This window comes from Pteronotus mesoamericanus, unplaced genomic scaffold (assembly GCF_021234165.1).
Source record: "Pteronotus mesoamericanus isolate MK-2021 breed Mesoamerican mustached bat unplaced genomic scaffold, CSHL_Meso_final scaffold_54, whole genome shotgun sequence".
In the NCBI taxonomy this organism is placed as follows: Eukaryota; Metazoa; Chordata; class Mammalia; order Chiroptera; family Mormoopidae; genus Pteronotus; species Pteronotus mesoamericanus.
The window spans coordinates 73,554,051-74,041,002 of record NW_026555321.1 but is presented as its reverse complement, the minus strand read 5'-3'; the positions used below and the strand labels follow the sequence as shown (position 1 = coordinate 74,041,002).

Sequence of the window (486,952 nt, the reverse complement as noted above, 5' to 3'; positions counted from 1 at the left end):
AAAAGACCCAGGCATCCCACTTTGCCATCTGGCTGATTTCCAAGACCTTGCCATGTTCCACTTTCTTATTGCTTTTATTATCTTTTTAAAATATTTTTTTAAATTTATTTTTAGAGAGAGGGAAAGGGAGGGAGAGAGAGAGGAAGAGAGACATCAATGTGTGGTTGCCTCTCACACACCCCCTATGAGGGACCTGGCCTACAACTCACGGATGTGTCCTGACTGAGAATTGAACTGGTGACCCACTGGATCTCAGGCCAGCACTCAATCCACTGAACCACACCAGCTAGGGTGCTTTTAGTAAATTGAGTCATTCTTTTCTTCTTCTGGTCAGCCTAGTTAAATGTTTGTCATTTTCTTTTTTAAAAAAAAAAAACAAGTTTTGGCTTTGTTGATTTACTGTTTTTCTGTTCAGTATTTTATTTTGCCTGCAATTTTATTATTTCTTTATTCTCCTAGCTTTGAGTTTAGCTTGTTCTTCTTTTCCTTATTCCTGAAGGTGTAAAATTATCGATTTCAGATCTTCCTCTTTTCATTTTTTAAAAAAAATAAAAGATAGAGAAGGAAAGGGAGGGAGATATAGAGGCAGAGAAAAATTGATGTGAGAGAGAAATAATCTTCTGCTTCTCACATGCATCCTGAATGAAGACCAAATCCTCAACCTAGGCATGTGCCCCGGCTGGGAATAGAACTGGTAATCTTTTGCTTTGTGGGATGACCCCAAACTAACTGAGCCACATTGATCAGGGCTTCCTCCTGATATATATAAAAGCCTCCAGGGCTTTTTTGATATATGCATTTATAGCTATAAATTTCTCTCTGAACACTGCTTTCATTGTTGTAAATTTTTGATATATGCATTTATAGCTATAAATTTCTCTCTGAACACTGCTTTCATTGTTGTAAATTTTTGTGGATATATCTCAATATTTTTAAATTTCAACTATAATATCTTCTTTTATCCATTGGTTTCTTAACAGAATGTTAATTTCTACATTCTTGTGTATACCCCAGTTTTCCTTGTGTTATGATTTCTAGCTTCAATCCACTGTACTCAGAGAAGACACTTTGTATGATTTCAATATTTTAAAGCTCTTTGAGGTTTTATGGCCTAATATATTATTATGCTGAAAAACATTTCATTTACATTTGAGAAGAATGTATATTGTGCTGCTGTTGAGTAAAGATTTCTGTGTATTTCCATGAAACTAATATGATGTATAGTGTTCTTAAAGTGTTGTTATCAATCTTTATCCTACATCTCTATTTTACTTTGAGTACATTTAATTGAGAATTGTATAAGTCCTTACATAAATGTTGACATAAAGATCTCAAAATATTACTTGGGGAAATTACTTAGGTATGTCTTCTGCCTTCCAGAAGTAAAATAAAGCTATTGCTCCACAATTATTTTCTAGTAAGGGTTAAAAATTAAAAGAACAACAAAACAAAACAAAAACACGACCACTGACCGGGCAGGTGGCTCAGTTGGTTAAAACATCATCCAATACTCCATGGCTGCGGGCTTGATCCCTGGTCAGGGCGCATACAAAAATCAACCAATGAATGCGTAAGTGGAACGACAAATCAATTCTCTCTCTCTCTCTCCCCTACCTTCCTCTTTCGCTAAAAATCAATTTAAAAAACCCTCAACTACTGTCACCACAATCATCACCACCACCACCAACATTACCAAAAAGATACATCTACAGACTCATGCCTGAGGTAGAATTATTCCTTACTTTATTTTTAGTAAAATAAAACAACTGTATGTTTTTCAATTACAGTTTATATTTAATATTATTTTATACAAATTTCAGGGTACAGCACAATGGTTAAACATTTATACAATTTACAAAGTAATTCCCATGAAAATTCTACATCTGCCTGGAACCAGAGTTATTACAATGTTATTGACTATATTCCTTATGCTATACTTTACATCCTCATGACTATTTTGTAACTACTTATGTGTACTTCTTAATCCCTACACCCTCTCACCCAGCCCCGCAAATGACAGACCATTTGGCAACAATGAGTTTGTTCTCTATATCTATGAGTCCATTTCTCTTTTATTAATTTATAAGTAAAATCATGTGGTGTTTTTCTGTCTGACTTATCTCATGTAGCATAATATCCTCTAGGTCTATCTATATTGTCAAAAATGGTAATATTTCTTTCCTTTTTATGGCCAAGCAATACTCCATTGTACAATATATACATACCACATCTACTTTATTCAATTGTGAATTGATGGGCACTTAGGTTGATTCCATATCTTACCTACTGTAAAACATGTTGCAATGAATATAAGCGGGCATATATATCTTTTTTAATGTGTTTGGATTTTTTTCAACTACATACCCAGAAGTGGAACTGCTGTGTCATAAGGCAGTTCTATTTTTAAGTTTTTGAGAAATCTCCAACTGTTTTCCATAGTGGCTGCACCAGTCTGAAATCCAGCCAATAGCGAATGAGGGTCCCCTTTTCTCCACATCTTTGCCAACACTTGTTGTTTGTTAATTATAGATGATAGGCATTCTGACAGGTGTGAGTGATAACTCATTGTAATTTTAGTTTGCATTTTTCTGATGATTAGTAATGCTGAACATCTTTTCAAAAGCTATTGACCATCTGTCTACATGTCCTCTTTGAAGAAATGACTATTCAGATCCTCTGCCAATTTTTAAATTGTAGTTAGGGTGAGGAGGTTGATGTGAAGTTGTGTGAGTTTGTTATATATTTTGAGTATTAACCCCTTATTAAATATATTATTGGTAAAGATCTTCTCCTATTTTGTTGATGGTTTCCTTTGCTGTGCAAAAGCTCTTTTTTTGTCACTCAATAACTATCTTTATTTTTTTAATTTATTTTTTAAATACATTTGTCTCTGCCTCCCCCCCAACACTTTCCCTTGCCCCCTTCCTCCTTCCCTCCCTCTGCTCTTCCCCTTTAGTTTGATGTAGCCCCACTTGTTTATTTTTTCTTTTGTTTTTCTTGCCCAAGGAGATATATCAGAAAAAAAATTTACTAAGAGCAATGTCAAAGAGTTTACTACTTATGTTTTCTTCTATGAGTTTTATGGTTTTGAGTCTTACATTTAAATCTTTAATCTACTTTAAGTGTATTCTTGTATATAGTGTAAAAAGGTTACCTTATTTCCTTTTTTCATATATATATATCCAATTTTGCCAGCACCATTTATTGAGTAAACTGTCTTTTTAAAATTTTTTTTTATTTTATTTTTCAAATGAAGTTTACATTTAATATTATTTTGTATTAGTTTTGGGTATACAGCATAGGGGCTAGACAATGATATACTTTACAAAGTGATCTTTCTCATAGTTCAAATACCCACATGACACCATTCCTAGTTATTACAATATCATTGACTACATTCCCTATGCTGTACTTTACATGCCCATGACTACTTGGTAGCTACCAATCTGTATTTTTTAATCCCTTCACCTTTTCCACACGTTCCCACAACCTCCCTCCCTCTGGCAACCATCAATCTGTTCTCTCTATCTATGAGTCTATTTCTATTTTGTTTTTTCTTTATTTTGTTCTTTAGGTTCCACATGTGCTATTACATGGTATTTTTCTTACTCTGACTAATTTATTTCACTTAGCATAATACCCTCTAGGTCCATCCATGCTGATGAAAATTGTAAAATTTCATTATTTTTTATGATCAAGTAATATTCCATTGTATATTTGCACCACACCTTTTTTACCCCCTCATCTGTTGATGGGCACTTGGGTTGCTTCCATATCCTGGTTGTTGTAAATAATGCTGCAATAAACATAGAGATGCATCTATTCTTTCAAGCTGGCATTTGGGTTTTTCAAATACATACTCAAAAATGGAATCACTGAGTCATAAGGCAATTCCATTTTTAATTTTTGGAGAAACCTCCAACTGTTTTCTATAATGGCTTTACCAATCTGCAATCCAACCAACAGTGAACAAGGGTTCCCTCTCTTTGTTTCCTTGACAAAACTTATTGTTTGTTAATTTATTGATGATAAGCTATTACAACAGGTGTGAGTTGATATCTCGTGGTTTCAATGTGCATTTCTCTGATGATTAGTGGCTTTGGGCATCTTTTCATATGTCTCTTGGTCATCTGTATGCCCTCTTTGGTGAAGTGTTAAATAGACCGTCTTTTCCTCATTGTATGTTTTTGGCTCCTTTGTCAAATGTTAATTGACCATAAAAAAATGGGATTATTTTTGGGTTCTCTAGTATGCTCCATTAATCTATGTGTCTGTTTTTATGTCAGTACCATGCTGCTTTGACTACTGTAGTCTTGTAATACCTTAATATCAGGTGGCATGATACCTCCAACTTTGTTGTTTTTTCTCAAGATTGCTATGGCTATGTAGGGTGGTCCATATGTATTTTGGCATTATTTGTTCTAATACTGTGAAAAATGTCACTGGTGTTTTAATAAGAAATCCATTGAATATAGACATTGCTTTGAGTAGTATGAATATTTTAATTACATTAATTCTTCCTACTCATGAACACAGTATAAGCTTCCACTTGCTTGTATCTTAATTACTTTCTTCATTAACTTATAATTTTCTGAGTAATGGTCTTTTAACTCATTGGTTAAATTTATTTAATACATTTTTTGGATGCAATTGTAAATGGAGTAGAGTTCTTAGTTGCTCTTCCCAAGTGTTTATTATTGGTGTATAAAAATGTAACTGATTATTGAATATTTTACATCTCTATCCTTTCCTGAATTCATTTATCAGTTATAGTAGTTTTTTCAGGGTTCTTTATATAAAGTATCATGTCATTTGCAGATAATGACAGTTTTACTTTTTCCTTCCAATTTGGATGCCTTTTTCTTATCTGATTGCTGTGGCTAGGACTTCTAATACTTTAGAAGTGGTAAATGTGAGCAGAGGACTCTGCTGGCTGTGACTGGCCTGGGCCCATGATGCAGACTTTCTCAGAGAGAACTGGGGGTGGATTGGGTAGACTCAGTGGGTATCAGAGACAGAGTTGGAGAAAGGCTGAGCTGTGTGACTCTGGGCAGGGCTGTTCCTGTCCCTACCATCCAAATCTGGACTGGAGCCCCACCCCTATGGGAGATCCATTATCCTATCCTCCCAACTCCCTATAACCCCACCCTGCTGAGCTTGCTCCTATGGGAAAGTTTGTTTGCTGCAGTTAGCCAGGGCCTGTGCTATGGAATTTCTTGGAAAGCTCTTGAGGAAGCCTGTGTGAACTCAGTGGGTATTGGAGACAGGAAAAAGGAAAGACTGAGTTGTGTGACTGCACTGGAGCCACTCTTCTCCTCTCCTCCATACCGTGTACCTGACCAGCCTTGACCTTCATGGGAGATCCACTAGACCCAACCTCCCAACTCTAGTGGCTCTGCCGTGCCAAGTGGGAGCCCAGTGGAGGAGACTTCTAGTTGTGGCCAACCTGCACCCACTGTGCAGCCTTTCTTGGAAGGCACTTGAGGAGTCCAGGAAGACTCAGTTGGAAGTGGAGCAGCTAGCAGATGGAGGCAAATATCAGGGTGTCTTGGCCTTTTGCTGACCTGCCCAAAAGCTCAGTGTTGGTTGAAGATGGCCTTGATACATAGCTTCACCTCTCTTGCATGCACAAGGCCCCAGAGAAGCAACGACAAACTGTGTATTGCTTTGTAGCTCCAAATGGGTAGCTCAGAGTCAATCACATGCAGCACCTGACATTGACCTGCCAGAAAAGATGCCCAAGAAACGACATGCCTGCTGGACAGGATTCCCTGCTCACCCACCTGGTACATTTTATTTGTGTGTGTGTGTGTGTGTAAAGCCTTTTTTTAAAAATTGTTGTTCAATTGCAGTTGTCTTCATTCCCCGCCCCCCCCATTACTCTCTCCCACCGTACCCACCCCCACCTCCCACATTTAATCCTCTCCCCTTCCCATTGTCTTTGTCCATGAGTCATTTATATATGTTCCTTGACTTGACCCTTCCACTTCTTTGCCCTTCCCCTCCTCCATCTAGTTACTGTCAGTTTGTTCTTTATTTCAATGTCTCTGGTTATATTTTGTTCACTTGCTTGTTATGTTGTTTAGGTTCCACTTATAGGTGAGATCATATGGTATTTGTCTTTCACCACCTGGCTTATTTCACTTAGCATAATGCTCTCCAGTTCCATCCATGCTATCATGAAGGGTAGGAGTTCTTTCTTTCTTTCTGTTGTGTACTATATCATTATGTAAATGTATCAGTTTTCTGATCCACTGATTTACTGATAGGCACTTAGGTTGCTTCCAGCACTTGGCCATTGTAAATTGTGCTGCTATGAACATTGGGGTGCGTAGATTATTTTGAATTGGTGTTTCAGGATTCCAGGGTATAATCCCAGCAGTGGAATTGCAGGGTCAAAAGGAAGTTCCATTTTTAGTTTTTTGAGGAAATTCCATACTGCCTTCCACAGTGGCTGCACCAGTCTGCATTCCCACCAACAGTGTTCTAGGGCTCCCTTTTCTCCACCACCTCACCAGCACTTGTTGTTCATTGATTTATGATAACCATTCTGACTGGTGTGAGGTGGTATCTCACTGTAGCTTTAATTTGCATCTCTCTGATGGCTAGTGATGCTGAGCATCCTTTCATATGTGTCTGGGCCCTGTGTATGTCCTCCTTGGAGAAGTGTCTGTTCAGGTCCTTTGCTCATTTGTTAATTGAATTGTTTGTCTTCCTGGAGTGGATTCATGTGGGTTCCTCGTGTATTTTGCAGATCAAACCGTTGTCTTAGGTATCATTGGCAAATATATTTTCCCATACAGTTGGCTCCCTTTTTATCTAGCTGATGTTTTCTTTAGCCATGCAGTACGTTTTTTAATTTGATGAGGTCCCATTTGTTTATTCTTTCCTTTTCCTTGCTCTTGAGGACATATTGGTGGAAATATTCTTGCATGGAATATCTGAGAGTTCCCTGCCTGTGTTCTCCTCTAGGACTTTTATGGTGTCATGACTTATATTTAAGTCTTTTATCCATCTTGAGTTTATTTTTGTGTATGGTGTAAGTTGGTGGTCGAATTTCATTTTTTTGCATGTAGCTGTCCAGATCTCCCAACGCCATTTGTTGAAGAGGCTATTTTTACTCCATTTTTACCCCTTCGTTGCATATTAATTGATGATAGAGACATGGGTTTACTTCTGGGCTCCCTATTCTGCTCCATTGATCTATGTGTCTGTTATTATGCCAGTACCAGATAGTTTTGATTAAACTGGCTTTGTAATATAGTTTGGCAGGTTTTAACCACATCAGAACACCACCTATTTAGCTGTACATGTGGCATGACCAACTGTTGATCTGGGCAGGCACCAGACCCTGCTGGGTTGAATTCCAATTCATGGTATCAGCTCCCACAGAGGAGCTCATACATTGTGGTTGGTGTCAGTCCTCATAGTCAGCCAGCCTGAGGCTCAATCCCACACCCACAATGGGCCAATAACAATGAAAACTCAACTATAACAGGAGAGTTCACATCAAAAGAACAAGACATTCCTGGAGGACCTAGCTAAAGAGAGCACAGAAACTACTGCTGGGCCCCATAAGATACCTAAATATGAAGCCACCATACTAAGATTGGGAGACAGAGCAGATCTACATGATACACAAAAATAAATACAGAGAGACAGCTAAAATGGGGAGAGAAATAAACATGCCCCAAATTAAAAAACAAGGTATTTTCCCATAAAAATAAAATAAAATGGAGGCAAGCAGTCTACCAGATTTCCTTATTATTTCCTCCTGAGAAAATAATAATCTACTGAGTTCAAACTAATGGTTATAAGGATGCTTAAGGAACTCAGAAAAGAATGAATAAATTCAGTGAAACCTTTAAAAAAAAAACAGTACGCATAAAAAAGACAGAAACCATAAAAAAGAACCAGCCACAAATGGAGAATACAATATCTGAAATGAAGTATGTGCTAGAAGGAATCAAGAAGCTAGATGAAGCAGAGGACTGAAATAGCAATTTGGAAGACAAGGTAGCAAAAATACCCACTCAGACAGCAAAACAGGAAAAAAGAATTTTAAAAAATAAGGAAAGTATAAGGGACTCTGGGACAATATCAAGCAAAACAACATCTGCACCACAGGGGTCCAAGAAGGAGAATAGAGATAATAAGGAATTGAGAACCTATTTGAAGAAATAATGACGGAACACTTCCTTTACCTGGTGAATAAAATAGAAGTCTAAGTAGCAAAAAAAAAAATCCCCAAAAAGATGAACCCAAAGAGATATAAACCAAGATACATCATAATTAAAATGGTAAAAGTTGAAGAGAAAATCTTAAAGGCATGAAGAGAAAAACATTTACCTACAAGGAAGCACAAATTAGACTTTCAGTTGATTTTTCAACAGAAACATTTCAGGCCAGAAGGGATTGTCATAAAATATTCAAAGTGATGAAAAGCAAGAACTTACAACAAAAACTACCTTATCCAGCAAGAAAATCATTTAAAATTAAAGGAGAAATAAAGAGCTTAAAAAGGCAATAAAAAGCTGAAGGGGATCACTATCACCAAACCATTATTTCAAAAAATGTTTTAAAACAAAAACATTTAAAAATAAAGAAAAACATAATTATTAAAAATAATAATCAGTATGTACTTATCAACAATCACTTTGCATGTAAATGATTATATGCTGCCATCATAAAGTAAAAGAAAGCTGAAAGGATAAGAAAACAAGACCCATACTATTTATACTGACAAGAGACCCATCTCAGAATGAAAGACACACACAGACTGAAATTCAAGAGATGGAAACAGATATATTATGCAAATGGAAGCAATGATAAAAGCTACTGTAGCAATAATTACATCAGAAAAAACACACTTTAAAAAAGGCTATATAAAGACAAAGAAGGACATTACATAATGGTAAAATGATCAGTTGAAAAAGAGGATATAACTTACTGTAAACATTTATGCATCCAGCATAGATAAGAGCACCTAAATATTTAAAGCAAATTTTGATAGATGTAAAGAGATTGACAATAGTACAGTCAAAATTAGAGATTTTAACACCCCATTGATGTCAACGTAGAGATCTTCCAGACAGAAAATTAACAAAGAAACAATGGCCTTAAATGACCTGCTGAACTAGATTAATTTAATTGATTTTTTTAGAGCATTTCACACCAAAGCAGCAGAATATCCATTCTTTTCAAGTGCCCATGGAACATTTTCCAGGATAGACCATATGTTAGGACACAAAACGAGTCTCAATAAATTAAAGAAAGTTAAAACCATATCAAGCATCTTCTATGACCACAATGGTATGAAACTATAAATCAATTACAGGAAACAAATTGAAAAACACACAAAAACATCAAGGCTAAATAACATGTCACTCAAGAGTGAATGGGTTAACAATGAGATCAAGGAAAAAATAAAAAAATGGTCTGAGACAAATTAAAATAAAAACACAACAGTTCAAAATCTATGGGACACAGTGAAAGAAATCCTAAGAAAAAAAATCCATGGCAATACAAGCCTACCTCAAGAAGCAAGGAAAATTTCAAATAAGCAATTTAGCCCTACACCTAAAGAAACTAGAAAAAGAGTAACAAACAAAGACCAAGGTGAATAGAAGGAAGGAAATAATAAGGCTCAGAGTGTAAATAAATAATATATTTAAAAAATACAAAAGATGAATGAAACCAAGAGCTGGCTCTTTGAAAAAACAAACAAAATTAATAATCCTTTAATCAGACATATTAAGATCCAAATAAATAAAATTAGAAATGAAAGAGAAATAACAACTGACACCGCAGATATACAAAGGATTATAAGAAAATACTATGGCCCTGGCTGGGTAGCTCAGTTGGTTAGAGTGTTGTCCTGATATACGAAGGCTGTGGGTTTGATCCCCAGTCAGGGTACACACAGGAATCAATAACGAATGCATGAATAAGTGGAACAACAAATTGATGTTTCTCTCTCTGTGAAATCAATCAATTAAAAAAAGATAATATATCATGATCAAGTGAAATTTATTTCAGGGATGCAAGTTTGGTTAAATATCCATGAATCAATTAATGTGATAGACCACATAAAATGAAAGACAAAAACCATATGATCATAGCGATAGATGTGGAAATGCATTTGAAAAAATCTACCATCTACTTATGATAAAAACAAAAACTGTCAGCACAGTGCAAATAGAGAGAACATGCCTCAAAATTAATAGAGGCCATATATGACAAGCCCACAGCTAACATTATAGTTAATGTGAAAAAGCTAAAAGCATTTGCCTTAACATCAGAAACAAGACAAAAATGTGCACTTTCACCACTGCTCCTTGAATATACAATTTACACTCAATATTATTTTGTATTAGTTTCAGGTGTTACAACATAGTGGTTAGACAATCGTACTTTACAAATTTTTCCCCATGATATTTCAAGTACCCACCTGGCAAGGTATATAGTTATTACAATATTATTACTGTACTCCCTATGCTGTACATCCATGTGACTATTTTCTAACTATTAATTTTTACTTTGTGATTCCTTCATCTTTTATACCCAGTCCCCCAAGCCTGCTCCCTTCTGGGTACCATCAGTCTATTCTCTGTATCTATGAGTCTGTTTCAGTTTTGTTTGTTTGTTTATCCTGCTCTTTAGAGTCCACATATAAGTGAAATCATATGGTATTTGTCTTTCTCTAACTTATTTCACTTAGTGTAATACCCTCTGGGTCCATCCATGTTGTTGAAAAATGTAAGATTTTATTCTTTTTTATGTATATGTGTACCACCCCTTTTAAATCTATTTTTGTATTGATAGGCACCTGGGTTCCTTCCACATCTTGGCTATTGTAAATAAGGCTGCAATGAACAAAAAGGTACATATATACTTTTAAGTTAGTGTTTTCGGTTTGTTTCAATATATACACAGAAGTGGAATTGATGAGTCATGAGGCAGTTTTATTTTTAATTTTTTGAGGAATCTCCATACTGTTTCCCATAGTGTCTGCACAAATCAGCATTTCCCCCAACAGTGCATAAGGATTCCCGTTTCTCCACACCCTCACCGACTCTTTTTATTTGTTGATTTATTTGTGGTAGCCATTCTGACAGGTATGTATTAGGTGATATCTCATTGTGGTTTTAATTTGCATTTCCCTGATGATTGACATCAAGCATCTTTTCATATGCCTACTGGTCATCTGTATATTCTCTTTGGAGAAGTGTATATTCAGGTCCTCTGCCCATTTTTAAATTGAGTTGTTGTGTTTTTATTTTTTTGGTGTTGAATTGTATAATTTCTTTACCAATTTTGGATATTAACACCTTTTCAGATGTATCATTGGCAAATATCTTCTCTCATTTAGTAAGCTGTCTTTTCATTTTGTTCATTTTTTTTTTTGCTGTGAAAATCTTTTAAATTTGATGTGATCCTATTTGTTTATTTTTTTCTTTTGCTTCCCTTGCCCAGGGAGATATATCAGAAAAAATATCACTACAAGAAATGTCAGAGACTTTTTTCTGTTTTTTTTTTTCCTTAGGAGTCTTATAGTTTTGAGCCTTACATTTAAGTCTTCAATTTATTTTGAGTTTATTCTTGTATATTGTGTAATAAGATGATCTAGTTTCCTTTTTTGTGCATGTAAATGTCCAATTTTCTTAATGCTATTTATTGAATATGCTGTCTTTACCCCATTGTGTGTTTTTACCACTTTCTCAAATATTAATTGGTTATATAGGTGTAGGTTTATTTCTGGGCTCTCTATTCTGTTCCATTGATCATGTTTGTATGTGTATATATAATTTGTATATATATATCTGTATGTGTGTGTATATATAGATCTGTATGTATATATGTACAGAAAAACAGATATGTATATGTTTTGTGCCAGTTTCATGCTGTTTTGATTACTATAGATTTGTATAGTTTGATACCAGGTGTTGCTATACCTCCAACTTTGTTCTTCCTTCTTAAGATTGCTGTGGACATGGATGGAACTGGAGAGCATTATGCTAAGCGAAATAAGCCAGGGGGCAAAAGACAAATACCATATGATCTCACCTATAAGCGGAACCTAACCAATACAAAGATGCAAGGAAAATAAGACCAACAACACTGAAAGGAAAAGAAATCAACAGAGACAAGAGGGAAGGAGGGAGGGGCGGGCAGGGAAAGGGAAGGGAAGGGGAAAGTCAAGGAACATATAGCAAGAACTCATGGACAAAACCAAAGGGGAAGAGCTGAGGGAGGGAAGAAGGGAGGGGGCAAGGGAAAGTGGTGGGGGGTAGGCAGAGACAAATGTATTTGAAAAAATAAATTTAAATAAAATTTAAAAAAAGAAAAGAAAAGATTGCTGTTGATATTTGAGGTCTTTTGTGGTTCCAATTAAATTTTTGGATTATTTGTGCTACTTCTCTGAAAAATTCCTTTGATATTTTGACAGAAATTGCATTGAATCTAAAGATTGCTTTGTGTAGTATGAACATTTTAACAATGTTAATTTTTTCTCTCCATGAGCACAAATACATGCTTCCATTTATTTGTATCTTCTTTAGTTTCTTTCTTCAGTGTCTTATAATTCTCTGAATACAGGTCTTTTACCTCCTTGGTTAAACTTGTCTCTAGGTATTTTTTTTTAATGCAATGTTATTGGGTTGGCCAAAAAGTTCACTTGGTTTTTTCTGTAAGATGGCTCTAGTAATGTGTAGTTGTCTTTAATTTCATTTGAAACAATTTTGTTAGATTGTATTGTGACAGATTTCATATCAGCATGCATTTAAAAAATAATTTAATCAAAATTGGTAAATTTTTCTGTAGAAATTTTAATATTGAAGATGGAAGAAAATATACAGCTACTTTGGCATAGTACACTTTATTATTTCAGGAAAGGTAAAAATGCAACTGAAACACACACACACACAAAAGATTTTGCAGTGTATGGAGAAGATGCTATGACTGATTGAACATGTCAAAAGTGACTTGCAAAGTTTCATGCTGGAGATTTCTCCCTGGACGATGCTCTATGGTCAGGTGAACCAATTAGAGTGGACAGCAATCAAATCGAGATATTAATTGAGAACAATCATTGCTCTACCATGTGGGAAAATAGCTGACATACAGAAGATATCCAAATCAATAAAGCTCTTAGTGAAAATGAAAAATGTGTCTTTTATTTTACTGAAAAAACTAAATGGACTTTTTGGCCTACCCTATAAATGTGATTTTTTTTCTTAGTTTCCTTTTCTCAAAGTACATTATTGGTGTATAAAAATTCACCCTACTTCTGAATATTAATTTTGTATCCTCCTACTTTATTGAATTCATTTATTAGTTCTAGTAGTTTTTTTTGTAGAATCTTTAGGAATCTCTACATATAGTATCATGTCATATGCAAATAATGACAGAATTATTTCTTCCTTTCCATTCTGGATGCCTTTTATTTCTCTTGCCTGATTGCTGTGGCTAGGACTTCCAGTACTACGTTGAATAAGAGTGGAGAAAATGGACATTGCTGTCTTGTTCCTGATGTCAAGGAAATTGCTTTCAGTTTTTCCCTGTTGAGTTTGATGTTGGCTGTGGGTTTGTCTTATAAGGCCTCTATTGTGTTGAGGCATAGTCCCTCTATTTCCATTTTGCTGAGAGTTTTTATCATAAATGCATTTGTCAAATGCATTTCTGTATCTATTGATATGATCACATAATTTTTTATCCTTCATTTTTCTTATGTGGTGTATCATGTTAATTGATTTGCAGATATTGTACTAATGTTGCATTCTAGGTATAAATCCCACTTGATCATGGTGCATGATATTTTTAATGACTGCTAAATTTAGTTTGCTAATTTTTTTTGAGAAATCTGCATCTATGTTCATCAGGAAATTTGGTATATAATTTTATTTCTTTTTAGTGCCTTTATCTGGTTTCAGCCAGGACCAATCGTGGTGTATGATCTTTTTAAATGTATCTCTGAATTCAGTTTGCTAGTGTTTTTAAACAATATTTTATTTATTTATTTTATAGAGAAAGAGGAGGAGAGGGAGAAATAAAGGAAGGGAACTTCAATGTGTGAGAGAAACAATTGATCAGTCACCTCTCACGGCCTTTTGATTTGCAGTACAATATCAAGTCCACTGAGCTACTCCAGTCAGGGCCAGTTTGCTAGTATTTTGTTGAAGATTTTTTTGTGTCTACGTCCATTGGAGATACTAGCCTATAGTTTTTTTTGCAATTGTTTGTCTGGTTTTAGAATCTGGATAAAGTTGGACTCATAAAATATTTAGAGCCCCACTCCTCTGGAATATTTTGGAACAGTTTGAGAAGGATAGGTGTTATTTCTTCTTTGAATTCTTCTTTGAATGATTGGTAAAATTTATCTGTGAAGCTACCCAGTCCAGGATGTTTGTTTGTGGGAATATTTTGTTTTCTGATTCAAATTCAATAGTAATAATTGGTCTGTTTAGATATTCTGTTTCTTCTTGATTCAGTCTTGGAAGATTGTATGTTTCTAGTAATTTATTTATTTCTTCCAACATGACTACTTAGTTGGCATATAATAGTTGGTAGTATTTTCTTATAATCCCTTGTATTTCTGTGGTATAAATTTTCACTTCTCCTCTTTTATTTCTGATTTTATTTATTTGGGTTTTCATTCTTTTTATTTCTATATGAATCTAGTTAAAGCTTTATCAATTTGGTTTATCTATAAAAACAGTTCTTGATTTCTTTGATATTTTATATTATTCTTTTAGACTATTATTTATTATTCATTTATTTTCACCTTGACCTTTATTATTTCCTTCCTTCTATTCAGTTGGGGCTTTGTTTTTTGTACTTTTAGAAGTTTTTTTTTTTAAGTGTAACATTAGATTGTTTCTTTGCAATTCTTGAGATAGGCTTGTATTGCTATAAATTGTTCTCTTAGGACTGCTTTCCCTGTGTCCCGTGGATTTTTAGTTGTGTTTTCATTTTCATTTTCTTCAAGATATCTTTTGATTTCTTCCATGATCTCATTTTAAACTCATTCCTTGTTTAATGGCATGTTATTTAGTCTTCATGTACTTGTGTATTTTTCAGTTTTTTTCCTTGTAATTAATTTCTAGCTTTATAACACTATGGTTGTAGAAGACTGTATTGAGGCCTGAATCTTGCTGTCTGCTGCCAAAAAAAGCCTCAGGCAGTGCACGGAGCTGTTTGGGTGGTGTCTCAGGGAGAAATTGGGGGTTGGGGGAGTGGTGTTCACCAGGCTAATGCAGGTTCAGATCTGGCTGTGTGGGGGTGAGGGCTCAGCAAAGGAAAAATGATGCCAACTACTGGCTTTGTATTAGAAGGGCTTAATGCAGGAACAATGCTGTTCATTCCTTCAGCCCTTACCCTGAAGCCATACAACTTGGTTTCTCTCTATATGTCACTGGTGCCCCGTGAGCTGCTGTCTTCTACCAGGGCCCACGGTGAGTGCCTATGAGTGGGAGTCTATGTCTGGGCCCTTTAAGAGGACATCATGGTTTCTAGAAGCGCTCCATCTCACCTGGACAGACGGAATCCCTGCTGATATTCACAGACAGATGTTTTATGGGCTCTTTTTGGCACTGGTGCTCTGAGCTGGGAAGCCCATGGACCCCCTCATTCCTCAGGGGGGATTTCTGCAGTTGATATCTCAATCATCACATGTGTGTGTGTGAGGCCAGCTCACCCCTCATTCCATTCTTGACATGACCTTCTGTATATACTTAGTTATAGGTCTTCGGTTCTGCTAGTCTTCTCATAATTCCCTAGGTTGGTTGTTCTGTAATTTAGTTGTAATTCTAATGTGGTCACGGGAGAAGGCAAACAGAGCATCCACCTACTCCATCATCTTAACTGGCTATCTTTTTGATATTGAATTTTTCCAGCTCTACCTTTTTTTGACTGATTGATCTTTTTCTAGTGTACCATTTCCCCCCATTTATCATCTTTATTTGTTACATAAAAAGTTTAAGGTACAAACTTACTTATTTGCCAAAAGTTACACAAAATTCTTTTTATTAACTCATGGACATGGACAAGATTGGGGAGGGAGGGGATGGGCGAAGGTGCAAGAGGGTACAAGGGGGATAAATGGTAATGGGAAAAATACATTAAAAAATAAACTATTTAAAAAGGTTGCAGAAAAGGTGGCAGTAGCTTATCAGAAATCCTAGAGATAACACTGGAGCAGATATATCAGTGAAGACACTAATCAGAGAGTGTTTAACAAAATTCTTAACATGGTACTTAAAAGTAAGCAAGATTTTCATAATTTCAAAGTCATCTAAGAGCCCATTACTAAAGAGTTTTAATTCTTTTGTGTAAGTTTTTAAGAAATGTTGTATCATCAACATTTTGGAGGCTGATACTAATGACTGAATTTTAAAAATTTGTCAAAAAAAAAAGAGAGAAAATCTTATCAAGATCAAAATATGTATCCAAAAGAGTTGAGATACAGGAGGGAAAATAAAGTGCCCCAGCCCTGAACTTTACAACATTTGCATTTCATTATTAGAGATCAGGTTTTCTTTTGTATTTAAATCTCAATGTTTACTTGCTACCTTTCTTTTTTTTATTTATTTTAAAAAAATTAACAGAGTTTATTTTTTAGAGCACCTTTTATTTCACAGAAAAAATTGGGTGAAAGTACAGAATTTTCACCTAGCCCTTCACTCTCCCTACCCAGCACACCCACAGCCGTCCCCACCAACAATCTTCATTAGTGTGGTACATTTTTTTTTTTTTTTTCAATCTATAGACCAAGACTGACATCTGATTATCAACTAGAGTCTATAGTTTACATTAGGATTTGCTCTTTGTGTCCTACCTTCTGTGGTTTTAGACACATGTATAATATATACCATTATAATTTGTTACAGAATAGTTTTTTTAATCTTCACCTGAGGATATGTTTATTAATTTTAGGCAGGGAGGAAGAGTGGGGAGAGAGAAAGCCAGAAAGAAAGAAACATCAATGTGAGAAAGAAACATCGATCAGTAGGTGCCATACATACCCTGATCAGGGATCTAACCTGCAACTTAGGTATGTTCCCTGACTGGGGAATGACATCTTTTGGTGCACGGGACAATGTCCAACCAATGATTTATTGCTACCCAAATTGCCTGTGCTCCACCTATTCATTCTTCTCTCTTTCCCACTGTTCCCTGGCAACTGCTTACCTATTTATTGTCTCCATAGTTTTACCTTTTTCAGAACGTCATAGAGTTGGAATCATGCAATATGCAGCTGTCTTTAGACTGGCTTATTTCACTTAGTAATATGCTTTTAAGTTATATCCAATTTTTTCATGGCTTGATAGTTCATTTCTTTTTAGTGCTGAATATTCTATTGTATGTATGTACCATTCATCTACTGAATAACATCTTCTGGTATACCATTTTGATTCCCTTCTTATTTCTACTTCTGTATATTTCTAGGTTTTTCATAATGGTTACCCTGGGGATTACTATTAATATATTAATTTTATAACAATCAAGTTTGAAGTAATACCAGTTGAGTTTTAGTACTAAACAAAAACTGTGTTTTGATTCTGTTGCCCCTCTTTATGTTGTATCACAAATTATATCTTTATATACTTTGTGTTCAGAATTATAATTATTGTTTTATGCATTTGTCTTTTATTTATTTATATGTTTTTGAAATATATAAGGTTTTAAGGTATAACTGACATATAGCATTGTATAAATTTAAGGTACACACATATCAATTTGATACATTTATATTGCAATATGATATCCATTGTAGTGTTGGCTAACATCTCTATCACATCACAGAATTATCATTTCTTCTAGTACAGGGGAAAATTAAGATCTAGTCATTTAGCAAGTGTAAAATACAGTTTTGTTATTTGCAATTCCTGTATTTGACCTCTAGGATTTATCTACTAGCTGCAATATGTACCGTTAAACTATTCTCCTTTTCTCTCACCCAGCCCCAAGTAGCCACCATTCCACTCTCTTAAAGAGTGTTCATTTGTTTTTACATTCCACATATAAGAGATATCATACACTTTTTGTCTTTTTCTCTCTGACTTATCACACTTACCATAATGTTCTCCACATCCATTTTTGTTGTAAATAGCAAGATCTCCTTTTTCTCATGGTTGAATACCATTCCATTGTATGTATTGACAACACTTTCTTTAGCCACTCATCCACTGATGGGCACGGGTTGTTTTCTTATCTTGGCTATCATGAATAATGCTACAATAAACATGGGAGTGCTTATATGTCTGGGATTGCCTCATCGTATGTAGTTCAACTTTTAATTTTTTGAAGAACCTCCATATTTTTTTCTTTATTTTTATTGTTGACACTAGTACAAATGTCCCCCCATTTCCCCCCTTCCTCTGCCCACATACATCCAGCCCTGACTCCCCCTTCTGCTTGGCCATCACCACACTGTTGTCTGTGTCTGTGGGTTATGCATATATGTTTTTGGCTAATCCCTTCACCTTCTTTATTCAGTATCCCCTCCCCCCACCCCTCTGATAGCTGTCAGTCTGTTTCATGTGCTCGTGCCTCTGTTTCTATTTTGTTCGTCTGTTTAGTTTGTTCATTAGGTTCCACATATAAGTGAGATCATATGGTACTGTTTTTCTCTGACTGGCTTATTTCACTTAGCATAATAATCTCCAGGTCTGACTATGCTGCCACAAAAGATAAGAGTTCCACCTTCTTTACAGCTGCATAGTATTCCATTGTGTAAATGTACTACAGCTTTTTTATCCACTCATCTACCAATGGTACTTGGGCTATTTCCAGATTTTGGCTATTGTAAATAGTGTTGCTGTGAACACAGGGGTGCATGTATGAATTGGTGTTTTGGGATTCTTAGGATACATTACCAGATGTCAGACCACTGGGTCTAAAGGCAAATCCATTTTTAACTTTTTTGAGGGAACTCCATACTCTGTTCCACAGTGGCTGCACCAGCCTGCATAAGGGACCTCCATATTGTTCTTTATCAGCTTACAATCCCACTAACAGGGCACAAGTGCTCTCTTTTCTCCACATCCTCACCAACACCTAACATCTCTTGTCTTCTTGATGATAGTGGTGCCTTGATAGTGAAGACATTTGGATGTCTTTTTTGGAATATTTTATATTTAGTCTCTGCCAATTTTTAAATCAGATCTTTTTGTTTTGTTATTGAATTGTATGAATTATTTATAAATTTTGGATATTAACCCCTTATGTAATACATGGTTTACAACATTTTTCATTTCTAGACGCTCCCTTTTCATTATGTTGACTGTTCCTTTTGCAGTGCAGAAGCTTTTACGTTTGATATAGTAACAATCTGTTGAATTTTTGTGCTTTTGGTGTAATGTCCAAAAAGAGCTTTGCGAAGACCAATGTCTAGGAGCATCTTCTTTATGTTTGTTTTCTTCTAGGAGTTTTAAGATTATGGGTCTAATGTTTGAGTCTTTGACTCACTTTGGTTTAATTTTTGTGAGTGGCATAAGATAAAGATCCAATTTTTAAATTTCTGCATGTGTTTATTCAGTTTTTTCAACACTATTTGTTGAAGAGCCTATCTTTTCCCCAGTGAATGTCCTTGGCTCCCTTATCAAATCTTAGTTGACCATATATGAGAGGTTTAATTTCTGGGCTATCTATTCTGTTTCATTGATCAATGTGTTTATCTTTATGCCAGTACTGTACTGGTTTAATTACTATAGATTTGTAGTATAGTTTGAATTATTAGGAAGCATGATACCTCCAGTTTTGCTTTTTTCCCCCTCATGACTGTTTTGGCTATTTGGGGTCTTTTGTGGTTATATACACATTTTAGGATTGTTTCTATTTCTGTTAAGAATGCTATTGGGATTTTGATAGGGAATGTATTGAATGTGTAGATGGTTTTGGGTAGCACACACATTTTAACAACATTAACATGAAATACCCCTCCATTTGTTCATGTTTCCTTTGATTTCTTTCAGCAAAGTCTTATAGTTTTTGTCTACAGATCTTCCACATCCTTGGTTAAATTTAGTCATAGGTATTTTATTGTTTTTAATGCTATTGTAAATGGGATATTTTTATTGATTTTTTCCAGATGTTTCATTGTTACTGTGTAGAAATGCAACTGATTTCTGTGCATAAATTTTATATCCTGCAGCATTATTGTATTTATACCCAAGAGTAGAGTCTTTGATATTTTCAATATATAATGTGTTGTCATCTACAAATAGTGACAATTTTACTTTGTTCTTTCTGATTTGCTGGGCTTTTCGCTCTCTTGCCTGATTTCTGTAAATTTTTTTTTATTTATTGATTTTAGGGAGAAGGGGAAAGGGGGGGGGAGAGAGAGAGAGAGAGAGAGAGAGAGAGAGAGATATCAGTCTGTTGCTCCACCTATCCACATAGTCATTGGTTGATCCCTCATGTGTACTGACCTGGGATTGAACCCGCAATCCTGGCATATTGGGTATTGGGACAATGCTCCAACCAATTGCACTATCCAACCAGTGCTTGCTTAATTTCTGTATCTAGGACTTGCCATACTATGTTAAATAAGAATGATGGTACACTTGTCTTGTTCCTGATCTTAGAGGAAAAGCTTTAAATTATCCTCCTTTGAGTATATGGTTAGCTATGGGTTTGTCATACATGGCCTTTACTATGTTGAGGTTTTATCTTCTATATCCAATCTGTTGAGATTTTTAATCATTAAAGGATGTGGTATTTTGTCAAATGCTCTATTGAGATGATCATATAATTGTTACTTTTCATTCTATTAATGTGGCATATTACACTTATTTATTTACATATTTTGAACCACCCCTGCATTCCAGGGATAAATCGCACTTGGGCATGGTATAAAATCTTTTTAATAGGTTCTTGAACTTTGTTTGCTAGTATTTTGTTGAGAATTTGGCATCTGTGTTTCATCAGGGCTATTGGTGTATGATTTTATTTTCTTTTAGTGTCCATATCTGGCTTTGGTATCAGGGTGATTCTGGACTCACAGAATGAGTTTGGAAGTGTTTCCACCTCTTCAATTTTGGGGAAAAGTCTGAGGATGATTTGCATTAATTCTTCTTTAGATGTTAGGTAGAATTTGCCAGTGAAGCTGAATGGTCTGGGGTTTTCTGTGTTGGAAGACTTTTGATTATTCATTCAATATCTTTATTCATTAATGGTCTATTTAGACTTTCTATTTCTTTTTGGTTCAGAATTGAAAGGTTGTATAATTCTAGAAACTTATCCATTTCTTCTAGGTTATCCAATTAGTTGGCATAGACTTGTTCTTTATAGTCTCTTATGATCCTATTACTATAGTGTCCATTGGAATTTCTCTTTTTTCATTTCTGATTTATAGGTCTTCTCTCTTTTCCTTAGTAGTCTTGCTAAAGGTTGTCAGTTTTGTTTATCTTTTGAAAAACCAGCTTTTATTTTTATTGATCTTTTCTATTTTTTCTTTGGTCTTTATTATTTCCACTGTGATCTTTATTATGTTCTTCCTTCTAATAACTTTGGACTTAATTTGTTCTTTTTTTTCCCCTAGATCTTTGAAGGGTAAAAGTAGATTTTTTTTTTTTTTGCTAGAAATTTCCCTCTCAGAACTGCTTTTGTAGCATCCCATAGGTTTTGGTACTTTATGTGTCCATTTTAATTTGTTTCAAATTATTCTTTAATTTCTTTTTTAATCTTATTCTTTGGCACACTGGTTGTCCAGGAGTGTAGTTTCCACATATTTGTATATTTTCCATCTTTCCTCATGTTGTTAGTTTCCACTTTCATGCCATTGTGGATAGAGAAGGTACTTGGTATGATTTAGATTTTTTTTTTAAATTTATTTACTTTTTAAATACCTTTGTCTCTGCCTCCCCCCAACCTCTTTCCCTTGCCCCCTTCCACCTTCCCTCCCTCAGCTCTTCCCCTTTGGTTTTGTCCATGAGTCCTTGCTATATGTTCCTTGACTTTCCCCTTCCCTTCCCTTTCCCTGCCCCGCCCCCTTCCCTCTTGTCTCTGTTGATTTCTTTTCCTTTCAGTGTTGCTGGTCATATTTTCCTTGCATCTTTGCATTGTTGGTTAGGTTCTGCTAAGCGAAATAAGCCAGGGGGCGAAAGACAAATACCATATGATCTCACCTATAAGCGGAACCTAACCAATAATGCAAAGATTTAGATGTTTTTTTAAAAACACTGTATATTTTCTTTTTTAATTAGAGTTTACATTCAATATCATTTTGAATACCTTACAAAGTGTTCCCTCCAATGTTTCCAGTACTCACCTGGCACCATACATGGTTATTGCAATATTATTGACTATATTCTCTATGCTGTACTTTACATCTTAAATTTACTAAGACGCATTTTATGTCCTTTATATGATCTGTCCTTGAGTGTTTCATGTGCACTTAAAGAAGAATGTGTATTCGCTGTTGGATGAAATGTTCTACAGATGTCTGTTATGTCCATCTTGTCGGATGTTTGGTTCAAGTCCATCATTTTCTTGTTGATTTACCTCTGGATGATCTATCCATTGTTGAAAAAGGAGTATTAAAGTCCTCTATAATTATTGTGTTATCCATTTCCCCCCTTCATATTAGTTACTATGTGCTTAATATATTCAGGTGTTTTGATGTTGGGTGCATATATATTTATGATTGATATATGTTCTTGATTGATGGAGCCCTTTTATCATTATACAATGATAGACATATCTAGTATCTTTTTTGTCATAAAGTCTATTTTGACAGATATAAACATAGCTAATGCTACTGTCTTTTGGCTTCCAATGTCATGAAATACCTTTTTCCAGCTCTTCATTTGAATTTAAGTGCATCCTTAAGGCTCAAGGGAATCTCCCTTAGGCAGCATATAGTTGAGTCGTGTTTTTATGCATCTAGCCACTCTATGTCTTTTGATTGGTGAATTCAACCCATTTACATTGAGAATAATTCTTGATATGTAAGGACTTATATGTTTCTGGGTGTTTGTATTTCATTGTTTATTTTTCCCTCTGTTTCTGCCTACCTTGGCAAAGTTGTTATTTTCTATAGTGGTATGATCTATTTCCCCTTCTTTGTCTTTTGTGCATCTACTCAGGGTTTTGCCCCATGGTTACCATGGGGCTTACTTAAATAATCCTATAGATAAAACAGTCTATTTTAGGCTGATGACGACTTATCTTCAATAGCCTCTAAACGCCCTACCCTTTTACTCCTCCCTTTTATATTATTGGTGTTACAATTTGCCTTTTTATGTTGTGTATTTATTAACAACTTATAGTTGATATAGTCATTCCTACTACTCTTAACCTTTATACTAGAGTTGAGAGGTAAATACTCTATAACATAGTTACAGTTTTCTAAGTCTGTATGTTTTTGACATTTACCAGTGTGTTGTGTACTTTTCTATGTTTCTGCATCATTAATTAGTGTCTTTTCATTTCAGCTTGAAGAACTCCTTTCATCCTGTTTTGCAAGATAGGGCTAGTGGTGGTAAACTTTGACAGCCTTTGTGTGTGTGTGTGTGTGTGTGTGTGTGTGTGTGTGTGTGTGAAAGCCTTTGTTTCTTTTTTCTATTTGAAGAATAACTGCTGGATAAAGCATTCTCGGCTGGCAAAACTATTCTTTCAACACTTTGAATATGTCACTCCATTCTCTCCTTGCTTGTAAGGTTCTGCTGAAAAATCTGATGGACTAATGAGGATTCCTTTGTAGGTTACATTCTCTACCACCCCGACCCCTGGCTGCCTTTAAGATTCTTGATTATGGATTTGTGACAGTTTTATTATAATGTGTCTTGGAGGTTTTTTTGCATTGAGATAATAGGGTGATCTATTAGCTTTGTGGACTTGTATGTCCAAGTCTTTCCCCAGTTTTGGGAAGTTCTCAGTTACCATTTACTTCCCTCACTTCTCCTTCTGGAACCCTGGTTATTTTGATATTTGTCTCTTTAATGGAATCCCATGGCTCACATAGACTTTCTTCACTCTTTTTAAATGTTTTCCAATTCTTTGGTGCTACTTCAAAATTCCTATTCTTCACATCACTTATTCTTTCTTCTATTTGGCCTGCACTGCTACAAATGTTCTGTGTTGCATTCTTCATCTCATTGACTTCTTTGGCTCCACAATTTCTGTGTGGTTCTTTTTGGTAATTTCAATCTTTTTAGAAAATAACTTATTTTATTCATATATTTTATTCATGATTTCACTGAGTTTGCTTTTCTTTACTTTCTTGTAACTTGACATTTTCCAAAACCACTGTTTTTGAATTATCAGTTAATTACAATATTTCTTACTTTTGAGATCAGTTGCTGGACAACTGTTCTTTTTAAGGTGATATTTCCTTAATTTTTCATATTGCTTGTACATTACATATACATTATACATTAGTACTTTCACATTTGAAGTAGTAGACATATCTTAAACTCTGTGTTCATTGACTTCACTAGATAGGCTGTTATGTTCAAGGTACTGTTATTTTGTAAGTGTTTCCTGTGTTTGTGAAGGTTAACCTGTTCCACACGTCTTGCTCTCTGTCATGCATGGCTATTTATGTCTTCCCTGTTTCTTACCATTCACAAAGTTGGTACTGGTAACATCTTTTCTTTGTTTTCTAGAAGGTGGCACTTTAGCTCAAATTTAGATTCTTCTTAGCAAGCTGACTGTGGCGTTTTCTGAGCATGCTCCTTGTCCATCAGAGCTCACTCTTGTAGTCACACTCAGAAGTGTGCTTAAAAAGCCAGCAACAGAGTGTGGAAAGGTATGGGTTTAGCACTCAACACATTAGGGGTGCCTATTTATATGGTAGGGACATCATCAAGGGATGACACTCTCAGAGACTTGTGGGTGGGCTTTTTGATTAGTACAATCCCATTAATGCCTTTTAAAATTCTTCCTTTTTAAAAAAGGATTTTATTTATTTATTTTGAGAAAGAGGAGAAGGGAAGGAGACAGAGATGAAGAGAAATGTTGATCCATTGCCTCTCACATGTGCCCTGATCTGCAATTGACCTGGTGACCTTTAACTTAGTAAGAAGATGCTCAACCAACTGAGCCACACCTTCAAGGAGACTTGAAATTCTTACCTGCCTCTTTCCCAAAAGCCTCTCTCCCTCCAGAGATAGAGCTTCCACTTCAGTACCCTGAGTGCTAGTAGAGAGAAATGGGTTTCTCCACCTGTGCCCCATTTGGTTGGGGTAGCCAGGCATTCACTTGCTGCTTTACATTTTCATGCAGGACAGATTGCCTCTGCCAGACAAAGCCCCCAGGTCACTGTTTCTTTGGGGAGATGAGCAATACTGGGAAAGTTTCTCTTAGTGCCTCCATTGCAACCAAAGTTGTATTTTTACTTCTTCTTTCCCCCCCTCCAGTGGTGTGCTGGATTCTCCCTGCAGGAAGACTGGTTTTCTGCAAGTTCTCTATCCTGCATGAGCACCTACATCATCACTCATCCATTTTTTGTCTGGCAGTGGAGAGGGGCCTAGCTTGCTTCACTGGCTTCACTGGTTCTGTAGCCTGTTTGAGAAGTCTACCTGTCTCTTAACCAGCTGCCCTGATGAGTGAGATACTTCCCAGGTCCTTTAGAATAAGGTGCCAAGTCCGAAAGGACCCACCAAAGTGCTTCTGTTTGTATATGGATGTCTAACTCATTGATTAAAAAGGGAGATAAAAAGGAGGAATGTCTTATGCCATTACATTGTTGACATTATGCCTATACATTTTATCTTTTAAAATCAAATAGGAAAACTAAAGAAAGGTTTCCAGACCAAAAATACAATAATACTTACTTTTATAGTTATTTATGTAGTTACTTTCACCAGTCTTCATATGCCTTTGATTTAGTGTTTAGCATCTCCATATCAGCCTGAAGAACTCCCTTTAATATTTGTTGTAAGATAGGCCTACTAGCGAGATACTCCCTCAGTTTTTGTTTATCTGGGAATCTCTTCATTTCTCCTTCATCTTTGCAGGATATACAAGTATTTTTGACATATTTCTCTTCTATCACCCTAGTTCTGAGATCCATGGTTTCTGAGGTGAAACTGGCTGTTAATCTTATTGAGGATCTCGTGCTGAGATGAGTTGCTTCATTCTTAGTGTTTGGCTTTCCATGACCTTTCTTCCTGTAGATCTCTTTGATTTATTGTACTTGGTAGTTGTTGAGCTTCTTGGTTGTGTAGACTCATGCCTTTCATAAAATTTGGGAAATTTTTGGTCATTATTTCGTCTGATATTCTTTCCACCTCCTTCTTTCCCTCTTCTTCTGGGACTCTCATGCTTATGCTGGTCTGTTAGGTGGTATGTCACAGGTTCCTCAGGCTTTGTTCACTTTCCTTCATTTTTTTAAAAAAGTATATTTTATTGATTATGCTATTACAGTTGTCCCACTGTCTTTCTCCCCTTTCTCCCCCTCCTCCCTGCATGCCCCTCACCTCCAGAATTCCCCTTCCCCCTTAATTCATGTCCATGGGTTGTATATAAGTCCTTGGCTTCTCCATTTCTTATACTATTCTTAACCTCCCCCTGCCTATTTTGTGCCTACCAATTATGCTTCTTGTTCCCTGTACCTTTTCCCTCCATTCTCTCCCTCTCCCTCCCCACTTATAACCCTCCATGTGATTTCCATTTCTGTGATTTTGTTTCTGTTCTAGTTGTTTGCTTAGTTTTTGTTTGTTTTTTAGGTTCAGTTGTTGATAGTTGTGAGAGTGTTGTCACTTTACTGTTCATAGTTTTTGATCTTATTCTATTTCTCAGTTAAATCCCTTTAACATTTCATATAATAAGGGCTTGGTGATGATGAACTCCTTTAACTTTACCTTATCTGGGAAGCACTTTATCTGCCCTTCCATTCTAAATGATAGCTTTGCAGAATAGAGCAAACTTGTATGTAGGTCCTTGCCTTTCATGACTTTGAATACTTCTTTCCAGCCCTTTCTTGCCTGCAAGGTTTCTTTTGAGAAATCTGTTGGTAGCCTTATGGGAACTTCTTTGCAGGTAACTCTCTCCTTTCCTCTTGCTGTTTTTAAGATTCTCTCCTTATCTTTTTTTTAAATAAAGATTTTACTTATTTTTATAGAGGAGAAAGGAAGGAGAAAGAGAAGGAGAGAAACATCAATGTGTGGTTGCCTCTTGTGCATCCCCTACTGGGGACCTGAATGCAACCCAGGCAGGTGCCTTGACTGTTTCATAGGCCTGTGTTCAAGACACTGATCTACACCAACCAGGGCTCTCTCCTTATCTTTAATTTTGGGTAACTTAACTAAGATGTGCTTTGGTGTGTTTCTCCTTGGGTTCAATTTCTTTGGGACTCTGTGGGCTTCCTAAACTTCCTGGAAGTCTATTTTCTTTGCCAGATTGGGGACGTTTTCCATCATTATTTTTTCAAATAAGTTTTCAAATTATGGCTCTTCTTCTTCTCCTCCTTCTAGCACTCCTCTATTTCAGATGTTGGAGCACTTAAAGTTGTCCCAGAAGTTCCCAAGCCTCTCCTCATTTTTTTTGAATTATTGTTTCTTCATTCTGTTCCAGTTGGGTGTTTATTTCTTCCTTTTGTTCCAGATTGATTTGAGTCCCAGCTTCCTTCCCTATAATGTTGGTTCCCTGTATATTTTCCTTTATTTAATTTTGTGTAGCCTTCATTTCTTCTTTCATTTTGTGATTGAGCTCAAACAATTCTGTGAGCACCCTGAGTACCAGTGTTTTGAACTCTGTATCAGACAGGTTGTCTATCTCCTCATCGCTTAGTTTTTTTCTGGAGTTTTGATCTCTTCTTTCATTTGGGCCACGTTTCTTTGTCTCAGTGCATCTGTTATGTTGTAAGGGGCGGAGCCTTAGGTATTCGCCAGAGCGGAGCAACCCACTTCCCTGCTTTGTAGCACTGTCTGTGGGGGAGGGGTCAGAGAGGGAACAACGCCTCTTGCTCAGTTCTCACCCCACTTTCCATCACTTCCCTCACTTCCCACAAGTGGATTGTGCCCTTTCAGGTGGTGATTCGCAGGTGGGTGGGTTTGTGTAGCTCTAGGACCCCTTGGGCATCTCCAACAGACTCTCCTATGAGACTGGAAGTTTATCCTGCCACTCCAACTCTCATGGATTTTTATAGCCAGGGGTTTTAGTGTTTAGTTTCCCAAAATGAGACTCTGGATTCCATGGTCTGTCTTGCTCCCCCATTGTTCCTCCAGGCTTATCTGCACGGGAATGTGGGATTGCCCACTCTGGTCTGCCAGCACCACCTTGCAGTGCATCCTCTCTGCCCCTATCTCCGCCCCTCCTACCAGTCTGGACGAATGTTTCTTCTTTAACTCCTTGGTTTTTGGACTTCTGTGCAGTTTGATTTTCTGGCCATTCTGGTTGTCTTTTGTTTTTAAATTGGTTGTTATCCTTCTTTTGGTTGTGTGAGGAAGCAAAGCGTCTACCTACACCCTCATCTTGGCTGGATCTGTCTTCATGGTTTCCTTTATATGCTTCCCTGATTGGATAATTTTTGTTTTCCTGTAGACAATTGTTGAGTCTTTCTTTTGCTTGCTCAGTTCTGCTGTTGTAAATCTCCAGTAAATTTTTAATTTCAGCTTTAGAATTTAGAATTTAGACATTGACAATATCTAAATCTCTTTTCTTTTTTCTATTTGATGATATGCTATTCTCTTGGTTTCCTTTAATTCTTTGTCCATAGTTTCCTTTAGCTCTCTCAGCATATCAAAGACAGGTAAATTAGTCTTTGCCCATTAAGTCCAATGTCTGAACTTCCTCAGAGACAGTTTCTATTAATTTCTTTTCTTTCTTGTGAATGGATCATATTTTCTTATTTTTTTTTGCTAGCCTCATAAATTTTTGTTGTTATATTTTGAACACTACCATTTGGCAGTTCTGGAAATCAGATTTTCTCCTGGCCTCATGGTTTTATGATGATGTTTGATTTGACTGTTATTGTTTGTTCAGTGACTTTTCAAAACTATTTTCATAATGTCTATTTTTTGTTGGGTGTGGTCACTGAAATCTGTCTTATTGTCTTGGTATTCAGCTGGTATTTTAATAGAATTACCTTAAATGCATGAAACCAAAGTATTTATATATATATATATATATATATATATATATATATATATATCATTTTTAATTTTTTACTTGAAACTTCATTTTGTTCTGGATAGCATTGCTCAAAAACCATTCTCATTGTTTTAGACTTTAATTTGGAGTACTGTTTTTGCCCTGTATCTTACTCCATATGGAGCATCCAAAAATGAGCCAACATTAGAACTGAGTTATGGTCAGTTCATGTTATGATAAGCAGGAAAAAAACAGAGTTGCTTTTCCTAATACTGATAGCACTTGACAATAGACTTTTAAGCATTTGAGCCTCTTTAATTTCTAAACACTGGTGTGTTTAGAAAGTCCAAGCTTAGCCAGGCTGTTCATAATTCTGCCTTAGCTTTCATTTGATGAGCGAGTGGAGCCTTAATGTCAGCCAGAAGTGAGAGACTGTAGTCTCTTGGGCCTTTTCTGAGGATGCATGTGGTCTTGATTTCCCAGTATATGCAGGGGATTTTAAAAGCCCTTATTCTCCACCTATCCTTTTCCAAGCTCTTCCTTCTCAGGATTTTTAGTCTTTCTATTGCTTGCCTTAGGCTACTATAGTCAACAGGCTTGCCCTTAAGTGCTTTCAGCAAATTCCCAAATGCCACCCTTGCTTTGATCCCTCACGGGTCCACTGGGCATGTCCAAACACCCAACCTCAGTGTGCTGAAATTAGAGTCTCTGCATTGCTCCCCCTGGCAAAAGCAATCTACCCCAGGAGTTCACACTGTCAGCAATCTGGAGAAGGGGGGATAACAAATAGGCAATTTAAAATGCCACAGTGCTCTCATTGCAACACAGCAGATTCTTTCTTCATTATACTTCCTTCTGATTAAGTTTTTGGCCACATTCCAGAGTTCTATCAAAGCTGACTCTGACAGTTTTTGTCAGTTGTTATTGTGGAGATACAGAGCCCTTCTCCACCATTGTTCCTCTTTGCTCCTCTCATTTTCTTAAAATTACTATTTTGTACTCATGTTAAGAACTTGCCCTGGCCGGTGTGGCTCATTGGGTTGAATGCTGACCTCCAAACCAAAGGGTGGCTGGTTTGATTCCCAGTCAGGACACATGCCTGTGTTGTGGGCCAGGTCCCCAGTTGGGGGCGTGAGAGGCAACCACACATTGATGCTTCTCTCCCTCTCTCCCTCACTTCCCATCTCTCTAAAAATGAATATATTTCTTTAGAAAAGAACTTAATCTTCTTCAGATATTGATCTTAATATCATTCTCATGCACATGTAAACAGGAAAGTATAAGCCAGACATATTGCTTATGATATTCCTGGACTTCATGTTCACTATTTGCCTCCTGTAATCACTTTTAAAATCGCTGTTGTTGTTTGGGTTCTTATACACAATACTGCTCTCTATCCATCAAGAGAGTTGGTGATGTACAATCTCTTAAAAGAGTGCTCTCCACTATTATCACTAGAATTTCACTCCTATCCACTGACACCCATATGCAGGCAATAATACCAAACATTGTAACTGACACTTTGGCCAATAGTGATTTGGTCACATGCACCTCAATTTCAACAAAATATGAAAAACTGTGCCTTTAATAATTGGCAATATGGCCCTGGCCAGGTAGCTCAGTTGGTTAGAGCGTTGTCTTGATATGCCAAGGTTGTGGATTCCATCTCCAGTCAGGCAATATACAAAAGGCAAGCAGTGAATGAATAAGTGGAACAAGTTGATGTTTCTCTCTGTCTCTTCCTCTCTCTCTCTGTATATCAATAATTTTTTTTTAAATTGGCATGATGTGAGATGAATTTTTCCTCAGAAACCAGATGAAGAAATGATTAACAGGGTTGAAGTAAGTCCCAGAAAGCAAGAGGGTGCTGTTTTGTAGGGCTCTAACAGACAGAAGAAGCTTGCCAGCCAAGCAGGAGAGGGAAGACGGTTCTCACCAGAACCATCACCATCACAAATGGGGGACAGGTAGGTCTGTGGGGGTACTCAGAGTTGAGTCAGACATCTGTTGCTTGTGGTAGGAAATGGATTTAAAGAAGTGGGCAGTGGAGGGGTCACATTTAAAAACTTTAAATTCCATTCCCTTGGTAAATAACTTTTCAAATATTTTACGGAATAATGTGACAATACCTTCCTCTTCAAAGATCTCTTGATTGCCATCTGAAGAATGGATTGGATAGGAAGAACAGGTTGTCAAGAGTGCAAACCTGCTGTGCTCTTCCTGGATGAGCAAATGTGATGGAAGTGCCACCCTGGATGTACATGGACTGGGGCAGGGAGGTGGGAGGCAGGGCTGACAGGTGTGAGCTAAGGGAGGGATGAATCCACTTGACAAGAATACAGGTTGGAAAGACAGATTGTTCTCTTCTTTGTGTTTTTATTAATGGGAAGGTAAACAAGTATATGGCAGGTTGGACTCCTGACCCACAGAATCAAATACCTGTTATCAGCTCTGCTTGCTTTGTAATCTGGGGGCCCAGCTTCTTAAACTCAGACTGGAGTGAATGCAGAAATGTTACCTAGACCAAAGGTTTTTAAAAAAACACATAGGCTTTAACAGTGTGAAGGAGGTATGATCTGCCAACACCCACTAGATTTATTATTTTTGGTCCCTGTCTTTCCTTTTTCAAATTCACAGATTGGGAATAAGGCCTATCAAAAAAAGACTGTGTTTGTAACCTCACCATTGTCTGACACAGGCACATGAAAATATACCATAAAGTTAAAATCAGCCCTAAGGCAAAAGTTTAATGAAAGTATCTAATCTAATAGTTGAGAATAATAATCTGAAGAGGGTGCTAAAGTCAACAAAGTTTTCCTATTGAAACTCCATTTTGTTTTAGATAGCACTGCTCAAAAACCATTCTCATTGTTTTAGACTTTAATTTGGAGTACTGTTCTTGCCCTGTATCTTGACCCATGTGGAGCATACAAAAATGACCCAACATTAGAACAGAGTTATGGTCACTCCATGTTAAGATAAGCAGGAAAAAACAAGAGTTGCTTTTTCTAGTACTGATAGCATTTAACAATAGTAGAACACATTTTAAGCATTTTGAGGCCCTTGAATTTCTAAAGACTGAGGTGTTTGGAAAGTCCATGTGTATAATTCAACTGTGCTCAACATAGGAATGTCCTTGTAAACATGGGGGAGTCAAAAGTTTCCAACTGGAATGCTTTTTTACGTCATTTCTTCCTTCTCACAATTCTACTCAGAATACCAAAACTCTAGAAGGCTCAAATAATTATTTGAAACAGGTCTTTAACAATGAAGAATGTTTAAGAACTTTGTATTTATCTTGAATGAATTATTAGTGGAGACATTCCAGATATGACTATGAACAAGTACTGTCACAGAAAATAAATTTTATTTTCCTTGCATCTTTGTATTGTTGGTTAGGTTCCACTTATAGGTGAGATCATATGGTATTTGTCTTTCGCTCCCTGGCTTATTTAGCTTAGCATAATGCTCTCCAGTTCCATCCATGCTGTTGCAAAGTTTAGTAGTTCTTTTTTTCTTTCTGCTGCGTAGTATTCCATTGTGTATATGTACCATGATTTTTTGATCCAATCATCTACTGATGGGCATTTAGGTTGCTTCCAACACTTGGCTATTGTAAATTTTGCTGCTATGAACATTGGGGTGCATAGGTTCTTTTCTATTGGCGTTTTGGTGTTCTCAGGGTATAGTCCCAGCAGGGGAATCACTGGATCAAAAGGCAGTTCCATTTTCAGCTTTTTGAGGAAATTCCACACTGCTTTCCACTGTGGCTGCACCAGTCTGCATTCCCACCAACAGTGGACTAGGGTTCCCTTTTCTCCACAGCCTCGCCAGCACCTGTTGTTTGTGGATCTGTTTATGATGACCATTCTGACCGGTGTGAGGTGGTACCTCATGGTGGTTTTGATCTGCATTTCTCTGATGCCTAGTGATGCTGAGCATCCTTTCAAATGCCTCTGGGCCCTCTGTATCTCCTCCTTGGAAAAGCGTCTGCCCAGGTCCTTTGCCCATTTTTTGATTGGATTGTTTGTCTTCTTGGAGTGGAGTCGAGTGAGTTTTTATATATCTTGGAGATCAAACCTCTATCTGACGTATCATTAGCAAATATATTTTCCCATAGGGTTGGCTCCCTTTTCATTTTGTTGATGTTTTCTTTAGCCGTGCAGAAGCTTCTTATTTTGATGAGGTCCCACTTGTTTATTCTTTCCTTTATGTCCCTTGCTTTAGGAGACATATCAGTGAAAAAATTGCTGCGTGGGATATCTGAGTTTCCTGCCAATGTTCTCCTCTAGGACTTTGATGGTGTTGCAACTTATATTTAAGTCTTTTATCCAACTTGAGTTTATTTTTGTGTATGGTGTCAGCTGATGATCCAATTTTGATTTTTTGCATGTTGCCGTCCAGCTCTCCCAACACCATTTGTTGAAGAGGCTATTATTGTTCCATTTTATGCTTCTGCCCCCTTTGTCAAACATGAGATGCCCATAGAGACCTGGGCTTATTTCTGGGCTTTCTATTCTGTTCCACTGGTCTGTGGATCTGTTCTTGTGCCAGTACCAGATTGTTTTGAGTATAGTGGCTTTGTAGTATAGTTCGATGTCCGGTATTGTGATCCCTCCTACTTTGTTTTTCTTTCTCAAAATTGCTGGGGCTATTTGGGGTCGTTTATGGCTCCATATGCATTTTTGAAATGTCTGTTCTATTTCTGTGAAATATGTCATTGGTATCTTAATAGGGATTGCATTGAATCTATACATTGCTTTGGGTAGTATCGACATTTTGATGATATGAATTCTTCCAATCCATGAGCACGGTATACGCTTCCATTTATTTGTGTCTTCCTTAATTTCTTTCTTCAATGTTGTATAGTTTTCTGTGTACAGATCTTTTACCTCTTTGGTTAAATTTATTCCTAGGTACTTTATTTTTCTTCTTGCTATATCAAATGGTATTTTTTTTTCCTGATTTCTTCTTCTTCTATTTCATTGCTGGTGTACAAAAATGCCTTTGATTTCTGAATGTTGACTTTGTATCCTGCTGTTTTGCCAAATTCACTTATTAGGTTGAGGAGTTTTTTGGTAGAGTCTACAGGGTTCTCTATGTACACTATCATGTTATCTGCAAACAATGATAGTTTTACTTCCTCCTTTCCTATTTGGATGCCTTTTATTTCTTTTTCTTGTCTGACTGCTATGGCTAGGACTTCCAATATGATGTTGAAAAGAAGCAGTGAAAGCAACACTGAAAGGAAAAGAAACCAACAGAGACAAGAGGGAAGGAGGGAGGCGGGGCGGGGAAAAGGAAAGGAAGGGAAGGGGAAAGTCAAGGAACATATAGCAAGGACTCATGGATAAAACCAAAGGGGAAGGAGGGAGGGAAGAAGGGAGGGGGCAAGGGAAAGTTGTGGGGGGTAGGCAGAGACAAATGTATTTGAAAAAATAAAAAAAAAGAAACTAAATTTTAAATTGTTTAACTATTTTTAAAAAGTCTTTAATTTGCCTTCAAATGTCATAACAAATCCATTATTGCAGATCTATAATGACTCCCTTCTTTCTGGAAAAAGGAAGAAACTTCTTTAAAAAATAGACTTATTTATTTTTAAATTTTACTTTTCAATTATAGCTTACATTCAATATCAATTCATATTAGTTTCAGGTATACTGCATAGTAGTTAGAAAATCATATACTTTACAAAGTATTCCCCCTGTATTTTCTGGCACCATACACAGTTATTACAATGTTGGCTATATTCCTTATGCTGTACTTTGCATTCTCGTAACTATTTTGTAACTACCAATTTGTACTTCTCAATCCCTTCACCTTTTTCAACCATCTCCCCAATGTCCCTCCCCTCTGGAAGCCATCAGTCTGTTCTCCGTATCTATGAGTCAGTTTCAGTTTTGTTTGTTCTTTTGATTTGTCTCTCTCTCTGACTGACTTATTTCTCTTAGCATAATACCCTCTAGGTTCATCCTTGCTGTTACAAGTTGTAAAATTTCATTCTTTTTTAGGACCCAGTAACATTCCATTGTATATGTGTACCACAACTTTTTTATTCACTTGTCTATTGATGGACTGTTGGGTTGCTTTCAGATCTTGGCTATTGTAAATAATGCTGCAATAAACACAGGGGTGCATATATTCTTTTGAATTCATGTTTTGGGTGGGAAGAAAATTCTTACATCTGATTATTAATTACTGATTAATACATTATAAAAATATAAGACTAGCATCTTTTTCAAGCTCAATCTCAAAATGTCAAATGGCATTCTAACAGAGGTTTTCTTCAGTAGCATTACCTTGTAGACTGAACTTCACCTTGGTAACTATAATTATATTTACTCTACTAATCATCTCACTGAATTATTTTTGAGAATATGGTTTTTCCATATAAATACATACTTTTCATTTCTTAAATAATAGGAGAAGACTTTAATAGTGTTTTTATGGTTTCTTAAATAAACAGCAACTAAAAAATTTGTCCTAGCTCTAGCTGGTGTGGGTCAGTTGATTGAGTGCCGACCTGTGAACTAAAGGGTCACTGATTCAATTCCCAGTGTAGGGCATATGCTTGGGTTGCAGGTGCCTGAGATGCAACCACACATTGATGTTTGTCTCCTTCTCTTTCTCCCTCCCTTCCCTTCTCTAAAAATAAATAAAACAGACTTCTGGCCAAGATGGAGGCATAGGTAGATACATTTTGCCTCCTCACACAACCAAAAGGACAACAAATTAAAAAACAAAAAATAATCAGAACTGCCAGAAAATTGAATTGTACGGAAATCAGACAACCAAGGAGCTAAAGAAGAAACATTCATCCAGACCAGTAGGAGGGGCAGAGATAGGCAGCCAGGGCAGGGAGGATGCATGGCAAGGCAGCAGCTGGAGGACAGGGGGAAGAGTGCAAGGCAGCAGCTGGCAGACCGGATGGTCCCACATTTGCGTGGGGACAAATTGGGAGGAACAGCTGGGGAGCAACACACACTGTGCAACCCAGGGTTCCAGTGCGAGAAAAGAAAGCCTCAAAACCTCTGGAGGTAAAAACCTGTGGGGATTGCAGCGGCAGGAGAAACTCCAAGCCTCACAGGAGAGTCTGCCGGCGAGACCCACATACACAAATTCACCCACCTGGAATCAGCACCAGAAGGGCCCAGTTTGCTTGTGGGTAGTTGCAGAAGTGACTGAAAGCTAGCCAAGAGCAAAGCAAGCGGCATTATTCCTTCTCGGGCCCCTCCCCCACACACAGTGTCACAACTCAGCAACCCGAGTTTCCCCATTCTGGCGAATACCTAAGGCTCTGTCCCTTTCAATGATTTCCAAGGCACACTGAGACAAAGAAATATGGCCCAAATGAAAGAACAGATCAAAGCTCCAAAAACAGAACTAAGCGATGAACAGACAGCCAACCTATCCGACGCACAGTCCAAAACACTGGTAATCTGGGTGCTCACTGAATTGGTTGAATATGATTGCAAAATAGAGGAAAAAAATGAAGGCTATGCAAAGTGAGATAAAGAAAAATATACAGGGAACCAACAACACAGGGAAGGAAACCAGGACTCAGATCAACAATTGGGAGCAGAAGGAAGAGATAAACATTCAACCAGAACAGAATGAAGAAACAAGAATTAAAAAAAAATGAGGAGAGGCTTAGGAACCTCTGGGAAAACTTGAAACGATCCAACATCTGAACCATAGCAGTGCCGGAGGAGAAGAGGAAGAGCAAGAAATTGAAAACTTACGTGAAAAAATAATGGAGAACTTCCCCAATCTGGCAAAGGAAATAGACTTTCAGGAAGTCCAAGAAGCTCAAAGAGTGCCAAAGAAGTTGGACCCAAGGAAGCACACACCAAGGCACATCATAATTACATTATCCAAGATTAAAGGAGAGAATCTTAAAAGCAACAAGAGAAAAGGAGACAGTTACCTACAAAGGAGTTCCCATAAGACCATCAGCTGATTTTTCAAAAGAAGCCTTACAGGCAAGAAGGGGCTGGAAAGGAGTATTCAAAGTCATGGAAGGTGAGGACCTACATCCCAGATTACTCTATTCAACAAAGCTATTATTTAGAATGGAAGGGCAGATAAAGTGCTTCCCAGAAAGGTCAAGTTAAAGGTGTTCATCATCACCAAGCCCTTATTTTATGAAATATTAAAGGGACTTCTCTAAGAAAGAGAAAATAAAAAAACTATGAACAGTAAAACAGAGTGGAGGGGGAGGAGGAAGAAACGGGGAACAGGTACAGGGAATAAACAGCATAAATAGTAGGTACAAAATAGGCAGGGGTAGGTTAAAAATAATATAGGAAATGGAGAAGCCAAAGACCTTTTATGTACAATACATGGACATGAACTAAGCAGGGGTCGGGGGGTAGGCTGTGGGGTGTGAAGGGGAATAAAGGGGAGGAAAAAAATGGGACAACTGTAATAGCATAATCAATGAAATATTTTTAAAATCCTTAAAAAAATAAATAAAATAAAATTTTTTTAAAGAAGTTAAAAAATTTGTCCTAGGCCTTTTCCCCCATTTGCATGAAGCCACACTATACATGATCTTAGTTTTTATCCTTAAAGGGCAATTAATAGTATAACATCAACACTGTACTCTCTCTGAGGAATTCAAAAGCAGTATGTTTGTTCTCCTAGAAAGCCTATTCAATATGCCAGAGTGCAGTATCATTAGAAGTTACCTCTGGAATTGAATGCAGAAACTCTGGCAGCAGTTTGTGGAGCATTTGGTGTTTGGATCCAACGTCTGGTGAATTTCGAGAAGCCAAGGCCAAGAAGAGGTATGAGATGGAGCCCAGGTTTGAATAGGGGCAGTGATTTAATAAGTGGAATTGAGCAGAAATGCCTGCCCCAAATTGCAGGAAACTTAACGAGCAATGACAGTACATACTGTCTTCTCATGCATTTGACAACGTGAAGAGCTAGCAACTTAATACCCCGACAGATGTGCTAGCATAAATCTTATCTTTCTCCTAAGGGACCCAAGTGCTTTAGATTCAAAAGAACTTCTTTTTGGAATGTTGAGAGAAAAAAGGAGACTGGAACTAAAAATAGGACTGAAGAAACATTACCGCCACAAGATGGCACTGCCTTAGTAGATCTGAAAGAAACGGCCGCGCACGGACAGTGAGCGGGAGCGCGGGCAACGCGGGTTCCTCCAGTTCTTGGGCTTCGCGCGGTTCGGGAACGGGCCGGACCTGGCTGGCCTCGCGCGCTGCAGCCGACAGCATTTAGGGTGGCCGGCAGCTTGGGCGCTGCGACGCGACTCCTTCTCTTTTAGCCCTGTCCTGCCATCCCTTCGGTCAGGAAGCACCAACCGCGAGGCCGAGCGGTATCTCTGTCTGGAGGACGTCCCCTTGCTCTATCCTCCTACCCGGGGTTGCGCTCCCCAGGCCTCCCTCCCTCTGACTATGGGAACCGGTCCGGGACACGCGCATCACGGCCAAGTCCGGGTTTCGATTTCATTCCCGGCTCGGAAGAACGAAGAGGCTCCCAACACCACAAACAGGAAGGAGAGGAGGACCCCGAAGGCGGGCAGAGGGAGGGTCATTCCCAGCAGGATGGCTCGGGCCGGCAAGACCGGGGGCGGGGGAGGAAGCACACGCCTCTCCCCTCACGCGCGGGGTTGGGAGAGCTCCGGGGTGTAGCAAGGAGGAGGGTCACAGAGGAAGGTTCGAGGGGAGGCTCCGGGACCGGGCGGGAGCTCCTAGGACACCGCCACCGCCCATCGCTCCCCTTCCCTGCGGCCCTAGGGCGCCCCCGCGGCTCTGGAGCCGGGGCGGGGCCTCCGCGTCAACCCTGCTAGAAAAGGCGGCGGGGCCGGCCCACTGAGGTGACAGCTGCGCCAGAACACAGCCAAGCCGGACGCTGCCATGAGCTCCGCCCTCTTCAGCCTAGACGGTCCGGCGCGCGGCGCGCCCTGGCCCGCGGATCCTGCGCCCTTCTACGAGCTTGGCAGGGCCGGCAAGCCGGCTCGCCTGACCGAGCCGAGCGCCTCTGCCCCCGCCATGTACGACGACGAGAGCGCCATAGACTTCAGCGCCTACATCGACTCCATGGCCGCCGTGCCCACCTTGGAGCTGTGCCACGACGAGCTCTTCGCCGACCTCTTCAACAGCAACCACAAGGCGGGCGCGGCGGGCGCAGCGAGCGCCCTGGAGCTGCTGCCTGGCAGCCTCGCACGAACTCCGGGCACCGCAGCCCCGCGACCACTGAAGCGAGAGCCCGACTGGGGCGACAGTGAGGCGCCGGGATCGCTGCTGCCTGCGCAGGTGGCCGCGTGCGCGCAGACAGTGGTGAGCCTGGCGGCCGCGGGGCAACCAACACCACCCACGTCGCCGGAGCCGCCGCGGGGCAGCCCGGGGCCGAGCCCCGCGTCCGGCCCGAGCCCCGCGCCGGGCCAGGCCCGGGAGAAGAGCGCCGGCAAGAGGGGCCCCGACCGCGGCAGTCCAGAGTACCGGCAGCGGCGCGAGCGCAACAATATCGCGGTGCGCAAGAGCCGGGATAAGGCTAAGCGGCGCAACCAGGAGATGCAGCAGAAGCTAGTGGAACTGTCGGCCGAGAACGAGAAGCTGCACCAGCGCGTGGAACAACTCACACGGGACCTGACCGGACTCCGGCAGTTCTTCAAACAGCTGCCCAGCTCGTCCTTCCTGTCGGCCGCCGGGGCCGCTGACTGCCGGTAACGCGTGGCCCGGGGAGACTCACCAACGACCGATACCTCAGACCCGACGGGCCCGGAGCGAAGCGCGCCCTGCCCGGAGAGCCGTAAGGCGCCGGCTGCAGTTTCTTTGGGACGTGTGAGTGAAAGGAAGCTCCAGCCTGGACTTGGCTACCACTGAACTTCGAGAGGAGCTATACATGTTTATTTTCCCTTAAATTATTTTTATAATGGTAGCTTTTTCTACATCTTACTCTTATTGATGCAGCTAAGGTACATTTGTTAAAAAAAAGACTTTTAAGACAGCCCTTTGTATTGTAGATAAAAGGAAAAGACTGAGTATGCTCACTTTTTTATATTAATTTTTACAGTATTTGTAAGAATAAAGAAGCATTTAAAACCACCCTGATTCCTGTATTTACGGGGATTCCTGCACGTTGGGGGCCTTAGGACCCCGCTGGGGAAGGGCGCATTCCAGTACCGGGTGTGCGGCTCGGCATCTGGAAGTCCGCACGGGACCCAGGTGTGTAACCCCCGACGGGGAACCAAGCTTCTTAGAAGAAAGAGTCTGCTTTGCTTTTGAAACATGCCAAAGTCTACCTCCATATGTTTTGTTTAATTTGCCTAAGATCAGCGAAGCACGACCAAACTCACGTAAAGCTAGCAAATTTCTGGTGGATGGTCCTCCGAAAAAAGTACCCAGATTTGGGGGAGGGGACTGGCTGGCCGACTGGCCCTGCAGCCGATCTGGGACCCTATGGAGAACAGCTGAACAGCTGCCTAACTTTAGTGGGCTGCTTGAGGGCTGAGGCGGTATAGGATGGCTCAGGCTATTCTAAAAGTCATGTTTGAATTATCGTTGGTTTTCGTGGGACTTTGCTTTCACTTTCCTGTCTCATGGACAGCTACAAGTAGATTTGCAAAGTGCGTGTGAGTACAAAATAGTCATGTAGATGAAAAGGAGAGCCACACATCTACATAAAACCGGCTGTTTTTGCCAGTAATGGTAATGTTTCAAAGCTAAACGTGGACAAGGAGATAAAGCCATCGCCTTTCCCCCAGTGAAAGTAGGTACTAGGCACCCTTTCTTGATCTTGGCTAGTACATCTATATTATGTAATTAATTAACTATGAACTGTTACGATTATATCATAAGGGAGAAAACAAAATCTTTAGTGTGCAAAGCTAATTAATTCATGGTTTTACATTTAATTTAAATCTCTGCCAACAAAACAAATGTTAAAATCCACTCTTTAGTCTGTGATCTTGCTGCTCTCTGCACAGTATCTGATATGATTAAACAGGCCTATCTAGAGTGAGCTAATTATGTCTCTGTTCGGTATACCTATAGTGACACTGGTTAACTTATTTGCACTTTATGGGTAACATTTTAAACTCCGACAAAGTTCCCCAGAATACCTGACCAAAAAAATACTTAAAAACAAAAGTGCAAAATGCTTAGGTTGGACATTTATTGCAGCAGAACAGTAATATAACAATATAGGACAAAGGTTTAAGCTTTGCAGTATATTCTTTGGGGGAATGTTAAATACTGTAAGAAAAACATGCTGAATTGTGGTAAAATTTAAACACTTTAAAATTGCAACTGAACAAAAATTTTTTCTTGCTACATTAATATTATTGCCTAAGAGAAATAACAAAATGAAGACCTCTAGCTTATGTAAGCTTTATTAACAGTTACATTCCTGAGTTTGCAGAAAGGTAGTAATATATAACTGTAGAAAAAAATATTTTGATTTATAGTTTACAAAAACATTTTATTAACATGTGCCCCAGAAAAATCTTAAGTTCCATTTCAAGATCATAAAATATACTCACTTTTCCCATAGTTAATAACTACCAAAAACCACCACCAGCACCCCTGCAGCCACACTGCAAATCTTCAGATTCCTATGACAACCCATGGTGATCTTAGGAGGCTCTTTCTGCACTCAGAAGCTCAATTTCCTCCAATCCAACGCAGCTGGTTGGGTGGGTGGTTACGGACCGGACAAAACAATTTAACAGCCCCACCTCCTTTCCAATGACACTCTTCACTTCATAACTCTGCAGTGAGAAAAGGCATGCTGGTTAAAGCAAACAGAGTTAGTCCTGCACGTTCTGTTCCCAACACCACAGAACACCAAAGAGCAGAGGAGACAGCCCTTTCCCAGTCCATGACTTTCCACTCTTCAAATGGTTGGGACAACATTTCGTAAGGAGGGGAAAAAAAAATGAAGGGTTGTGATAAAAAGCCCATTTATATGGCAAGTGAAGGAACTAATTTTTTCTGATAACTGAATCCTGGTTTTACACAAGAACATTTAAAGTACTGATGATTGTTCGGGAATGTAACAATAATCATCTCTCAGCTGGCTGTCCCAGGAGGGGAGCTGAAGGTTAGGGGAAGACCTACAAAAGGACCGGCCCTGTTTATTAGCTGCGAATGTGGGGGCTGGGCACGCATCGTGCTTGCAACTATCCCCCACTTCCTTTGGGATACTTCCTCAATCGAGCAACACTTCTGGGCAAAGGATTTTTTAGTTCTTTGCCCCAAACTTCCCTCCTTAATAGGATTCTGTTTCTTCTAGAGTTATACTAAGCTAAACACCTCTAAGTTGTATGCAGGAAGCTTTTTATTCACATTCTGTTTGATGACTATCTTAGGCAAGTTTTATCTCTAAATGGACAGAGGGCACTGAGCAGCAGCGGTACCAGATGGCTAGGCAAGGAGGGTGCAGCGTGCCCTCATTAGTCTCCCTAGATCAAACTTTAGAACATTTTCTTTCTGGGATGGAGGTCAGGATGAAAATAAAGAGAGGCTAAAATGCATTGGAAAAAATGACATCTCTGGCTTTACTGGAGACTGAAGCCCTAAAAGATGATGTGTTCTTTCAGAAACTCCTCTGTTACCATCTGCAGAGTGATACCAGGAGTATATCTCACTTCTCAAAGCAAGATCCTTGATGAATCTCTACAATAGCTCTGTTCAATATGTATTGAACATATATGTGCATATTGGGTCTAGGCTGGGCTCAGTGACTGGCTTCTCATGAACCGAGTGCAGTGGACAGGACAATGAGTTACATACATCCCAAGCTCAGTCAGGGGAGGTGCCCAGCTTCTGCCTGCCTCTCTTGGGACCCAGACACGTGCTGTGAGGGGGTCCAGGCTGCATGGGTGTCTAGTCAGAGCCTGGGAAGGTCTGAGCACAACAGCTAGTTGGGGACTGAAGGCCTTCTGTAACTCCAGGGCAGCCTCTGGGGCACCCCCTGTTGCCACTGGAACAGAGATGAGCTGTCCTGGTAGAACGCTGTCTAAACTGAAGGTATGTGTACAGAGTAAGTGTGGAAGCGACCAACCTTTGAGATAGTTTGTTTGGAAGCAATAAATATCAGCATCAGTCGGGGACGTGAACACTGCTCTAATGTCAACTCACTGGGATACTTTCATTTTCCTGTCTATAAGACAGGCATGCATGGTGTGAAATACCTAACCTATTTAATGTGATTTGTAAAGAGTTTTGGTTGCTTAGTCAGAGCATTGTCCTGATATGCCAAGGTTGCGGGTTCAATCCCTGGTCAGGGCACATACAAGAATCAACCAATAAATGCATAAGTAAGTGGAACAACCAATTGATGTTTCTCTCTAAAAAAAAAAAAATCAGTAAAAAATGTTTTGGTTGCTTAGTATAAAAAGCTAGTGTAAGGTCAACAGAGTGGTTTAATAGAGTGATGGGGGAGTTAGAGTTGCTGGTCAAGACAGGTGAAATGATGGAACTAAAAGTATCTGACTTGACAGTGGTGGGTAAGGCCTTCCTATGGCTTGAGATCACATGGGACATAGATGTCAATATTATGGCCCACTCCCTTCATCATTCACTGAGGTTTACTATGAGCCCACGATGGGGCTATCACTGAAAAAATGCCAGTGAACAAGAGTTGCAAGGCTGCCAGTCTGAGGAGAGAGTACAAGGTGACGCATAGTGAAAGGTCACCCTGCAGGGGTGGGAAGATCGAGAAAGGACAGCTAGCTACTTCTTTCTTGTCTCTTACCATTTTAGTTAGCCTTGCATGTTTACTTGGGGTAAAAGAATGGAATTCTGACTTGAAAAAAGTCAGCAAAAGTCATTTAAAAAAATGTCAGGTTTGGAGGCTACAGTCTTCAATAATGACAACTATCATTTATAAATGGGGATTAAATTATAATTTTTATATTTGGTGGAAATTAAAACAATCACACCCATCAACAAACTCATGTGTATTCTCATAGAAATGTGTATGTGCCTCTGTGTAAAATGTGCTTCTCTTTTTAAAAGGCACAATATATTTTCCTTTAGCTTTTCCTAAAGCTAAGGGAACAAACTCCAAATTTCATATCACTGTCATGTTACCATTGAGAACTGACATGTACAATAGCCAATGCCATTGTTTTCATTTCTGTAGTGGGGCCACACTAAAATGAAGGCATAAAACTTAACACTCATGTATCCTAACCAGAAGCAGTGCCTTACTCAAGGCAATGGAGTTATGGTTCTCATGGAAAGTCCTAATGTAATTCTTCAGATTTTGGCAAATGTGCATTCTCACTCAAAAAATGGATAGAATCCAGACTGGAAAACTTATGGCTGATGTCTATACATATGTCCTTTTTTAAAATCCTCACCCAAGGACATGTTTATTGATTTTAGAGAGAGGGAGAGAGAAAGGGAGAGAAATATTGATGTGAGAGAGAAACATCCATCAGTTGTCTCTCTTATGCACCCTGACTGGGAATTAAACCCGTCACTGTTTGGTTTATGGAATGACACTCCAATCAACTGGGCCACACTGGCCAGGGCACACATGAGTCCATTTTATACTCATCTTCCAGCAGCTCCTTTCCAGATCAGATGTAAAGCTCTGATTATCCACTGTGAGTAAAGCTGGGGGTAGAGGTAGGGAGATGACTTAAATGTACCTCATGCTTGGAATTTACCTTTATTTTTCTGGTGTCAGTTCTGATAACAGAGTACCTGCAAAGTTGGCACCTGAGACCATCATAACTCAGTGCCCCTCAGTGCCCCACGCACATGCACACACATGTTGACACATGTGCTCTTTTGAGCTTTTATAGTATTTTACAAAAGAGCATTTCAGTTGAGAAGTTTAATGTGTGGGAGGTACAAGCCAGCCTTAATCGGAATGAAATCAAGTAATAAAGAGAGGGTTTCTACAGGGCTTCCTCCTGGTCTTTGGGTCCCTAAGGTAGAGTGGTCAAAGGCTGTCCATCACTGGAGGCTTCCTAGAAGAGGCACCAGGCCACTCACGGTGGTGGTGGGGTGGCTGCAGGCACTGAGCGGGAAGTAGGGCTCTGCCAAGGCCCCCCGACAGAACTGCAGGGCAAACGCTGTGCCTTTCTGCTGTGTGGAATTGCAGGTGAGTGTGCATCATCAAGTGTTGTTGGTTTTAGTTTGTTTAGGTTGTGGGTTTTGGTTCATTTTGCTATGAGTTCTCCTAAAGCAGTTTTACCAGCACTTCCCCTAACATTATCCACAGATATATTTCCCTGATAACCCAGTTCTGTTATCTTTAGCACCTGTTGAAAGCCCCATCTTGGAAACCTCCAATCCATCAGACTTACCCAGCACTGCGCCCTTCTTTTTTCCTCTCCCCGCCCCCCCCCCCCACCCGCACCCTGGGACTGAGAGATGGGACAACAAGGAATCGGGCAACAGACACTGCTAACTTTTCACCTGTTAAACACACTAATTTCAATAAGAGCAGAAACACACACACAAGGGTTCCTGTTACCACCACCCCACCCCTCAATCTGGACTGAATACTAACTCCGCTGGGTGGTCACTTGTGGGGATGAAAATGACTTTCTCTCTGTGGGATGTCTCCGCATCCAACAAAAACAGGCTATAAGCCCTGCATTCTTTGTTTTCTTCACAGTAAAATGTGGATTCTTCCCCACTGGGATGTTGGGGAGATTAAACAAGGCAACATGTAAGAAAAGTAATGAGCACACTTCCTGGTCCATTGTAATCTTACATTTTCCTTTTAAACAATCAGGGAATACTTGCTTATAAACCCTCCTGCAGCCTGGACTAAACACCAATTTCTGTTGGCACTGGCATGAGGGCTTAGGGGAAAGGGGGTGTCACCAAGTTGGTTTAAAGACACATGCCCAAGGAGGGAGCCAGAAATGCTGTAGTTCCACAGGTGATTCTACCCTGAAGTCAGAGCTGGGAACTACAGTCAAACCAGTGATTCTTAAAGATTCTGTTCATGGATTTAGCCACATTCTAATTTAATCCAAACTCTGACAGTCAATGGTTTAGATGAAAAAACGTGAAAGGCTGGTCCACACCCTGGAGCTGCCAGCCCCTCCTGCACTTCAGGAGGGGCTGGGACAATGGATGGCAAGGTGTTGGGGAGGGCAGCCTCCACAGAATGGATCAAACCAGGCTCAATTTCTGGCTGGCAGAGCTGGAATTTGGCTATGGAAACTCATTAGAAATTCTGTAGATGATTAGTCTCCCCTTTCACCATAACCTCATGAGCCAGCCCACATGTGCTACCTAGATGTGGACCCCAACAGGATCACAGATACCTTTTGTGGCCTGGGGGCTGTGCCCTGGCACCACCCCAGTGTGTTTCTCTGGGGTTCAGGAATTCCACGGGCCACCTGTGGTGCTTTCAAATGGCTTTGACAAGACAGAGGTGGCTACTCAAGGATGGACTGCTCTCTTTCATGAGGGCTGACTTTCATGAAGAAAACTATCTTTGGCCTGTGGTTATATTCACGAGGTAGTTTTCTTGGCGGAGCACACCACTTTACTGAGTTGCACCGTCCGGGGGCCCTGCACACTTGCCTGAGTTGCACCGTCTGGGGGCCCTGCACACTTATACTGAGTTGCACCGTCCGAGGGCCCTGCACACTTATACTGAGTTGCACCGTCCGGGGGCCCTGCACACTTATACTGAGTTGCACAGTACTGAGTGCCCTGTACACTTCAGTAAGTTATACTGTAGTAACTCTCAAGGTAAGCAAACTGGGTCTGAGGAATAATGAGTAAGTTTTCAGTTACTCAGACTTTAGAATACCCAAATTAAAAAAAAAAAGTGTGTGTCTCTAAGATAATTCTGTTACGTTAATATGAAACCATGGCAGTAGAACTTGAAATCTCAATAATATCTTACCATAATCCAAAGACAGGGAGAGAGATTCATGTATCTACTATAAGACTGGTCAGGAAATAACCTCATATCCAAAAAGGAACTATCCCATTAGCAGACATGGGTGTTTGTCAGCGAATAACAGCAGTAAGACCCATGTCTCAGTACCGTCTAAACAATTAACATGTACATAATTATATTGTGGGACAGTTGTAACTGGAAGTACATGGGACAGGGGTCTTCATCTGGGGGATGATCTTGTAACTTAGGGCTTAAGAGCACAAGGACATACATCTGGGCTGGGCGTCCCTGGACTTACCCCATCCTCACAGGTGGCAAACCTCAGGAGTGAAGAGATACTGCTCTGCATCAGCTGCAATAACAGAAACGGGGCTGGGTTAAAAAATCCCACTGCTGTAGTAAGTGCTCATGCTAAAAACACTCATGTCCTGAAAATTAATATATTACATATGAACCACCTGCCTTCTCTTTAATAGCTTTGATCTCAAAGCCTTAATTTAAATGTGACTTTTAAAGTCACAGACATAAAAAGATTGTGTTCCTGAGGATGAGTCCTTCACCCTTTTCCCAGCAAAAGAGCAACAGATACAACTGTATCCCAGCCAGTGAGTCAAAGTGGCTCCACGAGGTGGACATGGGACGCACATGGGCTCCTGGACCAGCTCTTACCTTGACCCTCACTGTGCACTGGGGTCGTGAGGGACAGTCCAGGAAGACCTGGAGGTGCCTTCTCAGAAGAGGACAGGAGACCACCCGGCAGCAGTCTGCACAGGAAAAGGCGCCTCTGTCGTTTGGAAACACACAGGGAAGACAACACTCAAAAATGCACAAATTAGAAAAGTCTAGCAGTAGACAGGCATTTTTCTAAACATGAATGATTGCTGAGATGGAAAAGGGGATTTATTTTCAAAAGCCAAGTTCCTGAAATAGGCCAGAAGCAGCCCGGGGCTCGGCCTGTTCTCAGGGATAAGCATCAACTTACCCAGCTTCTGATTAATAACTTGGTGAGCATGTAACTGGGGAAGGGACACTTAGGCAAGGACGCCTCATTAAAGCTGAGCACAGAGGATGACATCAAACCTCCCAGGAAGCAAAGGGGAGCCCTCTGCCAGGCCAAGGGAAGTCAGGGCTTCCTATCCGCCTGAATGGGAAAACCTGATTTTAGTCATTAGTATCTATGCTCCTTATTGCTACCAAGTAAACCTATGATTCACACTCTTCTTGTCTCTTAACTACAATCCAAGGATGAGCTGTTTATACACAATGCTATCAACCCAGGAAGTGTCAAGGAGACATCTGCCCTTTGTTTCTTAAGAGGCAGAAAAGTAATGAGCCCCTTTCTATCCATCATGTGACACAGTCAACTTGAGAGGCCAGAGAATTGATTCAGAAAACTGTGTCTATACCCAGCCTCAGACCCCAGGCCTGTCGGGAGTGGGTACAGTAGCACTTGCAGGGAAGGAATGTCTGTTTATGTAGCCGTTCATTGGTCTCTGGAAAAATCTGTGCCCTTGCAAAGGACAAGCTTGTACAATTACCAACTTAGTTTTATTTATTGATGTTTACCCTGATTTTTTTCTCTTTTCTCCTAATAATAAATAAGCTGAGGACAAAACCTGGCTCTTTTCTCTTTCAAGATAGGAGCTGCAAGGAACAGCCAAAATGCCTGTTATGAAGAAAAGATACTGCTAGGTGGTGATGCGCACCACAGCCTCTTCCTTGCAGCTCAGCACACTTGGTTTTACTCTCGGAGCTCACACGGGGCCCTTGGTGCAGTGGCAGCCGGCCTGAAGCGGGAAGGCAGTAGGGGTCCTGGGACTGGGCTGCTGCTGCCCCAGTGACTTGGTCTTTCAGGTCAGTCACAGCCCCCTTACCTGTCTTCTGGACTCTGCTCCAACCTCTCGTTGCCACACAGGTCACATGTAGGCCACGAGAAAGCAGTGCTCTCGTCCACACCGACCACAGTGCCTAGGCCCGGGTGAAAGCAAAGCCAGTCTCAGGGGAGGGGTCTGCCTCCCCGCCCCTACTTCTCTTGGCTCCTCAGGACACAGATGATACCCAAGTGCCTCAGATTTTTTTTTTTATCTCTTGTGAGTTGATATAAATGTTCCTAAGATTTTTATAACTTCCGGTTATTGGACAATCACAATTATAACAATAAAAAGTAAGTTTTAAAACCTGCCAACATTACTACCTAACCAAGTTGTTTTCACTTTTGCCTGACTTTTCTAGTCTTTTTCCAGATGTACACATACTGAAATCATTACATGCAAACCATTCTACCTTTCAGGCTGCTACATAGCTGCTGTAAAAATTGTCTCATCTATCTTACTGATATTCTATTTAGGTGATGTGTCATAGTTCCTTCAACCACACTCCACATAGGACATTTATGGCTCTTCCTAATTCCTTTTGCAATTAGGCAATGGGTATCTTTCTACTGGAGGCCTTTTCTGGATTGTGACCCTTTCCTGAGGATAGATTCCTAGAAGTAGAATTACTGTGTCAAAGAGTATGAGTACTAGAGATACAGAAACACCCTTCTAGAAGGTCTTTCAGAAACACCCTTTTTTTTATCCTTACCTGAGGACTTACCCACTGACTTCAGAGAGGGTAAGGGAGGGAGAGAGAGGGAGAGGAACACCAATATGAGAGAGAAACACTGATGGGCTGCCTCTTGTATGTGGCCTAACCAGGGACCAAACCTGCAAACCGATGGATGACCTTCCAGTCTATGAGACAATAACCCAACCGAGCCACATTGGCCAGGGCTACAATAAACTTTTAAAAGTCAGGACTAAGAATACAGCCCTGACCGGTGTGGCTCAGTTGGTTGTGTGACTTCCTACAAACCGAGAGGCGGCTCGTTTGATTCCTGGTCAGGGCACATACCTAGGTTGCAGGTTTGGTCCTCGGTTGGGGTGGGTGAGAGAGGCAACCAATCAATATCTGTCTCTCACATCAATGTTTCTCTTCCTCTCTTTATCCTTCCCTTACCCTAAAATAAACCAAACAAAAAAACCTGATTAATGGGCCAAAGACCTTAACAGACACCTCACCAAAAAAAAAATACCAATGGCAAATAAGCATATGAAAAAATGTCTAACATCATGCATGAGGGAAATGCAAATTGAAACAACTAAATATCACTACCCATCTATTAGAATGGCCCAAATCCAGAACACTGACACACCAAATGTTGGTGAGGATGTGGAACAACAGGAACTCTCACTCATCACTGGTGGGAATGCAAAAAGGTACTGAGACAGCCCAGTAAGCCAGGACAAGTGGAATAGGGAAACTGAGACAGATAGCTGAACAAAATGGCTGAGCAAATTATAGTCAGATACAGAAAGTCACCTCCCTGGAGATAACCTCTAGGCCTCAGCTGTACTTCAGCTCCAGACCCAGAAAAACAGCAAAAGCCGGTGGGCACCACCAGAACCAACTGCAATGACTAATGACCCCCTGACCTGGCGCTGACCAGTCAGAGGAGACCATGGCCCTGAAAGAGCGCACCTGGAAAACTGATGAATATTCTGCTAAGAGCATCCCTTGAGACCTCCCCTAAAATTCCAGCCTGCAAGAAAGAGATGATAGCCTCAAGACAAAGGACCAGTGAGCTCTCCTTCTGCGGAGTAGCCCATGCCATTCCCTTCCCCGTCTTCTTCCCTCACTTCTTCCCCTCCAGGCACGCATCTCCTAACCTCTAAGGGACCCCAAGACTTGCAATCAGACGGCAGCAGCTTGTCCTAGGCTAATCCCCTGAACCTGTCTCCAATGACTTCTTAGTGAACTAAGGCAGCCCAGCCTGGGTTCTCCTGTTGCTTCTTCTATACTGAGCCCTTCCTTGTTTCACTTTCCCCAGCTTTAATAAACATACTCTCAAAATTACCTAAACTTGTGCTGTGAAATCCTTCTTTTATGAAGTCAGGAACCCACACACTACCAGCTGGCCCTAGGCAGACATACTCAGGGCCAAGGTCCCCTACCCCCTACCCCATCTGGTAACAACAGAGGTAGCTACTCTGGAAGGTATTGTGGTGGTTTCTTATAAAACTAAATGTAGTCTTACCATATGATCTAGCAATCATGCTCTTTGGTATTTACCCAAATGAGTTGAAAACTTAGGTCCACACAAACACCTGTATACAGGAAGTTATGGCAGTTTTCTTCATAACTGACAAAACTTGGAGGCAACCGTGATGTCCTTCAGTAGGTGAATGAATAAACAAACTGTGGTCCATCCAGGCAACAGAATATTTTTCCGCACTAGAAATGAGCTATCTAGCCATCCAAAGACATGAAGGAAAATTAAATGCATATTGCTAAGTTAAAGAAGCCAGTTTTAAAAAGCTGTAATTCCAATGATATGACATCCTGGAAAAAGCAAAACTATACAAACAGTAAAAAGATCGATGTCTGCCAGGTGTTAAAGGAGTGGGAGGAATGAATAGGTGGAATACAGAGGATTTTTGGGTCAGTGAAACTATTCTGTATGATAGTATAATGATGGATACATATCATACATTTGTCTAAACTCCAAGAAAGGATGACACTTTTTACAGGAAACCTTAATGTAAACTATGGCCTTTGGGCAACTGGGATGTGTCAAAGTAGGTTTATCTGTTGTAAAAAACGTACAGTTCTGGTGGGGGAAGTTGATAACCCAAGAGGCTATGCATGTGTGGGAGCAAGGAGAATATTGGAAACCTCTGCACCTCCTCATTAATTTTGCTGTAAACCTAAAACTACTCTGAAAAATAGTCTACTGAAAAATACCATAAAATATATGCTAAATTGAGAAAGGTAAAAGACCTTCTCAATTCAGAGGTGCAGAAGAGCAGCCTACTAGGCTGGCCTGAGGGTCAGGAAAGGCTTCATAAAAGAAGGGAACTGAGATAGGGCTGCAGGAGGGGAGGGGGCACAGGCCTGCGCTGCATCCCGTGGTGAGGCTAGAGGCTCACAGGCATGAAGGGAAGGCAGGTGAAATGGCTGTAAAGTTTACAGACTATGATTATCCAGGGTCTTGCTGGGGATTTTAGACTTGATCTTGGAAGGGATGTGAAGCCAGTGAGGAATTTTAAACAGGAGATTGAGATGGTCTAATTTTCTTGGAATGTGAAGCATTGTAGATATGCCATCAAATCACAGATCATCCTTGCTGAAAAGTGGTGAAATTAGACATTTGAAAAAAAAAAATAAGATGTGACCTACATTTCCTGTTATCCTCCCCACTCTCTGCAGTAGGGAAGAATTTCACTCCCCACTAGAACAAGCATTAGAAGAAAATTTATCTGTAGAAGATAAAAAAAAATTATGAGAACTAAGTAGGTTTGATTTATTAAAAATACTTTCATGCAATGCATACTTGACTGACTTTCTACAAATGAAAAAAACAGATCTTGATTTTGACAATTCTTCACTGTCCTTGCGAATATAATCAAGTTAAAGAGATGGACATTAAAGTCAATAAGGGCATATAACAGGCAGAAAGGAGTGCTGACTAATTCGCAACAGGCAAAGGCATATAAGTAAGGAGGCCAAGGGGGAGTGGCTCCCATCCCCATGGGCATGTGTGCCCAGCAGAGTGGCTGGCTCACGGCAGTACTTGGTAAGTGTTTGCTAAATGAATTAATGAAAAAGAAGACTGCTACCAAGCAAAGTTCATTTTTACCCTAGGATATCACTGGGTGTTAAGGAATTAAGCAATTTCCTTCCAATTAGGGCATGAGTAGAGGAAATGTATTTTGTCTGGGATCTACACGCCACTGGAAATCCTGTCTGGCTACCCTAAGTGAATTCCAGGGATGACCCGTAAGCGTACTATTAAGCTGTTAGTATCTCGAACATTTACTTAAATAAACATCAGGAAAAAACCATTTTTTTGTTAGAGTTTGATGAGTATACTGCCACACTCATCGCTTGACTACGATTTGCTATTAGAAGCCTTTACTGTCCTTGTCTTATTTATAGAAATCACTTATAATTAGGTTTGGGAAAGGTCTATCACATATTTACTAAAATATCTTTTTAAGGAGGTTCTTTCAGAAGGACCTGTTGGAAGCACTTCAGTGTTTTCTTCCTGTCCAGGAGGGACACACAGATGCTGCATGCTCTGCACGGTCTGGTGTTCCCAGTGCTGTAGGCCGGGGTTAAAATTTCCTTCAGTGACTTTTAATCTCTGCAACACATTAATCCCAAGCTTTTTTGCTGACTGAAAGAAGCTGGGGCTCAGAAACTTTTTCTTCTCCTTAGAGGCCAAAACCTGGTTTGAAGACAGGACTTTGCTACCACTTCCGAGGGAGAAGTGTTTGTGCTTGCTGCATCCATTCCCACAGCGGCATGTAAGATCATCACCCACTAACAAGCAATGTATGAAGAAGTGGTGAGCAAGGCAAGCAAGATGAGGTCAGGGCTACAAAACATTTTCACCCCAGAAAATAAACTGGAAAGAAGTGCCTGCACACTATGGGAGCTGCTGTTTGGGAATGAGGAGAAGGCCTGGTGACCCAAGTGGAGTGGGGTGGAGTGGAGTATGTGCCACCCCTTCACGGAGGCTCTTTCCCAGGAGCACTTAAAGCCTTCTGCCAGGGCAAGTGGCCGATGTTGTTAGTTTTCAGTGAGCAACTGAATCACAAGGTCATACTCTGAATTTGTTCAAGTCCTGCTCCAGGAAAATGCTCAATGTTCTGCAAGGTCCAGGCCCTACTAGAGACCCTGATGTCCAGCTGATTTAGCGGCTACTGAGAGCTTCCCATTCCCAGCACTGATTTCGGGGGGGATGGTGAAAGCACCTGCTTGGGGCCATACTTTGGAAGAGCCATCACTGGGCTTTCTGAGTCTGAAGTGGGCAAAGCAGGGCAAGGCTGGGGGGCGGAGAAAGGCTATTGTTACTTCAGAGTAGACAGAACTTGCAGATTTGATGAAGTCAGATGGGGGCAAGCCCACAAGTGGCTGGAGAGTAGGACAGGGACCCTCTGTCCATCAGTGGAACTGGTTACCACCCCAGCCTCTGTCATGGCTGGCCGAGTCCTGCATGAGAGGCTGGGCCAAACTTTAATATTCCCTAGCTGGGGTTTTCTCTTAATTCCTTGGTAAATGGTGCACATCAAAGGATCTGGCAGCACTGTGATTAACAGTCTGTGTACATACCCACCTGACCTACACACTGGCCTTTGGGACAGCTTCAGAGAGGGACCCATAGGGAACTCTCTACATTAAAATGGTGATATATGAAGGGAGATATTTTGGTCAGAAGCTGTATCTACACAAAGTAAACAAGAGCATTAGAGAAGGAATAAATAAAGGTAAAACAAAATGTTTTCCATTTGTTATTTTAAATTGATCTAAAAGATAATACCTTGTTTACATAACAACAATATATTCAGTGATTGCACCTTATGGATAAGTGAAGTGAATGACAGCAGAGCTAGAAGGGATGGGAGGAAGAAACTGAGAGTACTATTAGTGGGGACTTGGACTACCCTTGAAGTCGGGTGGTCTTATTTGAATATGGACTTAATTGGTTTTAAGTGTATTTGCTGCAGATCTTCCTAAAATCTCTCAAAGGTCCACAAACCCCAAATAAGCAATGGCTGGCCCCAGCATTTGCTTGGCCATAATTTGCTTGGCTCAGCATAAGCAATGGCTGTACCTACCTCTTGCTTAGTGGCCCCAATCCCAATACTAGGTGCAGCCAGTCTCTGTTCACAGCATAACTACCTCAAAAAGCCCAGCAAAGGCACCTACCTAGTGCAGAACACTTTGTAGATCCTAGGAGATGACCCTGACTGGACACAGGGAGTGGCTGACCTTGGCACTACTGAAGCCTCTCCCAAAAGACCCCAGACCCAACACACTGGTGGCCAGCTTCAGACCCTACTCAAGCACCACCCATTTAGCTCCACAAGTGACATCCCCTAAGGGCAGATTTGGCAGGCATCAGAGCCCTGCTAAAGCAAATCCTGCTCTGACAATCCCACCCACTGACACACCAAGGGCCATCATAGCTCAACTGTGAGAGCTCACAACCCACACAAGGGACACCCCTGGAGCACCTGGCTCAGGTGATCAGGGAAACTGTGCCACTGGACCACAAAAGGCACCTCCTACATAAGGCTACTCTGCCAAAACTTAGAGACACAGAAGCTCTACCTAATACATAGAAACAGACACAGAGAGGCACCCAAAATGAGGAGACCAAAAAACATGTTACAAATGAAGGAACAGGACAAAACTCCAGAAAAGACGCTAAACAAAACATAGGCAAGCAATCTACCAGATGCAGAATTCAAAACAATGGTTATAAAGATGCTCAAGGAACTTAGAGGAAGAACAGATGACCTCAATGAGTACTTCAACAAAGAGATACAAACCATAAAAAAGGAGATAGAAAACATAAGAAAGAACCAGTCAGAAATAAAGAATACCAATACTGAAATGAAGAATACATTAAATGGAATCAAAAGCAGGTTAGATGAAGCAGAAGATCAAATCAGTGAAATGGAAGACAAAGTAGCAAAAACACCCAATCAAAATAGTAAAAAGAAAAAAACAATTTAAAAAATGAGGATAGTTTAAGGGACCTTTGGGATAACGTTAAAGGTACCAACATTCACATCATAGGGGTACCAAAGGAGAAAGGCAACTGAAAACCTGTTTGAAGAACTGACTTGGCAAATAAAATAGACATACGAGGCCATAAAGTGCAAAGAGTCCAAAACAAGGTGAACCCAAATGAGCCCATACCAAGATACATCATAATCAAAATGCCAAAGGTTAAAGACAAAGAGAGAATCTTAAAAGCAACAAGAGAAAAGCAGTTAGTTACTTACAAAGGAGCTCCTATAAGACTGTCAGCTGATTTCTCAACAAAAACTTTGCAGGCCAGCGGGGACTGGCACAAATTTATTCAAAATTATGAAAAGCAAGGACCTACAACCAAGACTACTCCACTCAGAAAGGCTCTCTTTTAAACTTGAAGGAGAGATGAAGAGTTTCCCAGAAAAGAAAAAACTAAAGGAGTTCATCATCACCAAACCAGTATTACAAGAAATGTTAAAGGGACTTCTTTAAGAAGAAGAAAGAAACTATGAATAAGAAAATATTGTAGAGAAAAAAGTACTCACCAACAAAGACAAACACATAATGAAAGCAGTGGGACAACCAACACTAAAGCTAGTTCAAAAGTTAAAAGATCATGTGTAATTATAACAGTAAATTAAGGAATACAAACTCACACAAAAGAAGTAAAAAATGATGACAAAAACATAAAAATTGAAGGGGTGAGTAAAAATGTTATGTGTCGACCATCAACTTAAAGTAGACTACTATAAACACAGCTTGCTATATATGAACACATGGTAACAACAAACCAAAAATCCTCAAGGGATATATAAAAAAATAAAAAGAAAACCAAAGACAACACTATAGAAAGTCATAAACAAACAGGAGAAAAGAACAAGAGAATATGAAAGGAACAGAAAATAAGTACAAAAATAATCAGAAAACAATAAAATGGCTATAACTACAGACCTATCAATAAGTACTTTAAATGGAAATGGATTAAATGCTCCAGTCAAAAGACAAATGTATAAAGAAGATGTGGTACACACATACCATGAAATATTACTCGGCCACGACAAAGAATGAAATCTTACCATTTGTGACAAATGGATGGATCTAGAGGATGTTATGCTAAGTGAAGTAAAGAAAGACAAGCACCATATAATTTTGCTTTATATGTGGAATCTAAAAATACAAAATAAACAAAACAGAAACAAACTCAGATACAAAGGACAAACTGATGGCTGCCAGATGAGAGGGGCATTGGGGGCCAGGTGAAAAACATAAAAAGATTAAGAAGTAAAAATTGGTGGCTAGGCTGAATTGGTCATAGTGCCTTGCATGCTACCAGCCTTTACTCTGCCACATGCCACCAGGTCATTCAGGGAAGCACAGGTAGCCCTCAGGCCCTTGGTGGGGGCCTGCCTTGGTTCACTGGACCCAAGGTCTATGAGCAGCCATGATGCTGATCTTCACCTCCACCAACCAGATCTGCCCAATCAATGTGACTGTGGCATGCAGATAGCGCACCAGAAGCACTTTGAAATAGCCTGCTACAAAAACAAAGTCAAGGGCTAGCTGAGTAGAGTAGAAAAAGACCTTGATGAAGTTCTACAGGCCCATTCAGTGTTTGTGTTTCTAAAAGTCAGGTTGCAAAGAAGGAAGATCTCACCAGTGTATTTGGAACAGATAACCAGACTGAAATCTGTAAGCAGATTTTGACTAAAGGGTTGGGGTGGGGGATGAAGTTTCTAGCACCCTATAGAGACTGGCACACACACCTGGAGCAGATGTTTAGGGACATTGCAACTATTGTACCTGACAAATGAACGAACTCTGAAACAAACAGACCATAAACTGTTATCCTTATCAGAGAGCAATGAAGGACATCCACTATTCAGTCAAAACCAAAAAGAGTGCATTAACAGCAGGCCTTGGAAGTAATAGAGCAGTTAAAAGAGAAAATGAAGACAGAACATGCTCACATGAGACTCTGGTTTATGCATATTCTTCCAGTGAATGAAGGAAAAAAGCTTCAAGGGAAGCTCAAGATCAAGGCTATACAAAGTCAGGATTATAGCCAACAATTGACCCAGGGTGCTTCAGAGAAATTGAGCTAATAATTAAAGGAGACAAAATGCAAAGGTTCTTTGGAAGTACTTAACTTAAAAGATGTGAAAGAAGGAGATAAAAAATGTGAATGATATTAATTAATCTTTTCAATTTTAAGACACTGCAACTTTTTCATTTCCCACAGTCTTGTTTTCTTTCTGTGGTCTGCCAAATACTTGCTCAAACTATTTGACATTTTCCATATTTGTGTTAAATGTGTACACAAAAAAAGACTTTCTCAAATAAGTATTACAATGTGGGGGTTAATTTAGTTTTATTTATAAATTGGAGTTTTAGGTAAATATAAAAAGTTCAAAATATAAAGTCCAGAGAAGCATTTTGCAGCTGTCTCATGCTTTTGTAGCTTTCCAAGGTGAAATGAGGAAGCTCTTGTAAATAAAAAGTGAAATTTTGTAAATTATAATACAACTAATTTGTGGAGAATATGCCTGTATGACAAAAAGGGAGTATTTGTTGAAAAAGAAAACATAATGTCTTATTTCTGCTTAATGAAATATATGTATGGGAGGAACTATATCATGGGTCTAATATAATGTTTGGATACTTCCTGATTATATGAAAAATAGATTATGATGAATATGCAGAAGTTATATAACTTTCATTGAACATGCTGCCATAACCTAGATTATTCTTGGAAAACAAGCCATTTATTTCTAATTCTTAAAGTTTACAATGAAATCAATAAAACCACTCTTTATTTTTATTGAAAAAAAAGAAGTAGAGATTGGCAGTTACAAAAGAGTCACAGAGATGTGAAGTACAGCTTAGAGAATATAGTCAATAATATTGTAATAACTACATATGGTGTCAGGTGGGTGTAAGACTTTCATTAGGGAATCACTGCATTAATGTCTAAGCACTATGCCATACACTTGAAACTAATATAATATTGAATGTCAATTATAATTGGAGAATAAGAAACCCACTATTATATTTTATATATTGTTTTGGAGAGTTCAGTATCCCTCTATCAGTGACTCACAGATCCACAGACAGAAAATCATGAGGACATAGTTGAACTGAACACCACCATCATCAATCAATTGGCTCTAATTGACATTTATAGAATAATTCATCCAACAATGGCAGAATAACATTCTTCTTGAAAGCTCAAATGGAATATTCATTGAGGTATAGCACATACTGGGCCACAGAACACACTGTAATAAATTTAAAAGTTTAGAAATCATACTAAGTATGCTCTTAGGCTACAACAGGATACAGAAATCAGTAAGAAAAAGATAGCTGGAAAACCCCCAAATATTTGGAGATTAAACAACACACTCCTAAATAACACAAGAGTCAAAAAAGAAATCTCAAGAGAAATTTAAAAATATTTTGAACTAGATGAAAGTTAAAACACACCAAAACTTCTGGGATGCAGCAAAAGCAGTGCTTAGAGAGAAATTTATATCACTGAATGTATAAATCAGAAATATTATCTTAGGAAACAAGAACAAGAAAATTAAAATCAAAGGAGAATATAATCAAAAACAAAAAGGAGAGCAGAAATGAGTGAAACTGAAAACAGGAAATCAATACAGAAAATCAAGAAACCTAAAAGCTGATTTTTTGAAAAGATCAATAAAAACAGATCTCCTTCTAGCTAGGCTAACCAAGAATAAAAATGAGAACAAACAAGTTATTTATATCAGAAATGAAAGAGAAGCATCATTACTGATCCCATGGACATTAAAAGAATAATAAAAGAATGTTATATGCTCCCAGATTTGATAATTTAGGTGAAATGGACCAATTCCTGGATATTTACAACCTACCAAAACTCATGCAAGAAGAAAAGGATGATCTGAGTTGGCCTACATATATTACAGAAATTGAATCAATAATTTACATTCTTCCAAAAGAGAAAGTGCCACACCAGATGAGTTCACTAGTGAATTTTAATGCATTTTAGGAAGAAATTACAGCAATCCTCTACAACCTCTTCCAGGAAACAGAAGCAGAGGGAGTACTTTCTAACCTGTTTTATAAGGAGAGCATTAATCTAATACCAAAACCGGATAAAGGCATTACACAAAAGGAAAACTACAAATCAGTATTTCTCATGAACATAGATGCAAAGGTCCTTAATATAATATTAGGAAATCTAATCCAATTGTATAAAAAGGGATTATATAATGATTAAATAGGATAGTTCAATATTAAAAGAATAATGTAATCATATCAACAGCTTAAAGAAGAAAAGTCATATGACCATATCAATAGATGTAGAAAAGCGTTTGACAAAATTCAACACCCATTCACAATAAATACTCTCAGTGATCTAAGAATAGAGGGGAACTTCTTCAACTTGGTGAAGAACATCTACAAAAAAACTACAGTTAGAACAAACCAATAGGAAGTCATGGGATTTAGGAAACAGTGAATCAAACTTAAATGACTAAAACAGGGGAGGCCAGGACAACAGTTGAAAGCAGAGCTGGTCAGCATTGGCTCAGAGGGACAGAAGGCTCCAGGAGGGAAATTACAGAGGAAAATGTCAAATCCAATGATTTGTCACCATTTTTAAGGATTCAGAAAAAAAATTACAATACAGTATAGGCAATAAAGGTCAATATAAAAGTCCTAGGGAAAAAAAAATCATACAATGAGGAAATAAAAGTGTGGTATATTACTGTCCCATTGTCCATGTAAGAATGTCCAAACCTACAGAAAATTTAAAGAGTTTATTTGAGCCAAACTGAGGACACACCCCGAAGTAATCTCTCAACGGATTGAGAAAATACTCTGGAGAAAGGCTCTTTTGCAGTTCTTTTTATGTATTTAGAATGAAATGAGGAAACAAGAAAGATTACATAAAATCTATTGGTGGTAGTTTAAGAAAGTGGGAGAAAGCAAAGTGGGGAAATCACTCTGATTGGATAAAAAGTAAATAGAGAGATACATACTTCTTTTACATTGGTGGCTACAGGATAGTTAACCTTCAACATTTGCCAATAAGGATGGTATACAGACAACAAGATCATGTGCTCCCTTGAGAGTGGTTATGCCTCTGAGGGGTCTGGAAAAGAGGATTACTATGGCATTTCAAAGGTTTGTTAACCTAGATGCACAAGAACAATGGACAGGGCTGGCTTAAGGCAAAGATAAACCTTATACTTCAGAAATTATATGCTTAGTGGAATGACTACCCACCATGATTTGCCCGGTTAAGAATTTACAACCAGATCACCTTCTGTGGTTACTTTCGGTCACTGAACTTGTCAGATTAATTACATAACCTCTTTTTTGTTCACGCCATTCAGTGAAAAATATTTATATAATCATAATAAAAATATCATTTATTGATTTCCATTTTTGAGAATCAACCTGCAGATACAGAATAGATTATTACTCAACAATATGCAGAAACAGTTGTATAATTATGGGAAAAAGTGCTGCAGAAAAAGAAGGGTAAGAGAGCTAATATCCATTTCTTACAAAGTGTGGAATAAAGAGATACCATCTTTAGCAGATAAAACAACAAACAAATTAACAAAATTCTAACAGCTAACATGATGTTTAATGATGAGAAAGTATATGTTTTCCCCTTAAGATTAGGAATAGAGCAAGAAAATCCTCTTTTACTACTTCTATTAAAAATAGTCCTGGAATCCTAGCTAATGCAATAAGATAAGAAAATAAAAGGTACACAGATTGGGAAGGACAAAAAAAAAACTGTCCTTGTTTACAGGTCACATTGTTTTCTATGTAGACTATCCCAGAGAATCAACAAAAAAATTAAAACTACAAAATAACTGTAGTAATGTTTTAGGATACAAGGTTAAAATACAAAAGTCAACTGCTTTTCTATATACTAGCAATGAACAAATAAAATTTGAAATTAAAAACACTACACCATTTACATTAATGCTGAAGTAAATAAAATACTCAGGTATAAATGTTACAACATATTTTCAAAATCTGTATGATTTCTGATAAAAGAAATCAAAGATCTAAATTAATAGAGAGATATTCCACGCTCAGGGATGGGGAGACTCAACAATATTAAGATTTTTCCTAAGTTGATTTACAGATTCAAGACCATCCCAATAAAAAACCCAGCAAGTTATTGTGTGTATATCAACAAACTGATTTTAAAGTTTATATGGAAGGCAAAAAAACCTAGAATAGTCAAGACAATATTGAAGAGCCAAGATGGAAGACTGACAATACCCAACTTCAAGATACATTGTACAATAGAGCTACTGTAATCAAGACAGTGTGATATTGGCTTAAGAACAGAAATATAAATCAGTGGACCAGAAGAGAGCCTAGAAAAAGACTCACATAAATATGGTCAACTGACCTTTGACAAAAGTACAGAGACATTTCAATGGAGAAAGGATAAACTTTTCAGCAGTGTTGAAGGAACTGGACATACATGCAAAAAAAAAAAATCTTAAAAGAAACCTTATGCCTTTCGCAAAATTTAATTCAAAATGAGCTACAGTCTTAAATGTAAAATGCAAAACTATAAAACTCCTAGAAGAAAACAGGACTGTGTGGGTGACCTTGGGCCTAACAATGAATTTTTAGATATAAAACCAAAAGCATAGTTCATGAAAGAAAAAAATTATATGGGACTTCATTAAAATAAAAACTTCTGATCTGCAAAAGACACTGAAAAGACAAGTCACAGATTAAGAGAAAATATTTGCAAAAGACTTATCAGATAAAGATGAAATACACAAAGAACTCTTAAAACTCAACCATAAGAATATGAACAACCTGATCAAAAATGGGCTAAAGACCTTAACAGATCCTCATCAATGAAGATATATGGATGAAAAATAAGCATGTGAAAGAAGCTCAATGTTATATGTAATTAGATAATTCAAATTAAAACAATGAAATACTGCTATATACTAACTAGAATGAGAAAAATCTAAAACACAAAACACCAAATGCTGCTGAGGATGTGAAACAACAAGGAACTATCATGCATCACTATTAGGGATGCAAAATGGAATAGCTACTTTGGAATATAGTCTGGAAGTTTTTTACAAAGTTATACATTCATTATCTTACCACATGATGCAGCAACTGCACTTATTGGCATTGACCCAAATGAGCTGAAAACATGTCCACAAAATACCAACACACAAATGTTTATAGCAGCTTTATTCATAACTGCCAAAACATGGAAACAACCAAGATATCCTTCAGTAGGTGAATGGATAAACTGTGGTACATCTGGACAACAGAATATTATTCAGTGATAAAAAGAAATGTACTATCAAGCCAAGAAAAGACATGAAAGAACCAATCTTAAATGCATACTGCTAATGAAAGAAGGCAATTTGAAAAGACTATATACTTTGTGATTCCAACTATCTGACATTCTGGAAAAGGCAAAACTATGGAGACAGTCAAAAGATCAGTAGTTGCCAGGGTCTGAGGTGGAGGGAGGGGACAGGACAGAGGTATGACAGGTGGAACACAGGGGATTTTTAGGGCACTGGAACTATTCTGTGATACTATAATTGTGGTTACATGAGAGTATAGATCTGTCAAAACCAACAGAACTGTATGACATAAAGAGTGAACCCTGGTCGCCCTGGGTGTGGGGGCCCTCACCCTGGCCGCTCCAGCTTGCTCCCAGAGCAACTTCCCCTGGTCAGCCCAGTGCCCTGGCTGGCTGTGGCTTCTTGGTGAAGGTGAATCCCCTGCCATTGGCCTTGATGGCCATGGTGAGACTGGCTGGACATGACTGGAATTTACAGCCCTTCCACAACACACTTAAGATGGTGGGGCTACCTTCCTGAGCAGAACATTTATTAACTGAGTTGTTCCAAGAGGCCTAGAACTCTGACTGGGAAACCAACAATGCCTGTGTTTAGTGCTATCTCTGTGCTCTACAGACCAACTCCCTCCTAGCACTACCTCCTCTGGGCCCAATTCCCCCAACCTTCATGCAGAGCTTTCAGAGGAGGGAGCTGTGAGGTTCTCCAATTACTCCCTATTTAAAGCAAGCTAGAGATAAGTAAAATGGTTTAAACATATTTATTAAGTGATTGACAAAGGAAATAGTACCTAATAGAACTGGCTTAATTAGAAATAGGGATCTCAACAATTTTTTAGTTGAGGGCACACACAAAAAGTAATTTTTCATTTTAATATAAGGGAAATATATAAGCCAACTGGAGCTTGTTTGCTCTTTCTCTGCTATTATTGACTTGGGAAATTCTAGCCACAGGGGGGGGGGGGGTGGGATTCTGTTTACTGAATTCTTTGCTTTATGTTGGGGACAGAGTAGAATTAGCAATGGACAGATGAGGAAGGGCCAGTTATAACTGATATGTCCTTTTAACCGCATAATGGAAGCAAGAACTATGGCCTGAGTAAGTGCACACACACTGATGAAGCCCTGGAATAAAAGCTCAGACCCAGAGAATGATGCTCGGTGTGGGTGATTGTGGCTGAGGTGGACTGGGGCATGCGGGACTCCAGTGACTCTGGTCCTTTGGTGCATCAGGCCTGCAAAACACCGCACCAGTGCCCATGCAGGTATTTTCTATTAAGGCTGATGACAGGCTGTCTCCAGGGTATCCCTAACTTTAGGCAAGTGATACATTTAGTAAAGCCCAAAAAGATATGGAGGTAAGTTTCTAGCAAACAGTCTTATGTACACATTCCTATGTGGTTCTCCTTCCACTGCTTAGGTGCTGAAGGGTCTGAAATCTTATCCCTGGGCCATTTAAGTTTGTTTTATGCTACCAGGAATAGAGCTTTGTGATAGATCGGATTGCTTACTGTTTACTTAAAAAAATATTTCGTCTTCATACCTTACGTGAAGATTTCATTTGGAGTCAAGTGGGCCTTAAGGATCCCCGAGCCCCACGAGTTTTCCCGGCAGCTGCCAGCGCACCACAGTGCCTAAGGTGGCATGCAAGGCTGTATCTGTCCACCTAGAGCAAAGTTCTTTCCATATTCTGAAAGCTAAGCCCTGCTGTGAGAGGGAAACCCTTGTGAGAGAGACGATAAAGGGAATGGTGTGTCCGTGGCAAACAATGGGTCTCAGCAGCACCACCTAAGTGCAAACTGTCAGCCTCTCCAGACAGCTCTTTCTACATGGTGACCAAGATGCTGGAGGCCAGGTGCCTGGAGTCGACTGTGCAATCCAGAGAGCGAGAGGATAGGGGCAATGAGGAGATTCTGTATGTGCCATGCTTTGAAGGCTGGAAGCCCTGAGTTGAGGGCTTCTTTGTCCGCATAACTCAGAGTACCTGGCAGCTGGAGAAGCCCAGGTGTCCTTCCATGGGCAGTGCCAGTAAGATGGCCAAATTCTCCTTCCTGAGTTCCCCTCTTCTAGAGCCCAGGAAAATCCCCTATTAACACTGTCTCTCTCCAGAGAGGTTATAATGGACAATGGATCTCTTTCGCTGTGCATTATATTTTCATGACATGGCCTTTTAGTCGTTTTACCTGGACTCAGAGTTCCTAAATCTCTTCAGTCTTACAGTTCTGTCATTTGGGATGTGGTTCCTTTCTATAGATGTCTTTCCCTAGGCACAGAGGTATTGTGCACGCTTCCTATTTTTACTTTTGCACTTCTGTTTATGATGATGGCCAATAGGAAAACTATATAAAAACAAAAGAATATATAAAATAGAAACTGTATGTCCACTCAGAGGACTTATATGAATATTCCTAGCAGCATAATTTATAATATAAAAAAAATGGACATCAACTGATGAATGGAAAACCAAAATGTGGTATGTCTATCTGATGTAGAATTCAGCCATACAAAGGGATGGAACACCAATAAATGCTGCAATGTGGATGAATTTTGAAAATATTCTGCTAAGGAAAAGCAGCCAGAGGTGAAAGAACACATATTATATGATTATGTTTTTATGAAATGTCCAGAATAGGCAAATCTACAGAGATAGAAAGTAGGTTCGTGATTGCCAGGGATTAGGCAGAGTTAGTTGCACATCTGTGTGAATTTACATCTTTGTGGCACTACTGGATATAGTTAGGACTGAGTTAAAAAAAATGGGTTAGCTACCTCCTTGGGAAGCCATTTCTTCAGCTACATATTTTCTCATAAAATGATGCTAGAGATGGTGGTGATTTTTATAATAGGTCTTCTAATATGCTCCCAGACAGCCTAACTGGTGTGAGGCATGGCACTGACTTTCAGATGCGGGGCAGAGAACAACCCTGGGGGGCTGCTCCATCATCCTTCTTTCTCTTCTCAGTTCATGACCAATTCTGGGCCTTGAGAGAGGTGAGTGGATGCGAGGAGAATAGGTAGCAACCAACAAGGAGAATGAAGGTGGAAGGGAAGTCTCTAGGGTGGCAGGCTGCAGACAAGCTCTTGAGGAGCACGCATAGTGTATCAGCCACGAGATGCCTGCCCACACTGTGCGCTCTGTCCTCACAGCGTGGCTGGCTGCCCAGGGCCCTGTGCAGGTGGGCCAGGAGGAGTCACTGCACGCAACCTGCAGAGTCCATTCAGCCTCCATAATTCTGGGTCCGTGCAATTCATTTTCCTGCCAACAACCAATTCCTGCACAGGGCCATAGTCTGCATGAGGCTTACAGCATCGCCTCACTTAAGAAAGAAATCTGATCATATAGCCTCCTTAGCATGGCTGGGGAAAACAGAACAATACAGACCCAGCACTGTGCCATGATCACCCTGTCTCTCCTCTAGCACATGGAACTTTTACAAGTGCTCCAGGCACCTCTGTGTTTCCCATATGCCCACCCACCTGTCTGGAAGGCCTTTACCATTTCTGCCTGAAAAATCCTGATGGTCCCAAGGCCACCCACCCACTGTTTGCGCTAGCCCTCCAGCCCCCAGCCGGCCATCCCTGTCTGTGGCAGTGGAAGCATCAGATGTCTAGCTTCTCTTCTAGTCTGTGAGTGTTTTAAACCCCAAAAGGTTCATGTGCATTATCTTATTTAATCCTCAGTAGTGCTTTAAGGTTGATTCTCTTACCCCTATTTTACAGATGAGAAAATGGAGGATGCAGGGGACAGGTGACTTGTTAGTCTGCTTTCTTCAGGACCACTAGGCATACGCTATACTGCTCTCACTTCTCCTCATCAAATCACAACCTAAGTTATGTTTTGGTACTAACTCTACAAGGAGATGCACACAAGAGAAAACCATTAAAATGGCCTCAATACCATGAATAAGTGCTCAGTGTCACAAGCAGACAGGAATGGGAATTAAAGCAACAGTGGGGTCATAATTTTTGCTACTCATAAAAATCATAAAAAGATTCAGAAATTTGGTGGTGGGCAAGGGTGGAGAAAACAGGACTTCTGAGACATTACTTTTGGAGGTGTGAATTTTTGTATACTTTTTGAAATTATTTTTTCATCTTTTTTTTTAATCCTTACCTGAGGACATGCTTATTTATTTCAGAGAGAGAGGAAGGCGGAGAGAGAAAGAGAGAGTGGGAGAGAGAGACAGAGAGAGAAACATCCATCAGTTGCCTCCTGTGTGTGCCCCAAACGGGGATTGAACCCGCTGCAACCTTTTGGTGCACAGACAATGCTCCCACCAGCTGAGCACCCGACCAGGGTTACCTTTTAATCTTAAGGACACAAAGACCAACAATGTGGCCACTTTGGAAAACACTTCAGCATTTCCTCAAAAAGTTTAAACACAGGATTACCATATGACCTAGCAATTCCACCCTGGATACATACCCAAAATTTTAGGTGTTCAAACAAAAATTTGCCCACAAATATTCACAGCAGCATTGCTTAGACAAAAAGTAGAAACAACAACCTGATATACATCAACTGATGACTGAATAAACAAAAACTGGCACATCCATATATTAAGCCATAAAAATAAATGAAGTACTGATATATGCTACATCATGAAAGCATTACGCTAACTAAAAGCAGCCAATCATGAAAGACCACATAATGTATGATTTCATGTATTTTAAATATCCAAAAAGGAAAATCTACAGAGACAAAAAGTAGATCAGTGCTCTCCTAAGACTAGGGTGTAGGGGAGGGGTGGGAAAGGCGAGATGTAATGGGGAGTACCAGACAATTGCCATGACATTTATTTTTGGAATGATGACAATGTTGCAAAGTTGGATTGTAGTGATAGTTGCACAACCCTGTGACTCTACTAAAACATTTTAAGTGAGTGAATTGTGTCAATTATATTTCAATAAAGATGCTTAAAAAATACATGAACCCTAAGATCTTGAAATCCTTCTGTGTAGATATCAGTAGGGACGGATGTAGGGCAAGACATTTATTTCAGCCTTGTTTATAATTAATTGCAAAAAAGAAGAACACATTGGATTGTGCATCAGTGAAGGGACAATTTATTCATCTGAGGGAATATTATGTGACCGTTAATATCTTGAGTTAGATCTCTGTCTACTACCTGATGGTCATCCCTGCTAGAGTATCAAGTGAGGAAAGCAAGAGACAGAATAATGTGTAGCAAACTATCCCATTTTACCAAGTCATACATGCTCCCACTGAAGAGGGTGCAGCATGGTGAGTGTGTGATGGGAGATCATCACCTTTCTCTTCATTCATCATTCACTAGGTCCAATGGACACGTATTACTTTTATCACTAAAAATTTTTATAAAGTGAAAAAACGAAGTATTAATGCTATTTTCAGCTCCAGACTCAAATAGCCAACCAGATACTGAAATATCTCCTTCCCAGCTCACCAAGACATAACTAAGATCGTCCCGTCAAGGCTGGCCTCTTCCACCGTGTCCTATTTCACTGAACAGCACTACCATCTCTTGGTCATCTAAGCCAGAGTTTTAGAGGTCATCACATATGTTCTTGCCCTCTACGTATGCTTTGTACACTCCATACTAAATTCATTATCCAACATGTCAATTTCTCTCTTAACTAAGTCTACTCCTGGATTTACTTCACTCTTTGGACTGGTGCTCGCCCTCCTACTGGCTACTACACAAGGCCCCAGCCCCTCCACTCTGCTCTGTAGAGATGGACACTGGACCATGCTGTCTCTCTGTCAAGATGACAGAGCAGCCCACTTGCCTGTGTGAGCTGCCCTCTCCAGCTCTGTCTCAGGTCACTGACTCTACCCAGATGTCTCTTTTGCCTCCTTCCAGACTAGTGCCTACCCACTCTATCCTGTAAGCAGCCTTTATAAGTCCTGTTTTTTCCCACCAGATATTCTTCCTGAACCCACCCCTTCACCTAATTAGGTCCCTCCTCCTCTTGAGATCTCAGCCCAAGGCTCCTGTCATTAGAGAGACTTCAGTGACCTCCCTTATAAGGTGAGGTGACACAGAGTGGCACTTGGAATGCTGTAGGTCCATATTTGGCTGTGTGCACATCTGATTTATGTCTTTCTATACAGATTATAAATTTGAGAGGCAAGAACCTCTTCTGATTTTGTTCCTTATGTATCCAGTGTCTGGAACATGTCAGGCACTCAACAAATACTCATTGACAAGTATGATTTTTCAGAAAATATAAATACCATTTCCAATAAGATTGACTACCTACCTTGAATGCTGCAAATGGAGTTGACCTGAGTGACACAATCCAGTTCATCAAGCTTTACAGGGCCAGCCAGCTCGCAGGAGCGAGCCCTGGAAGCCACACCTAAAACGGGCTTTGGAAGCAAGATGGCAGTGCGTTCGACACAAACAATCCGACCTGTCAACAGACACACTTCAGATTACTGAATGACTGAAAAGAAAAGGGAGTTCCCCTGCCAGGAGAGACAGTGTCCTTTGCTAGCTTCTCATGAGTTGTGTGGGCCAAGGGGCACAACTGGTGGGTCCATTCGTTGTGTCCAGTGACACATGCACTTTGCAGAAAGGAAGCCCCAAAGCTGCCAGTGTGCTAAGCTGAAAATAACATATAAGTACTAGATTCAAATTCAATTCAGAAAGGTGAATTTTATGGTATGCAAATTATACCTCAATAAAATTAAAAAATACATATGCAGTTGAGGCAGGATCCTAGTCTGATTCCTCAAAAAAAGGGACTGACTTAAGTGTACATGTTTACAATTTGTAAATTTTTGTTTTAAAAAGTAATGTTTCAGGCAGTGGCTTTACATGGCTTCTACAACTGTCAGGTGTACCACCAACAGACAATCGTAGAGTGACCAATGGAACCTCACAGAGTTTGTCTGTGCTGCAAGGGATTCTGGTTCTGTCCAGGTGGCCATGACAGGGGTCAGTTCCACGGGCCTATTTCACTCCTCGTCTGCAGTGGACTTAGTGAAAGGACCAGCAGTTCCAAACCAAGACAGAGGCATCTAGAAGCCACAGAGCCATTCTATGGAATCTGTAAGTCAACACTGGATCAAAGCTGTCAAGAAGAAAGCATACCCTGGTCTCGGAGGGCATCTCTGAAGAAGAAGCTGTGAGGGGCAGCCTCGGTCAGCACCTGCAGGACTTCCTGGCCCAGCGCACAAGAGGGGGTCACACAGACTGGCAGGGTTTTGGGGAATCCAGAGTTATTTTCATCCTGCACTTGCAGGGTAACATCAGTCACCATCAACCAAATCTCCCTTTGCTCCAGAAGCAACAGACTGTTTAGCTACAAGACACAGTTAAGACTATTAACTTGATAGCTATTCTTATATCCAAAATTATTTTTAAAAGCAATAATATAAGATGACTATTATTTATATTAACATCTTTTCAACAAACATTTAAAAGCATACCACAGAATTTTCATGTCTTGGTCACTAGCCCCCACTGACATGGCTGTGCTCTGTGAGCCCCAACCCAACACCTGTGTAAAGGTTTCCTTTGCTGTGATACAATCTGCCCTTCCCTGGCACTAACTATTCTACTTGTCCTCTGACTTAGGAAGAATTCCTTGTTCTTTGCCTCCTGATCCCATGTTCATACACCTATAAGGCTAATTACCACATTGTTAATAATTAGTACATATACATTCTTCCCCCCTGCTAGATGTAAGTTTCCTAAGGGTTAGAAAATGTTAGAACTGAATGTTTATAACCCCCACCCCCAAATTAATATGTTGAAGTCCTAACCTCCAATGTAATGGTAATGGGAGATAGGGCCTTCGCAGGGTAATTAGTCATAAGAGTAAAGCCCTCATAATGGGATTAGTGCTCTTGTAAGACATGAGAAAGCTTGCTTATTCTCTCTGCTCTCCACATTGAGAAGATACAAGGAGATGTCCTTTTGTGAACCAAGAGGCTGGCGCTCACTAAGAACCAGACCATGCTGACACTTTGATCTCAGGCTTTTGTACTCCAGAACTGTGAGAAATGAATGTTTGCTGTTTAAGCAACCCATTCTGTAGTATTTTGTTACAGGAGCCCAAACTGACAATGTCAAAACTACATCTTACTTGCCCTCAGATTTTGGTATAAAGCAGGTATCAAATATTTGTTGTATTTGCAACAGTTCTTAATTTTTTTCTTTCATTATAATTTTTTCTTATCTGCAAATATTGTAATGCTTTTTCAAGTTCATTAAAATGGCACTGATTTTTACTGTTGATCAGAGTTGAGGATTCAGTAGATGTAAATGGGGTCAAGGATTTGGCTGGGAAGACTCTTGTGGTCAGTAGGGTTAGACCATGAGAAACTGGTTGGTGTGACATTTATCTGGTTTTGCTGGCATGGATGGTGTGATCAGGATGAGGATTCCACATGGCTAATTGACAGGACTGGGCAGAGAATGTGACTTGCATGTTCAGGAGCTGTGGGTTGGGTAGGGGAGGCAGCTCACATGGTTGGTAGGTTGATTGAATATAAGAAATTAGAGTAAGTTAAATTAGGCAAAATGAGAACCAGGTTTCTCACTGGTGAATAAATATGGAAATAGGAAATCCTACAGTCAATTCTGAGGTAAGAGTCTCGAGTTGGAGATATTGGTGTAAAAGTATGACAGAGATAGATAGATAGAAATAGAAATGGATTTCTATGTATGTGTACATGAGTTTGCCCATAAATTCCTTGCTCTCTCCATTGAGAGGGCCAATGACATCCCAGTAACAATGAGCCCAAATAGTACCCAGATCTTGGCTTCTAAATGTCATTCTAAAAAAAAAAAAAAAAGCCATTCTCCTTTAAAACCAACCAGGGCTCCTGAAGAGATGGCTGATTTCAGAGCAGAAAAAGCACAAGATTAGTCTGAAACATCTTATTCTGTCAGAAAATAAGGAAGTACTCAAAGAAGGATATGAGCACATCCGAAAGGCACAGGAGCTAGTTTGAATCTGGGAATGTTTGGGCATTGAAATAAACTATAGTAACAGTTACAACCCACTGAATAAAAACTGAATCCTCTAGTCCACATTGATATAAATAAGTGAATACATAAATAAATCAGGGAAATGAAAAGACCCTAATTATAACCAAATGCCAATTCTTTAATGTAGAAGGAATGCTGGAATTAGAAAATTACCATTTGGCCACTATTATGAGTAATAATTCAGGCACAAATTATATGGATGTTAAAACAAGTAGGTAAAATTTTGATAAGAAATAGGATATTTATATAGTCTCAATGTATCTTCCTGCAAAATATTTGTTAGTTATTAATGAGATCTTTATTAGTTAACTTCAGAGTGGGGAAACCTGGAAAATAACATCTTTATCAATCAATAGGATATCATAGCACTGGATAAATTGATTCTATGCCTCCTGATATGAACACGGTACTTTCATGTGTTCCTGTCAAAAACGCATAGTATAAATGTATTCATAAGATAAGGCAAATATAAATGGAGGGACATTCAATTAGGTAATTGGCCTCTATTCTTCTAAAATAACAAGGTCATAAAAGATAAGCAAAGATGATGAAATGTTCCATTTGAAGGAGATGAATGAGTCATGACAGCTAAGTGCAATGCATGATTCTGTACTAGACCATGGAATTATAAAGAATTTTTTAGGAACAACTAGCAAAATCGCATTTAAAAAATGGTAGATGTGTCAAAAAGGGTGAAGATTTATTTTTACAAGATTATTTGAAGTTGAGAGTTTTCCTGATAGTCTTCAAAGATTTTAGATACTCTTTGTAAATAGCCGGGATTTGGCTTCTTGTCTCTTTTAAATGTCTTGGGAACCAAAATGGTCTAATTTCCTTGGAAATTAACTATCAAATCATCTTTATCATTGTGTTATGAGTGAAGTCAGGAACAATAATATCCTCTGTAAAAATGTTGCCATACAGCTGTAATAGAATAACAATAAAAAATGATTTTAAAAAATGTTGCCACAGACCATCAGCTGGAGGCCCAGGAAGTCTCCCGCATCGGTCTAGATGGCAAAAGGGGAAGTCTGTACACCAAGCACACCAAAAACTGCATGTCCTGACTGTGCTGAAGCTAGCAAGAAAGATAAGGCTCTCCCTCCCCTATGCTATAAGAATCGTGGGCTTGGGCAATGCAACAGGAGATAATTTTTGAAACAGGAGTCCACCATTCTCCCAGGTCAGGCGACACTTGATAAACCCTCCGTCCTTTTGCACCAGCACCTGCCTCACAAATTTGGCTTTTGTTGAGGCCGGTAGCCAAACCTGCATTTTCAGTTACAAAAAAACACAAAAATCCAATTAATTCATACCAGTATTATTAATCTTATTGCTAATATTGTATTAAAAACAATCTCTTTTACACAAAAATACTCTGTTAATTTTTAACAAAGTTGAAAAAGCAATTTAATGGAGGAAGAATAGCCTATCAACAAACAACACTGGAACAAGTGGACATCCATTGGCCCCAAAATGAAGCTTGATCTAAATGACATACTTTATATAAAAACCAACTCAAAATGTATCATAGACTTAACGTAAAGTTATAAATCTTCTAGAAAAGATAAACTTTGGGACCTAGGGCTAGGCAAAGAGACTTGACTTATCTTAGACTTGAAAACGAACATAGGATTCCTAAGAGGAAAAGTTAATATATTTGATCACATAAAAATTAGAAACTTTTGCTGAACAAAAATCCCTGCTGAAAAGTATGAAAAAAAATTAGATGCTGAGATATATTTACAAATCATTTACCTGACAAAGGCTTTGTATACAGAATATATAAAGAACTTTAAAAGCTCAACAGTAAACAAACAAGCCAATCAGAAAATGGGTAAAAGACATTTATGAACATTTCACCAAACAGGATATACAGATGCAAATAAACACCTGAAAAGATGTTCAACATTATCTGTTTTCTGGATGAATCTGTAGAGAATGTTAAATGAGAAAAGCCAATCTCAGAAGGAGCTGTTACAGGCTGAATTGTGACACTCCAAAAAAATTCTCTTGAAGGTCTAACTCCAGTTCTTCAGAATGTGACCTTATTTGGAAGAAGGGTCTCTGCAAATTTAACCAAGTTAAGCCATCATTACAGGGCGCTAATTGGATATAACTCGTGTCCTTATAAAAAGGGGAAATTTGGAAACAGAGGGAACACCCAGTGATGACACATAGAATGAAGATGGCCATGGGACTGGAGTGATGCCTCTAAGACCAAGGAAAGTCAAGGATTGCCAGCAAACAAGAGAAGCTGGAAGAGGAAAGAAAGAATGTCCCCTAGAGCTGTCATAGGAAACACAGTCCTACCGACACCTTGATTTCAGACCTTTAGCCTCCAGAAGTATGACATAATACATTTCTGTTGTTTTAAGTGATCTAGTTCTTGGCACTTTGCACAGTATGGTTAGGAAACAAATACTGATATACAGGAGTGGGCAAAAGTAGTTTACAGTTTTTAATGTGTGAAACACAGACTTTATTCCTGTAATATTATTTATTATTATATTATTTATTTGTATTACAACTGCTGCAAACCTACTTTTGTCCACCCCCGTATACTGCATGTTTCTATTTATCCAACCATCAGAGAATAACATAATCACAACGATGCGAACTGATTTGTGGTTGCCAGGGGTCAGGGGATGGGTGTGGCTACAATGAGGACACTGTGGGGTCTGTGGTATAGCTGAGCATATTGATTGCGGTGGAGATTATGCAAGGCTACATATGTGACAAAACTGATAAAGGTACACATACATGTGCTCACACATGCACATATGTATGACTGGTGAGATCTCAGCCAGCTCCATGAATTCTGCCAATGTCAGTCTTGGTTTTGAAACTGTACTGTGCTTACTGTGGGTACGGGACGTTGGCATGGGGGAGGGCACATAGGAACTCCCTATATATTTCTGGGCAATCTACTGTGAATTTAAATTTTTGAATAATCAAAACAAAAGTTAAATACAAAAAATACCTTTAGTGACACAGTCATTAGCATAATGTTAACACAACTGAATCTTTTTTGATAACTCAGGTTCTTTCAATGACTCATGGTGCTATTCTAAAAGTCAACTGTCACTATAGAATGTGTTGGCTTAACCACAGAGTGGGCCCAGGACTTAGCTTACTTCAATTCTTCCCTGAGAAAGTGGATTTTTGGTGTTTCTCTTTCCCACAAAAGCAGAATACAGGTGGTATAAAGAGTTTTAGTGAGCCCTGGTTGGTGTGTCTCAGTGGATTGAGCGTCGGCCTGTGAACCAAAGGGTCACTGGTTTGATTACCAGTCAGGGCACATGCCTGGGTTGTGGGCCAGGTCCCCAGTGGGTGGTGTGTGAGAAGCAACCACACATTGATGTTTCTTCCTTCTCTTTCTCTCTCCCTTCCCTTCTCTTGAAAAATAAAAATAACTAACTAAATAAAATATTTAAAACAAAAAGAATTTTAGTTAACTGTAGAATCTATTCAGTTCGTTTCTGAGTCCTTGACTGTTTCCTAAGTACCATCAATCCCATGGTACACAACTCACTGAAAGGTATGGCTGCAGGCAGGCCGTACTTGAACTGATGGGAGCCTATTTCTCGTCAGGAAACTTGGACCAGGAGGAGATCAGATGGCCTGCAGTTTGTCTTTCTCTGCCCTAGTGCTCCCAGTGGGGTGGATGGTTGAGATGGGGCTATGGTGTGGAGCACTTGACACCCACTTTCTTTACCCTCCACCTCTGGTCTCAGTAGCAAAACTGTGGGCGGGTTAAGCCCTGTGGGCAGGAACAAGTGGTGTAACAGCCATGAGATTGCTGTTCCTGTCCCTGAGGTCAGCATTCTACCTGCAGCACAAACAGCAGCTGCACAGTGAACCACTGCCTGATGTCACAGCTCCACAATTTGGAATGCACTTTAGAGTAATAGGAACATGCCATGTGCCAGGTGCGTAGAGTCAGCCTTTTTTGCCTCAGACTCAGAAAGTAGGAGATATATCAGGGGACCAGACCTTGACCTCACTGGGGTTGGTCCCCTTGCCTATTGAGACAGATGCAGGGACAGCTCACAAGGAGCACTGTTGAATGACTAATGCCAATCACCCTCTTATTCCTCTGCAGAGGCACCAATTAGCTGTCAAATGACTAAAAGATGAACAGAGAAAGGAAAACAAGGACTGAACAATGGGATGTTCTATATACCTCTCAGGTGACTGAAACATGGATGTTCCTCTATTGGGGTTCAACAGCAGTTTCCTGTGGAACTTATATCATGTGTTGAACTTGCCCAAAACATCTCTTTCCCTTGTCTATTCTTAGCTGATCCGCTGAACAGCAAGGAAGCAAACAAGTTCCACTAGGCTGCCACTTGCAAGAAACTGCCCAGGCCTTCCCAGGGATCGCAGGGTTTCCTCCAACAGTTCAAGGCTTTCAGAACTACTGAAGAGTTAGTTCTGAGAAGTGGCTGAGCTCAATCCTGACATTCCTACTTTACCTCATTACTGAGGTATCAGCTTTTCTTTCTTTTGTACAACCTGCCTATGTGTCCAAAAGGAACTAGGATTACTGGGCTGAGAATCCTCCAGGGTAAGATTACACCCAGGTCATTTTATACCTCAGTACTTAACACAGTGGCTGGCAATCCACACCTGCTCAAAAAATGGATTTATTACCTCTTCAGCACAAAGCATGCATGACTGGATTTTTAAAATATTTTTCTATTTTGTTACTCCATTAGTTTCCATCAGGGATGAATGATCCTTTGACAAACTTTATAGCACCTTATGTATTAAACATGAGGAGAAACAGAGGGAAGAGGAGGAGAGGGAGGAGGGGGAAGAGGAAGAGGAACAGGAGAAGGAGGAGGATGGAGGGGGAGGGGGAGGAGAAAAAAGAGAGAGATGAACAGATTACCAGTGGTCTTTGATAGATCACTCTGGCATAGAAGCTGCAACGGGTACCGAGATCGTCAGTCTGGAAAGGCATTGAAAAGGATTAGTAACATCACACAAAACACACAAATACAAAAAGAAGTAACTGAAGACCTTGTTAGAAACAAAGACATTACCTGAAGAATTTCTCTTAATAAGCGAGGAATTGGAGGCTGGTACAGTTTAGAAATGGGATCTTCAATTATATCAATTTGTCCCAGATTTGGATGAGCAGTGAGGATATAACAGAAGCTAGGAGGTGGCAGATATGTTTTTACCTGTTTGAAATGAAGGCAAATGTAGAATGTGAATGTATTGTTAAAGGACTCAAAAATAAAACCTAGTCCTTACTATATACATATTTATTCACAGATGCATATTATCTCTGAAAGGTTCATACATTTCTATATAAGAAATAGATTATGTTGTTTTTCTTGGGGACCAAGTATAAAAATTTGTACTTTTGAATTTATTCCAATTCAAAATTTCATTTTAGAAAATTATTCTTCAGAGTATACTGAAACACCATTTAGAAACTTCTTCCTCTCAAGTAATCTAGAAATAGGCTTTTTAAAAAAAATTAAATTTATTGCGGTGACATTGGGTAATAAAATTATATAGGTTTCAGGTACTGTTCTCTCATATGAATATTGTATTATGTGTTCACCACCTCAGGTCAAGTCTCCTTCCATCACCATGTGTAACCCTTTTGCCCTCTTCTACTTCCTCTCAACCCCCTTTCCCTGTGGTAATAGCCATACTGTTGTCGTTTTGTTTTTTTTTTTAAATTTAATCTCTTTACCTTTTTCACCCAGCACTACAGTTCTCCCTTCCTCTGACAGCTGTCAGTCTGCTGAGTGCTGCTATTTTGTTTCTTATTTTGTTCATTACATTTCACATATAAGTGAAATCATATTGTATGTGTCTTCCTCTGACTGGCTTATTTCACTTAGTACAATACTCTCCAGGTCCATCCATGCTGTCACAAAGAGTAAGAGCTCCTTCTTTTTTATGGCTGAATAGTATTCCACTTGTGTAAATGTGCCACAGCTTTTTTTAAATTGGAAATGGGCATTTTGGACAATGATTTTGCTGGTCTGTCTAGCCCAGTATAGAGTCATAGTCTTAGCATTTGCTTAGAAGTCAGCTACTACACAATTAAGACAACCCCCAAGGCAGTACTGGCCAGCTTGGTGGATAAGGCTCAGGATGGAGAAGAGGGGACACAATTTAATCAGTCAATTTTGCTACTTGTGAACAACTACCATAAACAATTTGATGAGTCAGGAAAATGGAAGTTCCTCGCTAGCCTGGTGGCTGTGCAAATAACGATGAATTCTATTTATTAGGTTATATGAGTTTCTGCTCTAATTGGTAACTGGAAGCTGTTGTGGGGGGTCAGGGGTCGGTGCCCTATGTCTTGTTTAGTATTAGGTTAACACCTTAACTGTTGACCCTAATGACTGTGGTTTAAAAACACCACCATAAATTAACTGCAAGAAGGATACACTGCAGCACAACAAGGAAAGCAACTAGAGCTTGGACTTCAGAATGTGAGTGGGTCTGAATCTCAGTCCTGGCTCATGCTCCCTGGACCTGGGCTTCCCAGGGATGTGGACTGCAGAGGTAGCACTTGGTGCAGCGTCTGGCACACCTGGTGGTGACTGGGGAGAGTTCTTCAAATGCCAAGCTTACCTCTTCACAGGCCTGGTCGTGGCCAGGTGCTTTCACAGGCATCGCTGGAGGCCACAGAGTATCAATCAAACTGAAAAGCCCCATTGCCCTGGAAAAAGAGAAGATGCTGTCAAAGGTATTCATCACTAAACATCAATTAAGTACCTGGCCAATGAGTTGGTCACAGGCAGATCTACTTAACAGACACCAGCCCTAATACCAAGGAGCCACCATTCAGAGTAAGTGGCAATTCGGATGGAAAAGACAGTGGCACACACCCAGACAAACAGATCTTCAAACCTGACTCACAAGAGCAGGAAGGAGATTGTTCATTAAATTATAACACATCAGCACAATGAAATATAGGGCCATTGCAATGGTTATATAGGATATATATAAGTATGAAAAAATATTTATGTGTTCAAAATCACCCTAGAAATCCTAGAAAAGCAAGAAATCCTCTTTTCTAGAAAAGTATTAACTTTTGAAAATCCAGATATAAGAGTAACAATAGCTACTAATGATTACTTAGTACTTTATTATGGGCCAAAGACTTTTGGGCTTTTTACACGTATTACGTTTAAGTTTCATGATAACCTTATTTATGTGGATAAAAATCATAGCAAGTTAATTGACTTGCTCAAGGTCATACTTTCTAGCAACATAGAGTAGTTTAGACTCAGAGGGATAAAAAGTATTTCTTCAGAGGCTTTGCAGCCACCACACGCCCTCCACTGCCCATGGCAAGGCTGGCAAGGCTGGCAAGGCAGTGTCCCCACCTGCCCTACAAAGTGTCCATGCTACGCACACACCATGTCATGGGAGAGCACAGAGGTTCTCGGGGCTACTACGAGGAGCGAGAGGCTGAAAAAACCCTGCAAGAACTATTGACATTTTAAAACTTCCTCAAGACAGGTATCATCTGGGTGAAAGTTACATACTGTTCGCTACAGGGACATCAGAGCACCCTTGGAGATCCTGAAAGTGAGAAAGGTAATAGGAGAGCCCTGGGAGAGCTGCGCTGAAGAACAGCTGAGCATGTCCTCATGGCCAGAGTGCCTTGGTCTGTCCTGGTGAGTTGGTGCTGGGACTGCTGGGGTTGGGGGTAGGGGGTGGGGGGGTGTCTGCACATACATCTGGGGACGCTGGGCTTATCCCCAAGGTGTTTCTTGATTAGGCTGAGGGAAGGCTACAGTGGAATGGGGGTCTGGAGAGAAAAAAAGTGAGACTAGAGAATCAAAGAAATCATAGAAAAATTTTAAGAATTTTTCTTAAAGAAGAAGAGAGAACAGTCAGCAGTAATACAATGAATTATTACGTTACAGATGATAGGGGACAGGGAACTGGAAAAATGTAACCCTTCTCTTTAAAGAAAGGCAAGAGTGTAAGTCACATTGCACAGCTCACCTTTCTAACCATAACTACTTTTATTTGGTACAGGTGAAAATGCTCCAAGAGGAGAAGGAATTGTTAAACCAGCAGTACACATCTCCTAGACCCAAAGTGAATGCAGCATAAAGAAAGATTCACTACCTCCCTTTCCCAGCCTTTTCTCTTCTGAGAGATTACCAATTATCTTCAGGGTTACATAGTGCTTTTTCATGATTTTTGAAGTTTTAAATTTATTGATTTTAGAGAGAGAGAAAGGAGAGGACAGAAGAGAAAAACTGATTTGTTGTTCCACTTATTGATGCACTCACTAGTTGATTCTTGCATGAGCCCTGACCAGGGATTGAACCCTGCATGCATGGCGTATCGGGGCAATGGTATAACCAACTGAACTATGCAACCAGGGCAGTGCTCTCATCATTTGGTGGGCTATTTATTCATGAGGATAATCTGCTGCTGGGGTAGGACTGGGGGTAGTAGTGGCTCACGGCATTGCGTGCCAAGCTGGGCCCAACAGCTCACATTGTGTTGGAATCCACTCTGATGACATCCCTCCAGGACCACAGGGTCTTTACTGTCAGTCTGAAGTTGCTCCTGCCTACGGCAAAACTCCACCTCATCCTCTCTTCCTAGGGCCTGCCATGTGAAGTCGGATTGCTTGGTTACCGTCACTTGTATCCTCGGAAGAATGGCAACCTCTTGAGACCAGGCTCTGTGGCTGTTCTCCAGGGATTCCTTCACACCCAGATGAGGGTGTGGCACTAAAGAGGTGCTTAACTCTTGGATGAAAGAGTGAAGGTGTGCAGGTCTGTGCTACCAGGGCCACCCAATACCTCTCCCAGTCTCACTTTCCAGTACTGCATAGTGAAGCCATACACTACCTTAGCACCTCCTACATAGCAAGTTGTCTCTCAAGACTTTCATTTGGGAATTTTTCATAAGCTTTCATTTTTCTTTTAGAAATCCATGGCTTCTAACAGATTTTCTTTTGCCTAATCTCACTTGTTCATTTAATTAATCCCACACTCTATTCTAGTTAGAAATAGAGTTTAGACATAATTTAAGAAGAAAAAAAGAATGTCTTCCAGAAGGTAGTTTATGTCACATAATATTTATTCTTGTCACCCTCATACACACAGAAGACAGTGGTGAATGAATTACACTTTTACCTTAATACTGAAATGCATTTCCCTCAGAGGTTTGGTTTACATGAGCAGACATTACCAAATGCCCCAGGAGATCACTGACAAATTGATAGGAGGCAAGGAAACCATGAGACCATAACAAGATTAGATAATCAATGATTAAAATGTATCATTGCTGATAAGATGATAAATGGGGCAGTCACTTTGGAAAAGTTTGGCAGTGATCCCACAGTCCTACTCAAGAAACTGGAAAATTATGGTTCATGCAAAAATTATATATGAATGTTCACAGCAGTGTTTCTCATGATAACCAGAAAGTAGAAACCACCCAAGTCTATCAACTGATGAGTGGATAAATAAACCTGGTATAATGGAGTATCAGGCAGCTTGTAAACAGGAATGAAGTACTGACACAGGCCGCAACACAGATGAACCCTGAAAACATGATGCTGAGTGAAAGAAGCCAAGCACAAAAGGCCACAGGTTGTATGTTTCTATTTCCATGAAATGTTTAGTATATGCATGAGGCAGAAAGCAAGTTAAGTGTTTTCAGGGCCTAATGGAAATGGGGTTTCTTTATGGGCTCATAAAAATGCTCTGGAATTAGATGGTGATGGTTGCACAATTTTGTGAATATGAAAAACCAATGAACTGTATACTTTAAAAAGGGTAAATTCTATGGGATATAAATTATATCTCAATAAAGTTGTTATTAAATAAATATAATTAACACAGTGGTCTCTACAAGGAGACATCTAACCCTGATCAGAAATACAACCTCAGCTCTGCTTAATGATTTTGCTACAAACATTATCTTTCTTCTTTTTCCTAGCAGTTCTCACCCAAACACATCTCAAAGTTTCCAGGAAACGAAAAGCTGGGGACTTCTGCAATCAAATAGTAATGGTGTCATCTTTACTGGGAAGCTTACACAGGACCCAGGGAGCAGTGTGAGGGCTGGGAGAAAGGTACAAAGAGAGGCCAGGGAAAAGCTAGACAATCCTCAAAACCTTTATTTTGGAATGCCTGCTCTTCCTTTTCCTCATTCAAGACAGGCAGGATGTGGGGCATTAGGTCCATGTTTCCACTATGTGTGTGCCACCAATGCCCCAGGTGAGCCTCGCATGCTGCTGCTTGAATCACCTCTGCAGTCCCAGGGGAGTGAGTCTATGGTTCTGGACAGGCCGCCCTTGCATAAGAGCTCTTCAGAAAGACCATGTGCTGACGCTCAACATTATGGAAGCTAAGGAGAACATGGTATGGAATACTAAGAAAAATACAACACTTTCATCTGAGTTCACATAAACATCTGTATAAAGTCATGGACAGTTTTCAGAACAGGCTGTCCTGATTGATGGCTAAATTTCGAGAAATGATTTCAGATTTAAATCTTCTGTTGTGATGATGCAAAATATTGCAAAACAGAACATATACTGTAAAACAGATTTTCATTAATACTGCTGGGATGATTACATTCACTAAAATGTACCACTTGTTGGGTCCACACCTCAGCACCTGTATGCAAATCCCAAGCAGCCGTCTAGCCACCTGTGCACAGATGTGCTTTTCCCAAGGTCATATAGACAGAGAGGGCATCAGATCAGTCATTCTGATCCCAGAGACTAGCCTCTGCTAAGAATATTCCACAAATAACTTATAGATGTGGGACATTATACTAAACATTTCTCAAGGCTAGTTCATGGAATTTCATGAAAAATCATTTCAAATTGTAGATAGTTGGAGAAACTGAAAAAAGGAAATTAAACACATATTTGAAATAAAGCCTCTTGTACAATTCTTTTAAATCACTGATTAAATTTATATAAATATGTAACTCTGGAATTCTTCACATTTTACAGGATATATGCTAGTTGCTAGTTATATTTAGAAACATCCTTCCTAATCTCAACTCTTTCCTCAAGATTTGGGATGTAAAAGTATTAACTAGCCCAACTTTGTATAAAACAAATTCTTTGCACACTGTTCTGCTTGAGCAGGAAATTACGCATACACTCAGTTGCATGGGAAATAAGGAACTCCTGCAACATGTTCTGGAACTTTGCAAACAGTTCTTGGTCTTTTCTCATGTCCCACATGGTAGTTAATATTTCAAAAGTGGAGAAGCAGGAACACCCACAATTCCATACAAAATCTATCAGCCCATATTTATTCATAGATAAAAACTCTTTTTTAAAAAATTTAGCATATATCTCTATTCATTTATATGGTAAATGCTGTTCCCTACTAAAAAATATTTGTCTTTCAATCTGTCAAACTTAGCTAGAAAATTCATGTGTCTCTTTGTTATAATATGTGGACATGATATAGAATGCAGGATGCAAAAATCAATTTAATAAGCATTATTAAATAATTTCACACATATGCAGAATCTTGGGTAGTTAAAATTACAGATGAACATTAAATGTGGGCAGATGGATATTCCATATACACCAATGAACTTCACGGAAGATTTGGTTGTCCTGGTTTCTAGTAATCAACTTGCTTTCTATGAATCTTTAAATACTCAATTCCAAATATTCCAGTACCTGGAGAAGGGCTTTCTCTTTTTGAATTTTCTCCAACTGTCTTTTTTTCCTACTGTTTTCCAGTTTCTATGTGTTCTTCCAGTTGGTTGGTTGCTTTCAGTTTTTTCTTTTTTGAACTTATTGGGGTGACACTGGTTTGCAAAACCATATAGATTTCAAGTGCACAACTCAATAAAACATCACTTGCACACTGCATTATGCACCCATTGCCCCCAAGTCTCTTTCCGTCCTAACTTCCCCCCTCTTTGCCCAATTCCACCTTTAGTTTCTTGATTTTTTTGGTCTATCTCAGGTTCTCCAGAAGTTGACAGAGATAGTATTTGTGCTGAGCACTGCAGGGCAGGAGTAGGTGCTAAATGTGAACTCTTGTCACTTCGTGCTTCCTGCTTTGTAGTTCTTAGCCTCATATTTCCTTTGATTTTTAAGGGCTGTTTTTGATAACGGCTTATCATTTCCTGGTTGTGGTTTCATATTCCGAAGTGGTTTCTCCTTGTGAAGTTAGGAATTGGTGATTGGCTTATTTCTTAAGGTTGGGAATAGATAAGCTGTTATAGCTTTAGGTTCTTAACTGGGTATATCACTTGGAACTGTTTGTGTTTTTTTTTTCCCTGGAAATATTCCATATAAAAATGGCTGCCAAGAAACCTGACAATTTTGCATTTGATGACACATGATACTTGTGCAACACAGAGCTAGTATAATGCTAAATCTTGTACCCATTATTAACATATATCCTGGGAACACACGTGGCTGTTAAAATATGCTCACTATTTGGGCACCAAGCAAAATATGTAGGATCAGAGGTTGCTGGTTTAGAAATAAGCTTGTCATTTTTAATATCCCATACTTCCACTTGTCCCATCAGACTTCCTAATCCAGCTAGTACTAATATACATCCATGAGGTCTACAGCAGGCTGCATAATGAGGATGAGATCCAAACTCAAACACAGAATTACATTTCAAGTTGAAAATTGTCACTTTGGCAGGCATAAAACCATAAACAGCACAAAACTCAGTAGAACTAGAATTCCAAACAACATCATAAATGAGACTTCTTTTGGGTAACTGCACTATCTCCATCTGTTGCAATGTAGTACAGTGTTTGTTCCCCATAGAGCAGGAAGCTCCGGCCTTGTCAACTTCTGTACTAGCTATTACCAACACAGCAGAAACCTTTTTATTCCATAGCATTGTAACTGTATCTGCCTTAGAGAAACTTCCATTGGCTAAAGCTGCATGAGGTCCATCAATGTTGGGGTACTGATATAATCTAATAAATGAAGGTGTACATAGACAGTCCACCTTGCGTGATTAGGGTCCAGGTGTTAACGCAAAATCAACCTTTTTGCAAATGCAATGTATTTGTAATTGTTTGAAATTGTTTTTAAAAAAGTGAACTTCACTGTTAACATTTCAGGCACAGATAGTTTCATCTTTATCTCGGGATGGGCATTAATTTTGCAATTTTTTCCTGGGTGAAAGATTTCAAACCCATCTCAGTTTTTACATCACCAAGTTGTAGGTTGGCAATCCCAGCTATGCCACCTTTAGAAGTGGTGTAAGACTGCCACATTACCGGGACAGTTTTTTTTTTGGCAAGAACTCAAGGCAAATTGCCTTTGAGAGGTCAAAGGAAGGTAGCAGTCCCTTGTTAGTAATATTGATAATATTTATTTTTTCTCTGTTACCCTAGGGAAAAAAGTTCCCATCCTTACTAAAAATACAGACTTTGCAATTTTCCCCAGATTCTCTTGGAAACACTGTTTTCTGTAAAATGTGGTGGTCCATTCACCATGTAAAGTTCTTCTGATCCTCAAACTCTCAGGAGCAGCATGGGTGGTGGGTGCTATGTTCTCCCAGAAAGAGCAATACAATTTTTTCCCCCCAAACAGTATTACAAGTGTACAGTGATACTTAAAAAAATTCCTCCTTACAATATATTCTATTATCAAAATGCACATACCCAGTAACCTCCCTTTATATATTTTCTTGAAGACTGAACCTGTTAGTCCTGTCTAAATAATTTACATTGGCATATCAACTAATGAAGAATAAACACAAAATACCCTTTACCAAGTGACTGGCTCCAACCTAATTAATAACTTGACTTGCACCAGTGCATGGATGGCTTCAGGGAGAAAGATACAGTGATGGGAAGACAGTAGTGCATGCAGGGCCTTTTCCACACACTACCTGGGCAGGAGGCAAAGTTGGCATCCAGTTCTGAAACTGGCATTGCTGAGCCTGTCTTATTGCAAGCAGCTGGCCATAGGGAGGTTCTCATGCCTTGTCTCCACCCCCACTCTATCCCAGCCACAGAGTAACAGAAGGGAAGGGATTGTTTCCTAATCAAGCATTGGGCACGAACCACCCACCCCGAGTCTCCCTACCCCACTTTAGATGGCATAATAGAAGCAAAATTTGCTGTAGCCACTTAAAAGTGGGTTTAGAGCAAAGTAGTCAATATTGATGAATATTTGCTTTAGTTCTTCATCTGTTGAACGAATAAAACAATATTTGCTCTGACAGGTTATGTTGTGTGTAACACATAACATGTATGCCCAGCATGGTGTTGCAGTTAATCTCATGTACCAGTAAGCAGATTTGAAGCTAATCAACCAAATACATAAAGAAATGAATGAACAGTTGAAGTCTTCAATCATCATTGTAATCATGATCTGCCTGACTTGGGACTAACACCTCAAATTTCAAAAAATACTCTTTCTCTAAAAGAAAAATAGAAGTTATGATCTCTATTAATCTTTGATTAGCATCACTAATAAAAATAACTTTCAGTTCATAGTAACAACAAAAACTCAGAAATATAAAGTGATGAAGCAAACAGTAACTAGGAAAATAACAGGAAAACTTCATCTTCCTAAAATGTGATTTTTCCAAAGAAATTTCTGTAGAGCTTGTTTTTACCTTCCAAAATGCTCTATGTTACAAAAAAAAGCCACAATCTAGATTATTAGAACCCATTATTTTATTATAAGAACTTACAAGGAGATACGTCAATTATGTTGTGGACAGAAAAATAAGGGTTCTATGGAAAAGAAAGTAACCTCACAGAGTTCTCTGATCATAAATTGCTAACTGGGCTGGTCATGATGGGTGGTCCCGCCCCAGGCTTATTACTTTCTAGTACAAGGCTTATCCTCGTCTTAAGCAAGCCCTTTCCATGTTCCTGTGCATCTAGGTTAATATACCTTTTAAATAAGCCATAATCACACTCAAGAGAGTGTGATTCTTCCACTTCCATGTAATCTTTTTGTTCCCTCCTTAATCTGAAATGCATAAAAGAAGCTGTAAAACTGTTACTCTCCAAAGCATATGGAATCTTGCTCCCTGGCATATGTGATTGGTTTGGCTCAAATAAACTCTTATTAAAGATCTCCACAGGTTTGGATGTTCCTTACATCGACGATGTTTATTATGCTTATTCAAAGGTATATGTTACACACCTAGCAGACAGATGGCATGTTTGCAAGTTTGTCTGTAAGAAAATTTTTTAAAAATAAGTTCCTTTAAGAAAAATATGTTCAAACGGAAAAAATATCTGTGTACAAAACTAAAAATAAAAGCCCACCATCCTAACTGTGAAAGGGAAAGGAATAACCTCAAACTTAAGAGACTCTTTAAGAGGTTATTTAATGTAGTGCTTTCATTTTCAGATAAATCAGGGGCCATATCTACTGGTACTAGTAGCACAGAGAGAAATACAATCTAGGTCTCCTGATTTGAAATTAAGACTCTTTCCACTATTAGCAGTTTCCATTTGGTTAACCTCAAACTAGAGAACACCATAACAGCAAAATAGGGGGGTGTGGGCAGTACAGATACACAAAAAAATCCTGTAAAAAGTGATGTTAAGAGGAAAACACATCAAAACAGAAAGCCAACATATATAGCATTGGTTTTGCAAAAAAGTTTCTTAGGTTTTTCCATAAGATGGCTCTAGTACCACTTAGTTGGCTTTCACTTCATTTGAAACAATTTTATTAGAGTGTGTTGTGACAGCTGTCATATCAATGTGCATGTAAAAAAACTTATTAAAATTGGTGAACTTTTGTACAGCCATTTTACTATTGAAGATGGAAGAAAATAAACAACACTTCTGCCATATTATGCTTTATTATTTCAGGAAAGGTAAAAATGCAACTGAAATGCAAAAAAAAAAAAAAGATTTGTACAGTGCATGGAGAAGGTGCTGTGACTGATTGAACGTGTCAAAAGTGGTTTGCGAAGTTTTGTGTTGGAGATTTCTCGCTGGGTGATGCTCCAGGTCAGGTAGACCAGTTGAAGCTGATAGAGATCAAATCAACACATTAATCGGGAACAATCAACATTATACCATGCAGGGGATAACCAGCATATTCAAAATATCCAAATCAAGTGCTGAAAATCATTTGCACCAGCTTCGTTATGTTAGTCACTTTGATGTCTGGATTCCACGTTAAGTGAGAAAAACCTTGACCATATTTCTACATGTGATTCTCTACTTAACTGTAATGACAACATTCTGTTGTGAGGGGCAATGAAAAGTGGCTACTTTACAATAATGTGGAATGGGAGAAATCGTGGGGCAAGTGAAATGAAACAACCACACCAAAGGCCAGTCTTCATCCAAAGGTGATGCTGTGTATATGGTGGGATTTGAAGAGAGTCCTCTATCATGAGCTTCTTCTGGAAAACCAAATATTCCTCCCAATCAGATCAACTGAAAGCAGTACTTGATGAAAAGCATCCAAAATTAGTCAACAGAAAATGAATAATCTTCCGTCAGGACCACATGTTTCTTTGATAATCAGGCAAAAACTGTTACAGCTTGGCTGGGAAGTTCTGATTCATCTACTGTATTCACCAGACATCACACCTTCGGATTTCCATTTATTTCAGTCTTTACAAAATTCTCTTAATGGAAAAAATTTTAATTCCCTGGAAGACTGCAAAAGGTACCAGGACTGATTCTTTGCTCAAAAAGATAAAACGTTTTTGAAAGATGGAATTATGAAGTTGCCTGAAAGAAGGCAGAAGGTAGTGGAACAAAATGGTGTATGCACTGTTCAATAAAGTTATTGGTCAAAATGAAAAATGTGTCTTTTATTTTTACCTAAAAACCTAATGAACTCTTTGGCCAATGCAGTATTAACAACCAAGAAAAGTTGATGTTCAAGTATTAATTATTAGAAGAGGGGATAATACAATCTTGTAAAGAGCTGCTTATTTATATTTCATGTACTGTTTTACTTTTATAAGTTCCCTTATACAGTTGTTAAAGAGACCAAAAAAACCCTATATCCTCCTGTTAAAAGACAGGAAAAAGATTTAATTTTGAGTCAAAACAGTAATATTAAGAAACACTGGCAGAAAGAAAACAATAAAACTCATAGGGAAAACACAAAATGTACATACTAAACTGATTAAGGGCTTGAATTAATAGCATGGTGCTCTCTTAGGGGGAACTTCCTTTTGTTTCTTTGCACATTCTTGGTTTTATGATTTAGTACATTCTCTTTCAGTGACATTGTATTCTTGCAGAAAAGTGGCTGAACCTATCAGGATCAATTTCTTTATTCAAAATCATAAAGGAATTCTTAAGAATGTCAATTTCAAAAGGGGGTTTCCAACCACAGCAATTAGCAAAACGATTCTGTACCTTCAACCCCAAGGGAAGTATGTGGCTCTTTGAAAAGGTGGCCCTTTTGTAAAGAGAAAAAAAATCAAAGGAAGGAAATTACTACTGAAGTTTCTTACCCAAGGAGAGCTCTCACCACTCTATATTTCCTGTTAAAGGAGCATCTGAAATGATAACCCTAACCCAGTCCACTTGACTTATGATGAACACTTCCTAACAATTTGCTTCTACTGGACTTCTGTGCACTCTACTCTAAGCCACACCGAACTGGAGGGAAAGTGGAAATCTCCACAGGAGACTGAACACCCTGGTACCCACTACCCAGAGTCACGCCAGAGCTTGACCCGTGGCCTGCTGTGTGACCCTGGGCCAATCACCCTCACCTCTGTTTCAGTCCCTCTTCTGTAAGATGGGGGTGAGAGCAGAGTCTATATTCAAGAAATATCAAGGTAAACAAGAAAAAGCTCCTGCCTTTAAGAGCCTAATGATCAGCAGGCAGGGCTGAAATACTGGCCACTAGGCATCCTCACTGATGTCAACATTTACTGATTGTCTGCACCATGCAAAGGGTTGCCACAATGATCGAAACAAAGTCTGTATGTCAGTAAATCAGTATGACTCAGAGCTGAGCAGCTGGGTACATGGCACATGTGCGGGGAGCCATCCCAAAGCTCCTTGTACAAGTGTTAATGTTTGAATAATTACAGAAAGAAAAAATGTACACATTCAAACTTAAGCCTGTGGTGTCACCCTTATTTGCATTACAATGTTCCTCTCTGCTGGGAATCCCTCACAGCCCTGGGCATGGGCATCAACGTTAGCAGCACTACGACACTGGGTGCCCTGGTGGAGAAGGGAAGGGGGCCATCCAGCAGGGACTGCCGCAGGAGACAGAGGAGGCAGTGCCAGGAGAAGGTGCCAGGAGCCTGAATGCAGGAGCACTAAAGATGGCCTGTGAGGGAAAGGTGGGACTTAAATAAGGTCCAGGAAACGGAGGCTGCTAGAGTGGTGGGACAAAGGGCCACAAGTATAGTGGCTAGGGATTGGGATGAGGACATCTAAGGGACTTTGTTTTCCTGACCTTTAGGTCAGTTTTTGAGCATGCTAAGTTTGGCTTCTAGTAAAAAATTTATCCGTATTTTGTTTGTTACCCTGAAAACAAAAGCTTATATTTAAACAATAACCATTTATTGCATCAGTCTCTAAAATGCACCCGCTCCCAAATGCCCAACCCCTTTATCAAAACTACTCAGGCAGCAGTGCTCTCCTTATGGTCATACTTTCTCAAGAGAGGTGAGTGAATGTTTAGACAATGGAGGCTGTCCTCCTTTTCCTCATTCTAGGTCACTATCCCAGGCCTTTCCTGTTCCAGGACTCCTAAATCTTACCCCACCCTCTGAGCCTCCCTCAAAGGTGGCTGTTACCAGTCCACAGTTCTCTGTATTAGACACTTGCTCGCTGGTACCTTTCTGGGTGTCCTCCTGGGCTCTTCTGCTAGTCTGTGACCTCTTGGAGGAAGTGGTCTATTTTATATTCTTGGCATTTGCCACACCTCTCACTAGAGCTGCCTATGGGTATCAGAAATTCAAAATCAACTGGTAACTGGTCCTTGGTTCTTCTTCCCTCAATTGCTGCAGAAGTTTCTATACTTCTAACCCTGCCCCATCTCTCCCTTATGTCAAATCTATTATAGCTATAACAGTAGGATAATTTTGACTTCATTTTCTTTAAGGTTTTTGAAAAATCCTTTCCCAAGAATATGCTTTTATTGATTTTAGAGAGAGAGAGGAAGAGAGGCAGAGAGAGAGAGAGGGAGACAGATACAGACACTGATCAGCTGCCTTCCGTACATGCCCCAACCAAGGATCGAACCTGCAACCTAAGTTTGTGCCCTGACTGGGAATCAGACCCATGAACTTTTGGTGTATGGGGGCAATGCTCTAACCAACTGAGTCACCTGGTCAGGGCTCATTTTCATATTTATTAACCCTTTTCTTCTCTCAAAAACTCTTAATGACCCTACCTTTTTCTTGGATCAATGTACAATCTCTAGTTATAGGACTTTAGGCTTTATCAGTTGTATCTAGCTGACTTTATACCTCAGTATATTCTGGTCTAGAATAAGTCCCCCAAACCAACACAAAGCTGAATCTTGCAGCAACTAACCATGGGCATAGCTCTCAGAGACACTAAATACTTACAGAATAAATAAGGGAATTGCCTTTTTCTTCCCCTTTTGCATACATCTTTCTTAATCCTACTTTTATGTCTTCACAGGTAACATTTTACCAGTTTGAAGAGAACTTTTCCTTCTGCCAGATCAAGATGTTTATAGCCTTTGTATTCACTCCTTTCATGAAACCTTATGAGATAAGCCAGTTAAGATCTAGTCACTTAAAGCATCAACTGCTCTACTACTTGTGACTGCCTGGTTCTCTTTTCTAAGGGATGCAATTCAGAGCCAAAGATGGTATCTACTATTTCCTTGTCATTCTCAACACTCAGATTGAGCCATCTGTGTATAGTCACTACTGACTACGTGCTGCAATAAAGTTCTCTCTAATACATTACTCTAAAACGGCCATTCATTCAAGAGATCTAAGTAAAATAATACCTATAAATTAATAATATTTTAGACACAGAGATTAGTAGTTTTGTTTTAATAACTTGGGACATAAATACATGCAGGATTTTGAATGCCCTCACAAAAGAATTTTGCTAGCTGTATTTTGTGTGTAGAGGGTTAACATATTTCTCTCCGCCTCCCCCCTAGTATTGCCTTATCATATAAAAATAAAATAATATAATAATCAGTAATAAAAAGATAAAGTTCATACATAGAATGACACCAACAGACTCTTACTTTTCAGCTGGTCTGACCTACTAAACTGCTGCACAGGCCTCTTGGGAGGACAAAGGTTGGGAAACGCCTTACAAGCAGTCCCTGAGTCAATAGCAGGGAGTGCTTTGGAGCGGGGAAAGCACAGGCACAGCTCCACATCCTGCTGAGCAAGCATGCTGAAGGGTTGTGTTGAAAATAACAGTTTTTTCCTTTAAATACAGGGCTATTTTTTTTGACTATTCTTACTTTAACCAGTCAGTATAAATATTTAACTTTGAAAATATATCAGAGAAACACAAAAGACATGATGGTTGTTTTTCTGTGAGCTTTCCCAAACAAGGCAGGTAGACAGAGTGGTGCTCTGTGTAGAGTGGTCTCATAGCATGTTGGTCTGACTGAACAGCTCTGAGGTCATCAGTCCATTTCAAAGCCACTGTAGGGAGCAGTGATCTTCTGTCACTATAACCAGATGAAAGTTGGTAGCCAAGATCTAAAAGACTCCATAACTCAGTCTAAACATACAAGTATTTTCCAACTGGCAAAAAAATTATTTTCTGTATTAGATATTGGGATTATATAATTAAAATTAATCATTTTAGCTTGCTTTTTGGAAGTGTATTTTATTAAGGTTTTTGAAAAGTATATTTTGTTTAAAGTTTATGAGAGTTGCTAAGAAACACAGTAATTTGGAAAAAAAAGAAAGACGATTTGTGTTTACTGGGCCATGGATGGATGACTGACTGACAATGGATGACATCACTAATAGGCAATGATAACACCCAGCATACCAAAACTATTTAATAATTTGCTTTGAAAAAATAAAATCTCCAAAAGAACAAAAAGACAATCTGAATATTTATTTGGATGACTGCATGCCAAAATAATATTAAATGTGTAAGATAAAGGAATTAATCCCAAGCTAACAAAAATGATCAGATACTTGGTCACCAACTTGAAAAAGGAGTGGCTTCCAAAAGTTTGTTCATAAATGAATTTGAACTACTTAGTGCATTTTCCATGGTCATGTTGTAGACAGGAGTAAAACGTCCAGTGTTCCGGACGAAAACTAGATTAAATGTTATTAGCTACACATACTGATAAAAGTACATGAAATTTATAGAGTCCAAGATCCCTGAATTCCAGTCTGGCTGTAGTATTTCCAAAAGAAGTTATGCCCTGCAGTCTCCAGCAAGAAGTGTGTCTCCTGGGGCAGAACAGCCTCCCTTTGGCCTGTAGCACACCAGGAAACCTGGCAGCTGGAGCAATGCTGCGGCCCCATGGCAAGGCTAGCCTGCCTTGAGGAGCCTACTGGTGTCCTGGTGTGCTCAGGTGGGAGGCTCATGTGTATAGTTCATCAAGGAAGACAAATTCCTAAATGGCCCTGATAGGATTAATGTTGTCAGGCCAATGCCAAGGCAGTGCCAACTACACTTACGGTAAAAAATACCGCTTTTCAGATACTTAAGATTCTGAGGACTAAAATGAGGTTCAGCCTTAATAAAGATACAGTTCATAGAACCCAATGAAGCTTTTCACATGCCTAGTATATTTTCCAAATATCTGGGTACAGCCCCCCTGCCCTAATCTATAAGGTCATTACATTATAATATAGTTACCCTTTTATAAACAAAAGAAAACATTTATTACAAATAATTCTACATGGATCAATAAAATATTCTTGTATCTACACAGTGCTTATAGGGGATCTGTCTATGAAATACATGTCTTTCAAAAAACAAGCTCATGGGCAGAGCCATCACTTGTCTGCAGAGATGCAGGAAAGACAGGTGAAACTGAGCTGAGGGCTGTGGGAAAGCTGACTGTAGAGGTCAGTCAGGAGAAACGCTCAGGACATGCTCACAATTTAGAATGATGGCCAGAGTGGTCATTATATAAACCACTGACAGATGCTATCTATAACTGCTTCAAAATCAGAATATCTCCCTCAGATACTCTTATGAGCTCAGATGTTACTATAATTAAACAAAACATTAACATCAAGAGAGTTACAGTAATACACTATTTGAGGAAAGAGAGGTTAGAAGATCGAGAAAATCCCCAATTCATGGTTTACACTAATTCTCTGTATGATAGGATTAAGATGATTATTGGAGATATACCAGCCACAGTGTGGGCCATCTTTATGTGGTATTTCACCTCTGCCTATCCAAAACAGCATTTTAGGCTGAGGACCATGAAACTTGACAGAGAATAAAGCTTTATAGAAATAAAAATATGCAACAATGTAAGAGTTTAGCTTATAAGATGCCTCTTCACAAAATTTCATTTACATAAACTCATATAAAGCTGCCTTATTGTTAGAACTAGGAAAACATACAGAAAACAAATCTTTAGCATTAAAATACACATATAACATTATAAAATCTTCTTAATTGTAATAAAATTTGAACTAAATCTGCATAATTATTTTTGTTGTCAATTATCATTCCCCTCCCTCTCCAGAGGTACTTTATGGGCCCCACTCAACCCTGGCTTTGTTTTATAGGCAAACTCTAAGATCTTAGTTTATTGTCTTTCAAAATAAAATTAGAGATAAAAGATTAATTAAAGAACCAGCAACCCGACTGGTGGGGCTCAGTTGGTTGGGCACTGTCCCGCAAAGTGAAGGGCTGCCGGTTCGATTCCTGGTCAGGGCCCATGCTTGGGTTGTGGAGTTGTGGGGTTGTGGGGCTGGTCCCCAGCTGGTGTGTGTGTGAGAGGCAACTGCTCAATGTTTCTGTCACACATTGATGTTTCTCTCCTCTTTCTCCCTTCCCCTCTCTCTAAAAATAAATAAATAAAATTAAAAAAAAAAAAAAGGAAAAGAAAAGAAAGAACCAGCCATTGTAGCAAATAGGATACTATTAGAATGTGTCCTCACCTTCCTCTGATGGCTTTCTGTAGAACTTTCATTCCCGCTAGGCTGCAGGATTTCCCTTCCAACTGTCTGTCCTTAAAGATGGTGCCCTCTAAGTGCACTTCACTGAACATTCCATAGGCATCTTGTACGAGGAGGCAGGCTCTACAAAAAAGCATTCAAATTTGTTCTTTTAGGAGATAGTTTTTGATTCAATACAAAAATCAGGATTTCTCTAGAAATCCATTGTAGTTATCTTCCTAAATGGATGAACCAAGATAAATGAAGTTGAATTCAACATGTACTTTTTTAGATTTGTACATGTGGGTGTTTGATCACTATCTGCAAAATATAGGAGATAGAATACTCTTTTGCTATAAACCTAAAGCCAAATGAGGTTGAAAAGGATGACAAGGAAGGTCATCCTTTCAAATCAAATATATTACTGTTTCCCAGAAAGAGCATCTGCTTCCATTGTCTTCCATAACAGCTAATATTTTGCTTGGGCATTCAACACTGAGAAAAGCTTCAATGTAACATTATGCTGAGAAAAATAATAAGTGGTTTTCTCTGAGAAGGTGGGATTTACAAACATGCATATCCCAACAGAATAAAAACCAGTGTCCTGGCTGGCAATGACAAAGTCCTGATAGGTATACAGTGACATGATGAGATGCCCCCTAATTTTTAAGTTCAAAGGGCAGTAGTTACAAAAACCTATATATGACCGAATTTCCAATCCTCTCACTTCATAATTCAGGTATATGAAGTCTTATTTACCACAAAATAACACATTCTCAGAAAACATTTCCTGAAGCCTAAAAAAAAATTCAGTATATAATATCACCGAATAGACTGTGAGGAAGAAAACTATTTTAAATAAAAGGCTATATTAAAAAGTGCATGTTGGAAAAGAACAGGTGACAAAGAATGAATAAAGAAAAGCTAAATCTGAAGCTATGAACATTAAACATTGTCTTGACAAAAGGGTAGTAGTCTAGGCTTTCTTATTAAACTTCCCATATCCACAGGGCCCTTGTAGTTTGCAAGAGAATCTATGTGAAATACGTAAGACAGAAAAGGACAAGAACCATATAATTTCACACATATATGGGATATAAAACAAGTAACAAACAAAAAAACTCATAGATACAGACAACAATATTGTGCTTAGCAGAGGGTGGGGCAAGATGAAGAGAATAAAAGAAGTCAAATATAAGGTAATGGAAAGAGACTATACTTTGGGTGTTGAGCACAATGCAATATACAGATGATGTATTATAGAACTGTACACTTGAAATATTTACGGAACCAGTTAGAAATTATAAGGCAACATCTAAAATGAAAAATATTTTATAAGGAATTAATAACAGCAACACTGAAAGGAAAAGAAACCAACAGACACAAGAGGGAAGGAAGGAGGAGGGGCGGGGGAAAAGGAAGGGAAAGGGAAAGTCAAGGAACATATAGCAAGGACTCATAGACAAAACCAAAGGGGAAGAGTTGAGGGAGGGAGGGGGCAAGGGAAAGTGGTGGGCGGTAGGCAGAGACAAATGTATTTGAAAAAATAAATTAATTAATTAAAAAAAAACAAGTGTTCAAATAAAAACCTAAAAAAAAAAAAAGGAATTAATAACAGATTAGATGAAGCAGAGGATCAAGTCAGCGAACTGATAGAGAAGCTAGAAGAGATCCAATCAGAAAATTTAAAAGAAAAGGGAACCTATGAGACAATAAAAATTTTAACAACATCTGCATTAGAGTGGTACTAGAAGAATACAGCAAAAAATTGAGAACCTATTTGAAAAAATAATGACTGAAAACTTACCTGATATGGAGAAAAAACATAGACACACAATTCTAGGAAGCACACAGAGTACCAAGCAAGATGAACCCAAAGATGGCCACATAAAGACACATCATAATTAAAATGGCAAAGTTTAAAGACAAAGAGAGAATCTTAAAAGCAGCAAGAGAGAGACAGTTAGTTACAAGGGAGAGCCCATAAAACTGTCAGCTGATTTCTCAGTGGAAACATTTCAGGCCAGAAGGGATTGGCATAAAATATTCAAAGTAATGAAAAGGACAGATGTACAATCAAGACACCTCTACCCAGCGAGGCTATCATTCAAAATTGAAAAAAAAAAAATTGAAGGGCTTCCTAGACAAGAAAAAGCTAAAGAAGTTCACTACCACTAAACCAGTATTATAAAAAATGTTAAAGGGAGTTTTTTAAGAAGACAGAATAAAAAAGAGGAACATAATTATAAAGAACAAAATGGCAATAAATTCATACCTATTAATAATCACTTTAAATGTAGATGGGTTAAATTATCCAGTCAAAAACCATAGAGTAACTGAATTGCTAAGAAAACAAAACACATATATATACGATGGGGAAAAAGTAGTTTAAATTACTAGCCATCATTACCTAAAAGATAAATCATAAAAAGGATACAAAATAATAAATATAATAATAAATACTACAAATATATAATACAATAATTAATAAATAATACAAGAATAAACTCTGTGTTTCCCACACTCAAAATGGTAAACCTACTTTTTCCCTCACCATTATATGCTGTCTACAATAGACCCACCTCAGATCGAAAGACACACAAAGACTTATTTAAAGGGATGAAAAGAAACTTAATACAAATGTAAACAAACAAAACAAAACCCTTGGAGCAGCAATACTTTCATCAGACAAAACAGACTTTAAAACAAAGGCTATATAGTAAGAGTAAAATAAGGACACTACATAATAAGAAAAGGGTCAATCCAACAGGGGGATATAACTCTTATAAAAATGTAAACACCCATCATAGGAGTAACTAAATATGTAAACCAAATATGGGTGGACATATAGAAAAGACTGACAATGATACAATCATAATAGGGGACCATAAGAAGTCTGAAATCATATCAAGCATCTTCTGTGACCACAATGGTATGAAATTAGAAATTAATTACAAAAAAAAATCTGACAAACACATAAACATGTGGAGGATACATAACATGTTATTAAACAATGTATGAATTAACATTAAAATAAGGAAGAAATCAAAAGATACCTTGGGAAAATGAAAATGAAAACACAACAACCTAAAATCTATGGGACACAGTGAAAGCACCCCTAAGAGTGCTAAGGGGGAAATTCATAGCAACATAGGACTACCTCAAGAAACAAGAAAAAAATTTCAAATAAACAATCTCACCTTATTCCTAAAGGGACTAAAAATAATAAATAAGCAAGGCCCAAAATGAGTAGGAGGAAGAAAATAATAAGAATCAAAGCATAAACAAACAAAACAGCGTCTAAATAACAATACAAAAGATTAATAAAACCAAGAGCTGATTCTTTGAAAAGATAAACAAGATTGACAAATCTTAAAGCAGACTCATCAAGAAAAAAAGAGGACCAAAATAAATAAAAAGAGAAATGAAAGGAGAAGTGACAACTGATACCACAGAAATAAAGCAAAAGTATAAGAAAATACTATGAACAACAAATTGGACAATCTGGAAGAAATGGATAAGTTCCTAGAAACATACAATCTTTCAAGATTGAATCAAGAAGAAACAGAAAATCTAAAAAGACTGATTACAACCAATGAAATCAAAGCAGTAATAAAACAAACAAAAAAAACCTCCCCCAAAACAAGTATCTTGGACCAGATGGCTACACAGGTGTATTCTACCAAACATTCAAAGATGAATTCATACCAATCCTTCTCAAACTCTTCTAAAAAATTCAAGAGGATGGAACACTCCCAAGATCATTTTATGAGGCCAGCATAATTCTGATTCCCAAACCAGATAAAGACATTACAAAGAAAGAAAATTACCGGCCAATATCCTCGATGAACATAAATGCAAAAATCAATAAAATATTAGCAAACCAAATTCAGGAATACACTGAAAATATCATACACCATGATCTAGGGGAATTTACTACTGGGATGAAAGTTTGTTCAATATCTGCAAATCAATTAATATAATACACAACATGAACAAAATGAAGAATAAAAAATGATCATGTACTCAGATGCAGAAAAACATTTGATGAAATCTATCACCCATTTATGATAAAAACTCTCAGCAAAATGGGAATAGAGGGAACACACCTCAACATAATAAATGCCAGATGATAAACCCACAGCTTATGTTATACTCAGTAAGGAAAAATTAAAAGCATTCCCTAAAGATCGGGAACAAGACAGGGCTGTCCACTTTCACCACTCTTATTCAGCACAGCACTGGAAATCTTAGCCACAGCAATTAGACAAGAAGAAAATTTAAAAGATATCCAAATTAAAAAGGAAGAGGTAAAACTGTGATTATTTGCAGATAAAATGATACTGTATATAGAGAACTCTAAAGATTCCACCAGTAAACTACAAGAGCTGGTAAATGAATTCAGTAAAGTAGCAGTATACAAAATAAATATTCAGAAATTTGTTGCATTTTTATACACCAATAATGATCTATCAGGAAGGGTAACTAAGAAAACAATCCCATTTATAACTGCCTATAAAAATAAAATGCCTAAGAATAAATTTAACCAAGGAGGTGAAAGACTTGTACTTGGAAAATATTAAAGATACAGAACAAGACATAACACATTGAAGAAGATACAAATAAGTAGAAGTATATACCTGCTCATGAATAGGAAGCGTTAACATTATAGAAATATCCATACTATACAAAGCAATCTATAGATTCAATGCAATTCATTTCAAAATACCAATGGTGTATTACACAGAACTAAGACAAATAATCCAAAAATTTACATGGAACCACAAATGACCTGAGTAGCCACAGAAATCTTGAAGAAGAAGGACAAAACTGGAGGTTATCAAACTATCCTACAAGCTTATAGTAATCAAAACAACATGGTACTGGCAGAAAAACATACACACAGATCAATGGAACAGAACAGAGTTCAGAAATAAACCCACATATATATGATAAATTAATAAATGATAAAGGAGCCAAAAACACACAATGGGGTAAAGACAGTCTATTCTATAAATGGTGTTGGGAAAATTGGACAGACACCCACAAAAATATGAAACTAGACCATCTTCTTACACCATACACAAGAAAAAACTAAAAAATGGATTAAAGATTAAATGTAAGACTCAAAACCATAGAACGTGTAGAAGAATACATAGGCAGTAAAATCTCTTATATCTCTCTTAAGCAATATTTTTCTGATACATTTCTTCAGGCAAGGGAAACAACAGAAAGAAAAAACAAATGGGACTATATCAAGCAAATAAGTTTTGGTATAGCAAAGGGAACCATCAACAAAATGAAAAGACAGCCTACTGAGTGGAAGAAGGTATTTGTCAATAATACATTTGATAAAGAGTTATCCAAAATTTATTAAGAACTCACACAACTTCAAACCACAAATAAAAACAATCCAATTTAAAAAATGGGCAAAGGTCCTAGCCCAGTGGCTCAGAGCATCATCCCATAAACCCAAAAGGTTGTGGGTTTGATTTCCAGTCAGGGCACATGCCTAGGTTGCCAGTTCTATCTATTGGTTTATATACAGGGGGAAACTGTTTGACGTTTTTCACATCGATGTTTCCCTCTCTCTCTCTCATCAATAAAAGTTTGAAAATGACTGCTATAGACTATTTCCACATCATGACCTCTTGGAGGGAAGTGTTTCAATGTCTGTTTTTCTTCAAAGGTCTTCTCACCTCCTCACTATTCCATGTCTAATTATGCAGACTGAGGCAGATTCATGGGGATCAGGTTCCATTTCCTAAGGACGAAGCCCCAGGCCCTAAGAGGGAAGAACCAGGGTAGTCTTATACCCACTCCCATGCATTTAAAGTTAATATAGGCCTGACTATACTGATGCATCTCACCCACACTATTTTGTAAGCATTATTGTTTGTCAACATGAACTTAAAAATCTGCTTTATGAAGCTAGAAAGAATTTCTGATTGCTTGTATTGAGAAGGGAGAGGTGAGTAATTGGCTAATACCTTTGCTTTAAATTTGCTCTGACATTTGCCTGTATCTCAAATAACCAAAGAAGAGTGCTGTTTTTTATTCTTTTGCCCTAGAGATTAGTTATTACTGATCTCCTTCTACTCCTTTTGTTAACGCCCAGTCACAAGCTCTCCCATCTTGTTCTGCTCACGTAGCAAAGGTGCAGGAACACAACAGCGCTGGCCTGAGGTGTAGTCACTGTCCTCACTAGTTCAGCTGGATTGGAACTGTGGCATTCAACAGTCCAAACCAGAGTTAGCTTATCAGCAGCACTTACAGAATTCCACCCACCTGTCACTGCTTCCTGCTTAGTGAAGTACTATCTCCTAAAATCAGTGCCAGTGTGACAGGTCTAAGCAGAAAAGAGCTCCATGATCAACTTGTTTCTCCTGAATCACCAGATGTGTTTTCCATAAATTACATCATATTCAAGGGAACATAAATGACTTCCCAGGGAGGCAGAACCATATTAGTAACTCTGGGATCTTAAAAAAGTTGCTAACTACAGTGAGCTTGAATTCACTCATCGAAATAGGAATATAGGAACCTAATTTAGAGGGCTACTGTGAGAATTAAAGTGATAAAGGGTTCTGCACAGTATCTGGCACAAATACATCAGTCTTTTCTTTGCAGGTTACTTAGGCCAATTTTTATGACATAGTTTCTGCCACATAGTTCTTCAACATTTGTTAGATGTGTGCCCAGATTGCCTATGGTTCTGTTTGTTATTTTTTTAAAAGATTTTATTTGTTTATTTTTAAAGAGAGGGGGAGGAAGGGAGAAAGAGAGGGAAGGAGACATTGATAGGTTGCCTCTTGCATGCTCCCAAACGGGGACCAGGCCCGCAACCCAGGCATGTGCCCTGACTGGGAATGGAACCTGCGACTTTCTGGTTCGCAGGCTGGTGCTCAATCCTCTCGGCCATACTAAGGCAGGGTTTTTATTTTGTTTTGTTTTGTTTTGGTTTGGTTAGACATACTTCATCAGGCTAAGGATTCTTAGTTTGCTGGGAAGTTTTTAGAATCACAAATGGGTATTAGATTTTATCAAATGCATTTTCTGTATTAATTGAAGTGATTGTATGTTTTTATTTCCTTAGCTACTGTGGTAAATCAGATATATAGCCTTTCAATTATTAAAGGAATATTTTACTGCTGAGATAAGTCAGGATTTATTTGCTATATTTTGTTTAGGATTTTGTATCTATGTCCAGGAGTGATACTGACCTTTAATTTTACTTCTCATATTAGATGTGGTATCAATATCATTTATATCAGCTTCATGTAATGAGTTGACAGGTGTTCCCTTTTTTTCTTTGAAAAATCTGTATAAGATTTGTATGACTCATTTTTTGATAGTTTGAAAGAATTTAGTAATAAAATTATTTGGCTCTAGTGCTTCTCTACCTCCCTTCCTGGTCAGGGAAGATTTTAACTATCAATTCGATGTCTCTAACATTGAACTATTTGTGCTTTCTACTTTTCTTCTTGAGACATTTTGGTAACATATTTTCTAGGTTTCTCCATATCATATATGTTTTCAAACTTATTAGTGAAAAGATGGAATAGTATCCTCTTACTGTTGAAATTGATGTCCCTGTTTTTCCTTTTTACTATTATTTATTCACATCTTTATTAATTATACCATAAAATTACTGTTAATCATTTCAAAGTACCAATTCTTGGCTTTTTTTATCTACTGTTTCTCCATTTATGTCATTATTTTTTTTCTGTTTTTAAGTTTTATTTTGATTTTTTTCTTTTTCAATTACAGTTGACATTCCATACTATTTTATATTAGTTTCAGGTTAACAGCAGAGTGATTACACATTCATAAAATTTATGAAGTCATCACCCTGATAAGGCTAGTATCCACCTAGCGCCATACTTACATTATTATTATGATATTATTGACAATATTCCCTATGCTGTACTTTACATGTCCCGTGACTAATTTGAAACCACCAATATGCATGTCTTTTTAAAATCTTCACCCAAGGGCATTTTTTTTCATTGCTGTTAAAGAGACAGGAAGGGAGGGAGGGAGGAATAGAGAGGAATAGAGAGAGGAGGAGTGGGAGGGGTGGGGAGAGAGAGAAAAATATCAATGTGTGACACAGAAACATCAGTGTAAGAGAAACATCAATAGTTTGCCTTCTTGTACATACCCTGACTGGAGATCGAGCCTGCAACGTGGGTATGTGCCCTCCTTGGGAACTAAACCTGCAACCTTTCAGTCTATATGATGGCACTCCAACCAACTGAGCCACACCGGCCAGAGTCAATTTGTACTTCTTAATCCCTTAACCTTTTTCACTGAGTTACACAACCCCCTCCTATCTGGCAAACATAAAAATCTTCTCTGTATCTATGAGTTTGTTTCTATTTTGTTTATGGCATTAATTTCTATTTGTATGATTACAATCTTCTCTCTTCTATTTTTTAAGTATTCTATTTTTTAACTATGTTAGAGGTTCGGGTGGCAAAAGAAATTGCTAGTCTCTCAGTAGAGTCTGTATAAAGGGCTTGCATGGTCCTAGAATGTATGCAAACCCATCCATTCTGGGAACCAACACCAGGACAACAGCTAGAGAGGTGCCAGTTGTATACAAGAAGTGGGTGAAGTGACTAGGGGCAGGGTGAGTATTGAGCAAGCCTCTAACAGCCCGGAAGGGCATTGTCCCCTCTCCCATTCTTCTTCCACATACAGAGTCACGTGTGAAGTGGGTAGCCCCACCCTGTCATATACGTAAGGCTCTGCCCCATACAACTTAACAGGTGCTCCAAGACAGGGAGTCAAAGCAGCTCTACCTAATACACAGAAACAAACACTGGGAGGCTGCCAAATTGAGGAGACAAAGAAATATAGCTCAAATGAAAAACAGAACAAAACCCCAGAAAAAGAACTAAATGAAATGAAGATAGCCAACCTATAAGATGCAGAGTTCAAAACACTGGTTATTAGGGTGCTCAAAGAACTCACTGAGTACAGCAAAAGCATAAGGGAAGAAATGAAGGCTACATTAAGTGAAATAAAGAAAAATCCACAGGAAACCAATAGTGAAGGGAAGGAGGCTGGGGTTCGAATCAACAATTAGAAACATAAGAAATAAACAGTGAAACAGAACAGAATGAAAAAACAGAATTAAAAAAAAAAAAAGAGGAGAGAATATGAAGACTCTGGGATATGTCCAAAAGTGCCAAGATATGAATCATAGGGGTGCCAGAAGACGAAGAAGAGCAAGAAAATGAAAACTTATTTATTGGGAACTGTCCCACCTGGTTTCAGGGACTACAGTCTCACCAACAGGCGAAAGGGCCCCCAGGCTGGAGCTGAGCAAGGAGGCCTTGGGAAAATAGGCCACTGAGGAGACAAACCTGTCCCCTTGGCAGGAGCACAGCCCCTGCCTCCCTCACATCACCCTGCTTGGCCCTGGAGGATGGGTGGTTAGTCAATGATGGGTATGATCCCTTGATGGCAGGGGCAACCTAAGACAGCCACAGTTGCATAGGGGCCATGAGAGAAGGACTTGGAGGACACAGAGAAGGGGCAAAAGACCCTTACTCCTTGGCTTTGTCATGGCTGGAGTCTTCATTCTCTCTGAAAGAAGTCTCCTCATCTCTTGGCTGCTCTGCCTGGCTGCCTGACTGGGTCAGTGAAACAGTACTAAAGGCAGGTACAGCCCTAAACTGGATCAGGTGGTTCCCAGGACAATCAGGTCTAGAAAACGAATGCATTAAATCCTTTGAAACTTACTTTGTTAAGAATGCCCTCGAATTAATGAGTACTGGCATTTGGGGTCCAGCATAGGGTGAGATAAATTTCCCAGGTTTCAGGGCCAAATGGGTGCCATCAAGTCTACCAGGCCCTGACCTGAGGCAAATCTCTGTGTTCCTTCAATTGTTACCTATGATCTCTATCTGTTTTCTGTAAACATAGCCTTTAGGCACCGATTGATAAACTTTGTGTGCATGCTGTATACCCCTGTGCATATCGTTCTCAATAAAGCCACTTCAAAAGAAGGGCTTGGGACATTCTCCACTAGAAGAAATCAAACCCCCCATACTGAGAAGTGTCTGGAATGACCTAGTTCCTTCATCTGTGGTGACCCAAGGGGACTTTGCGGGACGGGGTACCACCCTCATCTGGTGCCCCAACAGGGACCCCATACTTATTTGGAAAAATAATGAAAGAAAACTTCCCTAATTTGGCGAAGGAAATAGACATACAAGTCTAGGAAGCACACAGAAACCCAAAAAAGTTGAATCTAAAGAGGACCACATCAAGACACATCATAATTAACATGCCAAAGGTTAAAGATAAAGAGAGAATCTGAAAAGCAGCAAGAGAAAAGCAGAGAGTTACCTGCAAAGGAGTCCCTATAAGACTAAGGGTTGATTTTTCAAAAGAAACTTTGCAGGGAAGAAGGGACTGGCAAGAAGTATTCAAAGTGATGAAAAGCAAGGGCCTACATCCAAGATTACTCTATCCAGCAAAGATATCATTTATAATGGAAGGGCAGATAAAGTGCTTCCCAGACAAGGTAAAGCTAAAGGAGTTCATCATCACCAAGGCATTATTATATGAAATGTTAAACAAATTTATTTAAGAAAAAGATCAGAGCTATGAACATTAAAATGACAACAAACTCACAGCTATCAACAATTGAATCTACGAGACAAAAACAAACACAAACTAAGCAAACAACTAGAACAGGAACAGAATCATAGATATGGAGATCATTTGGAGGTTTATCAGCTGGGAGGGGGAATGAGGAAACTGGGAGAAAGGGTAAGGGATTAAGAAGCATAATTGGTAGGTAGAAAACATGGGGATGTTAAGAATAGTGTGGGAAATGGAGAAGCCGAAGAACTCATACGCACGATCCATGGACATGAACTAAGTGGGGGATTGCTCAGGGAAAGGGGATTATTGAGTGGAGGGAGGAAGGGAGGAAAAACTGGGACAACTGTAATAACATAATCAGTAAAATATCCTTAAAAAGTTAAGAACAGCCCTTGAGTGGTGTGGCTCAGTGGATTGAATGCTGGCCTGAGAACTGAAAGGTGGCCAGTTTGATTCCCAGTCAGGGCACATGCATGGGTTGCAGGCCAGGTCCCCAGGTGGGGGCAAGTGAGAGGCAACCAATTGCTGTATCTGTTGTACATTGATGTTTCTCCTCTCTTTCTCCCTCCCTTCCCTTCTCTCTCAAAAAAAAAAAAAACCTTTAAAAAAAATCAAGAACAGAATTTCATATGATCTAGCAACCCCTCTTATGGGTATCTACTGGAAAAATTTGAAAACATTTATTTGCAAAGACATTTGCACCCCTATGTTCATTGCAGCATTTTTTATGGTGGTCAAGACATGGCAACAACCAAAGTTTCCTTCAATAGATGACTGGATGAAGAAAATGTGGTACATATATACAACAGACTACTACTCAGCCATAAGAAAAGATAAAATACTGCCACTGGCAACAACATGGTGAACTTTGAGAATATCATGCTAAGTGAAGTAAGTCAGAAAAAGTTAAGAACCATAAGATTTCACTCATAGGTGGGTTATAAAACTGAAAGCAACATATAAACAAATAAGAAAAACAAACAAAACTCTTAGAGACAATAATGTGGTGGTTACCAGAGGTAAGGAGGGAGGGGGAGTAGTAAAGGGTAAAGGGCGTCAAATACTCATATAATGTGATGGATGATGATTTGACTTTGGTTTGTGGACACACAATGCAACGTGAAGATCATGTATCATAGAAATTCATATTCAAAACCTATATATAACCAATGTCACCCCAATAATTTTTATAAAAAAATGCAAAAAGGGAATAAAAAAAGGGAAAACAATGTACAATAGTGAACTCAATAAACTTGTTTCCTGGTATTCAAAATAAAATGGTCTCTTAATTTATGATATCACATACATTTTTATATTTAGTATTATTATTTATCAGTTTTAGGTATTTTAAAATTTCCATTATTATTTCTTCCTTGATGCATGAGTTATTTGGACTTAAGTTTTTTTTCTATAAGCATTTACAAGATATATTCTTGTTAACTCAATTTGTTTGCACTAAAGAGAATGTGTTCTGTAATAATGATTCTTTTAAATGTTTAGAGACTTGTTTTAAAGCCTTAGCACATAGTCAATTTTTTTTATGAACATTTCAAATGAGAAAAATGCGTATATTCTGGTTGTTAAGTAGAGGGTTCTGTACATGATCTATTGGTTACTTAAGTGTGTTTTTCTCTTGATGTTAGCCAAAAGGCTGAGAAGCGATAAAACATGTTTTTCAAATCTTCTATGTCTTTACTTTTTGTCTGCTTTATTGATCAGTTATGACATTAGTTATCTATTGCAATATTCATTCCACAAATTAGAAACTTAAAATACAAATGTTAGTTCTTTTCATACCATATGTAGATAAAAATTTATCTTCATAGCCGTTGGTTAGTGTGAAGCCCTGCTTTATTTGCACTGTTTTATCCTAAAAAGGCCTAAGAGCTAGACTTTTATTAGTTTTACTTAGCACACATAAGAGAGAAGTTCAGAAAGGTTTAGTATCTTGCTCAAGACCATACATTAAATAAGAAAACTCTAAAAATACAATTAAATGAATATATAAACATAGTTGACACAAATATGACTTTAAATGTACAAAAATGAAGAATTATCAGCCTAATTTCTGGAGCTAAATTTCCATCATTTCAAGTGAAGGTATAACTGATCTACACACTGTTGTAGTAAGCAATAAGAAACAGACCTTCTGTCTAAAGCACTGTGTGGTCTAAGAGAACTCTCTGTGCTGATGGAATGTTCTATATCTCTGTAGTCTAATGTGATAGCCACCAGCTGCATGGGCTGCTGAGTCTTCCAATGTGGCTAATGTAAGAAACTGAATTTTAAATTTTATTTAATTTTAATCATTTTAAATTTAAATAATCACTTGTGGTTAGTGGCCATGCTATTGGACAACAGCCTAAAGGCATAAGAATCGGAGGAACCAAAGAACTACAAATACTTAATAATCAGTTAATCACCTTTTCAAGGAACAGTAAATAAAAAGTGATTGCATAAGTGAAAAAGTGGTAACTTTTGAAAAAATCTCCAAATTATGTTTTATCCAACATTAATACTCTAAGATGTTAACAGATATTCCTTGAAAATCATCACTGTAACAAAAATGTTGCTAGCAATGTTTTTTCTAAAATGTAGTTTACCAGATACATGGAGAAAAATATAACAAAATCACATATAATTATTATTGTGTTCGATCATCCTTGCAAATATGATATTTTATACCCAAGAACACCAGATAAATCCCTAACTGGTCACCTTATGGACAGATGATTTTAGGTCTGCATTTTGTGAATATGCAACATTTAGCAGGTGATACCCATAAAGATATCTCTCTTAATATAAGTAGTCTTAACATTTTACACATGCATAACATTATTTAATAAATTGTGGCTATAAGACATTTATATAGCACAAACTCATTTCTCATGGTTCTGTGACTGGACGAATGAAATTTTATACAAAAATTTGTATATACACAAAAATAAGCTTTGTGGATTATAATTAGGTCTGGATCAAGGAAAAGGCTAGAATATTTCAAAGTGAAGATGAACAACTGTGGTCTTTGGTTTTTACAAAAACTGAGATGAGTTGCCTAAGGTAAAACAATTAATGTTCAATCCTGCTGACTTAACATCAGGATTTAAAAGCATTCCCCCTGCCCCCAAAAAAGGTTACCTGTTTCAGTATTTTGGATATTGTCCCACTGCCTTCTGGCATCCCAAGTTTCTAATGAGAAGTCAGCTATTATCTTCTTGCAGTTCTCTTGTTATATGATGAGTCCTTTCTCACTTGATGCTTTGAACATTTTTCTCTGTCTTTAGTTTTCAACACTTTGACTATGGTGTATCTGGGATTGGATCTCCTTAGGTTTATCCTTCTTGAAGTTCATTAAGCTTCTTGAATGTGTAAAGTGTTGCAGTCAAACTTGAGATATTTTCAGCCATTATTTCTTCAAGTGTTTTTCCTATACCTCCCTAGTCCTCTGCCTTCCCAGCACTCCCATTACACGTATGTTGATATACTCAATGGTGTCCCATATTTCTATGGGGCTGCTTCATTGTTTTCACTTTTAGCCCCTTAGAATATTTGACATTTGGGAGATATCCATAATTGTATGAAGACAATTTATTATAGTGTGTTCTAATTCTCTATAAAGATTGAGTCATTACAAGTTTTTCATAAGTACTTTTTAAATCTCTAAAATACCCTAGAGTCAAAATTTGAGATTAAGTTTTAACATCCTATGAAAATTACAGTACTCTTCTTTGTCAAACTTTATATTTGACAAAGATCTTAAAAATATGTAATGTTTCACAAATTTGCATGTCATTCTTGAGCTGAAACTATACTAATCTCCATATTTTTCCAATTTTAGTATAAGTGCTGCCAAACTAAGCACTCTTCTTTCTTTTTTCTCTCTCCTTCGGATTGCATTAGCTCAAGTACTCTAGATTTAAGCTCACTAATTCTTTCTTCTGCCAGCTCAAATCTACAGTTGAGCCTATCTAGTGAATTTTTCATTTAGGTTATTATACTTTCCAAGTGCAGAATTTCCATTTGGTTCTTTTTTATAGTTTGTACCTTTTTATTGATATTCTCCATTTGATTAGACACTGTCATTATAACACTCTTTAATCCTTTAGACATGGTTTCCTTTAGTTCTTTGAAGTATTTGTCACTATGGCTTTGAAATCTCTGGTAAGTCCCACATCTGGGCCTTTTCAAAAACAGTTTCTATTGTTGCTTTTCCCCCTGTGCATGGGTAATACTTTCCTGTTTATTTGCACATCTTGTAATTTTTGTTAACGACTGGATATTTTGGATAATATATTGCGGCAACTCTGGATATTGCTAATTCTTCCCTTCACCCCAGGTGTTGGTATTTTTCTTATTTGCATTGTAGCTTATTCACTTGTTTAGTGACTTGTGTGAATTACTTTTTCCCTGTTGGCTGCAGTTTCTGATGTTCCTGCTCAGATTTTCTTTTTTTGTTGTGTTTTTATCTTTTCACATGGCTACCTGCGGTTTGCCCCATGTCAGCATAAGCCACTTTCGGGTGATAGGATGTGTCTCAGCCACTTTAGCAGGTTAGAGTTTTATTCTTTACCACTCTCTTGAAGGTTGCCATCATAGTCAAGGAGTACAGGTTTTCTCCTCATTCCTCTCCTTCAGTCATGGCTTATATTTCTTCTCTTGTGGACAAGACAGACTCTCAGCGATGTGTTTTAATGATTTAATGATGATTTAATTTAAAGCCTGGTTTCCTAGGAGTTGCACATGGGTCAGAGCAGCTTAGTGTTCATCAAGGGTGGCCAAAAGTGGTGCTGCAATCCAAATCTTCCCTGTGGGCTGCTGTTTTCTCTTGAGCGGGTGCAGCCATGCACACTCTTCCCACCTCTGAAGTTTGACTGTGATTCCACAGGGCTCTTCTTGACTTGTTGATACAGCATTATGGAGCTACAAGCACTCTCTGAATTGCTCTCTACCAAAATCTTCATTATTTTCAACAATGCCCTTGGGAATGGAATTCTCCTGCTCTGTCTCAAAGTCAGCCCTTTCAAGCAGCACTACAGAGCTCTTCTTCCTTAAAACATGACTACCTCTGGGTTGAACCTCTGTGCCACTATGTAGAACTAGCGGTGGGGACAGTGCCCCTCCTCCTGAAGTGATACTTCAATGGGTGCTGCTACTGCTGGTGGTGGTGCTGGTTTTCTGGGCTGGCCTCTCTGGCATTGTGCCTCTACCCTATGGGTGGGCTGGATGGGATAACTGGGCCACATTCTTGGCCTGCCAGACTTAGGGGAGAGTTTCTACACATGGGCTAGGACATATGAGAAGCTGGTGGACAGACTTCCCAGAGGGCACCCTAAACTGGGAGCTAAGGTGAGAGGGGCAATCTTCTTGACTGCACTCTGTGGAGGAGCACCGCATAGTAGTCTCTATAAGACAAATCAGGGAGTAGTAGGTCATGGTTCAAGAGGCAGATACTCGTTCTTATTGAGATTTAGATTTTCTCGATTCCACTGATGGAATGTTTCTACATTTGCTGCATGCCCTTAGGACAGAGGCATTCAATGATTTTTTAAAATATTTTTCTCCAGGTAAAATGTTTGTTTTCTTAGGGAGAGAATCTACTGTGTCCTCGTTCTGCTGTTCCAGAAGTCAATCTTCTATCTGTTTCTTCAATTTCCTTCCATAAGAAATAAAGGTCTTCTGGATATTTAGTATGTGATGTGTAAGATACATGTTGTTTAGCCATTATTTATAAGTTTTGAGAGTATTTGGAAACGTTCCATTCTGAATTTGTAGACTTTAGTGTCAGTTGTCCTTTTTGCCTAAAAGATACCTTAATTTTCCTGAATACAATAAATGAAACAAGTGCAAAATTACTAAGTCGGACAACAGAAGTGCAATAGCTGTAGGGAGGCATAGAAAGCTGCAGAGCCATGAAATAATGTCGACAAGATTCTTAACAGTGGCAGTTATGAGTTTGTCATTGTGCATTAACACAGTGCCCTGGTGAAACTGTGATCCATCTATTTACGTGTTAATTACAGTAGAACTGCCACTTGCCTAGGTTCTCTGTGAGGTGATAGGTATGTGGTAATGAGCAATCCTGTCCTCTGTATCTCCTTAGGAAAAGATCAAACAGAGATAAATTAAAAATCACAAGCTGTAGTGATGCTAGGAAGGAAATCAGCAGAGTGCCTTGAGAAACAATACTGGGATGGGATGGTCTAGTCAGGGTGGTCAGGGAAGTTTTCTTAAAAAAGGTGATCTTCAAGTTGAGTCCTGAAGAAGGAGAAGCCAATCATGCAAAAAGTTGAGAGAATAGCATTTAAAACAGAGAAACCCAGTGACAGGAAAAAGCTTTTCAATGTTTGAGAAATTAAAAGAAGGCTAGTAAATAATAAGAAAAAAAAAAGAAGGATGGAAGGAGAAAAGAAGGGGAAGTGGTAGTAAGAGGAAAGACTAATTTGGGGGGATTTCAATGCATTATTCTTAATTTAAAATCAAAATTTTATTTCTGAAAAAATTAAAATTTTAACAAGCATTAGTAAAGAAGGGAGAAAAAGGTGATGGGGAGGGAAAGGACTGGGTGGGGAGAACAATAGAGAGGTATCATTTTGGTGGAGCAAGTTTCATGATTGCGTGTGGCTGGCACCTCTTGACATTCAGCTATGTTGGGGGTGAGGGCGGTGAGGGTAGGAAGGGCCATGAGGTGAGGGCCTCTATGTGAAGGCTGACCTGACCAGGGTCCCAGGGGTGGTAAATAACTAGCATGCACAGCAGCTAGCACAGTTACCTCCTGCCGTCAATAAATCAAGAGTGAGGTGACACTAAAAGGTTAGATGTGATTTTCCTTCAGAAACTTAACTCTTAGGACAAGGTAGAGGATGACTTGAACGGAGAACTTTCAGAGTATCTCCTTAGACCTAGTATGAGTTTATTGCCTTAATCAATGAGAAATGTTTGTTACAAAATGGTGAAGCTAAAAAATGGTGTTTTAGGCCAAATTAAGCTGGCAGTTTATTTTGGTTTACACAGTGTTAAAATATTTAAAAGTTAGTAACAAATATTAAAAATTGGGTGATTTTACATAAAATTCAAATTTCTCATTGTTTTATGAAACCTGTTTCTGGTAGCACTTGGTCAACACCTCATGGATGAAGTACCAGCTTGTTCATTCATTCCACAGGCTCGCGCCCCCACCCTCTGATCCCAGCCCTCCCACAATTGCCATCCTCTTGAATCTGTCAGTATATAAGCAGGCGCTAGAGAAACATTTCAAGGCAGAGTCAGAAGAATATGGTTGGTGAAGAATTTATGCTGGCCTAAGATTTCTAAGGAGGTAAATGGTAATGAAGAATAAAGAAGAACTTAAGGTTCAGGCAGCCCAGATGTGGACCTCATTTCAGAGAATACAGAAACTGTGGAATTCAAAGGCTGTCAAGTGATTTGAGCCAGGAAGCACGCAGAGACACAGATGATTAACATACAACATGGCAATCCAAACTGGTTAGTGGAGGAGAGAACTCAAAGCAGGTGGCAGAAACAACATAGGTGTGGAGTTGGGGAGGTCTATCCAGGAAAAGTCCAGCCATTGTTAATACAACAAGAATGACTTGGGTAATATCGATGTATCCTGGCAGCTGAGGAGAATGGACTGAAATGTGCATTGTTTGAACAATGATGACTTCACTGTACTAGTCAGTGGGGGTGGTAGGCGCTACTGAGTGAGCACGCGTACTGTGTGGCCATCACATTTAAAGTGACTGAGCGAGTGGAGCAACAAATCTGCATCCAATTCTGCATTAAGCTTGAACATTCCTCCATGGAAACTATTTGGATGATTCAGAAGGCTGCAACTATGGTCAGCAGGTTATTGGTAGCTTCATCAAGACAATGCACCCACTCATGCATCACGTCTCCTACAGAGTTTTTGTGAAACATAAATTCAGTCACCCCTACAGCCCAGAATTGGTGCCCTGTGACTTCTGGCTTTCCCCAAAACTAAAAACACCTTTGGAATGGGAGAGATTTCAGACCGTTGATGAGATTCAGGAAAATAGGATGGGGCAGCTGATGATGACTGGGAGAACTGTGTGATGTCCCAAGGCGCTTACTTTGAAGGGGAGTGAGGCATCATTGTCCTATGTACCATGTTTCTTGTATCTCGTATTTTCTTCAATAAATGTCTCTATTTTTCATATTAAGAGTCTGGATATCCTCTTGACAGACCTCGTATATCTATATAGGAGGTTGTGGTTCAGGACCTGAGGTCTGTGACCAGACAATGTAATGGCATGTGGCCATGTTCAGCAGGATAAACAGTTGAAACAAGCATTATCCTTAAAAAGCTCTGAAATACTGTAAACTTAGCTGCTAGCCAAACCATGTAGAGGTTAGAATTGGCATTTTGAGGTTATTTGATGAGTGGTGTTCATAAAATTGAGATCACACTTTGGGGAGCAGGTTTAGTACATCCCTTTGCCCCCCTGCCACAGAATACCCATTGGACAAGGTGAAGTGTACATTCAGTTAATATCAAACTCCCTGCTGCCAGTGATGGGGCAGGTAGGGTTTAGGCTGGAGACCTTCCACACTCCATGCAGCACTGAGCACTGTGTTGGTGGTACCCTATGCCTCCCGTGAAAGGGACTCTGACATTTTTAGAAGTGATTAATTTAGATATATACTACAAGAGCAATGAGGAATGTGTTACAGAGAGGAAGTACAATGTTTGTGGTTAGAATAGGAACTTCAGAACTGCATTCATTCCATGACACAGTTTGCCATTCAAAATTCTTGGAATAACAGTTTTGCAAGTGAATGTCACTTATTTAAGATCAATATTGCATCCATGCCTAAAACATACACCCTCATCTAAATAAAATTCCTCCTCCCATTTTTATGGTGTTAAACATGTGGTGCAGGGGGATGGCTGGCCTGAAGAAGAGAGGCTCCGTTTTGGGCTCTGCTGCTGATGGATGCAGGCCCCTGGCTGCTAGGAGCCTGTGCCATCCAGATCACTTAAATTTGTTTCATATCCAGGTAAGTGACAGCACCTAATCTGTGCTCAAAGTCTTAGCTCCCTTCACCCACCAGCAAACTCTACTTTGTTACAAATGAAGTTAATGACAAGAAGATGATTTTCTCTTATCATGTGCTAGCTCTCGTAAGTCTCAAAGGAGGTGTGTGCACCTTTATAAAGGGGTAATCTTCTTGTGTGAAGGGGCTTAGGGAAATGTTCGATAGCATACCATCCCACGTAGAAATGATACTGTGACACATGCAACCAATTTATGATTGGCTTTGTTATGCTGCCGTCATTATCCAGCTACTGCAGTTTTATTTGTAAGGTAAAATAATAAATAATCATTAAAATATCCAGTGTCTTCAGCTTGCCTCTGTCCCCAGCCAGCCATACTCTACCGATTCCAGCAGAGAAAAAAACGCAGCAGACAAAAAGTAGTTCAAGGGTACAGCGTTTTAGCAGCATCTCCTGTTTTAGACATGAGGAACCATTTGGTAGGAATCTGATTCTACGCATTTCTGAGCTACAAGGGTGAGGTCTGCACCATGTTGGAAGAACTGACTAAAATCAGTGCCAAATGAAACTACATTCCACAGCACATTCCCAGCAACATAAAATAATACCGATAAGAGGTTCACTGTTCAGTCAGTCATATCAAGATGTAAGTATAAAAGTCCATTATGGAGTTAATATTTGTCTTTAAGAATATTTTTTCTAGCTTACTATCACATCATGCTAATCACAGAATGCTTTAAAAGTTCTAAAAATATCAATACATGTATTATTAATCTGTAAAAGCAACAGAACAAAGCACAAGAACTAAGAAAAGTAAAACCGTTCATTTGTAGATGGAGTTTTAGTGGACTATAATTTAATTCCTTTGTAGTGTTAAATGCTCCTTCCCAACTTTTCAAAAAAATAATAATTTTTCTCCTTTCAATCACTAACTCAATTTCATAGATACACAAGAAAAGAGAAACAGCAGATGTGTGCGCATGCATGTATACTGAAAGAGGAGACTTAAGTGAACACGTGGGATGTTTACATGAGTTATGAGAGTAGTTCTTAGCAGTCCACCAAGAATTCCCGGAATCACAGTCAGTCCAGGCTATTTTATTCTAGGTCAGTGTCAACTTAAGCAGCCTCTAAAGTTCAACAAGGATCTTTCTCTCCATGTTATAATGTCTTACTAAGCCTCAATTTCAGGAAAAAATAAAAGAAATTAGATGAAGTGAGAAAAATAAAAAGCAAGAGAGAAAAAGGGAAAGGGTGAATGGGGAGAAGAGAAGGGAGTCTGAACGTGAACACGAGAAGAGTCACTAAAAAGGGAAGGAAGAGGAAGGAGAGAGAGAGAGAGAGAGACAGCAAAGAGCTGAGTGGGTGGAGGGCCTTTCCCCAGCTCAACCAACCCACAGGGCAGACGGGAAACAGATACAGCAGGACATTGTGTTCTTCTCCTGAAAAACAACCAGACTGTGCTCCTAAAGTAAACAGTTAATCCTGCTGTTTATCTTTTTAACATGATGGGATGTTAACAGGATCATTTACCCAGAAATGTGGTTTTTATTCATTTAAAAATCATATTTTCTCTTTGCTAAAAATAAAAATGTGACATGTAAACTTTGTAATATCAGAGAACAGGAAGGAATAAAAATCTTTCTTTGCTTAAAAGTGACTTAACTAAAAGAATGCCAAAAGAGTCTGAAACAAGCATTTTTTTATACTGATACATCCTATTTTTGGAAAATACTGCATTGCTGAAATTAACCAAACCAAACCAAACCAAACTGAACCACCTGCTGCAAATTTAATCTTTAAGGAAGACACAAAAAAAGTGCTGACATAACTGGTGCCATCCTGGACTTTGATTTTGTTTATTGCTCATGAAGATAATAGTATGACTGCGCCAAACAAGAGTGGGAAGAGTACATTTTACATATTACTAGAACTTTGCGTGTAAAACAAGTGTTCAAAGATATTTAATTTTTCTTATACAGTTTTATTAATGGAAATATCTATTGAGATAATAGATAATTAAAATATTTATTGAGACTCACATGTAGCTGTAAGATATATTAGAGAGATCCTATGAACACTTTGCCCATTCTTGCCCAATTGTGTACTATTTACTAGCAAACAACAATATCACAAGCAGGATATTGATACAACTCACCAATATTCAGATTTCACTAATTTGCCTTGTACTAGTGTGTATATGTGTATTTAGTGTTATGAATTTATAGCATCCATGTAGGATCTTATACTAGCTATTTTCAACTGGTGTGCCACAAGAATTTTTAAAACAGGCAATACCTGCCTCTATAGTCAGGGATACTAGTCTCCTTTCTCTTAGATTGTCAAATAAAAAAGTGACAAGAGCAAACACAGCAATAACTGTTGGAGTGAATAAATCAAAATTATATATATATTTTTTGTCAGATTGGCAAAAAATATGTTTTGGTGTGTTGCAGAATTTTAGTAACTAGTTATGTGCGCCATGAGATGAAAAGGGTTGAAAATCACTGTCCCTTAGGCACCAGCACAGTTAAGATACTAATAGTCCCATCACCAAAAGGATCCCTCATGTTGCCACTAATCTGTCCTCCATTTCTAAAATTCTGACATTTCAAAATGTTGTAAAAATGGAATGATCCAGTATATAATCTTTGGGATAGCTTTTTTCCCTCAGTATAGTTTCTTGGTAATTAACCCATTCTATTATGCCTTTTATTTTTATAACAGCTTAATTGAGACAATTATATATTGTAAAATTCATTTTTGTGGCAAAATACACATATCATAAAATTTACCATTTTAACCATTTTAAAGTATACAATTCAGAGGCATTAAGTACACTCACAATGCTTTGCAACTGTCAGCACTATCTAGTTCCAGAACATTTTCATCATCCCTCAAAAACACCTTATCCATTAAGCAACCTCTTCAATCCTTTCCCCGAGTACCTGGCAACATCAACTATCTTTCTCTATGGACTGCCGATATGGATATTTCACATAAATGAAATCATACAATATGTGGCCTTTTGTGTGTGTGTGTGTGTGTGTGTGTGTGTGTGTGTGTGTGTTTCCCCCAAGACAGGGAGAGAGAGAAAGATAGAAGCAAGAGAGAAATATCAGTCTAGCATGTGCTCCAACTGGGAGGAAAACCTGCAACCGAGGCATGTGCCCTGACTGAGAATTGAACCAATGAACTTTCAGTTTACAGGACAATGCTCCAACCAAATGAGCCATACTGTCCAGGGCCAATGTGTGTCCTTTTGTGTCCATCTTCTTTCACTTAGCATGTTTTCAAGGTTCATCCATGTTGTAGCATGTGCCAGTTACTTTATTCCCTTTTATTGCTGAATAATATTCCACTATATGGATATATCACATTTTTATTATCCATCTATTAGCTGATGCATGTTTGGGTTATTTCTACTTTTCGTTTATGAATAATGCTGCTATGAACACCTGTGTATAAGTTATGTGGACATATGTTTCCAATTCTCATGAGTATATACCTAGGAGTGTGAATGCTGGGTTATGTTAACTCTATAACTTTTTGAGAAACTGCCAAATTGTTTTCAAAAGTGGCTGCACCATTTTACATTGCCACCAGCTGAATGTGAGGGTTCCAATTTCTCCACATCCTTGTCAACACTTATTACTTTGTCTTTTTTATTATAGCCATCCTAGTGGGTGTGAAGTGGTACCCCATTACGGTTTTGTTTGTATTCTCATAATGACTAATGATGTTGGTCATGTACTTCTTGGTCGTTTGTATACCTTTTTGGAGAAATGTCTGCTCAAATCCTTTAACCACTCATTTAGGTTATTTATTTTTTTTATGTTGAGTTGAATAAATTCTTTATATATTCTAATACGCGTTCCCTATCAGATATGTGATTTGCAAATAAATTTCTCCCTTTTGCAGTGTTTTCTTTTTTGCTTTCTTGACGATGTCTTTTGACATGCAGAAGTTTTTACTTTTGAGTAAGTCCCATTTATGCATTTTTCTTTTGCTGTGTTAAGTTTTTGTTGTTATATGTCAGGAACCATTGCCTAATATAAAGACATATTCCTATTGTCTTCTAAGAGTTTCAGTCCTTACATTTAGGTGCATGACTTGTTTTGAGTTAATTCTTGCTTACAATGTGAGGTAGGGGGTCAATTCTTTTGCATGTGGATATCCACTTGTCTCAGTGACAGTTGTTGGAATTACTATTCTTTCCCCAATGAATTGTTTGTCATCCTTGTCACAATTCAGCTGAGCATAAATGTAAAGTACTATACCTTTTCAAGGATGCATACATCATGCCAGGAATATCTAAAAAGATAAATAATGTGTTATGTAAGTGCAGGTCTTTCTAAGAAAGAAAGAGTCTGAATGCTCTAGAGGAGAGGATTTAATCAGAGTTTTTGTCTATCATTGGCAGAGCGGTATGAATGCATCTGTGCTCCGCAGGGTACAAAGACTAAAACTGCTGCTTTTTTATTTAGGTCCAGAGAATACAAAGCAAATGTTACTGGCCGGTATCTCATTTCACCTAGTTCCATTACTTCGCCATCATTATGCAGAGGACTGCCAAAGCTCTATGCCCAAACTTGTTTCCCCTACTGCGTGTTCCCTCTTTGTGTAAGATGGCCTCATCAGTCTCTTAGACGTTCTGTTTCAAAACGTTAGAGTATTCTTTATTTCCTTTTTTCACATCCAGTTGCTACAGCCTATCCATTTTACCTCCATATTCTAATATTATTTGTCCTTCTCATTCCTGTTATCGCTGTCTTGCTCTGCTTGTGACCTTTGTTGCCTCCTACATGGATTAGGCAAATACTTCTCAACTAGTCTCCTAACCTCATTCTTCCCTTTCCTTTAACCCCTCCTACAGATTGCTGCTAAAATAAGCTTTCTTGACAGACAGGGTTAATTACGTCACTCAGTTAGTCGTGGGCCTTCAAAGGTATCCCAATTGTTCCTACAGGTCTCTTGGCATGTGTATAAGTCTAAGAAGATCAAGCTCCGGCAACCTACTCTCCATCTGAGTCTTGACTCCCATTAGTTCTTCTAAACTAAGCTAGTATTCCTTGGCATCTCTACTTACCTAAGAACACTCACTTTTCAAAGTCAAATTCAAATTCCATGTCTTTCACGAAGACTTGTCTCATTGCAATAGTGTAAACAATTCTTTATTTTTCTTTGTACTCAAAGTGGTTTATTTTTTGCCTTTATTTTAGTTCTTGTCACATTCTACTTTGTATTGTAAAAGAAGAGCAGATCTTTTCTCTTTCCTTTTTGCTAGAAGTTTCTTCAGGGTGGGGATATATCTTATTCTCCCATATACTCATAACAGCCCTTAGCTCAGAGCCTTATGCATGATACATGATCAATATACACATACACCTGGTGCACAAAGTTGAATTAATTGACAGCTATTTATTCAGGCATTGTGGGGATAGAAGGTATATGACGTACTTCTCACCCTCAGGGTCAGTAACAGGTATCAAAGTTGTTTATACAGGTAATTCACAAAGTGAGACCTCTACATTGCTACACTGTAGGGGTAGGAAGGGAAATATTGGTGTCCTAGTGAAGTTCCAAATCACAACAAGATAAATGAAGGAAAGGAGGGAGGGAAAGAGGAAAGGAGGAATATTAGCCAGGAATGTGCGAAATCAACTCAGCAGCCCCGGGAAGAATGTGGTCTTATTTCTTCTCATTTATTTCCCAACTTACTCTCAAAGAGGTGTCATTTGGTATTCCCATTTTTCCATGCCTGCTCATCAATGAAACCCAAAGAGACAAGCATCTGTAGCTGAGCGCAGAGTAAAGAACAAGGCACCAATCATGGGGCACATGTTTTGGTAGTGCCATTGGTAAGTTACAGTGTCCCATGGCTTCCTCTGCATCACCAAATATCAAGAGCATGTCGGGCAAAGCATAGTCATCACAGTCTTTCTCAACCAGTGTTGTATGAGGGAATTGGGCCCCCAAACTCGAAGGCAGTACTTCATGGAATGGATAATGATTCTCCCGTGGCACTAGTTATGTGCCATCTTGGGAGAAATGAGAAGACAGCCACTCATATAATCTTTAGGATTCTGCAGTTCCAATGAGAAAGCCAGTAAGAGTAAAGGAACGTAGGGATAAAGGCACTCCTGTATTGGGCTAGTGACACAACGAGAAACAGTGTTTGCTTAATCATTCTGAGATGATTTGCTTCTGAATCAGGGTTTCACACACTAAGCTGACTAACTGGCCTAGAAACCAGTCTTGTCTAATGTGATGGCTTGTACATCGTGTGTGTAAAGGTTAGGTATACATTCTACCTGCTCTGACCAAATAAAACACAAACTACGTAGGCAAAAGGCATACACACACAAGGCTTTTTTTATTTTTCAAATATCAATGGTAATTCTGTAAATTCTCCTGCAATCCTAGGAATACCTGTTCTAGGAACAATATCACTGAGAAATATTAAGTTGTTTTAAGGTATTTTACAATGAAGTAATTTCAACGTCAAAGATTAAACCATGCTGAAGGGTCACTTTCAGAAGACAACTCTTTGTCAGAGAAAAGGGTCTCAGGTAGGAACTTGTTCCATTTCTAGCCCACTTACCTCAGTCCACAGGACTGCATGCCACACCAGCTGACATACCTCTCATCTTCCTACCTGGTCTAGGCACACAGGATACTTTCTGCCCACAGGTCTTTGTTTTGCAATGATTATCATCTATCCCACTGTTCACTCTTTGCACACCTGCTCTTGCATGTAGACTGATGGACCAGCACACTCTGAAAGTTCAGAGCAGTCTCCTCTCAGCTGGTGGCCTGCATCGCCCTTGTTCCCAGCAACTCTCTATGAAGTATGGGCCTCAATTCCATTTACTTACCTCTTATTCACTTTTGTGATAATTTAGAAATTTTTGAAAAACATTTCAGTTTTACTAAAACTTCTAAATATACTACAAAGATGTTGTCCCCCCACCCTGAATCATGGAGAGTAAGTTCCTGTGAACAAGGACTTCCTCCTGTGTAACTGCTACACAACCATAAAATGAATACTGTATATCCCTCCACCTAATTCTTAGATTCTATTCATACATTACCCATTATTTAAGTAATGTCCTTTGTAACAAAAGGAGATAATTCAGAATCATGTGTTGCATTCAGTTGTCATATCTCTTTAATCCTGACATCTGGAAGGGGTCCCTTAGTCTTTCCTTGACTTTCATGGCCTTGGCATTTTTGAAGAATATAGGCCAGTAATTTTGTAGTACATAAACACCCAGTTTGGATTTGTCGGATATTTTCTCATGATGAGATCCAGCTTATGTATCATTGGTAAGAATAAAACAGAAGTGATGCGATGTTGTTCCAAAGAGCTGGCACAACAGTTCAGCATGTCCCAGTACTAATGATGTTCACTTTTATTACTTGATTAAGATGGTGTCTGCCAGGCTTTTCAACTGCAAAATACTTTTCCTTCTGAAGTTAAAAAACATTGTGTGAATTTTCAAGTCACTCATTTTTTTATATAAATGTGAAGTCATGGAGTCTTACGTTATAAAATGGGTTATAATCCGTAACTATCATTTTATTTAATGCTCATATTTCCTCAAATTTGGCTAGTGGCAGCTCCTTTCAAGCTCATTGTTGTGCCCTTTTGTTACACTCCTATCATTCTTTGAAAATGTTCTTTCTGACATATCAAAAGTTCAAGGCTCATCTTGTATTTTCTCTCATGTAAACCTGGAATCAGCCATTTTACCAAAGAGTCCTGTTTCTTTCAGCTATTTAAGAGTTAACATCTGGGTGCTAAATGTGTTCACTGGTACTACAGTACCACCGACTCTGGAGCTGCTAGTAGACAGAGCTCGGGACTGTATACGCACATACCCTCTCACACACATTAATACAGATTTATTTCTGTTTATTCACCCATTTATCCATCTTGAAAATCATGAGTTTACAATAGGATTCAATTTAGTCTTCTACTTTTCTATGTTTGAAGGTACTTCAAACCCAACATGTCTAAAACTGAACCCACCATTTTCCTTGCTCTCTCCAAATCTGTTTGTCTTCTTGAATTTCCTGTCTAATTTAATGATACCACCATTTATGTTGTTGCCCAGACTCTAGTATCCTTCTACATTCCTCCTTTCCTTCACCCTCCACATCCAATAATTCATGGAACACTGCCTTTTCTATCTCCTGACTATCCCCTGGTATATACCATCTCTTTAACAAAAGATGTAGACCTCTTGCTTCTCATATAGGCATTTACAGTTACTTCCTCTTCCATTCAAAAACGTCCAGTGGCTTTGCATCACATGTAGAAAAGAATCCAGGTCTTCCCACGGCTCTTTAGAATCTCTCATAACCAGGACCCTACCCGTTCCACTTCTATGACCATCATTTACAACATGATGAAAAGCCACATCGGTCTCCTTGCTGTTTTGCAAACATGCCAAACACAGTCCTGCTTCACTTTTGTATATACCCTCTCCACCTGGATACTCTTTGCTCATATACCTGCATGGTTTGTTATCTCCTCTCCTTTGGGATCTTTACTCAAATATTACCCTCTCAATGATGGATTCCTTGATTCTTATGTAAAGATAGCAACACCACAGCCTTCACTGTCCTCTTATTTAGCTTTATTTGGTGTCATCATCCATATTACTTGTGTGGTATCTGTCTGCTGCTACTCATCCCCAGTATATTAGTACGTTTTATTGTCTTTTAGGGGTTCAATTAACTGCTGTATCTGTAACAACCAGAACAACGTGTGCCACAGAGTGGGCATACAATAAATATTTGTTAAGTGGATGAATGTTACCACATGGTCTTTTTGGTATTATGCAGTTAGTAGCTTAATATTATTACCCTGTAGTACATGTCAAAATCAAATAATCCTGCTTATACTGAATATTTAGGTTGCTTCTATTAATTTCCATTATTAAAGGCATTAATACCATGAAGAATAGCATGTGTGGGTATTTTTTGCTTGTTTCTCATGAACTGAATTTCTAGGAATTATTGGGTTAAAGAGTGTATCTTTTTCTTTTTTAAAGTATATTTTATTGATCGTGCTATTACAGTTGTCTCATTTTTTCTCCCCTTTATCCTCCTCTGCCCTGAACCCTTCCTTCCTCTAGCATTGCCCCTCCCTTTAGTTCATGTCCATGGGTTGTACATGTAAGTTCTTTGGCTTCTCCATTTCTTACACTATTCTTAATCTCACCCTGTCTATTTTGTGCCTACCAATTATGCTTCTTATTCCCTGTACATTTCCTCCATTTTACCCCTTCCCCCTCCACTGATAACCCTTCACGTGATTTCCATTTCTGTGATTCTGTTCCTGTTCTGGTTGTTTGCTTAGTTTTTGTTTCTGTTTGTTAGGTTCAGTTGTTGGTAGTTGTGAGTTTGTTGTCATTTTATTGTTCATAGTTTTTGATCTTCACTTTTTTCTTAGATAAGTCCCTTTAACATTTCCTATAATAAGGGCTTGGTGATGATGAACTCCTTTATCTTACCTGGGAAGCACTTTATTTGCCGTTCCATTCTAAGTGATAGCTTTCTTGGATAGAGTAATCTTGGATGCAGGTCCTTGCCTTTCATGACTTTGAATACTTCTTTCCAGTAAGGCTTCTTTTGAGAAATCAGCTGATAGTCTTATGGGAACTCCTCTGTAGGTAACTGTCTCCTTTTCTATTGCTGCTTTTAATATTCTCTCCTTATCTTTAATCTTGGGTAATGTAATTGTGATGTGCCTTGGTGTGTTTCTTCTTGGATTCAACTTCTTTGGGACTCTCTGAGTGTCCTGGACTTGCACACCTAGTTCTTTCGCCAGATTGGGGAAGTTCTCCTTCATTATTTGTTCAAATAAGTTTTCAATTTCTTGCTCTTCCTCTTCTTCTTCTGGCACCCCTATGATTCGGATGTTGGAATGTTTGAAGTTGTCCCAGAAGTTCCTAAACCTCTCCTCATTTTTTTGAATTCCTTTCTTCATTGTGTTCCAGTTGGATGTTTCTTTCTTTCTTTCGATTCAAATTGTTGATTTGAGTCCCAGTTTCCTTCCCTTCACTGCTGGTTCCCTCTATATTTTCCTTTATTTCACTTTGTATAGCCTTCATTGTTTCCTTTATTTTGCAGCCATACTTAGTGATTTCTGTGAGCATCTCAGTGTTTTGAACTCAGCATCTGATAGGTTGTCCATCTCCTTGTTGCTTAGTTCTTTTTCTGGAGCTTTGATCTGTTCTTTCATTTGGGCTATATTACTTTGTCTTGGTGCACCTGTTATGTTGTAAGGGGCAGAGCCTTAGGTATTTGCCTGGTTAAGGCAACCCACCTTGCTGAGTTGCGGTGCTGTATGTGGGGGAGGGGTCAAAGAAGGAACAATACCACTTGCTAACTTGCTTGGCTTTCGCCCCACTTTCCATCACTTCCCTTGCTTCCAACAAACGGATTGTGTCCTTTCAGGTGCTGATTCCTGGGTGGGTGGGCTTGTGCAGATTCTAGGATATTGTGGGCCTTTCCAACGGACTCTCCTGTGAGACTGGGAGTTCCTCCTGCCACCGCAATCCCCAAAGGTTTTTACAGCCAGAGGTTTTGAGGCTTTATTTCCCTGCACTGGAATCCTGGGTTACGCAGTTTGTCTCACTCCCCAGTTGTTCCTCATGGCTTATCTGCACTCAAATGTGGGATATACTGGTCCGCCAGCTGCTTCCTTGGCCGCCCCAGTCCGCTGCCATCTACTACGTGTTCTCTCTATCCCTCCCACCAGTCTGGATGAATGTTTCTTCTTTAACTCCTTGGTTGTTGAACTTCCATACAGTTTGATTTTTCTGGCAGTTCTGCTTATTTTTATTTTTAAATTTGGTAATGTAATTGTGATTGTTACATTGTTATATTGTTAATGTAATTGTAATCGTTATCCTTCTGCTTGTGCAAGGAAGCGAAGAGTAACTACCTATGCCTCCATCTTGGTCAGCAATACTCAAAAGGGTATATTTTTATTGATATATGTAATGTAGTACTTTCTAAATAGTTGTAATATTTAAAAATTCTACGAGTAATAACTATGTATAAGAAGTTTGATAATTTTTCTAAATAATATGTAATTCAAAATGTGAAAGTATAGAGTATATGATGAAAAGTTCCCCTACTATTCTTTCTCCTAGTTCCTACATGGCCTTCACATATAATCACTGTTGTTTTTTATATATCCTTCGAGAGACAGAGAGAGAGAGAAAGAGAATGAGTGAGAGAGAGAGAGAGAGAGAGAGAGAGAGAATGCATGTATATATCAAGGAATATAGCACATTTCAAACATCACTCTGCTCCTTGCTTTTTGTATTTAACACGTCATAAATTCATGGAATCCGCTTAATGAATAGACTATAATTTAATCATCTACTGATGACTATTTAGGCTATTTCCACCATTGCTATCATAAACAATGGTGCAAAGAATAATAGTGTATTTCATACATATAAATGCATATCTGTAGGAAAAATTTCAAGAAAGTGCTGGGTCATAGTGTTAATGTTTATAAATTACAGACATGCAGGCATGCACGTATGTATACACACACCCAAAATCCTCTTTATGGGGTAGTAATAATTTATTCTCCGTCCACCAATGTGAGAGAGTGTTGTTTCCCCTCAGCCTCACCAAATAAATGTTACTAAAGTTTTAGATTCCTGCAAATTTAATAGTAATGTTATTTTAATTTGCATTTATTTATTATGAGACATTAAAATATTTTCATATGTTTCTTTTTTCTATAAATTATGTGTCATATCCTTTGCTCATTTTTATATTGACTTTTTGGTTCTTCTCTATTAATTCTGTGAGCACCTTGTATATTAGAGATTTCCTCTTTGTAATACAGATTGTAAATCTATAGTCCTAGTTGGTCATTTAACTTTTGACTTTAGCATGCAGGTTTAATAGAATTTATTAATATTTTCTTTTGGAACTTTTGGATGTTAAGTTATAGTAAGAAAAAAAAGCTTCCGCTTCAAAATAATTCTCCCATAATTTCTTCTAAAACTGTTATAGTTTTAGATTTTTGTTTAAATATTTCATCCATTTGCAATTTATCCTGCTGTAGGATGAGAGTGCTATTTTATTTTTTTATATGATATGGATCATCTGTTGTCCTTTATACCATTTATTGAATAATTTTAAACTTTCCCCACTGCTTTGAAATATACACACATTCATTATTTATTAAGTTCCTATATATACTTGGGACTTTCTCACTTTCTCTTCTGTTTCACTTGTTAACTTATTAATTCAGTGGGAAAAACCCTTTAATTAAAAAAAAAAGTGGCTTTCATCCATTTCTGCTTCTTACAGATGGATGTTGCCTATCTTATGATAGTTTTTTGTAGAGTAAACAAGGTAACTCTTATCTGGGCATAGTGTCTTACTTTTATTTCTTGATCTCTCTCTTCCACTACAAGTTCATATCTCAAGCTCAGTGTTTAATGGGCACCTCTACCTCAACAAGGACACACTGGAACACTAGACTTCCACTACTAAACCTCCCCAAATCACCCCCAACTCAGTAACTGAGACCACCAGTAAACCAACAACCTCATAATTATCCTTGATTCTCCTCTTTTTTTTTTTTATCCTTACCTGAGAACATTTTTTTTTTTCCATTGCTTCTAGAGAGAGAGGAAGGGAGCGAAGGGAGACAGAAAAGCATTGATGTGAGAGAGAAGCATAGACTGATGCCCAGACCAGGAATAGTACGTGCCTGGACTGGGTCTTGAACATGCAACCTAGGTATGTGCCCTGACTGGGAATTGAATCTGCAGCCCTTATGTTGTGGGATGATGCTCCAACCAGCTGAGCCACACAAGGCAAGGTGATTCCCTTCTTTCTATCATCCCACATCCAATCATCAGCAAGGACTATGAACTCTATCTTTAAAACAGATCCTGAATCTCCCTACTTTTCACCACTTTCTCACTAGCACTCTGATCCATGTGACTAGTCTTATCTGTATGGATTCCTGAAATGGCCCCCTGACTCATTTCCTGTTCCAATTTTTTACGCCTCTACATTTCATTTGATCTAGAGCAGCCTGAGTGAGTGATCTTTTCAAAGTATAGATCAGGTCACATCCATTCCATGCTTAAAACCTTGAAGACTTTACTTCACACTTGGCATGAAGCTGCTTACCTCCTCTCTGTACTTGTCTTCTGTCTTAGTGCTTAGGTTCACTAAGCCCCAGCCATGTTAGCTTCCTTTCTGCTCCTGGAACACACCAAGTTCATCCTTTTCTTTGCAATAGTTGGTCTCTTTGTTTGTAAAGTATCTTTCAGAGCTTTTCATGGCTGGCTCCATGTCTTCATTCAGGTCTTACCTGAAAGGACTCCTTCCTAGGCTTTCCTTTACTAGTTATTCCAAGGTAACCTTAATACTACCACACAAGTCACTTCATATCACAGAACAATATTATGTTCAATAATAATAGCAAACATTCTTTGAGCACTCAGAAGGATGGAGGAGCAACTCTAATTGGATTTATGCTGTGCTTGGCTGTCCTATTTCTCCTACCTTGCCAGGTGTGAGATTTAGGGTGTGGCTGGGGAGGTCGACAGTGGAGGCTGTGATCCCTGGGGTTCCTCCTCATTGGTAGTCCCTGTAGTACTGGCTGGGCCATGTGACTCAGCTTTTGTGCAAGCAGGACCATTGCTAAGGACCAGGTTACCACAATGTGTCATCAGTGTAGCTAGGACAGACTGAGGGTACAGCCCACAGGTTCCGGAATGGAAGCACTACACCCTAAGCTTCTGTTGACGGTGTGCTTAGAGTTTAAATAGAGCAACTGAGAAGCATCTACATGTCTCTATGATGAATGACCTCAAGAAATTTATATACTTGAATTAAACATATAGTGGAAAAAAAAACAACCTTTAATGAAGAGAAAAAATGTTAGGTATTGCTATACAAGGTCATGATAGCATACAGCTGAATTACTATTTTGTTTGTAGCAGGAATAATGCTGTTCATGTTAATGCTTTTGAATATACAGTTAAAAGTTCTTTTATGGCAAATGCTTTTTTTGGTATATAATATATAGGAAACACTTCGTCAACTATTCAATTGCAGCTTTCTCTAAAATAGAAGATCACAGTTACGGAAGTATGCAGAAGAGCACTACATAAAGAGGAACAGAAAAAATAAAGTCTTGTACCTTTAATCATCTAAATAGTATTTGATATCACAAATAAGTAGATGGGCTGAATTTGGCTTAAAATAAATTTCACTTTAGAGAAGCAACTCAGTTTGCATATATATTCATGTTTTAAAGCCTTTATAAACATTGACATGTGCAAGACGTTAATTGAGAAGACAATATACTAGAAAAAGTTTTGACTTCAGTAGAACAAAGTAGAATAAATGAGAGTATCCTACATTCAATACACAAGATTCAATATGCCAAAATCCTCATGTATGAATAAGAACCATTCTAAGAACTTTATAATTTCCCAAATTTACAAAGATTGGAAATATCTGCACATGTCCTTGCCTTCCACCAAATCACTTTTTTTTTGAGAGTCTTCCATGAACAGACTGACACAATTCAAAACTGCTTTTTCAATCCTCACTGAAGTTTCCTCTCTTACTGATGATGACCGTTTTAAAATCAGATAAACATTAACACTTTACCAGAGTTACTGTTTATGGGAGGTCTCAGAGACAATGATGGAGCTGCCTGGACATACTGAGCAGTGATGGTGTGGGGTCACTTGTTCAACTGCCTACAGCGAGCACAAGGCAATTTCTTACCCCTCAAAGTCACCGTTCACCACACACTGTGTATGGCCTTCAGGGACCACTCTAATAAATGCACAGATACCATTTTAGGTTAGAACACCACATCAAGGCCTGCCACTGCCACACAGACCTGCCGTCGCTCTTAGGCCCCAGCAGTTCATGGCTAGGTTGGGTTAGATCTCTCAAAATGCTGGTTTCTCCCTCTGCCCAACCTGCTGGCAAGTATCCCATTTCAGTTCACTACTGAGAAAGAAGCTATTTTAGGAATTCATTATCTTCTGAGATAAAGCTAAGACAGCCTGCAAGGCTTTTGTGCTGGGTGGTGGTGGAATTTCCATACTTCATTTGGTCCATTCTTTCTTGAGAATTGTTCATATCCTCTTAGAGGCTGAATGCTGAACAGAAGCTCTCAACCACATATAGCATTCATAGGTGCTTCTTTAACTACCATCACATTTTATTTAAAAGTTTCAAGAACTATTAAGCCCTTAATGCTACCATTGCTAAACACTTACTATTTATTAACCCTAATCAATGAGCATTTATTCATAATGGTTATCCTCTAAAAATGCCCATCTTGAGGGTAGGCACTCAAGTCAATTTGTTGAATTGAATCGTGCTTCTAATATAAAGCAGAAATGAATCTATGACAAATTTTGTAACATTACATAAATAGAAATATTAGGAAATAACACAAATTTATGCACTGGAGACGCAGACAGCACAGAAAAAAGTCAAAATTGATTAGTTTTATTTAACTTGTTAATGTATGGAATTACCTACACTAAGATTTGCTTATTTCAAAAATATTTAAAGTGCACCTCAACTATATATACCCATTTTTTAGCATCTACTACTTAAATTTCTTCTTTAACTCACAGCTGAATAGTTGCAGTCTATAGCATAAAATTTTATAGTTTTAATATTTATTATTAAGTAATGTAACCAGAGATTTTGGGACTTTGAAATCTTTTAAAAAGATAGATCATTTAGTTGAAAATAAAAATATATTTTTGTACATCCTGCATTCCATAGCTAATGACATTTTAAAACGAAATTTTAGGACTATGGGGGTTTGCTGTTATCCTCTACTTCTTTCATACATTTTTACTTCTCTCTTTCTTTTTCTATTTATTGACTTGAGACAGAGGGAGAGAGAGAGGGAGATCAGTTTGTTGTTCTACCTATTTATGCATTCATTGGTTGCTTTTTGTATGTGCCCTGGCCAGGGGTTGAACCTGCAACCTTGATGTATTGGTCGATGCTATACAACAGAGCTACCCAGCTAGGGTTATACTTCTCTTTTCCTATTGAGTTTTTTCTAACTCTTTTGGTGAATATGAAGGATTCCAATTGCTTTCTATGGGCCATCCTAAATTCCAAAGGCTGGGAAGCAAACTCTGTGCATCTCAGGTTCCCTTTCAGCTAGAGTCTGTGATGTGACTTAGAATCTGGCAGAGGGCTTGGTTTTGCTACTTTTAGAAAGCATAACATCAACAAAGATATCAGGGTCTAGCAGTTGCTTCGGTGCGTCAAAGAGGCATCTAGTTTGCTGATTTAGCTTGCAGCCCACAGAGTGATTCTAGAGCTGGAAGTAATAGCAACAACTTCCTGATCACACAGTTCCCTAGTGTTAACTGTTGTTCCGGAGTTAGTGCAAAACTGAAGTGCTCCACATGTGGTTGTAGAAGAGGCAGCAGCTCCCATAATGGTCTGGCTCTTGAGTGTTGCCTTGAGAGTCTTAAAAGTTCAACAGAGTCTGTTTCTTCAGTTTTGCTGTCGATTCTATAAGCATTTTGAATTCTTTAATAAATCTCTTTCCTCTTAAGTCAGATGGAATAGACTTTGTCACTCACTGAAACTGACTGATCTCTTCAATATGCAGATTCTAATGAGAAGTGGAATTGGGTGGTAAGGGAACTCTATACACTCTTCTTTGGATAATTAAAAAACCACTAAAATTGTGAAAACAAAATCATGAACAAAACATAGGGTTCATTTTTGTAGAAACACTGTACCACTTTGAGACAGGTGAAATCAGGAAGGGACCATTTTGCCTAATTAGCCTAAAAGTCCCTTGAAAGCGGCCTTTTACTCTATATTTGTTGTGATCACTTAGAGAAAAATCTGCAAGAAAACATTATTTATAATGTATGTCAAGCAATACAGAATTTCTGCATGAAAACCTGTCCTGAAAATCTGCCAGAATCAGTGACATTACAAAATAAAGGAAGGATACACTCAGGTTATTTTATCCTTCCTTCCATTTATTTCTCAGTACCATTTTCATTAGAGTACTACAACCAAGCCCTAGCTGGCATGGTTCAGCTGGATGAGCACTGGCCTGCAAACAGAAAGGTTGCTGTGTCAAGTCCCATCAGGGCACATGCCTAGTTTGTGGGCCAGGTACCCCGCTGAGGGTGAGAGGCAACTGATTAATATATCTCTCACACATTGATGTTTATCTCCCTCTCTTCTTCCCTTTCCCTCTCTCTAAAATAAATCAAATATTAGAAAAAAACTGCAACCAACATACTCCCAAATTTTCATAAAAACAGAATGCTGATGCTTAAAAAAAGCTTTTGTTTTTTACTTAATGCTGGCATGTAGTTAAGAACCCCAGTAAAGGAAATAAAGGAGGAGAGAAAACACCTGGGGGATTGGTACTGGCACAAAGAGTCCCTGTGACTAACAGAAGAAATTCTTACTCTAGGTTCTCAAGGGATGCTTCATAAGGACAGCGAATGATGAAAGCGTCATCCAAGAAAATACAGGTCATGGGTGATACTGAAAATTGTCCAAGTGACAACAAAGAAATACTTAAAGGGGTGTAATTACTAGAGAAAGCTCTACCTTTGGAACAATTTTGGGAGAAGGATATTTTCCTTGGGCTGTAGATAATCTCTCCCAGTGGTCAGAGCTACATATTAAACATTCCAAAACAGAGCACTGCTACTTCTAAAGCCTCTAACTGATTATGATTAGTGAAGCTGGTATCAACTCTATAATGCTTTAAAATGAACTTATATTTCCTTAATCTTCTTGTATTTCTTGGTATCTAAAACCATTCTCCAATAAAAGGAACCGAAGCTCCTTGCAGAAATGATTGATTCTAGGAGTGGGGCAGGAAATATACAAGATGAGGCTGCAACATCTTTCAGTGCCAGAAATTAAGAAAGTACTCAAAACAAAACAAAACCGAAAACCCACAATGACGGGACTTTGTCAAAAACAAAAGGGAATCAACTGAAGAGGTTCAGCTGCAAAAGCTAAAACAGTTTTGAGTAACAAAATAAATAAAATAGCACTGGATTATAACACTAAGTATAAAATAAATATTCATGAGTGTCTGCCTTTCTGTCTCTCTCTTTCACTCGCGTACACACACACACACACACACACACACACACACACACACACACACGAAAGGGGACCCCCCAAAACCAGAATTATCTTCTGGAGGGCAGGCCCCTTGTAGCACAGGCTTACCCCACTTGGTGAGTGTTCTCGGAACCCATCTGCATCACTGTACCAGCTGGCATTGTTTTAAGAGGCTGTGTTCAGCTTCAGTGAAAATTTTTTTAAAGAATCTTTCAAAGCATATGCCCATTTCATGATGGGGGATACAGAGTGCACCTGCCTACACCACGCTGAGTGTTCAGCAGTTTTTGACCTAAAACAGCATGACTCCTGTGCGCCATGCTCCCTACTCACCTGATCTCAATCTGAGAGACTTATTTATTTCCCTAGATAAAGTCCTCAAAGGGAAACGTTTTGCTGATGTGGAAGAGGTGAAACACAAACAAACAAAACGGCACAAGCACTAAAAGCCATCAAAATAGATGAATTCAAAAGCTGTTTTGAGCAGTGGAAAAACATCTCAATAGGTGTATTGCATCAAGAGTGCTTTGAAGGTGACTGAACTTTAAACATGTAAGAATAAATACACAATGTTTTATAAATAAATTCCGGGTTTTTTTGGTCCTCCTTTTGCATGCATTTGAATAAGTGAGTGGGAGAGAAGAAATAAATCTCCCATGCATTAGAATTTCAAGTAATTACTCCTGTCACAGAGAGGGATCAAAACTCCTCATTCTTTTGATCCGGGCTATACATTGTGACTTCCTCCCAAAGACTTCAGGATAGAAAGAGGGAAAAAGAGTAACTTTATAGTGGAAAACCTGACACAAACTATGTCAGTCAGATGATCAAGGCCAATATCAACAGTGATAAGTAATGTTGATATAATGTGATAAAGATTGCACTTTATCATTGTGGTCTTCCTTCCAAAAACCCACAATGCCATTCTAATCATGAGTAATCAATCAGATAAATTCCAAAGAAGGAGATTCTTCAAGATTCCTGACCAGCGCTCTTCAAAACTGTCAGTCAAGGTCATTGAAAACAAGTAAAGTCTGAGAAAATGCCCACAGCCAGGAGGAGACTAAGGAGACATGTCTACTAAATGTAATGTGGTATCCAGGATGAGACTGTGGAGCAGAGTAATTACATTAGGTAAAAGTCTAAGGAAATGTAAGTAAAGTAAGAATTTCAGTTAATGGAAAAAAAAATTGCATCTACATACCTTCAAAAAGTAGTACATATCTTGAGTCAGGCATTATTTTAGTCTATGTAGGTAACAATAAATGTATGTCAACTCCAGGACCCCTAGCTCTAAAGCTGAGGTCCTCTGTAGAGATTCAGCAATCAGTTCATTGGGAAGGAATAACACCTCTCTATTATATTTACCTTACTTTAGCTTTTCAGTTTTATTGAGATATAACTGACATACTGCACTGTGTTAAGTTTAAAGTCTACAACATAATGGGATAGTAGTTTTCTTGACTAGAATGATGATTTTACTATTTTGTCACTGGTACATATTTCCAAATTGCTATAATTTCATATTTAATCTCATTTCATAATATAGCATCCGCCAATTGCTTAGAAAGATTTTCTGACTAAATTTCTCGACAAATAGAGAAATAGTTCCCTTTGTGGGTGGGTTGTCTTGCTCAAAGCCACAGAGAAAGGCAACAAGCATGTCTGCCCGGTTTTTACTCATCGGGATGGGAAAGTGGGGTGAGCACGTTGGCTTCCTATTTCCTCCTAAAGGTCAGAGGCACCTTCTTGCAAACAATCTCTTCTTAGGGTAATCTGATTTTTAAATATTTGATGGTTGATTATAGTTCCTCCACAGTTCCTTCTTTTTTTCTTTTTGATTCATTTTTGAGAGCGAGAAAGAGAGAACAATTCACCACATTTGTTTATGCAGTCATTGGTTGATTCTTGTATGTGCCCTGGCTGGAGATCAAACCCCCAACCTTGGATTATTGGGACTATGCTCTAACCAACTGAGCTACCCGGCTAGGGCTCCACAGTTCTTTTAACTAATAACAGAGCAAACTTTAGGGTCTCACTTTCAGCTAAAGTGTTACCTGATATACATGCTTTCCTGGGGCAAAGTATTTAATCTTTACAGCCAAAAATATGAGATTCACTAGAAACTAGTTAGTTATCCACATGGATGGTAAAAATTTCCTCCAACTATTTCATACTCCATTACCTCATTTCTATGGGACTAAGAAACTGAGAAGCAGAAAACAGGTATGATCTTGTTGACAAATATTTCTGAATGGTAAATCAGCAAATACTGCAGGAACTAGGAGTTCATTGGTTGTGCCAGCACAGGTTCTGGGCTAGGTAGTTTGGCTAACCTCTGCTCAGGCCAGGGCATGATGCTCAAAGAGAAATTGTGATTTTAGTGAACACCAGTGTTGATTTCAGGGTACATAGCGTGGAGGTTTTCTTTTGGACAGATACAGTGAATCAAAATATGAAGAGTTTTCTCTCCTGCTCTTTGTATTTAGAAAAGTTCTTTCTTCTTTGTTTCTAACTGCATCTAGGATATAGCTGAGAATCTAGACTATACTTGAGATTATTTTTGACTTCAGTTCACTATGTTTTTTTCAAGTCATAATACTGCTATGAACCTTAAATATGACTAATAAATATTAACTGGCAGCGATAAAAAATGCATTTAGTAAAAAGCATCCTCTTTCCCCCACCCCCCTTTCTCTTCAACTCAGTGTCTGCCCTGTGCCAGGCTCTGCTTTCCATGCTAGAAATGCAAACCAGAACGAAATTTCTTCTCCTGTTTAAGTTTACAGTCCAGTGGGATCTACAGAAAGACACATTCAGATTTTTTTTTTTTTTAAGTAGCTTGTGGATGAAAATGGGTGCTGTAAAAAATCAAAAATTATTCCTTAACTGTACAGGTCAAGGTGCGTAGCCCAGCCCCAGCCTATAATTTCTTCAGTAAAGGGTTCTTCAGTAAACTCCATCTATTCTTCTTGTGCATCTAGGTTAATGTACCTTTGAAGTGCCAGAAGTAATACCCCTTTAAGGAGTAACCACTCTGAAGAGGGCACACAATCTTGTAATCCAATCCCCGACTTGCTTTCTCCCACCCTCATGTAATTAATCTTTCTTACATATACTACTTAATTTCAAATACACAAAATAAACTGCAGAAATGCTATTCTCTAGAGCATTTTAGATCTTGCTTCCCTGCAACTGTCAGTTTTGGCTCAAACTCTTACAAAAATTCTGTATAGGTTAGGACATTTCTTACATTGACAAGCTCATGAGATATGCCCCAAAGTGGGAAAAAGTGAAAAACACCAAAACCCTAAAACTTTTAGTTTGAAACTCAATATACAGACACCAGAGTGGCTATATAAAAAATACTGAAAATACCAAATACCATTGAGGAAGCAGGATCATTCGTATATTGCTGGCAGGAATGTAAAATGGCATAGCCACTCAGGAAACAGTTTGGCAGTTTCTTATTAAACTGAGCATATGCTCTTGGACATTTATTCCAAAGAAATGAAAATTTATGTTCACAAAACACCTGTACATGAACGTTTAGAGTAGCTTTACTCATAGTAACCAAAAACTAAAATCAAGATGTTAAGTCAAATGTTAGGCCAAACTGTGGTATATCTATACCATGGATGACTAATCAGAGATAAAAAGAAACTATTGACACATGCAGCAATTCGGAGGAATCTCCAGGAAATTATGCCGAGTGAAAAAAGATGATCTCAAAAGGTTATGCTGTATATTTATACATTTTACATCGTATCTTTGAAAGGAGAAAATTAACAGAAGTGGAGAACAGACTGTGGTTGCCAGGGGCTTGTGTGGGAATACTTTTTTTGGAGGGATATGGCGCAGGATGGAAGTTGGTGTGCTAATAAAAGGGCAGCCGGAGGGACCATTGTCATGTTGTAGCAGTTCAGTATTTTGATGGTGGTCCATACCTGAACCCTATATATGTAATAAAATTGCATAAGACTAAATATACACACATGCAAATAAAACTGGGGAAATCTGAACAAGACGGGTCAACTGTACCAATGTAATATAGTGACTGTGATATTGTACTACAGTTTTGCAAATGTCACCATTGGGGAAAACTGGGTAAAGGATATACATGGGGCCTCTCAGTGTTATTTTACAACTACATGTGACTCTACAATTATCTAAATAAAAATTTTAATTAAAGAAGGCGAAGAACACTAAAAATAACACAAAGCCTAAAACTTCACTGAATAAGATTATAGCATTCACTACCAAAATATGGCTGTGGTATTAAAATTACTATTGCTTCCACCCTAAGTGGCATGGCTCAGTTGTCTGGGTGTCATACTGTGAAGTGAAAGGTCACTGGTTTGATGTTTCTCTCATGCACTGACATTCCCCTCCCATTCTTTCTCCCACCCTTCCCCTGTCTTAAAAAAAAATCCTTAGAAAATTACTATTGATAGGTAAAAGTGACTTGCCTTCTTGTACAACCACATAAAATTTAGAGCAAAACTATAGAACAACCATCACTTAGAACCATCAGAAATCAAGTTGAATGGAAGTCCGACAACTATGAAATTAAAGAAACCACATCCAACCAGACTGGTAGGAGTGGTGGAAATGCGAAACAGGCTGGTGCCACATCGTGTGTGGTGGATAAAAATTTGGGAGAGATATGTTGGGAGTGAGGAGTCCCAGCCTAACACCAGGCATCCCAGCCCAGGGTTCCAGTGGCAGTAAGGTAAGTCCCCATAACTTCGGACAGCAAAAACCTGTGGGGATTGAGTAGGTAGAAGAAACATGTGGAGTCCCACAGTTTGTCTTAAAGAACCCACACACGGACTTACTGATACTCCCTCTGAGATCCAGCACTGGGGCAGCAGCTTGAAAGGCACCAGTGCCACACATCTGAAGTGTCTGGGATCAAGGTGAGAGCTGGGGGGTACTTTTTACCAGACAGAAAGGCAGGCAGAGGCCACTGTCCCTCTACTGAACCCTCCCCCAACAAAGCCACAGAGCCACAGAGCCAGCAGGTGGGTGCCATATCTGAGACACCATCAACCTGGCTAACACTGTTTGCCCCCTCCTAGATATCCCCTGAGACCCAGTATAAGGGTCCACCCAAACTATTAAGTGTGACTTTTCCATATGAATGGCTGGTCTTGGCTCATGCTTCACAACTTCCTAAATCTTCTCAAACAAGCAACAGTCTGCCTCATAAGCCCCCAGCTCCTGCACCTCTCGCTAGGGGACCCCACGCCTGGCACTATCAGCAGCCAGCCTAGATTCACAGCTTGGTTTCGTGTGACGATATCCAAGCCCAGCACAACTAGTACCCTACACACATTGCTTTATAGCTGATGCAGGGTGGCCCCAGGCAGAACACAGGTGGGAGCTGACCTTGGCCTGCACCACCTGGGATACCCCAGAGCTTGCGCACCCAGTGGACAGCTACAGACCAAGTCACAGCGCCACCACCCTGCCCACCTACAGCTGATCCTCCATGGAGGGTGGTCAGTTAGTCCTTGCAGCTGATTGGCCTGGGTAAATCCCTTCCATTGACTTGCAAACAGCAATCAGGGCTCAACTACAAGAGGAGCCCATACATACAGCCCATACGAAGGGTGCACCTCAAGTACCCAGCTTGGGTGACAGGGGAGGCCGTGTCACTGGACCCTATAGGACACCTACTACATTAGACCACACTACGAAGACACAGAGTCAAAGCAGCTCTACTTAATACATAGAGACAAACACGGTAAGGCTGCCAAAATGAGGAGACAAAGAAACAGGGCCCAAATGAAAGAACAGATGAAAACATCAGAAAAAAAAACCAAACAAAATGGAGATAAGCAATCTATCAGATGCAGAGTTCAAAACTGGTTATAAGGATGCTCAGAAAACTTACTGAGGACCTCAACAGCATAAAAAAGACCCAATCAGAAATGAAGGATACATTAACTGAAATAAAGAACAATTTATAGGGAAACAACAGTAGAGTGGATGAAACCAAGAATCAAATCAATGATCTGGAACATAAGGAAGCAAATAACAACCAACCTGCAAACAAGAAGAAAAAAGAATCCCCCCCAAAACGAGGATAATGTAAGCAGCCTCTGGGACTTCAGGCATTCCAACATTCGCATGATAGGAGTGCCAGAAGGAGAGGAGAAAGAGGAAGAAATTGGAAATGTTTTGAAAAAATAATAAAAAAAACTTCCCTAATTTGGTGAAGGAAATAGACATGGAAGTCTAGGAAGCACAGAGGGTCCCAAACAAGATGGATGCAAAGAGGCCAACTCCAAGACACATCATAATTAAAATATCAAAGGTTAAAGATAATGAGATAATCTTAAAAGCAGTAAGAGAAAAGCAGTTAGCTATCTACAGGGAAGTTCTCATAAGACTGTCCGCTGATTCCACAAAAGAAATTTTGCAGGCTAGAGGGACTGGCAAGAAATAGTCAAAGTCATGAAACGCAGGGACCTACAGCCAAGATTGCTCTACCCAGCAAAGCTATCATTTAGAAGGGAAGGGCAGATAAAGCGCTTCCCAGACAAGGTAAAACTAAAGGAGTTCACCATCACTAAGCCAGTATTATATGAAATGTTAAGGGGATTTATTTAAGAAAAAGAAGATTAGAACTGTAAACAAAAACATGGCAATAAATACATATATATCAACAATTGAATCTAAAAAACAAACTCAGCAAACAGGAAGAACAGAGAGAATCAGGGATACAGAGAGCGTTTTGATGGTTGACAGATGGGAGGGTGGTGTGGGGGAATGGGTGAAGAGGTGAGGGGATTAAGAGATACAAATAGATAGTTACAGAATAGCCATGGGGTTATAAAGTACAGCATAGGAAATAGAGTGGCCAAAGAACTTAAATGTAGGACCTGTGGACATGAACAGTGGTGTGGCGATCGCCTGAGGGAGTAGGGGGGTGCTGAGTGGAGGGTGGCAAAGGGGGTAAAATTGGGACAACAGTAAGGGTATAAACAATAAAACACAATAAAAAAATAAAAATAATATTTTTTCCCACCATAAATATACGCACCAACAAGGCCCAAGAAATAGTGAGATTCAAAGTAGGCACTTTTTGATCTCAACTTTGATTTGGTAACAGAGCAAGTTTAAACATTTATAATACTAATAAAGACTTACATCTAGAAGATGCTTGTTCACAAAGGACAGTGATGAGATTTCCCCAGACTGTCCCTCGTTGGCTCTATGTGAACTACTTTCACTCACTGCTCAGGAAAGTCAAGAAGATGTGCCCACATGTCTGAGGTGGAAAAGGACATACATGGACTCAACCCAAAGGACAGACTTTCTCTGTTCTGGGTTTTATGTAAATGGTAACACATTACTTTAAAAATATATGAATGATAGTTCTATCGTGATGTCTGACTAGAAGTGATCTTCCTTCCTGCTCTTTTACATTTTTTTCCCTTACTTCATGTCTGAGATCTACTTGTCAAGATGTTCATACGTGTTGTTTTTTAAAAAAATTACTTCTATGTCTCATCTTAAAAAAGCAAAAGAAAAATCTTTCTACATCATCTTATATACTTTAGGTAGCACAGCATGGATGTCTAACAACAGGTAGTCACATTCTTCTCATTTACACATCCCTGTTGGTTCTGTTATCCCTTTCATTAAAAAAAAAAAATTATAGTTCTTTCATTGCTACCTATACAGCCAGAAAAAGCAAGAGGTGACAATGGAATGCTCAGTAATGTTTACCTTCATCAAAGAGTCTAAGCAATTTTGCGATTATTGAATAGATTACGTTTTGATAAAAAATAGCTTCTGACATTAAGATATAATGCTACTAATGTTAATTTTCCAAACACCTGATTATTGACACCTATTTTGACAGGTGGGTTCTTTGCAGGTGAAGCTGCCAGTAATTGCTCGTACTTCAAATGAAAACATTACTTGTATCTTCTCTATTATCTGTACCAGTGCAGGTTTCCATTAATGAGAGAGGATAACCATTCTTATACTATGATCAGTGGTTCTAAATTGTCATTGTTCTACTGAGCTATAGAATGTGAAATAACTTGGCAAACTGACTTGTGCCCTTGTTGGCTTTCAATGCTCAAGAGTCAGAGAAACCTGGTTTCGAGTTCTAGCTCAGCTTGAAATGAGTCTTCAGCCTCCTGCCCTTTCAGCAGACTGCTCTAAGCAAAGAGAAAACTCACAACCACCTCTCCAAGGTGCTGGCCTTTTCCATTACTGCTGTCCAGAGTGCCACCAGCAGATACTGCATGGAAGCTTTAACTCATTAATTCCTCAAGCAAACAAAAACACAAGAATCTTGGCATATTGTAGGTTCCCAGCCGAGTCCCCTTCTTTCCCTCCCTGAGTCAAATTGAAAATCTGTACACAGGGAGTAAAGATTATTATAGTTTGGGGATATTCTCTGCGCTAAGTACAAAATGTTTCATGATTTCAACTTAAATAATATTTAAAAAACCCTAGAAGACAGTATATAAAATGATTATATATGAAGTGGAATTAGAATAACTTTTCTATTTGTGCAAATTTTGAAACTTTCTATAGATGTCACCATATTGCTTTTACCATTTAAAATTACACTAAAAATATTAATGGACCAGGCTGTCACTAAATGGTCACATTATTCCATGCACAAGATGAGCTGTGAACACAAACAGTGAAAGAGTGTAATGTTGAGCAATGTTGCTTGTATTTTGAGTTTTGCCAGGCCTAGCCCATGCCTGGGTACCATGTGTTAACTCTCAAATTTCAGGGTAGGCAAAACTTTGCTATTTGTTTGAAAAGATGGGATGGTCGTTCAGCTTGGTATTTCACTATCAGTAGAGTCAATCACAGGAAAGAACATGTCTCGACTGAATTAAAATGTAAATATTTTATGGTATGTATTGAAAAAAGTTGTGAAAAAAATGTTTCTTACCCCCCTCCATTAAAAAAAATAGTCCATTCCAAAGAGTTTAACTCAAAATATGTTCCATTTGGGTGCTGTCAAGGGTGTGTGTGTGTGTGCAAAATTCTCTTTTACATCTGCGACTCCTGCAAAAATATCTGGCAGTACATTCAGTTCTGTCTTAAAACCTCACAGGGCCAATTTAAAAATAATACTGTAAATGCTCATGGTTATCATCACTTAACTAATCTAAAACAATAAAACAGTTGGCTCTTCAGTTTTGTCAGATCATCCGGAGGTAATGGCTACATTCTAGACTCTGTAATCAGAAAGACTTGGTCTGTGATGTGTAAATTTCACATAAATCAAGGAGCTGAATTTCATGGGCCTTTCAGAAAATAGACTACAATTATAAGTGAAAACTGTATGTTGACTCTGAATATTTCAATTGTAAACTCTGAAAAGTCAAATAAAGATTCTTCATCAACTCCTCATTCTTATTTTTTTTACATGTTCTGAACAAATAAAATTTAAATATCAGCTTATCAGAAAAACAATACAAATGGACCACTGGATTGTAGTAAGTGCATCCTGATGAGGAGGTACAACCAGGAACACACAGCACTAACCATGAATCAAAATGTTTTTCATTCACATTTTCACTTTTTCTAATACATCCATTCATTTCTACGTAGCTAGTAATGATTCTTAAAAAGCTAAATTTGCTTTCAGAGTTCAACCCATGAAATGCTATAGCAATATTAATAATTCTGTTTAACTTATCCATAAACGGTTGGGTAAATTATTTTCTATGCCCTCTAAAAGTGATTTTCAACCTTTTTCATCTCACGACACACATAAACTAATTACTAAATTCTGTGGCACGCCACAAAATACATATATTTTTTCTTGATCTGACAAAAAATAGGTATAATTTTGATTCATTCACACCGGATGGCTATTGTTGTGTTGGCTGTTGTCATTTTTTTAATTTGACAGTCTGAGGGAGATGAGATCAGTGCTCTTGACTAAATAGTCAGGTAGCATATGTTTTAAAAATTCTTGCAGCATACCGGGTGAAAATCATTGCCCTATAAGATGATACCTTGCTGTGGCTAAAAGAAAAACAACTTTCTCCTCCTAATTTTTAAAACATAGATGGGAAAATATCATAGCTCTCTTTAAAAAGAGTCATCCAAGGAAGCATGATCTGGGAAGGATGGTTAGTTTAATAGGGAAAGCTATCCATATTTTTGATTCCCTTATTTGTTGTTTTCAAGGATGGACCTGAATAGCACCCAGGAAGTTCCTGTATTTTAACAGAGCCATTCTAAACCATATCCTGTAAGAGACTGAGTTTAGGTAAACACAGTCAGAAGTATCATGAGTAACAAAATCTGTTTGCATCAGAAGCCCTTTGTCCTGCATAAGAGACCTGTACACTAATAGGTGGCCCAGGCTAATGTTAACCAGCTACAGCTGGTTCAAGGCTATAAAAAGAACTAGTGAAAACACAAATGCTAACTCTCCATTCCACTTCAGTCAGTAAGTCAAAGCCACACAAAGAGCGTCCTTTCCAAATACTCTGTGAATGAACTGGGGGCCCTGGTTCTCTTGAGTTGTTTACTGAACAGTGTGTACAGGGACTCACTGAGCACTGAGGTGGGGGGGAGGGTAGGAATCACATGATCTAGCAGTGCACAAAGCCAATTTTCCGGATGATCTTGGATTTCGTTTTCTAACAAATAGGGAGCAGAGAAAATTTTAAAAAGCAGAGCTAGAATGCGTGCAGCAGTTTCTTAAGCACTTGCATACGCACACACAGACAGCTACACATGAAACACTTCAAGTATTTAGGTTTCTGTTATAAAAATGTATCATTACATCTGAGGTAAATTAATACATCCAGATAATAATTCTTAAGTAAATGTAAATAATTCCTTATTAAGTCATTTATTTTCTAAGATGAAGCAATCTTCTGATAAAGAAATTATCACTATTTTAATACTTTTCATAGCTATAAAAAAGCCCAGACTTTTTGTTAGGGCTAGAAGGGACTGTGGTGATTTTCTCCCACCTTTTAATCTCACAGATGAATGGTCTGAAGCTCAGAGAATCCTTAGCCTGCCTCAGATGACAGTTCTTGGTAGCATAAAGAACTTGTGTTCTGGTGCCCACAACTCTCTCTCTCTACTCCATCTTGTACTAGACATGGCTAAATGAACATGACCAAGAATAAAATGAACAGAGTGCCTGGGTATTTCATAATATCATGAGTTTTTGCCTAACTTAGCCTTTTCATGTACGATATTACTTGCAGCATCAACTGAAAATCGAGGGAATTGCTTTGGCATTTTTTCATGTTATTAAATAGATGGGAAGTGTTATTCAGTGAGCTGGCTGCTATATGAAGGGTTGCCTTGGACATGCAGTGCTGACCCTCAGTGCCTGAGATATTGACCTGTACTGCAGGTGGCAGTTCACATGGCATCCCCGTCACTCCCCAGGACTCCAGTCCTGTACTTCCATCTGCCTATGCAACAAACCACCCACCAGGGTATCCTGTCATCACTTCCATCTCCATGTTCAGCTGGGGCACAATATTCAAATTAATGTCAGACATCAAACCACAGATCCAGTAAGCTCAGAGAACACCAAGCAGGATAAATGCACCCCCCAAAATAAAACAATCTCCCCCATACACCTAGCTATACCATTTACAAAAAAAAAAAAAAAAGATAAAATACTAAAAGAAGCCAGAGGGAAAAAAACACCTTACCTATAACACAGCTATGAACACAGCTGTGACTTATTGTATATTTGAATTCTCCTCAGAAACCATGTAAAAGGGAAGAAAGCGGAGTGAAATATTTAAAGTGTTGAGAGGAAAAACCCACCAACCTAGGAGTTTGTACTTGGTGAAATTACCCTTCAACAATGAAGGAGAAATAAAGACTTTCTCAGACAAACAAAAATTTGAGGAATTTGTTACCAGTAGAACTGCTTTGCAAGAAATAGTAAAAGAATTTCTTTTAGAGAAGAAACACACGTCAGAAACTCAGATCAATATAAAGAAATGAAAAGCACTGAAGTGAAGGTAAAATAAAACTTTGATTTTAATTCTTAATTGCTCTAACAATAATTTGTTCAAAATAAAACAGCAACAATGTATTAGATTGTCTGCTATGTATATATCTTACATGTTTAAGTATGCGCTTATGTATACCTATATATAAGTGAAAGGAATGACTGTAATACAAGGGATGGGAAAAGAAATTAGAATTATTTTGTTATTATAAGGTACTTATAATATCTATGAAGTGATCAATGTAATCAAAGCAATTATCTTAATTTGGTTATAACACATTCTCTACTAAAAATCACCATATGACTTCTCTGAGTCCTAACCATAAAATGTATAACACAAAAAATGTTAAATTAGACTTTGCAGAAAAAGCACTTGACAAAATCCAAAATCCTTTCATGTTAAAAACACTCAACAAACTAGAAAAAGAAGACTCTTAATCTGATATAGGGCATTTATGGAAAACCTACAGTTTACACTCTACTCAATGGTGAAAGGCTGAAATTTCCCCCTAAGCTCAGGAACAAGACAAAGATGCCTGTGTTTGCTACTTCTAATCAACAATGTACTGGAAATTCTACCCAAAGCAATAAAGTAAAATAAATAAATAAATGGCAAATAAATTAGAAAGGAAAAAGTAAAAATACCTCTTCACACCCATTAGAATAGTTATTTAAAAAAAAGGAAAATAACAAGTGTTGGTGAAAGTATGCAGAAATTGTAACCTTCATACATAGCTGGTGGGAATATGACATGGTACATCTACTGTAGAAAATGTTCTGGAGGTTTTTTTTTAAGTTAGACATAGGATTACCATGACCTAGAACTTCAGAAACTTTAATTAATGATGAGAACAACTAGGATATAATGAGAACCATGTATCTTGTGGAAATATACATATTTCAGGGCTGTCATGCCTTAAAGCAAACAGATTGATTATGCACAACCCCAAGGGAAAGCATCAGTTCCAAGGGTCAGAAGATCCAAGAAGACTGATTTAGGTTCAAGATAGGAGAGAATTTTCTTGGCGTGAGAATTGCACATAACACAGATGGGCTGTGGCAGAGCAATATGTCTGCCACCAGCAAAGTTCAGACCTGCTGCAGTTGAGACTCAATCAGCTAATCAATAATTTGCAACCAGTATTTAAGGGCCCATCCAATATTATGATTCTATGATTCCATAACATTTTTGTTAAAAGACACTTAAACCCCAAAGCACATATTAACCCAAAACATGAGGCATACCTCATGTTTTACTGTACTCCATTTTATTACACTTCACAGATATTGTTTCTTACAAATAAAAGGCAAGACCCTCCAACAACATGAATGTACTAACTTTAAAATGGTTAATTTTGTTATGTGAATTTCACTTCAAAAAAAGAAAAGGTAATGTATGCATACCAAAAGCACATGTTCTAACAGGCATTCAGGGAAACTGTCTCACAACATAGGGTTCTTCCCCAGAGGCAGTGATTGGAAACAGACTCTTCTTATGTAAATTTCTAGGTAGTCTATTCATAAAGAGACATCTATGTCAACATGAAAATGTGCTATTTTGTTTTGATTTCACTAAATGACAACTGAGCACACTCTCTCCAAGCAGAGAAAACAGGTAATTTAAAGCTACCTCGGGGACAGAATGTCAGAGCGCCCTGAGGAATGGGGCTTTATTGCAGCATCTTAACTCAGGCTGTCCTATTTCCTGGTTTCCACCCACCCCACAAAACAGATACCAGATACTCTTCTTTAGGAAGCACATGGGAGGAATTCAAAATTTAAACATGAAAGTAAATTGCCAGATAGTCCACAATGATGAATGACACTTGCTACCTAATATTTAGTAATTGTTGTACAAAGTATGTTATTTTGGGAAATCTCAGTCTTTTCTGGAGAGAAGATGATGCATTAATGAACAGAATGAAAATTGGAATTACTTAACATTCAAAAGTTTTTAAGATATGATTTACTGTCTTTACTGTCATTGTAGTCGTCCACTTTTCTACAGCTCATGGAGGTTAGGCCCTCAAAGACCTTCGGTTTTTTCCTATTCAATGTCTGTGGTTTTCTTGGATAGCAAGTGTTATATTATAACTTATCCATGTGCGAAGACTTGAGGTACAGAGTTGAATAAGCCACCTCTCAGTTTTCCAAATCTATTTAAGTGGTTAGACAGCCAAGAGATTTTAATGTTTATTTTATTCTTCCCATTTCCAAACATACCAATATAGTCTGGTCCTTTCATCTTGTTTCCTCCTGCAGGAGCTTCTGACATGTGCATTCAGATTCCACAAGAGAGAGGAAAAACAGTCATGCTTGTATGGGAAATAAAATGGGTAAGGACACAGAGCTGAGGACCTCTCATAGCAGCTGTGCAATAGAGCCACTGCAGACCTGAAAAACCTTTCACTGCCAGCTTCCTGGGACGACTCAATTCTTTTTATTTTATTTTTTCCCCAAATCATGGGTTCCTTCCTCCTCAGATAATTAGGCTACATTTAATGTTCAATGTTATATTTTCATTCTTTCATCTTCTACCTGTGGTGGCTGAACTATTCTTGACCTCTTAGTTCTATGTATTAACATTGTAACAAATTGCTTTAATATGCTTAAATCATTATCAACTAGATGCTTTTTTTTTTTTTTAACATCTTCAACTCAAGAGTTGTTCTTATTCTTTCCTTGGCATTTCTCTAAGTGTTCCTACTCTTGTCCCTTTTCCCTGTTTGTTTACATTGATGGAATATTCTGCAGGGACCTCAAGTCCAAGTGTCTTGTTTTCTATGAGATTGGTGAGGATTATACATCATCTCTCTCCTAAAGCAGAGAAGTCCTGACACTTCCTATCTTACCAGCCTCCTTGTCATTCTCCTTAAAGTACATTTCCATGGACCTGAGAAAAAAAAGAATACACAACTTCACACCACCTCCCCAGCTATTCACTTGGCTACTACTTCTCCCATCTACATGTAATTGTTAAGTGTCACCTATAGTCATGGTCCAGTACCAAAATCAGGTGAGTCGCAGTCCTTGATCTCAGTGTATTCAATGGGAGAAGTGAAATTAAAAAAAAAAAAAAAAAGGCATGGGCTGTTTTGAAGGCACTGACAAGTAACCAGTGCAATATAAAAATACCTGGTCATTATTCTCACTATAAAATCAAGTGCCTGTCAAGATGCTCATGTATCTGTTACTCTCTTTTTGTATATATGTTAATAAACGTGATGGTTCAGGACATTTATAATATCACTGCCAGGATAACTGGTTTGGAAGAAACAAGTATACCTGTTCATGTATCACAGTATCTCTCTCTTATGAAGAAGCATGCTCTTTCAAAGAGTTGTTTTGGAGGTTCCATCTGCTCAAATTTTCTGTGAAGCATGGGGTTGATTTGGCTCAAGCTAATTAGAATTATAGAGCCAAGAAATAAGCACAAGGGTGAGCCTGCCGAGATTGCCAGCTGGATGCCCCAAGTGCTCTGGGTCTAGCCGCTAGAAGACAGAGCAGAATAGGCCACTTGAGAGAGGCAAACATGGAGGAAAGGGGCAGCAAGGCGTAGCAGCATAGCTAGAGTAGGAATTCAAGTCAGGTCTCATACTTGATCTCACCCCGTCTGCGGCCAGGCTGTGTGCTCTGCCTGCTAATGGCTCTTCTCTGTGCTGCCATCTCAGAAGACCACATCCCAGAGCTGCAATATGGGTGATATGAAAGTTCTAGTGTGACCACAGTACTGCTCCAGATTTCAACTGCAGACACAGGAGTGTGGGGGTTCAGATCATTAGAGAGTTCCAGCTTCTTTTAGAAACAAATGTTTCCAGGCAAAGGAAATCAGGAACAGGCAAAAATTCCATGCCTTTTCTATAGGGTCACCTTGAAATCATTCTTGACCTTGATGGATAACAGATGCTGGAAAATCACCAAGGCCAGGTTGAGATGCAAACTTAGAACTATGGATGCACATACCATGTCTGGCTATAAATCTGGAAAATAAATCTTGCTATCTTCATTTTGTTATGAAAATTTTGTTTTCATAATTGTCTGTACTCATATTAGCAGGTTGTTGTCATTCCTTTTAATTTTTTCCTTCAAGTCTATCACTGGTTTCATATATGAGGTCTGTCTAAAAAAAGTCCATCCATTGTTAATATAACAAGAAGAGTTTGCACTACATCAATGTAACCTGGCAGCCCAGGAGAGCGGGCTGGAATCAGCATGCATGAACAATGACGACTTCATTGTATCAGTCAGTGGGGACGGTAGATGCCCTTGAGTGAACATCCGTACTGTGTGGCCATCACATTCAAAATGACTGAGCGAGGAGAGCAACAAATCTGCATCAAATTTCGTGTTAAGCTTGAACATTAATCCATGGAAACTATTTGGATGATTCAGAAGGCTGTAGCTATGGGCAACCGGTGATTAGCAGCTTCACTAAGACAATACACCCATTCATGCATCACATCTTCTGCAGAGTCTTTTGGTGAAACATCAAATCACCCAGGTGACTCAGCCCCCTTACAGCCCAGATTTGGTGCCCTGCGACTTCTGGCTTTTTCCCAAAACTAAAATCACCTTTGGAAGGGGACAGATTTCAGACTGTTGATGAGATTCAGGAAAATAAAACAGGGCAGCTGATAGCGACTGGGAGAACTGTGCAAGGTTCCAAAGTGCCTACTTTGAAGGGGACTGAGGTTTCATTGTCCTATGTACAACGTTTCTTGCATCTTGTATCTTCTTCAGTAAATGCTCTATTTTTCATATTATATGGTTGGATACCTACTAGACACACCTTGTATGTATAAAATGGGAACTCTCACTGTTATTTGATATTATCAAGAAGCTCATTAAGGATACATATTCAAGGCATATTAGTTGTAGACGTGAAGATGGATCAAATGATATTGGCTGGTATTATATTTAAGAACATGAACATGCTGCTTTCAAATTACAGCTCTGATTCTATTCCAAAACATTTAGATGTCAGTCAGTTAGCTATGACCTGACACTCGACCAATACAATGATAAAAGCTGAGAAAATAGATAAAGGATAGAAAAAAGGATCCATTTTACGCCATGTAAAAGGGAGAAATGATACACAAACACACTGTCATAATGCCAAAAGACTGAATATGTTTAGGGACAGTAACTGAACTATAATTAGGAACGTACCATATTTTGCTGTGTATAATGCACTTACTGCGGACCCACATTTTTGGCCCAAACTTTCAGGAAAAAAAATCTTTCATGTTAAATTTTTAATTCAATTTTTTATATATTTATATTTAGAAAGAAAACTGATTATTGTATTCCAGGGTATTATTTTGCACACGGATATTGTTATTGCTTTCTAGAGTTACACTTTTAACACATAAGCATAAATAAAAGGATTAAAAACACTTATATAGATACAGAATTGGTACTACCCATGTAAAATGTGCATCCTTATTTTTCCCTCAAAAATTTGGGCAAAAGAAGTCTGCATTATACATGGCAAAATACAGTATTTAATAGGCACAGTATTTTCAGAAGATGTAATAATAAATATTACTACTACTGCTACATATAATCCTTACCTGCAAGGACCTTATAGCAAAGATTGACACATTTATAACTAACTACAAAACAAATATTTATAAAAGTTATTTAAAAATAGTGTTAAGAGTATATACTTGGTGTCAGGCACTTGATGAATATTGTCTTGTTTAATTTGCAAAATAACCATCTAAGGTGGTGTGCAAATGAAGAGTTAAGAGTATCTATTTATCATCTATCTACCTACCAATCTACCAATCATCTATCTATCATCAAGAAAACATAACTTGTAGGTGGAAGACCTCAGATTCACACCCAGGCTTTCCTGCTTCCAAAATTTGTGTTTCATTCTACCACAATGAAGAGAAGCTAATTCCATGGGAGAGATCAGGAGAGTTTACATACCGGGCAAGTTGCATTTAGACTGGGTAGTGAAGAATGCAAATCCATAGAGACAGAAAACAGATTAGTGATTGTCACAGGCTGGGGGAAGGAGTAGTTGGTAGTCAACTGGTATGGGTTTTCTTTATGAGGTCACAAAAATGTTCTAATATTAGATTATGGTTATGACTGCAGAATCCTGTAAATATAGTAAGAACTGTTGAATTATGTACTGTAAATGGGTAAATATTATGGCATGTGAATTATATATCAATAAACTCTTTTAAAGGGGAGGGGATAAGATATATTTCCTCAGCTTCTTTTCAGTCAAGTTCCAATTTCTAGATCTCTCTGCATACTCATTAAAGAACAATAGGTATTATATCCGTAATTCCATGGGCTCTGACAGTTTTACCCTTCACAATAAGTCAGAATATGAACAGGAGGAATGGCAAAGAATATTAAAAAAATCTGCATGTCAGTTAGTAGGATTACCAGTAGTAAGACAGGAATGAGAAGAAAATAGGGTCAAAAGACACTGGGAAATCACAAGGACTGCCAACAGCTGTTTTAGAAAGGAAATAAGCAAAAGAGCTGGGCAGCTTATATTAAAGGGCTTATTTAAGGTTCATGAACACAGAACTAATGAGTAAAAGCTGATTTGAATTCATTGAGAGAGTCAGGGTAAGAAAATTCTGAAAATGGGCTATGGCATCATTTATGAGGGTATATTAAAAAGTGATGCCCTGCTCTCATATCTTTTGCATCATAATAAACATATTCAAATCATTGAAAGAGACTAATTCTAGACTTCTTTATAATATGAAGAAAAGAAAGTTCAAAAATAAAGTATGAGTAACAATGACCATATGAAAATGTTGATACTAAGTAGGTTAATCAAAATCCTTCGACAGACTCTTTTATTTTTTTTATTATTTTTTTGTTAATATGTTTTTTTATTAGCTTTTACATTAGAAGTCTCAATTTCCACAAATTTCACAGTAAGAAATTAAGTTTCTTTTTTTTCTTTTTCTTTTTCACTTCTCCAGCTCTCTTTTATTTTTTTAAATACATTTGTCTCTCCCTCCCCCCCACCACTTTCCCTTGCCCCCTCCCTTCTTCCCTCCCTCAGCTCTTCCCCTTTGGTTTTGTCCATGAGTCCTTGCTATGTGTTCCTTGACTTTCCCCTTCCCTTCCCTTTCCCTGCCTCCCCCTCCCTTCTTCCCTCTTGTCTCTGTTTGATTTCTTTTCCTTTCAGTGTTGCTGGTCATATTTTCCTTGCATCTTTGTATTGTTGGTTAGGTTCCGCTTATAGGTGAGATCATATGGTATTTGTCTTTCGCCCCCTGGCTTATTTCGCTTAGCATAATGCTGTCCATCCATGCTGTCGCGAAGTTTAGTAGTTCTTTTTTTCTTTCTGCTGCGTAGTATTCCATTGTGTATATGTACCATCACTTTTTGATCCAGTCATCTACTGATGGGCATTTAGGTTGCTTCCAACACTTGGCTATTGTAAATTGTGCTGCTATGAACATTGGGGTGCATAGGTTCTTTTGTATTGGCATTTTGGTGTTCTCAGGGTATAGTCCCAGCAGGGGAATCACTGGATCAAAAGGCAGTTCCATTTTCAGCTTTTTGAGGAAATTCCACACTGCTTTCCACAGTGGCTGCACCAGTCTGCATTCCCACCAACAGTGGACTAGGGTTCCCTTTTCTCCACAGTCTCGCCAGCACCTGTTGTTTGTGGATCTGTTTATGATGGCCATTCTGACTGGTGTGAGGTGGTACCTCATGGTGGTTTTGATCTGCATTTCTCTGATGGCTAGTGATGCTGAGCATCCTTTCAAATGCCTCTGGGCCCTCTGTATCTCCTCCTTGGAAAAGGGTCTGCCCAGGTCCTTTGCCCATTTTTTGATTGGATCGTTTGTCTTCTTGGAGTGGAGTCGAGTGAGTTTTTATATATCTTGGAGATCAAACCTCTATCTGACGTATCATTAGCAAATATATTTTCCCATATGGTTGGCTCCCTTTTCATTTTGCTGATGTTTTCTTTAGCCATGCAGAAGTTTCTTATTTTGATGAGGTCTCACTTGTTTATTCTTTCCTTGATGTCCCTTGCTTTAGGAGACATATCAGTGAAAAAAATTGCTGCGTGGGATATCTGAGAGTTTCCTGCCAATGTTCTCCTCTAGGACTTTGATGGTGTTGCGACTTATATTTAAGTCTTTTACCCATCTTGAGTTTATTTTTGTGTACGGTGTCAGCTGATGATCCAATTTCAATTTTTTGCATGTTGCCGTCCAGTTCTCCCAACACCATTTGTTGAAGAGGCTATTATTGCTCCACTTTATGCTTCTGCCTCCTTTTCGACAGACTCTTTTAATATCTGATGGTACGTACCTAGTATGCTTAAAATGTGAGTCTTTCTCTACTATCCCAACACATAAAAAGGCTAATCATCACAAAGGCCTCTAATCATCACATTCACGATTAGTTCATGTTCCTCATTCTGCTTGAATGCTGGGCCATTTTCAACATCAGGAGTCTGGGATGTCTTTACAAAGATAATACACCAGTCATATTTACCAGCAGCATCCAACACTGGATCCAGCATTAGGGCTGTTTTTTGCAACATGTTTATTACAGAGGAATTTCTATAACTCCATCATTTAGAAGGCAGTGGTCACATTTCACCCATGAATTTACATAAATGTTTGTTTTCTAGAGTAAATGTGTACCAACTCCTTGTTGATGAGTAGGATGAAGGCAAGGGCGGCCAATAGCATAGACGTAAAAATCAGTATCATTCAAACTTCCCCTTGTACCGGACAACAAATCCAATACTAATACAGAATGACAATTTGTAAATTGATGGCTTTTTTCTTTGCTTAGGTTTCTATTATTGTAACAATGTTCTTTATCAGTATTTTACCATTTTTAAGTATTTGTGCTTGCTTTTAAATAGCTAGTGAGCGATTCTCTATTGAGGGTTTATGATATGGGAAGCATTATGCTAAACTCTTTACATACATAATCTCATTTAATCCTCATCATAAACCTGTGTTATGGAAAGTATAATTCCAATTCCACAAATAAAGAAACATAATTTGCCCCAAGTCTCTCTGCTTAGTGGTGAAGTCAGCATCTGAACCCAGATCGGCCTAATTCTAGACCTTCTGCTCTTTTTATTAACAGACTGCCTCTACCTCAATGCATTCTTAAAAGAAAAATGGTACCTATATTGGAAACAAGAGGCAGAAATGCCCTCACTGTAGTTTAACATTGGATATTCTCATTCCCTTATGCATCAACAAAACATTTGCTATCAAACCTGTTCCTCCTGCCTGACTCCCATTGACTCCTATCTCCCTGTAAGATGGCTTCCATCCTCACCATTTCTCTGCACCTTTGGTTCCTAAAATTACCCAGGAACTCCTTGGCAATCTACTGCACATGTTTTCAGTCCTTATTTTATTAGGCTTCTTTGCAGCACCGTACTTAGCTGCCCCTCCCACAAATGGAAAATCCCCCATCCCGATGAGTGCCTGCCACAATACACTTGGGCTCTCTCTGGTATCACTAGCCCCTCCTCTTCAATCTCTTCTGTTTGTGTCTATGTTCTCTCTAATGTGACCTTGTCTATTGTCCTGGATTTAGAGAGTTAATAGTTGTGACAGAACACCTCTGAAAGAGGTTGCAGACAGGAGTAGAAGGTACCACCTATGAGGAAGAGAGCTGGGGGCAGCTGCCTTTCACTGCATGCCTTCTCATGCCTCAGTACCATAGATAAATATAACCTATTCAAATTAGCAAACAAATAAGTGTACATACAAATATACACATTGACCAGTTGCAGGCTGAAAACCCCCAAATATTTATCTCCAACTCAAAATCCTTCTCTGAAGTGGAGATTTGTATATCCAAGATTTTCATCTGACACCTGTTCTTGGATACCTCATAGGAATCTCAAACTAAACTGCTCCCAACTGAATTCTTAAAGCGTCCCTCCAATCCTGTTCTCACTTGTTTTTCTCTTCTCAGTAAATGGCCCATCATCCCACCACCTAATGAAACTAAGGATAATTCCTAATGTTTCCTTCTGCCCCAACACACTTATGCACACATCTAGAACATGAACCCTTTTCTATATATTTCCCAGTGGTACTACAGAAGATTCAGGAGCCTGGGTAGCCTCTCCCTGGGTCTCTCTTCTTCCACCAGGACCCTGCTCCATGTCCTCCCTCTTCTGAAACCATTTCCTATTCAACAGCTTAAGCTGCCTTTCAAACACGCAAACCTTATATTGGGTCAGTGGGCAACCATGGCAAATGCTACAGTTCCTGAATGGCTGTAGCTAGCTCACCTCTCTGGGCTCTCCGGGCTCTCCTGCTAGCCCAAGCATCCTGGCCACATTGTCTTCTCTCTCCTATCTGGGAGCTTTCAGGGTATTCTTTCCTCTGTATGTGATTCTCTTTCACCTTTTTACCTAGCCAACATCCACTTAGCTTTCAAACGTCATTTTAAATAATACTGGCTTAGAACATCCATCCTTGAAAACGCTAAACTAAATTCTGTCTCTTTTTCACTGGTCTCTCTCATTGGTATTCTATGTTTTCTTACCAGAGCACTTATCACAACTTATAATCATAAACATATTTGTTTTTAGTTGTTTATGTGGGACTCCATGAGTGGCAAGGGTAATGTCTGGTTAACCGCTGCATACTGAGAACCTGGCCCCGGACAATGGTGGATGTTTTTTCTTAGTGAAAAGGAGGGAGAAATATAAGACAAAAGACAAAAGGAAAAGTAAAAAGATTTAAATAGAGACTAAAACATCAAGGTATAGAAAAAGGAAAATGTGCTTCCTGAGTTCAGCTCAATGAATTTCCATTAAACTATAATTCAAGATAACTATTAGACTGTTAAAACAAAGGTTCTTTCCTTCTAGCTTTTTGTCCAAATGTATGAACATTGAGCAAGTTCTGTGTCCTCACAAAAGACAAACTTTCCCATTATAAATATTTCTGCAGTGACAGGCAAGAAAGAACATGCATCTCTAAAGGATAAAATTAAATTATTTGTCTCTAAATTAAATATCTCAAGGAGAAAGGAAATGATGTTTCAAAAAGGGAGAGGGAAAGGCAGTATTTAATGGCAATCCTCATGGACCAGAAGCAAAGAAATATGGTCTAGATCAGCGATTTTTAACTGGTGTGCTGTAAGAAGCACACTGGTGTGCCACAAGAATTTTTAAAATATGCAATAAGTGCTATTTAGTCACAAGCACTGAACTCTTTTTCCTAAGCTTGTCAGAAAAATGACAACAGCGAGCACAACAACAGACACCTGCTACAAATGAATCAAAATTATACCTATTTTTTGTCAGACTGATAAAAATATATATTTTTTGGTGTACTACAGAATTTTAGTAATTAGTTTTATGTGTGTCATGAGATGAAAAAAGTTGAAAATCACTGGTCTAGATTCTGCTCTGCCATGAGGTAGGGACTCACTAGGAAATTCACATACTTTTTCTTTGCCTCAGTTTCTTCCACTATAAATTATGTTCAAGACCAGTGTGCTCTAGCTGCTAAAAAAAGGCTATGCTTTTATCAGTCCTGCATTTATTTACTATTCATTCAATGTGCAGTGGATCTAGATAAAGGTGTTTTTGGACTCTGAATTGACTACCTAATTTAACAGTTACGGAGTGTCTTCCAAATTGGTTTTCTGTTACCTTTGATTTTAGTAATTTATAAAACTTGTTAGTTTTGGTTATTCTGACTTATAGCGCATTGAGAAACCTGGTAGTAAAGTTTTCTTTAATAGTTTGATTTAAAAGAAGTGACCTTCAACAATGGACAGGAAACACTTACATCTTATATTTCTGGAATCTAAAGTATATTTCTGATAATATTCCATAGCTCAGAGGACATGAGCCTTTTGACTGAATTTATCTGACCCGGTTCAGGACCAGTTGGCTTCAAATATGCTTCCTTTAATTTCAAAATTGGCAAAGATTGTGCTGTCTGCCATCAGAAGATAAGCTCTTACTGACCTTTTCTTAGAGAAAAGGGATACTGCTGGAGCACTGGGAACAGGTTAAGATAGATACCTACAATCAAGGTGCTAAATGAAATTATATATAAAACTCTTCACAGTATTTCATAAGAAATCATCTGACCTGGTTTGCGCAGGGAAGGGAAATTAGTGTGGCAAAAAGAGGATACCATAACACAGAGTTGTTTTGGTTTTCACAGACCTTAATTTCCTCTGACATGGTAATTTCTGACACTTTGTAAAAAGCACATAGTTATCAATGTTGTGTTTCAGTTCACTGATAGTTACAAAGATCTTTGGGGCAAAGAGGGTTATGACCAGAGAGGAAACATAGAGGTATCTTCAGTTGTAAGAGGTCACTGTGAAATTTCCCTCCTGTGTCTGCTGCTCTTATGTTTCTGGACAAGATTAACTCACATGTGTTACACAGGAGGCTACCCAAACTTATCTATGATCAAGAAGTTATGAGTACATGTCTTCTAGATGGATTTTTCCCTTGAATATGAAATGTCTTTCTGGGTGTCTTTTTATGGCTTTTGTTTTGAAGTCTACTTTGTTTTACTTAAGTATTGCTATTCTGGCTTTTTTTCCTGTCTGCTTGGATTTTTTTTTTCCCAATCCTTCACTTTCAGTCTGTGTAGGTCTTTTTTTTATGAGGTGGATCTCTTGTAGGCGGATGTGCACATTATGTTTTCTTATCCATTCAGCCACCCTATGTCTTTTGATTGGAGCATTTAATCCATTAACATTTAAGGGTATTATTTATAGGTACTTATTCATTTTTCCCTTTTTGTACTTCTGTACCTCCCTCTTTTTCTTCCTCATCTTAAAGCAGTCCCTTTGGCATATCCTGCAGTGCTGGTTTGGTGGAGGTGTATTCTTTCAGCCTTCTTTTGTCTGGGAAACTTCTTATTTCACCTTTCATTTTAACTGACAGCCTTGCTGAGTAAAGTAGCCTTGATTGCAGGCCTTTGTTTTTCATTACTTGGAATATTTCTTACTATTCCCTTCTGGCCTTGTAGTGTTTCTGTTGAGAAATAGGCTGCTTGCCTTATTGGAGCTCCTTTATATGTTACTTCTTATTTCTCCCTTGCTGCTTTTAATATTCTCTTTTTGTCTTTAAAACTTGGCACTGTAATTATTAGGCCTCTTCGGGTTCATTTTGATTGGGACTCCCTGTGTTTACAGAACTTGCGTAGGTTTTCCCCTCTCCAGGTTTGGGAAGTTTCCTGTCATTATTTTTTCTGTCCCTTGCTCCTTTTCTTTTCCTTCTGGTATTCCTATGATTCGAATGTTGTTGTGTTTCATGTTATCTTGCAGTTCCCTTAAGCTATCCTCATATTTTTTGAGTCTTTTTTCATGTACCTCCTCTTTCAGGGTATATCTTTCTACCTGGTCTTCCAGCTCACTAATTTGGTCCTCTGCTTCATCCAGCCTCCTTGTAATTCCATCTAGTGTACTTTTTATTTCAGAAATTGTATTCTTCATTTCTTCCTGGTTCTTGTTTATAGTTTCAAAAAAAAAAAAAAAAAAAAACAACCTAACAAGAAGAGGGAAGACTACCAAACTCTTTTTTTACGAAGTCAGCCAGCATCATCCTAATCCCAAAACCAGATGAAGACACAAGAAAGAAAGAAAACTACAGGCAAATATTTCTGATGAACATAGACGCTCAAATCCTCATCAAAATACTGGCAAACTGCATCCAGCAATACATTAGAAAGATTATACACCATGATGAGGTGGGATTCATCCCAGGGATGCAAGGATGGTACAATATTCACAAGTCAATAAACAAAATACATCACATAAACAAAAGGAAAGGCAAAAATTACATGATCATATCAACAGATGCTGAAAAGCATTTGATAAGGTAAAGCATCAATTTATGGTAAAAACACTCAACAAAGTGGGAGTAGAGGGGGCATACCTCCACATAATAAAAGCCATATATGAGAAACCTACAGCCAGCATCATACTCAACAGGCAAAACCTAAAAACTTTTCCACTAAGATCAGAAACAAGACAAGGTTATCTGTTTTCACTACTTCTATTCAACACAGTATTGGAAATCATAGCCACAGAGATCAGACAAGAAAAAGAAAAGGCATCCAGATTGGAAAGGAAGAAGTAAAACTGTCACCGTTGCAGATGACATGATAGTGTACATGCAAAATCTTACAGACTCAACCAAAAAACTACTCAACCTAATAAGTGAATCTGTAAAACAGCAGGATACAAAGCCAATAATCAGAAATCAAAGGCATTTTTGTACTCCAACAATGAAATATCAAAACAGAAATCAGGAAAAAAAATCCCACTTGATATAACAATGAGAAAAATAAAGTACCTAGGAATTAACCTAACCAGGGTGGTAAAAGATCTGTACTCAGAAAACTACACAGTACTGAAGAAGAAGTTAAGGAAGACACAAATAAACGGAAGCATATACCGTGTTCATGGGTTGGAAGAATTATCATCAATATGTTCATACTACCCAAAGCAATTTACAGATTAAATGCAATCCTTATTAAAATACCAATGACATATTTCATATATGTAGAAAAAACAATTCAAAAATTTATATGGAACCATAAACGACCTGAATAGCCACAGCAATTTTGAGAAAGAAGAATAAAGTAGCAAGGATCACAGTACCTGATATCAAACTATATTACAAGGCCAAAGTAACCAAAACAGTCTGGTACTGGCATAAGAACAGACATATAGATCAATGGAACAGAATACAGAGCTCAGAAATAAACTCATGTCTCTATGGTCAATTAATATTCAACAAAGGGGGCAGAAGCATAAAATGGAGTAAAAATAGCCTCTTCAACAAATGGTTTTGGGAGATCTGGGCAGCTACATGCAAAAAAAATGAAATTTGACCACCATACACAAAATAAGCGCCAGATTCACTTATTAGGTTGAGTAGTTTTTTGGTTCGGTCTGTAAGATATTCCATGTACACTATCATGTCATCTGCAAACAATGACAGTTTTACTTCCTCCTTTCCAATTTGGATGCCTTTTCTTTTTCTTGTCTGATCGCTGTGGCTATGATTTCCAATACTGTGTTGAATAGAAATGGTGAAAGCAGACAACCTTACACCATACATGAAAAATAAACTCAAGATGGATAAAAGACTTAAATATAAGTTGCGACACCATAAAAGTCCTAGAGGAGAACATAGGCAGGAAACTCTCAGATATTCCATGCAGGAATATTTTCACTGATATGTCCCCTAGAGCAAAGGGCATAAAGGAAAGAATAAACAAATAGGACTTCATCAAAATAAGGAGCTTCTGCACAGCTAAAGAAAACATCAGCAAAAGGAAAAGGGAACCAACTGTATGGGAAAATATATTTGCAAATGATACCTCAAACAAGGGTTTGATTCCAAAAACATATAAAGAACTCACACAACTCCACTCCAGGAAGACAAACAATCCAATTAAAAAATGGGCAAAGGACCTGAACAGACTTCTTCAAGGAGGACATACACAGGACTCAGAGACATATGAAAGGATGCTCAGCATCACTAGCCTTCAGAGAGATGCAAATTCAAACCTTAATGAGATACTTATACACCAGTGAGAATGGCCATCATAACCAAATCAACAAACAAGTGCTGGAGAGGTTGTGGAGAAAAGGGAACCCCAGTACACTACTGGTGGGAATGAAGATTGGTGCAGCCACTGTGGAAAACAGTATGGAATTTCCTCAAAATACTAAAAATAGAACTGCCTTTTGACCCAGTGATCCCACTGCTGGGATTATACCCTAAGAATCCTGAAACACCAATTCAAAAGAACCTATGCACCCCAATGTTCATAGAGGCATAATTTATAATAGCCAAATGTTGGAAGCAACTTAAATGCCCATCAGTAAATGAGTGGATCAAAAAACTATGATACATTTACACAATAGAATACTATGCAGCAGGAAGAAAGAAGGAGCTGCTACTTTTTGCGACAGCATGGATGGATCTGGAGAGCATTATGCCAAATAAAATAAGGTAGGTGGTGAAAGACAAATACCATATGAACTTACCTGTATGTGGAACTTAATCAACAAAACAAACAAGCAAGGAATATATAACCAGAGACATTGATTAATTCTGGCCAAGATGGAGGCATAGGTAGGTACACTTTGTCTCCTTGCGCAACCAAAAGAACAAATTAAAAAAAAAAAAAAGCAGAACTGTCAGAAAAGTGAAGTGTATGGGAAGTCCAACAACCAAGGAGTTAAAAAGGAAACATTCATCCAGACTAGTAGCAGGGGCAGAGACAGGCAGCCAGGGAGGAGAGGCATGGCAGGCAGCAGCTGGTAGACCAGGTAGTCCCACATTTGCATGCAGATAAACCATGAGGAACAGCTGGGGAGAAGACAGACTGCAATCCAGGGTCCTAGAATGCACTCAAGCCCACTCACCTGGGAATCAGCACTAGAAGGGCCCAATTTGCTTATGGGTAGTGGGGGAAGTGACTGAAAGTCTGTCAAGAGCCCAGCAAGCAGCACTGTTCCCTCTCCGACCCCTCCCTGACATATGGCAGCACAACAGAGTGACCAGGTTGCCCCGCCCTGGCGAATATCTAAAGCTCCACCCATTCCAATGTAACAGGCCACTGAGACAAAGAAATATGGCCCAAATGAAAGAACCAAAGCTCCAAAATTAGGACTAAGCGATGAAGAGATAGCCAACCTATCAGGTGCACAGTTCAAAACACTGGTAATCAGGATGCTCACAAAAACGGTTGAGTATGGTTGCAAAATGGAGGAAAAAGTGAAGGCTATGCAAAGTGAAATAAAGAAAAATATATAGGGAACCAACAGTAAAGAGATGGAAACTTGTACTCAAATCAATGATTTGGAGCAGAAGGAAGAGATAAACACTCAACCAGAACACAATGAAGAAACAAGAATTAAAAAAAATGGGGAGAGGCTTAGGAACCTCTGGAACAACTTTAAACATTTCAACATCCAAATTAGGGGTGCCGGAAGGAGAAGAGGAAGAACAAGAAATTGAAAGCTTATTTGAACAAATAATGAAGGAAAACTTCCCCAATCTGATCAAGGAAATAGACTTCCAAGAGATGCAGGAAGCTCAGAGAATCCCAAAGAAGTTGGACCCAAGGAAGCACACACCAAGGCACATCATAATTACATTACCCAAGATTAAAGATAAGGAGAGAATCTTAAAAGCAGCAAGGGAAAATCAGACAGTTACCTGCAAAAGAGTTCCTGTGAGGCTATCAGCTGATTTCGCCAAAGAAACCTTGCAGGCATGAAGGGGCTGGAAAGAAGTTTTCAAAGTCATGAAAGGCAAGGATCTATATCCAAGATTACTCTATCCAGCAAAGCTATCATTTAGAATGGAAGGGCAGATAAAGTGCTTCCCAGATAAGGTCAAGTTAAAGGAGTTCATCATCACCAAGCCCTTATTATATGAAATGTTAAAGGGACTTATCTAAGAAAAAGATAAAAAATTATGAACAGTAAAATGACAACAAACTCACATCAACAACTGAACTTAAAAAAAAAAAAGCAAACAACTAGAACAGGAACAGAATCACAGAAATGGAGATCAGAGGGGAGGAGGAGAGGGAAGAATGGAGGAAAAGGTACAGGGAATAAGAAGCATAATTGGTAGGTGCAAAATAGACAGGGGGAGTTTAGAATAGTATAGCAAATGGAGAAGCCAAAGAACTTCTATGTACAACCCATGGACATGAACTAAGGGGGGGAAGGGAATGCTGTTGAGAGGGGGTTCAGGGTAGAGAGGAATATAGGGGAGAAAAAAATGGGACAACTGTAATAGCATAATCAATAAAATATTTTAAAAAGAAGGAAAAAGATATATATCCAGAGACATTGAAATAAAGAACAAACTGACAGTAAGCAGAGGGGAGAGGGGAGAGGGATAACAGGGTAAAGTAGCGGAAGGGTCATCAAAGAACATGTGTAAAGGACACATGGACAAGGCCAACAGGGAGTGGTGGGGAGAAAATAGAGACAACTGTACTTGAACAACAATAGAAAAAAAAGTTAAGACCCTCCCAAAAAGAGAAAGAAGTTCTGGGTAGAAATTGCAAGCAGAAAAGGATCTTCCAACATATATGCTAAGACTTCTAATAATCATTCCTCTCATACAGATATCACATGTGTATGTATAAAAAAGTCCACATTGGAAAACATATTGTTAAATAATTCTCTAAGGCAGATAATTTAATAATATGTTTTTCTTTATATACATATTAGGAAAGAATGACTAGAGTTAAGCATAATTTTCCTTCTATATTAATTTTATTTATAAACTAGCAAATGAAGCCAGAAAATATTATTGATTAGTTATACAATAGGACTTTTTGTACCTAAAGGACATCTCTGAAGCCTTGTCCTCAAACCCAAGGCCAAATGCCATGGCCCTCTGTCCAAAAGTTCATCTTCCTCTTCTGTCCAATTACTTCTCCCCATGGCTGGGCACTTCCACTTCTCCTGCTGTCCTGGGATGATTTAACCCCTGAGTCAGCCTTAATCTAAATACAGCTTGGTTCTAACTCAATTTTCCTCATTTTTGGCATCAATACTCTCTACAACCTTGTCATTTTTGGATTCTGTATCTCATTTTATTTTTCTTTTTGTCTACTTATAAAACTGTCAGTAAATAAGAACCACTCTGAGGCTCTCTTTCCTCATCTATAAAAGAGACATTGTACACTTTTGTGAGTACCACAGGAAAGATATCATGCACAGTGCATTTCATTCTACCTGAGTAACTAAATGTTTTCTTGTATTTGAAGTTTATGCCTAGCCTTCTTTCAACCCACCACAAGCATTGTCCCAGTGTGTGTTCTAAGGTACAAATCCAAAGCCTTCATAATGTGGACCTCTGGCAGTTTTTACATCCCCAGATGTTAGCTTCCAACTTGCTCAACAAGTAAAACAAGTACCACTGAAGGAGCTGGAGGGACAACCTTTGAGGCCCATGTTGTTTGTGATTACTCATAAGGAAGCAACCTTACTGTCAGTTTTATCTTTCCTTCTCATCATTGTGACTCAGTTCCTGCTGTCCCCATCTTGGAGATGTGGTGTGTGTGTGCTGGTCTGGGAAAGCTTTAACCAAGACCCTTACTGCCTAGCTTACTCAGTATTACCTTTTCCAAAACCTAACACTGGATATATACCATAAGAAGCAAAGCAAAACAAAACCTATGTCTAATATATAACTGTTCCAGGTAATTCTATTTAGACTTACCACAGATTTAAGTCAATGAATACGAGACTGGTTTACAGTACAAGTCTTAGTAAAAACTTTAAAAATTGATATAATGGATTAAACACACATACATATTTCAAACAAAACAAAAATAAAATTATTCTGTAACCCACAAGAAATACTCTCTAACTCCACAACTAAAGGAGACTTTTTGAAATAGATAGTACTTTCAGATCAAGTACCATCTACTTGAAGAGGATTCATAATGAACACAGAAGTGTTTCCTGTTGCTCCTTCTGAATAGCATAAGAAGGAAATGTTAAAATAGAATGATTACAGATTAGTTGGAATCTACACTGACCACCACCTAGGACCAAACCGGAATTACAACTAAATTATAGAAAAGTCATCCTGAACAACCAACTGAAGACTAGCTGAGAAGAAGTCTTATAACCAAGGATTTACAGAAAAAGCCATATCAAGACAGGTAGAAGTGGTAGAGATGCAAAAAGGGCTGGCCCGGCTCCTATAGGCAGTGGCTGAGGTACTGGAGGGATATCTCAGCTGCAAAGATTTCCCCTGAGAAGAGGGAGGTCTAAACCCTAAGCCAGGCTCCCCAGCCCAGAGCATCAGAGCCAGGAATAGAGGCCCACATAACATTTAACTGTGAAAAGGAGTGGGCTTTTCTTGGCTAGGGAGAGACAGAGTGCACTAGAGACACAGGCACACTCTTAAAGGGCCAATGTACAAAAATTTTGTTCACAGCCACTCAACCTGGGCGCCAGCAAAGGGAGGGTGGAGCAGAGTCATGTGAGGAGAGTCTGGGGTTATTGGCTCCGGGGAGAAAGCAGAAGGGACACCTGCCAGGATCCCTTTACTAAGCCATTCTCTGATACCACAGATACCATCTTCCTTAGGTGGAGCACCACCCTCTCTGTGGTATCAGCCTGGGGGTATGCAATAGCCCCACCCTCTGGACACCCTCTCATCCTACCCCATGGAGATTACGCCCTACTGAGTACAGTCAGAGGCTCTTTCAATGACTGAGACTAACAGGCAGCTGGCAGGTGGAGGCAGGAGGAGGCAGAAATCACTGCGGTGCCTTAGGAATTTCATGGACCTGACCCTGGGCCAGGTGCTGGTAGAAGCTGGCCTTGGTGTGCAGCTTGGTCCTTCTTGCATGTAACCAGGCCCAGCAGAGGCAGCTACAAACTGTGAACACTTGTAGCTTCATAAAGGTTGCCTAGAGCCAGTCACAAGCAGTGTGTTACATTGGCCTGCACCAGAGTCCCTCCTAAGAGGCCCAGAAACAACACACCCAATGTCAGCTTAATACAATATCAGTGCAGGATCCAGTAAGTTTCACAGGCAGCATATTGAAAAGGAGATCTTGGCAGGCAGCAAACTCTGCTGAGGTTATTTCTGCTTCATGTGGTGAGTACCTGCATAGCAGCTTGGATGCTGTAGTTGGGGTTGAGCCTCAGAGTCAGCCAGCCTAAGGGTTTTTCCCATGCATGGACAGGCCAATCGCAATCATGACTTAATTATAACAAGAAGACCCACATAACCCACAGAAGGAGCGCAGGAGATCAAGGAGACTGCACCACTGGACCCCACAGGATACCTATTGCATATAGCCATCCAAGGAGACTGGGAGTCATGGCAGATCTATCTAATACATAGAAACAAACAAAAAGAGGCAGCCAAAATAGGGAGACAAAGAAAAAGGTCCCAAATGAAAGAATAGGGGACATTTCCAGTAAAAGAGCTAAATGAATGAAATGGAGGCAAGCAAATTATTAGACAAAGAGTTCAAAGTAATGGTTCTAATGATGTTCAAGAGCATGAAAAAGGACAAAGAAATCATAAAAAAAGAACCAATCAGCAATGAAGAATACATTATCTGAAATAAAGAACACTGGAAAGAATAAAGAATAGGCTGGATGAGGCAGAGGATCAAATCAGCAATTTGGAGGGCAAGGTAGAAAAAAACATCCAATCAGAGCAGCGCGCGCACACACACACACACACACACACACTTTCAAAAAATGAGGGTAGTTTAGATCTTTGGGACAAACTGAAGCTTAACAACAACTGCATCATAGGTACAACAGAGGGAGAAAAGCGATGCAAGGGGTTGAGAACCTATTTGAAGAAATAGTGGATGAAAAATTCCCTAACCTGGTGAGGGAAAGAAAAACACACACAAGTCCAGGAAGTGCACAGAGTCCTAAGCAAGATGGACCCAAAGTGGCCTACATGAAGACACATCATAATTAAATGTCAAGGTTTAAAAACAAAAATATTGTTTTCTTTTTGACAAAAAGTAATTCTTAAAGTCGCAAGAGAAAGACAGTTATCTACAACGTAGCTCCCATAAGACTGTCAGCTAATTTCTCAACAGAAACATTTCGGTCCAGAAGAGAGTGGCATGACATATTCAAAGTGATGAAAAGTAAAGACTTATAACCAAGACTACTTTACTCAGGAAGGTTATCATTTAAAATTGAAGGAGGAAATAAAGAACTTCCCAGCTTCCCAAACAAGAAAAGTGTAAAATTGTTACCACCAAACCACTATTATTAGAAATGTTAAATGGTTAGCTTTAAGAAGAAGAGAAGAAAAAAAAACAACAACCCAGTAGAAGATAGTTAAAAGAATAACATGGCAATAAATACACATCTATCAGTAATCACTTTAATGTTAATGGCTTAAATGTTCCAATCAAAACACAGGGTAGCTGAGTGGAAGAGAAAACATGACCTCTATATATGCTGTAGACAGGAGATTCAACTCAGAAGATACACACAAACTAAAAGTAAAGAGATTTCATGAAAATGGGAAAAAAAAGCTGGAGTAACAATACTTATATCAGACAAAAGAGGCTTTAAAACAAACGCTGTAGTAAGAGACAAACAAGGATTCTACATAATGATAAAGGAAACAATCCAATGACAGGATATAATCCTTGTAAATATTCATGTACCCAACATAGGAGCACCTAAATATATAAAGCAAATCTTGATGGATATAAATGGAGAGATCAACAGTGATATTTTAACAGTATTTTATCACCTCATTGACTTCAATGGATAGATCTTCCAGGCAGAAAATCAACAAAGAAACAGTGGCCTGCAATGACACACTAGAATAGAAGGATTTAATTGATATCTTCAGAGCACTTCACCCTAAAGCAGCAGAATATATGTTCTTTTCAAGTGCACATGGAACATTTTCTATGAGAGACCACAGAACAAATCTCAATAAATTTAAGAAGACTGAAATCATACCAATTATCTTTTCTGACCATAATAGTATGAGACTAGAAATCAATCACCAGAAAAAAACTGAAAAACACAGACATGGAGGCTAACATGTTATGAAACGGTGAATGGATTAACAATGAGATCAAGAAAGAAACCAAAAGACAGCTTGAAACAAATGAAAATAAGAACACAGTAATCTAAAATCTATGGGACAAGTGAAAGTAGTCCTAAGAGGGAAATTCATAGCATTGCAGGGCTATCTCAATAAACTAGAAAAATCTCAAATAAACAATCTAACTTTACAGTTAAAGGAACTTGAAAAAGAACAAACAAAGAATGGGGGAAATAAAGGACAGAGCAGAAAGAAAATAGAGTCTAATAAACATAAAAAAAATCAATAAAATCAAGAGTCGGTTGCTAGAAAAGATAAACAAGATTGACAAACATTTAACCAGACTCATGAAGAAAAAAAGAGAGTGGGCCCAAATAAATAAAATCAGAAATGAAAGAGGAGAAATAACAACTGACACCAAAGAAATAGCAAGGATTGCAAGAAAATACTATGAACAACTATATGGACAATCTGGACACAATGGATAAATTCCTAGAAACATAAAATCTTCCAAAACTGAATAAGGGACAATCAGATAATCTAATAGAAAAATTACAGCAGGTGAAATTGAAGCAGTAATCAAAAACACCCAACAAACAAAAGTCCTGAATCAGATGACTTCACAGATGAATTTTACCAAACATTCAAAAAAGAACTAATACCTACTTTCTCAAACTTCCAAAAAATTCAACAGAAGGGAAGCCTCCCAAGCTCGTTTAATGAGACCAGGATTATTGTAATTCCACAACCAGATAAGGACACTACAAATAAGGGAAGTTACAGGCCAGTATCCCTGATGAACACAGATACAAAAATGCTCAGCAAAATATTAGCTAACTGGACCCAACAACACATTAAAAAGATCACACACCATGATTAAGTGGGGTTTATTCTGAGGATGCAGGGTTGGTACAATATCTGCAAATCTATCAATAAATGTGATACAGCACATAAACAAAATGAAGGATAAAAATCATATGATCATATCAATAGCTGCAGAAAAAGCATCTGATAAAATCCAGCACCATTTATGATAAATACTCTCAGCAGAGTAGGACAGAGTGAACATACATCAATATAATAAAGGCCATATATGACAAACCCACATCCAACATCATACTCAATGGACAAAAACTACAAGTATTTCCTTTATGATTAGGAACAAGACAGGAATTTCCACTTTCACCAGTCTTACTCAACATGGAAGTACTAGCCACAGCAATCAGACAAAAGAAGAAGTAAAAGGCATCCAAATTGGAAAGGAAGAAGTAAAACGATAATTATTTGCAGATGACATGAAACTGTACATAGAGAACCCTAAAGATTCCACCAAGAAACTACTAGAATTGATAAATGAATTCAGCAAGGTAGCAGGATACAAAATTAATATCCCGAAATCAGTTCCACTTTTATATGCCAATAATGAACTATCAGAAAGGGAAACTAAGAAAACAATCCCATTCACAACTGCTTAAGAAGAAGAAAATAACAGCCCTGGCCAGTGTGGCTCAATTGGTTGAAGCATCACCCCATAACCAAAAGGCTGCAGGTTTGATTCACAATCAGGGCACAAATGTAGGTTTTGGGTTTGTGTGGCGCCCAGTCTGAATGCAGTCCCAGCACCGATTCCCAGTTCAGGTAGTTACTGGAGAGAACCAATTGATGCTTCTCTTGAGCATGGACATTTCTCTCTCTCCCTTCCTTTCTCTCTGAAAGCAATGAAAAAAATATCCTTGGGTGGGAGTTAAAAAAATTTAAAAATATATGTAAGATTAAATTTAACCAAGGATGTCAAAGACCTATACTCCAAAAATTATAAGACACTGAAGATGATAAAAATAAGTGGAAACATATACCTCATGTTCATGGACAGGAAGAATTAACATCATTACAGTGTCCATTCTACCCAAACCAATCTATAGATTCAATGCTATTCCCTTCAAGATATCAATGGAGCATTTCACAGATCTAGAATATTCCAAAAATTTATATGGAACCACAAAAGACCCAGAATAGGAACAGTGTTCTTAAGAAAGAAGAAGAAAGGGGGAGTCATGGCACTTGGTATTAAACTATACCATAAAGCTATCATAATAAAAACAGCATGGCACTGGCATAAAACAGACATATAGATCAACTGAACAATTAGAGGGCCTAGAAATAAACCCACACCTTTATAGTCAGTTAATATTTGACAAAGGAGGCAAGATCATACAATAGAGTAAAGATAGTCTATTCAATAAACGGTGTTAAGAAAACTGGATAGATATGTGCAAAAAAATGAAACTAGACCACTTTCTCACACCATATATAGAAACAAATTCCAAGCAGATTAAAAACTTAAATGTTAGACTTGAAACCATAAATAATCCTAGACAAAAAAATAGGCAGTAAAATCATGGACCTTTCTTGTAACAATATTTTTTCTGATATAGCTCCTTGGGCAAGGGAAACAAAAGAAAAAATAAACAAATGGGACAACATCAAATTAAAAAGGGTTTTGCACAGTAAAGGAAATCATCAACAAAATGAAAAGACATTCCAGTGAATGGGAGAATATATTCTCCAATATATCTGATAAGAGGTTAATATCCAAAATTTATAAAGACCTCATAAAACTCAACACCAAAACAACAAACAATCCCATTAAAAAGTGGGCAAAGGATCTGAAAGGACACATCTTCAAAGAGGACATACAGATGGCCAACAGGCATATGAAAAGATGCACAAGATGCAAATTAAAAGCACATTGAGATATCTCCTCACACCTGTCAGAATGGCTATCATCAATAAATCAACAAACAATAAGTGCTGGCGAGGATGTGGAGAAAACAGAACCCTCTTGCACTGTTGGTGGAAATGCAGATTGGCCCAACCACTGTGGAAAGCAGCATGGAACTAACTCTCAAAAATAAAAATGGAACAGCCTTATGACCCAGGGATGCTACTTCTGGGAAAGTTTCTGAAGAAACCCAAAACACTAATTCAAAAGAATACATGCACCCCTACGTTCATTGCAGCATTATTTACAATTGCCAATATTTACAAGCAGCTCAAGTATCCACCAGTAGATGAGTGGATAAAAAAGCTGTGGTGCCTTACACATTGGAATACTACTTAGCTATAAAAAAGAAGGAAACCTTACCCTTTGCAACAGAACAGATGGATGTGGAGAACTTTATGCTAAGTGAAGTACGCCAGTCGGAGAGAAACAAGTACAATATGACTTTACTGATATGTGGAATCTAAGGAACAAAATGAACTAACAGGCAAAATAATGACAGACTGTTAGATAGAGAGCAGGCTGACAGCTGTCAGGGAGGGGTACTGCTGGGGGTATAGAGGGACTGAGTAAAAAAAAAAAAGAAAAAAGAAAACTCAAAAACAACACAAAAATTTAGTGGTTAAAATGATAAAAAACAGAATGATTGTTAATTATTATTTCTACAATACGTTTTCGTATTAAGAGTAGATAAACTGGCACCTGTATTCGCAATTTCTATTCTGTTGTAAATCCATATTACTGCTCTGAGGACAACTTAACATAGAAAGGAAGGCAACCTCAAATGCTTATACCAAGCCTCTGACACAAATAAACTTTCCAGTCAACAATATGTCTCTAATTATTTAAAAAAATATAAAACCATGAAGGGCCTAAATCTGAGTAGAAAAGAGGACATCGTCCTCTGAGTTCACAGGAGCCAAGTACTTCAAATCTCATGTTTGGCCCTTGTTCATGTGTGCATTCCTCTAGCTGCACTGTCCCACAAGTTAGCCACTAGCCACATGGAACTACTTAAAATAAATTAATTAAAATTAAATAAAATTTAAATTTTAGTTCCTCAGTCCCACTAGCTATAGGTCAAGTGCTCTATAACCATATGTAGTCAGTGGCTACCTCATTGGATAGTGCAGATATACAACATTTACATCTTTTCAGAAAGTTCTATTAGGTAGCGTTGATATTGGTCAAAACAACATTCTTTTAAAAAGCGAATTTACAGGTTTACTAACTGCCATTTACTTACTCAGGTTTTTAAGAGATGTAAAGCTGATAGATAATACACTGGGTGGTCTTTTTAGGTATGAAAATCATGTCTTGGCTTTTCTACAATACCAGTATTTCTTATTATGCTTGTATTACTTCTAATAACATGAACCAATAAAGGTAAAAGTAAATGTAATGAATTAAATTATTTTAGTAGGACTTTGATATAAATAGACAGAATCCTTTGTCATACCTTGGCCCCTAATTTTGATGCAAGAAACAAACAAACAAAAACAACTGATGTACATGGTGAATGCAGCCAAGAAATTGCTATTGGAAGAGCCCTTCCTTTCTCTATGTAGCTCTAGGTACTCCCATGCCTTTGTTTGGTCACTCACCGAACTTTAGGTGGGTCTGAAGTGGGGACAGCAGCTGAGCCACCTCCCTGCTGACACCTGCAGGGAAGAGAGTAAACTCTCTGCACCACCACTGGAACTCTAACTCCTGACCATGTGGCGGCTCCTTGGCTTTCTACTGTATCCAGGAGAGAATCTCTCAGGGGCGCTTGAGATGAAAAGTACTGTTTTGCTTCCTTCTGTCTGTGGGTCCAATCTGTCCTCAAGGCAGTGAGCCTACTACTCATAACCTGGCCAAGACATGAAAAGGGAACAATTTTAGTCTGGCTCATGGTGGCACACTACATACAAATGATGATATTCTTAGGTAATTCTCTGATGTAAAAGCAGAACACTAAAGGAAAAATAAATATAAAACACAGACCTATAAATATAAAAAAACACCAAGAACTTCCATGTCTGCCAGGTAACTAGAACTGCCAAGAAGGGCAAGGTGAGATAGAGTAACACAGAAACGACAGTGTTTCTCATCAATAGAAACACAGGCCATATTGGGACTTCGAGAACATGTAGAAAGTCCTGTTATTAAAATATCTCATGGTAATTTAGAAAATTTTTCTTTTAAGAGGTAACAATCCCAACAGGACAAACTTAAAAACAAAATAGAAGAATGACTAGGGTTTAATATTATTAAGTACTTGTTATGTGCATGTTCATGTAGCATCCCAACAATCATTTATAATAATATTAAATATCATAATAAGAAAAAAACACTTCTAGACTACTTTATACATGTCAGGTACTGTTCTTTACATATTGTCCTTACTTAAGAAATATATTTAACTTTACAACAAAACAAGGAGTTAGATTATATTATTATCACCATTTTATAGATAAGAATATTGAGACACAGAGAAGTTAAATATCTTGCCCAAGGTCACCTAGAAGAAACTGGCTGAGGCGGGACTGAACCAGAACACCTGGTTTCAAAGTTCATACTCTTAACCACTATGCTATCCTGTGGCTTCATCATCACTGCCAATGAAAACATATCCCATGAATCTGAAGCAGTAATATACTTTGAGCCATATTTTAAACCTGGTACAATTAAATTGGTTAGAGAGCCCTCCTTTTCACATAATTCCCTCCAGATACTCTTTTGAGAGTTAAAGGGAGATTCTGCTTGATTACACATATACAAAACAGCATGAAAAGTTTGTTTGCTTTTCCATCTTTCTTATGTTCCCTCGTGTTCTCAGTCAGTCTCAGCATTCCACTCAGTGCTGATTCAGGTAACTTGGGGACCTAAGGCAGGTGCACTGGGAGCCATAGACCCTGGAGGGGTCCCAGGAGTGCACTTTGTGTCCATACCTAATGAAATTTAGTGGTTCTCTAAATCCATCTTGGCAGATAGTCATGATTCAGGGCCAATAAAATTCCAGAAAACCATCTCCAGTTTATAATCTCAAGTTTATGCAGCTCTTTTTATCCCAAGGGATACAGATATTGTGAAAAAGAAAAATGTAACTTTTTAATAATAAAAGGGGGCTTAAACAAAATTCTTAGACAATTACAAGAAGAGAAAAATGAACACTCATATATTTTAATAAATTAGAAAATTAAAAATACATCATTAAAAAGATGAAATACTATAAAAATGCAATAACTATATACTGAACTGAACCATAATTTCTTTAGGCATACCAATAATAACAAGATATTCTTGCCTATATATTTGTTGAATATTTGAAGGAAGACTGAAGGTAAACTTCTTCATTTATAACCCTTTCAAATCCAATAGTATTACAAAGCATAAGATGTCTAAGCCAATGAAAGTTTACCTGGCTTTCAGGTGAATTATTTGTTAGACAATTAAATCTAAACATCTGGGCCAAAGTGATGTTTCTTCTTGGGAGGGGTGTGTTCCAACCGCGTACTTCATGTGTTGTTCTTGAATCTTCTTTGGCAACAACTTTCTGACAAAAATAAGTATTCAGAATAACAGGGAAACTTCCATTGGGGATAATAAGCTTTTGCCTGGAAGGGGATAAAAAATACAAGTTTATTTGTGAAGCTGGATTCCCCTCATGTTCTTGCTAAATCAGGAATACAAAGAGCAATGACTTGCCTACTGTGGGCAGACAAAATCAAGCCAGCCCACTGAGCAACAGCTGCCCTCACATGCTCAAGAGTGACTGTCAATTGATCTATTTTCAAGTTTTCCATGAAACTTCTGTGTCAGGAGAGGGGCTAATGAAAGAAGGCCATCTAAATGCCTGGGATTGAGCTCCCTCAGGTCCTCCTACTCTGGTAGACCATGGCCTCATGGAGAAATGCAGGGAGTGAGCAAAGACTATCAACAGGCTCAAAGAATTACCCATTAAAATAAATGTTATTTACAAGCAAAACCATCATACATTCTGACGGCTTTAATCTTTCAAATAACTTACTATCAAATGCCTAAGGAATGCTTTCAGATGGACCACAGTCACTGAAATGCCTCATATTTAAGTAGAAAAACAGTCTGGGAATATTACAGACATACTTGCCTGGTTCCTCTGAGACATCTGATTTGAGAGGACTAACACTCATTCCTCAAAACAAGCAGTGTGCTGCTTAACATTAAGAAAAAAACGATGACTTCCACATCTGGGAAGATGGACTAGACATGTTTTTTCCTATTTCTTTCATTAAGTACAACTAAAATGCCTGACATTATATATAAAGTAAACATAGGAAGACACTGAAAGGTGGAGAGAAGACCAGCTAGGACTTAGGGTCCTTGGGACTTAAAGAACAAAAGTAATGAGTTCCTGGGTTTTCTCTTTGCCTCTTATATTCAGACTTAGAACTGAAGAGCCTGAAAATCTGGAAACAGTAATGGGTACAGACCAAAATAAAAAGCCCCTACAAAAGCTTATTCTTTTCAACCACAGGACTAGGAAAGGAGCTGCCTAGTGAGACAGAAAACTTAGAAAAACTGCTCTGCTCTAGGTTAATATCACAGAAAAACTGTTACCCACCTTCACACACAATAGCAAAGAGTGAATGGGGAAGCCCAGACTTCCACCTTCATCAGGTCGTAATGAGGTATCTCTATAGCCCAACTGGTGGGGGGCGGCGGGGGGGAGGTTATGAGACAGGTGGAATAGGGTGTTTAGGGCTTTCATCTCTGAGCTTGTAGTGAGTACCTGCCACATAAACACCATGACAGTGGAGACCACGTCGGGGGCCTGGACTTACACCCCCACTTGACATTAGTAATCCTCCGGCATAGAGTCAGAACAGGCCTAGCAGAATGTCAGGACTTTCCCCACTGCCCAGTGTTCTGAGGCCACCTTCTACTCTCCAGTCCTCCTGCAGTGTTGTCAGTGGAAGCCATGTGAGGAGCAGCAACAAAGCGCCCCCAGGCCAGAGTGATGTCAGTAGAAGCCTAGCAGAAGGCTGGAACTCACACCTGCCCAGCAGTAACAAGGAGTTTTTCCCCCTTCAGTATCAATGGAGGTCAAGTGTGAAATCTGAACTTCTACCTCCACGTAGCAGTAACAAGCCCCACTGCCAATTCTCCTCTCAGAGCAGTGTCAGACAAAGCCACGTACATAGACATAAATAAGATCCAAAGTCTCATGTTATAATACCCAAAATGTACTTGTTCCCATAAAAAAAAAATCACTTGTTATACTGAGAACCAGGAAAACAAATCTCAATTTGAATAATAAAAGGCAATAAATGACAATGCTGAGATGACACAATTTAGAATTATCTGTCGAAGATTCTATAGCAGCTATTATAAACATGCTTCAATGAACAATTACAAATGTAAACAAGACAGAAAACTAAAAAGTTCCAGCAAACAAATATACATCTTTGGCAAAGAAATAGTTTTTATGGAAATTTCAGAACTAAGAAATACAGTAATAAAAATTAAAAGAAACCTCAGAGAATGGGTTCAATAGTAGAATGGAGGGGACAGAGAAAAGAATCAGTAAACCTGAAGGTAAAATAATAGGCATTAGCCAATATGAACAAAGAAAACGTAGACTGAAAATACCATGAACAGAACTTCAAGATCTGTGGGAAGAAATGTAAGTGGAAAATATGTAAGTACACTAGGCTTTTCTATTTCTGTTGAGTTTTCAAAGTCTTTTTTGGATTTGAGGCAAAATTGTAACACTGTCTGATATGGTTCTCAGTGTATTCACAGGAAATATTTAAGACAATGATATTATAAATGAGGACAGTAAAAGAATTTAAGAAGATTTCTACACAAACTGGCAAAAGGTTGACCCAATAGACTGTTACAAGTTCTATGTATAAAATGTAATGCCCAGAGAAACCAATAAAATAGTTATAAAAAGAGATATGTACAAAAACATAGGTATAGCAAAATGAAATTCTAAAAAACATTCAAGTAAATCACATGAAGCCAGAGAAAGGAACACAGAAAGAACACAGAGAAAACAAAAAATAAAAAGGTAGATTTAGTCCTAACATATCAATGATTGCATTAAGTGTAAATGGTTTAAATACAGCAATTAAAAGACAGATTGGCAGAGTGGATTATAAAATAGGATCCATCCAAATGCTATCTACAAGAAATTCACTTCAAATATAAAGATACAGGTCAGATGAAAGTATAGGATTAGGAAAACTAGATTGTGTGAACATTACTGCAAATATAGTGGAGAAGGAATAACCACATGAAGCAGGATTCAGAGCAAAGAAAATTATCAGAGGAAGAGAGGAACATTAAATAATGATGGAAAGGGCAGTCCACCAAGATGATACAGCAATCTTAAATGTTTACACATCAAAAAAACGCAGGTTGAAATTCATGAAGCAAAAATTAATGAAACTTGAAGTATAAACCAACAAACACACAGTCAAAGTTGTAGACTACAACACCTCTCTCTCAATATTTCATAGAACAACTAGCCAGAATATCAGCATATGGCATGATTGCTCATGTAGAAAGTTACAAGGACTCAACAAAATAATGCCTCAAACAAATGAGTTCAGCAAGGTCATAACAAAACATGAAAGTCAATGTATTTCTATATACTATCAATGAACATGTGAACACCAAAACTAAAACCCAAAAAACCTTTGATATAAATCTAATTAATACAACATGCACATGACTTGTATGCTGAAGCTGCAAAACACTGATGAAATAAATCAAAGATCTTAACAAACAGAGAGACATACAATATTTATTGATGGAAAGACTCAATGTCATAAAGGTGCCAATTCTCCCCAAATGAATACATAGATTTAAAATAATTCTTATCAAACTCCCAGCAAGATTTTTTGCAGATATGCATAAGCTTACATGAGACATCAAGATGGCAAAATAGGAGGTACCTGCTCCCATTCCCGGACACCAAAAATAATCTGGCAGTCATTCGTGGCCTAACATTCCTTGTGGGAGCATGGGATTCAGGTAGAAGATTGCAAAAACCCTGGTAGAGTCTAAGACTGAGAAGGGCCATTTTGAGAATGCAGGCATATGCCAAGGTGGCAGACATGCCAATGGTGATACTGACTGTAGATCTTGAAACCACACTCATCCTTTTTTTAAACTGGGCTGCAAACCCCATTTGGCCTTTGTCTTTCCACCAGCACCATGTGCCAGGGAACCGAGGAGGAGCCACGCCTTCTTGTCCCTTTAATAACAGTCCTGCTGACCTCAATTCCAACTGTGGATCCCAGATCAGTTCATGGCTCAGCTCCCGCCAGGTTTGCAAACCATATTGTGATAATGGATGAATATCGAAAATATATAAAGACTACAACTCAATAGTAAACAACCCCAAATAACCTGATGAAAAAACAGGAAGAGGATCTGAAAGATATACTTCCAAAACAGTTAAACAAATGGCCAACAGGTATATGAAAATGGGTTCAACAAACCACAGTGAGATATCACCTCATAGTTGTTATAATGGCTATTATCAAAAAGATAAAAGTGTTTTTGAGGTATGAAGAAAAGGGAAGCTTGTACACTTTTGATGTGAATGCAAACCAGTGCAGTACAGAGCTTCATCGACAGATTTAAAACACAACTGCCATAGGGTCCAGTAATCCCACTTGGGAGAATATATCCAAAGGAAACAAAACCAGCATCTCAAAGAGATCTGCATTCCCACATTCACTGCAACATTAATCACAGTGGCCAAGATTTGGAAACAACCTGTTGACAGATTAAAAAAATGGCACATACACATTCACAAAATGGAATATTATTTAGCCATAAAAAGAAGGTAATCGTGCTATTTGCAATAGCATGGATGTGGATGAACCTGGAAGTCATTATGCTAAGTGAAATAAACCTGATACAGAAAGATATATACTATATAATCTCACTTCTATGTGGACCCTATAAAAGTTGAACTAGAAGCAGAGAGTAGAAGAACTGTGGTTGGTTCAAAATACTGGTAATCAGGATACTCACAGAAATGATTGAGTATGTATGCAAAATAAAGGAAGAAGTGAACGCTATGCAAAATGAATTAAAGAAAAATATACAGAGAGCCAACAGTGAAGGGAAGGAAACCATGGCTCAAATCAACAATTTAGGACAAAAGGAAGAGATAAACATTCAAATGAAATAGAATGAAGCAATAAGAATTAAAAAAAAATGAGGAGAGGCTTAGGAATCTCCAGGACAACTTTAAACATTCCAACATCCGAATCATAGGTGTGTCAGAAGGAGAAGTGGAAGAGCAAGAAATTGAAAACTTATTTGAAAAATTACTGAAAGAAAACTTCCCCAATCTGACAAAGGAAGTATACCTACAAGTCCAGGAAGCTCAGAAAGTCCCAAAGAAGTTGGATCCAAAGAGGAATATGTCAAGACGCATCAGAATTAAATTGCCAGAGATTAAATATAAGGAGAGAACCTTAAAAACAGCAAGAGAAAAGGAGAGAGTTACCTACAAAGAAGTTCCCATTAGATTACCAGCTGACTGCTCCAAAGAAACCTTACAGGCAAGAAGGGGCTGGAAAGAAGTATTTAAAGTCATAAAAGGCAAGGACCTACACTCAAGATTATTCTATCAAGATTACTAAATATTGTCATTTAGGATGGAAGGGCAGATAAAGTGTTTCCCAGATAAGGCCAAGTTAAAGGAGTTCATCATCACCAAGCCCTTAGTATATGAAATGTTAAATGGACTTAGAAAAAGAAGGTCAAAACTATGAACAGTAAAATGACAACAACCTCACAACTATCAACTGAACCTAAAAAACAAAAACAAAAGCAAACTAAGCAAACACGTAGAACAGGAACAGAGTCACAGAAATGGAGATCACATGGAGAGTTATCAGCAGTGAAGGGGTGGAGGAGAGTGAATGGGGGAAAAGTTACAGGGAATAATAAGTATAGTTGGTAGGTACAAAATTGACAGGGGGAGGTTAAGAATAAATAGTACAGGAAATGGAAAAGCCAAAGAACTTATCTGTATGACCCATGGACATGAACTAAGGCAGGGAATGCTAGAGGGTATGTGGGTACCAAGCAAAGAGGGATAAATGGAAGAAAAAAATGGGACAATTGTAACAGCATAATCAATAAAATATACTTAAAAAGTCCTTTATCATAAAACATGGTTTTTAACTTTATTCAAATTGAATTCATAATACTATGACTTCCCTACATATACATAAGGAAGGAGTATAGTAAAATTAACAAATACTAAACTGTATTTATAATTTATCATTCTTAGTCTGTGCTTTTTAAAAACAGTACATGCACCTAACATATGTGCTGACTCTTTGGTTTATTAGTTGCAATGTATAATGCAACAAAGTACAAAAAGCAGGGAATCTTTTTAGCTATAAAAATATAACTCTTAGTTTCAAATGGGGGAAATAAATTTAGCTGACAGGTTTCCTCAGAAGATAGAAAACTAAGTGATGCAGCTGAAATAAACAATGTCTTTAATTAAGTGTTTATAAAGTAATAAAGTTACAGTAAGGTAACATTAATTTATTATTGGAGAAACAAAAATATTTTAAATTTAGTGTAGCTTAAGTGTGTATGTCTTCACAGCCTAAAGTAGTGTACAGGAATTTCCTTGGCCTTCACATTCACTTACCACTCACTTGCTGACTCACTCAGGGCAACTTCCAATCCTGCAAGTCCCATTCATGTTAAGTGCTATACTGGTGAACCATTTTACAAACTCTTTTATACTGTATTTTACTGTATCTTTTTATATGTTTAGATATTAGCTACACAATTACCATTGTGTTAAAACTGCCTATAGTATTTAGTATAGTACCATGCTATACAGGTTTGTAGCCTCGGACTAATAGGCTATCCCATATAGCTTAGGTGTATACTAGTTAGGTTTGTGTAAGCACACTCAATGACGTTTGCACAATGACAAAATCACCTAACAATGCATTTCTCAGAATGTGTCCCCATCCTTAAGCGACCATGACTATAGTGTAACTTGGGAGCATACCTCATGTTCGATCTGAATGCATGTATGGTTCAAGTCATCATTAAAGCTGCAGTGAAAATTTTTACGAAGCAGCTCTTTTATGTCTGGCATCCTGCTAAACACTCTGCATGCTTCACCTCAGTGAACCATTAACTCCATACTACAAAGTACGTGCTACTAATTTCACAAGTTTAAAGTCAAGGAAAGTGAAGTGAGACAGAGTTATTTACTAAGATTATAAAGTCAGAAATAGAGAAGCTGGGTTTGATCTAACTCTGCCTTAAGCTATCTAATATCTAGAAAGGACTCCCTCTAGGCTAAAGAATTGACTCAGTTTCATTTTACAGCAAGGCGTCTAGAGGGACTACTTAAATTGAAGTGCTTATTTCTTTGAAGAAAAATGCTTGTAGATACTAATTCTTAAAGTGGTAATGTGGGACTAGCTGTGGATTAAAGAATAGATTGATTATCTCAAGTTACACAGAAAGACAGGACAGAAGTACAGAAAAATAAAAGGTTTTTTTTGATCATGAAAGTCATAAATAGCCATTATTGATAACTAGGGAAAATCAGAAAAGTAGGAAAAAAATGAGTAGTTGGCAGACAGCCATAATGAACATGTTGGCGTAATTCTGGTGTAATATGTAAAAGCAATTCCACTGAGTTTCTTGGACTTTTGTCCCTGAGCAAACCCAGGAGATTTTTGCTAACTGCCTATACAGTTTGAACTATTTGGCTGAAACTAAGGCTTTTCAGGAAACTGAGAATCCCAAGAGAACTGCCAGATGTAAGAAGACAGCAGCAAGTTGGAGAGGAAAAGGATAAGCTTGGTGGCCTGGCACCTAAAGACACAAGAATGGAACTGTAAGTAGCTAACTTGAGGACTTCTAAAAAAGTGCTGCGACCTAGGAATCTTTTTTACCTCTTTAAGGCCAAGCTACTTTTATTTTTCTTTTGTTTCATACAGCTAATTGTTTATAGGAATACTCCATGATAAACTAGACAAACTAGAGAAACAAACATGAACAAACATTCCTCAAAGACTCAAACAAACCACGTCAGCAACAACCACAAAAGATATTAAAAGCTACAGATAAGGGTCAGATACTGCACAAGATACACAAGTGCATATTTTACTGGCTTGTTAGAAGGTTAACATGGAATTCAAACTGGGTTTCTAAAGACAACAATCATCTACAAGTTCTGAGTGTAACCTTAATTTGCCCATTATCTACTGGTATCTCACTGGAATTAAGACATTGCAGGATGCTTCCTCACTGGGGGAAAATAATTTGTGTTTAATTGCAGCTATGCAAATGCTCATGACATACTATTTGCATTTGCATGATATAAACACTTGTATTAAAGTTATAGAAAGACTTCTGTCTGTTCTTAAGAATATTAGAACTGCACCCACAACAGCACTTTCCTGCAACAGAAGCATTAAAGTATAAAACTGGCCTCTTTAAACTAATTAAAGAACTCAAAAGTTTGTTACATATCTAAAAAGATCTTAGGTGTCTATTAATACACCAGAGGTGTTCAAACAGAGATGACTCTATAAAATGATGGCCAAAAACATAAGTGAAGAATTTAAAACTTAGCCATGTAGAGTTACACCCAGGCTATATAGGAAGAGTGAAGCCAACTCTACTTTCTGCCCATTGGCTATTTATAATTTAACACAGTAACAATGAGGCAGCTTAGCTTGTTTTGAAAAATGAGAAATATATATATATATCTATATCAAAGAGTGTACAACCAGCTTTTGACTTGCCTCCAATTCAGGAAATAACTGAACACTTGTACAGATTAGCATGAAAAATATTATCCTTCACTGTATGTCATTTGTAATCCTCCTGTGATTGTCTTTTTTTGGCAAGTTTAGAACAGAGGAGCAGTAGCTGGCTTGGATAGGTACCTTCTTCTCTAAGAAGATATAAAGACTTATGTCTCAGTGTTCAGGAATGTTTTTCTAATCTATTGAGACTTGCTTATACCCAAACACCCAGAGTTCCCTCCTTTCTCCTCATCCCTCTCATTCTCCCCACTCCAGCGGGACATATATATGTCCATAGCATCTGGGCTTGTATTAAATGTAGTTAAGGAGAACTGAAGTTCAATTATAGTAAACTGTTAGAATGCATTAGTATGAAACAGACTTTGGGAGCTGGCCTGGGAAAGGAGCAATGATTTCTATCACTGGTCTTAGGGCAAATGCAGTCTAAGTTCCAAGAAAGAAACTTTTGGGAAACCACCCATTCATAGTTTAGGGGCGTGTTCTTTCGGGAGGAAAATAAAAAGTAGCAAAGTCAGGAATGTGCAAGCAATCTAATTTTAAGTAACTAAGCTTTATTCCTACCACTGTAATTATGTCTGACAACTTGTAGTCCTAAACACTCACATGTAAGTTTAAATTACACCATGTAGTATAGGCATTGTTTATGACAAACCACAGGCCTTCATTCTTCAAGTAATATAAAGGATAGATATGCTACTGTAATTCACATGTTTTCCAGAAAACAAAAATCAGGAATTTTTCAGCCCAAATATACATGTATCAAATGACATTTCTGGCTTGGGAGGTGCTGCTCATCCTGCAGTTAGAGCTCGAGATCATACCCTGCATCTCCCCAGGAAAATGAGGCCAATGAGTGGGCAGAGTGGGTGGAGGCAGGCTGGGAATCATGGCAAGCTAAACCAGTGACTCAGAAAAATACACACCCATCCAGCCCCAACTCAAAATCCATCTGAGGTCATCCTGTCTTCAGATCACATGGCTCTATGCTTGAGGTCACTAGGCCTACAGATTAGTTTTCATTAGCTGTCTTCGCTTTGGCCCAGCAAAGATAGAAAGCTGTCCCTGGCTGACAATAGGCAATATAACAGGAGTGAGTATGGTCTTCACAAAGCTTTAGGAAGTGGGTACCTTTGTAGGGTTGCATAAAACTGATTCTAATTCCTGAGCCATCTCTACTTGTCTAAGAATTCTGCTTCTGTTATTTTATTCAGCTCTCATAACAACCATGTCAGGTGGATAGGGTACTGTTAACATTCTTACTTAACAGACGAGAGTTGTCCATGATTGCTTTGTTGTGACACTGTCATGTTCTTGCTATACTGTGGTTTTTTACCAAAGGCAGTGAAAACTGAAATGCACAGCATGCCTTGATACCCAGTCCTTCAAGAATGTCTCACTGTGTGCTGACAGGAGAAAGGCTATATACCAGTGATTCTCAACTGGTGTGCCACAAGAATTTTTAAAACATGCCATACCCAACTATTTAGTCAGTGGCACTGACCTGTTTTCCTTTAGGCTGTCAAAATAAGTTATAATAGCCAAGACAATTGCTGCCTTGTTTGACTGAATCAAAATTATAATTTTTTCCGTCAGGTCAGCAAAAGTATATTTTTTGGTATGCTGCCAAATTTTAGCAATTTGCTTATGCATGCCATGAGATGAAAAAGGTTGAAAACTGCTGCTATATAAGGAAAACCACAGTCTGTCTTCATGAGGGACGCTACTAAGTCCAAAGAATAAACATGCCCTGACAACCAATCCTAACCATTATCATCTCCATTAAGATGCAGTCTGCACAGGAGGGACTCTGAGTTTGATGATACTCTAGCTGGCAAAAGTACAAAGATAAAATAAAAAAAATATATATATCATGTTACTAAATTGTTGATGGAAGAAATGGAAGGTTATTAGACAACATCATTATAGGCGAGTGTCCATCTACCCACTTCCTTCTGCAGAATGTGCCTATTTCCTCAATGAGATTTTAGTATGTGAGGGACTGGAATTACATCTTGTACTTTTTTTTTCACCTAAGGTAATATGCAGTAAGTGGTAGGCACACGGTAGGTACCAATAGATATATGTTGAAAAAATTTTTCTTACTTTCTTCAAAAAGCTATTCTTATCCTGGAATGCTTATTTTACAAAATGGAATGCAACTGTTAGATTAATTTCTAACATGTTTTCTAATTTTTTCCTATACAGCTTCTAAAATCTGTGCTCTAGGATAATAAAAAAATGATTCTGCATGCAGAGTAGGAAAAAGGAATTACCGTATTTTGCCGTGTATAAAATGTTCACTTTTTGGCCCAAATTTTTGAAGGAAAAATAAGGAAGTGCATTAAACATGGGTAGTACTAATTCTGTATCTATATAAATGTTTTTAATTCTTTTATTTATGTTTATGTGTTAAAAATGTAACTCCAGGACATAATCTTAGCAGTGGAATTGCTGGGTCAAAAGGCAGTTCTATTTTTAGTTTTCTGAGGGAATTCCATACTACTGTTTCCCACAGTGGCTGCACCAGTTTGCATTCCCACCAACAACGTACTAGGGTTCCCTTTTCTCCACAACCTCATCAGCACTTCCTGTTTGTTGATTTATTTATGCTGGCTATTCTGACTGGTATGAAGTGGTATCTCACTGTGGTTTTAATTTGCATCTCTCTGAAGGCTAGTGATGCTAAGCATCCCTTCACATGAGTTAGGGCCCTGTGTTATGTCCTCCTAAGAACCCTGAAACACCAATTCAAAAGAACCTATGTACCCAAATGTTCGTATCAGCACAGTTTTTTACAACAGCCAAGTGCTGGAAGCAACCTAAGTGCTCATTAGTAAATGAGTGGATCAAAAAACCATGGTACATTTATACAATGGAATACTATGCAGCAAAAAAGAAAAGAGAGAGAGAAAGAGAGGGAGGGAGAGAAAGGAAAGAAGGAAGTAAGGGGGGGGGAGGGAGGGAGGAAGGAAGGAAGGAAGGAAGTCCTACTCTTCAAGTCAGCATGGGTGGAACTGGAGAGCATTATGTTAAGTGAAAGAAGCCAGTCGGTGAAAGACAAATACTCTATGATCTCACCTATAAGTGGAAATTAATCAACATAACAAGCAAGCAAAGTATAACCAAAGACATTGAAAGAAAGAACAAACTGACAGTAACCAGAGGAGGAGGGGAAGGGGATAATAGGGAAGAGACGTGGAAAGGTCATCAAGGAACATGTATGGAAGACACATAGACAGGGCCAAGGGGGATGAGATCAGGGGTGGGAAGTGGGGATGCATGGGGCCGGGGGAGCGGTAGGGGAAACTGGAGACAACAGCACTTAAATCACATAAAAATAAATAAAAATTCAATATGTAAAAACCAAAGAAAAGATAATATGGAATTAATAAAAATAAAGAAAATAATGTTAAAAAAAGTATAACTCTAGAAAGCAGTAATAATGCTTATCCATATGCAAAATAATACCCTGGAATACGATAATCAGTTTTGTTTCTAAATATAAATAAATAACTAAATAATTGAACTTAAAAATTAAGGTAAGATTTTTTTCCCTGAAAGTTTGGGCCCAAAACATGGGTGTACATTATACACAGGAGCGCATTATACATGGCAAAATACGGTAATCAAAGCAAAGCAGAGATGAAAGGTATAATAAAATAAGACTGATGATACTTGTTTACTTATAAGTACTCTAGATTATATCATGACTTCCAAAGATTTAGGGGAAGAAACCATTTATCCATTGTTTTTAGACTAAGAGCTGGAAGATAGGAACCTGATGTTTCTGAATGATCAAAATTATGGAACACATGCATTTGAAATTTAACCTGCATATGATATTTAAACACAGAGGGTAGTTAGGATATTTCGATGCACGGATTAGATTTCCAATTGTTTCTTAAAATAATGTTGTTTTATTTATTTTTTCATTTTACTTAACTTTTAAGGGGGGTAGGGAGGGAGAAAGAGGAGAGAAACATCAATGTGTGGTTTCCTCTCAAGCGCCCCCTACTGGGGACCTGGTTTGCAACCGAGTCATGTGCCCTGACTAGGAATCAAACCAGTGGCCTTTCATTTTGCAGGCTGGCACTCAATCCACTGAGCCACACCAAGCAAGGTTCTTAGAGTAATTTTAATTATTTTAATAATTAGTCTGTTCTCCATTTTTACATTTTTTCTAAAAGTGATAGTGTAAAACATCAAATATTTACATTATTCTATTTTCTTCCCCTCTTTATATTAATGTGCACAGCAGATCTAATCAATGTATATTTAATTATCAATTTTACTTAATCTATATATTTCATGTGCCATTAGTCTATACTTTAAATTATTTGGTTTTAAGGCAAAAACTACGCTTGTCTTTTGATTAACGTAAAATTAATAGGAAAATATCCAAACATTTGGAAACCAGTCAAAGTGAAAGTCTCAAGAGAAACTGAAAACTGTGCTCTACTGGTGAAAATCAATATACTACACATCAAAATTGGTGGGATATTCCTAAAGCAGTGCTGAGAGGAAATTTTATAGCAGTAAACGAATGCCTAAGTTTCAAATCAACTAAAAAAAACCTAAGCTTCCTCCTCAACGACCTACAAAAAGAGCAAAATATATGCAAACAGGCAGAGAAAAAGAAGACCTGAAAACCAGTAAAGTTATAAGTTTGGCTTTTTAAAAAGATTCAACATATAAGTGAGATCATATGGGATGACTTTCTCTGTCTTACCATAATGACTTCGAGGTCCACTCATACTATTGCAAATGTCAGGATTTCATTCTTTTTTATTATGTGTGTGTGTGTGTGTGTGTGTGTGTGTGTGTGTGTGTGTGTGTGTGTATGTGTGCGCGCGCGCGCACGTGTGTACTGGGGATATGTAGCAAGGGATATGTTCTTTATATATATATATATGTTCTTTTTAAAGTATATTATATGGATTATGCTAATACAGTTGCCCCAATATTTTCCCCTTTGCTCCTCCTCCACCCAGCACTCTCACTCCCTCAGGGAATCCCCACACCATGGATCATGTCCATGGGTCATGCCTGCAAGTTCTTTGGCTACTCCATTTCCTAAACTGAATTTTGCATCCCTGTAGCTATTCTGTAACTACCCATTTGTACTTTTTAATCCCCTTACCTTTTCACTCAACCCCCCACAATCCCCTCCCATCTGGCAACTATTGAAATGGTCTCCATATCCATGATTCTGTCTCTGTTCTTCCTGCCTGGTTTGTTTTTTAAAGATTCACTTATTGATAGATACGTATTTTTTGTTATTGTTCATGGTTTTGATCTTCTTTTTCTTAAATAAGTCCCTTCAACATTTCATATAATACTGGTTTGGTGATGATGAACTTCTTTAGTTTTTTCTTGTCTGGGCAGCTCTATCTGCCCTTCCATTCTAAATGATCGTTTTGCTGGTTAGAGCAATCTTAGATGTAAGTCCCTGCTTTTCATGACTCTGAATATTTCCTGCCAATCCCTTCTAGCCTGCAAAGTTTCTTTTGAGAAGAAAACTGCTGACAGTCTTATGGGAACTCCCATGTAGGTAACTAACTTCTTTTCAGTTGCTGCTTTTAAGATTCTCTCTTTAACGTTTGATATTTTAATTATAGTATGTCTTGGAGTGGGCCTCTTTGCATTCATCTTGTTTGGGAATCTCTGCTTTCAGGACTTGCATGCCCATTTCCTTAACCAAATTAGGGAAGCTTTCTTTCATTATTTTTTCAAATAGATTTCCAATTTCTTGCTCTTTCTCTTCTTCTAGCACCCCTATGATGCGAATGTTGGATCTTTTGAAGTTGTCCCAGAGTCTGCGTACACTATCCTCATTTTTTGTTTTGGATTCTTTTTCCTTCTTGTTGTTCTGATTGGTTGTTTCTTGCTTCCTTATGTTCCAAACCCTTTATTTGATTCTCGGCTTCATCCACTCTACTATTGTTTCCCTATATATTGTTCTTTATTTCAATTAGTGTATCCTTCATTTCTTGCTGGCTCTTTTTTATTTTGCTGAGGTCCTAAGTTTCTTGAGCATCCTTATAACTAGTGTTTTGAACTCTGCATCTGATAGGTTGCTTATCTCCATTTTGTTTAGCTCTTTTTCCGGAGTTTTCAACTGTTCTTTCATTTGCGCCATGTTTCTTTGTCTCCTTGTTCTGGCAGACTCCCTGTGTTTGTTTCTATGTATTAGGTAGAGCTGCTATGACTCCCTGTCTTGGTAGTGTGGTCTAGTGTAGTATGTGTCCTGTAGGGTCTAGCGACACAGTCTCTCCTAACACCCAAGTGGGCTACTCAAAGTGTGCCCTTCATGTGGGCTGAATACAACCTCCTCTTGCAGTTGAGCCTGGTTGCTGCTGGCAGATCAATGGGAGGGAATTACCCAGGTCAGTCAGCTGCAAGGACTGGCTGTGAACACTGACCACCAACCTCCGTCCTCCATGGAGGATCAGCTGTGGAGGGGCAGGGTGGTGGTGCTCCAACATGTTCTGTAGTTGTCCACTGGGTGTGCAAGCTCTGGGATTTCCTGGGTGGTGCAGGCCAAGGTCAGTCCCATCCTGTGTTTCACCCAGGCCACCCTGCCTGAGCGCTAAAGCAATGTGAGGTGGCTGTTCCTTGTGTTGGACTTGCATATATCTCTTCTTATCCATTCATTCTTCAATGGACCCTTAGAATGTTTTCCACATACAGCTATTGTAAATAATGCTTCAGTGAACATGAGGGTGTGGATATCTTTTCAAATTAATATTTTTTTGTTTCCTCAGGTGAATACCCAGAAGGGGGATCGCTGGATTATATAGTAGTACTATTTTTAATTGTTTGGAGAACCTCCATACTATTTTCCATAGTGGCTGCACCAATTTACATTCCACCAACAATGCCGTCTTTATTTTTCATTTGTCTTTATAAAGTGGACTTCTTATAGACAACATATAGATGGGTTTTAACTGGTGAATCAGATCACTGTTTCAAGTGATTACTGATATAGTAGGATTAATATTTACTACATTAGTTACTGTTTTCTATTTGTTGCTCTTGTTCTTTGTTTCTATTATTTTCTTACACTATTTCTGCCTTTTGTGGTTTTAATTGGGTATTTTATTTTTCTTTTCTCTTAGCATATCAATTATACCTCCTTTAAAAACTTTTTTTAGTGATTGCTCTTGAATTTGAAATATATACTTCCAAATAATTCAATCTACTTTACACTAGACTGCCTTACTTCATGGATAACGCACATACTTTATAACAAAATATTCCCAAGTCATCATTCCCGTCCCTTATAACACTGCTGCCATTCATTTCCCTCATGTGTAAGTTAAAATTGCAAAATACATTGTTGCTACTATTATTCTGAACAGTTACCTTGTAGATCTATTACGATATACTTCCTTTAATCTTCATTTGTTCCTTCTCTATGTTCTTCCTTTCTTTATGTAGATCCTAGTTTCTGACCTGTATCATTTTCCATCTTCTAAAGAATTTAACAATTCTTACAAGGCATTTCTACTGTTGAGAAATTCCTTAAGATTTTGTTTGTTTCAGGTAATATTTCTCTTTTCGTACTAGATTAGGATTCAAGATTGGTGAGTTTTTTTTTCTTTTAATACTTTAAATATTCCATTACACCCTCTTCCTGCTTGCATGGTTTCCAAAGAGAGTCTGATGCAGTTCTTATCCTTGCTTCTCCCCCTCCTTAGGCTTCTTTCAATGTGTTTTCCTTTTTTAAAAAAATTAAGTTTATTGAGGTGACACTGGTTTCAAATTATATAGGTTTCAAGCGTACAATTCTATAACATATTATCTGTATATTGTACTGTGTGTTTACCACTCAAAGTCAAATCTTCTGTTGTTACCTCTATTGCAGCAGTCCTCAATCTTTTTGGCACCATGGACTGGTTTTATGGAAGATGAGCAGCGTGGGGCAGGAGGGTAACAGGAGGTGGAGCTCAGGGTAGTTTTGCTTGTGGCCCAGTTCCTAACAGGCTTCAGACCATTACTGGTCCATGGCCCGGGGGTTGGGGACCCCTGATCTATTTGACCCTGTTTACTTTTTACCATCTTCCCCCCACCCCTCTTTCCCTCTGGCAACCACCAAACTGTTGTCTGTGTCTGACTTCTTGTTTTATTTGTTCATTTGTTGATTTCAGTTTTATGTCCCACAAATATGTGAAATCATATGGTTTTTGACTTTTTCTGTCTGACTTAATTTCACTTCACAAAATATTCTCAAGACTCATCTATGTTGTTGCAAATGGCAGTATTTTATCTTTTCTTACAGGCTGAGTAGTATTCCATTGTATAAATGTACCACATCTTTATCCAATCATCTGTCAAAGGGAAACTTCAGCTGTTTCCATGTCTTGGGCACTGCGAATAATGCTGCAAAGAACGAAGAGGTACATATATTTTACAGATCAACATTTTTAACCCCTCCAAACTTATTTGTTTTGTTGATGATTGCCATTTTAACAGATTTGAGGTAGCATTTCATTGCAGTTTTGGTTTGTGTTTCCCCAATAGCTAGTGAAGTTGAGTATCTTTTCATGTATCTGTTGGCCATTTGTATGTCTTCTTGGGAGAAGTGTCTGCTCAGGTCCTCTGCCCATTTTGTAATTTGATTTTTTGCTTGTTTGGTGTTAAGATGTTTGAGTTCTTTATGTATTTTGGATATTAATCCCTTATTGCAGTTGTTGTTTGCAAGTATCTTCTCACATTTGGTTGGTTGCCTTTTTGTTTTGTTGACAGTTTCTTTCGCTGTGTAGAAGTTTTTTTAGTTTAATATAGTCCCATTCATTTATTTTGCCTTTATTTCCCTTATGTTTGAGGTCAAATTCATAAAATCCTGTCTAACACTATGGTCCATAATTTTAGTACCTGTGTTTTCTTCTATGTAACTTATTGTTTCAGCTCTTACATTTAGGTCTTTGAAATATTTTGTGTTAATTCTTGTGTATGGTGACAACAGTCTAGTTTCATTCTTTTGTATGTGGATTCCCAATTTTCTCAGCACTATTTATTGAGAGGCCATCTTTTCTCCACTGTATATTTTTGGCTCCTTTGTTGAAGACTATGTACATGTGGATTTATTCCTGCATTATCAGTTCTATTCCACTGGTCTGTGTGTCTGTTTTTCTGCCAATGCCATGTTGTTTTGATTATTGTCACTGTAGGATAGTTTGAAGTCAGGAGTGTGATATTTCTCATTTAATTTTTTTTTCCTTATGAGTGTTTTGGCTACTTGAGGTGTTTTGTGATTCCATACAAATCTGATATTTTTTCTTTAAATATATTATTCGGATTTTGACGGATCTTGCATTAAGTCTGTATATTGCTCTGGATAACACGGCCATTTTAACTACGTTGTTTATTACAATCCATGAACATTAAATATTTATTTCTTTGTGTCTTCTTCAATCTCTTTAACAATGTAGTTTTCAGTGTTTAGGTATGGAGGACTCCAGCCCATGAAGTCCCCCAATTCACTGCAGATGGAAGAAAGAGCTGCTGTAAGACACTGTTTGCCTGTCAAGGAAAGGGGAAGGCAATTCCCTCTAATGGGGAATGCCCTGAGTCCCTGTGGTCAATGGCTTTTATTGAGAGGGTTACAAGCAGGGGATAGGTAGCAGGAATGTATAGGTAATCTAATTACATCAGTAACTTAAGCTCACAGAGAACAGGTGATGTGTGAAGAAGACAATGGCAGGAATACACCACCGAATTGCTTGGGTCCGAGATGAGCAAACATTATGGTGCCAGATGGGATTTGGGTCAGGGTCCAGGAATTTTGTAAATTTCTTTCCTAGCCTTGAGCTGGTTATCTGGTATAAGATTAACAGAGCATGCTTCAAGGAGTGTAATTTACTTCTAGGCCCGATTTCCTCTGGGGGCCGTCGGAGTTATTATCAGGTCCTGCCTATCAGCTGCATTGCCAGTGTTCCGGCCAAGTCTTACGGGTCCTCTCCCAGGCCCCAGCTTGAGCGGGACTACAGTCCCAGATACCACTCAAAGTGGCCCCCTACATAAAGGTCTTTCACATCCTTTAAGTTTATTCCTAGGTATTTTATTCCTTTTGTTGCAATTGCAAAAGGAATTTTTTTTCATTTATTTTTCTAACAAAGGCCATGTATGACAAACCCTGAAGCTAATATCATCCTCAATGGTGAAAAACTGAAAGCTTTTTCTCTAAGATCATAAACAAGACAAAAAATGTCTACTCTCACCACTGTTATTCAACATAGTTCTCAAAGTCCCAGCCAGAGCATCAGGTTAAGAGAAAGAAATAAATGGCATTCAAATTGGGAATGAAGAAGTATAACTGTCACTTTTTTCAGATGACATGAGCATTTATATAGAAAACCCTGAATACTCCACACACACACCCCTATTAAAAACAATAAACAAATACAATAAAGTTGCAGGATATACTGGTACATTTGTCTTTGGTTTTCTGCATTTGAATATGATATGCCTATGTATAGATTTTGTTTCATTTATTCTGCTCAATGTTCTCTGAACTTCCTGGACCTGTAGTTTGTTGCCTATCACTAATCTTGGAAAATTCTAAGTCATTATACTCTGAACAATTTAACAAATATTTCTTTTTTCTTTCTGTATTTCTTCTCTGGTATTTCCATTATGTGTGTTACACTGTTTGTAGTTGTCCCACAGTTCTTGGATATTATGTTCCCTTTTTTCCATTTTTTCTTCTTCTTTGCATTCCAGTTTTGGAAGTTTGTACTGACATGTCAGCAAGCTTGCTGATTCTTTCCTTGGCCATGTCCACTGTATTGATGAGCCCATCTGCTTTGCATGTCCACTTTTTCCTTCGAATCCCTAGCATTTTCATCATAACTTTTTAAAATTCCCAGTGTGATTAATTCCAATGTCTCTGCAATGTCTAAGTCTGGTTCTACTACTTGCACTGTTTTTTTCAAAACTGTAATTTTTGGCTTTTATAATGCCTTGTAATTTTTTGTCCAGAGCCAGCTATGATACATTGGGTTAAAGAAACTAAGTTATATAGGCTTTTAGCATTACGTTTTATGTTTATCACGCTAGGAATTACTCTTATCTTTACTGTTGTAACTAGTTGTTAGAGCAAAAATTTTCTCTGATGTCTGTGTTTTTCTCTCTCCTGTTTTCTTTGCACTTCCCTAGAAGCTGCTTCTTAGATAAGTTCTGAGACATGGGTTCTTTCAGTTTTATTGCTCTGCTATTATACAGGAGCCCAATTGATGTGGTGGGGAAAGGAGAAGTGTTCTATAGCCCTATGATTAGCAAGCTTGTGCCTCTTGGCTGTGACCTTCACAACTGCTTCTCAGCCTTTTTTCTCCTTAGGTGAGATAGGAAAACTAAAGCCATGTGGAGCTGGGTATTTTCCTTCTCCTCACATCCGTTGAGCACTGATAAAACCTTAATAAGCTAGGCTCTTTTTAGTTTTTCTTGATGGTAGGCCTTGTTAAGAAGAACAGAATGCTAAGGCACATTTCAAAATGTCTACCTTTCCCCTTGTTAGAAGCACGAGGGGATTTTTCTCTGATCTTCACTGTGAGAACCTGGTAGCACTCCTGGAAGTAAAGCTCACAAAAGCATGACCCCCACCCACCTCCCAAGACTGGGGCTCCTTGTAGTTTTTAACTGTCCAGCTTGTCTACATTAAGTCGCCAGCAACTGACGTTTTTCTTTCCTGGTACTGGTTACAGTGAGTGTTCTTGCTCCTTGGCTTCTGCTCTTGGAAGCTGTGATTCTCTGTATCCTCTTGTCTGTCTCCTCAATTTTGGGGGCAGAAGTTTGCCCTATGACCTCAAAACTCTGTTGGATCTAAAAGATTTGATTTTGTTTGTTCAGCTTTTTTCTTCTTGTGAAATCAGGCGTGATGATGTCCAAGTTCCATATATGTTAGATCAGAAAGTGGAAGTCAGAACTCCTGTTTTTCATTTTTTCATTCCGGCCTCTATAAGCACAGTCTTATTTGCATTCCTGGATGTTCGGTTGCCACCATTCCTGCTGCAGTCTACGCCTAGTTTGGGGAATCTTCTCAACCATTTCTTCATTCCTGCACTTGTGGTTCCTCTGAATATGTGGCAGCTGAATATACTGTCTCCATAAAACATGCAAGCAGGAACCTAATTTCTTTTATGTTTAAATTCTTTTGCTATATGACAATTTGCTGGTTTTAAGTTTCTAGCCGAAAGAAGATTGTAATTTCCCTGTGAACAAAATCTGTGTCTTAAATGTTCTGATTTTTCTTTTGGTCCCTAGCAATGTAGTTGCAAGGTACAGACTCTTTGTTAATACTAAACTAGGTATTTATTGATATTTACTAATTAAACATGCAAATTTATTCTAAGTATGTAAAACTAAGTCTAAAAAAAGGTAATCTGTCTCTAATCCAATGAGCCAGACCAGACTTAAATAAAATCAGGGCAGCAAGAGATACATATGCTGCAATGTCACCAGGGCAAGATGGTGTCACTGAGCCCCAGGTATCATCTCATACTGCTATTTCAGTACTGTGTGGCAAGCAGAGCCCGTGTACACCTGATGAATGGGAAGTGTGAGGAAGCAGACCCTGGGTACAGCCAATGAATGAGCCACCCTTCCTTCCTTCCTGTCTTTTCTCCAAATTAAGAGACTCTAAGTTTAACTCTAGGGAATTACTCTAAATACATTACTCCTAAGGGAGCCCAGGTTGGTCCCATTAAATCCATCTTGATCCTCTCACATTTAATGAAGATACAATCCTTTCTAATCCACACTCAGCTAAGTTTTGGTCAGGTGTTGTCATGGGCATGCTCGGAGTTACAATGAACACACTGAATCATATTTTTTCTTACTCCTGGAGAAGGATGAGCGTTGCAGATTGTACCCACAAATCCAGAAGGTAGCCTGCATGAGCTGGGGCTCCACCCAGGACAACTCAATGGGCACAGTCAAGCTGGAGCAACCAATAGTGCCTTGTGACCCACTCCTTATAGAAGTTCTTTCTTTATATACAAAACTTTGAAAATAGAAAGAAACATAAAGTCTCCTATTTTTTACCTGTATTTGATAACCAAGTGGTTTTATTCCACAGCTAATGCTAAAGCTAGAACCATAAAGAGACTAGTTTTTTTTCTTTCTTTCTTTCCTTTATTTATGTATTTTTTTTTTTTTTGAGGCTGTTTCCTATTCCGGTAACTGGAATATCAGGATTCTCCACAGAATCATGTGATGACAAGGCAGCACACAGCTGCCCTCTGGCATAGTAAGTAAATGAACTCAGTCACCCTCTGGGTTTTCCCCTCTCCTTTCCCTGCTCTTTATGGAGGACATAGAATCACAGGGAGTAACTAGCTGAAGTTTGCTCTGTACTTTAATACTAGGCAGGAAGCCAAACTGCAAATACAATGACTGGATTCAGTTTTACAAGCAAACACTGGAACTGAATTCGCCCTAGTCCGGGAAAAATGCCTCCGACCAGAACTAGCAGGAAATCTAATTCAAAATAGGGTGTGTCATCCTTAATTCACAGCACGGCCTTTACACCTTCAATGAAGTCCTTTGGAAATAAAAGCTTTCTTCTATAATAAGTCTACAAAAAAGACTGAATTTTATTATCAAATGATATTAGCAATGCTGTGGAAGTAAGGTTTGAAGTCCCACATAGCACCTTTGGTAGCAATTGTTAGCTCTGCTGTTCCTCCTTTGGATACTGGTTGTTAAAATCTTAGAAGATACTAAATACAGTTAATTCTCCCTACTCTCTTCCAACCTCTGACCTCTCTCTTACATCATGCACTTATCAACTCCCCTCTTGTTCTCTGGGCCACTTGAATAATATGAGAACTCTCTGAGTTCCTGAGAGAATGAGAATAGTCACATTCTTTGGCCCAACCACCCCCTGAAATGTGCCAGAAGCTTTATGTGCCTGTAGCTGGCCAGGGACACCACTCTGAGAAGGAGAAAATGCTAACCCTAAGTCCATGGTTCCAGTTTGGGGGGCAGGGGAGTGAGTGGGTGAAGGGGTAGGAGGTAGAGAGGGGAAAGGATATCACCCACCTGCGGCCCATATCTGACTGAGTCTTACCAAAATAATACTGTGATTACATTGGGTTGTTCAAAAAGTTCATTTAGTTTTTTCCATATGATGGCTCTAGGTTGTACTTAGTTGTCTTTAATTTCATTCTAAACAATTTTGTTAGAATGTATTGTGACAGCTGTCATATCAGCTTGCATTAAAAAAATACTTTTCCAAATTGGTGAATTTTTGTGCAGTCATTTTAATATTGAAGATGGAAGAATATAAGCAACATTTTCAGTCTATCATGCTTTATTATCTTAAGAAAGGTAAAAATGAAACTCACACACACAAAAGACTTAGGCAGTGTATGGAGAAGGTGCTATGACTGATCAAACATGTCAGAAGTAGTTTGTGACTGAAAGTGACCAGAGGAGATAGGGAAAGAGGACAATGGTGGAAAGAAGGGGAAGGGACTAGACAAAGAACATGTATGAATGACCCATGGGCACGGACAACAGGGTGGGAATTCACTGTGGGAGTGGGGGGTGGGGTGAAATGGGTGGGGGGGGGGTAAAGGGGTAAAAATGGAGACAACTGTAATAGAATAAACATGACTTATAAAAAAAAAAGTTTGCGAAGTTTCTTGGTATTGTTGACATTTTGGCCAAATAATTCTTTGCTGTGGGGCTGTCTAATGCATTGGAAGATGTTTAACAGCACCCCTGGTGTCTAACCACTAGAAACCAATAGCAGGAGATAGTGGATATACTCAAAATATCCAAATCAATAAAGTTATTGGTGAAAATGAAAAATGTGTCTTTTATGGAAAAAACTAAACAGACTTTCTGGCTAACCCAATGGAAGCCCATAGGGATGGCGGTCAGGAATGTGAAACAATGAGCTTCATGTCATTTACAAACATTTTAATTTGGATGTACGGGAGGAGATCATAGAAAACGTAACTGTGAAGTAAACACCTCCCAACTTTAAGGTTTAGATGATTCCCAAAAAAGGGGGAAATATTACTTTATATAAATTGGAATTATTTTACATGAATTCTTAGGTTTAGTGTTGCCAAGTTTACCAAATAAAATATGGGAGAGTCAGTTAAATGTGGAATTCAGATGAATGACAAATAACTTTCCTTTTTTAAATCCTCACGTAAAGATATTCCTCCACTGCCTCAGAGAGAGGAAGGGAGAGAAGTATCAATGTGAGAGAGAAGCATCAACTGGTCACCTTCTGTTCACACCTGGATTGGGGATCGTATGCGCCCTGACTGGGAATAAACCAGCAACCCCTTGACCATGGGACAACGCTCCAACCAACTGAGCCACAACAGCCAGAGCAAATAATGAATAGCTTTTTGGTGTAAATTTACCCTGCAGTTTACCTGAAATTCACACTTAATTGGGTGCCATTTTATTTGGTAATCCTATGCAGGTTTCAATTCCAATGAAGTGGTCCCTAAAATAACTTCCAGTGCTGGGAGTTCAGCACTGAAACTACTTACTGAGTTGTGTCTGAAACTTCAAGACACTCAATCTAGCCTTCACCGTGTTTTCTCATGGGGATGTGGACAAAGATACCATTTTTTTATTCAAAGAAAGGAAAACAGAGGGACTCACAGTTCTGTGCTAAGACTTCATAATGGCTCTCATATACTAAAATTTTAACACCAGAGAAACTAGGTTATGTAATGATATATACCACACTTCTGTTTTCCTGAGGAAGTTAGCACTTCTTGTTGAGAACACTACAAGACTGCTAGTGCTATTGTTATTATTAAAAGAAAAATCTGAGAGGCATCCTTCCTTACATAGCACTATGTGATAGAAAGAGTGGTAAGCCAAGATGCAATGTGATTTACATCATGGGTCACATGTAATCTGTATCACTAACATGAAAAATTAGCACTGAAATCAATAGGACAGCATCCCCTTGGACTGCAATGGGTACTAATGTAGATCCTGGATAATGTATTTAAATAGGTGGCTATACTGAGTAATTTCTAAGCAGCTCAGGTATTAAAGCTACACCTTTGAAACCTCTGTTTTCTGTTAGTCTTTTCCTCTACAGCACACACAATCTTCAAACCTTCACGAACAGTGGAAATGTGCCTTTCTCCCAAGTCAGGCTCTCGGTCCACACTGGTCTTTATTTGGTCACACAAGTGGCATCTGTGGCTAGAATCCTGCTAAAGGTCACCTCTGTGCAATGCCTTAACCTTACTGATCCAGTTAGGGTTAAATAAGATGGAACATGTTTTCAATTAAATACCAGGAAAGTCACAGAGTAGAATTTATGGGAAAATACACCGAAGTAGTACTACAGTTTAAATTCTGAAAGAAAAACTTGCTTTAAAAAAGGTCTAAGTCTTTATTTTAATTGTTATTTTTAAAAACAATATGGCAGAAACATCATTAGGTTATTATAGATTTCGCAAATAATACAGTAAAGAGAGTTTTCTCAGAAACAAAGTATTATTACCTGAAGAAAAAAAAGCCTGAAACAGAGACATCTAGTAAATAAGTCCTTTTTAAGATTAAAATATAAAGATAGATTTTAAAAACCACATTTTAAAAATTGAACAAATACTTCCTCCTTTTAATTTTCTTTTTGAAAAGAGCAAGTAAAAGAATATTGTGCGTGCAACATAGTGTATTTTGTAATTTTTAATATTAACACATTGTATCCTACCCAACTTCTCCAAATGGTAGATGGGGAGAGTATTCAGCCCGGTGTCACTGGCAGCTGGGCCAGCAGAAAATTACTCTTTCCTTTTTATACTCACAGGCCCTCACACTTCCATGATGGCTCTGACGCCACCTTCAGCAGCTTTTCCTGATTCTGACAACCAAATGGAGAAAATAAAGGAGCTCAGGAATACTTCTTTACGAATGTGGGGAAAGATAACCACGCAAGGGGAAGCACATGTGGGTCAATTCAGTCACATATTATGGATGTTGCAGAAACCAGACACCAAAAGTACATACTTAATCTAAGATGGAGCACAGCAGGAACAGAAGATCCTTTTAGTGCTGAAATCCTTGTTTTGCTGCTCTTAGATTTCCAAGAACTAAGAACATCCTTCATTGATACAAAATATTGTCATATCTTGCTGATTTGATTAAATTTCCATCTACAAAACCTAACTGGAATTCTCCCAAATATGAAACAGATTTCTATTATATAAGAACAACAAAGACATTTGGGTATTTTTTCTAAAATACTCCTTGCAGGTTCCGCGTTTTCTTCATTTATAGCAGTACACATTCCATAATATTCAAGACAGAAATTTCTGGTTTTAATTATTTGTTTTAAAGGAGAAAGTAGTAAGGAAAGGAATACATGTGAAACATAGCTATTATTAGTTTATTAGTCAAAGCAACTTCAATCAAATTGCTACAATAAAACTGAATAATGTTATCCTCAACTTTTCCTTGGAGTCATCCTTCTAGAAACAAGTCAGGCTTCTGATGTCAATGTGGATTCTATCTGGTTTGTCTGTGATTAGACAATCCACTCCTAACAGCCTCTCTGCTGGAAGATAACTTAGATCCAATATTCATTCTTGAAATGCTACACATTGCATTTTCCTCTGAAGAAGCAAAGTGTTTTTACTTTTCTTCAGAGCAAGACCACGCCCACGTTTACATGGAAGCTGTACTGTACTGCAAAACAAAGTAAAGCTGTACTCACAAAAGGAAGACCACAGTTCTGCAGTCATGTCCCTACAGAATTCTCTAGGCCTCATCCAATATGTTTCAATTTCCTCACGGTCATCAACAGACCACTACAGACTCAAGAAGACTTGACAGTCCCAAGTCACCTGTATGTTAAACACTTAAACAAGTCTATGAAAAAGACAGGATTCTTTTCTGAAATGAATGAAAAGAATATCACTCTGGAGTCACACATGCCCAGTGTCACACAGCTGTGTGATCCCACTAGAGGTAAGACATTTAGCAAATTACTGAATCTCCCCGACTTCAATTTCCCTACCTCAATTTAACATACTAATACCTCCCTTATGTTTATTAGGGATTAAAGGAAATAACTTACACAAAGCATTAAATATGATTAGTTTCTTTTTAAAGTAACAAGTTAAGAATTTTCATGCCATCGTTAACACACTACCTTGACTGCCGAAGGTTCGGGAACTGGCTAAGAGACTAAGAGTGAAAAATCTAGGATACAGATATTCTGGGTCTTGTTTTAAAATGGACAAACCAAACATTCTTGAGCCACACTTCTTAAGGCTTGCATGACACGAGCATAAAATTCAACAGTTCAAGTTTTGTTAGATTCATATCAAACTCTCTGAGTGTGTACCAGTTTCAACAGGAAGTAAAAAGATGGTCCTGAGCCCTCCATGGTGCTTTCACATGTTAAATTAATTATTAGCAAGCTAGGGGATCATCAGTTAGCTAGTCAATATATAGTACTTATAAAATGTTAGACTCTCTGTGTTATATGAGGCATATTACTCTACAATTTCTTTTTAGAATTTTTCAGGAAAACTGAGCGACAAAGGAAACTAACAGAATTAAGTAGTAAATACTCCATACTCAAAGTCTGTGCAAATAAGATTATATTATGTGTAGTAAGTTCAGGTTATACTTTGGTAGCTAACCCTCCTCCCTCCCCCAGGATTCAAAATGAATTTGTGCTATAATGAGGAGTGCAAGAGGTAATACAATAGCAAGAGATAAAATTTAAAAATCTGTAGACTTTGTGTTTATTGACTAGCTTTGTTGTCTTTGAAACTAATGATGTACTTTCCTTTAAAATTCTTTAAAGATCATGCCCCCCAATCAAGCATATTTATTTATAAATTATTCATTTACACAATTAACTAAGGCACTAATTTAGGACAAGTTTACAGACTGTCAATAAAATGAAATATAACATGGAGCAAAGAAATAAATCCTATAAAGTGTAGAATATAATATGTGGTAAGAGAAACATTTAAAATCAGTGGGAGAAAGCTACTTAGAAGTAAAGCTGATAAAATTATTTGTAAAAACATTAAAGTTATTCCCTATCTTATATTATACACCAAAGTACATTTCAGATATATTAAATAATGAAACCATAAAATTACTAGTAGATAAATAAGCTCACATTTCATAGATTTCATGATGTCCTTACCATACAGTTATTTAATGCCTATATATTATTTCCGATTATTTAATGCCTATATATTATACCTTTAGGTTAAAAGCTTGATTTTTCTAAAACTACAATCAGTGTAAGTGAACATAATCATTTGGATACCCAATGAATTTGATTCAGATATAGCAAGAGGATATGTTGTAGAAGGACAACCCACTCTTCTCTGAGCTCACTGAGAACACTGGCCTCTAACAGTGGCCTGTAGTCCTAGCCTTACAAGTCACATTGAGCAACTGCTGTTTTTGGGCAAGGGAAGGGCTGGCATTGTAGTAAAGAAGGGTTGAAGAGGAGCTCTTCCAATCTTTGTTGCAGACTTTTATTTTCCAGATAATCATGACTGCTTACAGGGAGGTATTTCAGAATTTACAAGTATAGAAGTGTAAATCAAAACTGTGATGAATTACCACTCTACACCCATTAGGATGGCTATTTAAAAAATGGAAAAATAACAAGGATGCTGAGAAATTGGAACCCTTGTGCCCTGTTGGTGGGAATGTAACATAGGACAGCTTGTATGAAAAACAGTATGGCAGTTTCTCAAAACAAACAAACAAACAAACAAACAAACAAACTGCCATATGATTTACCATTTTCATTCCTAGGTATATATCCAAAAGACTTAAAAGCAGGGACTCAAACAGATACTTGTATACCGAAGGTCACAGCAGCATTATTCACAATAGTCAGAGGTGGAAACAACCCAGATGTCCATCAACGGATGAATGGATAAACAAAGTGTAGTATATACATATACAATGGCATATTTATTTAGCCTTTAAAAGGAATGAAATTCTCATATATGCTATAACATGGATGAAACTTGAAGACACTACACCAAGTGAAAGAGGCCAGACACAAAAAGACAAATACCGTATGACTCCACTTACGTGAGTTACCTAAAATATATAGATTTATAGAGGTATAAAGTATAATAGAGATGACCAGAAGCTGGGGTGAAGGGGTGTGGGGTGAGAATGGAAAGTTATTTTTAAGTGGGTAGAGTTTCTGTTTGGATATGATGAAAAAATTTTGGAAATGGATAGTGGTGATGTTTGCATAACCTTATAAATGCAATTAGTGACGATGAATACACCTAAAAATATTAAAATGGTGAATTTTGTTATGGATATTTTGCCACAGTTTAAAATGCATACCGTAGACTATACTATACATATGAGTTTATATCGTAAGGAATGCATTTTTGCCTAAAGTAAAGCAACTTCATTTATTTAGTCAACAAACATTAAAAATATACTTATGAGCTATGTATAGAAAAATAGAAATGTAATACCTAGAATTTCATAAAATAATTAATAAAAATAGAAAGAAACCACATAAATATACACAATAGAAGTCCTGTAAGTACTATTAAAGAAACACATATGTGATTACTCTGGCCCTGAACTTTGTAGATTACCCACTGAAAGGGATTATGAGTTTTACCAGGGATCCTTTGGAAACAGCGTGACAGGCCCTAACTGCCCCTTCATCACTTCCTTAAAATGAGTAGGCATCAGAGCGGATGGCTACAGCCCATTGGTATTCATTTGGTTCTCATGAAGAATACAACCAGATATTGACAAGGTTCTTCTTTGCTAGTGTTCAGAGAATATTTACTTAAAAAGGTAGAGAATGATATCTACCATTTTGAAATGAGTTCCATTCTGTTAAAAATTCCTCATGAGTAGCCCACAAAATAAGTCAATGATTTCTTCTCCATCTTTAGCAAAAGACAACACTGATAGACATGAAAGTTAAATGACTTTGTGCTTATTGTTGGAGAACACAGTAGACGATTACAGCCAGTGACTTTGTAAAGTACAGGTTAAGCCTCTGCAGCAGTGTGCCACTTCTCACTGCATGGGGCTGTGTTCAGAAGAAGGACATGTGTTCCTTCTTTTGCCAACCTTCAAGAAAAACAGAAAATAGTTTTAAAATAGTGCTCTACCCGTAGATTTCTTCCATAGCAACTGTAAAGGAATGTGATACATATTTATGAACATATACCCCTTGCTCTGGTCTTCCAACCGCTCCCTTCCCATTAAATAGAGAACAAGAAGCACACCTCCTATGTTTCAGCACCCAGCATTGCGTCTGGCATAGAGCAGTAATTCAGTGTTCGTGGAATTATGGATGAATACACTTGGAATATATTAACCTTATGAGACCAGAGATGTACTTAGAAGGTCAATTTTTGTTATAGAAAGCCCCTCACCTCCCAACTTAGCAGTTATTTCCATACCAAATGAATGAAAAAGAAACCTCAAACAGAAACTTCAGATTCAGACAAGTTAACAAATGTAAAATAACCAGGCCAGAGCCAGAAGTGTTAAAGGCAACATATCGTAGTTTTTCTCTTAACTCCTGCTAGCTAATATTTAAAGTTTTTAGTAAGTTGTTACTATTAGATTCAGGGACTTCTAATCACAGACATAAAAGGTGCAATACCATATACTTTTTTCTGGACCAATGCTAAATGCAAGTGCTGCCATAACTGACGTATTACAGAGCCCACAGTTAGTCACCATCCCACAGGGTCCACCAGTGGGGCAAGAAGTAGAAGAGAACAACAGTAGGTGACTATAACAAAAACAACATGCTTCTCAAATTCTAAGACTGTAGAAAAACACACATGTAGACACACCCTCAACTCTGGAACTTTTACCAATTTCAAAGCTATTAACAAGGATTTTATCCCAAGCATGTATTAGTCTCTCTTCCACCCCCACTCCTGCATCTAAAAGTAAAATAATATATTACAGGGGTATATTTTGCTTCCTGTAGACAAGAGCTCAGAAGCTCTCTCAAGTCCTACTGTAGCTGGATCAGTCCATTGTACACTGTGAGTCAGCACTTCTCCACATTGCTGGAAATTCCTTACGAGCAACATGACCTACCACATGAAGCCAACTTTCCATTCAATATATAACAGAAAGTATTCAAACATATTTCACTTACACTGGAGATCTGTTGTTAATATAACTTCTGTTACATCAAAAATAAGTACAAATCTACTGAAAGGCATTGTTAAAAAAAGGAATAATATGTTTTATTTTAAAACACACAAACATACAAATTGTGATTTGCTAAACCAGTATAATAAATTTAAATAAAGGTACTTCAGTGGTTGAAAAACGGAAAACACAAATTAAGTTTAAAATTTAACTCAATTACTGTCTGACTTTCTGTTGCACACATTATTGCAGAGTTGCATGACTTTGGCAAGACCTATGTTTATTATATTAAGAGTCTACTAAATTTTGTTTTGAATATTTGACGTGGCCAGTAATGTAATATACAGAAATAACAATGAAAGTGTAAATATTTTGAGAAAAAGAACTTCTGTAGAAGATACTTTAATTTGTTTTTCCATAATTCGTACAGAGTTTCAAAATTTAAGTTAATAAAAAGCCAAACAGCCTGGCTATTACAGTCATTAATAAATGTATTTAACATTCGTGCAGCATCAGAATGCAAGACATCTGATTCTAATTTCAATTTTGGCTCAGAATAAAAGTGCCTCCTCCACAATAGTTTGATTATAAACTGTTCTTTTCCTCCTCTCTTTTTTTTTTCTTCTTTGGAAGCTGTTGTCCTTCATTCTTGCTGGAAGCCACCTGACCACTGCCAGGAAGAGGAATGCAAAACATTCCCAGGAGCGGCTGTGACGTCAGCACCACATTCCACCTCTCCTCGGTCAGGGCTGTGGGGAAACTCCAGCCTCCAGCAAAAACCTCTCAAAAGAGATAACAGCTGAGGCCTGCACTAAATCATACCAATAACTCCCTAATGTTATGATTTAAAGGCGGATAGAAAAAAAACAAAACTGGCTTTTAAAGGCATATTTACTGTTAAACCTACCAACTGCTTTTTCTGTTACTTGAGGGGAAAAACAAGGAAAAATAATTCATCAACAATCATAGCAAATGAAACACCTTAGGCCAGAGATTTTCAATTGGTGTGCAGCCCCCCAAATTTTTAAAACATGCAACATCTAACTATTTAGTCAGGTGCACTGACCTGTTTTCCCTTAGACTGTCAAATAAAAAGATAGTAACAGTCAACACAACAATAGCTGTTTGGTGTGAATGAATCATAATTATTATTATTATTTTTTTTCCAGTTTATGTGTGCCATGAGATTTGGTTGCAAATCGCTGCCTTGGGCAATAATGTGTAAACGGGGTAAGATGAACAACAGAATAGTTTGGGCCCCAAACAGCAGAACTTCCTCAATTAAGCAGCCCCAACAATCCAGTCTCCAAACCCCCTTACAAGGAGAAAAGACAAAAGTCCCATTCAAGGAGGCATGGAAATGTTAAGACAGTAGTAAATGCACTTTTTCTAAGGAGAAATATTGTATAGAGATAGAAACTAAATGGTGCAAATATTACAAAGATAATACAAACCTACACTTAACCCTGTTACTGAGAATTTTCATTTGTAACTTCCTAGAACCTGTCAACAGCATTATTTGTTAACAAACATTTTGTACACTGTTTTTTTTCATATATCAAACATTTTCCCATGGTATATTATGATCTTCTATACTTTATGAAATAAACTGCAGGGGGAGAGAGGAAGGGTCTCTCACAAAAATGTTTTATGAGTGTAATTTTTCTTTCTTTCTGTTAAATAATATCCTTGGAGTAAATCTGCAGGCATGGATAACTAAATAAAAGTATAAAATTTTTTACAATTGTTAAATTTGCTACATACTGCCATAATGATTTCCAACAAACTTTACTCAATATAAGACAATGATAAGTTTCCATGTATCAATTACACTGTAATTTTTCAGCATTCATATGTTTATACACAAATAACAGCACGCATAGTTGGCATATAGTACTTTGTCAAAGATGCTTTATATTTTTCTAATTAAAAATGTGACTGAAAATACCTTCAAGTTGTATTTTGGGCAATTTTTTGTGGTGAGAATTTTTTAGAAAAAATATCACAATCATAAATAATAGTAGTTATCAAAAAACAGGTTTTACATTTATCCAAACAACAACAAAATGTCATATTTGAGTTTTTTAATAACCATATACTGCTACTAGGAATAATAACATTATAAGTTGTAGTTCCTGGATAGAGGCATGGTGTGTACATGGGAAACACTGTGTGCACACATGCCTGTGCACAAATCTACATGCTGCCAAGGTGCTGTGCAATAAAAAAGGAGCACAAGACAAACATGTTCTAGTCCTAGTTCTACCTCTAGAAAAAAGTTAATTACCTTTTTTGAATCTGTTTCCTCATCTGTAAGAATCTAGCCCTACTTCTCCCACTAGTTTATCCAAGAGGAAATAAGAAAACAGACATGAAAGTACTCTGAGAAATTACTTGACTAGCTTTTGTTTCTTGGGTATTGTAATATGGTACTAACAAATGTATCCAAAGGATAAAACTGGGAATTCATTATAGTTGCCAAAATGTTTGTAAATGGCACTCTCCTAGGCACTAAAACAGAGTAACTCAAACTTTCTGCCTGCTGTATGATATAATAGTGCCCCGGAATATAAATCAGAATATCTGGGTGGCAGGAATGTCTCCGTAAAATACAGAGGTAGAAATATAAAGACCATGTATCCTGCTTATCCACCTCTTAACTGTACCTCCCAGGAAGCCATGGAGAGGAAGGTAAGTATTGCAGATGCTGCCCTTGAAATAGGCTGATTTCAATGAGAGGAAGGAAAAGCTGGGGCAGCAGAGTTACGTGTCCAGAGGCAAGATGGGCATAGTGAACATAGTAAGCAGGAGGACCAAAGTCATGGTTTGAACCATAGGAATATTTGGTAGTGGACAATTAATGAGATGGTTTCTAGGGCTAAAGCAGCTGAGAAGCCCAAGGAACTCCTATCTGATCTGCGGGTCAAGTGACAGGCTTTGTCTGATGAAGATAACGGTGTCCATGGTGTCCATGGCCTGTCTTCTAGGTCCTAGCCCAAGACAGTAAACAGTCTTAAATCCCATAACTGATGAAGAGGTCTTTGAGGGAGAACCCTTCAATAACATCATAGTCATGTAATTTAACTCTTCCTTCTATCCTTTCCCAAAGGATCTGTAGCTACTTTTGAGGACAACTATACACTGGAGAAAGGAAAATAACCAAACCTTTCAGGATTTATTAGATAAGTCCTGAGCGGATGTTGATCCCTAAGGAGTCAATACCTTTGTGTCTGGTCAAGTTGAAGCCTTCAAGGATGAGGCAAACACAGATGGAATTTGTCTTATGATTATCTGTCCAGATTCTGAGTTTATAAATGGAATAGATATTCAGGATTCCCACATTTGCACTTTGATCTATGTAATGAGAACTGTTGTGATTAGAACAGCTAAAAATTTCCTGCCAAAGCTTTTATTTCCTGCCAAAATAGCAAAAAAAAAAAAACAAAAACAAAAAAAAACAACATCTTTTTGGGGAACTGCAAAGATTAATGCCACCATTGGAAACTTGAAAGATGCTGGGTGGTGATTCCTATCATAATTCCTTTTGTGTGTGGCAAGCCTATGCAGAAGGTCAATACTGGAGAATGATGGTGAATCATCAGTCTTGATCAAAAAGTAAATCCAGTTTTAATTTCTGATACAATTGTGGATTCTACTAGAGCAAATCAATGCATTCCCTGATGTGGCATGCAGCTACTGATTTGACACATAAGTGCGTGTGTGTGTGTGTTTCTCGCCCAATAGAAAACAGAAAGCTCCTTGGCAGGGCGGCAGGATACTTTTACCAGACTGCATTAGTGTTATGCCGAACTCTGGTTCTGCACAAAACTCAGTCTGCAGGAACCTTTATCATCTCACAGTCCCACAGAACAAGATGATATGATGTAACAGGTACCCTAGGGTACCCTGATAAGAAAAGTATGTGCCAGAGGGTAGATGATAAATACTGGAGAAAATCAGGATCTTGCTGAGTAAAATTTTTGTTGGTGCAATGACCTGGGGCATGATGAGATATTTCCTCCCAAGACAAAAGACATGGTTGTACTTCTCACCCGCCGCCACCACCACCACCACCACCACCACCATAAAAGAGGCACAAATGTTTAGTAGATCTTACTGGATTTTGGAAGCAACACATGTCATCTTTTTGTGTACTACTCCAGTCTGTATACTGAGTGACCTGTAAAGCTGCCAGCATTAAGTGGGGTTGAGAGAAAGCACTCCCTATAGTCCAGGATAAAATGCAAGCAGCTGTGCCCTTGGCCCTTGTGACCAATGGAAATACCTATGCCTGACTGGGATACTTGGAACCAAAACAGAATAGTGGAAGGACCTAAAGTTTAGGGGCTAAGCCATGCTCTTATTAAAGTAACTATTGATATTTTCCTTTCGATAAACTAATCTTGGCTTGCTACTGGCTCTTAGTGGAAACTGAACACCTGACTATTTTAGATAACCTTAAAACCTCCACCACAGGATACTAGATGGCCATGGGACCCATCATGAACCGAGCACTGATTCATTCAACTGGCCACAAAGATGGAGATGTCCAGGAACACTGTGTCTTCAAGTGAAAGTTGCATAAGTAGCATATTCAAGTGTGACTAGCACCTAAAACATAAATTTCACAAACAGGAAGCTCATACTCTTGCTTTACCTATTCCTGCTATACCTGCCATATTTTCCTGAACCCACACTTATGACCTCATGGGAAAGTCTGTATATCAAGTAATGAGGAGAAAAAGATTAAGCCTGGTTTTTAGGTGGACTGATATGATATGGGCACTGGCTGGAAATTGACTACTAGAGTTTTACAGCTCCTTTCAGAGAAGGCTCTGATAGATAAGCAGAGCTTCATGTAGTACACCTTAGGTCCAATTAGCCAAGGAGATATGGCTCATATTGGCTCATGGACCACCATAACTGCTTAGCTAGATGGTTAGGACTATGCTTTGGGGGCACATCTCAGAGTCAACTTGATTCAGGACCAAAGACAACTTGCAGTGTATGCCAAACTGATTCATGAAGAACCAAATTTTAGACGGATGATCACAAACGTAGAAGGAAGAAGACAAGAACTAGCAACACAATGGTTGGGAAAAATGAATGTGGATAAATCTCTTGAACAAAGAATAAAAGATTTGTGTCCCATAAAAGAAAACATAAGAATAAAAGAAATTTTTACTGGAGGAGACTCTCAGAAACCATGAAGACATTATAAATCACCCTATAATTGCTTGTTTGACCCCATGGTAATACAGGGCTTATTCAATGGGATCATAAACAAAGTGATCATAATGCCAAAGGCAACCTTCACCCGTTGAGACTGCCTCTCACCACTGCTAACCTGTCCACTAGCACTACTGCATATCTAATTTGCCAAGTACAACAATAAATCCTGAGAGATAAGCCAGACATACAGTAGCAGGTTAATTACATTGAAACCTTTCTATCAGAACATGGTAACAATTTATCCTCACTAGAATATACACTTACTCAGGTTTGCTTTCATGTTCCCTCTCTGCCATGCTTTGCCAGCAATGCTGTATGTGTAGGTCAACACTCCAGGTAACAAACTTTGCCTATATTAGGGCAAATGGACTACAGAATGGGTAGTAACCACTTGTAGAAATGAGAAGTCTAATAATTATGCATATTTCTCCTTTCCCAACTATGTCATGTATATATTTATGCATGTTAAATCATTTTCTGTCTCCTTTTCCCCTATTTTATGTAGGGTATATTGGTGATATTAGCCATGAAATTCATTCCAGAGGTTACAGAATTTCACAATTCCAAGACAGAACAGTGCCTGAACTTAAGGGGGGGAGCTTGTACTAGTAAAGCTAATTGCATGAGGTTTTAGATATCCCATTTAGGGAAAAAAGAAAGACCCTTGTTATTTCTCTAAGGGAGAGCTGTAATGTGCCAGGAATAAACATGTTACTGTTTCTGTTGTTTGGAAATATTAGAAGGGTACATTGATATGGAATAGCCCAAACATGTTGGTGGCATGCATATAACAGCAGGATTTATGCTGAAACTGTCTTGTGGCTCCTTTCCTGCCTTTGTCACTTCTGGGTGAGTAACATCCAACCATGCTCTTCTTGCTTATATCACCTAATCCTGCTGATAGCCAGCATTGCTATGAGAATCAAATGAGATACTATACGCAGAACAGGTTTAAGAAATAAAGTACAAAAACCATATATAAGGTATAATCTTACATTTCATAGTTTAACATTGAGATAATGATGAGTCTGAAGACACAGTAGAAGAGCCATGAGGGTAGCACTCAATAATATGAATGAAATACATTGATATATTATATAAGATATAGGCTAAATATAAATATGGTCAAGTAGTAAGAAAAGGAATTCACAAGAGTTGAAGATTCAGAGGGAATAAACACTAATATTCTCAGCTGGGAAAATTAGGTCATAATTATTATTTGTCACTAGACCTTATTTATTTCAGTCATGGCAAATCTATGTATCTGAAATACTGTTTTGTCATTTAATGTTCTCTGTTTCTGAAAACCATGGTACTCAATTCTCCACTAGAACTGCAAATATTTTAATTCTTTTTGCTTTAATTTTTCATTGACCCACCTACATTTCCTCATTCTCTTGGGTAAGTACCAATAAAGAATATTTAAAGTTGGGGTAATGCCTGTATTCATAGAACACTGTATGTTTTCTTGGATAATCAGTGCTGTTTTCTTACCAAATTCTGTCAAATCAGCCATTGACAGACTAGACAGAACAGGCAATAAAAGGCACATAAATACAACTGTGTGGTAACATGCATATTTCTTTTAGAAGAAAAAGCCAGTCGCAGCTCATTTACTTTCCAAGTGTGTCAGAAGAAAGGGTCAGCCCAGGTGGAAAAATCTTTTAGCGGCAACTCAAATTATAAAACATTGCTTCAGTCAACTCTAATGCAAACATATACCTTGTCAATTGGATAGTATCATTCTATTTTCTAGAAATAGGATGATCATAGAATTTGGAAGAGCTTTCATCATTAGTTACATATCAATGTAGTAGGTCCATGAATACTTGCATTAGGAAAACAATATGTTATATACTCTTCATATTTCTTGTGCTTAGTTTTACCAAAACAACTTTTATCTGTTAACAGGCATTTATTAAGTACCTCCTGGGTAGACAGAACTAAGGTGTTTACTGATCCACTTTAAATGCTTTTTTTTTGGTTTGTTTTGTAAAATAGCCAGACTTTCTGAAACTGGTAGTTACTAAAGGAAAACAGGGATTTTTTTCTAAAAATCTAGTGGTGGTCAACACAAATATATTCGTTAATAAGTTAGATAAGGTTCACATTTAGAAATCATTCTGTAACAATCAAAATGATAAACACTTTGGGACCGAATAATCCAGCCAGGTAAGAACATGGCAATTATTCAAATACAGACAGAAAACATATTATTATTGTTTCTCTCTCTCATGGAGAAGGTAACAGAGTACATCACACACTATGGACTGCTTATGAGTTTTGGCCTGGTAGACATGATATTCTCTCTGAGGCACCACTAAAAAGTCCAGAACCAGCACAGACTTTCTAGGATGTGCCTGCAGTGATATTCAAAGAGTTTTAAGTCTTATTTTTATAGCCAGACTATGGAAATCTTCCTAAAGATGGAGAGAACTATAAATATTGGAAATATTTATTACAGCCCATGATTTAGGCAATATTTTGTGTTATTATTATTTTTTAGAAAAGCTAGTTTTCAATAATCTGGTGTGCCTTCATTTGTAATCTGAATTATAATGTGTTAATCACAGGAGAGTAGATTTAGTCCAGATTGCTTTGATAAAGAAAATGCTGACCCAATGATTCAAGATGGAATGCATGCCAGTAACTGTGTTTGTTGCTCATTAGTGGAATAATGCAAAAGAAGTGCTAAATCAGTTGGCCAACAATGTTTCCCCTTTGGCCTGAAAACATGTAACAACATAACAGCTGTCCTCATTGTTTCAACATTGAAGTCACAGTTAATTCTTGACATTATGAGAGTATCTGTATCTACACATTGACATCACAGTTAATTTGAAAAAGAAAATAGTACCCACCTTACTTATTCAGTCTCTTTTGGGTACCTGTAATTCATTCTATAGTAAAAACGCATGCCTTCTTTCAGTGAGAAGGCACTGTATGTTATTACTACAATTCATTTTGTTAAGTTAACATAATAAACAGACTTGACAAATGAAAACTGTGCTTTATGCAGTTTCTTTACTAGTCTGCCTTTCAGAATAAGGCCTGAACAACAGGTGTCCAATCACCAGACTGAGTCTAAGAAAGATACTCCAAGGCCCCATAAAACATATTTATATACGTCTACACTAATCTCTTTACACTTACAGAACTAATAATTCTATGAAGACTTATCAAAAAATCAAGCAATTAAAAGCTGTAATTATGCTAAAGGAACAATTGTAAAAAACCTTCATATCAGAATACATATTTTTTCCAAGTGCACATACACATTTTCCAGAACAGACAATATGGTCAGTAAATTTAAAAAGATTGAAATCATACAGGCTCTCTTCTTTAACCACGAGTGAAAATTAGAAATCCATAGAACAAGGAAATTAAACTTGGGAAATTCACAAATACATGAACATTATACAACACGGCAGATCAAGGAACAAATCACAAGGGAAATTAAGATAAGCGGAACCTAACTAACAATACAAAGATGCAAGGAAAATATGACCAGCAACACTGAAAGGAAAAGAAATCAACAGAGACAAGAGGGAAGGAGGGAGGGGCGGGCAGGGAAAGGGAAGGGAAGGGGAAAGTCAAGGAACATATAGCAAGAACTCATGGACAAAACCAAAGGGGAAGAGCTGAGGGAGGGAGGGACGGAGGGGGCAAGGGAAAGTGGTGGGGGGGAGGCAGAGACAAATGTATTTTAAAAATAAATAAATAAATAAATGCTTGAAAAGAAAAAAAAAATAGGGTATTTATGGTAACCACCAAAAAAAAAAAAAAAAAAAAGGAAAGAAATATTTTGAAAGGAATGACATGGAAAACACAACATAGCAAAACTTATGAGATGCAGGTAAGTATTCAGAAGAATATTTATACTTATGGTTGCCAATATGAAAAAAGATCATGAATCAACCTCACTTTCTACATTAAAAAACAGAAAAGTATTAGCAAACTAAACCCAAAGCAAGGAAAAGAAGAAAATGACAAAGATTAAGCAGAAATAAATAAAATACAGAAAACAAAAACCAAAATCAACAAAACTAAAAGATGGTTCCTTGGAAAATATCATCAAAATTTACAAACCATTAGCTAGACTAGCCATGAAAAAAATGAGAGAAGATTCAAATGGCAAAAATCAGGAAGAGCGGAAGCACTACCAACCTTACAGAAATCAATGGGGCTATACGAAATACTTTAAGGAAATAAAATGAACAATTATATGTCAAGAATTAAATAAATGAAATAAAATGGACAAATTCCTAGACAGATATAAATTACCAAAACTGACAAGTAGAAATAGAACTTTTGAATAGACCTATAACAAATAAAAAGATTGAATCAGTAATTTAAAAACTTCCCACAAACAAAAACCCTGGTCCAAATGGTTTCACTAGTAGGATCCACCAAATATTTTAAAAAGAAATACCATATTTTGCCATGTACAATGCGCTCCAATGTGTAATGTGCACCTACATTTTCAGCCTGAACTTTCAGGAAAAAAACTTTTACTTTTAAATTCAATTATTTATTTATTTATATCTAGATACTTGTTTTTTGTATTATAAAGGAATTTTAGCATTTATTTTTGAATGTATTATGGTACAAGAAGTTTTATGTAACAAATAATTACAAAACACAAGAACAGATACAAGGTGTTGCAGGTACTACCCATGTATAATACGCATCCTTATTTTTCCCTCAAAAACTTGGGCAAAAAGTGTGCATTATACACTACAAAATATGGTAATATCAACGTTTCACCAACTCTGCCAAAATAGTTAAGAGAGTAGAGAAGAATTCCTAACTCATTCTACAAGGTCAGTAGGCACATACCACCTAAAATTTGACCCTACAGAAATTCAGACTCAGTCATTTCATCAGAGAACAAAGCACCTCCGTAAGCATAAGAAAATCAAATCCTCTTTTTCCCTTCAAAATTTTACTTTTCTTTATATGAACTAAGATTAGTATTCTTAAATGGATAAAATGCCTTAAAGAACTTAAACACTGCCCTACATATAGTAAATTTTAAAATATTACTGTATTTCTTTTGTTTTAAACCCTCAAATGAGGATATGTTAATTGCATTGAGAGAGAGAGGAAGGGAGAAAGAAACACTGATTGGTTCCCTTTTATATGTGCTCCAACTGGGGATTGAGCTGACAACCTTTTCATATACAGGATGACAGTCCAACCAACTGAGCCACTTGGCCAGGGCTATTTTATTTCTTAATAATTACAGTTTTATTAGGCTTATCAGGCTACAACCTCTATATATTCACTTTGAGTGAGTTCTTTCAAATTTATCTGCCACTTTAGATTCAAAAGTTCTGAAATTATATGCTCATATTTACACAAGTCCAAAGTGAATTAGACAATTAGTATGCACTCTGTATTTATTAAAACATTTTTTTCTTGAATTTACATTACAGACAAAAAGGAATCATTAGGATTTCCATCCACTTTCCTCAACCTGTATCTGATGATGATGTAATTTAATGCCAAATGTTTATCTTACTTATATATTTTATCTTATATACCATATTTTTCTTATAAATTTATATAAATCACTTTGGACCCAGCATGTCTTTAGGCTTCACCTACTCATCAAACTGCTCTGCTGAGAGCCAAGTTCAACAGCAGTTGCCGTTAGGGTTGGACCATTTTTGTACGCTGTCTTAGCAATCTTTGCTGCCTTCTCCTATCCTACATGAGGATTAAGAGCTGTCTCCAACTGTAATAGAATAAACATGATTTATAAATTTAAAAAAAAAAGAGCTGTCTCCAACATTAGAGACTCGCTCATTAGCTCGTTGATCCTTTATCTATTGGCTTGGATTCCCATCATGCAGTTTTCTGTGAAAGAAACTCACACATCTCTCAGCAGCTGGGATGAGTGTAACACATTTTAAATCATCATTGGCTTGAAAACTCAATTCAAATGTCCATTGCTGCCCCCAATGGCACTATAAAGATGCTCTAAAATGCAGAGTGCTTGGTTGTGGTGTTACTACCATGTTATTTTGATCAGATCCTATGTAATAAATACAGAAGATAGCTAGATAAGATTCCAAACAGTAACTTAGAAAACTATTGTTACTGAAATACCACAACCTAAAAAGCTTACTGGGATGGCTCCATTTCATCACGGAGAAAGTTACAAGAACCATCCATAATCATAAGCCATTATTGTTACACTGGAGTGAAACATAAATCATGGGAAGATCATAAAAATGAACCACCTATTTAAAAATGCAAATTTTTCAAAAGTGTACTAAAAAACAAGAAACATCTCACTTCAGTCCTAAAAACTAGCAAGGCAAGCAAATTCCTATCAAGTGATAGTGAAATCCATGGATTTGGGAAGTCCTATATGCCTGTGTGAAGGGGGAGGGGTCTCAATCTCATATTCTAACCCATAGTAAGATCCATACACACCACTTAACAGAAATACTTGTGCCTTACAGTATGTAAAAGATTTGCAGTCCCATGATGTCATTTCATCCTAGCAAAAGCCCTGTGGAATCTAGTATCCTAAACCCTTTTGTCTCCAATGATCAAATTAGATAGTCAATTGTGACTTGTAAAATCAGCATGAAGTTTGACAATATAAACAGATTTTTCACAGTTTCGATGTAATCCAAAAAATGTTTTATATTAACATTTACTTATATATTTACTGAAATACTATATTTAAAAATGCTACTTCTCCTAAAATAAAAGTTTTCCATCACAAGTTAATTAAGTTAATTAGGAAATTCAAACGGTCTCTTACTATCCAGGGCAGACATCATTTATAACTTAATGTATTTGGGAAAAGATTTTTCATTACTTCATAAGTCTTTAAAATGTAACTTAAAAATATTAGTAGTTTCCTTAGCATATATTAAACTAAATAAATATTTTCATGGAATACAAACCTAATAGGAAATGTTGACTAGACCATAAACCCTTCCCCAATAGTCTAAACATTAAACATGACATTTTGTGGTAACTCTAATAATAGGTTAGATTCTATTAAGCCTACAGGAAACATCGCCTTAAAAATATGGATACATATAAATTTACACATTTTTTTAAGTTTATAAATTTTTCCAAACCTATATAGCATGTACAACACTAAGAGTGAATCTTAGTAATGTAAACTATGAATTTTGGTTGATAATGATGCATTAATGTAGGCTCATCAATTGTAATAAATGCACTACTCTGAGGGGTTTGTTGATAATGAAGGATGCTATGCATATGTGGGGACAGGAGGTATATGGGAAATATCTGTATCTTCTACTTAATTTTGCTGTGAACTGAAATGAGTAGACTAGCAAACAAATACTCAATAATTCATTATTCTTTTCCTTTTTTCACAAGAGGCTTTGGAGAGTTTTTCACCTAAAAAATGGAATTGCAGAGATGTGGCAAAACTGTCTTGCCCAAAGTCAGAAGACATATGAATTCACTATAAAAAAAAAAAAAAGGCAAAGGAAAAGCCAATGAAAACAGTAAACACTATCTAAAAATAAAGCACAATACTCGAACAGATAGTCTTAGAGGTGCATGTGCCCAGAATCTTACTCTCCTGATTTACCTGGTACTACAGGTAGCAAAACAGCACAGGAGAACACCACTGAGGTATCCATGAAGAGCCACCAGAAAACCCTGTTTCCAGTGCAGGGACCATGCATGTCCCACATGGCCTTCTCTCAGCAGGGAATTGCAGAACATGAAGGAAATAGTCAGGCAGAGGAAAATTTACAGCCAGCCTAAAAGAACTTGGAAAAAAAATTCTTGATGCTGATAGGTAAGAATTACCTAAAAGCTGACTGCTATGCAAAAATGTACATCATTCATGTGACAATTTTGTATTTTTTTAAAATTTGGTTCAAAATAAAGTTTCAAGGAATCCTTCTATAATTTACTCCTCTCTCTTCTGCTTTTTGAAGGGAATATTAGGTCATTTAATGGAATATTCAATTTAATAATAAGTAAAGCTTTATGTTAACTTGAAAAAAAAGGTTTTTGTTTTTAATTCCAGATAGTAAACATCTAGCTACTAAAATACCAAAATCATACCATAATAATAATATAAAAAGACTGAAATCTTAAAATATTAACTCGTGGATGGAAAGATATTCTTAAGGAGTTGTCTCTAGAAGGATAAGTTTAAAATCCAATGAGGAAAAAACCAGTAAGATTTCCTCACAAGGAAAGCACAATTAAGTGGACTCCCTGCCATACTGACTGGACAGGGTGCTGGGCCTGCTGGCTTCTATTAGGTTCAAGGCCTCTGTTCCAAGGACTAGTATAATAGTTTGTACCTCTTATTTCAGAGCATGAGGGGCAAGGCTTCTTAAAATGACTATTAATAAATGGCCTACACAAAAACATACAATAAGTGGTGTTGGGAAAATTGAACACATAGGTGCAAAAAAATGAAACTAGACCACCTTCTTACACTATGCACAAGAATAAATGCAAAATGGATTAAAGACTTAAATGTTAGACTTGAAAACATAGAAATCCTAGAAGAAAACATAGGCAGTAAAATCTTTAGACATTTCTCCTCGTGTAATTTTTTTTCTCATATATCTCCTCAGGTAAGGGAAACAAAAGAAAAAAATAAACAAATGGGGCTACAGCAAACTATAAAGTTTTTGTACAGCAAAGGAAACCATCAACAAAACAAAAAGACAAACCTACTGAATGGGAGAACATATTTGCCGATACATCTTATAAGGGGTTAACATCCAAAATTTATAAAGAACTTATAAAACTCAACACCAAAAAAAAAAAAAACAAGCCAATTAAAAATTGGCAAAAAAACATGAATAGCTACTTCTTTAGAGAGGACATATAGATGGCCAATACACATATGAAAAGATGCTCAACATCATTAATCATCAGAGAAATGCAAATTAGAACCATAATGAGATACCACCTCATACCTGTCAGAATGGCTCTCTCATCAACAAATCAACAAACAAGGTTGATGAGAATGTGGAGAAAAGAGAACCTTCTTATACTGTTGGTGGGAATGCAGATTGATGCAGTTACTGTGGAAAGCAGTATGGAGTTACCTCAAAAAATTTAAAATGGATCTGCCTTATGACCCCAGGATTCCACTTCTGGGAAGTTATCTGAAGAAACCAGAAACACTAATTTGAAAGAACATATGCACCCTCATGTTCACTGTAGCGTTATTTACAATTGCCAAGATTTGGAAGCAGCCCAAGTGTCCACCAGTAGATGAGTGGATGAAAACGTTACAGTACATTGACACAATGGAATACTACTCAGCCATAAGAAGAAAATCTTACCCTTTGTGACACCATGGATGGAGCTGGAGAGCATTATGCTGAGTTAAATAACCCAGTCAGAGAAAGAAAAGTACCATATGATTTCACTCATATGCAGAATCTAATGAACGAAATTAACTAACAAGCAAAATAGAGACAGACTCATAGATAGAGAGCAGGCCGACACCTGTCAACGGTGTGGTTGGGGGGAGTGGGTATCATGGGTGGAGGGATTAAGATAGAGAGGAGAGAAAAGGAAGGGAAGGGGAGGAAGAGGAAAGGGAAGGAAGGGGAAAGAGGGGGAAGGGAGGGAAAGGGTTGGAACACAGGAAAAAAATCATGGAACATGGACAAGTGTGGTGATTGCCGGGGGGAGTGGGAAGAGGTGGAAGAGGGTATGGCAGGATAAGTGGTGGTGAAGACACAATTCAGTGTATAGAGAATGTGTTGTAGAATAGTTTACCTGATTTTTAATTTGTTAACCAGTGTCACCCCAATAAATTCAATAAAAAGGAAAAAATAAAAACCAAAGTCCTTCCCCCCCACCAAAATCTTTTTTATTCTTGCATTACATATGGGTCTCCAATTGTGGATTTAAAAAAATGCTTAGGAGGTGGTTACAAGAAAGAAAGAAGGGAAGAAAGAAAGAGGAAGGAAAGAGGGAAGAAAATTGCCTACATTTGACATATCCCTTTTTGCTCCTGAAGTGTTAAAAATAAAGCAGAAAACTTAAAAGAACAACATATTTTTGGACTCCCATAGCATTAATATTCTTTCTTAAAATTTTTTCCAGTAAATATATTTTAAAAATCTGTTTAAATAGTATCTTAAAATAGCTAATGGTGGTATTTATGGCATCAGCTTTGGTGTTTTTATGTTACAGGTTTGAAGGTAATAAACAACTTTAAACCTATATGGAATAAATGAGTCTCTACAATGCCATTCCAAATTATCGCAAATTTTATAACTGAAGATCCCTTCTACACCATAGCCATCATTACTACTCTTAAAGAACAAGCCATCGGCAAAGTAAGGAGTAGGACAAACTATGCAATAGTTCTTGCATTAAGAAGAATATTAAGTACTATATGAGACACTAGTTTTAAAAAACAAACAAAAACTACAAGGGTTCAAATACTAGAGAGAGCCCATACAGCTGGAAAGAATCAGGACAGACTTGGTGAGAAAATGGAATTTGAGATGTCTTAAATGAAGACACTCTAGGCAGAGTGAGCGGGGAAAATACTGGGGATGTTAAGTTGGTTCATTACCTGGCCCACAGAGTAAGTAACAGAACAACAGAAAATGCACTTGGAAAAGTCGTATGAGGGAATCACAATTTATACACTGACAAGCAGGTTCCACTGCTCTAAGGAACTACCTAATATTTCTGAGTAGATGAGCAGCATGGCTAAAATCATTCTTTCAAAATTTATGTCAGGACTGTGGGAACACCAGCAGTAGGACACAAAATGGCTTGAAAAAAGAAGATCCCAGAAGTGGATAGTTAACAGCTGGAAGTCACTGCAATAGTTCAGGTAAGGAGTAAAAAGTATAGAAGTGAAAATAGAAAAGGAAACTACAGAGCTGGTCAGGGAGAGACAGTCTATGAAGACTTAGGCACTTACCTGTCACTTATAATGTGGTATGCTATGCTAAACACTGATTGACCCAATCACCAGGTAAAAGAGGTGAATTCATTAGGGCTAAAATATACCGTGGCTGACCTGTTTCTTAGTGATGAGATATCTGATATACTTTTGAAACCAACCCTGTGGTAGAGGACAGAGTCTTGGTGACAAGCCTGTCTAATCTGGAAGATGTTGGTTTTATTCGGGAGGAATAAAATTAGGTGTGTAGGCAACACAGGCCACTCTCATCGTGTCCTCTTCACATGTGGCACAAAGAAGGGGCAACTCTGGTGCATAGAGGTTTAGTTACCCAGGCTTCACATTTTAGGGTAGGGAGCAAGGGCTCCTCAGCTTGAAGGATCCTTGGAACTCTCCAGGGGTGGCAACACACTGGTAAAAGGTAGAGGCCACGAGCCCTCCTACACTGCCTGGTATTCTGTGGCCTGGTTTCTTTCTACCTCTTTATAGGTAGTTGTGTGCTGAAACACTTTGATATTAAATTACTTTAAAAATAATAGGCCCAATACTGGGCTACTTTAAACCTCTGCATGCCCATACCCAGTACCCTTCCAAAACACCAAGACAAACAGCAGAGAACAACTGCTTTAAGCTATTGCCCCTGAGCCTTCATGCTTCCATTTAAGTCCCTGCTCTTTGTTTTTGGGACTAGGTTTTGTGGATTCCTAAGACAAGAGTCTCTGTCTCAATATTTAATTTAGAAATATTTTCAGACTTTTAGAAAATATGCAAGAACGTTCCTGTACCCTTCACCTGGATTTGTGAATGGTGAACCTTTCATTACATTTGCTTTGTCACCCTCTCCAAATACATATGCACATATGTATGACTGTGCTGAATTTGTTTGTTACTATTATGATTATTTTGCTGAACCATAGAGAGTAAACTACAGGCATCCTGGCCATTAATTTTTTTTAATTAAGACTATTTTTTCAGAGCAGTTTTAGGTCATAGCATAATGGAGGAGAAAGGACAGAGATTTCCCATCTGCCCCTACACATGCATAGCTTTCCCCCATTATCAATATCCCCTTAAGAGAGTGGTAATTTGTTATGATTGATGAACCTACTTTAACACATAATAAGCACCCAAAGTCCATAGCTTACAATATAGTTCTCTCTTGGTGTTGTATATTCTATAGGCTTAGACAAATGTATAATGAATAATAAGTATACATTATAGTATCACACAGAGTACTTTCACTCCCCTAAAAGTTCTGTGTGTCCCTCCCTTCATAATCCCTGGCAACCAGTGATCATTTTACTGTCTCCATAACTTTGTCTTTTCCAGAATGCCACACAGGTGGAATCATACAGTATGTAGCCTTTTCAGACTGGGTTTTTTGACTTAATAATATACATTTAAGGTTCTTCCATGTCTTTTCATGGCTTGATAGCTTGCTTTATTTTATGTTGAATAATATTCAAGTTTCTAGATGTACTAATTTATCTGTCCACCTACTGAAGAACATCTTGGTTGTTTCCAAGTTTTCACAATTATCAATAAAGCTGTCATAAACATGCATGTGCAAGTGTTTGTGTAGACCTAAGTTTTCAACTACTTCAAGTAAATACTAAGGAGCATGACTGCTGAATGGTAATAGTATATTTAGTTTTGTAAGATACTGACAAACTGTCCCTAGTAGCTGTGCCATTCTGCATTCCTACAAGCAACGAACAAGAGTTTCTGTTGCTCCATATCCTTGCCAGCATTTGGTGTTGTCAATGTTCCTGATTCGGACCATTCTAATAAGTGGGTTGTAGTATCTCATTCATGCTTTAATTTGCATTTCCCTGAACAGAAAATGTGGAACATCTTCTCATGTGGTTTTTTTTTTTTTTTGCCATTAATGTGTCTTCTTTGCTGATTGGCTCATTTTTTAACCAGATTGTTAGTTTTTTTACTCTTAAGTTTAAAGAGTTCTTTGTATATTTTGGCTCATTTTTTAACCAGGTTGTTTGTTTTCTTACTGTCAAATTCAAAGAGTTCTTTGTATATTTTGGATAATAGTCCTTTATTGATGTGTGATTTGCAAATATTTTCTCCCAGTCTGGATCCTGTCTTCTCATTCTCTTCATATTGTTTTTCATAGGGCAGAAATTTTAAATTTTAATGAAGTCTAGTTAACCAATTTTTTTTTTTCCACGAATTGTTCCCTTGATCTTGTGTCTATAAAGTCACTGCTGTACCCAAGGTCATCTAGGTTTTCTCTTATGTTATCTTCTAAGAATTTTATAGCTTTCATTTTACTTTTAAGTCTATAATCTACTTTTAGTTAATTTTTGTGAAAGATGTAAGGTATGTGTCTAGATTTATTTATATCTTATACATGTGGCTGTCCAGTTGTTCCAGTACCATTTGCTGAAGGTATTATCTTTGGGCACTGTATTGCCTTTACTTCTTTGTCAAAGATCAGTTGACTGTATTTATGAGGAACTGTTTCTGTTCTCTCTATTCCATTCCATGATCTATTTGCCTATTCTTTCACCAATATTACAGTCTTGATTATTGTAGTTTTTTTTCTTCCAGGAAGTCTTGAAGTTTTGTATTGTTCAGTCTTCCTACTTTCTTCTCCATCAATACCGTATTGGCTATTCTGGGTCTTTTGCTTCTCCATATAAATGTTAGAATCAGTTTGTTGAATAATGATTTAATTTTAAATATGTCTTGATATATTCCTAAGAACAAGGTCATTCTTTTGGAAAACCATAATATATTAAACATATTTAGAAAACTTGACATGGCTACGATATTATTATCTAATAGCAGTCCATATTCAAATTTCACCATTGTCCCAATGTTTTTCTTTAGAGCAATTCTTTTCTAATCCAGGACCACAAATGTTTCTAGTACTACCTTTTTAATATCTGATTTTGATTCTTTTGCTTTTCATGTCCAGAACTATAAGGCTATCTCTCATAGCCATACCTGTCCATAGCAATTGAGTCTTGGGTGACTCAATAGCAGAAGGCACTACACAGTAGAACAAAGGGTCAGGGTCACTGCCTCCCTCCCAGTGTGTTCTGCTCTGATGGAAGGGCAATGGTGGTGATGGATTTACCTCCCTTCAAGGAGGAACTGCACCCAGGACGATGCCACTCCAAGGAGCTGTAAGCAAACAGCCTCCTCAGACTGAGTACATGGGGGGACCTACTTATTTGACACCAAAGTGTTAATGTAAATAAAGAAGTTAACAGGAAAGAAAGTGCTCACCAAAAATTACCATTATTACTACTACTGTTGTATCTATTATGTTCCTGATTTTGGTGAGGAGAACAGCAGAACTTCAATGTCTATTCACTCATCTGACACCTTTATTTAGCAATTTCTTTGTCAGGTCATATACCAGGCACTCAGTCTATCTTCCCTTGCGGTAAACTCAACATCCTCAGCTACAGATATTTATTCTTGAAAACCAGTTCAATCAAATTATTAGGGAAACATCAATTACATAAACAGTTTGTTAACTTGGTAAAGATGCACTAACATTTTTATTGGGAGGCTCTACTTGGTAATTTACTAGGCTAAAGTTTGGATATCAAAATTTGAGAGCTTTCTTTAGCTAAAACTCCAACTCTACCCCTTCTCTATACCAACATTCTCCTAAACATGCTTATAAGAATGCACACGAGCCACTTGATTGATTGAAAGGAGACCTAGGGTGTTAGATCATAATTATAACATGCCTCAATCACCTCACAGAAGCAATTGTTGATTTTATTTTGGGTCACCGACCATTGTGACAACTGGATATAAAGAAGTCTTCTCTCTAGAAAAAAGAATATACAGATAAATTTCACATACGGGGGAACCCCAAAACAATGGGAGTTTTTTTATTAAAAAACTGTGTATTTATTCTTACATGTTTAAACTTCAGCCACCTTCAAAGTACTCTCCATCTGATGCAATACATCTATTGAGACTTTTTTTCCCACTGCTCAGAACAGTTCTTAAACTTGTCGATTTTGATGCCTTTTAGTGCTTCTGCCACTTTTTGTTTTACCTCTTCCGCATTGGCAACATGTTTCCCTTTGAGGACTTCTTTCATTCGGGGACACAAAAGAGTCACTGGCAGCAGTTTAGGTGAATAGGGAGGGTGAGGCACAGGGTCATGCTGTTTTTGGTCAAACGCTGCTAAATACTCAGTGTCTTGTGGGCAGGTGTGCTGGTAATCACCCATCATGAAATAGGCAAATGGATTGAGAGATCCACTGAAGCCTAACACAGCCTCTGACAACAATGCCAGCTGGTACACTGAAACAGATGTGTTCCTAGAACACTCACCTAGTAGGGAGAGGCTGTAACAAGGGGTCTGCCCTTCAGAAGATAATGTCAGTTTTTTGGGTCCCCTCCTCTTAATCCCTATTCCAGAGACAAAACATTGCCATCAGTTCCCTTGTCTTCGGAGTTCAGCTTCTCACTTACCCTCTGGGTAAGTAATTTGTGCAACCACCTATCCTAAATGGTCTGTCCCTTTAGGCTAATTTTTAGGGGGATGGCAGTTACTCCAGAGGGTCAGCAGAGAGAAATTACTTGGTATTAATGGAGTTTTATTCAAGTCTTATTAGCATCAAAAGCAATAAGCCTGCTCTGTTTGGGGTATGCACTGGCTTTATAGCTTGTCTCTTACGCTGCTATTTTCTATTAACTGTTAAATAGTAGAAGGTAAAAGGGGGTAAAGTTAATTATTAGATGATATAAATTATAAGGACTTTAAAAAGTAAAAGAAAACAAAACAAAAATGCCTTACTTTAAAAGAAGTAGCTGGCCAAAGATCTAAAGGTATAATTTAAAAAATCTGTTCAAAATTAAAACAATATAATAAAAAGAACACACACATGACAAAAAGCTAAGCAGCTAAGGCTCTCTCAATATGAACTGGCAGAGTCAAGGCTGCTGAGAACAAGGGGGCTGGACTTGCACCTCGACCCTGGGCAATGCCCTACTTTAGAGGAGCCCTGAGGTCCATATCCTTGGCATGATGGCTTTGGAATAAGTAGCTTTCACCTCTGCGCACACATTACCATAAGCCAGGTACATGGCAATCATTTTCAAATACATTTAGTTGCTTTCCCTTTTCATGTTTTCAATTCCTACCCATAATCTACCTTCTAAAACAAGAAATAACAGATACCCCATCTAAACTAATATTCCTGATATTATTACCCAATAAACCATAAACCAAGTGGGAGTTTTATAGGGTTAGAGTTGGCATGGTGAGAATTATAGGACTTAGTAAGGGAAGGAGTAGAAAAGTTTCTTAAAAAATGGCTTCCCGTGAAGATTCAGCTGGGGAGATGGGCAAGCAAACCCATAATGGGAAAGTTAGAGGAATCAAGGGGCTGAGCCCTCCTCCTTGTTATCTTACTAACTTCCCTTCATTGTTTAGGATGCATCTCCCGAACCTACGTCATGCTTAGTGCCCTACTGGAGTCCAGCATAAACTTTCCTTACAACACATTTCACTTGCAGTTGTCTATTCCACTCTTTCACTCACTAGACAGTAACCTAAGAGAAAGATCTTTGGCCAAGCACCTATGTGCCCCACAATGTTGGTTGGACCTGTGCATGAAAATGAAAAGCAAAGGAACCAGAAGGAGGTGCTCTCTTCTAGAGGAAAAATAATGAGAAATTGAGGGACAGACATGAGCTTGAGGAGAGTGAGTCTCAAGGGGTAAAACGAAAGAAGGCAGAGATCACAATCAAAGCATGATCTGAATCTTAGAAGATAATTTCAAAGGGTAGAGGTAAACAATAGGGGTGAAGCTACAAATTCTAGGCTCCATAGTAACCTAGAGAGACAGCAACAAAAGAAGGGAAGTCTATACTTTAGGAACCATCTGACACATTCAACTTGTTACGGTTACATAAACTACAAATCAAATACTCATATTAAAGGTGATATATGTTAGGACATGAAGAATGTTTATCTACTTGAAGTAATGTATGACAAATGTTGGCTCTGGTTTATATCAAAAGTGCTATTATTTATTTGCAATTACTATTCTGAGGAAGGCAGATCACTGCCATATCTAAGATGTAATTTAACAGATTAAGAATAAAGAACAATTTGATGTAGTCCCACTTGTTGATTTTTGCTTTTGCTGTGATATGTAAAAAATCATTGCCAACAATAATCATTAGAAGCTTCTTCCCTATGTTTTCTCCTAGGTGTTTTTTGGTATCAGGTCTTATATTTAAATCTGATCCATTCTGAGTTAAGTTTTGTGAGTAGTGTTAAGACAAGGGTCCAACTTCATTTTTCTGCATGTGTTTATCCAGTCTTCTCAAAACCATTTGCTGAAGAGACTATCCAAACTTAAAACTTCTTTAAAGCAAAAGAAACAATCAACAAAATGAAAAGGCCACTTATAAAATGGAAGGACTTTTTTGTTTGTTTGCAAATAATATACAGGATAAGGAGGTTAATCTAAAACACATTAAGAATACAAACAACTTGATAACTGAAAATAAAAAATTTAATTAAAAATGGGCAGGAAAAGTAAATAGGAATATTTTCAAAGAAGACATCTGAATAGCCAACAGGTACAAAAGAGTTGCTCAACATCACTAATCATCAGGGAAACACAAATCAAATATCACTATGAGATCACCTCGCACCTGTTAGAATGGCCATCATCAAGAAGACAAGAGATAACAACGCTGGCAAAATGTGGAGAAAAGGGAGCCCTTGTACACGGGTTTGGAATTGGTTCAGTCAGTATATAAAACAATATGGAGGTTCCTCAAAATATCAAAAATAAATGCACCATATGACCCAGGTTGTATGCTTTTGAGTATACACTCAAAAGAAATGAAACAAGGAAACAAACATTTCCATATTTATTGCAGCATTATTCACAATAACCAAGATATGGAAGCAACCTAAGTGCCTGTCAATGAATGAATGGGTAAAGATGTGTTATATATTTAAAATGAAGTATCACTTAGCTATGGGAAAGGAAATCTTGTTATTTGTGACATGGATGGACCTTGAGGACATTACACTAAGTGAGAAAAGTTAGAGAGAAAAAAGACAAAGACTGCATGATATCACTTACATGTGAAATCTAAAACAGCCAAACTCATAAAAACAGAGGGTAAACTAGTACTTACCAGGGGTTTGGAAGTAGATAAATAGGTGTGATGTTTTATAAGGGTCCAAACTTACAACATAAGTTCTAGAGATCTAATGTACACTTCAGTAAATACATACAACAATATTGCATTATAACCATCAAAATTGCTGAGACTTATTTCCACCAAAAAAAGAAAATCATAATTATTGGTGATATGGGTGCCAACAAAAGCTACAATTGTAATGATACTACAATATATAAATGCATCAAATCAATATGTTGTGCATCATAAATTCACACAATGTTATATGTTAAACATATTTCAATTAAAAAAAATTGAAGAACTGGGACTAAATCTGCAGTATCTCCAGAGGTGTCACTTTTAGAATTTTTAAAACTCAGTTATGTATTGTCAGCCTCGTGAATCATATATTCAGCAGTCGTTCACACATGCTAGTCTCCCCAAATTGCTCGCCTATCTCCAGAAGTTCTTTTTTTTTTCTTTGTATGCATTATTTTAACAGTCAGTTATTCAACACAGATTGGGCACAAATTATAAAGCAAGTTGTATGCTAGAAGACAGAAATTCAGTGGTAAGTAAAACAGACAGTGCCTTAAAGTTCTTTTGGTGTTCTTTGGGGTTGAGTACTTAGCCACAGAAATGACCTCCACTGCCTCCTGGGACTTTGTGACTTAAAACTTCATCTGTAGATAAAGCCATCACCCATCACTTGCTTACTAACTGAACATTATAACCATAAAACATCTCTACTTTTCCTGTTTTCTGAACACGCTAAGTTAAAAAATAACTACTTTTGCTCTATCATTTTTATTGGAAAAACTTTCAAACATAAAGCGAAGTCTGAATAATTTTATAGGAAATACTTATGTATCTGCTGCTTAGACTATACCGTTACATTTTACTATACTTGCTTAACACAGTCTAATCAATGTCTGATGGATTTCAAAGTAAATTACAAACATCAGTACATATCTCCCTTGCTACTTTAGCCTGCATATCATTAACTGATGTTAAAGTTATTTTTTAAAAAACCAAAGTATAGTTGGCATACAATATTATATCAGTTTCAGGTGTACAACAGAGTGATTCAACATTTACATATCTTGCAAGGGGGAATGCAGGTGGGTGGAAGTGGAAAAGGGTATGGGATGATAAATAATAATGGACAAAGAATAAAATGAAACATTTATATAACTTACCAATTGCTCACTACACTAAGTCTAGTAACTATTTATCAGTGTGCAAAGGTATCACACTATTATTAACTAGTATTTCCCTTCACCATTTTCACCCATCCCTCCAACTCCCTCCCCTTTGGTAATGATCAGTATGTTCTTTGTTTCTATGAATGTTTTTGGTTTTTTTGTTTGTTTTGATTTTTTTAATTTTTTAAAAATTGTTCATTGATTTTAGAGAAAGAGGCAGGGAGTAAGGGAGGGAGGGAGAAAGAAAGAGAGGAGAGGGAGATGATGTGAGAAACACCAACTGGTTGCCTCCCATATGTGCCTTGACTGGAGATTGAACCTGCAACCTAGGGATGTACCCTGACTGGGAAATGAAACCCCAACCTTGTGGTGTATTCTACAACTGAGTCACACCAGCAAAGCCTGTTTCGATTTTTTAAAATCTACGTATAAGTGAAGTCATGCAGGATTTGTCTTTTTCTATCTGACTTGTTTCTCTTAGCATAATACCCCCTAGATCCATCCATGTTCTCACGTATTAGGATTTAATTCTTTTTTAATGCTTCTGTATTTTGGCTATGGGGAATAATTCTGCAATGAGCTCAGGGGTGCAATGCATATATCTTTTGGAATTAGTGTTTCCATTTCCTTTGGGCAAATACTTAAAAGTGGAATTGTGAGATCACATGGTAGTTCTATTTTTAGCTTTGTAAAAAATCTCCATACTGTTTTCCCTAGTGGCTGCGCCAATTTGCAGTCCTGTCAACAGTACAAAAGGGTTCCCTTTTCCCCACATCCTTGCCAACACTTGTTATTTCTTGACTTTATGATATTAGTCATTCTAACTGATGTGAACTGATACCACATTGTGGTTTTGATTTGCACTTCCCTGATGATTACTGATGTTTAGCATCTTTTCATATGTTTGTTGGGTATATGTATGTCTTCTTTGGCAAAATACATATCTAGGACCTCACCCCACTTTTTGACTGGATTCTTCACTGTTTTGTTATTGAGTTGTAAGAGCTCCTCATATATTTTTTAAAATATCAACCTTTTATCAGATATTTTATTTGCGAATATCTTCTCCAGTTCAGTAGGTTGCCTTTTCACTTAGTTGATGGTTTCCTTCCCTGTGTAGAAGATTTCAGTTTGGTGAAGTATGTTTTGTTAATTTTTGCTTTTGTTTCCCTTGCTTCAGGGAACACATCAGAAAGGTATTATTAAGAATGATGTCAAATAACTTACTACTTATGTTTTCTTCTAGGAGTTTTATTGTGTAAGGTCTTATATTTAAGTCTTTAATTCTTTAATCCACTGTGAGTTTATTTTTGTATATGGTGAAAGAAAGTGGTCCAGTTTCTTTCTTTCTTTCTTTTTTTTGCATGTATCTGTCCAGTTTTCCCAACTCCACTTATAGAAGAGATGGCCATTCCTCCATTGTATACTCTTGCCTCCTTTGTCATAAATTAATTGAGCATATAAGTGAGGGTTTATTCCTGTGTTCTCTGTTTCATTGAACTGTCTGTTTTTATGTCATAAATACATTGTTTTGATTATTATAGCTTTGTAATATAGTTTGGAATCAGGGACTATGGTAGCTCCAACTTTTTCTTTCTCCAGTTTTGCTTTGGCTATACGTGATCTTTTGTGATTCCATATAAATTTTAGGATTATGTGTTCTATTTCTGTGAAAAATGCCGTTAGTATTTTGCTAGGGATTGCAATGAATCTGTTGATTTCTTTGAGTAATATGGTTATTTAAAGATATACCATTAGCACAGTGTATCTTTCACTGATTTGTGTCCTCTTCAACTTCTTCAATGTCTTGTAGTTTTTAGACTACAGGTTTTTTACATCCTTGTTTAAATGTATTCCCAGGTATTTATTTTTTGATGCAATTTTAAATGGGATTGTTTTCTTAATTTCTCCTCATCTTTATTACTAGTGTATAAACACAACAATTTCTGTATATTAACATTGTATCCTGCTACTTTATTGAATTTATTTATAAATTCTAATAATTTTTGGTATATTCTTTAGGGTTCTACATATAATGCCATGTCATCTGCAAATAGTGACAGCTTTACTTCCTCCTTTCCAATATGGATGCCTTTAATTTCTTTTTCTACTTTGAATGCTGTGGTTAGGACATCCAATACTACACTGAATAACAGTGGTGAGAGTGGACATCCTTTTCATGTTCCTTATCTTAAGGAAAAGCTTTTAATTTTTTACCCTTGAGAATGATGCTAGCTGTGGGCTTGTCATATTTACTGTACTCTTTATTATTATTGAAGTAAGCTCCTTCTATACCCACTTTGTTGATAGTTTTTGTAATCATAAGTGGATATTGAATTTTGTCAAATGCTTTTTCTGTATCTATTGAGATGATCATGTAACTTTTCTCCTTGGTTTTGTTTATATGGTGTATCACAGTGTTTTGTAGATATTAAACTATCCCACTTGATCATGGTGTATAATCTTTTAAAGTATTGTTGAAATGAGTTTGCTAGTATTTTTAAAAGATTTTTGCATCTATGTTCATCGGGGTATTGGCCTGTAATTCATATTCTCATATTCATACTCTCTCTCTTCTCCCTCCCTCCATCCCAACCTCTCTCCTGTTTTCAAATCAGGGCAATCCTGGTCTATAGAATGAGTTTGAAAGAGTTCCTTTCTTTTCATTTTCTTTGGAATATTTGAACTGAATAGGTATTAATTCTTCTATAAAATGTTTCATACAATTTGTAAGGCTGACTGGTCTTGAGCTTTTGTTTTTTCTTGGTTCAGTCTTGGAAGGTTATATATTTCTCGATACTTATCAATATTTGTGTTTTTTCCCAGTTTTCCTTCTGTAGTTGATTTCAATTTGAATGCCACTGTATTCTGAAAATTTTTGACATAATTTTATGCTTTTTGAATTTATTAAGACTTGTTTTGTGGCCTAATATGTGGTCTATATGGAAAATGTTCCATGTGCATTTGAGAAAATGAGTATTTTTCAATTTTGGAATGAAATGTCTTAACAATGTCTATTAAGTCTGTCTGATCTAATAAGACACTTTAGGCCATTATTTCCTTATTAATTTACTGTCTGGATGATCCATCCTTTGAAGTGGGGTATTAAAATCCTCAATTATTATTGTATTAATGTGAATTTATGTCCTTATGTCCATTAATATTTGCTTTATATACTTAGTGCTCCTAAATTGGGTAGGTAGATATTTACCCTTTCATCATTATTTAATGTCTTAGATTGACCCTCTTTATGTTTATGTAAGATACTTCTTTGCCTCTTTTTAAATTTTTTGTTTAAATTCTTTGTTTAAGAGTGTTGCTACTTCAGCTTTCTCTCTCTTTTTTTATATTTGCATGATATTTTCTTTTATATTTGCATGATATGTTTTCCCATCCCTTCACTTTCTGTCTGTGTGTAGTTTTCAATCTAATGTGATCTCTTGTAGGCAACAGGTAGATGGGTCTGGTTTTTAAAAATCCATTAGGCTACCATATGTCTTTTGATTGAAAAAATGTGCCCATTTTCATTTAATATATTGATAGGTGCTTATTGCCATTTTGTTAATTGTTTTCAGTTGTTTCTGTTTTTCTTCTGTTATTTTCCTCTTCATCTATTTCTTTTGATTTGCTGGTTTTCTTTTAGTGTTTTGTTTGGGTTCTTTTCTCTTATTCTTTCATGTTTTTGTTTTGTGTTTACCAAGATGTTCATATATATCCATCTGTACATACAGTGGTTCATTTTAAGGTGATAGCAATTAAGTTCAACAGTAGAAGCACTGCTTTTTCCACTCTACGTGGAAAAATAAAAAAAATTTTATTTTCCACTCTATGTTTTATGTTTTTTGACATCATATTTTACAGCTTTTTGTTTTGTGTATGCCCTAACATTTATTGCACTTAGAGTTAGTTTTGTTAAGTGGTTGATTCACTGTCTTTATTATATAATTGTCTTTGCTAGTGAGATATTTTTTTTCTTTTCTGTGCTTTTTTATTTCTGATCATTGCCTTTTCTGCACAATAAGACATTTCCTGTATAGCTGGTTTAGTGATGGTGAACTCCTTTAGTTTTTGCTTGTCTGGGAAACTGTTTATCTGTCCATCAATACTGAATCATAACATTGTAGGATATAGCACTCAAGGTTATAGGTGACTTTTTTTCAACATTCCTTCTGGCCTGAATCCTATTGTTGAGAAACCAGCTGATAAGACTTATGGGGGGTTTCACATATGTGATTTGTTGTTTTCTTTCTGCCTTCAAGATTGTCTTTTTATCCTTCATTTTTGCTTTTTTGTTGTAATGTGTCTTGGTGTGGGCCTCTTTGTATCCATCTTGTTAAGAACTCTTTGTGATTTTTGGACTTGTATGTCTGTTTCCTTCCCCAGATTAGAAAAGCTTATAGTCATTATTTCTTGAAATACACATTCTGTCCTTTTTTTCCTTTCTTCTCATGCCATAATCCCTATAATGTAAAAGTTAGAGCACCTGATGTTATTACAGAGATATCTCGTACTATCCTTTTTATATATTTTTTTCCATTCTGCTGTTCTGATTGTGTGATTTCCATTATTCTGTCTTCCAGATCACTAATCTGTCCTTCTGTATTAACTAATCTGCTGCAAATTGCTTGCAATGGATTATTCATGTCAGTCAATCTTCATCTTTGATTGATTACTATATTTTCTAATTCTGTGTCAAAGTTTTGTCTGAGTTCCTCTATTCTACTCTCAAGTTTGGTAAGCATCCTTGACAATTTATTTGATTTATCAGGCAAATTACTTATCTGTTACATTAGAGTTTTTCCAGGGTTTTTTCTTGTTCCTTCATTTGGGGCATATTCTCTCTTCCAGTTTTGTACAACTTGCTGTGTTTGTTCTTATTAGTTAGATAAAATAAGTCGCTCTTCCAATCTTGAAAAAGTGGCATTTGTTTAGACTGTGTGCGAGATGTAAAGAAGGAAATTTTTAGAAAGACTGGGCAGTTTGTGTAGGAACATTAGGAATTATCAGGGAAGCACCTTGAGAAACATTTCATTGCAGCCTGGGTTCCCTATTGGCAAGGGCAGCAACAATCAATGTCATTTTACTTAAGTTTTCTACTAGTAAAATTTACATACAAAAAATACACAAATATTACATGAATATTCACTGAGGTTTCATAAATGCACACTTTTGGAAGCCAAGCCTATCAAGATGTAAAATATTACCATCATCTCCAGAAAACCCCTTCAAGCCTAAGTTCTTTTTACCATTAATCTTGGTATCTAAAAGCTGTATTACAATTCTCCATTTTTCACTTAGCATATAAATACAAATCTCAAATTACAGTCCTCTTTCCCAAGATCTCACTCATAACTACAAACTCAAAATGAAATGCAATGAGCAAAAATCAGCATTGTACCATACTTCACTTATAAATAACACTGTGATGTTGTTGCAAGGAAGTTACTCAGAAAATACCATTTAGCATACATTGAAGTGCAATGTCACGTCACAAAGAGAGCACCAATACATTGGTGATATTTATGTTGTCCTTCAAGAAACCTGGCTGGCCTCAGATCTCTCACTGCTAATATTTTGAATTAACTTGTCAGCATCCCTAACTTTTCCTTTATAACAAAGAATGGTAGCATTTATCAACATTTCTTCAGAAAAGTATTGACAAGTTTAATAAAATTAGTATTTAAGTTTCTAAGTTTGGACATCAAATGATCTAGTGAATATGTGAGCATTGCAGTTTACTTCTGGAAAACCAGCACCATTCCTCAAAAAGATTAATCACTTTTAATTAATCACAATTAAAGAATTGAAGAAGAACTCTCTTAACTCAAGGAATCAGATAGTTGGACCCTTCCTGTTGACTTTGCTGGCATGGATAAGTCTCACCCTGAAATCTAAACTAGGCCACATGGGGAAGCACACACAGGCTTCCCATAGATCAGTGTGAGCAGCAAGGACATCAATCCAAGACTGGAGATTTCCAGTTTAGTGAATGAAGCTGTTCAACCATTTCAATCTGACATCATCTGCCTGCTAGTTACTAATACTGTGTGTCACAAAGAATGCTAGAAATTTCCTCTTTGTAAGAGATGGAGAGTTTCAAGTACAAACCTTACATTTTAAATAGAAGGACACAGGCTGTTACGTGTAGGGATGCAGAACATTTCTCTCTTGGATTATTATGTTAGGACACACTCATCTAATCAACTACTTAATCCACATATTAAGAGACAAAAGTGTTTGTGTCTAAGATGCAACATTTAAGCAATTCTGTGAACACTATTTGATAACATTTCAAATAAAGTAATTGCTCTAATCTCCTAATTCTCTACTTAGGATGTTGAATTTATCTTTCCTTGTCTTTATATTCACCTCCAAATCTTCACTGCTGAGCACATTATCTGATACAAAGAAAGTATCATTAATAGTGAATGGATGGCCCTGACCAGTGTGGCTCAGTTGGTTGGGTGTTGTCCCACAAAGCGAAAGGTTGCCAGTTTGATTCCCCATCAGTGTACATGCCTGGGTTGTGGATCTGGTCCCAGTTGGGATGTACAAGAGGCAACTGATCAATGTTTCTCTCACACATTGATGTTTCTCTCCCTGTCTTTCCTTCCCCTTCCCGCTCACTCTATAAATAAATTTTAAAATTCTTTAAAAAATAGAGAATGAATGCATTTTGATTCATTTGGTAGATTCAAAACAGGCATATACTGTTTTTTTTTTAAAAGATGAAAAATATTTTATTATTGTCAACTCAACAAGCAAGTATTGAACATACGCAATGAATAAAACAGCATGTTAGATAAACTGGGGATTAAAAGACATGGCCTAATCCTGTAGGGTCTAGTAACACATGTATTTAGACAGATGCAGGGCAGAAGTACTTCTCAAAGAACTCAGACCGTGAGATATGTGTTAGAGTGCTAATGGACTGTAGACTGGGAGTGTGAAAATGAGTTCAGATTTAAATAAAGTTTTGAAATTTAGGTGAGTTTTAGAGATCGTGGTAGAGGGTGGGAGTTGTTGCTGAAGAAACACATAGCAGAAGAAGATGACTATAGGAGCAAAGTAACAAAAGAAGAAAGGTTCCAAGTATGCTGTAGTAGCAATAAATAGTAGTCAGGATAACTAAGGGGTAAAGTGCTTAGCTGGTAGTAGAGTATCAGGGGGGCTGAGAGGAGGGTACAGGTAGAGACAGGTAGGGCTTGAAAGAGCTGAGGAATATTGACAGAGGATCTTGAATTGAAATTGGATCATCAGCTGACACCATACACAAAAATAAACTCAAGATGGATAAAAGACTTAAATATAAGTCGCAACACCATCAAAGTCCTAGAGGAGAACATTGGCAGGAAACTCTCAGATATCCCACGCAGCAATTTTTTCACTGATATGTCTCCTAAAGCAAGGGACATAAAGGAAAGAATAAACAAGTGGGACCTCATCAAAATAAGAAGCTTCTGCACGGCTAAAGAAAACATCAGCAAAATGAAAAGGGAGCCAACCATATGGGAAAATATATTTGCTAATGATACATCAGATAGAGGTTTGATCTCCAAGATATATAAAGAACTCACTCGACTCTACTCCAAGAAGAGAAACGATCCAATCAAAAAATGGGCAAAGGACCTGGGCAGATGCTTTTCTAAGGAGGAGATACAGAGGGCCCAGAGGCATTTGAAAGGATGTTCAGCATCACTAGCCATCAGAGAAATGCAGATCAAAACCACCATGAGGTACCACCTCACACCGGTCAGAATGGCCATCATAAACAGATCCACAAACAACAGGTGCTGGTGAGGCTGTGGAGAAAAGGGAACCCTAGTACACTGTTGGTGGGAATGCAGATTGGTGCAGCCACTATGGAAAGCAGTGTGGAATTTCCTCAGAAAGCTGAAAATGGAACTGCCTTTTGATCCAGTGATTCCCCTGCTGGGACTATACCCTGAGAACACCAAAACGCCAATACAAAAGAACCTATGCACCCCAATGTTCATAGCAGCACAATTTACAATAGCCAAGTGTTGGAAGCAACCTAAATGTCCATCAGTAGATGACTGGATCAAAAAATTATGGCAAATGCTGTTAAAACAAGGGAAGAAACTCTCCAAGATATTATTTTACTTTCTTCCATCCTGAGCCTCAAATGAAAGGAGTTCACTTTTTCAAGCTGGTAGCCACTGCCTCTTTTTATTATGATTCACTGTAATATTCAAACCACAGTGAGAGGCAATGCTTTGGAGTTTTAAATACCTTTAGCTTTCTGCCTTTAAAGCCAGGTAACTTAAATATGCATAATTTTAAAAACAGAGAAATGAGTGGCAAATGCTAAAATATCACAGCCTTCAACAGTTTGGACTTTGTTTTACTAAATGCTGCTCAGTTCTTGATTACATGATTTTATTATTTTAAATGGGTAAATCTTAATTCCTCTAAATAATAGTTCTATTAGCTTTTAAAAACTTTCAACTATAATTTATACTGAATTCCTTATTGGCAAACTGCCCTAGACTCCTTAAATCCCTGGTCTGGGAAAAGCAGGTCAGCACAGGGTCATTTTCTGGTTACTGCTCAGCACTAGAAGTTTATCACCTGGACAAGAAATCTCATATAGCAACAGCATCAGTGGCAGCTCCTACTGCTTTTTCTCCTTTTACTTGGTGAGCAGAATTCAGTTGTGTACCATGCTGTGGAGTTCATTACAGACACCTCTTTATGACACTGTGTTAGAAGCTGCATCTATTGTGGCAGAGTCAGGAGGAAATGGCCTCTTAACAGATCAGATAATTCCTAGCAAAGTGAAACAGAGTTTTCCTCACTTTAAAAATTTTACCTCACTGATTTTATACTACTTTGGAATGAGATGAATGCACCCTGACTGGAATAATGAACAAAGAGAAAAAATTAATCAAAAGCTAATTGTCCTAGGAATGACCTTGATAAGCAACTGCCTCTACTAACTAAAAATAACTTCAGATCAATTATTTGAAAATGAGTTTCCTTATTTGTTAATCATTCCCCTACACAAAAGAGGTTTTATGGCTGATAACCTTAAGTGACTCATTCAGATACACATTTTATAGCTAGTTTATTTTGAAGCATCCATCAGATGTCACATTGCAATCACACTTCATGAGCGTTTTGCTGTGATTTTCTTCTGAATGGTGGAATGAATGCTTGTTAACACTCAGAAATGTTACTACTTTGTTAGGCAGAACATCAAAAACTTCACCCCAAGTGACTGTGTGTTTTGCGTGAGCCCAAAATATCTTTCCTGAGATAAATAGGATTCTGCCACAGGTATGACCCTGGCACCTGCCATCGGCTGAATGTTTGTCTCCACAAAATTTACATGTTACATCCTAATTCCCAATGTGATGGTATTTGGAGGTGAGCTCTCTGGGGGATGGATCAGTCATGAATGGGATCAGTGCCTTCTAAAAAGGGAACACAGAGAGCTCCTTTACTCCTTCTGTTATATGAGGATGCAGTGAAAAAGTGCTATGAACCAAAAAGTGGGCACTCACCAGACTCTAAATCCGCCAGAACTTTATCCTGAATGTACCACCATCCAGAAATCTGGGGAATATTTTTTTGTTATTTATAAGACACCTAGTCTATGTTAATTTGTTATAGCAGTCCAAATGGACTGCGACAACACCCTCCACGATTCAGGCACACAGCTCCCTTAGGCTCCTCACTTTAATCAACCTCAGCTCCACTGACTTTTAAAGCAGAGCAGATTGATTTCTGCTTAACCAAGTAATAAAGAATAACCTGAAACTATTTTCCCTGTTTTTGTTAAGGTGCCGCTATCTCTGCAGTTATAAAAGCCTAAATGGTCAAGTGAAAAAATTAAATCTCCCCTTTAAATTCCTAAGCTGCTTGGGATCAGTCACTTCTCCCCATTGCCACTGTCTCCACTACCTGGTCCTTTCACCTACTCTCTGCGAGAACCGTATCAGAGGTGTACTTGTCTTCAGGCTCAGTGCCCCACCCCCGACTTCTTCTTCACATTATTTCTGGTAAGTTTTCTGAAACAGACCTAATTATGTGCTCTGCTACCCCCTCTACTTTCCAGATTGAGTCTACACCTAGCACACAGTACATGTCCTTCAGGCTCTCTAGCATCATCCAGGGCCACAACCTTTTCTCTCCATTATCAGACTCTTTCACTCCCCTCCAATGAGATATTTTGCCCTCGAATCTTTTACTTACTGTCTCAAATCCCAGGCAGACCCTCCAATTCATTCTTTGGATCTCAGCACAGCTCTACCTTCCTGAGACTGCCTGCTTCAGGGTCACTCTATGACTTCCTATGCTCCCTGTTTGTGTCTTTGTACATACACAGTCTCTTACCACCCCATGCTGTAAGCTAGCTGCTTACAGAACTGTTACCACTCCTGGACTGGCTCTATTAAGTTATTGACATGATTGTATCCTTGGCACTCGGCACTCTAAAGGTATTGTTGAATGAAAAGAAAAGGAAAGCATGCAGCAGCAGATCTTGAAACTCACTGCTGCCTAAAACTTATCAAGAGACAACTAGGAGAAATAATATGAATCAAGAAGTAGCTTAAAAATTAGCTTTTACTCTCTCCTCTAGATAGCCTAAAAAGTACTGGCAAAGTGGATTAAGTGTATCAGGATAACAATAAAAAAAAATTACCTGTACTGTAGAAAGTATTACTAATCAACATGAATCATTAAATAGCTAAAATTTATTGAGCATCTGCTATACTCACATAGGGAGTAGAAACTATGTTTCATTAAGTGTAACATATACCTTTAAATATTTTTGTCTCCATTTCACTCATTTATGAAATGTTCAGAGATGATTAAAATAATCTTATATAAGCAAAACAATAAATACTATAAAATCCACAATCTCACCGAATAGCCCTCAGCTCTTATGCTAGCAGCTTCTTCGTCAACACACATTAAGAGAAATGATCCCCATTAAACTGTTTTTTTTAATTTGCTATACTATATTGTTTTTCCTATACCATTGTTCTATCCTTATACCTTAGAAATAGCAGTGCTGAAGATGAAGGCACAGGTAAATATGGCTCACTTCCTCACACAACCATATAAAAATTACAACTAAAATATAGAACAATAATCACTCAGAACCATCAGAAATTGAGTTGAATGAAATCTGACAAATACAGGCTTAAAGAAACCACATCCATCTAAACTGGTTGGAGGGGCAGAGATGCAAAAGGGACTGGTCCCACATCCACGTGTGGTGGACAAAAATTTGGAAGGGATATCTCTGGAGTGAGGAGTCCCAGCTCAACCCCAGGTGCCCCAGCCCAAGGTTCCAGTGCCAGGAAGAGAAGTCCCCATAACTTTTACTTGAAAAACCAGTAGGAAGTGAGTTGGTGGGAGAAACTTCTGGAGTCCCAAGCAGTTCTTCTTAAAGAATCCACACATGGACTGACTCAGACTCGCTCCCTCTGAGCTCCCCATTGGGGTAGCAGCTTATAAAGCACTTGAGATGTACAAGAAGGAAGTAAGGTGCATGGATGGCATCAAGGTGGGAGCTGAGGGAGAGCTTTCCCCTGAGAGAAAGGCAGCAGAGGCCATTATCCCTTTTCTAAGCCCTCCCCCAAACAGAACCACAGAGCTCAAGGTGGGTACCATATCTGAGACGCCATCAACCTGGCTAACACTGTTTGCCCTGCAATGGAGATCCCCTGAGACTCCCTTCTACCCAACCTAAGGGCCCACCCAAATTGTTAACCATGACTTTGCCATATGAATGGTGAGTCCTGGCTCATGCTTCAGAACTCTCTAAATCCTATCAAATAAGCAACAGCTGGCTTCAATGGTCCTCCAGCTCCCATACCACTTGTAAGTGGCACCAATCATGACACTAGCAGCATCCAGCCTAGGTTAACAGTATGGTTTTGCCTGGGAAACTCTAAGCCCAGCACAAGTAGCAGCCATCTCAGATTGCTTTACAGCTCATGCAGGAAGGCCCTGAGCAGAACACAGGTGGGGCTGACCTTGACCTGCACCACCCAGGAAACCCCAGAGTCCAAGCACCCAGTAGACAGCTACAGACCAAGTCAGCACCACCACCATGCACCACTGCCCCTGCACAACAGATCCTCCACAGAGGGTGGAGGTTGGTGGTCACTGGTCTCAGCCAGTCCTTAGAGCTCACTTGCCTGGATAATTTCCTTCCATTGACCTGCCAATGGCAAGCAAAGCTCACCTACAAGGAGAGGGTATACTCAGCACACGTGAAGATCCACAGAGGGTGGAGGTTGGTGGTCACTGGTCTCAGCCAGTCCTTAGAGCTCACTGGCCTGGATAATTTCCTTCCATTGACCTGCCAACGGCAAGCAAAGCTCACCTACAAGGAGAGGGTATACTCAGCACACGTGAAGAATGCACCAAGAGTACCTAACTTGTGTGACAGGGGAGGCTGTGCCACTGTACCCTACAGGACAACTTCTACATTAGACCACAAAACCAAGACAGGGAGTCATTGCAGCTCTACCAAAAAACACAGGGAATCTGTCAGTATGAGGAGACAAAGAAACATGGCCCAAATAAAAGAACAGATGAAAACTCTAGAAAAAGAGCTAAACAAAAGGGAGATAAGCAATCTATCAGATGCAGAGTTCAAAACACTAGTTATAAGGATGCTCAAGGAACTTAGCAAGGACCTCAGCAAAATAAAAAAGATCCAGTCAAAAATGAAGGATACACTAATTGAAATAAAGGACAATTTACAGGGAAACAACAGTAGAGTGGATAAAACTGAGAATCAAATAAAAAATTTGGAACATAAGGAAGCAAAAAAAACAACAACTGGACAACAAGAAAAAAAGAATCCAAAAAAACCAAAGCTGTGTAAGTAGCCTCTGGGACAACTTCAAAAGATCCAACCTTAATATCACAGGGGTGCCAGAAGGAGAAGAGAAAGAACAAGAAATTGGAAATCTATTTGAAAAAAATAAGAAAACTTCCCTAATTTGATAAAGAAAATAGACTTGCAAGTTCAGGAAGCACAGAGTCCCAAACAAGATGGATTCAAAGAGGCCAACTCCAAGACCCATCATAATTAACATGTCAAAGGTTAGAGAGAAAGAGAGAATCTTCAAAGCAGCAAGAGAAGCAATTCCCACAAGACTGTCAGAAGTTTTCTCAAAAGAAACTTTGCAGGCTAGAAGGGATTGGTAGGAAATATTCACAGTCATGAAAAGCAGGGACTTACAGCTAAGACTGCTCTAATTAGCAAAACTATCATTTAGAATGGAAGGGCAGATAAAGAGCTTCCCAGACAAGAAAAAACTAAAGGAGTTCATCATCACCAAACCATTATTATATGAAATGTTAAAGAGAATTATTTAAGAAAAAGAAGATCAAAAGTATAAACAATAAAAGGGCAATAAATACATATCTATCAACAACTGAATCTAAAAAACAAACTAAGCATACAAGAAGAACAGAGACAGAATCATGGATATCGAGAGTGTTCTGATGGTTGCCAGACTGGAAGGGCGTAGGGAGAATGGGTGAAGAGGTGAGGGGATTAAGAAGTAGAAATAGGTAGTTACAGAATAGACATGGTGATGTAATTTACAGTATGGAAATAGAATAGACAAAGAACTTATATGCGCGTCCCAGGGACAGGAACAGTGGTGTGGGAATTGCCAGAGGGAGTGTTGCTGCTTGGTAGAGGGGTATAATGAGGAAAAATTGTGACAACTGTAATCGCATAATCAATAAAATATAATTAAAAAGGAAAAAGAATGATCAGTGCTTTATGTGTACTGGATCTGTTTGAATGCTGAGCTTTGAGCCTTGGCATTGACCTACATCTCCTTTACCACTCCTTCCTTGCTTCCCTAGAATGTAGATTTGTACACTTGTTGGAACCTTGTATTTTGAAAGCCATTTAAAATCCATTTGGGGACAAGATAGGTTATATAAACAAATGTGAACTGGTGACTTAAATTCATGAAGAATCAAAAATTCTACTAGGGTAGAGTGGTCCAGGGGTGACAAGTCACTGGGCAGGTAAGATATACAAGGGGTGAGATACCTGACAGGAAAGAGAATCTGAAGGCAACAAGTGGAGAACTGAGTAGACGAAAATACCACTGACTGGGCTTCCAACTTAATATTTATATTTCACCTTCAGATACCATTTCTTGAGCTGCTACAACATACTGGCAACCTTTTGAGTGCTTACACATGGCATTTTCATAACCTCATTGGATTGCTCTGTGTCACAACTGTGGAAAAGAATCTCGGCAATCAAAGACCTTGCCCATGCATATTTAACATTCTGACTTTTCCAGCTGTTGTCTCCATCAGGGTGCTGAAGGCGCAGGCAGTTAATACAGCTGACTCTTGTACAATGTGGTGTTGACCATTCCTGCAGTCAAAAATCTACACATGACTATTGTCAGCCCTCTGCATATGTGAATTTCTAAAAGCTGAGTTGACCACCAAACAACACATATTTAAACTGCATGGGTTATTTAATTAAACTATGTGGATCAATTTAGCACCATGGGTCATCTGAAAAAAAAATCTGTGATAAGTGCAACTACGCAATTCAAACAGCATTGTTCAAGTGTCAACTGCAGCGCTCTCAGAGCGTGGTAGGTGTATGGGAGTTTTCCCATGCCTTTGGGGCACTGATGGGTTTTGGTACACCCCCAAATAATGGGAGCCACTAAAAACAAAGACAGCAGCTTGGACAATCAGAAAGGTTGAAGAGATAGCCAAAAGTTCGACCAAGGCTGACTGACAAGGTACATATCCTACAATGGTTCAGTTTATTAATACTCGGAGAGGTGTCTGTTTAAGGTACAGAAACTAATACAGAGAGTCAATAAAAAAAAAAGAAAGCACGGATATGTTCTAAATGAAAGAAAAAGATGAATCTCCATAAACCAATCTTAACAAAATGGAGATACGTGATTTATCCAACAGAGTTAAAAATAATGGTGGCTCACTAAGGTCAAGAGAACACTGCATGATCAAAGTGAGAACAAGAGACAGAAAACGTAAAAAGTACCAAGCATAAATTATAGAAAGGAAGAATGGAATAACTGAATAGAAAAATTCATTACAAGGGTTTAAAAACAATCTAGATCAAATAGTAAAACGGATCAGGGAACTTAAATGTGGGGCAGTGGAATTCATTCAAACAGAGGAGCAAAAAAAAAAAAAAAAAAAAAAAAGAAAGAAAAAATGGAAAAAATGAAAGTAGTTTAAGGGTCTTATGTGACACTAGAAAGTGGACTAATTTATGTATAATAGGGTATAATAGGTGTCCCAAGGGAGAAGAGAGAAAGAAAGAAAAATAAAATCAAAGAAATATTGACTGTAAACTTCCCTAACCTGGGGAAAGAGACATACAGATGCACTAAGCCCAGAAGTTCCAAATGAAAACAATCCAAAGATGCACAATGAGAAACACTATAGTTATAAAAATTTAAAGAAGTAGGGGGAATCTTAAAAACAACAAGAGAAAACAAATTTGTTAGGACAAGGGAAGCCCCATAAGACTATCAGCGGATTTTTCAGCAAAAACCTAGAGGGTTAGAAGGGAGTAGATAATATATTCAAAGTGCAGAAATATAGTAACTGTTGACAAAAAAATACTCTACCTGGCAAAGTTCTTCAGGAATGAAGGTGAGACAAAGAGTTTACCACATAAAAGTGGTAGCATTTCATCATTAGATTGGGCTTACAAGAAATGTTAAAGGGAGTTCATTAACTTGAAATGAACTCTAAGCAGTAACATGAAAGTATAAAGCTCACATATAAGACTAAATATACAGTTAATTTAAAATGGTCTAAAACTGTAATAGCTATGAGTAAATTACTATAGTTCTAGCATAAAGGTTAAAAACGAAAGTATAGAAATAACTACAACTATAATGATCTGTAATAGATATACAATATAAAAATGTAAATGGTGATATTAAAAGCAAAAATAGGGAGAAGTGTAAAAATTTACAGTTTTCATAGTGTTCAAACTAAGTACAATAGTTATCTACTTAAAATAGATTGTTAGAACTATGAGAGGTTTTATGTAAACCTCATGGTAGCAATAAAACTAAAATGTATAGTAGATACACAAAAGGTAAAAAGAAAGGAATCAAAACATACCACTATAGAAATCATTGAATCACAGAAAACTGCAAAGAAAACAGAAAAGAAAATACAAAACAGCCCGACAATAATTTTAAAGAATCTCAGAGTAAGTCTGTACCTATCAATAATAACTTTAAATGCAGGTTGACTAATTTCTCTAATGAAAAGACATAGAGTGGATGATTAACATTTTTTAAGACCCAACATTAGGCTGCCTACAAGAGACTCATTTCAGCTATAAGGGCACACAGAGACTAAGTGAAAGGATTGAAAAACATATTCCATGAAAATGGAAGCCAAAAGAAGCTATATTTATGTCAGACAAAGTAGACTTTAAGACAAAAACTGTAAGAAAAAACAAAGCTCATCATTATATAATGATAAAGGGATCAATTCAGCAGGAGGACATCAAAATTATAAATACATATGCACCTAACACAGAAGCACCTAGGAAAATGAAGAAAATGTAACACAAGTGAAGAGAAATAGTTACTAAAACAGTAATAGTAGGGGACTTCAACACTTCAATTCAACAAGAGACAGATCATCCAGACAGAAAATCAGTTAAGAAACTACTGGACTTAGACATGTTATATCAGGTGGATTTAACACACATTTACAGAACATTCCATGTAGGAACAGCAGAACACACATTCTTTTGAAGAGCACATTGAATATTATCGAAATAGATTACAAGGTTTTGAAACTGGAAATCAATTGCAGGGTGAAAACTGGAAAATTCACAAATATTTGAAGATTACACAACATGCTCCCAACCAACCAATGGATCAAAGAAATCAAAAGGGAAAATTTTTTAAAATACCTGAGGCAAATGAAAATGTAAATAACAATGTACCAAAACTAATAAAATGCAGCAAAAGCCATTACAAGAGGGAAATTCAATGTGATAAATGCCTATATTAGTAAAAGGCAAAGATCGCAAATAGAAAGCTAACTTTAAACCCAAAGTTATCAGATAAAAGGAAATAATAAAAATCACAGTAGCAGTATATGATATGGAGACAAAAATGACAATAAAAGTGGTCAATGAAACTAAGAGCTGTTTTTTTTTAAAGAAAGACAGTCAAACCTTTAGCTATGCTTACAAAGAAGAAAAGAAGACTCACATAAATTTTGTAAAATCAGATATAAAAGAGGAGAGATTACAACTGATGCCATACCAATACAAAGGATCAATTTTACTCCAACAAATTGGACAATATAAAAAAAATGGATAAATTCTAGAAATGCACAACCAAGACTGGATCATGAAGAGACAGAAAATATAAACAGATTAATTAATAGTAAAGAGACTGATTTAGTAATCAAAACCTCACAGCAAACAAAAGTCCAGGAGCAGACGGCTTCAACAGTGAATTCTACCAAACATTTAAAGAATTAATACCAAAATTTCTCAGCCTCTTCCAAAAAACAGAAGATGAGGAAACACTTCCAAAACCATTTTATGAAGCCAGAATTACCCTTGTACCAAAACCAAACAAGAATAATAATACAAGAAAAGAATATATAGGTTATTATCTCTGATAAACATAGGAGCAGAAGTCCTTGACAAAATATTAGCAAACCAACTACAACAATACATTTAAAGCTCATAAACCATGTAGGATTGATTACAGGGATGCAAGGATAATTCAAATATCTGCAAATCAATCACTGTGAAATAGTAAATTAACAAAATAAAGGTGAAAAATCATATGGTCATTTCAATAGATGCAGAAAATGTATCTGACAAAATTCAGTATATATTTATGATAAAAACTCTTAACAAACTTGGTACAGAGGGAACTTAACTCAGCATACTAAAGACCATATATGACAAGCCCACAGACAATATCATACTCAATAGTGAAAAGATGCAAGCCTTCCCTTAAGATCAGAAAGAACACAAAGATTTACTTTTATTCAACATAGTACTGAAAGTTATACTGAAAGCAATTTGGCAAGAAAAAGAAATAAAAGACATTTGAATTGGAAAGAAAACAGAAAACACAGAAGACTCCACACATCCACATACAAAGCCTGTTAGAACTAATAAATTCAGTGAAGTTGCAGCTTACAAAACCAATATACAGAAATCAGTTAACATTTTTACACACTAAAAATAATCATCTCGAAAGTGAAATTAGAAAACAATCCTAAAAATCTCTTTGAAACCACAAAAGACTCAACAAAAGAAATCTGGAGAAAGAAGAACAAAGCTGGATTTCAAATTATTGGAATAAAAACAGACAAATGGGTCAATGGAACAGAACAGAGAGCCCAGAAATGAACTCTGTGTGTGTGTGTGTGTGTGTGTGTGTGTGTGTGTGTGTACACGTACACACACGCATTCAATTAATTTATGGCTAAAGAGTCATGAATATATATTGGATAAAGAATAGTCTCTTCAATAAGTATTTTTGGGAAAACTGGACAGACAAACGCAAAAGAATGAAACAAGACCCGTATCTTATATCATATGGAAAAATTAAGTCAAACTGGAATAAAGATAAATGCAAGACCTAAAACAATAAAACTCCCAGAAGAAAATACAGATGGTAATTTCCTTTGCCTAGGCCTTGCTGATGGGTTTTTGGATATGACACCAAAGGCAAAAATAACCAAGTAGGACTTTGTCAAACTAAAAAGCTTCTACATAGCAAAGAATAGGATCAGCAAAATGAACGGGCAACCTACTGAATGGGAGAAAATGTATGCAAATCATTTATCTGATAAGCAGTTAATTTCCGAAATAGATACTACGAAACTCGTATGTGCCAATCAATGGATGAGGAATGATGTGTGTGTGTATAAGTTTGTGTATTTACATACTATAGAAAAACACACATATACAGATATATATATTTCAATTATGAAGCACTGGTGTAACAAATGTAAGTCTACCCTTCAATTTTGGTTTCGCTGTACATGAAAGGTAGCAAAGAAGTTAAAAACAAAATAATGTGTGACAGTAAAAGCATAGAATTCCCTATCCTTCATGAGTACATTCTAATTAGGCTATGTTTCTGGCAAACTTGGCAGAATATGGGAAGATGGTTAATTACATTGGATGCCTTTGTGAGGCCACCAATCTACCCTCTCTAACAGCTTTCCCTAACCTAGGGGAGGAGGGGCTATAGATGACAATTACCCATCTATGTTTGTCTTCAGAGCAGCATTTCAGATAATATTGTTGCTTTCAAGTGATACAAATAAAAACCTTCCTTTCCTAATAGAATGTTCTATTTCCCACTGTCACTTCCTCAGTAGTTAAAGAGATCTATAAAACATTTAGCTCCAAAACATAAAGTTGCTTCCCTAGATATCTAAAGTAACTTATGAAATATTTCAAAACTTGTTTTCTACAATTAAGTGTCCATAACACTATTGGTAAAAATGATGATAGACAATCCAAGCAGAACCAAGAATTTTGAATATTAATTATGACCCAGCCACGGTCTGGCCCAACTGCTTAAATAAAATAGCTATACTTGTCTAAAAGAGAAAATATGCAAAATGACAACATGACCTCTTCATAGATTTCCCAAAACCAAAGAGCAGATCTTCAGTCCCATCAGAAAGAGGGCCAACGTTCAGAAACAACACTCTGAATGTGATGTTACGACTGAGGCTGGAATAATCCTTTGGGCATTGGCATTTCCCTATTTTACTCTTTGGATTATTCTTATAAGATTATATCTCTAAAATACCTAGGGATGGCATTTTTATTGAATAAAATTATTAAGTTCATAATTACTAGAAATACATTTTCAAAATATGATGTTTAAATCTTTTGAAAACATCCATGACAAATCTATACAGCATTAAGAGAAACCCTACATAAAATAAATTATAGTATGCTTAGGATTTGTGGTCAATCATACAGAAAACAGAATTTTTACTTAGCAGTCAGGTAGAAGTTTTTCCTTCTGGTCAATTTTCTTCAGCCAATAAGGAATGCTGGAAGGATTCTACAAGGTTACCATGCTAGGCTATGACAGAGAACATATCAAGTGAAAACAACTGGAAGCCCAGTGATTATGCCAGCTCGTATTTTCTTTGCCTGCTTAGCATTAATTTGGCATGAGAGCACTACTGTTAAGTGAACACTACCTATCTCTGCTCTTCTAAGCCCTTGTACCTATAAGGTTGTGGGCAGAGAGTGAAATTTCCCCAGCATTTTTATCTTTGCTGGGGAAGAAAGATCTAGTAATCTATGTGCTTTCTCGTCTGATTCCTCAAAAATGAGCTGGTTACCTAATTTCAAAATTTTCCTGGAAAATATGAAGATCATCTGGTCACAGTGATTTTGTAAAGCCATTTTACACTAATGCCACAAATCATACTAGACCTGTAATCCAGAAGTTCACAGTGTGGGAAGAAAGAACAGAAGTGGAACTGCAGGTAATTTTCTGTTGGATGTGCTATAATGGAGGCATGTGGACGACACCAATGTGCCACATAAGAGAAAGCAAGATTTTCTTGAGTAAAGTAGAAGATGGCAAGGAAGGTAAAAACAGGAGCAGGAGAAGTACCAGTTTTGTCATGTGGACCAGGGCTGTGCGAAAAGACACTCTAGGAAGAAAGAATGGTGCCCACAAAGAGGGGAAAACACAGCATGAACCCTCAGTGATCATAGTAAGCCATTACCATTTTGAGAACAAGATTAGGCAAAGGCCATCTCTGTTTGATCTTCATCTTGATTTTATAGATTATAATTATGTTGAAACCAATGAAAGAAAAAATATTAAAAATATTTTCCTAAATCTTCTTTATTCCAGCTAGGGTGGATGCAAGTATAGCATGTACACTTCTATAATATGAACTCCCAGAAGATGAAGAACACGACTGTTTATAAGACCTTTTGAGCAAGAATAAATCTATATTAATTTATAAAACATAGTATTTGTGTTCACATATATTATTTAACCTGATGGGTCTCAATATGCTTGTGCATCTGTAAGAATTAGTATGCTGAGGGACACACTGGAAGAACAATGCAGTGACACCTATGATCCCTTCTCTGTACATGAGCTCAGAGGCCAGCAGCTCATGGCCAGGAATTCAGGGGCTGTGCTCATCAATAATCCATGCTTGGGAAGACCATGGCCAAAAAGAAGAAAATTTTTAAACAGTGACAGTTTTTGTTTGCTTTTCCATTCTTTACTTTCACAATAAAGAGTACACAATGAACTAGAGAGGCTGCATTAGGTATGAAGCATTCTATTCATTCAATAATGTTTAATATTTAACCATGTTTATTGATTTAATTGTAATGTTCTTAATAGGGATTCAAAGCTAGATCAAAATTGGCTAGTATTTCTGCAAGTAGCCACTTGTGTTGTTATATCAAAATCACTAATTTTTGAAATCAGTGATGTCTATCTTCTCTGAAGTAGATAAACCTTGCTCTAGACACGAAAAGTACAGTATTCTCTAGCTCTAAAAAGTCACTCTATTTTAGAAACAAGCCAATAATACATCTCAAGTGTTCCACTTCGTTTACCCTACAAGAGTGGTCTGAGGAAGCAGTGTTGTACCTGATCCTTTTAGAAACAAGCCAATAATACATCTCAAGTGTTCCACTTAGTTTACCCTACAAGGGTAGTCTGAGGAAGCAGTGTTGTACCTGATCCTTTGAAACCTACAATATTCTGTTACATTACTTAATAATTCTATGCAGAATTTTCACCTTTTACATGATTTTCATATTCAGTAACTGTGTAAAGTTGAAGCCTCTTAACCACACAGTTATAATTATTTTTCTATGTCACAGAAAAATATATGTGGAAACAATCAGGTTTACAGTAGACCATTTTATTATCTATCCTCAGTCACCTTGGGAAAAGGCACGGCAAATCTCATCTGTCAGGTTACAGATGAACATAATAAGGTTAAAAGAAATGATTGTAAATATAGTGTATGACCCTTAAATTCTGTCAAGTACAAGCTCAGTTCTCTTTCCACCAAGGTCCCTTGAATCTAACAAATCAACTTCTTTGGCCTATGATTTGCAAATATTTTTTCAATAAATGTGGGTTGTGTTGTATTTTTCACTCTCTTGATACTGTCCTTTGATTCACAAATGCTTTTAGTTTTTAATGAACTTCAATACATTTTATTTAATTTACTTTTTAATTGCTAGTGCTTTTGGTGACCTATTCAAGAAATCATTGCTAAAACCAACATTATGATGATTATTCCCTATATTTTCATCTATTTTATACTTTTAGTTCTTAAGTTTAGATCTTTGCTTGATAATTTTTGTATATGGCCCAACATTACTCTTTCACATGTGGTTATACAGCTTCCAATCATCATTTGTTGAAAAGACTGTTGTTCCCCATTTGGTCTTGACATGCTCATTGAAAATCATTTCACAATATGCATAAGAGCTTATTTTTGGGCTTTCTAATCTATTCCATTGTTCTATGTATCTTTCCTTATGCCAGTACAATATTATCTTAATTACAGTAGCCTTGTATGAAGTTTTGAAATCAGGAATTGTGAGTCCTTCAACTTTGTTTTTCTTTTTTTCAACATTGTTTTGATTATTTGGGATTCCTTGATATTCCATATGAATTTCAGGATAGGTTTTCTCCTTCCAGAAAAAAAAAATGTTTAAATTATTTCAGCAAGATAGAGGAGAGTGAGTGGAAGTCACACTAACCTCCTCCCAGGACCAGTCTGGAATTACAGATAAATTGTGGGGAAATCACCTGTAACAAACAACTGAACAAAAGCAAGAGAGAAGCCTTATACCTTAGACAGAAGAATCAGCTTCAGCACAACCTAACTGGTAAGGAGTACAGTGGAGATTTGAGAAGGCTAGCTGGGCAACCACAGGCAGCAGAGCCAAGGGAATAATTAACCAAGGGTGAAAAGCGACAGAGTAGCTCTCTGACAAAGACAGATAGCTGAAGACCCAAACACCCATTTAAAGGGCCAACACACAAATTTTCATTGCTGCCACTTACCCTGGTCTAGGGCAATGGTGGGGGCAGAATGGGTTGGAGACACCTAAGAAGAGAGTAACTGAGAGAGTGACATGCGGGATCCTGGTGCTGAGACATCCCTCATACCACAGCAGCCCTCCTGCTCAGGCAGACCACTCTCCTCCTGTGGCAGCAGCCTGAGGGGAAGCAATAGCCCTGACCCCAGGGGGGATTCTGCCCAGCCATAAGGTACTTAAGCCTGACTGCTGAGCACAGAGCAACGAAATTAACAACCAAAAGAGCCACAGACAGTAGTAGATAACTAGTAGTTTCCAACAGGCAGCCTAGAGCCATACAGAGTCGACATCTGACATCACCAGAGGCAGATCCAGAAAATAAAAACAGTGGTAAATATTAGAGGATACAAAGATGAAATTCACTGTGGTCTTCTCCATGACTTACATTATTTTCTTTTCTGCATAGCTTTTTAACATTCATTTCTTGTCCATCAAGTTTGTGCATGTTCTGCCTTCTTCAAGCTCTTTTTCATTCATGATGTAAATTTTACATTCTCTCTTTGCATTGGTCTGACTGCCAACTCTTAGTATTGCTCCTCTCTCAACCCTCCAAAAATCATTTTTCTTTCAGTAGGTCATCTCATATTCACTATCCTTTCTTACAATAGTTTTAATCTCTTTACAGTTTCATTAATACTGGTTAATTTGCTGCTGATAGTGGAAATGCAGAGGAGTTGCTTTGGCGGCTGTGGGTCAGTTTCTTGGGCTTTGTGGTTTTCTTCTGGCAGCCCCTGAACAAAAGCATACAAGACGTGGTGGGTACAGTCACCCACAGTCACCCAGCTGGAGGGCAGAACACACCAAAAAGCAGGCAAACAACAATAAAAACAATTTATGTTGCCTTAAGAAGGCCAACATTAACAGCATAAAGGGTATCACAGGAGCATCAAGCTCTAGAGATCAAGGAGATTGCACCACTGAACCTCACAGGTCTCCTACCATATAAATTTATACCACAAAGTCAGAGAGTCAAAACTGATCATTTTAAGAAGCAGAAGCAAACAAAAAGAGCCTTACAAATAATGGGAAGACAAAAACAAACAAAAAAAAAAAAACACATTGAAAGGAAAGGAGGACTCCTCAGAAAGGATGCTAAATGAAATACAGGTGAGTCAACTATCAGATACAGACTTCAAAACAATGGTTATAAGGAAACTCAATGGGTTCAGTGAGAATTACCAAAAACTACAAGGAAGATACAAGGAACTTAATGCAAACTATATCAGCATGAAAAAGGACACAGAAGCTATCAACAAGAGACAAGAGGACATGAAGAACAGAACTTCTGAACTGAAGAACACAGCAGAAGGAATCAAAATCAGGCTAGATGAAGCAGAGGATCAAATCAGCGAGCAGGAGGACAAGGTAGAAAAACACTACCAGAAAGGGCAAGAAAAGGAAAAAAGACTAAAAAAGAACAAAGCAAGGTTAAGGGAACAGAAAGACAACATGAAACATAATACTATCAGTAACATAGGGATGCCAGAAGGAGAAGGACGAAGGCATAGAAAACCAGTTTGAAAAAATAATGATGGAAAACTTCCCTAATTTAGGAGAGAAAAAGTAACACAAGTCCAGAAAGCACAGAGCATTCCAATCCTGGTAACTCAAAGAGGCCAACTTGAAGACACATCTTAACTAAAATGGCAAATAACAAGGACAATACAGAATCCTAAAGGCAGAAGGGAGAAACAGGAAGTAACATACAAGGGAGCCCCAGTGAGGCTAGCAGCTGACTTTTCAACAGAAATACTACAAGCCAGAAGGGAATGGCAAGAAATACTTCAAGTCAGGAAAAGCAGAAGCCTGTAACCAAGGCTGCTCTACTCAACAGGGCTCTCAATTAAAATGGAAGGTGAAGTACAGAGTTTCCCAGACAAAAAAAAAAAGGTTAAAAGAATATACCTCCAACCAAACTAGAACGGAAAGATATGCTAAAGAGACCACTTTAAGAAGATGAAGAAAAAGAGTAAGAAAGAGAGGAACTCAGGTACAAAGGGAAATAATGAATAAGTACCTATCAATAATAACCTTAAGTGTAAATGGATGAAATGCTCCAATCAAAAGACATAGGGTAGCTGAATGAATAAGAAAACATGACCCACACATATGCTGCCTACCTCAGAACAAATGACCTACACAGACTGAAAGTAAAGGAATGGAAAAAAATATTCCAAGCAAATGGACAGGAAAAAAAAACCAACAAAACACCAGGGGAGCAATACTTATACCGGACAAAAGAGAATTCAAAACAAAGGCCATAAAAAGAGACTCAGAAGGACACTTCATAATACTCAAAGGGAGAATCCATTAAGAAAGCATAAACACTATGATCCTATATGCACCCAACATAGGAGCACCCAAATACATAAGGAGAATCTTAGAGGACTTCAAGGAAGATATAGACAGCAACACACCGAGAGCAGGGGATTTTAATGCCCCATGGTCAACAATGGATACATCTTCCAAACAAAATATCAACAAAGATATAGTGGAACTGAACGATGCATTAGATCAAATGAGCTTAACTGATAATATAGAGAACCTTTCATCCCAAAGAAACAAAATATACATATTTCTCAAATGCGCATGGAATATTTTCAAAGATAGACCACATGTTAGGACACAAAACAAGACTCAAGAAAATTCAAGAAAACTAAAATCATAACAAGCATTTTCTCGGACCATAAAGGCTTAAAACTAGAAACCAAGCTCAAGGAAAAAACTCAAAAACATTCACACTCATGGAGACTGAATAACATGCCATTAAGCAATGAATGGGTCAATAATGAGATCAAAGAAGAAATCGAAAAGTTCCTGGAAACAAATGAAAATGAACATACAACAGTCCAAAATCTATGCGACACAGCAAAGGCAGTCCTGAGAAAGAAGTTCATAGCAATACAGGCCTTCTGAAAAAGGATAGAAACATTTCAAATAAACAACCTAACCATTCATCCTCAAGAACTGGAGAAACAACAACAAACAAAGCCCAGAGTGAGTAGAAGGAAGGAAATAATCAAGGTCAGAGCAGAACTGAATAACATAGAGATTAAAAGAACAATTCAAAGACCAACCAATCCAGGAGCTGGTTCTTTGAAAATATAAACAAAATCAACAAGCCTTTAAGCAGACTCATCAAGAGAAAAAGGGAGGACACAAATAAATAATATAAGAAATGAAAGAGGAGAAAATAAAACTGATCTATAGAAATACAAAGGATTATAAGACATTACTATGAACAATTATATAACAAGAAAATTGACACAGTCTCTGGAAAACAGTGTGAAGACCACGTGGGAAGAAAGATGGGAGAAAGGACTCTTGCTAGTGGACCTTGAGAAGGTGCCACATGGTTATGGATAAAGAGCTGGAGATCGCGGTGACGCAGCAAATGGTGCTCAGACCCGCGAGAGGCCTGCCTAGCCGAGACCTGGACTTCAGTTCTTTTTCTTCCGAAGGACGGTACCCCTGACAGGCCTGACTGGCCTGACTGGCCTGACTGGGCAAAGGGGAGGAGGCAGGACGGTGTGTGAGCTGATTCTTTACAAGCCTTCTGTCCTATAGAGAAAGATGGAGCTTCCCTAACTACATGGTGGAAAGAAATCTCCATGTTGTATATTTTTCAAGCCTCTACCAACACAGTAACTTTTATGAGGTGACCAGGAGGATCACACCCACATGTTTCTGAGAAAGTCAGACAAAAGCTTTCACTGCGTGTCAAGCTTTGTATCAGTTAGTTCGTCTTTAAAATTGTTGTGAAGCCAAACTCAGACTCTTCCTAGATCTCTTCTCAATTCTACTTAAGTGGGCGGTCCAAGCCTGATGGTTTTCCAGACGGAATAATAGCTCCACTGTGAACTTCTCCCATTTGGGGTCGTGGCACAGAGAATAACGTACATGTCATCGATCGTCATTATCATCATCGTCCTCGTCGTAGTTATCATCATCACTATCATCATCGCGGCTAACATTTATTGACTGTATGTCAAGCGTCTCATCAATCCAACTCTCATTTAATCCAAATGAGCAAATATAATCACCCTCATTTTACAGATGAGAAAACGGAGAGGCAGGGGGTTTAAGAAAACTTTCCCTTAGTCACAATGGCACTTGGGAAAGCTGTGATTCAGACAGCAGCGCTCTTAACCCCTGCACAACACTGCCTCCCACCTCTGTCTCTAGGGCTTCCCAGTGTTCTCTTTAGAGTTCCCTGATTTGGAGGTAGGGGGAAGAGCTGACTTTTGCATCCCCATCTTGGAGAACCAGTGTGATGATTCTTTGGGAATGAAGTTAGTGAAGTCTCCCTGAGGATTAAAGGGCTAAAGCAGCCTCCAGAAGTCCTTTGTTGCCCTTTTTACCGCCCTCTGAGAAATACATTGTAAGAAACGCATTGTAAAAAAAAAAAAAAAAAGAAAAAAGAAAAAGAAAATTGAAACCGTGTGTGAAGTGGACAAATTTCTACTAAAATATAACCATCCATCACTGAATGAAGACAAAGCAGAAAGCCTGAGCAGACTGATAACAGGTGGTGAAACTGAAGCAGTAATCAAGAGACTTCTGGCATACAAAAGCCCTGAACCAGAAAATTTCACAGGAGAATTTTACAGAACATTTAAGGAAGAGCTAACTCCTACCGTTATCAGACTATTCCACAAAATCTAAGAAGAGGGAAGATTCCCAAACTCTTTTTATGAAGTCAGCATCATCCTAATCCCAAAACCTGATAAAGACACAATAAAAAAAGAAAACTACAGGCCAATATCGCTGATGAACAGATGCTAAAATCCTCAACAACAGAGTGGCAGGCCACATCCAGCAATACATTAAAAAGATCATCTACCGTGATCAAGTAGCATTCATCCCAGGGACACAAGGATGGTTCAATATCTGCTAATCAATAAATGTAATACATGACATAAACAAAAGGAAAGACAAAAACCACATGATCATATCAATAGATGCAGAAAAAGCATTTGATAAGGTACAGCACCCAATTATGATAAAAACACTCAGCAAAGTGAGAATAAAGGGGGCATACCTTAACATAATAAAGGACATATACGAAAAAGCTACAACTAACCTCATACTCAATGGGCAAAAACTAAAAGCTTTCCCACTAAGATCAGGAACAAGACAAGGATGTCTGCTTTTACCATTCCATTCAACATAGTATTGGCAGTCCTAGCCACAGCAATCAGACAAGAAAAAGTAAGAAAATATATCCAAATTGGAAAGGAGGAAGTAAACTGTCACTGTTTAGTGACATGATAGTGTATATAGATAACCCTATAGATGCCATCAAAAAACTACTCGAACATAATAAGTGAATGTGGCAAAGCAGTGGGACACAATGTCAATATTCAGAAATCTAAGGTGTTTTAGTACACCAGCAATGAAATATCAGAAACAGAAATCACACACACAAAAAAATCTCATTTGGTAGAGCAACAGGAAAAATAAAGTACCTAGGAATGAACCTCACCAAAGAGGTAAAAGACTTATGCTCAGAAAACTATACAACACTGAAGAAAAAAGTTAAGGAAGACAGAAATAAATGGAAGCATGTACCATGCTCATGGGTTTGAAAAATTATCATCAATATATCCATATTTCCCAAAGCAATTTATAGATTCAATGCAATCCCTATAAAATACCAATGACGTATTTCACAGATATAGGTCAAACATTTCAAAAATTTATATGGTACCAGAAAAAACTACAAATAGCCGCAGCAAATTTGAGAAAGAAGAAAAAGTAGCAAGAATCACTGTCCCTGATATCAAACTGTATTACATGGCCACTGTAATCAAAACAGTCTGGTACTGGCATAAGAGCAGACATATAGATCAATGAAACAGAATAGAGAGCCCCAAAATAAACCCATCTCTCTATGGTCAATTAGTATTCAACAAAGGGGACGGAAGCATAAATAAAATAAAAACAGCCTCTTCAACAAATGGTGTTTGGAGAGCTAGATGACTACATGCAAAAAATGAAACTTGACCACCAACTTACACCATACACAAAAATAAACTCAAAATGGATAAAAGAATTAAATATAAGTCACGACACCATAAAAGTCCCAGGGGAGAAGATAGGCAGGAAAATCTCAGACATTCTACTCAGCAGTATTTTCTCCGATATGTCCCCTAGAGGAAGGAATATAAAAGAAAAAATAAACAAATGGGACTTCATCAAAATAACAAGCTTCTGCACACCTAAAGAAATCATTAGCAAGATGAAAATGGAATTAACTATATGGGAAAACATATCTGTCAATGATACTTTGGAGAAGGGTTTGATCTCCAAAATATATAAAGAACTCACATGACTACACTCCAGGAAGACAAACCCCCCAATTAAAAAATGAGCAAAGGACCTGAACAGACAACTCTCCAAGGAGGACATATACAGGGCCCAGAGACATATGAAAGGATGCCCAGCATCACCAGCCATCAGAGAGATGCAAATTAAACCACAATGAGATACCACTTCACACCAGTCAGAATAGCCCTCATAAACAAATCAACAAACAACAAGTGCTGGCGAGATTGCAGAGAAAAGGAGCCCTAGTACATTGTTGGTGGGAATGCAGACCGGTGCAGCCACTCAAGTTTACTCTTACAAAAAGAGTATGGAATTTCATCAAAAAACTAACAACAGAACTGCCTTTTCACCTGGCAATTCCACCGCTGGGATTATACCCTAGGAATCCCAAAACACCAATGCAAAAGAACCTATGCACCCTAATGTTCATTGCAGCACAATTTACAATAGCCTAGTTAGCCTAGCAAACTAAGTGCCCCCGTCAGTAGATGAGTGGATCAAAAAACTGTGGTGCATTTACAGAATGGAATACCATGCAGCAGAAAGAAGGAGCTCCTTTTCACGACAGCATGGATGGAACTGGAGAGCATTATGCTAATAAGTGAAATAAGCCAGGCAGTGAAAGACAAATACCATATGATCTCCCCCTTAAGTGCAACCTAATCAACAAAACAAATAAGCAGGCAAAATATAACCAGAGATATTGAAATAAAGAACAGTCTGACAGTGACCAGAGGGGAGGGCTGAGGGAGATAACGGGGGCTAGAAGGGGAAGGGTCATCAACAGACGTGTATAAAGGACCCATGGAAAAAGCCAAAGCGCATAGGGTTGAGGGTGGGAGGTGGGAGTGAGCGGGGGTGCAGGAAAGTAGTGGTTGAAAAATGGGGACAACTGTACTTGAAAAACAATTTAAAAAACTTTTTAAAATAACTTATATAGGGATTGCAGTGACTGCTTTGGTAAGTATTATCATCTGAAAAATATTAAGGCTTCCATTTGATGAACGTGGAAAGTTTTTCCATTAGTTATTTTTTCCTTAATTTCTTTAAATGAGCATTCACTGTACAAGTCCTGCATATCTTTAGTTAAATTTATTTCTAAATATTTTATTCTTCCTAATGCTATTGTATATAAAATTGTTTCTATAATTTCCTTTTTTGAGTTGTTCATTGCTAGTATACAGAAATACAACCAACTTTTGCATATTGATATATATCCTGCAACTTTGCTTAATTTGTTTATTAGTTCAAGCTATGTGTGATTTTGGTGGGTTTTCTCCATATAACATCACATCAGATACATGCAGAGGTAATTTTTTCTGCAAACTGGATCCTTTTATTTTCTTTTTTTTGCCTAACTACCCAGTATAAAACTTTCACTATTATGTTAGATTGAAGTGGTGAAAGGTAGGTATCCTTGTCTTGTTTCTGAGCTTACAGAAATACTTTCAGTTTGAAACCACTGAGTGTGATGTTAATCTACTTGTTTTTTGTGTCCTATATCAAATTGAAGAAATTCCTTTCTGTTCCTAGTTTGTTGACTGGTTTTAGTCATAAAAGGGTGCTGGATTTTCCCAAATGCTTTTATTGCCTCAATTGAGATGATCATATGGTCTTCTCCTTTATTCATTAATGTGGTATATATTTCATTCATCTATTTCAAATGATGAACCATCCCTGCATTCTTGGAACAAATCCCACTTGCATATGGTGTATAATCCTTTTTAATATGCTGCTGAATTCAATTTGCTAATGTTTTGTTGAGAATTTTTGCATTAATATCAATGAGGGATATTGGTCCCTAGTTTGTTTTTTTTGGTATGGTCTCTGTCTAGCTTTGGTATCGGAGTAATGCTGGCCTCATAGAATGAGTAAGGAAGTGTTCCCTCCTCCATTTTGGGGATGAGTTTGAGAAGGACTGGTACTAATTCTTCTTTACATATTTAGAAGAGTTCACTGGTTACGGCTTTTGCTTTGTTGGAATATTTTTGCTTACTGAATTAATCTCAAACTAGTCTTTCCAGATTTCCTATTTCTTCATAAGCCAATTTTGGGAGATTGTGTATTTGTAAGAAATCATCCATTTCATGTAAGATATCCAATTTCTTGGCATTCAGCCATTTATACTATTTCCTTTTTTTCCCCAATATCTTTTAAAGTTTTGGTTCAATAACATTTGTCCCCATCCCCCCCCATTACTCTCCCCTGCCCTACCCACCCTCCACCTCCCACATTCGATCCTCCCCAACCCACACTATCTTTGTTCTTGTGTACTTTACATATGTTCCTTGGCTTGACCCTTCCCCTTCCTTCCTCCATTATCCCCTTCCCTCCTCCCCTCTGGTCACTGTCAGTTTGTACTTTGTTTCTATGTCTCTGGTTCTATTTTGCTTGCTTGTTTGTTTTGTTGATTAGGTTCAATTTATAGGTGAAATCATGTGGTATTTGTCTTTCACTGCCTGGCTTACTTCACTTAGCATAATACTTTCCAGTTCCATCCATGGTGTGACAAAGGGTAGGAGCTCCTTTTTTTACAGCTGCGTAGTATTCTATTATGTAAATATAAACCAGTTTTCTGATCCACTCATTTATTGATGGGCGCTTAGGCTGTTTACAGCACTTGCCTATGTTTATACTATTTTCTAATAATCAGTTTTATTTCTGTAAAATTAATAATTATGTCTCCTTTTTCATTTCTAATGGCAATAAGTTGAGTCTTCACTTTTTTCTTGGTCAGTCTGGCTAAATGTGTGTGAATTTTGTTCCTCTTTTCAAAGAGCCAATATTGAGTTTAATTGACTTTCTCTACTGTTTTCTATATTTATCTCCACTGTAATCTTTACTCATTCAATCCTTATGCTGGCATTGGATTTAGTTTGCCCTTCTTTTTTTCTAGTACCATAAGGTGTACAGATAAGTCATTGAGTTGAAGTTTTTCCTCTTTTTTAAAGATATGCTTGCATCAGGAAATTTCCAATGTCATACTGGTTTTACACTGTAAGTTTAGAAGTATTTTCATTTTAACTTCTCTCAAGGTATTTTCCATTTTGCCTTCTAGTTTCTTCTTCAATCGTTGGTTAAGACTATATTCTCAATTTCCACATTATGTATTTTCCAGTTTTCCTTCCATTTGTAATTTCTAGTTTTATGCCATTGAGAACAAAAGAGATACTCTATAACTTAAATCTTTTTATATTTAAATTTTTGTTTTAGTTTTCTATAATTACCATAACAAAAACATCACAGGCTGTGTGCGTTAAATAACAGAAATTCATTTGCTTCAGTTCTGGAGATTGGAAGTCCAAGATAAAGTGTCAGGAAGTTTGGTTTCTCCTAAAGCCTCTATCCTTGGCTTGTAGGCGGTCACCTTTTCACTGCATCCTCAAGTGGCACTTTCTCTGTGCTCATGCACCTCTGGTGTCTGTCCTTCTTTTTATGAGAACACACCAATTAGTTTAGGGCCCAACCATATGACTTCATTCAACCTTAATTACCTCTTAAAGGCCATATCTCTAAATATAATCACAATGTGAGGTGTACTAGGGGTTAGAACCCCCAACATATGAATTTTGGGGAAACATAATTCAATCCATAATAGCTGTTTTTATGGACTAACCTAGGAGGTCTGTCTAGAAGGTATGTAGCCATGTAATATGAAAAATAGAGACATTTACTGAAGAAGATACAAGATATAAGAAGAATTGTACATGGGATAATGACTCCTCAGTCCCTTTCAATGTAGGCAGCTTGGGACCTCACACAGTTCTCCCAGCTTTTCTTCCACTGTTCAAAACACTCTGCAACCTGTAAGAGGAACCTAACGAACAAAACAAACAAATGAGTAAAATAGAACCAGAGGCATGGACACAAGGAACAGACTGACAGTGGCTAGGGGCAGGGGGGAGGGGGATAATGGGGAAAAGAAGGAGAGGGGGTCTAATGAATGAAAAACTATAAATGACCCACGGGCATGGAATACAGGGTGGGGATTGACTGTGAGGGGGGATGCAGGGCAGGGGAGAGCAACAGGGGAAAAATTGGGACAACTGTAATAGAACAATAAAAAAGAAAAAACACTGCAAAATCTTTTGTTGGAATCACCTTCAGCTGCCCTGAGGTATTTCCCTGAATCTCACTGATAGCCTGAAATATCTTCATTTTCAAAGGTGATTTTAGTTTTGGGAAAAGGCGAAAGTCACAGGGCACCAAATCTGGGCTGTAGAGGGACTGAGCTATCTGGGTGATTTAATGTTTCTCAAAAAATCTCTGCACAAGAGGTGATTCATGAGTGGGTGCATTGTTGTGATGGACCTACCAAACACCCATAGCTCCATAGTTGCCCATAGCTGTGGCTGTTTTCATCATACTGCATCTCTCAACCAATAAAGGACACTGAGGTAGTACTCCTTATCAACTGTTTTGCCTGGAGGGGCAACTAATGATGGAACATATCTTCCCAATCAAAAAACACAGTTAACATGGTATTGATCTTGCTGAGACTTTGCTGCCTCCTTCACTGGACATGGAGAACCAGGCGACTTCCACTGGGATGACTGGGCCTCTGTTTCTGGATCATATGAATAGCCATAGACTCAAGTCATTAGCAACTACAGCACAATGTTGCTTCTGCTCTTGTAGCAGAAGCATGGGTCAAATTTTGCCACAACACATTTCAAGCCTAGACCTGAGTCAAAATATCAGACAAAGTAGTTTTTGGAATCCCCAGATCAGCTTCTAGTTCTTGCACTGTCCGTCATCAATCTTTGTTAACTGCAGCCTATACATGCTCAGCATTCTCAGGTGTTTTGCCTGTTGCAGGCCTTACAGAACATGGATCACTTTCCACAGATTCTTGACCATCTTTGATGTGTCTGTGCCATGCTTTTATTTGTGCTGCACTCATTGCTTCATCCACAAAAGCATTTTGAATCATGTGAATAGTTTCCACAAAGGAACTTTTGAGCTTAACGCAAAATGTGATGCAGATTCAGTGCTCTATTTGCTCAGTCATGTTGAAGGCGATGGCCACACAGTATACATGCTCACTCAGCTGCATCTACCATGCCACTTACTGGTACAGTGAAGTCACCATTGTTAATGCATGTGCACTACAATCCACTCTCCTTGGCTGTCAGGTTATATCAATGTCATACAAACCGTTATTATATTAACAATGTCTGGACTTTTTCCAGACAGACTTCGTATAGTCTAAATGAAATAACGTTCAAATACACTTATGAAAAATGTGCATTCTGCTGTTTTGGGGTGGAGTGTTCTATATATTTTTGCTAGGAGTAATTAGTTTATTGTGTTGTTTAGCGTTTGTTTTCTTACTGATCCCCAATTTTGTCCATTATTGAAAGTGGGATATTAATAGTCTCCAACTATTTATTGTACTTCAACCTTTTGCTTCAATTCTTTCAATTTTAGCTTCCTATATCTTGGAGGTTCCTTTATTATGTATGAATACTATATATTCAGAATTATTACCTCTTCTTGTTGTAGTGAACATTTTATGAATATTATGAATTTTTGTCTCATACCCTTTTTTATTTTTTTATTTATTTTTTTGTTGTTTTAGATATTTATTTATTTTAATTTAAATGTTGATTTTTTAAAAAATGCATATATTTTGATTTATTATTTCTTTTTCTTTTTTTTTTTACAGGTTTATATTTTTTTTAATTTATTTACTTTTAAAATACATTTGTCTCTGCCTCCCCCCCACATCTTTCCCTTGCCGCCTCCCACCTTCCCTCCCTCAGCTCTTCCCCTTTGGTTTTGTCCATGAGTCCTTGCTATATGTCCCTTGACTTTCCCCTTCCCTTCCCTTTCCCTGCCCCGCCCCCCCGCTCCCTCTTGTCTCTGTTGATTTCTTTTCCTTTCAGTGTTGCTGGTCATATTTTCCTTGCTTCTTTGCATTGTCGATTAGGTTCCGCATATAGGTGAGATCATATGGTATTTGTCTTTCGCCCCCTGGCTTATTTCGCTTAGCATGATGCTCTCCAGTTCCATCCATGCTGTCGCAAAGTTTAGTAGTTCTTTTTTTCTTTCTGCTGCGTAGTATTCCATTGTGTATATGTACCATAGTTTTTTGATCCAATCATCTACTAATGGGCATTTAGGTTGCTTCCAACACTTGGCTATTGTAAATTGTGCTGCTATGAACATTGGGGTGCATAGGTTCTTTTGTATTGGTGTTTTGGTGTTCTCAGGGTATAGTCCCAGCAGTGGAATCGCTGGATCAAAAGGCAGTTCCATTTTCAGCTTTCTGAGGAAATTCCACACTGCTTTCCATAGTGGCTGCACCAGACTGCATTCCCACCAACAGTATACTAGGGTTCCCTTTTCTCCACAGCCTCGCAAGCACCTGTTGTTTGTGGATCTGTTTATGATGGCCATTCTGACCGGTGTGAGGTGGTATCTCATGGTGGTTTTGATCTGCATTTCTCTGATGGTTAGTGATGCTGAGCATCCTTTCAAATGCCTCTGGGCCCTCTGTATCTCCTCCTTAGAAAAGCATCTGCCCAGGTCCGTTGCCCATTTTTTGATTGGATCGTTTCTCTTCTTGGAGTAGAGTCGAGTGAGTTCTTTATATATCTTGGAGATCAAACCTCTATCTGATGTATCATTAGCAAATATATTTCCCCAAACGGTTGGCTCCCTTTTCATTTTGCTGATGTTTTCTTTAACCGTGCAGAAGCTTCTTATTTTGATGAGGTCCCACTTGTTTATTCTTTCCTTTATGTCCCTTGCTTTAGGAGACATATCAGTGAAAAAATTGCTGCGTGGGATATCTGAGAGTTTCCTGCCAATGTTCTCCTCGAGGACTTTGATGGTGTTGCGACTTATATTTAAGTCTTTTATCCATCTTGAGTTTATTTTTGTGTATGGTGTCAGCTGATGATCCAATTTCAATTTTTTGCATGTAGCCGTCCAGCTCTCCCAATACCATTTGTTGAAGAGGCTGTTATTGCTCCATTTTATGCTTCTGCCCCCTTTGTTGAATATTAGATGCCCATAGAGACCTGGGCTTATTTCTGGGCTTTCTATTCTGTTCCACTGGTCTATGGGTCTGTTCTTGTGCCAGTACCAGATTGTTTTGAGTATGGTGGCTTTGTAGTAGAGTTTGATGTCTGGTATTGTGATCCCTCCTACTTTGTGTTTCTTTCTCAAAATTGCTGCGGCTATTCGGGGTCGTTTATGGTTCCATATAAATTTTTGAAATGTCTGTTCTATTTCTGTGAAATACGTCATTGGTATCTTAATAGGGATTGAATTGAATCTCTAAATTGCTTTGGGTAGTATGGACATTTTGAGGATATTAATTCTTCCAATCCATGAGCACGGTATATGCTTCCATTTATTTGTGTCTTCCTTAATTTCTTTTTTCAATGTTGTATAGTTTTCTGCATACAGGTCTTTTGTGTCTTTGGTTAAATTTATCCCTAGGTACTTTATCTTTTTTCGTGCTATATCGAATGGTATATTTCTTCTGATTTCTTCTTCTTCTATTGCATTGCTGGTGTACAAAAACGCCTTTGATTTCTGAATGTTGACTTTGTATCCTGCTGTTTTGCCAAATTCACTTATTAGGTTGAGGACTTTTTTGGTAGAGTCTACAGGGTTCTCTATATACACTATCATGTCATCTGCAAACAATGATAGTTTTACTTCCTCCTTTCCTATTTGGATGCCTTTTATCTCTTTCTCTTGTCTGACCGCTGTGGCTAGTACTTCCAATACGATATTGAAAAGAAGCGGTGAGAGCGGACATCCTTGGCATGTTCCCGATCTTAGTGGGAAAGCTTTCAGTTTTTGCCCATTGAGTATGATATTAGCTGTAGGTTTTTCATATATGGCCTTTATTACGTTGAGGAATGCCCCATTTATTCCCATTTTGCTGAGTGTTTTGATCATAAATGGGTGCTGTACCTTGTCAAATGCTTTTTCTGCATCAATCGAGATGATCATGTGGTTTTTGTCTTTTCTTTTGTTTATGTGCTGTATCACGTTTACTGATTTGCGTATATTGCACCATGCCTGCATGCCTGGGATAAATCCCACTTGATCGTGGTGGATAATCTTTTTAATGTATTGCTGGATGCGGTTTGCCAATATTTTGTTGAGGATTTTAGCATCTATGTTCATCAGCGAAATTGGCCTGTAGTTTTCTTTCTTGGTAGGGTTTTTATCGGGTTTTGGGATCAGGGTGATGCTGGCCTCATAGAAGGAGTCTGGCAGTCTTCCCTCCTCTTGGGTTTTTTGGAATAGTCTGAGAAGGACAGGGGTTAGCTCTTCCTTAAATGTTTTGTAAAATTCTCCTGGGAAACCGTCTGGCCCTGGGCTTTTGTGTGCTGGGAGTTTCTTGATGACTGCTTCAGTTTCCCCAGCTGTTATCGGTCTGTTCAAGCTTTCTGTTTCTTCCTCCTACAGTGTTGGAAGATTATAGTTTTCTAAAAATTTGTCCATTTCATCAAGATTTTCAAATTTCTTGGCATATAATTGTTCATAATAGTTTCTGACAATCCTTTGTATTTCTGTGGTATCAGTTGTTATTTCTCCTCTTTCATTTCTGATATTATTAATTTGGGTCCTCTCCCTTTTTGTCTTGATGAGTCTGCTTAATGGCTTGTCAATTTTATTAATCTTTTCAAAGAACCAGCTTCTGGATTGGTTGATCCTCTGAATTGTTCTTTTTGTCTCTATGTCATTCAGTTCTGCTCTAATCTTGACTATTTCCTTCCTTCTACTTGCTCTGGGATTTGTTTGTTGTTGTTTCTCCAGTTCTTGAAGTTGCAGTGTTAGGTCTTTTATTTGAAATGTTTCTATCTTTTTAAGGTAAGCCTGTATTGCTATGAACTTCCCTCTCAGGACCGCCTTTGCTGTGTCCCATAGGTTTTGGACAGTTGTCTGTTCATTTTCATTTGTTTCCAGAAATTTTTTGATTTCTTCTCTTATCTCATTATTGACCCATTCATTGTTTAATAGTGTACTGTTCAGTCTCCATGAATTTGCAAGTTTTTGAAGTTTCTCTTTGAGGTTGATTTCCAGTTTCAAGGCCTTGTGGTCTGAGAAAAAGTTTGGTATTATTTCAATTTTCCTGAATTTGCTGAGGCTTGCTTTGTGTCCTATCATGTGGTCTATCTTTGAAAAACTCCATGAGCATTTGAAAAGAATGTGTATTTTTCTTTTTTGGGATGTAAGGTTCTATATATGTCAAATTAAGTCTCTTTGATTCAGTGTTTCATTCAGTGCCACGATGTTTATTAATGTTTTGTTTGGAAGATCGGTCCATTTTTGACAGTGGGGTGTTGAAATCCCCTACTATCAGTGTATTGCTGTCTATATCTTTTTTGAAGTCATCCAACAATTTCCTTATAAACTTGGGGGCTCCTATATTGGGAGCATATAAGTTTACAATGTTGATGTCTTCTTGATAGATTCTTCCTTTAAGTATGATAAAGTGCCCCTCTGGGTCTCTCTTTACGGCCTTTGCTTTGAAATCTACTTTGTCTGATACAAGTATGGCAGCGCCAGCCTTTTTCTCATGCCCATTTGCTTGGAATATTGTTTTCCATCCCTTTACTTTCAATCTGTGTAGGTCTTTTGCTCTGAGGTGGGTCTCTTGTAGGCAGCATATGTGTGGGTCATGTTTTCTTATCCATTCAGCTACCCTGTGTCTTTTGATTGGGGCATTTAGTCCATTCACATTGAGAGATATTACTGATAGAAACTTACTCATCTTTTCTCTTTGTACTTGTGTTCCTCTCTGTCTCATTCTTTTCCTTCATCTGCTTAAACCAGTCCCCTTAGCATATCTTGGAATGCTGGTTTGGTAGAGATGTATTCTTTTAGCTTTCTTTTGTCTGGGAAACTCCGTATTTCTCCTTCTATTTTAATGGAGAGCCTAGCTGGGTAGAGCAGCCTTGGTTGTAGGCCCTTGCTTTTCGTGGCTTGGAATATTTGTTGCCATTCCCTTCTGGCTTGTAGTGTTTCGGTTGAGAAGTCAGCTCCTAGGCGTATCGGGGCCCCCTTATATGTTACTTTCTCCTTCTCCCTTGCTGCCTTGAGGATTCTCTCTTTGTCTTTGACATTTGCCATTTTAATGATGATGTGTCTTGGAGTGGACCTCCTTGGGTCCTTCTTGAGTGGGGTCCTCTGTGCCTCCTGGATCCATGAGAGCCTTTCTCTCCTCAAATTAGGGAAATTTTCCATCATTACTTTTTCGAGGAGGTTCTCTATTCCTTGCTCCTCTTCTTCTCCTTCTGGTATCCCTATTATACGGATATTATTGCGTTTCAGGTTGTCCTGCATTTCCCTAAATGCATCTTCATTCTTTTTGAGCCGTTTTTCCATTTCTTGTTCTTTCTGGGAGCTTTTTTCTACCTTGTCCTCCATCTCACTGATTCGATCCTCAGCTTCATCCAGCCTGCTTTGGATTCCTTCTACTGTGTTCTTCAAGTCAGAAATGGTATTCTTCATATCCTCTTGTGTCTTCTTGATAGTTTCTATGTCCTTTTCCAGGCTGATATAGTTTGCTGTAAGATCCTGATAGTTTCTCTGCAGTTTCTCATAGTTATCTTTGAGCTGGCTGAGCTCATTGAGCTTCCTTAGAACCATTGTTTTGAATTCCATATCTGATAGTTCCCTTGCCTCTATTTCCTTTAGCTCTCTCTGTGGGGAGTTCCCTTTTCCACTCATTTGAGGGGAACTTCTTTCACTTCCCATTTTTGTGAGAGTCTGTTAAGTATTTTTGTCCTTTACTTTTCTTTCTGGGCTTGCCTCTGATGATGTCAGTTGTTGACCCTATAGGGCCTTGGGTTGTTTGTTTGAGCCTTTCAGGAGTCTAATGCCTGTGTCTGACTCCTGCTTGGAGCAGCTCTGTGGCCCCTTCGGTCAGGACTCTGGGCAGCTCTACTTATTTTGTGGGCTGCTCCGCAATCGCGGCAGGTAGGTCAATTTATGCCTGCCCTTGCCTCTGTGCACTCCCTCGCAGGCCGTATGGGTACCAGTCTGTGTGAGGCCTTGCCGGGAGGTGCAAGCGTTCACCAGCCCGCGTGGGTCACACACACGCTCGCCAACCCTCGCCAGTCACTCGGCGCAAGTGTGCGCGCCTGCTCTGGGTGTTTTGTGGGTGTCTATGTTTGCTTTTCAGCTTTTGGCTCTTTGGGGGTGTGGCCTCTTCCCGCGCAATGGAGACTACGGCAAGGAGAGGGAGTCGGGACTGCCCGGTTCCTCCTCCCGTTCTTTCCCCAATGCCTCCGTTTCTAGTCTCCCCTCAGGGGCCTCTGGGCAGTTCTGTGACCCCTTCGGCCAGGGATCCAACCCCTGTGCGGGCTGCGTTTCAATCGCAGGCAGTCTGGTTCATGCGCACCCCGCTTCTGTCTCTTTGGGGTCGCGCCTTTCCAGCCCACAATGGAGACTACCGAACGGGGAGGGAGTCGGGACTCCCCGGTTCCTCCTCCCGTTCTTTCCCTAACGCCTCTGTCTCCAGTCTCTCCTCAAGGCTCTCCCAGCCAGTCTGCACTCAGCCCCGTAACTCACAGGTGTACAAGCTGTGTGCGGAGCGCACAAAAGGCAGGTTAATTGATTCCCTTACGCCTGAGCGAGATGGTAGCTGCAGAGTGGGAAGTGCGTTATCACCCGGGCTCCACCAGCCACCGTCTCAGTTCTCTTCACAAAGTTTTCCTCACCAGTCTTTTCCCAGGCACCAGCCCACCCTGCTGCCGCCTCTATCCAGCGATCAAGGAGGGTGGCTGCCGCTGCAACTTTTGCGTTTGCCCTTTAAATGTCTTTTTGCATCCCCAGCCACCTGTCTCTGGCAGAGAGCACCCCTAAGCTTTTTGGGGTTGCGTTTTGTCTGTATTTTCTCGGCTTTAGCTGCTGTAGTTTAGGGGTCCCTGTTTATGATTCAGACCCCGTTCTTCTCGGGGGGACGCTAATTGGCCGTTTCAATGTCCCTCTGGTGCCAGTGCCCGTGCGCACCCGGCCCACCCTCTCGAGCCTCCACCGCAATTCTCACCCGTTGGGATGTGTGAGAGTCGAATCCACTGTCCGCGGCACCAAGGCTCCTCTCCCACTATCGCTCTACTGCTTTCCAGGTGATTACTCCATTATTTAGTTGCAATTCCAGTTTGGTTTTGGGAGGAGGTCAGCGTGACTCCCTTTCACTCCTCCGCCATCTTTTTCCCTCTCCTCATAACCTTTTTTAAAATTAAAGTCCATTTTATCTGATAATAATAGAGTGATGGGCAAAAATAGGTTTATATTTGTATGTGAGAGCTTATTCTTACATTATTATTTATTAATTATTGTACTTTCCATATGAACAACTGTAAACTTACTTTTGCCTCACCCCTGTATATCTGCCCTGGTTCTCTTCTAATTACTATTTGTATAGAATATTTTTTAGTCTTTTTATTTTCAACCACCCTGTGACCTTATATCTAAATTGAGTCTCTTGTAGACTGCATGCAGACGATTCTTAAAAAAAAAAAAAAAAAAAAAATTTGAATCTGCCACACTCTTAATGGTTCCATTTCATTCATTTACATTTAATGTGATTACTGATAAAGAAGATTTTATTTCTGCCATTTATCCATTATTTTCTGTATGCCTTATGTAATTTTCTTTTTGTTCTTGAGATGTCATATTATTGTTTTTCTGCAGATAGTTGACTTTTTTAGTGTGCCATATTCATTCCCTTCTCCTTTTCTTTGTTCTATATTTTTTACATTTACCTTGAGAATTACAATTAATATCTTAACGTGAAACAACTTATTTTGGATACTATGAAATAAGTTTCAATACACAACACTTTCTTCCTGTAGTACATTTCCTTCGCTTTCCCTTTACAATGTCACAGATTTTATCTTCATATACTGTATTCACAATAACCTAAATTTATAATTATTGGTATATGAACTTTCCTCTTAAACCATATAGGAGAAAGGGAACACAACAAACAATACAGAAAGTACAGAAACCAGTAACACTGGTTTATATATTTGCCTGTATAGTTACCATGACTAGTGAGCTTTATTTTTCTTAAGTTCAAGGTGCTGTTAGTATCCTTTCATTTCAACCTGAAGGATTCCCTTTAGCATTTCTTAAAGGGTAAGTCTACTGGTAATGAATGGCCTCAGCTTTTATTTATCTAGAAATACCTTAATTTCTCTTTCATTCTTGAAAAACAGTTTTGTAAGAATTACAATTCTTGGTTCACATATTTTTAAAGGACTTTAAACATGTCACTGTTTTCTTACCCTGCAGTTTTAAATGAGAAATCAGCTCAATATTATTGATGGTCTTTTGTACATGACAAGTTCCTTTTCTCTTTCTGCTTTCAAAAGTCTTTTCTTTTCTTTGGATTTGACAATTTCACTATAATAGGTCTTGGTGTGGGTCTGTTGGAGGTCATTTGGCTTCTTGTATATGAATATGTATGTCTGTCCTTACATTTGAGTAATGTTAAGAAATTATTTCTTCACATTTTTTCTGTTGTTCCTTTCAATTTTCTCCATTTGGTGTTCCTATAATATGTATGTTTCTGTATTTGATGGTGTCCCACAGGTGCCTCAAATTCTGTTAATTTTTCTTTTTTTCTTTGTTTTCCTCAGGCCACAGAAGTTCCATTGTCTTACCTTCAAGGTCACTGGTCTTTTGCTCCACTTGTTCAAATCTGCTGTATAACCTCTTACTAAGTTTTAAATTTTAAATTATTGTAATTTTTGCTCAAGAATTTCCTCCTTTTTATTGCTTCTATATCTTTATACTTATATTTTCATTTTGCTGATTTATTATTTTCCTGATTTCTTTAAATTGTTCATGTATAGTTTCCTTTAACTCATTGTGTATGTTTAAAACAGGTGATTTCACATCTTTAACCAGCAATTCCAATGTCTGGGCTTCCTCTACGATTATTCCTGTCAAATTACTATTTCTTTTTCCTGGAAACAGGCCATTCTTTCCTTGTATATTTGTATATTTTATAATTTTTGCTGAGAACTGGATAGTTGAATATTGTTTTGTGGTAACTGTGGTAATTTAATACTTCTGCTCCTCAGGGATTGCTAACTTTATTAAGGGCTGGATTAATCCATTTATCATTTTTCATGCTATTTTCTCAAGGTGCGCATTCCTTGTCATGCGTGGTGATTGATATTTCTGTTTTATTGCCTGTGTGGTCAACGGGCTACAGATTTTCTTAAATGTTTGGCTCCCAGAAGTGGGGAGGTACCTGAGTACTGTCTACTGAAGTTTCCTGGAAACCACTTCAGCCTGTGGAAATTGGATAAATGTCCACTAGTCTCTGGGCCAGTCGCTCAATGATCAAATTGTGCATTCAGCAATTAACACTCAATCCTAATATATTGCCCACCCTGACTCTGGTATTGTGCACCAGGGCCGTGGGGCTGGGAAATGTGGGATAATGGCTGTTATCACTTGAAAGGCTGAAATTCCCCACAACTTATTCTTAATCAAGGTCTTCCCAAGATTTTAAGTGTTCAACTAGACTGCAGAGTTAGTTACATCAAACAGTTCTTGCCAGTGCAGCAGTTGTTTAAGTAGAGGTATGGATTTCTGGAGCTTCTTTCTCTGCCTTCTTTTGAGCCAACACTCCCCTTCATTGCTTTCTTGATCTTTATTCTTTGATTATAAAGACTGTTAATGATTTTTGTTGTTGTTGTTAATTATTTTTGTTTTAATTTTTGTTAATGTTTTTTTTATAGGTTCCCCAACGTTTCTGATTCCCTCTATTGTAAATCATAACGCACATTCACACATTAGAGACCCTGAGAACTCCTATAATACAGATACTAGCTCACATTTAACCAGCCTTTCTAAACATTACCTGAGTATAGAACCTTTTGGTTGTATTCATATAAAGATCTCATGGAAAAGTGTTTTTTGGAACATCAGCTGAAGCCTGCTTTTCTTCCTTTCTCATGTACTTAGGAATGACTGATTTCTTTTTCTCCCTTCCTCCAGTATTTTAGGTTGTCCAAAATATCATCAGGGTATACTTTCTCTTTTTCAGACTGCAATAGTTTGTTGTTTTTTTTTTTAATTTCCTCTCAAAAGACTCTGTAATTTTGGTGGGAAAAGACTGGATTTTCGGCTGTCCAACAACCGAAAAGATAACAGAAAGATAATCCCACACAGTAAACAAATCTCTATCTTTAGTATTGCTTTCCCCTAGCAATAAGAGCCAGCAATTTCTGCATTTCAAAGAACCCCAGGTGGCAAATATAAAGCAGGAACAACACAGTTGTGAACAAGACTGTGGGCTCTACTTTGGTCCTCTGGCACTTTCCACAGATATGTTACCTTAAAAACTCAGATGAGCCGACTGAGTTTCTCTTCTAGTACCGCAGTTTTTTTAATGTTTACTCAGGGCTCTTACTATTTTGCTGGTATCAAGAAGATACTATTCACTATGCCCTCAAAATATGTCTACATTCTCCCCATTTTACTGTTTGGCATCGTAACTTAAGGCAAATAAATCTTAGAGCAGTCTTCCTTGTTTCTTGTCATTCACATACTGTATCAAGCCCATCAGCAAATAATGTTGCCTCTTGTTCCAAAAAATATTCTGAATCCAGTGTTTATTATCCTAGTCCAAGTCACCATCTTCCCTTACACTTGAGCTACTTCCAAAGCCTCTAAGATGTCCTTACTCTGGCTTTCTACACATAGGCATCTTCCACAAACTTCAAACTGTGGATCAGATCACATCCCCTCTTCCCTAGGCAACAGGGAATATCTGATACCATCTCTTTAACATTGTACACAGGTACACCATCCTCACTTTCTACCACTCCTGCTGCAGAATTTCCACTTCATCCGTATAGCACTACATATATCCCTGCATACACCCTTCATCATGCCATTCTGGCTTCTTGGTCTTTGCTCATTCAGTCTCTTCTATTTCAAATGACTTCATAGTCCCTTACTTGGTCCTTTTCAACTTAGCCTTCATACTTATATAAAGAATCACCAACTCCATAAAGTTACACCTGACACTCTGAGTATGTTCTCTTCCCAGCACGCGCACACACACATTTCCCAACTGACCTACCTATCAGCCACACTTACCTCCTCAGTTTTTGCACCTATTGTACAGGGCTCTATTATTAAACTTTTTAGAGTCCTTTTATAACATGTTTATATGACCTTTCTCTTCCATTGTGTTGTGAGCTCCTTAAGGACAGTGGTGATTTGTCATTTATTTTGAATACTATATCCCATTATTTAGTAAAAGGTCTTTTATGTAAAAAGTAAACATTCAATAAATGCTTCTTAGCAAATGTAGAAAATACATTGATACATTCTGTCATTGAGGGGACATAAAACTGATGACATCTTAATACTCAACAGATAGTTGTTGAATGTCTACTATGTGCCAAGCATTATCCCAGTAACTAGGAACAGTAAAAAAATGTTCTGATTTGGAAATGCAATAAGACATGAAACATGTAAACAAGCCTAGGTATTAGGACTAAAACAAGAAAATACTACCATTAGGTGATTTCATAGTATAAATAGAAATGTTTTTACTATACAAAACAGGCATACACATAAGAAAATCCCTAGCATCTCAACAAATATATGAGCAGAAATAAAGAAAAAACACTTTGCAAAAGAGAAACTGTCATCAGTAAATGAATATAAGGACAAGTATTCAATTTGATCAGTAGCAGGTACTCTACTGTGGTTTACAGGTTATTTAACTATTTTAAGAAATCACAGCAGTGAAGATGGCGGAGAAGATAAATGAGGTACCCACATCCCCACACAACCACATCAAAGTTACAACTAAACTACAGAACCGCCATCATTCAGAACCACCTGAAATCTAGCTAAATAGAAGTCCTATAACTAAAAATATAACGAAGAAGCCATGTTAAGACTGCTAGGAGAGGCAGAGACTCAAAATGGGCTGGTCCCACGCACATCTGTGGTGGTTAAAAGTTGGGAGGGATACATCAGCTGAGGAGGTTCCCCATGAAGAGCAAGGGATCCCATTCCCAGCCCAGGTTTCCAGTGGCAGGAAGAAAAGTCCTCATACCTCTACCTGTGAAAAACAGCAGGGATTGTGGCTAATGTGAGGCAAAGGGTGGCTGGCATCCCAGGTATTCCTTTTAAAGAGCCCTCACAAAGAAGTACTTGGACTTACTCACTCTGAGCTCCAGCTATGGGACAGGAGCTCAAAAGGCACCGGGGTATAGAAGCAGAAAATGAATTGTCTGGAATCAAGGTGAAGGCTGGAGGGGCAGCTTTCTTTTGAGCAAAAGGGCTGACAGAAGCCACTGTTCCTTTGCTGAGCTGTCCCCCTGACAAAGCCAGCAGAAGGGCACCATACCTGAGTCTCCATCAACCTGATTACCACTGATCTCCCACCCTGGTGATTCCCTAAGATGGGACCCCACACGGCTTGTAGGTACACCTAAATGCTTTCCAGTGGCTTTTCCATACAAAAGGCCTATGTTAGCTCATGCTTGGACTTTCTTAAATTTTTCTCAAACAGCATCTGTCCATGGCATGCCCCATATCTCTTCCTAAGTGGCCCTAAGCCTGGCACTAGTGGCAGCTGACCTGGGTTTGCAGTTTGGTCCCTTCTGGGCACTTCCAAGCCCAGCACAAGTAGCAGCCATCTGCAGATAGCATTATAACTAATGCCAGTTTGCCCTGAGCAGGGCAGGAAATACATACACATAAGCATGTGAGTTCACCTATACATATACATGTTCTGTGACTGTATTACAATCCCCCCTCACACCCCATCTCTGGAAGGTGTGTAAGAAACTGGTATCAGTGGCTGCCTTAGGAGATGTGAATTGAGTATCTGGGGGAACAAGTATGGAAGACTCACTGTTCACTGCATAGCCTTTGATACTTTTGATTTCTGTATCATAGGTATTAAATGCCTACTAAAAAACCGACTGCCGTATTTTGCCATATATAATGCACACTTTTTTGTCCAAATTTTTTGAGGGAAAAATAAGCATGTACATCATACATGGGTAGTGCTAATTCTGTATCTATATAAATGTTTTTAATTCTTTTATTTATGTTCATGTGTTAGAAGTGCAACTCTAGAAAGCAGTAACAATATCTGTATGCAAAATAATACAATAATAGGTTTTGTTCCTAAATATTAATAAATAAAAAATTGAAAAAATTAAAACAAAAAGACTTTTTCCCCCTGAAAGTTTGGGCCAAAAACGTGGATGTGCATTATACATGGCAAAATATAGAAAAGACTTTTAGAATGAAATGGGAAGGAAAAAACATATAAAGGTATGGAAACCTAGAGGAACTACAATGCTATAGGGACCTATACAATGATTCTAAAAGTTCAACTTTACCTGCTTATTTAAAGAAAAGATATAGACCAAAGGCCAGGGATTCAGGGCTCACTAATGTTTGTAAAGATAGTTTCAAAAATAATTATACTTGAGTTTTCTGTGGCTCACTGTGAAAACTCAACACATTTTTTATTGAGGTACACCAAACTAAAACATAAATGGCTGTTATATGTTGATAAAGAAGGTAAAACTAGGACACTCTGGAAAAAATCAAATACTGGCAATATTACTGGATTTTACCATAAGCTTCCAGTAAGGACTTCTGATAACTTTAAACAGCTGAATAAAACAGCTGAAAGAACACCAGTAATTACAGCACAAGATTCTAGATAGGAAGAACACTGTTAGGACAATGAGAAAATTGCTCATTCATTCCATATTAAAGTTCTACTGAGTGCCCTCGGCCCTAAGAAGTAAAGGAGACAGTTAAAAATCTAGTAGCAGAAGACACACAATAAGCAAATGAAGAAACAAAAAGTGACAACCTTTAATATGTGTGATCATGAAAAACAAAGTAAAAAAGTAAACTAAAGGGTGTAGAAGAGATAGTTTCCAACTTCAGATATGGGATCCGGGACCACTTCAGAAGGTAACAGCTGAGTAAATGCCTAGAGGAGATAAGAAAAAAGAAAACCATGCAGACAGGGAGAGGTGGTGAGACAGAGCCTCCCACCACACGGAGCAGCAGGAATCCAGGCCCCACGGTGAGAGCAGAAGGAATGGCATGAAATTTGAAGACAAGGGTGGAGTCCTGGGTGGCCAAAATGGAACTGGGGGAGGTGACAGGAGTAGTATACGAGGTTCCAGAGCTCAGAAGAGGCTTTAACACTGTATGAGGTGAGCAGCTTCTGTGAAATGTCTAGCCTATAAGCAGTATGATGACTTATATATTCACGGTTCTGCTCCTCTAGTTATCTTGAAAAGGAACAGAAGGAAAGGAAGAAGTGGTATGATTTAAGAGGCTATTGCAATCATCCAAACAAAAGTGATTACCTGGAAAGGGTCATGACACTAGAGGTAACAAGAAATGCTGGGCCCTGTGTGGAGTGTTAGGAGGTACCCATGGGCAGGAGGAGATTATAAGTAAAAAAGAGTTCAGGATATCGGGAGAAACGGCAAGAAGGTTGTATCCATTTTCTGAGATGGGAAAAACTGTAGGAAGGCGAGGGAAGGTCAGGAGCTTGATCCTGCTACACTATCAGCACACAGGTGAAACTAGGGTGGAGAGGCAGTAAGGCACTTGTCTCTAGTGATGGGACACAGGTGTGGGCTGCAGATAAAGTTTGTGACTCTTTAGTGTGCAACTGGTATTTAGAGCTACAAGATGAGTTGACATCACCAAGGTGGTGCAGTGAGTAAAAAGTCTGGGACTAAGACTGACAGCCATTCAGTACTGAGAAGCTAGGAAAGGTATGAAGAGGAACACAGGGGAAATGGAAACAAACCAGGAGTGAGCACTGCAAAGGGAAACATGACTCTTGCACAAATGAGGACTCAAGAAGCAACATGGAGGTGGAGTTCAGTGCTGACACCGAGAAGTGAGACGTGGGGAGAGCGCGGGCCGAAAGTCTGAATGAAGTGAGCTCAGGAAAGAGGGCACTATTTGGACACAGTGGTTCAATAACTCCTCAAAGCATGTTATTATTAAGCAAAGAAGAAGAATGAACCAAAAGGAAGAAGACATATATGGTCAAGACAAATTTAAAAAAAATTTTTTAACATGATGGAAAAATTAATGCATGAATGTAGGATAGGAAACTTTGGAAAACACACTTAGTAGTGCTGTATTCTTGAGTAAGCTACACAGAATGACAGTTGGTCATTACACCATTAATCACAATATGTTAACTATGTCAACAGAAGAACACATAAATTAACTACATAAACTAATATAATAGAATACTATAGAGCAATGAAAATGAACAAATGCTAAATGCAACAAAACTGATAAATCTCACAAGCATATTAAGTGAAAGCAGTCTAGCAAAAGAGAAGGTATACTGTATGACTACTGAATGATTCTGTTTACAAAAAGTTCTCAAACATTCAAAGGAGTCTACTGCATCAGAAGTCAAGACCACGGTCACCTGGGGAAGGAGGAAGAGGGAGGAAACAGAAGAGGGATAGGGTTCCAGGTACAAACTGCATACTACCTCTTGGGCTGGACATGAATTACTATTCACTTTGTGATTATTCGTAGAAATGTGTATTTATGCTTTGTGTATGGTCCTTTATGTTTTATAATGTTCAATAAAAATGTGTTAAAATTAAAATAAAATGATAAAACAAGTCACCCTCTGATATCCCCAGCCTGTAATCGAAGGATTTAAGTAGAGACTCATGATCACCTGCTACAGACACAATAAAAATATTCCTCCTTCGGGAGAGAAGATTAATTTAAAGATCTACAAGTGACCTCAAACCTAAGAATTTAACAGGTGAAAGAAACCTTTAAAAACTGCTGATAAAATTAACAGTTAACTTTTGAAACAAGGCTGTTGAAGCTTTCCCTCAAAAGAAGTAAGATTTTCCTCTTTTCATGGTAAAAATATCCTATGCAGAAAAGAGCAAAAATGATATCCTAAAATTAATTTTTTAAATCATTAACGACCATTTATGCTTCTTAGATCAAACCCTACAAACAAGCCATTAGAGACAATCTAGTGCTTCTGTTACAAAGAAATCTATGTCAAATCCTGGCCTCCTTTCCCTGGAATTTCTCTATAATAAAGTGACAAAAACGTCCCTGATAACATTTTGGAGACAAACTCATAGTTAGTGACTGCTGGAATCAGTTACTTACACTCACCAGGGAGGGTAGATATGGATGACATCTTGGGGATGCCCCCTGAGATGCTGTGCAGTCTCCTTGGTGAAGAGAACCTTTAGGCCAGTCCCAGAGGCCTCACCTTGAGAAGGGCTGTCAGCCTGCAGTCCCACTAACTGCTCACACATGGCAACTTGGATGGTGCATTCTTCATGCAGCTCTAGAATTTTCACAATTAATATACCAGATCTGCTATCTGAAAGGTGAAGAACAAAAGAAAAAGATAAAGTCTAAAAGACATATGGTTCAAGTGCAAATAAAGTGTCATGAACAAAAGGATTATGTTCTCTTAGCTCTCTTCATCTAGAGAAAATGGTCTGTACATTTTACAGAGTAAATTGCAGATTCTAACATGCTCACTGTAACATCGTTTTTGAAAGGCAAAATAGACTGCATGTTGCATGTAATGTATTTTAAGCAACACAAAATATAGTCTTCTATCATAAATAAATAGTCTTGTGCATAGAGAAAACTCAGACCATTTCACAGAGCATGTTTTAACCCCAAAACTTGAACCTTTTGATAACCATATACTCAAAGGAAATATGGCTACCTAATCGATCCTTCAGCTTTCCTATATGCTGCCTCTACCTCATGACCTGCTTTGATTCTCTACTTTCAAATGATGCAGTATGACTGGTTGGCTGCAACTGTTCTTTATGATCGATTATGAAGGTTAAAAGTTGATGATTCATGTGGAATGGTAGGTGTTGGTGCTCTAAATTTCAATGGTTGGAATTTGATCTGGATTCAAGTACTTCCTCTCTTATGCAGTTATACAACATCTCAGCACCTGAGTTTTCTCATGTGTAAAATGGAGATCATGCCACCAGCCTTAATATTTTTAAGAATTAAATGAGATAAATGAAGTTGACAGTACACATGGCCTATAAGGCAGAAGTCCTAGATATGTATCCAGAAACTCTCGTCACATGCACTTGGAAACCTAAACAAGGATGCACATCTCTGCATTGTCTGTAAGAGCAGAAAATTGGACTCAGCACAAATCAATAGGACATTATACAGAAGTTAACATAAGTGAACCATATCTATATGTATCAGCACAGGGAGATCTCAAAATGAAGAAGGGATACACAAGATATGTAGAATATGATACTGATAATGTTATTTTTTTAAAACACAGAAACTCATAGAATACAGGGTTGGGCAAAAGTCAGTTGCTAGTTGTGAGTACGTGAAACACAGTTAATTCTTGAATTATTATTTATTGATTATTGCATTATTTTCCATAAGAATAACTATAAACCTACTTTTGCCCCACCCTGTATTATTACAAATTCCTCTGTAATAAAAGTATGTAAATATGGACTAGCAGGATACATAGAAAACTTGCAATATCCACTGTATTCAAGGAGAGAAAAGGAGAAGTGTAACACAGGAAGGAAACTCGGGGGATTTCCAACTTATCTGTCCTTTTGTTTCTGTTACTAAAAAAATGTGAATCAAAAAAACCCAAAAGATTAAAATGTGTTATTAATTCCAGGAGAGGAATACACTTATGGTTTTTCTATTAACTGTTTTTTAACTTAAAAAATGAATTAAATGAGATTACAAATGTTAAGTATCTAGTATAGTGTCTTCCTAATAACACACTAATATGAGTTTCTTCACTACTTTAGCCAAATGGTGAATAGTGAATAATAAAAATTAATGTTTAGCCCTGGCTGGCATGGCTCAGTTGGTTGGGCATCATGCTGCAAAGCCAAAGGTCACTGGTTTGATTCCCGGTGAGGGCACATGCCCAGGTTGTGGGTTTGGTCTCTAGGGCACATATGAGAGGCAACTAATCAGTGTTTCTTACATTGATGTTTCTCTCCTTCCCTTTCTCCCTCCCTTCCCCTCTCTCTACAAATAAATAAATATTTTTTAAAAAAATTATTGTTTAAATTGTATCAAGTCTTTAGTTACATAGTTTAATTTTGTTTCCATTTCTTCCTTCCTTAGGTTTATTTTTCTCATTTTCTAAGCAACCCCAAATTTTCCATCTCTTCCTTTCTCTTAAGTGTCTATAATGTGTTCCCATATTAAGCAAGGCTACAGCACCTCCCCAAGAGCACTATCTTGAATTCCTGAGGTATATATCTATCTTCCTTCTATTTCTTAACATAAGGAAGGAAATGGAATGGGGGAAGGGTATGAACAAGCACAATGCTAAGCTAGTCAGTATGGGGAAGGAGAGTGTCAGACTAAAAACAAGTATTAAAGAAAGGCACTGACTAGGAAGTGAATACTGACTCTGCTCTTCACTACAGGGGTTTCTTTAATAAAAAGTAGCTCATCCTCAGTTGGTAATAGGAAAAGAAGTTGAGACAACATGAGGTTACTTTGCTCCATACACCATTTACCCTGGGCAAGGCAGCTAGAGGAGTAGTGGAAAATTAGGGTCTTTAGCAAAGGGAAAAAGCCCTAGGTTCAGGGGCCGAATTAACCACATGTGCATTTTTGGATATATTTTAAGAATTTTTAAAACTTGTACCTGTATTCAGGGCTCATCCTCAACACTGTGTACCAGGCCTGCCCTCCCACCCTTCAACCACTGGCAGAAGCTGCCATCCAGAGCTTCAGGGCAATCTGCTGTCCTGAGCATCAAGTGTGCCAGCTGAGCACACACTCTTGTTGCTGTGTGGCTATACTTGTTGGGGGCAGCCTTCAGCTATGCTCAGCTGCCTGCCTAAGCAGCATCAGTTCTCTCTTCAGGTACTGTTTATTGCCTTGTGCAGCTCTGATTAAAAAGTGACATAGGTTTTCAGTGTTCTGCCCCAACCCTAAAATTCCCATAGACCCTGGCAGATTTTATAAAAGGCAAGATACTGCAGAAACACATAAATAGTATTACAGCAGAAAAACCTCTATTATTAAGATGAATCATTATGCTTAACTAGTTTCTTTGAAGATTTTTTGATAAATCCTGACAATATTTGCAATATCTATAAATTCTGTTCAAGATTTGTTGCACCAAATAACCTGTGGAATAAACACACTTTATGATACTATCACTACACGGTAAACTGTAGCATGCTTGGTGACTAAACAGGTTTAGGCAGGAATAATGATGGTACTATCTTAACCTCACCACAGGGCTGGGAACAACACACACTACTCTAACATCTCTGCTACAGAACCTCTAACACAGCCTTAGGGAGAAACCAGTGGCCTACCTTCTCTGAGGAAAATACGACAGTGTAATTTCCCTTTTGAGGGAGAAGAAAGCAGGAGGCAACCTAAGACAGATTATGTATTTAAAGCAAGCTCTCGGTCTAAGCACAAGAGAATACTTGCTTTACAATTGAAGAAGACTGTTGTGCAATTAAATGCATGGTACATAAAACGCCATTTGTGTGCCAGAAGGACGTTTCCATGAATGCTGGAGGACAGCCAAAATATCACCTCTCCAGAAAGTGTTTCCTGAATCAGCCAGAAGCAACTATTCCTTCCCTTTGAATTCCTCAAATACCTTATCATTTTTAAAAAATTTTATTTTTAGCCCTGGCTGGTGTGGCTCGGTGGACTAAGTGCCGGCCTGTGAACCACAGTGATCCCTGGTTGACTCCCAGTCTGGGCACACGCCAGGGCTGCAGGCCAGGTCCCCAGGAGGGGGTGTGCAAGAGGCAACCACACTTTGATGTTTCTCTCCCTCTCCTTCTCCCTCCTTTCCCCTCTCTCTTAAAAATAAATAAAATCATTTAAAAATTTTTTACTTTTAAATTACAGTTTTCATTAAATATTATTTTGTATTAGTTTCAGGTGTACAGCATAATGGTTAAACAATCATATACTTTACAAAGTGTTCTCCCCAATATTTCAAATACCTACCTGGTAACATACATAGTTAATACACTTATTATTGACTATATTCCCTCTGTTGTACTTTACATCCCTGTGTACTTCCCTGTGTACTTTACACAGTACTATTTTATGACTACCAATTTGTACTTCTTAATCCCTTTACCTTTCTCACCCTTCCCCTCTAACTCCCTTCCCCTCTGGCAACCTTCAGTCATTTTTAAAGGGAGATAGTATTAACTCTCCTCAAGAAAACTGCAACCATCAAGAGCGAGAACAGAGAAAGCCCATAGTGCAGGGCCTGGTCCACAGTATGAAAATGGCAGCAACTATCATCATGGCAACTGTCATTATTATTATCTTTTCAAGGCATTTTAAAATCTATTTTATTTGTACTTGATTCATAATACCCTATAAGCTAGGGAAGACATTAATCTTCTTTTTTTGATGGGAAACCTGAGTTAGTTTTTTTAAAGACTTTTTTAAAAATTTGAGAGGATTATTGGCAGATCCAATCCTAGAAACTGAGTATCATATAAATCAAGAATCAAAATGTCTCTTAGGTAAATGCCAGTTAAAGATAGGAAACTGTAAATCATGCTTTCCCCCTACTTTATTATGCTAAAATATAGGACTGGTTTAAAATGTAAAGAAAGCTCATTAGGTTAAAACATGAACTCCAGTGAGGCTCTTGCCTTAGCTGGACATGGAGGGTTTCAACATTGTAAAAGAAGAGGATAACGTTTCATAGTGCTAAACACTGAAGAAACAATGCCACAGAGATCAAATGGAAGCACAAATATTAATTTATAACACCAAAAACTTTAAATAATTAGGAAAAAGGTATAGAAATATTCACATAGAAAATATACCACAAGATCTAGAAATTTCTACAAATACATAGACCTAGCAGATAAAACAATTCTTAGCCAAAAATAGAATATATTTGACTTAAAGGCTAACATTTGCTGAATTAATATATAAATGAGGGATTTATTTGATCAACTAACTGCTCTTAAAAATGCCTTTGGTTTTAAATGACCAAGAGGTCACAAAAGAAATGAGTAAATGATATAATAACATAATGTATTTGTGACTACTGGGTTAGATAACTTATTTGAAATATACAGGTAATTGAGGTCCATTTATATGCATGTCAACTCAAATCCTCCTAAGTGGTCTATGTTAATGAATTAATATATATTGTGAGGATAACTTTCATGAATATTTATACAAGGAATACAATAATAAGAAATACAAGAAACTAATGAAAGCTCTACAAGAAAGTATCAAGTGGGGAGAGATACTGAAATCATCTTCCTATAGAGGAGAGAAACATCTCTAAGTTTTTCTAACAGAAAGCTTTTCATAGTGTAATTGTTGCACTAACTTTAAGTCGTCCCATTTTAATTATTCTAACACTGACCACATAGTAATTTAGGATTTTCCCTCTATATTATTACTCTGTCTCTCTTTATCTTCACAGATATCACAAGAAGCTAATACACTGTCTTACTTTAATATGTATGCCCTACAGGTACTGTTTTCTCTCATTCAGGCCAAATCATCAAATGCCCACCATTCCTTTTTTCCCCTCAGTCCTCACCCATTATGTATATGGAGGCAGAGAGGCACAGACACATAAACTCAGATGGGCAGAAGGGTAGCAAGACATCGAAGGCAAGGTCAGGAACAGACATCAGGGGATTTTAAAGTTCACTTGCTTCCCATGCAAATAAAACCTCTGTACCTAATATTTGTTGTGCTTACTCCAAATTACCATGGTATAATCATTTCACCTTTTACGTTTTTTAAAAAGGAATTTTATATCTTTTCCCCCCAAAATAATATATGCTTCCAGTACCAACTGGTCTTATTTGGGGTGATTGTGATAGTTACTTGTGAAATTTTGAATAATTTCTTTAACCAACTCCATGTTCTATTATTAATCTCTGACAGTTATCTAGGAATTCCTAGCTTCGTAAAATGATAAAGGGCTTAAATGTAGACAGCTTTCTACATTTTCCCTTCCTGTGTGCCACACAATTTTAATTCTACATAATTCCACTTTAATTATCAAGGTTAATGTTCACAGTGTGTCCTATAACCTATGCCAAATCTCTGTGCTCTGGTTATCATCTGACTCTAAGAGTTACAAATAATTAACAAATTATATTAGCACAGTTATATAAACAGAATTCAGTGCCTGATTAGAGTCCCAGGAATACATTTATGCCTAATCTCAAAGTCAACTGATTTTACTGTAATAATTCTTTTGCTCAATTAGGCCTTCTAAATGCCAAAAGAAATATGACTGTATTCTGATATCCTCAACAATCCCAATAGAAGTCTAGCTTTCCCCCAAAGTTCATTCCACCTTTTTAGAGAAAAGACCACACCTGTTCTGGTTAGAACTAAAGGCAGTATGCCTGAGCCTGGGTGGCAAGGGATAGGAGATCAAATCAGAACATTTGTGCTAAGAGAAGACAGGTCTTATACTATGCATGGGCTTGTCTTATTTCCACTGAGTGTGACAAGAAGACAACAGGGAAGACCTATGCTTGCTTTGATGAGAACAGACTAAGGGTCCAAGGGAAGAATAGGGAAACCAGTTAGACAACTACTGTAGCAATCCAAGAGAGATGATGGTGGCTTGGACCTGGAGAGTGGAGATAAAAGTGGTGAGAAATGTTGAAAACCAATATACCTTTAACATAGAACCAATAATACTTGATGGCCTAGATGCAGGATATGAGAGAAAGTGGTCAAGAACAACTCCAATATTTTTGACTTGGACAACTACAAGACCAGAGTTAGTATTAACTGAGATAAGGAACATATCTAGATGAGTGGATTTCTTTGGGTATGTGGAGACCGGGGGTGGCTGGCAGAAAAGAATAGTAACATCAAGACATCAGCTTTAGATATATTAAAATTAAGATGCCTCTTAGTTAATATAACAGCCTAGCCCTAACTTACCTCCCCAGACTAATGCTGCACCATTTTGACCTACTATTCATAAGGTTCACCAGAGTTATCTTTTTAAGTGTAAATTTTTTAATTATATTTTCTTGATTATTATATTACAGATATCCCAATTTTTCCCCCTTTGCCCCTCCTCCACTGAACATCCCCCACTCCCTCAGGCAATGCCCACACCATTATTCATATCAATGGGTCATGCGTATAAGTTCTTTGGCTACTTCACTTAATATACTGTACTTTGCATCCCCGTGGATATTCTGTAATTACCTATTTGTACTTTTTAATCCCCTCAACTCTTCACCCATTCTCCCTCACCCTCCTCCAATAGAGAAACCATCAAAACGTTCCCTGTATCCATGATTCCTGTTTCTCTTGTTTGCTTAGTTTTTTAGATTCAATTATTGATAGATATGTATTTTTTGCCATTTTATTGTTCATACTTTTTATCTTCTTTTTCTTAAATGAGTCCCTTTAACACTTCATATAATAATGATTTGGTGATGATGAACTTCTTTAGTTTTTTCTTCTCTGGGAAGCTCTTTATTTGCCCTTTGATTCTAAATGGTTTTGCTAGGTACAGCAATGGCTGTATGTCCCCACTTTCCATGACTTTGAATATTTCTTGCCAATCCCTTCCAGTCTGCAAAGTTTCTTTTGAGAAAACTGCTGACAGTCTTATGGGAGACCCCTGTAGATAATAACTAACTGCTTTTCTCTTGCTGCTTTTAAGATTCTCTATCTTTAACCTTTGGCATTTTAATTATGATATGTCTTGGAGTTGGCCTCTTTGCATCCATCTTGTTTGGGACCCTCTGTGCTTCCTAGACTTCCATGTCTATTTCCTTCACCAAATTAGGGAAGTTTCTTCCACTATTTTTTCGAAACATTTACAATTTCTTGCTCTTTCTCATCTCCTTCTGGCATTCCTATGATGTGAATGTTGGAATGCCTGAAGTCCCAGAGGCTGTTTACACTATCCTAATTTTTTTTGGATTCTTTTTTCTTCTTGTTGTCTGATTGGTTGTTTATTGTTTCCTTATGTTCCAAACCATTTATTTGATTCTTGGTTTCATCCACTCTACTGTTGTTTCCCTGTAAATTGTTATTTCAATTAGTGTATCCTTCATTTCTGACTGGATCTCTTTTATTTTGTTGAGGTCCTCGCTAAGTTCCTTGAGCATCTTTATAACCAGTGTTTTGAACTCTGCATCTGATAGATTGCTTATCTCCATTTTGTTTAGCTCTTTTTCTAGAGTTTTCATCTGTTCTTTTTTTTGGCCCATGTTTCTTTGTTTCCTCATTTTGGCAGCCTCCCTGTGTTTGTTTCTATGTATCACGTAGAGCTGCTATGATTCTCTGTTTTGGTAGTGTGGCCTAATGTAGTAGGTGTCCTGTAGGGTCTAGTGGCACAGCCTCCAATGTCACACAAGTTGAATAGTCAAGGTATGAACTTCCTGTGGGCTTAGTACACCCTCCTCTTGTAGTAGAGCCTTGATTGCTGTTGGCAGGTCAATGCAAGGAATTTACCCAGGCCAGTCAGCTACAAGGACTGGCTGTGACCACTGACAACCAACTTCTATCCTCCATGGAGGAGCAGCCATGCAGGGGCAAAGTAGCGGTGCTCCAATATGGTCTATAGCTGTCCCCTGGGTGCACAGGTTCTATGGTTTCCCAGGTGGTGCAGACTACAGTCAGCCCCCTCCTGTGCTCTGCCCAGGACCACAATGAATGTGGTCCTAAGCAATCTGCAGATGGCTGCTGCTGTGCTGGGCTTAGAGGTTCCCAGGTGAATCGAAACTATAAACCTAGGCTGGCTGTTGCTAGTGTCATGCCTGGGGCCACTTAGCAAGAGAGACTGGGGCTGAGGGCTCACTGAGGCCAGCTGTTTCTTGTTTGAGTATTTAGGAAGTTGTGAAGCATGAACCAAGACCAGCCATTCATATGGAAAAGCCACTGTTAATTAACAGCTTGGATGGGCCCGTAAGTTGGGTTGGACAGAGCCTTAGAGGATCTCCAGTTTGCAGGGGAGGTGTCAACAAACAGTGTTAGCCAGGTTGATGGAATCCCAGATATGGTACCTCCCTGCTGGCTCTGTGGCTCTGTGAGCAGAGGGTTCAGAAAAGGGACAAGGGCCTCTGCCCACCTTTCTGTCTGGGAGAAAACTGCTGTCCCCCAGCTCTTGCCTTGATACCAGACACCTTCGTTGCTCTCTGTATGCTACTGGTGCCTTTCAAATTATTGCAGTGCTGGAGCTAAGAGAAAGTTAGTCTGATTAAGTCTCTATGTGGCTTCTTTAAGAAGAACTGCTTTGGACTCCAGAAGATTCTTCCACCTACTCAATCCCCATCTGGTTTTGTAGCCAGAAGTTATAGGGACTTATATTCCTAGCACTGAGACCCTTGGTGAAGGGCCTGGTGCTGGGCTGGGACTCCTCACTCCTGAGATATCCCTCCTGAATTTTTATCCACTACACATGAATGTGGGACCGGGACATTCCATGTCTCAGCCTCTCCTACCAGTCTGTATGGATATAGTTCCTTTAATTTCATAGCTGTCAGACTTCCATTCAATTTGACTTCTGATGGTTCTGAATGACGGTTGTTTTATATTTTAGTTGTATTTTGATGTGGTTGTGCAAGGAGATAAGCTGTGTTTACCTATGCCACCATCTTGACTGGAAGTCATAAGTGTAAATTTAATGAGCAACTTCTGTACTTGAACCCTTCAATGAACACTTCACTGAAAAAAATCCAAACAACTTTTCAATAGAAATGCTTTTGTTACCTGTTTCTTCTTATTGTTCTAATCTCCAATTCTATAGGTCGACTCAAGTAAATTTAAATTATTCCTATAATAAGATGAAAAATAGACTATACTTTAAGAAATGGTTTCATCACCATCTCCCTGGTGAACGCTTTGAACACAACCCTCCAGCAGAGCTTATTATTTTCCTTTATGTCATCACTGTACCTCTTATTTATGAAAAATTTAACAAAGAATAATTACATCTATTAAACCATGGACTCTGCTCTGTACCTGCATTAGTATCAATAAATATGTATGAGATGAATGAACCCTAGCAGAAGTTGATGTAAAGAACTTCAGGGACTATTTTTCTAGTCTTGATTTCACTGCCAAACCAAAATGGTTTTTACCTATCTCTCTTTACCTCAACAGGATTGACATGTACTCAGAGAATGCAAATTTAATGTGATTCAAGTGATGCTCTAAAAAGAAAAATAAACAACTAATACTTTCCTATATCAAATCCAAATGACGTTTCATTTATTCACCATTGTACCACTGTTTTTTTCATTAACACGCACTGAAAGGTGAATTGTATTTATGTGTCCATATTTATACTATCCCTTCTTTTGAGAGGTTACAAGTGTGACAAGTTTACCAATGGTTCCCAAATACCCAGCAGTATTATGTTCCTGTGAGTATTCAATTAGTTAGTCCCTTATTAATATTATTGCATTATTAATAATGCTTGGTAAATCAAAATTTTAGTTTCTGAGTAAATGTTTTAAACTGTCATCAGATTCATTTCATTGATAATTTCACAATAAAATTCATAAAGCTCTAACTAGAGGTCTAGATTTAATATATAAATACTAAATTCTGAAAAATTCACATCTTTACTGTGTAAAAAGCACAATTACTTTTTGTTTAAAATTTATGTTCCCCCATAAAATTTTAAGTCATCTGGCAATGATGAACAGACACATTTCTTAACCACAACTGCTTACTGAACTACTGTAAACAATTGTGCTTTCACTTCTTGATTCCACATTTTTTTCTTGCCTTTTGCCCAGTTTGAAACATTCTTTGCCAAAAGCCACAATAATTCTAAGTATGAAACAAAAATCTGAAACCCAACCCTTAAAAATAAAAAATAACAATACTGACCAGGAATGTTTATCATAGTCCACAGAAATGAGAAAAATCAGAAAATAGTATAGCATGCCAGCCACCTGTGATCACAGTGTCACAGTGCTATTGCTAGGCATGTCACTGTGAAATATTCTACAGGGCTGGCCTTTCTCTTCTGTAGAGGGTAAAAGGACAATAGAAGGTTCCATGTTTTATGAAATCCAAGAAAGGAAAAAGCAAACAAAGGCACCAGAAAGGCTGTGTGTGTGTGTGTGTGTGTGTGTGTGTGTGTGTGTATGTGTGTGTGTGCCCAGATAAGAAGGGATACTCTGGACTAAATGTGTCCTTCAAGTTCATATGTTGAAGTTCTAAACCTCAGTGTGACTGTATTTAGAGACAGGGCCTCTAAGAAATAAAGACTGAATGAGGTCATAAGGGTGTGGCTCAGTTGGTTGGAATGTTGTCCTGTAACCAAAAGGCTTCAGGTTCAATTCCCAGTCAGGACACATACCTAGTTTGTGAGTTTAGTCCTAGGTTCAGGAGCACACGATCCCCATCACAGCTTGTATAGGAGGCAACCAATTGATGCTTCTCTCTCATATCAATGTTTCTCTCTCTCCCTTCCTCTCTAAAAAGCAATGAAAAACTGTCCTCCGGGAGGAGAAAATAGATAGATTAGATAGATAGATAGATAGATAGATAGATAGATAGATAGATAGATAGATAGATAGATTAGTGTCCTTATAAGAGACACCAAAGACCTCCCTCTCTTCCTGCTGAGCAGAGAGAAAAGACCATGTGAGGACACAGCCAGATAGATGGCTGCTGCCGATAAGCTGGAAGGACAGCTTTTGCTAGACACCAGTCGTGGTGGCACCCTGATCTTGGAATTCCAGCCTCTAGAAATGTGAGCCACCCAGTCTATGGTATTTTGTTATGGTAGCCTGAGCTAAGATTTTGATACCATGAAGAGGGGTGAGGCTGTAACAGATACCTAAAAATAAGAAAGCAGCTTTGGAACTGGATAATGGGTAAAGGATGAACTTTCAAGGTGCATTCCAGAAATATGAGCTTTCAGGGTGATTCTGGTAGGGTATCAAATGGAAATAAAGAAGAGGTTATTGGAACCTGGAGGAAAGGTAATTACTTTGGACAAAATGTTTGTGTCCCTCAAAATTCATATATTGAGGCCTTACTCCCTACGGTGATGATATTTGGAGTTGGGCCTTTGGTAGGTAATTAGGTCATGAGAATGAAACCCTCATGAATGGGATTAGTGTCCTTATAAGGACACTAATGTATCCTCATGTGAGGATACAATAAGGAGGCAGCTGTCTATAAACCAGAAAGTTGGCACTAACAGGAACTGAATAGACTGACACCTTGAACGCAGACTTTCCCCATAACCATAAGAAGTAACTATCTGTTGTTTAAGCCACCCAGTCTATGGCATTTTGTTATAGTAGCCCAAACAGACTAAGACGGCAATTTGCGTTATAAAGTGGCAAAGAACTTGGCTAAATTGTGTTTTAGTGTTTTCTAGAAGATAGAACTTGTGAGCCATGAGATTAGATATTCAGCAGAGATTTCTGAAAAAATGTTAAAGATACAGCTTGGGTCCTCCTAACCTCTTACAATAAAATATGAGAAGAGAGAAATGATGAAGGAATGAAGCAGGACTTTATGACTTGGAAAAGCCTAAGCCTGTCCTTACTGCAAAAAATGAGAAAGTGTGTTTCTTGGGAAGAGAACATCAAGGGTGCGGCTAGACAATCACTCAATAAAGTGATTATGGGATTATATGAGCAGAAACACTGTCAGTTTGAATTGAAGGAGACTGAGACCAGAGGGAATGTAGAAAGTTGTTGAACCTCTTCCATTCTGCAGGACAGGATGGTAAAGCTATTCCGTGAATATGCATCATTCTTCAAAAAAGGGAAGAATGACCCTAAAGGAAATTAATTCAGATATCATCAGGGCTGCCCCTCTAACCACAGTTCCAGGGGACAGGGCTGAATATTTCTCCTGGGATTCAAAGGATGGGGCCACCTCATTGTTTAGGGGTGGAGTCTTTACACAGAGCCACAGGGCGAGAGGCCAAACACAGCCATTGGGGTTGACAATATCACCCCTAATGGACCTGGAGGACAGAGCACTGAACCAAAGAAGACTTTTCTTGGGCCTTATAATCCAATGAAATTTGTCTTGGTAGTTTTGGGACTTGTTTGGAATTTATCACCCCTTCCTTCTGATTTCTTCCTTTTGTAATGGGATCGTCTATTCAGCTCCTGTCCCAGGATTGTATTGGGGAGCATATAAGCTGCCTAGTCTCACAGGCTCACAGCTGTTGAGAAATTTTGCCACAGAATGAATTGTACTAGAGTCTCATATCTGTTTTTGAAATTTAGGTAAGACTTTGGACTTTAGACTTTAGAGTTGATGCGGGAATGAGTTAAAACTTTTGGGGTTGTTGTGACAGAATGAGTGTATTTTGAATACGAGGGGGACTTGAATTTGGGGCCAGGGTGAAAAGTTATAAACAATGTTTGTATCCCCCAAAATGTATATATTGGAGTTCTGACCCCCAGTGTAACTGCATTTAGAGATGAGGTTTCTAAGGAAGGAACTAAGTAATCTTAAATCACATTAAATTGGGTCAAAAGGGGCAAAATCTACAATTAGCCAGAGTAGGGCATGTCAAGAGAGATACAGCAAATTCACATCTACTAAATAAAAGTGGGTATTTCAGTTTTGGGTACTATCTCTTTTCAACAAAATTCTAACAACCATAATAGGGAAGAGAGGGGAAAGGAGAAGAAAAATTAGTTAAAGGATTAAAATGAGATGATGTGATAAAAATGCCTCTCTTGAAAGGCATGCAGTGAGAGATCAGGGAATTCTAATCAGGAAAAAAGTAAAAGAAAAGTAATATATTTATAGGGACTCTAAAGTGAAATAGGCACTGAGAATGAGTTTACATAGAACTATATATAAGACAAGGTAAAACAGCAACAAAACACAGAATTTTAAAAGTAGAAATAGCCTGAAGCCTTAAAAGGTCAACTTAGTAAAGAAACTGAAGCACAGATCAAGTGGCCCATATAGGCCTTTAGCTCTAGCACAGTTGGGACCAGAGCCAATATCTACTGACTAGGACCATTTTTGCACTCTAATGTCATAAAATATTTTAAAATTAACCACTGATATTTATTTATTAACTTCATAAACACTTCCTGAGTTACCAGGCACTGCTTAGGGTTGCTGGGTAAGCCCTATATATCTTTGTAGCACTTTGCGGTTATTATTTACTTATACTTTGTATAATTACAATACAATAGGATACTGGAAGTATAATTACAAAGAGAGAAAAGTATATTAGGCATAGCTTATATTACGAAAGACAGTTTTTTCACAGAAAGGAGGCATTCAGTGTTGTGCACATGTGTAAGGTATACAGAAAGGGGGCAGTTGGAGATGAGACTACATCAGGTATGCAGAGAGAACAACCTAAAATGTAACACTAGAAAGTTTAGAAACCATGAACATTTATTCCAGAGACAAGAGGCAGTCAAGAGAAATTTTTTTAGAGCAGAAGAGTGTTGTTATAAGATTTACCTCTTAGGATGATAACCTTGATAGACTGAAAAGAAGGAAAAGTCACTGGTAGGGAGACCAGATGGAAACTGACACAATAATCTAGACACGTGGGAATAGGGGCCTTAACTAGTAGCAGATGGGATGAATGAAGAGCTCTCACTTGAGTTGAATCAGCAGAATCTAAGGAACAGATGGAGTGATAAAATGTACAAGAAAGACCAATAGAAGACCGCTAGGTTAATGGGCCACGGAAGGTAAGTCTGAGGGGCCTGTAGGATGCTTGGATGCAGGTATGGCTGGGGCTGAGCCAGGAAAGCCAGCGGGAAATAGATTTACCAGCCCTCCCAGAAATCCTGGGGGAGGTGACACAGAGATCCCCGCTTATCCAGGAAGGGCACAGAAAACAAGAAAGAGGGCTAGGAGGAGACAGCAAAGAACCAAGAAGGAAAATGAACATGGGAAACAGAAAACCAAGAGGAAGTACTGTCCTTGAAGAAAAAGGCAACTAGCTGCATGAGTGCTGTAAGAAGACAGCAGACAGGAACAACGTCTGTGCACTGGTAGAAATGAAGCAGTGTCACACTGGGATGGAAGTGGGTATGCAAGTAGATCGCAGGCTACTCTTTTAAATCACTATAATAATACAAAAACATAGTCTCCAATTTTTAACAACTTTATAAGGCATTTTACTAGTCCAAGAACTGGTTTATTCTATTTGAACACTAAAAAGTTTCCTATTTTGTAAAAGAAAAATTTACCACCACATTTGTTGAGGAAAAAATTGTACTGCATGATAGATAAGCAGCAGCCCACACTGACATCTGTATCCCCAGATCAGGGACACCTAGCCTGTAAACTCATCGTCCCTTGGCATCTCTCCTGAAAGATGAGGAAAGTCAAGTCTGCACATGTGCTGTCAAACAGGTTTCTCCAGTCAACAGAATCCCAGAATCCCGAATGGAAAACCATCACTCCTTTCAAAATAAAAATGAGCCAAAGTGTGGAAAACTAGACTGGTGAAAAGGTTAAGATGACATACACGAGATTTCAGAGCATGGACAAATGCCAGTGTGATACTGAACTAGGCTAGAGGGTAAAAATTACAACTGGCTGAGCAAGCCAGAGAAAATCCTGTTTTTTCAATATCAATATCGAAACTCTGTGTTTTCTAAAAGTCAAACACAGAGTTTCTGACATATAAATAATTTTTGTTGTTAATGAGATTCCAATTTAACACAACAAATGAATTTTTATTTACCAAGTCACATATGGAATTCAATAGGAAATGCATTTTATCCAGTTTATAATTCATGTGGAATGGGCTAACCTTGTAATCTTATTTTTGGATCATTTACAGTAGAAAACAGAAATAAAGGTTCTTTAAACCTCAGGCCTATGGGAAAAAAATCTTAAAACTGTGTAACAGCTATTTTTCATTTCATGTAAAAAGAAACGAATAAAGTATAAATTAAATAAATCTACAAGAAACCTGAAAGCATCATTTAATTCTGCTGTATCACCAAACTTCATTTCATTAATTTTTAGGTAGAAAAATTCACAAGAAGTAATTTATTTCTAGGAATGAAGGTGAAAAGGTGAGACAGACAGAAGTAGCTAAGGTATGACAAATATGTTAGCCAGAGAGTTGAGTCTGGTATTTAGTATCCCTTCCTCTATTTCTCAGGTCCTATCATTACTTTCAATAAAATTATGAAATAACTTGGCATTAGTAAAGTCAAGTATAAACTCTTTACTCTTTGGTTAACTTCCACTTAAAATGATGACTGGAAAGTATAGTCACTTGGGACATGAAATCACAGCTCTAACAGTAGACAAGTATCACAGTTTGTTTCCTAACTTGAGTAACTCAGCCAAGAATATGCATGTGAATTCTTCTTGCTCATGACTACAAAGAATTATATTAAATACTACTGCTGCACAGAAATGTGTCTATGGATATAAAAGAAACAAAAAAATGATAAATAAAGCTTAAACACTGAATTGGCTTTCTGGTTTTATTGACCAGAGGGAAGTTGGAGATAATCCAGAGACAGCTCCCTTAACCCCCAGAGGAAAGGGGAAGTTAAGAAAAGGAACTATGGTAAAAACTCTCCAGCCAAATCAGAGCTAATATACACAGAGTAGGTCACAAGCAACATCCCTTCAGTTGAAAGAAAGGGTGGTAAATTAAGGTAAGTCAAGGAGTTTAAGATAAATTTAAATTACTTTTTGTAAAGACCTAGAACTACAAAACTAACAAAATTTCTTCAATCCATGTCATTCTTATTTTGTAAAATTAACATACATATTGTAAAAACATGTCATATTATGTCCAAAATCCCCTATGTCCTCACAGAAACAAGATTTTAATAGGCAAAAAATATTGTCAAAAATCAGCCAAATTAAATGTACAGTTCACTATATACCTCTTTCCTAAATACAAAATATTAAGAGACTTAGATTATACATATGTATTTTCAAACAATTACTTTTCAAATAAATTAAGGGATATTACTTATGCTGGGCACATGGGGATAGGGGCCTTAACTAGTACCAGATGGGAGTCAACTTGCTTCGGCAGAAATGATCATCCAAACATTTTCTACCTCAAGTTACTCTTTAATTATGAGAAAATAGTACATCAAGGAAATTAGGTAAATCTTTTAGACACATGCATATTTACGGAGAATTCTTGGCTCTTCTTCCTGCTCTGTACAGAAAATGCTGACCCTGACATTTCTTCTTCCTTTCTTAACCACTTATGTGGCAAGCCTGGAACATGACCCCACTTCAGGGGCTCCTGGGGCTCAAAGAAGCCCCTTGAAAACAGTGAGAATGAGGCAGGCGCCACCAAGGCTGAGGGGACCCCACCCCATGCGTGTCACTGATGGGACGGGCCAGAAGGACACTGGGGACATATTCTCACATTCTCAGCAGTCCTTTCTATCAGGAGCACAGAAGTGTACGTATAAGGGTCATGCTGGGAACAAGGAGGGCTCAGGAGGTGTGCTGAAGGGGAACCTGCGGTGGTGTAGGAGATTACAAAACCAAGTCTTGGAGTGTGTCCACAGCTAATTATGGTCGAGGACAAAGAACTCTGCATTCTGACAAACTGCCTCACTGAAGAAACCAGTCTTGTTATTGAATTTTTCACTTCCTGACACAAAGGTATACGACTACATTTTAGTACTTCATAAGTAAAATTCAGGGTGGAATTCTCTACTATTTCACATTTCCCCTCCTTCTTAATTGTGAAAAAATATATTTGATTGTGACAAATTACTCTTTTATAAAAGGAATGTTTAAACTGTCCCAACACCTTCTCCAATGATGACTTTTTTAAAGTTTTCAACAATTAATTTTACAGTATTTACTAATACGTCCAAATTATAACATAGTGTGAAGAAAATCTAAAAGTATTAGTTAGATGCTTTGAGGCTTTTACAATAAAATATTATTCAAGGAGTAATTCACTGGAGTCATTATCCTAATCACCAAGGAATAATGCTTTATTTCCTGCAGCTTTGTTTCTTCTGTCTGATTTTCCAACTGTACTTCAAGAGGTAAAATCTTACAGACATTATTAAAACATTTTCAAAGGTAAAATACTGTTTTGTATATTTCTAAAAAGTAAAGCTTTAATATTTTAAGTAAAAAAGCAAAAAATTTTAATTTCTAATAGGGCTAGTTCTGTCAGTGATAGATACATATCTGTTGCTTATTAGAAGTTTGAATGAATGAATGAATGAATGAATATGCAGACAAAAAAATGGGGTCCTATAAAAAGTAACCTCACAGGGTGATCTGATTATAAATTCCTAAATGGGCAGGCCACAGTGGATAGTCGCGTCCCAGGGCTATAACTTCTTTAGTAGCAGGATTTTAAGGAAGCCCTTTCCACTGTTCTTGTGCACATAGGTTAACAGGCCTTAAAGCTGTCAAAAGTAATACCCCTCTAAGGCATAACCACCCTTGAGAAAACACACATACAAACTTGTTAACTATCCTTTAATCTGATGCCCACGTAGCTTTCTCCCACCTTCATGTAAAATTCCTTAATTGCAAATTCATAAAAGCAGCAAGAAAACTATTATTCTATGGAGCATTTGAAATCATGTTCCCTAGCATATATTATCAGTTTGGCTCAAATAAACTATAATAAAAAGTCTCTACAGGTTTGGATGTTCCTACATTAACAAAACAAATAAGAGACAAAGTAAAACTAAACAAAATGCAAGTTAAAATATTATGGTCACCTACTATGAAAAAGATAAGAGATATGGCATCAATTTACTGTTCTTCTCTGGTGAGTTAAAAAATACTAAGCCTAACAGATAACCATCTACTTCTATTATTTGAGTACTGGTGGTCATAGGGGTACTTGCTTTACAAGTACTTGTTAATCTGCATATCTAAGTCTTCTATATTTTCTTTTCTTGTGCTATATTTCAAAACAAAATGGTAATTTATGGAAAGCAGGATTCAGCCCAAGATGGTAGAGTAGGTAGAAGTTGCATTCACTTCCTCCCATGACACATCAAAATTGCAACTAAATTATAAAACAATCAGCCTGGATAACCTGAGGACTAACTGCAGATATCTTATAATTAAGGATATACAGAAGAAGCCATGCTGAGACTGGTAAGAGAACATGAAACAAGAAACAAGCTGACTCCACACCTGCACGTGGGCAGTTGGGAATCTGGAGGGATATCTCAGCTGCAAAGGGCCTGGAAGAGTGAGGGGTCTCAACCCCATGCAGGGAAGAAGAGCCCACATAACTTCTGGCTGTGAAAATCAGGAGGGATTCTGCCCTGGGGAGAAAAAAAAGCTACTGGAAACCCAGGCATACTCTTAAAAGAACTTGCACACACACTTGCTGACAGGCACACATCCTAGGCTCTGGAGGAAGACCGGTGGCTCAATGGATACGAGTTATACAGGGAAAGACTGTTGTGTGGCTTCAAGGAGAGGACTAGAGGAAGAGGTACTAGTGTCCCTCTGTGGAGTCCTTCTCTTGCTCCACTAGAGAATGTCATCTTTCCTGGGTCAAGCACTACCCCGTCATGGCATTAGTCTCGTGAGCTATACTACCCAACCCTGACTCCGAGTCCTCACTACTCATTCATGTCTGTAAGCCCTGCTAGCAGCAACTAGCCTGGGCCCATGTTGCAGTTTCTTAAAAAATTTTGAACCATTCTGAGCAAGCTTGGGGGGACTCAGAGACACACAGGAATAAACTGAGTTATGTGGCTTTAGAGCTAGGGACATGGTCCCTCATACCTGACAGGTGCCACCTTTCCTGTGTTAAGCCCCCCTTCCACACGACATTAGCAAAGGAAGCTGCACTATCTCCACCTTGACAAATCCCACTGGCACTGCCCTGGCCAACACAGTCAGGGCTGTAGACTCTGCCAATTGACAATCAGTCTGGGCCCATGTTATTATCTTCCTTAAAAAACTGTCAAAAAGAATTCAAGGAAGTTCAAGGGGTGTCAGAGACATACAGATGAGTTGAGTCGCTTTAGGGAGAGCGCTATCTTCAGTGCACAACAGGCACTGCTGTTGTGGTGCAGACTTTCCACCTACCTGGCAAATCATAATCTGTTGTAGCCTGATGAACTTTACTAGCTCCACCCTGACAACACCCTGAGATCCCACCCCACCACAAAGGTTCCCAGGCCTCAGGCAGGTGATGGATGGCCTCAATGTACCCAGCATTGCCGAGTACCTTGTTGAGTGGCCTCAGACCCAGCATTGGTGGCAAGTTTGAATATACATTAATCAGGTGAACACAACTCAGTGAATCCCTGAGTATCTGCCTCATGCAATTTACATAATGCATGAGGCTCTTTCAGTGGCTGAGTCTAACAAACAGCCAACAGATGGCAAAAGGCAAGAAGTGACAACACCATAGAAATACAAAAAATTGTAAGAGCATAATATGAACAATTATAAGCCAGATTATTGGACATCCTAGAAGAAAAAAATAAATTTCTAGAAACATATAATCTTCCACAACTGAATCAGAAAGAAACAGAAAATTTGTATAGACCAATTACGAGTAACAAAAATTAATCAGTAATCAGAAAACTCCCCAAAACAAAAGTCCACAACCAGGATGCTGCACAACTTTATGAAACATTTAAACTTCTATCCTTATCAAACTATCCCCGCCCGCCCCCCCCCCCCAAAAAAAAGGAAGAGTAAGGAATGCTTCCAAACTCATTCTACAAGGTCAGTATTACCAATGTACCAAAACCAAAGATACTACAAAAAAAATTATAGGCCAATATCTGTAATAAATAAATATACATATACACATATATATAAAACAATCCTCAACAAAATATTTGCAAACCAACTCAGCAAATCAACACATTAAAAATATCATATACTATTATCAGGTGGGATTTATTTCAGAAATGCGAGGATGGTTCACTATCCACAAATCAATCAATGTGATACAAAAGATAAACAAAATGAAGGATAAAATCATACAATCATCTCAATAGATGCAGAAAACCCATTTGACAAAATTCAACATCCATTAATGATAAAAAACCTTAACAAAGTATATAAAGAACATACCTAAACATAATAAAGGCTATACATGAGAAACCCACAGGTAATGTCACACTTAAGGTAAAAAGCTAAAAGCTTTTTTATAAGATCACGAATATGACAAAGATGCCCTCTCTCACCAGTCTTATTCAACATAATATTGGAAGTCACTGCCACAGCAAGCAGACAAGAAAAAGAAATAAGGCCCTTTACCAAGGAAGCTCAGTTGGTTAGAGTGTCATCCCATATGCCAAGTTAGTGGGTTCAACCTCAGTCAGGGCACATATAAGAAGTAACTAACAAATGCATAAGTAAGTGGAACAACAAATCAATGTTTCTCTTGACCCCTTCCTGTCTCTCTCTAAAATCAATAAAGATTTAAAAAGAAAAGAAATAAAAGTTAACCAACTGGAAAGAATTGTCAATATTTCCAGATAACATGATACTATATGTAGAGAACATTAGGGATTACAACAAGAAACTATTACAACAAATAAATAAATTCAGTAAAGTTGCAGGATACAAAATTAATATCAGAAATCTGTTGCATTTCTATACACAAATGACAAATTAGCAGAAAGAGAAACTGAGGAAGTAATCTCATTTACAAAGAGAATAATCCCATGCATCAAGAAGAATAAAATACCAAGAAATAACTATAACCAAGGAGATAAAAGAATTGTACTCAGAAAACTAAGACATTGATGAAACTGAAGAGAAGACAAATAAATTGAAGGATATACAGTGCTCATGGACTGGAAAAAATAGTATCATTAAGATATCCTACTGCCTAAAGCAATCTACAGCCTCAATGTAATCTTTAGCAAAATACCAATGGAATTTTTCACAGAACTAGAACAAATAATACTAAAATGTATATGGAACCAAAGAAGATACCAAATAGGCAAAGAAATCTTGAACAAAACAAAGATGGTGGTGTCATGCTCCTAACCCCAAACTATATTACAAAGCTAGAGTAATCAAAACAATATGGTACTGGTATAAAAACAGACACACAGAACAGAGTAGAGAGCCCAAAATTAACCTGCACTTTTATGGCCAATTAACTAATCTAAAACAAAGTAGGAAAGAATATAAAATGGGGGGGGGGGGCCAGTCTCTTTAATAAATGGTGTCTAATAATTGGCAAGTGGACAGATAGATGCAAAACAAAAAACAAACAAAAAAAAACCTACTAAACCACTTTCTTGCATCATATACAAAAATAAAATCAAAATGGATTAAAGTCTAAATAAAAGACTTGAAACCATAAAACCCACAGAAGAAAACATAAGCAGTAAACTCTTTGACATCAGTCCTAGTAATTTTTTTTTTGTATATGACTCTTTAGGTAAAGGTAACAAACAAACAAATAAACAAATGAGACTTTATCAAATTAAAAAGATTTTGCACAGTGAAGGAAACCATCAACAATATAAAAAGGCAATGTACTCAATGGGAGAAGATATTTGCAAATAATATATTCAAGTTGGGGTTAATATCCAAAATATATGTATTAAAAAAAACGTATAAGTTAACATCAAGAACAAAAAATCCAATTAAATAAAGGGTGGAGGACATGAACAGACATTTCTCCAAGGAAGACATACAGATGGCTGCCGGACTTATGAAAAGGGGCTCAGTATCACTACTTATCAGGGAAATTCAAATCAAAACCACAATAAGATACTACCTCACACCTGTCAGAATGGCTGTTATCAAAATGACAGCAGCAGTGTTGGCAAGAATGTGTAGAATAGGAAAACTGCACTGCTGTTGAAACTGTAAATTAGTGCAGCCACTATATAAAACAGTATGAAGATTTCTCACAAAATTAAAAATAGTACTCCAGTAATTCCACTTCTGGGTATTTGTCCAAAATAAAAATAAAAAACCAAATTCAAAAAGATATACGCACCCCTCTATTCATTGCAGTACTATTTACAATAACCAGTATATGAAAACAACCTGGGTGTCCATTAATAGATGAATGGAAAAGTGTATGTGGTACATACATTGATGGGCAAAAGTAGGTTTAGAGATATTTGTATGGAAAAAATATAATAATTAATAAATAATAATACAAGATTAAACTCCATTTTACATACCCACAACTGTAAGCCTACTCTTGCCTATTCCCGTATATACAACAGAATACTACTCAGCCATACAGAGAATGAAATCTTGCCATTTGCTACAACATGGATGGACCTAGAGCAGGGGTCCCAACCACTGGGGCTGCAGACCGGTACCACTCTAGAGAGGCCTGTTAGGAAATGGGCCGCACAGCAGGAGGAGAGTGGCAGGGGGGAAAGCAAAACTTCACTCACGTTACTGTCTGAGCTCCGCCTCCTAATCCTCCACTACCACCCCCTGCCCCTATCCATGGAAAAATTGTCTTCCACGAAACCAGTCCCTGGTGCCAAAAGGGTTGGCAACTGCTGATCTAGAGGGTATCATGTTAAGTAAGTAGGACAGAGAAAGAAAAATACCATATTATTTCACTTATATATGGAGTCTAAAACACAAAACAAATGAGCAAACAAAAGAAAAACACTAACTCATAGATACAGAGAACATACAGATAGTTGTCAGAGCGGAAGAGGGTAAGGGATTGGGTAGAAAAAGGGAAGAAGATTATGAAGTACAAACTTCACACTATAAAATAAGGTAGGCAGATGTAATATATAGGGAATAGAGTATAATATCATAATAACTATGTACGGTGACAGTCATTAAACTTATCATGGCAATCACTTTGTAAAATATAGAAATGTCAATTCACTATGTTGAATACCTGAAATTTACATAATATTGTATGTCCACTATAATTCAAAATAAAATTAAAGATAAATTTAAAAAACTAAAATCCAAATTCCCAAAATCTTCAAATTTCCAAGAGAAAAATCTATTAAAGACTGTCACATATATCAAATTAATAAAATAATTTTTGGGTGATTTTTTTTTTTGTTCTACTTTGCTTTTGTCTTTCTTTTTTTTCCATGATAATATTACAAACGCTCTGTCCCCAGATTTAAGAAGAAAAATTGTTAAGGAACATTCCAAATATGATATTTGGTGGTTATAAGCCAAACAAAAGATCATCTTTTCCCTCTTCATTTCAGATACCCAGCTGTACTTGGTATTTTTGTATTTCAACCTCCAGAAAATACTCTTTTAACTCTGTGTTTGAGTATTTGGTTACTTTATTGTAATGAGAAGGTAGGACAATAATATATATACAATGATTTCTAGTATGTATTAATATGAATAATTAAGAAGACAGTCTGCCATCTTTCTATCCAAATCATAAGATTTTACGGCATCCTACCTACACAGATCCACAGTTAACACAGTCTCTGCAACCTTAAGTTCTAGGCAGTTCCAATTTGTGCTGTCTCAGCCATGCAATACAGACCTACACACTGAACGACTACTAGTTTCCCCCAAATAAAACTCATATTTATATCAATATTTCTATTTTTGCTGATGCCTTAACCTCTTGCTTTCTTAATCCTAACTTCCCCCAGCCCAAACAAATAATCTAATGAATGCCTGTATAGATTGGTGAATAGGTACATGGACTTGAGATATACTTCAAATTTGACTTTACTATCTATACCATATCTTTAACCTACAATTTCCTCATCTGGAAAATAAGAGCAAACTCTATCTTAGAATATCTTTTGAATACTAAATGACAATATATATTCAATAGTAAGCCCTCAGCATTGCACCTGCCAGACAGAGAAACTCCAAATGTGATATAACTATGAGGATAATGTTGAAAGAGAAAAGAGGACAGGTAGAAGCTATTTTCTGTATTTCCTAGAAATCTATGGTCCCAGATAAAGTTTTTCCAAGTCTTGCTCTCACCTTGAAGATATTTACAATTCTTCAAGAATATAAAGTCAACAAAATTCAAAATAGATACCTATTGCACACATAAAGCCCAGTTTGGAGAGTTTGGTTACTCCTCAATGGCATTATCAAGACGAAACTGGTAAAGGAGTAAAAAAACTATTGTTAATATGTTATCACTGAAAGTGCATGGCACTGAGAATCAGGAGTCTAGGCGTAGCTCCGTTCCTTCCTTTAACTCCCTTTAACCAGGACAAGTCACTTTCCTCCTCTAGGCAATACACTCCTAATACCCCAAGGAGGAGCTTAGACTGGAAGATCCCCAAGAGCCCTCAATAATTAGCATTCTACCTTTTTGGAAGAAAGAAAAATAATAGGGCGTGGTATGAACAACGATGTAGTACATAAATGGTACCTCCAATGTTCTGACCTTGTAAGTGTGCTGTAGCAAAACTCAATGAAAAAGATGAGTATCCCAGTCACATCTGTTATCTCCTCTTGTCTATCTTTCTTCCCACCCTGTCTTTTGCATCCTACAGTTCACTGCCCTATCTCAACATTTCAATACAAAGAAGTTCTCTATCATTAAGAAATAAAAGTATTCTCTCTGAAATTTAATAATTCAAGTATTTATACACAGTCTCAAAGAAATCCAAGCTTACCATTTATATAATTACTTCAAAGAAGGGTGGCAAAAGCAGAACAGGAAAAGGGATCAAGTTTGAGAATTTTAGTGGCAAGACTATTTTCCTGGTTAAAACAGAATAAAATAAATTTATTATACACAGAATTGCAAACTCAATTTAAAAGGATAAGTGACACAAAGATTAAAAAGAAACTATTTAGAGGTGGAGGTGAATAGATTATGAAAACAAGTGATCACCTCAGCTCCAGATCATTCACATTTCATAGGTCAAGTATGCATATGTATATACTTGTAAATAGAAGGATGTGAAAGATGACTAAAAGGTGAAAAATGAGATAATATATTGTAAAATCATAAAGATTCTAGTTGATGTTTATTAAATAAGTCTGAAAAGAAAATGATCATGAGTTAAGCTTTGGGCTACCACAGTGCTCTATATTGTATTCTACCCATCAATGATTAGTTCAAGAAGGGATACATGTCTCAGTCATATCAATAAAAATCATTTCAGGATTTCAGATAAAATATTAGAAAAGTTGTTCTTTTTGTTGGACTTGAAGCCAGGATTTCACATAGAGAAAATATACTAACTTTTCAAAGCCAACATGCTTTAAGCATGGTCTTCTCCCTTTGGCTTTTAATTTGTGAGTACTACTAAGTTATTTTTTGTGCTTAACTCAGTATATCACTGACTTCCCTGAATAATACAACTAGGCAATCTTTATGTATGCTTGGCTACTTGACTGATCAAATGAGTTATAAAAATGGTTATTTAATATTATAATCCTTGATACAAAAATGACAAGATACAAAGTAATAAATGTAACAACAGGCTGATCCGTAAGTTCATATAACAGGAAAATTACCCTTTGGTCATAGTATCAAGTATTATGTCAAAGTACTCTAATACAAAACTATGAGAGAAGACAGTTGCTAAAATATAGCTGGAAAGGATTTTAAGATAAATAAGAGTTCAAAAGTCTCCTAAAGAAATGTGTGATACTCGTTGACTGTTCTATCTAGACCTGTAGTTCTATTTTACACTGTAATATATGCAAAAATAACCTGTGAGTCTATTATAATGCATATTCCAAGCATCACCCTGGAAGGAAAACTGTTTTTTTTTTAATTAAAAAAATGTTCAATTATAGTTGACTTTCAATATTATATCAGTTTTAGGTAAATAGCATAGTGTCTAAATATAAAATGTCTTATATATTTAGGTAAATATATAAGACATTTATATAACTTATAATGTAATTCCCTCAATAAGTCTACTCTCCACTTGGCACCATACATAGTTATTATAATATTATTGACTATATTTCCCTATGTTGTATTTTATATCCCCCTAAATATTTATTCTGATCGTTTTTTCAATTACAGCTTACATTCAATATTGTTCTATATTAGTTCCAGGTGTAGAGCATAGTAGTTAAACATTTACTTAATTTACAGAGTCATCCCCATAAATCTAGTACCCAGCTGGCACCATGCATAGTCATTATAATATTATTCACTATATTCTCTATGCTGTATTTTACATCCCCCTGAACATTCTGTAATTACCAATCATACCTCTTAATCCCTCAGCCTTTTCACCCAGACCACCCTTACCTGCCTCCATCTGGAAACTCAGTTTTTTTTCTCTGTTATCTAAGAGTTTGTGTCTCTTCTGTTTATTTTGTTTTTTAGATCCCACAGAATAGTGAAAATATATACAGTATTTATCTTTCTCTGTCTGACTTACTTCACTTGACATAATACCTACTAGGTCTATCCATGTTGTTGCAAATGGCAAAATTTAATTCCTATTCCAGGCTGAGTACTATTGTATTGTATATATGTACCACTCTTCTTTCAACCATCCACTGATGACCATTCATATTGTTTCCATATCTTGGCTATTATATATTAAATGTCCTTCTTTGGAGAGACAATTAATAATAGTAGATGTAAAAGAGATGGCCATACCCACACACCTCTTCTCTCACTCCAAATGGAGAGACGACCCAGGGAGAGATCATGAAAAAGAACACTCTCATATGAAAAGGAGAGAAAGCTTTTCTTGGTGGGTAAAATATTTTAAAAATCAAAAAACTTGTTAGAAACGAGTTTCAGTCATTTGCTTGCAGTAGCAACTTTTGAACTGCACTTCAAAATCATTAGAACAGCCTGCATCCATTTAATGGAACTACAATTATGGTAAAAATAAAAGTGAGTGCAGAGTATATCAAACATCCTAAGGTTATTGTTGTTTATGAAGTATTACTTTCAGGGGTGTGTATTTTGTGCATGTGTGTGTGTAAGTGTGATTGTGTGAATGTCATGTGTGTATTAGGAGATGATATAACATATTTCTTACTATGGGTCACAATCCCAAAAGTCTGAAAGCTCCTGGGTAAGATATAGCAAGAAAAGGATCTAGTATAGAATGCTCCAAGTCAGATCTTTAAGAATAAGTCTCCTGTTGAACCATGAGAAACTCTATGGGGAGGAATCATTAAAATCTTATACAAATGGGCTACTTCCATTCATACCTTTTGGAACAATTTCTGAGACCTGTAGTACACCTAAAGAAAAATGGGATCATGAAAATAATGATGATCAACTTCATATATTTTAATGTAAAAATAAAATTAACTGGCATATTTTTACCCACAGTCTCAGGTGCCCGCGAAAGCCTTACCTGAGAGTGTCTTTTGGTAAGAAACACACTGATGTCTCCACAAAGAAATGGCAGATCTCTCTCGATTCTGCAGTCCATTTAGTCTTTCTGCTAGACCGCCTCTGTTTAATGAATTATAATGTATTAAGTTTACTTAAAAGAAAAGCTTCAGAAGAGTTGCAACATTTATATTTTATACCCCCAAAATAGAGACAAATAGAGAGAACATTCAAATTTTAACTTGACACTACATTCTCTTCCTAAAAGACACAATCTTCCTAGGTCAGTAATACATTTTTTAGAGATTTCTTGAAAGCTCAGTTTTCTGATTATTAGAAATATGGACTACTCTCAGACCAGTTTGACTTCTTTCATTCTTCTTAGTTTACTTATTCCATAAACATGTACAGATAACTTCTTTTCTGTTCTGCCTAGCTAGGTACCAGGAATATAAAAATACAAAGAGTTATGCTGCTGAGGTGGAAAGGAATTAAAATCTGCTCTGCAGATAGTGGTAAACAATTAAATGTAAAGTTGGTTCAGACCTGCAGTCAGTGATAAAACCTTATAGGTAGAACACTTCTATAAGAGAATTTAGGTATGGGCTCACTATCCTAACAAAAGAGATAACTGAGTATTAATCAAAATACACAACGAAAATAAACTGGACAATTTCCATGTATTGCAAGAAGATGATTCATAACTATAGACATAGATGCACGACACAAGTCTTTATTTATCAATAGATACATATACATTAAATTATATTTTTAAATACATATAAAGATAATTATACATATATTTTTGATTAAGAGAAGTCAGCTATTCCTGAAACAGCTAAAATCTCAAGACAAATCAAGATTAGTTGTTAATTACCATTGTGACTAGATGCTACCTAATTTGTTAATGCTTTATATTATATGATTATGAGCCATCTCTCACTGATCATCTTACTAAATGATCTCATTCTATTTTAACAATATCCCTTTGAGGTAAAAAGAATAGGTATCAATACTTGTCTCATAGATGATATATCAGTGTTTAAAGAAACATTAAGGAAATTCTCCAGTATTCCATAACTAGGCACATGAGGAAATAGTTATCAAAACCAGAAAGCACTTACCAGTGCCTGGCATTAAAAAAATGTTAGTCACTATTGTTAATGATTTTTTAAAAAATGATTTTTAATTGCACACTATACTCTCTCCACAATAATCTAAAGATCTTATTTTAATACACATTATATTTATATATATATATAAATATAAATAAAATCACTACTGCCTACATTGTTGTCCTATTGGTACTTGTTTTCCTCTAAGCACTGTTTCTGATTGTGTATGTGTGTAATATATAACAGCAAATCTTTAAAAATTCTCATTATTAGCCCTGGCTGATATGGCTCAGTGGACTGAGTGCTGGCCTGAGAAACAAAGCATGCCCAGTTCGATTCCCAATCTAGGGCATATGCCTGGGTTGCAGGCCAGGTCCCTAGTGGGGGGCATGCAAGAGGTAACCACACACTGATGTTTTTCTCACTCTTTTTCTCCCTCCCTTCCCCTCGCTTTAAAAATAAATAAAATCTTTTAGAAAATAAATAAAAATTCTCATAATCACAAACATGTCAAAGAACCTCTACTTTACATGTCTACCTCAACTTAGCACATACATAAATTCTTCTTCATGCCATTCTGCATTGTTTATGTGAAATAACTCATGCATACTTCTCTTTTAAACGACACAACAAAAGTAGGTATTACTGTCATCCTCATTTAACAGATGATAAACTGAGGCACTTAAGCATCAAACACCTGTACAAGGTGAGACATCTGATGTGGGGCAGAGCTGGATGAACACATAAGGAGTCTAGCTCTAGAGTTCACAAGCTTAGCTTCAGTGATATACCAACTATCTCAAAGAGCTCTACTTAAAAATATAATAAACACAAGAAAAAAGGCAAAACACAGTTATTCTTTCCACAATGATCTAGATAATTATTTTTAAAATGTGTTTTTTTCCCCCAAACCTATGACTTTAGAGAGGAAAAAAAGACAAAATACAATCTGAAAGGATATGGTTAAAGTCAAGTCCTGTATTGCACAAATAATCTGTAGGAGCTATAGGGCTATAGGGCTACAGGTAAAAAGTAAGAGTAAAAATAAAGGAAGAACACTTCTTACATGCGGAAGTATTTGGAGCCCTAAAACAAAATCAGTATTTTACAGTTGCATTTAGTCATTAAGAACTATACTGGTACCACACACAAGACCTCTGCTCTAATCTGCCCAGAGAATTCCTGCAGGTAATTCTGATCAGATAGATGCACCAAAACTTAGAAATGTAAACATCATGTTCTCTAATAAACAATCATTATTCTAGTAAAATCTACTTACATTAAAAAAAAAAATCAGAGAACGTTCCAAGATGGCAGCAGACTAGGTGGATATTATACTCATCTCCTCCCAGGATCAAACTGGGATTACAGTTAAAATATAGAACCACCAATCTGAATAACCATCTGAAGACTTGTTAAGTACTATAACCAATAACTTACATAAGAAGCCACTTCAAGACTGGTAGGAAAGGGCAAAAAGGGATGGCTCCACTCTCACAGGCAGTGGCTGAGAGATATTTCAGCTGCAAAGATTCCTCCTGAGGAACACAGGGTCTCAACCCAACAGGCTCCCCAGGCCATAGCACCAGAGCTTGGAAGAGGCACGACGTAACATCGGGCTATAAAAGCCAGCAAAAATTCTGTCTGCCAGAAGGAGAAAGGAGTTTGCTAACACAAAGGCACTATCCTAAAGAGCCAAAAAAAAAAAAAATCTCACTTGCAACTACTCACCTTGGGCTCTGGCAAAGGGAGGGCCGAGCAGACTGGAGTTCTGTGAGAAGAGACTAGGGTTAGAGGCTCTAGGGAGATACCTGAGGGATTAGCTGCTGAGACACCTGTGTTGAGTCACAATCCTGTACTTATAGATGCCACCTTTCTTGAGTGGAACACTCCCCTTGATGGGGCATCAGCCTGGAGAAAGCAATTACCCTATTCTATGGAATTCATATCTCCCACCCTACAGAGCTCAGGACCTGCTGAGGAGTCAGCTGCCTGGGTCACAAAGCAAAGGTCTGGGCAATATGAGAAGGTATAGCGCCAGTGACTAAGTTGTGTGGTTTTGGGTTTTGGGGTAGGGGTCATTCCAGCCACTTACCCATGAACCTGACTACAGCCTCGATTTCAAGGGAGATCCTCCAGCCCCACCCTTGGGGTTTCAGGTCACCCCGCTTTCTGAACTCCTAAAGGCGATGCCCTGATGAAGTCTGGGCAGAAGCTGGGACAGACTGAGTTGTGTGGCTTTGGGGCCAGGAAGCCACTCCTCCTACCTTCCCCCAAGCATGAGCACCTCCCTTTCTCAGATCTACTAGACTCACTCTCTTTACTCCCAGTGTCCCTGACCTGCTGAGCTCAAGATCCTGGCAGAATCTTAGACAGACTGAGTATGCCTCCAAGACAGTGGCCATTTTTCCCTTGCATGTTGACTAGTGCAAATGCCTCCCTTTACACAGACAAATCTTGGTTCTTTTAGACCAGACTCTGCTGGCCTCCCCTTGCCAATTCCCTGTGACCCCGCCCCACCCAAAAAGTCTAAAGGCACTTGGAGGGTAGCAGCAGATTGGTATATGTAGGAACAAGTGCTAAGCAGCCTCAGACCAATCTCAGATGCAGAGTTTGAACCACTATCAATCTGGTGAACACCACTCACACTTACCTGGTAACTCACTGAGAACCTCCCTCGTGCAACTTGAGTACTGCCAGTGGCTCTTTCAGTGACTGAGTCAATCAGGTAGCCGCAGACAAAGGTAGGTGGAGACAGATCTCAAGTTCCTTGAGACTACTGCTGACTTGCCCCCAGGACTGGGGATGGTAGAATCTGCCCCTGGTATGTATTTTGGGCCTTTCCAAGCACGTACAGCCCAAACAGAGGCACTCGAAAATGTGGATACCTTTGAGCTACAAACACCATTCCAGGACCAGTCACAAGCAGTGTCTGACACTGGCCTGCACCAGAGTCCCTACCAAGAGGCCCCCAGAAGAAACACACCCAGTGGCCACTTTCAGACAATATCAGAGCAGAACCCAATTATCTTAAAAAGTGGCATATCCAAAGGAAGATCTTAGTAGGCACTGGACCCTGCTGAGATGAACATGGCACATCCAGTAATCAGCATTTGAACAGCAGCTTGTACACTGTAGTTAGAGTCAATCCTCACAATCGCCCAGACTCAGGGTCAACCCCATGCATGAACAAGCCAAAGGAATCAAGACAATTATAAAAGTAGGGCCCACATAATCCACACAAGGGTCAATCCTGGAGTAATAGGCTAAAGGGGTCAGTGAGATTGTGCCAATGAGTTCCACAGGACACCTATTACCTAAGCCTACCCTAAGAAGATAGGGAGTCACCGCAGATCTACCTAATACTTAGAAGCAAACACAAAGAGGAAGTTAAAATGGGGAAATAAAGAAACATTCACCAAATGAAACAAATCTCCAGAAAGAAAGTGGAAAGAAATGGAGGCAGTCACAGAGACTGAGATTCAAGGCTGGAGGATATACAGGTATACCTGGTTTTGTTGAGTTTTGCTTTCTTGAGCTTTACAGGTATTACAATTTTATACAAATTGAAAGCAAAACCCAGCACCAATAAGATTACAGCTCACTTTATTGTAATGCTCACTTTATTATGGAACCTACATATTTCCAAGATGGAGGTTGGCAAGATGGTAGAGGAGTGAAAGGAAGTCACTCTGAACTTCTCCCAGGACAAATCTGGAATTACAACTAAACTGTGGAGAAATCACCCAGAACAAAAAACTGAACAATAGTGAGAGAGAAGCCTTATAACCTCCAACACACAGAAGAATCAGCTTTAACACAGCCTGACTGCAACAGCACAAAAACATACAAGATATGGCGGGCAGAGTGATCCTCAGTAAACGAGCAGGAGGAAAGAGCCCACCCAGAACGACCACAAACAATCAAAACCCAATTATTTCCAGAGTGCCAACGTAAGCAGCATAAAAAGTATCCAAAGCGCATCAAGATGAAGAGATCAGGGAGACTGCAGGACTGAATCTCACAGTTCTCCTACCATAGAAATTTACACAACAAACTAAGGAGGTCAAAACAGAACAATTTGAGAAGCAGAAGCATAAAGAAGAGTCTCACAAATAATGGGAAGACAAAGAAAGAACCCCCAATCAAAAGGAAAGGGGGAATCTTCAGAAAGACTGCTAAATGACATAGAGGTAAGTAAACAATCAGATACTGAATTCAAAACAATGGTTCTAAGGAAGGTCAATAGCTCACTGAGCTCAGAGAGAATTACAAAATAATGCAGGGAAACTATGAGGAACTTACTGCAAACTATATCAGCATGAAAAAGAACACAGAAACTATCAATAAGAAATAAGAGGAAATGAAGGCAATGATTTCTGAATTGAAGAGCACAGCAGAAGGAAGCAAAAACTGATTAGAGGAAGCAGAAGACTGAATCAATGAGCTGGAGGACCAGATAGAAAAAAGCTCCCAGAAGGAGCAAGAAAATGAAAAGACTCAAAAACAATGAAAAGGCATTAATGGAACTGGAGGACAATCTGAAGTGTAGTAATATCTGTATAATAGGGATACCAAAAGGGAGAAGAGGAGTAAGTGATACAGAACCTATTTGAAAAAGTAATGATGGAAAACTTCCCTAAATGGAGGAGAAAAAGTCACACAAGTGCAGGAAGCACAGAGGGTTCCATTCAAGTGGAACCCAAAGAGGCCCACTCCAAGACACATCATCATTAAAACGGCAAATATCAAAGACAAACAGAGAATCCTAAAGTCAGCAAGGGAGAAACAGGAAGTAACATACAAGGGAGCCCCAATGAGGCTAGCAGCTGACTTTTCAACAGAAACACTACAAGCCAGAAGGTAATGGCAAGAAATATTCCAAGTCAGGAAAAACAGAGGTCTGCACCCAAGACTGCTCTACACAGCAAGGCTCTCAATTAAAATGGAAGGTGAAATAAGGAGTTTCCCAGACAAAAGAAGGCTAAAAGAAGAGAACTCTACCAATTCAGTACTGCAAGATATGCTAAAGAAACTGCTTTAAGATGATGAGGAAAAAGCAAGAGAGAAACTCAGGCACAAAGGGAAATAATGAATAAGTACCTATCAATAATAACTTTAAATGTAAATGGATGAAATGCTCCAATCAAAGGACATAGAATAGCTGAATGGATAAGAAAACATGACCCGCACATATATTGCCTATAAGAAACCCATCTCAGAACAAAGGACCTACACAGATTGAAAGTAAAAGGATGGAAAAAAAAATATTACAAGCAAATGGACAGGGAAAAAAAGCCAGGGAAGCAATATTTATATCAGACAAAAGAAAATTCAAAACAAAGGCCATAAAAAGAGACCCAGAAAAACACTTCATAATACTCAAAGGAAGAATCCATCTAGAGGGCATAAACATTGTAAACCAATATGCACCCAACATAGGAGCACCCAAATATATAAGGAAATCTTGTAGGGCTTCAAGAAAGACATAGACAGCAACACACTGAAAGTAGGGGGTTTTAATACCCCACAGTCAACAATGGATAGATCTTCCAGGCAAAATATAAACAAAGATATTGTGGACCTGAACCATGCTTTAGATCAAATTGACTTAACTTACATACATCGAACCTTTTGTCCCAAAGAAGCAAAATACATTCTTTTCAAATGCACACAGAACATTTTCAAAGATAGACCACATGACAGGACACAAAACAAGACTCAACAAATTCAAGAAAATTGAAATCATAACTAGCATTTTCTCAGACCACAAGGGCTTGAAACTGGAAATCAACCTCAAAGAGAAACTTCAAAAACCTGCAAACTCATGAAGACTGAACAGAACACTATTAAACAATGAATGGGTCAACAATGAGATAAAAGAAGAAATCAAAAAGTTTCTGGAAACAAATGAAAATGAACACACAACAGTCCAAAACCTATGGGACACAGCAAAGGCAATCCTGAGAGGGAAGTTCATAGCAATACAGGCCTGCCTAAAAAAGACAGAAATATTTCAAATGAACAACCTAACCCTACAGCTTCAAGAACTGGAGAAACAACAATGAACAAAGTCCAGAGTGCGTAGAAGGAGGGAAAAAATATCAGAGAAGGTTTGAATGACATAGAGACTAAAAGAACAATTCAAAGAGCAGTAAATCCAGGGGATGGTTCTTTGAAAAGATAAATAAAATTGGCAAGCCTTTAAGCTGGCTGACTTATCAAGAGAAAAAGGGAGAGGACCTAAATAAATAATATTGGAAATGAAAGAAAAGAAATTAAAACTGATACCACAGGAATACAAAGGATTATAAGAAATGATTATGAACAATTATATGCCAAGAAATTTGAAAACCTCAATGAAATGGACAAATTTCTAGACAAATGTAACCTTCCAACACTGAATGAAGAATAAAGCCTGAACAGGCCAATAACAGCTGGTCAAACTGAAGCAGTAATCAAAAAACTCTGGGCACACAAAAGCTCTGTACCAGACGGTTTCACAGAATTTTACAAAACATTGAAGGAAGAGCTAATCCCTGTCCTTCTCAGACTATTCCAAAAAATCCAAAAAGAGGGAAGACTCCTAAACCCTTTTCATGAGCCCAGCATCATCTTAATCCCAACACCAGATAAAGACACTACAACAAAAGAAAACTAGAGGCCAATATCTCTGATGAACATACATGCTAAAATCCTCAACAAAATAGTGGCAAATTGCATTCAGCAATACATTAAAAAGAGTATCCACTATGATCAAGTGGAATTCACCTCAGGTATGCAAGGATGGTACAATATTCAGAAATAAATAAACCTAATACATCACATAAATAAAAGACAAAAATCACATGATCATATCTAGATGCACTAAAAGCACTTGATAAGGTTCAGCACCCACTTATAATAAAAACACTTAGCAAAGTGGGAGTACAGGGAGCATACCCCAACATAATAAAGGCCATATATGAAAAACCAACAGCCAACATCATACTCAATGGACAAAAACTAAAAGCTTTCCTACTAAGATCAGGAACAAGACTAGGATGTCTGCTTTCACCACTTCCTTTCAACATAGTATTGGAAGTCTTAGCCACAGTGATCACACAAGAAAAAGAAATAAAAGGCATCCCGATTAAAAAGGAAGAAGTAAAACTGCCATTGTTTCCAGATGACGTGATAGTATACCCTGTAGTTACCCTGTAGATAGAAAACCCTGTAGTCTCCACCAAAAAACTATTTGACCTAATAAATGAATTTGGTAAAACAGTGGGATACAAAGTCAATATTCAGAAATCAAACACATTTTTGTACAATAACAATAAAATATCAGAATCAGAAATCAAGAAAAAAATCCCATTTTCTATAGCGACAGGAAAAGTAAAGTACCTAGGAATCAGCTTAACCAGGGTAGTAAAAGACTTGTACTCAGAAAACTACACAACACTGAAGAAAGATATTAAGGAAGACACAAATAAATGGAAGCATATACTGTGTGCAAAAATAGGAAGAATTTAACATAATAAAAATACCATACCACCCAAAGCAACTTATTGATTTAAGGCAATCCCAATTAGAATACCAATGATGTATTTCACAGATATAGAACAAAGATTTAACAAATTTATGTGTAACTATAAATTACCCCAAATAGCTGTAGCAATTTTGAGAAAGAAGAGCAAAGTAGATCACAATACCTGACATCAAACTATATTACAATGCCACTGTAATCAAACCAGTCTGCTACTGGCATAAGAACAGACACATAGATCAATGGAACAGAATGGAGAGCCCAGAAATAAACCTATGTCTCCATGGTCAATTATTATTCAACAAAGGGGGCAGAAGCATAAAATGGAGTAAAAATAGCCTCTTCAACAAATGGTATTTGGAAAGCTGGACAGCTACACGCAAAAAGTGAAAATAAATCCCCCTTTTTAATCACAAAATCTTTAATTATAAAATCATAGGCATGCAATTCTGTAACATAACAATATCATACTCACGTACATCATCCAATATTTTAGGTGAAATATTCAAATTAAAACTATAAATTATTACACCCATATTGTTACCCTATCAACCACACTCAAGCAGGCATTACTTCTGCCGGACCCTGTATTTAAGAAGATTGAAGTAATATCAAGCATATTCTCTGACCATACAGTATAAAAATAAAAATCAAACACAAGAAAAAACTGAAACAACAAAGATGTAGAAAATAACATGTTAGTAAACAATGAATGGGTTAACGAGATTAATAAATAAATCAAAATATACCTTGAAACAAAGGAGATGAGAACATAACAACCTAAAATCTATAGGACACAGCAAAAGCAGTCCCAAGAGAGAAATTCATAGCAGTGCAGGCCTATCTCAAGAAACAAAAAGTACCTCAAATAAATAATCACACTTAAAGGAACTAGAAAAAGAGCAACAAAGCAAAAATTGAGTAGAAAAAATATGTAAGTATAAAGATCAGAACAGAAATAATGAAATAGTCTAACACGCACACAAAAAAATCAATGAAACCAAGAGCAAGTTCTTTGAAATGATAAACAAGACTAACAAACCTTTAAACAGACTCATCAAGAAAAAAAGGGAGAACTCACATAAATTAAATCAGAAATGAAATAGAAGTAACAACTGATTCCACAGAAACATAAAGGATTGTAAGAAAATATTGCAAACAACTGTTTGCCAAGAAATTGAACGATCTGAACAAAATGAATTAATTCCTAGAAACATACAATTTTCCAAAACTGAATCATAAAAGAATCAGAAAATTTGAATAAACCACTTATAACTAATGAAATTGAAGCATTTATTGAAAACCTCCTAACAAACAAAAATTCTAGACCAGATGGCTTCACAGGGGAATTTTACCAAACATTCCAAGAAGGACTAACACCTATCCTTCTCAAACTACTCCATAAAATCTAAGAGGAGGGAAGATTCCAAGATCATTTTATGAGGCTGGCATTAACTTAATTTCAAAATCAGATAAGGACACTACACAGAAAGAAAATTATAGGCTAAGTCCTTACGAACACAAATGAGAAAATCCTAAACAAAATATTAGCAAACCAGATCTGGCAACATATGAAAAGAATCAAACACCATGATCAAGTGGGCTTTATTCAGAGGATGCAAGATTGGTACAATACCCCCAAATCAATAAATGTGATATAACGCATAAAAAAATGAAAGATCAAAACAAAATGATCATATCAACAGATGTAGCAAAAGCATTTGATAAAATCCATCACCCATTTACAATAAAATCTCTCAGCATAGTGGGAACAGAGGGAATGTACCTTTACAAAATAAAGGCTTTATATGACAAACACTCAGCCAACATCACATACAATGGGCAAAAACTAAATGTGCTTCTGTTAAGATCAGGAGCAAGACAGGGCTGTCCACTTTCACCACCCTTATTTATAATAGTTCTGGAAGTCCTAGCCACAGCAATTAACCAAGAATAAAAGGCTTCCAAATTGGGATGAAGTAAAACGGACATTATTTGTGTATGACATCACACTGTATGTACAGAACCCTAAAGATTCCACCAAAAAACTTAAAACTGAGAGAATTCAGTAAAGTAGCAATATATAAAATAAATATCCAGAAATGAATTGCATTTTTATAAACCAGCAGTGAACTATCAGAAAGGAAAACTAAGAAAACAATGCCACTTGTAATTTCATGTAAATAAATAAATAAATAAATAAATAAATAAATAATCAATCAACCAACCTACTAACCTTGGAATAAATTTAACCAGGATGTAAAAGACCTGTACTGGGGAAATTATAAGACAATGAAAAAAGAAACTGAAGAAGATACAAGTAAGTAGAAGTATATACCATTTTCATGAAGAGGAAAAATTAACATCATTACAATGTCCATACAACACAAAAGAATCTATAGATTCAATGCAAGTCCTATCAAGATACCAAATAATGGCATAATTCACAGTAGAAAAATATTCTATAAATTTCTAAGGAACTGCAAAGACCTTGAATAGCCACAGTAACCTTGAGAAAGACCAAATTTGGAGGTATCATGCTACCTCTTGTCAACCTATACAAGGCCACAGTAATAACGAGAACATGGTGCTGGCATGAAACACACATATATAGATCAATGAAACAGAAGAGAAAGCCCAGTAATAAATCCATACTTTTATGGTCAATTAATATTTGACAAAGTAGGAAGGAATGTGCAATGGGGTAAAGATAGCCTATTTGATAAATGGGGTTGGCAAATGGACAGATATGTGCAAAAAAAATGAAGTTGGTCCATCTTCTTATATCATATACATAAAAAAAAAGTCAAAAGGGATTCAGGACGTAAATGTAATGATTCCTTTTTTATAACTATTTGAGTCTTTTATTCCTTAGTATGTCTAGCTAAAAGTTTGTCTATTCTGTTTATCTTTTCAAAAATAAAACATCTTAGTTTCACTGAACATTCCTGTTGCCTTTATATCATATATTTCTGCTTACTTTTAATGAATGAATGTTATTTCTTAAGAGTACTTTTCCACTTATAGAAAAACTGAACAGAACAGAGTTTTCATATACCTGTGTTCCCACCCCCAAACATTTTCCCCTACTAACATTCTGTATTTTTGTAGTACACTTATTACAACTAATAAACCAATATTGATACATTATTTACTAAAGCCCATAGAATACATTAGGGTTCTTTCTTTGTATTGCACAATACTGTAAGTTTGGCCTCATGTATCATGTCATCACAGTATCATACACATAAGTTTCACAACCCAAAACAATCTCCTGTGTTATACCTATTCATCCCTCCTTCTTCCTCCACAACCCCTGACTTTCTCTGTTATCCTCTAATTGAACGTAGGGTAATATTAATTAGTTGGAGCTAAGAATTTTCTTTAGAAAACTTGATTACCCATTGCAACCAAAATTTATTAAATTTTTTTTTGCATATGTTGGGTTGGCCAAAAACTTCATTTGTTTTCTTCTAGTAGAAGATGGCTCTAGTAGTACTTAGTTGTCTTGAACTTCATTTGAAACAATTCTGTTAAACTATATTGCGACAGCTATCGTATCAGCATGTACTTAAAAAAAAGTTATCAAAATTGGTGAATTTCTGTGTAGCCATTTTAATATTGAAGATGGAAGGAAAAAGGGAATATTTTTGGCATATGATACTTTATTTCAAGAAAGGTAAAAATGCAACTGAAATGCAAAAAAATAATTTGTGCAGTGTATGAAGAAGGTGGTGTGACTGATCAAACATGTTAGAAGTGGTTTGCAAAGTTTCGTACTAGAGTTTTCTCACAGAATGATGCTCCACAGTCAGGTAGATCAGCTGAATTTGATCGCAAACAAATCAAGACATTAACTGAGAACAATCAATGAACATTCTACCACATGTAAGATAGCAGACATACTCAAAATATCCAAATAAAGTTATTGGTGAAAGTGAAAAATGTATCTTTTACTTTACAGAATAAAGAACATATGAACTTTTTGGCCAACCCAATACTTTTTCAGAAATAATTCGTCAATTACAGTTGACAGACGGTATATTAGTTTTACTTGTACAACATAGTGATTAGACATTTATATCTTATGAAGTGATAAATCCAATAAAGCTAGTACCCATCTGATGCTATATAGTTATTACTTATTGACTATATTCCCTGCAGTATACTCTACATCCCATGACTATTTCGTAGTTACCAAATTCTACTTCTTAATTTCTTCCATTTTTCACCAATTGCCCAACTCCACTCCCACCTAGAACCATCAAAATGTTTTCTGTATCTATGAGTTTCCATTTTGTTTGTTCATTTATCTTTTTACAGATTCCACACAGAAGTGAAATCATATGGCATTTGTCTTTCTCTGACTTATTTCACTCAACACAATATACTCTAGGTTTATCCATGTTGTTGGAGATGGAAGATTTCATTCTTTTATATGACTGAGTCATATTCCATTGCATATATGTAACACCTCTTCTTCATTCATCTCTTCATGGACACAGGTTGCCTCCATATCTTGGCTACTGTAAATAAGCTAAAGTGAACATATGGAAGGATATGTCTTTTCAAATTTGCATTTTGGCTTTCTTCAGACAAATACACATAAATGGAACAGCTAGGTCCTTCATTATCTTGTGCTATAGCCTTTGTGTAAAAGTCTATTTACTTTGATGAAAGTATTGCTACACCACCGTTGTTTGCTTGCTTCCATTTTCATGAAATATCTTTTTCCATCCCTTAACTTTCAGTCTGTCCATGTCTTAAAATCCGAATGAATCTCTTGTAGACAGTATATGTAAGTGTCTTATTTTCTCACCCATTCAGAAAATATGTCTTTTGATTGGGGTATTTAGTCCATTTACATTTTAAATTATTGTTAATAGATATGCAGTCATTGTCACAGTCATGTTTTTTATCTTTTCTTCTTACAGAAGTCATTTTAACCTATCTCATAAGGTGCAAAACTCCTTTAGCTTTTTCTTGTTTGGAAAGCTCTTCATCTTTCCTTCAATTCTAAATGAAAGCTTTGTTATATAGAATATTCTTTGTTGTCAGTCTTTGTTTTTCATCACTTTGGGTATTTCATGCCCATCCCTTCTGGCTGGCAAAGTTTCTGTTGAGAAATCAGCTGATATCTTACGGAAGCTCCCTTGTAGTGAATTAATTGGCTTCTTTTCTCTTACTGCTTTCTAAATTTTCTCCTTGTCTTTTACATTTGGCATTTTAAATATGATGTGTTTTGTAGTACATCTCTTTGGGTTCATCTTGCTTGGCAATCTCTGCACTTCCTGAACTTGTATGTCTTTTTACTTCACCTGGCTAGGGAGTTAAGGAAGTTTTCAATCATTAGTTCTTCAAATAGGTTCTCAATCCCTGCTCTCTTTTCTTTCTGGTACCCCTAAGAAGTGGATACCACTAAGAAGTGGAATATATTGTTATGCTTCATGTTGTCCCAAAGGTCACTTTAAAAAAAATTTTTTTTTCATTTTGCTGCTCTTATTGTGTTTTCTGCTACCATTCTTCCAAATAGCTGATTCAATCACCTGCTTCATCTATTCTATTGTTCATTCCCTCTAATATATTCCTCATTCAGTTATTATATTCTTCATTTCTTCTGGTTCTTCTTTATATTTACAAACTCCTTTTTTTACATTTCCTAATCTTTGTTGATGTTCCTACTGAAATCACAAGCATTACAGCAAGTGTTTTGAACTCTACATCTGGTAGATTGCTTGTCTCCATATTGTTTAGTTGTTTTTCTGGAGTTTTGTTTTGTTATCTTATTTTCATGTTTGTCTAATATTTGGCTGCCTCTCTGTCTTTCTTTCTAGGTATTAGACGTCTCCCTGTCTTTGTAGAGTAACTTTATGCATTTAAGTGTCCTGTGGGGCCCAATGGCACAGTCTCCCTGATTCCCTGAGTTAGGTGCTCCAGCTGTATCCTTTGTATGGGCTATGGCCCTCCTGTTGTAGTTGAACCTTGACTGCTGTTGGCATGTCAATGGGAAAAATAATTCTGACTGTAGCTATAGTGGTGGAGCTGTTGGGCAGTGGCTAAACCTCTAGAGCAGGACTTCCCTTACAAAGGCTATTGTGCCTGCAAAGTCTGCCCTTTTTTGTGTGTCCTTTGGGAACAGACAGGGTGATGTTCTGGCTTGGTTTGAAGCTGGTCACTTCACAACTGTGTTGGCTCTGAAGTCCCTTGTGAGTTGCAGGCAAAGGTCAGCTGCTGTCTGTGGGCTGCCCAGGGCGACCTGGTTTGAGCTACAAAGTGACCTGCAGTTAACTGCCCACTTGTGCTGGGTTTGGAGGTACCAGGGATAGGCAGAGCTGTGAACTGAGGCCAACTGCCAGTAGTGCCAAGCTCGGGGCTGCTTAGAAAAATATACAAAGCGTGTGAAATACAGATTCTGCTTCTGTCTAGGGTTTGTGAACCTTTGAAAGATTTTTAGGAAAGTCCACAGAATGACCCAATACAAGCCGTTTATATTAAAAAAGCCTATAAAAGCCACGTGAGTGTGCCCAAAAGTTGTGTGGGGTGTGGTCTCAGGAAACTGCAAATGCAAAGTGCACAGTGTTAGTCAGATGGAAAGAAACTCAGATATGGCATCCACCTGTGTCTGCAGCGGGAGGGCTTATAAAAAGAACAATGATTTCTGCCAACACTTCTGTCTGGGAGAAAGCTGCACCTCTAGCCCTCACCCTAAAGCCAGAAATTCAGTTTCTACCTATATGTCACTGTTGTCTTTCAAGTTGCTGCCCTAGCACTGGAGCTTGGTGTAAATCAAGTCAGCTAGTAAACTGGAGCACCAGCCATTTAAGGAGACTGTCTGGGACTCAAGAAGTCCGCCTTCTCACTGAGTCACACTCCTTGCTGGTTTTCACAGGCAGAATTTATGGCGACTTTTCTTTTTGGCAATGCAACCCTGAGCTCAGGAAACTGGTATCAGACTGAGACTCCTCATGCCTTAGGGGTGGTCTCAGCATTCAAGATATCCCTCCCATTTTTGGCCAGGACCCAGCTAGTTCAGCATCTTCACCCCTCCTAGCAGATTGATCATGACTTCTTTTGTAAATCCTTAGTTACAGGACTCCTGCAAAGCTATAGAATCAAGTGGTCCTCAAAGACAGTTGCTGTATAGTTCTGGTTGTAACTATGATAGGGTTGTAAGAAGAGGTGAGTGAACAGTGTTTACTTAATCTGCCATCTTGACTAGAAACTCTGTTGCAAGTTTTGTTTCTTTTCTTTTAGACCTTTAGGTTTAGTTTGTTTCTTTCATGATTCTGTGAGGGGTAAAGCAGTTACATTGTTTGTTTGAGGTCTTTTCCTTCTTTTTAAATTTAGTATTACAACTGCCTTTTAATATTACTTAGTATTAGTTTCAGAGTACAGCCTAGTAGTTGGAAAATCATATACTTTACAAAATGATCCCCCAGATATTTCAAGCACACACCTGACACCATACAGTTATTATAATAGTATTAACTATATTCCCTATGCTGTACTCTACATCACCATGACTATTTTGTAACTTCTAATTTGTACTTTAAACCCCTTCACCTTTTCACTCATCCTTCTTTCTATACTCACTTCTGGCAACCATCGGTCTGTTCTCAGCATTAAAGATTCTGTTTCTATTTGGTGTGTTTATTTTGTTCTTCAGATTTCAAATACAAGTAAAATCATATGGTATTTAACTTTTACTGTATGATTTATTTCATTTATCAAATGCCCTCCAGGGATATCCATGCGGTCACAAATGTTAAGACTGCATTCTTTTTTGTGGTCGAGTAACATTCCATTATACATGGGCACCACAGCTTTATTTATACACTGGACTATTGATGGGCATTTGGGGTGCTTCCACATCTTGGGTTATTGTAAATAGTGCTGCAATGAACACAGGGATGCTTATAACCTTTCAAACCACTGTTTCCTTGGTCTCAAGGTAGTAGTATTTTTTTTTTAACAACCTCCATAGTGTTTTCCATAGTGGCTCCAATAATCTGCCTTCCCACCGACAGCACATGAGGGTTCCCTTTTCTCTACATCCTCATGAACACCTGTTTGTTTATTGATGACAACCATTCATAGGTGTGAAGTGATATTTTACTGTGGTGTTAATTTGCATTTCTCTAAGGATATCTATTCACATCCTCTGACCATTTTGTGAAATATTTTATTATTTTTACAGAAAGGAGAAAAGGAGGAAGAGAAACATTGATGAGAGAAACATTATGGGATGTCTTTTGCATACACCCCAATCAGGGACTGAACCCGCAACCCAGGCATGTGCCCTGATTGGGAATTGAACCAGTGGCCCTTCGCTTTCTGGGACGATGCCCAACCAAAAAGCTACACCAGTCAGAGCACACTGCCCATTTTTTAACTGGGTTTTTGTTTTGTTTCGTTTTGTTTTGTTTTGTTTTGTTTTTTGCTGTTAGGTTGTCTGTGATTTCTTGGATATTAACCAGTAATTGGACATACCATTGGCAAATATGATCTCTCATTCAATGAGCTGTCTTTTCATTTTGTTTACTGTTTCTTTTACTGTGAAAAAACTTTTTAGTGTGAGGTAGTCCCATTTGTTTCTTTTTTTCTTGTGTCCATTGCCCAAGGAAATATATCAGGAAAAAATATATATTGCTAAGAGAAATGTCAGGGCAGTTTACTGCCTAGTTTTTCTTCTAGGAGTTTTAGAATTTTCTATCTTACATTTGTCTTTAATCCATCTCGACTTTATTCACATATATGGTATAAGAAGGTGGTATAGTTTTGTTTTTGCACATGCCTGTCCAAGTTTCCCCAAACCATTTACTGAATAGACTGTCTTTATGACATTATATGTTCTAGTCCCCTTTTATATTAATTGACCATAAAAGCAGAGGTAAACTTCTGGGTTCTCTATTCTATTCCATTAATCTGTGAGCCTGTTTATAGTTTTGATTATTACAACCTTGTAGTATGTTTTGCTATCAGGTAGCATGATACCACGAACTTTGTTGTTCTTTCTCAAGACTGCTGTGGTTTGATATAAATTTTTGAATTATTTGTTCCAGGTCTGTGAAAATGTTATGGGCATTTTGACAGGAACTGCACTCAATATATGGATTACTTTTGCTAGTGCAGAGATTTTAACAATGTTAATTTTCCCATTCCATGAGCATGCTATATGTTTCCACTTATTTGTACATTCATCAATATATTTCTTCAGTTTCTTATAATTTTCCCAGGAAAGATTTTTTAACTATTTGGTTAAATTTATACCTAGTAATTTTTTTCTGATGTAACTATATATGGATTGTTGTCTCAGTTTATCTTTCTGATCATTCATATTGGTGTGTAAAATCCTACCCACTACAGAATGTTTATTTTATATGCTACTACTTTATTGCATTCATTTATCAGTTCTACTAGTTTCTTGGAATCATTAGGTTTCTCTATACATAGTATCATGTCATCAGCAAATAATGACAGTTTTACTTCTTCCTTTCCAATTCGGTAGCCTTCTCCTTCTCCTTTGCTTTTGCAGTCTTTTAAAATTTTACTTTTCTATCATTTTTACTTTTATTGTATTTTTCCATTGTCATTAAACCCCCTATGCCCTCCCCATGCTGCAATCACCACATTGTTATCCATGTCCATGAGTCCTAACTTCTTTTTGATATATGTCTCCACTCCCCAAAATTCCCTGTCCCAAAAGCTGTCATCCTGTTAACTGTGAGTCTGTCTCTATTTTGCTTGCTAGTTGAGTTTGTTCATTAGAATCTACATATGAATAACATCAAATGGTATTAGTCCTTCTCTGACTGACTTAATTCACATAGCATGATGTTTTCCAGATCCATCCATGTTGTTGGAGAGTAAAATGTTCCTCTTATACCAAATATTATTCCATTGTGTAAATGTCCCATAGTATTTTATCCACTCATTTACTGATGGACACCAGGGCAGCTTCCATATCTTGGCGATTGTAAATAATGTTGCAAGAAATACAAGGGTGCTTATGTTCTTCAAAATAGTGTTTTGGGTTTCTTTGAGTATATTCCCAGAAGTGGGATCACAGTCTCAAAATTTAGATCCGTATGTAATTTTTTGAGCAATCTCCATACTACTTTCCAAATGGCTGCACCAATCTGCATTCCCACCAGCCTCTTGGGTTCCCCTTTCTCCACATCCTCACCACCGCTTATTTGTTCATTTATTGATGACAGTCATTCAGACTGGTGTGAGATGACATCTTATTGTAGTTTTAATTTGCATTTCTCTGATGACTGGTGATGCTGAATATCTTTTCATATGTCTATTGTCCATCTCTATGTCCTCTGGAGAAGTCTCTATTCAGGTCATTTAGCCATTTTTAAATTGGGTTGTTTGTATTTTTGGTGTTCAGTTTTTAAGTTATTGATAAATTCTGGATATTAACCCTTTATCAGATACATTGGTGCATATGTTCTCCCACTCAGTAGGTTGTCTTTTTATTTTGTTGGTTTCCTTTGCTGTGCAAAACAAGAACTTTATAGTTTGAGGTAGTCCCACTTGTTTATTTTTTTCTTTTGTTTCCCTTGCCTGGGGGGATACATCAGATAAACTACTGCTATGAACAATGTTTGAGATTTTACTGCCTATGTTTACTTCTAGGATTTTTATGGTCTTGGTCTAATATTTAAGTCTTTAATCCATTTTGCAATTGTGTGTAGTGTAAGAAAATGGTCTAATTTCATTTTTCTCCACATATATGTCATACCATTTATTTAATGAAGTATCTTTAACCCATTGTATGTGGTTATTTCTGGGCTCTCTATTGTGTTCCAGTGATCTATGTATCTCTTTTTACGTGAGTACAATGCTATTGTGATTACTATGGTTTTCTAGTATAGTTTGATATTAGATAGTGAGATTCCTCCAACTTTGTTCTTTCCAGGATCATTATTGCTATGTGAAACCATTATAATTCCAAGTAAATTTTTGAAATATTTGTCTAGTTATGCGAAATATGACACTGGAATCTTGATAAGAATGCATTAAATCTATAGATTGCTTTGGGTAGTACGGACATTTTAATGTTAAATCTTCCTATCCATGAACATGTTATGTGCTTCCACTTATTTGTATCTTCTTCCATTTCTTTTTTTAGTGTCTTATAATTTTCTGAGTACAGGTCTTTTACATCCTTGGTAAGGTTTATGCCCTGGTATTTTTTTTTTCTTTTTGAAGCAATTGTGAATGGGATTGTTTTCTTAATTTCCCTTTCTGTTAGTTCATTATTGGCATAAAAAAATGCAACTGATTTCTGGATATAAACTTTGTATCCTGCTACTTTGCTGAATTTACTTATCAGCTTTGAAAGTTTCTTGAAGGAATCTTCAGGGTTCTGTATGTATAGTATTATGTCATTTGCAAATAAAGACAGTTTTACTTCTTCCTTTCCAATTTGGATGCCTTTTATTTCTTCTTGTTGACTGCTATGGCTAGGACTTCCTGTACTATGTTGTATAAGAGAGGGGAAAGTGGACATCCCTGTCTTCTTCCTGATCCTAAGGGGAACACATTTGTTTATTGCTAGTTGAGTATAATGCTGGCAGTGGGGTTCTCATATAATGCCTTTATTATATTTAGGTATGTTCCCTCTATTCCTATGTTGCTGAGAGTTTTTATAATAAATGGCTGCTGATTTTATCAAATGTTTTTTCTGCATCTATTGAGATGATCCTATGGTTGTTATCCTTCATTTTGTTTACATCGTGAATCTCGATTATTAATTTGTCAATATTGTACCAACCTTGCATTCCTGGAATAAATCTGACTTGAATATGGTCTATGATCTATTTGATATATTGCTGTATTCAGTTTGCTAATATTTTGTAGAATATTTTAGCACTTACGTTCATCAGGGATATTGGCCTATAATTTTCTTTTTAGTAGTGCCTCTATCTGGTTTTAGAATTAGGATAATGCTGGCCTCGTATAATGAGCTTGGCAGATTTCTGTCCTCTTGAATTTCTTTATATAGTTTGAGAAGGAGAGGTGTTAGTTCTTCCTGGAATGTTTGGTAAAATTCACCTGTGAAGCCAGCCTTTCCAGGGTTTTTATTTGTTAGAGGAGTTTTTTGGTTACTGCTTCAACATCACTACATGTAATCTGTCTATTCAGATGCTCTGATTCTTCCTGATTTAGTTTTGGAAGACTGTATGTTTCTAGGAACTTAGCCATTTCATCTAGGTTGTCCTGTTTGTTGGCATATAGTTGTTCATAATATTTTCTTACAATCCTCTGTATTTCTTTGGTGTCAGTTGTTATTTCTCCTCTTTCATTTCTGATTTATTTATTTGGGGTTGCTCTCCTCAGTAAGTCTGGTTAAAGATTTGCAATCATGTTTATCCTTTCAAAGTACTAGCTCTTGGATTCATTGATCTTTTAATTCATTCTTTTTTAGACTGTATTCTGTTTATTTCTGCTGTTTTCTTTATTATTTCTTATTTCCACTAAATTTAGGGGAGTTTTTTGGTTGTTCTTTTGAAAGTTCCTTTGTTTAAAGTTAGGTAGTTTACTTGAGATTTTTCATGTTTTTTGAGATAGGCCTATATGCTATGAATTTCCTCACAGGATTATTTTCCCGGTGTCCCACAAATATTGAATTGTTGTTTTCATTTTCTTTTGTCGAAAGCCATTTTTTATTTCTTCTTTGATCTCATTGTTGACCTACTCATTGTTTAATAGCATGTTATTTAGTTTCCATGCCTTTGTCTATTTTTCAGTGTTGTTCTTGTGATTGATTCCTAGTTTCAGAGCTCTGTGGTCAGAAGAGATGCTTGATGTGAATTCAGTCTTCTTAAACTTGAGACTTGTTTTGTGTCCTAACATGTGGTCTATCCTAGAAAATGGTCCATGTGCAGATGACAAGTATATATATTCTGCTGCTTTGGGGTAAAGAGTTCTGAACATATCAATTAAATCCATTTGATCTAGTGTGTGGTTTCAGACTGCTGTTTCATTGTTGTTTTTCTGTCTGGAAGATCTATTCATTGAAGTCAATGGAGTGTTAAAATCTACTCTGAATGCATTTCTGTTGATTTTTCTTTTTATGTCCATCAAGATTTGCTTTATGTATTTAGGTGCTCCTATGTTGGGTGCATAATTGTTTACTAGGGTTATAATCTCTTGTTGGATTGTTCTGTTTATCATCATGCAGTATCCTTTCTTGCCTCTTACTATAGCCTTGGTTTTAAACTCTACTTTGTCAGATATAATTAGTGCTACCCCAAGTTTTTTTTTTTCCTTTCCATTTACATGTAATATCTTTTTCCATCCCCTTACTTTTAGTTTGCATGTACTTTTCAATCTGAGGTGGGTCTCTTAGAGATAGGATATACATGGGTCTCGTTTTCTTATCCATTGAGCTACCCTATGTCTTTTGGTTGGAGCATTTAAGCCATTTCCATTTAATGTGATTATTGATAGACATATATTTAGTGCCATTTTTTTTTAAACTATTTTCCTGTTTTTCTTTCTTCTCCCCCTCCCCCCTCCTTCTCCATCATCTTCTTCTTCTTGTTCTTAAAGCAAGCCCTTTAACATTTGTTGCAGTACTGATTTGATATTAACAAACTCCTTTAGCTTTTTCTTATCTGGGAAGCTCTTTTATTTCTCCACTAATTTTAAATGATAGCCCTGCGGGTAAGGCAGCCTTGGTTGTAGGTCCTTGCTTTTCATCACCTTGAATATTTCATGCCAATCTCTTTTGGTTTGAAATGTTTCTGCTGAGGAATAAGATGACAGTCTAATTGGAGCACCCTCCAATTAGGTAATTACCTTCTTTTCTCTTGCAGCTTTTAGGATTCTCTCCATGTCTTTATACTTTGCCATTTTAATTATGATGTGTCTTGGTGGACAACATCATAATAAACATCATTTAATTATGATGGACTCTTTGGTTTCATCTTGTTTGGCACTCTCTGTGCTTCCTGGACTTGTGTGTCAATTTCTTACACTAGACCAGGGAAGTTTTAGGTCATTATTTCTTCAAACAGGGTCTCGATACTTTGTTCATTCTTTTTTCCTTCTGGTATTGCTATGATGCAGATATTGTTACCTTTCACATTGTCTCAAAGGTTTCTTAAGCTCTCCTTATTCTTTATGATTATTTTTTCTCTTTGCTGTTCTGCCTGCATGTTTTTTCTACCTTGTCTTCCAAATTGCTAATTCGATCCTCTGCTTCATCTAACCTACTATTTATTCCTTCTAGTTTGTTATTTATTTCAGCTATTGCATTCTTTATTTATGAGTGGTCCTTTTTTATTGCTTCCATATCTGCTTTCATGCTGTTAAGTATTCTTATAATCACTACCCTAAACTCTGTATCTCATAAATTGCTTGCCTTCCTTTCATTTAGTTCTTCTTCTGGATGATTGTGTTGTTCTTTCTTTCGGTGTCTATTTCTTTGTTTTTCCATTTGACTGCCTCTTTGTATTTCCTTCTATGTATTAGGTAGGTCATCAAAACTCCGGTGCAGACCTATGTCAGAAGCTGCCTGTGACTTGGTCTGGGCAATGTGTTTGGAGCCCTCAGCATTCCACAGCTTCTGCCAGCCTCTGCTGGACCTGTTTGTGTTCAGAACGAATCAGGCTGCACACCAAGGCAGGCTTTTTACCAGCCCTGGGCCTGGGGCAGGGTCAGCTGTATTTTCAGAGTTCTCAGAGATCACCTTAGTTCTTAAGCTTAATCACTGTTATACAGCCTCAAGCTGTACACAGCAGTGTTGCTTAAGGTCTACAGGATGGGGCTATGCCTTCCCACTGCCTGATACCTTTAGATGGAAGTGATCTGCCCCAGAAAGGTGGCCTCTGCAGTATGGGGAGTGACTCAGCAGAGATCCTGGCAGCTGTTCTTTCAGTTCTCTCCCCAGAGCCACCAACCTGACTCTCTTCATGCATCTCTAGTCCACTCTGCCCTGTCTCTGCCAGAATCCGGGGTAAGTGGCAGCAAACAGATTTTTGTTCATTGGCACTTTAAGAGGTTCTCTGTATCTCCAGCTGTCTCTCCCTGGAGAACAAAAACTGCTGTTTTCACAGCTGGATGTTATCTGGGTTCCTTTCCTGGCTCTGGTGCTGTTGGCTGGGGAGCTCAGCTTGAGGTTCAGATCCCATCTTTCTCAGGGGAGCCCTCCTGCACTGAAATATCCATCTGGAACTTCAGATGCCACCTGTGGGAGCCCAGGCATCCCTCTCATATCTCATCTGCATTCCCTACCAGTCACGTTGTATTGAAGTGGTTTATTTTGTCTTTGGTTATAAGGCTTCTGTCTAGCTAGTGTTCCGTTGGTTATTCAGGATGACTTCTCTAGTTGTAATTCCAGTTTGGTCCTGGGAGGATGTTTGTGCAGCTTCCACTTTATCCTTCACCATCTTGGATGTCTTGCCTTTTACTTCTTGTTCTTTGATTTCTGTGGCTTAGACTTCCAATACTCTGTTGAATAACGGAGGTGAACATGGACATCCCTGTCTTGATCCTGTTCTTAGGGAAAATGCTTTTAGTTTTTACCCATAGAGTATGATGTTAGGTGTGGGTTTATCATATGTATGCGTGTGTGTGATACATATCACACATCATCCTCTGTTCTCATGTTACTGAGAGGCACTTTCATAAATGGATGCTGGATTTTGTCAAATACTTTATCTGTATCTATTTATATGGTATTATTTTTAGTCTTTATTTTATTTAAGTGGTCTATCACAATTAATTCATGGATATGAACCATCCTGGCATCCTGAAATCAAGTCATACTTAATCAGGGTGTAAGGTCTTTTTAATGTATTACTCAATTTATTTTTTGAGAATTTTTGCATCTATGTTCATCAGGAATATTAAGCTGTAATTTTATCATTTTCTTTGTATTGTCTTTGTCTGGTTTTGGAATCAGGATAAGCTGCCTAAAGTCAGCTTCAGAGCCTTCCTTTTGAATTTCTTGGAACAGTCTGATATGGATGGGTGTTAATTTTTCTTTAAATATTTGGTGAAATTCACCTGTGAAATCATCTTGTCCAAAACTTTTGTTTTGGGGAGTTTTTTGACTACTAATTCAATTTTCTGGGTAGTACTCCACCTGTTCAGATTTTGCTTCTTTTTGATGCAGTCTTTGGAGATTTTATGTTAATAGGAATCATTCTATTTCATCAAGATTGTCCAAGGTTGGCACATAATTGTTCATAGTATTTCATTATAGCCTTTTGATCTGTGTTTTGTCAGTTTTTACTTCTCTTTGTTTCTCATAATTTATTTGGGTTCTCTCTTTTTTTTTTCTTGCTGATTCTGGTTAAAGGTTTATCTACCTGTTTTTGTTTTCAAGGAACCAGCTCTTCATTTCATTGATCTTTTCTATTATTTCTTAAACCATTTCATTTATTTCAGTTGTCACCTTTATTATTTCCTTCCTTCTCCTCACTTTGTGCTTTGTTGTTCTTTTTTCTAGTTCCTTTAAGTGTTAGATTATTTTTAGAGTTTTGTTTCTCGAGGTAAGCCTGTATTGCTGTGAATTTCCATCTTTGGACTGCTTTTTCTGTCTCCCATAGATGATGAGTCACTATATTTTCATTTTTTGTTCTAAGATATCTTTTGGTTTCTTCCTTGATCTCATTGTTAACCTATTTATTGTTTAAGAGCATGTTAGTCAGACTCCATGTGTTTCTCTGTTTTTCAGGTTTTTTTCTTGTAATTGATTTACTTAATACCTTTGTGCTGAGACAAGATGCCTGATATATTTCAATCTTCTTAAATTTATAACAATTTGTTTTGAGCCTGACATGAGGTTCAATCTCAAAACATTCCAGACGCTTGAAGAGAATGCATATTCTTTCGTTTTGGGATAAACTGCTTTACAGATATCAAATCAATCTAGACTATGTCCTTCAAGGCTGCAGTTTCCTTGTTAATTTTCTGCATGAAAGATCTATCCATTGATATAATGTTCCCCTACTATGACTGTAATGCTGTCTATCTCTCCCTTTGTGTCTATAAATATTTGCTGATCCTTTCACTATACATAATGTCCCTCTATATCTCTTACAGCCTTCGCTTAAAAGTCTATATTGTCTGATATAAGTCTTAGTACCTCAGAGATTTTTTGTTTTTTTCCATTTCACAAAATATCTTTTTTCATCCCTTTACTTTCAGCTTTTGTGTGTCTTTCGATCTGAAGTGCATCTGTATAGACATCACATATATGGGGTTTGTTTTCTTATCCATTCAGCTATCCTCTATCTTTTGATTGGAGCATTTAATCCTTCTACATTTAGAGTGCTTATTAATAGTTACTTAGTGACTACCATTATAGTATTCACACATATTCCTCTTTTTTTCCTTTCTTCTTAAAGAAGTCCCTTTAACATTTCTTCTAGTACTGATTTAGTTTTTTCTTGCCTGGAAAACTCTTTATTTCTTCTACCATTTTAATAACAGCCTTGCTGGGTAGAATAGTCTTGATTTGTAGGTCCTTGCTTTTAATCACTTTGAATATTTCATGCCAATCCCTTTGGGCCTGAAAAGTTTCCATTCAGAAATCAGTTGATAGCCTTATGGGAGCTTTCTTGTAGGTAACTAATTGCCCTTCTCTTGCTGCTTTTAAAGACTCCCTCTTTTACTTTATACTCTGGCATTTTAATTATGATGTGTGTTTGTGTGGGCCTCTTTTGGATTCATCTTGTTTGCAACTCTTTGTGCTCCCTTGATATGTCTCTTCTTCCTTCCCAGGCTAGGGAACTTTTTAGTCATTATTTCTTCAGATACTTTCTCAAACCCTTGCTCTTTCTCTTCTTCTTTTGGTAACCCCATGGTGCAGATGTTGTTATGATTGGTGTTTTCTCAGAGGTTCCTAAAATTATCTTCACTTTTCATTTTATTTTTGTTTTTTACATTATTTTTAATTGTATTCTTTACATTTCTCATTTTTTCAAATTTTGTTGTTCTATGTGAGTGTTTTGTGCTAACTCATAAAGTGGCGGTTCAATTCTCTGCTTCATCTAATCTGCTGGCTCCTTCTAGCATATTTTTCATTTTAGTTATTGTACTTTTCATTTCTGAGTGGCTCTTTATTATTGTTTCTATGTCCTTTTTTTATGTTGTTGGGTTCTCACTCAGTTCCTTGAGCTTCCTTTTAACCATTGTTGAACTCTGTATATAGCAAATTGCTTGTCTCCATTTCATTTAATTCTTTTTCTGATAAGCCCAGGTCTCTATGGACATCTAATATTTGACAAAGGGGGCAGAAGCATAAAATGGAGCAATAACAGCCTCTTCAACAAATGGTGCTGGGAGAGCTGGATGGCTACATGCAAAAATTCGAAATTGGATCATCAGCTGACACCATACACAAAAATAAACTCAAGATGGATAAAAGACTTAAATATAAGTTGCAACACCATCAAAGTCCTAGAGGAGAACATTGGCAGGAAACTCTCAGATATCCCACGCAGCAATTTTTTCACTGATATGTCTCCTAAAGCAAGGGACATAAAGGAAAGAATAAACAAGTGGGACCTCATCAAAATAAGAAGCTTCTGCACGGCAAAAGAAAACGTCAGCAAAATGAAAAGGGAGCCAACCCTATGGAAAATATATTCGCTAATGATACATCAGATAGAGGTTTGATCTCCAAGATATATAAAGAACTCATTCGACTCCACTCCAAGAAGACAAATGATCCAATCAAAAAATGGGCAAAGGACCTGGGCAGACGCTTTTCCAAGGAGGAGATACAGAGGGCCCAGAGGCATTTGAAAGGATGCTCAGCATCACTAGCCATCAGAGAAATGCAGATCAAAACCACCATGAGGTACCACCTCACACCAGTCAGAATGGCCATCATAAACAGATCAACAAACAACAGGTGCTGACGAGGCTGTGGAGAAAAGGGAACCCTAGTCCACTGTTGGTGGGAATGCAGACTGGTGCAGCCACTGTGGAAAGCAGTGTGGAATTTCCTCAAAAAGCTGAAAATGGAACTGCCTTTTGATCCAGTGATTCCCCTGCTGGGACTATACCCTAAGAACACCAAAACGCCAATACAAAAGAACCTATGCACCCCAATGTTCATAGCAGCAGAATTTACAATAGCCAAGTATTGGAAGCAACCTAAATGCCCATCAGTAGATGACTGGATCAAAAAATCATGGTACATATACACAATGGAATACTACGCAGCAGAAAGAAAAAAAGAACTACTAAACTTCGCGACAGAATGGATGGAACTGGAGAGCATTATGCTAAGCGAAATAAGCCAGGGGGCGAAAGACAAATACCATATGATCTCACCTATAAGTGGAACCTAACCAACAATACAAAGATGCAAGGAAAATAAGACCAGCAACACTGCAAGGAAAAGAAATCAACAGAGACAAGAGGGAAGGAGGGAGGGGGGCGGGGAAAAGGAAGGGAAGGGGAAAGTCAAGGAACATATAGCAAGGACTCATGGACAAAACCAAAGGGGAAGAGCTGAGGGAGGGAAGGAGGGAGGGGACAAGGGAAAGTGGTGGGAGGGAGGCAGAGACAAATGTATTTGAAAAAATAAATTAAAATAAAATTTAAAAAAATAATTAATTAATCAATTAATTCAAAAATAATTATTTTCCTGAAGATTTCTTCTGTTCTTTTATTTGGGTTTGTCTCCCCATTCTGACTTCCTTTTGTGTTTTTTTCAGTGTACTAGGCAGGTCTGCTATGTCTCCTAGCCTTGGTATGGTGGCTTGGTATGGTAGCACAGTGTACTGTGGTGCTCAGTGGCTCAGTCTTCCCGATCACTTGAGCTTTGTACCACAGGATTGTCTCTTGTGTGGTTTATGTAAGTCTGCCTCTTGCAGTTGAGACCTGAATGCTGTTGACACATCTGGTAGTGGAGCTGACCCTCAGGCTAGCTAGGTATACATATTGGCCACAGTGTATGAGCCACTCTGTGGAAGCTAACCCCACAAATTCTGATTTGCCCCAGCAGATTCTGTATTGACAGACACCTCCTTTTCTGTGTACTGCTTGGGGAGCTAATCACATTGTATACTGTTGTGTTCTGAAGACAGCCACAGGTATGCTTGTTCTTCCAGCTGTTCAGAAAGTCACATCATCAGTGGCCTCTCCGGTTCCTTGTTTAAATTAAAAAGGCCCATACTCATCTCTGGGCCATTCTCTATTCCTCTTTTTTGGCTCTTTTTTTTTTTTTTTTCTATTAAGCTTAACTCCTTTTGACAACACTCCTACTTTACTGCTCGGCTCCTGTCAGCCTTCCCTCCAACATAGACAGGGGTTTAGTTGCTCTGTCTCTAATACCTGAAACAGTGCTTGGCACATAGTAGGGCCTTAAAATAGGACTAGAACATCACTTGCTGTAACTGCATGGCTTGAGTTTAACAAAGACATTCAAATAACTTTCATTGGCTTCTTTTCTTGTTATCACAGGAGACTACTGCAAACTACTACCATTATCTTTTGAGGTCAAAACGTCTTCACTCTGGGTATAAGTCCTTCTGTCTTATGTAAAAATACAAGGTCTGTCCAGAAAAAGTCCAGCCATTGTTAATATAACAAGAACGGTTTGTGTTATATTGATGTAACCTGGTAACAGAGGAGAGTGGACTGGAATGAGCATGCGTGAACAATGATAACTTCACTGTACTAGTCAGTGGGGGCAGTAAATGCTGTTGGATGAGCATGTGTACTGTATGGTTGTCATATTCAAAATGACTCAGCAAGTAGAGCAATGCATCTGCATCAAATTTTTCATTAAGCTTGAATAGTCCTCCATAGAAACTACTCAGATAATTTAGAAGGCTTTCAGGGGCAATGAAATGAAGTGCAAATAAAAGTGTGGCACAAGTGCTTCAAAGATGGTTGAGAATCTGTTGAAAGTGATCCATGTGTGGAAGGCCTGCAACAAGCAGAACACCTGAGAATGTTGAATGTGTACGGGCCAACAATCAACAAAGATCAGTGACTGACAGTGCGAGATCTAGAAGCTGATCTCGGGATTCCAATAACTACTGTGCCTGACACATTTTGATGCAGGATCTTGGCATGAAACATCATGGCAGAATTCATTCCACGGCTTCTGCTACCAGACAGGAAGAAACATCGTGCTGCCATTGCTAATTACTTAATTCAAGCTGCTACCAAAGAACCAGACTTCCTAAAGAAGGTCACAACCACAAATGAACGTGGGTCTACAGCTACTCATACGATCTGGAAATGAAGGCCCAGTAGTCCCAATGGAAGTAGCCTTTCTCTCCATGCCAATGAAGGCATGGGAAAGTCTCAACAAGATCAAGACCATGTTAACTGTGTTTTTGGATTGGGAAGGCGTTATCCATCATAAGCATGCCCCTCCAGATCAAACAATTATTAAGGAGCACTACCTCAATGTTCTCCAAGGTGGAAAGATGCAAGACAGTGAAAACAGCCACAGCTACGGGCAACTGGTAATTAGCAGTTTCATCACAATGCACCCACTCAAGTATCACATCTCATGAAGAGCTTTTTGGTGAAACATCAAATCACCCATGTGGCTCAGCCCCCTACAGCCCATATTTGGTGCCTTGTGACTTCTGGCTTTTCCCAAAGCTAAATCACCTTTGCAAGGGAAGAGTTTTCAGACTGTCAATAATATTCAGGAAAATACAATGATGGGGCAGCTGATGGTGATTCAAACAAAGGATCTTGCAGAGTGTTTTGAAAGTGGAAAAGACACTGGGAGAACTGTGTGAGGTCCCAAGGTGCCTACTTTGAAGGGGACTGAGGTATCACTGTCCTGTGTACAATGTTTCTTGTATCTTCTTCAATAAATGTCTCTTTTTTTCATATTACATGGCTGGATACTTTCTGGAGATATATATGGATAGCTATAGGTATAGATACAGATAGAGACATAGATTTATACATATATAGATCTATGGATATATATAGATAGATAAATAAATATGTAAAAATAAAAATAGGCTACATCGATCCCATCAAACCTAGTCACAACATTATACTCTTCCCTCCATCTTATGTTCAAGACAGGTCTTTCCAGCCCAGACCTTGCTCCCTGACTTCCTTTCCTGGGTACTGACAGAGCAATTATACCTTTTATCTCTTTCTCTACTGGGTCTTCCCAATTATCTTCTGATTGTTTCACCTTTTCTCTCTAATCTCTTTAGACACTAGATCCCTTTCAAGACACTAGCAGTTAAGCTCTCCTCCTTCCTGTCTTGAATCCCATATTCCAGCAGAGGAGAGATAGCACTGTCTCTACTCCTTAAGTCTTGGGTACTTCCGTGAGCCCTGGAGCCTGGCTTCTTTCCTACTAGTCCCCTAAACATTACCACTGAACTCTCAGTGTATATCATCATACTTGCCATGTCTTGCTGTAGATATATCCTAAAAAGATCCAAAATGGTTTTCTTTATTGTCAAATTTATTCTTTCTACTAAAAATGCTTTCTCCCTGGAACTAAGTTTCCACTTGTGTTACTGCTTTCCAAAAATTTGCCTTCTCACTTTCTTTGAGTTTTTGGTTTCATTGTTTTGTTCTAACTTAATAAAACACACACCAAAAAAACATGGAATACACAGGCCCCCTATATAGTATACCCCAAGAACCTAACACACTTTGATGAATCCGCTATGGCCTGGCCTTTATGTTCCCACACACTTACCAGCCAGGTTTTTGTCTATGAAATTTTGCTCTCTCACCTATCTCTGTACTTCCAAGGGTTTTTCTGGTCAATATGTGTAATCAAACTCATAAAGGTAATCTGAACAGTCTATATTTATTTCTATTTCCCTCTTGAGACTATATGTTATTTGAAAACAGAGTCATTTACTTGTCTTATCTAAGACATCACCTGAAACACTGATTGTTGGGGACCATTTTGTGTGGTGTTAGAAACTGTAGCCCCGCGCAAGCAAGGTCTTGAAAGAGGCCTGTAAGTCTTGACCAGAATGCCGGAAATGCAAGAGGCAGGCATGATATGATGCTAGAACTGAGGGTCCCAGTGGGAAATCAGGCCTGAAGAATGGATTGTACCCTTTGAAGCTTGCTTTGCTTTGTAGAGCTGTTAATATAAACTAGATGTTTAAGCTCAAAACAGAAGGAGTGAATTCCTGAATTCAGGAGCCCTGCCTTAATGACTGTCTGGCATCAGCAGGTCTAACAGACCCTGACCTGAGGCTAATCTCTGTGTTCCTCCTTTTGTTATCTGTATCCATATCTGTTTTCTATAAATAGAGATTTTAGGCACTGACTGATAAGCTTTGCATGCATACTGTATACCCCTGCAGGTAGGGATTCCAATAAAAGCCACTTCAGGGAAGGGTTCGGTGCATTCTCCACTAGAGGGAATCACCACCCTATTTCCTGCCAGACAGATTGTATCCAGGACCGGGTCTCCCTCAACTGATGGTCAATAAAATTTGATAAGTCCAAACAAGCAATATTCTTTAAGAAAAATAGTCATATAAGCTGGTTATGACTGAAACTGAGTGCTCAACTTGGGTGAGCAATTCCATAAATCATCTCCAGAACTCAAGACTTCCCAAATTACTTATAGAAGTTATTATCGAAAATTACTCAATTTTCCTTCCCAAGTAAACAACCATTTTAAAATTAACATTTTAGATATTTGGATTGTTAAAGGCAGTAAAACTTTAAAAAGTATTTAAAAATGTATAATTTAACCTTAGAAGCTGCTTCTTTGATGAATTTTCAGGAGTCCTGGGAAACTTTGTCTGTCTCTGCGGTGTATACAAAATGTTATCTGTAGATTTCACCCTTGGGTTTACCAGTGTTTCCATAACTTGTCTTCCATCTGATCCAAAATCCATAGAGTATTTATTAGATGGTTCTGAATTAATGACCAATACATTTTCTGAGTCATCTTTTTTTTCACTATCTGATGAATACTCCAAAATTTCTATAGAATTTGTCTGAAAGAAATTAAGAAAAATACAATTAAATCTGAAGAACTCTTTATTCAAGTCCATATTTAAATATGCCTATTATTCTATTCTCTTATGATTATAGTCATTAACTTTATATATACAATAGCTTAAACTTTGTACATACAGTAACTTAAATTTCTATTTTGACACAAAGAATCAAGCCATATAACCAAAGACAAGATGAGATTAAACCAATTGTAAGCCAGACATTATCTCACAGAATCCACCAAATTTAGTACCAATAATCAATTTTCCATCAGTAAAATAAATGTTATAGTCAGTTTTGAAAAGTGAGCTAATAACACCAACCTGAATGGCTAATGATAGTTACTATAAACTAACACTTATTGGGAAACAGAATCTTCGGCCCCAACTGGAAAGGGGAAAATACCACCGGCACCATCCTCATCTTCAAGGAGCCCTTCAGTACTGAGGGCCATGAGAGCTACTTCAGTGAATTTAGGATCATCTAAGACATGACGCAGAACCACTTGCTGATTATACTGTGTCTGGTAGCCATGGAGAAGTTGGCCTCCACAACTTGGAGGACATCATGATGAAAAGGTCAAGGTGCTGAAATGTACCTCAGAGACACAGGTGAAAAATGTGGTCTTGGGCCAATATGTAAGGAATCCCAATGGAGAGGATGAGGTCACCAATGGGTACCTGGACGACCCCCCAGTGTCCCGTGGGTCCACCATTGCCACCTTCACAACTGTTGTCCTCTATGTGGAGAACGAGAGGTGAGATGGTGTGCCCTTCATCCTGACTAGGCAAAGCCCTGATTAAATGCAAGGCAAGGTGTGTTTTTGCATTTCTGTGATGAGGCTAGAGACATCTCCCAGTGGCAGTGCAAGTGCAACAAGTTGGTAACCCCAGTACAACCCAATGAGGCTGTGTACACCAACATGATGACCAAGAAGCCCAGCATGTTCTTCAATCCCAAGGAATTGGAGCTGGACCTGGCAACAGATATAAGAACATGAGGCTCCCAGATGCGTACTAGCGCTTCATCCTGGATGTCTTCTGTAGGAGCCAGATGCATTTTGTATGCAGTGACAAGGTCCGGGAGGCCTGGGCAATCTTCAATCTCTGCTGCACAAGATTGAGCACAAAAAGTCCCAGTCCATCCCCTATGTTTATGACAGCTGAGGCCCTACGGAAGCAGATGAGCTGATGAAGAGATAGGGCTTCCAGTACGAGGGCATGTACAAGTAGATGAACCCCCTCAAGCTCTAAGCATTAAGCCCATCCCTACTCCCTGTCTTTGCCCTTCCCACCTTTCCACTGTCTGACCCCACAGGAGTAGGACTTTGGGACCATAGGCCTCATCTCACATTCCTAGCCTGGAGCCCGGCTCCATCCCTCAACCATTGATATTTTACACTCACACTGTGACCATCCTCAGCTGTCAAGGTCCTGCCTGAGCCAGTTTCTGTCTATAGGACTGCGCCGCAACAGAAGGAAGAAGAGCAGCCCTTCCGTTTGTCCCAGGTGCCTCAGCCCAGAATAGGAGTTAGAGACAAAAAAAGAGAATGAGTGGATAGGCCTCAGTAGGAGAGTGGCCAACCTACACCCACACTGGCTGTAGGTAAGCTCCTCAGAACCCTGGGAAAGGGGGAAAGTTGTCCACACCAGCTTCAGGCCACTCTACATTCCCAGCCACCTGCTGGATGGGACTTCAATGCTGCCCAATAATTCCCCATGTCTTGGGCTCTCTGAATATTCTTCTGCCCAACCAGGTCAACTCTGCACTCCATGGCCCACCCCACAGGTGCCCCCCTTGCTACTAGAAAAGTAGAAGCAGCAGGTAGGATGCCCCCCCTCAGCCCCCTAAATCCACAAACAGGGGGAAAACAAACAAGCAAGCAAAAAACATAACAAATGATGTCTTCAGTAGTCAATCAAAAAGACAAATAATGCCTTAACTGGCAAAGCAAATCATGTGTTCTTCACATAGGCATTTCTAACATGAAACAAAAGGCATAACCAACACCTTTAAGAAAGATAACTAGAAGCCATCATTTTAACATATTTTATTTTAGAACTGCACCCAAGCCCATAATCTCGGATGAATGTAAAGAACATCTCCTCGCATGGACACTCAGAACTATAGCTGACAGACACAAGTCGTTTTGGCCCCAGCCTGAAAGTCAAGAACTTATCTTTGAGAGGATGGTGTGTGTGCTCACACAGAGGCATGTGTCCAGGACGGGGAGGAGAACTGGAAAAACCAAAGACATGTCAGAAGAGCCTTCAGGTTCATAAGCTCAAGTTTATATTTTATCTTTATATTGTAATGAGAAAGAAGACCTAAGAGTTTTGGAATGAGAAAGACCTGGTTTTGAATGACAGCTCAGCTATTTAATTGTTTTGTGACCTTAGACAAGTTACTTCACTCGCTAACTCTCTCATTCCTCAGTTTAATCTAAAAATGGAAAAAATTATTCTAGTAATATTTCAAGAATTACAGATAATGACTATTATGAAATATTTCAAGCACAAAGAATTTAAAAAAACCAAAATGCATGTACCCATCACCACCCTATCATCCTTCATCACATACTAACATGATGCAAATTTTCTTTGCAGTTTCTTTTTAATGATGCAGTTGAAATTTCCTGTATCTCTCTTTCTGTTCTCATGTTCCTCCTTCCTAGAGGTAACTCACTCCTGAATCATACCCTATTTTTACATTTTTATCACACATACACATAAACACACACACTCACATGCACAAATACTGTCTAGTATCACTTTGTAAAGCTTTTAGACTTTATATAAAATTATAAAATGATGTCATCTCAACTCTGAATGACCTACTTTTTTCATGAATATTATGTTTTTCATATTTATCCACGTTCATACATGTAAGTTCTATTTCAGTGCTTCTGAAAGCAAGAAACATATATAATTTTAAATTTTCAGGTAACCAAATTAAGAAAATAAAAAGAAGTGAAATGAACTGTAATATCATATTTTACTTAACCAAATATATCAAAATATTATTTTTTCTATTTATGAGCTCTCATGAGAGTCACCTTTATCTGTCCCTTCATGCCTATCTCAGTTTTTGCTACCATGTACCTCAAAACTCTTCCAGACTCTACTATTACCTACCTCAAAAGCCATATCCTCATTTTAATGTATTTGTTACAGCAGTACCCGACTTCTCAGTACCAATTCCTGCCCATTGTCTGCTTAGGTTGCTGTAACAAAAAAACCACAGACTAGGTGGCTTAAACAACAGACATTTATTTCTGTGGAGGTTGGGAAGTCCAAAATCAAGGAGCTAATCAATTCAGTTCCTAGTGAGAGCTATCTCCTGGCTAGAAGATGGTCATTTTTTTTGCTGTATCTGAGAGAGAGGGGGAGGGAGAGAGAGAAGAGAGAGGTGCAGGCAGGGGAGAGAGATATTTCCCTCATGTCATGTCTCTTCTTATAAGGGCAATAATCCCATCATAAGGCCCCAACCTCAGCCAATCATTTCCCAAAGGCCCCTCTCCAAATACTATCACAATGAGACTTTGGGCATCAACACATGAATGGGGGGAGGGGCAAGGAAGAGGGGTGGAAACAACACAATTCAGTCTATAGCAGTCTTTTCACACTTTTTAATTTTATCTGACATGTGCAAAATGGCATTTCACTCTTGTTTAAATTTGCATTCTCATGATTATTCATAAGGTTTATCATCTTTGCCCTTGTTTATTGACTCTTCATATTTCTTCTTTAGTGAACTGCTTTTTTATATACTTTTCCCATGTTTCTAGTAGGAAAAACAATTACTTTTTAACTACTTGGATCTATGTGTTGCAGAGAGAGAAAAAATGTCATCAGAAAGTCTTTCCCAACCAAAGATTTTTTAACCATCATTTATTACTGGTAGGTTTGCTGAGTGCCACATAGTACCCTATGTACTTGGGCAAAATTATTATTCCTTGAAAATTTTTATTCTTTACCAAACCATTTTATTAGGAAATGGATTATTTTACTTAAATGTTGCATTTCAAAGTACCAAAATAAAGATTTAATATTTTTCTTTTAAAACACTTATATTTTCCCATATTTTCTCCTGTTTCCTTTAGACAGCTAAACAGTGCTGCCCTTCTTAAATTTTCATGTAAGATTACTTCAGTCATGCATATAGCTCAGTTATAGAAATAATACATTAGAGCAAGTTAGGATCTTTATTAGCAGAGAAAGTATTGTAGTAGTCAAATTCACAGAGTCAAAAAGGGACTAGGTAGCAATGATCATAATTTGCTAATGTTTAAAATATAATAAAAATAATAATATTATGATTCTTTTTCTTCAATGAACTTCAGAACTCGGAGTCTCCTGAAAAAGTGATTAAATATCACAAACAACAAGATCAAGGTATGAGCAAGGAGTAGTTCCTGTAAAATCAACAGGCAATAACAACATGCTAACCTGTCTGTGGCTGAAGTCAAATTTTATTAAAACCATAAAGTGTTCACCATTGATTCAGTTTCCAAAAATTAGCAATGCTGCTGTAGCAGACATCTGTCACAATTTGTTTCTGACTTCTCTTTTCAAAGAACCACCTGCCCATCTGTGGAGGAGGTAGCCTGCAACCTCCAAGCAGCCACAGGGGTGGCCTCCTCGCCTAAGCAGCCATGTGTCTACTATGATTGGCCTAAGGTAGACAACTGACCAAAGCCGAACAAATCAGATCCATTTTCTTCATATTTTGAATTGAGAAATACAGAGTCTGGGAACTACAAGCTAAGACACTAATAATGAATCTCTAAACAAAAATCATGAGTTCCTGCTAGTGAAGATCTCACAGCTGCCCTGAAGCCCAGTTCATCTTTCACCTTTATTTTAGATTCCTCATGATACACTAGCAAGAATACAAAACATTTCATCTTCCTCTTAAACTAGGTAGATTTGTGCTCTGTTACTTGCAACTAAAAGGCTTAACTAGCTGCTAACTATCTCCAAATAGATATTGTTCCATTAAACAAATTATTAATTTAGTAGACACTATGTGTAAGGTGTTAGACAAGATAGACAATTTAGTGAGAGAAAGTGCCCTAAAGAGCTTGAAATCACATAAAGGAGATATACTAAATGTTCTGAATGGGCAAAGAATGGAACCTTTATTTATGGCTAATTTGAAATTAGCAGACACACTGGAAGAAATAAAACCTCTAATGGGTCTCAAAGGATTGGAAAATTCTTAACACATGAAGATGAGAATAGAGAGACAAAGTACATACGGCAGAAAGTACAATGGATACTTAAGATACACAGACAAGTCCAGACAAATGAAAGTTCAGAGTTCACATTGGGAAACAAGAGACAATAATATGAACAATACAATCCTAGAGATCAGGCAGGCATGTGTGGAGAGAGAGCACATACGTTCCCTTACATCAACATAAATCAACAAGGCCATCAACAGTGGGGAATTTATTGTTCAATAAAAACTCTTGTAAGTGATTTCACTGAATAATTAAAGAGCTACCCAAGAACTGAAATGCCCCATTTCCTGTGAACTAAATCTTAATCCAATTCTATGTATGAAAGTCTATATGTATAGAGTCCTCCTAGATAAAAACTGTGTTTACTAACAAAGTAAAAAGAAGTCAGAGTCTAATTGCAAAATTAAGCAGTGTCTCTGTGGTAAGCTAGACCTCAATTACAAATGAAACAAATTAGCCATAAGAAACACTGCTCTCTTCAGGAACTAAAGTTTGTAATTCTAAAATTTATAGAAAGGTCACACAAAGAGCAACAGTGGAGTATCAGTAATAAACATCACCTCATTTTTAAATTTTAAAAAATTTTTTATCTATTGAATTTAGAGAAAGGGGGAGGGAGAGAGATGGAAACATCAATTTGTTGTTCCATTTATTTATGCATTCACTGGCCGATTCCTGTATGTGCCCTGACGGGGGATGGAACTTACAACCTTGGTATATCGGGACCATGCTCTAACCAGCTGAGCTACTAGGCCAGGGCCCCACCTCCTTATTGTTAAATGACACCTTTGTAGCTAAATACTTAACGATAGTAACTAAACTAGAATCATTCTTTGAAATACACAATTATAAGACAAAAAAACACCCAGCTCACTTTACTCATATTTCATATGACCACAAAAACCTCAAGCCCCTGGTTTTAGCCCAGACAAGAAGGCATGGGGGGCGGGGGGAGTTGCTTTCAGTGAACACACCTTGTGCACCCACTGCAATGGGGGCAGGTGCTGGCTGTGTCCTGACTCACAGGGCCAGGCCTGCTTCCCCAGGCCACATCCTGTAGCACACTGGTTTCTGCTCTCTAAGGCTTCCCGCCCAATTACTGACTAGGCCCAGACCTGCCCTTGTAGACTCTTATGAGATCACCGAGAGCCAGCCTATGCTAAATTTACCAAATGTTAATCCTGGGTTCAGCCTCCCTTTCTTAAAGTCACACTATTAATGAGAACAGTCTGGCATTTTAAAGAAAGAACAAGGGAATTATAAGGCCCTGGCTGCTTAGAAACTTTTATTATTTTTTTATTTTTTAATTGTTATTCTATTACAGTTGTTGCAATTCCCTGCCCCCCCACCTCTAACCCCACCCCCACCCCGCCCCACAGCTGGTCAATCCCCACCCTGTTGTTCATGTCCATGGGTCATTTATACTTGTTCTTTAACTACACGAGAACTTTTAAATCCATCAACAACTACTAAATGTTTTTAAAGAGGTAGAAGGTGGGGGCAACAGCAAAAATCCTACAGAAGATAGGCCATGGCAGCTGTAGTAAGTCAAATCACCACGACCAAGATAGCTCTTAAAAATTAAGGGGAATGAAAGATGCTGGTGGTTGAAAAACCAACCAATTTAGTTAGCAATGCCTTCATTTCCTCTCCCAAGTCTAAAATGGAATTTATTTATTTAACAAATTAGCTGAGGGCCTGCTATGTACGTATCAAGAACCATTCTGGCTACAATGGATATAGGGGGAGGGGAGGACACCAAAGTAATTATTCATGTGGCCTTATACTTCTAGCGCAATCATCTCACACACACTGACACACACACCTCTTAAATAACGCGGGCAATTCTCTGGCTATTGATCAAGAATTGCACTGGCTGTGTGAAAAGGACAGCAAAACCACAAGAACTGGAAAGAGTATATCAAACTCCGAGCTGCTAACAAAACTATCTTTTATTGGATTAAAAATCAATAAAAGCAACACAATTCTAGAAAACAGAGAGTCTCAAACTACTGACAGGAGTTATACTTTCACTGTTTATTTGGTGTGCTTTTTATGACTGAAACTTTATTCATGAAAATCGGAGATTACTAGCAAGAGGGAAAACAAAAGCTAGAGATTTTCTCACACACTGAAGAAAAAAAAACACCCATCTTTTCTGAGGTAAACAGGTTGAACAAGCTACACCCATGGTTACACCTCTGTAAACCATTTGGCTTGCCTTTCATAAACTAAATATGTTTCCAACCCCAAATTCCAGCCTGATGAGAACAACAGAACGTGGGTTTACAAAGCACCCTTCCACTGCATAATACGTCTGAAGTCCCTGCTCTAAGGAGCCCAGGAAAAAATAAAAAACAGCCATGGCAAAGGTACATCTTAAGAGAAAGAGAGAAGAGAAATTATGATGCTCCAGAAAGAACCTGCAGGATCAAAATTCACCAAGCAGCAGCTGGGCTCAGTGGAGAAGAGCAGAGTGTGCCCCAGGCCAGGAGGACTCTGCAGCAAACACCACAGCAACCCACCCAGAAACAGGTCCATGTGGGGTGGCTACACTGATTACAAAGGACAGGAAAGAAAAGTACCTCCCTCCCCAAGGAAGACTGTGTGTCAAAACCTGTCTGGCCATTCTCTGTTCAAAGACACAGATTCAGGGAAAGACAGAGCCTTGAGTCTTTCTGCAACACCACTTTCTGGCAGACCCAGGCAGGACCAGCACACTTTGTCCCTGGTCTGCTGGAGACTGAAGGGTCATCCAATTCAAACCTACACTCTTAACTGGGACCTCAAAATTAACAGAGAAGCAAAAAAATGATAGCATGTTCTAAAAATCAGTGCAAATGAAACCAGAAGCAAGACAGGTTTCTGGTTATAAGCCAGGTTTTTTTTCTTTTTTCTTTTTCTTCTCAATTCAAAGCAAAAAATTAAAATTTTATACAATGGAGGCCTAAGAGGAAAAAAAAAATGAGAGAAATTGAGGAGTATAGAGAAGGTAGAAGACTTCAAAGGAAAAAAGCCAGGCTAAGTGCCCTAAGAAAACAAAGGCAATAAATAAAAGATAGTAGAAGCACATTTACAACCCTACACAGTGGACTTATGATATGTTCCTCCAAACAAGAGTTCCATGAGATGTGAATAGATATTAAAAGAAAATGAGCTCCACAGTAAAATCATTTTGAATAAACTAGGCTGAATAAAATGAAACGGTAAGATTTCTTAGAAGCCTTTAATATGCCGCATGTACACTGTGATCTCTATGAAAGGCTGTAATATGGTGTTTCCTAAACTAATTGGGCCAGTTTCTCATTGAGCATCTCATGGAACTGAAACTTCTAAAAACTTTTTATATTTCAATTATTTCAAAGGAAATCCCTCAAAAATGAAGAATTCCTTAATTTCTTCTATTTCTATCTTGAATATCATATGCTGATACAGTTTAATATTTTCTTGAGAACTCACAATTATTCTTGAAGATAACCATTAACTGGGTCTAGAGGTAATACCATCTCGCACATGCCAGCTGCCATTCCATCCAGCCACAAGGTTGTCTGCCAGCTGGTCCCAATCCCACAATGTGTAAGTCTGCTCCTGACAGCCTTTCTGACTGACTATCAAAGTGACAGACTCCTGTTTCCTTGGGTTAATAAACCAGGACACAGCAAGACTCAATGCTGGACATCAGAAACACTTGCAGAGATGTCCAACCTTTTGGCATCTCTGTACCACACTGGAAGAAGGGTTGTCTTGGGCCACACATTAAATATACAAACACTAAAGAAAACTGATGAGTATGAAAAAGGTTTTACGATTTTGTGTTGGACTACATTTACAGCCATCCTGGGCTACAGGTTGGACACCCCCTGCAGGATAAACAAAATACAGATTCTACCCTTTAGCTACATACTAACAACCCAAAATATTCACTGCAGAACAAATCTAGTAACAATTATTTCAGAGGCCCAGGGCCTCCTTCCAGATCTATGGTTAGCTGAAAAGACCCTAACTGGATTTTGGGCAGGTGGCATCTGACCATATCTTATGTACAAATAAAGATGTTTCTTCAAAATAATCAAACCTTTTCAAAATCCTCCTCACAAGATTTCTCTAAGGTGAAGGAAGGCAAACTAGGTAAAGTGATACAGAGAAAGGTTAAACAATGTATATGTAGTTGTTCAGAGTCACAAAACAGGTTAAGGGAATAATCTCAGGAATCCACACTACTCACATAGTATCCCATATACACTACATGAGGCTCTGTCTAGAAAATAATGACGACCGAAAGAATAGGGGGAAATTACACACACACACACACACACACACACACACACACACACACACACACGATGGGGCAAAAGTAGGTTTACAGTTGTATGTGAAAGAGTTTATTGTGGTTTCATATTAATTATTGCATTATTTTCCATGTAAACAACTGTAAACCAACGTTTGCCCCACCCTGTATATTTAACTTCAAGAGCTACAAATACGCAGAAAAGCAAAATGAATTATCTCTAAACAAGAAATTTGTCTGTGTATTTATTCCTAACCATGAGATTCAGTAAAGGTGAAACACCAAGGCCATTAATATTAAGGAATTTAAAAGGTGTAACATTTCATAATGCTTATTTCATCATTACTTCAATAACTAAAAGGTAATCTTTAATATACTATCTGGAATTCTACTGGGCACAATGAGCTAAAACAGTATCATGGATATAGGTCACCTCTAAAAACAATTGCTCTTTGACATTCATGCAGGAACATGAACTGTGAAAAAAGTGTCACAAAGTTTCAGTCTATACAAAAACTAGAAACAGCAAAGGTAGTCCTGGAAACCCCACTCTTCAGAACATACTTGGCGTAAACTGTGAATTCAAACAAAACAATGTTCATCTTAGTGAAATTTTAAAGACCTGTGATATTATAAAGTAATCCTAGACTTGATTTATGTCTTACAGGTTATTTTTTACTTGAAACTGAGATAATGCTAACTATTAATAATCAAGTTACTAAAAGAACAAATTTGAAATAGAATTATAACTAGCAAAATAATTTTATATATACATATAAAACTTTATACATAATTATAAATACAACTAGCAGAACATTTATAACTGGAAAACATTTTGTATGTGGTTCTGACCAGAAACTGTTTCAGAATACATTTTATGGGGAGTTCAGGAAAAGAGTCAACCCAATAGGCTGAGCTGATCCAATCATGTGCATTCTCAGAAGGATCTGTTTTCTTAATGGCTAGCATCTGGGAATTGAGTTCTTGGAATATTCTGATACAAATATTCTGCATGCTCAGTACCTTAGCCACACTGCACTATTTTGTCTAGATACTCTGCAAACAATGCAATTTATGATGGACATCTGATTTACTTCTGGGGTTACTGGAGTTGTGGTCACTGCAGTCAGTCATGCAAGCACTGTTACCTACATGACTGAATCCTGAGGGAAACCAACTGAGCTTCCCTGGTAGAAAACACGGCGTATGTAACTGTGGTCTGTCACATATGGTCTTTATGTTGTCAAGGTACGTCCCTTTAATTCCCACTTTGCTGAGAGCTTTGATCATAAATGGATGTTGAATTCTGTCAAATGCTTTGTCAGCATCTATTGATATGATCATATGGTTTTTATACTTCAATTTATGTGGTGTTATCACATTAATTGATGTGCAGATATTGAACCAACCCTGCACAAGAATAAATCACACTTGACCATGGCGTATGATCTTTTTAATGTATTGCTGAATTTGATTTACCAATACTTTGTTGAAGATTTTTGCATGTATGTTCATCATGAATATAGGCCTATAATTTCATTTTTTTACTATGTCATTGTCTGGTTTTGAAATCAGGGCAATTCTGGCATCATAAAATGTGTTGAAAGCTCTCCCTCCTCTTCAATGTCTTGGAATATTTTTTAAAGGATATGTACTAATTCTTTTTTAAATGTTTGGTAAAATTCACCTGTGAAACCACGTGGTTCAGAGTTTTGGTTTATTGGGAGTTTTCTGATTATTGATTTGATTTTGTTAGTACTTTTGGTCTGTTAAGATTTATTGTTTCTTCCTTATTCAGTACTGGAAGAGTCTGTTTCTATGAATTTATTCATTTCATCCAGATTGTCCAATTTGTTTTCATATAATTGAATGCAATATTTCCTGATAATCCTTTTTATTTCTGTGGTGTCAGCTGTCACTTCTCCTCTTTCTTTAGTTATTTTATCTATTTTGGACCTTCCTCTTATCTTCTTGATGAGTCTGGATACCTCTTGATGAGTCTGGCTACAGGTTTATCAGTTTTGTCTTTTAAAAGAACCAGCTCTTGGTGACATTGATCTTTTCTGTTTTTTGACTCTATTTTGTCTATTTCTGCCATGATGTTTATTTCCTGCATTTTACTCACTTTGGGCTTTTATTCTTTTTCAAGTTCCCATAAATGTAAGGTTACAATTTCTATTGAGATTTTTCTTGTTTCTGAAGGTAGGCCTGTATTCTATATACTTCTGTGTTAGAATTGCTTTGTCTGTATTCCATAGATTTGGGATTGATATATTTCATTTTGATTTGTTTCACAGTATCTTTTGATTTCTTCCTACATCTGGTTGTTAACCTATTCAGTGACAGTATGTAATTTAGCCTCCATGTGTTTGTTTTTCAGTTTTCTTCTTACAACTGATTTCTAGTTTCATACCACTGTGATCAGACAGGATGTGTATTATGATTTCCTACTTAAGTTTACTGAGTCTTCTTTTTAGCCTAACATGTGGTCCATCCTAGAAAATGTTCTATTAGTGCTTGAAAAGAAAGTATATTCTGCAGCTTAGGATGGAAAAAAAAAATAAAGCTCTAATATCAATTAAATCCATCTGGTCTAATGTTTCATTAAAGGCTGTTTCTTTGTTGATTTTCTCTCTGCTCTAACCATCAATGTCAATAAACTGTTAAAATCTCCATTCGTGAGTATACTACTGTCAATCTCTTCCTATATGTCTGTTAATATTTGCTTTATACTAGGTCTACACAGAAAAAGTCCAACCACTGTTAATGTAACGAGAATGTTTGCGTAGCATCAATGTAACCTGGCAGCCAAGTTACAAGGAGAGTGGACTGGAATGTGCATGCATGAAAAAATGACAACTTCCTTGTACTAGTCACTGGGGGCGGGAGAGACCATTGAGTGAGCATATGCACTGTATGGCCATCGCCTTGAACATTCCTCTGTTGAAAATATTCATGATTCAGAAGGCCGAACCATTGGCAACTGGTGATTGGCAGCTTCATCGTGACAACACGCCCACTCATACATCACATCTCCTGCAGGGTTTTATGGCCAAACATCAAATCACCCAGGTGACTCGGCCCCCTAGAGCCCAAATTTGGAGCCCTGCAGCTCCTGGCTTTTCTGAAAACTAAAATCACCTCTGAAAGGAAAGAAATTTCAGACTGCTGATGAGATTCAGGAAAATATGACAGGACAGCTGAAGGTGATGGGACAACTGTGTGAAATCTCAAGGTGCCCACTTTGAAGGGGACTGAGGCTTTGTCCTATGTACAATGTTTCTTGTATCTTCTTCAATAAATGTCTCTATTTTTCATATAACATGGCTGGATACCTTCTGGACGGATCTCGTATATTCAGCTGCCCCCATGTTGGGTGAGTAGATATTTACAAGAATGATATACTCTTGTTGGCTTGATCACTTTATTATTACGAAATGTCTTTGCCTTATTAGAAGCCTTGTTTTGAAGACTATTTTGTCGAAGTATTGCAACCCCAAGGGGTTTTTTTTGTCCATATTTGCATAAAATGTCTTTCCCCCTCCCTTTACTTCAGCCAGCGTGTGTCTTTTCCTTTGAGCTGGTCTCTTGTGGGCAGCATATATATGGGTCTTCCGTTTACAATGAAAGTATTATTGCTAGGTATATAGTTATTGGCATGTTATTATTTGTTTTCTAATTGCTTTTGTAGTTCTCCTATGCTCCTTTCTATTCTCATGTTGATGACTTTCTACAGTGTTGTGTATGGGTCCTTTTTTTATGCATGAGGGGCACACCCCCCAAAAAACCCCAGAATTATCTTCTGGAGGGTGGGACTCTTGTAGTACAGGGTTCTCCCTCTAGGGGAGTGTTCTGGGAACCCCTCTGTATCAGTGTACCAGCTGGCATTGTTGTGAGAGGCTGTGTTCAGCTTCAGTGAATTTTTTTGGAAGACTCTTTCAATCTGTTTGCCCATTTTATGAGTGATTTACAAATGTACCTACCACATCATGACTGTTCAGCAGTTTTTGACTAAAAACAGCATGATTCCTATACCCCACCCTCTCCATTCACCTGGTCTTGTCCCAAGCAATGTGTTTTAGTTTCCCCAGATGAAAAAAGTCCTCAAAGGGAAACATTCTGCCAATGCAGAAGAAGTGAAACAAACAAACAAAAAAAAACCCTGCAAAAGCCCTGGCTGGTATGGCTCGGTTGGTTGGAGCACCACTCTATTTCCGACAGGTTGCAGGTTTGCTGAGAGTCTGCAAATCCGATTCCTTGTTAGGGCACATACTTGGGCTGTGGGTTTGTGATCCCTCATTCAGGTGTTCATGGGAGGCAACCATTCTATCAAGGTTTCTCTCTCTCCCTTCCTCTCTCTCCAAAAGCAATGAGAAAAACAAATGTCCTCAGGTGAGGATAAAAAAACAAAGGAAATTGCAGAAGTAATAAAAGCTGTCAAAATCAATGAGCTCAAAAATTGTTTTCAACAGTGGAAAAACAGTCTCGATAGCTGTACTGCATTATATGGAGAGTACTTTGAGAGTGACTGAAGTTTAAACATGTAAGAATAAACACACAATTTTTTATAATAAATTCCAGAGGGGTTTTTTGGTCCCCCTTGTATATCTCTTGTACAATTTTGGTTTGTAATTACTGGGTGCTTCATATATACCAAACAATGTTTATAGCAGTCTATTTTATGTTGATGGTTGCTTTAATTCAAATACATTCTAATATTACACCTTCCACATTTTTTTGCTATTGTTTTGCTATTGTTATCATATGTTGTAATTACATATGGTTTCTGTACTTTTCTCTTTCACTTTTGTACTGTCTTTACAGTTGATTTTATCCACTGCTTTTACTAAGTGACTTTGTCACTGAGGTTTTTTTCTTTCCAATATTTTCTTATTAATATGTTTGATCATTTTATTTTCCACTTAAGGAAGTCTCAATAATATTTCTTGTAATACTGGTTTAGTACCAATGAACTCCTTTAGCATTTTAATTGCTGGAGAGCTCTTTGTTTCTCCTTCAATTCTGAATTACTGCCTTGTTTTATTATTGGGAGCTGCCCCTCCTGGTTTCAGGGACAGCCTAGGGTCCCAAGGCTGGAAATAATCAGGGAGGCCTTGGGAAAACAGGCCACTGAGACGAAACCTGTCCCCCTGGCAGGGGCTGTGCTGTCCCCCTCACATCACCCTGCTTGGCCCTGTGATGGTCGGTGATCCATGACACGTAAGTTCTCTCACAAGTAGAGATGACCTAAGACAGACATTGGCTGATATGGGCAGTGGGACAAGGACCTGGGGGGACACGGAGAAAGAGCAAGAAGGCCCGTACCCCTTCAGCTCAGCTTGGACATGGCCAGAGTCTCATTCTATCTGAAAGAAGCCTCCTTATCTCTTGGCATATCTGCCCTGCCCGCCTGGCTCAGGCTTGAAACAACTACTAAAGGCATGTACAGCCCTAAACTGGATCGGGCTGTTCCGGGGACAATCAGGCCTAGAAATAAGTTCCTTGAAGCATGCTTTGTTCTTCCCTCAAAAGCTATGATAACTGGCTCATACTGGGAAGGAGATTTACATTATTCATACACCCTGACCTGATGCAGATCTCTTGTGTTCCTCCAATTGTTATCTATGGTCTCTATTTGTTATTGGTAAACATAGCCTTTTGTCATTGATTGATGAGCTTTGCTGTACACTCTCGTGCATATGGTTCTCAATAAAAGCCTTTGGACATGGAGTTTGGGGCCTTCCTTCTCCCCTAGAGGGAAGAGCCATGTCCCTCTCCTGGAAAACTGAGAAGTGTTTTTAGTGACTCGTGTTTATTCCCCCCATGCGTGACAACCCCAGGACGGGTTCTGTGGGATTCAGAGCTCCATTCCCCCCTCAGCTGGCCCCGGACAATAACCCTCAAATCCAGGAGTGGCCTGGCAACTCCCCACAACACATCGCTCCACTGTGACATTTTATAGAATAATCTTGGCTGTATGTCTTTGCTTTTCATTGCGTTGAACATATAGTGCCAATTTTTTCTGTTTGTGTTGATAAAACAACTCATAGTCTTATGGGAGATCTTTTGTACGTAACCAACTGCTTTTGTTTTGGTACATTTAAGGTTCTCTCTTTGTCTTTAACTTTTGTCATCTTAATTATGATGTGCCTTAGTGTGGGACACTTTGGTTTTGTGTTGTTTGAGACAAACTGTGGACTTGTATATATATTTCCATCACCAGATTAAGAAAGTTTTCAGTCATTATTTGTTCAAATAGGATTTCAACTCCATGCTCTCTCCCTTCTTCTGGTACCCCTATGATGTTCACCTGGCATTATGCCATAGTTTCCTTAAAGTATCCTCATTTTCTTTTGTTTTGTTTTTTTATTTTTTATTTTTTTGCTGTTCTGATTAGATGTCCCCTGCTATCTTGTTTTCTAGATCACTGACTGGGTCCTTTGTTTCATCTGCTGTTGATTCCCTCTAACTTAGTCTTCATTTCAGTTACTGTATTTTTTAATTTCTGACTGGTTCCTATTTTTATGATTTCTATCTCTTCATGTAAGTTCTTGAATTCAGTTCATCTTCTCTTCCCCTAAGATGATTAAGCATGCTCATAACCAGTGTTTTGAACTCTATATCTGATGGATTGCTTGTTTCCACTTCATTTAGTTCCTTTTATGGTGTTTTATCCTGTTCTTTCACTTGGGCTGTATTTCTTTGTCTCCTCATTTTGGCTGCCTCCCTGTATTTGTTTCTACACATTAGGCAGATCCACTATGTCTTCCCTCCTTGGAAGAGTGGCCTTAAGTAGTAGATGTCCTATAAGACCCAGTGTCACAGTCTCCCTGTTCACCTGAGCTGGTGCTCCAGGGGTTTCCCTTGTGTGGGTTGTACGTGCCCTTCCTCCTGTTGTGGCTGAGCCTTGATTGCCCTTCGCATGTCAGCGGATGGGACTGACCCTCAGGCTAGCTGGCTACGAGGGCTGCCTGTGACTACAATGGAGAATGTGTAGTGCAGCAGCTAACCCCAACAAAGCGCAAGTCACTTTAGAGTGGTTGTAGTGCTAGCTGAATCCACCCTTTGGGTGTGTGATTAGTGGAGCTTGTTGCACGGTGTTTCTCCTGCGATCTCAAACAGAACACTGGGTGTGTCAGTTCAGCCACTGTTTGTGCTCAGTTCGGGCCTACCTGGTAGGAGTTCCTAAGTGACCTGTGATTGGTTGCCACTTGTGCTGGGCTTAGGGCTGTTTGGGAAAGGCTATGCTATGAACCGAGACTGGCTACCCCTAGTGATAGACTTGGGACTCCTTGGTGGGCAGTAACATGTGGGTTGAGGCCAGCCACCTCTTGTGCCAGCCCTGGAGCCCTCTTAGTTGAAGGTACATTCCAAGCTGGCCCTGGCCACAGGTTATGCCAGGCTTGGGCCACCTGGTGGGAGGTACAATGCAAGTTGAGACCAGATGCTCCCTGTGCTCGGCTTGCAGTCACTTAGCAAGAGGTACAGGGCATGCTACGGCCAGCTACAGCTTGTTCGAGGTTTGTAGACTGTTGAAAGATTTTAGGAACGTCCTCAACAAGAGCCAAGGAAGGCTACTTACGTGGAAAAAATGCTGGAAGTGGCTTGGTTTGGGCTTGTGAGTTGGGTAGGGCGAGGTTCTCAGGGAAGTACCAGGGCAGGGAGAATGGTGTTAGGTTGATGGAGAGCTTAGAAATGGTACCTCCCTGAGCATGCTGCTGGGTGGGGAGAGGGTTCAACAAAGCAGCAATGGGACCTGTCAATGCTTCTGTCCCCAGAGGCAGCCACATTGACCCCTGAGCCTCTAGTTCTCACCCTTAAGCTAGTTAATTCAGTTTCTCCCCGTATGTCCCTGGCAGTTTTCAAGCTGGTATTTCTGCACTGGAGCCTAGTCAGAGTGAGTTTGTGAACAAACAATTCTGAGTATGGGCCCATCGAGAAAAACTCCTGGGTCTATAGTTGCCTAACATCTCACCTGGGCAAAATCCCCAAAGCCAGATGTGTTCACAGCACTGCTATTCTGGGCTGGGAGCCTGGTGTGAGGCTGGAAACCCTTATTTCTTAGGGGGCATTTCTGCATCTGAGATATCACTTCCCATTCTTAGTTGTCACACTGTGGGTGAGAGACCTGCCCCTTCCACATCTCTGCTCCTCCCACCAGTCTTATTGTGGTTTCTTCTTTATATCCTTAGTTATAGTATTTCTGTTCAGCTCGTCTTCAGGTGTTTCTCAGTAATGGCTGTTCCATAATTTAGTAGTAATTCTGATGTGGTCATGGAGGAGGCAAGCACAGTGCTGACCTACTCTGCCATGTTCGCCGGAAGATCAAGGTTCCCTGCTTTTGTGCTGGTAATCAGGTGCGGGCTGCTCTCGCCTCATATTACCTTCCACATAGCATCATCCATTGCTCATCTTCAAAGCCAGCAAAACTAATCTTTTTTCCTATTGAATACCCATATAACTTCCCGCAGCTGGTTCTTAAAATCGAAGTTTAAAACATTTATTTTTTCCAATAACTGGCTTCAGTATTGTTCATTAAATAATCAAAGTATGCCTAACAAAATAAACCTCCCCAAAATTAATAATAGAAACTCCAAAACCAACTTTTTCTTATAAAGGATCTTATCTTAAGATCATTTAAGATGATATATTTCCTGGGATTGATACAAACTTCCTGGGAACATTAGACCAGGATTAACATGAATTTTAAGTATTCAGGTAATAAATAACTTTGAATAAAGTCAAATTGAAAAATCTTTCCTCTTGTTCCAGGTTCTCAGTGTTAGTTATAAGAGCCCCAAATCTATACAAATTCCTTCCTTCATCATCCACAACCTATTGATTTAATGACAATGATCCTAAAAGAAACTGAACAAAAAAAGAAATTTCAACTAGCTTGAGAATGTAAATCTACTTCAGTGATTTCCTTAAAGGCCCCGTTTTAAAAAATCTGTTTTCTTAATAGCTATTAACTTGACTGATTTCACTAAAACCAAAAAAGAAAGAAAAAAATAAACGAATTAAATTTGTAAACTAGACAAAGCAAAATAAAACCACATACCTTAAGAACTGTCTGCCAGTTTTGGCTAAAAGATCCACCTGGCCTCATCTATTAAAATTAAGCATTGACTATTTTTCTAATGTCCTTTCTTGAAACTGAGGCTTTGTCGCCTTGACTAAATTAGGTATAACTGAAAATCATGTTGTCCAAAACAAATCAAAAGATTACAACTCAGCTAAAAATGAGAACAGCATCTAAAACTAAGCTGTCACAAAGAAGACAAGAGGAGAGACAAACAGGAAGGTATTCTTTTTTTGCTGGACAGACATAAAAAAAAGGAAAGCAAAAATCAACCTAGATAGCTATTTAGACTTCAAAACTACATAAACAAGGCAAAATGATAATATCCAATAAATTTGGAAATATATACAAAATGGGAAAATTTCTATGTAACAATGTTTAATCATTTTTGGATAGAGAGTCTTCGTTTGAAGTTTATATGGACAATTAAGGTTATATAGAAAGTAAGTTAACTGTTTTAGTAGAACTCTTTTCTTTTATGCTATTTTAACTTTAACATTAGAGAAATGTCAGGATAATCAATCTTTTCTTCTGAAATACCTTTTAACTTAATTTTCTTCACATCTGTCCTAATCCTAATTTTTAAATTCCCAAAGTAACAACAAAAAAGAAGATGGCTCAGTAGGAACCAGGACCACACCAAGAACGAGTAAAACAAATTAACCTAAAAGAACAGGTGATCACAGGTCAAAAGGAGCTCAACTTTTATTAAAAAACGAAAAGCAGAAGCAGAAGACATGATTATCATAGTGGACAACAGCAATTAAAAAGTACACCTAAGGGGTAAGCACTTTCTATAGTTTATTTTTCTAAGGCCTAGAACCCTGGAAATGTATTAATATCTGAAGATCATTATCTTTCGCACACGCTCTTTTTAATTTGAAATTCTAAAAAATGAAACTTAAGCCAGAATACTACATTTCAATACAATCAAATACTAATATGAATTCAGTAGAAATTTAAACAATAGTAATACCACTGAAATCTTCCCTTATTTGTGTATCAATAAAATGATTGACTTATTTTAGATCTGGATAAAGCACTTACTTGATAAGGCTACATAATAGAAAGCATTACCTTTTTCTTAAAAAAGAAAAATTTTAATTAGACTACTGCCAAATTTTAAACCTGGAAATCTCAAATATTTGCACTCCCCCTTCACATTACCAAGATCAAGGTAATTAATCATGTTCAATTTTCTCCACACTATAGAGTGAAACTTTTCTTGGATTACAAGTGTTTAAAGTACCCTAAATAAGAGGACTACAGTAATAGTTTCCATGTCTTTCAAAATAAAACTGGCAATTTAGGGGATTAGTCTATGGAATTTTTGACAAATATGATTTCTATAAACCTGTCAGTACGAGAAGTTTGTGATCTTCATCAATTACCTATAAAAGTAGCAGCGCTATTAGAAATACTATTTTCCTGATGAACATGAGATTTTTAATCAAGTTTTATAATGCCATTTAAGGAATATGTTTCACAGCAGTGACTTGAATATTTTCATGTTTACCTCTATTTTCCACAAATAGATCACTAGCTTAACAACTAAGGAATAAGTTCTCCAAGACCCCTATTCTACTTCTAGCTCTTCTACCCCAGCACAGAATCTAACCCCAGCTAAAAGTGTTAAACATTGTATTAATTCTTTCAAATCAGACATTGTTCCTGGTACAAAAATGACTCACTCTTGACACTATTCAGTTGAAAGAAAAATCTTAATTCACTGTCATGTACACACAAAGAAATGTTCTAAGCAATACTATAAACATGAAGGTGGACAAGACATCTTCATATTGATGTAGTAGAAATAGAACTAGCCCTTCGTTCAGATAGACTTGGTTGTAAATTCTAGCTTCAGTGTTTACTAGTGGTGTAACCTGAATAAGTTTTTTAACTATTCTTAGCCTCAATGTCTCAAAGTATAAAAGAATAAAAATAGCTACTTCACAACACCTTCATGAGGATTAAATGAAAGAGTATAAAAAGTACAATAAGGTCCATAAGAACACTGATAGTATCTTGTCTTACTTATCCCAATGCCCAGCAAAGACTATCCAAATTGTAAGCCTTCTTATTCTTACTCACTCACCAAACACTGATTATAAGTCTGCTATGTGTCAGCCATTGGTCTAGGCTGGGGACAAAAGAAAACTAATTTTTTTTGGCCTCAGGAAACTTACAATATATAAACAGAATTCACAGGGAACAAGGGCTCAAAGTTAATAAACAAGGAACATTGACGGGCAAGTCTCCCCAGAAGAGGTGACTTGAAAATAAGCAGGTATGTCACTGGTGGAAAAGAGGTTGGAAAAAAGAGGGCACTTTAAATAAAGGCAAACAACAGGAGTTGTAATGGTGGAGCCAGAAGGCAAACAATACCAGATATTAGAATAAAAAGGTGATCACCACATCCCAGAAAGTTCCAGGCAGAGGATTTCTAGCCACCTGTTAAAACCTAGCCTTTTATTTTTTTTGAGTTCTCCCTTTTTTTTAAGCAAGCTTCTATGTACCAAAGGCTTTATTTTCATGATCCCTTTTGATCGTTACTACTACTCTTTGAGATAGGTATTTTTATACTCTTAGAGGAGGCCCAAAAAGGTTAAGTAATTTGTTTCCAAGTACAAAGTAATGACAGCTGGGACTCCAACCTGGTCCATCTGAACCCATATGCTGTCATAGTTCTTTGACCACAACACACATTTCGCTTGGCAAGACATGTGTGTCTACAACTGAAACAAAACAGTTTCATGAAGCAGTGTGATTTTCATTCTTTCCTTTCAAAAAATCTATCTGATTATTGTTTTTAAGGAGGAGCAAATGATCACTAGCGCCATTGCTGCTGCTAAACCACATAGAATGAAGGGGGAGAGTTTGCCTGTAGGTGGTTAATGGCTTTGGGGAGCAGCACCCATGGGAAGGGAGGGTTGCAGAAGCTGAACTGGAGATGGAGGAGAGACGTTAGAGACAGCAAACTTAGATATGTCTCACAGAATTTTGCTTCACACAGGCTGGGAAATAAGGCAGAAGCTGCAGAGTAAATGTAGTCAAGAAAGATGTCAGTTTTGTTTCATTAAATATGAGAGATCTTTCCCTACCCTTTGCAGGCAAAAATAAAAAGTAAATAGTTTAACATTCAAGGTCCTCATGATCTTAATCCTCTAATCTTAGTTCCTACTGTTCTTCCATGAAAAAAGTCTAACTCAGCTACACCAAATTACTTATTTTTCCCCAGAATGTTGTTTTCCTTTCCTTTTTTAAAAAATGTTCACACATTATTACTTTTCCTGAAATATTCTTCCTTCTTCTTGCCTATCTGGCATTCATATTCAGTGTCAACGACTTTGTTCAAACATCCTGCATCTATGAGGTTTGTATTTCCATAATGAACATTCTATTATGAGTGAATTTTACAGCCACACTATCTAGACTCTACCACTGGATATTTTCCTATACTTGCTTTAGCATGTATCTACTATGCTAAAAAGGCTTTTCTTCTTGTCATCAGCAAATATTGTACCAATTTCTATTACTGAATTTCTGTGTACCACAAAAATTTGTATACATGCCTATCCCTTCTTTGAGACAGAACTCCTTAAAAGCCTCACTTGGTTTATGTATTCATGGTTCTAAGAATACAGATTGGCATAAAAAATTTACTATGAGAGAGTATATGAAATAAATTCTAACCATATTGCTTACTAAAAATTCTCTTTATCTGATCTTTGAATAAAAATTGCGATACTTTTCCCCCAATACACCTTTCTTTTATATGTGGGGAGCCCTAGGGGCAACTGTTCCATCTAAACAGCAACAAAAGGGAAATAAATTTTGCATCACTACTGCAGTTGATAAAGGAGGAAGCTAAAAATGTTCCTTCTGCTTTGGGAAGAGAGCAGATTGCTTTCTGTCTGCATCAGATGTCACACACATAAAAAGACCCTCCTGGAGACCACAACAAAATTTATAGATACTACTGACTTGATAGGTTAACCACTTCTGTTCTGATCTATTGTTATGTCTAGGAAACCGTCTTTTCAGGAGATGATAATCATGATATCAGCTCTGGCACAGAAAAGATGAGATTAACAGTACATAACAGATCTGCAGTGCAGAACACAGGAGAGAAGATAAAACAAATGGGAATTTCTTTGAATTCTGTTAAAGGAAATGATTCTATACAAAGGACTGTTGGGGAAGTCTGGGAGTGGAGTTTGGGAGGGGACAGGACCCAAAATACCTTAAAAAATAAAAACGAATAGACAAACCAGAAAAGTCACTGCAGGAAATTAATGAACTTAAATATGACCATAAGGGAAATTATCACTGGACGATAGGATCTTTTTTAGACTACGGTTAAAATTTGTTTTTTCCACATGTACTTTGTTCTCCATGTTATTACACTCAAATATACCCCTACAAAAGAAGTTTTTTCTATCAAGTGTCCTCTTCATAACTGCCATTAAGAACACCAACTGCCTATCATGACACAGCAACCAAGAAACATGAGGCTTGTGTTTGGAACAGTCAACTTGTGATTTCCTGCTAGACTTTCTCAATTCATAGGATGATGAAATGACCTAGTGTTGCAATGCATTTATGGCTTTAGGTAAAAACACGGGGCATCCAAGAGAGAAGTGGCCAAAGAGAGTAGTGCTCAGCAGGAAGTTGTTCCTACAAAGGAAATTGCAGTTTCTAAGATGAAGAGGAAGTCAAGAGGGAGAATTAGGTGTCTTAAGAACTTGAGAAAATACTGAAGGAACTATTGTAGTCTCAAGTATAGTTAAAACATTAAGCAGTATATTCAGGTTAACATTAATTATAAATTTAAACGTTTGCCAATGCAGGTTGGGGTAAAGCTCACACACAAAAGTCAAACTGTATCTATATTAACTGTCTTCCCCTCAGGAGCTGCCCCTCTCCTCTATTCGTTACAGAAAGCTTTTTTGAAAAAATATCTGATAATAGTATTAACTGAAAGGGACAGAGGAAAAACATTCTCACTCATATGCACCTACTCACACCCTGTAGAATCCTTGTCAAATTTCTCCTCCTTTTATGATGTCATGTAATATCCTCTTCATATATAAATCCATCCCCCAATAAGCTTCAGGTATCTATATAATAAATGGCTAACTTCTAAAGATTTTTTGACTTACATTCACCTATGAAATGTATCCTCGTTACAAAGAACACATTATCAGTCAGCTCTTTGGCATTTTATGAAATAGTCCAAGCTATCATTTTTAGTTTAATACAACTTTTATAATTAGGCCTAAGGAACCTCTGGTAGAAGTTGTTTCTATCCCCCTCATCTGATGACATTAGAAACCAACAGAAATTAAGATCCCACCTACTTATCTGCTTTTTAAATTTTTTTTATCATACCCAGCATTCTTTTTCTGATGCCTACACAGAACAGGCTTTTCCACCATTAAACAGGAAACTGAATATTGCATATGCTTTTAGTCAATAGTAGGCTTTATAAATTCTTAATAGTGATATTAACAAAAAGGAGGCTATTAACAATTTTTCATAAACCCATACATGGCTTTCTTCCCTGTGTGTGGAGACCACTTTTCTCTTTATATTAAGACTCAAAGTATGTTCACCTCTGCAAGACAATGTGAGGCACCGAGGATTTGCTTTTTACTACAATTACTCAAATCTTGTTTTAATGTTCATTATTTTACTCTAAACAATTTGCACTCAGGAGTGGATCTCCCTAGCAAAATCATTTTGACTTTTCAACTCTTGACTCAGTTAGCAACCACTGATACCATTATCCTACAACTTCTAATTTTGTTTTTGACTCCCTGTGTTATGATCTGTATCTCCCGCCCTTCCTTCCTTCCTTCCTTCCTTCCTTCCTTCCTTCCTTCCTTCCTTCCTTCCTACCTTCCTACCTTCCTTACTTCCCTGTTTTCTTCAGCTGTCTTTTTCCCCCATCTAGCATTTCACAAATCCTTATCTTCGTTCATTAAACAAACACTTGCTGAATACCAAGTATGCTGCTAGATGATGCTGCTACAACACAAAGTAAGACTCAGGCTGCTTATGGACAGGGAGTAATGTTAAACACAGTACACTTAGTGCTATGAAAGAAGTAAGGACTAACTGCTATAGGGCATATAAGAAGGGCACAGTGCCAGACGCAGACAAAACCCTCCAAAGAGGGCTCCCAGAGGGAGAGACAGAAGGCTTTTGGTGGTGAAGATGAACCTCTGAATATATTAGGACAAACCAGGGACCAATGATAGAGTTTCCTGCCAGCTATTTAGCTTCTTCGTATTCCCCATATTCCCACAGATTTAAATGTGTGGGTTTATATAATGATGTACACTCCTGTACCCTTCAACTGCTTCCTCTTCACGAACTTTATATGCTTTCTATTGCTGTATAACAAGTTACCACAAACTCAGTGGCTTATAGCTATATTCATGTAATAGTTCACCCTTCTGTAGACTGGAAGTCCTGCACATTTTAACGTGAGTTCTCTTCTCAGGGTATCATAAAGCTGAAATCAAGGTGTTTGCTGAGCTTAGATCTCTAGAGGATCTGGAGATAAATCTGATTCTAAGCTTGTTCTTCTCACTGGCAGAATTTAGCCTCAGGAGGTTTGATGACTGAGGCTGTGGACAGGGTGCACTGTAAGCTCCTACATGCCATGGTTTTCCTTGCCCTGTGGCCCCTTCCAACTTTAAACCAACAACAGCACATAAATGCCTCTCCTGTTCCAACTCTGACTTCTTCGGGCTCTGCCCTCTAGAAATAGATTTAAAGGACTCATGAAATTAGGCCAGGTCGACAGGGGATCAACTCTCTTCTGAAAGTCCACTGAGCTATATAACAAAACCTAATCACAGGAGTAAACACCTTCACAGTTTCAGGGATTATGCAGAGTACAGTAGAGAGTGAGGATGGTGGGGGTCAATTTAGAACTTTATGTACCACGATTTATAAAGAAAACACAAAACTTTGGCATCAAAACAGTACTTGGCATCAAGAAAGAATATTATGGTATTAATTACAAACAGGGTATTTTCCTATATTGGAATTTTATTTTTCAGTCCTGACACTGCAATAACCAAAACATTATATACAGTACTCTAAAACCTATGTCTCCAGCCCTTTTATCCTTAATCTACTTATTTTTACAAATAACTAAGATGTTTATTTTTAAAAAAGACTAAGACATTTAAATTTGAATATCTCACTTAAGTTCACATGATACCACTGAACTAGTAACATTCACAATCAGAGGTACCCTTTCCTCAGATCACCAGGCAAGCAGTACTCCAAGATCTCAGCCTTGGCATGGTTATTTTATTTTAACTTTCTCTTTGACATCAGACTGAACTGAAACTGAACCATCAATATTTTTCTACTTCTTTTTTATTGTTATTCCATTAGTTGCCCCAATTTTCACCTCGTTGCTCTCCCCTACGCACCCATGCCCCCTCTCCCACAGTGTATCCCCACCCTGTCGTCCATGTCCATGGATCCTTTATACATGTTCCTTGACTAGACCCTTCTGCTTTTTTCCCCCTTATCCACTGCCCCCACCTCTGGTCATTGTCAGTCTTTTCCATGCTTCCATGCCTCTGATTGTATTTTGGTCATTTGCTTGTTTTGTTCATTAGGTTCCACTTATAGGTGAGATATTTGTCTTTCACCACCGGGCTTATTTCACTTAGCGTAATACTCTCTAGTGTATGGTGTGATGAAGGGTAGGAGTTCTTTCTTTTTCCTGCGACATATTCCATTGTGTAAATGTACCACAGTTTTTTGATCCATTCATTTATTGACAGGCACTTAGGCTGCTTCCAACACTTGGCCGTTGGAAATAGTGCTGCTATGAACATTGGGGTGCACAGGTTCTTCTGAATTGGTGTTTCAGGATTCTTGGGGTATAATCCCAGCAGTGGGATCACTAGATCAAAAGGAAGTTCGATTTTTAGTTTTTTGAGGAAATTTCATACTGTTTTCCACAGTGGCTGCACCAGTTGCATTCCCACCAAGAGTGTACTAGGGTTCCCTTTTCTCCACAGCCTCGCTAGCACTTGTGGTTTGTTAATTTATTAATGATGACCATTCTAACCAGTGTGAAGCAGTATCTCATTGTGGTTTTAATTTGCTTCTCTCTGATGGCTAATGATGTTGAGCATTCTTTCATGTGTCTCTGGGCCCTGTGTATGTCCTCCTTGGAGAAGTGTCCAGGTTCTTTGCTCTTTTTTTAATTAGATTGTCTTTCTGGTGTTGAGTCATGTAAGTTCTTTATATATTTTGGAGATCAAACCCTCGTCTTAGGTATCATTGGCAAATATATTTTCCCATACGGTTGGTTCCCTTCTCATTTTGTTGATGTTTCCTTTACCTGTGCAGAAGACTTTTAATTTGATGTAGTCCCATTTGTTTATTCTTTCCTTTATATCCCTTGCCCTAGGATATATAGCAGTGAAAATATTGCTGCATGGGATATCTGAAATTTTACTGCCTATTTTTTCCTCTAGGACTTTTGTGGAGTCACAACTTACATTTAAATCTTTTATCAACCTTGAGTTCACTTTGGTGTATGTTTTAAGTGGGTACTATAGTTTCATTTTTTTGCATGTACCTCTCAAGATCTCCCAGCACCATTTATTGAAGAGGCTATTTTTACTCTATTTTATGCTCCTGCCCTCTTCATTGAATATTAATTGACCATAGAGGCATGGGTTTACTTCTGGGCCCTCCATTCTGTTCCATTGATCTATATGTCTGTTCTTAACCAGTACCAGACTCTAAAACATGTATAAATCTTAGCTCATCCTCCTCTTCATTCTCAAGTATACTTTGTGTCTAGAATAGGTTCATTAGAAACAACTGGTGTCCTCACCTGACCTCCCTGCCACTTTCTTCCTGTCCATGCATACACTGGCCCCGTTCAACACATGACTACCAATAACACCCAACTCTGTATTCAGTGCTCTCCGTTCAGGAACCACTGCAGCCCGATTCCAGTCAACAATAACAGAACTCCTCATAGCAGTACTCAAGACAAACACTCAGCTGCTCCAGGAGCCTCAAACTCATATTCAAACCCCGTCATTCAATTCCACACTGAGGCAGTATAGTAAGAAGTTAGGAAAATTCCTTGGCACGTGGAATGGGGAAACTGAGACAGAAAGCTGATTAAAACTGACCTGAACCAGCATCCTGACTCACCTGCTGCCTCCTCCCCTGCAGGACCACTTCCTGAAGCATTAAGTCCTTGGAACAATAAAGTTCTGATCAGCATCAAATAATCTTAGGAACAAAGCCAAGGGTCTGTTGACCACAGAGACGAGTTTTGGTCAAACTGGAGATAATATCTAGGTTTCAGTTGTGTTTCAGTCCCAGGCCCAGAAAAGCAGCAAAACCAGAGGAAGCTATGCCATGGCTGACATGAGGACCAGATGCAGTGACTAATGACTCTCTACCCTAGCCCAACCAATCATAGATACCACAACCCAGAATAGACACAACCGGGAAGCTGGTGAATATGTAATTAAGATCCTCCCCTGAGACTTCCACTAAAAACCCACCATTAAAAAACAGATAAAAAGCCTTAAGGCAAAGGACCCAGTGTGTGTGTTCTCGTTCTCTCTCTTTCTCTCTTCACCCCCCCCCCATGCGTTTCTCATCATTTCTTTCCTTAGGCATTTATCCTTTGCTTTCTTTCTCCTAAGCTCCAAGGGCCCTTCTTTTGCCTCTCTACCTTGTTTCCTGAATCCGTGCAGCCAAGCTTGCTCACTTTTTCAGCCTCAATGCCTTTCTTTCCAAAAGGCTAAATAAACTTGCACCATAGTTCCTGACTCTGAATTCTTTCTCAGCTGAACTCAAGAACCAAGGTCTAACAACATGACACTATCAGCTACTTCACCTTTCTAGTCCCAGCCTCAGGCCTCTGCTCAGTTGCTCTTTCAGTCAGACATACTCTAGCCTTGAAGGGTCAAGCTCCACAAAGACTTTTCTAATCACTCTCATTCCACAATCGGCCTCAAAGTCCTCCATAGTCATACCACCTGATGTTATCCTTATCTTGCTCTGGCTCATATCACTTTAATGGGTGCATTGCACCTTTCCCACTGTATCAAGACCTCTGTATGTATGTATGTCTGTGTTCTATGTTTACAGTATACATAATACACATTCTTTTTCATATCCTCAGCCTCTTGTGCAGCATACCAGCATACACAAGAAGCTAGACAAATAGTTACTTTTTCCCATAATCCAATCTACATGTCCAGCCTTAGCCTTTCACTCATTTTTATAATCTCTTCATCTCTCTCTCTCTCCTTGCCTGGAAAAATAGAGTCTTTAGAATAAAGGTTAATAAAGTAGGCCATCCACTTTGGTCTCTAGAGAAATGATGTAACAGTATAACAGTCCAGAATTTAATACAAGTCAGTTTATTTAATGCTTGAATTATATTTAAGATTCTTAAAATGGTAGTAAACAGAAAACAGAGTCTAGGAAAATAAGTTACTTCTTTTAAACACTGAAGACACATTAACAACAGAAGCTTTAAAGCAGGAAGAGGAATAGGACTTGGAAAACATGCAGTTTCATGTGCAAATGGTATGTGCACAACAGAGGCTTTGTTTCACAAGTAAAAGAGAAACAATTGGAAAGTCCACTCACAGTGGAATGGCCAAATAGATGAAAGTATTGCCATGCTCTGGAACACAGCACCACAGTGGTAAAAAGTAGTCTTGGGCACACTAATATACACTTAGAGAGTGCAGACCTACGTGTCAAGTATACTCCCTAGAAAGGGCAGGGGATAGATCTTCATATACATCTGTTTAATCTTTGGAAGAATTTTACAACAGTGTTTGCCTGTTAGGGTAAGGGAACTCCGGGTAGATGGGGACAGGAGTGAGGAGGCCCCCATCTTTTTCAATCATGTGTGGTCCATGTGAACCTGTTTATAAAGAAGCTGGGGCAGAGCTACCTCTTCAAGTGTAGGAATAGAGCAGATTTCTTCATGGCCAGTTATAAAGCTCAATACCCCAGAAGAAGCTTGAAGCTTACAGATATATGCATTTATATTTACGGCTGTAAATATAGGCTTTCTCAGAAACATTTTTAGAAATTCAAATCATAGTCTGTAAGATTTATTACAACTGAAAAAAAATCAAATGAACATTGAATATTTTCCAAAAGGGAATGCTATTTGAGAACTGAAAAAAAAACAGGTCCTGATAACTGTAGTTAAACACAGACCTAAATGACTAGTCCCTCAAACAGAAATAGGTTCTATACCTTACATGTAAGAAAAATAAAACTTGCTTTGAAGTTGTAAGATCAGTAACACTGCTTGACAGATGTTAACTAGATGTACTGTGGTCATGATTTCATGATATATACAAATATCAAATCATTCTGTTGTACAGCTGAAATTAGTATCATGTTTATGTCACTTATACAGTATCTCAATTAAAAAAGAGATAAAAACAAACAGAAAAATCATAACACTGTTTGAGCAATAGTCAGGGTTCTTTTGATAGTTTTTGACCCAGATTAGACTAACATAATGGCCACGGCTCTTCAAGTGAACTTCAACTGAGAGTTCAAGCTCCCAAGAGTCTGGATAAGGATACAGTACGCACAGACAGAACACCTAGCTCACAGTATCCTTGGCATGATGGCCAAGAGGGTAAAGCCATGCAAGAGTTTGAAAAAGGCTTAAGTCATTTTCAAGTCTATACAAGATTAAATACGATCACTTACTATTCTAGACAAAATGCACAATATACTCTCATCATGAACCAAATCTTTTTATTTCATAATTAATTGAATAATACTTTCATAGGAGCAATAACTGAGCAGGGAGCTTATTCTCCCTTCTCCATATTCTTCTTTAAAACAATGACCCAAGTATATTTAGAACATAGATTCTTACCTTCAAATAAATGCGGTAGGTTACAAGCACGTCAGCCACCTTCCTTTTTGTCCTCAATGTATGTTACCCAGTAAGAGAGTGAGAAAGTGGAGGGGAAGGGGAAGGGGAGGCAAGGGCGAGAGGAAGTGGAGAGAGGAGAATGAACTCCCTGACAGCAAGTTGACAGCATCACACTCTCCTGACTAAATGTAAGCTCTGTGGTCCTCCACACTGAAAAGCAGCACAGAGCATGTTTCTCCTCTTCTGAATAATGAAGTCAGAAAGTGGGTATTATTTTTTTAAGTATCATTTCAATAACATAAATAACTGTCTATTATGCTTCCAAACATAAGTGTGGAAAATAGCTTCCTTCTTCAGAGATCACTGCTGAAGGCTGCAGCAGATGAGAAAAGAATAAAAACCAAGAAATTGAAGAGTCTGAAATATTCTTCGACCTAAGTAAATTAAACAGCAACTGTAATTTCTATGCCTTTGAATTCCTTCAGAGATACTGTTGTTACATGAATTAGTCTATGGGACTTCCCTCACAAACTCACTGCTCCGTTAGATAATTTGATAGAGAAGGGGATATGTGAACTGACCACTTGTAGGTGGAACAGGATGTGGTTAAGAGATTTTAGCGATATGAGGTGAGGGAGGGAGGGAGGGAGGGAGGGAGATAGGGAGGGAGGAAGGGAGGAAGGAAAAAAATGGGAGAAAGGGCCTGAATTCTACCTGTAATGTTTTATTTCTCAGGCTGTGTAGATTTATGGATGTATATTAATTTTTCTTTACATTTTTGTACATCTAACTTACTTCATTTAAAACAAACAGAGGAAAACACAAAGTATATTCTAAAAAGAGTAGAAATCTGAGATGGCTGACATTAAAGAAGTGTGATCAAAGAGTAGTGGGAGAAAATAAGATGGGGATAGGCCTGCACATTACACAGAATGAGGTATGCTCCAGGCAACCTTGTGGACCACAAGGCATGGAGGAAGACTCAGCAATCAGACTCCCACACAGCAATCACATTTCAAATGGGTGCTTTTGACCGCACATCATGATCACCATGGGTCTCTAAAATGACACAAGTGATTGTCAGCACCATAAAAGACAGCGAGGCCATCTCACTGCACACCCTCTCAGGTACAGTACCACAGATGTTTTCTGGAATGCGAAACAGGCCTCTACCATGCCAGCCTCATGGGAGTGCGCAGTACTGCCTGCCCTGCAGTGTGCACATACATGCCTGCACACACACGCACCCCACACTGCCCTCCACAGCACTCAAATTCCTGATCTGTTGGACTGTAGTACCAAACTCATTCCTACACTGGCCACTGATATGCTTTCCTCGGTTTACTATGGCTACTCCAAGACCTAAACCTCAGATGTCAAGAAGGCTGTGAAGCATGTAGAACCTCTGGGCTAGACAACTGCACCAAAGGGCAGTCTAGGAGCAGCTGTGCCTCTGATGACTGAGGGTTCCAACTCTCTCAAACCAAGTTAAACTAATTAAATAAAATCTGGCCTCAAGCTAATGTTCCTGCCCTTACCTGCGTACAAGGGCCCTCAGGTCCTGGTCTTTTCCTGACACAGTGGCTCAAAGGCTACTCACTCTTCTACAGACATTCCTACCCCTCAGTATGGCTCTCTATATCAGCAACCTTCAAATCACAGAATCAGCTACAGAGCATATTAAAATAAGGATGGCTTGTCCCCACTCCTAGATTTTGATTTGCAAGTCTGTAGTAGACCCAAGAATTTGCATTTCTAACAAGTTTCCAGGTGGTGGTGCTATTGTTGGTTGGTTGGTCCCTTCTCCAAACGACGTCCTTAGGAGAATCACTGCTCTGTGCAGTACTCACATCTGAATATTTGGTTTCGATTCCTATATGCCTAACACAGACTTATCCAGTCCAAGCTTGTAACCTGTCCTTGGACAGTGGGCTCCCTAACAAATCACAGGGGACTGCAGTCCCCTAGCAGGCCCTTTCTGGGAGCTTCTGGGTATGTCACAGATCTAAAGAACCGGAATCAAGGTATGCTCCTCTTGTCTCCTCCTTACTAATACAATATTCAGATGGATGAAAGGCACTCAGTATACTCTGAACTAAGGTATTAACAAAATGATTTATTGCCATAAGAAATGTATACAGTGCTTTACCAAATACTAAGCACTTCCATCCTCATGTTGCCCCATTTGAACTTGACAACAAATTCTAATAGATATTACTATCTCCATTTTAGGGATGATAAAACTGAGGTCAGAGGAGAATCTACAGAAGGTCACAGCACTAGTACTTTAGGTACCTCCTTTTATGTAACTGTAATCATTTAATCCATTTATCAGTTGTATATTTTTTAGTTTTATCAGCATCACTCATCATTTATTTTCAATATTAAATAGCACAATAGCATTTAAGTAAGGTATGAAATAGTATATGAATGATCACCATAAACAATAAATAAATGTTGGCTGAATCAGTCTGATCCTACCAGGAATGCAAACAGCACCAAAGCTATGCTTGTGATTCAGCAATTCCAAGAACGAATCCAATGGGCACCACAAGATACTTTAAAGTGTAGAAGCCCTGACCGGTGTGGCTCAGTTGGTTGGGTGTCATCCCACAAAGCACAACGTCACCGGTTCAGCACAGGTATGGTCAGGGCACATGCCTGTGTTGCGGGTTCAGCCCCAGGGTGAGTACACAGGGCAACCAAATGATGTACCTCTCTCACATCGATGTTTTTCAACCTCTCATTCTCTCTCCCTTCCCCACTCTTTAAAAATAAGTAAAATCTTTTTTAAGAGCACAGGACACAAACTGGCAACCAGTGGACAAGTTTTTCTTTTTGTTTTTGCCCTGCAGAGTTGGTTTTTTTCCCTAAAAGAGAAGGACTTTTTATTAGTGTACAATCACCACACAATTATCACAACTAAGTTTTTTAAATCCTCTTAATGTTACCACATAGCCAGTCAGTGTTTAGGGAAACCTATGAAGTTTTTAAATTTGGTTTTTAGTTTTCATTTGAACGAGTGGTTTACATGTAGAAACTGGGTGATTTCACATACAGATCTATATTGATAACTTCTCAATATATTGAAATGGAAAGAATCTAGCAATGCTGGAATCCCATTCTGCACGGCAGCGGCTAGCTCAAGCTTACTGATAGCCCCTGCTCAGCAAGCGGGGCCTTTCCACTCAGGCAGGGTTCTCCAGGCCCTACGGGTTTACACCACCCACCTGGGTCTACAGGCATTCATGGGTCTCCTATCCTGGAGCTTGTTCTTATATATTTAAAATTAATCCATGACAAATAAGTTGAGCAGAATAACTTTCTCCAGGCTCAATGATTTTGAGAATGAGTTGGTCTGTCTGCTTCAGGACTACTGAGAAATAACAAGCCACGCAGCAATGAAACTGAGCCTGCTTCTTGTTGCCTGTCTACTGGGAAAGCTAGCCTCTTCATTTCTGTAAAAAAGAGTGATAAATTGTTCCAGGCTCTTTCAAACGGTTTTACATACATGCATACAATCCATACAATCCAGTACGAAAGTAAATCCCAATCCCAGTGATATGGCTTGTTGTTACTGAGATTCCATTTTTTTGGAGCAGAAAGAGTATCTGGGAGGAGAACATTTTACATTCCCAAACGAGAACTACCATTCATGACACATTCTTAATACACAAAAAAATACACACAAGACATGCAAACAATGACTATACTTTCTTCAGAGATGAGGTACCCTCTACCCTAAATTGTAGAACACTTACAAAATCAGTAGGGCATAATGTCAAGTGATCTAAATTCTCAAGTTTATCTGCAGTGCTTATGTTGATTTCCTAGGAAAATGGGAAAAATAATCAAAACAAAGATATACCTCACCCTCATCCCTGCAGAAAAGGGAAGACATAAAATCACTATCCTGTAATCATCAACACTCTTTTCCTTTTTACCCCAAGGGCATAGCCAACAAGGAAGGTTTTCTCAGGATCCTTTACACGGTCTGACATACTTGGGGCCCCAAACAAGCAGAAACCTTCGCCTGTGGTGCTTTTCAAAGAAAAAAAGCAAAGTTTTGAACTAACATTGTGTCCCAATACAGTGATAACAGAGGTGACACAAATTATTCATGTGTCACAGTGAATAATTTAAAACTGTACTAAAAATTTGTAAAAGGATCAGAGACCTCAATGCCTCATTTTTATCACAGATGTCTATGAAATTTCAGTCACACTATACTTAGTGTCTTAAAATGAAAATACATAACAATGTTAACTCTAATTACACCCAGCCAAACTATAGAAAACTTATTGTGACTGATTTAATACTGCAAAGAAATTAAGATGTACGTATGGGTGTGTACGTGTATGTATCCCACATCTTATTAAATGTAAATTTACCTATGGCAGGACTATAACTCATAAAAAGAAACACATTCTATGAAAACAAAATCTTTAAAATTAAAATGTTTCCACTGAAGTAATATTAAGGGTCAGACAGTGCTCTTAAACAGAAACAAATTCTTGTTAAATAATCTAAACCAATGCCATTCATGTTTAGAGACAACTACAGAGAAAAAGATGTGAATTTATTTAATCATTTGCTTTTCACACAACTAGTAGATATAAAGGGATGTTAGCCTCAAATTGTAATTTTAAATTTAGAAAACCTGTTAGGTCCTATCTACTGTCACATACCAAAATAGGACAAACTCATTTTTAACAGATATTTATTTGGGAAAAAATAATTTTCAATATTTATTTAAAATTTTAAAAAGTAAAATGGTCTGCCAAAATGTAATTTACTGTTAATAGATCTGATAAATAAGGATGGCAACTCTTAACAGGCTGGACAGCAAATACTGTCAGAATAAAACACAAATGCCCTGAAACTACAGTTAAAAATTTATTTTTTAAAAATTTTATTAAATTTACTGGGGTAACACTGGTTAATAAAATAATACAGGTTTCAGGTGTACAATTCTATAATACCTCATTTGTATATTACATTGTGTGTTCACTAGCCCAAGTCAAATCTCCTTTCATCACTATATATTTGACCCCTTTTACCCCCTTTACTACCTTTCACTCATCCCTCTTTCCCCTGGTAACCACCATACTGTTGTCTGTGTCTATGAATTTTTGTTTGTCTTGTTTGCTGCTTTCAGTTTTATATTCCACATGAGTGAAATCATATGGTTCTCGGCTTTTTCTGACTTATTTCACTTAGCATGATATTCTCAAGATCCATCCATATTGTCTCAAATGGCAGTATCTCTCTTCTTATGGTGGAGTAGTATTCCACTGTATGTATGCACCACATCTTCTTTATCTAATCATTTATCAAAGGACACTACAGTTTTTTTCCATGTCTTGGACACTGTAAATAAAAGCACATGCATATTTTATGTTCTCCAGTGTCATTTACTGACCTTCATGCTGCCTTACATGCTCAACACAGATCTTATTTTTCCCTTTCACCTTCCTCATTTTTTTCAGAACTCCAAATTCCAGACTTTGAATTTATTTTTTATAAGTAAAATATAAAACTGAAGCAAATATTTACAAAAATGAGTTTGAGGCTCATTCTGCTTTCCTGTGTGGAAGTTTCAGCTCAATGAAAAGAACCAGAAATTGTATGGTAAGGAAAATAAATGCTATCTTGCTCCATCATACCGACTCCCCCCCACAAAAGTAACCCATATTCAAAGTGAAATAAGGGAGTAAAAATAAGATAATTAAAAGAAGTTTGACTTAAATAAATTTCCTCCTTCCCTTGGCCTTCCTACACCCCTCTACTCAGTCCTTTTTTCAGACAGATATCCTACAGTCTAGTGGGATACCTTTAAAAACTACAAGAAATACACTGAGCAGGGCAGGGTGCTGACAGACTCTCCCACAGGCAAGATAAACACGTCAAGTTCTAACAGGTAGCTAGGGAGTGGGTGTCGAATAATGGAAATCATTTTTCCCTCCCTCTAATATAAATACCGAAGTGCTCCATGCCCAGAAATTTGGATGGAATAATCTAAGATGAACAAGAAACAAACTAGTATAGAAAGTTTAATCTGTGTGTGTGTGTGTGTGTGTGTGTGTAGTTGATAAGTTAATACTCCTTCCTCTATTCCTTAATTTCCTACTTATTTAAGAATCAAAACCTTTTACATGAGTACTGAAACTGACAAGTGGAATACAGGGAGATTCTTCTCTTATGAACTAATTCAAAGATTCCACCAGATGTCCTCATCTACTGTTTGCTTGCAGAGTAACGCTGGGCAGCCAGTGTTAATTTGAGAAACAGCCAAGTTATCCCATAGGCAACATAAAGACAGTGATACCCATTTCAACAGGGTCACTGTGGAAATTAAATGAAAAAATGTATTCTGCAGCACTCTTACATTATTAGGTAGAAACCCACAAAATAGCAGCTTTCACTACAATGTAAGTTTTAAAAACAAAAAAGTTCAGTGTCTAAAATTTTCTAGGGCTTTCAGTATATAGAGAGTGGGGCAAAAGTAGATTTACTGTCATTCATATGAAAAATGATACAATGATTAATAAATAACAATGCAAGGCTAACTCTGATTTGCATGCAACTGTAAATCTACTTTTGCCGTACCTTGTACTGGTCTTACTTCAGGTATCAGAAGCAACCCCTCCCTACCTCTCTCCCCACTACAAATATGTTGCCTGCTCAATGTTTTTCATGAAAATATTTTCTGGAAATATAAATTATACAGATCATGACTATGTAGTCAACCCATAGGACACATTACCTTTGCTAATGAGAAGTCTACTTAAAATTTCATTATCGTGTAAAATCCTGGTAATAGGTTTTCAAATGACCAATCTATGTGATCAAAAATGCTTATTATGTACTAATTTCTTTAACTATTTTTCCTAATTTACAGAATCTTTCTCTTATTGACTTTACTCACAGTTGAAAATTCTGATTATATCATGACGCACATTTTGTTATGTGTTCTCAACTACTTCAGTGAAAGCTTCAGTACCGAGGGACACTCAGAGGGAGCCGTCACTGAAATTATGCTCCTATGACAGCAATTCTGATCTCTTAACTTTGTCCTGTCACCCACATCATAGGTAAAACTGGTAAAAGTAGAGAAATTTAATGGAATAAATACAGAATCAAACATTATAGTATCACAAGTTCTATTTTCATGAGAATTGAATGTTTAAATAGTTATATTTGGTTATGCTTTCACCATAGATATAGGTATTTAATTCATGAGTAGGTTAGATTTTGCCACCAGTTTTTAAAAAAATTCCTGCCACTATCCATCTGCATGTCTTGCCTCTACTCATTCATTCATTCACTCACTCATTCACAATTATCCTGGCCCTAAAGAAACTTACAGTGTTGGGGAGAGAAAGGCAAATAAGACAATGATTACTGGGAGCTAAGAGAAAGGGCATTATGGAAGTAGAAAGTGCTATGATGATATAATACCTAAACCCCATTTTCAGCTAACAACTACAACATACCTCTTGAGGAAGAAGAAAAGGTGAAAGTATACTCCTTCCAGCATTTAACATTCTAAGGTTTTCTGAGAAATTCGTATATATTCAATCTATACTAAAAGTATTTACATTGTTCACAGGTCCCTGGAAGTACAATAAGTGAGTATTTTTGCCAAAGGAAGATTTAAGGGATAAAAAAGGTTTCTTCCATGTAAGCTCCACTGCAAGCCCAGTCAATGAAATCCACGTAGAAAAATGTCCCAAAGAAAGTTTGTATCATAGCTTTTCAATAATGTTTGATTTTAAATATTTAATAAGTATCTATGAAAGCATGTGTTTGTGTTTTATTTTGTATTATAGAAAACAGGTTCCCAGACCTAACTGCTCCATCACCATGAGTCTGACCTGTAACTGTTATCCATTAACTGGCCAGGCTGTAAGTACATGTTGAGCAGCCAAGGACAGGCATCCTGCCAGACTCTAGAAACAAGTAAAAGAGACAGTGATCAAAGAAACATCACCAGACACTAGCCAAAAAAAAAAAAAAAAAAAAAAAAATCACATATTTTAACAGACACTAAGGCAAGCCTTCTTTCAAACCATCATTATCAGCACAAATTTAATCACCTTGGTTAATCAGTGCACTGAATAGGAACAAAAGGTTATTTCTCGGGAGTCTAGTCACCTAGTTTTAAGGTAAGATACATTCGTTCATTCACACATATACAAATTAAATATTTTTAGAAAAAATGTATAATATTCAGGAAAAACTGCTCTTATCCTTAGCTTTCTGTGCACTTACTGCATCTTGAATACAACAGAGTCAACGTATGTATTTCTGTGACTGGAAAACAAAAACAGTAAAAAAGAAAAAAAAGAGACTGAAAAAGAACCATTCATTCCAATGAATGAAGGAATAAATATAATATTTAAAGATGGAGAGATGCAGGTAAAAACATCCTTATCAAACAAACACTGTATTTTTCTTCCTTCTAAGCCATGTTTTCCAATTTTTAATGCCATACCTGACTGAGAAAAGCACTGAATATGTGTTTTCTTCAGCAGTACAAAGTAGTATCTTAAGTGAGACAGCAGAGTCCATGCAGTGCACACTAGGTACTTGTCTAGTATGGTTAAGAGAGTTGTGGTATTTCACTAATTCAGGAATGGAAAGTCAATAAGCAGATAAGAAGGTTGTATCAGTATTAAAGTATTGTTTGCATATGAAATCTTAAAGCAAAAATATTAATAACTGTATTTTAAAACAACTAATTCTCCAGGCCCACCTAACAGCACTCAGACAAGAAGAGTATTCCTTACTCAGTTCAGAATCTACACTGAAACTTATCTGAATGAACTTAACCCTGGATGGCAGCAAGCCAGCAATCTTCGTCACTGAATGACTTAACAGAACACTGTGTTCTTGGCAGAAGCACCGAAAAAGGTGTTGAAATCTACACTAAAATGAATCTCAGCTTACATTTTAAATCAATTTTTAAATATAATGATATAAGATACTTAAATGTGGTAAGTGATTTTTAGTGTTTGGTACATATTTATTTCAGGTAATTTTCATTTATCTTTACTCCAAATGGAGTACTAATTCTCCATTTGTGTCCCTTTCAGCATTTCTCTGAATAATCACTGGAACCGCTTCCCAAGTACAATGAACCCACATTTTGGCCCCCCTTCTCCTGTTCTTCCTCCTCTGACAGTGTACCTGGAAAATTCTAAAGCACGCTGAGCTGGCATTTTAGGGAGAGACAAGTAAACCTAGAAATAATGTAGTGGCTCACTTCTGTGAAAAGCCCTGGAGAAATATATGGACCATGGCTCAGTTCTCTCATGCAATGCAGTTAGAGCAGGTAAGAGGTAGTAGTTACATCATGTCAATTCATCTGCAAGGTAAGATGCAAATGAGAAGGCAAATAAAAAGGAATTTGCCAGGAGTTTATATAATTTATTTCAGAAGAACATTAGTCTTTTCCTTTAGTTTTTGGCATTCACCTTTTTCCCTACTCCAGAATCCAGGTCCTGACACATGCCATCTTTGCTATAACATTAGTTCATTCTTACCATTAGCTGAAGCAGTTTTTCTCCTTAGCCTCACAGTATGCAGCCAAACACTTTTCCAAAGTTACTTAAGTCACCTCCTTTTTCCTCAAACCCTTCAGTAAAGTTAACCTGATTTATGTAATTGGTTTATTTAAATGTGCCTAGGGTAAAATTCACTCTTTGGGGAGAACAGTTCTGTATGTTGTGACAAATGCATAGTTGTGTATCTACTGCCACAGCACTGAAGGATAGTTCCCTTACCCTAAAAACTCACGTGGCCCCTTTGTAGTCTATCCCTTGGCCCAACCCCTGTCAACCACTGTTACTCCATTATGATAGAATTACAGTGTGCTTGGTCCTGGCTTTCACTTAGCTAAAGGATTTTAAGATTTATCCATACTGTTGCATGATCATCAGTTTCTTTTTATTATGTACTGGAAGTATTCCACTGTGTGGGTACATCCATGTACCTGCTGCAGGACATCTGGGTTAATTCCAGTTTGGGGAGCCTATGAGCAAGGCTGCTATGAAATTTCAGGCTCAAGTTTTTGTGAGAACCTAAGTTTTCAGTTCACCTGGCTAAGTATGGAGAATTGAATTTGTTGGGTTGCATGGTAAGTATATTTTTAGCATTTGTGTGTACGAGTGTTTATTTTATTGAAATAAACTTAACATAATACTGTACAAATTTAAAATATACATGTTAATTTGAAACATTTATATACCATCATATACTTGCCACTATACATTTGTATGTGACTTGTGCCTTTGATGTCTTATTAAAAAAAAAAAAAAAACAACAGAAACCAACATTAAGGACCTTTTCTCTGTTTTTTTTTTTTTTTTAAAGAAGTTTTATGGTTATCAGGTGTTTGATCCATTCTGAATTAATTTTTGTAGGGAGTGTAAGATATGGGCATAATTTTTTTTTTTTTTTTGCATGTGGTTATCCAGCTTTCCCAACATTTGTGAGAGACTATCCTTTCCCAAAAGGTGTTTTTAGCTTCATTATCAAATATTAGTTGACTATATATGTGGAAATTTAACTCTAGGCTCTCTCTCTGTTCCACTGACATGTGTCTATTTTTATGCTAATACTACAGTGCTTTAATTACTACAGGTATAGTTGAAATCATGAAGTGTGCATGATGCCTCTGACTTTGTTCTTACGTATCAGGACAGCTCTGACTATTTGAGGTCTTTTGTGATTCCATCCAAATTTTAGGATTTTTTTTTTTCTATTTCTCTGAAGAATACCATTGGAATTTTGATAGGTGTTGTGCTGCATTCATATATGGCTTTAAGCAGTATGGATTTGTTTGTGCCTTCTTCAATTTCTTTCAACAAAGTCTTGTCTTTGTTGTACAGATCTTTCATTTCCTTGGCTAAATTAATTTCTAGATATTATATTGGCTTTGATGCTATTTTAAATGAGATGGCCTTCTTTATTTCTTTTGAAGATGTGCATTTTACTGTATAGAAGTGCAACTGATTTCTGTACGTTTTTATATCCCTTTCATTACTGAATTTGTTGATTAGTTCCAACAGTTTTTTTGGTTGAGTCTCTTGGATTTCCTGTATATAAAATCCTATTATCTGCAAATAGTGACAATTTTACTTCCTCCTTTTTGATTTAGACACCTTTTATTTCCTTGTATGGCCTAACTGCTCTATCTAGGACTTCCAATATCACATTGAATAACACTGGTAACAGTGGGCATTCTGTCTTCTTCCTTATCTTAGAAGAAAAACTTTTGCCCTGGCTGGTATGACTCAGTGGATTGAATGCTGGCCTGTGACCCAGAAGGTTGCTGGTTCACTTCCCAGTCAGGGCATATGCCTGGGTTGCAGATCAGGTCCCCAGTAAGGGGCACATGAGAGGCAACTGCACACTGATGTTTCTCTCCCTTTCTTTCTCCCTCCCTTCCCCTCTGTCTAAAAATAAATAGATAAAATCTTTAAAAGAAGAAGAAAAACTTTGCTTTTCATTATTTACTATGATATTTAGCTGTAGGTTTGTCATACATGGCCTTTATTATATTCAGGTATGTTCCTACTATACCCAATCTGTTGAGGGTTTTCATCATAAAATGTTGCATTTCATAAAATGCTTTTTTCAACTATTGAAATGACCATGTGATTTTTAACTTTCATTTTTTTTTTAAAGATTTTATATTCAGAGAGAGGGGGAGAGAGGGAGAGTCCGGTTTGACTTCTTGCAACATATGGTATCATTCTTCTCTTTGGAAAATAAACAAACAAACAAAAGCCTATAAAAATTTTTTATAAAACATTTCAGTACTTTTTACCTTCCCTCAAAAACCTAAAATAAAGTGCAGCACCCATGAAAGTGTCAAGAAAATAACCAATCATATTCTTAATCTTAGTGTTCCTTTCTTGTAACAAAATAGCACTTGGCCTCAGCAGTCTTAATAAAATTATACAATGTTCATCTTTTTGAGTTCATCAGCTTGTTTATGTGTTACTGAGTTTATACTGCAAAGAGCTATATTGATAAAATACTGAAGATAACTTGGATTATGTGGTAAGGATTCCAATAAACCTCTAGACACAATACCTGAAAGGGGAACATGATTTTGAACTGTCATAAATTGAAAACTTAGTGATTGAGAATAAGATCTGACTCTTGACTTAAAAGCTTCAAGTTCATTTTTTAATGCTTCAAAATAACCTCCTCTGGCTTTCTGGGAAAATGAATGAAAACGCCCTTTCAGATCTACATTACAGTTTTTGGCCATTTTCATAATAGACTGCCTTACAACAGCTTGACATGCTATTTATTCCATCAGAGCCCCTTTCTGTTAAACTTCCAGATGTAAACACCACAGTATACTTAGTAGTTTCTTCACATATAAGGTATGAATGGCCAGACACAATTTTTATCACCCCATCCCCTCAACATGCCAAAATGTCTGATTTTTTGCTCATCTTTCTTTATAAATGATCCTGATTTATACGAATCTTCTGTTTATCTTTTCTTTTAAAATCTTCACTTGAGGACATGTTCTATTGATTTTAGAAAGAGAGAAAGGGGGAGACAGACAGGGGGATGGGGAGAGAGACATCAATTGCCTCCCTATATATACCTCAACTGGGGATCAAACCCACAACCTAGGCATTTGCATTTGTCTAGGGATTGAACCGGTGGCTCTTTGATGTACAGGACAACACTCCAATCAACTGAGCCACTGCCAGGGCTCTTTTCTTTTATCTTGATTAATAAAACTCTTATTAAAACCATCCTTGCTAAGGACATCTACAGTCCACAGACACATATTCTCCCTCTCTCTCTCCCCCCTCCCCCCGCCCCCTCTGGACTAGAGCCTCTTCTTTGTGCCACCACTCTTCTTTCCATTCATTGCCTCAGTTGTGATGATGTTTTTGTTTTGGCGTGTTCCTAATCCATGCACTAAGAGCTATGCAGTACTAAGGTACCAGGTTTCTGCTGAGCGTCAGCAAGATTCCAAATGCATGCCACAGAGCACCTCACAAACGCTTTTTGTTTTTGGCAAGTCATTTCAAATCCATGGCTATATATCTGGGTGCCTCTCTTCCTTGGCCTCACCCTCTGCTCAAGGGAGGGTCCAAGGTCCTGACAGCAGCCATGGCTACCCCATGATCAGCTGTGCCAGGTCCTACAATGGCCTTAGCATGAGTCACTTTCTAGTTGTTTTGTATTGCCGTTCTCCCCACCCCCACTCCCATTTCTGCATACCTTTGTAAACTGGTGATTTCCCATGTCAGTATATCCTGTCTTCCCCATTTTATTACTTTCCATGAATCTACTCTAGATTTTTGCTTTGTGGTTATCATGAGGCTTGCATAAACCTGTCATAGATTAGTCATTTTATACTAATAGCAACTTAACTCACCAATAGAGACTCCACCCTTTTATTCGTCCCCTTTTATGTTTTTAATGTCACAAATTACCTCTTTTTATGCTGTGTATCTGTTAACAAATTATAGTAGCAATAGTTATTTTTAATATGCTTTTCCTTTAACCTCCACTATAGTTAAGTGGCCAACTATCCTATTAGGGAATTAAAGTTTTCTAAATCTGGCTATATTTTTCACCTTGATCAGTAAGTTGTATACTTTAGTATCTTTTCAAGTTGTTGATAAGCAACTTTTTGATTCTGCTTGAAGAACTTTCAGCATTTCTTGCAAGGCAGGTCTCAGTTTTATTTTGGAAAAGTATTTCTCCTTCATATCTAAAGGATAATTTTGCCGAATGGAGTACTGTTGGCTATCAATTTTTACCTTTCAGCACTTTGAATATGTCCTTCTACCCTCTCCTGAACTGTACGGTTTCTGCTGAGACATCAGCTGATAGTCTAATAGGGATTTCTTTGAGGGTTATATCCTCCCTCCCACCCCATTCCACCCTGGCTGCCTTTAGTATTCTTTCTTAATATTTTATTTTTGATAGTTTCATTATATGTCTTGGAGAAGATCTTTTGGTGCTGAGATGGTAGGGTCAATTTTTAGCTTCTTGAACTTGAGTGTCTAGGTCTTTTCCCCAGGCTGGGGACATTTTCAGCTATTACTTCTTTAATTTCCTGCTCCCTTTTCCTTTTCTTCTCCTTCTGGAACCCTGATTATTTAGATGGTTTCCCTTGTGAATGAGTCCCATAGTCATGCAGGTTTTCTTCACTCACTTGTATTCTTTTATGTTTGTTCTATTCTGTGTTACTATCAAATTCTTATCTCCTTACCCATTCAACATTCCATCTGCTCTCTACTACAGGTGCTCGCTATTGTATTTTTCATCTCATTCACTGAAACCTTCAACTTCCAGAATTTCTTCTTGGTTCTTTTAAGGTTTCTATCTGTTACATAAAAAGTTCATTTTGTTTTCATATCTTTTTCTTAATCTCACTGAACTGCCTTTTTCTGTTTTCTTGTAGCTCACTGAATTTCTTCAATACAGCTATTTTGAATTCTTTATCAGCTAGATCATAGTACTGTCTTTGGACTCAGCTGAAGAGTCATTGATACTTTTTGGTAATGGCGTATTTCCTTGTTTTTGTTTTATTTTTTAAGTTCCTCGTATTTTTTGTGTGGCTGCTTTCACATTTCACGTATCTTTACTGGTTATCTTTGATGGGGTACAATTCCATGGTCTTGTTGCTCTGGGGTTTTCTGGGTTTATAATGGACCATGGGTTATCATACATTAATACGGATCATGCTCCACTCTTCTTGCTCCCTCTTGTGGCAGAAATCTTAACCATTGTGTTTTCTCCTGTTACAGCGCACCACACTTGCTGCAGCAGTGATACCGCTCAAGTCTGTGGTTTCTTCCTTTCCCACAAACCCCCGTCTGTTTTTCTGATACCTATTCTCACTGCCACTCTTAGGCGGCTCAAATAGAGTCAGCAGAGTAGGGGCAGGGGGAGGTGCAGATTTACCACTGGGGGCAGGGGACGTGTGAGACTTGGTAGGGATATCCTCATGCGGAGTACTCACAGAAGCTTGTGCACAGAATTCCTGCTGAAGTCCTGAGACACACAGCAAGAACCGTATTTCTTTAATGTGCTTTAATATTCTTACTTGTTCCCTTCCCTTTCTTCTCCCTTCCCCTAGTCATGGAGATCCCACCTGAGAAATCAGGGTGCTGAGATAGAGAAATGGGTTTCTCCAGCCACAACATGCACAACTCAGAGAGCCAGACACCGTTTTTCTCCATGGGGAGAGACTGCCCGCTGAGCTGCCAAGACACCTTACCTCATATGGTATCACTGGGGAGAAGGGTAGCTCTGGCAGAGTCCCTACCTCTGCTCTGCATCCAGACTCATCTCTACACCACTCTGATGCCACGCTGCAATGGCCCAGGTCAGCACTCACCAGTTCTTTTTTCCTGACAGGGTGAGTGAGTGTGGGGCCTGCTTGCTGACTCCCTTGAATCGGTGGCCTTCACTGAGGTCGGTCTTCTTTGTTTATTTTCAGATACACAGGTGTGCTAGGGTCCCTTGGCTTAGGAAGCATTTTTATTCATGAATTGATGTCTAACTACTTGTTTTAAAAAAGCAAGAGAAAGGAGAACGACTTATGCAGCTGTGGAGCTACCCCTTATCAGTATATCCTTAACTTTAAAAGAAACTGCCAAAGTGTTTTCCAAAGTTCCTGTTCCATTTTGCATTCCCAAAAGCAATGTAAGAGCACTAGCAATTACTCCTTATACTCAGTAGCATTGAGTGCTGTCAAGCTTTTGTTGTTTTTTTAGTCATTCTAATAGGTGTGTAGTAGCAGATACACTTTACAAATTGGAACACCACACATAGGAATTTAAATTCACATCTGCTCATGGAAAATCAGAAGTTTAGATAACACAATACTAGAATTCCTGTAATGCAAAAACTGGTTAGAACTAGTGCTATTTTTCCATGGACATATTGTCTCCACTATATCATAGCTCCTATTACTCCAAGCTATCTATACCAGCCTGTGTCACATATTCAAGTTAACCGCCTGATCTGCAGCGATATTTGAGTTTCAAATCCACACATATATACTGGTGGAAGCCTAGTGTGCCACACTCAGTCCTATCCCCTAAAACTTAAATCCACATCCTCAGGTCCCTTCAGTCTTGCCCCAAGCCACCTTTATAATTTCATCTTGTATCTTTTCCACCCTAGAGTCCTATATTTCAGCTTGCAATACTACTTCAACACACCTCTTTCTCCCCACCTCTTCACTACTTTCTGAAATATTACTCAGCCTTCAAAAATCCACTCAATCTCCTCTCTGAACTCACCCAGTTTTCTTTGCATTGCTTTTAATACCTGGGACCTTAAAATAACTACATGATACAAAAATTGTTTCTCAAATGTTACAGTACTGCTTTCAAATTTAAACTTTCATTTAAGCCAGCTTTCCACCACCATATATTCAGGGATATAGTTAACAGCAGTGAAGAAATGCACAATATTGTTGTCAATAATACAGCTTCAAGCTTTACACCTTTCCCCCTTATTTAAGAGACTAGTGCAGATTCACATCACACTTTCTCCCTATGTTTTTAGGCTTTCATTAGTAATAAAGTCAGGAATGAATTACTAGTACCAGAAATGCACATAACCCTGAGAGTATGACACCAATTACATTAAATGTCATCTTTCACATGTGTCAAATAAAAAAAAAGGTTTAGAACCACCAATCTTAGCCATCAAACTGTGAAACATTCCCATAAGTAATGATTTTCTGCTCAGAGTTTCTTCTTGGGAATCTGTAAAATCTCTTTGTTATAATTTACTTAATCTCTCTTCATACAAATTTTACTCTTTATGATGTAGGTGATACAGCAAAGTTACTGAATGTTATTTTAAAACACTATGCACACAATGACATATTACGAGTGTCTGCTACAGATAGGTGAAATACCTAAGAAATGCCCTACAAACATTTTCTTTTTCCTTCCACTTCATTAATTCATTGATTAAGTCAGCATATGGTGAGTATTTATCACACGCCAACCTCTGTGATAGGTACTAGAAATGATAAATGAAAGCTCAGACTAAGCAAATGCAACTTGCAGGCACCTGGAGCAAAAAATAGTAGAAATAATAAGCTAACCTTTGTTTTCCTATTTGCTTCTTCATTTTAATGCCATCATCCAATTTTTATATTGAAAGGAAATTTTTTAGGAAAACCAGCTCAGTAAAGATACTGTATATCCTCAAATACTAGTATTAAGTAATTTTTAAACTCGGGGGAGAAAGCAGAGATCAAACTAACAACGAGCAAGATAAAGCTACAATCTTCAAAACTTTGTCTAGGTGAAAAATTAACAAAGATAATACAGTATTCACTTAATCAGACATAATATAAGTCTAGTAGTACAATAAAGTTAGGACAGCTAGATAATGACCTTGGAATGCGTATATCTTACCAATTTCCAATCCAATGGAACTGTGGGTGAAAATGAGAAAATTATTTTACAAATTACCTAAGTATTCTGAAATACTTGCTCACAAATGTGATCAGTCTGGTTTTAAGAACATGCAGCAACCATGTCCACAATTCCTATGTTAGCACAGTACAGACTAATAGTAGAAAGGAAAAGTCAGCCAAGGTAGATATCTGCACTAAAAATAAGTAAATCATAAAATATAAGTGTGCATAAGAAAGGGAGTTTACCTTATTTACCAAAAGCTGTCTTTAAAAATATAAAATCGGGACTTCTTTTAAAAGTACAATAGAGGATAAATCAGAAATATGAGAAAGAAGATCTACCTTCTGTTCCCATTGTAACTAGATAATATATGGCAGTCTACAGAGAGGAAGGCTGTGAGGCCAAAGGGAAAAAAAACAAATCAGATGTCAGTCAGTCAATCTGTTTCTAATCCTGAACCTCCTCTCAGTCCAGACAATTCCTGCAACTATCAATCCTGGCTCCTCAGGCTTTCACTTCTCTAAGATTCAAATGATTCTATCTGAAAATAAAAATATAGAAACATCTCCCAAACTAGGCAAGTCTCCCCTCCATGTGCTAAATTTTAGTACAAATAGTTAGACTTTTATAAGTTTCCCTTAATACAAAATTTCATATAAAATACCCTTTTCAGGATCATTAGAAATAGAGTGAGATATAGAGAAAAAGATGAAAGATAAGGCAGAGATGCAATAAATATATTGTCAATACTATTTGGGAAATGACAAAAGAAGCTAAAGCAAAGCAAACCTGCCCCTGAAAACCATGTTCTTGTGTCATTTGGGGCATGGCAGCAGGCTGGACAAGGGTGGGGCAGGGCAATGCAGATCAGAGAGTAAAAGATTTATGCAAAAACTGCTGGTACAGCCAGGTGAGACGTACTGATATTTTCTGTATTCTGTGGCAATAAAGCTTTAGAAAAGAAATTTAGAAAATATTACTGGATGTACCTAGGAATATTACCTAAAGTTGTACTCACATAAGGGAAAAAGGTACAAGAGGCTCTGGAAACTGTAAGACACAGAGAATGTATGTCAATAAACAATAAAAAAACAGGGATGAAGATTAAGGTGTAGAAAAATAAAATTGCTTTTTGTATAAAACTACCTGCAATAATGTAAAACTTTTTAACTGAGAAGAGTTTTGGAAATGGAATAGTAAGTAACACTTAGTATTACATAATATGGTATTACTAATTTAATGTGTAAAATATTTTTATTCAGTTTCAGGGTTTTTTAAGTAAACAAAAATATCTATGTCCACCTAGCTCAAAAGCCCTAAACTACAACCAAAGTCATACTAGTATTATTTTTCTCATAGATTTTGTTACCTAAAAATTCTCCTGTTATGAGAGCTCTTAAAGAACATAAATCTTAGAGCTGTAAAGGGAACACTGTATTACCTCATAGCCTTACAATGAGAATTGACTGAAATGACACATGCAAATATGTCAAGAAAAAGCTGTTTATCAGTACACTATTTCAACTCCAACTACTGTAACACCAACAGGGTATACTGTAATTCAATTCTGACATTAGCTGCCCTAAGACAGCACCAACCCTGCATGTTAAGAGGAAAGTCCTCTACACTGCCCTCACTTCTAACACCAGCCACTAGTTCCAGGTGTCCCCAGGCTGACTGGCCACAAATTCATGGGTTCCTACAGCCCTCTCATGTTTGATAATTGACAACAGCTTAAAGAACTCAGGGAAAGTGTGACACAACTATAGACATAGTATAAAGGTTACACATAGAGTGAAGTCTGAGAGGGTCCCAGATGCACAACTTCTAGGCTCTCTTGCTGTAGAATCAAGTGCTGTTAGTTACCTTTCTGACACACTGATGTGTTCACTTTTTGTTTTGTTGTGGGAGGAGGTGAGCCATGATTACTGATGTCACCATCTTGACTGAAGTCCAGTCTTTATGGTTTAAAATATTTTTTTCATGTGTATTCCTCTCTTTTCTCCCTTTTCTCCCAGTGAGCTTGAGTGTCCAGGGTTTTTACTGGAGTTTCATTACTAATAATGATTGATTAAGTCACTAGCCTTGCTAAAGGTCAAGCAAATGAAAGCCTTCAACCTGAAACTATCTAGAGGTCTAACTCATTGGCATAAAAAGGATACTCCTAAACCTAGGAAATTCCAAGGGTTTTTAAAGCTTAGTAGCAGGAACTGGGGACAAAGGCCAAATGCAGGTTTGTCTGGAAAAAGTCTAGCCATTGTTAATATAACAAGAATGGTTTGCCCGACATCAGTGTAATCTGGCAGCCAAGGAGAATGGACTGGAATGAGCATACGTGAACAATGACAACTTCACTATATAGTCAGTGGGGGCACAGTAGACACCGCTGAATGAGAATGTGTACTGTGTGGCCATCACATTCAAACTGAGCAAGTAGAACAACAAGGCTGCATCAAATTTTGCATTAAGCTTGAACATTCCTTGTGGAAACTATTTAGGTGATTCAGAAGGCTGCAGCTACAGGCAACTTGTGACTGGCAGCTTCATCACGACAATGGGCCCCCCCTCATGTATCACGTCTTGAGCAGAGTTTGTTGGCAACATAACAAATCTCCCAGGTGATTCAGACCCACAGATCAGATTTGGCACCCTGAAACTTCTGGCTTTTCCCAAAACTAAAATCACCTTTGAAAGAGAAGAGATTTCAGACTGTTGATGAGATTCAGGAAAATACGGCGGGGAAGCTCATGGTGACTGGGAAAGCTGTCTGAGGTCCCAAAGTACCTACTTTAAAGGGGACTGAGGTATCATTGTCCTGTGTACAATGTGATATATATATATATATATATATGGAATAGAAAGGGAGAAAAGAGAGAAATACACAAGAAAAAAATATTTTAAACAATAAAGACTGGACTTCCAGTCAAGATGGTGACATGAGTAATCACGGCTCACCTCCTCGCACAACCAAAACAAAATTACAACTAAACTATACAAGAACAGTCAATCAGACTGCCAGAAATCAAGTTGAACAAAAGTCTGACAACAACAGAGGTAAAGAATTTGCATCCATTCAGACTGGTAGGAAGGGCGGGATGGGCTGGTCCCACATCCATGGGTGGTGAATAAAAATACAGAAGGGATATATTAGGAACAAGAAGTCCCAGGCCCACAACAGGTCCCCCAGCCCAGGGTCCCAGGACCAAGAATATAAGTCCCCATAACTTCTAGCTGCAAAAACCAGATGGAGGTTGAGTGTATGGAAGAAACTGCTAGAGTTCCAAGCAGTTCCTTTTAAAGAACTCACACACAGACTTACTCAGACTCATTCCCTCTGAGCTCCAGCACCAGAGTAGCAGCTGAAAAACACCAATGGTTGAGAAGCCAAAGTGTCTGGCATCAAGGAAAGAGCTGGGGGACAGATAGAAAGGCAGGGAGAGGCCATTGTCCCTTTTCTGAACCCTCCTCTCACAGAGCCACAGAACTGCCAGGCTGGTGCCATATCTGAGATTCTATCAACCTGGCTAACACTGTTTGCCCTGCCCTGGAGATTCCCTGAGACTCCATCCCACCCAACTTACTGTCCCACCCAAGCTATTAACAATAACTTTTCCATATGAAAGGCTGGTCTAGGCTCATGCTTCACAACTTCCTAAATCCCCTCAAATAAGCAACAGCTGGCCCACTGTGAACCCCCAGCCCCAGTACCTCTTGCTAAGTGGCCACAGTCCCAGCACTAGCAGCAGCCAGCCTAGAGTCACAGCATGGCTTCACCTGGGAATCTCCAAGACCAGGACAAGAAGCAGCCATCTCAGACTGCTTTATAACTAATATACGGTAGCCCAGGGCAGAACACAGGTGGGGGCTGACACCACCCAGGAAACACCTGAGCCTGTGCACCCAGTGGAGAGCTACAGACAACATCGGAGAACCACCACCCTGCCCCTGCACGGCTGATCCTTCTCAGAAGGCAGAGGTTGGTGGTCAGGGGTCACAATGAGTCCTTGCAGCTGATTGGCTAGGGTAAATTCCTCCCATTGATCTGCCAATAGCAATCCATTTTCAACTACAAGAGGAGGGTATACTCAGCACACATGAAGGGCACGCCTCGAGTACCCAGCCTGGATGACAAGGGAGGCTTGTGCTACTGAATGCTAAAGGACACCTACTACACTGGGCCATGCTACCACAACAGGGGTTCATGGCAGCTCTACTTAATACATAGAAACAAACTCAAGGAGGCTGCTAAAATGAGGAGACAAAGACATATGGCCAAAATGAAAGAAGAGGTCAAAATTCCAGAAAAAGACCTAAATGAAATGGAGATAAGCAATCTATCAGATGCAGAGTTCAAAACACTGGTTATAAGGATGTTCAAGGAACTTAGTGAAGACCTCAACAGCATAAAAAAGATCCAGTCAGAAATGAAGGATGCACTAATTGAAATAAAGAACAATTTATAGGGAAACAATAAGAGTAGATGAAACCAAGGATCAAACAAATTATTTGGAACATAAGGAAGCAAAAAACAACCAATCAGAACAAGAAGAAAAAAGGAATCCAAAAATATGAGGGTAGTGTAAAGGGCCTTTGGGACAACTTCAAGCATTCCAACATTCACATCACAGGGGTACCAGACAGAGAAAGGAAAGAGCAAGAAATTGGAAAACTGTTTAAAAATAATGAAAAACAACTTCCTTAATTTGTCAAAGGAAATAGATATGCAAGTCCAGGAAACACAAAGAGTCCCAAACAGGTTGGATGAAAAGAGACCCACTCCAAGATACACCACAATCAAAATGCCAAAGGTTAAAGATAAAGAGAGAATCTTAAAAGCAGCAAGAGGAAAGCAGTTATCTACAGGGGAGTTCCCATAAGACTGTCAGTTGATTTCTCAAAAGAAACTTTACAGGCTAGATGGGATTCACAAGACATATTCAAAGTCATGAAAAGTGGGGACCTACAGCCAAGATTGCTCTATCCAGAAAAGCTATCATTTAGAATTGAAGGGCAGATAAAGAGCGTTCCAGACAAGAAAAAAATGAAGGAGTTTATCATCACCAAACCATTATTATATTAAATGTTAAATGGACTTATTTAAGAAAAAGTAGATCAAAACTATAAACAATAAAATGGCAATAAATACATACCTATCAACAATTGAATATAAAAAACAAGCTAAGCCAATAGGAAGAGCAGAGACAGAATCATGGATACAGACAGTGTTTTGATGGTTGCCAGATGGGAGGAGGTGTGGGGTAATGAGTAAAGAGGTGAGGGATTAGAAAGTACAAATAGGTAGTTACAGAATGGCCATGGGGCTCTAAAATATACTATGGAATCACTAAACAACTTATATGCATGACCCATTGGCATGAACACCAGTGTGGGGATTGCCTGAGGGAATGGGGGGTGTTGGGTGGAGGGGTGCAAAGCGGGGACAACTGGGACAAACTGTAATAGCATAATCAATAAAATATAATTTAAAAAAAGAAAACTGACTATAATTTCAAACATTTAATGGAAAGCATATACCTACACATGTAAGAAGCTTAAGGCATTCCAAATAGGATAAACACAAAGAGATTCACACCCTGACATGTCATTGTAAAAAGGCTGAAGGAAAAATAAAAAAACAGAAAGCTAGAAAAAAAAAATGACATGTAGAAGGGAACTCTCATGAGATTAACAACTCACTTTTCATCAGGAATAACAGAGACCAAATGGCAGAGAGGCAACGTAGTCAATGTGCTACATTAAAAAAAAGAAACAAAAATGTGAATGAAAATTTTATACACATTATAACTATCAAAAGTAATGTCAAAATATGCCCTGGCCAGATGGCTCAGTTGGCTGGAGCATCTTCCCATACAACAAAATGTTGCGCGTTTGATTTCCAGTCAGGGCACATAGCTAGGTGGTGGATCAATCCCCAGTTGAGGTGTGTATGGGAGGCAAGTGATTGATGTTCCTTTCTTGCACTGGGGTATACACCTGAAACTAATATAATATTATATATCAACTGCAATTGAAAAATAAAAAATGATTTAAAAAACCAGTTCTCCATTTACTGTTTGAATATTTCTTTATAATAATGTCATGAGCTGAAATTCGTATGTTGAAGTCCAAATGTGCTCAATAGCCATTCTTATCGCACTATGTATGAAGTATCTATTCTACTCCTTCTCCAATTAATTCAGTTGTCTTTTCATTGTTGTAGGAGTTCTCTATACAGTCTGAATACAACTCCTTAACAGATATATGTTTTGCTATTATTTTCTCTACCTCTTAATGGTATCTTTTAATGATGTTATTTTTATTCTGATGAAATTTAATTTACAGTATTTTTTTATACCTGGTACTTTCTGTATCCTGTTAAAGAAAGCTTTGCCTATTTTCTACCTTTTTCTTCTACAAGCTTTATAGTTTCAGCTTTTACATTTAGGTCGATGATCCATGTTGATTTATCTTTTGTGTATGTGTGAGGTAGGGTTATCAAGATGAGTATTTTTATATATGAATATCCAATTGTTTCAGCATTATTCATTTAAAAGCTTTTCTTTTCCCCTATTAGAATGCTTTGTCAAAAATAATTTTTCAGCTCTCTATTCTATTCCAGTGAACTATATCTATACATTTTTATGCTAGTATTACAATCTTGATTATTATAGCATCAGAGTAAATCCTGAAATCAAATAATGTAAGTCATCCACTTTGTAATTCTCCTTAAAAGATTGCTTCATAAAGCCTAGGTCCTTTTGATTTTCATATGAATTATATAATCAGCTTGTTAATTTCTACCAAAAGAGAAAAAGCCTGCTAACATAATGATTTAGGCAAACTGAGGCATATGGGAGAGGCTGAGACACAGTCTCACAATAAACCCCACCCCTAGGTGCAGAACCCACAATTGAAAGGACACTCACAAACCTGAAGCTTCTCCCTGAAAAGTAAAGGGTTTGTACCCCACATGAGGCACCCCAACTTTTAAGACCTGCATCTGAGAGACAAGCCCTCAAAACATCTGGTTTTGAAAACTAACAAGGCATACACACACCAGGGCCAAAGGGCAGTAGCAAAATGAGAAATGTCTTAAAAAGCTCATGTATAAACTCATTCATGCCAGGACCCAGCACAGAAGCAGCTGTCTGAAAAACACCCAGACTTTATGTCAAAGAGACTCATCTGTTAACCTTATAGTGTCAGTCTGAGGGGAGTGGGCCTGTTGGAATATTCTCAGGTAAGGGAGCCATTGATGGGCATCATTTTTGCATTCTCCCTCTACCTTCTTAAAGGTGGCAGTGTATTTTTTCTTATTTTATTCTAGACTATTCTTTCTTTTGTTTTTTTTGCAGCAGGTGCCACTTTTACCCTCCAACTGGCAGGCACCATTTTTGTTCTTTCCCTCTGTCTTGCTAAATCCAGTAGGCGTCATGTTTTTTCTTTCTTCTCAGAGAGTAGCCTTCTCCCTCTGCCAGTCACCACAACACCAGTATCTCCCATAAGGCAGACAACTCGTATCCCAGTTTTTATGGGTACCACCCAGGGAGAGCGCCTTAACCTCCTGGGTCTGGTGATGGGTGGGCAAGGGTAAGGGGATGGGGGTGGTGGCTTGAGTTCCTGGGTCCCAAACGACTGTAACAACTGGAAAGACAATTATTGGCAGGCAAGCTCCCAGAGAGTACTACATAAACAACAGACTGAAATACCACTCCCCCAGCCTCTCTGTGAAAGAGGCCTATGTTCTCCAGTGATAAGTAGGCTTCAGGTTTTGCAAATACGTAGGGGCTGCTCTCACGGAACACAGCCAGGGTGTGCCATCACTGTACCCTCTGTGCCTTGCTACAGCTTGCCAGTATTTCCCAGAAACGAGATTCTACCCTCGTCTAGGGTCTGATTTTTTCAACTGTCACCCAGGGGAAACTTCCTGACAAATAATTATACCGTATTTGTATATTTTAAAACCTGCTGCCTTGAAGATCTGGCTCCTAATCAACCTGAAACTAAATGCTGAGATACCCACTTTGGGACACTGACAGGACATGGTCCACCCTCAACAACTGGGAGAGATTAAGAATAAAATAGACTGCTTGGACAATCACAGATGCTTCAGGCACAACAACAAAGTAGAGCATGGTTGAAAAATAAGATTCGTCTCCTACATGAGGCCACTCCTTCAAGAATTGGAAAGGTGATTATTTCATTCAATACCTAAAAAAACACAAAGCCAAGAAAATGAGATATAGAAATGCATCCAAAATGAAAGAACAAGATAAAATCACAAGAAAATAACCTTAATGAAACAGAGAAGTAATTTACCTGATAAAAAGTTCAAAGTAATGGCCATAAAGATGCTCACCAAACTTGGGAAAAGAGTGAATGAACACAGAGAGTACATCAAAACACAACTGGAAAATATAATAATGTACAAATAGAAGACACAGATCCAAAGAATACAATCACTGAACTAAGAAATACACTAGAGGCATTCAATATCAGACTAGATAAAGCAGCAGAAAGAATCAGTGAACTTGGAACTCACCCAGTTAAAGCAGCAAAAAGAATAAAAAACAAAACAAAAGATAGCCTGAAGGTCATAAGGGACAGCTTCAAGCAGACTAACATTCACATTACAGGGGTTCCAAAAGGAGAACGGAGAGAAAGGGGCAGAAAACTCATTTTAAAAAGTTATGTATGAGAACTTCCCTAACCTGGGAAAGGAAGAAGTCATCCAGATTCAGAAAGGCCAGAGAACTGCAAATAAAAGATAGGTGCCAAAGAAATCAATGCCAAGACACATTATAATTAAAAGGTCAAAAGTTAAAGATAAGGAATCCCATGCTTAAAAGTATCATTCCATCTAAACAACTTGTTACATATCAGACATGAGTCAATAGCAGATTTTTCAGCAGAAACTGGCAGGTTAGAAGGGAGTAACAAAATATATTTTGAAGTGCTAAAAGGAAAAAGTTCCAATTAAGTATACTCTATCTGACAAAGTTACTCAGAGATGAAGCAGAGATACAGAGTTTTCCAGACAAGTAAATGCTAAAGTTCATCACCACCTAACCAGTCTTACAAGAAATGTTAATGGTATTTCTTTAAGCTGGAAAGAAAATATGAAAGTTTATTAAAAGGTAACTATATAGTAAAGGTAGTATATTAATCACACTTAAAGCTAGTATGATAGTTAAAGACAAAAGAAGTAAAAATAACTAACTATTAATTAAAGGATACATTAAAATAAGATCGAAAATGTGACATCGAAAACAAAACATGGCAGGGGGGCAGTGATTAAAAATGTAGAGCTTCAAAATGTATCCAAACGAAAGGTGTCAATTTAAAACAGACTTATTACAAATAAAGGTTTTTTATGTGTAAGACACAGGGTAACCACAAACAAAAACCTACAGTAGTTATATGAATATGGAAGATAATTATATTTGCAAGAGTTTCTAAAATGTGCTTTTGTTCATCATAATTCAGTTCCTTCGATTCTATATATGATGTTTACAACGGACAGTCCTTAGACATTAACAATTTACATATATTTAGTCATATCATTTTATTCTAATTCACCATTAAAAGTGAAATTAAATGTACTACTTTCAAATTTATAAACAAATAAAAGTAAACAGACAGAATTACAAGTATGATCATTACATTTAGAAATACTTGCAGAGTTTCCCAAATCACTTTCTAAAGGGTTACAACTCCCATGTAAGAATACAAAATTGTTTATTCTTATCTGTTAAAACTTTTCCATATTCCATCCTCTTTGAGATAGAGTCATTTGTTCTACTCCTATTGTTAAGAGTACAAAGAAAACAAACATTTGTTTCATAACAATGAATCCATATTCCAAATTTGAAATTCACATTTGCTTTCTCTTTAAAACTACATGAACTACTTTCAAGTCTTTTATTTGTGCCAGCCAATCTGTTGGGCACCCTCAACAAAAATTTGAACCTCAGTGATTGCCTGATACTTATTAGGTCAATTACCCTGTATCTGCATAGCAATCACTACTAAAAGTACATGAGAATTACATAACAAAGCTCACCTAAATTCAATATCCTTCACACTTCCTGAAAAATGCAGGTCACGAAGAGCATAGTGGATTCTCTTGCGTTGTGTCTCTGCTGCCCTCTACAGGAATGGTCTTGGATGACATTGATAAAATAAACTGAAAACCCAAACAGCAGTACTGACCAATACGCAAAGTCACATCAGTAATCAACTACATTTGTTAAAGATCCTAAAAGACAACATTACAAAGACAATTTATTGCTGTGGTTTTTGAATTGTCAATTTCTTCCAAATAGCTGTGTATATAGTTAATCTATACTCCAAGGAATACAACATAAGTAATTAAGAGAATTTGAGATCAGACTACATAAGTTAGAATCTCACTCTGCCATTTACTAGCTGTGTCTTCATTTCCTCATCTATAAAATGGGATCAAATAATAAACAACATCTACCTTACATGACCAGCAACTGGCAAAGTGCTGACATAGTAAGAACTCAGGGTCATTGTGTTTTTATTATTATTGCTATTACTATCGTTGACACTGTAACAAAACAGTCAGGACAAGAGCTCAGAGCCAGTGTCTCAGAATCCTGGTTCAGTCACTTACTACTTTAAACCACAGGGAAAGTGTTTAATCTTTCTGGGCCTCAGAATCTTTATCTGGGAAGTAGGGATACATAGAGTTATTGTGAGGTTTGGATAAACTAATGTATGTAGTACAGCACTTAGAAAAGTGACCCACAACAAGGAAGCACTCATAATGTTAGCTGCTGCTGTCCTCATGAATTCAGTTGCCTTTACATAGCACTAGAAAGCTGCTCCAGAAAACTGACAGGATCACACTTACAGGCAAGACTGTTTGCTAAATCAACAACATCCCTCATTCCACCCTGGGCAAGGGATTCAAGACAGACCTGAATTATAATAAATGCTTCCCACTGAATTAAAGTTTGTTCTCTTACGGAGTTAAGTATCCACCCATCATATATGTTCCATTTCTACAAACATGCATGAGGCAAAAATAGCCTCGTGAATTATATATGGGAGGTTTTGTTTCCAGAGAGCCAAGTAATAGGTACAAAACTCCTAATTATGGTATAAATCTTCCCCCCTCCAGTACTATTCAATGTACATGGTTGATTTAGACATTGTAGCTGACTCTGTCAACACCCTACTCCTCTCTTCCCTTATGTCTTCAGTGATGTATGTCCTATTTTCCAACTGCCAGCACCTCCATTTCTTAGCCTCTAGTCCCTCTGGTGGGTTCATTCTTACAGAGTCTACCAGCAGTACTAAGCTCCATATGCCTACAACAGTACCTTGTGTGATAATGATCCCCCACCTGGCTGCTATCCCTTCCCTGGCTCACTTGCCCACTTCACTCACTCCCAGAAGATGTTCTCAGGGCACGCTTCTTCCTGAGGAAATCAAAGGCAAACAATAAACTATAAATAGAGGCAAGTCTTCAAAAACTGAATATCACATATTTTATTTCTTTCAACTTGCTTGAAATATTAAAGAAAGAGTATGGTTTTACATATTAATATAAGAAAGTATTAGGAAGTAAGTGCTGATGCGACTACACAATCCTGGGCAGAGAGTCATGTGGGTATGTGTTAGAATCTCCTGAGAGGCAGCTGTCAAGACAGCATCAGCTATAAGAGAGAGATTTATTGGAGGAAGCACGTGAGATAGCAGATGTCAAGGAGAGCTTTAAGGCCATAATGCAGGCCTGAGTACTATGAAAGGAAAAGGAAAGAGGATTGGGTAGTAAGCAGCTCAGACTGTAGTGCGGCTCTACTATTGGCCAGGCCAATAATAACTTTTCCATTTAAAGTCACCCCTAGAGCACTTCAGTGTGACTGTGTCTCAATGGCATAGTCAGTCAAGAGTTGAGACCATGGGAGGCATGACCCCGTTACACATACAAGAGTGGATCCTGAAGGATGGCAGTTTAGGCCATCAATCAGTCACCTATGTTCCTTGAAACAGAAGATCTGAACACCCATTTCCGTAACTGCACCTCAAGGAATGATGATGCAAACTGAAATGATTTCAGAAGCTTGAATAATGTGTGTAGAGAAAACCCTCCTCTTTTCCAAGGTTGTTCATCATCAATATGTACTACTGTTTTGCCTGTCCATAAACTTCATACAATGTAGTATCAAACCATACATATTCTTCGGCTAACTGCCTTACTTCCTCCATATTATCCATGATGAAAATTACAGCTCTACTATATAAATATTCCACAATTTGTGTATGGTCATATAAAATTGGGTTATATTACGGAGTTTTTCTTTTGTAAACAATGTTATAATGAATATATTCTTGTGAAAATTCTGAGCAATGGCTTTCGAAATCTTTTGGCCCAGAACTACAGTAAAAAATACATTTCATAATGTGATCCAACACACATATACTAATAAATCTAACTTCAAATCAAGTTTCATAAATAATACTCCTATTAACTACTAGACATTCTAATGCAGTCTATTTTATTCCACTATGTTGTTTAAAGTCACTGAATCAGTTAGAGCAGCCACTAAATGGGCCACAAGCCACATTTTGAAAAAAATCAAGGATATTTACCTAAGAACAGAATTGTGTGGCCAGAAAGTATGAACATTTCAGCTTTATTAGGATTTAGCAAATATTAGGCATTGTCAAACTTTATTTTTTTCTTTTGTAGTGATCAGATAGATATGTAATTATCTCATTTTTAATTTGCAGTTCTCATACCACTAGTGAGACTGAGCATCTTTTCACATGCTCATTAGCCATTGAGGTTTCCCATTCCTATTCTTGACCAAATTTTCAATTGGACTATTTGTTATTTCCTTAATGGTTTGTAGAAGTTCTCAATATATGGTGAACATTACTGTACAATATCCTTTACAGCCCAAAAATTTTGAAAACATTTATTCACAAAAATATAAGCACTTCTAAGTTCAATGCAGCATTATTCGCAGTGGCTAAGGCATGGAAACAGCCAATGTCCTTTGATAGATGACTGGATAAAGACAATGTGGTACATATATACAACAAACTACTACTCAGCCACAACAAAAGATGAAACAGTGCCATTTGCAACGACAAGGATGTATCTTGAGAATATCAGCTAAGCAAAGTCAGACAGAAAATGTTAAGAACCATATGATTTCATTCATATGTGGAATATAAAACTGAGAACAACAAATGAACAAGTAAGAAAAACAAACAAACAAAAACAGATAGACACATCACAGTATGGTGATTACCAAAGGGAAGGGGATGGGGAAACTGTAAAGGGAAGGGGGGTAATGAAGAGATCTGACTTTGGGTGGTGAGCGCACAATGCAATATACAGATCGTGTATCATAGGATTGTACACTTGAAACCTATATAATCTTATTAACCAATATGTTGCTCCAATAAATTTAATTTTTAAAAAATGCTAACTTTTAAGTAACATATATATTATTTTTCAATATTAAATGGTTTTTATTGGGCATTTATATTCCATTAATGTTCTCTTATTTTAATTTTTTCTCTTATCAAATATTTATAGCAGATATCTTATCTGTTTTGAAATATATAATATTGCTATAATATACTGTGTTATAATAAACTATAGATTTATGGTTAAAAATAAAAAAAATCTGAAATGAAAGCAATATATGTATTTGATTCAAAATTCAAAATTGCATACAAGGTTAATACAGTAAAACTAGTTTCCTACCATTCCAGAGATAGCCCATATAAATATATATTATTTCCATTTTCTACACAATTATTCTATATCCTTTTTTTTGCCATCTAACAAGGTATTTTGAGGAATACTTCATGAGCATATAGACCAACATCTTTCTTGTACTTAAAATTTTTAATCAATTTTATTGAAATATATAATTTAAGCATACTAAACCACACATATTTAAAGTATTCAATTTGATCAGTTTTGATGTGTGTACACTCCTGTGAAATGATTACCAAATCAAGATAATAAACATTTTCATCACCACCAGAACTTTCTTCATGTTCCACTGTAATCCATTCCTCTCTCTATCCTTATGCCCAATCAACCACTGACCTGCTTTCTGCCACTACAGAATCATTTGCACTTTTAAGAGTTTTATTTAAGTAGATTAATACAGTGTATACTCTGCCTCATTCATTTTAAGAGCTTAAGGCTAAACTGTGAAGGTCAAATCATATAAACCTTGACTTTCATGCAAAGGAGAACCATAAAAAGTGTTCTAATAAGTGAGTAATAAGGTCATAATTTTTATTAAGATAAATCTAATAAAAGGACATAATCTAAGAAACTGGTTATAAAGCAATTGAAACAATACAGACAATAGACGAAAGGGCTGATGTGAGACAGAACTACTGAGGATGCTGTAGTTTAGAAGCCAAATCTACATGACCTGATAATTAAATAGATTCAAACAGTAAAAAGTGAAAAATGAAGCCATTAACTAAGACCAAAAAACACACAAAGAGGAAGAGCTTGGGTAAAAAGGAAAAGAAAATATATGGCTTAGCAGTAATTTTAAAATATACACACAGATGTTATTAGGCAGATGAAAACCCATATGGAATTCAGGATGGCAAGTGGTTTAGAGAAAGATTTAACAGTAACACTACTGTAATTAAGCAGACCACAAATCCAAAAGGATCCTTCCTATAACATAGGAATGTGTTTCAATGTCTGCCTGGAGAAATCCATGTTTTTAGTCACTTTTCAATGACAATGCAATGTGTGATGCTTTAATATATCAGTTTATTAAGAGAAACAAGTGTACTTAATGAGGAACTACATGGACGAAGTCCTGAACTTTTTAAATAACAAAGCAAGCCTAAGTCATATCTTTTCTATCACTGTATCTTTCAAAGTGCTGCCTATTTTGCATGCTTCTTCCAACTTGAGAAAACAATCAATGAAGATTCTGAAGCATTCAGCCAATACCAAGTACTTTTACAGTAAGGTTTTGATCACAGCTGCCATGTTTACTGCATAGGTAATTGGCTCACAGTCACATCACATATTTTTTCTAACACAGTTTTCTTGTCTTAAAATTAGGTGTAACAACATTGACTTCACAAGATTGCTTTAAGGTTCAAGTGGAAAATGTACTGCTCTCACCTGAATGTTGAAACTAATCATATGTTGAAAAATAATCCCCCCAAATTTCTTATGTTGAAACCTAATCCTCTATGTGATGGTGTTTGGAGACAGGTCTTTGAGGGGAGACCTCATGAATGAAATCAGTGCCCTTATGAAAGGCCCCAGAGAGATCCCTCATTTCTTGCACCAGGTGAGAACAATGAAAAGACAGCCTTCTATGAACCAGAAAGCAGGCCCTTACCAGGCACCATATCTGCCTGCACCTAGATCATGAAACTTCCCAGCCTCAGACTGTGAAAATTCAATTTATGTTGTTTATGCCACCCAGCCTATGGTATTTTGTTAGAGTTGCTTGAATGAATACATACATATACATAAAGCAACAAGTACAACATAAAGCCTAATATATGTTCAAATGATTTATTTCTTTTTTGTTCAATCCTCACCCAAGGATATGTTACCGATTTTAGAGAGAAAGGAAGGCAGGGGCAGAGAGAGAAAGAAAAAAATATCAATCGGTTGCCTCGAGTTTGTGCCCTGACCAGGGATCAAGCCCACAACCTTTCTGGTGCACAGGACAATGCCCCAGCCAAGTCACCCTGCCAAGGCGCAAATGATTTATTTCTATTTTTCTCCTTTAAGGGAAAAGCCATTGACTGCTACATTTTTGTTTTATTTTAAAATTATAAAATAAACATAACAAAGAAAATAAGCTTCTCCAATAACCCCACCACCCAGAGATACATTATTTACATTTTGAGGAACTATGGATGCTTGCCATTCACTTGTTACACCTATATATATTTATTATTCAAAAGCTACCCCAAAAAGTCTGTGTCATACTATAACTTATAATTTAACAAGGTATGGACTGGAACTGCAAGTACTACAAAACCTATGTGCAACAGTTTCTCAGTTACCTAGTAAACCCAGCCACCCACACAGTATCTCTATCCATGCAGCATTACAGTCTTTCTTACCCTTGTGATTATTTACAGAAGTTTTCAAAGGATAATTATATACTTGGTTCATAGACTACTTCCCCCAAAACAAGCCAAGAAACAAACTGAAAGTCCTCAGAAACTGATATTTCCTGATGAGAACACTGAAGTTTTTGACAACTAAAGAGTAAAATACTAAATATTCAGTGACAGCAATAATCTATGACGAAAACAAATCCATGACTTTTTTATTCAAAACAAGAAAAAGGAATCCTGAAGGTAACTTTACTAGAGACTTTATCAATTTAGAACCTACTCATGAAATACCAAATAAAGCTTGAAATTATAAAGACAAGTAACCTGTGATGTGAAGCTATGCACAGGAATCCCACCCTTCTCAGGAGGAAAAAAGTGCTTAAAAAAGTCAGGAACATGGTCCTGGCCAAGTGGCTCAGTTGGTTGCAGCATCAACCCAGACACCAAAAGGCTTCAGGTTCGATTCCCTGGCAGGGCACATACCTAGGCTATGGGTTCAATCCCCAGTCAGGGTGTGTATAGGAGGTATCCAATCAATGTTTCTCTTCCACACCCATATTTCTCTCTTTCTCCCCCCCACCCCCATCCCACCTCAAATCACTAAACATATCCTCAGGTGAAGATTAAAAAAAAAAAAAAAAAGCCAGAAACAGGTAGTTCAGCCACTGAAGCAACTACCACAGTAAGTAAATATTGAGAAAAAATTTTAAGAAGCATGTTTTCAGTACAATGTGAGAGTACAATAAGAAAGTAAGATCATTCTATCATAAATGCCTTTTCTGTCACACTGATCAGCATGTGCATGTAAAGAAACTATCCTAGACCAGAAAAAGAACCAACCAGAAGCATTAGAACAGCGCCTAGTGTTCACAGAAGATCAGAAACCCGTACCTGTTCCTGCCAGCCAGACTGGAAAAGCTCCTAATTCAAAGTATTACATAGAAAACTCAGGAAGGTCTTACTTCAGCAGTGGGACATAAAAGCGAGCACTTCCCCAGACCCACCTAACAAATCATAAAGCAACACCCAAAAGGATAAAATTGTTTCAAAGTAACTGCACCCCAGAAAAAGCCCCAATATATTTCAAGAAATTTTTTAAAATCCAGCTCCCAACAACATAAAATTCACAACATCATAAAATTCACAATCCACTCAAAAATTTCCAGGCATGCAAAGAAGCAGAAAAATACAACCTATAATGAAGAGAACTATCAGCCAACAGTAAGAAACACAGAAATGACACATGATATGTTTATAGAAAAAGCCATTAAAACTGTTATAAAATTCCTTATTTGTTCAAAACATAGAGAAAGTATGATTGTGGAAAGAAGAGACATAGACAACATAAAGATTCATATCAAATTTTCAGAGATGACAAATAAACAGCAGTTAGACACTGCAGGAATAAAATATTAAACTAGAAGATATGGACATAGGAGCCATTCAAAATAAAACAGAGGGAAAAAAGGATTCATATCACAACATCAACCAGCCTAATAAATATATATAATTGGAGTCCCCAAAGGAAAGAAAAAGGCAAACGACTTTCCAAATGTGATGAAAACTCAAAACCCATATGTGAAGAATAGAGTTAACACACCAGAACCTGAGATAAGTATACATCGAAAACCTACCTGTAATGTTGATCCTTGCCTACCTCTGGGAACCTAGATTTTAGGAGGCTTTCCACCATTCCCTAAGTAATAAGAGTGGCTCCCTATGCTGAAACTCTGCAAACAATAAGGCTTATGCTGACTACCTGTTTTCCTTCTTGAAATCCGAAATGTCAGTACATGCTAGACGAGTGCCTACCTTACCAGCCCCCAATAAAAACTCTGGGCGCTGAGTCACTAATATGTTCTCCTGGGGCAGACAAAACTTTACACATGTTATGAAAACTCACTGCTGAAGCGATTAAACATAATCTGTGTAATTTCCCTGGAAAAGGACTCTTGAAGAATCTCCCATGACCATACCTAGGCAAATCACAATCAAAATCTTAAAACATCATGAGTGAGATTAACTTCAGGCTTCTTCAATTTTCTTTTCTTTTTTTAATCCTCACCCAAACATATGCTTATTGATGTTTTTAGAGAGAGAAAGGAAAGGAAGGAAGGAGAGAGAAAAACATCAATGTGAGAGAGAAACATCGACCGGTTGCCTCTCACATGCATCCCAATTGGGGACTGAACCAGCAACCTAGTTATATGCCCTGACCGGGAATTGAACCCATAGCCTTTCAGATTACAGGTTGACTCTCCAACCAACAGAACCAGCTAGGGCACTTCAGGCACTTGAAAGCAACTCTTGGGAACTAGAAAACAAAGAAGGCTTCAAAATTCTGAAGAAAAATTATTTCCAATATAAAATTCTACACAAATTTTCAATCACATATTAAAGGAGATAAATGCATCTTCTGACATGCCAAGTCTCAAAAAAAATTATCTTTCACAAATCCTTTCTTGAAAGCTCCTGGAAGATGTACTCAATCAGAATGAGAAAGAAAACCAAGAAAGAGGCAGACATGGAATCCAGGATTATGATGCTCTGAATAGGAGGTAAAGGGAATTCCCAGAAACAGAATGGAGACATAAGGATGGCAACACCCACAAAGCAGAGAGGCTGCTGAGTTGAAATTGGAGCAGTTAGAAGGTTGTGGGGAGGAGTTCTTCAAGACAACAAAACTGATAAAGTGCCTGCTATGTCTAAAAATCTTAACAGGAGAATAATGCAAAGGTGAAAAAATTAAACTAGGTAAACAAAACACCAAAATAATTAACTCTAAGGAAAATAAAGAGTTGTGAAGGAAAAGTAATCATAATTAATACCTGCCTTGCTTACAAATATTATTTGTTCACAAGTATATAATGCTGAATACTAATCTAACCAAACCATAACAGATCTGTTCTGAAAGAATGGAGAGGGCATAGGAAAAGTTGAACGGGTAGCAGGTTGTAGGTAGTGGGTAAGAGGAAGAGAGCTCCGTATTTATTCATATTTAGAAGTATATTACAAGCATGTTATTTGGAGATAAGGAGATAAAGAACAAAAGAATCCACTGAGAATCAAAAGTTGTTATCCCTGAGGAAGGAGTAAAAAAACACCAAAAGGCTATGATTAACAAATGCCATAAACAGAATAAAAAATTCTGAAACAATTCATTCTTACCTTAGGAAGCGCAGATACCTTCTCTTCACTTGTCGAAGAATGACTGCTTGCACAAGAAGCAGAGTCTGATATATCCACAGCACTCTCATCATCTCCAAATTTATTATATTCATTAGTGTCTTCCCTGTCACTGTCACTCTCCCAGTCAACAAACTGTAGTTCATCTAGAAAACACAATTTTAAACTTAACTTTATTAATTTTTAAATCTACTTTTTCTATTTTCAATAGTTAAAAAAGATCCATGTTGCTCAATAATTTCAATATGTATTAAAAGACAAAGAAAAATATATTCCTACTACTCTTTTTGCTAGCCGTCCTATTTCTCTGAACTCTTATCCTACTCCAGTTCTCAGGTAACTACTTTTATTAGTTGTTTGTGCGTATTTTTAGAGTTTCTCCAACCTGTTTAAAGGCGTTAATTTTGTCTTTCCTGATATTTTTTTTTTACTTAATATAACTGACAGGTTTTTCAGCATCAGTAAATAGGGAGCACCCTCATTCTTTTCTGTAATATAGTATTCCATGGCATAGTTGAGCCATAGTTTATTTAATCAATCTTCTATTAATAAAGATTTTGTCAAAGATTTTCACCCAAAGTTTTTGTGTAGATTTCTCTCACCAATAATGAAATAAATTTAGTTCTTAGTTTACTTCATAAGCATTATGTAGATGCTACTTCTGCAAAATTTTAATTTGAAAGTTAAATTATGTTCATATATTAAATAACCAAAGTACTGACTCTAATTTACTATGCTTAAAAAAATGAATAATTAAGGATAAATTATTCCCTGAGGTACGGCATATAACGTAAACCTTCCTACATTTCAAAGCCTGAGTATTCCTTTACAGCTACTTCAGAACTAAGAGGGCTAGTAAGATATCCTGGCCCTATTTCAGAGGTCTGATAGCAACAATCTCACTTCCAGGTAGAAGCAATATTAAAAATAAAAACTTAGTAGCTTTAATATCTGAAGGTAATTCAAAATAAAAATAAAAGAAAAATTTAAGCTAAAGTTAAACAAAAGATAAGTCTTCTTTAATCAGATAAAGTAAACAAAAAATAAGTCTTCTTTAATCAGATACTGTTGTTCTGAGATAAAGTAAACAAAAAATAAGTCTTCTTTAATCAGATATTGTTGTTCCAGAAGATGAGGTAAAAGTCCACTATAATAGCTACAAAAAACTGAAGGTCAGAGAGGTCTTAGAGAAGAAGATGCATGATGGCAATAACTTCCTCACATCTCATTCACTCATGAAAGCTAAACAAAGGAACACGTAAGAAATTCTCCAGGCTGCTAAACTATCACACCAGGAAGCCATGGAGAGCCAGAGGAAGAGCACAAGTGGCCTCGGAGCTCCTGCCACTGCAGTTATTATGGTACATTGTTGTGGCATTTGTTCATTCATTCAACAAAATCAGTGCCTACTAAGGGCCTACTGTGCCATTTGAGACACAATAAAATACACACACACACACACACACACACACACACACACACACGAGAACACAGAACCATGCTCCCAACTTGGACAAGCCCACAGATGAATAATACTTATACAGCAATGTAATGAGCGCTGTAATATGATCTATCACGACCAAGGCTAACAAGACTTTTCATTTGGTCACAACAATTTTATGGAACAGACAAGACAATTACTGTTACACTAAAATTTCCATTTCACAGGTGAGAAAACTGGGTTTCCAGAAAGTTGAGAATTTTCCAGTTATATTTAAAAAAAGCAAACAGAAAGAAATTTTTAAAGAGAAAAATACTGACAATTTTAACTCAGGGATTTTTCCTTTAAATTCTAATTATGGACCTTAAAGCCCAGAAACTCTAATCCAATACAGCTGAAAGAAGGTTTGGGGATAGTTTTTAAAGCTCACCTAGTATTTCTGGTAAGGTCTAGTAACCACCAGAACAGTGTTGAAGAATACCACAATAAAGTTAGACGTTCCTGGCTCGGAATATTAGTTGCCACATTTATTATGTGAATCTAAGCAAGTGACTTGACTGTTCTTAAAGCTCAATTTTCTTCTATAAAATAAGGATACTTAGCTTACAGGCTCTAGTAGATAACAAAGGAAATAACATATATAATATCCAGCCAGTGTCAGAGATAAAACAAGAACTTGATAAATGATAATTAAAAGTAAAAAGGAGAAAGGAATAAAGGAAGGAGAGAGGAGGGAAGGGAAAAAGGGAGAGAGAGGAAAAAGCTAAACAAGCAATTGTGTCCCAAAATAGCTCTACTCCAAGTGATCATTTCCTTCTTTTGTAGTGGTGAAGTTATTTAAGAGAAGTCAACAATTGCTAACTCATTTTAAAATAATTAGCTCAAAGCATCCTTTCATTCTTAAAAAGTTTTGGAAACTACTGAGTGTTAACACAAAAAATCTTTTAATACAAGAGAACATAGACAGTTCTTTTTTTTTTAAGATTTTATTTATTTATTTTTAGAGAGGGGAAAGCAGGGAGAAAGAGAGGGAGGAAACATCAATGTGTGGTGGCCCCTCCTGCACTCCCCCACCAGGGACCTGGCCTGCAACCCAGGCAGGCGCTCTGACTGGGAACCAGCAACCTTTTGGTTTGTAGGCCAGTGCTCAGTTCACTGTCACACCAGCCAGGACATATAGAAATTTTTAATACCATTTTAATTGAGATGTAATTCATGCCTCACTATTCATCCACAAAAAGCATACATTTTTTAATAATAAAATTGTGTTCTGAGATACAGGAAAACAAACCAAGGGTTTCAGAACAATGAATTTCATTTAATATGGCTGAAATAACAATATTTAGCTTATGTATGAGGTCTGCCGAGAAGGTATCCAGCAGTGTAATATGAAAAATAGAGGCATTTATTGAAGAAGATACAAGATACAAGAAATATTGTACATAGGACAACGATACCTCAGTCCCCTTCAAAGTTGGCACTTTGGGACCTCACCATTCGCCATCAGCTGTCCTGTCACATTTTTCTGAATCTCATCAATGATCTGAAACTTCTTCCTTTTCAGTGGTGATTTTAGTTATGGGAAAAGCCAAAGTCACAGGCCTCCAAACCTGGGCTATAGGGGGGCTGAGTTAGCTGGGTGATTTGATGTTTTGCCAAAACACCGCACAAGACATGACACATGAGTGAGTCCATCGTCATGATGAAGATGCCAATGACCAGTTGCCCATAGCTGTGGTCCTCTGTATCATTTGAATAGTTTCCATGGAGGAATGTTCAAGCTTAATGCAAAATTTGATGCAGATTCATTGCTCTACTTGCTCAGTCATTTTGAACGTGATGGCCACACAGTACACATGCTCACTCAACAGTGTCTACTGCCCCCACTGACTATTGCAGTGAAGTCATCATTGTTCACGCATGTGCACTCCAGTCCACTCTCCTTGACTGCCAGGTTACATCAATGCTGTGCAAACCATTCTTGTTATATTAACAATGGCTGGAATTTTTCTGGACAGACCTCATATAATCTTAGAAAACCACTATAGCCCTGGCCATTGTGGCTCAGTTGGTTGGGCATCATCCTGCAAACTGAAAGCTTACTGGTTTGATTCCTGGTAAGGGCACATGCTTTGGTTAGGTTTGGTCCCCAGTGGGGGCACATGAAAGAGGCAACCAATCGATGTTTCTCTCTCACATTGATGTTTCCCTCCTTTCCTCTCTCTCCAGAATCAAGAAAAGAAAAAAAAAAAATTGTTAAGAAACCACTTCACCTGGCTATTACTAAAATGTCAATTGTTAGTTACCAGGATGTTGTACAAACTGGCCAAAAGAATGTAATCACCTTCTGAAGGAACTATATGTACAAAGGTAAGATTGACTAAGGAACTAAGTAACATGACATGCCAAAGTAAGAGTTAAAAAAGTCAAAGTTTATTCTGAAAGCATAAAGACTTATATATGTTTACATGAGCTATATGAGGGGGGGACCAAAAAAACGACCAGAATTATCTTCTGGAGAGCAGGCCCCCCAGTAGGTGAGTGTTCTAAGAACCCATCTGTATGTGCCAGCTGGTGTTGCTGTGAGAGGCTGTGTTCAGCTTCAGTGAATTTTTTTTGAAGATTCTTTCAACGCATTTGCCCATTTCGCAAGGGGTGATTTACAAGTGCACCTGCCCACACTATGCTGAGTGTTCTGCAATTTTTGACCAAAAACAGCATGACCTCCATGCCCCAAATCTCCCTATTCACCCAATGTCACCCTGAGAGACTTTTTGTTTCCCAGGATGGAAAAGTCCTCAAAGGGAAATGTTCTGACAATGTGGGAGAGATAAAACAAAAAAAATGGCAAAAGCATTAAAAGGCATCAAAATCAATGAGTTTGGAAGCTGATTGAGCAATGGAAAAAATGTCTCAATAGGTATATTCCAACAAATGAAAAGTACTTTGAAGATGACTGAAGTTTAAACATGTAATAATAAATACACAATTTCTTATAAATAAATTCCAGGGTTGTTTTGGGCCTCCTTCCCCCGTATATTTTAAAATATGTATAATGACATGATTTCCATAATTTTCATTCTGCGGTTTTCAACTGGGAGTGAATTTGCATTATAGGGAACATCTGGCTATATCTGAAGACATTCCTGGGTGTCATGACTGGACCTGGGAATGCTGCTCTTACCTAGTGGATAGAAACCAGAGATACTGCCAAACATCTTGCAGTGCACAGGAAAGCTCCTCTCCTAAACAAAAAAATATGATCTGGCCCCAAGGGCAATATGCCAAGACAGAGAAACCCTGTTTTAACTTAACAAAAGGAGGATACAATATGGAATATAAAATGCTATCAGGATAAAAACTTGTTAGTAAGTTATGCTTCTACCACACATTGGTTGTCATAATATTTACCCAAAACAAGCTAGCAAGGAGCCAGTATGGGTGTAGCATGAAGAAATTGGTTGAAAGAACTGGCTTTGTCATCAAAGAAATCCAAAGTGGAATCCAAACCAATTCTCACCATGTTCAAACTTAAGTTGTTAACTATAAAAATACTCCTCATAATACCTATCTCTTAGAGCCATTATGAGAAATATTAAATGAGAAAATATTTCTAAAGGGCCTAGTCTAGAGGCTGGGACTCAGTAAAATCATACGTAATGAATGCTAGGTATTAAAAAAGAAAAGTAATTTTTTTCCAATATTGAACCCAATACATCATAGAAACTGGATTTCTTACACAATAATCAATTTACCCATCTTCTAAACATAAAATTCCTGTTACAAAACTTGTCTATTCTAGAACCACGTCCATTATCTCTTGGTAATTTAAAAAGCGTTTTACCTTCATCTGACTCATCACTTCCACTGGAACTCCAAGTTATATCCGTAAGCCCGCTGGTATCCTTGGATGTAATGGTTTCTGTTAAAGAAAAAGAAAGTACATAGAAAACAATCACCTCCTACAGTTATCAGAATGAGATTTAATGCACATTTCTTTGATGAAGTTACAAATACACAAAATTCTAATGCCAGTGGGGACAATGTCTTATGTCAAATCTTCCTGCCTAAAATTCTATACGCAACCAGGATAAGATTCTTTAAATTAAAGCCATATTACAAGAAGAAAAAGAAGGAGAACTGTTTGAAAGGAGTTATAAAAGACAAGAAAAATGACTGGAGCACAAAAAACTAACCTTCACATAATTATGGGCTATATAATTTCCTAGAATACTTCATAAAACAGAACAAAACAAGAAACAAAACAAAGCAAATCACAAACTACAAAACCAGAACTTACGTATAGTTGAAGTGCTTCTGTGCACCTGCTTTGCCATACTAAGAACACTGGTGGCAGGAGTGCACTTAAGACTCTTAACAGAAAAACTTTTTATTCAATTAAATTTATTTTAATATAATATTAGGTTAACATATAGTTATAAGAAATAAACTGAGGAAATCCTTGTATTCTTTCCCCAGTTCCTCAATTGATAAATTTTTACAAAACTATACATTACAACCAAAATATTGATACTAATACCATCAATATATAGACAAGTTCTATTATCAGGATACCTTATATTACTTTTTTATATTTTTAAATTTTATCTTTCAATTACGGCTTACATTCAATATTATTTTATGTTAGTTTCAAGTGTACAGAATAGTGATTAAACAATTATGTAATTTACAAAGTGATCCTCCAGATAATTCAAGTATCCACCTAGCACCCTACATAGTTACTACAATATTATTTACTATATTTCCTATACTATGTTTTATATCTCCTGTTTTATAACTACCAATCTATACTTCCTAATCCTGTCACCTTTTCCACCCAGGCCCCCATTTCCTCTTCCATTGGCCAAACATCAGCTTGGCAGATCTATGAGTCTGTTTCTGGGTTGTCCCCCTCCCCCCATTTATTTTGTTCTTTAGACTCCACATGTACATGAAATCATATGGTATTTGTCTTTCTCTGTCAGATTTATTTCATTTATTATAAAATGTCTAGCTCCAACCATGTTGTCTCAAATGGGAGGATTTCTATCTTTTCATAGCCAAGTAACAGTACGTTGTATGTAAGTACCACATCTTCTGTATTCACTCTATTGATGGGGACTTGCGTAGCTTTCATATTATGGCTACTGTAAATAATGCTGCAATAAACATAGGGAAAACAGTGCCTTTGGTCCATGCGTGGGGAGGACTCAGCACCAGAACATTGGTGACTGTCCCTCTAGCCCTTACCTGGAAGCCACACAGTACTCAGTCTCTCCTTGTATGACTCTGGCGCACCCCTACCTGTTTTTCTACTCATGTTCATAATTAACCTAAAATGCTAAATTTTTGAAAAGCCCTTCAGCCACACTTCAATATACTATGAGATTAAGAGATTAGGTATTATAATTCAAGTTTTACAGAAGAAGAAACAAAAGTTAAGTAACTTCATTCAATACATATTCATGAACATCTCTAATAGTAAACCTTGAGGAAACAAAGAAAACTCCTGCCTTCAAGGAATTCAGACTCTAAAAGGCAATATTAATCATGAAAAAATAATCAAATATTCCATAAGAGGTATTTTATGGCATAATGGTAGCACAAAAAAAGTGAATATGCCAGTTTGTGTTGACCCAGAAAGGATTCACCAACAAAATGTCTAAAACAGTATCACTTACAAGGGCACAAAACATAAAATAGTAATAATCATTTACTGAACGCTTTGTACCATGAATACCTAAAATTACTAAAATTGTCTATCCTTCAAAATATAAAATTAAACTATTCAGAATAACATAAGAATTTGTATTGATTTAAATAGCTAATAAAACTAAACTATGCAATTACTTGCAAAACACATTATCAATCTCTTTATTTTGCACCTGGAAAGTAAATCAAAAAGGAGATAGAATGCTACCTACTGAACGTGTCTACCTAAAATTCACATGTTGAAACCTAATCCCCAATGTGATTGTTTTAAGAAGTGAGATCTTTGGGGGCTCCACTCTCATGAAAGGAATTACTGTCCTATAAAAGAAATACCCTGGAGAGATCCCAGAGAGATCTCTGGCCCCTTCCACTATGTGAAAAGGCAACAGAGTGCTGTCTCTGCACCTTATACTGAACTTCCAGCCTCCAAACCTGTGAGAAATAAAATTTCTGCTGTTTATAAATAAACCAGTCAATGGTATTTTTGTCAGCAGCCTGAATGGGTTAAGAAAAAAAGTTAATAATATTCTTGTGATTATATAACAAATTCATGGAATTAATAAGCTTACGGATTACAGGCACTTAACTATACAATTCATATAGGTAAAACCACTACAAGGAATTTATTAGTCACAAAATCATTTTATTTGCTGAAAAGGGTTACTCTTGAAATCAAGTCCCATTCCAGTGAAATTCCAGGAAGGACATCAGCCAGGCTGTAACAATAGTTACTAGGTATGTGTAAGCATTTCTGAGTGTGCACTGTGAGGCAGTCATTGTGTTAGCACCTGATGTTACGGGTTTAACACCAAAATTTATTCATGTATTAAATTTAACACCTAGCATCTTAAAATACAACCTTATTTGGAGATAGGGTCTTTACAGAGTTAATCAAGTTAAAGTGAGGTCTTTAGGATGGCCTCTAATCTAGTAACAGCTATCCTTATAAAAAGTAGAAATAAGACACAGAAACAGACATTTAGAAAGAGATGACAATATGAAGACACATGGAGAAGACAGACGTCTATAAACCAAGAAAAGCAGCCTAGAGAAGATTCTAAAAGAAACCAACCCTGTCAATACCTTTACTTTGGACTTCTGGCCTCAGAGAGAGCCCCATTTCTTCAAACACTCTAATAGGGTGTCCTATTATTTATAACTGAAAGCCTTCCCTAATTTGCCAAGTAAGAATTTCATTGCCTGAAGTAGTATAGGTCATAATTTTATTTTGCAAATCAGTTGTTTTTAAAACCTTGGGACTATGATCCTGAGCTAACCTACCAGGCTCTGTTAATAACAGTGAACCCAGAAAGGACACACAAAACTTTTTAATAATTACCTATAGGAAGCAAGAAAAATAGGGTAGATAGTAAAAAAGGTGAGAGAACTCTGAAAAAAATACCTTATTACGTTGTTTGAATGTTTTTTAACCCTGAATATATAATCTATTCAAGCTATATAAATAACAGTTTAAAAGAAAGCAAATAAATCATAGAGGATATGTTATCCTTATATCTTTTCTATCAAGAAATCAAGAAAATATTACCTTTCTTGGGATTAGCAAATAATTCAAGGTGCTTTTCTGTAACAGTCTTCTTTTCAGCTGCTAATGACTGTAGGCAGATAATAATAATAATAACAACAACAACAACAACATGGTGGTAGTTTATATAACAAGGGCTAAAAACCAACAATAGTTTGTAAAATATTCAAAAACTTAACTATTCCCTCCTTAACATATACCCCTGTTTTCCTTTATTTAATTTACCAATTATTCCCAAAGCACATACTCACCATATACTTATAAATATATTTTTATATTTTTCTTGAATCTAAACAGGAAGTTGCCTAACATTTAGCTTGTAACAGTATTCGTCCATATTGCATCTTAAAGTTACATTTACAAAAATTAACCAGAATATCTCACTGCCATAGGATTCTGCATATATATGCATTTCATAAATATACTTTTTATAATGAAGAAGATGCTCATTGTTCTTCTGAGAACATTCTTCTCACAGAATTCTCAGTAGGTAACCTTCATATACAAAGAAGTATAAAGGTTCTGCGTGACATAAAGAGGTAAATACTAACTTGCCAGTTATTAAAGAAACTCCAAAATTAGGAAAAAAAAGTAATATACTGATGGCAGTGTCTTGAAGGAAAATAAGAAAGGGAATTCCAAGGAAATATAATTACAGTGGCCTAAACACTCAGATTCTAAAAAATTTTATAACTACTTTACCGGAGTCCCAGAAGTATCCTGAAATCCTTCTTCACACCTGAGCCATGCTTCTGAGAGGGTAGCAGCTGTCCCCCCTGGCCTGAGGCCTGATCTTCTGAACCGCAGTGGACTGTTTCCTGGAAAGGATGGGTATTCTAGATCCAAATTTCTTTTTCTCTGTAAAGGTAATTTTTAAAGAAAAAAAAATCAACTTCATTAAATTTACAGTTAACAATATGGAAACCCAGTTTAGGCAGCAATCAAAGCATAGTTTTTGTTTTTATTTTACTTTTTTATTTAATTTTTATTGTAGTTTTTCTATTACCAGTTAGTGCCTTTATTACCTCCCGCCCCATCCCCGCCAACAGGCACCACACTATTGTCCATACACATGAGCCTTTTTTCCTTTTTGCTCAATCCATCCACTCCCTCACTTTCTCCCCCACAACTCACTGTCGTCCTTCTAGTTTTTAAATGCCTCTGAACCCCTACTTAAAGAAAGAGTAATGAGGTAACAAAAACAAAAGTGCATAGACAACAATTACAACCAATCAAGAAAATCAAAATACAAATGGGTGAAGATCAACAATCAACCCTCCAAACTCATGCATGATACCATAGCTGAAATGCAAGATGCTCAGAGAAGCAAAGGAGCAAAGGAGCACCTAAGCACATAGACATCTGATGTTCACTACTAACTGAAGCAGACCATCTGAGAATGGTAACTGAAAAGGAGTGAGGGAAAGGGTTCCACTCAAGATACAAAGGGGTAAAGGAGTCTAGAACACTCAAAAACCAGTCAGCTAGCAGTACCATCCCATAATGGGCCCAACACTGAGGAGAGAACTACTAGAAGTGGAATCTGCTCAGAACCAAAGGAATGACAGAGACACAACAGAACAAAATAGTCCAAATTGAGTGGTAGAGGGGAGTATAACAAGACATATCAAAATAACAAATAAAAAGCTATCTTTTTGCAAACTACAAAAATAACAGAAAAAATAACAGAAGTTATAAAAGTGACGGAAGTTGCCAAGATGGTGGAGGTGCGAATGGAAATCACATTAACCTCCTCCCAGGACCAATCTGGAATTACAACTAAATTGTGGAGAAATCACCTGGAACAAACATCTGAACAATAACAAGAGAGGAGCCTTATAACCTCAGACAGAGAGAAGGATGAGCTTCAACACAACCTGACTGGTAAGGAGTGTGGTAGAGACTCAAGAAGGCTTTGGGGAGGGAACTGAGAGAGTTGCACCCAGGATCCCGTTGCTGAGTCATCCTCCATAAAGCAGCAGCCCTCCTGCTCAGTCAGACCACCCCCCTCCCTGCAGCAGCAGCCTGAGAGGAAACAGTAGCCCCCCTGCCAGGAGGGACTCTGCCCTGGTCCTGTGGGTGTTTAAGCCTGACTGCTGAGTGCAGAGTGATGAGATTCGTAACTGAAGGAGACAGCCACAGACAATAGATCCCTGGAAGTCTCAAACACGCTGCCTAAGGTCAGATAGAGACAACATCTGACATCACCAGAGATGGATCCACAAAGAAAAAACAGTGGTAAATAATAGAGACTACCAAGACAAAATCCACTGTGGTCTTCTCCATGACTTGCAATATTTTCTTTACCGTGTAACTTTTTTACATTCATTTCTTGTCCATCAAATTTGTGCATATTTCACCTTCTTCATTCCCTTTATTTGTGATGTAAATTTTACTTATTCTCTTTCCATTGTTCTCACTGCCAACTATTATTAGTGCCCCTCCCTGTACCCTCTGAAAATCATTTTTCTTTCAGTAAGTCATCCATATTTACTCTCCTTTCTTATAATAGTCTTAATCTCTTTATATCCTTATTAATACTGGTTTACTTGCTGTTGATAGTGGAATTGTGGGGAGAGTTATTTTTGCAGGTATGGGTTTCTTTCCTCACCTTTGCGGTTTTGTTCTGGCAGCACCTGCACAGTAACACACAAGATGTTGTGTGGAGTGACCTTCAGTCAACCAGCTAAAGGAAACGACCCACCAAAGAAGGACCCAACAACAATCAAAACCCAATTACATCCAGAGAGCCAACATAAATGGCATAAAGAGCATCCCAAGAGTGTTAAGGTCAGAAGATCAAGGAGACTACACCACTGAATCTCACAGGTGTCCTACCATATAAGGTCACGGCAAAAAGTCAGGGAATCAAGACACATCATTTTAAGAAGCAAAAAAGTCTCACAAATAATGGAAAGACAAAGAAACAACCCCCAATCAAAAGGAAGAATACTCAGAAAGAATGATAAATGAAATAGAGGCAAGTTAACTATGAGATACTGAGTTCAAAACAACGATTTTAAGGAAGCTTAATGAGCTCAGTGAGAATTACCAAAAACCACAAGGATGTCCTGAAGAACTTGCTGCAAACTATACCAGCATGAAAAAGGACACAGAAACAATCAACAAGAGCCAAGGAAAAATGAAGAATACAATTTCTGAATTGAAGAACACAGTAGAAGGAATCCAAAGCAGGCTGAGGAAGCAGAGGATCAAATCAGCCAGCTGGAGGCCAAGGTAGAAAAAAGGTCCCAAAAAGAGTAAGAATATGAAAGAAGACTCAAAAAGAATGAAGAGGTGTAAAGGAAATGCAGGGCAGCATGAAACATAATAACATCTGTATAAGACGGGTATCAGAAGGAGAAGAGGAGCAAGGGATAGAAAACCTGTTTGAAAAAGTAATGATGGAAAACTTCTCCAAATTGAAGAAAGAAAAAAATCACACAAGTCCAAGAAGCACAGAGGGTACCAATCAAGGGGAACCCAAAGAGGCCTACTCCAAGACACATCATATTTAAAATGGTAAAATTCAAAAACAAAGAGAAAATCTTAAAAGCAGCAAGGGAGAAACAGTAAGTAAGATACAAGGGAGCCCTGCTAAGGCTAGCAGCTGACTTCTCAACAGAAACACTACAAGCCAGAAGGGAATGGCAAGAAATATTCCAAGTAATGAGAAGCAAAGGCTTGCCACCAAGACTACTCTACACAGCAAGGTTCTCAATTAAAATGCAAGGCGAAAAAAGGAGTTTCCCACACAAAAGAAGGCTAAAAAAATACACCTCCACCAAACCAGCATTGCAAAATGTGATAAAGGGACTGCTTTAAAAAGATGAAGAGAAAGAGTGAGAAAGGGAGGAACTCAGGTACAAACGGAAAAAATGAATGAGTACCTACCAACAATAACCTTAAATGTAAATGGATTAAATGCTCCAATCAAAAGACATAGAGTAGCTGAATGGATAAAAACACATGAGCCGCACATACGCTGCCTACAAGAGACCGACCTCAGAACAAAACACCTACACATACTGAAAGTGAAGGGTTGAAAAAAAAATATTCTAAGCAAACAGACAGGAAAGAAAAGCCAGGGTAGCAATACTTTTATCAGACAAAAGAGACTTCAAAAAGGGCCACAAAAAGAGACACAGAAGGACAATTCATAACATTCAAGGGAAGAATCCATCAAGAAGACATAAACATTGTAAGTACATATGCACCCAACATAGGGGCACCCAAATATATAAGAAAAATCTTGGAGGACTTCGAGATAGATATAAACAACACAATTATAGTAGGGGATTTTAACATCCCACTGTCAATACTGGAACGATCTTCCAAATAAAACATTAACAAGGATATGGTGGAACTAAATGATGCATTAGATCAAATGGACTTAACTGATATACACAGAACCTATCATCTGAAAGAAGCAAAGTACACATTCTTTTCAAATCCACATGGAACATTTTCAAAGCCAGATCACATGGCAAGACACAAAAAAGCCTCAACAAAATTAAGAAAACTGAAATCATAACGAGCATTTTCTTGGACCATAAAGGCTTAAAACAAGAAATCAACCTCAAGGAAAAAACTCAAAAACATCCAAACTCATGGAGACTGAATAGCATGCTATTAAACAATGAATGGGTCAATAATGAGATCAGGGAAGAATTTAAAAACTTTCTAGAAATGAATGGAAATGAATGAAAATGAACACACAACAGTCCAAAATCTATGGGACACAGCAAAGGAAATCCTGAGAGAGAAGTTCTTATCAATACAGGCCTACCTAAAAAAGAGAGAAACATTTCAAGTAAACGACCTAGCCCTACATCGACAAGAATTGGAGAAATAACAACAGATAAAGCTCACAGTGAGTAGAAGGAAGGAAATAATCAAGATTAGAGCAGAATTAAATGACATAGAGAATAAAAGAACAATTCAAAGGATCAACAAATCCAGAAGCTGGTTCTTTGAAAAGATAAACAAAATCAACAAGTCTTTAAGCAGACTCATCAAGAAAAAAAGAGAGGACCCAAATAAATAATGTCAGAAATGAAAGAGGAGAAATTATAACTGATACCACAGAAATACAAAAGGATTATATAAAAATTATGAAAAACTATACGCTAATATGAAAATCAGAGTGAAATGAACAAATTTCTAGAAAAACATAATGTTCCAAGACTGAGTCAAGAAAAAGCAGAAAGCCTGCACACACCACTAACAATTGGTGAAATTAAAGCATTAATCAAAAATCTTCTGGCACAGAAAAGCCCTGTACCGGATGGTTTCACAGGAAAATTTTACACAAGGAAGAGCTAACCCCTGTCCTTCTCAGACTATTCCAAAAAATCCAAGAAAAGGGAAGGCTCCCAAACTCCTTTTATGAAGCCAGCATCATCCTAATCCTAAAACTAGTTAAAGACACAACAAAGAAAGAAAACTACAGGCCAGTATCACTGATTAACATCGACGCTAAAATCCTCAACAAAATATTGGCAAACCACATCCAGCAATACATTAAAAAGATCATCCACCATGATCAAGTGGGATTTTTCCCAAGGATGCATCGATGGTACAATATTTGCAAGTCAATAAACGTAATAATCACATAAGCAAAAGGAAAGACAAAAATAACATGATTTCATATGATCTGCATTTGGTGAGGTACAACACCCAGTTATGATAAAAACATTCAGCAAAGAGGACGTACTGGAAGCATACCTCAACATAACAAAGGGCATATATGAAAAACCTACAGCCAACATCATACTCAATGGGCAAAAACTAAAAGCTTTCCCACTAAGCTTGGTAACAAAACCAGGTTGTCCACTTTCACCACTTCTGTTCAACGTAGTATGGGAAACCCTAGGCACAGTGATCAGACAAGAAGAAATAAAAGGCGTCCAAATTGGAAAGGAGGAAGTAAAACTGTCATTGTTTCCAGCTGACATTATAGTGTACACAGAAAACCCTATATACACCACCAAAAAACTACTCAGCCTAATAAGTGAATTGGCCAAGCAGTGGGAAACATAATCAATATTCAGAAATCAAAGGCATTTTTGTACATCAACAAAATATCAGGGGAAAAAACCCATTTGCTATACTGACAAGAAAAAGAAAGTATCCCGGAATAAACCTAACCAAGCAGGTAAAAGACCTGCACTCAGAAAACTACACAACACTGAAGAAAGAAAAAAGACATAATTAAATGGAAGCACATACCATGTTCATGGACTGGAAGAATTAACATCATCAAAATGTCTATACTACCTAAAGCAATTTACAGATTTAACACAGTCCTTATTAAAATACCAATGACATATTTCACAGATATAAAACAAACACTTCAAAAATTTATATGGAACCATAAGTGACACTGAATAGTTGCAGCAATTTTGAGAAAGAAGAACAAAGTAGGAGGGATCACAATACCTGACATCAAACTATATTAAAAGACCACTGTAATCAAAACAGCCTGCTACTGGCATAATAACAGACACATAGATCCATGACACAGAATGGAGAGCCCAGAAATAAGCCCATGACTCTATGGTCAATTAATATTCGACAAAGGGGGCAGAAGCATACAATGAAGTAAAAATAGCCTCTTCAACAAATGGTGTCTGGAGATCTGGACAGCTACATGCAAAAAAAGCAAAACTTGGCCACCAACTTACACCATATACAAAAATAAACTCAAGATGGATAGAAGACTTAAACATAAGTTGCAACACCATAAAAGTCCTAGAGAAGAACATAGGCAGGAAACTCTCAGATATTCAACGCAATATGTTCACTAATATGTCCCGTAGAGTAAGGGACATAAAGAAAAGAATAAACAAATGGGACTTCATCAAAATAAAGCTTCTGCACAGCTAAAGAAAACATCAGCAAAATGAAAATAGAACCTACCATATGAGAAAATATATTTGCCAATGACACCTCGGACAAGGGTTTAACCTCCAAAATACATAAAGAATTCACACTACTACACTCCTAGAAGACAAACAATCCAATTAAAAAATGGGCAAAGGACCTGAACAGACACTTCTCTAAGGACGACATACAGAGAGCACAGAGACATATGAAAAGATGCTGCTGAGCATCACGAGCCATCAGAGAGATCCAAATTAAAACCACAGTTGGATACCACTTCCCAGCAGTCAAAATGGCCATTATAAACATATCAACAAATGACAAGTGCAGGCGAGGTTGTGGAGAAAAGAGAATCCTAGTACTCTGTTGGTAGCAATGCAGACCCGTGCAGCCACTGTGGAAATCGTATGGAGTTTCTTCAAAAAACTAAAAATGGAACTGCCTATTGACCCAGCAATTCCACCGCTGGGAATATACCCTAAGAATCCCGAGACACCAATTCAAAAGAACCTAGCAACACAATTTAATAGTCAAGTGCTGGAATCAACCTAAGGGCCCATCAGTAAATAAGTGAATCCAAAAACTATGGTACATTTACACAATGGAATACTACGCAGCAGTAAGAAAGGAGCTCCTAGCTCCTACTGGTTGTGACAACATGAATGGAACTGGAGAGCATTAAGCTAAGAGAAATAAGCCAGGTGTTGAAAGACAAATGCCATATGATCATGGGACCTAATCAACAAAACAAACAAGCAAGCAAAATGTAACCAGACACTGAAATAAAGAACAAACTGACTGTAACCAGACAGGAGAAGGATTCAATACCATTTCATTATAATGTTGAGAGGAAAAAAGATATATTCCTGGCCTGAGGCCACGGCTGCAGGCTCTTCCCACATCTGTGTGCATTTTCTTGACACTCCAATTTCCTCCCACATCTCAAAGATGTGCACGTGAGATGAGTGGCGAGTCTAAATGTCCTAGTGTGGGTACATAAGTTTGCCCTGCGACTGAAGGGTGTTTTGTGCAGGGTGAGTTCCTGCCTGGTGCTCTGAACTTTAGGGATAGACTCTTACTTGTTTTTATAAACTTTTCTTAAATGTATGTATAAAGCTTACATTAATTTCAATGTTCAAAATTAGAAGACTTAGGTCTTTATCTGGAAGTTTGGTGACGTTTTCTTAACTAGAAATAGGCCACTTGCTTAACTCTTATTTATATCAAAGAATCTAAGGTAAAACTGGTTTCAATATGTGTCATTTTGCTTAAAGTTGAAGTTTGTAAGAACCTACTGACAATGTGAAGTGAGAGCTTACTGTATTTCAAAACAAAATAAGGCATTCAAATTACCAAACTGTTAATAAACTCAAGGGGTTCGCTGATTGGACTGTTTTATTCAAGACTGAGATGTGGCTGTCAATAGGTAGTTTTATTTACTTGCAGCAAGTAAAGTAGACAGGGGATTCACATCCAAATCTCCATCTTCCCAAAGAGAGGCTTAGTCACTGCTTGTATATACTTTATGATGATTTACACAATGATTTCTTCTTTGCAGTTGGCTACTGAAAAATACTGTGTTACATTTTAATATAGAACAAGAATAGGATTTAGTAAGAACGATTCAGACTTTGAGACTCTTGTCCTAACAAAAACTCAGAAATGAAATGACAAAACTTAAGAAGTACAATAAGCCCTGGCTGATGTGGCTCAGCAGTTTGAGTGCCGGCCTGCAAACCAAAGGGTCACGGGATAAATTTCCAATCAGGGCACATGCATGAGTTGCAGGCCAGGTCCCTGGTCGGGGGCACACGAGAGGCAACCACACATTGATGTTTTTCTCCCACTCTTTCTCGCTCCCTTCCCCCTGTTTAAAAATAAATAAATTAAAAAAAATAATAAGCACAATAAAATTAAAAAATCACCCATATTCCCTTACACACTTTTAAAAATTTATGTTAGGATGTATTTAATATTTTTTTAAGTGACCATCTTTGAATACTTTTAATTGTTCTAACAATGATTTTGTGCATTTGGATAAAACATAAATTACTCCTTAGAGCAATCCTGAAGCAGAATAAAAATGAATGAAAGCTGAGGTGTCTTGACATTTAACAACTTGTTGAGTCGTCTTCATGTTAAGTGACTTGCTAGTTAGTGGAAGAGCTGAATCAAGATTCTAATTCTAGCATCTTACCAATAAAATCATGGGCAGAAATTATCCGTTAAAAAAAATCACCTCAAGAAAAAGAAAAGGACTAAATCAGAAGGAACACAAGAACAAGCAGATATCACAGATAGTATCTTAAGAGATACAGAAGGTAATGAGAAGGAAATTTTAAAGTTTACCTCCAAAGAAGAAAGAGAAAAAGGATTTAAGAGAAATAGAGTGATCAAGTCTTTCTTGGGATCCAGCATACAAATAACAGGAATCCCTGAAGAAGAAACCAATGAGAATGAACAAATATTAGAAACGACAATTTCATAAAACCTTTCCTGAAATAAAAAAAAAAGGAAATTACATATTGAAACACACTATATTCCTAAAAATATCAACACAGAAGCAATCAAAAAAGATATATTCTAGTAAATAGGCTTAAGAAATTCTTTGAAATTCTAGAAAAAATAAAAATAACTTACAAGTGAATAAAAAATACATTATCATCAAATGTTGAAAGCAACACCTTATAACAAAAGAAAATAGAATAACATATTTCAGATAATCAAGGGAAGAAAATGTGAGCCAAGGAGTGTATATCCAGCAACACTGACTTATTTTCCAAGCCTTTTGTTTTGTTTTGTTTTGTTTACAAAGGTCTAGAACAGACATGTATTCATTTCTTAAGTTCTTAAATGTGCATTTTATTTTAAGGAATATTTTACATTTGGAGGGAGAATCAAATTAAGGTCAAGTACTGTAAATTGATCGCCAAACCATGAATAAAACCCCTCAATATCATGTAGATTAAAAAAAAATTCAACCATGACATAGGTGGTATTTTAACATGTAATAGCTCTAAGCATATTCCTCCCATACAGAAACTCCTATGGTAGGAGCAGGCATGTGTGAGAGGCATGTGTGGTTTTACCCTCTACCAGTGTGGAGTTTCCCCTCACAGCTCTGATGAAGCTCACTTAGTTATCTTAAACAGTAAAGACAGTGGAAAATATCATTTGGTCTATTTAGACCCTATATATAAATGTTTTTAACTCCAGAATACCTCTTTAACACATTAAATCAGCCCAGGTCAGTCGGCTCTTTAAAGAAATGGGTGATACCAGAGATAAGACAGGGAAATACAAGATGAGCCTGAAATATCTAGAGCCAGGGAGTAAGAAAGTGCTCAAGTAATAATGAGAACGTGTCTAAAGGACATATGAGCCTGCATGAAGGGGCTCTCATGAGACAAACGTGGGATATGCTAGCATCAAATAAATAATGACAGTAAAAGATTTTGACCTACTGACTAAGAATGAGCTTATATTGATATAAACAAATGATGGATTTAGAAAATCAATGAATGTTAAAATTACTGGGTGACAGTTGATGGTGAAGAGGATATCTACATGGTCAAAAAGCATCTCCCCACAAATTACTCATTAGTTACAAAGTTTCTGTGATGAAGACCCCAAAAAATTAAAGAAGAAAAGTGTCATCAGGAAAATATAACTATCCTTTATTTCCTTATAATCCTGTAAAGATACAGTCTTTATTTCAGTGGGATAAGAGTGCAGAGAAGAAGAGCTATAATTCAGTCTGAGGATGCAAAAGGAACTATGAGACTGAAGGGAGAACCCTAAAATATCAAAAGGTAAGCAACTGATAAAGAAAGGGAGTATTTGTGGTCCCTCTTGGCTAATTAGCAAGAAAAGGGAGAACACAAAGCAAAAAGGGAAAATAAGGATCATAGCACCTTAAGGGACAATGAGGGGGCAAAGGCAGGAGGGAGGAATGAACTAAAATACTCCCAGGCTTTGAGCAACTAAGAGTCCTAATTTCTCCCTCAGGCTTAAATTTCACTTATCTGTGTATCGTAACACCAGGTAAGAAGCAACTAACTCCTCAACCTTTCCTTTTTTCACAGGTTCAACTTTTGAGTCAATGTTGATTGTCCCCCCTTCATCTTTCAATGTCAGATACTTAAATCTCATCTTCCTTTTATAAACTCACAATACAGTCCTTTCCCCATACTAGTCCAAATTCTACCTTTTTAGTCCATGAGCCTATCAACTTTCATCTTAAGAATCCAGAATGATCTATGAAACTTGTCCAAAATTGCAAAATTAGCTTAGTTGTAGAGCTGAGGTTTGTGCCCAAGTCTTCTGACCAAGGTATTTCCCCATGTTTCTTCATACCTAGAATACTTGCAAAGCTTCTAAACTAGTTCTCCTTTCATTCATTCATCAGATATTCATTATATTATCTAATATGTACAAGGGATTATGGCAGGTGAGTCTCTAATCTTACAGTGTCCACATTATAGGGGAAGCACAGGTACAAGTAAACCTAATACAAGACATAAGGTTATAATAATAATACAAAGGAATACAGAAAGTTCATTTACAACTGGGATATTTAGGGAAAAGGAGAAATTGGAGATGGGCCTTCACAGATGATTAAAGTTTCAATGAGCAGAAATGGGAGAAATGGCATTACTCCAAACCAAGAGCATGAGCAAATATCAAGAGACAAGAAAGTACAATACAGTGAAAAGAGCAGTTTACTTGACCTAGAAGATAAATAATAAAGTTATAAAGTTAAGGAATAAAACATGGCCATATTATGGAAGCTGTAAGTAACAGGTGATGAGAGCCGGAACAAAAGCAAGATATGTATAAATCCTGGCTTCTTCACTTAATTGCTTACGTGATCTTGAACAAATTACTTCATTTCTCTGCTGTGCCTCAGTTTCCTCATCCATAAGATGAACTAATAATAGTACCTATTTCATAAGACTGGTGAAAGAATTAATATATATAAAGCACTTAGCACAGGGAGGTCCAAAGTAAGTTATTATGTAACCAATAATAAGTAAAATGATGCTTAAGCAGAGGAATAACAATATAATTAAAGTAGCCCCTAAGGGAAAGTCATTTCAGAAGATGGAATGGGAGGGAGCATGCTACCTAGTACCACACAAACACTCCAAGCATGAAACACTTTAGGCCTGACCTAGGGTGACAGAAATGAAAAAAAAAATTAGGGTGGTAAAACTATTGTAGTAGCCAGCCTCCCAGATGGCTCCCTATGATCCCCACCTCCGGGCACTCACATCCTCTATACTTCCCTCTCACACTGTACCAGGTTGATCTATGTGATGAATGGATTGGGACAGAAGAGCTGTTAAGTCACTTCTAAGATTATTATTAAAAAATATCAGGGCCCTTTTTCTTGCTCTTAGGAGGCCAGCTGCCTTGTTGTAAACTATGAAAGTGATAAGGAACTGACACCTGCTAACAAACACAGGAATAAGCCTGCAAGTGAATCCTCCAGCCTCAGTGAACCTTAATTTGACTGAAACTTGTGGGATGCTCTGAACTAGAACCACCCAGTTGAGCCATTCCCAGATTCCTGACCCTCGGAAATTGAATGAGAAAATAACATTTGTTTTAAACTCCTTCAGATTTGAGACAATCCAATACAGCAATAGATAACTAATAAAACTATTGAAAAGAAAAATTGTTAAGGTCTTCAAAACTGATAAAATGATGAGGGCAGAGTGAGTATGAAGTCGCAAACATCAAGATTCCTAAGTCAGGGTCTAGAGTAAGTACCTAGCAGTAAGCTTTTTGACTGCAGTTTAAATACCTGACAGTCGTTTCAGGAGGCTTTTGATTACCAAGGCATCCGTTTCAGAAGATACCCATCTTGAATAAACATATGGTCAGCTATAGGACACAGCTACTAGCATACCAAGATGAGGAATTAGGCTACCCCACCCATGAAGGTCCCTCTTTCAGAAAGTCCTGATTGATCTAGATACCTAACCATTTGAGTGACCCCACTTATTCCTCCTGGTACCCTAATTCCCTCTCATGCTTTAAGCTATCCAATAAAGAGTGAACCCAAATAACCCTAGGCATCCCTCCCTGGGACCCTAATAAAGGCAGACCCCAGGTCTGACTGCCCTCCCCCACCTCTTTCTCTCCCCCTCAGCCTTGCTGTGTGGCCCTCGAGTATACAAAGTACCCTCCAATATCAGTGAGTAGTAAGTCTTGTTCCTCAAAGTTCCCTGCTGATGTTTGCTAAAGTGCATCCTACAACCATAACAACCACAAGGTCTAGTCCAGCCACATTTGCCTGTGATGGGGGGAAATGTGGGGGAGTAGGGGGTGAGGAGGGCTTGTTACAAGTAATATGGGCCTAGGCAAGTGCCTTAGGCATTCTTAGCCAAAACTATCACTAGCAATAAGTTGAATCAATGAAACACAGGAGCAATTGTTAGGGCCTAGTGGACTAACAGTGAGAGAATGACTTAATGCTACACTGAATTTAAACTGATCTCACAGGAAATGGTTAAATACAGATCTGAAATTCATCTAGGTAGCAATGACAGCTAACATCAATGTATGAGATAGCTTAGGACAAACTTGTTAAGTGAGAAAAAGTACGAGATCAAAAATTAGAACAACAGGAGGAAAGTAAAAAGCAGTAAATGAGCAGCTGCAAGGCAGGAAAAGAGTCAGTATACTAATATTCAGGAATGGTCCAAAATAAATAAATAAATAAATAAATAAATAAATAAAAGCAGGTGGTGCATGTGTCAAATGCTAGAGTAACCAAGTAAATAACTTATACTGGATTTAACAATTTCATATTATCCCCCCCCCCCATGTCACTATTTCTGAAATCAGATTATTTTACACTTGATAGGTATGTTTGACATAGGTTTCATTTACTCCCTAAAATCAGTTACAAAACTGACAGTAAGTCTGACAATCAATGATATACCAGAAACAAGGCAACATCGTGGTGGAAGTTGAATCAGTATATGTGGACTGCATTTTTTTCAAGAAGGTTTTTTTGGTTTTTCAGGAAGGAAAATGAGTCAATAAAGTAGGCACTATATATTGGCTTTTTAAAGATTTGTTTTAGTATGATGAGTCAAGCATATTTGTAAGCCAGAAACTTATAAAGAGCTTTAAAAGGGTACAGGACACATGTCAAGGAGAAACACAATTCATGACGGGGAGAAGTGTGCAGGTATATTTTAAATATCACTCATGCAATATTTTCTACACACGTACTCCGTGGTAACTGTGGCAGACGTTGGTATAAGAAACTGGCAGCAGTTAACTTCAGACTCCTCTCACTGAAGCAGGAAGAGAAAGATTCGGAAAAAAAATTGAGTAGAATGGAAAGTGTGGCAACAGCTACCTGGGGCGGAGAGGGGGGGAACGACAGCAGAGCTATTCCAATATCCACTACTGTCTCGGTGTGTTACAAGAGCCAGAAAGAGACAAATAAAAAACTACCCGACACCATCGAGGATAAATATCTCACACGCTTGCTCCAGATGAACTCCATCCAGCACCTTACTTTCGTCACCCCTTTGGCTGCGACCCCCATGCCCTTTTCAGGGAAGTGTTCCTTCCACCTCTGGCCCAGCGGGCTCCTCTCCCTGACCTCTGCATCCGACCAGGAAGGCTTAACTTCCTGAGTCCGCACACTTGGACCGGAGATCAACCTCTGGGGCCGCACTCCGCAACGCAGGCTCTGTACACGCTCACGGCGGTACTGGCCGCAGCTTTGCCAGGGACCCCCACCAACACAGCACCCACGTCTCGCCCCTTCCGGGCCGGGGCCAGCCACGAGAGCTCTAGGCCCCGCGGGCAAGCGGGTGGGGTGGAAGACCAAGCAGGATGCGTTGACCGCAGGAGCGGCGTCGGCTACAGACTTCAGCTACCTTTTTGCCGCGAGAGTTACCGCCACCAGGCATCTCCAAACTCCCAGCTCCCGTGCAACAGGACTCGACAAGAGCGCGCGTTGCCGACCCAAGGCGCGCCCCACCGCGCGCTGCAATTGGCGGACGAACAGGCGAGAGGCGGGGCTTCTCTGTACGCACCGCCTCCCCAGGGCTTGCGTCATAGCGCGAGCTACGATTGGAGGACATCCTGGCGTGGGGCGGGGCTTCTCTGCCAATCCGTGTTTTCTGGGCACAAATGGGCTGCTCCGGGTGCGTTGTGAACCTTGGCGGGAAGGAGCTCATTGGCGCGAGGAGTAGGAAAGGATGCTGCCCTGGGGTTCAACCTCGCTTCTGTGCCTCGGGATGCTGCAGAGCACTCTCTGAGCTGGCCACACCGTTGGCCATCCGGCTCCTAGTAGGGGAATTGCTGGGCTGGTCCCTTACCCAAGGGTCAGCCTCCAACTGTTGTTTTTCAAGTAAAGATCTTATGTTTTGCCTGTTTTATCAGGCAAAAACTGACGTTAAATAAAAATAAAGTGAAAACCCGAAGTAGGGTACAAATTTAATAAGGAATACTTAAGGAATGTTAAACAAACAAAAGAAATGTTAACCCCACAGCTGCAAGTCTTTAAGAAAGGTCTTATTGAGCCAAAAACCCTAGGCAAAAAGACAATGTGAAAGGACATGAAAGACAATACGTACATTCTCTAGGAGTTTCCAAGCATTTTTATACATCAAGTGGGTGAAGGGGGTAGAAAATATGCAAGCTGCCTGAAAGAATTTACGTTGGCTATAGGCAAAGGGGTGGGAGAAATCGAAGCTAGGTCAGCTCTGGTATAGGCATGGAATCCTCCAAAAGAGATGTCCACTGTTACAGAAGAGCTCTGGACAGCACTCAGAAATGCCCACGTGTAAACAAGAAGCAGAGGCTCCTGGTATTCGATGGTGCCTGGCTAAAATAACCTGGGAAAATAACCACGTAGAAATTAATCCAAAATTTCAACAAGCAAAAGGAATGCAAGCAGCCTTTTGTTAACTGGCCAGCAGCCATTAACGGATTAATAGTTCTCTCTCTGTCTCCCTCTCCGGCTGTTGTAATTTAATGTAGAGCTTCTCAGAATTCTCTTCTTGTCAAATGTTTGTAGCTGTTAATAACCATTGCATATCTGACAAGTTCCCAGATGACGTTTTTGCAGCTGGTCTGATGACTCTGAGAACTCGGGGCAGCCACCATTCCTTAGATCCCACAAGTGAATATACTTAAATGTCTCAGCACTTTGAGAAGTAGATTTAAAATGACGTATAATGGGAAGAGAAATAGAAGCTGAATAGAAACAGAATTAGGTTACAAAGTCTAAGTAGAAGTATTCTGTGTAAAGTGTCTATTGTAGAAAAAACTAAAATAATGAATTAAGCAAGTTGAAAAAGTGTCAACCTGAGGATCAGGAAAGGATTCTTAATAGTTTGGCAAAAGTGGAGTTTGGTCTTAAGCTTCAAAAGCACTTTTTTGTTCCTCTATAAGAATATTGGTTTGCAATTTATCCATTTTCAGTCTTTCTCTCCTCCCTAGTCGCTGTTCTTTCATCATCTTGTGTTTGAATTCCAATGCCTAAAGCCACAAATGTTCAGTAAATAATATGTCCACTCTGTAATAGAGAAAAAAATGAAAGGAAGACATATTAGCTTAACGTAGACAGTATTGCTAATACTATTACTGTTAACACTTAGAATGAGATAAAACAGATTCTAAATCTAGCTTAGAATTTAGAATATTGGGCTTCTGACTGGGACTCCACAAAGAAGAGAGATTTGCCATTGTTGCCTCACTTAGGCTTTATGACACAGATTGGCTATCTCACTGTGTCTATACCTTGGCTCTGAATTTTTTTATCTGCAACTAGACCTCTTCATGGTGCTCCAGCTATAACACCATGACTACTTGTCTGTTGGAGTGGATCTCTAACCTAAATTTTTCTCTTTCCAGAATAGCTCCTTTTTAGAATTCTCCATCTCGTTAGTATCAGTGACATCCACCCATTAGCTCATGCTGAAACCTGAGAATTTTCATGAATATTTTTGTCTCTCTTATCGTGCCATGTGTAAAGCTCTCATCTTCTCCACTACCACTGATGTATTCCATGCCACTAATTTCTTTTGCCCAAACTACTTGGTAGCCTCCTAACCAGTATTCCCTAATCTTCTCTTGCCCCTCAAGCATCACAGACATACAACCTATTCCCCACACAAACATTTCAGTGATGTTTATGCTTTTCATATTAGCCTTCCCTCCAGTTGCCATATGTACCCCAGGACCTCAGGATCTATGCACTTGCTACTCCATTTGCCTGAAAGGCTTCTGACTCCCTATGTCACACTGATGCATATACAGCTATTGAAAATTGTTGAAGCTGAGGTATGAGTACATAAAAGTCTAATATATTATTCCTTCTATTTCTGATAAGTTTTTTAAAAGATTAAGTTGAAATTTTTAAAAAAGGAGCTATAAAACCCCTGAACTCTCCTTAGTTTCCCTGAACATCCAGGACTGAACCTCTCTGTTCTTCATGTTTATAGATATATAATAATCATAATCTAAATAAATATTATAATTATTTATCACCTGGTCCCACCTCTGTGCTGTAAGGTAGTATCATTTCTGTCTTCTTGACCTTTATATCTCAAGCTCATTGTTTGTATGTGTCTTATACATATAAAGCACTCCAATAAATATTTGCTCTGAATGAATAAACTGATAATTACTAAATAGAAATAACTTGCCTGAAGTTGCACAACTAGTAAGTATTTGGATCAGAACTCATGTGTGACACCAAAATCCACATTTTCTTCACTGTACCATTTATAACATAGTATATTTATAAGGAATTTTCAATGAAAAAAATAGACTCAAAAAAGTAAATTATCTGTAAGAAAGATAAGCCTGTGCTGGGATTTTGAATCCCCTCCAGTGTTGTCTTGTCAACAAATACTCAATGCCAAAACACCAAGACAATTGGGAAAATCTTTAACTATTTTCTCATCAAACTTTTTGGACTAATTAGTTTTGCCGGTATCTGTGGGGTTTGCTCCCCTAACAATGATCCTAAGAGTTCCACAGAATCTGTGGTGAAGGCAATACTCACAACAGGATTTCTATTACCACTATCAGGGCAGCTCCTCTTCCATCTTTTCTAAAAATACCATCTTAGAGCTTTCATTTAAAGATCTACCTTGGGGAAAAGTTTTTAAAATCTAATGGTCTACATCCTTTTCTAGCTGCAAATGAGGTGATGTCTTGGAGATAGCATATACATGGGTCATGTTTTCTTATCCATTCAGTTACCCTATATCTTTTGGTTGGAGCATTTAAGCTATTTATATTTAAGGTGATTATTGATAGATACATATTTAGTGGTTTTTATTGTAGTATTGGTTTGGTGTTAACAAACTCCTTTATCCTTTTTTTTTTTTTTTTTTTTGCCTGGGAAGCTCCTTATTTCTCCTTCGATTTTAAATGATAACCTTGATGGGTTTAAAGTAGCCTTGGTAGTAAGTCCTTGCTTTTTGTCACCCTAAATATTTCATGCCACTCCTTTCTGGCCTAAAATGTTTCTGTTGAGAAATCAAATGACAGTATAATTGCTGCTCCCTTGTATATAACTACCTGGTTTTCTCTTATGACTTTTAGGATTCTCTCCTTGTCTTTAAGCCTTGTCATTTTAATTATGATGTGTCTCGGTGTAATCTTCTTCGGGTCAACCTTGTTTAGGACTCTCTGAGCTTTCTGGACTTGTGTATCTTTTTCCTTCAACAGATTAAGGAGGTTTTCAGTCATTACTTCTTCAGACAGGTTCTTGAACTCTTGCTCATTCTCTTCTACTTCTAGTATTCCAGCAATGCATTTGTTGTTATGCTTCGTTTGTCCCAAAGGTTTCTTAAGCTCTCTTCATTTTTTTTTTTTATTCTTTTTTCTTTTTGCTGCTCTTCTTGGGTGTGGTTTTCCTACCTTGTCTTCCAAATCACTGATTCAATCCTCTGCTTCATCTAACCTACTGTTTATTCCTTACAGTTTATTATTTATTTCAGGTATTGCATTCTTTATTTCTGATGGGTCTGTTTTAATGTTTTCTGTGTCTTTTTTTTTCTTAAGCTGTGAATACTTTAATTTTGTTTATAACTTTTTAAAATTTATAAATCATGTTTATTCTATTAGAGTTGTCTCAGTTTTTACCCCTTTACCCCCCTCCACCCATCCCACCCCCACCCCCCAGTACCACAGTAAATTCCCACTCCATTGTCCATGTCCATGGGTCATTCATACATGTTCTTTGTCTAGTCCTTTCTACTTCTTTCCACCATTGTCCTCTTTCCCCATCCCCTCTGGTCACTTTCAGTCTGCTCCATGTTTCCATGTCTGTGGTTTATTTTATTCATTAGTTTATCTTGTTGAATAGATTCCACTTATAGGTGAGATCATGGTATTTGTCTTTCATCAACTGGCTTATTTCACTTAGCTTAATATTCTCCAGTTCCATCCATGTTGTCACAAAAGGTAGGAGTTCCATCTCTCTTTCTCTTTCTTTCTTTCTTAAGTGCAGTTGGTTTTATTTTTTTAAATATCAAAGTTAATTATAAAATATTTAAAAAAATTAAAACTGTTATAAAGTCTCAGCAATTAAACCAACATGACACCAGCACAGAAATATACAAGAAATATTCAGGTGAGTTAAAAAGTCAATATGTAGAATCTAAGGAGTTTTAGAAGAAAATAAAACTATTTTTCATGACCTGAAGTAAAATATTCAAACCCAGAAGCTATAAAATTAAATATTGACAATTGGCCATATTAAACATTTAACTATATAGTAACATACATATAAAAAGTTAAAGGACAAGGAATAGAATAGAAATGTATTTGTAACACATCTAAAACATGGTTACTGTGGGGGGTTGGTTTTTTTTTTCAGGGGGGAAGTTCTACAAATCTTTAATCAATAAATAGATAAAGAATACCAAAAAGTCATTTAAAGCTTTTTTAAAATAATAGAAATAGGCAAGAAATATATGAAAACAGATATAGTTTCAACAAATACTAAAGGAACAATTAACATAACATCATTGTCACAATCAGATTAATGAGTATTAAAAATATTGGTAATATCAAGTGTTGGCAACTCTGAAAAAAACTGGATAGTCATAGAAACTTTTTCTGCATCTTAAAGCAGTCCCTTTAGCATATTTTGCAGCGCTGGTTTAGTGGAGGTGTATTCTTTAGCCTCTTTTGTCTGGGAAACTCCTTATTTTGCCTTCCATTTTAATTGAGAGCCTTGCTGGGTAGAGCAGTCTTGGTTGCAGGACTTTGCTTTTCATGACTTGGAATATTTCTTGCCACTTCCTTCTGGCTTGCAGTGCTTCTGTTGAGAAGTCAGCTGCCAGCTGTAATGGGGCTCCCTTATATGTTACTAACTCTTTCTCCCTTGCTTGCTTTAGGATTCTCTCTTTGTCTTTGATATTTGCCACTTTAATGATGATGTGTCTTGGAGTGGCTTCCTCTTGAATGGGACCCTCTGTGCTTCCTGGATTTCTGTGACTTTTTCTCTCCTCCAATTAGGGAAGTTTTCCATCAAGACTTTTTCAAAGAGGCTCTCTCTCTTCCTCATCCTCTTCTCCTTCTGGTATGCCTATTATATGAATATTATACATTTCAGGTTGTCCTGAATTTCCCTAAAGGTCTCTTCCTTCTTTTTGAGTCTTTTTCCATTTTCTTGCTCTTTCTGGGAGCTTTATTCCACCTTGTCCTCCACCTCGCAGATTCGGTCCTCAACTTCATCTAGCCTGCTTTGGATTCCTTCTACTGTGTTCTTCAATTCATAAATTGTATTCTTCATTTCCTCTTGTCTCTTATTGGTTGTTTCTATGTCCTTTTTAATGCTGATATAGTTTGCAGTAAGTTCCTTGTAGTTTCCCTGTAGTTTTTGTAATTCTCTCTGAGCTCACTGAGCTCATTGAGCTTCCTTAGAACCGTTGTTTGGAACGCAATACCTGATAGTTTACTTGCCTCTATTTCATTTAGTTGTCTTTCTGGGGATTCCTCCTTTCCCTTCAAGTAGGACATATATCTTTGTCTTCCCATTATTTGTGAGACTCTTCTCTTTTGCTTCTGATTCTTAAGTTGATCTGTCTTGATTTCCTGACTTTGTGGTGTGAACTTCTATGGTTGGAGACTGCTGTTTTTACTTTCTGGATCTTCCTCTGATGATGTCAGATGTCATCCCTGTCTGACTTTAGACAGTCTTTTCGAGACTTCCAGTAATCTAATGTTTGTGCCTTTCTCCTTCAGTTGTTAATCTATTCACTCTACACTCAGAAGGATGCCTTGGACAGCTCAGGGCGGGGCAGAGTCCCTACTGGGGGCGGGGTCCCTACTTGGGGTGGAGTTATAGGGTCCTCTCACACTGCTGCTCTGTGGGAAAGGAGTCCACACTGGGATCCCACTGGCTACTCTCTCCGTTCTCTCCGTTCTCTCCCCAAAGCCTCCCTCCCCAGTCTCTCCTCAAATGTCACCAGACCTCTCTGCGCCCCCTTTAGCCAGGGATTTACTGTCTGTGGCTGCCACTCTGCACTCAGCAGGCAGCTTAGACAGCACAGAGCAGGGTGGAATCTTACCTAGGGGTGGGGCTATTGGATCCTTTGATGCTGATGCCACTCAGGGGGAGTGGTCTCTCCCCGACCAAAATGACTGCTGCCGCATTGGGGATGAGTCAGCACAGGGACTGTATCCAGTGGTATCCCCGTGCTGACTACCCTCTCGCTACCCTCTCAGTTCTCTCCCCAAAGCCTCCTTCCCCAATGTCTCCAGCCCACTCTGCCCTTCCTTTACCAGAGACCAGTGTAAGTGGCTGCAAATAAAAATTTATGTTTTGTCCCTTTAAGCAGTTCTTTGCGTCTCCAGCCACCTGTCTCTAGCAGAGAGCAACCCTGCTGCTTTTCGCAGCTGGCTGTTTTCTGTGTACTTTTTGGTCTCTGGTGCTGTGGGCTAGAGATTCCCACTTTTGGTTTAGGCCTCACTCTTCTCAGGGGGATCCAACTGGCCATTTCAGTATCCTTCTGGTGCTGCCCGCTGTGGGCGCCCTACCCACCTTCTCGAGTCTCTACCGCACTCCTTACCAGTTAGATTGCTCTAAAAGCAATTCTTCTGTCTCCAAAGTTACAAGCCTCCTCTCTCACTGTGGTTCAGTTTTCTGTTCCAAGTGATTTCTCCACAATTTAGTTTTAATTCCAGGTTGGTCCTGGGGAGAGTTCAGTGTGACTTCCACTCACTCCTCTGCCATCTGGATTCTCCCTGTGTCTTTTTTTCATGCTGTTGAGTATTCTTATAATCATTACTTGAAGCTCTTCAATAGATTGTTTTCTTCCATTTCATCTAGTTCTTCTTCTGGAGAATTCTCTTGTTCTTTCATTTGGAGGCTGTTTTTTCTCTCTTATTTTTGGCTGCCTCTTTGTGTTCTTTTCTATGTATTAGGTAGATCTGCAACAACTCTGGCGTAGGCCTATATCAAACCCTTCCTGTGACAGGCCCTAGGCAACCTGTTTGGAAGTATCAGCGGTCCACAGCATGCAGTTTCCTTTGCTGGGCTTAGGTGTGGGCAGGAAAACAAGGCTGCACACCAAGGCCAGCTTTAACAAGCACCAGACCTGGGGAGGGTCAGCTAAACTCTCAGAGTTCCCAGAGACCTGCCTCTGTTGCAGGTTTTCTGTTAGGCTTAAAGAGTAAAAGTCTTCCAGCTGTACTCCTCAGCAGCAGGGCTTAAACTCTATAGAGTGGGGAGGAGTGATTCTTACAGGGGGAGCTATTGCTTCCCTTCAGGCTGATGTCATTTGGAAAGGAGTGCTCTGCCTGAAAAGGATGGCTCCTGCAGTATGGTGGCTGATTGTTCAGTTCTTTCCCCAGAGCCACCAGTCCCAGACTCTCCTCACACATCCCTAGTTCTCTCTGGCTCTCCTGTACTGGAGCCCAGGCTGCGAACAGACTTGCGTGAATCGGTCCTTTAATAGGCCTTCTGCATCTCCAACCATCTCCCCCTGGTGGACAGAAATTCTGCTACTTTTCACAGACATTTATATTATTTGGGTTCCTTTTCTGGTTCTGGTGTTGCTTATAAGCTAGGAAGCCCAGCTTGGAGTTTAGACCCCACACATCTCATAGGGAACCTCCCCCCACCCCAAGCTGCTAAAACATCTCTCTGGAACTTCAGCTGCCGCCTGTGGGTACACAGTCCTCTTGTGCCTTCTCCGTATTCCCTGCTATTCTCATTGTGGTGAAGTGATTTCTTCTGTCTGTCCATGGTAATAAGGCTTCTCTCAAACTTGTGTTTAGTTGGTTATTCAGGATGATTTTTCTATAATTTAAGTGTAATTCTAGTTTGATCCTTGGAGGAGGTTAGTGTAGCTTCCACTTACTCCTCTGCCATCTTGGGTCCTATATGAAGTTGATTTCTAATAAAGCACTGTGGTTGGCGGATATTCTTGGTATGATTTCCATTTTTAAAATTTGTTAAGGCTAGTTTGTGTCCCAATATATGGTCTATCATTGATACTGTTTTTTAATGCACAATATAAGAATGTATAATTTGGTGTTCTGGGATGAAAAGCTCTGTAAATGTTATTTATGTCAATTTGGTCTAATATGTCATTTAAGGCCAATATTTCTTTATTGATTCTTTTGTTTGGATGATTTATCCAATAGCTGTCAATGGAGCATTTATTTCTCTTATTATTGATTGTGTTTTTGTCAGTTTCTCCCTACAGTTCTGTTAGTAGTTACTTCTATTTTTTTGTGCTCCTTGATTGGGTGCATATATATTAAGAAGTGTTATACATTTTTGATGTAATATCCCCTTTATCATCATAAAATATCCACTTTTGCTCTTGTTAATTTTTTGTCTTAAAATCTATATTGTCAGATAAATTATGGCTACACCTGATTTTCTTTGGATGCCATTTTCTTGGAGACTCTTTTCTAATCCTCACCCAAGGACATGTCTATTGATTTTAGAGAAAGGAGAAAGGAGGGACAATAGAGGGGAGAAACATCAATGTGAGTGAGAAACATCAATAGGTTGCCTTTAGATCGTGCTCCAAATCGGGACCAAACCTAGGCATGTGCCCTGACTAGGAATTGAACCCGTGAACTGCCAGTTTGTGGGATGACACCCAACCAGATGAGCTACGCTGTCCAGGACAGGAATCATTTTTTTATCCTTTCACTTTGAGTCTGTATATTTGTCTTTGCAGCTTATGTGTGTCTCCTTTGCAGCTTAACATATATGTAGGTTATGTTCTTTGATCAAATCCACTACTCTGTGCAATTTTATTGGTAAATTTGGTTTATTTATATTTAGGGAAATTATTGGTGTATAAGAATTTCCCATATCCACTTTATCTTTTGTTTTCTGGTAGATTTGTTACCATTTTTTCTTGTGTTTCTGTGTATTGTTTTATTTTAATAGTATTTTATAATTTTCCCTTCTGTTTCCTCTTTTTTAAAGTTATGTGTCTCATTTTTGGATCTTTTTTGTGTGGTTAACACTAGGTTTATGTAATAATAAATTTTATATACAACTGTAGTTTTTTTTCTGGATGCATTTTATCTCCATTCTCCTTTGCAAAATCAGACCTTTACCCTCTTTTCTTTTATGAGTTTGTTGTCACCAATTATCTCTACTTATACTTGAGTCATTTTCAAATTGCATTATCTATTTTTCTTCTATTCTTCAATGTTCTTAACTCCTTTAACCCTTGTGATATTTAAGTGTACAGTACCCTATTTTGAACAAAGATTATAATATCCTGCTTAATGTCTCTGTGTTAATAAACTTATTGATAGATTTGTATCCTTTTGTTTTTTGTTTCAGGTACAATAACCTTCTTGAGTTATCTACAGTAATAAAGATCTTCTGGTGGTAAATTTCTCCAGTTTCTGTATGTCTGGAAATGTCCTTATTTCTCCTTCATATCTGAAAGATAACTTTGCTGCATATATTATTCTCGGCTGGTAATTTCTCACTCTTTTTTTTTTCAGTAGTTTGAATATTTGACTCCACTCTCTCCTTGCTGGTAAAGTTTCTGCTGAGTAATCTAAGGATAATAGAATAATATTTTCTTTATAAATTACTGTCTTTGTCATTATTTTTTGACAGATTTAATATACTGTGCCAATACCTTTTTGGATTGACACCATAAGATGTTCTGTTTGCATTTTGGATTTGAGAATCTAGTTCTTTTCATAGGTTGTCAATTACTTGTTTGAATAGGCTTTCTGTTCTTTCTTCCCCCCTCTCTTCTCCTTCTGGTATACCTATCACTTTTATATTATATTTCTTTTATTTTTTTTAACCCTCAAGTCTTTCTCTTTTTCCAGGTGCATTATTTCTAGATTTCTATCTTTGATAGCACTAATTTTTTTCTCCATCTTGTCAGCTCCATTGGCTAAGCTAACTAGTTTATTCTCTAACACTTTTATTTAGTCTTCATCTCCAGAATGGCTATTTGTTTTTTTAAAGTTTTAATCTTATTGGTAAAATGCTCATTTTGATTGTTGATTTTATTTCTGGGTTTATTAATCTGCCTATCTGTGTTTTCTTGTATCTTGTTGAGTTTTTTCAGAACTTCGATCTTAAAATCTATCATTTAAATGTCATATATCAATGTCTTTAAACTTACTTTCTGGAAAGTTGTTATTTTCTTCTGGAGCTGTCTCATTACCTCTGTTATCCATGGTATTTGATGGATTCCTTCTCCATCTGTGCATCTGTAAGTGGCATTTCTTCAGTAGATTGATAAGAAAATTCTTTCTTTTGTTTTCCAGCAGGTGGCACTGAAACACAAATTTTTTGGTTTTTCTTGCACACCCTAGCTTTGAAATTTCTGTGAGGTGTTGAGAATATCCTGTATTTCATCAGGAGCTGAACATCTTCTCTGCGACCAGGTCACATCAGTCTCAGAGCACCAACCCCGTGGGGGAATGTGGTAGGCAGTGGGTTTTCATGTCTGACATACCAGAGTTTCTCTTGTATCCTAGCAATCCTAGCAATGCAGGCACCATCAGTGGGGACAAGGTCAGCTGGGAGAGGTTGGCCAATTGTTTGTGACTTAGTTTTCCCAAGAATATTTGTACTCCCAGACCTCAGTGGTTTTACCTCTGTACCTCAATTTATCCCTGGGGTGAACAGCAGTACACACCTGTCACTTAGAAAATAATTATTCTGTGACTCTACTTTTCAGGTTTGTAGTTAATGTGCTCAGCAACCTTGTTACTGGAGGAAATTAACTCTCCTTTCTTTGGTGTTGCAGGAAAAGAATTTCAAGGACACTTGTGCAGGAGGAGATTTCAGCAATAGTGGCAAGATTTATTAGAGTGAAAGAGATTGTACAGTCTCAGGGAGACAGATTACAGGCAGGCTACAAATTAGTAGCTGCATGGACTCAGGAAAGGAAGTTACAGAGGCAAAAGGAGACTCCTCTGTTGTAGCTCACTGCTCCCCTGGTTGCAAGTCTCATGGCAACCCTTGGAGTTTAGAAGAAAAGAAGGCAAAAGTACTCGCCCAAGAGAGGGAAGGGCATGACCATACTCCAAGGATAGAGCACTCTGGGTCTTTTCTCTAGCTTCCATATATTTTCTTGGGTTGAGGAAAAGAGCAGGCTTTCTTTCAAACTACCCAATCTTTTTCCTGATTATTCCTAGGCCTGTGTTAGTTCCCTCCCCCATCAAATCTCTTTCCTGGATTTTCCAGGGGCTTGTGCCCTTCTCCAATCTGATCATTATCCCAGTCTAGTTCCCTCCCTTTTTTTTATGGTCACCATTTGGCTTCTAATGTACATGCCTCATAGTTCTGCTCCATCATTTGGCTTCTACCCGGCATGAACTCAGCAAAAGGAATTCCTCCTGCACCATCTTGGCTTCTAATGTGCATATGCTCAGTTTTCTCTCTCCTTCCATTAATCTGGTTGAACAATGCCAGTTACCCACTAGAGTGGCTGTAAAGCTATCCTTCCTGCCTAGTCAATAGTCACTCCAGAGAGTGACTGAAAAGCTAATCAGGTTTAATTAGAAGTGTCTGGTTTCATTCATTCCCTTCTTTTTGGTTAATACTTAACTAACTGCCTACCCTAACAACCTGACACTCATGGCTACAAATTTTTCCAGGGACCGCTGCTAGCTCTGAAAGGGTACCAAGATGTAAACTCTGGGAGAGTGAATGAAATTGGCCAGGCTCTGTTGCTTTGTTTATTTGCCTGGTGATGGCAGTCAACAGACAACCTTGGACACTTCCCTGTTCTCTATCTCTGCCCCGGTCACTGGGTCCAGCTGCAGCCAGTACATGTCATTCTCGTAGGAATGTTCACTGTATCTCTCTGCTCCTTCTGGCTGTAGTGAGTACCAGTGGCAACCTGATTCTTTTCCCTTGGGTAGACCCACAGTGTGCTCTAGGTTGCCTGCATTGTACCATCTAGGCCCTTCACCCTTCTCTCTTTAACAACACCCTCACCTACCTTTGCATGTTTTAATGTGTGGATCTCTCAGACAGGTTTGTGTCTTGAGCAGTGAAATCCTTTCTTGGATTATAGCTGTTAGTATTGTTGTAACATCAAGGGGAGACTAAGAACACCTCTCATGCGGCCATTCATCTGACCTTCTCTCCCAGGCTTGCTTTTAGAATAATTACATTATGTAAAGTCCAGTGATTTTTGGGTGTGTTCCAATGCAAGGCATAGTCTTAATATTTTTTAGGGTGAAAAATATAGGCCACTTTCCAAGTGCAGTATTTCAGGGAGTTTTTTTTTAAAGATTTTATTTATTTATTTTTCTTTTAATTATATTTTATTGACTATGCTAATAGTTGTCACAATCTTTCCCTCTTGGCCCCCCTCCACCCAAGCCCTCACACTCCCACAGACAATCCCTATGCCATTGTTCATACCCATGGGTCATGCATATAGATTCTTTGGCTGCTCCATTTTCTATACTGTACTTTACATTCCAATGGCTATTCTGTAACTACCCACTTGTATTTCTTTATCCTCTCACCTCTTCACTCATTCCTCCACCCCTCCCATCTGGCAACCATCAAAACACTCTCTGTATCCATGGTTCTGTCTCTATTCTTCCTGTTGCTTAATTTGGTTTTTAGATTCAATTGTTGATACATATGTATTTCTTGTCATTTTATTGTTCATAGTTTTGGTCATCTTCTTTTTCTTAAATAAGCCTTTTTAACATTTCATATAATACTGGTTTGGTGATGATGAACTCCTTTAGTTTTTCTTGTCTGAGAAGCTCTTTGTCTGCCCTTTGATTCTAAATGTAGCTTACTGGGTAGAGCAAGCTTGGTTGTAGGTCCCCACTTTTCATGACTTTGAATATGTCTTGTGAATCACATCTAGTCTGTAAAGTTGCTTGTGAGAAATCAACTGACAGTCTTATGGGAACTCCCCTATAGGTATCTAACTGCTTTTCCTTTGGTGATTTTAAGATTCTCTCTTTACTTTTAACCTTGGACATTTTAATTTTGATGTGTCTTGGTATGGCCCTCTTTGCATAAATCTTGTTTGGGATTCTCTGTGCTTCCTGGACTTGCATGTCTATTTCCTTTGACAAATTAAGGAACTTTTCTTTCATTATTTTCTCAAATAGATTTTCAATTTCTTGCTCTTTCTCTTCTCCTTTTGGCAGCCCTGCCCCAGGACTGAGGGGACACAGCTTTATCCTGCCCTTCCCCCAATGACAAGCACCTGCAGTCCCCCTATGGTACTGCCCACTACCCACAGGAAGGTAAAAGCACCACAGTGTTCTCTCCGAGGAGTCCAGTCATGGCACCAAGAGATTATTTTAAACAGTGCCAGAGGCAAGAACACTCCTATTTCCTGCAGCACGACCACCAGGGTGAAAAAAAATCAACTTCAATTTACCCTCCCATCTGCTCAAGAATGGAAGATAAATTGTTTCAATTTAATAAAAATGAATGTTTTATGACTTGCTCCCCCACTCCAAAAAATTCAAAGGTTGACATGATTGAAGTTGTCCCAAAGACCTCTTACATTTTTTGGATGGAATTCCTTTTTCTTCTTCTTGTCCTGATTGGTTGTTTTTGCTTCCTTATGTTCTACATCATTGATTGATTCTTGGCTTTGTCCACTCCACTATTGGTTCTCTGTAGACTTTTATTTATTTCACTTAAAGTAACTGTCATCTCAGACTGGGTCTTTTCTATGTTGTGGAAGTACCCAATGAGTTCCTTGAACATCCTTATAACCAGTGTTTTGAACTTTACATCTGATAGTTTGCTTATCTCCATTTTTGCTTAGTTCTTTTTGTGGAGTTTTATTCTGTTTTTATTTTGGCAGATTACCCATGTGTATTTCTATTTTTTAAGTAGAGCTGCTATGACTCCTGGTTTTGGTAGCATGGCCTCATGCAGTAGGTGTCCTGTAGTGTCCAGTGGCACAGCCTCCCCTTTCACCTTAGCTGGGTACTCAAGGTGCACCCTTTGTGAGGGCTGAGTACACTCTTCTCTTGTAATTGAGCCTTGATTACTGTTGGCAGGACATTGGGAGGGATTTCCGCAGGCCAGTCAACAGCAAGGACTGGCTGTGATCAACCTCTGCCCTCTGTGGAGGATCGACTGTCAAGGATCAGTGTGGTGGTTCTCCAATGTAGTCTGTAGTTGTCCACTGGGTGTGCTGGCTCTGCGTTTTCCTGGTTGTGCAGGCCAAAGTCAGCACCTAGCTTTGGTATGCCCTGGGCTACCCTGCATGAGTTATAAAGGAATCTGAGATGGCTGATAGTTGTACTTGGCTTGGAGATTCTCAGGTGAAACCAAGATGTGAATCTACGTAGGCTGCTGCTAGTGCCGTCTGGGGCCACTAAGCAAAAGGACAGGGACTGGAGGCTCACTGAGGCTGGTTGTTGCTTGTTTGATAAGATTTAGGACGTTGTGGAGCATGAGTCAAGACCAGCCATTCATATGGAAAAGTCACAATTAACAGTTTCAGTGGGACAGTAAGTAAGGTGATACAGAGTCTCAGGGGATCTTGAGGGAGGAGCAGTGTTAGCCAGGTTGATGGAGTCTCAGATATGGCACCCACCTGCCAGCTTTGTGCCTCTGTGCAGGGAGGGCTCAGAAAAGAGACAATGGCCTCTGTCTACCTTCTGTCTGGGGAAAAAAATGTCCCCCAGATTCAACCTTGATGCCAGACACTTCAGTTCCTCTCTCTATGCCACTGGTGATTTTAATGCTGCTATCCTGGTTCTGGAGTTCAGAGAGAGTGAGTCTGGGTAAGTCTGTGTGTGGGTTCTTTAAGGGGAACTGCTTGATACTTCAGAAGATTCTTCTGCTGACTCAATCCCTACTGGTTTTTGCAGTCAGAAGTAATGCAGACTTATCTTCCTGGCACTGGGAACCTGGGCTGGGGCTCCTGGTGTGGGCCTGGGACTCCTTGCTCCTGAGATATACCTCCTGAATTTTTATTCACCAACATGGATGTGGGACCAGCCTGTCTTGTGTCTCTGCCCCTCCTACCAATCTGGATGGGTGATGGCGGGTACCCTGTTCCTACAGAGTCCCCCCGGGTCGCCGCAGATGGAAAAAGAAAATAAGTCATTCCAGACACTCTCAATCTGCCAGGAAAAGGGGGTGGTGATTCCCTCTAGTGGAGAATGCCCCAAGCCCTTCTCTCAAAGTGGCTTTTATTGAGAGTGTTATGCACAGGGGTATACAGCATGCATGCAAAGCTCATAAATCAATGCCAAAAGGCTATGTTTGAAGGAACACAAATATTTGCCTCACTTCAGGGTCTGGTAGACAGGGTGTCGCCCATTCAACCCTGAAACCTGGGAAAATGATCACATCCTAATCTTGACCGCAAACATCAGTACTCATTAACTCAAGGACATTCTTAGCAAAGTAAGTTTCATAGGATTTAATGGATTCATTTTCCAGGCCTAGTTGTCCCTGGGAACTGCCTGATCCAGTTTAGGGCTGTACTTGCCTTTAGTATTGTTTCACTGATGAAGTCAGATAGTCAGGCAGAGCAGCCAAGAGATAAGGAGACTTCTTTCAGATAGAATGAGGACCCCGGCCATGATAAAGCTGAGGATTGAGGGTCTTTTGTCCCTTCTCAGTGTCCTCCAAGTCCTTTATGATGGCCCCTATGTGACTGTGTCTGTCTTAGGTTGCCCCTGGCATTGAGGGATCTTACCAGTCATTGACTAAACAGCCATCTTCTGGGACCAAGCAGGGGGATGTGAGGGAGGCAGGGTCTGCACTCCTGCCAGGGGGACAGGTTTTGTCTCCTCAGTGGCCTATTTTCCCAAGGCCTCCTTGCTCAGCTCCAGCCTTTGGGCCCTCTCACCTGTCTGTGAGGCTACAGTCCCTGAAATCAGGTGAGATGGTTCCCAGATGGATGTGGATTCTTTAATTCCACAGTTGTCAGACTTCCATTCCACTCAATTTCTGATGGTTCTGAGTGATGGTTTTTCTATATTTTAGTTGTAATTTTGATGTGGTTGTGCAAGAAGGCAAGTTGTGTTTTCCTATGTCACCATCTTGACTAGAAGCCAAAGATTTTATTTATTTATTTATTTATTTGTTTGTTTGTTTATTTATTTATTTATTTATTTATTTAAGAGAGATGAGAAGGGAAGGAGAAAGAGAGGAAGAGAAACTTCAATGTGCTAGAGAAGCACTGATTGGCTGTCTCTTGCACACCCCCAACCTGGGTCCTGGCTGGCAAAGCAGGCATGTGCCCTGACTGGGAATCAAAATGGCGACATTTTGCTTAGCATGCTGGCACTCAACCCACTAAGCCACACCAGCCAGGGTTTTCAGGAAGTATTTATTGGGCACCTGTGTCAGGCCCTAGGTGTCAGCATGGCAAATAGAAGGTAAAAGTGTTAGGAGTAATTTTTTTTACCTCACACTTCCACTTGCCTCCTTTAAAATATATTAGCGTAACAGCCAAACCATTTTTATGAAATCCTGCTGATCACATTAACGATAAAATATTTTTGAAAAAGAAAGATTACAATTCCACATATCTGTATAATGCCACATAGATTTATAGAGACTTGAAAAAAATGGAAATCACCCTATATTCCCAGTGATTTTTTTAACTTCATATAAACAATTATGCCATCCCTTTTGATTTCTACCAAATACATGTTTTATTGCTGCACATTATTCCTTTTAAAAATTTCATACACAAATTACCTGTTTCTGTTGTTCCTGCTGCTATCTTCCTTCAGTCACAATATCTTCTCTTTCTCTGAAAATGGACTTCACATGCAGTCGTCTCCCATCAGCTTTTAAATCTGGAATTATTTACTGAACTTTCAGAGACCTTCTGCTTGACTGTTTTCTCCCAGAATGCCAGGCACATCACAACACATCATCTTTGTTTGATGTGGAGTTTTTCCCAAGCCAACTGCTGATAAATCAAATTGCACTTCAGCCTTTAGTATGGCATTGACATGCATTAGATACTCATTACTATTTTGGAAAACACTATGAATCTAAAGGAGTTACTCACTGTGGAAGAGAACATTAGCCCTCCATCAAAATTCATTCAATGCTTTGGATGCCCATGGCTGGACTGCTCTCTCCTGCCTCCCTTATCACCATATTGTTACCCAATAATGGACCCATGAGGGGAGGGGGGGTGTCCAGATGCTATTACCTAAAAAAAGCTCCCCTCTCCTTGAGGTCCCTTGGTTGTAAGTCCTTTGCCCACTACCCTTGAAATTATGATTCTCAATGGCAGAGTTTGGTGAAAAAGAAAAGAACTATTTATTCAAAAGTTATACAGGTTTTGATTAATGGCTAAATGCCATCCTTAAATCTCAAAATCCTTTCAAAACACCCACCATTTAAAACACCCAACAACACACACAGTCCTGCCTTCCCTGCTTTGTCCAGTTAAACCAGCCAGACCAGTCAGGGGTTACCGTTCTTCAGAAGAGAAAAAAACAGAAGTCCAGAGCTCAGCTACGCAGACCTCTCACTGTTCCCAGCACCATCTTCTGCATCACTGTGATGTCCAGTTCTTAATCCAAAACCATGTAGCACTTTCTCATGGCCCACTAGCAAGAGACCTTTCTCCCTTTTTCTTCCCTTGTGGTCTTCACGTTGTTCCCCAGAGTCTGTGTCCCTTTGTCTCTCCCACAGGCCCTGTCTCACTTTCCCAGTTACACCCTGCTTCCTAAGCCATGTAGTCAAAAAGAATCTAGCATGGCTGCCGTGCCTGGGTTTTAAACCCCTGCACGGATCCTCCCCCGGGACCCCATCTCCAAAATGTTTAGCACTTTGAAGTTGAGGACCAGGGCTCCAGCAGCCAGTGGAAGATCACAGGACTGCTAATTTTTGGTATCAGTGAAAGATCACCCATTCTGTGTCTTGGCACCTCATTTGGAGTAAGGAACCTAATCACTGATGAGAAGGCCTTGTGAGTGAACTACACATTTTAAAGCAATGCAGGGGAGGAATTATGCTACCTAATATCAAACTATACTATAAGGCCATAGTAATCAAAACAGCATGGTACCGGCATAAAAACAGACATATAGATCAATGGAACAGAATAGAGACCCTAGAAATAAACCCACACCTTTATAATCAACTAATATTTGACAGAGGAAAGAAGTACATACAATGGGCTAAAGATAGTTTATTCAATAAATGGTGCTGGGAAAATTGGACAATGTGCAAAAAAATGAAACAAGATCACCTTCTTACACCACACACAAGAATAAATTCAAAATGAGTTAAAGACTTAAATATTAGAACCCAAACCATAAAAATTATACAAGAAAACATAGGCAGCAAAATCTTGGACATAGCTTGTAGCAATATTTTATCAGATACATCTCCCCAGGCAAGGGAAACAAAAGAAAAAATAGACAAATGGGACTACATTAAACTAAAATTTTTTGCACAGCAAAGGAAAACATCAACAAAATAAAAAGACACCTCACAGAATGAGACAACTTATTTACTGATACACCTGAAAAGGGGTTAATATATAAAATTTATAAAGAACTTACAAAACTCAACACCAAAATAAATAAATAAATAAATAAATAAATAAATAAATAAATAAACCTTGCCCAATTGAAAAAATGGGCAAAATAGACACTTCTCCAAAGAGGACATACACATAGCCAATAGATGTATGAAAAGATGTTTAACATCACTAATCATCAGAGAAATACAAATTAAAACCACAATAAGGTATCATCTTACCCCTGTCAGAATGGCTATCATCAATAAATCAACAAACAACAAATACTGGAAAGGATGTGGAGAAAGGGGAACCCTTTTCCACTCTTGGTGGGAATGTGTATTGGTGCAGCCACTATGGAAAGCAGTATGAAGTTACCCTAAGAAATTAAAAGTGGGTCTGCCTTTTGACCCAGGTATCCCACTTCTGGGAATATATCCAAAGGAACTCAAAACACTAATTTGAAAAAACATAAGCACCCCTATGTTCATTTCAACAAATATCACCAAGATATGGAAGCAGCCCAAATGTCCATCAGTAGATGAGTGGATAAAACAACTCTGGGGCATTTACACAATGGAATACTACTCAGCCATAAAAAAGAAGACTGTTTTACCATTTTTGACAGTATGGGTGGACCTGAAGAAAATTAAACTAAGTGAAATAAGCCAGTCAAAGAAAGACAAATACCATATCATTTCACTCATATGTGGAATATAGTGAACAAACTGAACTAATAAGCAAAAGAGAGACACACTCAGAAATAGAGAGCCAAGATCACAGCTCAAGGGAGGGAGGGTAGTGGGTGGAAGGATTGAGCCAAAAGGGAAAATGACTTACAGACATGCATAACAGAGTGGTAATTGGGGGGAGAAGGTAGAGGGGGTTATAAGGGAACTAAATAGTAATAGAAAAAATAAAATTAAAAAGAGCTTCTGAGATCCCTCTGAAATCTTTTTTGACTCTGCAGATTCTGATCCTTGGTCCACTGAATCCCAGGAAAGCCCTTGCCTTGGAGCCCCTCGAAGAGGTGAGTTGAGCAATGTGGATTTTCTGTTAGGGTGCAGTGCTAGTGCTGACCACTAGGGTCATCTGTGTTAGTTGGTTCAGGTAGAACAACTTGAGCAGGATGGTAGCCTGACTCTGCTGCCGGTTGTCCTGCCTCTACCCAAATTGTGCTTCTATTGTCATTGTCTCTTCTTAATATCTGACCTGGTCACTGATGAGATGGGTCCTCTCTTATCTCTTGCTTTTGCAACTGTGCTCTGAGCACGTGGAGCATGTAAATTGTACCTGGGCTAAAAAAAGTTAACAGCATTCTTGTCTGCTAGGTGCTCACAGTCTGGAGGGCAAGATCAACTAATCTACTAAACAAAAACAAATAAAATAAACAGGTGCTACTTTGAAAAACAAAATGGCACCACCAGAAGTGCTGGGATTCACCATGTAAGAGGGTCTTAAAGTCTGCACTGAGGTGACATCTATCTTTTCAGCAGTATGGCAATAAAAAAACAGCCTTGTACAGGTCTTGGGTTATTCAGCGTGAAAAAAGTCAAAACTGAGCAGAGAATGGGGAAAAGAATGTGTCTGGACCAAAATAAAATCAGAGAGAAAACTACTGTGGCTTCAGAGAGCTTGGAAAGAGGCGGTGGGAAGATGGAGGAAGACAGGACCAGGGCCTGGCATGGGCGCAGCTGGATCTGTTACCTACTGCTGTGGGACAACATTGCCCCACACTCAGTTTCTTAAGCAAGACACACACATTCTTTCACATGTTCTGTGGATGAAGAATATAGAATCGCTTGATGGATGCATCTGCCAGTGTCTCCTTTTCGGAGGGCTGTAGTTTCAGCTATGGCAGGGTCTGCTTTACTCATGATTTGAGCACCACCAGAGGCTATTGGCTACATTCAGGGTAAATTGAAGTCTTGACTTCCTCTCTGTCTTCTAGTTTGCCTCAGATTCAGGCCATGTGTGTCACCAACTAGAAATTTATTACATAAGCGCTCATTCTCCAGGTTGATGGTTCTAAGAAAGAAACCTGGAGAGAATATAGGTCTGAGTAACCCTCAGTTCTGACACTGAATTTTTATAACCCCAATCAGAAATGACATTGGATCATTTTGCCATATTCTCTGGAGTAACCAAATCTAGTCTGAACTCAAGGAAAAAATATAACATGATGATGTGTCCACCAGAATGAGAGAATCACGGAGAGACACTGAATGGACAAGAGAAAGGCCCTAGAAGGTTTATGCTTTGCCCAGAACCACAGACAACTAAGAATGCAGACCCAAATATGAATCCTGTGCTGTGTCCTCAAAATGCGATTTTGGATACATTCGGGGTTTTTTATTTTGTTTTGTTTTTAGTTCTGGAAAATGGTGAGTTGCTGTAATCATGTACAAACATAAAGAGGGCACACCTGCCAACATCCCAGTTATCTTGGAAGCTGGAGACAACATTACGCTGAGCTCATGCTTATGCAGTTAGAATTTTATTGCTCATTTAATATTTGGGAAATCAATCCCCACAGAGAGGTAAGAACAGGGCAGGGTATGTTTCAAGCAGACTCCTATAGTAAGAGTATTTTCTGACCTGCTAGGTAAAGGTTCCATCCCCTCCTATAGGTTTGGCATTGGAAATCAGAAATCTAAATATTCTGGGGAAGCTTCTGCCTATTCTTCCCTAGATGGATTCTATGATTTTTCTGGGAATCCAGACCATGAACCTCAGAAAACACAGAAACACATACACACAGACATGCACACAAACTGCTGACGCCCTCAAAGGTCAAGTCTTTTCCCTCACTGTTGGAGGACTGAGCTGACTCTGTAGGCGGGGGCGGGGGGTGGGTGCGTGTGCATGTATCAGTGCGCAGCCCCTGCCTCTTACTTGGAATTGTGAGAGACACACAACTCATAGCAGTGGTAGAACAAGCACCACGGTGACCGCAGGCCGACAAGAGGAGACTCAGGGGGCTCTTCAGGAAGATCTGGGGTGCATGTTCCGTTAGGCTTGGAGAAGATAACCACACACCAGGACACTCAAAGGGGCCAGAATGAGAAAGAGAAGGCAACGCAGAGTGGTGACTCTGGGTAAAGTGAGGGACAGGCCTGCCCTGGCTGAGGGGTACATTGGGAAAGACTATCCCTGGAAAGGCCCTGGCAGGAAACACAGCGACTCGGTCATTATCATCCAAATAGGAGTGGCTTTGCAGAGTCTCCATATTAAATACATTTCAAAACTGTGATCTTGCATCCTAACTTTTCCCTTTGTACATTATGTGACATGTCTTCATTCTAAGGTGCTGGGCAAGGGGCCTCAAATAGTCACAAACCAAGGTGTGGACTCTGCTCACAGATGGCTGAGTGCAATGACAATACCAAAGAGAGTGAGGATGTGTTGTAGGCAAAACTCCATATTATCTCTCTTCCACAGAAATTATAATTAGTTTTTACCTTTCTGACCCTAATGCTGTTTTAGGATATCAAGGACTATGGTCATGTTCACCAGGTAGTGGACCGTGTGAACCAAACATTGGCTATGCTGAACAGGTCTCCCACTTGGACAGATTTCCAGTGAGATTTCTTGTCCAACATATTCACTGTGTTTCCCAGAGTTTCGGTGACATTTCCATGGTCTTATGATTAATCTACTATACAAAGATTTATATCTCATGTACACACACAAAAGTTCACATGATGGAAAAATACCTTTAACACATTACACAGTGGGTCAATTTTTACCCTGCACAGAGGTTTACACATGAGTGGAGGGATGGAGAAAAGGACGGAGGAGACCGCAAACAAGGGCTGGACACATCAGTTTACAAGTGTTTATGTCACAAGGGACATCTTCCTTTCAGTAGCTCACCTTCTATTTAGTACTGGTAGTGGATTTTTATAAGTTTCCAAGTGAAGTTGAAGAAAATAAGCAAGTAAATATTTTTTTAAGTAATTCTCTAAAGTTAGAAAACACATTCTGCAGAAGGCTAGCTAGTGAAAACATCTGGGAGGAGAAATAGCATCAGTGCCCCAAATAGACATACACTGCCCCCTGCTGGGTCCAGGAAAAATAGCACAAGAACTGCAGGGCTCATGGTTCTGTCCACAATAAAATTCCAACTAAACAAACATTTTTCCAAGCTTGCCTTTAGACTGAATTACATTCTGTAAGAGTTAATGCTTGTGAGGTTTGTTTAGTATAAGTTTTGTCTTAACATTTCTTACTGTGAAAAACATAAGCCAGTTTCCAGGTGCAGTAAACAGAGAAAAAGTGTTGGGAAGAATTTGCCTACCTCACAGCTCTGTGAACCTGCTATAGAAATATATTAGTATAAAAAGCAAAAGTTATTTATGAAGTTCTGCCAATCATATCAACAATAATATATATTTTTAAATTGGAAGTTTACAACTCAACATAATTCTTTATGACATCTTGAGAGTGTTTAAAAATGGGATCATGCTATACAGGGTTGGGCAAAAGTATGTTTACAGTTGTGAGTATGGAAAACAGTTTTCTTGTATTACTATTTATTAATTATTGTATTATTTTCCATACAAACAACTGTAAACCTACTGTTTCCTCATTCTGTATTTTGATCAGTTTTTCAGAGAGTATGTGTGTGTGCAATTACCCTATCCCTTTTGATTTCTAACAAATACATAGTTCATTGCTGCATAATATTCCTTTTAAAGTCTTATACATGAACGACCAGCTTCTATAGTTCCTGTTGTCATTTTCTTGTCTCCACCATATCTCCTTTTCCTCTTAAAGTGGGTATAACCTGCAGTCACCTCCAGACATCTTTTAAATATAGAATTTTTCACTGAGCTTAGACATTTTCTCCCAGGATGCCAAGCATATCACATTATGTCTTATCCTGCCTGTTCAGTGTGGAGCTTCTCAAGGCCAACTGCTGCTTAATAAAATTGCACTTTAGCCCTTAGCATGGCACTTGGCATATGGTAAATACTCATTACTGGTTTGAAAAACACTGTGAATCTGAATGAGTTACTTACTGTGGCAGAGAACATTAACACTCCATCAAAAGCCATTCTCCTCTTTGGGGACTTTGACTTGTCTGCCTCTCCCAGCCTCCCTTGGGCCATGTGACAGTGTCATTTATTGCTAATGAAAAGGAAAGACACTGGTATGTTTTATTGCAGACATTGCTCGTGAAATATTCCCTCATGCATTTCTCCATGCTTTATTCAATTCTCCTGATAAATGTAGAAGGCATGGGTGTCCCAGTAATGGAGAAGACTGTTGGTGAAAGAAGTATTATTTCCTGAATAATCACATGCAAAAATGCAGTCTTTCCAGGTCAATATCCACCCAGCACCTGGATTTGCAATTATATGTAGTGATTGGCTGCAGAAATGATGAGTTACGTGGTAATGTAGCATAAACTAAAATGTAGACATAGTTCAGGCTTCTGAAATAGCAGCCATCTGGTGCCAAGACACAGCCTTGAGGATGGACACTAGATAATAATTGCTTGGGCAGAAAGACAGATGATGTCCTCCTGTTATGGTGAACTGTCAATGCTCTGCAGAAGCTGTCCGCATCCATATTTCTCATCCATGACAATGACAGGAATCTCTGTTTTATGTATGCCTGTATTATCCTAACACTCTCCTGAGTATGGAAAGTTCCAATCATATGGGAACAATTAGATTTGCATTGAATCACAGCATGGACCTGGCAATGCCACTTTATATTCTTTGGATACATCCTTGTATCCATCATCATAGATTTAGGAGCGAAGTTTTCCACAGGATTTTGAAGACCTTGAGCTTTGCCTGCTCCACATCTGTGTTATCCTCCAGCATTTGCCATGCCTCAGTTTCTTATTGGGGAGCTACCTTTTCTTTCTCTGTGCACATGATTAAACGAAGCTTAAAGCCTTTCCTTGGAGCAGGGCAGAAGAGCTTTCAGAGCCAATGGAGTGCATCTACCGTTTGCAAAATGCCAGCTTGTGCTCTGGGAGCCCACACAACACTGGTTATAGGAAGTTGAGATCTTAGACAACCTTTAGGTTGGATTCAGGTTTGAGAAGTTCTTTGTTCAACCCACTTATGTACAATTTGAAAACTGTGGCCCTGAGGAAAGCAGAAACAGGCCAAAACACCTAGCTGGCCAAGTCCTTAAATGAAGGATATATGTGGGCCTTCCAAGGAACAATTGAACTCTGCCCATGGGATTAGATTTGGGAATGAGAGGAGCCAGGACCTCAGCCAACAGCCCCACATGTAGGGTGCCTTCCAGTGTGGATTCACACTGGTACACACACCCACACACAACCAACCACATCAGAGGAGGCTACAGGAAGGCATTTGTTCAGAGCAAGTGTGATGCTTGGGCAGGTAACACAGCTAAAAAAAAAAAATAAAGGAATAATTTGGAGACAACGGCCTCTCAAAACATGCCAAGGACCTATAGCATGGGAAATGTTGAGATTCCAGGATGATGGACATAGGAATTCTCAAGGCTTCAGTGGTCAGCTTGGGTGAGAACTGAATCCAAGGCAAGAAGAAGACAAAAAGACCTGCATTCTAAAATCTTCAACCTTGGGTAAAAACAGCTGAGATGAGCTTCTTCCTTTTGCTCATCACCACCTTCAAGATGAAAGGTGTTAAAGAAAAATTACCAATTTCCTTGTCTAAAAATTTAAAGCTTATAGTAGAAAACTCTAAGACTTCCAAAGGCTCAGAAATTTTCCTGTTGTTTCTCCATCCTTGACCCCCATAGGCTTCAAAAGATGTGGAATACAAGGTCTGTCCAGAAGGTATGCACCCATGTTAAATGAAAACTAGAGACATTTATTGAAGAAGATACAAGATACAAGAAACATTGTACATAGGACAATGATACCTCAGTCCCTTTCAAAGTAGGCACCTTGGGACCTCACATAGTTCTTCCAATTGCCATCGGCTGCCTTGTCGTATTTTCCTGAATCTTATCAATGGTCTGAAATATCTTCCCTTTCAAAGATTATTTTAGTTTTGGGAAAAGTCAGAAGTTGCAGGGCACCAAATCGGGGCTGTAGCAGAGGCTGAGTCACCTGGATGATTTGCTGTTTCACCATAAAACTGCACAAGATGCACCGCATGAGTGGGTACATTGTTGTGATGAAGCTGCCAATCACCAGTTGCCCATAGTTGTGGCCTTCTGAATCATCTGAGTAGTTTCTGCAAAGGAATGTTCAAGGTTAACATAAAATTTTATGTAGATTCATTGCTCTACTCAGTCAGTCAGTTTGGATGCAACAGCCCCACAGTGCACATGCTCTTTCAACAACATCTACTGCTCCCACTGACGAGTACAATGCAGTCATCTTTGTTCATGCATGCTTATTCCAGTCCACTCTCCTTGGCTGCTAGGTTACAATGATGTCACCCAAGCCATTCTTGTTGTATTAACAATGGCTGTACTTTTTTCAGACAGACCTTGTCATATGCTTTCTATAACCTGAAGATTTTTCTGAGTATAGAGAAGGTTGGCACCTTAAAAGTTGAGAACTCTGGCTATGGCAGCCAGTAGCAGAGAACTGAATTACTCATCCTTATAATTGAACAAAGACCACCTCGCCTGTGTTTTGGCCCTTTTTTGCAGTTAGAGCACAAATTACCAACCTAGCCATGTTGAGAAGACCTTGTAAATAAACTTGACATCCCAGAGCAATGTAGGAAAGAGGAAGACAAGGATAGCTTCTGAGGTCTCTCTTAGGGCCCCATGGATTCTGCAGGTCCTGCATCTTTGTCCCCCTGGGGACCAGGAAAGCCCAGGCTTTGGAATCTCTCAAAGAGAGGCTTATTTGAAGCTGGAGATTTCATACTTGAGGTGCAGTGCCAGCGTTAACCACCAGGGGCATCCTTTGTCCAGTGGGTTTAGCTGGAGAAACTGGAGGAGGAGGGTATCTTAACTCCTTCCTGCCCATTTCCCTGCTCAGACCCAGCGACCACTTCTTCTGATTAGCATTCTTCCCTAATATATAAGCTGGTTGGTGGTGATGCTACTGAAGGGAAAGGGGTTCAGCTTCCCACCATCACCCATAGGCAAATTCTGGAGGTAGAGGTTTGGTGAGAAAAGGAAAGAGGTCTTTTATTCAAAAACTGCACAACCTGGAAGGATGGTAGGCTCCTGCCTCAAAGCCCATCCCTTCCAGAACACCCAGAAGAAAACCAAGCCATCCTCTGCCAGACTAGTCTAGGGCTGCACTCAGAGTTCCTTCCCCATTTGAAAATACTGTCCTTCAGAAGCTGTCCAGGTGGCTATAGCGTGATTGTCCAGGTAGCTTGGCTTGTTCCAGGTTGCAGTATGTCTATAGGCTCCTTCCCGAGACCCACACGTGGGGCCGGCACCACCTGCTGCTTCCCATACCGGGGAACTGGGAGGGCTGCCAACTGCTGCAGCCAGCATTGCTGGGGCTCCGTCGTCGTGGCCGCAGGACCCGGCACCCACCACCCAGCCACATGGCTTCCAGGGCCCACAGGTCCAGCAAAGCACACTGGCCCAAATGTGTGTGCAGTGGGTCCAAGGGAGTGCCTATCTCTCTCTTCCCTCAGTTATAGAAGCTACTCCCGTGGGCCAGGTCGGGGCTTCAACTTCTGCATGCCTCAGGAGGGTCCTTCCGGCCCAACCAATCCCATCTTTTCCTAGACTAGACTGACAGGTCTTCATCAACCCAAAGAGGTAGGAGGGCTTTTCCCTTCGCCAATCACCCTTGCTAGCTTCGTGCCTGCTCAGCCCAATGACTTCCTGTGGCCACGTCAGGCACCCGGCTTTGGGGAATCTGTCGTCACGTGTCCTGCTAGCTTGGTAACCCAGGCAGATCTGCGCTTCCCCTGCGGCCCCTCCCCTCTGCACCCGCTGGCACTGGCCAGGTTATCAGTGTCAGTGAGATGGGTCCTCTTATCTCTTGCTTCAGCAAGTGTACTTTGAACACGTAAATTGTGCTTGTGCTGAAACAAATTAATAAGTTTTCTGCCATCTAGGTGTTCATAGACTTGAGGACAAGATGAACAATTACATTCAACAAACACAGCTAAAACAAAGGAACAGGTGCCACTTTGGCATACAGCAAGCATACCACGGGGCCTGCTGGGCTGCACCAGGTGAGGGGATCTGAAAAGGCTGCACTGAGGTGACATCTACATTTCCAGCAGCACGTCAGGAAGGACCCAGCCTTGGTGAGGTGTGGGGATGTTTAGCTTAAATAAAGGCACAACTGAGCAACAACTGGGAAAGAGAATATGTTTGGACGGTGAGAAGACTTTTAGAAAAGAGGCCACGGCCGCTGCAGACAACTTGGGAAGAGACAGGAGGAGCAGGACTGTAGGGCCAGGGCCTGATGTGGGCACCGTTGTATGTGAGATCTATTGCTGTGTGACATCACCCCACAGCTCTTGACTAACACATGTTCTGTCACAATTTCTGTGGATCAGCCCCGCTCAATGGACGGTTCTGCCAATGTCTTTTTGTTTCCCGTGGCTGCTGTCTTAACTGGAGGAAAATCTGCTTCACTCAGACTCTGAGCTCACTGAGGTGGTCCTGGCAAGATTTAGTGTGAATTGGAGGTTTGGCTTCCTGTTTGTCTGCTGGTCTGCCTCAGAGGCTGGCCTAAGAGACTCGTGGGTTCGGCACGGACTATTTATAATCAAATCTTGAAAATGAAATTGGATCATTTTGCCATTTTCTCTGGAGCCTCTAAATCCTGTATGCACTTAAGGGGAGGGGATTACACAAGGATGTTCCCACCAGATTGTGGAAATTGTGGGATGCCAGTAAGAGGACAGGTGGAAAGGCCCCAAGAGATTTTTGCCCTTCTCAGATTTATAGACTGGTTAGAGTATAGACTCCGGCATAACCCCTGTTCTGCGTTCTCAAAACTTCCCTTCTAGATCAGAAGTAAAAACAGCTAAAATTCTGCTAACTCTAAGGCATCACAGTTAGGTGTTACATACAGATGATCACTTCCTTCCTGGAGGAGGGTTACTAACTAAAAGACACATGTGATTTCCCATTTGTTTCATTAAAGTTACTTTTCCTTCAGGCATGAGGCTTTCAAATTTACAAACTCTTAGGTGTATTTAGGTTTCAAATGCTTAAGTCCATTCCTTAAAGCAAACTAAAAACTTTCAGATTTTACAGTTACACTAAACCTATGAACTAGTACTTTGCTTAATGATGTAAATCCTCTGTGGCTTTGTTTAAATCCATCAGCTTGGGGGAAGTCTGAGGAAAATCACTGACATTTAAAAAAGTTATTCCAGACTGAGAGAAACATACAAATGTACAAAATTGTTATAGGCTATTTTAAATTAATAAGCTTGTCAAAAATGTCATAGTCCAATCAATTTCCAAAGTATTTGCTTTGATTTATTATAAAAAGTAAACTGCTTAAAAATTGCATTTTGCAACATGTTAGCTTTCTTATTACTCACACTAAGGAATGTTTATCGTAGTTCTACAGAATTGGAGTGCAAGAAAATAGAACTCTCAAAAAAGAATTCCTTTCATCCTTAACCAGGTGGCTCAGTTGTTTGGAGCATTGTTGGAGCATCATCCCGTACACCAGAAGGTTTTGGGTTCAATCCCTGATCAGGGCATGTACAGGAGGCAACTGACTGATGTTTCTCTCTCACAACTCTCTCTCTCTTCCTCTCTCCCCCTTTCTCTCTAAAATCAATAAACATATCCTAGGGGGAGGATTAAAAAAATAAGGAATGTAAAAAAAAAAAGAAAAGAATTCCTTTCAAATGTAAGGTAGTATATATTCAAGGCTGGTAGATTACAGTTGGTAAATTTGCAACATTAAATTCATTTAAAAACTCAACAGCCAAACCTAAGTATTCAGTGAAGTTGCACTTTTTTAAGGAAAAAAAAACTAGCTTAGGCTCCATCCACCTTTGCTACAGCAGTAGAATATTGCTATAAAACAGACAAACACAAAGCAGAATCAATCCCTTAATTATTGTTCCTTTTCCATTTAGGAAAATAGAACTTTCTTTCCACTTGACCCTTCTCCCATTCATTGAAATCGAACCCTTTTGAGAAACTTTCTTTTTTAACACATTGCGTATCACACAGAAATCTCTTAAGACATACGCCAGGGTCGAATGACCAAAATACAATGTAACTGCAATGCTTTATGAGTTCGTGCAATTATATAGTTTTTCGTAGATTGACCTGCACGGTTTCCACCAATGAGATCGCTTCATTCGATGTGGACAAGACAGTGTGTTGATGTCTAAAGTCCATAACAGATGGCGCGTGAAAAACGAGAAAACTCGTGAGCTTTACGAAATGTGTTAATCTCCAGGTTTCTGTGCAGTTTTATAAATCAACCTATGATAAAATTTTTGACTCAAAAAGTTCCTACTTCTTAAAGTGTTTGGCCTTTAAATGTTGAATAGAACTTAAAAGCACATTTAAATAGATCTTAGGTAACTTGCACAGGCAGGTCCTCCACACTTCACAGAAATAGCTAAAATGTTTTGTTCATTGTAAGGGAAGATCAATGTAGCTGTTTTCCTCCTCTTGAAGGAGCTTGTTTGTAATTCCCAGCCCCTTCCCTGTCACTCCTCTGGAAAGCAGAGGACTCACCTGGCTCGTAGGTATCAACTTTGAGGAGCACACATTTCTGGAAGAACAAACAAGACGTGCTTTGCTCAGTTTCACCCCTTTCCCGCTGGAGCAGAGCCGCGAGGTGTGCAGTGCCCTCTCCTTCCGTGAGCTCTTCAGGGGCCAGCATTGCCCTGGAACCTGGCTTCCCTTTGCTGTCCATTTGGCCACGAAACTAAGCTACATTCTCCAACTTTACCTTTGTTGTAATGTATCATGTCCTCATGTTCTATTTCTCAGCTTGTTCAGCTCTCAAGCTGGGATAAATTGTGCATTTTTATTTCAGGTCTCATTGGATAGTCCTAATACTTGGTGCATGAAGCAAAAACATCGAAACCTATAAAGATAATGCTAGGTAGCAGCTAGGAATGAGCGGCCAGTGGGGAAAGACAGGCAGGGCCCTCACCATTACAAGCTAACGAAGAACTTAATACAGGAGGCTAGAAGCAAAAAGATCTTTCTCACCATTTAACTTTGCAGTCTTGAGCTCCGTTTGATAAGATTGTCAGGTGTCCTGAGCATTACGAGCAAAACAGCACAGGAGGAGGGGAGAGTCCTTGAGACTGTGCTGAGAAAGGGGCTTCTGTTAGAATCTCACTAAGATTGCCAGGTGTCCTGAATGTCACAAGCGAGAATTGTACAGAAAGTGGCAGGGGGTAGTCCATAAGATTCTATGCTGCGAAAGGGAGCTTCTGTCACAATTTCACTAAGACAAAAAGACTTTACTAACCGAGAAAGAAAGCCTTTGTAGCTGTACATTATTCCCACGATTTAGAAGGGGGAGAAGGAGGGGTATGTGAAAGCTAGCTAAGGTATATGAGCTCTGAACCGTAATAGTCGGCATACTGAGATTAGCTAAGTACCCACTTGTGGCCTGGGCTCAAGTGTGTATATAGAACAACCTTACTAACAAACTTACAACTTTCTTCCCTCTATAGGCGGGGCATGGCATTTAGATTAGCTGGGTGTCTGCTTGCAGCTTTCTGCTTTTATGTATTTCATTAATAAATTTGCTATTTCACTTCCACTACAAGTGTTTGTCTCTTGTTTGAATTCATGTCTTACAAGCGAGACAAGAAGTGAGGTGGGGGAGGCAGACTCTTGCTCAGGTCTCTCTCCCCCTATCCATAACAAGAAGATAAAAATTTGGGAAAGAAAGGTTGTTAGAGGAGGAAGGGTTTTATGGCTTTGGACTTCAGACGGTATTGTGTAAGCAGGTATTTGACCTTTACAGTTTCTATGGGCTTTCCTCAGGTCACATGGGCTTTTAGAATTGTGCAGTTGACTGTGGGGGAGTTTTTATCATACTGGGGAACCTCCATTTATGACAGCATTATGTTAAAAAAATGACCATATAGAAGTTGGACTGTACTTTGTGGGTTCAAGGAAATAATGCTAAGACCTTGCTGCCCTGACAGAGCCTTGGGAGGTAAGAAGGATGTGGTAATGCAGGTGCAGGGGTACAGGCCACAGCAGCTCGCTGTGCAGGTGAAGTCTCTGAAGAAGTCATTGCCCAGGGGAAGGTGCAACTAGAAAGAAAAGAAGCTCTTTTTATTAGGGGCTTTTCATATTGAGGAGGGAACACTTTGAACTGGTTCCGTCTTCTTACCTGGGTCTGCTAAGGCAGTCCAGTGATAGATGTGCCATAGATGCTACCTCTACATGATTAGGACCAGGCATCTAGGCAGAAAGGGCTAAGCTAGTTGCCTCAAATCCTATCTGCAAGCAGGACCCAACTGGAAACTGGAGAGACTCAGAATTCCATTATATTGTGCACAGACTCCAGAGTTTTAAAATGTCAAATAACTTCTAGGTGGTAATACAATTAATATAGGTGTTGTGTAGGTATGCTGGGTGGGAAAGCTGATGATAAATATATGGGATTCAAAAACAAAGGGAACAATCTGTATTGAGGGACCACGTCTGAGGCATGGTCTTCACCCAGCCCCTCATGCAATGGCTCTCAAACATTCGGGCACATCAGAACCTGCTAGTAAGCTTGTGAAACAATGGATGACTGGGCCCTGCCTCCAGAGTTTCTGATTGTGTAGGTCTGGGTGAAGCTGAGAATTAGCATCCTGAAATGTCTCCTGTGAGCCTGAGAGTGCCAGTCTGAGGACTAGACTTTGGGAACTACGGTCCTAAGCAAAGAGGCTTCAGAGCAACAAGGGCTGCTTCAGTACAGGTGTCTGCCAGAGATGTTTACCAGCTGCAACAAACCTGGGTTTGAAGGGAAAATGTTTTCTAGGCAATGGGGATTTTAGGGCTAAGCAATAGCATTATAGTCAATGAAAAGCCCAAGGCCCTGGCTGGGTATCTCAGTGGTTAGAACATTGTCCTGACACCAAGGTTGTGGGTTCGATCCCCACTCAGGGCACATACAAGAATCAACCAATGAGTGTATGCATAAATGGAACAACAAATCTCTGTCTATCTTTCTCCCCCCTTCCTCTTTCTCTAAAAATCAATAAACAAAAATTTAAAAACCCTGAAAAGAAAATGGGTGATAGTTCATAGACATCCTGAAATACCTCACCATCCTTTTTCCCATTAAACTAGAAATTCTATTTCCATTCTTCCATTTCATGAAAAATAAAATGAACAGATGGTTGGGAACCTGGATGTTGCCCCAAGTAAGAACAGCCTTTTGTTCACAGTTATTCCTTCACCACCTTCACTGAGTACCACCAGGTGTAATCAACAGACTATTCACCAAAGTTTACTGTGTTTTAGGCCCTGTAATTATTGTCTGGGTTCAGATATTCACCATTTATCCTGCAGAACTATTCAAATACTCATGCTTCTGTTTTTTTCCATTTGTAAATGGTTATGCCAGTAACAATAAATCCTGTTGTCAGGATTTAAAAAATCAAATTATGTTGCTTAGCATAGTGCCTGCCACATGGCAAGTGAGTTGTTAGTTTTATTACCTATTATTTAGTGTTCTGTGCAGAGAAGTGCTTTACCCAGGCAAGAATGTTGTAGTGATGTTGAACCCTGACCTCAAGAAAGCTGATACATTATGTGACAGCAGTGAAGTGGGGTCAGGGTGAGAGCCGGCTGGTCCAGGCAAAAGAGACCCTGTTGTGAGTCCCCTTAGGAAGGAAGAATTTGTCAGATTTGAGAAGTTGACAGAGGGCCAGGGAAGCTGGAGTATGCAGACAGCATGAGAGTGGCTGGAGTGAAGCTGGAGAGGTCTAGGTGGGGCTAGATTTTTCTAGAAATTCTGGAACACACATGATTCTTGCCCTTTAATACTATATAATTAAGCTGGGGGAACAGACTACACAGATAATTTTAAATACAAGGCAGCATATGAAAAATTGCAAAGGAGTTTGGTGAACTCCCGGTACCAGGAACCTACCAAGAGGCATCTGCCATGCTTTACACTCTTGTTTCCTCTTTAACTGGTAGACTCCGAAGCCCTGAGTTTTGCAGGTACTTGGACCCTAAATGCCCTGTTCCTGGGATGTGCCAGTTTCTTGCTGGGCTGCACCATCCCTGCCATCAAGATTCTCTCCATTGTGTTGGAACCCTGAGACCATCACAATCTTTCCAGTGCACCAGGCACAGGTTCCTGGCAGCCAGCTGCATCCACCAAGTGTCCAGCCTACTCTTGCAGTTGTAGACACAGGCTCTACCTGCACACAGGGCGGCTATTGGACTGGCCTGGCACGCACCCATGCAGACTTGCCCTGAATTCTCCCTCTTGTCTCAGCAGCTGTCCTGAATCTACAGGGCAAATTCCTGCCTTGTAGTCATCCTTAACCCCAGTAATGATGGACTTTGAAGTTTTGAAGGAGGAAATAGTCAGTGTGGGTTGGAATGGTAAGTTCAGGGTTTTGATAGAAGACATGGAGCTGGGGTTGGTGTGACAGGGAATATTTGAACATAATGAAGGAAAGAAAAGTCAGGGTGAATATTTAGTGTGAGGAAGATTGCAATTAGAGGGTCTGTGCAGGCGAATAAGAGGAAAAATCAGGAAGCGAGAATAGGAAGGCCTAGAAACTGAGCCCAGACAACTGATTCGCAAAGAGCTCTAAATGGTGGTATGTTATGAATTGTTAGACCAAGATCTAATGCATTTACACACTTATTATTATTATTACGTATGGGGAAATATTCCTTAAAGCAATGGCGAACTTTACCAGAGACCACCACATGGTCAAATGACACTCATTCTGTTCCGCAATGCACAGATAAGCATAGCTTTACCTGTAATTATCAGATACTTGCTGAGTAAGACTTCTTGGATTTGACTCAGAGGCTCTTGGATTCTCTGGAATCATATTAGCAGTGTGGCCTTGAGCAAGCTACTCAACTTCCATAGGACTCAATTTCCTCATCTGTTATATGGATAAAAATAACACCTGTTTCATAGAGTTGTTAGGAGGGTAAAACAATTTATATAATATTCTTATGTAATCATAATTATTTATTATTATATTACTGATATTCAGTTTTAAATCCTGCTTTAGACATGAAATAAGAGTTCACATATCTCTCATATCAATTGTTTTTTTTAAATATTTTTTTTACTATGAATTACACTATATTCCAAAAAAAATGCCTTAGATTTATAGGAACACTTTCATTAGCATGACCGTAGAAATCATCTTCCAAACTGGGACACTAAGGCAGCTACTGTTAACAGTGACACCAAGACAACAGGCATGAGCTGGGGCCTGTTGTCATCCTAAATTAATAAGTCATAAAAAGCCAACACCTGAGTAACTGTCCCCGATCAAAAAACTGAAATGCCGTTGGACTCTCAACAGCCTCCCACGTCCCTCTTCTGGGTCACAGCCTCTTCCCTCCACCCACCATGGAACAGCTAATCTCTCTTTTATGGTAACAATTCACATGCTTTCCTTTATATCTTACACCTCAATTTGTCTTTTTTAAAAAACATGTAGTTAACTTTTTCTGTTTTTCAATTTTTAGAAAGTGACTTATCCTTTAAAAATGTTTTAAGTTTTGTTTCTTTTGTTCAACATTGCCATAATATTCATCTGTGAGGTGACATATAGTTGCAATTTGTTTTCTTTACTATTTGGTATTTCATTATATGAATTTCCCATAATTTATCCATTTCCTTTTCCATGATTTTGATGTTGTTCCCAACCATCAGATTATTAGTAGGGGAGTAGCTCCTACGGTAAAAGTCATGTTTTAGAAAGAATAGATAACAGTGTGTCCAGAGGGTTGGAGAAAAGACAAAGGAGGCAAACGTTAATTGAGGGCATTCAGGTGCCAGGCACAGTGCGAGGCACAGCCACTTATTGGTGGGGGCAGAATCCACGGCTGGTCTCTGGCAGCAGTGACACTGGGCTCTGTCCAGGGCTTTGCCTGGAGTTTGTTGTTCACGGCAACAGCTCACAGTGCAGACCACGAGGCCTGCTCTCACACAGCCCTTGATTCCAGGACTGGCTCTGCTGCTCTCTTTGGGGCTTAACATCAAAATAAGACAGATGAAGCCACCCTCCCTAGAGTGTTGTGACAGTAAATGAAATCATACTTTCAGGAGTTAGTTATTTCACCTGCATTCCGTCTAAGTGAGGGCCTTTGGAAAAGTTAAGCCCTTTTATTTAGTGTCTTCTCTGGTTCCTCTAATCCCATTCCTCTGTCCAATTACAATTGCTGAAATTCCTACCAAATTTTGTGCTAAAGTGCACCAGAGTACAAGGTATATAAAGCTCCTGATATAATTATCAAGAAATACCATGTCATTTGGAATTCTGCATCTTTATCACTGTGACTCCCTGTTGTTTAGAGACACCAGGTTGTATAATTTTCACATCTCTCCGTCTCTCTTTGATCCCTGAGGGAACAGTTTGGCTAAATACACAAATTATCTGTTTTGACTTTAAAGTTTTCCTCCAAGATGACAACCCATTAACATACAGGATGGGCAAAAGTAGGTTTACAGTTATATTATTATTTATATATTAATTATATTATTTATTATTACTATTAACCTACTTTTCCTCATCCTTGTACAACAAAATCAGTTAAAACTTCATTGAATAACTTTGAACCATTGGGCAACGCTCCCTAAGTGTATATACCTGAGCTCTCCAGATAGTTAAATCAGGACCAAATCATAGAGATAATGGCCTTTATAGAAGAAAGTTAGCACAAAGATTATAGTTAAAGGATGTAAGTAAATTTTGTCAATCACTATCAGAAATTGTTTTAACCCTCTCCCAAGGACATGTTCATTAATTTTGGAGAGAGAGCAAAAAAGAGAGAGAGAAACATCAATTAGCTGCCTCCTATGTGTGCTCTGACAGGGGCTCAAATCCACAGCCTAGGTATATGCCCTGAATGGGAATCAAACCTTCAATATTTTGATGTATGGGATGATGTTCCAACCAACTGAGTCACCCAGCCAGGGCACCATCAGCAAATTTTTTGACAAGTATAGCCCTGGCCCATTTCTAATCGGAAGGAACTTCAATTTGGTAAGCAACAAATTCATCTCAGTATGACCATATTCATTTATAACATTCACATATTTGTTAAAAATTTGAGGTCAGTGAACAGAACAGAATGCTAAGGAGATGGCTCTGAAGCTTAGTGCTGCCTTCAAACTTAGTTATGAACCCAGTAGGGTTCATATTGCCTGCTTTGATCTGATAACATATACATGATATAACATGGAACATATACATGTTATAACATGGAACACATATGCTATAACATGGCTGTTAATAATCTAAAGTTCTTCAATGAATTATATCTGAACCCAAACAAAATCTTAGGTCTTACAGAAAATTTAACATTCTAGGCTTCACAGTTTCAGTCTTAAAGAGTTAATACATCTTACTAGGTTACCTGGTTTACAAGAGAAAGAAACTTTGAGAAAAAATGGTTTATCCTGTACAACAAGAAATAAATGTGTGAGCCCTAGGCCAGTCCTTCTCACAAGCAAGAATATCAAAGTAAGGAAGTGAATCAAGTAAATTTTTGCTTAAATTAGGGCTGATTTCTAAATCATAGCAGATGGTAAACTAAGGAGAAGGGATGACTCACCGTATATATTTAGAGAAAACCAGTGAACAGACTGTTATCCATCCTCTTATAAGTTTGTTTGCCTGTGAACTAGCCTAAAGCATTTACCAAATTTAACAAATAGTCCCATTGTAAAATCAGTTTAGTACAAAAAAGTGCATGAAATCACGGTTGACTGGTCTTTATAGTAGAGAAACATACACCCACCAAACTAAGGCCCACGAAGCAACACGTTCTCAAGGGGGTCCTTTTCCATGGTAACAGTTGCCTGAGTTTGCTTAAATGACTCAATTGTCTGTAGTGTCCTCATGCATAAAGGCTGATGATTTCAGTCCCATGTCAATCAACATAACACCACCTCTATATCAGTTTCTGCTATAGTCCAAGTACACTAAGCATTTTATGAGATTTGTAAGTCAGACTGCAGAGCCTGTTGCCCCCAGCTTCCTTAGACCTCTCTGTTCCCCAGTTCCCCACTGCTTGTGCTAATGGGTGGGTGCCAGTCTAGCTTGCATTCTTTGTTCCCTCTTCACAGTTCTCAAGCAGCTATTTTGTGAAGCCATTCATCTGTCCCAAGTTCTACTTCAGACCTATGGCTCTTCACCCACCAAAGTTGTTAGCACTCAGAGATATCCAGACATGGAGCACATTTTAAATTCCAGAACATTTTTGATGTTTATTCTAAAGGAGTCCCAGTTGTAGAATGTTGAAAAACTGTTTTGTTTTTTTTTTTTGGCTTTGTATTTTAAAATTTATTTTATTTTAATTTTTATTGTTGTTTAAATACAGTTGTCTCCATTTTCTCACCACCACTTTCCCGCACCTCACCCACCCCCACCTCCACCCTCAATCCTACCCCCCTTTGGCTTTGTCCATGGGTCCCTTATACATTTTCCTTGACGACCCTTTCCCTTTGCCCCCCATTTTCCCCTCCCCCACGTCTGCTTACCGTCAGTTTGTTCTTTATTTCAACCAGAAAAACTGTTTCTTGAAATACGAGAATAGGTTTTTCCCCATTTTCCTATACCTAAGAAGAGTCTAAAATACATACACTCTAACTAGATAGATAACTAGATTGCCAACTAGATAGTTATTGGACTATAAGAGAATAAATCACAACTCAGTCTTTTCCAGCTGCCTTGTATTTCATTTTGACAGTTTTGTTGATTGTAAGCCAGAATTTAAAAGAGGGACAGAGAAGCCCAACAAAGTTGTATGTCAATTAAAAGTTGTTTTTGTTCTGTCTTTGTTACTTGCCTTGGCATCACTATCTTTAAATCTATTTTCCTGAGGTAGCAGAAGATTATCTCAGTCCTCATAAATTTCAGTGTCTGTTGGCACACAGAAAGTGCTCAGTAAAGATTTCTGATTGTGGTACAGTTGATTTTTGAACAACATGAGGGTTAGGGGCACTGACCCTCTGCACAGTAAAAACATCTACAAATAACTTTTGACACCCCCAAATGTTTCCTATAGCTGCCTGTTGACTGGAAACCTTATCAATAACATAAACAGTCCATTAACACATATTTCATATACAAAGAATATACTTTGTTTATTCTTACAACAAAGTAAGCTAGAGAAAAGAAAATGTTACTAAGAAAATCATAAGGAAAATACATTTAGAATATTTACTAAAAAAAAAAATTGTGTGTAAGTGGACCCATGCAGTTCAAACCCATGCTGTTCAAGGATCAGCTATAATTTTTATATTAAGTAATAATAAGAATTACACTTGTCAATGCCTTATAAAAAAGTAAACAATCAAAAATGAGTATGGATTTGACTTGCCTGCCAAAAATTACACTATTTTGAATAGTTCTTATTTTATTGCTTCAGGCTTCAGTGGGTTTTGCTATTGTGTTTGTTGGGAAGGTACATGTCCTCCCTCCCCTAGTTTCCCCAGCCACCTAGATAGTTGTATTTTTACACAAATGTTCCTATCTCATTTGGAGGGATTGAATTTACTTGCCAGTGTGTGGGCTCATCCACATGACTCCCCTGCAGAAAAATATAAAGCAGATTGTCCTGTTTTTTAATTTTAAACAATTTTTGAGATGAGCTTGTCTTTCTCTTCTTTTTTCAATTCCTTGACTACTTCCATTGATCTTGAGTTAGCAGTCTATATGATACACAGTTTCCAAGATCTCAAAAGTAGTCCTGTCACATAATGGCCTCTGTCTCAGCCTCTTTACATGAGTGTGGGGACCCGTAATGATTCAGTGGAATCATTAGCTTGAGCAGGTGGATGTTTTCTCTGTTTCTACAGTTTAGAGAGAAAACACACTATAAAGAAATTTGAAGGACATTTGGGTCAAAGAATTGAGTGAGAAAGATAACTTTTATTTATTTTTATTTTTTAAGTATATTTTATTGATTATGCTATTATAGTTGTTCCATTTTTTTCTCCCCTTTATTCCCCTATGCCCTGCACCCCACTTCCCACAAGCATCTCCCCTCCTAAGTTCATGTCCATGAGTCATACATATAAGTTCTTTGGCTTCTCCATTTCCTATACTACTCTTAATCTCCCCCTGTATATTTTATACCTACAATATATGGTTCTTTGTCCCTGTAACTTTTTACCAGTTCTCCCCTAACCCCCTCCCTGCTGATAACCCTGAATGTGATCTCCATTTCTGTGATTCTGTTCCTGTTCTAGTTGTTTGCTTAGTTTATTTTTGTTTTTGTCTTAGGTTCAGTTGTTGATAGTTGTGAATTTGTTGTCATTGTACTTTTCATAGTTTTGATCTTCTTTTTCTTAGATAAGTCCCTTTAACATTTCATATAATAAGGGCTTGGTGATGATGAACTCCTTTAGCTTTACCTTGTTTGGGAAGCACTTTGCTTTGCTGGATAGAGTAATTTTGGATTGTAGGTCCTTGCCTTTCATGACTTCTTTCTAGCCCTTTCTTGCCTGTAAGGTTTCTTTTGAGAAATCAGCTGATAGTCATGTGGGAATTCATTTGTAGGTAGCTGTCTCCTTCTCTCTTGCTGCTTTTAAGATTCTCTTCTTATCTTTAATCTTGGGTAATGTAATTATGATGTGTCTTGGTGTGTGCTTCCTTGGGTCCAACTTCTTTGGGACTCTCTGAGCTTCCTGGACTTCCTGGAAGTCTATTTCCTTTGCCAGGTTGGGAAGTTCTCCTTCATTATTTTTTCAAATAAGTTTTCAATTTCTTGCTCTTCCTCTTCTCCTTCTGGCACCCCTATGATTCGGATGTTGGAAGGTTTAAAGTTGTCCCTGAGCTTCTTAAGCCTCTCCTCATTTTTTTGAGTTCTTGTTATTCCATTCTGTTCTGGTTGATGTTTATTTCTTCCTTCTGCTCCAAATCATTAATTTGAGTCCTGGTTTCCTTCCCTTCACTGTTGGTTTCCTGTATATTTTTTTCTTTATTTCACTTTGCATAGCCTTCACTTTTTCCTCTATTATGTGACTGTACTCAACCATTTCTGTGAGCATCCTGATTACCAGTGTTTTGAACTCTGCATCTGATATGTTGGCTATCTCTTCTTCGCTTAGTTGTATTTTTGGAATTTTGATCTGTTCTTTCATTTGGGCCATATTTCTTTGTCTTGGGGCTCCTGTTATGTTGTAACAGGTGGAACCTTAGGTATTCACCCTGGTGGGGCAACCCACATCGCTGTGTTGTGGTGCTGTATGTAGGGGAGGGGTCAGTGAGGGAACAGTATCACTTGCTCGACTCTTGGCCGGCTTTCAGTCACTTCCCCTGCTACCTACAGGCAAATTGGGCCCTTCTGGTGCCGATTCTTGGGGGGATGGATTTGTGTATGTTCTCTCGAATGACCTGTGAGTCTCTTGAACGAACTCTGCTGTGAGACTGGCAGTTTCTCCTGCTGCTGCAACCCCCTAGAGGCTTTTATAACCAGAGGTTTTGAGTCTTTCTTTTCCCACACTGGAACCCTGGGCTGCATGGTCTGTCTTGCTCCCCTGCTGCATGCAAATACAGGACTGCCTGATTTTCCAGCTACCACCTTGCTGTGCAGCTCTCTGCCGTGGCTACCCATCTCTGCCCCTCTTACCAGTCTGGATGAATGTTTCTTCTTTAACTCATTGGTTGTTGGACTTCCATACAGTTTGATTTTCTGGTAGGTCTGGTTGTTTTTTGTTTTTAAATGTGTTGTTATCTTTCTTTCAGTTGTGCGAGGAGGCAAAGTGTATCTATCTATGCTTCCACCATTGTGAAATTCCTGATTAGCTCAAAAGAGTCTTCAGCTAGGTAATGTAACAAGTCAAAGATCAGGGAGCAGGCACATTTGAAAGCAGGAATGTATTGATTTAAGAAAATAAATATCATAGAAAAATATCATGTAAAGAGAGAACCAACAAGCCCTGGCTGGTGTGGCTCAACGAATTGAGCGCTGGCCTGTGAACCAAAGAGAGAGCCAACATAAAAAAGATATTAACACAATTATTACCAATTGTAGTGAAGTCATGCTGAGAATAATGCCAGATTATGTAAAGTTACCTGGTTAATTTAGATGAGTCAATGTTGAATAATTCAAATAAACTGTCCACTTAAGCACTTTAAATTTCAGGCTGTCATTTCCCAAGGAAGGAACTAAACAGTCATCACTAACAATTCTGTTATGGATAATAAAATGATCAGATGCTACATTATGAAAAACAGTTCTGAAATTATAAAGAACATAGTTTATAAGATATGGGTTTTTAATGGAATGAAATTTCAAAAACTCTTCCAAAATATATTTTTGAAAAAATTGTTCTTTCCAAACAAGTCACATATATAACAAGAAAATACAAATTGTTTAGTAACCTTGACTTCTCAGTCCAGTCATGGGAGGCATTCTCTCATAATATCACCCCTAAAGGAGGCAAGGATTTGGAGATAGTTTGATGTATGCTTTGCTGGAAAGAACCATTTACTTTGAGAAGTACCTTGAAGAATTCATAAGAGAGACACACACTGTTCCTCCCATAAGGGATTAGGGCAAAGCTTCTCTCTGTAAAACTGAAAAGTATGTTTCTAATTATGCTGGTCAATACTCTCTTCCATGCAATGATTAGATAAACATTATTTTTGTTCATTTACTAATTTTGACCCTGTCAGGTGCCCAGTGGTTGGTGACTGTGCATAGGAATTATATGCGTTTATGGGTATTTATTTGTTCAGTCTTTTTAAAATCAAGTTCAAATTTCTAGAACGCATCAGCTAGTTCAAACTTAGTGGAAGTGCTTATAAGAATTGCATATGCATCCAAGCATTTATTCATTTAAACAGAGTTCTAAGAACTTTAGAAATGGTTGAAGCTTGGATTAGAACTCTGGGGAAATATAGAAGAAAGGCTAATGAGACATTAGAGACACCTAGTGAGCAACAGGACCAAAGTGAACTTGCAGGAACCTCTCTAGATCTTCCATAGAGAACTGTGAAGAACATGAAAACCTGGGAATACCAGATAATGATCATCATCTACTACAATAAATGTTGGAGACTATAAAAGAAACACATTATACAACCATGAACACAGCAATGTAAGCAAGAAACCTGTAATCTAACCAGTTATAACACCTGTATATATGGATCAAGATTTGTTATAGCAGTAAATGTTTTAAAGCACTTAGTTTTTATTATAATTAACTATTATAAAAGATTAATTTTGGGTAGTTTGTAATTGTAAAAATTTGATTACGTTTATAATACTAATTATTTGATAAGGTGGTCTTCCTTCTATTTAATGCAATGCCATATTCTCCCACCTGATGGCAACCATGGTTCAAAAACCAAAGGAGTATTGAAAAGATTGTCTTTCAGTGCTGAAAGTCTCAAAGGACAAGTGTAAAGCATGAATAGATAACTATCAAACCACAACAGCATAGTTTTGTAATCCATGATACCAAATATGTAATTTCATGAAACCATATAGTATGTAGAAATGAGCTATTAAAAAAGTATTGGCTTTTAGCTTACACTTTATTGGCAATACTGGTTATTGTATCTTAAGTTAGAGTAAGAAAATCATTCAGAATAGTATCATACTCACAAATGGATTAATGCTATCAAATAGATAAATAAAAAATAAAAAGATTTCAAGGCATTTTCTCTGGAACCAAGTTTGAAATTAATAATTTATTTTGAACTACTTTAAAATAAGAGTAATGTCATAATTCTCTTGGTATCTTCTATCCCCTATATTGGCTGGTACATATAAATACTAAGTATTTATTCAACTAAAACAAACTGAAGATATATTTAGTTTTACATAGATATACAAATTATGTGAAAATAATCTCTTTCCATCTTTGCAATTGTTGAAAAGAAATGTTAGCATTTATTTACTCACTCAATAAGTGTATAAAGGACTTAAGAACTGATGCATATCCTTCTTAAACTATTCCAAAAAAGTTCAAAAGGAGGGAAAACTCCCAAATTTATTTTATGAGGCCAGTATTGTTCTAATTCCAAAACCAGATAAAGATATTACAAAGAAAGAAAATTATAGGCCAATATCCCTGGTGAACATAGATATTAAAATCCTCAACAATATATTAGCAAACTGGATCCAGCACTACATTAAAAAGATCATTCACCATAAGTAAGTGGAATTTATTTCAGGGATGCAAGCTTGGTACAATATCAGCAATTCAATAAACGTGATGCACCACCTAAATAAAATCAAGGATAAAAACCTTGTGATCTTATCAATAGATGCAGAAAAAACAATTGATAAAACCCAGCACTCATTTATGATAAAAACTCTCAGCAAAGTGTGAATAGAAGGAATATACCTATGTAATAAAGGCCATCTATGACAAACCCACAGGCAACATCATACTCAATGGGTAGAAATTAAAAGCATTTCCCTTAAGATCAGGAACCAGACAGGGATGTCCATTTTCACCACTTTTATTCAATATAGTACTGGAGGTCCTAGCAATACCAATCAGACAAGAAGAAGAGATAAAGGCATCCAATTTGGAAATGAGGAAATAAAACTGTCATTATTTGGAGATGACATGATATGGTACATAGAAAACTCTAAAGACTACCAAAAAACTACTAGAGCTATACATGTATTTGGCCAAAGCAGAAGGATACAAAATTAACATACAGAAATAGGTGGCATTTCTTTCCTTTTTTTCTTAAGTTTAATATACTTTATTTTTTTATTTTTTTATTTTTTCAAATACATTTGTCTCTGCCTACCCCCCACCACTTTCCCTGCCCCCTCCTTCTTTCCCTCCCTCATCTCTTCCCCTTTGGTTTTGTCCATGAGTCCTTGCTATATGTTCCTTGACTTTCCCCTTCCCTTCCTTTTCCCCGCGTCCCCTCCCTCCTTCCCTCTTGTCTCTGTTGATTTCTTTTCTTTTCAGTGTTGTTGGTCTTATTTTCCTTGCATCTTTGTATTGCTTAGGTTCCGCTTATAGGTGAGATCATATGGTATTTGTCTTTCGCCTCCTGGCTTATTTCGCTTAGCATAATGCTCTCCAGTTCCATCCATGCTGTCGCGAAGTTTAGTAGTTCTTTTTTTCTTTCTACTGTGTAGTATTCCATTGTGTACATGTACCATAATTTTCTGATCCATCATCTACTGATGGGCATTTAGGTTGCTTCCAACACTTGGCTATTGTAAATTCTGCTGCTATGAACATTGGGGTGCATAGGTTCTTTTGAATTGGCATTTTGGTATTCTTAGGGTATAGTCCCAGCAGGGGAATCCCTGGATCAAAAGGCAGTTCCATTTTCAGGTTTTTGAGGAAATTCCACACTGCTTTCCACAGTGGCTACACCAGTCTGCCTTCCAACCAACAGTGTACTAGGGTTCCCTTTTCTCCACAGCCTCGCCAGCACCTGTTGTTTGTGGATCTGTTTATGATGGCCATTCTGACCGGTGTGAGGTGGTACCTCATGGTGGTTTTGATCTGCATTTCTCTGATGGCTAGTGATGCTGAGCATCCTTTCAAATGCCTCTGGGCCCTCTGTATCTCCTCCTTGGAAAAGCGTCTGCCCAGGTCCTTTGCCCATTTTTTGATGGGATCATCTGTTGTCTTGGAGTGGAGTCGAGTGAGTTCTTCATATATCTTGGAGATCAAACCTCTATCTGATGTATCATTAGCGAATATATTTTCCCATAGGGTTGGCTCCCTTTTCATTTTGCTGACGTTTTCTTTTGCTGTGCAGAAGCTTCTTATTTTTATGAGGTCCCACTTGGTTATTCTTTCCTTTATGTCCCTTGCTTTAGGAGACATATCAGTGAAAAAATGGCTGCGTGGGATATCTGAGAGTTTCCTGCCAATGTTCTCCTCTAGGAATTTTATGGTGTTGTGACTTATATTTAAGTCTTTTATCCATCTTGAGTTTATTTTTGTGTATGGTGTCAGCTGGTGATCCAATTTCGATTTTTTGAATGTACCCGTCCAGCTCTCCCAACAGCATTTGTTGAAGAGGCTATTATTGCTCCATTTTATGCTTCTGCCCCCTTTGTCAAATATGAGATGCCCATAGAGACCTGGGCTTATTTCTGGGCTTTCTATTCTGTTCCACTGGTCTGTGGATCTGTTCTTGTGCCAGTACCAGATTGTTTTGAGTATAGTGGCTTTGTAGTAGAGTTTGATGTCTGGTATTGTAATCCCTCCTACTTTGTTTTTCTTTCTCAAAATTGCTGCAGCTATTCGGGATCATTTATGGTTCCATATAAATTTTTGAAATGTCTGTTCCATTTCTGTGAAATATGTCATTGGTATCTTAATAGGGATTGCTTTGAATCTATAAATTGCTTTGGGTAGTATGGACATTTTGATGATATTAATTCTTCCAATCCATGAACACAGTATACACTTCCATTTATTTGTGTCTTCCTTAATTTCTTTCTTCAATGTTGTATCATTTATTTGTGTCTTCCTTAATTTCTTTCTTCAATGTTGTATAGTTTTCTGCATACAGGTCTTTTACCTCTTTGGTTAAATTTATTCCTAGGTACTTTGTTTTTCTTCTTGTTATATCGAACGGTATTTTTTTTTTCCTGATTTCTGCTTCTTCTGTTTCATTGCTGGTGTACAAAAATGCCTTTGATTTCTGAATGTTGACTTTGTATCCTGCTGTTTTGCCAAGTTCACTTATTAGGTTGAGGAGTTTTTTGGTAGAGTCTACAGGGTTCTCTATGTACACTATCATGTCATCTGCAAACAATGATAGCTTTACTTCCTCTTTCCTATTTGGATGCCTTTTATCTCTTTCTCTTGTCTGACCGCTGTGGCTAGGACTTCCAATACGATGTTGAAAAGAAGCGGTGAGATCGGACATCCTTGTCATGTTCCCGATCTTAGTGGGAAAGCTTTCAGTTTTTGCCCATTGAGTATGATATTGGCTGTAGGTTTTTCATATATGGCCTTTATTACGTTAAGGATAGCCCAATTTATTCCCATTTTGCTGAGTGTTTTGATCACAAATGGGTGCTGTACCTTATCGAATACTTTTTCTGCGTCTATTGAGATGATCATGTGGTTTTTCTCTTTTCTTTTATTTATGTGATGTATCATGTTTACTGATTTGTGTATATTGAACCATCCCTGCATGCCTGGGATGAATCCCCCTTGATCATGGTGGATAATCTTTTTAAGGTACTGCTGGCTGTGGTTTGCCAATATTTTGTTGAAGATTTTAGCATCTATGTTCATCAGCGAAATTGGCCTGTAGTTTTCTTTCTTTGTAGGGTCTTTATCTGGTTTTGGGATCAGGGTGATGCTGGCCTCATAGAGAGTCTGGGAGTCTTCCCTCCTCTTGGATTTTTTGGAATAGTCTGAGAAGGACAGGGGTTAGCTCTTCCTTAAATGTTTTGTAAAATTCTCCTGTGAAACCATCTGGCCCTGGGCTTTTGTGTGTCGGGAGTTTCTTGATTACTGCTTCAATATCCCCAGCTGTTATCGGTCTGTTCAAGCTTTCTGTTTCTTCCCCCTTCAGTGTTGGATGATTATACTTTTCTAAAAATTTGTCCATTTCATCAAGACTTTCAAATTTCTTGGCATATAATTGTTCATAGTAGTTTCTGACAATCCTTTGTATTTCTGTGGTATCAGTTATTATTTCTCCTCTTTCATTTCTGATATTATTAATTTGGGTCCTCTTCCTTTTTTTCTTGATGAGTCTGCTTAAAGACTTGTCAACTTTATTTATCTTTTCAAAGAACCAGCTTCTGGATTGGTTGATCTTTTGAATTCTTCTTTTCGTCTCTATGTCATTCAGTTCTGCTCTCATCTTGACTATTTCCTTCCTTCTACTTGCTCTGGGATGTATTTGTTGTTGTTTACCAGTTCTTGAAGTTGTAGTGTTAGATCTTTTATTTGAAATGTTTCTATCTTTTTTAGGTAAGCCTGTATTGCTATGAACTTCCCTCTCAGGACTGCCTTTGCTGTGTCCCATAGGTTTTGGACTGTTGTCTGTTCATTTTCATTTGTGCCAGGAATTTATTGATTTCTTCTCTTATCTTATTATTGACCCATTCATTGTTTAATAGTCTGCTGTTCAGTCCCCATGAGTTTGCAAGTTTTTGAAGTTTCTCTTTGAGGTTGATTTCCAGTTTCAAGCCTTTGTGGTCTGAGAAAAAGTTTGGTATTATTTCAATTTTCCTGAATTTGCTGAGGTTTGCTTTGTGTCCTATCATATGGTCTATCTTTGAAAAACTGCCATGAGCATTTGAAAAGAATGTGTATTTTTCTTCTTTGGGATGTAAGGTTCTATATATGTCAATTAAGTCTCTTTGACTCAGTGTGTCATTCAGCCCCACAATATGTATATTAATGTTTTGTTTGTAAGATCTGTCCATTTTTGACAGTGGGGTGTTGAAATCCCCTACTATCAGTGTGTTGCTGTCTTATCTTTTTTGAAGTCATCCAACAATTTCCCTATAAACTTGGGGGCTCCTATATTGGGAGCATATAAGTTTACAATGTTGATGTCTTCTTGATAGATTCTTCCTTTAAGTATTACAAAGTGCCCCTCTGGGTCTCTTTTTATGGTCTTTGTTTTGAAATCTACTTTGTCTGATACAAGTATGGCAACCCGAGCCTTTTTCTCATGCCCATTTGCTTGGAATATTGTTTTCCATCCCTTTACTTTCAATCTGTGTAGGTCTCTTGCTCTGAGGTGGGTCTCTTGTAGGCAGCATATGTGTGGGTCATGTTTTCTTATCCATTCAGCTACCCTGTGTCTTTTGATTGGGGCATTGAGTCCATTCACATTGAGAGATATTACTGATAGAAACTTACTCATCTTTTCTCTTTGTACCTGTGTTCCTCTCTCTCTCATTGTTTTCCTTCATCTGCTTAAACCAGTCCCCTTAGCATATCTTGGAATGCTGGTTTGGTAGAGATGTATTCTTTTAGTCTTCTCTTGTCTGGGAAACTCTGTATTTCCCCTTCTATTTTAATTGAGAGCCTTGCTGGGTGGAGCAGCCTTGGCTGTAGGCCCTTTCTTTTCATGACTTGGAATATTTGTTGCCATTCCCTTCTGGCTTGTAGTGTTTCTGTTGAGAAGGCAGCTCCTAGGCATATCGGGGCCCCCTTGTATGTTACTTTCTCCTTCTCCCTTGCTGCCTTGAGGATTCTCTCTTTGTCTTTGACATTTGCCATTTTAATGATGATGTGTCTTGGAGTGGACCTCCTTGAATCCCTCTTGAGTGGGGTCCTCTGTGCCTCCTGCATTCATGAGACCCTTTCTCTCCTCAAATTGGGGAAATTTTCCATCAATACTTTTTCGAGGAGGTCCTCTATCCCTTGCTCCTCTTCTTCTCCTTCTGGTATCCCTATTATATGGATATTATTGCTTTTCAGGTTGTCCTGCATTTCCCTAAATGCCTCTTCATTCTTTTTGAGTCTTTTTTCCATTTCTTGTTCTTTCTGGGAGCTTCTTTCTACCTTATCCTCCATCTCACTGATTTGATCCTTGGCTTCATCCAGCCTACTTTGGATTCCTTCTACTGTTCTTCAATTCAGAAATGGTATTCTTCATATCCTCTTGTGTCTTCTTGATAGTTTCTATGTCCTTTTCCAGGCTGATACAGTTTGCTGTAAGATCCTGATAGTTTCTCTGCAGTTTCTCATAGTTATCTTTGAGCTGGCTGAGCTCATTGAGCTTCCTTAGAACCATTGTTTTGAATTCAGTATCTGATAGTTCCCTTGCCTCTATTTCATTTAGGTCTTTCTGTGGGGAGTCCCCTTTTCTACTCATTTGGGGGAAACTTCTTTTTCTTCCCATTTTTGTGAGAGTCTGTTAAGTAATTTACTTATTTTTTTAATTTATTTTTGCTTCTGCTAAATTGGGCTGTCTAGATTTCCTGACTTTGTCAATTAAACTTCTATGGTAGTAGGTTGGTTTATTTATTTATTTATTTATTTATTTATTTATTTATTTATTTATTTATTTATTTTTCCCTTTACTTTTCTTTCTGGGCCTGCCTCTGATGATGTCAGTTGTTGACCCTATATGACCTTGGGTTGTTTGAGCCTTCCAGGAGTCTACTGTCTGTGTCTGACTCCTGCTTGGGGCAGCTCTGTGACCCCTTCGGTCAGGGATGGACTCTTTTTTGGGATCTCTCTGCACTCTCATGCCAGTTCCTTGAGCGCACTTCCTGGCGTGGCAGGATCCCCCACCTCCCTGGGCTCACGCGTGCTTGCCGCAGACCTGGGGGCTTATTCGCGACCTCGCTTACTCGTCTGGCCCCCCCTGGCCCGTGAGCTCCCCAGCACTGGTCAGGTTAGGGTCTTCTATTGTGTGTTTTCCCCGCTTTTGGGTCTTTGGGTGTGTTGCTTGCCCTCGCCAAATGGAGACTACGGAAATGGGAGGAAGTCAGCTCCAGGACTCTCCAGTTAATCCTGTCTCTGGTCTCTCCTCCAGGGACTCTGGGCAGCTCTGTGACCCCTTCGGCTGGGGATCTACTAATTCTTGAGTCGCTCCACAATAGCTGGCCAGACAGGTCAATGTACGCCTGTCCTTATCGCTCTGTGCACTCCCTCGCAGGCCACATTGGTGCTAATCTGTGGGAGGCCTTGCCGGTGGCTGAAAGCGTTCACCAGCCCGCGGGGGTCACACACATGCTCGCCAACCCTCGCGGGCAACTTGGTGCAAGTGTGCACTTCGGCTTTTGGCTCTTTGGGAGTGTGGCCTCTACCTGCACAATGGAGACTCCAGCAAGGAGAAGGAGTCGGGACTCCCCCATTCCTCCTCCCATTCTTTCCCCAAACCTCCGTCTCCAGTCTCTCCTCAAGGCTCTCCCAGCCAGTCTGCACTCAGCCGCCCAGCTCACAGGCACAAGCTGTGTGTGGAGCGCACAAAAGGCAGGTTAATTGATTCCCTTATGCCTGAGTGAGATGGTAGCTGCAGAGCGGGAGGTGCATTATCACCAGGACTCCACCGGCCGCCGTGTCAGTTCTCTTCACAAAGTTTTCTTCACCAGTCTTTTCCCAGGCACCAGCCCACCCTGCTGCCGCCCCTCCCCAGAGATCAAGGAGGGTGGCTGCCACTGCAATTTTTGCGTTGGCCCTTTAAATGTCTCTTTGCATGGCTGGGCCAGAGACAGGCAAAGAGTACCCCTAAGCTTTTTGGGGTTGTGTTTTGTCTGTATTTTCTTGGTTTTAGCTGCTGTAGTCTAGGGGTCCCTGTTTATGGTTCAGACCCTGTTCTTCTCAGGGGGATCCAACTGGCTGTTTCAATGTCCCTCTGGTGCTAGTGCCCGTGGGCACCCAGCCCACCTTCTTGAGCCTCCACCACACTTCTCGCCCGTTGGGATGTGTGAGAGTCGCATCCACTGTCCGCGGCTCCAAGGCTCCTCTCCCACTATAATTCCATTGTTTTCCAGGTGATTACTCCACTATTTAGTTGCAATTCCAGTTTGGTCTTGGGAGGAGGTCAACATGACTCCCATTCACTCCTCTGCCATCTTAATCCTCTCGCATTTCTATAACCAATAATGAACTATCAAAAAGAAAAACTAAGAAAACAATCCCATTTATGATTGCAACAACAAAAAATAAGGTACCTAGGAATAAACTTAACCAAGGAGGTAAAAGACCTGTACTTGGAAAATTATAGGACAAGGAAGAAAAGAAATTGAGGAAGATACAAATAAATGGGAGCATATACTGTGGTCATGGATTGGAAGAATTAACATCGTTAAAATATCCATACTACCCAAAGCATTCTATAGATTCAACACAATTCCTATTAAAATACCAATGACATGTTTCATAGTTCTAAAATAAATATTCCAAAAATGTATATGGAACAAAATAAGACCCTGAATAGCTGCAGTTACCTTGAGAAAGAAGAACAAAGTTAAAGGTATCTTAATACCTGATATTAAACTATACTACAAAGCCATTGTAATCAAAGCAGCCTGTACTGGCATAAAAACAGACATAGGTCAATGGAACACAACACAGAGCCCAGAAATCAACCCATGCTGGAGTAAAGATAGTTTCTTCAATAAATGGAGTTGGTAAAATTAGATAGATGCATGCAAAAAAAAGAAAAAAAAGAAAAAAGAAACTAGACCACCAATTTACTCCATACACAATAATAAACTTGAAATGGATAAAAGACTTCAATGTAAGTTGCAAGGCCATAAAAATCAGAATAAAACGTAGGCAGGAAAATATCAGACATCGCTTGTAGAAATATTTTTGTCAGTATCTCTTAGGCTGGGGGACAAAGGATAAAATTAAAAAATGGGACTGCATCAAACTATTGATAAAAAGCTTCTGCAGAGCAAAAGAAACCATCAACAAAATGAAAAGAGAACCCACTGTATGGGCTTCCCAATGATAAATCTGATAAGGGGTTAATTTCTAAAATACACAAAGAAGTTATACAACTCAACACCAGGTAGACAAACAATCCAATTTAAAAAAAGGCAAAGGACCTGAATAGACACTTCTTCAAAGAGGACATACAGATGGCCAATAGGCATATGAAAAAATGTTCAATGTCACTAATCTTCAGAAAGATGCAAATTAAAACTGCAATGAGATACCACCTGTAGAATGGTTACCATCAATAAATCAGCAAACAAGTGCTGGCAAGGTTGTGGAGAAAAGGGAGCCCTAGAGCACTGTTGGTGGGAATGCAGACTGGTACAGCCACTGTGGAAAACAGTATGGAATTTCCTCACAAAATTAAAAATGAAACTGCCTCTTGAACCAGAGATCCCACTTCTGGGAATTTATCCTAAGAATCCCAAAACACCAATTCGAAAAAATATATGTATCTCTATATTCACAGCAGCATTATCTACAATAGCTAAGATCTGGAAACAGCCCAAGTGCCCATTAGGAGATGAGTGGATAAAAAAGCAGTGGTACACTTACACAACAGAATACTACCCAGTTGTAAAAAAGAAGGAAATCTTACCTTTTGTGACAGCATTGATGGACCTGGAGATTCTTATGCTAAGTGAAATTAGCCATTCAGAAAAAGACAAATATACAATGATCTCACTTATATGTGGAATATGATGAATAAAATAAACTACTCATCTACTGATGGGCACTTAGGCTATTTCCAAATCTTGGCTATTGTAGATAATGCTGTTATGAACATAGGGGTGCTTATGTTCTCTCAAATTAGGGTTTCAGGTTTCTTTGGATAAATTCCCAGAAGTAGAATCACTGGGTCATAAGGCAGTTCCATTTTTAATTTTTTGAGGTATCTCTGTTCTGTTTTCCACAGTGGCTGCACCAGTCTGCATTCCCATCAACAATGCACAAGGGTCTCTATCCTTCACATCCTTGCCAACACTTTTTTGTTGATTTATTGACAGTATCTTACTGATTTTTTATTGTACTTTTTCCACTACCATTTATCCCCTTTATATCCTCTTCCACCTTTACCCACCCCATACCTACACAATCACCACAGTGTGTCCATGTCCATGTGTCCTTTTTCTTTTTGCACAATCCCTCTAACCCCCAAACTCCCCCTCTCCCATAGCTGCTATCCTGCTCTCTCTCTGAGTCTGTCTGTATTTTGCTTGTTAGTTCAGTTTGTTCATTAGATTCCACGTTTGAGTGAAATCAAATCATAACAAATTGATGTGTTTTTTTTAAATCTTTGTCTCTCTCCCTTCCTCTCTCTCTCTAAAGTCAATAAATAAAGAACAAAACAGAGAAGAGATTCTGAGTGTATGGAAGATATTATCTGTTTACTGGATGGAACAGGGTGGGCAAAGTGCAGCAGGTCTTTCTGTGTCCCTGACTCTTTTGAATCCTGGTCAAGAGCTACATGAGTAGGGTGCCCCTCATCCTACAGCTGTTATTAAGAAGAGCCCCCTAGAGCCCTCGTGGAAGCTGCTTCTCCTTAGGGTTCCCCCTGCTTCCAATCCCGTTTCCAAACCCATCTGAGTCAAGGCTTCTGGCTGAAGAACCTTACAAGGGATTAGCATCCTGTCCCTCGCAGATTCAGGAGACTTCCAGCCTCTATACTCCGTCTGTACTATTTACATAAGAGTTGATGGAAGGGAGAGTTAGGGATGGTCTTCACCTCTTCTCTAAGCCAGAGTTCAGTTCTCTGACACATAGATTTCTGCTGCTCGACTTTTGTAAATACGGCTTTCTGTCCGACACTTACTTGGTTTATTTAGTTCCATTGGTAAATACTGGAGCACACCCTCAGAGTCATCCCCCAGACTTAGAATTGTCAGCTACCGAGAGCTCAAAATTAGACAGACTTGCAGACATTTAAAGAAATGCTGACATTTAAATAGACTCTCTTTTCCTTTGTCCTAAAAATTCAAAAATAAGGCCCAGGCAATTATTTTTTCACATAGTTAAGTATACTTCAGCTAAAAATAGTGTAATGTTTTAAGATCTGTAATTTAGGATTCTCACCCAAATGAAAAATTTTGGACTTCCTGTGGCCCCATTGTGATAAGCATCCCTTATGGAGATTGATCCATAGATATATTAGTACTTTATCTTAAGTGTGAATCTTCCTAATGAAAAATGCATTTTTAATCCAATAATATTCTCTCACATCCTCAGTTATTTTCCCCTCTTCAATGTAAGTCCTTATTAGGAAAAAAGGAAAGAGAACTGACATTGTTTGGTCTCTGTTGTGTTATGGCTATCTGACAAGCAACTTCCACACATTTCCTCTTCCGGGCCTTATAACAAATCCTTTAGAGAGACATTAATTATCTCCATTTCCCTGAGGAAAAAAACAGACTTGGGAGCTTAAATAACATTTCAGAGATCCCACAGCTGGAAAAGTGTCAATGCTGGTATTTGAGCTCTGGTTGATCTGATTTTAAAGCTCAAGTTCTAGATATATGAAATTTAATATATTCTTGACATGTGTGTGGAATAGTGGACTCTCTTCCTGTAGCTCTGGTTTTGAAGGAGAGGTTTGGAGTAATGCTATAATTTTCAACAGTGTACATACAAGTATTTCTATGCTCAGCATCACATCAATAATTAAATGTTTTGATGCAGGTGAGACTTACAATTCAATAGCAACAGTTAAAAATGAATTTGTATTTAGATTATAAAATTCTGGCTTATACAACTTATCTTCTTTATTTTTGCTGAATGTGTTGAAATAAAACCACTGCCATGTAAAGTAGCTTAATGATGAAATGAAGGGATGTTCTGCAGTTGCTTGGATCTTCCTGGTGTTCCACTTTTGTTCTAGGCCAGAAGATTACAACCTCCCCACCCAAAAGCCTGTAGACAGATGTTAATATTTACCTTTTCTTATGTTTTAAGTTACTTGCCAATCAAGAAGCTAGGCAATGGCCTTTGTTCCTCAGATAAGAGGGTGTTAGGATTTTCCAGGCCTTTGCTGGTTCAACAACTTCCCTGTGTTGACATTGAGGTTTTGACATCTCTGTGTCACTAATTAAAGTCTTTGTTGTGGCTTGAGGTCATCATCCTTTGATATGCAAGAAAGTAACCCCTCACATTCAAGTTCTGACTCCATTTGTATTTCTTGACTCTGTTTTTGTCTCAGCTCATTTGGTATTTTGATTTCAGTTCCAGATCAATCCTTCCATAAGACCTAATCTAAAGGCAGATCCTGTTATTTTTTCTAAATGTGTTCTTATGTTTGTCTTAAATTCTCTGATTTTCTTCCTGAGTGTGCCTGCATAAATTCCACTATAAACAGTCCTTTTGGACCTCAGCATGTCATTGGTGCTCAAAACATGTTACAATAGAATAGTTTTTTCTGCAAGTAATAAATACATGGGTTCCAATAATTATGTCTTCAAAGACCCAGGTTCTTTCCATCTCAGGCATTCTCAGGTTTGGTCTTCATCTTCAGGCTGGTAGCAATACAATCATAGCAATTCTACTCCTCTCATTCTGACACAATATCTAGAAAAGAAGAGACCATCCTGTCCTTGTGGTCTCTCTTTGGAGTCAGGAAAATATTTCAGGAAGTCCTGCAGACCTCCTTTCATGTCTCATTGGTCATATGCCCATTCTTGAACCACTCATTAGAAAGAGGAATAAACCTGCCATGATTGGCTTAACCAGCCATCTGGCTGGAGTGAATGTTAGGGAATCAACCACAATAGTCACACATAGTGAATTTTTTCCAAACATGTTATAATGATGATGCTAGTATATTTTTTGTGCATAGTGTCTTAACATTAGACTGTTAAAAACAAATAAATACTTTATATAGTATAATATTATTGGTTCAGAACTGTAAAATATGGTTAGTGCAATGTCTCTGTTACCTTTACATGTCTTACCACATACTGCAGCTCTTTGATAATATGTTAAGAAATGTACCCAA

At 38.1% G+C, this 486,952-nt stretch overlaps 2 protein-coding genes, 1 non-coding gene and 3 pseudogenes across 4 annotated transcripts; 3 read left to right on the top strand and 3 right to left on the bottom strand.

The window, feature by feature from the left end:
- Positions 1–38,821: 38,821 nt before the first annotated feature.
- Positions 38,822–40,109, top strand: CEBPD (CCAAT enhancer binding protein delta). Its single transcript, XM_054595228.1, has one exon. The coding sequence runs from the start codon at positions 38,919–38,921 to the stop codon at positions 39,729–39,731; it is 813 nt and encodes a 270-aa protein (XP_054451203.1). The 5' UTR covers positions 38,822–38,918; the 3' UTR covers positions 39,732–40,109.
- An 82-nt stretch (positions 40,110–40,191) lies between these two features.
- Positions 40,192–430,599, bottom strand: SPIDR (scaffold protein involved in DNA repair). Of its 2 annotated transcripts, XM_054595226.1 has the most exons (20): positions 430,485–430,599; positions 416,395–416,550; positions 415,696–415,762; positions 412,282–412,359; positions 406,979–407,142; positions 339,455–339,702; positions 307,137–307,237; positions 279,097–279,310; positions 173,408–173,603; positions 171,609–171,856; positions 94,851–94,991; positions 78,430–78,517; positions 76,872–77,012; positions 76,718–76,777; positions 69,916–70,126; positions 69,080–69,232; positions 48,765–48,858; positions 47,560–47,674; positions 47,189–47,242; positions 40,192–41,773 (listed from the first exon to the last, which is right to left on the bottom strand). In XM_054595226.1, exons 1-20 carry the CDS (start codon positions 430,515–430,517, stop codon positions 41,639–41,641), a joined length of 2,697 nt encoding a protein of 898 aa, XP_054451201.1. In that variant the 5' UTR covers positions 430,518–430,599; the 3' UTR covers positions 40,192–41,638. The 2 variants fall into 2 exon arrangements, with proteins under 2 accessions (XP_054451201.1, XP_054451202.1); XM_054595227.1 differs by lacking the exons at positions 171,609–171,856; positions 173,408–173,603; positions 279,097–279,310; ... (5 more) ...; positions 416,395–416,550; positions 430,485–430,599 and adding an exon at positions 132,766–132,965.
- Positions 56,908–57,662, top strand: LOC129088491 (ribosome maturation protein SBDS-like; annotated as a pseudogene).
- Positions 83,459–85,323, bottom strand: LOC129088488 (eukaryotic translation initiation factor 2A-like; annotated as a pseudogene).
- Positions 109,229–109,332, bottom strand: LOC129061094 (U6 spliceosomal RNA). Its single transcript, XR_008528068.1, has one exon. It is a non-coding gene; the product is annotated as a U6 spliceosomal RNA (small nuclear RNA).
- LOC129088487 (glucose-6-phosphate 1-dehydrogenase-like) lies at positions 340,065–340,956 on the top strand (annotated as a pseudogene).
- Positions 430,600–486,952: the final 56,353 nt, after the last annotated feature.

Bases quoted from the DNA above. Each gene is read 5' to 3' on its own strand.
- CEBPD (XM_054595228.1), top strand. From the start codon at position 38,919: ATGAGCTCCGCCCTCTTCAGCCTAGACGGTCCGGCGCGCGGCGCGCCC.
- SPIDR (XM_054595226.1), bottom strand. From the start codon at position 430,517: ATGCCTGGTGGCGGTAACTCTCGCGGCAAAAAG. The intron at 78,518-94,850 runs GTGAGGACACAT...CTCTTTTTCCAG, and splicing joins CAGAAAGCCATCAGAGGAAG to GGCAATGGGGCTTTTCAGTT. The intron at 69,233-69,915 runs GTATGCTTTCTT...GTCTGTTGACAG, and splicing joins AGATGCCCTCCGAGACCAGG to GTCGGATTGTTTGTGTCGAA.